Here is a 576,716-nt window from a genome sequence, read left to right as displayed (position 1 = left end):
AGGGAGTAGGGAATGAAGATCCGAACCAATTTTGGTTCGTGACAAAAGCTGTATGGGAAGCACAGGGAGTCACAGATGATAATATAAAGAAGGCAACGTTTGTTAGTGCTCTGCAGGATCGTGCGCTGACCTGGTACATTAAGAATTCCAATGACAATTTGAATGCAGGGATCACAGATATCCAAGCTGCGCTAAACAAAGAATTTAGCAGGCCAAAGTCAGAGGCGTAGTCGATCATTGGGTTTAAGGAAATCACAATGCTGCTAGGCGAGTCCCCTTGGGAGTTGGATCAGAGATTGAAGTGCACAATTCGTGAAGCTAACATGACATTAACAAATGGGCAACATCGCGAATGGTTTGTGGCATCGTTAACACTGCATCTACGAAACACATTGTCACAACAAAGGATAACCACTCAAGCTGAGGCTTTGGAGGTCGCGATGAGATTGTACAAGACTCCGATACAAGATCCTAACCTCGAAGTTCAGCAGATTCACGCGTAGTTGAAAAACTTGTGCCTGGAGATGCAGAGTTTGAAACAAGATAGGACAACTCATCCAGAGATGTGTGATGAGGTATGGTGCATAAAATGCAAGGGCTAGGGGCACGAAAAGGACCACTAGCTAGTATTCGCGAATTACCTTGCAGGAGGAGGGCCAATGCCATTGAGACTGGAGACACAAGTAGGACCAAGCACGACGCCTGCATTATGGTGCGCGATTTGTCAGATAGGAGGAAAGCCTGCTATGGATAACTGCCATTTATTGCAGAACTATACGCAGAATTCACATCAGTTGTTTTGTAATTTCGGTAGATCAGTAGGCCATGATGAGAGCACCTGTAGAAGTTATGAGTTGATGATGGATCAGACTCCTACCTATAGAGTTCAAGCCAAAACACGACCCCTTGAACAGAACGTAGGGATGGCGTGAACCAGATTTTAGGGGCGCGGACGAGGCCGAGGTGGAGGGGGACCAGGAAGAGGTCGCAGACAACTGATATGTTACAATTGCTGAGGGCCGGGGCATTATGCTCGCAATTGTACGAATCCAATGCAACCATCATGCTTGTATTGTATGTTGTTTGACCATGAGATGGAGGATTTTCCCACACTGATAGTGAGGTTGCGTGATAAAGGAGCACTCCAACCTCCCTCGACTCAGAACCTACAAATGATGAGGTTTGAGCCACGTGAGGAAGACCCTAATGTAAATATCGTGCTCCGAAGAGGTATTATGATAGGGGATGACAAAGGCCAACAACCTGAAGAAAGCACCTGGGTTCACAAGGCTCCAACGAAGGAACCAGAATTTTATTTGGAGCGCGCTAAGGAGACCTTCATGGAAGCTAAGAGGAGCTTCGCTGATGCCTCCACTTCAGGAAGTAAAGACAGACTGGAGCCGGAAATGGACCCATCGATGCTCACTACATTCTTGGAGACATGCATGAAGCTGTTACGTGACAGCAAGGCTGTAAAGGGGCTGCAAGAACTCATAACTAGATGCACTGGGACCGCGCCAGGAGAATCGCACGTAGTCCAAAAGCTCAGGAAGCACACGACGTGAACATGAAGGGAGATGAGATTGACCACGCAGATCAGGGAATATGAGATGGACCAAGTGATTCTGGATCTAGGATCAGACGCGAACATCCTGCCAAAGCAGATACGGGAGTGCATGGGCAGGCATGCACTGCAATGGTCTCCTATCCAACTGCAGATGGCGAACCAAAAAAAGATCCTACCTATGGGGAGATTGTAGGGAATCACAGTAGAGATCGAAGGAGCAAGCGTGCTAGCATATTTCAAAGTGATAGAGATTGTTGATGAAAAAAATCCATACGTCGTGCTATTGGGAATAGATTGGGCCACTGACATGAATGGAGTGATAAATCTAAAGAAGCGCAAGATGATTTTTAAGAAAAAGTCTCTGTGCGTAGTGGTACCTTTAGACCCTGCAGAAGGATTGTGCTACACGGAGCTAGTGCGCAACTACGACAATGACGACAATCTGGACTACATCTATAAGATAATTGCACGGGAGCAAGATTGGGTAAATCTAACCATGGATGGCCAAATCTCATGGGAGCGTGAAAGGTCCTGCATTTCAGATTTTGACGAAGAGATAGAACGATGGCAGAACCGGTTACATGAGGTAACCACACTCAACTGTAACATGATGACAAGGTCACTGCGCTGTGTAGCAATAGAGGTAAGAGATATGCCTATGTATGATGGGTTAAGTGAGGTGGATGAGTTCCTAAAAAAATTTGAAAGAGAAGTACCAGACAAGTAGCGTTTCGACGTTCTAAAATGGGTACTGCGAGCTACGCCCACAAGGTGGTGGGCTACGCACCAAAGAATTTTTGAGGATTGGCGCTAGTGCAAAAGGATGATGAAAATGCAGTTTGGGAGGCCTCAGATGCAATTTAAAGACAAGTATGACGGACGAACCGACCCACACACCCACCTATCCAGGTGGATACAAGCATATGGTGCGAAACCTGCACAAATGCACACCGTCCTCACGGTAGGAGACACGATCAGTAAGCAGGTGCGGGTAAGGAAATGCCACGAACAACCCCTCCAGTTGGGACCACGAAGTATGGAAAGACCAAGTGCATAGAAGAATATCCACGCAGAAGCTTTTAACAAAGTACGCGAAGCGCTGAACAAGGTCCACAATGTGAAGCAGACTAACTGGGACCTGCGCGTACCAACGGTTCTCTGGGCTTATAGGACCGCGTGCAAAAACCTGACTACACAGGCACCACTAAGGCTGGAGTATGAAGCAACCACAGTAAGCCCTATAGTACTTGGAGAGCTTAGACTGCGCATGATAACACCGGTAGATACGATGGTTTGTGGAACCTTGGAAGCAGAAATCCAACAGGGAAATTTTAGACTCCAAGAACTTGAAGAAGAAAGGGTACGATTAAGGAAGAAAAGCGCTCTGGTGGACGCGGAAGTCAAGAAGTTGGAGGATGAGATAAAGGAAGATTTTCTCGGCAAAAAGATCAGGGTGATAAGGCAGGATGTGTACAATCATGATGACAGGTTTAAGGCATATCGCCACGAATTGATCAGTCTGATGCCCTAGATTGGACCGCACATTGCTAAGCGTATTGACCAGGGTAGCGCGTTGCAGATGGTAAAGTGCGCGACGTTGACCGTAACAATAAAAGGTGGGTACTCTCCAGGAAACATGATGAATGACAGGATGAAACTTTACACGGGTGGTACGACCACCTGACTAGCTGTAGGAAGAATAGTCTTAGTGCTCCAGACAGTTGAGAGGAAGTGCGGGACTATAAACTATTCTGCCCAGGAGTTGTGCGATGTTGGAGCTGCGTGTAGAAGCAAAGAGTCACAAGGTCCGCGACCATGCACAGGTGGCTGCGCTGCCGCGCGGGTTGGCCAGAAAGTGATCGTTGAAGTCACTATTCATGATGGGATGCTTGACTTGAGACCAAATGGAGTCGGCGACAGGCATTTAAGATGCAATTTATGGGAAAGATTTGGGAAAATCTACCACAAAGGGAGCATTAATGAACTGCATTTGGGGGGGAACAATCGAATTCAAATTCAAAAAGTGTTATAAATTACAAAGGGCTGCCCAACAAACAACACTTGGTCATTTGCGAATTAAGCTATTGAGCAGAGCCCTGATTATTGTGTGTCGAGCATTGATTGAGCCCCTGAGTTCATGAGTGCTAAATTTATGGACAGACACGATGGCAACAACTGAGGATGTTATGGAGATAACAGAACTAACCACCGAAGAAGCTGCATAATCCCTAACTGAGGGGGATGCTCCAGAAGGTGCCAGGATTGTTGCAGAAATCCCAAAATCACCGTGCATGCCAAGACCCAAGAAGGACAAACAAGTGATGGTTCCCACATGTGTGTCCCCGTGGAACCCGCTGCGCACCAAGATGTTAATGGCGGAGAAGGGGAAAGCTGTCACCATAGATAACGATGAAGAAGAGGAAGACCTGGAGGACCTGATCATTGCAGAAGACGAGGAAGAAGATATGGAGGAGGAAACTGAGCCTGCGCACCCCCCGCCAAAGCTGCCTGCCTATGTCCCCTCACGGAAATGAAAGGCTAGAGTGCCCAAGGACCTTGACGAGACCAAGAGCTCGCTCCAGACCCCGCTCCTCCTAGATAACATTAATTTTGAGGGCACGCACTTGGGACAGGTGCCGAGCCTAAAATTCGAAGATTCGGACCTTGCTGACCATGAGAAGTTCCCTCACCTTGAGGCCTCGCACGTCATGAAGCCCAAGCAGAACACCGCGGCGGGGGTTATAGAATTAGAGCCACAAAAGTGGTTGCGCGGAGTGGAAAGGGCTGGGCTACTGAACCTGCTCTGGGTGCCGCATTTCCACCGCGCCCCAATAACCATTTTCGTCATTAGGTAGCTTCTCTTCCTGGTTGGGTGTTTGTGGCTGGAGAAGCCCATCCCGATCACGACAGCCTTGATTCACCACATTTCTCGACTTCCATGCAAAAGGGAGGACCCCGCGAACATCTCGGAGGGGAAGAGCAGTGACTTGGCCATCATGAAGGCCATGAAGAAAAAATACAAGTTGGCGAAGAAGAAAAGGGGCTATGCCATATCCAACATCAATGACAAAGCAATGAAAGTGGCAACCCAAATACTGGTTGGTAAGGTTATGCGAAAGTGCCGCTCAGACAAGGTACCCACGTTGGTGGTAGCACTGGCTGAGTAGTGTGCGAAGGGGGTCCATTTTAACTGGTTCGAGTTCCTCTGCAAGGAATTTTTAGAGAATTGTTGCGAAGCTCAGGAACAGGTCAAAATGTTCCACTATGCATGGTTTCTGCTGTCCATAGTGCTCGTGGCAGGGGAATTACCGGAGGATAGTCGATTCCCCACAATTGACAGAGATCTTCTGGAGGCTGTGAAGTGCGCTTCGCTTTGGGCCACAAAGGATGCCACTAGGATCCACGACATCAAAATATTCTGGGTGTTCATGGAGATGAACCTCAGAATGGAGATCAATCGTAAGCCGCGGCTGTCACCCACTATCTACAATATCCTTCAGAGTTTTGCGGAATTTAAAGCAGACATCCATAGCATTTACATTAGAGCACACAAGGACTTGACCAAACAATGGAGGAAGCTACCCTTTGTAGCCACAGACGATGTCATCTTTAACATCTTGGAGACATGGCCGCCGGAGTGGCACGCTCCAGATATCGCGTAGATAGAGAAATCGATGACACAAAGGAAGAAAGACGAGGCCAAGCTGCGCATTGCACAGTTGGAAAAAAATAGAAGGAAGGAGGTAGTGGCAACAAAAGTGCGGGTGTTGCGGGACACTACACAGACAACAACTGAGCAGGAAAAGGCTGCAGCAGCAGCAACAACAGTAGCACAGGAGGTAGCCATGAAGGCGCGCGAGGGCCAAACATCGCCTTCACATGGGTAGGAAGCAGAGGAAGAAGAGGGAGGCATGGACCCACAAACCGCGTCAACACAATTGAAGCACCAACACCCAACCGAGTGGACAGGGTCGCACAAGAAGGTCAAGGAATCAAAGTTGTCTATTGACCCGATCACCCTAACCGAGGGTGATCTGCACGACATCAGTGAGATAGTGCGCGATGTCACCTCTGAGGCCCTCAAAAATTTCATGCAGGAGAACCAAATTGTGTTGGGGACCCTTAGAGCGCAATTGCAGGAATTACAGGTGCACCCTCCTCAGGCTGGTACCATTTCAACCAGCCTCACAGTCAGAACAACAACAACAGAAAAAATGTTGTGCGTGTGGATGACGAATACCATAGTGCTACCGGAAGGGGCACTAGTGACAAAAAATTATGCCGCCAGGCCTATGGTTAGGGCGCTGAAGGGTCTCGGTATCAATATGGCTGCACTCCTGTGGGAGACCTTATATGTTTTGTAGGATGGGATAACTGCAGAGCTGTGAGCTACGGAGAGCCGTGCACTGCAAGTCCTCACCGAGCAGAAAATCAATATGGAACAATTGAGCTTGCAGAGTGACGAAGTGGTGTCACAGAATCAAAAGCTGGTATAGGTAATAGACGAAGCTTGCCAAAGCGTCCCAGAGCTAGCCATCCCAAAAGACCTACTAGTAGAAGCGCGTATCCACAGGTTAGCAACAGGGGTGCATGAGGTGCGGGAATAAATGACAAAGGTTTAACTAGAGCTGAACCTTCAAATCACTGAGCTGCGGTAAAAGGCGCAGCTGTCCACTCCTCCGGAAGTCAGAGAACAGCGCGCTAGCGCTATCACAGTGGGACTGGACGAAATTGGTAGTGCAGTGCGAGACTCCACTAGCATGTTGGAAGAATGTTTTGAGTTCCTCACAAATCTACAAGAGGACCCCAACATCCAGTGCTTAGAGATAGAGGCACAAGAACTCCAACAATAGTACGACAACGTCAAAGGAACTGCGCAGATGGTGGCCCTCACTCAGAGGCTCGCATAGATACAACAGGCTAAAGCACTGAAAGAGCAAGTGGACGCGGCACGACACAAGGAAGCAGTCCTGAAGGCACGCGTTCAACCTTGGATCGACAAGGCCTTCACCATCACAACAGAAATTGAAGGCAAGCTCACACACATGCAGGGGATGCATGCACTGATGCAGAGAAGCACTTCCAACACAGAGGTCTCGGAACAACGTATGCAGCAGATCCAGCAAGCAACAACTTAGTGCGTTGCTGACCTTGCCGCAGTTTGAGAATAGTTGGAGGGACTTCGCGCAAAGATCTCCGCACCGACAGAGTGACTCGAGGGCGAGTCACGATGTTTGTGTTGGGGGCCTGTTGGGCATGGAATCCCCCCAAGGCATGTTTTGGGGCTTAAAGCCCAAGTTTTGACCGAATCTTTTTGTAAAATCTTCACGAATTGCAGGCACAGGGCGCGAAAGTATAATAGAGTCACAGGGTTGTCCACCCTAGTTTTTGTAATGTAATGTCGGCTGGATAGACCTACCCATGGTCCGCGGACCATGGGATTGTATAAATAGAGTGAGGCTCTAAGTGTAGAAAATAACTAATAGAAGGGAAGCATGAGAAGTCTAAGTGATTAAGTCGAAGTGTAAAGTGTGTCTGTGGGTCGTAGAGTAGGAGAAGGCTCTATAGCTGAGTGCACAGAGGCCTAGTAGTCCATAACTGAGTGCGCGGACACTTGCAACTGAGTGCTCAAGGCAGGTCGAGCCAATAACCATTGGGCGAATCAATAAGAGAAGTTTTTCTATAATTCTGTGTCTATTTTCCTAGTTTAATGCATGATTGGATATAATTTGCAAGTATATTGTTTATTTGCTACGCGATCGTGCATGAATGTTTTGTATTGCTAAGTATAACTTAAGACATTCAAGTAGGCGAAGGTAATTAATTAACACTAAAATATAAGTAAGATCTCAGGTAATAGCGCAGAGTGCGACACAACCCCTGGTTAGGGCTGTACGAAGGCAATATATCAGGCCACGAGGAACGGGAAGTGCGCGAAGCGACCTGCGCGCAGGAACAAACCGAGGACTAGTTGTACCTCTCAGACATCTCAAGGGTGTGAAAACCTAGTTCTAGCACCCTCCCATACTACTTTGGGTGAGACCTCAGTTTACACTCCGCAGACTGTTGCCGAAAGGGCCAGTAGTACAGGGATTTTTTTGGCTAATTAACTCCGAACCTAGGTCAAGCCCCTACAAGCCAACAAACACAAGACTACTAGGAAAAATGAAATTCACAACTTAAATGAAATAAGGATATTTCACCCAAGTTGTAAACCTTTCATTTCCTGTGCAATATTTCTACTTGTGGCTGAAAATTGTCGCCTGCTACTACTTAATAAATCATCTCCCCCTGAGCCAATTCTCTCTGATCTCCTTCAATGAATTCCTTGCATCTACGTGGGGACTGATCTTGTGGACCTGACTTCTTGTCATTCCACACTTCTACTGCATCTCATCTTCTTTTCACAACATAAAATGTTGTTGTGTACTCCCCCTGAAACCATGTTGGCTACACTCTCCTCTCTCTTTCAATGTTGATAAATTTGAAATAAACAAATACATTATTGTAATCAGCATGGGGACTCGACCATACCTTCAAAAATCAGATGCACCTTTCTGTCTATTCTTTCTATCTTCCTGCATCTGACTTATTTGACATCCCTTGAGGCCATTCTCTTCCTTTACTGAAGGGAAACAAAGGATCTATCCCCCTTGAGGAGATCACCTTCCTTCTTATTCCAAACCTTCAATGTCCGAGTCCTGACAGGAGCATTACTTTCCAACTTTTACTTTTCCCATGTTTAGGCTTTCTCTTGGCTACACATGGCTAGAGGAAACTTCTCCTTTAGGTCCTCTTTCTTAACCCAAGTCTTCTTGCTGGCTTGGGTCTACTACAAGAGTAAGAGGATCAATATTCCTAGTTTTCTTCTGATTTATTCCTCCTCTTTTCATATTGCTCTTTTGATTCTAAGCACTAAAGAAAAACTCATATTCCTCTACTCCATTGTTTCTTCTTTTATTCAAATCCCGAGTTACTACATTTGCATGCATATGCTGAGAAGCATGCTTTTTCTTCCCATATCTGCAGCATGCTGCCTCATGCCCAAAGTGTCCATAGTTGTAGCATTTGATTTGGATTAAGAATGGAGCAAAGGCCCTATCATATCTACTATCATTCTTGTCGCGACCTCTACTTCTGCAACCCTGCCCTCTCTTGACTACTTTGCACATTCTTGGGTTGTTGCTACCCAACATGTCTTATTTTCCTACATGCCATCTACAATCTATGGCTTTATGTCCAAAATTTTTGCAAGAAAAAAATATCCATAAAAGAGATTTTGAGGATTGAAAATACCTTTTCTTTGAGGGTGTTGTCCTTGAGAGGGAAAGGACCTATGTTGGTTCTTCATGTGCCTTCTACGGAAGATTGCACTACTGCGTTGCATTGTTCCTTGTTGCTGCTTGGCTCTCTTTTGCTGCTCTCCTTGCTATTGCTTCTTAGCATATTTTTGTTTCATTTTCTTCTCCTGCTGCTGATGCTTTCCTTTCTACTGTTGAAGTTCAACAACTTCTTTTTCCTTGTTGCTAGAACCTCAAACTTCCTTTACCTGGGAAGTTGACCCTTCAACCTTCTCAATCTTGGAGCTTGGATTTTCTTTGAAACCTAAACTAGCTTTGATGAGAAGGGATCCCTACTTAACAAGCATCTCATTCAAAGCCTTTTTCCTCTCCTCAAGCTTCTGATATTAAGATGTGACAACCCTTCACTTTCCCTGTCTAGGTCATGTCTCAGTGAGACTACTTAATTTTCTATTCTCTCACAATAAGCTTCTCCATCATTTAGATGAATGGTTAACCTCCCATTCAATCTGCTAGCATATTCTTGTTGAGCATTTATATCAACTATTATTTTGCTCAACTTCTCATTCTCAAGTTCATACTCATGCAACTGCCCATTTTGCTTGAGGTTTGCTTCTAATATCTCCTTGATCTCTTTTAGAGAAGATATCAACTTATTCCTCGAATATATCCTTTCATGTAGATCTTTTTCTTCACTATCAGAGGTGCTGGATGAGCCACCACATATATCTAAATCCATCTCTGTCTCCATAGAAGCTTCCATAGGTCTCAGGAGTATTCCATCTTCATCCCTTCCAGTGATACCCCTATTCTCTTTATGGGACATACTCTCTTCTTCTTCAAAATATCGCTCATTTTTATTGCTACTAAAGTAGGTCTATCTTCATTACTACTACTATATGCATGGATATCTCTATCCTCAAGTGATTCACATGAACATCTAGACAACCAGTGACCTATTTCTTTACATTTATCACAAAGCAATAGATTACCTTCTGAGTCGCATGGAATCTCATCCAAGTCTTCTTCTTCACCATCCTTGGAGTGAAGATCAACAATTTGCTCACAGGAAGAAATATCTTCAATATTTTGAGCATCTTTCATTTTATATGCCTTCTCCTTTTTATTTCTTTTCTTCTTATCACCAACAACTACATGTTCTGGTTCACTACTTGAGCAGCAAGGTTCTTCGACCTTCTCTTGAGCCATATTGTAATATTCTCAATACAGAAATTGTAATCTATTTAGCATTTCCTTTGCTATCTCATAGTGCCTTACTTCCTTAACATCTGGTTTAGACAACCCTTTCATGATGATTTACTTGGCTTCTTCATTCTACTCACTCTTTTCTCCATTGATTAAGGAGCACCATACATCAACATCTAAATCCAATAAATATGATTCCGTTCTAACCTTCCAGAGTACATACTTTAATCCATTTAAAAATGGAACTCCTTCTGATGTAAGCCAAGTTTGATTAGTCATTGTTTCCCTTTTATCTACCTTCAAGCAGTTAAGTTGTTCCTTAAGGAACTTGGTTCTGATACCAAATGTTGGAAACAATGTTAATACTGAGAAGGGGGGGGGGTGAATTAGTATTAAGGGTAATTTAAACTTTTATGAAAATTTTCCTTTACTCATTAAAACTTGGCATCCATTAAATGAGAGAAACCATTAACAATCCATAACAACATCCATATGGATCAACACAAGCATACACATCACGAGTAACACAAATATGACGCAAAGGTTTAACGTGGAAACCCTTATAGGAGAAAAATCGCAAAAGCTTGTTTTTGTTATTGATGTAAAAATAAGATCACCTATTCTATTATATAAATATGTTTGTGAGACACCACTCACAGGAAGCACCAACTCCCTTTGATTGTTTGGTAGCACCCACTAGCAGGAAGCACCAACTCCCTCCTTTTCTAGACTCTTGATCAACCTACCAGAAGCACCAACTTGCAGCTCCTTGGATTTATGCAAGCACTAACTTGCAGGAGGTGCCAACCCCCAAGCCTTCTCAGACACCCACTAGATATGGAAGCACCAACTTCCTATATGCAGGCTCCAACCCACACTCAATAAGGAACTAATGTTCTCTATAGATGGCATCTACTATTCCTGATATCAACTATGTTCTCCTTAACATACTTTCCTCTACTCATCCCACATTGGGCTCTATCCTATGCTCACTCTGTAGCAACACAATGTACTTGTTCGTTTACTCTCAACAACATACACTCAACTCTCGGCCTTCTTCTTCTTCTCTAGCACTTTCAACCTCTTTCCTCTGCATAGGCACTCTCAGCCTCTTCTTTGCAGCACATACTCACTCGACCTCAAACAACAACACCAAACAACTCAAGCTCTTTTCTCTGCAACATAAGTACACACAACCTCTTTCTACAACATAGGCACACATGGCCTCTCCTTAACAATGGACTCATGCACAAATCTCTCCACACAGCTCACTGGCAACAATGTTACTTAACCCCAAATTGTCCAACTGCAATCCTGGGTTTTGTTTCACTAAAACACAATGATTGATGATGTCTCTATCAACCATCATTCTACCATTCACACTATCAGATTGTACCTACACATGTCTTCTCCATCCTGCTGTTGCATCTTATTGCTTGAATTATGTCGTTGCATCTCATTGCTTGAATTCTATCGTTGCAACATTAAATCAAAGAATGGGCTTCATTCACTCATCAACTCTGGATGCAGTGCAATTAATGCAAGGAATTTCCATCTGAGTGTATTTCAACCTACCGAGAAATAAATCTTAGTCGCACTGTAGACTCAAGGAACTCTCCTATTAAATTCAACTTGTACCGACATTATGGCTCTTTACCGCTCAAGACATACTTCTGACTTGTCTTCCAGAGACTAACATGTACCTCAGGAATGTTTCTCCTTTGTGTAATCAAATCTTTTGTTCTGAGGCTTTGTTCTTCATTTAATTCAATGAAGCCTGCACAGGAGATCAGAGGTAGTTTGTTTCAACTCAAGACATGCCCAATACTCTTCTCTGAAAATCGTTGTCCTCGTTGCCCTTGACTCAACTATCTTGACAGTCGTTATTTATTATAGCGACCAACTCTTATGAATGCATTTATTCTTAGTTGTCGACTCATTCATCCTTCATACACCTCTGTGCTGCAATCTCATATCTCCACAAATCGTAATTTTATTAAGGTGATGTTACAAAATCGTGAGATTCCGAGCCTGGATTTTAGCCACTTCTGTTTCGCCTCTTATTTTTTTTCCACCATAGGACCGGGTGTTGTGGCTGTTGATTTGAGGTAGCATCAAATGTGATCTAGCCATGAAAATTGGTGGAGAGGCTAAAGCACATGATATCTCCAAGACCCAGAAATGGTTTGGGCAGATTCTACCTGTTAAGGAGATATTAAAATAATTAATATTTTTAATGGAGTTCCTAAGTCTAAACTTAGGAAAAATAAAATATTAATGGGTATTAATATAAAACTAGGTCAGAAGGTTCTAAAGGACATGGATCAAGCCAAATCTAATCTTATTTGTTGATTATAGATGTAATCTCAGTCGTTGAAGGACCAAAAAGAAAAGTATAAGAGGAGGCTTGAGGGTCAGTTGGAGAATGCACTAGGGTGTATTGTGTTTATTTAGATATTTATATGGTTAAATAACTTGTTCGTAATTAACAAGTAGGAGAAATAAACCAGAGAATACAGATAAAATTTCTAACACATAATACTTATAGATTTCAACATGGTATTAGAGCGTGGTTGCAGATCACAAGAGAGCTGAAGGCACCAACTAAATCAAAGCATTTGAAGTAGAAACAACTGTCCTGGGTAACAGAAGTTGTTCCTAGAAGAAAGCGACAGAGAAGGGTTGACGTAGAGGGATTGCATCATCAGTTCGAGCCAGAGAGAGGCCAACACAGAGGCTGAGGAGGGCAGAAAAGGCTGAGAAAGATCCACGCAGAGACCAGGAGGGTTGATGCAGTTGGCTAGGGGATCATTTCAGCCAGTACCGTGATTACTTAGAGCCTAGAGGCTCAATCCTTCAGTCGCTGGGGCATAGGAAGCTGTGGGCAGATTGTGGGAGTGAAGCTGGTGCAGTGCTATTGGTGCTGAGACAGAACAGTACCTAACAGGGAAAAACCAAGGTAGAGGGAGTCACTACCTAGGCGGATTCCTAGCTAAGAAATCCAGATCAGTATTGCAGGTGCATAGGAGATCGAAGAGGTGTGACTAGATGGTTGGCAGTGGATTTCCAGGAGGGAAATCGAGACTCAGAGGGAGTTTAGCAGAGAAATTCCAGATGGGAAGTAGAGACTTAGAGGGAGTCGAAGAGAGAACTTCCAGAGGGAAGTAGATACTCATAGGAGTCGAAAGGAAGAGCAGAGAGATGGCCATGAGTGGACTGAGGGATCAGGACAGGCTGGACGGGGCATCCAAATTTGTGGTCTGGAAGGCCAGGATCCTGTCCATTCTAGATAGACATTGCATCAAGGCCTTCGCCTTGAGAACAATAGCTATCCCAGCTGACTCAGATGATAATGAAAAGTACGAGGAAGCAATGGCCAAGGGCGAAATGCATAATCCTTGATGGGGTCAAGGATCATGTGGTCCAACATATTTCTGAGAAGGAAATGACAAAGCAAATGTGGGACACCTTGAAGACGTTGTACTAGCAAACTTCCATGCAAAGGAAGATGTTACTTGAGAATCAGCTGCGGTCATACCAGATGCAGAAGGGGGAGCATATATATCACTTTCTCGATAGATTAAAGGAGATCCCAGACCAACTGACTTCCATAGGGGCCACGCTAGATCAGGAGTTGATAGTGAGGACCGCTCTAAACACAGTCTTCGAGGAGTGGGAGACATTTTTCTAGAGCATTTTGGGCAGGGCGAATCTTCTAGATTGGGAAGAATTGTGGGCGGCTCTTCGCCAATAAGAGATCAGATAGTTGTCCAAGGCAGGAAGTAGCAGCAAAGGAGTCTGGATCATGAAAGAAGAGGAAGAGGATGCAACTCTAGCATCTGTGGGGAAGCAGGAAAAGAGGAAGAAAAATGACCTCTCCAAGATAAAGTGCTTCAACTATGGGGAACTGAGGCATTGTGCAAACCAGTGTCTGAGGAAGAAGACTAAGGGAGAGGCGTCTGACTACCATGTAGGGCCAACGAAGGGGGAAAAGGAGGTAGAAGAGGACGGCGATTGTGCCATGAGTGCTCATGTACCTCTAGAGAAGAGGTGGGGAGATATCGAGCTACAATCAGGAAGATTACAAGAGATGAGGGGCAGGATCCTTGAGGCACCCAAACTCTTGGATTATACCTGGCTACGGGAGCCTCAAAGTGAGAGTAGCAGGATGGCAAATGTCGATAGAAATAGATGCGGATGAAGCAACAAAGACTAATAGAAGTGCATAAGTCCTTGGTAGCGCAGAGAGGCTTGCAACAATGCGAGAGGCACATAGGAGGTTGCAGCAGTGCAGGATGGCACAGAGAGGTTTGTAGCGGTGCGAGAGGCAAGGAGTTGTTGCAGCAGTGCAAAGGCAGTAGAGGGAGCAGAGTATAGCAGTAGAGAGAGATTCAACATCGGGAGTGTTTCTAGCCTGACAAGGATGTCAGTAATTGGTTGGATCAATTACTTACTTCTCAATAATTGAGTTGCAGTGCAGTAGTAGTAGCAATAGCACGATGCAACATGATGAGAGAGAACTACAGTGCAAATGCAGTGTTGGGAGAAAGGACCAACAACAACACGGATGCAGAGGGATTTGTCGTACGAATGTAGCAGTGGTAGTGGTAGATCCATGGGCAGTAGTATAGGATGCAGCAGTGCAGAGGATGTTGGGTGGGGAGGCCTAGCATCAACACAGGTACCAGTGTCGTATAATCAGGGTGATGCTCAGTGTGGAGTATTACTAGAGCATAATCCTCGCTAAGAGGGAGTGTTGATTTGAGGTAGCATCAGATGTGATCTAGCCATGAAAATTGGTGGAGAGGCTAAAGCACATGATATCTATAAGACCCAGAAATGGTTTGGGTAGATTCTACCCGGTTAAGGAAATATTCAAATAATTAATATTTTTAATGGAGTTCCTAAGTCTAAACTTAGGAAAAATAAAATATTAATGGGTATTAATATAAAACTAGGCTAGAAGGTTCTAAAGGACATGGATCAAGCCAAATATAATCTTAGTTGTTGATTAGATATGTAATCTCAGTTGTTGAAGGACCAACAGGAAAAGTATAAGAGGAGGCTTGAGGGTCAGTTGGAGAATGCACCAGACTAATTAGTCATTTGATTTTCTAGAGCGGGGTTTGCTAAGAGAAATCAAATCACTGATTAGTTGCAGTGAGGGGAAGAGAGTATGAGACAGAGAGGCAAAGATAGTGCTAAGAGACCAGAGAAGAAGTAGAGAGAGGCAGACGCTGAGCCAGAGGGAGCCACGCAGAGACAAAAGAGACTGCGCAGAGGCCAAAAGGGTCTACGTCATCGACACAGAGGCTGCAGGAGTTACACAGAGGGCCGTAGATACTGTGCAATGCCTTAGAGGGCTAACACATTGGGTTCCGAGCTGACTGAGGCCAAGTGGGCTGACACTGAGCTTAAGAGTGTGCTAGAGAGGGTTTCATGGGGCAGAATTTCAGAATATCTGCTTCCAAATAAATAGGTATTACTGCCAGATTATTTTCTTTGTCTGGTGAGCCGATTTGGCACCCAGTTGTACTAAAAAAGACTGCATAATAAAATAACCCTCAAAATTGTTGCATCGGTTTTCCCAAGTTGGATTTTTCCGGGGACAAGTTGTCCAAAAATAACGGTGTCACTTGTGTGTTTTCTATTTCTTTGAACTATTGATCTGTAGATAGTTGAGACTGTATCGTGTTTATTTCGATATTTATATGGTTAAATAAATTGTTCGTAACTAACAAGTAGGAAAAATAAGCCAGAGAATACAGATACAATTTCTAACGAGTAATACTTAGAAATTTCAATAGTGACCGATGACATAGAACTTAGGTGCTAAGCCCTTCAAGATCCTGCCAGGGGCCTATTTCCTTGTGTTCTTGCTCTACGCCCTTGGTTCTTTAGGCTCCATGACTAAGTGAGAACAACATTGGAAGTTCCCTGGTATCGAAACTTTCTCAAAGTGAAATTACAGAGGAGTTACGGAATCTCCGACCTTTGATCTACTTCCAGAATGCCATTATGCTATTGTCATACACCCCATGTGGCGTATCCATAACAATTAGGTGTTAATCCCTTCAGGATCCTTCTAAGGGCCTATCTCCTTGTTTTCTTGCTTTGTGCGCTTGGTTCTTTGGGATCCACGACCAAGTGCCAATCAACATCAGAAGCTCCTTGGTATCAAAACTTTCTCAAAATGTAATTATAGAGGAGTTAGGAAATCTTCGAGCTTCGATATACTTCTAGGGTGACATCATGCTCGTGTCATCAACCCTACGTGGCGTCTCCTTAGTGGTAACACGTGTCACCATAATTTTTCCCATTAGGCCACTCAATAATGTTAAAACTAACTGCCACATGTCCTCCGTACAACCATGTCATGCTGATGTCATCTGCCACCATCAACTATTAAGGGAAAATCAACTACTGCCATGTGTCCTGTCCGAGGAGATCAAAAGGGTCCCTCTATCCTTGGTTTCGCAAACAATTTATTTTGTAAATCCCTGCTCCCCATAACCCTCAGTGCTTTTAAAAGAATTCAATTTGTATGAAATGATGAGGTTCTGAGGTTTCGAATTTCAGGGTTCTGATATTCGGTCTGCTTCCCTAGTTTCATGCTATCTCATATTTCTTTTAAATAAACCTTTGAGGCTCCGATATTTTGACCTTCCAATGTCCCGAGATTCTGACCCTTCGAGGTCCCGAGAATCTGACCTTCCGAAGTTCTGAAATTCAGCCTACTTGTTGGTTCTGAAATTTGGCCTGCTTCCTTGGTTCCAAAATTTGGCTTGCTTCTTGGTTATGAAATTCGACTTGAAACATGGCTAAAAACTTGGTTGGGAGAAGGCCCGATGCAGTACTAAGTCCATTTTCTACTTGAAACATGGCTAAAAACTCTTTTCCATTATTTGCACCTTGACTCTTCTTCTTGTGCTTGGAATCCTGGACTCCCCAACCAACAAAATCATCTTTTTATGGCTTTTCCAATAGGTCTGCTACTGTGATAATTCTCTACCAGAGACTAAAGCTACCATAACACTCCCCTCAGAAAAAAAACATGCTAGCACAAATATCCATGCTAGTATGGTTGATATCAATGCCAACATACTTGCTAACTGTCATGCAATACCAATTTCCCAACTTGATCTCCTAGCATGGATGTTGACTTCATGCCAACACACTTACTGCCACTAGCCAGACAGACAATGCCAACTGTCCAACAAAAATACCTTATTTGAGGCCGAAGGTTTTTCATATAGTTTGGCCAATGGCATTATTAAACATTATGTTGTCATTTCCTTTGAAATGTTGAATTCCACCAACGTTGCTAGACACATTTGTATTGTTCCTAGTGCCTTTCTGTCAAGAATCTCCCATTTTGCATCGTCATACTCATCAGCTTATTTGATTTTCCACTCAATGGTAGGTACAAATCTTTCTGATAAAAATAATCTTCCATCTGCATCTTTCATTTTAGTCGTTAAATTTCTTGACCCTAAACCTACCATCTTTCGCCATTTCTCCCACTCGAACCAGGATCCCTTCTCTCCTATGAGTTTATCATCCAAATAAACCTGTGGGTATGATACCAGTTGTTAGAAATTAATTAACGAAGCAATGAAACACACAAAATATTGCGGAAACATAAATACAGAAACACATAAAATGAAAGACATAGATATACGTGATTCACACAATTTGGGCTATGTCCACAGAGAAATAACCAGTCCTTCCTTTTATATTATCCAACAAAATGAAGAGATACAACCTGCAACAAATCTGTTGTAATTTCCTCTTCGCTCTCACACAAACTCCTCTCTCTCTCTCTCTTGCTTAGAATAATAATCCACATCCGCAATACAATTCCCTCATATAAACCGAGGGGTTGCCTTCAAGGGAAAAAAATCCTAAATTAAACATAATTTCTATTGTCAGATCACTTGCATAATGGACGACCCAGATTGAATATGAAATTACAATATTTTACAAGGAAATTTTGCAAGGCTGCCCCCTCGCCCTCCCCTGGACCTCCAAGAAGTAAGCGCCCCCACACCCCCCCGTCGAGGATTGGGATCCAAACGTGGCTGAAAGAAGACCTCTGAATCAGTAAGATAATCAGGCTCCATGTCCAACAATTGCAAAAAGAAGTAAAAAAGAGGAATACTTTATGGAACTCACATATGCAATGACAAGTATAGGTCTGCCTTCTAACTATAGGAATCCTTGTTGACTTTTCTTAGTAAATAAATTTCTCTTAAGAAGGGTTCAAATTCTTGGTAGGTGAATTTCTCTTACCAAAGATACAAATGCAATTTCCAAATTTGTACATCTACCTATTTTGTTGAATTATGAATCCTATATAAAGAGATGATATCACTTCACAAAACTCAACTAAACTTCATCCATTATTCCCTAAATGTAGTGAAGTGTTTTCAAGGACTTTTTAAGCTTTACATCTATTAGTGATTTCCAATTGATCGAATGTTTTTGAATTCCTGGAAACTCAAAATTTTCCATACCATCTAATTCAATCTTTGAGTAGTTTTTCCTCTATTTGGATTGCGGATTTAGAGATAAAACTATCTTGCATCCCTTTTGTCAGATTTTTGGGATTTCTAAGCCATTTTTATGTTTCAAATTAGATAAAATCAATGTCATTATAGTGAATTTACAACTTTAACATGTAAGAATCTTATTGAAATTGGGCATCAATCAGTTTAGAAAGTAGAATTGCATGGCACTTGGAAGAAATCTAAAATGTGTTAGTATTCAATTCCACGTACCATGTAATGTGTTAGAAAATTATATATTACAGAGTAATGGAACACATAAAATATTGCAGAAATATAAACACAAAAAATGCATAAAATTAGAGAGACACAGATATACATGGTTCACCCAGTTGGGCTACGTCCACGAAGAAACAACCAATCCTTCTTTTATTATATTATCTAGCAAACTGAAGAGATGCAACCTATAGTAGATCCACTATAACTCCCTCTTCTCTCTCAATCTCCTCTCTCTTCCTCACTCAGAATACAAATATACATAGACGCAATACAATTCCCTCATATATAGTGAGGGGTTGCCTTCTAGGGAAAAAAACACTAAATTAAACATAACTTATACCATCAGATGATCTGCCTAATGAACGGTCCAGATTGACTAGAAATTACTAGACTTTTACAAGGCAATTTTTTCATCTATTTTTAGCTTCAGGGGCACTGCCCTCGGACCCCCGCGTGGAGGAGTGTACAGTCTTCCTGGGGTATACATCCAGCTGAAACCTTTGAATACAGAAGATAATCAGGCTCCACACCCAACATAATGTAAACATCAATCCATGATTTCATAACATATTTGTTTATGAGAGTAGTTAGATGGTGTCACTTGTTTTGCATGGAACATGCGTATTTCTCGTGTGCTTTTATAAAGTCCTCTTTTGAAGTATAAAATAAACTAATGAGAAATTGATTTTAGCAAAATGTGGAGTTTGAATGTAAATAGAATCTCATTCCATGCCCATACCACATTGAGTGCTCCATTTCTTGTTATAATTGAGTAAACATTTACTATACAATGTTGTCCACATATTTTATGCACCATTTGTGGATCCACTAGATCATATCTTTAGAGTTTCTGATATATTTTGAGAATTGTTCATTTTGGGGTTGGGAATGATTTTGTAAATTGAGGGTGGGGGTGGTGGGAGTGGGTGATCCATTATTCTAAAACATACAAATGAACATACAAGAGTCAACTACTTTTTGCTATCCTAGGTGCCTTCACTTTGATTATTTGCTTTCCTTCTCTATTTCTATTGTCAAATTTTTAGAGTTAACCTATACAACTTATGTTGTTTGTTGTTTTCTCTTTCATGTAAAGAAGGCATATTTAATGAATAAATAATTATTTTCCTTTTTAGTATCAATTTTGTACCTATCAAAGATTATATTACTATATTTTTACTAACATAAATTTCGTTATTTTAAAAACCTTAAATGTTACTATGCATCTTAATTATAACATATTGGTATACACAACAATTTTCGATGTTACGGGTTTGCCATACTAGTTATAAAATGACTAAGCTTCCAATCCTCTTGAAATGGTATATGGTTAGGAAGTGTTGCTGCCAACAGATTTTAACATGTAGCTTTTATTAAGCATTGTGTTTAAAGTGTGTTTAAAGAGTGATTGAAACTTACTTTATCAATGGAAGAATATATTAGCACTTTAGAGAAACTAATTAGAGGCATATAGATTTATTTTTCATAAATATAGTTATTTTGAAAACCTTAGAGGTTATGGTGCACACCTTCACTATAATAGAATGGGATGAACAATTGTATTTAATGTTATGGGATTTTCCCTCTGGTTCTAAAACACCCAAGGCACCACTCCTCTTTAATTGGTATATTATTAGGAAGTAATGGTAAATTTATTTTAAATAATGATTAAAATTTACTTATCAATAGAAGAAATAGCTTATGGTTTTAGAGAAAATATATAAGTAGAGACATATACTTAATAACTGATTAGTAGTGAAAAAGAGGATGAAGGCTAATTTGGATTTTGACATTGCATAATGGTGATAGTGAAATTTTATTTATAATAAATACAAGGATAGGGCAGAAGCACTAAAGTATGGGGGACCAAGGCATGTTAATTGATAAAGGACCACTACTCTAATGTAGACTTACACATGTACAAGATAACATATGTTAATAATATACAATCAAATGAGACATTCTTTTTGGGAAGTGTATACCTTTTCGATGTTCTTTATCAGGATAAATGATTAACAATCATATCATAGGAACGAATTGAAATCCTTAATAAATGTAGCTCAAGTTATTTGCAAGTACATAACCCAATACCAATTTATTAATCAAAATCCAAAAGCAACAAACTCAAGATCTAGAAAAAATCAATCATGAGAAATATCTCTCCCAATGTGGAATGCAACATTTATAAATACATAGGGTTGTGAAGCAATGAGTATATGTAACAACCCCAAGTTAAAAATCCACGTAATAAAGTTAATAAAGAAAAAATAATAGCCAAGGTCATGGGACACGTATTCCAAGCTAAATGTTGGGCAAAAACATAGTGACTGGGATCACTTGTGATTAATTAATGACTATGAAAATTAGCAAAGGCAATGGAAAATGATTTAGAGAAACATGAGGTAGTAATTGGAATTTTATTTATGAAAATAATGGAAAATAGGAGAAAAGGAAGGTGAAAGGTCACAGGTTGCATGTGAGGAGGAAAATGGAGGAAAATAATGGAAAATGAAGAAAATAGAGGCCTCAATGATAAAAAGGCTTATGAGGATCAATTCACAAACTTTTTGTCAGTTTTAGCTTGGAGCTCTTAGTACTAGTCTCTCTCCCATACTCTTTGACACTTCGAGTTTTCTTGGAGAACTCTTGGAGGAGTGTGGCATACTTGGGATTTGGAGCAAGAAGGCAAAGGAAAAGCAGGAAAGCACAAGAGGATAACAGGATCAACAACTACAACGAGTTTTGCTTGCAGGTACCGAATTGCATGTATGATTTCCTTGCTAGTTTTGGCATGCATGGCACATGCATGTGGTTTCTTGGTTATGATTTGTCATTGGCATGGAGGATTTCCTAGATTGACAGTGGTTTTGCCTAGCCTTTCCATTTCCTAGATAGCCATGGTGTTGTGGGTTTTATCTTTGTTTTCTGGTTGGTGCTCATGTTCCTTTGGCTGTGGGTTGAGTTACTAGTTCCTGGAGCCTTGGTTGGACAAATGCTCTGGAAGCCCTATAACAACTTGGGTTGAGTTACTCCTGGAAGCCTTGGTTGGAAAAACACTCGAGAAGCCCTATAACAAATTGGGTTGAGTTACTAGTCCTTGAAGCCTTGGTTGGACAAACACTCTGGATCCCTTAGTGGGTTGAGTTACTAGTCCCGAAAGCCTTGGTTGGACAAACGATATGGATCTCGGCATCAACTGTGAGTTGAGTTACTAGTCCTGGAAGCCTTGGTTGGAAGAAACACTTTGGAGCCCTAGATAGCTTGGGTAGAGCTCGATCTGGTGATGGTTAGTGATGTTCGACCATGAGGTGGAATCACTAGTTGAGGGTTGAGGTGGTTTGGCCTCTGGAAGCCATGATTTGGTGTTCATGGTTTATTCCATGAGATCCCACATTCATTCTTGGAATATGGCACGAGGGTGATTGATTGAAAGATATATTTGGTTCAACCCAATATATGGTCGGGTGGTATGTGGAAATCCATTACTTAGTTGGATATGCATATGTTAATAAGAGCTCACTTTCCTTTGTTATTTCATGAGTAAATGTGCTTGTCATTATGTGGCTTTAATGGTTGTTTCATCATTTATATATCTATACTTATTTGATGGTTATAAGCATGTTTTATGACAATCTTGATGAAGGACTCTCATCATGTTTTGGTTAGTAGATGAAATGTTAATAAGTGCATGACCTAATATATAATTATGCAGCTATTGGGAGGATACATCAGTCCTCCTTAACGATTCTTAAATAAATATGAGATCCATATGTTTAGATCTTTTGTTATGACCTATAGATTACATGTTTATGATATGTTTGACGAAATTCCTGTCATGGCTAGTAGGGGTCAGGTCAATTCCTTGTTCAAGTGTTTGCATTAGTAGCCTTATTTCATTGTTATTTATCAATTCTGGAAGTTTCATGAAGTTCTGGGCAGAGGCCTGAGTCCTAGCCCTGAAAAAGTGGCTCAGAATTTGGGGTTGCTAGCATAGAACTGCCTAAAAAAGGCCACAGTCACATGGATGCCTTATTGTGGGAGTGAATGGAGGGTCTTAGTTGCATGAAGGGTTTGTCATGGGAGTGACTGGGGGTCTAGTTCAACAAAACATCAAGTTGTCTCAGGGGTTGGGCACCTGGAAGGGTTGGTTGTCTCCTGAAGGTTCTGTAGCTCCTGAGGAAGGTCAGATTGGTCTTGTCTTGTCAGTTCCACTTCCTTAACTGTACATGGGGAGTTGAATCATATCATAGTAACTCTTCATCACATGTTTACCCTGGTTGGACGATTAGCTTGGGTAAATGTGGGAGGAGGCTGTTACAGTATAACAAAATAACTAATGGACGTTCACTATAAACCAATTTCCCAATTGAATAATTGTTATTTTCCATGTTATGATCCCAACACATGTTGAATTAATGTGTGACTTGTTGACTTCCATATAAATTTGACCATATTATGGACTTGAAATTTGAGATATGCCATCTTCTAATAATATTCCAATTGGAAATGCATCAAATTTACTAATAATAAATTCACAAATGTACATACAATAAAAACCCCCGTTTTTATTTACATGCCCCTTATACATGCAATCTATCAACCTTAAAGTCCTCAATTTAGCCTTAGAAAATAATATTAAGCAAATTATTAACCTTACTGAATTAAAGCTAGCTATAAGTCCTATGAACAAAGTTGTGTCCTCCAAGTCCATTAACCTTGAGAGTTTGTGTGCTTAGCACTTTTCCTTATGTCCAATAACCTTTTATGCATTCATGTGCTTTTGTTAGGTATATGCTTGGTGTGTTTCCCATATGTCCATTAATGTTCGTTGTATATGTGTTTGATAAGTTTCCCCTACACCCATTAGCCTTAGGCATTTAGATGCTTGGTTCAAGACAACTTGATTGATGCTTTTTTGTTGTAATCTAGATGTAGGTTGGTGGGAGATACCACAATAAATTCTTAAAACATTTTTTCCTTGGTTATACATTAAAATACCCCAAGTGATATGTGTGAAGAGTTTTGATTCCACTCCTACTAATTAGGCATTTTTGAAAGAAAAGTTGAAAGAAGATTGGCTAGTTTAGGTTTAACAAAAATAATGCAAGGGAGGAATGGAAAAACCATTGAGACAATGAAATTATAGCCTTGAAGTTGAAAAATACACTAGAAAGAATACCCATATGTTGTTAGTATTATGTGTTAAAGGCTATGGCCCTAATTTGACAATAAATTTATTGAATGGAGTTCTAAGAGAGGGAGTTCAATGATGATGTTAGAGTAATGGTTGCAAACACACACATAAAGAGAGTGTTGAGGGATTTGGGCATTGTGCTTATAAGGAGATTTAAGTAAAAGTTTAGTGGATTGAGGATAAAATAGGATTATAACTATGGGACCCATAGTCCAACAAGGAGGAAGTGGTTAAAAGGTATGGCTTGTACAAGACATGTAATAGTTCAAACATTGACGATAATTGGTGGGTTCTCTAGCAATGACATAAACTAGTCTAATCTTGATCTTTTATTTTTTTTTACAAAAAGGTACGTAACCGTTTTATGTATAAACTATTTATATGAAAAAGTAGTTAGTTGGAAGGTCATTAACCTTTCTAATGTATCAATCAACTACTATGTGTTGTTGTGAAACATTTTTATTATACTATCTTTAAATATATAAAATAACTTTGTTAAAAGAAAAAACATAATTATTATATTATATATTCCATTTTAAAATTATGGATAAAAAGTTCTAGAAATTTGTTTCCTTTTCAAAAGGAGACAAGGTGTATTCACTAGATCCAATGGATAAAACATACTTACCAGTTTTTAAAGAGAACTAAAAGATACAAGGCTTTTAGAAACTTTACTCGTGATATGCCCAATTAATTTTCATCATTCTATCTATGTTAACAAGACATAGAAGAGTTCAAAAATTCCTTAGAGAGTTTTATCAAACTCTATGGGAACATTGAGCTTGAGTATTCAAGTGAGAAAGAAAATGATGAGAAAATAACTAATTAATGAGGGAGTATTAAAGAAAATGATGAGAAAATAACTAATTAATGAGGAATTGTTATTACTTTTGAATTATTCACACTTAGGAATATTAAAAGAAATCATGAATGTGAAAGATCCGTTGTTTTTTTTTTGAGTAAACTTGGTTGACGACAAACAGTCAAATGATGTCACCAAAAGGGTAAGGCAAATGATCCAATGTGAACAAAAAAAACAGAGTTTTCTCCTAAATTATTCTTTAAAAAAAATGAAATTATGATAGCAAAAAATGATAATTTCAAATAAAATGTATGTGGATACAAATTAAGACACTGTAATTATAAATAAAAATATGAAATAAAATAACCATAATACATGGGAGATAAGATCAAAAGAAAAACAAATAATAAAGAATAAAAAATTGAAGACACCTACACACCCAAAAAAGAGAGAGTAGGTTACACTAGTAAATTTGAAGGATGGAAGAAGAAACTATATATATATATATATATATATATATATATATATATATATATATATATATATATATATATATATATATATATATATAGATATGAGAGGAGGAAGAATCCCATGTATAAAAAAAAGGTTTTAAAGGTATTAACTTATGGCCTAAGTTAGGTTTATGGTGCAATTTTTCTTTTATTTAACAAATAATTTAATCATCAACAATTATCTATATGATTCATTCCTTAAGAAAAGTGGCTTTGTTCAAAAAATCAAAATATTGAATATTGTTACAAAATTGGTAATGTACATAAATTTATTTGCATAATGGAAAATATTGTGTTTAGGTACATAACATGCCCCCAATCCTAGGAAAGTGTTGTCCCCAAAACTTGAGGATTGAAGACTAGCTCTTGCGTATAACAACTTATCCTTATATTTATTTGGACTTTGATTGATTATATCATGTGTGCCCACTCAAATATGGTTATAACCTTTGGCAATGGTCTTCTCTAATGATCTGAATGAACTCATTTATTGTACTCTATTGAAGATGCTCAAGATAGTCATAAGGGTCCAAGTATGATTCGACTAATACATTAAAAATCAAGTGTTTGGAAGTTCAAACACAAAACATTTCTAGTGGAGAAGATTCAAGTTGAGAACTCTCTTTCATCACTTGCTTATGGCCACTTCGATAATTTTTGCATGTTTTTCAAAAGTTTATTTATTGAATGAGGAAAGTCATCACATTGAGGAAGAGCTTCATGCAATATAGTTTTATAGACTTTTTTTGCCTCTTCTATTTTGTTCTTATGTAGAATCATCACAATGACATGAGATTCTACAAAAAGAAGCTCAAATTAGTTATTATCAATAGTTTGAAGATTCCCCCATACAATTGTTCATGAGGCTAGTTTAAATGCCACCATGCATCCATTTATTTTCTATATTTTGCTCATATATTGATAACAAGAATAATTATATTAGATACACCCATTATTATTTCTAACATTTATGTATTATTCTTATTTGAATATGCCCTTTCAACATTTTTAAAGTAAGGGTTTGATAAATTTTTTTTGAAAGAAAACACAAAAGTATAACTCTTTATATTGTCAATACAAATCTAACTCTTTTTGTGTAAGCATATATAGACATTATTTTGAGAACAAAAAATAACACTTGATTTCTTTACCCAATTCCAAGCTGTAATGATTTTCCCTTCCCGCTAGAGGACTGAAGCTGAAAATAAAGAATAACTTTTAGATCTAGTAATCGTCTCTACATAATGAAATGCCTTATAAGAGGAGATGATGGAATATTTTTGAATCTACTTTTAAATGAAAAAACAGTGCCCCAATCAAATACTCTATCTCAAAATTATTCTTTGTTGAAGACATGTATATAAATGACCAATGTTTTTGGGTTGTTCTAGAAGGCTGGATTGCAACAGTGGTATCTCCCTAGATATTACTTCAAAAATTATGAATAGTACTCATTGGATCACTTTTGAGTCTAGTTTCTAAAAACAAAAAATTGTTATCTTGATTTTGAATTTGTAATAGTAAGTTATAATTCCCTTTGTAATAAATAAAATATTGATTTTCTCATAAATCTAAAAAACTTTCTCTTCTACCCTAGTAACATCCATGGATGCAGTTCAATTCACTATTAATTTAAACACACATTTGAACTAAAAATACAATAAGAAATGTGATAGAAGTAAATATTCACTCACAAAACAAGATAATAATAATGAAATGAAGGCACCTACAGATCTAAGAGTGGAGTGTACTTGCAAATCCAAATAATGAATGAAGACTACTCCAAAATATACTCAAAAGAGTGTTGATTTAATTACCTGAAAAATTTGAATGATTACAAGAGAAGGGAGAGGCTTCTATTTACACAAAGAAAAAAGAAAAAATAAGCATTAAATCTCTAAATTTTAGTATTGGTCACCATTATGGGGTAATTAGACTCTTATGCATCTAAATATGTAGTATACCTCAGGGGGATAATATGAGGTATAGAGGGAGGTACCCAAGGGAATAATGTAATGTAATAATAATAAATGGGCCATAATTAATAAATAAAGTGATAAGCCCATTGCATTGATGTATGGTATCGAGAGACTCACGGTAATTACCCATGGTATTGTATGTATGAAGCATATATAGAGGCTAGAGACTCTCAATCGAGAGATGTCAAGGATTATTGTATTTACAAGCATATGAATTGTGGAGTATTCTCCTTCCTTAAGGAGAAGTTGTATCATGTTGCCCTACCTCAAGGGTTTTATCAATAAAGATTTGAAGATTCCATACTTTGTTTTGTATTTGTATTGGGATTATTGACAATTATTGGGCGTATTTACAATTATAATATATTTTCAGGTCAGATCTATTACAAAATAATTCTAAACACCCTAATTTCTATTTTTAGATTTTATTTAAAATAAGTGGAACAAATTAAAGTACTAAACATTATAAAAAAAATTGCAAACTTACATATAAATCTCTCATAAAAATTTATTTGCATGATAAAAAAATATTATGTTTGAGTAACAATAACATAAATAGCTACATGGTTGTCACTTAATTACCACTTATATTAACAATTTGGGTATAAATTTAGTTAATTATATATGCTACAAGGGCCCACATGTTAACCCCTGTGCCAATACACTATAGAAAAACGTATGATATTTTACATACTTTACATTTATTTAAAGAATGTGTGAAGCATGTTACAATCCATAAACCATATATAAGTCCACAATGCACAAGCAAATTATAATCCATGAACTACATAAATCAATAATGTAGTGTATGTATATGCAAACACACAAATCAAGGTCAATATTGTTTGGCATAAATGTTTAGTTCATTTTCTAGAAAGTGGGGATCAATGCTATTTAGTTTAACAACATGGCACTGTTGAGGCAAAGTTGTGTTGAAGAACAATACATGTTTGAATTTTGATCATCACACTTGGTTTTTGTTGTTGCATGTCTGAACTAAATATCAAATCTAGTATTGTGTGATTGAGAAGTGTCATTATGATTCAAGCATGCGAAACATCTAATAACATGAAGGCATGATATGTTGATGACATTCAATGGATTTGTTGGCTTATGAAAATATCACAATTGCAATGATAGTCTATAAAACTTCAACTATAATAGAGTTAACTAAAACATGTGCAAGTAGTGGAGGATTGTTGATAGATGGGGTCATAACAAATTTGGACAATGAGACTAACTGAACCAAATCCAATTAGATGTGTTGATAAATAGGAAGTAAATATATTGTGAAACCACATATCTAATATGATCATTCAATGGTAGAATATGCACTAACATCATGGGGAAAAGAATTGTGATCAATCATACCACGAGTCAAGATATTTTGGTGTCAATCCAACGTGGAAGTGTCTAATTGATCCTTTTAAATCCTTTCTCAATAAATGAAAGAACCATTATGATCCAAATGACTTCTACAAGTTGCTAAAGTTCAATAAAATAAATAGCCTATTTAGCATGAAACCATTTCCTTGGGAAGTCCAATGTTGAGAAGATGTAGGAGGGTGAGGGACGTTATATTTTGGTTAGGCGTCCTCAAAAAAATTCATCATATTATAAGTTAGAGTTATCCATGATGCTTCCTATTATAGCCAATATTTGAATATATGCACAACTTTCAAAACTAAGTGCTCATCTGTGAGTGGTAGATCATCAATTGCATGCTTCATCATCTAGTGTGTTATTGCATGCATACCTAGGAGTGGTATTTTTGGTAATATAATGAATTTTACAAGTGATTGAAGAAATGTTTGGCTTCTTGTACTACAAGAAACTTTTGCATCAATATATTAAATCCAAATAAGTGTCTATGAAGAGTAGTTTGTTTCTCCTATAGAAAAATGTATGAGTTTGATTTATTAACTTATAGCGAAGCAACCTTAGCTTCAAGCTCAACAATATGATAGTCTAGTTTCTTTACTAGTCTATATAATCAACATATTTTTTTCCTATTTAAAAAGTTGTGTTAGTTGCAATCATGTCCACTTCTCAATCTTTAATGTTATGGATGGTGAAGTCCTATTATACTAGTTGGTTATAAAGGTTGTAAAAAATGGCCATTCCTTCATGACATTTAGCACAATGAGAGAAGATAACTCTAAATCACTTAGCTTTAAAGTTCCACTCTCCTTTAATGTATTATGGGTTTGATCTACCATTATATTATCATTCACAATAGTAAGGGTGAGTGTTTCCTCTAATTCAACCTTGAGTCCCATAGAGGGAATGCTAAGGATGAATTATATATGAGATAGGGTCATAACAAACATACTCATATCTAAGGTCCTAGATGCCATGCATCTATGCATTGATGAGTTCATTATAAGACACTTCATTGAAATGGAATTTAGTTAACTCGAACATCCAAGAGATGAAATTGTGTGCATGGAATGTAACTATAACATGACTATGTTATATTCCAAAGTGCTTATTTGCAATATGAAATATTTGTGGTGATGTGTGTTGATGATCACAAAGATGGAAACTAGCATATCCCATTAGACAGAGACTACATATTTTGGTGGAATAATAGTTTTTGCAATATAGCTAAGAGAGAAAAAGAGAGAAGTGTTTGATAGAGGGAGAGAGGCTTGGAATGAACTAGTGCATGAAGATATTGACACAAAAAGAAAGATAGAGATATAATATAGGAAGATAATTAAGTGAATAGTGCCTATATTGAAAGCCATGGGGTGAATTTATATTGGTGGGGTACTTTCCTACCATTAACACTTATTATATTACCAAATTTGAAATAATTTATTTCAAATCTAGTGTATTAACTATAAATTCTTTGAAATTTTTCAGAAAAGAATGTTAGTAGTTTATAGTTAAGAGGTAAACTACATTATTATTGAGTCAATAGAAGAAAAAAATAAAAAATATATATATATATATATAGTCTCTAATTGAACTTTTCCTCTTTCAAGCATTAGAAATTGTGTACCTATTGTCAGGCCAGGGTAACTCCAGAATAGGCAGAAGAAAAATGATTGCATAATTCATTAGCTAACTATCATTTATATACAGAAATAGGACGGATCAGTTCATCTTCTTGATGACTGATCGCGTTCCAGTTCACCCATACGTTGAGGATTAGGTGTCAACATTCCCCCCTTTAATTTGAAGGGATGTTGGTGAGTCCAAGCATCGTTCTGAATCTTTCAAGCTTTTCTCTTCCAAGCGCTTTGGTGAAGATGTCTGCAATTTGCTCGTTTGTGGAACAATGACGGAGATGGGTTGTTTTGGCCTCAACATGATGTCAGATCAGATGATATTTAGTATTGATGTGCTTAGTACGATCATGGAACTTTGGGTTCTTGGTCAACTTTATTGCAGAGGTGTTATCAATCATGAGTGGAGTTGATTGTATTTGTTTTACCTACAAATCTTCAAGAATTTTCCTGAGCCACACAATTTCTTTCATTGCTTCAGTTGCTGCCACATATTCTGCTTCTGTTGTGGAATCTGCTGGTACTGATTGTTTGCGTGATCTCCAGGAGACAACTCCTGATCCAAGACTCATAGCATATCCTGAAGTAGATACCCCAGTTTCTTTGTCTCCATCGAAGTCTGAATCAGAGTATCCAATCAAGTTGAAGTCGTCCACCTGTGTATACTTGATTCCAAGGTCTTGAGTTCCCTTCAAGTACCTTAGAACTCTTTTTGCAGCAGACCAATGTCCCTCACAAGGCTTTTGCATAAACCTGGAGAGGATTCCAACAGCAAATGAAATGTCTGGTCTGGTAGTAGTGAGGTAGATGAGACTTCCTACAAGCTGTCTATACTTTGTTGCATCCTCAAATTCCTTTCCTTCAATAGATGTGAGCTTCAAGTTTTGTTCCATTGGAGTAGAAAGAGGATTGCACTCTGTCATGCCAAATCTGTTTAACAAATCTCCAATGTATTTCTTTTGAGAAAGAAATATGGATTTTGGATGTTGGGTTACTTCAATGCCAAGATAGTAATGAACATAGCCCAAATCAGTCATTTCAAAATTTTTTCCTAATTCTTTCTTTATGGATGCAATATAGCTTTCATTGTTCCCTGTCATTAAAAGATCATCTACATATACCACAAGATATACAACTGTTTTGCCAACTTTCTTGACAAATAAAGTTGCATCATCAAGATCAAAATGATTGAAGTTGAGTTTTAGAAGATGCTCAGTTAGTTTTTCATACCAAGCTCGTGGTGCTTGTTTGAGGCCATACAAGGACTTCACAAGTTTGCATACTTTGTGTTCATGTCCTTTCACAGCAAATCCTTCAGGCTGGGACATAAAAACATTCTCTTTTAGATCTCCATTCAAGAATGCAGTTTTTACATCCATTTGATGGACTTTCCAACCGTTCTGAGCAGCTAGTGCAAAAAGTGTCCGGATGGTGGCCCATTTTGCTGTGGGGGCAAAAGTTTCCTCATAATCAACCCCTTCTTTCTGTGCAAAACCTTTTGCCACAAGCCTAGCTTTGTGCTTTTCAAGTGAGCCATCAGCTTTGTACTTGTTCTTGTAGACCCACTTGCAGCCAATTGGTTTGGTTCCAAATGGAGGATCAACCAGCTTCCAAGTGCCATTCTTTATGAGGGCATCATACTCCTTCTGCATCGCTTCTTTCCATTCATCATGAGAAGCAGCTTCTTTGAAGGAAGTTGGTTCAAAATCTGTAGACAAGTTCAATTCACAATCATAAGTAACATCCATATCAACAGGTGAATTAGAGTTATCTACATCACCTCCATCTTGTCGGTTTGTATTTCAGCTGGTTCCTGTTTTTCCAATTTCATCAGGATGAACACTTTCAAGTGTCTTTGTCAACCACTTTGGGGGACCTTTCTGGGATGGTCCAGGCTGCTCTGTTGATTGAGTTAGGACTGAATCAAGATTGAGTCTCCCAATTCTATCAATTACATCACTTAAAGAATCATCCGTTGTTGGAGTTTCATGCAGGGGAGATTGTTCTTCAGAAAAAGATTCCACATGTTGTTCTAGTATAGGAATCCCCCCTTCAAGATGTGGAATCTAATTATCAAACTCTTGAAATGATTTCGGTTTTGTGAATCTATCCAAGCGATCAAGTTGCCGCTCAACAACACTGTCAGATTTGGATGATTCAAGAAAAATGACATCTCTAGATACAACAAACTTTTTATTTACTTCATCATAGAGACGGTATGCTTTAGATGTGTTTGAATACCCCAGGAAGATACACTTACGACTTCTAGCACCAAGTTTGTTTTTATGTACCTTTGGTATTAAAGCATAACAGGTGGAACCAAAAATCCTGAGATGTTTTACCGAAGGAACATGTCCATACCACAATTCATAAGGAGTCTTGTTTCTTATAGCACTAGATGGACATCTATTCTTTACATATGCAGCACATAGAACAACATTAGCCCAAAACATTATCTTTACATTTTTGAAGAAAAGCATGGATCGTACCATATTCAAAATTGTTCTATTCATTCTTTCAGCAACACCATTCTGTTGAGGATTATAAGGCACAGTTGTTTGATGTTTAATCCCATGTTGGCGAAGATAGTGTTCAAATTCATTTGATGTATATTCTTTTCCATTATCAGTGCGAATAGACCCAATATGAGATTGTGCATCATTTTCAATCCACTTATGAAAATTCTTGAATGTTTGAAAAGCATCAGATTTGTTCTTCAATAAATAAACCCAACACATTCTGGTGTAATCAATCAATAAATGTCATGATATATTTATTTCCATTTGCAGAAGGAACAGGCATTGGACCACATAAATCTGAATGAATAAGTTCAAGCTTCCTATGTGCTCTTGAATGTGAATCATGAAAAGACTGTTTGCTATGCTTTCCTAGAATGCAAGCATCACATTGCTTATGTTTTCTAGGAATTGTAGGCAAACCAGCAACACCATTTTTCTTCAACAAGCGGAGACTATCATAGTTTAAATGTCCTAATCTAGCATGCCATAATAAACTTGATGGAAGTGTACCTTCTTCATGATGAGAAATATATGAGAAATGTTGTGCATGAGCAGAAGTTCCTTGCAGTTTAAGAAGTCTTTCTTCTTCTATACCCCTCATGACAAGTGAGTGGTCAGATGCCTTTCTTACCTCAAGCTTGCCATCAAACATATGAATGGAGTGACCTTGCTGGCGGATGTGGACCAGGGACAACAAGTTTCTCTTGAGCTGTGGGAGATATAGAACATGATCCAGAAGAAAGTCTGGAAGACCAGGCAGTTTAAGCCTGATTGTGCCAAGCCCTGATGGCTTGATTTTTGACTGATCTGCAAAGTATACTGCTCCATCAACATTGTCAGTGAAATCTTCAAAAAAATCTTTCCTATGAGTCATATGACAGGTTGCTCCTGAATCAAGCAACCAGTCATTTTTCGAAGAAGCAAGTGAAGCATTAAACAAATCTTCATTTACTCCAATGTTACATTGTGCCTCAATATAGTGAGCGGATTCAGGTGCTTTACCTTTGTCTGTGTCATCAGTTTTACCTTTCTGCTGATTTCTTCTCTGCTCAATTTTGTCCCATGGTAGCTTGCATGTAGAAGCATCATGTGATCCATTTCGTTTGCAGCGAATGCAATGCAGATCTGCCTTTTCTCCTTGAGAATGTCTGCCCCCCCTGCCTCTGAAGTATCTTCCTCTTCCTCTTCGTCCACCTCTTCCTCTTGTAGAATCTTGAGCAGGATGCTTTTCTTTATGAGCAAGGCAAACAGTCTCTTCAGAAGATTCAGGGACTGTTTTCTTTCCAAAGGCTTTCTCTCTTTTAGCAAACTTTTTCACAAGAGACTCAAAGGTTATGTCTTTAAGATTTCCATTTGCTTGTAAAGACTCAAGATAATTGGAGTAGGTAGGATAGAGTGCTTTGAGAAAGGCAATAAGAGAGATATCCAGCTCAACCTTAGTGGATTTAATATCATGCATTATAGACTTTATTTCAGATGCAAGAGAAAGGGGATCATTATTTTTCAGTTCAAGAGTGAAGAGTTTAATCATGAGCTGAACAACTTCAAGTGCAGAATGTGAATCATAGAGTTCTTTCAGCTTTTGTAAAGCTTCAAAGGTAGTGGAATAGGATGAAATATGACGACTTACTTCTTCATTTACAGATGCTGCGATCAATGCATAGGCTTTGCTGTTCTTGTTTTCCCAAATGACAAGTTCTTTATCTGATGTAGGCTGCACAGGGTCTTTGTCTTCTTCTCCGACACACACTCCTTTCCACAACTCATTGTAGATGAGGGTGTGTTTTACCATCCGAGACCATTCAGAATAGTTCTCCTTGCCAGTGAGAACTATTCCGACCATAGAGATAATTGAATGCATTCTGTAAAAGAATGTCTCTGCTAAAAAAAACTTCTGTTGATAAAAAAAACTTCTGCTGAAAAAATCCTTATGCCACAGCCTTATGCACTTTATTTTCTTCTAACGTTTAATAGAAGCATCAACATTTCTTATATCTCTGCAATACTACTATGTTTTTGAAAAAAAACTTTCAAGAGATCACTTCAATATATCACTTTAATACATATCAATATATCACTGCAATACTATTTTGAAAGCAGCGCATCATTTGAGAGTTCAATTACAGAGGGTGTACAAAAATTAGTGCTAATTTCGGCTTGATATGTATGCTTGTTAAAATCCAGAGATAAAGAAAATGATGAATTCGTGCAGGATTCGATACCAAACGATGATTCAAAAAATGCTTCAACGTGTTCTCTCAATACTCCAACAATGATTTAAGAAATGCTCCAACGTGCTCTCTTAATACAGCTCCAACGATGGTATCAAGTTTCTGCGACAAGTCGGCTTCAACAACGCCAAGCAGAAGTCAGAACACAATGGTTAAGTATTCAAGCGAGCCTGGTAATCCTTTGGCTAAGGCTAAAGCCTATCTTGAGGATGTGCTTGCCCACAAGCAAGCAATACCTTTCCGTCGCTTTTGTGGCGGGGTAGGACGTACCGCCCAAACAAAGTCTCGGCATTCATGCAAAGGAGCATCTGTATAATCATTCTACAATTGGCTGATATGTATATCCAAGCATCTATGCAATTCTTACCAACTAAAAATAATATAGGCAGCCATGTTCACAACACAGTCAATGTAAAATTCCTTACGCAAAAGCGGGTAGTATGAACGACCGCCCTCTCGCCACACAGAGTCCACCTTCATTGCCCTGCGGCTACTGCTATTCGATGTGGCACAACAAACTTATTTGGAAGGCCGCCTATAAAATGGAAGCGGAGGACGTTCGAAACGGAAATGGCACTCCTCCTCTAAATCTATCGGTTCCACTACCAGAAAGGCAGAAAGAAGCGAGTGAACTCGTGACAATGGGCTTTGAGTCGGGTGGACGCCGCGGCCTGATGGCAGTGTAAATCCCTCAAACTCTAAAATTATTGAAAGAAAATCTCACTTTGAAGGCGGCACCAAAATGCAAGTAAACACTTCAGAGCCAAACGGTTGTCGAGTATATCCCTGTCAAGAAGCGAAGAATGATGGAAGCTCAAAATTTTTGCAGAGAAAGGGTAACGGCTCTCTGTCTGAAGATGCAGAACGTGCCAAGGAAGCCGAGTCAAAAACGCAGAGACCAACGAGAAAATTGCCACTGAGAAGATCATCAATGCATTCGAGAACCAGACCGATGCAGAAGGAGAACGCTCAGGGAAATCAAAACGGATGCGCAGAGAATCATGAGGCGCAGTCAATCAATGATGCACAGAGAATCAATAATACTCTGGACGGATGCAGCGCTCAGAACTGAGCAGCGCTCAGGACAGAGGAGCGCTCAGAACAGAGATGGGAGTTACAAGGAATCTGGGACCTGCGCTCTGATACCATGTCAGGCCAGGGTAACTCCAGAATAGGCAGAAGAAAACTGATTGCATAATTCAATAGCTAACTATCATTTATATACAGAAATAGGACGGATCAGTTCATCTTCTTGATGACTGATCGCGTTCCAGTTCACCCATCCGTTGAGGATTAGGTGTCAACACCTATAATAGTTGTCACGTGAAATTGGTGCTTATTTTTCCAAGAGAGAATGCTGCAATGGGATATTTGTATTCAATTGACTTGTCATCCAACCTTGATTATCAAATTAATATAACTAATGGTGAAGGAAAGAGGAATTAATTCTCCTAAGTACTCTATCACCATTTGTTGTTTATCATTTGTTGCACCATGCCTATGTGACAATGTCATCTCAGTGTGTCACTATGTTTAAGGACATCTTGACTATGTGAGGTATAGTTGTTGGTTCATTTCTTTGTACTTGTAACACGTGTTGACCCATTAGCCATAGTAGATGCAATTGATTAGGCAAGGAACCATGTAAATAATTGTCACAAAAATTGAATAGATGCTCATATTATGTCAACAAGTTTTATGAATGAAGCAATAATTCCTTGAGCTCTTGACAATGTGTCATCTTGAGGTTGGTCACAGAAGGAATCATATAATGCTCAGCACAAAGTTAGCCATCGCTAGAAGAATTGTGGTTTTGAATAAAATGTAAAGAGAGTGTGTTGGTGTGGTAGGGAACTTGCATCATGAATAGTTGGAGTAAATTGAGAGAATATTGAATATGGATGGGAACAAAGGGCCATATGTACATAAAGTAATTACTAAGGACATGTGATAGGTTCATGACGATGGATAAATTGTTGTTTATTGGGTTAATATTAACAAAATTGGGAGGCGCTGAAGTTGGAAGCCACTTTTGGGGGAATCAAATTATCCCAAGGGCATACAAGCTTGAACGAGCTTCACACAATCCTAGTAATAGCACCCCACTAGTGGGTAGATTGTTATTCCATCCAATAGACAAGTTGTCCTAAACCTAGGCTCAACCTAGTTATACTATATGTATATAAAGAAAATTGCCACATTTATTGAAAACTAGATTTGCAAAAGCTAGTATGAGATGAGCAAGCATAACTTGAACTATATCATGCACTTGCTATCTCTGTAAGTGAATAAAGTTAATGGGTATGTGTAGAGGGTTGATAGAAGGTTGGGATAGAGAAATGGTATTTATACTAAATAAGGACACAATATATACCCTCCAAGGCTTTATGCTAGTCTTAGGCATTAATGTGTGTATTCCTATAGGTCCATCCCATACCCACATCCTGTTGTGCCATTGTGGAGAACCCCGCTCAACAGTCAACAAGCGTGACCACGGCATTGTGGAGGAACAATGTGCGTTTGCGGGTTCTGGTACCTCTGTCCCCATGGAGCCACGAGGCCACGATTGGACATAGCAACAACCTCGGTATTAACGCACGGAAGATATGGGGAGTCACTATCAAGGTCAATCGTCATGACCGTTGACGCAGAGTGGAGTTAAATTGATTTAATCCAATACTATATACTATATAATTATAGTTATATATAATACATAAATATATAATATATAATTATATAACAACTATATATGTAAATTATAATTTAATTAATTAATTAAAAAAAAAACAACAACAAAGGGAATAATTCTAATAAGCTACATGAAGAAGGGATGACCAGGTTATATACATCGAAGACGACATACACTAAGTGAAGAAAACCCCTAGTGTTAAAGCTTTGAGGAGAGAGAGGCTATAATATGAATATAATTCATAACTATTAGCTAAATAAAATAAATATAAATATTAAATAATTAAATATTATTTAGGTTAATTAGTTATTAAAATTAAGTGAAAAGGCATGTCTAAAAAGACATGCCCCTTCAGAAAAGGTCAACTACCGAGGTATGAAAGCAGGGTCCTCATTGTACATTCAAATCATCTTATTCATTTTATATATATTAATAAATTATTATTAAAATACCTCTTGTGTATTTTTAACAATTAAATCTATAAGCTATCTTTCGTGCTTCAACATAAGTTTTTATGCTTCATATTGGAGCCTTGATAATGTGTTGCAATGTAATTTTTTTCTCACTCACTAGTATTACAAATAAGAGGAATTGAATTAATACTATTTTTTACACTCAAGCATGGTGTTGGGAGCTAAACTTGCATTTTTTTACTTACCTTTTGATCCTATTTTCCTTCACATTTGCACTCCTAACTAAGTTATTTCATATCCTAAATCACACACGTATACCTCTAATCATGTATTTATGAATTAATTAATAATTGAAGCATAATATAGGGGATTATTACCAAAAGCGCTTGCTAAACTTTATCTTGTGTGGAAATTTCCAAGTCAAATGGTTAAGTTTAAATCATCGAGCTGGCAACGCTATTGTTAAACTGCTGCTATAAACGCGGAACTGTTTTAGACTTACTCTTTCTATATTTTGTATTCAGTTTTGTCTTATTACAACCATTGTGTAATAGCAGGTAACCGTTACCTTGATTTCAGGAACTGTTTTGTATAAGAGAGGTTAGAGAGTTGGAAACAAGGAGGTTGGCATACAAGAGAGTTGAGCTTTGTAACAATAACTTTGTATTAATGAAATATACAACTTTCTGATCTTTTTCTGAGTTCGTGGGTTTATCACAACCCTGATAAGGGAGTTGGGCCCACTCTCCTGATCAGGTGCTGCTGAAATAAGTGTGTGTTTTGTTTTCCTTTTCAACTTATGTATTTCTTCTTTTCACTGTAATGGTTTGATGTGAATGTTGTGAATCTAATTGCTGTCATAAGTTCATTATTGCTTTCATTTCCATTGTTGTCATAGTTTTTTATTATTTGTTGATGAATCCTTGGCCAATTCTGGGCTATATAATTGTTCCTACATATATATTGTGTGTTAGCCTTGCAATAACCAATATATCCCGAATTGACATTTAATGTGGGAAAAGGTTGAATAGTATCATTCACACTTGGACACCAACATTTTTGCACCGTTTCAGGGGAGGCTATCAAAGGTGCAAGATCACAACCGACGTTGGTCACTGGATCAATCTCGCATCCTGGGGAGAGAAGTTTTCTTACTCTGCTCCACGTTTCAAGCTTCATTACTTTTTTTGTTTTGTTTTTCTATTTTTTTTTCGATTGATTACATAGGGGCCACTCTCTCGCCATGGAGAGGAAAGTTTTCTTATCCTACTCCAGGCCATGAGCTTAAAATTTTTCTACTTATTCTATTTTCATTTTTCTTTGCTTTTAAAACCTTTCTCTCGTCCTAGAGAGGGAAGCTCTCTTACCCTACTCTAGGTCTTGAGCCTAAAATTTTCTTGGTTGTTTTGTTGTCTTTTTCTTAAGAATCACTCTCTCACCCTAGGGAAGGAAGTTTTCTTACCTTTTTCCAAGCCCCGAGCTTAGGGTTTTCTTCACTTTGTCTTTTATTTTCTTTTTTGTTCCAAAACCATTCTCTTGCCCTGGGGAGGGAAGCCCTCTTACCCTGCTCCAGGGTATGAGCTGTGAGAACTTTTAATGTTTTAATTGCATGAATAGAGATATGAATAAAAGGGGAAGAGGAGGACCCCCAAAGAGAGGAAGGAAGGATTTAGGTAAGAACACCTACATCCAGGAAATCATCACAAAAGCTAAAGTTGAAGCATCTTCACGAGTTGTTGTTAGGGTGAGGACTCACACGAAATTTGAAGGGCAGTCTGTTGAACAACCAATACCACCTTTGGGAGTGTGAACACCCATTTCAATGGAAAAAGGATAGGAAGTAAAGAGAGGCATCAAAGAAAATAGAAGTAATCCTTTCAACAACAGAAGAAGAGGAAGTAGTGAGTAGAGGGCCAGAAAAAGAAATCAATCCAAGTGCAGTAGAAGGAAACTTGGAGGGTTTGCTTCACTATGTGATCAAGGAAGTGATGTTAAACGAACTCAACCATCAGTTCTCATACAACAGGAACCTGTTGAGATTCCAAGTGAATATTGAAGGGTATTCATGGCACCTCCAACCTCCTCGATTGAATTCCCAATTGGGGACATTAGAGGTGATGCACTGATGAAGCCCATTCCACTGACCGCTTTGCCTAACTTCCATGGGATTTCCTCATAAGATTTAGACATATTTTTGTTCGAATTGTATATTGTCTATAGGGGGTACGACTATGTAGTTGATGCTCAGAAGTTGAAAATATTCCTTGCTACTCTAAAAGGGACAACTCTACGATGGTTTATGGGTCTAGGTGGAAAATATATCTCCTCATGGGATGAGATGAAGAAGGATTTTCTGGAGAAGTACCAAGATTATTGTAAATCCCGGGACATAAAGGAATAAATTTTTAAGTTTATGCAGAAGGAGGATGAGAATATGGAGGATATTCCCTGCAAAGATCCAGCCATAGTGACCTGGATAAGGATATCTTGAAAATTATTTTTCTCTGGGCCCTAAGGAAGGAATCTCTAGAGCATTTGAATATTGTAGGTAAGGGTGATATATCTAAAGAGGATCTTGAATTCATCTGTGAGTTATGCATTCAGTGTTCACGAGGGGATGCAAGGAATAAGCAAGGGATTTGGACCTCCAAGACATCTAGTGAGGGAATTACAAGGCAGAGATCGAAAGTTTGTTGGATAACTTGAAGACCGACATATTGAGTACATTATCCTCTCAGATGGACACGTTACAAGAAAAACAAAAGAAAATGGAGTTAGAAAGGACCATGGCCATCTTCTATTCTTAGTGCAAGAAGAAACATCCATTAAAGGAATGTCCATTGAATAGTGTGGATACTTGTGCAATATGTGAACAAGCTCACTCCACCAGCTCATGTCCGTCTCTTCCTGGACTGAAGGCAGCATTCCAAGGAGCAAATGAAGGAGTAGATCAACTATGCTTTATGGGTTCCAAGAAACCATGGCAGCCACGACCACCAAGCCCAAATCAAGGTATGTCTCAGCAACCTTTCTCAATATTTTAGAAATTTAAAGATGGGCCCTCAGTCAGTGCCTTTTTCACCATCATGGCCTCAATTTTGTCAATATATGCCTTGGCAGTCTTGGTTCCCTCATTCTAGTTCAAATCCTTCACGGTCTTAGAATTGGAAAGGGCCTTCTCCTCCTCTTGGTCAATTCCCTCAACCTATGCAACAACAATTACAATTTCCTTCCAACATTCCCTCTAGTAATCCTCCCCTTTATCCTCAACTTCCTATCCAACCTAATCCAAATCCTAATAATAAGGGTGTTTAGCAGACTGAAAATCTCAATCTTCCTTCATATAACATTTCTACCACATAATGTAATGAGATAAATATGCGATCTGGTCAGGTATTGAATGCTTAGACTTCGCCAATTATCGTTGAACATATTGGTGATGAAGATCTAGAACCAGAATCTCGAGTAGCTGGGAATGAATCAAATAGAACTCTATCAAACACCCCCCTACTCATTCGAGTGTTACCCAGGTCTGCCCAACTAATTCGCCTTATCCCGAGAGATTAACCCCAAGTAAACAAAATCCTCAACCAGAGTTTGACCTTTTAGGGGAACTGCAAAACCTGTTTGTCAAAATTCCCTTACTTTAAGCTATGAAGGACGTGCCTATTTATGCTAAGACAATTAGAGAATATTGTTCCGAGAAACCTGGAAAGAAAACAAAGGATCCACTTACCATTCATGTTATGGGGAAGCTATCAGACATTATGCTGGGAAAATCTAAGAATTATCAGACATGTCTACAGTAAGACCGATAGGAAAATTGGAAGACATAACCATTTCAGTAGACTCATGGCGTTATCCCATTGATCTCTAGGTATTACATACACAGTCCCCAACTGGTGGTCACCCTCTGATTTTAGGAAGACCTTGGCTTACAACCGCAAACGCCTATATTGGATGTCGGTAAGGAAATATGGTAATATCTAATGGGGATATCACAAAGAACCTTATTCTTTTCCCCCCTGCAAAACCAAGTTCACCAGAAAAGTTAACATTTAAACAAAATTCATTGCCTTTAGAAGGGCCTAAACCCAAAATCGAGGAAACCAGACCAGTCCTTACTATTGGTCAAGCCCTCTATTTCAAAAATGAAACGGAAGATGATACTATCATCACTTTTATCAATAGTCCCCATGTCGTTTCTAGTCCAACTCATCAATTTATAGAATATATTTTGAGCTGTGAAATGCAGGAAACTATTGAATTAGGAATTAAAGACGAAGATATCCGTGTAGCTACACCCTGTGACAATATTCTTATAGAAATTGAGCGAGGGAAGATATTGAATATTAACCTGAATCTTTCACCATCCCAGACCGAACAACTCCTGAAAGTCCTTCGTGAACATAAGGAAGCATTTTCATGGGACTATACAAATATGAAGGGCATCCCTACCGACTTATGCACTCATCATATATACATTAAAGAAGACTATTAACCTATGAGACAACCCCAGAGAAGAATGAATCCCGCCTTGAAAAACATTGTCAAAGACGAACTTCAGAAGTTACTAGATGTAGGATTTATTTAACCTATCTCGAACAGTCAATGGGTGTACCCGCTAGTTATTGTTCCTAAAAAGAATGGTAAGTGGTGGATTTGTGTGAATTATAGAGAAATGAACAAAGAAAACTTGAAAGACCATTTTCCCTTGCCCTTTATTGACCAAGTCCTTGATACCTTAGCTGGGAAGAAGTTTTTCTCATTCTTGGATGGGTTTAGTGTGTATAACCAGATCTAAATAATTCCCGAGAATCAAGATAAACCCACTTTTACATGCCCTTGGGGAACCTTCGCATACCTAGTCCTCCCATTTGGTCTTTGTAATGCGTCTGCTACCTTTCAGAGGGCAATATTAGGAATTTTTCTGATCTAGTCGATGATAGTGTCGAGATTTATATGGATGATTTTACACCATATAGGGAATCATTTGAAGAAGGGTTGGAAAACTTGGAGAAGGTGCTTAAAATATGCATACAAATGCATGTTTGTCTGAGTACAATTAAGAGTCGTAGAGGGAATAGTGCTGGGACACTTGCTTTCGGCTATTGGAATTCAAGTTGATCCGTCCAATGTAGAGGTGATATTGCATTTTCTTGTACCAAATACACCAACACAGGTACGCAGTTTTATTGGTTGTGTGGGCTATTACAGACCTAGAAATTTTTTTAGAATAACATTGCCACTTTTTCATCTGTTAACTAAAGATGCATAATTTTTGTGGATAGATGAGTGTGAAGAAGCTTTTGCAAAAATAAAGGAACTAATATGCCAAGCTCTGATCTTGTGAGGCCCTAATTGGGAACTCCCATTTCACATCCACACTGATGCCTCTCAAACATCAATAGGGGCAGTTTTGGGACAACAAGAGGACAAGAAGTCGTATGCGGTTTATTATGTCAGCAAGAATTTGACACCTGCTGAATTAAACTATACGGTAACAGAAAAGGAGTTCTTGGTTGTTATTTATGTTGTTAATAAATTTTGGCATTACATTACTGGATATCCTACTTTTGTGCATACTGATCACGCAACAATCAGGTACTTGATGAATAAACCTGTAACCCCTGGGCGTGTCACAAGGTGGTTATTATTACTTCAAGAATTTGACATTACCATCATAGATAAACCAGGCAAGGATAATGTAGTTGTTGATTTCCTATCTAGATTAGATACTAATGATGAAGGTACACCCGTAGAAGATAGTTTTCCGGATGAATATCTTTTTGCAATTTCTACTCATACTCTGTGGTATGCAGATATTGCTAATTATCTTGCTACAAGGAAGGTACCCCAACATTTTTCATACAGGGAATAGTGGAAGATCATTCATCATAGTACCTGTTATTCATGGATAGCAGGATATCTTTTTCATACAAGGATTGACCAATAGATCCAACGCTATGTAGCAAAAGATGACATCTATGATGTCTTGAAGGCTGCTCATGACGACCCTTGTGGGGGACATTTTGCAGACAAATGGACTGGTCATAAGGTGTTACAAATGGGATATTATTGGCCCTCCATATTTTGGGATGCGAGAGATTATGTTCGAAGATGTGATAGCTTCCAGCGGATGGGTCAGCCTAGTCGATCATACGAAATGTCGTTACAACCTCAAGTAGTCCTTGAACCTTTTGAGAAATGGGCTATCAATTTCATTGGCCCATTTAATCCGTCTTCACATTAGAAAGTTCATATTTTAGTATGCATAGATTATTTGACGAAGTGGGTTGAGGCCAAGGCTATGGCGAAAGCCACAAAACAAGTTGTCTCAGACTTTTTGTTCAAAGAAATTTTTTCTTGATATGGCACCCCTAGAGAGATAGTTTCAGATGGGGGAGCATAATTTACATCACATATGATAGCAAGGCTTATGAAAAAGTATGGGATCAAGCATAGAATAACATATCCATACCACCCTCAGGTGAATGGTCAAGTGGAAAGCACAAACAAGTTATTAGAAAACATTCTCACGAAGACAGTGGCAAAACATCGTCGAGATTGGGCTAAAAAACTTCCTGAAGCTCTTTGGGTGTACAGAACATCACGGTGGGATACAACAGGGTTTTCACCGTTTAAGCTTGTCTATGGTAAATATCCATTGTTTCCAACAGAATTTGAGATTAATACACTCAGGACAGCTCTCAAAGTAGGATTGGACCTTTCAGAAGCCCAGGAAAACCGGCTGGAACAACGAAATGAACTGGATGAAATTCGTTTAATGGTTGTCCAGAGAGTTGCTACAATTTAGTAGCAGAGAACAAAATGGCATGATAAATTTATTAAGAATAAGGTGTTTCATAAAGGGGATTGGGAATTACTCTATGATTCCTGTTTTAAGGACTTTAAGGGGAATCTTTTCTATGGTTGGATGGGACCTTATGAGATTGATGACGTATTTGATAATGGAACTGTTAGAATTGTCATGATTGATGATACACATGCTTCTTTTATTGTAAATGGACATCGTCTCAGACTGTATCATCGTCCAGCCTCTAAAGATGCCTTCATCAAACATCTCTTTGATAAATCTGGTTTGAAGGTTGTTAGTGCAGATAATTCCTCCTCTGCATCCTCTGATTAAAAATAATAATAATAATATATATATATATATATATATATATATATATATATATATATATATATATATATATATATATATATATATATATATATATATATATATACCACTTAATTATTTTCTTGCAGGTACTACCATTGGTGCTTTTATCCTACAGAGGCAAGAAAATTTTCTAAGTGCCCGACGTTGTTACTCTTCCGATGTTGTTACTCCTTCGGTGCTGCTACTTTGTGGTGAAATTTTTTCCAAATACCCGGTGTTGTTATGCCCTCAGTGATGTTACTCCTCTAATGTTGTTACTCCTCTAGTGCTGCTACTCCGTGGTGAAATTTTTTCTAAGTACCAAGTGCTATTACTCCCTCGGTGTTGTTACTCCTCCGATGTTGTTACTCCTCCAGTGCTACTACTCCATGGTGAAAATTTTTCTAAGTACCCAGTGTTGTTACTCCTTTAGCGTTGTTACTGCTCTGATGTTATTACTCCTCCGGTGCCACTAATTCGTGGTGAAAATTTTTGTAGTAGCCGGTGTTGTTACTCCTTCAGTGTTGTTACTCCTCCGATGTTGTTACTCCTCCAGTGCTACTACTCCATGGTGAAATTTTTTGTAAGTACCCAATGTTGTTACTCCTTCGGTATTGTTACTCTGCCGATGTTGTTAGTCCTCTGGTGCTACTACTCTGTGGTGAAATTTTTCCTATGTACCCGGTGCTATTACTTCTTCAGTGTTGTTACTCATCTGATGTTGTTACTCTGTCGATGTTGTTACTCAGTGGTGAAATTTTTCTAAGTACCTAATGCTATTACTCCTCTGATGTCGTTACACCATCAATGAGGTAACTCCTCTGAGGTTGTTACTCTGCCAGGTAAGCACCAGGTATGTCCCCGACCAGACTTTGTGGATTTGATTAATAATTTTCTTGACATGTCATTGAGGTGACCACAGACACAGTTGGGGGGAGGTACAACCATATTTAAAAATGACGACATAATCGATTTTAACAATGATTTTCTGACATTATCATAAAAGTTCATGCCAATACGTATACTCCACGACCCTCACCTTTCTCTGCACAATTATCAATAGATATTAGATGTTAATCAACCAGTCCCTTTGAAACATGTGGAGTAATTACCATAATGGCTCTCCATTACTACCATAATCTGTCATGGATTTTTCCTATCTTTTTAAAAATTACCATTCGTACACCCCACTATTACCATTTCCTATGCCTTTCCGCAAAAATTTACCTATCGATACTCCCTCCTAACGATTCTACTACTACTCCGAAGTGTTGTTACCAAGCTATAGTAGAATGGGTGGAGCAGATATGAGACACGAACCAGAGAACACATTTTTGGTCCCCAGTAACGCAGACGTATGGCAGGTATTTATAGATGTGGGCTGGGATAGAAATTTTGAGAGATTGTAGGGATTCGATGAGACTATTACAGTCGAATTTGTGTTGAACTTGGAAGGATATCATTCCAGAGTTCGAGGTCTAGATATACCTACCACAGAGGAAGCCATATCGGTCGTCAATGGACTTCCACAAGAACGGAAGAAGTCTTTTTCATGGGGATCTCCCTTGCCGCAGTTCCCAGAAGTATTTCTACAAACCGGAGAAACAAAAATTCAAAAAGGAAGGGGATATGATTGTAAGTCACTACCTTATCCCTGGGATGAAGCTGCATACTTCGTGTTAAGATACATTACCTACGAAGGGCGCTTTATTGTTTTGTTCAAGTATCATTTCAAGATGTTGGTGTCCCTTCGGTTCTGGCATGCACAAATCCATTCATTGGATATGCCTTTCTTCCTGTGGAAAAGTCTTCAACTAATGGCCCAATCAGCTTGCCGCTCTCGGCAATTATTAGCAATCGTCACGAATCATGGGTTGGTCCGGCGATTGGTAATTCAAGCGCTAGCTCGAACTCCTATGCCTTGGTCACAATTTATAGAATTGTCGGAAGAATAAATTGAGGATATTATACCTATAGGGGAGGAGGATGACGAAGGCTCAGCCGAAATGGAAGACGCCACAGCCGATGCTACTCCACAAGAACCAACATCGCCTATTGGCTCAATCGAAATGGAAGACGCCACAGCCGATGTTGCTCCACAAGAACCAGCATCGCCTGTTGGCTTAGTTGAAATTGAAAGGGTGGAAATTGAGGACATGGTCGATGCTACATCAGAATCAGTTGACAATTCACGAGAAGGATTGCCACAAGCACCACTTGAATAAAGGAATTTGAGGTTTGAAGGAGAAAGTGCAGGTGATGCTACTACACAAGAACTAGCACCACCTATCCAAGAAAACTTGGGGTCTGAAGCAGAAACTATAAGTGGTGATGCCACACAAGAACCAACACCACTGACAGAAGGGACCCTGGAATCAGCAAAGGAAAAATACCTTGCAATTGACACTACTCTTCAAGAAACACAGGGGGACTTGGCTCAAACAACAATGTAGGGAGGTGAAGGGTATGATTCAATAGGCACAATCAGAATGAAAATGGGAGAAGATTTTCTTCATTCTCCCTTCCCTACAACTCTACCGAGAGGGGTGAGGAAATATTAGACTCCTCAACACTCAAAGGAGGAAAAATTCATTCCCCCAACTTTAAAATTTGTTGGGACAAAATTGGGAGTAGTGATTGAGGCGACCACTCAAGTGCCGACACTCATTAGTGCACATACAGAACAATTTGGAAGCATGGGAGTCAACAGTGCTACACAAGAACCAGTGCTGACAGAGAACGAATTAAAGAAATGGTGATGAATGCCAGCCCTATAGGGCCACTAGAGGAAGGCATTCGTATTGATGCCACCCCGCAAGGGTTTGAGTCAAATTTCGAACAGACAGGGGATAACCGGGTGGTGGAGCAAGCACAAGAGAAAAATGCAGAGGATGTTATTCCATGGGCTGCCGAGACAACTCAAGAACTATAGAAATACACAATGCATGCTGAAACTAATCCACTAGAGCTAAAGACAGTTCTGGAACATATGGAAAAACACATGGGTGAAAAACAAGTTGAGGGTGTTGAACCCTCAACCGCGGTGATTCTAGAAGAAAATGACGGAGACACCACTCAAGTTAATAAACAAACAGAAGAAGTGAGAGTGAAGGTGGAGCCAATCGACACATGTGCTGATGATCCACTAGGCCCCACACTAGCTACAAGACAAGTAGAGGAGGTCATTGTTAAGAAAGAATTCATTTACTAGTGTGCATGAAGGAGACCTTCCCTTAAGGAAAGGTATCAGTCTCAATTCAATGAAGCTATGCAATTAAAAATAGACAATCTAATATTGAGGAAAAGGGTGTTTCACTTAGAAAGGGGAATGAGGAGGTGTTGGTGTCCACGTATGAATGATATTATTCAACCCTTTCCCATGTTAAATACCAATTCAGGATCTATTGGTTATTGCAAGGATAACACACAATATATATGCAGGAACAATTGTACAACGCAAAATTGGCCAAGGATTCATGAACAAACAATAAACAACTATAACAACAAATGGAAATGACAACAATAATCAACTTGTAACAAAAATTCGATTCACAGCATTTACATCAAACTATCACAGCGAAAAGAGGAAATACATTCATGAAAAAGAAAACTAAGCACACATTATCTTAGCAGCACTTGATCAGGAGAGTGGGACCAACTCCCTGATCAGGGCTGTGATAAACTCACAAACTCAAAAAAAGATCAGAAAGTTGTAAATTTCATTAATACAAAGTCATTGTTACAAAGCTCAACTCTCTCGTATGCCAACTCCCTATTTCAAACTCTCTATCCTCTCTTATACAAAACAGTTCCTGAGATTAAGGTAATTGTTGCCTGCGATTACACAATGGTTGTAATAAGCCAAAAATGAATACAAAAGATAGAAAGAGTAATTTGGGATCAGTTATGTCATTATAGCTGTTGTTTAACAATAGTGCTTCCAGCTCGATGATTTAAACTTAGCCATTTGACTTGGAAATATGCACATAAGATAAAGTTTAGCAAGCGCTTTTGGTAATAATCCCCTAGACCATGCTTCAACGATTAATTAATTCATAAATACATGATTAGAGGTGTACCTGTGTGATTCTGGATATGAAATAACTTAGTTAGGAGTGCAAATTTGAATTAAAATAGGATAAAAAGACAAGTAAAAACATGCAAGTTTAGATCCCAACATCTCCCCCCAACTGGTCTTTTTGCATGTCGTCATGCAGCCGTCACCTTCATAGGTATGGGTTAGATTGGTTGTGATCAACATGCAGCTAAGAAAGATCGTATTTCTTGGCCATCTCTGTGTGGTTCATGAAGAATAGTGTCAATTACAGGTTCTTTTTCTTTCGCCAATTCTAGGCTTTCTGGTGTCAGTGGTGCTGGTTCTTATGTGGCAACACCACTTACAATTTCTGTTGTGGACCCCAAGTTTTCTTGGACAGGTGGTGTTGGTTCTTGTGTAGCAACACCACTTGCACTTTCTTCTTCAAACCTCAAATTCATTTGTTCAAGTGGTGTTGGTGGCAGTCCTTCCCGAGAATTGTCAGCTAATGCTGAAGAAACATCGACCATGTCCTCAATTTCCACCCTTTCCACTTCTATTGAGCCAACAAGCGATGTTAGTTATTGTGGAACAACATCGGCCATGGCATCTCCCATTTCAACTGATACAACAGGCGATGTTGGTTCTTGTGGAGAAGCATCGGCTGTAACATCTTCCATTTCGACTGAGCCAACAGGTGATGTTGGTTCTTGTGAAGCAACATCAACTGTAACATCTTCCATTTCGATTGAACCAATAGTAAATGCTGGTTCTTGTGGAGAAGCATCGACTGTGGCATCTTCCATTTCGGCTGAGCCTTCGTCATCCTCCTCCCTTGCAAGTATAATTCCCTCCAGTTCTTCTTCCGACAATTCAACGAATTGTGACCAAGGTACAGGAGTTCAAGCTAGCACTTGAATTACCAATAGCCAGACCAACCCATGATTCGTGACGACTGCTAATACTTTCTGAGAGCATCGGGCGGATTGCGCCATTAGTTGAAGACTTTTCCACAAGAATAAAGGCATATCCAGCAAATGGATTTGTGCATGCCAAAACCGAAGGGACACCAACAGCTTGAAATGATACTTGAGCAACACAATAAAGCACCCTTCACAGGTAATGTATCTTAACACGAAGTATGCAAATTCACCCCAAGGATAAGGTAGTGACTTACGATCATATCCCCTTACTTTTTTTAATTTTTGTTTCCCCGGCTTGTAAAAATACTTTCGGGAACTCCGGCAAGGAAGCCTTCTATGAAAACAACTTTTTCCTCTCCTGTGGCAATCCACTGATGACCGATATGGCTTCCTCTATGATAAGGATATCAAAACTCTGAACTCTAGAATGATCTCCTTCCAAGTTCAATGCAAATTCAGCTATAACAATCTCGTCGAATCCCTACAATCTCTCAAAGTATATATCCAGCCTGCATCTACAAAGACTTGCCATACATTTGCGTTACTGCGGACCAAAATTGTGCTCTCTGGTTCGTGTCTCACAGTCGCTCCACCCATTCTGATATAGCTCAGTAGCAACACTTCGGAGTAGAAGTAACTATTAGGATGGAGTATCGGTAGGTATATTTTTGCAGAAAGGCATAGGAAGCGGTAATAGTGGGGTGTAAAAATGGCAATTTTTAGAAATATGGGAAAAATCCATGGCAGATTATGGAAATAATGGAGAGGCATTATGGTAATTATTTCGCAGGTTTCAAAGGGACTGGTTCATTAACATCCAATATCTATTGATAATTGTGCAAAGTAAGGTGAGGACCGTAGAGTATACATATTGGCATAAGATTTTATGATAACGTCAACAAATCATTGTTAAAATTGATTACGTCATCGTTTTTAAATATAGTTGTACCTCCCCCCAACTAAAAAATGATTGTCTGCAGTCACCTCAAGTCATGTCAAAAGAATTACTAATCAAATCTGCAAAGTTTGGTCGGGGACATACCTGGCGTAATAACAGCCTCAGAGGAGTAACCACATTGTTGATGTAACAACATCAAAGGAGTAACAACATTAGGTACTTATAAAAAAATTCGCCATGGAGTAGCAGCACTGGAGGAGTAACAACATCGGAGGAATAAAAACACCGAAGGAGTAACAGAACCGAGTACTTAAAAAAAAATTCGCCACGGAGTAGCAACACTGGAGGAGTAACAACATCGGAGGAGTAATAACACCGAAGGAGTACCAGAACCGGGTACTTGGAAAAAATTTCACCACGGAGTAGCAACACCTGAGGAATAACAACATCGGAGGATAACAAGACCAGGTACTTAGAAAAAATTCCACAGAGTAGCAACACCGAAAGAGTAACAACATCAAAGGAGTAATAGCACTGAAGGAGTAACAACACCGATTACTTAGAAAAAATTCACCACGGAGTAGCAACAACGGAGGAGTGACAACATCGGAGGAGTAACAACACTGAAGGAGTAACAACACTAAGCACTTAAAAAAATTTCTTGCCTCCGTAGGATATAAACACCAGTGGTAGTACCTGCAAGAAAACAATTAAGTCGTAACAATATTTATTTATATAGATTATATATGTGTGTGTGTGTTAATCAGAGGATGTAGAGGAGGAATTCTTTGCACTAACAACCTTCAAATCAGATTATCAGAGAGATGTTTCATGAAGGCATATTTAGAGGCTCGACGATGATACAGTATGAGACAACATCCATTTACAATAAAAGAAGCATGTGTATCATCAATCATGACAAGTCTGACAGTTCCATTATCAAATACCTCATCAATATCATAAGGCCCCATCCAACGAGAGAAAAGCTTCCCCTTAAATTCCTTAAAACGGGAATCATAAAGTAATGCCCAATCCCCTTTATGAAACAACTTATTCTTAATAAATTTATCATGCCATTTTGTTCTTTGCTGCTTAATTGCAGCAGTTCTCTAGACAACCATTAAACGAATTTCATTCAGTTCATTTAGATGTTCCAGCCAATGTTTCTAGGCTTCTGAAAGGTCTAATCCTACTTCGAGAGTTGTCTTGAGCGTATTAATCTCAAATTCTATTGGAAACAATGGAGACTTACCATAGACAAGCTCAAAAGGTGAAAACCATGTTGTATCTTGCCATTATGTTCTGTACGCCCAAAGAACTTCAGGAAGTTTTTCAGTCCCAATCTCAGCGATGTTTTTCCACTGTCTTTGTGAGAATGTTTTCTAATACCTTGTTCATGCTTTCCACTTGACCATTCGCCTGAGGGTGGTATGGATATGTTATTCTATGCTTGATACCATACTTTTTCATAAGCCTTGCTATCATATGTGATGTAAATTGTGCTCCCCCATTCGAAACTATCTCTCTAGGGCTGCCATATCGAACAAAAATTTCTTCGAACAAAAAGTCTGAGACAACCTATTCTGTGGCTTTCGCCATGGCCCTAGCCTCAACCCACTTCTTCAAGTAATCCATGCAGACTAAAATATGAACTTTCTGATGTGAAGACGGATTAAATGGACCAATGAAATCAATAGCCCATTTCTCAAAAGGTTCAAGTGCTACTTGAGGCTGTAACGAAATTTCGTCTGATCAACCAGGCTGACCCATCCGCTGGCAGCTATCACATCTTCGTACATAATCTCTCACAGCCCGAAAGATGGAGGGCTAATAATATCCCATTTGTAACACCTTATGCCCAGTATGTTTGTCTGCAAAATGTCCCCCACAAGGGCCGTCATGAGCAGCCTCCAGGTGTTATAGACATATTTGGGCACTGCAACCCCAAACACATATGTCCATAAAACTAAGGGCCTATAAGTCCCTAAAAGTGTTGTTTCATACCCTAAAGGAGCAAGGTCAGCTGATTACATCATCTCCCAGAAGTTCTCCATGAAAAACTACTCAGAACTGGTCAAAACTGGACCATACAAACTGCTCAGTGGTAAGGGTGCGATGCATCTCACCTACCACATGCAAAAAGTGCGATGCATACTGGAAAGCCCTTCTGTAGGGTGTGATGAGTGAGAGCAGACAAATGGCAGAAGCAATTTGCTAGGTGGAAACCCAGAGAATCTTCTAGAAGCTGCTCATTTGACACTTGCCTCTCTGAATTCACCCAGGGATGAGTAAGAGATCATGAAATCTCCAAGTGGAACCAAGAACTATCAGAGAGATGACACTAATAAAAATCCCAGAAGCTGACTCACCCACCTGCAAACATCTATATATGGATCCCTCATCCTAGAGATCCAGAGGCTGGAATTTTGTATTTTGTAAGGAAGTGTTGTTGGTTTCTCTGTGCAACATTGTATTGTTGGGTGATCTAAGCTTTTCATGAGGTGAAGAGGGCTTTCATGCTGGGAGGATGGCGTTGGGTCAAACCAATGGGTTGTAATCCTCTCTTCTACTACTTTTATCAATAAAGCTATTTGATTTTTCCTCCATATGCTTGTGTATCTCTGAATCTTGTATTGATATATGCATTTGTATCGTTAATATACATCTGATCCTATATTGTTTATGGTTATAGATCTCTATGCTTTGATGGTATTATACTGCTTTGACTCTACAGGTGTTCTTTGAAGTGGGACAAGTAAGGAAGGAGTGGCGAAGTTCTGTCAAAGGAGGGAGGAAACAAGCAGGGAGTCAAGCGAAAGACTGAGGTTGGTACTCTCTCCTTCTCTCTCATCTATCTCTCATAAAAGAAAAACACAAGTAACTTTAGTTTGTTTGTTTCTAAGATAGCTACCCGTCTTAGTGGGACTAGTAGCTCTTAATGGACACTAGTTTTCCCGATAACAAAATAGCGATTCCGTTGGGGAGCGAATAGATTGTTTTCTGGTTTATATTTGTTTGCTTTATAAACTACAGACAAAGCCTGAAGTTAAGCCAGCTAGCCTTCGAACTGCATTTTCTATGCAAATGCAAAGTAGATCAATGTTGCTTCAGTCCATCTCCGGGTTTTGTTTATAAACTAAACAAATGACTTGCAAACATCCTAAGTGCCCTGGTGGTAACTCAAGTAACCTCATTAGATCATCCCCTATACTTTGTGCTTACTGCCTATCATTAGCTCAGCCTAAACCCCAGAACTTAGCTGCAAACTATGAGAAAAAATCAATCTTAGTCTCATCCCTGGACCATCGCACTATCTCTCATTGGCAGTCTGGATGCATCGCACCTCCCGTGTGCTGTAGGTGAGATGCATCCCTGTTTCCCTGTGTTACAGGTGCGATGATCAGATAAGACTGTTTCTGCCTCCAGATTTTGGTTTTTTCTTCATTGTCTTTAGCTTTATTCAGGAGCTTTGCTATCTGTGATCAGTATATCACTGTTGAAACTCCCTTCTTTTCATTATTTAGCCTCCATTGTACAAAGAATTGCGAATGTTTTTATGTATTTTTCGCCATTTGCAGTTCTCTTTTGCAAACGGTAGCTTAATCGAACTGTCGTCTTTTGATTTGAAAGTGTCGCAAGTGTCGTTTTTAGTCAAAGAAAAGAATCCTTCTCTTTTGATAGTCGATTACGCTATTACTCTTGTATTTGATTTGAATTAATAGTATTTCAAGTGTCGAAAGCAGTTTTCAATTCAAAATCACAAAGTGTCGTCCTTGTCTTCCTTTCGTTTTTTTTGAAAAGAAAATTGTTAGTACTGTCGCTTTGAAAGAAAAATAATTCAGATCTGTACTTAGCATTCTTTTTGTCATTCACACATTAAGAAAGCGGAAAACAAATACATGCATGTGCATTTGCATTTAGACTGCTTGTAGATATTGATTTAGGACAGTGCATTTAGTGTGTGCTCTCTGCTCTATGTTGAAAGATTTCTATTTCTCTTTCCTTAGTAGCTAGGATTTTCATTGCGAAAAGAAGAGTAAACGACTGTTTATCATCTTAGATTGCATATTTAGGAATTGTACATTTACATCACGCGGTGAACCTTAAAGGAAAACTTCTTAAGAAAAGATCAAATGTAAAATAAATTCAATGAACATAAAAACGCTTTGGAACCTAACGCATAACATTCAGAAGTCTAGGCTAGAGACGTATTTCGGCGTGGTAAAGGCTGGTAACTATCGCTTTCATTGTAGGTTGGGTGATTCCTCCTCTTGGAGACGACAAGTGCCAGTACGGACTTGTGCTCCCACATACTGTCGAGTATATATTGGAAGACCACAATAGGTTATATCCTTTATCCTTAGGAAGCTGTGTCTGCCACCATATCGATCGCAATGCACTGAACACAACATTTGGGAAGGTTGATTGTCGTACCGTAAAAATTATTCTGCACTTTCGCGATTGGTTTGGTAATCCCTCTGTCTAGATTTCCAGAGTAGTCACTTTCGTTCCTTTTCAGACTCCTTAAAAGAAAAGGTCTATCTGAGCACTTGTCACTTCAAGCTCATTAAAAATCAAAGGCGACTAGAGTCATCTTTAGCTTTTTCTCGACTCTTAAAAATTGAAAAATCAAGTTGTCTCAAAGGTCATAAAATTCATTTAATTCGAAATAACATTTTCCCTTTCTATTTTGAGTTGATCAAGTAATCCGCAATCGTGGAAGAAAGTCAATCAAAACCTCGTCGTTCGCAGAGACTAACGAGTCAACCGTCTTTGACTCTGGAAACGAAGCCATTCCGGGCCAAGCAAACTTGTTTAACTGGGTCAAAGTCTCCTAGTTTGTTTGAAACTTGTGTTTCAACATCCTCAGAGACTCCAGTTACTCCAATTGTTTCTGGTATCCCTGCCTCTACAGAAGAAGTTCCGCAGTTACAAGAGGACATTAGAACTAATCCTAGTGTAACGGTAAACACTTCTATTCCTGAACCAGCTCCATCTAGGGCTGATTCAGAAGGTGTCACCCCTCCAGCATCTGTCGCTGCAGAGTCTATACCTTCTTCGGCACCAGAAATATTTTACAGACCTGACGGTCTACCTCTTCCACTTGGATTGATTGCTATAGAAGGGATTGTGGAGGATATTCCATCCAGTACTCCATTATATTTTGGAACTGGGATCCACCTATATCCTTCTACTTCAGAAGTTAGTCTCCCTTCATCGTAAGTTCCTATAGAATCACTAGGAAATCTTTTGGATAGACTCGATATGTCTGAACAACCGTCGAAATCTAGGACTGTGTCATCTGACACAACAACAGCAGCAGAGCCTCATGTTGCTACTCCAACAATGTTCGCTGGTTTACCATCTGTCCCAACTAGTTCTCAACCGCTAGATGGAGTCCATCTAGGGACTGTTTCGACAGTATGGCATGTTCCCATTTGTTCGCCTGGAACCTTATCTGGAATCTCTTATGTTGAGTCTCAGCAAATTGATCCTTCGCAACAGTATCAATTTGGGCAGTCTAGTCTCCAAAGGCCCATCTTCCCTTTCAACTCTAGATTGCAACCTTATGGGGGGCAGTATGCCTTTTCATTGTTCCCTCCGGGAGAACAACCATATGAGAGTTCACAACAGAATTCGGGTCAGGCTGGAATCACATCCAGTGGTTGGGTACCAATACTGCCTCAACAACCAAGGGTTGTATATTCTATACAACCGAATCAACCTGTGTCGAATATTCCCACTACACCGGCTATTGTGACGGTGTCGCAAGTACAAGCGTTGCCTGTTGTATGTCAACCTCCAGTCTCTCAGGTTGTAATACAACAGCCTCTTGTCTCCGCGACTCAATCACAACCGTCGATTAGTGGATCCTTAACTAAAGCGACCCAGGCTCAAACGAGTACTATAACCCCTCATCTTGGTCAATCATCCGATATTTGGCAACAACATTGGTCTCACAACCATGGCTGGTGCAATGTAAACAACCACAATTCCAGCAAGCTTACCAAGGACCTGAGCAACAAAGCTTTGCGGGTAATGGGCAAACGTATATTCAAAATGGTCACCATCCATCCTATCGTAATGGTTATTCCCATCAACCTTATCAAAGTTATCAGCATCAAATACATTATGCTGGTATGCAAAGACCCACTGCTCAGGCGATCCCGTCCTATCCTGCGTATGCTTCGCCAAACCTGAATCAACAGTTGCCTTTCGTTGCAACTTTAGAATTACCAGATCTGAATTAGCTAACAAATGATCCAATTTCTTACGCCCCTTGGTGGCTGGCGATTCCTCATAAACTTCCGTCAGATATTTCTAAATTAAATGGAAATCCGAGTGAAGATCCATCGAATCATGTGATGACCTTTTATCTGTGGTGTTCGTCCAACACTCTAAATGATGATTCGATTAGGATTCACCTTTTCCAATGAACATTAACTGGTCTGGCAGCAAAATGGTACATCGAATTTCCTAGAGCTTCATTCGATAACTTCAGCGCCTTGCCACGACCTTTTTAACCCATTTTCAGTTACCCATAAGGCACGAAATAGGAATAGAGCTTCTTACCAATTTTAAGCAAACGACAGCCACTCACATATCTGATCATATTCATGAGTGGCGACGTCGTCGTCGAATGGTAAAAACATATGTCCCTGATCAACTGCTAACTTAATGGTTTATTAAGTCATTGTTACCTTCTATTACAGAAGATGTGGCTAAAGGGGGGGGTTGTCACTGAAGAGCAAGTCATTGCTCGTGCGCAATAACTAGACTTGATCTATACTCAGTCTAGCACACTCTATGACAAAATCCCTGACGCTCCTAGACCAAAGTTTTTCGTTCCTCCTACTCCTAAATCAAACAAAGACTCTCATGCCGGAGATGGCATGATAGGTACGACCAGCACGAAATCTGCAAAGGCTACATCTAAGAAAACCCGTAAGGTTTCTGGTCAAAATGCAAATGAAGAACTTCTTGCCTCAGAGATTAATACCGTGTCGACCGACAAAGGCAAAGAACCAAAGCAACCAGGGGGGAAGAAGAAAGGGAAAAGCAAAAAGAAGAAAAAGGATTATTCGTCTCCTGAAAAATCTTCTGCAAACCCTTATGGGCAAAGGAAACCTCCTTCGGGGTGTCAGATATGCAATGAGGATCATTGGACGAGAGATTGTCCACATAAAGCTGAGATTAAGAAATTCTTTAAGAGTTCAAAAACTTCAGCAGTATTGACTGATCTGTTTCCAAACCCAGAAACCAATCTGGTTGCTAGTGACAATGCTTCCCCATCCCAAGTGCTTATGTTGTCCATTTCGAAACAAAAAAATGATGCTTTGATATCGACAAGGAATAAAGATTATGGGAATCCACAGCTATCGAACAACAAGGCTACTGATCAACCTAGTAGTTCGACAACAACTTCAAACGAAGTTGTGCCACCCATCATTCCTGAGCTAACGATAAAACCGCCAAAGGGAGTAGTACACAAATCAACATTTAATCCTCGTGCCAGAGGAGCACAGAATTATAATATAGTAGAAGACCTGGCCCAATCGTCGTCCGCTATGTCGACACTTGAAGTACTGCAAAATTTCCCCTCCCAAAAGGAGGCTCTATTATCAGCGATAGGTGGGATTGACCCAACAGATTCCAATCTTGTGGCCTTTAATCATAAAGGATATGAACCTCAGTTACCAGCTCAACTCACTTTCCTCATTCAAGTGAAATCCCTCAACAAAACTGTTCATCGAACAATTATTGATGAGGGGGCATCTACATGTATTATGTCAATGAGTTGCTAGAAAACTTTAGGCTCCCCACCCTTGTTGCGATCGTCAATGACGTTAAAAGCATTCGATGGACAAACATACACCCCATACGGGATTTTAAGTAACTTACAAGTTGAACTAGGGGGAAAAATAGAAGAAATCAATGTTGAAGTTATTGATGGAAACCTCGATTACAACATCCTACTGGGAAGGCCATGGATTTAATCTATGGCCACTGTTGTGTCAGCATACTTCAGAAATATTGCATTTCCTTTTCAAGGAGGAATCACAATCGTTGACCAACAAACCTTCCTCCCCAACAGTTCACAAGTTATGAGAAGCATCCCGATGATCCATGGAAGCTCTCAATCGCTTCAAAATATCAAAGTAGGCCTCCTAAAAGACCCTACATTGATGGGTACTTTTTCCCTACCACCTCCAAACAATCTGGCGGAAGTGGCCATGGTGGGAACCTGCAATATGGTATCTTCTATTCAGAGGATTTCCGAACATGATGTTAACATGGATCATCACAAGGTATTGCCTCCAAGCCCCATAGAAATATTGTAGCAATCAATGTTCTCGACCTGGGCGGCAAACCCAAATCAATGCTCATCGAGCGTTTGGGTAGATAGTTCTAAGGAACATGGTACCTCTTCAGATCCTTGGTCACATGTACACTCTACAAACGAAGGAATTGTTCTGTCAATGATGATAGGAGAGGCACCATGGGAACATTACCACCTTCGTTCCCTTCTTCCGGATTACAACGAAGATTGCTCCAGCGACCTTAATCATCCCTCAGTTTTTGATTTTCTATCAAATATTGTAAATACGGTGGATTCTGAGCGAAAGCTATCCAATATTGAAGAAACTATCGCCATAAATATCTTGATCAAACTAGATGTTGTAGAGAATATTCATGTCGGAAAATCTTGTTCTTCTTCAGAACTGGAAGTATATTACACTCTCTTTCGTGAGTTCAGAGATGTCTTTGTATGGTCATATGAAGAGATGTCAGGCATTGACTCGAGCATAGTTGAACATGAAATTAAGATGTATCTAGATGTCAAACCGGTACGACAACGGCTTCGACAAGTGCACCTGAAGAAAGCCGCGGCCATCAAGGCGGAAGTTGAAAAAATTCTACATGTTGGTTTCATTTACCCGGTTCCTCTAACTGATTGCGTATCCAACGTTGTTCCTGTGATGAAAAAGGAGGGAACGATTAGAGTGTGCGTCGATTACAGGGATGTAAATCAAGCTTGTCCAAAGATAACTACCCTACACCCTTCATCGACCAGATAATTGATGAATGCGCCGGATGCGAAATCTTTTCATTTATGGATGGATTTTCCGGGTATAATCAAATAAATATCCGCCCACAGGACCAGTCAAAGACTACATTTATTTGTCTGTGGGGCACATTCACGTATCGCAAGTTACTTTTTGGTTTAAAGAACACAAGGGAAACTTTTTAGAGGGCTATGAATTACGCCTTCCATGACATCAAGAACATCGTTCAACCATATCTCGACGACCTTCTGGCTCATTCGCGAAAGAGGACTGATCATCCACAGCACTTGAGAGCTATATTTCTACGTTGCCGACACTATAAGATACGACTCAATCCGCATAAATGTGTGTTTTGTGTCGGTTCTGGTCATTTACTTGGCTTTGTGGTTTCAAAGGATGGGATTCGTCTTGACCCATGTAAGGTTCAAGCAATCACCGATATGCCTCCACCTTCAAATTTGCTTCAGATTCAGAAACTCCAAGGGAAAGCAAACGTTCTGAGTAGGTTCATTCCAAATTACGCCGAACTTGCTAAAGGTTATACTCGCCTGTTGAAAAGAGAAGTGCCCTTCAACTAGGATCAGGTTGCGCAAGCTTCCTTTGATGCTCTAAAGGAATCCCTAATAAAAGCATCATTAATGTACGCTCCTGACTATCAAAAAGATTTTAACCTGTAAATGGGTGCAACAGATACGACCATCACAATGGTTTTAGTTCAAGCAGACAATGGAATCGAACATCCTGTCTATTATTTAAGTCGAAACTTAAATGACACAGAGAGCAAGTACTCCCACGTTGGAAAGCTGGCTCTCGTAGCTGTTCAAGCAATACAGAGATTTTGACACTATATCCTCTTTTGTAAAACTACCATTTTGTCAGATTGCAACCCTATCACTTATATCTTGTCACGACAGTTGCTTGGGGGAAAATATTTGAAATGGATAGAAATTTTGCAAGATTTTGATCTGGAATTCATAAAATCCAAATCAAAGAAATCTCTAGTTTTCACGGAGTTACTATGCGACTTCCCATCGTCGTCCAACGATTCAACATCCAAAGCAAAAATCGTGGATGAATATTTGTTTATGATATCTTCAAGCGACCCGTGGTATGGAGATATAATCATTTATGTCCAAACCCAAACATATAGGCCTAATACCTCTTGCTCAGAATAGCGACGTACTTGATACCAAGCAAAAGACTACCTGAACGTCGGTGATACACTCTACCTTCATGGTATCGATACAATTCTACGAAGGTGTCTCACCCATGAGGAGGCCGAAAAAGTCATGAATGATTGTCATTCAGGCGCGTGTGGGGGGCATCAATCTGGTTATGCTATGACACAAAATATTTTACAAGCAGGTTACTTCTGGCCAACAATGTTCAAAGATTGCATAACCGCAGTCAGAAGTTGCCATGCTTGTCACATCTTCGATTACAAAACCAGAATACCACCTGCACCTCTACATCTAGTAGTTTCTGTTGGGCCATTTTCCAAATGGGGCATAGATTTCATGACATGTAACCCCACCTTGGCCGGGGGGCATGGGTATATCATAGTCGCAGTTGACTATTTTACAAAATGGGCCGAGGCGATGCCTACATTAAACAACAGCGGTGAAACGGTTGCTCTTTTCTTTTTCGATCATGTAGTCTCTAGATTCGGTGTTCCACAAGCCATAGTCAAGATCATGGATCACATTTCCGCAATCACATGATGGTTGAATTGGCTGCCAAATTAGGACTGTCCCATGATAGCTCTACTCCGTATTATCCGCAAGCTAACGGGAAAGTTGAGGCGATCAACAAGGTCCTGAAACGCATGCTGCAAAGAATGATTGGAGTCCACCAATCAAGGATTTCCCCTTGGGGGGAATCCTAGTCCCTTCTCTTCCTCGGGAGATGTTGGTGCACCTCATATGGCCACATTGTCCCTTCCAGGACTGACAATTGGCCTGCCAGTATGCCTTTTCTCAACCTCTGTCATTCAAAACACCGTGATTCCTGAGCAATCAAATCATTAACCAGATGATACTAGAGTTACCCCCCAACCTTCTACTTTGTTTGTTTCTCCCTCTCCTTCTTCCTCTTCACTTGGTGAAGCTAGTAAAGCTAAAAACCAAGTAACTGAGAAGAAGAAGAAAGGGAAGGAGAAGAAGAAGAAGAAGCCAACAACAAAAGGGGGCAACCAAGCGTCATCTAACGAAAATCCACATACTACACCGTCCAAGCCTAAATCTCCATGTGTCATTTGCAAAGGGGACCACTATCATCGAGATTGTCCCTACATCCCACAAATCTTAAGGGACTGGTCCCCCCGCTTGCACAATCTGGTGTCCTCAACCTCTAACGATCATGTTGAAAGTACACCATCAACTAGTGAAAACGAAGTCAAAGGACAGAAAGGAAGATCTAAATTTCCTTGCAGACTGTGTGAAGGCAATCATGCCCTCCACCGTTGTCCCTTCCTGGATGAAGCTAAAAGGGTCTTGGATAACCATCCTGCGTCACCACAGCGACTTCCTCCTGGATACAAGAAACTCCTACCGAGTCCATCACTAGTTGAAAATATGACTGACACACCTTTGTTATCGGTCGAAGCACCTATCATCGAAGATAAACCATCTGAGTCAACCCCAGACCAAAGTCAGCAGGTCGAGACGGCAATCGACCCAGTCTTGTCTTCAGAAGGTCCACCTTCAGTTGATACTGTCACTAAAGAGGATGAGGATGACACCGTTCAAATTTTCTACGTTAACACAGAATCCGATGAACATGGGGCACTCTACCCATTCCTTTACCGCAGGATGGAATTTTGTCAGAGATTTACCCGACCGTTTATTCAGTCCCTCCTCCAAGCAACCTAGTTGTTTCCTTCTACTAGAATCTACTAGGCAGACCCAACCTACCATCTAATGTACCATTCTGAATCATAGTACAAGCTTACAGAATGATCATGGTTGGTACTATCATAGATGAAGGGGCTTCTATGAGTATCCTTTCCTCAACTGCTTGGAAAGCGCTTGGTTCGCCATCGGTTCTGCCTGAGATTTGAAATCTGATAGGCTTCAACAAAGGAACCAATTGACCGTTAGGGATCCTTCCAAGTTTGCCTATAACTTTGAGAAGGAAAACTGTCTACCTGCACATAATGGTAGTCCAAGGACCTTTAGATTACAATCTACTCCTTGGGCATGGCTACATTTATATCATGGGAGCTATTGTCTCCTCACTCTTTCGAGTGATGTGTTTTCCGCATGAAGGCAGAGTGGTCCAAGTCGTAGACCAACTTACATTCCCCGGTTCACACCTAGCTAATAGTCAAGTTCCATCCCTAACTGGTCTTTTTGCACAAGGAATGACTCATCAATCTCCAGTCCGTCCACCTGATGAGCACGAGTGATTTGGTGATTGTGACTGAAACCCAGGGGGCATGCGCCCCGGTCTACTTCGGCAGAAAAACTTTAGGTACAGGGTAGGTTTCCGCAGAGGATATATGACTAGTCTGACACACCCATCCGTTTAGGAAAATGGGATTAGACTAGAATAAGATTCCCTTGTCAAAGGTTATGTGATTGGAACTGACAACAGTCACCTTATCCATTTCGATGGACATTGCCGAGGAAGTGTTTATGTCTGTTGCGCAGGTGGAACCGTCTTGTGGATGCAAGAACTTCTGTATGGTAACCTGAAAACTCTACTTCGCTATACCTGGGGGCATGCAAACCTTTTTGCATCCAAGTGAAAAGTGACCAACGTAACTCTAACCTCGTAGTTTTTACTAACTTCAACTGCTTAAGTTAGGTGATTGGTCTGATCAACCATTCACCTTTATCGGGACCAACGGAAATGGCAAAGTAAAGGAGATGTTTCCCACTGAGAAGCTATCCTACCTAACCTTAGTAGTTCTTTAACCCCTAGGACAGTAGTTGTTCATTCCTAGCTTGCATGCAAAAGGATCTGGAGCAAAGTTTCGAATGGGGAAAGCTCCCTAAAAAATGAACCTATTGATGAGACATCCTTATTATAAGACTGGCACGAGTAGTTTTACGTGAAGTTCAAGCTCATTAAAAAATAAACCTAGCAATCAGCATATGTTCCACCAGAGTTTAAGCTCATTAAAAAATGAACCCACCTTCGGTAAATAACCATTGCGATCGCATAATCATCAGCTTTTGAACCTTGGTCGTGTTCTTACCATCGCCTCCACTCTTTTTTAGCCGATCATACTCCTCCATTTGATTGTTTACCCCTTTTGAGGAACAGCTGCAACGAGTGATTCTATTAGCCACTTTCTTTACATTGCCATGATTGAAAAGTTCCAAGCCTTATCTAGAACCAGCTGCTATCCGAAAACATCACTCATTCCTCAAAAAACGAGTCTCCTTTAAGCTCTTTTCATCTGACTCATTAAATATGAAAAGATTGTCGAGAAATTGGCCTCTCCGGCTCGTTAAAGTGATTGGAAGTGCCATATCTCCTCTAGATTTTAATCTTTTTGGACCTGAGGGATTATTACACAAAAAGATTGAGCGTTTGTCTTATTCGGCTCGTTAAAACTATCGAAAAGTCATCCCTTTCGCATTGTTTTATACTTTTTCGTACTTAAGGGATTATATTACGAAAAGGATTATTGGAGTTTCCTTTCCGTCTCTTTTCAGACTCTCTAAAATTAAAAAGGACCGAGTTATCTTTGTCGTTAAACTCGTTAAAACAATAGCGACAAACTTGTCCATGCAGACAAGAGCGAGTTTCACTGTCGCTAGGCTCGTTAAAACATAGCGACGGGTTTGCCCGAAGGGAAAATTATAGAACAAGCATATGTTATCCTCCTCAAGCTTGACAAAAATAAAGAGGTACTGGTCAGCAATGACTAGGGAAAAATTGGGAAGAAAACTTGAAGAAACTTTATTGGTAGCAGGTCGCTCTTGAACATGACACTTTCACTCCATCACCATGATTGAGTCGGGTTGGGTTATTCCGTTCACCGGTCATATCACCATTGGTCCTCCATACCATCCATTTTTGGGGTTAACGCTACCAATCCATTTCAGTGTCGTCGATATGTTCAAGAGAAGTCACTCAGAGAATTCACCAACCCAGCTTATGTCTCATCCGCTGCAATACCTTCACGCTTCATTCTTTCATGACCGCCACCCTGAACCTTGTATCATTAGATCGTTTTCACCTCCACAAAATCATTTGCTCCATTTCGTGTTGTAGATGTGGGATTCATTAAGGCCCTCCTACGATGGGTCACTTCTTGTCGACATTAGCTCATTATCCAAGAAGTCGACTTAGGAACAACCCTTTCAATACTTTGAAGCTTGCATGCCTCAATGGCAAGTTTCTCACTTCCGGCGACAGGTTTACATCAATGGCCTTCGACCGAAAGATTTTGCATGGTGTTCGACATCAACTCATGTATTCACACCACATGAATTGTACTGCAGTACCTTGAGGGTCATCATCATCATCGGTGATTCCTCTTGCGCCTATTAACAACTTACATCATTGGCTGGTAATCAAGTGATGTCTTTCCATGTTCGACATCAGAACATCTTTTCACATGGACCAACTTGTACTTCGGGCGAAGATTGAATGAGTTTTGAATAGCGGATCTAGTCTCATCCATCCGGGCTGCGATATATTTAGGAAAATAAAGACATCAAATGTACATCATTGCTGCACAGATAATCATCCAAGCCAAAGGATGATGGCTCTACCAGAATCATCAGTCTGCCACACAGACGGTTGTCTGTCCTATGTACATGAAAATGAATTTATAAAGCTGAGCATGGGAATGCCCGCCTCAGCTAGATCATGAAAATATTATGAAGATAATGTATTGTATTGTATCTTATTACAGGTCACCTTCCAGTTCGAAAAACCTCGGATCCTCATGATAAAGCATTTCACCCGACATCAAAAAGATTTACGACCTCATGCTTTAGGGGGAAACTGTTATAGACATATTTGGGCACTGTAACCCCAAACACATATGTCCATAAAACCAAGGGCTTATAAGTCCCTAAAAGTGTTATTTCATACCCTCTCCCAGAAGTTCTCCATGAAAAACTACTCAGAACTGGTCAAAACTGGACCATACAGACTGCTCAGTGCTAAGGGTGAAATGCATCTCACCTACCACATGCCAAAAGTGTGATGCATACTGGAAAGGCCTTCTGTAGGGTACGATGAGCGAGAGTAGACAAATGGCAGAAGCAGTTTGCTAGGTGGAAACCCAAAGAATCCTCTAGAAGCTGCTCATTTGACACTTGCCTCTCTGAATTTTCCCAGGGATGAGTAAGATATCATGAAATCTCCAAGTGGAACCAAGAATTATCAGAGAGATGACACTAATAAAAATCCCAGAAGCTAACTCACCCACCTACAAACATCTATATATGGATACCTCATCCTAGAGATCCAAAGGCTGGAATTTTGTATTTTGTAAGGAAGTGTTGTTGGTTTCTCTGTGCAACATTGTATTGTTGGGTGATCTAAGCTTTTCATGAGGTGAAGAGGGCTTTCATGCTGGGAGGATGGCGCTAGGTCAAACCAATGGGTTGTAATCCTCTCTTCTACTACTTCTATCAATAAAGCTATTTGAGTTTTCCTCCATATGCTTGTGTATCTCTGAATCTTGTATTGATATATGCATTTGTATCATTAATATACATCTGATCCTATATTGTTTATGGTTATAGATCTCTATGCTTTGATGGTGTTATGTTGCTTTGACTCTATAGGTGTTCTTTGAAGTGGGACAAGTAAGGAAGGAGTGGCAAAGTTCTGTCAAAGGAGGGAGGAAACAAGCAGGGAGTCAAGCGAAAGACTGAGGTTGGTACTCTCTGCTTCTCTCTCATCTATCTCTCATAAAAGGAAAACACAAGTGACTTTAGTTTGTTTGTTTCTAAGATAGCTACCTGTCTTAGTGGGACTAGCAGCTCTTAATGGACACTAGTTTTCCGGATAACACCAGGACATCATATATGTCATCTTCTACTACACAACGTCAGATCTACTAGTCGATCCCTATATGAAAAAGATATCCTGTTATCCATGAATTACGGGTACTATAATGAATGATGTTCCGTTGCTCCCTATATGAAAAATGTTGGGGTATCTTCCCTATAACAAGATAATTAGCAATATCTGCATACCATGTAGAATGAGTAGAAATTGCAAAAATATATTCATCCAAAAAATTATCTTCTGTTGGTGTACCTTCATCATTAGTATCTAATCTAGACAAGAAATTTGCAACTACATTATCCTTGCCTAGTTTATCTATGATGGTAATGTCAAATTCTTGTAGTAAAAATAACCACCTTGTGACATGCCCAGGGGTTACAACTTTATTCATCAAGTACCTTATTGCTGTGTGATCAATATGCACAAAATTAGGATATCCAGTAATGTAATGTCGAAATTTATTAACACCATAAATAACAACAAAGAACTCCTTTTCTGTTACTGTATAGTTTAATTCAGTAGGTGTCAAATTCTTGCTGACATAATAAGCCGCATACGACTTCTTGTCCTCTTGTTGTCCCAAAACTGCCCCTATTTTTGTTTGAGAGGCATCAGTGTGGATGTGAAACGGGAGTTCCCAGTTAGGACTTCGCAATATTGGAGCTTGGTAGATTAGTTCCTTGATTTTTGCAAAAGCCTCTTCACACTCATTTGTCCATAAGAATTCTGCATCTTTAGTTAATAGCTGAAAAAGTGGAAATGCTATTCTCGAAATTTTTTCTATAAAAACGTTTGTAACAGCCAATGCAACCAATAAAAATACGTACCTACATCAATTTCTTTGGTACAGGAAAATTCAATATTACCTCTACCTTGGCTGGATCAACTTGAATTCTAAAAGCTGAAAGCAAGTGTCCTGGCACTATGCCCTCTTCTCTCATCATATAACACTTAATTGTACTCAAAGAAACATGCATTTTTATGCATCTTTTAAGCACCTTCTCCAAGTTTTGCAACCCTTCCTTAAATTATCCCCCGTGTGGTGTAAAATCATCCATATAAATTTTGACACTATCATCGACTAGATCAGAGAAAAGCCCTAATATTTCCCTCTGGAAGATAGCGGGCACGTTAAAAGACCAAATGGGAGGACTCGGTAATCGAAAGTTCCCCAAGGGAATGTAAAAGTGGTTTTACCCACTAAGCCCATCCAAGAAGGAAAAAAACTTCTTCCCGACTAAGGTATCAAGGACTTGGTCAATGAAGGGCAAGGGAAAATGGTCTTTCAAAGTTGCTTTGTTCAACTCCCTATAGTCCACACAAATCCACCACTTACCATTCGTTTTAGGAACAATAACTAGTGGGGACACCCATTGACTGTCTGAGATAGGGTAAATAAATCCTACATCCAGTAACTTCTGAAGTTCGTCTTTGACAATGTTTTTCAGGGCAGGGTTCATTCTTCTCCAGGGTTATCTCACAAGTCGACAGTCTTCTTTAATGTATATATGATGAATGCATAAATCAGCAGGGATACCTTTCATATCTGTATAGCCCCATGCGAATACTTCCTTATATTCACGAAGACCTTTCAACAGTTGTTCGGTCTAGGATGGTGAAAGATTCGGGTTAATATTCAATGTCTTCCCTGGCTCAATTTCTACAGGGATATTGTCATAGCGTGAAACTACAGGAATATCTTCATCTTCAATTCCTGATTCAATAGTTTCCTATGTTTCACAGCTCATAACAGATTCTAGAAATTGACGAGTTGTATCAGAAACGACATGGGGGCTACTGATAAAAGTACTAATAGTATCATCTTCCGTTTCATTTTTAAAACAGAGGGCTTGACTAATAGTAAGGACTGGTCTAGTTTCCTCACTTTCTAGTTTGGGTCCTTTTAAAGGTAGGGAATTTTGTTTAAATGTTGCCTTATCTGGTGAACTTGGTTCTGCAATGGGGTAAAGAATAAGGTTCTTTGTATTTTCCCCATTAGATATCACCATATTTCCTGACTGACATTTGATATAGGTGTCTGCAGTTGCAAGCCAAGGTCTTCTAAAATCAGAGGGCGACCACCAGCTAGGGACTGTGTATGTAATACCAAGAGATCAACAAGATAATGCCATGAGTCTACTGAAATGGTTATGTCTTCAAATTTTCCTATCCATCTTAATGTAGACCTGTCTACTAATTCCAAGACAGTAGGAGTTGGTTTCAGATTTCATAGACCTAATGTGAGCATAGTTTCAGATGTGATAACATTAATCGTAGCCCCCAAATCTACCAGTACATTCGGGATGTCAACCCCATTAATCTGCACTGTCAGAATTGGGTTCCCTGGATCTCCATATTTCACAGGTATAGATTTTCCCAGCATAATGTCTGATAGCTTCCCCATAACATGAATGGTAAGTGGATCCTTTGTTTTATTTCCAGGTTTCTTGGAACAATATTCTCTAATTGTCTTAGCATAAATAGGCACATCCTTCATAGCTTGAAGTAAGGGAATTTTGACAAACAGGTTTTGCAGTTCCCCTAAAAGGTCAAACTCTGGTTGAGGATTCTATTTACTCATGGTTAATCTCTCAGGATAAGGCGGATCAATTGGGCAGCCCTAAGTAGCACTCGAATGAGGAGGGGGGTGTTTGACAGAATTATGATTTGACTCATTCCCAGCTACTCGAGATTCTGGTTCTGGATCTTCATCATCAATATGTTCAATGATAATCGATGAAGTCTGAGTATTCACTACTCGACCAAATCGCAGATTTATATCATTACATTCTGCCAGTGAAATGTTATATGAAGGAAGATTGAGAGTGTCAGTCTATTGAACACCCTTATTATTAGGATTTGGATTAGGTTGGATAGGAAGTTGAGGATGAAGGGGAGGAGTACTGGAGGGAATGTTGGAAGGAAACTGTAACTGTTGTTGTTGCATAGGTTCAAGGAATTGACCAGGAGGAGGAGAAGGCCCTCGCCAATTCTGAGACCATGAAGGGTTTGAACTAGACTGAGGGAACCAAGACTACCAAGGTGGATATTGATAAAATTGAGGCCATGATGGTGAAAAAGGTACTGACTGAGGGCCCATATTTAAATTGCTAAAATATTGAGAAAGGTCCTGAGACATACCTTGATTTGGGCTTGGTGGTTGTGGCTACCATGGTTTCTTGGAACCCATAAAGCATAATTTCTCTACTCCTTCATTTTTTCCCTGGAAAACTACCTTCAGCTTAGGAAGAGACGGACATGAGCTGGTGGAGTGAGCCTGTTCACATATTGCACAAGTCTCCACAATATTTAATGGGCATTCCTTTAATGGATGTTTCTTCCTGCACTAAGGGCAGAAGATGGCCATGGTCCTTTCTAACTCCATTTTCTTTTGTTTTTCTTGTAATGTGTCCATCTAAGAGGAAAGTGTACTCAAGATGTCGGTCTTCAAGTTATCCAACAAATTTCTGACCGTTGCCTTTGTAATTCCTCCGCTGGATGTTTTGGAGGTCCGAATTCCTTACTTTTTCCTTGCAACCTCTCGTGAACACTGAATTTATAACTCGCAGATAGAGCCAAAATACTCTTTAGATATATCACCCTTTACTACTATATTCAAAAGCTCCAGAGATTCCTCCCTCAAGGCCCGGAGAAAAATAATTTTCAAGATATCCTTATCCAAGTCGCTATGGTCAGATCTCTGTAGAGTATATTTGAAACGTTCCACACAATCCTCCATATTATCATCCTCCTTTTGCATAAACTTAAAAATTTCTTCCTTTATATCCCAGGATTTACAAGAATGTTGGTACTTCTCCAAAAAATTTCTCTTCATCTTGTCCCATGAGGAGATATATTTTCCACCTAGACCCATAAACCATAGCAGAGTTGTCCTTTTTAGAGTAGCAGGAAATATTTTCAATTTCTGAGCATCATCTACATAGTCGTACCCCCTACAGGAAATATCAAATTCGAACAAAAATGTGTCTGGATCTTCTAAGGAAAGCCCATGGAAGCTAGGCAAAGCGGTCAGTGGAATGGGCTTCATCGGTGCATCACCTCTATTGTCCCCAATTGGGAATTCAATCGAACAGGTTGGACGTGCCATGAATACCCTCCAATAATCACTCGAAATCTCAATAGGTTCCTGTTGTATGGCAACTTATGGTTGAAGTCGCATAACAACACTTCCCTGATCATGCGGTGAAGCAAATATTCCTAAGTTTCCTTTTGTTGCACTTGGATTGATTTCTTTTTCTAACCCTCTGCTCGCTACTTCCTCTTCTTTTGTTGTTGAAAGTGTTAGCGCTTGGAATTCACCTAGGCTGAGATAGACAAACTCTCAAGGCTACATCAAACCATTTCACCTCGTAGCTAGCCCTACGAGGTATGAGAAGGCTCTCTCGGGTCAGATTCGATAGATCTTTCAATATGATTAGGCTGACCAATTAATAATAAATATTTTAGGCTAGTAAATTGATAAGGGGGTTGATTTAATGATTTTTGGGGTTTTTGGTGGCAATTGGTGGAAGTGCAATTCAAGGTGCGGGGATTGAGCACAGTTTTCACAGGGGGATCTAAGGGGCAAGGTAGGAATGAGTGCTGATGCCTTAATCTGAGATGGATGATCAGAGATGATAGAGGAGAAGCTAAAGAGGGCAAACACACAATTCGAATCCTCTCTAGACAGTAGAAAACATTAAAATTGAACAAACTAAAAAGCTGAGCATGTCAAAACATGAGTTCAAACTTTACCACTTCATCTGTCCAATTTAGAAGCATAAGAGAGATGTGAAACACATAAACAAACTTACAAGAACATGTAGAGAACACACCATCAACAATCAGATCCACAAGAATCCTCAAAGATGTCTGTAAAACCCTAGCTTTCCTTGCCTTCAATTGCAGAAATAGATGCACAAAATACAATAAAGCTTCCTTACACAAGAGTCCAACCATCAAAATGAGAAAGAGAGAGCATAATATAGACCATCTAGACCATCTAACTCCTTTCCCCACCTCTAGGGGTCGAGCTCAGCTTTCTAGGAGCAGTTTGAACAAATTCTAAACTAAGAACTAGAAAATAGGCAGCCAAACAACTTGCCTCTATTACTTAGCTAACTCATCCATGCATTAATTTTTCACTTTTTACATCATGGAAGCTTCTAGAAGGGTAAAGAAAGATAAAATCTACCAAAGTGCCATGAAAATATTACATTTATCCATCATCTACAAGTAATAATAGTCAACCATAGTCAAAACAGTGTTTTTTGACCAAAAATGTGAATTCTGGCAAATCTGGAAGTTCTGGTCGTGCCCCTGGAAGTTCTGGTTGCGCCCCTTCACAGCTGTTTTTGAGTGGGTTCCACTGGTCCAAATCAGGTGCAATATGGCTCATTGGAAATCTTGGCCTGTCTACTTTCCATCCCAAGTGGAATTTCTGAATTTGGTGTTGATTTGACCCCTCAAAAACCATTTCTCCCAAGGTCACTTTCTGCAACTCAAAAAGTGGGTAGAAAGTCATTTTTTAGGTGTATTTTGAGCTTTTGGAGGCTCAAAACTCAAAATCAGGCTTCTCCCAAGTATTGGTAATTTTTATTTTTGAATTCCCTTTCCAAAAATGCCAAATTTGCAAAATTCCGAGCAGCCCTTCAAACTGGTCTCACCCGGGGTGAGACCAGTTCTTGGGAAAAACCTGTAATTGGCACAAAAAATTCACAAATGACAAAATTTTCTCCAAATTTCTTGAAATTTGGGCTGGGAGTCCCCAATCAAGTACCATGCTCAGTCAAAGAGGCTTTGGCCAAAATTTGGAGTGGATCGGGCGTTTTCCTTCGTTTTTGTGCTTTGGCCAACCGTCCTTGGAGCACCTTCGTTCTCGCCGGTATTTTTGACATTTCTCTCAAACCATGACACCTGTGTAAAAAGTGAAAGAGGTTTTTCTTCCTTGACATGTTGTGGACAAAAAACTCTCTCAATTTTGCAAAATTCATCTTTTATTGCTCTGAAATATCATTTGAGTGCAACTTGTCCCGATGTGTGAAACAAGGGATTTTGTCGAAATGGAGCGAAATGAAGGGGATAGAGGGCTTCTAAATTCTTGGGGAAATTTTTGGGAATGGGGAGGGATGTTAGGAAGCAGGGGAAAGTGGAATCTCAGAGATTGAGTGAGGGGAAGGGGTCGAAAAGGACAAAACACAGGCCAAACCTAGAAAATTGCCAGCTTGTAGCTAGAAACTAGGGTTTGTGCAAAAATGAGGAATTTGGCGGATCTAAGGGATGGGAAGTGTTTGATAAGGTACTTTAAGGATAGGGGAAGGTGTATGAACATCAGGAAACAAGTTTTTCCGGTGATTTGACCATCCAAGAGAAATTGGCTTTCAAAACCCTAGGAGAGGGAAATGACCTTGCCAAGGCACAACTGAAGCATGAACAAGGTGTAAAATGACTCATTAGACACTGACATGATAATGACCACCCTACGAATGATGATAGGCTCAGCTGAATGATGACATGGACTGACATTTGGGCAAACCCTAGACCTAATGCCTAGTGACCAAATTTTGCTTGAAGACTCACTGAAATGACAAAATTTGACCTTGACACTTCAAAATCACTTTGTAAGAGCACATTTGATCACTGTAGGAAGGCTGGAAAGACTGACACTAACATTGGCTCCAATGGGGATGGTAGCTCCTTGGAGGTGCCAAGAACCTCAGACCTCTGGGAGAGCAGACCAGTGCTTGCAACCATTGGGCGATGGAGTCATTATTTCGGCAAACAACACAAGACTTTGACTCATTTATTGAATGAAAACTTGACTAAAAACTGACTGAAACTTGACTCAAACCAACTCGATGACAAACTGAAATAACTTGAAAAAACTCACTCAACAGACCAAACACAAATGACTCATGACTTGACTTAAAACAAAACTTACAAAGCTTATGAAGGGCAGCAGTCCATCAAGATTTGAAATCATGATGACAACCACCTGTGTTTCTTACAAGACAAAATACCATCAAACTATATCAAAATGCCAATGCAACCAATCAAGCAGATGCCTTCTTGATTGATTCTTCTTATCAGATCTTCTGGTCAACATTACAAACCTATCCCTGGGCATCCAAAAACATAGCTGACCGTGATCTCCTTCATCACTGAACACTGCAATAAACACTATCACTGCTGGCTGCAACAAACTTGCTAGAGGATCGTGAAAAACATGAAGATTTGCCACTGTCACTTCCTGCTGAAAGAACAAGGTATCCTTTGTTTCAAACTCTGATCTGCCTTCATCATGTGCTTCGGTAAAAGTATGCTCATGGGCTTCAAAAAATTCTGAACAAGTAGATGAGCATATCTCCTCTTGGAAAAGCATTTCAACACATGAAGCGTATGAAGAAGAATCTGAAATGTAATCCTGTATGTTTTGTTCTTCTATGGTGTGAATGTGCTGTAGGTCATCTTCATATGATATCATAACCAAATTATCAAGCTCCTTATTACTTTCTTCAATCATAAGGAAAGAAACTTCAGCTGATTCTTGAGGTGCAAAAATGACATTTCTATCACCTACCATAAGTTCATCCAAAGGAACTGTTTCACTTACTTGAATGAAGATCTCATCTTGATTTTCATGACTTGACTGAATTACCTCCACATGCAGGCCCTGTTCTGATGGCATGAGAACATTTGGATCAAAAGCTTTGTCTATGGTCTCAACAACAAAACCTTCTTTTTCAGAAGAGGAAGAAGGTCCACCATCATCTTCTTGACCATGTGCACACTGCATTTCTACGTTGACTTGAGCTGGAACAAGACCTCTCAAAAGTAGATCTATCTCATCTTCAGATAGAGGAGATAATACCTTTTGTTTTCTTTTGTTCAAACAGTGATTGTCTTCATATGACATGGCAATCAAATTATCATTTCCCACTGAGTTATCAAAAGAAAATTTCTCACTTACCTGAACATAGATCCCATCTTGTTGTCCATGAAATGACGAGATTACCTCCTCATGAAGGCTTTGTTCTAATGATGGTTTGACAGTATGATTGAGAACATGTGGATCCATTACTGTGTTTTCTACATTCCAGATCTCTTCAACAGCTAATTTCTCTTTGATGGGTTTCAACATAAGATATGCTTGGTCATCACAATCTGAATGTAGATCTAAAATAGTTGACTGGTCATTATCAAAATCTGCAAATGAAACTTGAGTTCTCGGCATGCTGTCGTCTTCTATGGACAGATCTGAAACAACATTTGCTCTTTCCTCATTTTCAGCCATATGGAAATCTTCAGCCTGCTGATCTTGACAAGTATCCTCTAAGATTTCGGTGTACTGCTGAAATGGATTCTCATACAGAACCTCCATGATCTCATAATCCATAAAATTATCATCTTCATAATATTTCTCAAGGCTTTCGATAAAACTATAAGCATGCATGCAGCAGTCATGAACCAAATTTAATGATGGATAAGAAACTTGATATCTTTCAATGAACAAGGCATGAAAATCCTTTAAACAGTAAATACAAGCAGGCGGCAAACCTTCATACCAAGATTGGGCTGCACCTTCCAGAGTGGCCAAGAATATCTTCATCAAGCAATCTTCCAGAAAATCCACCTTCAACTTGCGAATATGCATATGAAATCTGATTAGATGAAGAGCAGCATCTTTCTTACCATCATCATTAAATATAGGCAGATTCCTTGACCAATCTACCTTTGGAATTTTATTCGGAAAACCTGGGATGTGATCTCGGCTCAGGGGAGCATATCTTCTTGCAATCCGATCCATCTTGAAAATCTCAAAGCTACTGATCTTCCTGCAGTGAAGTCACCATGAAGCATAGGTTGCTGGATTCTTCAGTGAAAGGAGTCGCCAAGTGAATGATTTCAGCCTTTCAAGTGTCTGATCGTTGTCCACTATCAACAATCAGATCTGAACTTGATACATGTACTGGGGTAAAGTGTCAATGAAGTGAGGGTTTCAAAAGCTCACGGAGATTGACTGAAGCAACGTTTATCTACTTACGCTGATGTAAAACAAGAGCGTTTTCGAAGGCTTCTGGCGTAACTTCAGGCTCCGTCTAAGACTTATGAAACAAACACATCAATGAGCAAATGATTAATTTGTTCTCCCCAGTATGGTCGCCAATATGTTAGCGCTTGGAATTCACCTAGGCTGAGATAGACAAACTCTCAAGGCTACATCAAACCATTTCACCTCGTAGCTAGCCCTACGAGGTATGAGAAGGCTCTCTCGGGTCAGATTCGATAGATCTTTCAATATGATTAGGCTGACCAATTAATAATAAAGATTTTAGGCTAGTAAATTGATAAGGGGGTTGATTTAATGATTTTTGGGGTTTTTGGTGGCAATTGGTGGAAGTGCAATTCAAGGTGCGGGGATTGAGCACAGTTTTCACAGGGGGATCTAAGGGGCAAGGTAGGAATGAGTGCTGATGCCTTAATCTGAGATGGATGATCAGAGATGATAGAGGAGAAGCTAAAGAGGGCAAACACACAATTCAAATCCTCTCTAGACAGTAGAAAACATTAAAATTGAACAAACTAAAAAGCTGAGCATGTCAAAACATGAGTTCAAACTTTACCACTTCATCTGTCCAATTTAGAAGCATAAGAGAGATGTGAAACACATAAACAAACTTACAAGAACATGTAGAGAACACACCATCAACAATCAGATCCACAAGAATCCTCAAAGATGTCTGTAAAACCCTGGCTTTCCTTGCCTTCAATTGCAGAAATAGATGCACAAAATACAATAAAGCTTCCTTACACAAGAGTCCAACCATCAAAATGAGAAAGAGAGAGCATAATATAGACCATCTAGACCATCTAACTCCTTTCCCCACCTCTAGGGGTCGAGCTCAGCTTTCTAGGAGCAGTTTGAACAAATTCTAAACTAAGAACTAGAAAATAGGCAGCCAAACAACTTGCCTCTATTACTTAGCTAACTCATCCATGCATTAATTTTTCACTTTTTACATCATGGAAGCTTCTAGAAGGGTAAAGAAAGATAAAATCTACCAAAGTGCCATGAAAATATTACATTTATCCATCATCTACAAGTAATAATAGTCAACCATAGTCAAAACAGTATTTTTTGACCAAAAATGTGAATTCTGGCAAATCTGGAAGTTCTGGTCGCGCCCCTGGAAGTTCTGGTCGCGCCCCTTCACAGCTGTTTTTGAGTGGGTTCCACTGGTCCAAATCAGGTGCAATATGGCTCATTGGAAAGCTTGGCCTGTCTACTTTCCATCCCAAGTGGAATTTCTGAATTTGGTGTTGATTTGACCCCTCAAAAACCATTTCTCCCAAGGTCACTTTCTGCAACTCAAAAAGTGGGTAGAAAGTCATTTTTTAGGTGTATTTTGAGCTTTTGGAGGCTCAAAACTCAAAATCAGGCTTCTCCCAAGTATTGGTAATTTTTATTTTTGAATGCCCTTTCCAAAAATGCCAAGTTTGCAAAATTCCGAGCAGCCCTTCAAACTGGTCTCACCCGGGGTGAGACCAGTTCTTGGGAAAAACCTGTAATTGGCACAAAAAATTCACAAATGACAAAATTTTCTCCAAATTTCTTGAAATTTGGGCTGGGAGTCCCCAATCAAGTACCATGCTCAGTCAAAGAGGCTTTGGCCAAAATTTGGAGTGGATCGGGCGTTTTCCTTCGTTTTTGTGCTTTGGCCAACCGTCCTTGGAGCACCTTTGTTCTCGCCGGTATTTTTGACATTTCTCTCAAACCATGACACCTGTGTAAAAAGTGAAAGAGGTTTTTCTTCCTTGACATGTTGTGGACAAAAACCTCTCTCAGTTTTGCAAAATTCATCTTTTATTGCTCTGAAACATCATTTGAGTGCAACTTGTCCCGATGTGTGAAACAAGGGATTTTGTCGAAATGGAGCGAAATGAAGGGGATAGAGGGCTTCTAAATTCTTGGGGAAATTTTTGGGAATGGGGAGGGATGTTAGGAAGCAGGGGAAAGTGGAATCTCAGAGATTGAGTGAGGGGAAGGGGTCGAAAAGGACAAAACACAGGCCAAACCTAGAAAATTGCCAGCTTGTAGCTAGAAACTAGGGTTTGTGCAAAAATGAGGAATTTGGCGGATCTAAGGGATGGGAAGTGTTTGATAAGGTACTTTAAGGATAGGGGAAGGTGTATGAACATCAGGAAACAAGTTTTGCCGGTGATTTGACCATCCAAGAGAAATTGGCTTTCAAAACCCTAGGAGAGGGAAATGACCTTGCCAAGGCACAACTGAAGCATGAACAAGGTGTAAAATGACTCATTAGACACTGACATGATAATGACCACCCTACGAATGATGATAGGCTCAGCTGAATGATGACATGGACTGACATTTGGGCAAACCCTAGACCTAATGCCTAGTGACCAAATTTTGCTTGAAGACTCACTGAAATGACAAAATTTGACCTTGACACTTCAAAATCACTTTGTAAGAGCACATTTGATCACTGTAGGAAGGCTGGAAAGACTGACACTAACAGAAAGGAGTACTTCTATTTTCTCTGATGCATTTCTCTCTAGTTCCTCTCCTTCTGTCGTTGAAAGGGGTGTCCTCACTCTCGAGGGTAGTATTGGTTGTTCAACGGGCTTCCCCTTAGACTTCATGTGAGTACTTACCCTAACAATAGCTCATGAAGATATTTCTGCTTCATCTTTCGCAATGATTTCCTGGATCTAGGTGTTCCTACCTAAATCCTTCCTTCCTCTCCTAGGGGGTCCTCCTCTGCCCCTTTTATTTGGATCTCTGTTCATGCAATTAAAACATTAAAATTTCTCATATCTCGGGGCTTGGAGCAGGATAAGAGGGTTTCCCTCCTCAGGGCAAGAGAATGGTTTGGAACAAAAAAGAAAACAAAATAAAAATTAAAGAAAACCCTAAGCTAGGGGCCTAGAGAAAGGTAAGAAAACTTCCTTCCCCAGGGCGAGAGAGCGATTCTTAAGAAAAGAAAAAAAAACCAATCAATAAAATTCTAGACTCAAGACCTGAAGCAGGGTAAGAACGCTTCTCTCTCGAGGATGAGAGAAAGGTTTTGAGAGCAAAGAAAAATAAAAACAAAATAAGAAAAGAAATCTTAAGCTCAGGGCCTGGAGTAGGGTAAAAAAACTTCCCTCCCCCGGCTGAGAGAGTGGCCCCTATGCAACCAATCAAAAGAAAGACCAAAAAAATAAAAATAACAAAGCTCGAAACCTAGAGCAGAGTATGAAAACTTCTCTCCCCAGAACGTGAGGTTGATCCAGCAACCAACGTTGATTGTGCTCTTGCACCTTTGATAGCCTCCCTGGCAACGACACCAAAATCTTGGTGTCCAAGTATGAATGATATTATTCAACCCTTTCCCACAGCAAATATCAATCCAGGATCTACTGGTTATTGCAAGGCTAATGCGCAATATATATGCAAGAACAATTGTACAACCCAGAATCGGCCAAGGATTCATGAACAAACAATAAACAACTATAACAACAAATGGAAATGACAACAATAATTAACTTGTAACAGAAATTCGATTCACATCATTTACATCAAACCATCACAATGAAAAGAGGAAATACATTCATGAAAAATAAAACTAAGCACACACTATCTCAGCAGCACCTGATTAGGAGAGTGGGCCCAACTACCTCATTAGGGCTGTGATAAACTCACAAACTCAGAAAAATATCAGAAAGTTGTAAATTTCATTAATACAAAGTCATTGTTACAAAGATAAACTCTCTAGTATGCCAACTCCCTGTTTCAAACTCTCTATCCTCTCTTATACAAAACAGTTCCTGAGATTAAGGTAAATGTTGTATATGATTACACAATGGTTATAATAAGCCAAAACTGAATATAAAAGATAGAAAGAGTAAGTTTGGATCAGTTCCATTGTTGCAGTTGTTGTTTAATAATAGTGTTGTTAGCTCGATGATTTAAACTTAGCCATTTGACTTGGAAATCTACACATAAGATAAAGTTTAACAAGAACTTTTGTAATAATCCCCTAAACCATGCTTCAACCATTAATTAATTCATAAAGACATGATTAGAGGTGTACCTACGTGATTTTGGATATGAAATAACTTAGTTAGGAGTACAAATGTGAAGGAAAATACGATAAAAAGACAAGTAAAAACATGCAAGTTTAGATCCCAACAGGAGGTACAGGAGAAAAATTGCAATGCTCAAGCCTCGATCTACTCCCTTGGTAGCTCAGACCAGAAATAATCCCATTGTTTCTGTTGTGGTGCAAACTGAACCTATGATCTACTTATTTGATTCTCAGGAATTCTTTTTTACTACTGAGATTCAGAAGTGGCAGGTTGCGACTGCTCGTCTTCAACAGGGAACCATTGCTTTGCAAGACCATCACGAATAAGTAAACAAAGTTCGCAAACAGGTTGCAAAAATTACTACTGACTATGTAGAGGAGGTGGATAGGGAGAGGCAGAAACCAGAAAAACAACAGAAGAAGGTTGAGCAGCTGGAAGAGCAGGTGTGAACGCTAAAAGCCGATAAGGAAGAAATTTTTACCTTAACACAGCAGGTAATGGCTTGTCGACCCCCTGCTCACAGTTATGCTTTGTTTCTTCATGAAAAATACCTTCTCTTTTGCCTGGAAAGTATTCATCACGAGATCAACCATGAAATCGAAGATCCTATACAGTTTCTTTGTATTATGAGACTTCATGATGTCTTGAACCAACATTTAATGTGTGAATTGTATATGCATGATTATTTCTTGGAAAATGACCAAGGATTCAACCCAGTTCACTATTTAGGGGATATTCAACTGAGAGATTTTACTTCCTACACCATCAATCAAGTCAAATGGAAGAAGGCCTCTTATACATTCGAAAAGAGCATTGTCAGTTCGACACTATTTATAATAAGCATATTACCTTTGTAGGGATTAAGGGATGTCAAGAACAAATGTTGGTGACTCAGAGGTGGTGCACCAAGTTATGCACAACACAAGTGGTTTCTTGTCAGGACGAGGATCGAGATAGTTGTCAAAGGAGATGGATGTTGTCATTATCGGTTGTCAGAATGAGGGAACCTTTCAGGGCCCCTAACTATGTCCAAGCACTAGAAAGAATGCCACATTATATTGCTTGCATCCATACTCGAGGGGTCCATTGGATAGGTTTGAGATTCAAGTTCCCATCCTTTGGTTGCCAGAAAATCAATACACTCCCGCCTACAATGTAAACAATGATTGGTGGAAAGATGCCCTTCTGACAGATGGATACAAACCTCAAGGGACAGACATGGATGAGAAATACGATCTTGCTCAGTTGCATGCTAATCACAGTTGATATAACCCAGACCTGTGAAGGAAACGGGCTGAATGAGGACATGCAGAAAAACCAGTTGGGGGGAGATGTTGGGAGCTAAACTTGCATGTTTTTACTTACATTTTTATCCTAGTTTCCTTCACATTTTTACTCATAACTAAGTTATTTCATATCCTAAATCACGCAAGTATACCTCTAATCATGTCTTTATGAATTAATTAATCATTGAAGCATAGTCTAGGGTATTATTACCAAAAGTGCTTGCTAAACATTATCTTGTGTGTAGATTTCCAAGTAAAATGGCTAAGTTTAAATCATCAAGATGGCAATGCTATTGTTAAACTACAACTATAAACGCGGAATTGTTTCAGACTTACTCTTTCTATATTTTGTATTTAGTTTTGGCTTATTACAACCATTGTGTAATCACAGGCAATAGTTACCTTGATTTCAGGAATTGTTTTGTATAAGAGAGGTTAGAGAGTTGGAAACATGGAGGTTGGCATATGAGAAGTTGAGCTTCGTAACAATAACTTTGTATTAATGAAATATACAGCTTTTTGATCTTTTTCTGAGTTCGTGGGTTCATCGCAGCCCTGGTCAGGGAGTTGGGCTCGCTCTCCTAATTTGGTGCTACTGAAATAAGTGTGTGTTTAGTTTTCCTTTTCCATTTATGTATTTCTTATTTTTGCTGTAATGGTTTGATGTGAATGTTGTGAATCTAATTGTTGTCATAAGTTCATTATTGTTTTCATTTCCATTGTCGTTATAGTTGTTTATTATTTGTTGATGAATCCTTGGCCAATTCTGGGTTGTGCAATTGTTCCTGCATATGTATTCCGTGTTAGCCTTGCAACAACCAGTAGATCTCGGATTGAAATTTAATGTGGGAAAAAGTTGAATAGTATCATTCACACTTGGACACCAACACATGGACAACATTGTACAAACTTTGTCTATAAAATGGAAATTCTAAATGTTTTTATACCCTTATGGATTATTGTGACAACTATTCAAATATTGGCTTCTAGGACCCTTGTTTTCTTAACCATTGCATTTTTTATTCCAATAATTTGGGAGAGAGGCGAATTGCACATATGTGATTCATATTATTTTATTTGGTTAAACAACAATGCATAGAGTCATGTTTGTTGGTCAGCATAAGGCACATTGCTTCATCAACATTTCTAAATGATACCTTATGATGCCTTCCTCAATTGTTTGTTTGTCTAGTTTTTGAAACCCTCAAAAACCCCTGTAAGTTTTGAGCGAAACTTGGGGTCCCTCTTTCTTTTCCTTTCCTTTGGATCTATATTGATATTATCTAGCTTTGAGGGTTAGCTCAAGGGGTTTTGAGCTAGATATAAGAACTATTATCTCTCCCTCAAAGTTGGGGAGTTCATGGTTTGACTCTATTTGTCCACTCGCTCCATAATTACGGTTGATACCTTAACTTGTTTACCATCCATGTATCACGGGGAAATACTTACTGGGTTTTTTGTGAAATTTCCATGGAAAAATAAATATTGATCTTATTTCCTCATTGCCTTATAGCTTGGTTTATTTCAATCATTTTTAAATGATTCATTCAAGTTTTGATCTCTTAATTATGACTCAATTTCAATCCTTTTGAATTTAATTGGTGTTTTTCTTTAATATGTTTTCAACTTCTCGACTTTTTGAATTTTAAATTTTTATTTCTTAGTTTAATTTCAACTTTCCTTTTTATTGAATTTTCTTTTCCTTGAATCCAAGTATTCTTTTTCAACATTTTCAAATGTGATTTTTCTTCTTTATGCCTCCTTAGTGTAACCTTTCTTATTGATTTCAAAATTAGGCATGATTGTGGCAATTAGGCTCATAGTTTTTGAACTTCTCGATTTTCTAATCATCCTAACTCCTCAAATTGGCCCCCAAACTTCTTATCTTTATGCTTTCCTTCCCTTAATTTCTCAATTAGGCTCAAATTCAAAATTGGGCCCTAACCTTAGCTCCTTTAAGCATGTATTGTCATAATTTGGAAATCAAACCTTAATATTTGAATAGGACCCTTGTATCATCATTCAGATTGTTCAAAGTTTTAGTTTTTATTTGATGAATTTTGTAATTTTAACTCATCTTCAAAATTAAGGCTAAACCTTTTAAAGCTAGATTCCTAGTTGATCTAAATATTTGAATCAGACACCCATCGAAAGATAGTGGGAAGGGGCACCGATTTTCTCTTCTTTGATATTCTTTGAGTTTCCATGTAATCTTTGAACTCTTGCTTCTAAATAAGAATCTCTGCCTTTGAAAAATATTTAGATTTGAATTGTAATCGGTTAGATTTTCAAAATCATGCCTCCTTTCCACTGAATGTTCATAACACATCTTGATTTTGTAATTGGTCCAAACCTTTGAATTAGGCCTTTTCCCTGCAAACTCTTGGTCCAATTCCATGATCTGGTTCAATGGCTAGATTGATCCCTCTTTCTTCAAAAGATAGTGAGAATGGGTCCTAATTTCTCAATTGGCACTAATTATTTGATCATCCCCTCTTTCTTTTGGAATCTTTGATGGATGGAATTTTAGAAAGTTCAAATTAGATTATATAGCATATACATGTCATTTGTACATTAATCCAATTTAAAGGACAGCTTGTTTGGGCTTAATTTGACGACACTATAACTTGAACCATTATCTTTTGAACTTATAAATGAATTAAAGCTTTCCCTTTGGGTGTTTGAATTAAAAGTTTGAAGTCAAACATAAAATATTATATGTTCAAATAGTTGACTTGTTAAACCAATAATTGGTTTTCGCCTTGTAATGCTTGAAACTACAAATAATTTAGGAGCATTATACCCTAGAAATACCACTTAGCTATTAGATACACTGCATAGGTACCTAATTCCTTAAATGTTCTTATAAAATTAGCGGGTTAAACTTTTAAAATGAGCTTGTTAGATGCATTCTCTTTTTTTAGTTTGCAATAATATCCATAAACATTTGAATTTTTCTTACTTAAAATCTAGTTAGTGATCACCTACAAGCCATTATATTTCTTCTTACCACCATTAAACAAAGCTTTCCTTTGTGTCGGTTACCCGCTTGGTCTCCCCGTTATGATACTTGCACCTTAAAAATTATAAGAAATAAATACAATGAACAAAATAATATTTGATGATCTAAGACTAAGTCTCCTTAGTGTGTGTGTGTGTGTAGAGAGAGAAAGAGACTATAAAAAATGGGACCATGAGCCATTCTAGCCTACATAACAATATAACAATAGAAATGTAATCACTCAATATCCGAGGCTTAACAAAGGGTTTTTGGATTAACATGGGGCTTATATAGGGCTTAACATGCCCCTCCCCTTCAAAGAAGTGTTTTTCCTCAACACTTGACTATCGATGGGTGTTATTGCATGAAACACTCATCTTCTCATGTTACTTCTTCCACTAGTAGGTTCTTCCATTTGATGAGGTACTTGATAAATGCTTGATTTCTCAGCTGCTTAGTCCTTATTTCCAAAATTGCTTCTTATTCTAGATTATTTTCCCTTCTTCATTAATCTTTAGTAGAAGAGTTTGGATTGGGATCTTATCACCAATGACTTTCTTTAAGAAAGAAACATGGAATATTGGATGTACAAGTGAATATGGAGGAAACTACAATATACTTCTAATCCTCTGCAACATCTTATAGGGGCCATAATACCTTGAAGCTAATTTATTGTCCTTATTTTGTTGCTTTAGGGACATCTATTTATATGTTTGTAGTCTCACAAATACACAATCCCCCACTTCAAATTCCATTTCACTGTGATGTCGATTTGCATGTTGTTTCATCCTATTTTGTGTCATAACCAAGTTGTCCTTTAATATTTTGAGAACCTCTTGTTGATGTTGGATGTTTTCCTCTACTAAGCCTTTATAATCCCTTTCAAGGGTTATGTGATGGATGGAAAATGATATCCATAATGTGCCATAAATGGTGATATTTTTTATGAAGTATGGAAGGATGTGTTGTACCACCATTATTCCAAGGGCAACCGTTTGACCCATTTTGTCTATTTATCATATGAAAAGCAACGTAGATGTCCTTTTAAACATTTATTCACAATCTGAGTTTTCCCATTAGATTGGAGATGGTAAGATGAGATATGAGCCAATTGAGTACCCAAACAAGAAAATAATGCAGTCCAAAAATTTCCAATGAAAATAGGATATTTATCACTAGCAATAATATTTGGCATTCCATGTACATTTTGGATTGCTTCCATGAATGATTTTGGTACATTACTTGCTTTAAGAGGATGAGAAAGAGAGAAAAAGTGGGCATACTTTATCATTCACTCTACCACTACGATAATGACACTCTTTCTTTCATATTTGGGTAAACGTGTAATAAAATCCATTGAAACTTCTTCCCAGCGTTGGCTTGGTATGGCTAAAGGTTGAAGGACCCCTAGCGTCTTAATAGCCTCTCCTTTATTTTGTTGGCATACCACACATGCTGCCATAATTTTTTTCACATAAGTTTAAGACCTTCCAAAAAAAATCTTTCTTCATCCTATGGTATGTCTTCAAGAACCTTGAATTTCTTGTTGTAGGAGAGGTGTAAAATTCCAATATGACCTTACGTATGAGTTCAGAATTCTTACACAAGTATAAGCGATCTTGATACCATAAAAAATCATTTGTCCACATAATTTTTTTCTACTACATCATGTCCCTCCTATAATTGTTGGATGATCTTGCATATCTTCTCATCTTGTTGCTATTATGTCCTTGCTTCTTCCACCCAGTTAGATTGGGGAATGGAAATAACACAGAATAAACCATTTGTGTCTTCCTCTTTCCTTGAGAGTGCATTTATCACAATATTTTGTTTTCCATTTTTGTAGATAATTTCAAAGTCAACCCAACATCTTTGTGACCCACTTTTGTTGCTCTTCTAAAGATAGTCTTTGCTCCAAGAAGTACTCCAAACTATCATGATCGTTTTTACTTTGAAGTGTCTTCCTTTTAAGTATTGACGATATTTCTTAACTGCATGAAGTATGCGTTGAATGGTGTTGACATTTATGCCAACATTGGTCCTTTAATGCTCTTAATATTCATCCAATTTGCATTGATTGGAAGCTCCAAATGACAAGAAGCCCTGGAAGAGAGAATGGGAAGCCCTAAATTCCCCACACTTGTTGAGGAAAATGGATGTAAAGGACGATGATTTTGATCACATTGCTATCATCATTTGACTCTTCTCATCATGTTGATTATGACGGTATGAAGCATGCTCCATATCTCCTCACGATTGAGGAGATATGTCTCATCAAAGTTTGTGCCAAAAAAATTGGTCAAAGTCCCCAAAACAAGATGACAAAGGCAGAGTGTGATGGGTTTATTAATGGAATTTTTAATTTATTTATGTTGCAAAATATCCTAGAAATTTTGAGAATTTATTGAATAATTAAATTAAGAAATGAATTTGGCCCTAAAGGGAAAGAAAATTTTGGCTCCAAATTTGTTAAAAAATTAAATTTAAATTTAGAATTCTGAAGGTCGTCTCCCTCCAACTATCAGGTCGACTCCCTTATTGGTGACCCTTCAACTACTATATATAAAGGCTCAAATCCTCCTTAAGATGCAAGTTTATTGCATTATCTTCTATGATATTTTCCATACTCTACGGCCTTAAGTAGTCTTGATTATCTGAAGTAGTGGGTCGAAGTTTGAGAAGGCTCCTTGGGTTTTATTTTTCTGTTTGATTTAAGGGTTTTTCACTGGGTAGGCTGTGGAACAATTCAGACCACCTAGGTCTCTTAGACCTTTGAGGCAGGGAAAAAATTCCGTTGATTTTGAGCCTAATTATTGTGACATCTTCTAAGGTCGTTTACCTCTTCTGAGACAGATGTGAGGTAATATTCTGAGGCATTTCGGAAGAAACACTTGTTGATCTTGTATGGATTTTTGGGGCGGCTATTCATATGAGGTATGGGGCACTATTGCGGATTTTTCCTGAACATTTTACATGCATCTTTGAGGTATGTTCAAACCCTATTGAGAGCGTTTTTTTGAGGCTTCATCATTTTAGATTGAATTGTTACTTGACCACAGTAAACTCTTGTCTGAGGGTGCAGGATTAGAGCCAAATTTTGGACCCTTTTACGGTAGAAAAAGCCAAATTTAAGGTGTTGTCTACGCCATAGGAGAGGTCATAGAAGGAGGTTGAGTTCAAGCCTATCCTAACCACAATACAAGGAGAAATAGAGGCCAATTTTTTAAGCACATTATGTAGTCTCTGCTTGAGAGAAAATTGGTTGAGGTTAAGGCAGATCTAAGCCATGACTAGTTGGCATTCATTTTATGTTTGTGTATCTATGAAAAGCTTATGATTTGTGCAAGGCTAACTTACCAACCCAAAATTGTCTAAATTTTTACAAGGACCTATAGTAAAGACTCTAAGGATAACTCTAATTGACGACTAAACACATACACCAATATCCAAATAAACAAGCTAGATTATGAGCTAAGAAAGAGAGTGATGGAGAGGCAAAATACCTATGCATATGGAATGGTAAATAACATTACATCACCAGTGTTTTGGCTTAATTCCTGTGACGTGATGTAAGATATAATTGTTACATTCTTCAAGGATTGAAGCTCCTTTGATGGTAGAGGTTACTTGAATCATATGGTAAGCCTCGTATAATTTATTGGTAGCATTCCTCATGGAAAATATAAGACTTTGTGTGGACTGTGGTAGGACCTTTTGTATCCATACATCTCAGTGACACATTTGGCCTTCTTGAGGCTTCGTTCATTGGTATAATCTGGGTGTTTTTCTAAAATATATTGAGGCATATTCAGACCCTTTGGTTGACAGTTCTTGCAAATGATCAGTGACAAATATGTGGCAAAATATTTTTGTGGTTGTAATTTTTTTAACCTTCTAGAGCAGAGCAATTTTATGATTCATCTCTTATTGTGACAAACCTAATATGAGATCTCAAGATGGCTATCCAAGACTTATTGCTAGCATATCTGAAGTTTGTTCTCTGACCTTCAATTGTTCAATATCAACATATGCAATCAAGTTATTTTTTAGCAGAATAAGATCTTATCATTATTTAGAGATCTAGAGACAAAAATGACATCGTCACAAATCACAAACAGAGATTTGAGGGCATATTCAGTGGCATCGTCACATCAATGGGATTGAGGTATGAAATATGTTGCTCAGATTAAGAAATTGGTGAAGTGAATTTTTTAAGGACTCAGGGATGTCACCAATCACGAGTATGTTTTTTCTGTAATTTTAAAGCTACAAGACTAATTAAGTTATAACAAAGGTAGTTTTGAAGATTTGTTGAAGTTGACACATCATAACACATTGACAGTCTGAGAGACAACAACAAGGGTTTATTTTGTATTAGATTGACAGACTAAGAATGTTTTGATGTCATATTGGTCATTGATTGTTGATGAATATTGCTACTAAGGCTTGATAGTGTTGTTTGTTAAAGACAACGAACATAGGTTGTTGAGTAAGAATTGTCTAAATAGGGTTTGATGTAGTATCAAACATATTTGTTTTTGTCACGGAGATCACATTGGTTATTGATAGTTATTGTTACAAAGATGTTAAGCAAAGAAATATTGATGTAAGATGCTAGTGTTTTTTATTGTTGTACATGTTAAGAAGAAGTATATTTGATTGTTGAGCATAAATTATATTGCAATTTATTTTGCATTGTTATTAAGCACAGATGAATCTAGTCTAAAAATTGTGAGACGTGGTCCACTATGGTGAATTGAAGATTAGAGCCTTCAGGGCTAGTGGTGGCTTGTTGAGCAGGGTGGCAGGGTGGTGCCAAGCAGAGATTGGAGTCTCCTTCAGGTTAGACCCTAAGAACACTTCAGGGTGGGAGGGTGGTGGTAGGACAATTAGGAGCATGTGTAGGGTGTTGAAGCATCCTTCAGTTATACCTAGTAAACTAGGGCATTGGAGCATCCTTCGATTTGGAGCTAGTAAGCCAAGGTATTGGAGTGTCCTTCCAGTTGGAGCTAGTAAACCAGGGCGTTGGAGCATCCTTTCAGTTAGAGCTGATAAATTAGGGGGTTGGAGCCTCATTCTAGTTATTGCTGCAAAATATTGGAAGTTGAAGCTTCCTATTGATGTAATCTTTAAAAGACCTATATTAAGAAGTGTTTGATGGCTTTTCTCCCGAAAGGGTTTCCACCTCAACACCATCGCGTGATACAAAATGACCCAAATATTCCACTTCTTGAAGCCCAAAGGAAAACTTGGAAGCATTTGCATATAGTTGTTTCTTTTCCAATCGTGTCAATACCTTTTCAACATGTTGTACATGCTCTTCCCATGATTTGTTATAAATTAGTATGTTATCAAAAAATGATAGAAAAAAAGGAAGGGTTTGAAAATAGAATTCATCAAGCTTTGAAATGTTGAAGGTGTATTTGTAAGTTCAAATGGCATAACCAAAAAATCATAATGACCTTCATGTATTCTAAAGGTTGTTTCAGGAATGTCTTCTTCCCTCATTTTGATTTGATGATATCTAGAATGAAGATCCAACTTAGTAAAGAAAATATCTCCAAGCAATTCATTTAACAGTTCATCAATGAGAGGAATAAGAAACTTACCTTTGATTTTAATTTTGTTGAGTTTTTTGTAGTATAAACACATATTTCATGAACCATCCCTTTTATAACCATCACCACTGGTGAAGACAAAGCATTTTGGCTAGGTTGAATGATGCCCGCCTCTAACAATTCTTGAACCATATGCTCAATCTCACTCTTTTGTGCATGTGGGTATTTGTAAGGCCTAATGTTTTTTGGTACACTTCCAGGTTGCAAATTAATAACATGGTCATGTTTTTGGATAAATGGAATACCCTTAGGCATTTCTCCAAATACCTTAGACATGATTATTGATAACTTTTTGAAGATCCACTATAGCAGAGGATAGAGATGTTTGAACATCCAATGAGCACAATTGTGCAAGTACACATTAGTTTCCCCTTTTGGTAGTTTTTTCATGCTATTAGAACTTATCACTTTATTGGGTTTCCCTTGGATACCTCTAAGCTCAATTTCCTTTCCTTCTAAGAAAAATCTTATGAACAGATCTTGGAAATTTATGGTCACTATTCCCAAGGATTGTAACCATTGGATCCCTAATACAACATCAAAACCACCAATTTGGATTGAAATCATGGGACTAACAAATAAATACTCCCTCATTTTCAGCTTAATCTTATTGCACTTACCTAAATAATTTATGGTACTTCCATCTGCGGTCATTACTTGAAATTCTGGTGTTGGATATACAGATAAATTAAGAAGTTTTTCCAATTTGTAATTGATGAAGTTATGGGTACTCAGTGAATCAATCAATGTTTTTACCCTTTTCCTTTTGATATATCCTTATATATTGAGGGTTTGTGGAGTACTAATGTCGGCCAATGCATGAAAATCTATTGTTGGAGTAGTTTCTTCAAGCTCCAAATCTTGTGATTTTTCCACTTCTTCATCTTCTTCATCTTCACACTCTATGTAGAATAATTTCTTCTCATCGTATTTATGCCCTTTACTGTACTTGCTGTCATGATTGAAACATAGTCCATTTGCTCTTCTTTCATCCATTTGTGGAGGAGCAAACCTTGTCAGTTTAAGAAAGGGAGCGTGATTTTCTCTATAGTTATTAGTGACCAATTTTATAGTGGCCATATTTTTACTTTCAAGTTTTCTTGTTAAACTAAAAGCATGCTCTAGAGATTTAGGTTCAAAGAGGCACACCCCGTGTTGGATGTTTTCCTTTAAAGTACCCATAAATACGTCTAACAAGCTATCTTTTGAAATATTCTTTATTCTAAGATTCAACTTTTGGAATTTTTGAATGTGCTCTATAACCAGACCTTTTTGTTGAATATTTATCAGTTGACTAAAGAATGTATTGATCTTAATATCCCCATAATGGGCTATCAATTCCTCTATAAAAATGGACCAATATATAATAGAATCCTTTTTTCTTTTAGAAAGCCAATGATACCATACATGTTGGTCTTGTTCTAAAAACATGGATGCAATATTTACCTTTTGTAAGGATGACACTTGGTGTAGATTAAAGTATTGCTCCATCTAAAATATCCATGTTACAGGATCATTACCATCAAATTTCCTCATATAAATCTTTGGAATTTAGTAGTTCCATGGTGTTGACTTGAATCCTTGATGATGTGGATTTTGGATTCAAAATTCATGAGTATGGTTATGTGATTCAATATTTGTGCTCTCCAATTGTGATAACATACTCCCTATATGAGATTGATTCTCAACAACATGATTCTCCTTATTTTCACAATTTCCTTAGATCTTCACATCCCTTTTAGGAAGCCTCTACAAGATAGCAATCACAGATTTTTGTATTTATTCCTCATTTTCATTCATATTTATTTCTATACCTTCAATTGTATTTTTTATTCTTTCTTTATTTTCATTCAACTTCATTGCTATTCCTTATTTATTTTCATTCATTTTTATTTCTATTCCTTCTATCTTCTTTTCTATTCCTTCCTTATTTTCATTCATATTCTTTTCAATTTATGTTTTAAGCTTCTCTTGAGAACCTAAAAAATCTACCTTTTTCAACATACTACCATCAATTTCATTAACTTTCTTCTCTAATTAAGATAACCTAAATTCTAGATCTTCACTTTATTCATGGGCCATGGATGGTTCTTCCGTAGATTTAATTGGTGTAGTAGCTTTCTTTGCAGGCACGTTGGAAAATAATAATAGCCTTCCTAAACTTCCTAAAGATTTCACAGTCTGAAAATTTCCAAACAAGATATAGCAAAAATACCAAGTTGTCCTATTTAAGACGTATTTCATGATTGTTCACAAACCCTAACTTCCATAGGGTATAACTCCCAAAGTATAGTGAACCGAATTCTAAAAGGTTATAATACAAATTATGAATTTACCTTTTTGAGACTCAATTTTGGAGCATATAGAAACCCTAAGTTTCTTCGAGCATATCTCTTAAATGCAATGAACCAAGATCTATAACTTGGATCAAAAGTTCACCATGGTTTCCTACCAATGTGGTTGAAGCTTCATGGTCTTAGGCCTCATGGAAAAAAATATTATAAGGAAAATGTTGAACTAACCTATTTGAGACAAACTTTAGGAGCCTTAAGAAACTCTGACTTCCTTGGACCATATCTCAAAAAATATAGTGAACAGGGATCTGAAAATTAAACCAGATATTGCTTGGGATGTATTCTAAATTTTCTCTAGGTTTCACCATCTAAAACCACACAGAAAATAATTTATAGAGAAAATGCCACAATGACATGTTTGAAGCAGCAAAACCCTAGGATCAAGAGCTTTGATACCAAATGTTATGATATGTGTTCCTTAAAAATGATAATAAATCAATAATTACAATCCAATTTGAGGGGGAAACCTCCTTATACGATAAATACAATTGACAAGAAAATATTTGATGATCTAAGAGACAAAGGATACAACTATAATAAAATAGGACCATTAGGGGTTCTAGCGTACATAACAATATATTAATAGAAATTTAATCACTCAATATCTAGGTATTAATAAGTGTTTTTGGGTTAACATGGAGATTATATAGGGCTTAACAACTCGGATTCCCTTTGTTTTCTCCTCTGAACTCATTTTGGGAAAACTCAAGCTCAAATTGTATATGCCGACTTGATTTGGCTTGTACAAGGAATGAAATGAAAGGTAGGAAAGGAAATGGGACACACACTGTTAGGTCCCTATATAACTAGTGTATTCCCTCATTGTTATTAGTGTAGCCCCCTTATTGTTATTGTTGTGACCATGTAGTCCCCATGTTGTTATTGTTGTGCCCCATAGAATCCCACTATTGTTATTGTTGTGCCCTTACATTATTATTGTTATGTCGTCTCTTATTATATTGTGACCCCTTAGACTCCTATATATATAAAGGAGGTTTTGACATTTGAATCATCCAAGAATTATTCATTTTGTGTAATGAAAAGGAGTTTCCCCTTTGAAGAGACTTATTTTGAAGTTGTTGATCTATTTCTTCTTCAAACAGGTCATCCTGGAATTTTTACTATAAATTTTTTTCTAGGAAGCTTAAGAAGCTGAAATTAAAATCCATTTGAGCTGAAACCTTGTTGAACCTTGTATGCTACTTTTAGATCTTGTATCTCTATATTTTCGAAGATATGATCCGTGGAAATTAGGGTTTTTGCAGGCTCCCGAACTCCATCACAAACAAGTGACCTCGGGAAAATCATCATAACTTTCTTTCTGAGCATCGAATTCAAATTTCGTAAAAAATGATAGAAATAGGACAAAGTGTCATTTTTTAGGTATCGTTTTCAGATCTGAAGGTCAAAACAGTGACATGTGGCACTTCATACAAGTTCTCTTTACTGAACCAATCTATAATCAGGTCATCTTCGGAGATTGGGCATAACTCTTTCTTGCATAATCCAATATCGATCAAAATTATGGAATTGGAAAGAGGACTCAGAGGGATACCATAGGACACAATTTCAGATCTTGGAGATCCAAAATTTCATAGCTACATCATATTCAATATCGAGATCCTACAAATCAAAAACAAATGTGTAGACTTTTTAAAAAATTGCATAAATTTTGTTTGAAAAAATAGTTTGAAGTGATTCAAAGAGAATATTGAAGCGTAATTATCATTAATTTATTCCCAGAAGAAAGAAAATGTAAACACCTAGTAAGCAACCCGAAATCTCTACTATGACTCATGAAGAAGAGGAAGAAATGCAACATGATATATCAAAATTACTAGACCAAATGCAACAAATTTCACTCTCACAAAAAGTAACATAAGCTAAGATGGATGGTTTGAAGAATGGCATGGAAGCTAACATGGATGGTTTGAAGAATGGCATCAATGAAGCAAAAGGAAACATTGAATATTTGAAGAAATACATGGAAGGCTTAAAGGGAGGTTTGGCAAAGTTGCTACAAGAAATGCTTCCTAATGGTGAAAAGGTAGTAGAGGAAACTCATGATGAGAACAAAAGAAATGTTAATCATGATTTCATAAACTCTATCATTGGATTGAAGAACCACCATATTCCAAATATCGATATGAGGAAGTTTGATGGCAAGGATCTTGTAACATGGATGCTACAATGGATCAATATTTTGCTCTCCATAATGTGAAAAACACACAAAAGGTACACATTGCAACTTTATATTTAGAACCCAATCAATTTTTATGGTATCGATGACTTTTCTCTCGTAAAAAAATTGTCGCGTGGTCAATTTTTACAGAGGAAATGATAGCACATTATGAGGATACAAATAGAAACATTTTCTTTAGCATTTGGTAAATCTCAAATAAAAGGGTTCAATAGTGGATCACATTGAGGACTTCCAAAAATTGAATATAAGGGTAAATGATATTCCAGAGGAGCATAGGATTGATGTCTTCATAGGGACTCTAAAGGATAACGTCCAACATGAGGTTCGCCTCTGGGAACATGATTCATTAGAGAAGGCATTCAGATAGGAAAGCAAAATTGAAAGAAAAATTATGGCAACTAGGAAGCCTACCACTTACAACTATAAAGATGGAAGTGTGGTTGCTCCTAGCCTTCCAGAATCTACAAGGTTGACACCACAACAATTGGAAGAAAAAAGAGCAAACGGGCTTTCTTACAGTTGCGATATAAAATACACTATAGGTCATAAGTGTGCTGAGAAGAAATTATTTTACATCAATCGTAAAGAGGAGGAAGAAAAGGAACAAGAAACATCAAAAGAAGAGGATATACACTAGGAGCCAACCCCAAAGAAAGAAGAAATGAATCCAACCATATCTTGTAATGCATTGGCGGGAATTATGACTCCTCAAACTCTGAAGATAGAAGGACATATCAACAAGAAAAAGGCAATAGTGTTGATTGATTCGGGTATACCCATAATTTTATTCATTGTCAGATAGCCAAGGAACTAAATTTCTTCGTATATCCAGCACCAGAGTGTCAAGTGATGGTTGCAAATGGAGGAACCATAAATTTCTCAGGAAAGTGCCATAATATCAAGCTATGCATGGGAGAATATGTATTAAATAATCCAATGCTTTCCATTCCAAAGGGTGGTGCTAATGTTGTACTAGGAGTCCAATGGTTACAATCTTTGGGTACGATAGCTTTTAATTTTCAAGAACTTTTCGTGAAAAAAACTTGGAAAGGAAAGGAAGTTTAATTAAGGAGTATTGTAGGGAAACCAGGAAATATAATCAGATCTAATGGAATGACAAGGTTTCTAAAGAAATAACAAAGGGGCGTAATTGCACAATTATGTTCACTAGAAACTCAAACATCGAAAACATCTATTTCTCCAAACCTCCAAAAGTCTTGGATAACCATTCCAAGGTATTTGATACTCCAAAAGGCCTCCCACCTATTCATGATCAAGATCATGCTATTCATTTGATTCTAGGAAATATTCCTCCAAACATCAGGCCTTACAGATATCCCTATGCCCAAAACAGTGAAATTCAACTTATGGTTGCAAAAATGCTAGAGGCTGGTATAATTCAAACTAGTCAAAGTTCTTTCTCTGCTCTAGTAGTATTGGTGCACAAGAAGGATGGATCATGGCACATGTGTCCGGATTATAGGGATCTCAACAAGCTCAGTATTAAATATAAAATTCTCATTCCTGTCATTAATGAATTATTGGATAAATTACACAGAGAAATTTACTTCACCAAGTTGGATCTTCGTTCAGGATATCATCAAATAAGAATGAAGACTGAAGACATTCCAAAAACAACATTTAGAACTCATGAGGGTCATTATGAATTTTTGGTCATGCCTTTTGGCCTTACCATCGCACCTTCTACATTTCAAGGTTTGATGAATTCAATTTTCAAACCCTTCCTTAGAAAATTTGTGCTAGTATTTTTTGATGATATACTAATCTACAACAAGTCTTGGAAGGATCATGTTCAACATATTGACATGATGCTCAAGCTATTGGAGGAGAAACAATTATATGAAAAAACCTCCAAATGTTTCTATGGAGTATAGGAGGTGGAATATCTGGTCATAATGTATCTCATGACGGTGTTAAGGTAGACCCTAATAAAATTAAAGCCATTAAGGAATGGAAAATACCCACATCCATAAAGTATCTGCGAGGATTTCTCAGGTTGACCAGGTATTCTCGCAAGTTTGTTAAGAATTATTGGAGAATAGAAGGACCTCTAACAACATTACTAAAGAAATATGCACTTTCTTGGACTCCAGAAGAAACTAATGCCTTTGAGCATCTTAGAGAGGCAATGTACCAAGCACCGTTCTTAGCCACGCCAGACTTCGCAAAAACCTTTATTGTGGAATGTGATGCCTCAGGAAATGGAATTGTTGTTGTTTTAATGCAAGAAGGAAGACACATTGCTTTTGAAATTCATCAAATCAAAGGAAAGTATTTACACAAACATATTTATGAGAAGTAAATGTTGGCAATACTACATACACTTAAGAAATGGTGACCTTACCTAATGGGAAGGAACTTCAAGGTAAAAACAGATCATGATAGTCTTAAATACTTTTTAGAACAAAGATTATCTTCACAAGAGAAAAAAAATGGGCCACAAAGATGTTATTGCAGATGCACTCTCAAGAAAGGATGAGGATATGGAATAATTGCTTTGTGCCATTTCTATTATCCAACCAGATTGGATAATCAAAGCAAGAGATGAATGGAAGAATGATGAAGAATTGTGGTTACTCATTCAAAAGTTGTAGCAAGATCCTAGTACATATTATACATTCAACTAGAATAATGATTCATTATGGTACAAAGATCGCTTGTACCTTTGTAAGAATTCCCAACTCAAACAAAATATTCTTAGGGAATTGCACACCTCTCCCTTAGGAGGGCACTCAGGATTTTTAAAAACTTACCACAGGGTTAAGAAGGAATTTTTTTGGGATGGCCTTTATTCTGATGTTCAAAAGTTTGTGGCAGAATGTTTGGTTCGCCAACAAAATAAAGTTGAGACAATTAAGACCCTGGGTCTGTTACAACCTTTATCCATTCCAATTCAATGTTGGGAGGAGGTTTCAATGGATTTTATCACAGGTTTACCCAATTCCGAAGGAAAGAGTGTCATCATGGTGGTAGTTGATAGACTTACCAAGTATGCACACTTTTGTGCATTATCTCATCCATTTAAAGCAAGTACATTTGCTATTGCATTTATGGAAACAATTAAAAAGCTACATGGAAACCCAAAGATTATTGTAAGCAACAAAGATCCTATTTTCACTAGAAATTTTTGGATGGAATTATTTTCTTGCTTGGGTACTCAATTAGCTCATAGCTCATCCTGTCATCCTCAATCGGATGGGCAAACTAAGACAATGAATAAATGTTTGGAAGGATATCTTTGTCACTTTGTATCTGATAAATAGACACAAAGGCTCAAGTGGTTACCTCTGGTTGAATGGCGATATAACACTTCCTTCCATACTGCAGCAAAAATGACCCCATTTATGGCACTTTATGGATATCATCCACCATCCATTACATCATCTTTACGAGAAAATTCTAAGGTTAAAGCAGTGGAAGATCACATCGAGCATCAACAACAAGTTCTCCACCTCTTAAAGGATAACCTCACTTTGGCGCAGAATAGAATGAAACAAGAGGAAGATCAACATCACAGCGAAAGAATTTTTGATGTAGGCAACTGGGTATTTTTACGGCTACAACTATACAAACAAATGTCCCTCAAGAAAGCTAAGAAGGATAATAAATTATCACCAAAGTATTATGGTCCTTACAAGGTGTTGCAAAAGATTGGTACCATGGCATACAAATTGGAGCTTCCTACATCTTCCCGAGTGCACCCAGTTTTCTATGTTACATGCTTAAAGAATGTTATAGGTGACAAGCTCCCAATTCAAACAATATTGCCAGAACTTAACGAGGAAGGAAAAATCATATTGGAACCTGAAGTAGTCATATGGGTTGGTGTGGAATGTGAATAGCCACTGGAGTCCAAGAGACCTTGGAATATGGAATCCAATGGTCACTCCAATGTACTATAAATGTATATCATGTCAATAATATATGCAACTCAATGTTTATCAGTCATATTCTGCCTCTGCCATGTATGTGTTTAACATGGTATCAAAGCGGGCGTTCTCTTGCCCTGCTTCATTTTGAGCCACTGATTTTGTGATTTCTATGTGCATGAAAGTTCGGCTATGAGTCCTGCATTTGATGAATATCCTATCAACTATATTTTAGTTGTATTCTCTGCCTTAGTAACTCGCATTTGATGAATATCCTATCAGCTATATTTTAGTTGCATTCTCTGCCTTAGTAACTCCTTTTTGACACTTTGTCTATTCTAATGATATGCTTTCTAATGCTTTGTCCACTTAAAGGCCTTGACATTTGTGCATCACTTATACACATAACGTTCTAGCCTGCATACCCACATCGTTGTCTGTTGGTGCGTTGGTTGAACTCTATTGAATCCCTGTGCGTTGAGCCAAGTCCTTCTGATCGATTCATTAATTAAGAACCTGTCTTGCTGTTGGTCACCATGGCAGTCGTTGCGGCACCAAAAATTGTGATTAGACAGAGCATTGATAGCTGACCAATGAAATTCGCCATCGCTTCAAAGATGAGCACCAAATAAACGTAGAGATGCTGGGAGCAGGAGGTCCATGCTCTGAACAACTCACCTATTAGCCCCATGGGTATGATCAAAAGGGGTAGCCCAACTGTCATTGAACATAACAACATTTCCATCTGTGAAGTGGCTGGATTCATTTTAAATATTGCCTCCTGTAAATTCCCAAGGAAAGAATCCATTATCAGAGCTCCAGAGACCATTATCACTCCCAAAACATTGAAATTCGGGGATGTTTGAGCATCTGCGAGCATGAAAATGATTAAACCGACTACGAGAAGTACAACAAAAACATATTCATGCACAGGATACTTCCACCTCAGCCCAGGTATAAAAGCTCCCATCACCATCACCGGTATATTCGAAAGTTCTTTGAAGGGTTGTACATTTAACGGAGCTTAAGCTTTGGGTTGATTGTGAATGAACCGCCTCGGTGGTTTACGGAGCGCTTTTAGATTGTTCCAAATGTTATATTAAATATTGTACAAAGCGTGCGAAAGGAGAAACTATGGGAGATCTTTTGGTAATATCTATAGGAAGAGAATAGTTGAGACAAAGCTTGTAGGGTACTGTCTACGATGTTTAAAAAAAAAAACTTCAAACATCCATCCAAAGTATGGCAAGCAGGTTCAAATGTCTGTGACCTATGCGTTGACACATATTCCTATGCGTTGGTGTTTCATTCATATAGTTGAACAATCATTCATTGTCATATGCTAGTGTTGTCATATTCTTTGAAGACTGTATTGGTATATATATTATTCAATTGCACTAGCTAATGAGTTGAATTTCATAGCATATCAAGATTCATTGAAGAGTGTGTAGAGAATCCTTTCAAAGAAAAGGTTGTAAGTTGTAACTACTATAAAAAAGAAGAAGAGGTTTTTTATTCCAATGTTGATGAGATGGTCCAAATCACTAGGGACACTCTCTTCGATATTCGAACTTGTTTACAAAATGAAAAAGAAAACATTGAATTTTTGCAGCTTGAATCTCAGCTACAACAAGCAGAATTACAACAATGGAGTCATCATTCTGAATCTGTTTCTATTCAGAAAATTAAGACATGCTCCCATCAGCTGCTAGAAATTAATTATATCAATGAGATTAATATTGATCCAGATTCAGTACCATCTCAAGAGCATAGTTGAATGCAGAAGCAGAAATTCAACATATGCTTCCCAAGCCCATCATCAGACCTTGGGAAGAGCTTGTCCATAACAAGCACAGAACAGGTCTTGGATATGATAAGGAGGTTTCCTTTCACATTCCAGATTACTCAAAGCCCATCCAATTTCAGAGTGTTGGATTCCTTCATGACAGTTCACCTTCACCTGTTCTAGATTATGCTCCTCCACATTCGCAGCCAAAAGTTGTTAAATGAGAAAACTGTGACCAAGTTAGCCATATGAAAGATCATTGTTTTGATCTTCATCCATGTGAGCATTGTCATAAAACCACTCATTCTTCAAATAGATGCTTAAAAACAATCCTCCTGCAAGAACAAATATTAACCTTGGATGGATCGCTTCTTGGCAATGGGCTTCAACAACCAAGAAGATATTGTGTAAATCAGTTTTCGGATTCATATCGCATTTGGTTATTGTTGTAATCGACGTTTCGAACCAGCAATGGTGGTTCATCGTCACGATGAGAAAGATCTACGAAACACTCGTCTACCTCTTAGTTCAATAAATAGATGCCTAAGATGAAGAGCCGACAGTAACCTTAGAGAGTTGTAAAATTGATTAATAATTTAATTATTAAATTAAAGTTTACTTATTAAATTAAAATTCATTAAAATTAATTATAAATCAAATTAAATTTTTTATTAAGTTAAAGTTTAATTATTAAATTAAAATTTATTAAAATTAATTATGAATATAATTATTATTGAATTAAAATTCATTAAAATTAATTACAAATTTAATTATTAAACTAAAAAAAAAAATATAGGGGGATTTTAAAGTTTAACATTATATAAGTTCAATTATTAAATTAAAGTTTGATTTATGAGAGATTTTTCAACGTAAATCACATAGAATATCATTTGTCGACGCGTTTCGAACCAACTAGTGTGGTTCATCGTCAGGACAAGTTGAAGAAACAGATCCAGCTTAGCATGTTAAATAGTCTGAGCAGAGTCTCCAACAGCTAATTCGACCAACGGCTAATTTTGACTTTGGGACCAGGGTCAAATTACTAATATTATTATTACTATTATTTATTTATTTATTTATTTATTATTATTATTCATTTTTAATAAATAAAATAAATCTAATTGGTGTTAATGGTTAGTTAAAAAATTAATTAATTTATTTATTTAATAATTAATAATTATAAAGATTATAATAATAGGTTGTTAATAAAAGTTAGTTAGAATTAATAAAAATATAGGAACGAGGTAACTTAAAAAATAAAAATAATTGGAACGAGGTAATAAAAATAAAAATAAATAAATAAATAAATATTAATGTATGTAAATTAAAGAAGCTGGTTATAAAAGGTACTAAAATAAATAAATAAAATAATAAAATAAATTAGTTAATTAATAAAAAACCAAAAAAATTAAATTAAGATTAAAAAAAATAATAATAAATAAATAAATAATAATAAAATAAATAATAATAATAATAAGTAACAAGAAAATATTATCAAGTTAAAAAAATTAATTAATAAAAATCATAATCCTTCAATTAGGAAGAGAGGGCTGGGATCGAGCAGCTGCTTATCTTCCATCCGTCCTCTCTATTGAGATTGTTCGGTCTTTTCTCAATTTCAAGGGCTTCCCTAAATTTTCGGTGATGGAATTGCGAAACCCTAGCGATAACACTCGCCTCCTCTATGCAGACATGATGATTGGTACTCTCTGCATGCTCAGCTAAAGCGGAAGACTTAGTTCTCCTATGCCTGAGGTCAGCTGCATGCTCACTAATCCTTTGACTAATGGAGCGACCAGTCTCACCAATATAGGGTGCCCCACAGGAACAAGGAAAGTTTGATTATTAACTTAAAATTTATTAAAATTAATTATAAATATAATTATTAAATTAAAATTCATTAAAATTAAAATTAATTTTTATTTTTGAATTAAAATTCATTAAAATTAATTATAAATATAAAATTAAAATTTTTATTATTAAATTAAAATTCATTAAAATTAATTATGAATTTAGTTATTAAAAAAAAAAAAAGGAGAGGAAAGAAAGAAAGAAAGAATTAGAGGGAGATTTTAAAGTTTCACATTATATAAATTTTATTATTAAATTAAAAATTTTATTAAATTAATGTTTGACTACTAAATTAAAATTAATTATATTATTAATGATAAATATAATTGTTAAAATTCATTAAAATTAATTATAAATTTAATTATTAAATTAAAAAAAAAAAAAAATTAGAGAGAGAATTATATAAATTTATATTGATTTAAATTGATATTAAATGATTCATGTCTTCAACAATTTATCATTCTCCATCTTTGTTGGTTTACACCAATTATTAACCATTTATTTAATATCATATCCCTAGTACATGAAGAGAGATGTATTTACCATCTATGTGGTAATAATTTAGGGTGATGTATTTACGATCTCTCTGCGGTAATAATTTAGGGTGATGTATTTACGATCTCTCTGTGGTAATAATTTACAATCCCTCTGTGGTAATAATTTACGATCTCTGCAATCATAATTTACGATCTCTCTGCGGTAAAATTTCACGATCTCTCTATGGTAATAGAAAAGCAATCTGGGGCACGTGCGTCTGCGGTCCGGCTTGCTGATATCAAGTGCACACATTCCTTATATTTTTCTAATACATATCTGCTCATTTATTTTCAAGTATGAATAATTCACCACAATTACCAAAGATTACTAAAGGTAGACCAAGCACAGTTACTCTACAGAACCTTTATGAGTATATAGAGTCTTTAGAGAAGCGTAGAGAAGAAAGAGAAGTCAAGATACAAATAGAGTTAGCAACCATGCTGGAAAATAAATTCACATCTCTTGAAGACAAGATCCAAAAACAAATAGAAAATAAAATAGAACTATTGGAGAATAAGATGGAGGCAATGGAGACTAGGTTGCAAGTTATAGAAAAACAAAACCAAGATATGAACCAAACATCCCAGCAAGTAGATGTTGATACTTTAGAGAGTCTTAAAATGAAGGACATGATTAAAGAGCTAGAAGAAAAAGTTAATAGCCACCTCACCCTAAATAGTGTGGCAGGTAAATTAGATATCAAACCAATTAAAGATGAAATGAAAAAATTGATAGAATTAGACCATAAGCGTAACAAAAGGGCCTTGAACCTTATAATCTTCGGTTTGAAAGAGGAGGTAGACAAGGATACTTGAGCCATAGCCCAAATAAAATTACATAATAGATTACAAAATTGAAACAACATGTCTCACAAAAGCAACAAGGTCGGGGAAACTAACTGAGAATAAAAGAACGTTGATCCAAATAAAGGTGAGCTCTACTGACCATAAGTATGACATACTTAGTAAAACCTCAAGTCTAAAAGGAACGAGAATATTTATAAATGAAGATCTCATTCCAGAAGATCAAGTAGAATTGAGAAAGGAGGTTCAAAAGGTAAAGGAAGCTAGGAAGGAAGGAAAATGGGCAATAATTAGAAATAGAAAAGCCGTTATTCGAGATAGAAACCAAAAAGATAATAATAAATAGCAATTCAACATGCTCTGGATTCTTTCTTGGAACTGTTGGGGCTTTCCATGGAACAAAGGCCCCAAGCTAAGTTGGATCTCGAATGATGTTGATATTATTTTTCTTGTTGAAACTTGGGAGCACGAAGAATCTAAGGTCCCTAACATAGATGGATTTACATTATGGTCTACCTGGAATAAGTGATCCTCCCATAGAGGCATTGGGGGTATAGCTTGTTACAGTAAGAAGAACATCTCTCTCCATGTTAGGATTTATAAAAACGACCCTTACAACCAATATAGTTGGATAGAAATTACTGGCATTTATGATAAAAATACCTACATAGCAATTTGGTATTCCCCCCCCAATCAATTCTAACTTCTATAAGAAAAAGAATCTAGATAAAAATAGTCCTTATAATGGTTTAGAGAATGATATTTCTAGCCTAAGGAATGAAGGCAATATCCTTTTAATGGGTGACTTTATTGCTCGAACTTCAAGCAACCATGTTATTCTTCTAAGGAATCATTCCAACCCTAATCCTCTTTGGTTAGACGAAGACCTTCCTCTGACTAGCCGGTACAAAAGGAGCTCTGAAGACCTCAAGGAGAATTTGTTTGGGTCGGAGATAGTCAAGCTTTATAGTGCTCAGGATCTCATAATTTGCAACGGTCTAAAGAAGTGGCCCAATTCTAGCCAAATGACCTGCATCCCTGGGCTTGGTAGCAACGTGGTAGACTATGTTATCTCCGATCTCCCTTTATACAACGAAATAAAAAATTTTGACATCTTAAATGACCACGAGCCTGACTTTGATCATAGGCCTTTACTTATAACTCTCAATTTTGTCATGCATAGAGATCCCATAGAAGATAGACCTTATAGCCAAAAGAAGTTAATCTTTGATAGAAATAAAAAAGATCTCTTTCTAAATGAATTAAAAACTAAGTTGATTCCTTTATCTAGTATAGACAACATAGAAGATCTCTATCATAATTTTACTACAACCCTCTCATATTATATTAACAAGTTCTCAATTGAAGTTTCAAGTAATAAAAGAAATAGCAAAACCAACCCATGGTATGACAAAGATTGTAAAAGTGCGAGGAGAGCAATTAAGGAAGTTGTTGATGAATCTCTTAAAATTGGCAAGATAAAAATATACAAAGCCCTAACTAAAAGGAAAAAAGACAGTATATTCATAAAAGACAAGAGAATCTCTTACACCTCTCTAAGGTAGCTCCTAAGAAATTCTGGAGGCGGATTCTAACTAGGAAAACTAAAGATAATAATAATATTGCTTTACACGACTGGAATTCCTATCTTAAAAAGCTTTATGAATCTCCAAATGTCATGGATAACTTTGAAACCCTGCTCACAACAAAAGAAGTTTTCTCATTAGAAGACATTGATTTTGGGGTTAATCGCTTGGCTAATGGGAAAGCTAAGGACATTGAAGATTACCAAGCAGAAATATTAAAAATTGGAGGTCCTGTCCTCATCCCCCACATTCACAAGCTTTTCAATCAAGCGGTCAAGCAAAGGTTCCCTAAACCATGGACTGAAAGCCTCATTATCCCTATTTTTAAAAGTAGGGATACAAATAACCCCTCTAATTATCGGACAATTATGATCAGCCCTCTCCTAGCCAAGTTATATGGTATTATTTTGGAAAGGAAGTTGAGCATATGGCTTGAAAGTGAAGGTAAGCGGGCTAAAGGCCAAGCGGTTTTAGAAAGCAGCACTCAACAACAGACCACCTCGTTACGATTAGGATCATTGTGGAGGAATGTTGCAATGATAAATCCAAACTCTTTTGTTGCTTTGTGGACTTTAGAAACAACCTTTGGAATAGATTAGAAGAGCTAAAGGTTCCTTTTGAGTTGAGAGCTGCCGCTATAAGGTTATATGAAAATGTAATTGCCAAGTTAAAGAGCAATGAGTGGTGGTCGAAAGATATCAAGTGTAATATCGGAGTTAAACAAGGTTTCCCCCTCTCCCCTACCCTATTTTGCATTTACATCGACAAGTTAGAAGGTTGTTTAGAGGAAGCAGGATGTGTTGGCACGATCTTAGTTGGGATAGTCATCATCCTTCTTCTCTACGCTGACAATATTGTTCTTCTCGCAAGGTGCCCATCTGATCTTGATAGGCAACTTATACTTCTTAAGGATTTCTGCTCTACCATGGGTATGATTGTTAACACTGACAAAACAAAAGTTATGATTATCAAATCCAAGAAGGAAACTTACACTAATTTTATGTATGACAGTAGTAACTTGGAGGAAGTGTCTTCCTACAAGTGCCTAGGAATTGATATTCATCACAAGCTCAACTGGAACTATAGCATTGAGAAAAGGATTAATGGGGGATGGAAATCTTATTTTGGTCATGAAAATAATTGTAAAACAGCAAACCTTGTAATGTGGGATAGAAAGAAGTTCCTCTTTGAAAATTTAGTCACTCCGATTATCTTATATGGATTTGAGGTTTGGGCTTGTATCATCTCTAGAGAATCCTGGAGAAAGATTGAGCAAATCTAGAATTGTTTTGTAACGTATAACCTCAAAATTAAAAGCAACACACCCTATCCTATTCTCCTTATAGAAGTGGGTCTTTCCCCTATCGAGAGCCTAGCTATGACTAGGCTTATGTTTTACAAGCACAAACTCAATAACATAGGAGACCATAGACTTCCTAAGATAGCTTTAAATTCTAGCCAAAACCACATAAGGCTCAAACGAGGTTGGTATAAAGACACCAGGGCATGGTTAAACCATTGGGAGATCAACGAGAATGTTGCATTGCAAAACATTGATAACATTAAAAATATTGTTACTTCTAAGTTCAAAGAAAAAATGTGGTATGAGAAAGATTTAGCAGCTAAAAGAAAATTAAGATATTATAAGGAGGTCATCAACCCCACCCTAGAAGATCAAAAGTATCTCTATGTTTTAACTAGCTCAAAGAAGAAAATTAATATAGCCAAGATTAGAACAAACTCTTATGAGCTCCATAGTGAAACCGGTCGTTGGGCAATTCCTAAAACACCATGGATGGAAAGGTTCTGCCATCTCTATGAGAATACGAACATCGAGGATGAAAATCACTTCCTCTTAGAATGCCCCGCGTACAACCACATTAGATCTCAGTTTCAAATCTTTGTTTCAATACTGACCCTCCTAGCCTTTTACGATGTCAAAATTATAGTGAGCTCGGGAGGTTTCTCTCCAAGCGTTTTTAGCATAAAATCTTAAATCAAATTGAATAATTCGTTTCTTTAGGTCCAATAGACCAAAGTTTGGTCTCAGTGGACGTTAACCATCATCATCATCATCATCATCAATATAATAATATTTATAGAATTTAATATCACTTATCATTTATTAATTAAATTAATCTCAACACATTAATTCATTACTCTCATCACTATACATTCTTGTTCATTTTATTTTATTTTATTTTAACTAATTCAAATTTATATCCATTTATCATTTAACATCAATTTAAATCAATATAAATTTATATAATTCCCCCTCTAAAAAATTTTAATTTAATAATTAAATTTACAATTAATTTTAATGAATTTTAACGATGATGATGATGTTGAGATTAATTTCATTAATAAATGATAAGTGATATTAAATTCTATAAAGATTATTATATTGATGATGATGATGATGATGATGGTTAACGTCCACTGAGACCAAACTTTGGTCTATCGGACCTAAAGAAACGAATTATTTAGTTTGATTTAAGATTTTATTCCTATGCTCAAAAATCTTGGAGAGAAGCCTCCTGAGCTCATTGTAATTTTGACAACGTAAAAGGCTAGGAAGGTCAATATTGCAACAAAAAATTTGAAACTGAGATCTAATGTGGTTGTACACGAGGCACTCTAAGAGGAAATGATTTTCATCCTCGATGTTTGTATTCTCACAGAGATGGCAGAACCTTTCCATCCATGGTGTTTTAGGAACTGCCCAACGACCCGTTTCACTATGGAGCTCATGAGAGTTCGTTCTAATCTTGGCTATATTAATTTTCTTCTTTGAGCTAGTTAAAACAGAGAGATACTTTTGATCTTCTAGGGTGGGGTTGATGACCTCCTTATAATATCTTAATTTTCTTTTAGCTGCTAAATCTTTCTCACACCACATTTTTTCTTTGAACTTAGAAGTAACAATATTTTTAATATTATTAATGTTTTGCGATGCAACATTCTCGTCGATCTCCCAATGGTTTAACCAGGCCTTGGTGTCTTTATACCAACCTCATTTGAGCCTTAGGTGGTTTTGGCTGGAATTTAAAGCTAGCTTAGGAAGTCTAAGGTATCCTATGTTATTGAGTTTGTGCTTGTACAACAGAAACCTAGTCATAGCTAGGCTCTCAATAGGGGAAAGACCCACTTCTATAAGGAGAATAGGATAGGGTGTGTTGCTTTTAATTTTGAGGTTATACGTTATAAAACGCTGCTGGATTTGCTTAATCTTTCTCCAGGATTCTCTAGAGATGCTACAACCTCAAACCTCACATCCATATAAGATAACCAGAGTGACTAAAGTTGCAAAGAGGAACTTCTTTCTATCCCACATCACAAGGTTTGTCGTTTTACAATTATTTTCAAGACCAAAATAAGTTTTCCATCCCCCGTTACTCCTTTTCTCAATGCTATAGTTCCAGTTAAGCTTTTGATGAATATGAATATCAATTATAATTAATTTTAATGAATTTTAATTTAGTAATCAAACTTTAGATTAATAAAAAAATTAATTTAATAATTAAATTTATATAATGTTAAATTAAAACCCCTCTAAAAAGTTAATTTAATAACTAAATTCATAATTAATTTTAATTTAATAAAAAAAATTTAATTTAATAATTATATTTATAATTAATTTTAATGAATTTTAATTTAATAATAAAAAATTTAATTTAATAATTATATTTATAATTAATTTTAATAAATTTTAAGTTAATAACCAAACTTTACTTTAATAATTAAACTCATATAATGTTAAACTTTAAAATCCCCCTCTAAAAACTGCTCATTCAACTTGTCGTGACGATGAACCACACTGGTTGGTTCGAAACGCGTCGACAAAATTATCTCTATGTGATTTTCGCCGAAGATTCTTCTCAAAATTGATATGGATCACAGAAGCCTAAATTCAATAATTAAATTTGTAATTAATTAATTTTAATGAATTTTAATTCAATAATAATTATATTCATAATTAATTTTAATAAATTTTAATTTAGTAATTAAACTTTAACTTACTAAAAATTTTAATTTGATAATTAAATTTATAATGAATTTTAATTTAATAAGTAAATTGTAATTTAATAATTAAATTATTAGTCAACTTTACAACTCTCTAAGGTTATTGTCCGCTCTTCATCTTGGGCATCTATTTATTGAACTAAGTGGTTTCATAGATCTTTCTCATCTTGATGATGAGCCACCATTGTTGGTTCAAAACGTCGATTACAACAACAACCAAATGTGATATGAATCCGAAAACTGATTTACACAAAGATGAGGATCGCAGAAACTTGAAATCCAAGAAGATATTTAAGGCATATGTCAAAACTTGTTCTAGAGTATTGAATAATCTTGTAGTTGAGTTTTCTCCATCATCTCACCTTGTATCTGATAAGGGGGAATTTATGGTCATCTACAAGCTTCAAAGCCACATCAAGCGAGCCTGAGACACAACCTGCCATACCAGATTCAGAGTTGTAGCCAGAGACAAAGATGCCCCTGAGCATGCCTTCGGTTGATGATTAGTGTTAAACCATCTATGTGGCGTTAAGACATCTATTCAAAAGAATTGGGGACACTTCCTCTAGTGGAATACTTCAACTCCTTGCCAGTTTTGGAAGAGTTCCAGGAATAACATTAAGCATTCCAGAGTTGTTGGTCATCCTTAAACCATCACAGGTTAAGACCTCCCTTTTCAGGTTGAGGTTCTCCCTTTTATGTGGGGTGAGACCTCTCGTTCAAGGTTGAAGGTTTCCCTCTTCAAAACATGAGGAGCACTTCCTCTAGCAGAAGACCTCAACTTCATGCCAGATTTGGAAGAGTTCCGGGAACTGCACTAAGCGTTCCAATGTTGGTGGTCATCCTTAAACCACCCCCCTTATACCAACATTTCAGAGAGCACATTCAGCCTAGTGCTGCCATGCATTTTTTCACATTTTGTATTACAGCTCTCTTCTTGGACTCATACATACCCCTTCGAATTAAGGGGGGGAATGTTGGACACCTAATCCTCTATGGGTTGGTGTGGAATGTGAACAACCATCGGAGTCCAAGAGACCTTGGAATATGGAATCCAACGATCACTCCAATGTACTATAAATGTATATCATGTCAATAATATATGCAACTCAATGTTTATCATTCATATTCTTCCTCCGCCATGTATGTGTTTAATAGAAATAAGAACTCGAAAGCTACAAAAGCGATCAATTTCAGAGTATCTTATCAAGTGGAAGAACTTACCCACGGAAGATTCCAAATGGGAGGATGTTAATTTTAAGTATGTTCTATGCTAGAGCAATTTATTTCAATTTTCATAGTTAGCTCATTATCTTTTCCAGATTAGCAATCACAACAGCATTAAAGTAAACTGCAGATAGAACATAAATATAAATCGCAGAAGACAAGCCAAGACAAGAGGACACAAGATGTAGCGCTAGCCAAGGACAAACCCCACAATGTGGGGAAACCCTTGATCAATTCTTATTTTATGTTCTTCAAAGTTCAACAGAGAAAGAGAGAGAGATAGTACATTTACAATAGAAGTCAACACTTTGACTTATCTAGATCTAGCATAGATCATTTCATATAACGATGATATCAGTTGAAGACATTCTACTTCAACTGATTCTCCAAGGTGACTCCTTCACCTATCATCATGCTGCCTATGTCCATGATCTTATCCATCATCATGCTATCCTTCATGTCCATGTTCTCATTCAACTTCATGATGCCCATGTCCATGATCTTATCCATCATCACGTTGCCCTTCATGTCCATGATCTCATTTATCATGCTACCCATTCATCATGCTGCTCATGATCTCATCTATCATGCAGCCCATTCATCATGCTGCTCATGATCTCATCTATCATGTTGCCCATGATGCCCATGATCATTATGTTGCCCCTGCTCATGATCTCACTCATCATCATGTTGTCCTTCATGTCCATGTTCTCATTCAACTTCGTGTTGCCCATGTCCATGATCTTATCCATCATCATGCTACCCTTCATGTCCATGATCTCATTTATCATGTTGCCCATTCATCATGCTGCTCATGATCTCATCTATCATGCAGCCCATTCATCATGTTGCTCATGATCTCATCTATCATGCTGCCCATTCATCATGCTGCTCATGATCTCATTCATCATGATGTTGTCCATGCTCCATGTCATCATGCATCATTATACATCATGCAGTCCATTCATACATCATGTTGCCAGTAGACCTAATTTGTCATGCTATTACCTACAGCAATCCTTCCTCTGCCTGCGTATAAGGTGTTACTATTTACAGCAAAATAGGTGATTATATATATCAGCGTATATGTCTCCATTTACAGCTACATATATCTACGTGTATGTCTCTATTTACATTGGAATATCCTTATGATGAACAACATGTATTTTCTCTTCATGAACTATATATAGGTCTCCATGATTAGCGTACTAATATTCCATAATGAACAACGTATAAGTGTCTTCAAGAAAAGCGTGTAAGATAGCTTCATTGATTGCGTTGAGATGCCTTCATGACTGCGGCTAGGTGTCTCTATTGACAACGGATTAGGGCATTCCATTGACAACAGATTAGGGCATCACGTTGGCTGTGAATAGACGTCTCCATAACTGCATATAAGGTCTTCCATTCCAGCATATGAGGTATCTCCATTTCAGCGTATAAGTTCTTCCATTCCAGCGTATGAGGTATCTCCATTTCAACGTATAAGGTCTTCCATTCCAGTGTATGAGGTATATCCATTCGACAACATATAGGTGTCTCTGTTTGCTGCATAGATCGACCTGCGGCTAGGGCATCACCATTAGGCTAGCCTATTACTCTAGGTGTCTCACTCCTCCAAAAACCCAAGATGTGGAGAGGAGGAGATCACCTCAAGAATGTGCGTTCCAAATGACATCAAATCCCCTTCTATTTATACCAAAAACATATAAGTTGAATAGACATGACGTTTGGGCTTCTTGAGCCTACATAAGTTGTTGGTTGGCTTGATAATAATTCCATAATCAAAATAAATTCATATCTCCATAAATACTTATCGGAATCCGATGATCTTTAGATCAATCCTACACCTCTCAACTAGAGGGATCCAATAAAAATATCAGCTGCCATAAATAAGCTGACCCACATGGATGTTTGGCCCTAGTTTCCAATTTTAACACTCCCTCTCAACTAGGGATAACTCCATCCGTTGATCCATATGACCAACTGTACTATCTCTGCCATCAGTTCCCTGCACTACTCTGCCCAGCTCTGCTCAGCTCTGTTGTCTTTGTTTTGCTCTGCTCAGCTCTGTTGGCTCTGCTATGCTCTGCTCTACTTAGCTCTGTTGGCTCTGCTCAACTTAGCTCTGCTGAATTATGAAGAAGAAGAATTGATCGAGAATGTCTCATACCATTCTCCATTGACCCGAAGTCAGTCTTAGAGAGTGTACCATTGGTCCCAGACCAGTCTCAACCGACCCAAAGTCAGCGTCATAGTGTGTACCACTCTCACTGGTCCCAAACCAGTTCTGCACTGACGCGAGGTCAATCTCAGAGTATGTACCACTGGTCCCAGACTAGTCTCAACTGACACGAAGTCAGCGTCATAATGGGTACAACTCCTACCACTAGTCCCAGACTAGTATCATTAGTCTCAGAGAGTGTACCACTGGTCCCAGACCAGTCTCAACCGACCCGAAGTTAGAATCATAGTATGTACCACTCTCACTGGTCCCAGACCAGTCCTGCACTGACCCAAGGTTAGTCTCAGAGTATGTACCAGTGGTCCCATACCAATCTCAACCGACCCGAAGTCAGCGTCATAGTGGGTACAACTCCTACCACTGGTCCCAGACCAGTATCATTGATCCCAAATCAATGAAGGTCATCCTAGCGTAAGGAGTATGGTAGATACAGCAATGTGTCCATTGGTACTACTATGGACCCTATCTTCATTTCCCTGCTCATTCATTAGATGAGAGGTACTTCCCATGAGTCCCTGACTACATGGGTAGGATGCCTCGACAGGAGAACTTAATCAATCTTGTCCTCACAGGAGAACTAATCATCATACTACAATTTTATTATGGAGAACACATCATCCAGACCTCACAGGAGAACTAATCATCCTGCTACACAGGAGAGCGAATCATCCTGTCCCACAAGAGAGCGAATCATCTTGTCCCACAAGAGAGCGAATCATCTTGTTCCAATGTGCACCACTAGGGGGGGTGAGTCACCCTATGGCCGTATGTTGTTCCAGTAAGAATCTCAAGCCCCCAGAGCTCCCAGAGCTCCATGTATGCAACATGCAGGACCCTTTTACAAGGGTCTCTCGACGACTCCAAGTCGTACAGGAAAATCACAAATTTGATCTTTCCCCGGGGTTTTGTCAAAATGTCAGCGACCTGTACATCAGTCTCAATGCGATGGAGCCTCCTTGCTCATCAACTTACCATATACCGGATAAGGCAGTATCTGATGTCTATCTGCTAGAGCAATCATTGAATACAGGATTCCTCAATAATCGAATCCCACCTCTGGTTGTCACAGAGAATCACAGTGGTATTCATCATGTGTACAAACGGCTCATTGAAGAGATTCCCCAACCAAGAAGCTTCATACGAGATCATACTCGTAGTTATGTATCCAGTCTCCATTGTACTTATAACAACCGACTTCTGCTTCCTGCTCATCCATGATATCGAAGTGGAATCCAAAGAGAACCAGCACTGAAAAGCGATCTATTGATCCTCCACACTGCCTGCCCAGTCAGCATTCGAATACTCATGCAGTTTTCATATTTTCGGTAGTGTATCTCAATCCATGAGAGATTGTGCTCAAAGATATCTCAGAAGATTCTTGGTAGCAATCCAGTGAGGCTCAACTAAATATGAGCTCACCATGCTAACTGCAAAACTTATGTCCGGAATCCAACTCCCTCTTACTTCTGCAAATGAGAGGGTCTGCACCTGACAGAATAGTTTGTCTGCATAAGGTGCTAGTATGAGAGGTCTATCATCCACAGCCTTCGGGAAATGGTTTGGATTGGTTTCACTCCTAGTGAATTTCAGCTTCATCAAACAACTATCAATCCTCTCATACTACGCCCGAGGTGTTTTGCTTCAAGCCATAGAGGGCTTTCTTCCACCTGTATACATGAGATTCCCATTCATGAATCTCAAACTCCATGGTTTGTTCCAAACCTGTGGACCTGCTACATGAGGGGAATGGTCCCCTTGTAAGATTTTCCTTCGGTACATCTCAGACATGTACCTTCATGCTCTTTTTGAATTCAAGCATTTATGTCACCGTCTGACTCACAGATCTTCGGTGTTGTGTCAATGGACATGGTCCCTAGTGGACTTCCTGCAACTTGATAGAGCCCTGAACTCAAAAGCATCTTTGAAAAATCTATTTTCAAACACGTACCTTTCCATCAATGAGTGCCACCCTGAAACCTTTGACTTCCATTTTCGAGATGGACACCAGGTTCTTCTTGTGATCAGGTACATCAAAGAGATTTTGGGGTTCCTTGCTTTCTTTGAAGAGTCAACTATTTCCTTGATGACCTACATTACCAGTCATTCCTTTGATCATTGAAGATGTCCCTAGAATGATTGTTATCTTCATCAAGAGATGTGTCTCTACCATTCGGACACTCCTTCGTATGATGGCCGAACTGATTGCAACCAAGGCATCTGCCTTTTCTTCCACCCTTAGATCCGTACTTCCCAATGAAGTGATCTTTACGAAGGCCATCAGAAACTTCTACTGCGCCATTCTGATAGTATTCTTTGCTTCCACTTCACCCTCAGTGAATTTGAAGAGGGATGAGGAACCCATTGATCCTTTTGTCCTTGTCCCAACCGTCTTTGGTGGTTGCTCTTTCACTCTTGCCTGGGCATTGTCTTCACCTCAGCTCTGATACCATGTTAATTTTAGGTATGTTTTATGCTAGAGCAATTTATTTCAATTTTCACAGTTAGCTCATTATCTTTTCCAGATTAGCAATCACAACAGCATTAAAGTAAACTGCAAATAGAACATAAATATAAATCGCAGAAGACAAGCCAAGACAAGATGTGGCGCTAGCCAGGGACAAACCCCACAATGTGGGGAAACCCTTGATCAAATCTTATTTTATGTTCTTGAAAGTTCAGCAGAGAAAGAGAGAGAGAGAGAGAGATAGTACATTTACAATAGAAGTCAACACTTTGACTTATCTAGATCTAGCATAAATCATTTCATATAACGATGAGATCAGTTGAATACATTCTGCTTCAACTGATTCTCCAAGATGACTCCTTCACCTATCATCATGTTGCACATGTCCATGATCTTATCCATCACCATGTTGTCCTTCATGTCCATGTTCTCATTCAACTTCATGCTGCCCATGTCCATGATCTTATCCATCATCATGTTGCCCTTCATGTCCATGATCTCATTTATCATGCTACTCATGATCTCATCTATCATGTAGCCCATTCATCATGCTGCTCATGATCTCATCTATCATGCTGCCCATGATCATTATCCTGCCCATGCTCATGATCTCATTCATCATCATGTTGTCCTTCATGTCCATGTTCTCATTCAACTTCATGCTGCCCATGTCCATGATCTTATCCATCATCATGCTGCCCTTCATGTCCATGATCTCATTTATCATGCTTCCCATTCATCATGCTACTCATGATCTCATCTATCATGCAGCCCATTCATCATGCTCCTCATGATCTCATCTATCATGCTGCCCATTCATCATGTTGCTCATGATCTCATCTATCATGCTGCCCATTCATCATGCTGCTCATGATCTCATTCATCATGATGTTGTCCATGCTCCATGTCATCATGCGTCATTATACATCATGCAGTCCATTCATACATTATGTTGCCAGCAGACCTAATTTTTCATGTTGTTACCTATAGCAATCCTTCCTCTGCCTGAGTATAAGGTGTTACTATTTACAGCAGAATAGGTGACTATATATATCAGCGTATATGTCTCCATTTACAGCTACATATATCTACTTGTATGTCTCTATTTACATTGGAATATCCTTATGATGAACAATGTGTATTTTCCCTTCATGAACTATATATAGGTCTCCATGGTTAGTGTAAGAATATTCCATAATGAACAACGTATAAGTGTCTTCAAGAAAAGCGTGTAAGTTAGCTTCATTGATTGCGTTGAGATGCCTTCATGACTGCGGCTAGGTGTCTCCATTGACAATGGATTAGGGCATTCCATTGACAACGGATTAGGTCATCACATTGGCTGTGAATAGACGTCTCCATAACTACATATAAGGTCTTCCATTCCAGCGTATGAGGTATCTCCATTTCAGTGTATGAGGTATCTCCATTTCAGCATATAAGGTCTTCCATTCCAGCGTATGAGGTATCTCCGTTTCAGCGTATAAGGTCTTCCATTCCAGCGTATGAGGTATCTCCATTTGACAACGTATAGGTGTCTTTGTTTGCTGCGTAGATCGACCTGCAGCTAGGGCATCACCATTAGGCCAGCGTATTACTCTAGGTGTTTCACTTCTTCTCCAAAAACCCAAGACGTGGAGAGGAGGAGATCACCTCAATAATGTGTGTTCCAAATGACATCAAATCCTCTTCTATTTATACCAAAAACGTATAGGTTTAATAGACATGACGTTTGGGCTTCTTGAGCCTACATAAGTTGCTGGTCGGCTTGATAATAATTCCATAATCAAAATAAATTCATATTTCCATAAATACTTATCGGAATCGGATGATCTTTAGATCAATCCTACACCTCTCGATGAGAGTATAAAAATTTCAACTGCCATAAATGAGCTGACCCACATGGAGTTTGGCCCTAGTTGCCAATTTTAGCAGAGGATGATAATTTTATACATAAGCATCTAGAATTACTCAAGCATTGAGGACAACACTTTTTTGAAGGAGAGGGGCATGTTAGGTCCCTATAACACTAGTGTATTCCCTCATTGTTATTAGTGTAGCCCCCTTATTGTTATTGTTGTGCCCATGTAGTCCCCATATTGTTATTGTTGTGCCCCATAGAAGCCAACTATTGTTATTGTTGTGCCCTTACATTATTATTGTTATGCCGGCTCTGATTATATTGTGACCCCTGAGACTCCTATATATAGAAAAAAGGTTTTTTCATTTGAATCATCTAAGAATTCTTCATTTTGTCTAATGAAAAGGAGGTTGTCCCCTCGAAGAGGATTATTTTGAAGTCGTTGATATATTTCTTCTTCTATTTTGTGAGTTGGTTGCATAACACACACAGAGATATATATAGTAAAGATCATAGCAATATAGTGAAAACCCAACTTCTATTGATAAATTAAATAACATAATAGTATATAACACAAACTAGCTATAATGATGGTAGCTATCTCTAAAGGGAGAGAGATGGAAAATACATGCATTCGCAAAAAGGTATTACAAGAGGTCGAAAGAATGGAATTTTAAAGTAAATAAAGAAACTCGAGTTCCAAAATCCTAACCTTGTAATATGAAGTTCCAAAAGGTTTGTAGGTCTCGAGGTGTTTAGTTGGTACATCAAACTCCTTGAGGTGAAACTTGTGCATGCAATGTAATTTTGGGGTGCATATTATACCGTTTGAAAGAAGTATCCAATAATTACAACTTTTGGGAAGGGCCAGGGCATGCCATGGTAGCCCTTGTCCCCACAAATGGCCAAAAAACATTATTTAGGGCCTCAAAATTTGGGACTCAAAAAACCATAAAAATTTTTCCAAAAAGATAGAGAACCATTGAGCCAGTGTAAGATGTGGGTGGACACCAATATCCATTCAGATCAGTCCTCCACAATTAGGAAGAAATGGTCTCCATTGGGTCAATTTTCCTCATCATATGTGGAATTAGCCTCAACTAAATTTAGCTATTAGTGATCCACTTGCCTTGGTGAAGAAGCTTCCCTTCTTTGACAGCTTGATAAAGTTATATGTTTGGTTGGTGGGTATCTTTTGCCTTGGTGTACACGATATGATATGCTATAGCCTATTCAATTCAGTTAGGATTGAGTTATGCAAGGTAAATTTTCTTGGTTTCCTCCTAGGTGTCCAATAGAGGTGGAAAACATGGTCGAAGAAGCTCCAAATTAAATACTAGGTGCAAGTCAAGGAAAGAGAGGATAATCAATTCAAAAGGATTTTCACTAAAAATCTATGTGAATGTCTAAGGAACATATCAGAGTGATTTAAGCTTCTGATGGGGATCTATGAGGTTTTATTTATGTAAATGCAACCACACCTTATCACCAACCTAAAATTTGTGTGGAACTCGATGTTGGTGTTGAGCGTGGGATCCCCCAAGGGTAGTTTTGGGGCTAAAAGCCCATATTTTGGTCAAATTTTGTAATCCAATTGTAAAGACTCTGCATTTTGTGGTCGCGGAGCGCGTAGGTGTTAAAGAGTCATAGGGTTGTCCACCCTTATTTTGGAAATGTAATGTCGACTGTAAAAGATCTACCCATGGTTCGCGAACCATGGGATTGTATAAATAGAGCTAAGCTCTAAGTAGTTTGATAGAAAAGAATAGAAGATAGACACACAAAGATATGATGTATGAGAGTTAGCTCTGAGGTATAAGTCTAAGTTTGGGTCGTAGCGTAGGTAGAGGATCTTCAAATGAGTGCGCATAGGCCTAGGGTAGAAGTTTGCAGTTGAGTGTGCGGAACCCCGCAGCTGAGTGCGCAGGGTAGGTCGAGTCTGTAATCGTCAGAAATTATCAATAAAGAGAAGTATTCTACAATTTCTGCGTCTTTATTTCATGTTTATGGATATTCTTGTGTTGGGTATGAATTTCACTTATAATGCTTATATGATGCGCAAATGTATGTAAATGTGTTGGTTAAGTGAACGCAAGTAAGAACATCTGTTTACGTGAAGCTAACTAAGATCGGTTAATAAGATAAGTAAGACACTTAGCCTAGTTTTGGAGATATCATAGTTCGCTGCCCTAGCAGCGCAAAAGTCCCTGAGCCGCAGGTTAGGGTTGCGCGAAAGCCAATTGTACCCTTTCGCAAAGGTACTGAAGGGTGGAACAGAGGGCTAATAAACCTGCGCAAAGGCAGGTATAGCTGGAATAAACTGACATCACAACCATCCTTGGGTGTGGAAACTTGGTTCCAGCATCCCCCCATACTACTTTGGGTGAGACTTCAGTCCACACTCCGCGGGCTGATGCCAAAAGGGCCAGTAGTGTAGGGATTTGTTTGGCTAATTAACGCTAAACCTGGATCGGGCCCCCTCAAGCCAACAAATGGTTCTGTTGCCGGGACCAAAATTTGCATAAGAGATGTGTGATGTCGTATCACTGGAATCCAACTAAGAAGGAGATTGGAGACTTGTTGGATAGAAAAATCCACGAATTCGCAGCACAAGAGAACAGAAACCCGCCACTGACAAAGGAGTAGTGGTTGTACCGTACCTGTATACACAGATCCACAAGATCTTTTTCTGCTCTTTCCCTATTGAGTTATACGAGTGGATCACGAAGCTATCAAATAGCCAAAGGAGGTGGAAACTTGATGGTCCTATTGTGTGGACCCCAAAGCTAGTGCGAAGGTTGGAAGCATCAGAGGATAAGATCGCTCGCACTGTCAAACATTGGCTCGATCGCTTCGTAGGAGGATTTGTTACTGAATTCGCGGTCAACACCTCAGTCAGCTATAGTGAGGTGAAGCGACGCTTTTTAAAGGACTGCGAGGTAAGTACATAAAATATTTGAATACTTGGATTAAAATGATGTTGTGTGAAAAATAGGTTATGCAGCTACCTTGATGTTCGGGACTATGCGAAGCGGAAAAATTTACAAAAATGAAGGAAATAAGGGTCTAGAGTATAGCCCCTTGATTTCACCTCCATGAAGGGACGAAGAAGCGATAGCAAAGGTTTCTCCACGAAGCACTATTCAGTTAATAAGACAAGGAATCCCGCAAATACCACCTCCGACTTCACCGCCATTGCCTCCAACTTCACCTGTACCACCTCCACCTCCACTGCAGTTCAGTATGGAAAATACAGTGAAGTTGCCTTTGTTAGAAGGCTTGGGAAATGAGGACCCATACCAATTCTGGTTCGTTGTGAGGGCTGTATGGGAAGCTCAAGGTGTTACAGATGATCACATAAAGAAGGCAACATTGGAAAGTGCTCTGTAAGATCGCACTAACCTGGTATATTAAGTACTCTAACGATAACCCAAATGTTGGAGTAGCAAACATCCAAGCAGCACTAAATAGGGAATTTAGAAGGCCTAAATCTGAGGCGCAGTCGATTGTGGGATTCAAAGAGATCGTGATGCGACCAGAAGAGACGCCTTGGGAACTAGATTAGACGTTGAAATGTACAATCTGAAAAGCCAACATGAATTTGACAGATGGAAAACATCGCGAGTGGTTTGTGGCTTCGCTACTACCACACTTAAGGAGTGCGTTGTCGTAGCAGAAGATAACAACTCAGGTAGAGGCCTTGGAGATTGCCATGAGACTACATGAGACTCTAATGCAAGATCCTAATCTAGGAGTTCAGTAGATCCATGCACAGCGGAAGAATCTGTGCCTTGAAATGCAAGGTCTGAAGCAAGACAGTACGGTTTGACTAGAGGTACGCAAGGAAGTATGGTGCTTGAAATGCAAGAGTCAGGGTCATGACAAAGACCATTGCCTAGTCTTTGCGAATTACCTTGCAGGGGGAGGATCGATGCCTTTAAGGCCAGAAGCTCAAGCAGGACCTAGCGCGGGGCTTGCATTATGGTGCACTATCTATTAAGTAGTCGGAAAACATGCCACAGAGAACTATCACTTGCTACAGAAGTATGTACAAGCACCGCAACAGCTATTTTGCAACTTTTGTAGGTCAGTAGGACATGATGAGCGTACTTGCAGGAGATATGAATTGATGATGGATTGAACTCCTACCTACAGGGTTCATGCCGAAACGATGCGCCTCGACCAGAATGTAGGAACGACGCAGACAGGATTTTAGGGGCGCGAATGAGACCAAGGCAGAGGGGGGCCTGGTAGAGGTTGCAGACAGTTGATTTGCTACAATTGCGGAGGACTAGGACACTATGCCCATGATTGCACTAATCCAACGCGCCTGTCATGCAATTATTGCACGTTGTTTGATCATGAAACGGAAGATTGTCCTACGCTGATAGCTAGGATACGTGACAAAGGGGCACTACCACCTCCACCAAATCAGAACCTGCAGATGATGAGATTTGAGCCGCGCAAGGAAGATCCAAACATAAATATAATGCTCAGGAGTGGGATCACGATAGGGGATGGCAAGGGGAACAGCCAGAAGACAGTACATGGGTTCGCAAAGCCCTGGCAAAAGAGGTTGAATTCAACTTGGAGCGCGCTTGTGAAGCCTTCATGGAAGCTAAGAAGAGCTTCGCTGAGGCCTCCACCTTAGGAAGCAAGGATAAGACTGAGTCAGATATGGACCCTTCTATGCTCATAGCTTTCCTAGAAACCTGTATGAAGTTATTGCACAACAGTAAGGCTATGAAAGGGTTACAAGAACTCGTCAATAGATGTATTGGGACCGCGCCAGGTGATCTGCGCGTAGTACGAAAAATTGGCAAGCATAAAATGAAGACGGGACAAGAGATGAGACTGACCGCACAAATACGAGAGTATGAAATGGATCAGGTCATTTTGGACCTGGGGCCAGATGCGAATGTCCTACCAAAGCATACTTGGGAGTGAATGAGGAGACCTGCACTGCAATGGTCCCCAATTCAGCTAAGGATGCAAATCTTACTATTAAAAACCCCTTTGAACATAGATTTATATCACATTCCATGGTCCAGCTGGTGAAGATCCAATGGAATAGATCCATAGGTTTAGGCCAAAAACTGTTGAAACGGCAGATTAGAGCTTGCGTTTCACAGGACTTAACGAAATCATCAAGCCCTGTAGAATCTAAGTTTAGGGTTGGGGTTTGCCCTGACTGATCTACTATGTATGGCTTGGGTATATGTCCGCCTTGATCTGGAGACCTTGTATCTCTGATGCCCTGTAAAATGTTTTTGTATGATAAGCCTCCCTTGGGTTGGTGCTGGGATGCTGTATTTTTTCCTTTGTCTCCCCCTGAGGAGCTTGGCTGTCCCTGAGGCAGAGCCCCTCCTCTCAATCTAAAGTTTAAAGTAATGATTGATCCTGGACCAATCTCATAGCTTTTCATCGTTCTACAGTCCTGGAGGGACCGCCTACCACTGACCAGATGTTGGATCTGAACTGGGTATCCCATCTCTGCCCATATTTGTTGTTTCAGCTGCAAGGTGGTGCTTCCTGCATGAACCCACATTAAACGAGTTTTCCCCTGAGGGGATTTAATCAGAATCTGAAAACAAGCAGTTGTTACCTGCTCTGGCTGTAAACAATCTTCCAGATCTGACCCCGTTTTTGATCGTTTTTCCTTGTGCATGTCTAGATCTGCAAAAACTCTGCTCGATCTATGGTTGGTGCCTTCGATCTGCTGCCTGGAATCTGGCTGTACTCGGATATAGGCTAGATCATGTAGATCCAGGCCGAATATGCAATGTTTGGGCCCATGCATTGAAAGAGGGAGCAGATCTGCATCATGCAGTCCCCCCCTGCCGTTTCTCCGTGCGTTCTAGGTTTGGTGGGACCTGGCCTCTAAACGCCTTGCGGCACGAAAGCTGCTTTGTTCAAATTCGCAATTTAGGACCTCGATCTTCTGCACGAAGAAACCCTCCTCGTATATCCACACAGAATGGTGGGCTTCCGTTGATGCCCTCGCCTCGTGGTCTCGTTGGGAACTTGTATATCGTTCCCAATCCAGAATCGCATGATTTCTTGTGATGGAAAACCCCACAGATGCGTAGCCGCGTTGACCTGGGCGTATTTGAGGCGTTTGTCTGCAAGAGAAAGGCCATTTCTCTGTATGCGTTTGCACTAATGAGACCCTTTCAGCAGCGTTCACCGTCACCCCAAACCGTGGATCGCCTTCGGCCCCTGTGGCGGGCTTGGGAAACGATGCGGCAGTAAACAGATCTCTGCACGAGCAAACCCTAACAATCGCCATTTTAAGAATTTTTTTAACCTACTTAATATAATTAGTTTATTTTAATTTAATTTCAAATTTTTATTTTAGCCTAATATGGATTACTAAATTATTTCTTTTTAATTGATTAATCCATTAAATACCTACCTAGGAAAGTAATGAATGATTTTTGATATGATTAAGATTTTAGTTTTCAATTTTATGATTTATAAATTAATTTTAAGTCTGAGTACCTAATCAGAGACCTAGGAGTGATGAAGATCATGTTAAAACCTGATGTGAAGCCAGTTAAGCAGAGGCCTTACCGCCTCAATCTGAAATACAAGGAGAAGGTCTGCTCAAAGCTAGACAAGATGCTAGCGGCAGGCATCATTGAGACTGTGGAAGAATCTGATTGGGTAAGCCCTATGGTGGTGCAAGAGAAAAATCAAAAGGGTGAGATAAGGATATGCGTGGATCTCATAAAACTAAATGATGCTTGTGTGCATGATCCTTTTGCTGACTCCATTCACGGATGAAGTGTTGGACAATGTAGGTGTCCAGGAAGCATACTCCTTCACTAATGGGTTCTCTGGGTATCACCAAATCAAAATTGTGCCGGAGGATAGGAGCAAGACAACCTTCGCGACTGAGTGGGGTTGTTTTCAATACACTGTAATGCCGTTTGGATTGAAGAATGTTCATACAACCTTTTCATGCGTGGTTGTTGTGGCATTTAGAGAATTTATTCATAAGTTCCTGGAGGTGATGACTCGACAGTATTTAGGCTGGTTAAGCGCCACGTAGCAAGCTTACGCCTGATACTGAATACCTGTCGAAGATACCAGATAGCGCTCAATCTCAAGAAGTGCTTATTTTGCGTTCCTTTTGGAAACCTATTGAGGCATGTGGTTTGCAGACAAGGACTAATGGTAAACCCCGTGAAGATCGTGATGATACTGAACTTGGAAGCGCCGAGTAGTGTGAAAAAGTTGCACACTACTCTGGGACATACGGGATATTACAGAAAGTTTATCAAAGGCTATGCCCAGATCACCGCGCTGATGGAAAAATTGTTGAAGAAGGATGTCACATTCTACTGGAACGATGACTGTAAGAAAAGCTTGGATATATTGAAAGAAAAGATGGTTACCGCGTTGATTATAATCTTCCCAGACTGGAAGAAAGAGTTTCATGTACATGTTGACGCGTCATGTATAGCATTGAGCGCAGTACTAACACAGGATGGAAGCGAAGGCTTGGACCATCCTATCGCGTTCGCAAGCCGAAAATTATCCAAAGAAGATAAGAAGAATTCTACCACTGAACGCGAGGGGCTAGCTATGGTGTATGCGCTCCAGAAGTACCGGCACTACTTGTTAGGAGGCCATTTTAAAATGTATATGGAACACTCTGCGCTGAAGTATGTGGTCAATAAGCCTGTGTTGGGGGGGAAAATCTGCACATGGCTCTTATTCTTCCAAGAGTACGATTTTGAAGTTGTTGTAAAGCCTGGACGATTGAACACGGGACCAAATCATCTGTCACGCATCGAAACAGGGGAGGAGCCTACTAACTTGGAAGAAGGATTGCCTAACGCGCGGCTATTTGCAGTACGTGTCATGGATGGTCATTTTGAGGATATAATACACTTCCTAACAACAGGAACTACACCAGAAGGATAGTTTGTCCAGCAAAAGAAGGAATTAGTGGTGCGTGCGACAGATTTCTCTGTCATTGTTGGGCATCTATACAAGATGGGGACTGATAAGATATTGCGACGGTATGTACCTAAGTTCAAACGAAGCAGCGTCCTCACGAATGCTCATGGAGGCGCCGCGGGAGGAGATTATGCAGGGAGAGCGACCGCACAGAAGATTCTATGTGCAGGGTTGTTCTGGCCAACCCTTCATCAGGATTCAAAATCATATTGCAAGGCATGTGATGTATGTCAAAGAACGGGTAGGCCATCGCAGAGGGATGAAATGCCTTTGAATCCACAAATGATATTGCAACCTTTTGAGAAGTGGGCAATAGATTTTGTAGGACCCATTCAGCCACAAGGGAAGACATGGGCGAGGTACATTATCATTGCGACGGAGTATTCAACTCGTTGGGTAGAAGCGCAGCGAGTGAAGGATTACACGGGCGCAACGGCCGCAAAGTTCCTATTAGAGCATGTACTGACACGATTTGGATGTCCAAGGATCTTGATGAGTGATCATGGTACGCACTTCCTGAATGAGACGATCAGTGCACTAACGGAGGAATTTCAAGTATATCACCAGAAGAGCACACCTTATCACCCACAGGCTAATGGGACAGTGGAAGCGTTCAACAAAGTTCTTGAAAACGCGTTGACCAAGGTTTGCAATGCTCAGTGATGAGATTGGGACCTATGCATATCTGCAGTATTGTGGGCTTATCAAACAACATGCAAAAAATTGACGGGACAAACCCCTTTTAGGCTTGTCTATAGTCTGGAAGCCGTAATTCCTATGGAATACATCGTGCCTAGTCTGCACATAGCAACGCTCACACGTATGACAGATTGTAGAGCCCTAGAAGAGAGGCTCGCGCAGCTAGATGAGCTCGAAGAAGAAATATTTTTGGTTGGGTTTCACCAACAGATCCAAAAGCAGCGTGAAAAGGCATGGCATGATTGACACATCAAGCTATGCACATTTAAGGTAAATGATATGGTTTTGTTGTATGATAGTGAGTTTGATAAATTCCCTGGAAAATTCAGGATGCACTGATTAGGGTCGTATGTTATTAAGAAGATTACCGACGAAGGAGCAGTACAGTTGGTCGAGTTAAATGGAGAACCCTTCCCAGAAAAGGTGAATGGCAGTCGCTTGAAGCCATCCACCGGCGGTCCAGCCATGTGACTAAATGAAAGTAGCATAGTCTTAGCACCCCAGGAAGCTAAAAGGAGGCGCGGGACTATAAACTACACTGCCCGGGTCGGGGAGCTGCACGATTTCAAGATTGCGCGAAGGGAAGTGTCATAGGGTCCGCAACAGCGCAAAGGAAGTTGCACTACTCATGGAAATAGAGCGTAGTTCCACCAGAAAGTGACCGTTAAAGTCATTGTTCACAATTTTATGGTTGGATTGTGGCCAAATGGAGCGGGTGGCAGGCACTTAAGGCGAAATTTATGGATTAGATTGTTGAAAATTTGCTGCCAATCTAGCATTAATGGGTCGAATGTGGGGGGAATGGTCGGATTTGAATTCAAATGGCCCTATAAATTACAAGTGTTTGTCCAGTGAAAAACACTTGGCATTTTGAAAATTCAGTTGTCACGCTATTAGGTGTGTATGGACCGTGCGAATTTTGAGGCTTTGAGAGCAAGTTCAGTGTTTGAGAGATTGTCGAAGGAGACGTAGGACCTCCTAAATAGAATGATGTCGACACCCGTGGAATCCATGGACACAGAAGTGGTGACAACCGAGGAAGCCGCGCAGGAAATTGAGGTAGTAGAAGCTGCCACAGAGAGTGCCGAAGTGGTAGTCGAAGTCCCTAAATCACCCTGGACACCGAGACCAAAGAAGGATAACAAGACTATGCTACCGGTGCGCATCTCACCAAGAACCCATAGAGGACCAAGCTCACTTTGCAGGAAAAGGGGAAGGCCATTAATCTGGAGGTAGACGAGGAAGAATATGAAGAAATCCTTGCGAATGAGGAGGATTTCGAAATGCAATTTGAAACCCAGGGTGCAGACCCTATTACCAAGTTACCAGAATATGTTCCTCCACATAAGGGAAAAACCAAGGTGCAAAAGGACATAGACGAGGGCAAGAGCTCCCTGCAAACTCCGTTGCTCCCGGATGACATTACTTTTTAGGGGCCGCACTTAGGGTAGGTTCTTGTACTAAAGTTTGAAAATTGGGACCTGATAGATCACGAGAAATTCTCGCATTTAGCGACTGAGCAACTAATGCACCGAATGATTGACACGACTGCTGGAACGATCGAATTAGAGCCGCAGATATGGCTCAAGGGTGTAGAGAAAGTCGGGTTGCTCAACCTACTCTAGGTACCGCATTACCATCGTGCCCCAATGAGCGTCTTCGTCATCAGGCAGCTGCTCTGCTTGGTGCATGACAGGTGTTTGTGGCTGGAGGAGTCCATTCCCATCACAGACCACTTGATCCATTGGATCACAAGGCTACCTTACTCAGAGGAGGATATAGCCAATATATCAAAAGGAAAAGGTGGTGAGTTTTCCCTCGCAGAAGCTATGAAGAAGAAATTCAAGTTGGAGAAGAAGAAGCGAAGATATGCCATCTCCAACATTAACAACCCTGCAGTCAAGGTAGCAACACAAATATTAGCAAGGAAGGTGATGCGCAAGTGTCGCGCAGATGAGGTGCTCGCGCCTGTGATTGCACTAGAAGCCCAATGCGTTGAAGGAGTCCAGTTCAACTGGGTGAATTATCTATGCGGCGAGTTCCTTGCAAACTATTGCGAGGGACATGAGCAGGGCAAGACGTTCCACTACGGGTGGCTCTTATTGTCGACTGTATCGATGGCATGGGAGCTGCCAGAAGACAGCCAATTCCCTTTGGTCTCTCCAAACCTTCCAAAGGCAGCGAAGTATGCTTCGTTGTGGGCAGCCAAGGATGCGCAGTGCGTAAAATAAAGCAAGATCTTTTGGATCTTTATGGAGATGAGTATATGGATGGGGATCAATCGCAAGCCGCGATTGTTGCCCATAGTATATGCTAGTTTGCAGAGCTTTGTACAGTTCAAAGCGAATTTCCACCATGTCTTTATCAGGGCGTGGAAGGACCCCACGAAGACATGGCATAACTTACCTTATCTGGCAACAGATGATGTTATCTTTGCAGTCCTCGAGTCTTGGCCGCCAGAGTGGCATGCTGCAACAGGCTCCACAGTGGAAACAGAGAAGTCTGTCACGCAGCGTAAGAAGGAAGAAACAAGCTTATAATGGCGCAGTTGGCTGAGAAGCATAGAAAAGAGAAAGTGGAGGCTAAGACCCAGGCAGCGCCCGACGCCGTGAAGTTTGCAGAATAGTAGGAGATAGGATGAGAAAAGCGCGAAGGATAGAAGTCACCTTTGCCCGGGGCTGAGGCAAAAACAAAGGAGCTGACAGAACAAGGTGGCGCGGACCCACAGATGATGTCCACCCAACTCAAGTGTCAGCAATCGCAAGAGAAGGCAGTGTCACGAAAGAAAACCAAGGCTTTAATGACATCCTTGGACCCAATCACCCTCACTGAGGTGGATTTGCACGATATTGGAGAAACGATGAGGGATGTCATCGCAGAGGCCCTCCAACAATTCGAAGAGCAGCAACAATTGGTATTAACGGCTCTTTGGATAGAGCTACAGGAGTTGCAGGCTTGCACTCCACAAGCTGGCACAGTGTCCACCAACCTCACGATCGGCACTTCAGCTATCGCGAAGATGTTGCGCACAAGGGTGACCAATGCGATGTTGCTACTAGATGGGGCACTTACTATAGAAAATGAGGTCGAAAGGCCCATGGTCAACAACCTGAAATGGGTGGGATTAAATATGGTCATGCTCCCTCGAGAGACGCTCCACCTCTTGCAGGATGGAGTCACCGCGGAACTTAGGGCCCAGGAAAGTCACGCTCTGCAGGTGATGAGTGAGCAGCGCATCAATATCGAGCAGTTGGACCTGTAATGCAACGAGGTAGTGGAATAGAATAAGCAAATCATGCAGGTAGTGGAGGAAGCCTGTTGAATGGTCCTGGAGATGGACATTTAGGCAGAAGAACTGGTTGAGATGCGCATCCGCAAGTTGGCCATAAGGGTGCGCGATGCTCGGATAGAGATGGCCAGCAAGGATAATTTTAGGGGCGAATCTTCGCCCTTTGGCGAAATTAAGGGGTTTTAAATTTTTAGTGGGCGAATATTTTATATCATAGTACGTTTTTACAAATCACCTCAAATAGCCCACCTTATTTTAAGGGAGAGGGTAAAAAAGGTAAATTTAGCCCTTGAAATTAGGACTTACAACCTTCCATTCGCCCATTTTCAAGAATAGGTTTTATTTAAGTGAATCCATTCGCCCTTTTTCAAGAATAGGTTTTATTTAAGTGAATCCTATGGGCCAAATACCATATTTATAAAAGAGGTATGGTAAATTAATAAAAATATAAATAAATGAAAGGTATGGTAAATAAATAAAACATTTTTTATATTTACTCCATAAGTCACCTTATATACATGTAAGGGTGTAAACAAATAAAAATATAGGTAAAGTGGAGGTATGGTAAATAGATAAAACGTCTTTTTATACTTACTCAAAAGGTATGGTAAATAAATAAAAATATAAATAAACTATACGTATCATAAATAAATAAAACCTCTTTTTATATTTAGTCCATAACCCTCGTTCTATTTATGAAGGCTCAAGAAAGAGGTTTTATTTAAGTGAATCCTATGGGACAAATACCATATTTGTAAAAGAGGTATGGTAAATTAATAAAAATATAAATAAACGAGAGAAATGGTAAACAAATAAAACATTTTTTTATATTTACTCCATAAGTCACCTTATATTTACGAACACTCAAAAAATGGGTTATATTTAGGTGAAACCTATGGCCAAAATAATATGGGACAAATACCATGGACTAGATTGTTATTAATACCATGCCAAAAACCATTATTATCCCTAATATTATAATTAATAAAAATAAAAATGGCACATGGTATTGACCCATGGTATTCACCAAAATGGCACATGGTATTGACCCATGGTATTCACCTGGAATGTGGCCTATTTAAATGGGGGAATTAAACCAGCATGTAGCCTATGCTAAGATTCACTAGGACTTTACAAAGTTTTATTATTTAGTGAAAGACTCGCCAAGATCTTACAAGATTTTATAATTGAGTAAAATATTCGCCATGCCTGGTGAGAGATTCGCCAAAAAATTATATATACATACTATATTATTGATAAAATCGCCTTCCATTTTTCCTATATACCATGGAGATTCGCCCATTTATTATATTTATAAATTTAGGGGGGGTTCTTAAAATTTTCCCTGATGGCCAGGATTCAGTTGGAGCTAAACCTGCAGATCGCAGAATTGCATTTGAGGGCTCAGCCTTCAACTCCGTTGGAAGTCAGGGAACAACATGCCATTGTTGTTACAATAGCAATAGCGGCGGTCGATAGTGAAATAGTAGACTGCACACGACTTTTTGAACAGTCATTCGAGGTCATGACCACCCTGTAGGAGGACCTAAATGTAGAGTGCCTGGAAATAGAGGTGCACGAGCTACAATAAATATATGACGAGGTCAAAGGGACGATGCAAACGGTCGCCCTTACACAGAGGTTCGCACAGATGTAGGAGGCAAAGGGCTTAAGGAACATGTGGATGTCGCTTAGCATAAAGAAGTAGCCCTAAAAGCATGCCTACAACCATGGATAGACAAGGCATATACGAGGAAAACTTCCATTGAAGAAAAGATCGCGACACTACAGGCAACTCAGCAGAAGATTCAGGGTGGCAGTTCAGTGGCAGTCACCGAGCAGAGAGTGGAAGAAGTCCAGCAGGCGGGTGCTCAATGCGCTGCCGAGGTTGCAGTCATTCAAACGGAGCTAGAAGGTCTTCACGCGCTAAAAGCCCATATTTTGGTCAAATTTTGTAATCCAAGTGCAAAGAGTCTGTAGTTGAGTGCGCGGACCCTTGTAACTGAGTGCGCAGGGTGGGTCGAGTCTGTAATCGTCCAGAATTATTAATAAAAGGAAGTATTCTACAATTTCTGCGTTTTTATTTCCTGTTTATGCATCTTGTTATGTTTCGTATGAATTTCACTTATAATGCTTATATGACACACGAATGTATGTAAATATGTTGGTTAAGTGGACGCAAGTAAGAACATCTATTTACGCAAACTAACTAAGATCGGTTAATAAGATAAGTAAGACACTTAGCCTAGTTTGGGAGATATCGTAGTTCGCTGCACTAGCAGCACGAAAGTCCCTGAGCCGTAGGTTAGGGTTGCATGAAAGCTAATTGTACCCTTTCACAAAGGTACTGAAGGGTGGAACAGAGGGCTAAGAAACTTGTGCGAAGGCAGGTATAGCCGGAATAAACCGACATCACAACCATCTCTGGGTGTGGAAACTTAGTTCCAGCATACCCCCATATTGCTTCGGGTGAGACTTCAGTCTGCGCTCCACGGGCTGATGCCGAAAGGGCCAGTAGCATAGGGATTTATTTGGTTAACTCAAGCCAACAGTTGACCGTGTCATTACTTTTACTGGGCACTGGATTTATGTAGAATATCATGAACTTGTTGTCGGAGACGTTGGATCCTTTACAAAAAAAATTCCACTATATCTACCTCGACTTGAGCATAGAAGGAATTTGCTAGTGAAGATGCAACATGAGGTTCTAATCAATAAGGGCCAATGATTGGAACCCCAAGAACACCTAAACATGATTGTGGCCAATGGAGATGTGGAGGGATTTGTTATAGTTATGCTAAACATACATAAGGATTTCATCCTATGTAAACAAATGTTTGGAGTTGCACATGTGTAATATATGCACAATTTACCTACTAATCACTTTTGTATATCTATCTTTTTGTGGATGAGAGGTGATTGATTTGGTCAACTAGGTATCCATTAGAGACCATAGGTTGGACCAAAAGGTACTGAGGAACCTACTATCCCTTTTTGGAATAATGGTCTAATGTATCCCAAAATGAACCCAAACACACTCAAAGATAGCAATGGCTTCAGTTGTGATACTCTTCTTACATAATGCCAAAATGACCATCTTAGAGAATTGATTGACATCCACAAACACATAATCATTACCATCCCTAGTGGAGAGTGAAGCTAACACATGATCCAGGGAGACTAGCTCCTAAGGCTTGTGTGGGGTAGGTAGATGAATGCAAAACCCTTTCTTTCTCATGGCTAGTTTACTAATGGCATATGTAGTGCACAATTTGATATACCAGTGGACATATTGTCAAAGCTTTGGCCAGTAGAAATACTCATAAAGTATTTCTACTGCCTTCTCCACACCAAAGTGCCCTCCCATCCAATTGTAATGTGCCTCCAAAACTAGGTTGGAACACTCCCTTGAAGGAACACAATGTTTGTCTATGTAGCACGAGAGTCCATCCTGGAGGTGGAAGTTTGGAATTTTTTGTCTATGATTAATGTCTAGTATATAATAGAAAAATCATAGTCACTCTTGTATAATTGTGGCCACCAATACATCTCATGCCGACAAGAGTTAAGAACTATGGTTAGTGCCACAATTGGGGGTTGACTGAGGCATTTTGCAACATGGTTGGTGATGCCATTCTTGTACTTAATGTTTAAGGGGAATTGTTGAAAGTATGTGGACCATTTTAGATGGTCATAGTTTTGCAACTTTCCTTGTGTTTGCATGAATTGCATAGGCCTATGATAAATGTGGATGATTGTCTCCTTCCCGAGAATGTAATGCTTCAATTTTTGGTATGCCTACATGATGGAGTACATATGCTTGTCATAGGTGATATATCTCTAGACAATGTCAAAGATATTTTCATTATGATAGTCCACTGGATGTCCTTGTTGAGTGAATAATATACCAATAGCATAGTCAGAGGCATTTGTCTCTATCTCAAATGGTTTTTCCAGGTTTCACAAGGTGAGGACTAGTGTAGAGTAGAGACGGTGTTTCAGATTCTCAAATGCTTTTAGTTCGATTTTGACTAGAAAAAAATTTCTTTAGCTCCACCCTTGGTCACTTGAATTAAGGGCCAAGCAATATGAGATAACCCCAACAAAAACCTTCAATAGAATTTAGAAAGGCCCAAGAAGTTGCAGAGATATTTTAGGGTTGTTGGGGATTTTTTGAAACTCACACGACTTTCCATTGTCATGCTTCAACTTCCCATTACCCTTTTTTTTTGTCAAGTGGTCTGATTTCACCATAGATTACATAAGGTTGGACCTGTGGCTTGAGAAACTGGGACCCACAGGTATCTAAGCTATCAAAATAACTCAGGGATCGCACTTGGCTTGGGCCACACCAACCCTTAACATGACTATATTTTTCCCACGGAGTTTCGAAATGGTGACCTTCACATCACAAAGTGACTTAACAATACACCCCATCACCGTTTATTCCATGCCTTGTGAGAAACTTCCCATTACCCTTATTCACCTAGGACTTTAGTTGATTGTCTTGAGCATGTCTCTCCTTGTTTTGTCCCTTGTTCTACAAATTGTTGCCAAATTTTCTAGGCTTTTGTTCTGGTGGATTTGTAGGCCCGAACTCTTGCTTATTCCTCTACTTCAATTTCTACTCAATTTTGATAACATATCGATAAGCAGTTCCCTATTAGGAGATTTCCATTAAATCCCTCTCTGTTGAGAAGTACCCACGTAGGCCATTATGGTACTTCAAAACAAAGTGTTGCTCAAATTCTCTAACACCCAGATTTAAACACAAGGTATGGAAAATATCGGTGTACTCCAGCACCATCCGGTCTCTCTCCAAACAAAGAAGTCTCCATCTCATGTACTGGTCATTGTAATTTGTTACAAGGTATAATTCCTCATTGAGGGCATAAAAAAATGGTTCAACTCTGTCTTGCATTAAATATCGTATACCCGTCTTCATTGTGACTCTCCTAGTAACTTCCCCACCAATTTTCACATGGGCAAGGGATTTTAGGAGTACAAACATGATCTTCAAATTTTTAGAAAACAAAATTGGATAGATTAATAGCCATCTAAATATTTAACCATATATCTAAAGAATCTACATCAATTTGGCCTTTTAATAAGGGGATATCCAAGTTAACTTGTACCTTGAAGGGTGTTGCACCTCCAAAATTGCCACTTATTGAAGGTGCCTCAACTGGAAGTCATTGAAGGATTTGGGAAAAATTGTCCATCATCTCGTTCCTTTGTTGTGAAAGTGTTCCTTGAGAAAAAAAATTATAGGATATTGTAGAAATTATTGTGTAGATTTGCAACTTATCATGAAGCTTTAATCTAAATCACAAGACGCAAAACTACTCGATTTATCTGTGGAATTCATTTCACAATTTAGAAAATCAATCACAAACATTCAATGAGTAATAACACACATGCATACAATATTTTTCCAGGGGAAAGAAATATGCTAAAAGCCTATGTCTTTTTGCATTAATTTGATGAATAGACAAGTATTACAATTGTTGTGCTCAACTGAGCACATTCTGTAAGTGAATAACCTATCTCTTTGCTCACTGAGAAGCTCTAACCCAAATGTAGTCAATTTTTGCCTCGACTTGAGCCCCTATTTCCTTGTGCAATTCCTTGAGAAATTAGGCCCCTATTATTTATGAACTTCCTTAAAATGATTACGCAATTCCCAAGGTTGATCATCTAACTGCATGCAACACATGTACACTCAAGACTAGTCTACAACTAATGTTACACTGCCTAGGAATCTCCACCATATCTGGGGAAATCAAATTCTCTGCATGCACTAGCTATTTTGGGTTGATTAATAAGTTAACTGGATGATCACCTAGTCTGACTGAAGTCTCACTATGCAACTGACCTTCCACTAGTTCCTCCAATAGTTGGAACTAGTTTAACTAAAGACAAATTGAAATAACTGACCATGATTGTTACAAATTAGCAACCACATGTGCTTAACTAAACTATAACTCCTACAAATTGAATTTACTGAGAAAATTGGGTGACGCGAGACATGTCACACAAGTTAATTACATCCAAGTCGTCTCCTGATGTGGAAATTTGAATTTTATCAATTTAGTCAAGGAAAAATCAAATTGAGACTTTCTTGTTGAATTTTTCAACACTCCCTCTCAATAAGAAAGTGATTATCAACAACCCCTATCCTGCACCTGTGGAACTCTAAATTCCCTCTTGAGAAGGCCTTTGTCAAAATGTCGTTATCTTGTTCCTCTATCGGAATGTATTGTAGCAACATTATCTACCTCTGCACAGAGTCCCGAAAATGGTGATACTAGATATCTATATGCTTGGGTCGATCGTGAAATACAGGATTCTCAGAGAGCTTAATGCAATTCTGATTATCATAGTAGATCACAATTGTATCCATCATCTGAATAAACGGTCCTACATGTATCTTTCTCATCTTGAACGCCTCACATGTTGTTTGACGTCCAACCATGTATTTTGCTTCTCCTGAGCTGAGCGCCATAGATCTTTACTTCCTGTTGTACCAGTAAACAACTACGGACTCAACACTAAAAATTCCACTTGATGTACTCTTTCGGTCAAATGGACTCCCTACCCAATCTGCATCTATGAAGCCACATAGCATAAGTTCCCTTGTCTGTCTGTACCATAGTCCAAACTGTGTAGTGCTTTTGAGGTACCATAAAACATGCTTAATTGCCTTCCAAAACAATTTGATTGGCGTAACCATAGCTTGGCTCATCTAGTTGATTGCATGACATATATTCGGTCATGTGTTCACAAGATACATTAGTGAACCCACTAACTGCCGATAAATGGTAGCATAGACTTATTCTCCTAAAGTTGCATCCTCCTTCCTCTAGCTAGTCGCTAGAGGTGTCTCCATGGGTTTGCAACACTCCATGTGGAATATTTGTAGTATCTCATTTGCATACTTTCCTTGAGACACAAATAGTTCCCCATTGCCTTGCCATACTTCCAACCCGAGGAAGAAGTGCATGAGACCCATTTCCTTCATTTCAATTTCCCTTACAAGGTCCTACTTGCAAGATCTGATAAGCTCCCCATCACCAGTCAAAATCAAATCATCAACATATAAGACAATACTAAGCAATTTACCTTCTACTAAGATGTTATATAGGTTTGCATCCACTTCACTTTTGGTGAAGCCCAAACCGGTAAGATAAATGTCGATCTTGAGAAAATACAATGCTCACTTGAATTTGCAAACATGAGAATCTTGATAAAATGTCTCAGAACCTTCTGGTTGCTCTATGTACACCTCCTCCTCAGTAACCCCACTGAGAAATGTTGTTTTCACATCCATCTGGTGGATCTTCCACCCCATCTGCGTAGCCAGAGTAGCCAGAGTAAGAATTTATCTAATGGATGAATACCTTGATACAGGAGCAAAGGTCTCCTCATAGTCAATTCCCTCAACTTGAGAGTATCACTTGGCCACAAATCTAGCCTTATACTTCTCTATTCTTTCATTTGTTGCATGCTTCACCTTGAAGATCCATCTCAAACCCACAACTAATTTATTTTTTGGTCTTGGGACCACTTCCTAAACATTTTTCTTTACAATGGATTTGTATTCCTCCACCATTGCATCAACCCATAGAGGTTGCTCTACTACTTACTTGAAAGAGGATGGCTCAGTCTCTACAAGCTCAGACATTAGAGCCATGTAGCCAGTGTACCAATTAGGTGACCTCCTCTACTGGCACAAATTTGAAGGAGCTCCCACATTCACCATTGCATCCTGCACAAGTCTATCAGCTTCCCTGGTTCTTTTTCTGCTTTCTTTGGATGGTTCTGCTTGAGTGGATGTCTCCACTCTTTTCTCCTCAATTTGTGGCTGCTCCAAAACTTCTTGAGGCTCCCCCTTTGGAGCTAAAAGCTAATCTTATGGTGGGATCTGAAGCTCCCTCTCAAGAGAGCACCGCATCGCTTTCTCCTCATCAAACTTTACATCCCCTCACACAACTGTCATCTTAAGGGATGGTAAGTGCACATGTAGTTGTGAGGAGTTTTTGTGTAACCCACAAATACCCCCAACTCTTCTCAGATCAAGCTTCTTCCTTGATTCTTTGGAGAAATTGAAATAAACAAAGGCTCCAAAAATCCTGAAGTGTGACACATCCAGCTTCCTCCCCGAGAAAGCCTCCTCTAGTGTAATCATACCAAGAATCTGATGAGGACTATGGTTCTGAAAGTAGATTGTTGTGTTGCATGCCTCTACCTACAAATGCAGTGGTAGGCCCTAGTCATGTAACATAGCTCTTACAACTCCCACAATGTTATGGTTCTTTCTCTCAACCACCCCATTCTATTGTGGGTTGTGGGGTGTTGTCAGCTCTCCTCGAAAGCATTCTTTCGCACAAAAAAATTTGAATTCATTTGAACATACTCACCTCCATTATCGCTTCTGAGATCCTTCACCTTCTTGTCGATTTCTTTCTCAACCAATGCCTTGAATTCTACAAACTTGGAGAATGTCTCATCTTTCTTCGGCATGAAGAATATCCAACACTTCCTTGAGAAATCATCAATAAAAATGACAAAATAATTGTCTGGCAGTGGAAGTTGTCGAGAAAGGTCTGCAAACATCAGAGTGATTCCTTTCCAATACTACATGTGCTTTATTGTCCCGATCATGGAATGTGGATTTTGTGTACTTCCCCAAAGTACATCCTTTACATACATTTTGTTGTTGAAGTGCTCCTTGGGGAGGCCAGTGGTTATTTGTTGCATAATATTTAAGGTGCCATGATGCAAATGGCCAAGTCTTTTGTGCCAAAGTTCACCGACATCGCGGCTCTGCACTTTCCCCACCTTAGTGCTTAATGCACCACAATATTCCACATCTAGCTTATATAGGTTCTTCACACTAAACCTGATCTGCTTCACCTGTCATGTGGCTATGTCTCTCACAAATTATTTCCCTTTTATTGAAGATCACATCATAAGCATGGTCTTCCAAAACTACACCAGAGATGAGATTCTTATTTAGGCTTGGAACAAACATGACATCCTTAAGTTTTAGAGGGGAGCCCCACTCACTTTCAAAGGTGACTATACCAATATCGATTGCGTTGTACCTCTCGTCGCCCCCCAACTCGATGTGCATCTAGATATCTTTCTTCTCCGGGTCACTGAAAAAATATCTACACCCTATCATGTGGAATGAGGAACCAAATTCCAAGTACCACATGTTCCCCATCATTGTGTTTTCCATGCATGCGATAAGGGTGAAGTGAAGCTCGAACTGTGAAGCCAAAGATTCACCTACTTCTCCTCCTAAGGTCTTCTTTCTTGACTTTTTGTGTGGACAATTTGTGGCATAGTGCCCGAATTAATGACAATTGACAATTGAAGCATTTAATTTTGGACAAATATTTACTCTTGCCCTCTTGGCTGGATTATGGTTTGGTTTGAGATTTATTCCCTTTTCCCTTCTTTGTTTTTCCAACCAGTGCAAATTTTTAGTCATCCTCTCCCTTAGACAAAGTTCCATCTCTGGTATTCCACGTTATTTCCTCCTGTACCAAATCCACACCAAATCATACCATTAGTGTTCCTAATTTGGTAGTTTCTCCCTCCCGTTCATTGAATCTTGGTAGCTATGCCAGTTCTTGGGAAGGCCTAGAAGGGCTAGGCTTACCAAGTCATCATCTAAAATAGTAACACCAACTCCTGCAAGTTCATCATGAACTTGTGAGAACCTTCTCATATATGCCTGAATAGTGCCATTCTTTTTCATCTTGATATTTCAAAGTTTTCCCTTGAGTGCCAGTTTCCTATGGTCGTTGTTATTCTGGAACAGATATGTCAGTGCCTACCATATTGCATAAAGATTTTATTTCCCATTGGTCTTATACTCCCTCCAAGATTATTATCCTTGCTTTAGCTACATCTTTCTTTCGTTGGGCTAGGTTATGGGCATCAGATTCCGCTGGTTTTGCAACATCTCTCATGATGTATTCTAGCAAGCCATTGTCATCAAGCACCACCTCTATTTGATCCTTCCACGCAATGGAATTTGAGCTACCTTCCCAGGCATACTCTAATCTCAGTCCATTGAAGGCCATTCTCCCAACTTTGAAGAGATCCTGTTACACCGAATTACAAATTCGAACCTCTTGAGAAACAACTTTGAAATTCCTGCTCTAATGTGAATCTTGCTCTGATACCATGTATAAATTATGGTGTATATTTGAAACTGCTCATAATGTTTTAATCAAAATAACAAGACACAAACCTACTTTATTGCTCTGTGGAATTCAATTTACAATTAAGAACATCAATCACAAACATGAAAAGAGTAATAACACACATGCACACAATATTTTTCTACCCTGGGAAATTAATCTGCTAAAAACCATTACGCCTGCTTGCATTAATCTGATGAATAGAGATGTATTCCAATTGCTTTTCTCAACTGAGCACAACCTGCAAGTGAATAACCTATCTCTCTGCTCACTGAGAAGATTTGACCCAAACTTAGTCAATTTCTACCTCTAATTGAGCCCCTATTTCCTTGTGAAATTCCTTAAGAAATTAGGCCCCCATTATTTAGGAAATTCCTCAAATTGATTGCGCAAATCCCAAGGTTGATCATTTGACTACATGCAACACATGTACACTCAAGACAAGTCTACAACTTATGTTACATTGCCTTGGAATCTCCACCACAGCTACGTAACTAGAATTCTCTAGATGCACTAGATATTTTGGGTTGATTGATTGGTTAACTGGATGATCACTAAGGTAGATTGAAGTCTTACTACACAACTCACCTTCAACTAGTTCCTCCAACAGTTGGAACTAATTTTACTGAAAACAACTTGAAATAACTGACCTTGACTGCTACAAATTATCAATAACACATGCTTAACTAAAATCCAACTCGACATTACTAAGTAAATTGGGTGACACAAGCCATGTCACACGAGTTAATTGCATCCAAGTTGTCTGTTGATGTGAAAATTCAAATTTTCTCAATTTAATAAAGGCAAAATCAAATTGAGACTTTCTTTCTACATTTTTCAACAAATATCCTACTCCATCATCTCTCTTTTCTTCCACCATGGGAGGTGTTTAGTCAATTTAGTGTTTCTAAATTGATGTCATTAATTGTCAACCCGGGGCTCGTAAGCTGATGAAGTGAAGGTGTACTATATGTACTTAAGCAACCTCTTAGATCTTTTTGTCGTTTGGGGGTGTTGTTTGTGGTCAATTTATCTTCCTAAGATGAAATGGAGTTTTTATAAACAGATGAGTGAGTGTGTGTGTAAGGTGATTTCTAGATGAGTGAGTGTGTGTTACAGGTGATTTCTAACTACCTTCTAAACTGCAAAGAAAAAGCTTGAAAGAAATAAATAACTTGAAATGAACTGAAAGCAAAGAACCACTTTCTAATGGCACTAGACACCATTCATGCTGCTGCAAATAAAAGGTAAGAAAACACTTTAAAAACCAATGATAATGTTTATCTCTTCCTAACTCTCTGCTTCTAACATATGGTACTATGTAAAACACGATTAGGAAGTAGTTAGAGATGAGTTTAAAAAGTGATCAAAAATGAGAAAAATCTACTTTAAAGACTAGTTATAATGTTCAGCTCTTCCTAACTCTCTGCTTCCAACATATGGTACTATGTAAAGCACGATTAGAAAGTAGTTAAAGATTAGTCTAAAAAGTACTCAAAGCCAGTTGTAATTTATTAGTATTCTGATCTCTAAAAGATGAACAATTTATGATAAAGAGACCATCAATATGTTAGCAGACAACTTTGAGAAACTAAACTAGAAATCAGCTATGAAAATAAAGTAAAGGCAGCAACTTTGAATCTGTCAACTGAAAATACCATCAGATATAAAGCAAATACACAAAGACAAAAACAATCCCGGGTTAAAAACCTGCAAAAGAACAATACTGATCAGTTTAAAATAAAGGCTGGAAATGAAATGTCATGAAATCAAATGGTATGCTATTATACATGATAAAAGAAATAAAGATTGCTGAAAGCATGAAAATGAAACCAAACACTATGTACACGGGCTGTCACAGATGGGGGCCCTCCATCCACGCAGCCAACTTGAAAGATCAGCTACTAAAAGGTGAACAGAACAGTCTTCTTTTATAAAAACAGCATGTCAAAAATATAGTGAAAAGTGTTGTAGGAACAGCCTTCTTAAAACAGAGTTTTTATACAAAATCAGCGCAGCAATTACAATAATCCAAAAGCTAATCTACAAGCGTTGGCACACGCTTATTTATAAGCACAGAGGCAACTACTCTCTGCGTGAACTAAGCAACTACAGCTTAACCTATTAACTACGCAACAACACGCAGTCATAGCTAATTAACTTGTGCAGCAAACACGTAGGTAACCCCGTGCACTTTTGGGGGAAACGGTCATCATGGGAGACAAATCTATGCTTGGATCCTGTCTTTAGCTGTCCTCGTGGCATGGAAGAGGTGCCAGCTACAGTTCTGTGTCCCAACTGCTCACGGCTCCTGTGCCACCGTTCAGAACTTGACCGTTTGACCGAGGGAATACCTGCATTGACCAAGGGCATTCGTGACTGGTTTGGCTCAACCAATAGCATACAATCCATGTGTACATCCAACCCAACATGCCCATGTGGCTCGTTCCTTGAGAGGACACGTGGAGCATATCAAACAACAAAAAGGCTGCGGAATCACCAGATGGCTGCGGAATCGCTGAATGGCTGCGGAATTGCCAGACAGCTGCGGAATCTCTGTAAATATGTCAAAATCTAAAAAAAACAGTCACACATTAGCAAAGTTCACTTGATCATGCTTAAATACATCTAATGTAATGATCTGGGTAGGTTTACAAGGAAAATTAGGCAAAAGAGAGAGATAAGTGAGGAAAAATTGTAGGTAATAATGGATGATTAGGTGCAAGTTAGAGGCTCTACATACCCCCACTACGAGGGCATTGCATGTCCTCATGCAATCAAAAACACTGTTTAATCCACCTGCTGAGATGCCTCTGCTAAGACATCTAGTCTTCTCTTCTTCCTCTGTGTGGCCACATTGACTCTTGGTCTTTTCATAAAACATCTGAATTTTAAATTGATCAAAGCTCTATTTAACTTTCTGCATTTCTTCTTGAGCTTTTTGTTTTCCTTTTGCCAAAGGCCCATATGAAGCATGGTGTTATCTTGGACCATCTTGTCCACATTGCTCTGTTCCTTCAGTCTTTCATTTTCTTGTTTGATGTGGCGATTTAGTACCTCTAGCTCAAATACTTCTTGCTTCAGTGATTGAACTTGCTGTTCAAGAGGTAGAACAGTGCTTGGACCAGCAACAGCTTGTTCTAATGTTTCCAAGTAGTTGTATACTCTTTGCTGGTCTGGGTCAATCTCTGGTGACCTCTTTGGACTAGGCTCATGCTCAATTTCAGGTTCATGTTCAAATTCAGGCTCATGCTCAAAAGGATTTTCCTCACGTGGAGGACTAGTCTCAACCTGCTCAACATGTGGAGAGATTTTCTCAAAGTCAAGTCTTGTAGCAACCTTTTGAGGTGTGCTCAAGTCAATAAAGAATGACTCTTTGTTCTCTGTGGCCCCCATTTTTCTTTGTAACCTGCTGCTCCTTCTCACGGTGGTGATGCTCTGTTTTTCTTTTTGTGCCTTTTGCTTTTGTTTTTCCACCTTCTTGGAAAGGGCAGTCTCATGGAGTTTGGCCATTCTTTGTGCTAAGGGCTGAGTGTCTTCTTCGCTGGAATTTTTAGGAGTAAGGTAAGTTTCTTGGACTACAGCTTTGCCTTTATCTTTCTTTTGTCTCTTCCTATTCTCCTTTTTCTTTTGAGCAGCTTCTTGTACAATTTCTTGCAGGGTTTCTGTAATGATTCCTTGGGCTGTTTGATCAATGTCTACAGCAGGTTCAGGGTCAATTTCATGTTCAGAATGATGGGCAACATTTTCTTCTTCAACAAGGTCCTGGACAGTTTCTTCTTGGACAGCAGTTTCTGGGGTAACCTCTTCTCTTTTTCTTCTACTCTTTCTAGGCACAGAGGTTTCTCCTGCCTCTTCGAAGTGGTTTCTCACAAGAAATCTTTCCCAGGTGTCTCTTTTTGATTTCAACTGTTCTTCAACTAGCATCTTAACAAGACCATGATGATACAGATGTGGCTCAATGTTTCTTGGGTTCCTTTGGACAATTGAACACATTTTTCTAAGACTTGAGAGTAGAAAATATGGAAGGTTAATATCATCTCCTAAGAAATGCATCATGACTTTGGCATGGTAAACATATAAAACTCCAAACCTTCCCTCACAAGTAAAGAATTTTTGCACTAATAAAAGTAAAGTTGTCCATTCTTCCTTGACATAAGTAACAGGAATCCCTTTTGTAAAAATGCTGGTATCCATACCTGGATTCTTTAAAATTTGCTTCCACTGTTGATCTTGTACTGACCGGTTTTTAAACCATCTTTCTCCAGTTTGTGGGAGTGAAGTGGCTTGTGCTATGCTGCTCTCAATGACTGTAAACTTTAGATCCCCTACCTCCACTTGATTGTCTTTGTCTCTAAAAGACCGTGCAAAGGCCTTCGTAACCTCTTTGTGGTAACCTCTGAATTTCTGGATGCATTGGAGCCAGTTTGCTTTCTGTAATGCTTCTTTAACTTGAGGATATCCCTCCAGAAATTTTGAACCCTCTGGTTCTGCCCTTAAGAGTTTACCCATTGGCTCTACGGCTCTGTTCTAGATCTTTTGGAAAAGAAGGTTACACGGCTTCAACAGTGGCCTTAACACAGTAGATTTACGGCTCTAATGTAACAGCTGTAACATACTTTCACTCGTAATCAAAATTAGCAGAGAGGAAGGAGTAAAACAGAGTATGGCTAAGGTAGCAGCGTAGTGAGCACAGCGGAATAAGGGAACTGTGGAAATGAAACAGCGTGAATGGAATGATACAAGCGTAGGAGGGTTATGAAATGATGGGTAGAAACGGTTAGGTCCTTAGGTATCGGTCATGAATTTACACTTGGCTGCGGGATTATGACGTAGAGAGACGTAGTACAGTAGTCTACGTCACTTAGGTACAAAAACCTTAATGGAGGAGCAGCCGTAATGGAGTTTCAAAATCGTGATGAACAGGACCGATAATTTTGGGGAATACGTGGATTTTTGGTCGCATGATGGGAAAGACTGGTAATCATTACATTAAATGGCAAAAAACATATCCCAGAAACTTTGCAAAATGAGATAACCGTAGGTTTAGGATTTAGATCATACCTCATATCTGCGCTTGGATTGCTTTTGATCATTTTCCACTAACCCTTCATTGGTTTATTGCTGTTGCATGACTCTTTTCCACTTATTGTTGATGACTTCTGAACTGTAAAAAATTTTCAAACAGACTGTGTTTCTTTTGTGCAGGTGCAGAGAGCTGTGGAATTGCTGAATGGCTGCAGAATTGCCAGACAGCTGCGGAAACTGCAGTGGTACTCTCCGGATGCACAAAACAACTTTAGCTACCAAAAAAAATGACTTTATTGGTTGAATGAAATTAATGAATGGATGGATGGAAAGAAATGAGGTGGAGTGAGAGTGGTTGAATGAATAAGATGGTGAATGAAGTGAATGAAATGGCGAAATGAGATGGAAGAGAGAGAGATTTTTTTTGGAAAACATGAGGTGTCAGGTGACCCTGATTTTCACCTCAGGTTTTCTGCATAAGACTGCCAATCAGAGATTGGTTTTCAGGCTTATACATTTTTTTTTATTTTTTTTTTTCAAAAACCAAAGATTAGGCTGATGGAGGAGAAGAATCCTTCTCCACCAACCTGATTGCAGAATCTTCTTTAAACAACTTGACAAATTCCTCTTTTGAGAGTGGCCTCTGGTAGACTTTCAATCTATGGCCATTCACAATAAGAGGAGTATGAAATTCATCAATAGTTTTCACTCGAACTGCGCCATTGCTAAAGACTTCATCAATCTCATATGGCCCAAGCCAATGAGTTTGAAACTTTCCTTTGAAGTCTTTGAATTTTGAATCAAACAATAGAGCCCAATCTCCTTTCTGAAACTTTCTTTCTTTGATATGACGATCATGCCATTTAGATCTTTGGTGTTGAACTAGATCGATCCTTAGAATTGCATCTTGTCTTATTTCATCTAGCTCATTTAGTTGGTCCATTCTGTGTCTTTGGGCTTCTGAGAGGCTCATTCCCAATTGGACTGCCATCTTGAAGGTCTTGATTTGGAACTCAATGGGGAGCAGGACTTCCTTCCCATAAACAAGTTCATAGGGAGAATGTCCTGTTGTGTTCTTCCATGTAGTTCTATAGGCCCATAAGGCTTCAGGAAGCCTTTCCGCCCAATCTCTTCTATGAAGATGAACAGTCTTGGTGATAATGCCTTCAAGAACTTTATTGGTAGATTCCACTTGGCCATTTGATTGTGGATGGTATGGAGTAGATGTTCTGTGCTTGATCTTATATTCCCCCATCAGCTTCTCCATCAATTTAGATGTAAATTGGCTGCCCTGATCTGTTAAAATTTCCCTTGGGACACCAAAACGAGTGAAAATATCCTCAAAAAGAAATTGAACAACTGAATTTTTAGTGGCAGAAGGCAATGCCTTGGCTTCTACCCACTTAGTAACATAATCAGTACAAACCAGTATATACTTCTTTTGCTTTGATGGTGGATTAATTGGTCCAACGAAATCTAGAGCCCATTTCTCAAAGGATTCGATGCATACCTGAGGCTGTAGTGGCATTTCATTTGAAGGAGTTGGTTTCCCAACTCTTTGGCAGCTGTCACACCTTCTAACATACTGCTTTGCATCTTTAAAAAGAGAAGGCCAATAATATCCTAGAGAAAGGATTTTATAGGCTGTCCTCTTGTCAGCAAAGTGCCCGTCGCATGGTTCATCATGACATGCCTTAAGGATTTCAGGCATTTCATCTTCCCGAACACACCTTCTAATTATACAATCTGGCCCTGTTTTGAACAATTCATTAGAAATCCAAGAATAATGTGAACTCTCCTGAATGATTTTCCTTTTCTCATTAGGAAATAAGTGTAGAGGAAGCTTCCCTGTAACTAGATAATTAGCCATATCTGCATACCAAGGAGTCTTGGTAGTTACTGCAAACAAGTATTCATCTGGAAACTTATCTTCTACTAGAGAATCTTCATTAGTGTTTTGGATTCTAGACAAGAAATCGGCTACTGTGTTTTGTTTTCCAGGTATATCTAACACAGTAATGTTGAATTCTTGTAAGAGTAAAAGCCATCTTGTAACTCTACCATTAGTAACAGGTTTGTTCATTAAATATCTTATGGCAGAGTGATCAGTATGGACAAAGGTTTCATAGCCGGTTATGTAGTGTCTAAACTTATTGATCGCATGTACCACAGCTAAGAACTCTTTTTCTGTAACAGTATAATTTAACTCAGTGGGAGTCAAATTCTTACTTGTGTAATAAATGGCATAAGGGATCAAATCCTTTTGTCCCAAAACAGCTCCTAGAGCTGTATCTGAAGCATCAGTAGAAATGTGGAAAGGGAGTTTCCAATTTGGCCCCCTTAAGATGGGTGCTTCAGATATTCTAGTCTTTAAAGCTTCAAAGGCAGATTGACATTCAGGATCCCATTTGAACTCACAGTCTTTGGTAAGCAATTTGAAAAGAGGAGATGCTATCTTAGTGAAGTTTTCAATAAATCTTCTGTAATATCCAGTAAACCCAAGAAAACTTCTAACATCTTTCTGGCAATTTGGAACAGGTAACTTAGAGATGACTTCAACTTTAGATCTATCAACCTTAATCCCATCTCCTGAAATATGATGTCCTAAAACAATCCCTTCAGTAAACATCATAAAACACTTTTCATGACTTAAAGAAAGATTTGTTTCCTTACATCTTATCAGTACTTTTTCCAAATTCTCCAAAGCTTCTTCAAATGTATTACCATAAACTGTGAAATCGTCCATGTATACCTCTACACAATCATGAATCAGATCTGAAAAGATTCCTAGTACAGCCCTTTGAAATGTAGCGGGTGCATTGCACAATCCAAAAGGGAGTACTCGGTAGGCGAAAGTTCCCCAAGGACAAGTAAATGTGATTTTGTCTTGATCTTTAGGTGCTACCTGAATTTGATTATACCCACTAAAACCATCCAAAAATGAGAAATACTTTTTACCTGCTAAAGTGTCTAGTACCTGATCAATAAAAGGTAGAGGGAAATGATCCTTTAAGGTTGCCTTGTTCAATTCTTGATAATCAATGCAAACTCTCCATTTACCATTCTTTTTGGGCACTATAACCAAGGGAGAAACCCATTGGCTATCTGAAATGGGGTAAATGAAGTTTACCTTGAGCAATTTCTGGAGTTCTTCTTTCACGATTTCCCTAAGGTTTGGATTCATCCTTCTTTGTGGTTGCCTAATAGGTCTGCTGTTTTCTTCAATATAGATGTGATGAATACAAGTCTTAGGATCGATTCCTTTCATGTCAGTGTATTCCCATGCAAAGGCAGTGGAATGTTTTTGCAACAGTTTAGTTAATTCTTCTTGTTGTGGTCTTTCCAAGTTTTTGTTAATGTTCAATGTTTTTCCTGGAAGGATTTCAACTGTAGAACTACCAAACTCTTCCATTGAGAAGAGAGACATCTGTCTAGAGGAGAGATATTCAATGTCTGCATCTAACTGAAATTGTGTAGAGTCATATTCTAAAGGTATTTCAAAATTTTCTAATGTATTTAGAATTTGACTATCCTCACTGATCTCAGAGATGGTTAGAACAGGTTGAATAGTATCCTCATCATCAACCCGCTCATCTTCTCCTATTTCTGTTATTGCCTTTGCTGGTGGATACAAGTTGAATTTCTTGGTGGAATTACCATCTGATATATACATGTCCCCAGACCTACAACTGATAAAAGCATCAGCTGTTGCTAACCAAGGTCTTCCTAAGATAAGAGGATGTCCTCCTAGATTGTTCTTGGGAGTTAGAATCATAAAATCAACTGGATATTCCCAAGAGTCTAGGGAGACTGGAATGTCTTCCAATACACCATCAGGTTTAATGATTGATCTATCTACAAGTTGCAGTAAAGTAGGTGTAAAGAGAGGGTTAGGAAGCTTTAACTGATCCATGGTCTGTCTATTCATGATGTTGATAGCGGCTCCTAAGTCAATCAAAGTATTTGGGATTTCAACCCCATTAATATGAGTCTTGACAATAGGGCTACCGGGATCCACATACTTTTGCATGGTAATATTACCCATCATAATGTCTGCAATTTTTCCAACTAGATGTATCCTTTTGGTATCTCTGGTTCTTTTTACTGTTTTCTTCAAACTCAACTCCTTTATTGTTTTCGCTAGAATGGGAATTTCCTTAATGGCTTGTAACAAGGGGATCTTGATACAGACATTCTTCAATTCATCTAGAAAACTATAGTCAGGCACCCATATTTGCTTTTCCACTCCTTTATCAATTTGTAATCTTTCGGGAAAAGGAGGTGTAGCTAAAGATGTAGGTTGCTCAACTATGGGAGTTGTAGAGGTTGATTCTTTTTCTTTTTCTTTTTGGATATTTTGGTTTTGAAGTGATACTTCAGAACCTTTATTGACTTTGAGAGATTCTTCCTCAGAAATGCTTGGTTGTTGAACACTTGTAGAAGGTTGATCTAAGATTCTACCTGATCTGAGTTGTACTTCATTGAGAGGAACAACCATATAGGTAGGAAATGGTTGACCTTCCATCATGTAAGCATTTTGAGGGTTCCTATTATTTGGATTTGGTAATGGCTGAGAGGGAAGTTGATTTGATTTCTGCTGGGATTGAAGCGATAGTTGAGAATTTTGATTTTGTGGAGGAGGCTGTTGTTGTTGAGGGTATGGCAATGATAGTTGTTGACCTTGATTTGGAAGTTATGGAGCCTGCTGATTCTGAAATGATGGAGGATATTGATAGAATTGAGCAAGTCTCCCATAAGGATTTTGCATGCTTTGCATCCATGCTTGAAAAGCATTTTGAGGTTGAGGCCAAGGTTGTTGCCAAGGATTCCAATTTGGTTGGGATTGAGAATTCATAGAGTTGTTAAACCCTTGATTCTGTTGTCCTTGCCAAGGTCTCCTTGCAATAAAACAGAGAGATTCAAGTGTATCTGGATCCTCTTGAAAGACTGCTTTGAGGCCAGGTATTGAAGGACAATCCTTAGTCTCATGAGTTTCTGAGCAAATTACACATGTTTCCACAACGTGTGCGTCCAAGGGACATTCCCTTAAAGCATGTTTCTTTCTACATTTCGGGCAAAAAATGGCCAAAGCCTCAGCTTCTGCTTTTTGTTTATTGTGAATCTTAAGGGTATCTAGTTGTTCACTAAGACTCCCTAAGATGTCAGTTTTGAATTCATCAAGCATATTGCCGATTTCAGCCCTACTCACTGATCCTGTTGCAGATTTATTTGCTCTAAGGAGAGAAGGATCTCTTGGCCCTTTTTGAGTTTTTGATTTGCCTCTTGAGAGATGGATACAAAGTTCTGCTATATCATTGAGTGAAAGTTGAGAAATATCCCCTTTCCCCATCATGTTTAAGATATCTATCCATTCATCCCTAATGGCTTTTAATAAGAGGGCTTTTAAGGTCTCTTCATCCAAGCTACTCATTTTTGCTCTTTTCAAGTTATATTGAAATCTTTCAAGTAAATCTTCTAAGCTCTCATCTTCTCTTTGTATCATTTTAAAAACCTCGTCCTTGTGATTAGTACGCATACAATAGTCCAAATACCTATCCAAAAAGGTTTGTTTCATTTCATCCCAAGACCTAATGGATTGAGTGAGTAACCCCATGAACCATTTCAAGGCTTGATCCTTCAGTGTTGAAGGGAACAATTTGAGTTTCTGAGAGTCATCCAGGTAGTCATAAGTTCGACACACCACTTCAAACTCAAATAAAAATGTTTCAGGGTCCTCAGTTCTTAACCCATGGAAATTTGGGAGGACAGATGGTGATATGTTTTTCATAGTGGCTCGGGAATCCTCATTAACAATGGGAAACCCAAATGAATTATCCCCATCTCTATTTCCTCCTCCAAGGGGACCTCTACCTCCATTATTGTTATTGTTGTTTCCTCCTCCTCCTCTACCTCTACCTCTACCTCTACCACCTCCTTCTTCCTCTGCCATGATGGTTCTCCTAGGGATTTCAAAATCTTCTGGTTCCTCTACAAAAGGTGAATGAGAAGAGATTTCTCCTTCTTCTTCAGATGATTCCACTTCCTCAATTACAATTGGTCTTTCTGTAGGAGAAAGAGAAGAGTCTCTTCCTGGTTCAAATTCAATAGAAGGTGTAGGAGAGTCAACTCTTGGCTCTTGAATTCCAGGAATTCTAGGACTAGGAGTGTCGGTTGGAGATAAGGGAGGTGTCTCTTGTCTATCCCTTGAAGCAGATGGACTTGTAAAAATTGAACTTCGAGCTCTAACTAAAAACCTTCCCCTAGAATCTCTAGCTCTATGCATGTCATTTTTTTATTATTTTTCTTCAAGTCAAGTTAATAGTTCTTTTTCTGATCTTCCAGGTCACTCTAGGTGCAAGAAGAGAGCATACTCAAGAAACTACCAAATCAATAACTTTCTCTTTTCTGATCCTCCAGATCACCTTGAAGTGCAAGAGGAGAGCATACTTTGATAGGTTATCAACTTCTTTCCTTGAAATTTTTATGTTTTTTTTTCTCTAAGAATATGGCTACTTAATTTCACTTCCCCGGCAACGGCGCCAAAATGTTTAGTCAATTTAGTGTTTCTAAATTGATGTCATTAATTGTCAACCCGGGGCTCGTAAGCTGATGAAGTGAAGGTGTACTATATGTACTTAAGCAACCTCTTAGATCTTTTTGTCGTTTGGGGGTGTTGTTTGTGGTCAATTTATCTTCCTAAGATGAAATGGAGTTTTTATAAACAGATGAGTGAGTGTGTGTGTAAGGTGATTTCTAGATGAGTGAGTGTGTGTTACCGGTGATTTCTAACTACCTTCTAAACTGCAAAGAAAAAGCTTGAAAGAAATAAATAACTTGAAATGAACTGAAAGCAAAGAACCACTTTCTAATGGCACTAGACACCATTCATGCTGCTGCAAATAAAAGGTAAGAAAATCACTTTAAAAACCAATGATAATGTTTATCTCTTCCTAACTCTCTGCTTCTAACATATGGTACTATGTAAAACACGATTAGGAAGTAGTTAGAGATGAGTTTAAAAAGTGATCAAAAATGAGAAAAATCTACTTTAAAGACTAGTTATAATGTTCAGCTCTTCCTAACTCTCTGCTTCCAACATATGGTACTATGTAAAGCACGATTAGAAAGTAGTTAAAGATTAGTCTAAAAAGTACTCAAAGCCAGCTGTAATTTATTAGTATTCTGATCTCTAAAAGATGAACAATTTATGATAAAGAGACCATCAATATGTTAGCAGACAACTTTGAGAAACTAAACTAGAAATCAGCTATGAAAATAAAGTAAAGGCAGCAACTTTGAATCTGTCAACTGAAAATACCATCAGATATAAAGCAAATACACAAAGACAAAAACAATCCCGGGTTAAAAACCTGCAAAAGAACAATACTGATCAGTTTAAAATAAAGGCTGGAAATGAAATGTCATGAAATCAAATGGTATGCTATTATACATGATAAAAGAAATAAAGATTGCTGAAAGCATGAAAATGAAACCAAACACTATGTACACGGGCTGTCACAGATGGGGGCCCTCCATCCACGCAGCCAACTTGAAAGATCAGCTACTAAAAGGTGAACAGAACAGTCTTCTTTTATAAAAACAGCATGTCAAAAATACAGTGAAAAGTGTTGTAGGAACAGCCTTCTTAAAACAGAGTTTTTATACAAAATCAGCGCAGCAATTACAATAATCCAAAAGCTAATCTACAAGCGTTGGCACACGCTTATTTATAAGCACAGAGGCAACTACTCTCTGCGTGAACTAAGCAACTACAGCTTAACCTATTAACTACGTAGCAACACGCAGTCATAGCTAATTAACTTGTGCAGCAAACACGTAGGTAACCCCGTGCACTTTTGAGGGAAACGGTCATCATGGGAGACAAATCTATGCTTGGATCCTGTCTTTAGCTGTCCTCGTGGCATGGAAGAGGTGCCAGCTACAGTTCCGTGTCCCAACTGCTCACGGCACCTGTGCCACCGTTCAGAACTTGACCGTTTGACCGAGGGAATACCTGCGTTGACCAAGGGCATTCGTGACTGGTTTGGCTCAACCAATAGCATACAATCCATGTGTACATCCAACCCAACATGCCCATGTGGCTCGTTCCTTGAGAGGACACGTGGAGCATATCAAACAACAAAAAGGCTGCGGAATCACCAGATGGCTGCGGAATCGCTGAATGGCTGCGGAATTGCCAGACAGCTGCGTAATCTCTGTAAATATGTCAAAATCTAAACAAAACAGTCACACATTAGCAAAGTTCACTTGATCATGCTTAAAGACATCTAATGTAATGATCTGGGTAGGTTTACAAGGAAAATGAGGCAAAAGAGAGAGATAAGTGAGGAAAAACTGTAGGTAATAATGGATGATTAGGTGCAAGTTAGAGGCTCTACAGGAGGCCACTTGGTTTGGTGAGAATGATCATTTCTTAGTGAAAATAGCTCAAGAACCAACTCTCTATACCCTGACCTCATTGAGGACGTGCACTGAGAAACAAAAAGGAGCAGATTTATTTGATACCATTAATCTGGTTTGTACAAGGAACAAAATGAAAGAGATGAAAGGAAATTAAGCCACAAAGAGAGAGAAATATAGTAGAGAGCATAGTAATATAGTGAAAACCCAACTTATGTTGATAAATAAAATAACGGAATACTATAGAACACAAATTAGCTAGAATGGTGGTAGCTACCTCTGAAGGGAGAGAGATGGCATCTAAACACATTAAAAATAAACTATTACAAGAGATATAAATAATTTTCTTTTAACATATAGAAAGAACACCTAGAGATCCAAAACCCTAACAATAGAAGATGAAGCTCCAAAAGGTTTTCGGGACCCGATGTGTAGCTTATGAATACAATGCTTATTTGCAATGCACAATAACCCATTTGAAAGATATTTACAAGGATTACAACTTTTGTATGGGACCAAGACCTGACATGGCAACCTGTGGCCCCAATTAATCGCTATAAAACTTTTTTTAGGGCCTCAAAACAACCTCAAAAGTTTAGGACTCACAAACCCTTAGAAAAACTACCAAAAAGATGGAGAACTATTAAGTAAGTGGAAGAGGTGGGTGGTCACCGATATCAACCTAGATGAATCCTCCCCCATTAGAAATAAATGTTCATCATTGCATAAAGTTCCCTGATTAGAAGGGAAAATTTCTACTGAATTTTTCTCTTGGTGAGCCACTTGCCTTGGTGAAAAAGTTTCCCTGCTTTGAAAATTCAATAGAGTTGAATGTTCTGCTAGAAGGTATCCTTTGTCTTGGTGCCCATGAATCAACAAATATATTATATCCTATTCAATGCAGTCATGATTGAGTTATGTGGGGGGAAATTACTTGGCTACCTTTGAGGTGTCCGACAGAGGTGGAATATATGGTCAAAGTAGCTCCACATTAAATACTGGGTGTAAGCCAAGGAAAGGGAGGCTACTCAATTCAAAATAATTTTCTCCCACGACCTTTGTGATTGTGTAAGGCCCACATCATAGTGGATTGAGCTTTCAATGGGGGCCTGAGAGGCATTCTTTTCTATAAATGCAACCACAACTTATCACCAACCTGAAACTTGTGTGGAACCTGTAGTTGGTCACATCACTGCTTGTACTTGGCAATGGATTTCTATTAGATATCATGATACTATTGTTGGATATGTTGGATCCAATCCCCAACTTTGGCCACTCCCTGTACCTTCACTTAAGCATGGGAGGACTCTACTATTGAGGATGCAATGAGAAGCATTATATCAATTGGGGTCAATGGTTGGAATCCCAAGCACACTTGAAAAGGAATGTGACCAATAGAGTTATGGAGGGATCTTTTATAGTTATGATGTGGAAGGATTTCATCCCATGTATGAGGATGTTTGGAGTTGTACATGCACAATATATGTGCAATCATCCTATTAACTAGTTATGTTTGTCAATGTACTTGGGAATGAAAGGCAATTGATTCAGTTAGCTTGGTATCCATTAGACCATACACTAGACCAAAGGTTACCAAGGAATCCATAATCCATGTTTCAAATAATGGTCCAAGGTAACCCAAAATGAACCCAAACATGTTGAAAGAAGAGTTTAGTATTGGCTTTGGTTATGATTCTCTTCTTGCATGGTGCTAGAATGGTCATATTAGAGAACCTATCGACAACCATAAACATGCAATCACCGCCATGGTTGGTGGAGGGTGAAGCTAACATGTAATCCATGGATACTAACTCCTAGGGATTGTTAATTTGGTATCGTAGTGACAAATTCCAATGATGGGACGATATTCCTGTTTTCGAGGGGACCAATTTTGCCTATCGAAGCACTCAGTTTGGATAAGGGAAAGTGTATTTTTGAATTAAAGCCCACATGTGCACATTTGATCAAGTCAACCCTAAAGCGAATTGGACCCCCTTGGAAGGTTATAAATTTAAGTGACCTCAACCTCATTTGGACACCATCTTGGATCATTTTTCTATTTTATTTTTTGGTTTTCACTCGCACAGATCTTAGGTAGGTTCACGAAGATTGACTCACACAGGTCCGAAATTGCAAGGTTTGAAGCTCGCACGTCTGTTCTAGCGTTTTGGTTCTCAGCCGCAATAATTACACAAGCATTTTTTGGTCACAACCACATACATGTAGGCCTATCCATGTTGTTGAAGGGTTTCAGTCGAATGCACGACTCTCTCTCAGTGTGTTTGAGACCTAATGTTGGTTTTTAGTTGACCACAAATTTTGTTAATTGACCGCAGACTTCGGTAGTTTGACGAAAAACAATGACAGATGATTACAGGCCTCTGAATTAGGGTTTTTAGTATTAGCATTGTTGAGTTCATTTCATGAATATTGTTTAGTTTATGTTTCAGGATAGTTTTAAGGATGAAGATGTGAATCATTGTACTCTCATTTGCTAAAACATTCAATGAAAATCTAATAAGAAGAAGAATTTGAATGGGTTTTACCCATAGTGGGTTTTGCCCTGGTCTTTGACCAATCCTAGTGTCTCTATATGTGAATGATTTTCTTTTATTGTTCCTTTATGTTCCACTACATTGATCATGATATTATTTTCTCTACATAGTTGCATATGTTGTTGAATAATGATGTAAATTTGAATAATGTTATGGGGTGAATTTAAAGTGTAAATGAAGAAATGCAATTATCAAAGCAAAGAACAATATAGCCCTAAGAAGAACTAACTTGGTATCAAAGCTACGCTGAAGAAAAGTCATTGAATATCATCCCGATGAAGACACCATTAATGGAATCAAGAGAAGATGGAGGAGACCTAAAAGAATGTTAGGGTTTAAAGGTGACCCTAAGCTATTTGTGAATTAGGGTTTGATGGATATTATGAGGTTAGGGGTTGGAAGAAACCTTGGTTTATGGCAAATATTTCAGATATGAAATCTAGAAACCCTAGCATGATCAATGTAAATATGTTCAAGCACTTGTGATAGATTTGATAAAGCCCTATATGGGATAATCTAAATTAGGCCTTGGTTATTGATGAAGTTGATGGATATATTGAAATCAGTAATGTTATATGAATGATGGATAGTCACATCTCTTAAAGGTTGGTTCAAGAGGGAGACGATCACCTCTCGCTGAAGATAAGTACTTTCTCAATTTATGTTACTCCTTTATGTCTTTAATTTTGTTTAGATTATTGACTATACTTCCTAAATGTATATTTGAGTAATTGGATACTTCTAACTCCTTGATGAGATGAGATAAGTGGATGCTTCTTGAGGATCATGGCTAGTGCAAGAAGAGAAGAGATAGTATTGGAAAAGGAAAAGAGGCACTTGATGAAATGTTGACAAAGTGCTCCAAGCTACCAATTTCAAGATGCACAAGTATCTAAATACTACAAGGTGTAAATGATGTATTGTTTCAAAGTTATGTTTCAGCTGCAAATATTGGATGACAAGGTAAGCCCTAAAGTATGATGAATGACTCATTTTGCATATGAAAGTAGGTTTGATTCATGGTACTTATGATGAGATGGTTCACTTGGTATTGAACAAGTATCTTACATTCTAGTAATTCATTGTAAAGCAAAGTATCTTGCTTGATGACTTTCTAAATTTTGTGAAGCAAGCTAGATACATTGGTTTTGATAATATGAATTGATACTCTTGATATTGTTTGTGATAAGCATGATAACCATGATGATAGAAGTGTAACAATGAGATTCATCCCATTTAACCTAAGGGAGCACATAGATGAGATCTATGAAATTATCTCATTTAACCTAGGGGAGTAGTCCATGATCCTGCTTCCCCGACTAGAGGAAATTGAAGCAAATTCTTCAATTTTTTGCCAGGATACCTTTTTGAATCCATGAAAGGGACATCTAGTAAATGAGGATGGATTATAAAACCTATTTGATGAGAACTAACTAACATTCTCACAATATCCACTAAAAGGACCATATTTTCAATCTTTTCTCCACCTTCACAATGACCCAACAATTTGGTTTGAGATTCAATCCTAATTACTTCAAGCCCTCTTCCAATGACTTGGATTTGAAATAGAGTGACCGATTTAGATGGAGGATCTCACCATCTTCAAGGTTTTTCATGGAGAATGTGGATTTCTTATTGTTTATAGTCATTCTCATGGCTTTCCCATACAAAGAGGGAATATCTATCAACATGCTCACAACTCTAGGAGATCCATTATAGAAACTGAGAATGTCAGAAACAAAGAGAAGATGTGTGATAGCCAGGGCCTGAGTGATGAGATTACCTTGAAAGTCACCGCATATTTTTCCTTTGCCAGTAGGTGACTAAGCCCTTCCGCTACCAACAAAAAACAAGAGAGGGGAGAGGGGATACTTCTAGCACTTACCTATTTGTGCATGAAACAAAGGAGAAGTGGATCCATTAATTAACAATGCAAATGATATTGTCTAAATACAAATCATCACCCAGACAATGAAGTCTGAATTGAAGCCCACGTGTGTCATAAGAAGCCTTAAGTAAATCTAGTTGATTCTGTCATAAGCTTTAGACAAATTAACCTTGATGACAACCCCTTTTAAGTTCAGAATTTGTAGGTTGTGTAATCCCTCTTGAGCCACATCGATTACTTCACGCATCTGCCTACCTTCTAGGAACGCAAATTGTTCTTTCGAAATTGATTTTGAAAGGATGGGCTTGATTCTATAAGAAATAGATTTCGAAACTACCTTATATATGGCATTGCATAGAGAGATAGGGTATAAATCATCCAGAGATGTTGGATGGTTGACCTTGGGGATAAGAGCTATGAAGGTCGAGTTGAAAGTTGGAAACATTTTCCTCCCCCTTCTCGATTCTTCAATCACCATAAAGAGGTCATTCCTAATAATGTCATACAAATCAAGGAAAAATTCAACAACCCAACCATCTAGAACTGGGATTTTGTCTTTCTGAAAGCTATGTAATACAATTTTTTAGTTCATCTTCTCTAAGGCCCTGTTCTCCTCTTCATCAAAAATATTTGGAAAAGGTTATGCCATTATCATAACATCTGCCATTGTCACACTCATTTGAGCACATAATAAGTTCTCGAAGTGGTTCTTGTCCATTATAGCCAGGCCTTTGACATGTGAGACCTCTCTGTCATTTAAGTCCTTCAGACTCCATATGGTATTATGCATTTTTCTTCCCTTTGCGTAGACCTGAAAAATATGATGTTATCATCTCCACTTGCCAGCCAAATGGATTTGATTTTTAAGCACCATTCCATCTCTCGCTCTTCTAGGAGCACTTTTTTCCAATTTTTTAGAGTTATGAGTGCCTATCTTGATACTGGAGAGTTGAACCCTTCCGCTTATTGATCAACAAAATCCTAAACCTATTGTTTAGTATCCATCAATTCATGGACTTCTCTTATCTTCTTTCTTTTTTCCCATTCCTTAGTTTTATGTTTATTGAGTTTTACATTGTCCTCAAATTGGCCATACGCAGAGGAACCTTGATGTGGATCAAAAGCTTTACAATGGGAGTTGACAAGAATTAGAAAATCCTACTCTTTTAACCAAGCATAGTTCATCCTAAAAGGGCTAGCTAGCTTCGAGGAAGCCCCTCTAATTTCCAAAAATATAGGGGAATTATTTGATTCTCCCCCAGCACCCATCCATTGTTTAATCAACAAGAATCTGTCAATTCTCTTGGTCACCCTATTTGTCATAGTACGATGATTTCACCAAGTATGAGCCACTTTAACTAGTTACACATCCACCAATTTTCTCCCTTTAAGTTTATTCAAGAAGAAATCAACAAGTGGATTTGACCTGGTCCTAGGACCCCATGATTTGAAAGTGCCAAGGGAGAAGTTCAAGTCACCACCAAGAATAAGAATTTGTGACTTAATTATAGATTTATTGAAGAGTCTGTCCCATAACTCCTTACAATTGAGAGAATTCCCATATAAATTTAACAGAGTGAAAGGTGAACCCTGTTCCTCAGAAAAAGGTCGCTATGCATATGCTAGACTCCATACTCTAGTAATTTAGGGCATGGATTTTCCTAGATTTCCAAACCACTACTATCTCCCCTCATCTTCCACATGCATCCGGAGTTAGGAACCTCCAAACCTTTAGAAGATTTGATGAGCATTAAACTATGGATTCGTCATCTCCTAAGGTTTTCTAAAGAAATATCACATCCGGACAATTAGCTTAAACCAACCTACTAAGAGCACATGTTTTATGGGGACATGCTGATCCGAATCAGATCCATAAACGACTGCCATAGAACCATGACTATATCTGGATGAAACAAATCCTTGAAGCATCCAAAACAGCAATCGAAAACACCCTGAACCAGTGGCCATGGCAGCTAGCGCGGAACGACGAGGACATCGGTCAAAGCGCGCTGACCGAAGCCCATGGAGACTGCACAGGAGGTCAAAATAGCCCCTGGGAGCCCCGGATCGGGAAAAGGAGTTGATTTTCGTTAGCGCTAACGCGCATCGCTGGGCAAACAGGGCCGAAAAAGAGGATCCTTAAGCACTCAGTCGCGTGGGGGAACCAGAGGACCGCGGGTGGAAAAAGGTAAAGGCGCTAAAGAACAAAGGCGGGACCAACGCCCTGGAAACAGGCGGTATTGATCAGGGCACCCTTGAATGGTAAGCGGTTTTGGAGAAAGCAGATCGATCACACTCAGCGATCAACGCGTGGCAGTGGAGGTGAGAGAAAAACCGTTGTGATCGCGCGTTATCGGTCGAGCAAACTGCGCTTGACGTGTGAATGAAGTTGGATCTAGAGGAGCCCAGATCAGACGGCTGAGATTGCGTCCGATAAACAGAGCGGAATTGACAAGGAATTAAGCCGCGATTTAAGGGGATTTGGAATCCGTTGACCACCACAGTGGACAAAGAAATGAATCGGCAAACAAGCTAGCACTGTTCCGATGGAGACACGTGGCTACTTCCCGAGCAATCATGTTGACGCCGAACAAGGAACTCCAAGCACACAGGCGACAAGTGAATCGACACAAGCGGGAGAGGAACCAAACAGGCGTGGAGGTCGAATGGCTAAAGCCATGAACAGAGACAGTGAATGGGGATTCGAAGATAAGGAACGAAGAGTCCAAGTGACCAAGAGAGACAGTGAATAGTGAACCCTGAGAGGAGGACTAAGCACAGAGAGCAATAAAGCCAAGCAGAGGAGATAGAGGGTTGAGCTGACCACAAGCAACATCGAGCACCAGAGAGCTTAAAGAATCAAGCCTTCCCATAGAGGAATCTGTCCGGATTGAGCATCAAAGTTGGCTCTTTCCACTGTAGACCGAGGATCATAGAGCTGGTAGGAAGAACAAGAGTCTGTGTACTCTAAGCGGCTTGGGGAATCCAAGAACCACCCTGCCAAGCAAAATCTGCTTCAGGAGAACTCATATTGAGTCCCTGCATTGTAATTTCTCTACTGAAAGACACAATAAAATAAGGCCACTACTGAAGCTGGACCGGAGACGTAGCCCTGGAGAATAGGGTGAACTCCTTATTAAAAATTGTTTGTGTCTTTGTATTGCTTACTATATTTCTTTGTTGTCTTTCCATTTATTTTATGTGTATTGGCAATCTGATCGATCCGTTGTTTCAATAACATAGAACACACACACCAGCACATGGGTCTGTAATACCTTTTGTTAAATAAATCTTCACTGAGGTCACTCATGGGGTGATTATCAAATCAAGTGGTATCAGAGCTCTAGGCTATAAGGTTGGACAAGCTTGTGTTGGTTTATTTGTGGATGCTCACCAAATCAAAGCTCAAATTAGGAGAAGGAGAGTTGGTGGAAATTAATCCTAAAATTGGGAGAGTCTATTCTCGAAAGACAATGTTAGAAGAAGGTTCTATAGGGCTAGACTCTCAATGCTATAAAGTCCATGGTAGAAGAAATGTATAGGGACTTTAGAAAGCATAAGGGTGAAGATTCATCAGGCTCTAAGCAAGATAAAGAAGAGGATGAATCTCATTCCCATGACCACTCCAAAGGAAAGGGGAAAGAAGAAAGCTTCCCTACACCTCCTAGTAGCCCTGTGCATAATAAGAAGGCATCTCTGATTAAGTTAGATGTTAAATTTGATTTGCCTATATATGATGGAGAGTTAAATGTTGAAAAGTTGAACAATTGGATAAGACAAATTGATGTGTATTGCAGAGTACAAAATATAGACTCAGACAAGAGCAAGATTCAGCTGGCAAGCCTTCGCCTAGGGGGTACCGCCTTGGTTTGGTGGGAAGGCAAAACCCAAGCTGATATGAGGAAGCATGGTAAGACCATCTCTGTCTGGAGTGAATTTGTTACTGCAAACAAAAAGCAGTTCTATCCATTGGCCTACATGCAACAAGCCATGATGAGCTGGAAAACTCTTCTGCAGTTGAAAGGGAAAAGTGTACAAGGGTATACTCAAGAGTTCCGAAAGAGAGCATTGATGTTGGGTATTTCATTAGACTCACCAGAAACTCTTTTGAAGTACATTGGTGGTCTACACAGCTACATGAGGCATACCATCCTCATGTTTAATCCCACTAGTATAGATGAGGTATCTGTACAAGCTACTCATCTAGAAGCTAGAGGAAAGAATGGAAATCCAGAAGTTGGGGGACCATCCCAACCCACTGTAAGCAAAAGCAAGGAGAAAAGAAAGCAGAAGTGGAAAGCAAGGCTAACACTACACAGAAAGGCAAAGCCTCATGCACTCACTGTAAAAAGGAGGGGCATGATGATGAGCACTGTTGGATTCTACATCCAGAGCTGAGACCTAAGAAGTTCGAGGGCAAGAAGAATAAGACTGCTGCAGCTATTCAGAAAGATTTGGGGTCAGACTCGAGAGATGAAACAATCATTGCAGCCACAGGTATGAAAGGTAAGAATTCTAAAGCATCTACTAGTAATTCTGCTCAATCTGTTATTGATGAAGAACATGAGAGAAAAAGGCGTGAGCTTTTCCATATTCGAGTTGTTTCCAAAAATCAAAAGATTGATACTTTGTTTGATAGTGGCTCACAAGTAAATATGATTTTTGAAGCAATTGTAAAGAAATTGGGATTAGCAACTACACCTCACAAGAAGCCATACCCATTAGGATGGTTGAATGATAAAGCACAACTACAAGTGACTACTACAAGTGACTAGACAGTGCAAACTCAAGTTTTCTTTTGGGTCAGCATTTGTAGATGAGGTTGATTTAGATGTAATTCCTTTGGATATATGTGGAATTGTGTTAGGAAGTCCTTACTTGTATGATAGAAAGGCTATTTTCTATAGAGCTGATAACAAGTATCTACTTGTTAAAGATGGAATCGAATACTTTGTAAGAGCTCATAAGCTCAAGAATAATTATACTCTCATAAACTCAGGACAGATGAAAAGAATGATAAATTCATGCAAACAGTTCTTACTAATGGTTGTAAAGGAAAAGAAAACTGATAAAACCAATGTATTTGAGGGTTGTAAATCTGATCAGCAAAGCTGATATAGAAAAGATTGTTTCAGAGTATGATGTCTTGTTTCAAGAACCTCAAGGTCTGCCACCCAAAAAGGGAATAGTACATGATATTATTTTATAGCAAGATGTTCCTTTGCCTAACATTGGGATGTACAGGTTATCTGCTTTAGAGAATGCTGAAATCAAGAAATAGGTGCAGGAGTTGCTCGAGAAAGGGTTCATCGGGCCTAGCACATCACCATGTGGGTCACCAATCGTTTTGGTCAGAAAGAAAGATGGCTCGTGGAGAATGTGCATTGATTATCGAGCACTGAATAAAATAACGATAAAAAATCATTATCCCCTTCCTCGCATAGATGATCTTTTAGATCAACTGAAGGAAGCTGTTTATTTCACCAAGTTGGATTTGTACAGTGGATACCATCAGGTCAGAGTTGCAGAGCAAGATGCATGGAAGACTGCTTTCAAAACAAAGCAGGGATTGTATGAATGGCTGGTTATGCCTTTTGGCTTGACCAATGCCCCTGCTACTTTCATGAGATTAATGAATGATGTACTCAGACCTTTTCTTGATGATTTTGTTATTGTGTATCTGGATGACATTCTGATTTTTAGTACAACGTGGGAAGAACATTTAGAGCATGTTAAGCAGACATTAGATGTTTTGAAAAGAGAAAAACTTCATATTAAACTTTCCAAATGTGAATTTGGCAAAACCTCTCTAAATTATTTGGGTCATATAGTAGGGGGAGGTGAATTGAAAATAGATCCCTCTAAAGTGGTAGTCATTGTAAACTGGCCTAAACCCAAGTCTGCTATAGAAGTGAGAAGCTTCTTAGGAGCAACACAGTATTGGAGGAAGTTTATTTCTAATTTTTCCTCAATTGCAACTCACTTACATGCTTTGACAGGATTGAACAAGGTGTTTCAGTGGGGAGGCAAACAGCAAAAATCCTTCGACACCTTGAAAGAGAAAATTAGTACAGCATCTGTACTAGCACTGCCAGATCTACAAAGACCATTTGAGACCCAAACTGATTCTAGTCACTATGCCATGGGAGCAGTGTTGACACAACACGGTAAACCGATATGTTATCATTCTGAGACTTTTAATCTTGCAGTAGTTAACTATCCTACATATGATAAGGAATTGTATGCATTAGTTCAGAGTGTGAAAAAGTGGAAACATTACTTAATGGGCAAAGAAACAGTAATATATACTAATCATCAGCCACTTCAATATCTACACTCCCAAACTAAGTTGCAAAGATCAAGACATTACAGATGGATGGGTTTTCTACAAAAGTTTCATTTAGTCATCAGATATAAAAAGGGCATACATAACAAGGTCGCAAACATGTTATCTAGACCCATTATAAATGCATCTACCATACTTAAGCATAATTCTGTGCTACATGAAAGCTACATAGAACAGTATGCTCAGGATATGGACTTTAAAGATGTATATGCAACTTCGAGTCAAGGCAAAAGAGTAGAAGAATTGGACTATCATGTGAAGGACTGACTCTTATATCATTGTGGGAAACTCTGCATTCCACAAACTGAGAGAGCAAAGATAATTAGGGAAGCACACACTTCTCTGATATCGGGCCACTTTGGGGTAAGTAAAACAGCTGCAAAGGTTCTGCTACTGGCAAGAATGAGTGAGACAGTTTCTAGATATGTAAAGGGGTATGCTATGTGTGCTAAAAGCAAGCCCAGCAATAGAAAACTAGGCTTGTGCACTCCATTGCCAGTTCCTTCTCACCCTTGGGAAAGCATTTCCATGGATTTTGTTGGAGGACTGCCTAAATCTAGGAAAGGTCATGATTATCTATATGTTGTTGTGGATAGGTTCAACAAAATGTGTATTTTGATACCCTGTAGTAAACAGATTACAGCTGAATGGACTGCAAAGTTATTCTTTAAACATGTACGGGTTCATTTTGGATTACCCACTTCTATTATATCTGATCGAGACACCCGATTTGTGGGGAAGTTTTGGTTCAGTCTGTGGGAACTAATGGACACCAAACTAAAGAAAAACACAACTTTTCATCCACAAACAGATGGCCAGACAGAAGTAGTTAACAGGACAGTGATCCAGTTACTGAGAGGATATTGCAGCAAACACCCTAAGCTTTGGGATGAACACGTGTGTTATGTGCAGCATGCTTACAACAGAGCCAAACACTCTTCTACACATAGATCTCCTTTTGAGACCTGCTTTGGTTTCATACCAAGGTCTCCCTTGGATTTTGTCTTTGGTAAAGATACCATGGTTGATGGACACAGTGATGTGGACAGGGCAACTAGGTTCAATGAATAGATCCAGGAGATCCACCAGGCAGTACAGGAATAGCTGGAAAAGAGCCAAGCCAAGTACAAGGCTAGACATGATAAGCATCGGATGGAGCATAGTTTTCAAGTTGGAGACCAAGTTTGGCTGTATATCAGCAAGGACAGGATGCAAGGTGAAGGTAAGAAGCTAAAACCTATCAAGTATGGACCCTTCAGGATACTTGAGAAGATTGGTGAAAATGATTTTTGCCTTGATCTACCAGCTTACATGCACATCTACTCAGTCGCGAACGCAGATTGCTTAAGGTTGTTTGAACCTTCAATGATTGAGGACCCTAAAGAGCAGAGTCAATTGCCTTCTGTTGATGACCTACTACCTGAATATCTTAATGAGTTGCAGGAAGATATAGTGCTAGACAGGAAGGTAAGGACGACGCACAGTGGACAGGTGGAATACCTCAGAATTGGGCTTAAAGGTTCGAAACCGAGCAATGCGAAGTGGATTGAGATTGGATAAGTGAGACAACAGTTTCCTCACTTAGTCGATGCTTGAAGAAAACCAACTTTTGGTGGTCCAAAATCTTTTCAGTTGGGAGGTTGTGATCTGAATCGGATCCATAAACGACTATCATAGAACCATGACTATATCGGGATGAAACAAATCCTTGAAGAATCCAAAACAGCAATCGAAAACACCCTGAACCAGTGGCCATGGCAGCCGGCACGAAACGACAAGGACCTCGGTCAAAGCGCACTGACCGAGACCCATGGAGACTGCGCAAGAGGTCAAAATAGCCCCTGGGAGCCCCAGATCGGGAAAAGGAGCTGATTTTCGATGCGCATTAATGCTTAGCACTAACGCGCGTCGCTGGGCAAACAAGGCCGAAAAGGAGGAGCCTTAAGCACTCAGTCGCGTGGGGGAACCAGAGGACCGTGGGTGGAAAAAGGTAAAGGCGCTAAGAACAAAGGCGGGACCCGCGCCCTGGAAACCGGCGGTATTAATCAGGGCGCCCTTGAATGGTAAGTGATTTTGGAGAAAGCGGAGCAATCACACTCAGCGATCAACGTGTGGCAGCGAAGGTGAGAGAAAAATCGTTGTGATCGCGCGTTAACGGTCGAGCAAGTCAACCGCGCTCGACGTGAGAATGACGTTGGATTTGGAGGAGCCTAGATCGAACGGATGAGATTGCGTCCGATAGACAGAGCGGAATTGACAAGGAATTAAGCCGCGATTTAAGGGGATTTGGAATCCATTGACCGCCACGGTGGAGAAAGAAATGAATCGGCGAACAAGCTGGCACTGTTCTGATGGAGACACGTGGCTACTTCCCAAGCAATTATGCTGACGCCGAACACAGATCTCCAAGCACACAGGCAGCAGGCAAATTGACGCAGGTGAGAGAGGAACCGAACAGGCGTGGAGGTCGAATGGCTAAATCCATGAACAGAGACAGTGAATGGGGATTCGAAGAGAAGGAACGAAGAGTCCAAGCGACCAAGAGAGACAGTAAACAGTGAACCCTAAGAGGAGGATTGAGCACAAAGAGCAATAAAGCCAAGCAGAGGAGACAGAGGGCCGAGCTGACCACATGCAACATTGAGCACCAGAGAGCTTGAAGAATCAAGCCTTCTCATAGAGGAATCTGTCCAGATTGAGCATCACAGTTGGCTCTTTCCACTGTAGACCGAGGGTCACAGAGCTGGTAGGAAGAACAAGAGTCTGTGTACTTTGAGTGGCTTGGGGAATCCAAGAACCACCCTGCCAAGCAAAATCTGCTTCAGGAGAACTCATATTGAGTCCCTGCATTGTAATTTCTCTGCTGAAAGACACAATAAAATAAGGCCACCACTGAAGCTGGACCGGAGACGTAGCCCTAGAGAATAGGGTGAACTTCTTATTAAAAATTGTTTGTGTCTTTGTATTGCTTACTGTATTTCTCTGCTGTCTTTCCATTTATTTTCTGTGTATTGGAAATCTGATCGATCCATTGTTTCAATAACACAGAACACACACACCAGCACATGGGTCCGTAATACCTTTTGTTAAATAAATCTTCACTGAGGTCACTCATAGGGTGATTATTAGATCACATGCTAGGCCCTTGTAGGTAAAGGAGAGTAGTTTCATTTTGGAACCCTTCCAAGGGTAGTGCTCTAAGAGCCCCTTGAGTAGATAATTGTTTTCCTACAGTTATGTCTTCATGACCTTTTTCTTTAGCCTTGGTTAGGTGATATTTCCTTCCTCTACCTCTGTCATCAACGCTAGAAAGGGAAAACTTCCCTAAATCCCATTCAATGCTCTCCTTATGGGGAAAATCCAACTGCGGTAAAGGTTATACCTCAAAACCCTTGGTATTGAGTTCTCAGAGCGAGTTAGGGAGGGATAGGACGCAGGGGAGGAATGGCTACTCAACACATATGTGCATGGGCACAAGGCTCGAGATGGAGAGGGGATCCCAGTGGAGGGATGAGAGGAGGAAGGGGACACAACGTTATTATAAGCCGAAAACTTCTTTTGAGAGGATAAGGAAAATGTAAGCATTCATTTGTAATAGGGGAGGAGGATGAAGGGGGGGGGCTAGGGAAACCCGAGAATAAAGAGGGAATGTAACATGTTCCAACAAAATCCCATGACTTATATTGATAGACTGGATATTGGAGCATACATTAGAAATAAGATAAATAAATGGACAACAGGGAACCGATTGTGTACCTTCATTAGATGTCACCATATTGTTAACCACGAAATCTTTAACTCTATTCTCCTCTTATGTCCTTGGAATATCTTCATCGATGAGACCTTGGTCGCCTAACTTCATTTGGGCATCTAATGCCTCCAAGCCTTGTGTCTAGTCCTTTCCCTTGATGCTAGAGGCCTATTTCTTATTGTTGATAATTCTTGGATAGAAGGATATCATTGTCCTTGACCAGGTGATTGTACTTATGACACTGCATGCACCTAAAGGGAATGCCTTCATAGTCTAGAGTTTGTATCCTTTCCTTCTCGAGCCCTATATCAATGTCTTCTGGGAGCCCTTCTCGAAGATTGATGTTGAACATAATGTGGGCTAGGGACATATTCCCCGTAAAAAAATAAGAAGAATAATGTTCCAAAGAGGTGACTAGAGAATTCCCAATGTCCTTGAAAATTAGGGCATCCCAGTAATTTTGGGGAAGGCCTGGTAAACTTACCTAGATCGAGACTACATCCATTTGTTCCCTTTTGGCGTCAAAAAGCGGTAACCATAAATTGAAGAGTATCGTGGTTGAGTAGATATTCCATACCTTTCGTGAGACCCTTTAGGCATCAACCACTTCTTTGAAGTTCACATGGATCCACCCTCTAGCTAGCAGAGCCAATTCTAGAGGACTGTTGACATTGGATACTATTTCCTTATTCACCTAGGCTTTTAGGGTTGAAATATCAAATTTCCTACCCCACACCCAACTGAACAAAGATTTATCAGACATTTTTCAACCTTCTACATGGCTATGTATACCCTCAAGACTCGGGATAATCAAGCTCTGCTTGTCCTTTTGACACATCAATTTTTTTTCTAGTTACTGACCCTCTTTGGTTCCACTTCTGGATTTTTAGTTCCATTGGTGGTTGAAGGGGTTCCTTCCTTGGTGACCTTACTTCCTTCTCAACTTCATTTTTTTCCCTTTTCTTGCACTCGCGCAAAGATTCCTGCAAAAAACCGCTCAAGGACGGTGAGGCTAGAGGTGACTAGGAAGGGAAAGTGACTAGTAAGGCCTATGTAAAGAAAAACCTTCATTGAGTCTTATACTTTTGGATAAAATTAAGGTTGCCTGAAAATACTAAGTGTGTGTCCTTATATTCAAGTTGGTTGGAGGTAGAAACAACTGCAAAGGGTGAGTTACATCCAGAGAGCCCCATGTAATTCTTGACAAACCCTGGCTCCAAACTTATGATCCTAGATGTTATAGGCCATTTTGTCACATCCGGTCAGTGAGCCTGCTAATGGGATCAATCAACATCCTATTCCTCCTTGTCCCCATCTTGAACATAGCCCTAAGCATTTTGTTGGGTGTGGAGCCTGATTATCTTCTTTATTCAAAGGTATCACTGCATTAGACCCCATTTCGTAATGTGGTGGCAACGCCACCCGTTTATGTGCGCCGCCAGGGGGTCCAGGGGTCTTTGCAGCCCCCCTGGCGGGTGATCGAGGGCAGCACCTCCGAAGCTAAAAATTGATGTAAAATTGCCTTGTAAAATGTTGTAATCTCGTAGTCAATATGGGTTGTTCATTAGGTGGAAATATGATGGTAGAAGTTATGTTTAATTTAGGGTTTTTTTCCCTAAAAGGCAACCCCTCACTATATATGAGGGAATTGTATTGCAGCTATGTAGGTCTGTATTCTGAGTGAGAAAGAGAGACAACATTGTGTGAGAGCGAAGAGGGAATTACAACAGATCTGCTATTTGTTGTATCTCTTCATTTTGTTCGATAATAGAAAAGGAAGGACTGGATGTTCCTCCATGGATGTAGCCCAAATTGGGTGAACCACATATATCTGTGTCTCTATTGTTTTATGCGTTTTTTGTGTTTATATTTCTGCAATATATTTTATGTGTTCCATTGCCCTGTAATATATAAATTTCTTGACACATGTTCCTTCCATCCCCAAAAATTTAAGCCCTAAACTGCATCATCTGAGCCAGTTTTAGGACCAACACTCACTCCATGTATGCCTACTGGGGTGCGTTCACCAGCAGGTTGCTCCAGTGTGGCTTGTGTTGGTCACTAGCAGGTTACTCCCCTTTGCACCTGTGTTGGTTCTAGAAATTCGAGAGAATGATCGAGATTTTGGAAGCTTCCCCTTCTAGGAGTTTCCAGAATTTGTTTCAACTACTTACCTTAGATAAAACATTCAGATATTATCCTTCCCTACTTTGGAGTTTTCACCACTTATCCTTTGATCCTATCCTTCCATCAAAGGTGGATCTCTTACCTTAGATTGGTAATTAGATAAGAACTTCCAACTTACCCTATTTCTCTATATATTCCCAACCTTCTATGTGGTTAGGGGTTGGCTTTTGGACAGTGATTCTGCCCTTATGCTGTTGTAGTGAGTGGTTATCATCTCGTGCATTTAGGGTGATTTAAGGTGCATATTGTGACAAGGAAAGGACAAGTCAACAACTTGGAGGAGCTCTTCTGTAAGATCAATTGTTATTTATGGTTGTAATATCCTTCCATTTATATTAATGTAAATAATTCATTGTTTTCCTATATGTGATGTTGTAATTTCACTTATTTCAATACCCTGTTGATATATTGAATAAAGTACTTAAATGATACTACATAGATATCATAATTTCTTGGCTTGTGTTATCTGAATGTGCAAGTTCTAATTTTGGCATTCGGAGATGGAATTGGAGCTCCCAAGCTAATGAAGGAGTGGAGTGTGTGAAGGATTCCAGGTAGGCCTCACTCCATCATCTATTTACTTTAAGGAAAAGCATTGTGTTCCTTGTCTCTCTGTTGTTCTAGGTTAGCCACCGACCTAGGGGAGATACTTCTGTCTGCAATCGTAAATCCTGTATAACACTAGACTTGCCATATTTTGAAGACCCATACCTTGCAAGCCTAAAGCTATGGTTTGAGCCTTTAATCCTCTAGATGGCATCCCATTCATGGTTGTAGCTTCATCTTCAAATAGGGGTGGCATTTGAAGGAATCTGAACCATCGTGTTGTCTCATTCCTATGCATGGGTGAAGTCCAGGGTGCATGCCCATATTTTCTAGTAATCGTTCTCTTTCAATTCGTAATCAATCTATTCTTTGTCCTTCATGTGACTCCTATGGCTAGTGATCGACAAATCAACCAAGATACTGGTTTTTGAGCCTCTGAGATGTCCCAACCACCTTCCAGATGTGGAAATAAACAATAGTTTTGAGGTTGACAATGAAAGGAAAATTGTTTACCAATGTTGAATATTGTTATGAAGCGCAATCTACTTAGAACCAATATCTGCATTGTCTCAATTTGAATTCTTTTCCTTCAACCCTTGGGTTGAAAACCATAGACCTCTAAGGTAGTGAATAGAGATAGATTGGCTTTCCATAAATTATTCTTCAACTTGAAGAATTAAGTTCTTCAAATGGATTTCTCTTAACTTTGACATTTTATTGTGATTGTTCTGTCCTTTTATTAGTACCTTTATTTATTTATTATGTTCATCAAGACAAATTCCAAACAAAGAAGATCACAAAAAGGATTTAAGTTGTAAGCACAAGGCTAGGGAAAAACACCTATAAAGGGGAAAACCAAGTCAACTCTTTCTCTATTAGATTAGATCATGTCGAGACACACTTGACCCTTTGACCAATAGAATTTCTCCAACCACTAAATCAACTCCTTCTGTAATAGTCTCGGCCCTCCTGCAATATCTCCTACAATAGAGATTCTCCGCCCTTCCTGTAATAAATCCTACAACATAAATTTTTTGGCACCTCCTGTAATAGCTTTTGCCACAAATATTTTCAGCCCTTCCCGTAATAGTGCCTGCCACAGAGATTCTTGACCCCTTCTTTTATCCTCTTATCCCAGCTTCTAAAGATTGCGGATCAAATACTTTTCTTGTATTACTTCAAAATGGTTGAATGATAATCTATTTATACTTGTTTATCACTGTGATTTTGAGGCGACATGAACAGTGGTTGAAGCCAACTTGTCATCTTGACTTGAGGCTGACTTGTAGGATAGTTTATAGGTCTTCTATTTGGAGATTGACTTGTATGTGGCAGTCTTTTGTAGGAGAAGGGAGCTTATTTGGTGGAGGAGTTTCTTTGACACAAAAACGTTTTTATCCCTTGCAATTTTGACTCAATAAAAATTCTAGAATCCTACAATGGAGGCTTGACCTATTAATCATTAACCCAAGCATGAAACCCATGCTTTAATAAGTCAATAAAAAATTATATATATATATATATATATATATATATATATATATATATATATATATATATATATATATATATATTCTTTTTTCTTTTTTCTTTTTTCTTTTGACAAATACATGACTCAAATACAATTAAGAAGACTGGCACTAGTTACATTCTTCAACACTCCCCCTTAACTAGGGAGGTATTCATAATTTTTACATATAGGTACAAGGATGAACTCAAAATGAAATGATCTACAGAGACATAGAGTCATACATCGCCGCAATGCTTTCGAGTTAGATACTTGACCAAGGTATCTAGCTAGGTGGGACTAAGGTATGTTCCAAGCTTTAGCCATTTTAGGTATCATCAGGATTTTAAGCTCTAACACCAACTCAGGGATCTGAGCGTGTATCCAAGGTCGCAGCTCCATGACCAACACCACCCTCCCTACTTCAGGATCTAGACATCAACACATAGGCCGACCAAATGTCCTCCTAAGCATATTGTTGCCACAAGATGCTACATCTCTCCTTATCAACTAAATCAGATATATATCCACCACTCCAAGCATGATTCAAATGTTCAAACTTTTTACAGAGAGATCCTGCACAATCACAACCCCAAATAGTAATAAACTTTCAAGTATATATATACAACTAAACACAAACCTTCAGGGTCCTCAATCATTTTGATGCTACTTATATCATCACAAGTTATCCATATACAACTTATCAAAAAATTTCTTCTTTTTTCATTATTAGCACAAAATACATCCTCAACACTTCTCAATTATTTTGTTTGCAACTCCATAAGTATTCATCCATTTCTTTCATTCTTTCTTCAAGGTATTTGATATAAATGTCATAATATGCCCTCCCTATCAACTGGGGGACGTACCTTTTCTTCTATCCAAACTTCCTCTAAAGTTAGGGAGAAAAACAAAATCAGATATACTTCATTCTTTCTTATGTCATCAAGGTCATCTTGATCACGATCATTCTTATAGCTTCCTCCATCACGCTCATCATTTTTATCATATTCAATTACTAGGTAAACCCAAGAAATCAACAATTTCCAATCCAAGATGACAACTTTCAAGTGAGGAGGAGGAGCCATTATCCCCTTCGAGTTTTGTTAGGATACCTCAATTGTTCACACAAACATTGAGGGATTATTAAGTGTATGTTAGGGCTCCAAGTTAAACATTTAAGGAGAGAATGCCTCTAAAGAAGTTTACTAATTACATGGCATTGATGGGTTGATTCTAAGCCTTCCAGTTTACTGGAGGTAACTGACTAGTAGGTATGGAAAAATGCCATGTGGAGGAGTACACATATGTCATGCAAATTGATGTTTGGGACATAGTTTTAGGACCATATGAAAAATCAGCTACAAGTTCCAAGTGACTATATAATCAAGCATGTTGCAAATGGTAACATTAAGAAGTTCAAAGTGAGGCATGTATCATTGGAGTTCTCCTATAAAGAGAGAGTGGATTATGAGGAGACTTTTACTCAACTCACCATGCACACTTCCATTAGAGTAGTTATGTCTATATTGTTTGTCATGGTTGGAGGACACATCAGATGGATGTGAAGGCAACTTTTCCTATTTGGATCATTATGGAATAAGTGTACATAGAGTGACCTCAGGGGTTTAAGGTAAATTGGAGGGAGTCCAATGTTTGTAGCCTTGAGAAAGCTTTGCACGGGCTCAAGCATGCACCAAAAGCATGGTATTGTAGGATTAATGGATATTTTATTGAGTATGAGCTTCACCAAAAGTGAAGTAGATCCTAACATACATTATATACATATTGGGAGTGATCTACTTATTTTGGTGCTATATAGAGATGACTTGTATTTATAGGTGTAGAGAAGCTCATTGTATGGTGTAGAGTAGATATGGTAGCCGAGTTTGAGATAAGGGACATCAACAGGATGCATTATTTCTTGGGTTTGGAGGTTCGATAAAAGCCAAGGGAGATATTACTTGGGTAGGTAAGTATGTAGTGGAGATCTTAAATATATTTCATATGGAGAACTAAAAATCTATGGCCAAACCCGTGATCACCAATATGAAGCATGTGTAAGCTTCAAATCCAGAGTTGGTGATCCCATTTTATATAGGAAATTGATAGGTTCCTTGATGTATTTGTACAACACCATACTAGATATATGTTATGCAGCGAACACCTTGAGTGAATTCATGGTGAAGTCAAGGTAGGAGAATTGGGTAGTAACAAAACATGTGCTAATGTATTTGAGGGGCATAGTGGAGTGTGGTTTATGATACCTTGGACATGGTAAGGTGAAGTTGCAAGAGTATGCTTACTCATATTGAGTAGGCAGTGCAACAGATAAAAAGAGTGCCTCGGGGTATTACTTTAGTTTGGGATTGGCGATGATATCTTGGTTCAAAAGGAAATACACTTATGTGACACTTAGTTCAATAGAGGCTAAGCATATGGCAATTAGTACAATAAGTTATGAGGCCATTTGGCTTCACAAATTTCTTGCAAGTTTATCTGGTTAGGAGTTGGATCCCATGATGATCTAATGTGGTAATTAGAGTTGTATCAAACTCTTTGAGAATCTAGTGTTTTGTGATTGGGGAAAGTAGATAGAGATTATATATCACTTCATACGAGACAAGATTTAAAATGGAGTAGTAATCTCTAATATGTATCCATAGATAATAATGTTGTTGATATTTTGACCAAGTCCTTAGTAAAGGGGATGTTTGAAGCATTTAGAGACATATTTTGATTGGTGTATAATTCCTTCCTCGCTAAGAGGGAGTGTTCAGAAATATACCTCGAGTAGGAGCTTCTTACACAGGTTAGGTGTGAACACATGGGAAGTAATTTGAGACAACTTCTAGTGACCACTTAGAAAAGTGAGAAATAATATCATATTGTAATTTCACTTAAATAGATAAAAGTGAAAGCCAAATATATTGATAGGCCCCTATACTACTAGTGTAACCCCTTATTGTTATTAGTATAACCCACTTATTATATTGATGTACCCATGTAGTGCCCATATTGTTACTATTGTGCCCCATAGAAGCCCACTATTGTTATTATTATGCCCTTACATTATTATTGTTATGTCGGCTCTGATTATTTTATGACCCCATAGACTCCTATATATAGAAAGGAGGTCTTTTCATTTGTATCATCCAAGAATTGTTCATTTATGTAATGTAAAGGAGGTTGCCCCCTCGAAGAGGCTGAATTCTAAGGTGTTGATCTTTCTTTTCTATCTTTTCTTGAGCTGGTTTCACAACATTTGGTATCAGAGCTTTGGATTCTAGGGTTTCGCTGCTCCAAACAGGTCATCGTGGTATTTTCGCTATAACTTTTTTTCTGTGATGTTTCAGAATCGCAAAAAAAACCCATTTGAGAAGAAATCGCGCTGAACCTTGGGTCCGAATTTCAGAGCTTTTCGCGCGATATTTTCGGAGATATGATCTGAGGAAGTTGGCCTTTTTGCAGACTCCTGAATTACACTCAAAACAGGTGACCTGGGGAAAATCGTCATAACTTTCTTTCTGAGCATTGGATTGAAATTTCGTAAGAAGGTACAGAAAGAGGACAGACTGTAGTTTTCTTTTATATATTTTTTAGAGTCAAAGGTTGAAACAGTGACACGTGGCACTTCATACAAGTTCGCTCTACTGAACTAGTCTACAATCAGGTCATTGCAGGAGATTGTGCATAACTCTTTCTTGGAGAATCCAATTTGGATCAGACTAGTGGGATTGGAAAGAGGACACAGAAGGCTACTACAGATCACAATTTTAGAACTTGAAGATATGAAAGTACAAAGTTACAGTCGTTTCAAGGTCGAGCTCCTAAAATCAAGAAAAAGCAAGATGAGGAAGTTTGATGGCAAGGATCCGGTAAATTGGATACTTCAGATGGAGCAATATTTTGATCTACATGGTGTACAGCTGTTACAAAAGGTATGTATTGCATCTTCATATTTAGAACCAGATCAATTTTTATGGTACAAAGGGCTTTGTTCTCGTAAACAACTTGTTACGTGGTCAATTTTCACGGAGGAAATGATAGCACATTATGAGGATACAAAGAGCAACACCTTCTTTAGAGCAACACCACAACAATTGGAAAGAGTAAAAGGGCTTTGTGACATAGTGGAAAGAAAAATTATGGAAACCAGGAAGTGTACCCCTCACAACTATAAAGATGGAAGTGTTGTTTCTCCTAGCCTTCCACAACCTACAAGGGTTACACCACAACAATTGGAAGAAAAAAGAGAAAAAGGGCTTTGTTACAATTGTGATAGCAAATGCACTAAAGGTCAAACGTGTGCTAAGAAGAAATTATTTTACATAGAATATGAAGAGGAGGAAGAAAAGGATCAAGAAACATCAAAAGAAGAAGATATACGCCAGCACCCCACCCCAGAGAAAGAAGAAATGAATCAGAACATATCTTGTAAAGCATTGGCAAGAATTACCACTCCTCAAACTCTCAAGATAGAAGGACATATCAAGAAGAAAAATGTGCAAGAAGCGAAAGATCACATCGAGAAAGAAGATATGAATCCAACCATATCTTGTAATTCATTGTTCGAAATTACCACTCCTCAAACTATCAAGATAGAAGGACATATCAAGAAGAAAAATGTTCAAGAAGTGAAAGATCACATCGAGCATCAAGAAATGAATCCGACCATATCTTGTAAAGGATTGGAAGAAATTACCACTCCTCAAACTCTAGAGATAGAAGGACATATCAAGAAGAAAAAGGTTCAAGTAGTGAAAGATCACATCGAGCATCAACAACAAGTTCTCCAACTTTTAAAGGATAACGCCACTTCGGTGCAAAATCAAACGAAACAACAGGTAGATAAACATCGTAGTGAAAAATGTTTTGATGTAGGTGATTGGGTATTTTTACTGCTACATCTCAGGCAAGTTGTTTATGAGAAGGAAATGCTGGCAATACTATATGCACTTAAAAAATGGCGACCTTACCGAATGGGAAGACTCTTCAAGGATGAGGATGTGGAAGCATTGTTTTGTGCTATTTATATTATCCAACTAGATTGGATAAACGAAGCAAGGGATGAATGGAAGAAGGACAAAGAAGTATGGCCACTTATTCAAAAGTTGCAAAAGATACCAATTCAAACAATATTGCCAGAAATTGAAGAGGAAGGAAAAATCATATTGGAACCTGGAGCAGTCACAGAAACAAGAACCCGACAGCTATGAAATCAATCAATTTCAGAGTATCTCATCAAGTGGAAGAACTTACCCGCTGAAGATTCCACATGGGAGGACAAGAATTTTATACAGAAGCATCAAGAACTACTCAAGCGTTGAGGACAACGCTTTTTGAAGGAGAGGGGCATGTTAGGCCCCTATACTACTAGTGTAACCCCTTATTGTTATTAGTATAACCCACTTATTATATAGATGTACCCATGTAGTGCCCATATTGTTACTATTGTGCCCCATAGAAGCCCACTATTGTTATTATTGTGCCCTTACATTATTATTGTTATGTCGGCTCTGATTATGTTATGACCCCATAGACTCCTATATATAGAAAGGAGGTCTTTTCATTTGTATCATCCAAGAATTGTTCATTTATGTAATGTAAAGGAGGTTGACCCCTCGAAGAGGCTGAATTCTAAGGCGTTGATCTATCTTTTCTATCTTTTCTTGAGCTGGTTTCATAACATATATTCTCCTAGCCTTAGAAATCTAAATGAAATTTTTAGAGATTATAGAGTATTAGTGAGGTACATTTAATTTAATATTCGTCATACACCTAATTGTTGAGATAAGGTGGTTGATAGGATTAAGGAGATTAGTTTCTAAGTTTTGGGAAATTAGTTGTTGGGATCAAGGAGATTAGTTGTCTCTCTCAAATCATAAATATAACAAGATAGAAAAGGTTGAAGACACATTTTGTAAACCAAGAATACTCAAGAGATCAAGAGATATCAATTGAGTAGATTCAGAGCACATGAGAGGAGCTTAGGTTGAGAAGCAGGCCAAAGTTCAGTTCGTACAATATTGTGCAATAGTTAAGGCAGGTAGATTCTTAATGGACCAATATACATATTTATCTCAGCGAGTGCATATATAATTTCTATGTATATTGTACAACTATTAGTTTGACAACTTGTGAGGTTTCCCTGTAAGCTTGCAATATTTAAATGAAATGTTGATTTTAGGGTGTAATTATCAGTGTGTCATGTTTATGCTTTCACTTTTCATTTTTCAACTATACGTGTGCTTGTTGCACGTCTAGAATATATATTTCTGTGGTTATTTGGATCTAATTTATTTTTCAGAAAAACATGGGACAATAGTCACCTAGGGCTTAAAAATTAACATTTTCCAATAATATATTTGCTAATTATTTTGATTATTTATATATTGTTATGATCTCACGTCTAATTTTCAAATCGAGAGCATATGCACCATCAAAATACCGATTTTTTATTCATAAGTGTGGTATGATCTCTTTTTTTACTTTCAATATGAAGCAAAAAATCTACAAAACTCTTAACATAGTTCTTTCTATATACACAACTTCGAGAAAATTACCACTATCTTTGTATGTAAGATTTTAGTCGTTATAAATGTTATTATAATTTGGAACACACACACCTACCTGAACTAAACACAATTGACACACACACACACACATGGATCTCTCTTTCTCTCTCTCTCTCTCTCTCTTTGAGAGAGAAATCAATGTGTGTGTGTGTTAATTTAGTTTAGAGAGAGTGAATCTTGGGGTGTATACTAGTTGGTTGTGTGGGTTTTAGTCCCCATAAGGTTATTGGTTTAAATCTCATAGGGAGGAATTGGGGGTGGGTGTCACCTATGGGGGATAAAAATTGTCCCATGGGGAATCTAGGCTCAACTAAGACTCACACAATCCCCGTGACAACATCCCATAGGTGGGCATATTGTTGTTCCAACCATCATTGGGGTTGGCCTAGACTTAAGCTTAGCGTAATTGGAATAACATTTAGATTTATTTTTATATATGGTTTTGGGACTGAATTCAATATAGCACATGAAGATTTGTGCATGTGTGTGTGTGTGTTATTTCTTTCTATATACAAGGGTATAAATTTTATATATCCCCAAGGGTTAGCTCAAGTTGCGTAGAGCCAAATGTGAAGTTCTTTGATATTATTGTTGATCACAAGTTCGACTCTCTTTGATTCCCTTGGGATGATGCCGCATAATCAAGGCCAATGGTTTACCCAATTTACTATCCATGAAATGTGGGGAAGTATTATGAGGTTTCCGATGCTTTAATTCCAAATTTAAAATAATAATAATAATAATAATAATTAATATTTGTATATGGAAATAATTAGTATAAAAAAAGATATATTTATCTTCATGTGCTATAATGAATTCGGACCCAAAACCATATAAATAAATAAATAAAAAATAAAATAAAAAAATAAAAAAAAATCTATATGTTATATGGTTGAGTGATTGGGAAAAACCATCTTTATTGATAGTCTAATTTTTAAATTTCATAAGGTTAATATTTGATATTTGCTATTTTATGAATTTAAGATGATTCCCACCAAATTTTATGAAAAGTTAAAAGGAATAATTCATAAAATGTTTATACTATTTAAAAAAAAAAAAAAATTGCAATTCATTATTTTGGCAAAATAATTCTTGACATACTCATTGAAAATTTGAAGAAGGAAGTGATTGATCTCTTCCCTCAACACCTGACTTCTTAATTTGTCTTCCTTGGTATATCGTCGCATGCACTTTTTAATTTTTTGGGAAGGAAGAGATAGAAATCCAATGATTTATTACTTGACTCCTTGGACCACCCTTCCAATTTGTTGCATGGATGCAAATTTTGTAGTCAGTGACTCATTTTCTTGACCAATCTGCTATTGAAAATTGATTGATGGCTTTGTTTCACTATAACATTGGAGGAAGAGAGAAAGCCAACAAGCTACCCCACCAATTACTAATTCATCATTGTTATCACTTCATTTTTACAATGGAAGGAGAGTTCAAAGTGTAATGAATTGAGTTTAGTGTTTGTTATGGTACAATTTCAAACTCTTGATGGTGAGGTTCCCCACACCTTAGATCTACCCTCAAAGAAACTATGCAATAGGCTCATATAGTGAAGTTATGTTATGATAGTGTTGACGGTGCTGGACACACCAACATTTAGGGGATCTCCCTGATGTGAAGCCCCAATTATACCTCACATAGTTTTTTGTAGGAGTCCCAGCAATGGGTGTTAACGATATGCCTTGGTTGCGAATACACATAAAGTGATGTACGGTGACTTTGGTGAGAGCAAGTGTGTGACCTTGCAGAAATTCAAGTGTGATCCATGGAGGATCTAACACACAAAGGGAAAAAGAAGTGAGCCCCTTAGAAGCCTGTAATAGTATGCAACTTGAAAGGAACACACGAGCCTAATGACATCACAAGATAGTAAGTAGAATAGTCCACAAGTTAAGAATAGAAAATTAATACAACAACACACATGCAACAAGATTCATACAAATGCAAACGAAATAGTTCATAAGCATAAGCTTAAGTTAAATAACATACATTACAAATACAACAAGAATAGTCCTACTATATTCACAACATATGCATGAAAGTGTGTCGGCTCTGAGCTTTTATTAAAAGTGAAAGTTCCAATCATACATACACCATTGACGAACCACTAGCCCCAATAGTGGAACGTGAAGTCAACAACACCTTCTCCTCCAAAGAAGTATACTCCCTCTACGCTATGGAGAAGCTAAGGCTCTCACAAAACCCCAAGCTCTTTCTAAGCCTAAGCCTAGCCAAAATATTGGCTCCCAAAAAGCTTGTTACATGAGTTACGAGGTTCTATTTATAACAAGAGGGGGTGACCCTTCAACTCCCCTTTCTAACTTTTGGACTACCCTCATGACTCTTCAACTTATTTACAAAATAACTCATTACATTACATCATGACTCTTCACATTCCAATATTGACACTTGGAATTCCACTTACAAATTAATTACAAATAATATTACAATTTATACTCGTACGCATATAAGACAAAATAGGGTAGAGACAACTTGACAGCCTAAAAAGACAAAATACTATGATGCTTGAGTTTGGGGAAACTCTAGCTCAACAACTTCCACTTGATGTTTGTCAGTCACGTAGCGGTGCCAAGTTGTGTATTTTGCATTGACATCCCCAAACTGTGTGATAGTGTCTAGTTGGAAGCGGTCTCTAGCCTCCATGGCATACGGGTACAAAGATTTGGAACAAGTTTCAACTTCCTTCTTAAGCATGATCAACATTTTCCGCACTTGGACAAGACCACCAATGTAGTTGTGCATGTTTTTTCTATTCACCTCCAAGTCCTCCTTGGTGGCAATATGTCTCAGTTGCTCCAAGTATTCCTCTATCTCCTTTCTGACCTGGTTCCTAAGTTTGGCTTTAGTGAGTGAGCTAACTGATCAGATCATGTGGGTCTTCAACAAGAAATCCAGATTGTTATATATTCGTGCATACGAGGCCTGAATGTTACCAATAAATGAAGCGAGTTGATTGTTGTTCTAAATCAACATCCGCACTCTTTATTTCTCCATCTCTGCCCGTGGCTTCATTTTCTTACCCAATTTAAGCTATTCATATTTGTATCACATTATTCATTCATGCACAACAGTGATTGCAACTTGCACATTTTTTAGAGTTTTGATAAAATCTTTACATTGTTGCTGCAAGTTATGCACGCAGACAACCGCGTTATGCATGTAACAAGCTCCTCATAGAGATTCTGGATGGTCTCTCCAAGTGTCGATACTTCATTAATTATCCCTGCTTTCATTTCCTCCAAGTGGACCTATGCAAAAGCTACATTCTGAGATGCTACACGAAGTTGTTTAACCTCTTGCCTAGCAACCTGCAATTTCTTTGCCAATTTCTTATTCTCGACCATCAGACACTGAGTATTTGACTTTGTTGCACCTGTGAAGGCCAAATTGGTTGAGGCAATGGCTTCGATATCTCTCTTGGTGTTGTCCACAATTACCCTTTCTCTCATAAAATTAGGATATGCGAGATCACCCAGAAAATGCTTCTTACTCGCTTGTACAAGCTTCTTCTAGATTTCATCGTATGAAAGATTGTACCTATCCATAACCGAATCATCCTCAAGAGGAAAAACTTCCCCTTCCTCGCCTGTAGCTAAATCTGCTAATGGAGGTGGTGGAGACTGAATAATGAACTATTGTGTGTTAGGCATCAGGTCAACATCTTGATCCTGAGGCTCTAGTTCCACCCTCGCATCTTCGATCTCTATCAATTGTTCGATATGTTGAGCAAGCTCTTGATCCTGCATTTGTCTTCCCTCCTCCTCTGTTGGTTATCAGTTTTGTTCTTTCTCTTCAACTTGTTTTTGCATTTTTTATTCTGAGATTGCACATTGCCTTTCTTCTTCTTCCTGCTTCTGCTTCTCTTCTTGTTCTTGCTTCTGTTTTTCTTCCTCCAATCTCCTTTGCTGCTCTTCTATATTCCTTCATTCTTCTCTTTGCATCCTTTGTTTCCTTATTGCCTCAATTGCTAAAGCTGCTTTCATAATAGTTGGATCCACTTTCATCTTGTGGCTTCTTTCTCCCCCTGGACTGTGAGCAACCTTTCTCTTTCCTTTATCCTGCATGGGGTTTCTCCCTTCTGCTGGCACTACTTCTGGAGTTGCTTCCTTCTATGGAGTGACCTGTGAAGGTCCTGCAAAACTAACCAACTAGCGGTCCTTTTAGGCATTTTAACAATTCTTCCATGGATCCTACTACTGCCAATGAAATGTCTCGCTGAGCCACTGAAAGTGAATTCTCGCACAGTGGTTCTAGAAAATACCATGGGGATCGTACGAATTAAAGTCTTGAGTACCGAATGTAAACTTCTCTATCACATTTCCTTTGGTATCCACGACCTTAAGGTTCTTTATCTCGTATAATCCAATTCGTGTAGGAAGAGTTGGCCAAAGTACTTTCTTATTCCTATGAAAAGTAGCTGACAACCCTGTGGCGAGATGATATGACACTTCTTGCATGACGAGATTTTCGGTGCCACACCTTGGCAAACACATGTGGCAACCTCTCTCCACTAAACACTCTAAGGAAGGTGCCATCCGGTGAGGCAAACAGATTGCAATCTTTGATATTGCCTCCATTGCCACAGGTGACATGCATGGTGGTTCTTTCTCAAAGATCATCCTATATAGCGGAATGAAGAAGTGGTAATTTAGCTTCTCCATAACCCCTCGATGGCTGTAATCTGAGAGCAACTTGCAGTGGATGTGCACGGCAGGATATCGAGGTGATCAAGCCCAATTCATACTCGAGAATTCATTATGAGCACAGATTGCATCCAGTAAATATGAAGACATATTGAATATCTCTTGCCTGCCCTTGGGTGGATTTAGGAATTACCTACATGGATCCTTAACTATTGAGCCAACAACTTGAGTGACTTCCCATTGTTCACAACTTCGTTCAAAAGGATTCCCCACCCTTCCAAAAAGGTGTTTGTGCTCTGCTGACCATGGATTTTGTAAGCTAAGATGATCAACACTTAATAGGCCCTCCCAAGATACCTTGTCTCATATGTGTTGGTGGGTGTTTATCGAAATTTTGATGGCTCCTTCACCCAGCTCTTAATAACATCCTTTGTTCCCACATAGTTGTTGGTGGCATAGAAGAGAGAATCCATGGGTGTTTCTAACTCAGGAAAATGGTACATACATTAGTAATCTACTTCCAGAAAAGTAGCAAGCCTTTGTCTACTGGTACTTCTCAAATTCATGGCCTTCACATCAATATGTGAGACAATGAAGTTGATGACATATGCACATGGGAACGCTGGATATCTTCATGCAACCTTATGTATCCTAATCTTTTGACATTAATGTATACCTTTCGGTCTTCTAGATCTGTTGCAAAATCCTTTGCTGAAAAATCTTCATTTACTTTCTGCCACGTAAGATCTAAGTCCTTTTCTACATATAGTTGAGTGTTTGAGTATATTGGCAATTTTACTAGTGTTTGCTCAACTGCTTCTCCGGTACTGCTCTTAGTGGTATATTTTGAAGAAGTTCTCTTGGGTGCCATGGTAACAGTGACTACTGGAGAGAACTGCTCAACAATTATGGTACTTGTGGGACAGAGACACTCGTGGCAAGCAAACAATAGCCTTTTGAAAATTTATCTTCATAGCAAGATCATGTAGCAAACCTGTGCACTAATGAGAAAAATTGTGCAATTTTTATGGGCAAGTGAGGGAGACTGGTTGTGGGAATTGTGCATTGCATAGTCTCAGCAGCCAAGGTGTAGCCTGAGGCTTGAGACTGCGCAATGCGCAGTCCAGCCTAGGTAGTGACTCGGAGAGACTACACGTTGCGCAGTCTCAGTGGCCAAGGGGAAAAATGAGCATTGGAACTACAAACTGTGCAGTTGGGCCAGCTTGTACTACACACTGTGCAGTCTCATAGGACAAGCCTCATATTGAGCTTCTGGATTATGCAATGCCTAGTTGGGCAATGTGAAAACTGGCCAAGGGAAAGTGCAAATTTTCCCAGTGGAAGTGTGGGACACAAGAAGATCTGAAACATAATGAAAGTAAAAACATATATCTGACTAAGTGTGGAGGGATCAATGTGAATCAAGTGCAGAAACTCAACAAATGGAAGGAAAAATAAATGTGTGAGGAGAGTCGTCAAAACGATGATTGTCGATGTGCAAAAACAAGAAAATCAATGCGACACTTATGAAATGCACACGAAAAACTGAAAGAACACTTCTACAAGCTAATACAAGTTAAAACGCCAGCAAAAATGAAGAGAAACAAGCAAAACAACACTCATAGAAGAGAAACGACAAAAAGTGACAAAAAAAAGCAGTAAAAGGTGTTAAAAGAAAAACTCACCAGGAAAAGTGACGACAAGTGCACTGAAGGTTCCATCATCTCCTTAGGAATGCTAAAGCTCCAAGATGAAATGTACAAATGAGCTCTATAGGAATCTATTGAATAGATTAGGGTGGATAAGGGTTTATGACATGCATGCCTAAAATCAAGGAAAAAGTGACACTTGGCGAAAATTTCTAAAAATAAGGATTGTGCCACCTTCAGGAAACTAATTATGAATCCCTACTTTCTAGTGATTACTTTTTTTTTATTCTAATTTTTTTTATTTTTTCAAGAAACTTGTCATGCACACTATCGGGAAATATTGTGTAATTCTAGGAAATTGGGCAACTTTCCAACTCAGTGCACTGTGCAGTTTCTGAGCTCAGTGATGGATTGCATAGAATTTGGGCTCAGTGTTGGGCTGCCTTTCATGACTGCGCAGTTTCTGAGCTCAAGGCAAAACTACCAGTCTGGATTGCACAATTGCACTCGTAAGGGTTGGCTTGCCCTCATGGATTGCACAGTTTTTGGAGGAAAGCCCAAAACTGTTGTAAGGCCAAGTCAGGAGGTTAGCTTGTGACTTAGAAAGATAATTTAAGTATGGAATCAAGAAAATACAAGCATAGATCAAAGAATAAGTCTTGATCAAATTAGGAATACTTACTAAAGTCAAAGGTAGCTCATGTCAACAGAAAGGAATGCTCCAAAATCAAAGCATAGGTAAAATTTTGGAGGGTGGTCGTAGCTGCTACAACAGATAGCGACATCTAAACTTAGGTGAGGAGAAATCAAACTTAGGTGTAGAGAGATCAAGGTTTTCATAATAATAGACCCAATGACTTAATAAAAACTGAACTCCATGGAAGCCAACACTATCACATGTGTTTCTATCATTTTACCTTTTCGACACAACATTCCAATCTATTTGGGTGAGCAATAATTCCCATGTATGTTTTTTCCTTGAGAACATAATAAAAATAGTAGCTAAATGACAAGAACTCCCTTTCACACACACACATATGTGTGTGTGTGTGTGTGTGTGAGAGAGAGAGAGAGAGAGAAAGAGAGAGATACTTTAATACTCATTATCTACTTTGGTGAGTAATAATGCCCCTTTGTTTTTCCTTGAGAACATAATAAAAATAGTAGTTAAATGAGAAAAACTTCCTTTCATTCACACACACATGAGAGAGAGAGAGAGAGAGATGGTTTAATACTCATTATGAACTCAACATATCACATGTAGGTATTGAAACTGGGTGTGGAGGATAACAACATCAAAGAGAGAGAGAGAGAGATGGTTTAATACTCATTATGAATTCAACATATCACATGTAGGAATTGAAACTGGGTGTGGAGGATAACAACATCTAAACCCATTTGAGAGAGATAGAGATGGTTTGGTCCTTAAGGGACTACTCATACAATAAGGCTCATAGCCATTAAATAAATACTCATTATGAACTCAACATATCACATGTAGGAATTGAAACCGCATGTGGAGGATAAAAATATCTAAACCCAATTGAGAGAGAGAGAGAGAGATGGTTTTGTACTTAAGGGACTAATCAAACAATAAGGCTCATATCCATTAAATAAATACTCATTATGAACTCAACATATCACATGTAGGAATTGAAACCGGGTGTGGAGGATAACAACATTTCTCCCAACCGGTTGAGTTAAACCCAATCCACACACACATATAATTATGGGATGTAGACTAGTTGGTTTGTGTGGAGTTTAGCCCCCCATCAGGTCACTAATACAAATTTTATGGGGAGGAATTGAGGGTGGGATTCACATATGGGAGATAAAAATTGTCCCATGGGGCATCCTGGCTCAACTAAGCCTCACACAATCTTGATGACAATATCCCATAGGTGTGCAAATTGTTCTTCTATCCAACATTAGGCCTAGCCCTAGCCTAAACTCAACCTAATTGGACACACAAACACACGCTCACACACTTTTTTCCCCAAGGAAAAATCGTAATTTTCATTGATATAAGAAAATTACATATTGTAGATGCAATGTCGCATATGTTATATAGTGAGGTTGTTCGCCTATCAAAAAGTATGTATCAAAAATGATCTATGGTTGTCCACGCAGGGAGAACAGTCTTTTGTAATTTCAAAATATCAAAAAACTCCTCGCAGGGAGTACAATTGTCTGCTTTTTATATACAACTAGTATTTATCGAAATATACACATGTACTGATAAATTATGCAAAAATATAAACATGAAAGTCAGGCCTCTCCGGGCCAGTTAAGCTATATAGTCCATGTATGGGCGATGGTAGTACTAATAGTGTTCACCGTCCCTCTGCTCCTGTATCATCCATGTACCACGAGGTCGGTTCGCAGCTTCCTTGGATAGTTGATCAAAAATCTGGTTACGTTCCCTGTAGATATGGCGACAAACAAAGTGATCAAAATGTGCAATGAATCTATGTGCCTCTTCCAAAATGGGTCTCAAAGAATATGCATGACAATTTGATGTATTGTTTATCCAGTTGATAACATTCTTGGAGTCCCCAAAGATTTGGATATTTCTGCAATGTTTCTCCATGGTGAAGTGAAGGAGATGTCCGAGGGTGATCAGCTTGGCATAATTATTGGTACCCCTTCCTAGGCCCATTTGAATTTTAAAGTAATGAGAATCAGAGAGGTATAGTATAGCCCCCCCTGTTATATGGAATTTGCATCTATGGATAAACACATTTTCCCTAGGTGGGTAGCTACACCTAGAACAACAGAAATAAAGTAGTTTAACCTTTTCCTATAGTAGATAGATCAGATGAAGGAACTCACTTGTAGTCTTTCGCTTCCTTGATCCCCTTTGAATTTCTCCCGTCGCTCCCACTTGAACTAAATCCTCTCAATTGGTACCTGTGTCAACAGAAACATAAACAATAAACGATCAAAGCATACATGATCTATCTACTATAAACAAATGGAATCGAAGACATTGAAACACATAATCATCATAGATATGAACACGAATATGAGAAAAGGAATAAACTCTTTATTAATGTAGAAGGAAGAGTTTCATCCAATACAGTTCGATCGTATGCCACTCCTCCAACTTCAGTCCAACCCTCGCCACATCAAACGCACACCAATCTAGCAACATAGCATTACTTGACATGAACTTAATTCTCAAACCAACAAAATTTCCTTACAAACTTCAAATTCTAGCCCCTTGATCACTATGATGAGTGCTCAATTTATAGGAAATGGAGGTGGTTTTGTCATAAATGAGGGTATTGAATGGCCTTCCAAACTTGGAGTTAGTTTCCATGGAGCAAGGGATGAGAGAATAGGAGGTTAATGGATACTTAGCCTATCCAATTTCGAGCTCATAGGAGGAGATAAGAGATGGGATCCTTCTAGAATGATCTAGAATATTCCCATAACCCTATGCAAATTTTGATCAATCTCGCCCAATGCAAGTCAAAGAGGGCCTAAGTGCATTGTAGTGCAGGCCAGAATGGGTCTGCCTACTCTATAACGTAGTTACCCCTGACCAAGGCTGCGTTGGTGTCCCAAGGAGGCATTTCAGCAAAGCTTTAGGCTAGGAAACTTTCATGGAAGGAAGCATTCAATGAATTGACTTTTCTAGGGCATGTAACAACTGAATTAGGGTTTGATGAGCCCTAATTGTAATGATATGAATGTCGGGAGTGATGTGCCCAAATAGACCTGTAACACCCCCCCACCTTTCATCCTAAGCAGATCCATTGAAATAATCCCAGGGGTAGTCTTGGTTAATGGCCTCAGGAACAATGTTCCTAGTGGGGGGAGAAGCATCGTCATCAGGGATGGAGTTATAGGTGGCCATTATGCGAGTAGAGATAGAGGGCCAATAAGGGATGGTCTTTTGGAAGATGGTTCTTAGCTATCCAGATAGCCAGCATAAAAGAAGTGGTAGGTTCCTAGCCTTGTTCAGAGCAGTCGATGTCCACCAAGATATCCATGCATCCAATACCGATGTACCCTACCATTGACAGTGGCTATTGATGGCCCAAAGGGTGGTATTCCACAGGTCCACAGTGATCGGGAAATTTAGGAAGAGGTGATCGATAGTTTCAATGTTGTTCTTGCATATACAACACCAATATGGTCCGTGAAAGGCTCGCTTATGCAAGTTATCCCCCGTGGGGGCCTTGTTCTTGAGCATTGTCAACATAAATAGTCTCGTTTTGGGAGGTGCCTTAAGTTTCCACAGATTTTTCCACCAATGTTCAACAATCGGTGGTCGATGGTCGGTAGAGATACATAGGTATCCTTCCTTTGGAGAGTGTATGCTGTCTTTTGCATGGGCCCATATAATCTCATCTTCCCCCTCTGTAATCCTTATATGTGATTCAGTCAAAGCTGCATTGTATTCTCCCCAGTGGTGATGCCAAATCTATGGGAGATGTAGGCTACGAGCTATCTTGCATGCCTGATGAAATATATAAGTATGCTCTGGATCCGCAATGTGGTTATTGTGAATGATACCTGAATTGTTGAGAAGAAGGGTCAATTCCTGAGGAAGCCTGTGTGAGTTGTCGCTGCCAGTCCAGGGATTTAGACCAATGCGCACCAATGAGCTGGACTATATTCTCCATGTGATCCCATCTCTGATGAGGGGCAGGGATTTTATTACTGCTTTCCAAATGATGGATATCCCTGACTTATTCCAGTTGGGTCGTCGAATCCAGTCCATCGTGTTGTGGGGGAATATATATTTTGAGTATGCCACCATTTTCCATAAATTATTTGAAGTAACCAACTATCATCCCAACTTAGCAGCTAGTGTAGTAGAGAAGTGGTCCAGTCTTTTAATTCCCCATCCTCCCCATTTATTTCGTAGTGCTAGTAACTCCCATCTAGCCCAGGAAAAGATTCTTCCAGTCTGTTTGCCCCTATAAAGGAATCTGCAATAGAGATTTTGTATTTGAGAGAGTATGCCCCTAGGGATCCAGGCAAGGGACATCCAATATACAGGGGTAGCTTCAAGTATAGCTTTAATAAGAACTAGTCGTTCTACTTTGGAGAGGTACTGTGGTGCCAGATATTAAGTCTTCTCTTGAGCTTAGATATTAACCATGTCCAATCAGCAATCTTGTATCTGAGAGGTTTTAGCTGATAACCTAGGTACCTAAGGCCATCATCTAAATGTTGTAGAGTGAATGGTAATCTGTGGAGGGCGAACTGAATTTCATGAGGTGAGCAACCTGAAGCCGTGATTTTGGATTTTATGTTGTTGAACTCCATACCAGTAGCAGTTCAAAATATAGCCATGATGTTTTGTAGATCAGTCGGATCCCCTATACCTCCATTAAGGAAGATCAATACATCATCTACAAAGAGCTGATGGGTTAATGTGCAGTTGTCTGTAATCATGATTCCCTGAAGTCTTCTCGTCCTATGTTCTTCCAAGATGAGTCTGCTAAGGCCCTCCATAATGAGCAAAAATAATAGAGGGGAGAATGGACATCCTTGCCTGAGGCCTCTTTCTGAATGGAAAAAGGGGATGTCGATCCATTGATAAGGACATTGAAAGTTATATTTGTTATGCAGCACATGATCCAATTTATAAACTCTAGGGGGAAAACCAATATGGGACAAGAGCATTCTGATGTATAACGAACTAGCACAATCGAAAGTTTTGGAAAGATCGACCTTGAGAATCATACCTTTCAATCTCTTCGTCTGAATGGAATGCAACACCTCTTGTGCAGTTCCTACAGCTTCATGGATTTGTTGGTCATGTAGGAAATCAAATTGTTCAGAGGAGATATGTGAGGATAAAATGGGGCGGAGGCGATTAGCAATGAGTTTGGCAATGATCTTATAGATGCAGTTACAGAGGGAGATGGGAAGAAAGTCGTCAAAGGAGTCATGGTTGTCAGATTTTATGATGAGTGCAATGAAGGTGGTGTTGTAAGCCTTGTACATATGCCCATAGATTCTGCAATCTTCAATGACCCTGAGAAGGTCTTCTCCAAGGAGTTCGAAAAATGCAATGTAGAACTCAACCGAACAGCCATCTAGTCCTAGACTGTTGTCTCTCTTGAACCATTTTAGTGTGGTTTCGAGCTCACCCATAGTGATAGCCTTATTGAGGTCCATAGCATCCTCTTGATCAACAAACCGAGTAAAAAATTGTGCCACTCTGATGATTTCAACCAATTTTGCATTTTGGGGGAGCTTTGTAGAGCTGCTTGAAGTGAGATGTGCCAAGGGAGGCTAAGTGTTGAAAGGAATTCACTCTGATGCCCTGTTCATTATTCATTTGCCAAATAATACTTATTGCTTTTTGTCCATTAGCAAACTTATGATAGAATTTTGTGTTTTCATCACCTTCAAGAAGCCAAATGGCTCTACTTTGCAGCCTCCATGATTCCTCTCTATCTTTTAGGATTTTGCCTCTCTGTGCAACCAGGGTTGTGAGCCTCTCCTTTGGTTCAGGTGATGTGTATCCCATCTTCCAACTCGATAATCTCAGTCTCAATGCTTCTCAGGGTTTGATCATCCATCAATCTCTTGTTGTGTGCCCAACTTTTGGATAGTCTCTTCATCTTGCTTAGATTGTGGGAAAAACCTTTTGCTATGTTCCCACTGCAGCAAGAGGATGGGACTTCCAATAATCAGATACCAGTTTAACACAATCAACATCTTTTAACCATGTTGAATTGAACTTAAATGGTGCTTTAGGCTTGTTCATACCACCTCTAACTTCTAGGTATATCGGCAAGTGGTCTGAAGGTCCCCCGAATCAACCCACTACCTATAGTTATACCCCATACCCAACAACCGCTCTTTAATGAGGAAGCGATCAAGTCTTCTAGCCATCCTATCCTCCCCAGTCCTTTTGTTCCTCCAGGTGTGTTGTTTCTTAGTAGATGGGATATCAATCAGGCTATGGTCCTCCAAAACATTTACGAAGAAGTCAGATAGTGGGCCAATCTATGCATGATGACCCCATGATTTTGAATATCCAATAGAGAAGTTAAGATCTCCTCCTAGTATAAGGTTATCCACTTGCAAAAGATTAGAGGTTAACAATTGCTCCTAGTAAGGTCCCCAATTTTGGCATGGACCATATACATTAATAAGTGTGATGTTTGTGCCTAATTCAGATGAGAAGATGTCTATCCCAATATGACCTAATCCCCCCCAAATGTTACATAACTTGATAGTCCTAGAATTGAACCCCATCGTAATTCCTCCTGATCTCCTGTTTACATCAAGGGCATGAAACAACCAGCCGGGAAGCATGGATTCAAGGAGGTGAGTGATGGCATCTGCTAAACCCAAGGTCTCCTGAAGGAATATGATATCTACCCGCTCAGTGCTAAGGAGCCTTTGAAATGTTAGTTTTTTATCAGGACTAGCTAACCCACGACAGTTGAAGGAGAGCAACTTCATGAGGGAGATGACACCAGGGTGTTCTATGCTCTAAGAACCTGGTCAGTAGTTGATTGGCGACCCGAGACAACCTCCACACCCGCCTGATGTTTGGCTTTTGAAAGGGAGGAGGGTCTGCCCCAAGGAGGTTTCAGAGGGATGGGAGGGCGTATGATGCTAATGCTGATAGAATCAAGGGGTTGAGATCGAGATAGAGATCTGAGCTGGTAATTGTGAGAGTGAGGCCCCATCTCAGAGTTAGAGGATTGGGATGGGGTGTTCGCCTTTGGGAAGGATGGGGGGGTGCATGAGAATGTTGGGGGGGGGGGCCTGCACTACAGGGAGTCGGGTAGGTAGATGGATCACCATGATGACCAACAGTGGAAGGTGTAGAAATGCAAGATGAATGAGTGAAATTCAAAGTGCAAGGAGTAGAAATAGGCATACCCAAAGAGAGCGCAGCCGCTACAGCCGCCCAAGCCCTGGTCATAGGAGGAGAGGGTGGCTGAATGGGAGCATTGTCGTGCTTCTTCGGATTCTCCGAGGCAGTCTTTGTCGCTCCTGCTTCAGAGCTGGCTCTTTGCTCAGGTGCCCTGGTAGCTTTGGATGGGATCGTCTTCCCCTGATCCATTGCTTTGGTTGCCTTGGTTCAGAGGGAAATCCTTAAATAAATGTCCGAACTTGTGGCACTTCATGCACCTGAAGGGACCCCTTCAGAATCAAGGATCTGTACTCGAGTGTAATGTTTCCAATGCATAGTAATGTGCTCTTCCAATCCCTCCCTCGTATGAATATGAACCAGAATCCTTGCATACGCCATGATGCCTAAGGATAGGTATGAATTGTCATGCTCTAAATAGGTTCCCATAGCATTCCCGGTGCACCTGGAAATGTCCTCCAACCAGAAGTGAAGAGGCAATCCTGGTAGTCTAACCCACAATGGTCTTGTGCCCAGTTTCTCCCTCTCAGGGTCGAAGAGAGAGTTTCATCTTTTGAGAAGCACAGGGGTTTACTTGATGTGCCAGAAGCTGGATAATACCCAGGTGGTATATTCGGCTCTAGCAAAGTGCAACGCAAACCATCCCTGCACGAAGGTTTGAACAAAAGGTAGTTAAGTCATGTAGTGTCCCCAAATCTCTACAATCCATTGCCTGAGCCTAGCCGTGGTGTAGTTCCGCCCACGAACCATACCCACCAAAACCCTATCTGCAGTGTCCATGGCTTTGCCCCATTAAATGTCCTCATCCAAGGCAGAGCAATATTCAGGGACTTGGCCTTAACACACTTTGCCTTTTTCCTTGGCCTATGTCCCTTGCTAAATTCTTCAACCTGATGTGCCCGCTGTGGGGGATTTTGTAATTCTAGTTCAAGCACTAAGGGATGCACTTCTAGATCTGGAGGAAAGTCTGCAAAACAACTTGAGGAGGGAGGCGTCGAGTGATGAGGAAAAGGGGGTCCTTGAGATAGTACCACGGGTCCTCCAACAAGGGCAGAGGTAGGATAATGAGAAGCATCATACTGAGGGTGACATGAGTAACCCAAGGGGTCAATGGGGTGGTCAAGTCCTATGCAGCTAGCCATGAACTATAGGGATGCCAGCGATGGGGAGGAAGTAGTAGAAACTGATCAGGGGTAGGGAAACGACCGGACAGGAGGGACCCGAAAGCGATGGCGAGGGTACAAGGACATCCGATATGCGATTGATTTGAGGGAACAAACCTTCCAAAATTGAGGGAGGAGATGTCCATATGGAGACATTGGCATATGGGTCCTCAGAGTAATCGACTTGCTTGAGCTCCATGCCTAATCATCCGAAAATGATGTGCCAGCTGCCACCAGAAACCGCGATCCGCTGACTTCATAACTCCACCGCCTGTGGAGGGTAAATGGGACCAGGAAATAGTTCAAGGGCGCGAGGAGGGTAACGGCAACGGGGAATTGAAAGAGCTGATACCGTTAAGGATGGTCAGGTGCGGGCAGGTGCAGGTTCTGTAGGTAATATAGTATTCCAAACCCTAGCCAAGCTCCGACCAATGTGTTACGTGGAGCTCCATCTACCCAAAATATTGAAATTATACTTCACACACACACACACACACTTGTATATGGAAAAAAATAATATACAAAAAAAGATATATATTAACCTTCCTATGCTTTAATGAGTTAGAGCACAAAGCCATATAAAAAAATATAGCTAAATGTTTTATGGTTTTCAATGAAATTGGGAAAACCATCTTTATTGGTATTCTAATTTTAAATTAGAGAAGGTTAATCTTTGATATTCCCTATTTTATAAATTTAAGATATTCCCACCAAATTTTATGAATAGTTAAAAAATAATGATTCATAAAATGTTTACATTATTCCAGAAAGAAATAATTTTGCGATTAACTATTTTTGTAAAATAGTTATCGACACATTCACCACTGAAATTTTGAAGAAGAAAGAATGTTAATGATTGATCTCTCCCCTCAACACCCAACTCTTCAATTTGTCTTCCTTAGTATGCTATAACATACACTTGTTAATTTGTTGGGAAAGAAAAGCTAGCAAGGTAATGATTTATTCTTTGACTCCTTAGACAAACCTTTGAATTTGCAACATGGATGTAAATGTTGTAGTTAATGACTAATTTTCTTAACCAATCGTCACTACAAACTGATTAATGGCTTCATTTCACTATAACATTTGAGGAAGAGATAAAGTTAACAAGCTACCCTACCAATTACCAATCCATCGTTGTTACCACTTCGCTGCTACACTAGAGAGAGAGTACAAATTGTAGTGAGTTGATTTTAGTGTTTATTATGTTAAAATATCAAACTCTTGATGGTGAACTTCCCCACACCTTAGATCTGCCCTAAAAAAAATTGTGCAATAGGCTCATACAATTAATTTATGTTATGATCGTAACAACTAAACTTAGGTGAGGAGAAATCAAACTTAGGTGTGGAGAGATCAAGGGTACCATAAGAATATACCTAGTGAATCAATGAAAATTGAAGTATGTGGAAGCAAACATTGTCACATGTGTTTCTATCATTTTACCTTATTGGCACAAGATTCCAATATATTTGGGTGAGTAATAATGTCCCTTTTTGTTATTTCCATGAAAAATTAATTAAAATAATAATTAAATGACAATATATAAACTCCCTTTTATTTGTTAGGTGGATTGCAAATTTGTCATATAAAGGAGGTAGGATGCCTCTTAAGAAAGTAGGCGTTGGACTTGAGTTAAAATTAACTAAAAAGAAAAGGAAATTCCTACAAACATGCCCAACTTAAAAAACACAAGTTTTATTGAAAAGTGTCATTCCATTCCTACTAATACTTGAAAATTGTGTACTTGCAAATGATAAATATCCATGAGATTCCCCATTGCTAAATTAATATTATGTTTTATTGTAAAAAAATTGTATTTGCAACCAATAAATATGGTTGTGATTTTCCACTTATGTATTACATCTATATCTAGTTTGTACTTCAATTCGTGGAACTCAATTGTAGGTTTAAGCTTTACAATGTTTAAGCAACATTTTCTAGAATTTAGCCAATTTATTTTGAATATATCAAATGTATTTTCAATATATGAGAGTAAACACAAAATGGAAATAAATAATGACACTAAATATCACTACATTAATATTAATGGATAAGCCCCAAAAAATCAACTTTATCTATTTCTTATGGACATAATTGTAATACGCCTCCTCTCATATCTACCCACTTTCACCAGCTTGCCCAGGTAAACATGAGCTTAGGGGCTACTATGATAAGATTCAACGTCCTATATGACCTTAGGGAAATGGAGTTGACAACTTGAGACCTTACTGACTTCAGTCATGTGCTACAGGACCTCGAGAAGAAACTTAACCCCTCCAGGCATCCAACCCCTGAGATAACTCTTCTTTTTCCTAACTTAGAGCCTTAATCGCTCCCTTGCCAAGGCCTCCAAGCGACTATGGGTCTCTAGTCACTACATGAGCCTTCCTAAGTGCGATTGTAGCCATTTTATGCTAGTGTTATGCCAACAACCACGATATTTAAGGCTATTTTCCAGGGTTGGGGCTCAGCCTCTTCCCATAATTCTATGAAACTTTCAAAACTCCTAACAAATATGAAGACAATGCTTTTCATAACAAACTTGATCAAAGACTTGACCTACCCTGGTCTAATCATGACTGACATTTCATCAAACACTTGATAAATATGCAACCTACAGGTCATGAATGCAAGTTTGAACATGAGGGACTGAAAACTTAGTTGAGGTTTAACAAGAAGGGTCATTGCCTTCTCACATTAGCTGTCATAACATAAATTAGGTCTTGCATTCATTATTAATTTAGTTACAAATAAAAACATGAAAAGAGTAATGACTTGGAACTTTCATATAACCATGCTTATAACTAGCATATAACCAAATAAGTAGCAATGAGAGAACAACCATTAAATCCACATAATAACTAGTACATTTTCTCATCCAAAGCAAGGGAAACTTAGCTCTTGTTAAACATAGGCAAAATCCAACCAGGTTCGGGACTTCCACATACCACCGGACCATATATTGGTTGAACCAAATCTTTCTTTCAACCAATCACCCTCGTGCCATAATCCAAGAATGAATGTGGGATCTCATGGGATACACCAATCCATAAACAACCAAGGGAATCCAAAGGTTAAACCACCTCCACCCTCACCATACCGTGACCTCACCTAAACCGATATCGAGATCACAAAATGAACAAAGATTGGATGCCTCAGAATTTCTTCTACAATACCTTGGAGGAATTTTCCCATCTCCAGCCTCACGCTTTACCATATATCCCGCCATTACCAGTCAAGGGATTCTTAGGCTTTTGGGAATTTTCCTGAGATCACCTCACCTGGATCCAAAATCTTCTGGCAATCCAAAGCTCAAACCGAGAAAAGTCCCATCACACCATGGCTATCTAGAAATGGAAAGGCAAGGCTAAAATCCATTGTTGGAACCCGAAAAAAACCCATGCCAATGACAACCAAAGAACCAAATACCAAGATGCACATACCATGCATGTCAAAACCAACTAGGAAATCATACATGCAACTTGTTACCTGAAAGTATTCTTGTTGAAGCTAATTGATCCAACTTTTCCTTGCTTGATTCTTGCTTTCCTTTGCTTTCCTTGTCCTTCCTTTGATTTCCTTGTTCTTCCTTTGCTTGTTGTATTTCCTTCTCCTCTTGGTGCTCTTCTCCTCTCTGAGATTAATTACAAAATTGGATTGACAAAAGGCTACCAATGGATGCTTTGATGTCTTTTTATTATTCATGTCTCTAATTTCTTCAATTTTCCATTATTTTCCTTCATTTTGCTCCTCACATGCAACTTGTGACCTTTCACCTCCATTTTCTCCTAATTTACTTTATTTTCATAAATAAAATACCAATAATGTCATTTTGCCTTTTTAAATACTTTGCCACTGTCTTTGCCAATTTTCCCTTAGCCATAAATACATCAAGTGATGCCCACTAGGATATTTTTCCCAACATTAAGCTGGGATAAGTGTCCCTTGATCATGGTCTTATTTTTCCTTTATTAAACTTTATTACATGGAATTTTAACCCGGGGCTATTACAGACCCCTCCCCCTTAGGGGAACACCGTCCTCGATGTTCTATGACACTTACAACCAGAAAAATCATTGCAAAGCATAACATATTGCCCATGGATCTTTATAACTTAGCTCGTTGCAATATTTACAATAAACAACCGGCTCAAAAGCAAAACCATCATGACAAACATGACAACCATACAACTTACTATAGCTTCATAATCACAACTCATTATGATATTTACAATAAAAATCACATATACTTATGTAATTTTGCATCAACCAATAAATAACCATAATGTCTATGGAGCTTTATAAATCCAGCTCGATACATTGTTTACAATAATATACACACATATATATATATGCACATTTTCTCAACCAACAAATAAAAGGATACAATGCTCATATTAACAACAAGGGAGTCCATAGGCTCACACTTCCACCCTCAAAAGTAGTACCAGGATTCACCTCCTTCCCAGGAAGTCCAGAATCCATTGCCGATGTCAAACCTACATCTAATGTCCAGCATTACAATCCCGCGCCACTTGTCCTCTCAATGAACAATTATCGGCTCATTGTTCCAGGGCACACCCCCAATATGCATATGATTCCATCTGGAAATGCTAATGACCAAACAAATCCATTCCTTGACCTTCCTTTCTCTGCTACACAGTCCCTTGGGCAATCTGGTCACCCCCTTTCATGCAGTCGCTCACCTACCAAGTTCCTCAACATCCCATATCTCGGGCGATCCATCCTTTGGGAAGGCTTCATCGCATCGGAAGGTAAACAACCAAGGCATATAACTACCTCAAAACCAAGGCATATCCCTGCCTCAAAACCATCATACCAGTCATAGCATGCTCATGGAAATCAATGGACTTTATTGGGTACCAGTGTCCCACAATGGCCCTGTTCCTGAAGTGCTTTACCAACATACTGCTGCCTGTTCCAATTCCTTTTGCTGCTGCTACTAATTCTTGCAGCCATTTGCAATCACCCCAATCAGGCATTTTTCTTCTTCCTGTACCAAGCACATAATTTCCATTAGACTAAAAGGAATTGAAACTAATTCAAATCATACCTCATTGGTGGCCCGTCAATAAGGCACACTTGTAATTTTGTTTACTTTCTATCATAACAAGTCAAACTAGCACTTTTGATCAAATCATCATGTATAAACATATCATATCCGGTTAACTCAAAACACAACCATCATAAATCAAAATCATAGATCACATGTAACAATCATAAATCAAAGTCATAGATCACATGCAAATATAAAACTGAAATAAAATATTTCTACTTATCTTTCAAATGATTATTTTGCTTCTGCCTTTGTTCTTTATCCTTTTCGTACATACACTGAATCGGTTACCAAACCCAAAAAGCACCCAATGCCTTCCCTTTAAACAACAAGGGAATCTTGAGACTAAACTGTCTCCTCCCTCAATATTAGCAACAATGGTATCCCGAGACGAACAACCTCAACCCTCAATAGCAATAAACAAGGGCAAGTAGAGACTAAACCACCTCAACCCTCAATAGCAACAACAAGGGCCAAATAATACCATACATGTTTGTCCCATCACACTGTACAACATATACACATACACAATGTACAACACAGTGCATACACCTACACCCAGTGCACAACACGACACATACACCTACACCCGGTGTACAACACAATACATATATGTATACATTGTTCAATATCGTAAATACACATGTCACGATACAACAACTGCACAATACCCGTAGCATCATACCAAATATACACAACACAACATGTACGATGTGTACACAATACCACATTTACACATTGCCACCTGCACAACATGTACACAACACCACCTACACAACGTGTACACAACACCACATGCATACAATGCCACATGTACAACATGTACACAACACCACATGCACACAACACCACATGTACAACATGCATGCAACACCATATGCACATATGACTGCATATCCATACGCCCACGGCACCATATGTACACAACATTGCATATACAACATGTCCACGACACCATATGTGCACAACATTGCATATACAACATGTACACAACACCATATGTACATAATACCACATATACAACACGTACACAACACCATATGTACATATCACAGCATATACAACACATACACAACGCCCTATGTACAACCACATATACAACAAGTACACAACACTATATATGCAATATACACACATCACCATAGGTACATCATGTACAACAAATACACAAAGGTAGTAGTGGTCATCCAAAAACCACATTGTCTCTACCAGGAAACCTTACTTCTAGTGTCTTTCCACTATCCATGCTTATCCCAACATGTCACATATCACACTGCTTTCATTCTACTAATGTATCCCTCAACATTACCTGCTATAACATAAACATAGGCATAATATAAACACGTAATATCAATTCATATCCATGTGATACTAACCTCATATATTTGTTTGGGCTACTATGTCCACTTGATTCTAGGAACTTCTTCATGCCATTCACCTGCATAAACAATCATTCCTCCACAAGGATGATCCTTAATGACCTTGTAAGACAACGACATACATACATATATACACACATGTAAACATCAACATAAAATAATCATGATCTCTCATGACATTGTTAGAAAAAATGGCATACATACATACATATATATAATCATTAGCATAAAGCCATGATGATCCCTGATGAAACTGTCAGACAACAACACACATATATACATACATAGACGTCATCATAATCATGATCACAACATAATTACTAGATATCATAAGGTTAAGGTTAAGATATCTCCCTTTATTCGTGCAACACATGCACAACATTGAGAACAATAGTTCCCAATGTAGCCAAGGCATCCAATGCCTCCAATCCATTTACTTTACCTTTATGTTATCTTTCTCATGATTGTCCTTCCACCATCCATTTACCCCAATGGATCCCACCAATCCAACTGACTATCATACTCTTGCCTTCAGTTGCCCTTATACATGCATTGGGCTTCATCCGAGTCTTATATTACATGTTAGACTTCATTCAGATCTCCCCCTACTCCACTAACTTTCCTCTTTCCCCAACCAATCTCCAAGACCCTCAAAACATAAAAGGCCAGAACCAAAAACAACCAAGAAGAAAACCCTGAAATACCAATAACAATACAACACCACAAACAAAGTGCTATGGCCATACACTAGACATAAACAAAGGCGCAATCAAGCACAACAAATCAAAAAAGACCAAAAGCACAAGACTAGCAACAAATACCATGACTCAATCCCCATGGCTTCCCAATAATTCCAAAGGAAAGCTCAACCTTAGCCTTCTCCAAGATTTCATGGCAGTCTCTTTGCCATGCACTTCCTTGTATCATACTGCCATAAACACATAAGTATCAGTGTATAAATAAATATAACAATATACCAATTATCTTACCTTGTTGTACCTAACATGCTGACCTTGTAACTGAACGCGTAAACCTATCATTTCTCAAGGGGCTCCAACTCTCTTAACGAATCCAACCATAATTGGAACCAACTATTATACCTGTCAAATACACGTTCATGAATATAGTACATATCCACATAGTGTCGGACAAAATCAAGGTTAAGAAGACTTCTCGTTTCCATGCAAAGCACTCATTCGGTTGGAAATGTGGTTTCCAAACATAGCCACAAGAATTCTCACCCAATTCCTTTCGTTTACCTTTTACCTTGCTATAATCAAGTCTTACTATGTATTGTCAAATCACCCAACTATAAGTTATATAAACAAATCAAATGTTACCTTGTCATGCTAATACCAAGCATGTTTCCCTGCAACTGCTCACACATGTCAGTCACACGCTCCAAAGATCAATATATCATGTCTATTAATTGAAATCAACCTTTACCAAGACTAACAACCATGTCATAATCAAATCATAGTCATTAGTCATAATACTACAACTAGCACCCACTTACACTCAAGTACATATCAACTGTTCTCAACACATATGTGTTAGTGCAACCATCCCAAACAAGATCATTCCTTCATGCAATCTGATAGATACAAACTCATATTATGTAACTAGTCAAACACTCAAACAACGGATAAATGACATAATCAAACATTCAAGCACCAAGTAGACGACATAACCAAACTGATACCTTAATGTATCTTAGGGGAGGCTATCTTGTTTGCACAATCAATCTAGATTAGCATGATATAAATTCACAACATATCAACCCAAACATAATTAAGGTCATGATATCCATGACATTAACTAGCTAACATGTTCACATCATAAACTCATAAATAATGGTCATTCATGCATAACAATCACATATGCACAATCAGACTAGATTATTATGACACAATATCACAAGCATATCGACTCGTACCTGAATGTCATAACCCTAACCATTTGCATAGGCCAATCCAAATTGGCATGATACATATAACATCAAGATCCTAAGTACAATTACCATAACCATCATGCATACGACCACAATTCATATAACAACAAGTTACTATCCTTCATGACTAACCGAGACAGGTACATATGATCCCACTGATTAACTTACATATATCATACATGCAACCTCAACAACCATAGTGTGACATACATGTACACAACCATAATGCTTATAACAATCATTAACCAACATACCTGCATGCCAAACATACAATACATGTATGACGATATGCTTTTAGCTCAAATTCTAGTGCTGCAACATTGCTATGATGATCTGCATCTCTTGCTCTATCTCAGGTAACACATCAACATCATAACATCCCAATAGAATCATAATGACATATCCTTTTGCTGTAGTGACTACAACACCCTCCAAAATTTTGGCTTACATCCAAATTTCAGAGCCTTCCTTGGTTTTTTCCTTTGATGGTTACAAACACTCGAGCTCACCCCATGAGCTCTTGTGAAGTCTTTTCACCCTTTTGCTTGTTTGACCAGCGATCATCTTTTGGCATATTGATTTCTTTGTCATGCTTATGATCTTGTTCTGGTGAGTTTGAAGGTTTTTCTTTCTGTGTTTGGGTTGTCTTCGCCATGTAAACATCCGTCGTACTCGCACACAAAGCTATAAGCACTGTCGCGCAAGTGTCGTCACGATCGTCTGAAGGTCTATCTCAAGTGTCGCACTTGTCGCTTTCAACTCTAAGACAGTCTCACCAAGGGAATGTTTTGTCTTGTTGTACTGGTGGTCTATGTTGTCTCATTGTTGAAGTATGCTAAGTGTATGATCACAATGTCAAGTATGCACAAGTTCACTTTCTTTCAACACTTAGCCATTTTCCTGAAAATCTGTCCGACCAGACAACCCTCTTCCATTGGACCTCGACTGAGTTGCACTACGCAGTCTCAGCCCTCCGTGACCCTACTCTGTTGCCTGGAATTGCGCAATGCTTGAGCTTGTCCTCCGGGTAAATTACAATGCACAATCCCAAAAGTGAGCAACCTGCCTTCCTACCCAAAACTACGCAGAGTCTGCCTCAATGTCCAATTTGAACTATGCATTTCGCAAGAACAATCATCAAGCCTCCTTCCTTCCTACTGGAACCCCACATCGCATAGAGACGTGGGCCTACACTTCTCTCATAAATTGCACAGAATGTCCTCCTAGTGACCTCCCTCACTTGGGACTCACTGCGCAAATTTTCCAAGTTGTTCCTCCGCTGCCCTACTCTATCTTCCCTCTAGAAACTGTGCAAAACTGTCCTGTTGCTCTGTTCTATCTTCCTCCCCAAAACTATGCAAAACCTCCCAGTTGGTCCTCTTTAGCCCTATCTTGTCTTCCCTCCAGAAATTGTGCTGAACTACCCACAGGGTCCCACCTTGCAACTTCCACTATTTTTCTTCACTACACAATTCTGCCTCCTAGTGACCACTGTGCAGTTTTCCCAAACAATGAAGGTTATGCCCAGAATTCCTCATCCTAGCCTGAGCTGTGCTCTATGTTGTCTCAGTGACTTGTCCTTCCTCCCTGTCACCTGGACACATAAAACAATGCATAATGTTAGACTAGGAGGTTTTGGATTTGATGTCATCTGTCATAATTGAACTGTAGGAACATGTACATTAATGGATCATGGCGAGATGACAAACATGATGAAGAAGGAGCGCACATGCTAGAAGACTTGCTTGCAGCTGGACGAATGTACCAAGCACATTAAGCAACAAGCGAAAGGAACATATGCATCGAACCATCATGCAAGACCAAGACCAAGACCATCGAAGACCCCATAACACTATGTCATGTGGAGGAGAAGACAAAGCACACCAAGAGTACATCCATCGCTCAACAACGCAACAACTTGACATGGACACCACAGTCAACCAGTACATGTTAGCAATGTCATGTTAAGTTTTGTCATGAGCTGTCTTAGCCACATCACCACCGTGGGCCATATCCATCAATGTAATGTAAAGTGAAGTCCAATGGACGCACACAAGAAGTTGAAGAGTCATGTCAGTTGAAAAGTCATTGGAAGTTGAATGGTCATAAGGGTCAAGCATCACCCTTGGCTATATATACCCCTCCCATTGTATGAGCAAAAAATTTTCACCTTGACTCCCCCCCACATAGCCTTGAGAGTCTGTAGTCTGTTCTTTGAGGAGCGAGGAGTGGATCCAACGTCCCACTACTAGGATTGGTGATGTATGGTGTACAGATGTGTCTTGAGACTTTTGTGCTTAATTTAGAAGTCTGTTAAGGCCAACAAGTTTTCACACATGTTTTGTAGATGTTTGTAAGACTACTCTTTAAACATTTATAATGCACGTTTGCTTAACCTGTACTAAGATAGTTGAACTACTTTGGTTGTTTTAGTACTTACATTGTTGAAGATGTGTTGTATTGTTGATCATCGTTGTCTCATCCTTGTGGACTACTCCGCGGGATACTAGACAAACCACCTTTGTGTATTGGCTATCACCACTGTCACATCCTTGTGGACTACTCTGCGGGATACTCGACATACCATCTTTGTTTTCTGGTTATAACGACTGTCACATCCATGTGGACTACTCTGCAGGATACTCGACATACCATCTTTGTTTTCTGGTTATAATGACCGTCACATCCGTGTGGAATACTCCGCTGGGTGGTGTACGTTTTGTCCCCTTCACCTCGGTTTTAATGACTGTCGCGTCTGATGTGGACTATTCCGCTAGATGTTGGACAAACCGTTTTTGGTTCACGTGTGTCTCTTCCTGGGTGGTACTACTACCTCTCATTTAGAGGCTCACTTTACTCTCCCCCTTTGTAGTAAGAGAACCTTGACACAGTTACATTATGCACTCACTAGGAACACGTACCTTATTGTTTGAAGATACCAACGTAACACTCTCATGTGCTGACAGCTAGAGCCAAGGTAGATATCTAAGTATATGGAAACTAGGTCTTCATATTGGATGGCAAACAATGTGAGGTCTAGTTGAGACTTCACATCGGGGAGATCCCCTTTGTTGACGGGTCCAACATCGTCAACACCTTCATACCATAACCTCATGCATGACAATGCATGCATAACAACATGCATCTAGCCCATCTAGTCCAAGTGTTGAACCATGCTCTGATACCACCCTGTAACATGCCTCCTCTCATATCTACCCACTTTCACCGAATTGCCCAGGTAAACATGAGTTGAAGGGCTACTATGATAAGACTCAACCTCCTATATGACCTTAAGGAAATGGAGTCAACAACTTGAGACCTTACTGACTTCTCTCAGGTGCTACGGGACCTCCAGGAGCAACCCAACCCCTCCAGGTGTCCAACCCCTGAGATAACTCTTATTTTTCCTGACTTAGAGCCCTAGTCGCTCCCTTGCCAAGGCCTCCAAGCGACTATGGGTCTCCAATCACTCCCATGAGCCTTCCTGATTGCGACTATAGCCTTTTTTTGCGAGTGCAATGCCAACGAATGTGAGATTGAAGGCTATTTTCTAGGGTTGGGGCTTAGCCTCTGCCCAAAACTCTATGAAACTTTTAGAACTCATAATAGACACGAAGACAATACTTTTGATAACAAACCCGATCAAAGACTTTACCTACCTTGGTCTAATGATGATTGAAGTCAAACACTTGGTAAATATGCAACCTACAGGTCATGAATGCAGGTTTGAACATGAGGGACTGAAAACTTATCTGAGGTTTAACAAGAAGGGTCATTGCCTTCTCAAATTAGTTGTCATAACATCAATTAGGTCTTGCATTCATTATTCATTCAGTTACAAATAAAAACATGAAAAGAGCCATGATTGAGAATTGTCATATAACCATGCTTATAACCAACATATAACCAGATAAATGACAATGAGAGAACAACCATTAAAGCCACATAATACCTAGTACATTTTCTCATCAAAAGGAAGAGAAACTTATCTCTTAATAAACATAGGAAAAAACCAACCAGGTTCGGGACTTCCATGTACCACTCGACCATAGATTGACTGAACCAAATCTTTCTTCCAGCCAATCACCCCCGTGCCATATTCCAAGCATGAATGTGGGATCTCATGGGATAAACCAATCCATAAACAACCAACAGAATCCAGAGGTCAAACCACCTCCACTCTCACCATACCGTGACCTCACCTAAACCGGTGCTGAGATCACAAAACCGAACCGAGCTAGGATGCCTCAAAATTTCTTCTCTAATACCTTGACGAATTTTCCCGTCTCCACCCTCAGGATTTACCTTATATCCCGCCATTGCCAGTCAAGGGATTCCTAGGCCTTTGGAAATTTTCCTGAGACCACCTTAGTCGGATCTAAAATCTTCCAGCAACCCAAAGCTCAAACTGAGAAAAGTCCCAACACACCATGGCTATCCGGAAGTGGCAAGGCTAGGCTAAAATCCAATGTCGGAACCCGAAAAAACCCATGCCAATGACAACAAAAGAGCCAAATACCAACATGCACATACCATGCATGTCAAACCTAGCCAGGAAATCATACATGCAACTTGTTACCTGCAAGTATTCATGCTGAAGCTGCTTGATCCAACTTTTCCTTGCTTGATCCTTGCTTTCCCTTTCCTTCCTTTTCTTGCTTGCTTTCCTTCTCCTCTTGGTGCTCTTCTACTCTTTGAGACTAATTCCAAAACTGAACTAGCAAAAGGTATTCAAGCTCCAAGGCAGCTGCACAAAACTTGGTAGATGAGCACAACTAGGATTTTTGAAAGACACATGCTTCATTCCTCAAATCGAATTCCTCTACTGCTACAATATGACTCAATATGACTCTTTTTGCATATAATGTTGCAACTGGATTTGACAAAATACTCTGCTTAGAACCATATTTTTGATCTAGTATAGTCTTTGGATTTTTAGTCTTAATCTTTGCTGATATGTCTCTGGTTGTAAAATGATCTTCATCATAGTCTCTTATTTATATATGTGATCCTATAGAGAATTATGGGCAATTTAGTCCAAACTTTTGTAGAGTCATTTCAAAATACAGTTCCATCATTGTAAAATAATAATTTAATTAATAGAAAAACAAAATTTCCCTTCTTAAAAAAAATACCCAAAAATTAAAGTTCCACCCCAATATACATCATCGAAACAATATAATGTATTATTTCTCGCTTAGAAAATGAAAATGCAACTTAACACAATTACATCATCAAGACACTATAATCTATCATTTCTCACATTAAAAGACAAAAATACAACTTAACACGTTTACTTTCATTCTATTGTTGCCCCAAGATTTAAAATGAAAAAATAAAGAGCGAGCGACCACAACTTATAATATTTTTATTATTTCTACCAAAGTCACTCTAGTATCGATAGCTTACAATATTCCTATTATTTGCCACCATCACTAGCATCGATTATCATTAGACTTTCAAATTAAATCCAATCTCACCAACAGAGCAGTGGAGGAATTCAAACAACGACGATGGCTAAGAGAGCCACTCCTGTACTATCGATAGCCGCTGCTCTAATTTTGGCTGGAAAAACGACACATCCCTATTCCTTTGCCTCGGCGGGCGAATCCCCGTCAAACCAGAATATCAGTGATGCAGTGAAAGAGCCTTTTACCGGAATTGAATTCCCTCGCTCCAAGGATCACTACTTACTCCTCGGCACAGCCGTTCGATGCATGCTTGGCCAGGTATCAACAATTATTGTTCCACCTCTTCTTATTCTTCAAAACTGTGAAGCGCTGAAATTACTAAATACATATGCACATTGTTTTGTGTTCCCAGTGTAAATTTGCTAAAGCCCGGGCATACGCCGTTGGCCTGTACGTGGAAGATGGAAACAACGTACATCAATGGATGACAAAGGCAGGCGTTCTTCTTGATTATTTAGACATTTTTTTGATCACATTGAGTATGCATTTTTATAGCCGTTTAATCTGCTATAATGCAAGAACGATTAATCAAATCTATATACGCAATTCATTAATGCTGACAATGCGTGAAATTTATATGCTTCCCGGTTTTATATATTCTTACCATGTAATGAACTAAATAAAATATTATGGTAAGAAGAACTTATGTCCTGGCCAATTCTATTTCTAGGTCGACTCCTTCCCGACCTTCAATTTGCAAAGACTCCTCTGAATAGGGTGAAGACGCTGCAGTAGCTGTAGAAGGTCCCTGATCCATAATACATGGGACCCCACCCAAATAATCTAAAAGCTGAAGGAGGTGGGCAACATCCAACTTCACTTTCTAGATGGGCAGAATGTTTGCAAAGATAGATTGATACATTAAGCCACCCTTTCAGTGCAAGGATTTATCTGTTTGCAGGGGTCCTGTAAAAAATAACATCGTTTTTTTCCAGATTAGAATTAAGGTCTCAATCCTAGCAAGTTGGCATGAAGACTAAAACTCACCGGATCAAGGCTATTTATTTCCTAGAATGGTTACTTTCCACGAAATAGGTTTGCAAGATACATGGGTACAAAACGCTGAAACCCACTGCCACACAGATTTGGCAAAAGGTAAGAACCAACATAGATGCTCGAGCAACTCTAATCTGTTAAAGGTGGTGTATTTTGTGTGAGAAATACCTAGATCAATAAGGCGATATCCAGCAACAAGGCCTTCTAGTATGAGGGATGAGCGAAAAAAAGCTGCCTTAGTTTCAAGCAGGGTTTCCAAACACTTCTTTAGCCTAAAAAGCCATGTGGTCTGCTTAGAATGAAGCCTCCAAAATTTGTTTGGACATACATTAGGATTGGCCTTCCAGCTAGCTAGTAATTACTGCCATTCGTTAGTTATACTCAAGGAAGGCCTTAGATTCATTTGATTTCCTATTTTCCACCAGTTCCTTTGAAATTGTGGTCCAGGTTTGAATATGAGAGAGTCAAGAAATATATTCATGATTTTTTCCAACATTACCCTGTTTACATTGTTCAGTCTGAATTTATCCTTTAGCTTAGGCCAAGGAATCTATTATCTGGATCCACTATCAATGATGTCTAAGATGGTCTTGAGCCCTCTCCTAACGAGCGTTAAGGCTGAAAATGATGGTGTTTTGACCAATGACATGTTATCCTGGACTAGAATAGGTGACTACTAGATGTGGTGTCAATTAAAAGAAAGCCCAAACCAAATTTGTCACCTCTTCATCTCATGAAAGACTTGACAGCCTTCTAAACTCTCCAGATACTTTGAGACATAAAAGCTTTGGCTTGAGCAAGGATAAGATCTTGAAGTTTTAGGCCTGACCATGGTTTCTTGTCATAGGGAGCACCTTCTTGGCCTATTGTCTCTCACTATTACTAGTATAATCCCTTTAGCACACAAACCCACTCTCCAAGCATTGCTGTTGAGAAGGTCCATACCTCCCCAATATATTGGATTGAAACAAAAACTCCAATTAATTATGTGAAATTCTTCGTGACGTTCAAAGTTGACCCAAGAAAATAACATAAGGGACTTTTATAGTCCCCTATAAATACTTAAATAGGTGTCCCAATAAGAAAAATAATGGACAAGGGTGGCTACAAGGACTATGGTGTGATCTGGAAATGAGAGGTCGACTTCATGGGCTTAGTGATCCATTTTTCATTCTCTTTCTCAACTCTTTGAATGACCATATCCTAGAGTTATTTTGAGGAAGCTTGGAAAGCAAACATAATGCCCAAAAAATTGAACCACTGAACCAATTGGCTTGAAGACCATGCATAACTCAATAAACATTATGGGGTGTCATTGATACTTTGTCTGAAACATTGTGTTTTGGTCTATTGAATTTTGGAATATGAAGATTTACAAAAAATATCTATTCTTCGTAGATTCAATTTCCTTTAGAATGGCAAGGAACTAGTTGTTTGTAAGGTGACCATCCACAAGCTACCCCGTATTAGGTTTGGGAAGCAGGGAACCTTTGATCCAGCCCTAGCCAACTCTTTGAGCAATTAGATGATGAATCATCTTGACTACCATTACAAATAAGGTTGGTGCAAGTAGATAGCATTACCTTATTGACCATAACCAACACAAGTCCTAAAGTTTGCGCCTATTGATGGAAAGACAATTTGAAGCATTTGGGAACAAGTTCTGAACAACTCCAGTGAATAATTGACCAAACTATAGAGCGTTTAGCATCTCTCGGATAAGAGCTCATGTAATACTAGCGTAAGCCTTCTCGAAATCAGTTTTAACGTAAGGTAACCAACAAATACTAGAGATAACCCTTTTCATTCTTTAATTTTAGTATAAAATAAAATAATAGCTAGCAAAATAAAATGGCAAACTGGAAACAAGACAATGAACTAAAAAGTATTGAAAATTAGAACTTCATAGATTGTATTAACTCTCTCCAATAGTGCATAAGACAAATGGGGGACTTTCTCAAGACAAGTGGAAACGTAATCTCAAGCTTGAAATTCTTCAAGGAAAGTTCAAAGTACAGATCATGCACTTGGCCAAATCAATGCTGTTGAGATCAGGTGCAAAGCATCTCAAGAGCATTCTCTCTCTCTCTCTATATATATATACATATACATATTATTTTATTTATTTTATTTTATTTTTTATTTTGATGTATATATATTCAAAGAAAGCATGTACAATGACAAGTTAGATGCAGAAATATGAAAATAGATATTTGTATTACTTGTAGACTAATGTTACATTTTTAAGAAGCTAGAAATGTAATCCATAATAGATTTATCGTTAAAGCATCAACCATTTAGTACATAGAGAACATCAACCATTTAACTATTTCAACATTTGTCATCAACACCTAACTGTAACAGATAACATCAACCATGAAATGAAACACAACATCATGACCAAAGCTCCATAATATGTAGTCATTTGTCATATAATGTTTACAAAATAGGGCATGATAAAGACAAAATTTTGAAGTTCTAAAATGGAAAAGACAAATAATTCTACTATTTACTAATATTTTCTCTTTCCGTGGGCAACTTCTCATTTTCATTTTCCATGATCTTACAACATGAGTAGTATGAATTGGTTGTGGATGTTGGGACTGTTACTGCAAAATCTAGTAGGCCCAATGCAAAGACTCAATAGGTAATCTAGGTCTTATGGCAACAAGAGATGAGGCACTACTGTCACTTCAATGGCCTCTCACCAGGTGTTTAGCGGTAGAATCTATTCCCACAAATGAGGCTTCCCTACGAAAGATCACTAGAAAGATACTCAACTAAAAAGGGCTCAACGGTGATGCAAGGTCTAATGATTAGAGGAAAAGGTACTGGAAAGTCCTTGAAATGCTGAAAAAAGAGTTGCTTAAAGTTCAAGTACACTTCCTAAGACCTTTATAATTTAAAAGAGAGTTGTTACAAGTTAGGTTTTGAAAGCTATGTTGCAGAAAATGCCTCCTTGGGCGGCGTACTAGTACCTGAAACTTGTCGAAACGGCCCCAAAATGCTGTCTGCCATACCGTATGACATTTTGTGATTCCGAAACATCTTACGGTATGACCAACGATGTTTTGTGCAGTTTTGGCTGAAATCTGTGGCATTTCGATGAATTTCCTTGGTATTTTTGGGTCCCTCAAGTAGCTAAAAAGGGTGTGGGTCCTTTGTATGGCCCAAAATCACTTAATTAAACAAATTTTAAGGTTAATTTTGCTGCTAAGCTAATTTCATTAAAACAAAATAAATTAGCAATAGAATTCTCTAGAAACCTTATCAACCTCTTCCTTTCTATGAAAAGGCACTTCATTCACTCATTCTCACACATTCTTCAACAAGAGGAGCTTCCTATAGCAGTAACAACCATTTTAGTTGTGTTTTGGAGCATCGAGTGCAAGCTTTAGTGCAATTATAGCAATAAGAAGGGCATGGGTAGCAAGAAGGAGGCTGTCGACAACAAGAAGGTTGTGGGAAACAAGAATAAGGACGTGGGCAGCAAGAATAAGGGCGTGGGCATAAATTTTTTTGATGAGTGATTTATTTTTTGTTTTTGCAACATTCATCCTCTCAGTCCCAAGAGTTAGCTCAATTGGTTGAGCTCTCGTCGCTAAAGCACCTCACTAATGGGAGGTCACGAGATCAATTCTCCTCGACGCCCTTGGGGTTAGGCTCTACTAGTAAGCCAACAGGATGTGATCCCTTCAGGTGAATCTGCCTGGATATTTCCTCGAAAGAAAAAAATACTATCCTCTTTGGAAGTATGTTAACAAAAGTCAAGCAAATGGGTGCTGGTGTTACTTGGGAATGGAAGTGCAATTTATGCAAAAGTGATAGGGCCTTCAAGGGTTTTTACACAAGAGTGAAGGCTCACATTTTATGTTTATTTTCCACTGTTCTATGCTTTTACAATCAGTTTAGCCCAATTCTTTTCTTCAATTAGCAATCAATTTAGTCTTCCAGTAATAAATAGCAATTGTAGATAGAACAATAAATGCAATGTACAACAAAAGACAATCAAGAGCAATAGGAGACACAAGATTGTTGATTTGGGGTAGCATCTGATGTGCTTTAGCCATGAAAATTGGTGGAGATGCTAAAGCACATGATATCTCCAAGACCCATAAATGGTTTGGGCAGATTCTTCCCGATTTAGGAGATATTAAAATAATTAATATTTTTAATGGAGTTCCTAAGTTTAAACCTAGGAAAAATAAAATATTAATGCGTATTAATGTAAAAATGGGTTAGAAGGTTCCAAAAGACATGGATCAAGCCAAATCTAATCTTAGCCATTGATTAGAGATGTAATCTCGGCTGTTGAAGGACCAACAGGAAAAATATAAGAAGAGGGTCGAGGGTCAGTTGGAGAACACACCAGAGTGATTAGTCATTCGATTTTCTAGAGCGGGGTTTGCTAAGAAAAGTCGAATCAGTGACCAGTTTGCAGTGAGGGGCAGTGAGTACTGGATAGAGAGGTAGAGATAGTGCCGACAGACCAACACAGAGGAAGACGTAGAAGCCAGAGCAGGCCACGCAGAGGCTAGCTGAGACAACGCAGAGGCCAGAGTGCTTGCGTCATCCATGCAGAGGGTAGAAAGAGTGACACAGAAGGCCATATAGGCTGTGCAGTGCCTCAGAGGGCTGGCCCAGAGGCCACGAGGGCTGACGCAGAGGCTATGAGGGCTGATGCAATGCTTCAGTTGTGCTGGAGAGGGTTTTGTGGGGCAGATTTTTTGAATATCTGCTTCCGAATAGAGAGGTATTATTGCCAGTTATTTTTCTCTATCTGGTGAGCCAGTTTGTCACCCAGTTGTACTCAAGGATATACTGCATAATAAATAACCCTCAGAATTGCTGCACCGGTTTTCCCGCATTGGTTTTTTCCGGGGATGAGTTGTCCAAAAATAACGATGTCACTCACTTGTGTGTTTGCTATTTCTTTCAAGTGTTGATCTGTAGATGGTTGAGACTATATTGTGTTTATTTCATGTTTATATGTTTAAATAACTTGATAAAATTTCTAATGGTTAGACTTAAAAATTTCAACAAAGATTTGGTGGAATACCAGGGAAAAACCCACAAGGGGGAAAACCATTTCAAATTCTTCTTCTTATTAGATTGTCATAAAATGTTCCGCAGAGAGAATACAATGATCCAATTCACCAATCAAGAGTCAAAGGTCAAGAACTTTGGCTTTCCAACAAACCAATATCCAAAATCCAAGAGATGAGCCCAAAAGTCAAATCTAGTGAAACTATCCAATCTGCAATTATGGTCAAAGTCAACAACAATCAAAGATGCCCTAACAAGTCACAATTTAACAGTCAAACAACCTCCAAATGAGCTTGGTCAAGGGTCAAAGTACTCGACCTTCCATGCTGGTCAATATGAAGTCAAAATAGTCCCAAACAACTCTGTTAAACTTGGTCAACTGAAAGAGAAAATTCCTGCCGTTAGACTTCAGATTGTAGGGGTCAAAGTCAACGGTCAACAATAGTCAAAAGTGCCCAGAAAACTTCAGCTTCTCCACAAAAAAACTCGGCCTCAAGAAATCAAAATTTTGCAAGTCAAAGGAGGTCAAAATGTGTTAAAATTGGCAACCAGGGCAAAACTTCATGTGGGTCATCTTATTCATGGCTAATAATATTTTTATTAGATTCCTCTCATCGAGAGGTGTAGGATTGATATAAAGATCATCCAATTCCGATAAGTATTCATGGAGATATGAATTTATTTTGATTATGGAATTATTATCAAGCCGACCTACAACTCATGTAGGCTCAGAAGCCCAACAGTCGCATCTATTCACCCACCAACGTTGTGTATAAATATAAGAGGAATTTTCCTCATTTGGATTTACTCATCTCATCACATCTCTCTCTCTATACTGCGCAGATATGAGTCTCTTCTCTATTGCGCTGAAATGGGTCTCTCTCTCTCACACATGTGAAGCCGGAAGCTGTTGAATTTGAAGCTGCAACTGCAGAAGTAAAGATTGACTTGCGTGGCCTAGAAGATCTCCTCTTTGGAACTGCGCTGTAGGTTCATCTGAACCTTCTTTGAAAGCCGCAACTTTTGGTGGTGGAATGAAGTCAATCCGACGAACGGTTTGCAAGATATCGACTGCCCTAGTTTGAAGCCGGAAACTGCTGAAACTAAAGCTGCAACTGCAGAAGTAAAGATTGACTTGCGTGGCCTAGAAGATCTCCTCTTTGGAACTGCGCTGTAGGTTCATCTGAACCTCTTTTGAAAGCCGCAACTTTTGGTGGTGGAATGAAGTCAATCCGACGAACGGTTTGCAAGATATCGACTGCCCTAGTTTGAAGCCAGAAACTGCTGAAACTGAAGCTGCAACTGCAGAAGTAAAGATTGACTTGCGTGGCCTAGAAGATCTCCTCATCTGAACTGCGCTGTAGGTTCATCTGAACCTCCTCTGGAAGCCGAAACTTTTGGTGGTGGAATGAAGTCAATCCGACTGTCGGTTTGTGAGATATGGTCTGCCCTAGTTTGATAATGAAGCCGCTAATGCTGATGCTACTGATCTAGGGTTTGCTACTGCTGATATGAATCAGATTTATTGTACTATTTCTCTCTGCTGAATTATTGAAGATAAAAGAAGATTTGATCAAAGGGTTTCCCCACACATTGTGGGGTTTGTCCCTGGCTAGCCGCCACATCTTGTGTCTCTTGTCTTGGCTTGTTTTCTGTCGATCGTTTAATGTTCTATCTGCACTTTACTTTATGTACATGTGATTGCTAATCGGTGGAATATAATAAGAAAAAGAAGTAAACTGTTATAAGCATAGAACATACCATAACTTAACATGGTATCAGAGCTGAGGTGAAGACAAAGCTCGAGCAAGAGCAAGAGCAATCATTGAAGAGAAGATTGGCAAGGCTATCCTAAAAGAACTATGGGGTCCTCAACACTCTTTCCTGTCGAAGACAAGCTCCGTGAGAAAGCTGACTATCACGGATGGAAGATGTCTATCGATCTAACCCTTGAAGATCAAGGAGTGCTGGACCATGTAAGAGGCAATATTGTTGAGCCTTCATCAAATGCATCTGCTGCTGCCTGGAACAAATGGAAAAATGGAGAAGTCAAAACAAAGAAGATCATCCGGGACTCTATCGACAAGCGCTTGGTGGCCTACATCTCTGATCTAGACACCTCCAAGGAAATCTACGACAGACTGGTGAGTTTATTTAAAGTTGATGATGCAAATCAAGTTTTGTTTCTTAGAAATAAGTTGAGGGAAATCAATAAGGGTAAAGATGAAAGTATGCAAGCATACTTCTTAAGAATCACCGAGATCAAGAACGATCTCCTATCTATTGGGGAAACTATTACTGACAAAGAAGAAAGGACTCACACTGGGACGATGATCAAAATCCCTCTGATGGCAAATCAAAGGAATGACAAATTCAACAGCAAAGGTAAGAGGAGAGCTAGGAATCAAGGAAGAGGACAAGCATTCAAGAAGGCCAGAAATTCCAGGATGTATTAAATGCACCTTACCTCAAAAAGAACCTAGTGTCCATCTCGGGAACGGAAGACAAAGGCTACCAGGTAACCTTCAGTGATGGCAAGGTATGTATATGAAAAAATAATGTTAAATATGCCTTTACTCTTGGGTTTAGTGTTGATTCATTATATCAGGTCAATGGAAGTCTGCTAGGTGTCATGTCTTATGACACATCTCTTCAGTCCGAACTTTGGCATTAGAGGTTTTCCCCCCTTCATTATAAAGCTATACTCGGTGGTGATAGGGATGCCCGAATTCTGAATAGAGAATGAAGGTGTATGTCCATGATGTGCTGAAGGAAAGCTCAAAAGGGGACCATTCCCCTCAAGTCAAAGCAAGACCTCCGATATATTACAACTAGTTCACTTAGACATATCAGGTATGATGCCTGTGAACTCCTTGGGAGGATACTCATATTATCTCACTTTTACAGATGACCATTCTCGAAAGACCTGGATATACTTCTTGAAAAAGAAGGATGAAGTGTTCCCTTAGTTCAGACACTTCAAAGCCCTAATCGAGAATCAAACCGAAAAGAAGATCAAGATCTTAAGAACTGACAATGGGACTGAATATGAATCTAATGAGTTCCATGATTTTTGTAAAGAGGCTGGCATCAAGAGGGAGACTACTACACCATATACTCCTGAACGAAATGGTGTGGCAGAAAGGAAGAACCGCACAATTATGGAAGCTGTCCGGGCCATGCTACATGATCAAAGTCTTCCTAAGTTTCTATGGGCTGAAGCTGCAAACACTGCCGTATATGTAAAAAATCGATGCCCTCATCAAGCATTGGGTTCCAAGACTCCTGAAGAAAAATTCACCGGTAAGAAACCTGATGTTTCTCATTTTAAAATTTTTGGAAGCCCTGTATATTTTCATGTGCCGAAAGAGAAAAGAAATAAATTGGGAGCATCTGGAAAGAAGGGAATTTTCGTGGGCTATGGTGAAAATACTAAAGGCTATAGAATATATGTAGCCGGTCAAAGGGAAGTCATAATTAGTCATGATGTCACCTTTGACGAAGATATGGCTCTCAGCAAGGTGATCAATCTTCCGACTTTGAAGAGCTCTCAAGAAGCCGACACCCGGGAACCGAAAGAAAAGGATGATGAATCAATGGCTGATGTAGAAGAACCCATGGATCTGATAGATTCTCATCCACATCAGCCTTCCTCTTCTAGGAAGAGGCCTTCATGGCTTAGGGGGATACTTGATGATGCTAAAGGACATGCTGCACCCTGAGGAACCTTCCGTCAAAGTAAGAAACTTAATAGGTATCAAGGATACCTGACCATCATGGGCACGATCATACAAAATGAACCTTCATCATTCTCAGATGCCGTCAAGCATCAAGTATGGAAGGATGCTATGACCGTAGAATATGAGTCTATTATGGAGAATGATGTCTGGGAAGTAGTTCCCAGACCTTGGACAAGACAATTGTTACTTCAAAATGGCTTTACAAGATAAAGCATGCAGCAGATGGAAGCACGGAAAAGTATAAGGCTCGTTTTGTTGCTCGAGGTTTCTCCCAAAAGGAAGGTATAGACTATGATATTTGCACCTGTTGCCAGATATACGACCATCCGCTTGATCATAGCCCTTGTGGATTCACAAGGATGGAACCTACATCAGATGGATGTTAAGACCGCGTTCTTGCATGGCTCGATCAAAGAAGAGGTCTACGTGGAGCAACCCAAAGGATTTGAGATTTATGATCGAAAATCTCATGTATGCAGGTTGAAGAAAGCTCTCTATGGGCTGAAGCAAGCACCCCGAGCATGGTATGAGAGGATCGATAGCTACTTGATGAAGCTGGGATTCACTAGGAGTGAAGCTGATCCTAACCTTTACCTTAAGGTTGAAGATGACAAGCCTCTCATACTGGTGTTGTATGTGGATGACCTCTTTCTAATAGGTGCAGACCCTCTCATTCACAAATGTAAGAGGGAGCTGGCTTCTGAATTTGAAATGAAAGACCTAGGACTGATGCACTACTTCCTAGGACTTGAAGTATGGCAGAAGCCAAGGGAAATTTTTCTATCTCAAGGGAAATATGTGGTAAAGATATTGGAAAGATCTGGTATGATGGACTGCAAGCCTGTGACTACCTCGAGGATCTTAACTTTTAGAAGTTAAATGGTAGTGATGTCGGACCAGACTTGGGAAATGCCTCTGAGTTTCAAAAACTCATTCGCATTGATGTTCTTGGTGAACCTCCGTCCGAACATATGTTTTGCAGTTAGCAATGTGAGCTCATATTTGGTTGAGCCTCACTGGATTGATGCCAGGAATCTTCTGAGATGTCTTCAGGACACAATCTCTCATGGATTAAGATACACTGCCGGAGATGTGAGACTACTTGGATATACTGATGTTGATTGGGCAGGCAGTGTGGTGGACTGTAAGAGCACTTTCAGGTGCTGTTTTACCTTGGGATCTGCTTTGATATCCTGGATGAGCAGGAAGAAGAAGTCGGTGGCTTTGAGCACCGTCGAAGCAGGATATATTGTTGCTAGCATAACCTCGTGTGAGGCAGTCTGGTTGCGAAAGCTCTTCAGTGAGCTGTTTGGATTTACATTGGATACCACTGTGATTCTCTGTAACAACCAGAGGTGGGATTCGATTATTGAGGAATCCCGTATTCGTCAATTGCTCCAGTAGATAGACATCATCTGGGATATGGTAAGTCGATGAGCAAGGAAGCTCCATCACATTAAGATGATGTACAGGTTGATACACCTTGTCAAAGCCCCAAGGAAAGATCTAATCTATGATTTTCCCAAACGACTTGGAGTCGGCAAGAAACCCTTGTACAAGGGTCCTGCATGTTGCATACATTGAGCTCTGGGAGCTCTGAGGGCTTGCGGTTCCTACTGAAGCAACATATGACCATAGGGTGACTCACCCTCCCCTGGTGGTGCACACTGGAACAAGATGATTCACTCTCTTGTGGGACAAGATGATTCGCTCTCTTGTGGAACAGGATGATTCACTCTCCTGTGTAGCAGGATGATTAGTTCTCCTGTGAGGCCTGGATTGATGTGTTCTCCATGGCAGCCTGGATTGATGTGTTCTCCATGGCAGCTTGGATTGATGTGTTCTCCATGGCAGCCTGGATTGATGTGTTCTCCATGGCAATTGTAGCAGGATTGATGTGTTCTCCTGTGAGGCCTGGATTGATGTGTTCTCCATGGCAATTGTAGCAGGATTGATGTGTTCTCCTGTGAGGACAGGATTGATTAGTTCTCCTGTCGAGGCATCCTACCCATGCAGTCTGGGACTCATGGGAAGTACCTCTCATCTGATCAATGAGCAGGGAAATGAAGTTAGGGACCATAGTAGTACCGATGGACGCATCGTTGTAACTACCGTACTCCCTACGCTAGGATGACCTCCATTGATCTGGGATCAATGATACTGGTCTGGGACCAGTGGTAGGAGTTGCACCATACTATGACGCTGACTTCGGGTTGGTTGAGACTGGTCTAGGATCAGTGGTACATACTCTGAGACTGACTTTGAGTCAGTGGAGGATGATATTGGTCTGGGACCATTGGAGTTGTACTCACTATGACGCTGACTTTGGGTTGGTTGAGACTGGTCTGGGACGAGTGGTACATACTCTGAGACTGACTTTGAGTCAGTATGATACATCCTCGATCATTTCTTCTTCTTCATAATTCGGACAAAAACAGAGTAGAACAGAACAATGCAAGAGCAGAGCAGAACAGAACAAAACAGTACCGATCAGTGCAGGGCAGAACAAGACAAAGCAGAACAGGCAAAATAGAGCAGAGCAGGGCAAGGGTCAGGCTGTACAAGGCAGTGCATTTGATGGATGAATAGTAACGACCGATAGACAGATTGTAGATGAAGTTTTCCATGGTTGAGAGGGAGTGTTAAAATTGGCAACCAGGGCAAAACTTCATGTGGGTCATCTTATTCATGGCTAATAATATTTTTATTAGATTCCTCTCGTCGAGAGGTGTAGGATTGATATAAAGATCATCCAATTCCGATAAGTATTCATGGAGATATGAATTTATTTTGATTATGGAATTATTATCAAGCCGACCTACAACTCATGTAGGCTCAGAAGCCCAACAGTCGCATCTATTCACCCATCAACGTTATGTATAAATATAAGAGGACTTTTCCTCATTTGGACTCACTCATCTCATCACATCTCTCTCTCTCTACTGCGCAGATATGAGTCTCTTCTCTACTGCGCTGAAATGGGTCTCTCTCTCTCACACATGTGAAGCCGGACGCTGTTGAATTTGAAGCTGAAACTGCAGAAGTAAAGATTGACTTGCGTGGCCTAGAAGATCTCCTCTTTGGAACTGTGTTGTACGTTCATCTGAACCTCCTTTGAAAGCCGCAACTTTTGGTGGTGGAATGAAGTCAATCCGACGAACGGTTTGCAAGATATCGACTGCCCTAGTTTGAAGCCGGAAACTGCTGAAACTAAAGTTGCAACTGCAGAAGTAAAGATTGACTCGTGGCCTAGAAGATCTCCTCTTTGGAACTGCGCTGTAGGTTCATCTGAACCTCCTTTGAAAGCCGCAACTTTTGGTGGTGGAATGAAGTCAATCCGACGAACGGTTTGCAAGATATCGACTGCCCTAGTTTGAAGCCAGAAACTGCTGAAACTGAAGCTGCAACTGCAGAAGTAAAGATTGACTTGCATGGCCTAGAAGATCTCCTCATCTGAACTGCGCTGTAGGTTCATCTGAACCTCCTATGGAAGCCGAAACTTTTGGTGGTGGAATGAAGTCAATCCGACTGTCGGTTTGTGAGATATGGTCTGCCCTAGTTTGATAATGAAGCCACTAATGCTGATGCTACTGATCTAGGGTTTGCTACTGCTGATATGAATCAGAATTATTGTACTATTTCTCTCTGTTGAATTATTGAAGATAAAAGAAGATTTGATCAAAGGGTTTCCCCACACATTGTGGGGTTTGTCCCTGGCTAGCTGCCACATCTTGTGTCTCTTGTCTTGGCTTGTTTTCTGTCGATCGTTTAATGTTCTATCCGCACTTTACTTTATGTACATGTGATTGCTAATTGGTGGAATATAATAAGAAAAAGAAGTAAACTGTTATAAGCATAGAACATACCATAACTTAACAAAATGTGAAGTCAAACTTGTTCAACAACTAGACAAACTCTCTCAGCAGAAAAGGCAATGCAGAAAATCAAAATTGCCTCCATCCCTTCACATGTGTAAACTCGGCTTCCTTGCTTCAGGGCTGTACAAACCAATCCAAGAAAGAGAGAGAAGAAGAAGATGTGTAATGTGATGCTCCAAATGAGGTTGACATGACTTGTATTTATATGCTTCTTTGGATACCCAATTTGTCCTTTAGGCCTGTTACCCACCACCTGTGGGTGATATCCACAAGATAATTTTTTTCTCCTAAATGGTCCTCTGCTGACAACCAACAACCACTAGATAGCTTGATGTGCCACCATCTCCGCCAGTTGAGCTGGCCATTATGCTCCGTCGCCCATATGTTATGATCGTATGTTTGAAGGTGGGCCTTCCAACCTCAGAGGTATAGCCTTTCATTATCTAGTTGGGTATTTTGGCTTACTTATCATGGATACTTTTGGGAATGGATTAGTTGGGGGATTCGACAGAAAGAATGGGCTTGGTTTGTGCTCTTGTCTCCTCTGTCCAACTTGGTGGGTAACCTTGTATCCTAGTCCCGTGGGATCTCCTTTATTGACTGCTAGCTTTAGGAATGGCACTGCATGGGAAATCCTGATTTTGGTTGTGTGGTCTTGTTTCTTGACACCACATACATCACTCTCCTCCGCTCATTACAACGCCTTTCACCATATTTACCAGTCGAGTCCACATTTGTCCATTGGGACCACAAGGAATTAGCCTCCCCCTCCCCTTGTCCACACTTTGGGTCAGGCCTGGATGCAACTAAAAAGAAAGTAAAAAGCACAATTTGGCCACTCTCAACAGGAAATGTACCATAAGATGCAAAAGATGGTCGGGACATACAAATTTAGCACGTGGGCAAAAGCCAACATGAGCTCTACCCTCTATCATTATGGCCATCACCCTAGTTCCTAGGGCCCCTATATGAGCCCCCAACATCACTAAGGAACCCATGATTTTCCATACCCCTGGGAGCTCACCAGGGGGGAAGAGCTACGTTCGGTGTTCTCAATCAACTAGGACCCTAACCCAGGAGGGTCACATCCATCAGTCCACGCTGCTCTCTAAAGACCAAGAACTTCCCTTCCTGCAAAGCCTTGGTGAGTATATCCACTATTTGCTCATCAATCAAAATGTGATGGAGTCTCACTGCTCCTTGTTGAAAAATGAATAGTGGCAGCTATTATATTTGATTTTACTTGACTTTAATATTTGCTTGTGAACTTATTAGCTTTATTGTGTTCTTTTAGTTAGATCTTTCATGAAACAAATATTAAGAACATAAATTGCAACAATAGAGGACACAAATATTAGGTTTTCAGCCAAGGAAAAACCCATCCAAGGGGAAAACCTGAAAACTGTTCTCCTTAATATCTACTTCAAATGAGATACAAAGACCCAAATGCTAGAACAATCCTTCTCCTAGTACTAAGTCAACACTTCTTCAAGTCCTTCCTTGAATCTGCACCAAATTGCTTTACATTGCAACGTCGAATTGCCACCTTTGATACTGCTACTCAGCCTGCACCTTCGACCTTGCAATTTCGGTCTTGCAGCTTCCAAGGAAACCCTAGATCAACCTCCTCTTGAGTCCTTCCTAGAGCAAGACAGCTCCTTCTAAGGTCAACGAGGTCTAGACAGAGTATCCTTCCCTCCAGTTACAAGATGCTGCACTTCGTTTCACTGCAACTAGATCTTGCAATTTCGACCTCCATTTGTAGCACGAGAAACCCTAGAACTTTGTGCGTGAGAGAGAGATAAAGCCCCAAAAACAAGAAAATTTCGTCCTTCCTTCTCTTCCTTGGCTTCGCTCTCCTTTCTTCTCTTCCCAGCTATAGATCGAACTTCTTCTTATGATATCAGACTTGTGTAGAGTGTGTGTCACAAATGAAGTCGAACTACTCCTTTATATAGCCTTCTCAAGGGGTCAAATTCCCTCCTTTAGGCCAATTTGATGTTCCCAGGGCCGACTTGTACTTTTGGAGTTTCTTGGACTTTCTAGACTCAAAATAATTCTTCTTACAATTTCATTTTGCCTGGAAGGGTCTTATAAACATGATGTTCACTCCTTTGATTCAAGACAATAAATCCTAAGACCTAACAAACCCTAGAAGCATGAAGAAAATACTTTTACCTAGAAGACCATCAATAATGAGCATGAAACCCATGCTCTAATAATAATATCTTTTTCTTTTCTTTTTTTGTTTTTTACATAGGATATATATTGAAATGAGTACACCGATTATGAAGACCGAAACTAGTTACATTTGTCAACACTCCCTCTTAACTAGGGAGGTATTCATAATTGTACATCATCATATCTCAAACTGAAGAGTTCTCACAAGAAGGGTTGGATTGATAAGCCATACTGTAAGCATCATCATCGTGACCAACACTGTCCCTGAGGCCTAACTGGACAAACTCTACTATAATCAAGAGCATTATGCTGGGAGTCTTTATGTGTGATACCGAACTACCTCTACAAGGTACATACCCCATCCGAATGTCTACAAGGTATGTCCTTTTAGGACTATTCTTATCTTGAATCTCCAATCTTGAGTCCTCAAAGAATATCGGTCCTCTTCAACCACTCTTCTCTTGGATACCTGTCACTTTCTCAAAGACTATCGGTCTCTTTCCTTTCTTGGATGCTATATCCTCAAGGAAACCACAAATGTTTATCTAATCCTCCGCCATTCTTTCTTCATCACCTGAAGAGGAGAATGCACATGTGATGTCCAACATCACTCCCTCTCAACCAGAGAGGACATCCCTATTCTCCTTTAATCTTGAGAATAGAACCTTGCTCCTATACAAGGAGACTCCTTTACTCCCTCTCAAAACTAGAGGATATCTAGGCTTCCTTTCTATTTGGAAGTCATCATCACAAGCCTTACAATTTGTCTTCATAACTGTCTGGCTGCCTCTTTCCTTTGCATCGTCAATCTTTCTTTCTTTCAAGGTATCATGGAGCTGCCTTCTCTCTTCGATCCTGTGACAGGTTCCAGATCAATCTTCTTGCTCATCGCTTTTCTTTGATATGAAGGTGTTGACCTCTACTGGTCAACTACCCATGCAGTACATCCCCCTTTTCTTGGCAAAAAGGGGCAACACCTGATCAACATGTCCATGCCATCCTGCCATCATCAGCAACTTGATCTTTTTGATTGTAAACCCAGTCTGCATGTATTGATTGTAAATAATCTTAGCAGACATGAGTCATGTATGTAAGCTGCCTAGGTGGACCTAATTTTCTATGATAATCTATGTCCCGGAAGGTTTTTCGTCTCACCGATCCATGGATCGGCAGAATTTTCCTTCAAACCTGACCCCAAAGCCGGGACGGATTTTGTCATTAGAACTTTAGGAAAATCCTAGTGTGTTAAATCTGCTAGATTATAGTTGTGTCGCAGAACTGGGTGTTTTGTGAGGGTCTGTATTAAATGGGTTTGTCCCTTAAGATGTAATTTTGTAAAAGTCATGATGTAATGTGTCCTGAGGGTCGAGAAATGTTTTAAATCCCCTCATGAGTCCTAAGTCCTAGGTCCTAGGTGATGTTTCCGAAAGGCTTAGTTCAGTGATCCATTTTAAAATGAATTAAAAAATGAATAAAAATAATAAAATAATAAAAAATAATAAAAAATTAAAAAATGAAGCAAAAACCCTAACTAATAAAATAATAATATTTTAAGTTAATAAATCGACGGATGAGATCAAGAGATGTCTTGATCCTCATCAACGGTCGAGATCATTTCTACGTGGATCACTCGAACTAGCCGTTAGGATCATTTCCTTTATATAGGGTCTTAGGGGGTCATTTCAAATTATCTGATCTGTGAGTCTGTACTGAAAAGCTCTCTTGTAATCTGATTTTCTGGTTAATAAAAAGACTTTGGGGTCCAAATCGTGCTGGTGTTACTCTCTGGGATTGCTGTGAGATCTTTAATTTTCTGCATATTTCAGTTTTTAGCCATTAATCATAGCTTGTTTTAGAGTAGTGTGAGCACAGGTATCTTGTTCACCTGCTAGGGTTTGAGGGCTGCTAGGGTTTCTGAAATAATGGCAGGTATCTCCATTATTTTCTGAGATCTAGCAGCATTCTTTCTCTCTGTGCTGATGGTTGTTTGAGATGTGCAGGGAAACTTTTTAGTGAAGGATATTTGTGGGCGTTTGGGGAAGTTCTGGGCTGAACCAGCCGACTCCCACAGGCTTTTCTGTGCAGAGCCCAGCTGATTGTTCCCTGGGTTAATCATTCAAAGTTTATTTCCTGTTTTACATGAGAGATTTTCTTTCTGTTCACAGCAAAGTTCAAATTTCCGATAATCTGAAAATGTTTCTGTATTTATGGCTAAATCTAGCTGTTAAGGGGCCAAATCTGTACATTAATCAGTTGTTTTAGGGTTTCAAAATTTTCTGATTTAGGGTTTCATTTTTAGTTTTGCTTAGGTAAGGTTTATTTAGGGTTTTGATTTTGGTTTCATGTACATTTTTGGGTGATTTCAAGTGGCAGAAGCAAGCAAACACCAGATATTGATCTGAGGGCCAAGCCAGGTCCAAGCAGCAAAGTATTCACATCCGATCCCAGCATTCAAGTGAATAGATGGTGGCATTTACGCATTAAATCTTGGGAACAATCTATATCTCTGCCATCAACTGGGTCCTTTTTCTTGTGGGAGATTTGTTTGCTGTACATGAATTGGGAAGAAGGCTGTGACTCCTTGCTGCAAGAAAGAAGACGTCCAAACTGATTCATGCATCTGGTGACATCATCGAAAACGTCTTTCTGCTATCCTTCATCAAAATCATTTCTCTTCGTATAAACGTGCTTGAGATTTCCATGCCCCTCAACCCACAATCTGCCGTCGAAGTTTGCTGGCTGGACGGTGAAGAACAAGTTTTCCTTTGAATCCACGCATAGATACGACGTGGGGAACAACGTTTTTTAAGGACGGCTGATGAGTATCCGCAAATATTTTCAAACACGCCACTGCAGCACGTCCAGTTGGAAAACAACGACGGCATTCATACGCATGGGCATCAGGGGAAACCGTTTTCCTTGATTCTGCAATCGCTGGTTATGATCTCAGTCCAAAATCGAAATTTCCCAGCGTACTCCTGTCTCCACGCGCTCATTTTCACGCTGCTGTGAACCTGCGTTTGGCGTTTTCCAAAAAGGCTGCATCCACATCTGCCGCAGAGGTACGCTGTTGTCGTCCACGGGCCAGGTAACCGTCTATCAAACGCCTGCGTTTCTGTTTTTCCCATGCTCAGGCCCTCATCGCAGGTAAACCCTTCGCGTTTTGGTTACCCTTTCACAAAATTTTCGAAGGGATTTCAATGTATTTAAAAAATTTTGGGCACTGGACTTACGATTGCAGTGTTTGATTCGATTTCCTTAAGTTTTAAATGCGTTATGATTCATGTAAATAGCGTGGTTTAGATTTAGGTTTGTTTTATAAATGTATTTTGATACATATGCCGTTTTCATTTTTTTAACGTAGATTTCTTTTAACTTAGATTTTAATTTAGTCATGCTTAGTTACGTTTTTCCTTAGATTTTAATATTTTCTTTTTAGATTTTAATTATTTTAGTTTCCTTTTTTTTGTGTTAATTATAGATTCAGAAAAATTAAAAAGAATAAAAAAGGGTTTAAATGTGTTTATGTTTAGATTTTAGTTTTTTGGTTTGTTTTTAAAGTAAAAAGAAATAACAAATAAAAAAGATTTTTTTTTTCAGTTTTTAGACTTAGGGTTATATTTTGTATAGTTAAGTTTCTTAGATTTTAGTCTTAGAATAAATTTTAAATTTTAAATTTTAGATTTTAAATTTTCATTTTTATAATATTGAAAAAATAAAAAATTGAAAAAAGATTTAATTTTTTTTTTTGAAAAAATATTAAAATTTTGTGGAAAATCATTTTGCCAGTTTCAGTTGCTTTCGCGATATATCTCTCATGCTGAGATCTGAAATTTTCAAGTCGAAACACGAAATCCAATGTCTGGTTAATAATTCATGATGCTCATGGTGGTTTAAGGCATTTATCTCTTCAAAGCTTTCAGTTGCCGGATATCGTTTTGGTCACATGATTTCGCTGATGACAAATGATTGCTGTTCGCGGTTTATGTTTCTATATCATTTAACAAGTAATCATTGTAATAACAATCTCTTAAGGCACTGGTCTGTTCGATTAATCAAATCATCTTAGTGTTTATCTGAATCGTGTCTCGTGTCTCCCAACCAACTGGTCGACAGTTGGTCTCCATCATCTCACAGGGTCTACCCCCCTTAGCCGCGGGAGACAGGCTTAAACGGAGGGATCGGGGATCAGAGTGACAGCCCCCGGTCTGAGCGTTGTCGTGCCAATTCGCGCGACAACATTTTTTGGCGCTGTTGCCGGGGATACTTTTTCTCGGTGTTTCAACGACTTTTCATGCATCTTCTCATCTTCTCATCTCTCATTTGAGCTGGCAGATTCAATATTTTGCATCTTTTCATCACGTATCAGCAGTACCTCTTGGGTTTGTTTTCTGTTTGGGTGGCGACTCCATTTTTCTTATTTTTCCCAGACAAGAAGCCTACCGCATATCTGTTTGTTGATTGCTTCTCGGATCTTAGAATCAGATTTGTTGTTCAAGTGGCGACTCCACTTCTTTCATCTTTTGGTTTTCTTGAGCAAAGATCTAGTTCTATCATCCCTTATTGTTCATCATGGATTATTCATTTAAACCATGTCGTTTTACTCACCGTCTCCATGATTTTCCGGAGGAGGCCCTTCCTGAATTGCCTATTTTTTCAGATGGTGATCCAATCGCTGCTAAAAGGCATATTGACTTGTTTATTCGCTTCATGATCATATATCGCAGACCCCCTCAGTTTCATCATGGTGATATCAAAATGCGTCTATTTGTCCTTTCTTTAGAAGATGATGCTTTGAATTGGTTTAACAATTTTCCTAAGGATTCTTTCTCTTCTTTGGTTGATATTATCAATGCTTTTGAAGATAGATATGGTTATCCAAACAGCTTGCCTTCTTCCTCCAAAATTGTGCAACAGAATGTAAGTAATTTGCCATCGAGAGGATGCGTAAGCAGGCTCGACCATAGGGAGAGGACCCTCACCATATGAATAGTGAGTGACTCCGTCCCTCACCCATATGATGAGTGAGAGTTAAAACGATGGCGGCCTTGACAGTCGAGTGTGCTAACGCACCCTCACCATATGAATAGTGAGTGACTCCGTCCCTTTAGGGGGCTCGACTCCGTCCTCCGTATCCGTCCTCCGTCTCATCTCCGTCCTCCGTATCCGTCCTCCGTCTCCATCGAGAGGAGAGGGAGAGGACCCTTTAGGGGGCTCGACCATAGGGAGAGGAGAGGGCCGCCATCGAGAGGAGAGGGGTTCTCAATCTAAGGAGAGGAAATTACATAAGGTCTGGAGCCTTATACTGTCAGCAAGGAAGGAGCTAGCGTCGTGTGGGCATCACTCGAAAATGGCCTCTCTATTGGGAAAATTTGAAAAGGTGCGTAAAGAATATGTGGGGTACCAATTTCTTATTTTCATTGTATCCAGTTTAGGGTTATCCATCTCTTAATAGGAGGTCTAGCTGAAAGATCCCAGGACGATTCTTCATGTCAAAATGTGTCATCCACTGAAAATATTGCAGATCAAGTTCATGATAGTGAAAAACCAGGGACAAATGACAATGAAAAAGAAGAGCAAAAGCAAATTATACGAGATCTAATGATGCTGGTAAGAAATATGGAAATCAATCAAACTAATTATGTCAATGATGTGAAAACTTTATGCACTCACCTGGAGAAACGTAATAGAGAGATGGAGGTCACGCAAAATCAGCATGCTAAGGAAATTGAGGCCATGAAAATTAAATATGAAACATAAATTAGAAGCATGCAAAGCAAGATGTCAGTCTTAGAGGAGAATATGGTGACCATGAAAGCTGATCATGATAGGGAAATTGACTCTATGACATTTGTAAAGTTTTGTAGATGTTCTATGCTAAGAGAAATTTCACTTTTCTCACAGCAATCATACAAGTAGATAAGCAAATTGCAGATAGAACATATAAGCAGATCTTACAGAAGACAAATCAGAAACAAGAAAAATGTATGTGTTTGTTTCGGCGGTCAACAGGATGCTTCAACCAGCAAAGTCTCCTTTGGTCAGCCAGCCCAGCATGTGTCACAACAACCCTCCAACCAGTAGATGAGTCAACCCAAGTCAGTTCTACAAAAGTCAACGTTGTCCTGAAAAGTCAACGCAGGGGCAGCAAGCTAAAAGTAAACGCAGCAGCAAAACGGTCAACCCTTTGACCTCGATTTTTGTGCCAGGTAGTATGGTCTTCAAAAATCGAACCTCCCACAAGTTTTCAGCTTGTTTGGACCAAGCGTTGACCAAAGTCAACGCTGGTCAAACTTCTGCGAAACCCTAGCAGCAGAAAAATCCTCTTCGTCCTTCCCACGTGTGGCTGAAATTCGTCCTCCAGGTAGCTCGTACTTTTTAGGATGAGAGAGGAAGATGTGAGTTGTTTTTTGTGATCAAATTCTCTCCAACTTTTCCTGTATATATATATCCATCAATGAGGGTGTGTGACACATCTGTTGGGCATGTGAGCCTACATTACAAAACTGGCTGACCTTTGCACATATAATTTATTAAGAATAATAAATTCAAAATATAAGTTCTGCTCATCGGATTAAGACTATTTTTATATGGATTTTACACCTCTCAGAAAGAGGAATCCAACAAAAATATTAGCCTCTTAATCTGAGCATCGGAACATGGAGTTTGGACCTAGTTGTCCAAATTTAACACTCCCTCTCAACTAGGGAGAACTCCATCTATTAGTGCAATTAACATCGTGAGTCATCCTGCCGAAACTTGCTTTGCTGGCTTCTTTATTTCAGAACAGAAGTGGGTCAGTCACAAAGACATCATTCCCTGACTGACATAATCAGTCCAGAGGTCCCAGACCTCACAAATCTTGATCCCAGATCAAGTGGTTGGACCATGCCATCCTAGATAGAGAGTACGGCAATCTCTGATGCGTCCATCAGTCTTTGCTAATAGTCTCTAGCTTTTCCACACCTCATTGGCCAAATGAGAGGTACTTCCCATGAGCCCTGAACTCAATGGGTAGGATGCATACGGGGCACAGATTAAATGAGTGGCGAACCAGCTCAATAATCACAAGGGTGGGGCAGAAGCATTATGAGTGCTTATAGCTCCGAGAAGCTATCCCCAAAGCCCCCCAGAGCTCCCAGAGCTCATTGTCCAACAGGACCCACATCATAGGGTCTTTCCACGACACCAAGACTCTCACGGAAGGTTAGGAACTTGACCTTCCCCAGGGGCTTAGTGAGAATATCCGCGACTTGCTCATCAGTTCCTATATGATCGAGCCTTACGCCGCCTCGCTGTACCATATCCCGGATAAAGTGGTACCTGATATCAATATGCTTGGATCGGTCGTGGAACACAGGATTCTCAGTCATACGAATCCCACTCTGATTATCACAGAGTATTACAGTGGTATCTAGCACATGTTGGAACAACTCACTAAAGAGCTTCCTCAACCAAACTGCTTCACAACAGGCCATACTAGCATCAATGTATTCGGCCTCCGCGGTGCTCAAAGCCACCGACTTCTGCTTCCTGCTCATCCATGAGATCGAAGCAGAACCAAGATTGAAACAACATCCAGATGTGCTCTTACGATCCACCACACTGCCAGCCCAATCGACATCAGTATATCCCCGGAGTATCACACTCCCGGCAGTGTATCTCAGCCCATGGTTTATCGTGCCCCGAAGATATCTCAAAAGATTCTTGGCACCAACCCAGTGAAAATGATGAGGCTCAACCATCTGTTGACTCAAAGTATTCACTGCAAAACATATGTCCGGACGGGTGTTCACTAAGAACATCAAAGCTCCTATGAGTTGACGATACTCAGTAGGATTGGCCAAGATAGGCCCTGCAGCGCTGCCACTCAACTTCTTAAAGTTGAGTTCCATTGGTGTCGACACGGACTTACAGTCCACCATCCCAAATCTTTCCAGAAGCTTCACAATATACTTTCCTTGAGAAAGGAAAATCTCTCCAGGTCTCTGCCAGACCTCCAGGCCTAGGAAATAGTGCATCAGTCCTAGGTCTTTCATCTCGAACTCAGCAGCAAGCTCCCTCTTACATTGATGAATGAGAGGGTCATCACCTGTCAGGAAGAGGTCGTCCACATACAACACTAGAATGAGAGGCTTTCCTTCCTCAACCTTAAAGTAAAGGTTTGGGTCAGCATTGCTTCGAGTGAAGCCCAGCTTCATCAAGTAACTATCCATCCTCTCATACCAAGCTCTGGGTGCTTGCTTTAACCCATAGAGGGCTTTCTTCAACCTGCAGACATAAGTGTCTCGATCTTGAACTTCAAATCCCAGAGGTTGTTCTACATACACCTCTTCCTTTATTGCACCATGCAAAAAAGCAGTCTTGACATCCATCTGATGAAGACTCCATCCTTGCGTAGCAGCAAGGGCTATGATGGATCGGATGGTGGTATATCAAGCCACAGGTGCAAATATATCGTCATAGTCAATTCCTTCCTTTTGAGAGAAGCCACGGGCAACAAATCTTGCCTTAAACTTTTCAGCACTCCCATCAGATCCATGTTTAATCTTGTAGAGCCATTTAGCGGTGACAACAGATTTGTCCTTCGGTCTCGGGACCACATCCCAGACATCATTCTTCATAATAGCCTCATATTCTTCATGCATAGCATCCTTCCAGACTTGATGCTTGATGGCTTCTTCAAAAGATCCAGGTTTAGATTGTATAATAGTACTCATGGCAGCTAGATACCCTTGGTATCTACACGGCTTCTTGCTTTCTCGGAATGTTCCCCTTGGGGCAGCATGACCCTCAGCATCTTCGAGGGTGTCCCTGAGCCATGATGGCCTCTTTCCTAGAGAAGGGGAAGGATCAATAGGGTCCATTGGCTCTTCAACATCAGGCATAGTCTCATCCTGGGGTTCTTCCAGATTTCCAGGGCTTTCTTCATGGTTTTCTTCAGATCTAGGAAGATCTACTACTTTCTTCAGGGAAGCATCTTCGTCAAAGGTGACATCATGGCTTATCTCTACTTCCCTTTGGCCAGGTACATAGACTCTATATGCCTTAGAAGTCTCACTGTAACCCACAAACATTCCTTTCTTCCCAGTAGCGTCCAGCTTACTTCTCTTTTCTTTCGGCACATGAAAATAGACAGGACATCCAAAAATTCTAAAATGTGAGACATCAGGTTTCTTACCAGAGAAAACCTCTTCGGGAGTTTTGGAGTCCAAAGCGGAATGAGGGCATCGGTTTTGAATGTACACAATAGTATTTGCAGCTTCTCCCCACAGAAACTTTGGAAGACCCTGGTCACATAGCATGGCACGGGCAGCTTCCACAATAGTCCTATTCTTGCGTTCAGCAACACCATTCTGCTCAGGAGTATATGCAGTGGTAGTCTCCCTCTTAATGTCAGCTTCTCTGCAAAAGTCTTTGAACTCATTTGACTCATATTCAGTGCCATTGTCAGTCCTCAAAATCTTGATTTTCTTTCCGGTCATATTTTCCACCAAGGCTTTGAAGGTACGGAACCACATGAAAGCCTCATCCTTCTTCTTCAAGAAGTATATCCAGGTTTTGCGAGAGAAGTCATCAGTAAATGTCATATAGTAAGAACATCCCCCCAGGGATGTTACAGGCAACATACCGGAAAGATCAGAATGGACCAGTTGCAATATCTCAGATGTCTTTGTGACACTTGAGGGGAAAGGTCCCCTTGTATGTTTTCCTTCAGCACAACCCTTACATACACCTTTATGATTATTTCCAAAATCAGGCATCCCTGTCACCACCTTCCTTGCTTCGGGAAGAGCCTTGTAATGAAGGTGTCCAAATCTTCGGTGCCATAGTTCGGTTTGACGGATAGTATCACAAGTCATAGCTCCCAACGGACTCCCTCCAACCTGGTAGAGTGTACCAACTCTAAAACCAATTGAGATAGCTTCCTTGAAGCTCTTCTTCCACATGAGTACCTTTCCATCAGAGAAAGTTACATTGAATCCTTTGTCTTCCATGGCAGATACAGACACAAGGTTCTTCTTCAATTTGGGTACATAGAGTACATCTTGTAGATGGAGGACTTGTCCTTGAGACAAGTGGAGGGTCACAGTCCCGGTCCCTTTCACAGGATAAGTGGCATTATCCCCAAGGGTAATTTCTAGATTAGTATCCCTTTCAACCATGTCAGAAAGTGCTTCCTTGAATCCGGTGATGTGTCTTGAGGCACCACTATCGATTAGCCAGACATCCATAGTGTCGGGCGGAGATGCAGCTGAGAGAGCAGATATTAGAATATACTCATTTCTTTTATCAACAACATTAGACTCCTCATACCTGGTATTTCTGGTCCTTTTAGAAGGTGGATGGTTTCCTTCAAAGTGAGCCTTCCTCTTTCCTTTGGATTTGTCATTTCTTTGATTCCCATTCCTTCGGTTGTTGTTGTTGTCGTCACTATCGGGAGAATTCTTCTGGAAGGGGCATTCTCTAGCATAGTGTCCAGTCCTATGGCAGGTGAAACATTTACCCTTCTTCTTTTGAGTCTTAGTCCTTCCTTTGTCCTTGGAACCACCAGAGTTCTTCTTTCGGGAATGAGCAACATAGGCAGCATTTTTTTCATTATCAAATTCCTTCATCCTTGTTTCTTCTTGCATACATCTAGACAGAAGCTCATCAAAGTTAGGGATGGTATTATTGTTGAGAATGGTAGTTGTGAATACTTGCCATTCATATGGAAGTCCTCCAAGTGCGGTGAGAACCATCTCACGATCAGCTATTGTCTCCCCAATAGCTAGCAGATTGTTCCTGGTTTCGGTCAACTTCATAAAGAAAGTTTGAATAGACTCGTCTCGGCCCTTCTTCATATTCTTCAACTTGTTCTTGAGGAATAGCACTTGGTTCACATTGTTTACTCGGAACATAAGTATCAGTTTGTCATACATCTCCTTGGATGTGCCTAGTTCAGATATGTAGGCAACCAGACTCTTATTTATGGATTCCCTGATCAGCAGTTTTGCTCTGATTTCTCCCTTCTTATACTTGTGTTTAACAGCAGCAGAGGCATTTGATGGAGGTTCTTGAATCTTCCCTGTCACATGATCTAGGAGATCATGATCTTCTAATTTGAGATCTAATAACATCTTCCAGGCATGGAAGTCATCACTTCCAGTCAGCTTGTCATTCTCCCTGAATTCAAGCTTAGAGGAATCCATTTCCTTCGATGATGATTGCTATAGATAGAGTTTGTCTTCACCTCAGCTCTGATACCATGTAAAGTTTTGTAGATGTTCTATGCTAAGAGAAATTTCACTTTTCTCACAGCAATCATACAAGTAGATAAGCAAAATGCAGATAGAACATATAAGCAGATCTTACAGAAGACAAATCAGAAACAAGAAAAATGTATGTGTTTGTTTCGGCGGTCAACAGGATGCTTCAACCAGCAAAGTCTCCTTTGGTAAGCCAGCCCAGCATGTGTCACAACAACCCTCCAACCAGTAGATGAGTCAACCCAAGTCAGTTCTACAAAAGTCAACGCTGTCCTGAAAAGTCAACGCAGGGGCAGCAAGCTAAAAGTCAACGCAGCAGCAAAACGGTCAACCCTTTGACCTCGATTTTTGTGCCAGGTAGTATGGCTTCAAAAATCGAACCTCCCACAAGTTTTCAGCTTGTTTGGACCAAGCGTTGACCAAAGTCAACGCTGGTCAAACTTCTGCGAAACCCTAGCAGCAGAAACCCTAGCAGCAGAAAAATCCTCTTCGTCCTTCCCACGTGTGGCTGAAATTCGTCCTCCAGGTAGCTCGTACTTTTTAGGATGAGAGAGGAAGATGTGAGTTGTTTTTTGTGATCAAATTCTCTCCAACTTTTCCTGTATATATATATCCATCAATGAGGGTGTGTGACACATCTGTTGGGCATGTGAGCCTACATTACAAAACTGGCTGACCTTTGCACATATAATTTATTAAGAATAATAAATTCAAAATATAAGTTCTGCTCATCGGATTAAGACTATTTTTATATGGATTTTACACCTCTCAGAAAGAGGAATCCAACAAAAATATTAGCCTCTTAATCTGAGCATCAGAACATGGAGTTTGGACCTAGTTGTCCAAATTTAACAACATTCAATCATAACAAACAGTTGGCTGACATGCAAGCGAATCATAAAGAAGAAATAAATTTCATGCAACATTGCTTGATGGACATAGAGGAAAAGAATGATAGAGTAATAAAAAACATGCAAGAACACCATGCCATGCAAATCAGTGCTATGAGGGATGAATGCTCTAGTCATATGGATGCCATTAGAATACAAGTTCAAAAGATTCAACAATGGTCAGATGATAAGAGAAACCAGGAGCCTTCTCATTTGCCGCAACAAGTTCCATCTTACTATGAGGAGGTCATTAGGTGGATAATTGAAGGTGATCCAGATAAGCTTAAAAACAATAAAAATCAGATGCAAGACACAAAAAGACTTAGCATGCATATCTTACATGCTTCATCTGATAGTTTCGAGACAGAAAGTTCCAGCTCATCAGTAATTCATCCTGCCAGAAAGAAAAAGCGCAAGAGGAAGAAAATGAGAAGAAGATTTGACGCATCAGACGGCCGCAAGCTGCTTGATTTTCGGATAGGAAAAAGTCCTACCATATGCAAAATTGGACATGGCACATCCGACAAGCAGCCGACAGATTTGCCTGAAAGCAGGCAAATGCTCAGTATGCACTATATTGAACACATCTGATGCCGTGGGGCATTTTTTGTATTGTATTTCTAACTCTACTCCTCGTCTTTTCAGCATTTCATTTCTGTTTTAGGATTAGATTTACTTTTCATGTTATTAGATAGTTAATAAATGAAGAGCTTTTATGTGCTTAATGTATATGCTAATGGACGCTACTTATTTTTGTGTGTTGTATGGATGCAGATTCTGGATTCTCACATTCCTGCAAGCAACAACGTGTCCCCAAGTAGAGCCAGATGTTGACCTCTACTGGTCAACTACCCATGCAGTACATCCCCCTTTTCTTGGCAAAAAGGGGCAGCACCTGATCAGCATGTCCATGCCATCCTGCCATCATCAGCAACTTGATCTTTTTGATTGTAAACCCAGTCTGCATGTATTGATTGTAAATAATCTTAGCAGACATGAGTCATGTATGTAAGCTGCCTAGGTGGACCTAATTTTCTATGATAATCTATGTCCCGGAAGGTTTTTCGTCTCACCGATCCATGGATCGGCAGAGTTTTCCTTCAAACCTGACCCCAAAGCCGGGACGGATTTTGTCATTAGAACTTTAGGAAAATCCTAGTGTGTTAAATCTGCTAGATTATAGTTGTGTCGCAGAACTGGGTGTTTTGTGAGGGTCTGTATTAAATGGGTTTGTCCCTTAAGATGTAATTTTGTAAAAGTCATGATGTAATGTGTCCTGAGGGTCGAGAAATGTTTTAAATCCCCTCATGAGTCCTAAGTCCTAGGTCCTAGGTGATGTTTCCGAAAGGCTTAGTTCAGTGATCCATTTTAAAATGAATTAAAAAAATAAAAAATGAATAAAAATAATAAAATAATAAAAAATAATAAAAAATTAAAAAATGAAGCAAAAACCCTAACTAATAAAATAATAATATTTTAAGTTAATAAATCGACGGATGAGATCAAGAGATGTCTTGATCCTCATCAACGGTCGAGATCATTTCTACGTGGATCACTCGAACTAGCCGTTAGGATCATTTCCTTTATATAGGGTCTTAGGGGGTCATTTCAAATTATCTGATCTGTGAGTCTGTACTAAAAAGCTCTCTTGTAATCTGATTTTCTGGTTAATAAAAAGACTTTGGGGTCCAAATCGTGCTGGTGTTACTCTCTGGGATTGCTGTGAGATCTTTAATTTTCTGCATATTTCAGTTTTTAGCCATTAATCATAACTTGTTTTAGAGTAGTGTGAGCACAGGTATCTTGTTCACCTGCTAGGGTTTGAGGGCTGCTAGGGTTTCTGAAATAATGGCAGGTATCTCCATTATTTTCTGAGATCTAGCAGCATTCTTTCTCTCTGTGCTGATGATTGTTTGAGATGTGCAAGGAAACTTTTTAGTGAAGGATATTTCTGGGCGTTTGGGGAAGTTCTGGGCTGAACCAGCCGACTCCCACAGGCTTTTCTGTGCAGAGCCCAGCTGATTGTTCCCTGGGTTAATCATTCAGAGTTTATTTCCTGTTTTACATGAGAGATTTTCTTTCTGTTCACAGCAAAGTTCAAATTTCCGATAATCTGAAAATATTTCTGTATTTATGGCTAAATTTGGCTGTTAAGGGGCCAAATCTGTACATTAATCAGTTGTTTTAGGGTTTCAAAATTTTCTGATTTAGGGTTTCATTTTTAGTTTTGCTTAGGTCAGGTTTATTTAGGGTTTTGATTTTGGTTTCATGTACATTTTTGGGTGATTTCAGGTGGCAGAAGCAAGCAAACACCAGATATTGATCTGAGGGCCAAGCCAGGTCCAAGCAGCAAAGTATTCACATCCGATCCCAGCATTCAAGTGAATAGATGGTGGCATTTACGCATTAAATCTTGGGAACAATCTATATCTCTGCCATCAACTGGGTCCTTTTTCTTGTGGGAGATTTGTTTGCTGTACATGAATTGGGAAGAAGGCTGTGACTCCTTGCTGCAAGAAAGAAGACGTCCAAACTGATTCATGCATCTGGTGACATCATCGAAAACGTCTTTCTGCTATCCTTCATCAAAATCATTTCTCTTCGTATAAACGTGCTTGAGATTTCCATGCCCCTCAACCCACAATCTGCCGTCGAAGTCTGCTGGCTGGACGGTGAAGAACAAGTTTTCCTTTGAATCCACGCATAGATACGACGTGGGGAACAGCGTTTTTAAGGACGGCTGATGAGTATCCGCAAATATTTTCAAACACGCCACTGCAGCACGTCCAGTTGGAAAACAACGACGGCATTCATACGCATGGGCATCAGGGGAAACCGTTTTCCTTGATTCTGCAATCGCTGGTTATGATCTCAGTCCAAAATCGAAATTGCCCAGCGTACTCCTGTCTCCACGCGCTCATTTTCACGCTGCTGTGAACCTGCGTTTGGCGTTTTCCAAAAAGGCTGCATCCACATCTGCCGCAGAGGTATGCTGTTGTCGTCCACGGGCCAGGTAACCGTCTATCAAACGCCTGCGTTTCTGTTTTTCCCATGCTCAGGTCCTCATCGCAGGTAAACCCTTCACGTTTTCGTTACCCTTTCACAAAATTTTCGAAGGGATTTCAATGTATTTAAAAAATTTTGGGCACTGGACTTACGATTGCAGTGTTTGATTCGATTTCCTTAAGTTTTAAATGCGTTATGATTCATGTAAATAGCGTGGTTTAGATTTAGGTTTGTTTTATAAATGTATTTTGATACATATGCCGTTTTCATTTTTTTAACGTAGATTTCTTTTAACTTAGATTTTAATTTAGTCATGCTTAGTTACGTTTTTCCTTAGATTTTAATATTTTCTTTTTAGATTTTAATTATTTTAGTTTCCTTTTTTTTGTGTTAATTATAGATTCAGAAAAATTAAAAAGAATAAAAAAGGGTTTAAATGTGTTTATGTTTAGATTTTAGTTTTTTGGTTTGTTTTTAAAGTGAAAAGAAATAACAAATAAAAAAGGATTTTTTTCAGTTTTTAGACTTAGGGTTATATTTTGTATAGTTAAGTTTCTTAGATTTTAGTCTTAGAATAAATTTTAAATTTTAAATTTTAGATTTTAAATTTTCATTTTTATAATATTGAAAAAATAAAAAATTGAAAAAAGATATAAATTTTTTTTTTGAAAAAATATTAAAATTTTGTGGAAAATCATTTTGCCAGTTTCAGTTGCTTTCGCGATATATCTCTCATGCTGAGATCTGAAATTTTCAAGTCGAAACACGAAATCCAATGTCTGGTTAATAATTCATGATGCTCATGGTGGTTTAAGGCATTTATCTCTTCAAAGCTTTCAGTTGCCGGATATCGTTTTGGTCACATGATTTCGCTGATGACAAATGATTGCTGTTCGCGGTTTATGTTTCTATATCATTTAACAAGTAATCATTGTAATAACAATCTCTTAAGGCACTGGTCTGTTCGATTAATCAAATCATCTTAGTGTTTATCTGAATCGTGTCTCGTGTCTCCCAACCAACTGGTCGACAGTTGGTCTCCATCATCTCACAGGGTCTACCCCCCTTAGCCGCGGGAGACAGGCTTAAACGGAGGGATCGGGGATCAGAGTGACAGCCCCCGGTCTGAGCGTTGTCGTGCCAATTCGCGCGACAACAGAAGGCATTACATTGAACCTTCCCAGACTTCAAGTTGATCATAGCTATTAATCAAGGTTGTCATTGATAACAATATGACATTATTGGGATGGAAAATATTCTTGTGATGCATAATATGATGATGTCCTTGCTCGTGATGACAAGTCCCTCTTGTTTGATAAGGATGCTATTAATGAAGATGTCAAGCTATTAATTGTTGATTTGGGGTAGCATCGAATGTGCTCTAGCCACGAAGTTTGGTGGAGAGGTTGGGGCACATGAAATCTCCAATACCCAGAAAGGGTTTGGGCAGATTCTAAATAGTTCGGGAGATATTAAAATAATTAATATGTTTAATGGAGTCCCTAAGTCTAAACTTAGGGAAAATAAAATCTTAATGTGTATTAATATGAAGCTGTGTTAGAATGGTCCAAAAGACATGGATCAAGCCAGATCTAATCTTAGCCGTTGATTAGGGACTTAATCTCGGCTGTTGATATGTCAACAGGAAAAGTATAAGAGGAGGCTTGAGGGTCACTTGGAGAATACACCAGAGTGATCAGTCATTCTATTTTCTAGAGCGGGGTTTGCTAAGAGAGATAGAATTAGTGATCAGGAGATGTAGTTGAGGGACATTTGAGTACAAAGAGATAGAGATGCAGAGATAGTGCTGGGAGAACAACACAATAGCCAAGGAGAGTGACACAGAGCCAGCCAGGGATCACGCAGAGGCAGCCGGGAGCTGCGCAGAGCCTCAGAGAGGCCAACGTTGCTAACGCAGAGGGCCAGAGGGCTGACGCAGACCCATCCGGGGTGACGTAGGGCCAGCGTGGGACAAAGAAGGGCTGACACAGTCTAAAGAGAGACTGACGCTAGGGTTTCTGGGGCAGATTTGTGCTGAGTAGCTGTCGGAAGGATTATCCGGGGTTTTAGCGAGGAGATTTGTCAGAAACTGTGAGGTATTACTGCCAAGGAAATTCTCTGTTGGGTAGGCTAGTTTTGGCACCCAGATTGTACTCTAATATTGCTTAATAAGAAAACCCTTAGATAGTTGCACCGGTTTTCCCGCATTGGGTTTTTCCAGGGACATTAGTCCAAAAATAATGGTGTCATATGGTGTGTTTGTTTCTGTTTCTTTTAGTTGCTGATCTGTAATATGTTGAGCATGCACTAGTGTTTATTTTCAGTGTAAAGAACTTGTTAAGGAAAATAACAAGTAGGTAGGAATAAATCAGATAAAGTGCATAGAGGGTTTCTAACTAAGTAAACTTAGAAACTTCAACATGGTATCAGAGCGTGATTGCAGATCACAGGAGGACTAAAGGACATTAGCCGAGCGGAGCAATAGCAGCAGAAAACAGTTGTCCCGAGGTGAGAAAAGTTGTTTCTAGCAGAGTAGCAACAAGGAAGGGTGACGCAGTGCCTGTGTCATCAAGGGTGAGTCGCGAAGAGGTAGCGCAGAGGCTAAGGAAGGCACAAGAAGCCTCATGCAGAGCCATGCAGTAGCTGGGAGGGCTGACGCAGTTGGCTGAGGAGGCCGGGTTGTTGGTGTCGGGATTGCGCAGAGCCTAGGAGCTCTCACCTTCAGGTTGTTGGGGTTTAGAAGGCTACAGGAATATTACAGAGTGGAGCTGGTGAGGTACTGTAGTCAGAACAATACCTGATAGAGCAAGGCCAGAGGAGTTGCTACCGAGGGTTTCTAGTCGAGGAACCCAGATCAATGGTGCAGTTGCACAAGACGATCAGAGTAGGGGGCATCTCGACAGCGGCAGAAGGATTTCCAGGAGGGAAATCAGGACTCAGAGGGAGTCCAGAAGAGAACTTCCAGATGGGAAGTAGAGACTCAAAGGAGTCGAATAGAGAACTTCTAGGAGGGAAGTAGAGGAACATCATGGCACTACACGGAGTAAGAGACCAGGATAGACTGGACGAAGCATCGCACTTTGCAGTCTGGAAGGCCAGAATCTTATCCATACTTGACAGGAATCGTGTCAAGAACTGCGCCTTGAAGGTAATAGCTATCTCAATCAACCCCAATGATAATGACAAGTACGAGGAGGCGATGGCGAGGGCCAAGAGCATTACCCTTGACGGGGTCAAGGATCATGTAGTACCACACATAACTGAGAAGGAAACGACATTTGAGATGTGGGAGGTTCTCAAGAAGCTATACCAACATACTTCTGTGTAGAGAAGAATGCTACTTGAGAACCAGTTGAGGTTGTATCAGATGAAGAAGGGAGAACCGATTGACACCTTCCTCGGAGGATGAACGAGATTCGAGATCAGTTGACTGCTATAGAAGCCACACCGGATCAGGAATTGATGGTGAGGACAACCCGAAATGCTGTCTCAGAAGACTGGGAGGTATTTGTCCAGGGTATACTGGGCAGAGGGCCTCTCCCACCTTGGGACGAGATGTGGGTGACTCTTCGCCAGGAAGAGATCAGACGGCAGTCGAAGATAGGTAGCAGCAGTAAGGGGATCAAAGTCAAACAGGAGGAGGAAGATGTTGCCCTAGCATTTGAGGGAAAGCAGGAAAAGCGGAAGAAGAAGGATCTCTCCAAGATCAAGTGCTTCCACTGTGGGGAGCTGGGTCATTATGTGACCCAGTGTCGAAGGAAGAAGAGTAAGGGAGAGTCTTCCCAGACTAAGGCAGCGCCAGCACGGGCAGAGAAGGAAGTTTTGACAGATGATGACTATGCCATGAGTGCACACGCACCCCTTGAGCGGAAGTGGGGAGACATCGAGCTGTAGTCAGGCTAACTACAGGCGATGAGGGGCAGGATCCTCGAGGTATCCAGCTTCTTGGATTAGACCATGCTATGGGAGCCCCGAAGAGGAGTAGCAGGATTGGCTGATGTGGGTAGAGACGGATGCGAATGGAGCGACAGAGAGAGCTACAGTGCAGGATTCCCGAGACAACGCGAGGCTAGCAGGTTGCAGCAATGCGAGAGGCACAGGAGTGTTGCACCAGTGTAGGATGGCACAGAGAGGTGTGCAACGGTGTGAGATGCAGGGAGTTGTTGCAACAACGCAGAGGTTAGAGAGGGAGCACTTGTCAGCGGCAGAGGGAGCTTCAACATCAGTGGGTGTTTGTAGCCCAACAGGGAGGTCAGATTGGTAGATCAATTACTTACTTCTCAGTAACTGAGTTGCAGTGCAGCAGTGGGCAGCACGATGCAACATGATGAGAGGAGGTGCAGTGCTGGGAGAAAGGACCAGTAGCAACACGGATGCAAAGGGAGCTGTCGTACAGATGCAGCAGTGGCAATGGCAGAACCATGGGAAATAGTACAGGATGAAATAGTGCAGAGAATGGTGGGTAGTAGGCCTAGCATCAGCACAAGGACCAATGCCGGATGGTCAACGTAATACTCAGTGAGGAGTATTGCTAGAGCACAATACTTGCTAAGAGGGAGTGTTGATTTGGGGTAGCATCGGATGTGCTCTAGCCACAAAATTTGGTGGAGAGGTTGGGGCACATGAGATCTCCAATACCCAGAAAGGGTTTGGGCAGATTCTAAACAGTTCGGAAGATATTAAAATAATTAATATGTTTAATGGAGTTCCTAAGTCTAAACTTAGGGGAAATAAAATATTAATGTGTATTAATATGAAGCTATGTTACAATGGTCCAAAAGACATGGATCAAGCCAGATCTAATCTTAGCAGTTGATTAGGGACTTAATCTCGACCGTTGATATGTCAGCAGGAAAAGTATAAGAGGAGGCTTGAGGGTCACTTGGAGAATACACCAGAGTGATTAGTCATTCTATTCTCTAGAGTGGGGTTTGCTAAGAGAGATAGAATTAGTGATCGGGAGATGCAGTTGAGGGGCATTTGAGTACAGAGAGACAGAGATAATGCCGGGAGAGCAGCGTAGTAGCCAAGGAGAGTGACGCAGAGCTAGCCAGGGCTCACGCAAGGCCACGCAGAGGCAGCCAGGAGCTGCGCAGAGCCTCAGAGAGGCTAGCATTGCTGGCGTAGAGGGCTGACGCAGACCCAACCGAGGTGATGCAGGGCCAGTGTGGGACAAAGAGGGGCTGACGTAGTCCAGAGAGAGGCTGACGCTGGGGTTTCTGGGGCAAATTTGTGCTGAGTAGTTGCTGGAAGGATTATCTGGGGTTTCAGCCAGGAGATTTGTCAGAAATTGAGGTATTACTGTCAAGGAAATTCTCTGTTGGGTAGGCCAGTTTTGGCACCCAGATTGTACTCTGATATTGGTTAATAAGAAAACCCTCGGATAGCTACACTGGTTTTCCCACATTGGGTTTTTCCAGGGACATTAGTCCAAAAATAATGGTGTCATATGGTGTGTTTGTTTCTGTTTCTTTTAGTTGCTGATCTGTAATATGTTGAGCATGCACTAGTGTTTATTTTTAGTATTTACAATGTAAATAACTTGTTAAGGAAAATAACAAGTAGGTAGGAATAAATCAGATAAAGTGCATGAAGGGTTTCTAACTAAGTAAACTTAGAAACTTCAACATTAATGATGCCATTATGATGTCAAACCACCAAGAAGATGTCTTGTCCTAGATGCTTGAACTAACAACGAAGACACCATGACCTCATGTATCCTTGCTCTTGATGAAGAAGCCCTAGAAATCATGATGATGTTCTTACTCTTGATTAAGAAGCCTAGAACTCAGATGATGTCCTTACCCTTGATATTGAAGGACTATACATGAATGACCACACTTGATGATGTCATACATGATGGCACTTGATGAAGGTCTTGATGACATGGACAATGATTGGAGACATGACATGAAGGACTTGGAAATCTCCTAATGGCAAATTAATAAATGCTGCACTATGGTTGGTGACATATCACTGCACTATTATTGGATACATGATGCTACACTATCATGGTGACATGGATGACTCACATACACTATGGTGAAGAACTTAGAAGCCCTAATGACCTCTTGCTGTCCTAATCACCCTCTACACTAAAAATTTCAAAGAGTAGTCACAAAGAAAAATATTTTTTGACACCTTGGAGGGATCTTTCCACAATGAGACCAATACCATCTTATAGAGTATATTTTTCCCTTTCTAATGAGCCCTTATTTGCCCTCAAACTCCTGGTGGTTGAGGAGATAATGATTTTTTAAGTTAAGGAGATTAACCTTGTCATTGAGCTGACCTATGCTCAAGAACACAAGTTGGCCTCCAAACAGGGACATGGATTTTCGGTTGTCATTACAAAGAAACCTATTTATATACAGTCCGAGATTCATTTCCTGATCCATCAATTCTGTGATCAAACACATGAAAGGTAGTTATAGTTCACAACTCGTGAACTTGAGAGAGGCAGCATAAAAGAATAAAAGGGCAACGATTGGCATTTCTGGGATATAACACAGAGTTAACACCTTGGATCTGATGCAGTCCCACTGTACTAGCCATGGATCTGTCTTATACACAACCTATCACCCTTGGACCTGTATATTCATATAATAACTCAGATCTGCCTCATACATAAGTCTGTTTGTAGCTTGGTGCAATCTGTTTCAGGATCTCAGTAAGCTCGAACTGCAAATCCTGTGGAGTATTTCGGGCTGTGGAGCTGTGACAATTTCGGTCTGTGGAGCTGTGGCAATTTCAGATTGTGTATTGCTGAACTATGGGGGCTATAATACTTCAGACTGCGACCCTATTCTTCTGGACTGTGTCTATATCCTCGGATTGGCGCAACTTTGGCTCAGTGCCGCAGATTCCTTTTCCCTGGACTGTACAGTGCCTTGGTGTGGACAGTAATAGTGGTAGCTTAACTGTGGTACAAAGTAGTGATTGGTGCAACAACCCTTATTACAGTGACTTGGTATTCTTAGCTTGAACTGTAGAAAATCACAGTGACTTAGATTTTACAAATTGGATTGTGGTGTCACTTTACATAGTAGCATACCCTTGCTGTGGTGTCTCCTGTGGGTCAGTTACTTGGACTATATTATTCTTGGACTATGGAAATCTTGAGGACATTGTTGAAGTCTTGATAGAATGGCCTTATGAAGAATATCTTGGGAGATGTGAATTGTTTTGTGACACACTTTCTACATTAGATAAAGTTGTCATTAATTAATGGAGGGTTATTGAAGACTAAGCAAGGACATTGTGTGCAGATCTATTGAAGCCATCATTGTTGAAGTTGGTTGAAGACCTTTTTTGAGCACCTTTGACGTATTATCTCTCATACCTTTGAGTAGCTTATCTGAAGCATCCTTTGAAGAGGCTTAGAGCAGGTGCAGAGCTTAGTGTAGTTCATTGTAGACACATTGAAGATTTGTGGAGATTATTGAAGATCATGATACATCGCTGATGACATCATGAGGTGACTTGAAGAAATCATGTGGGTACGATGAAGAGCAGTGGTGACACCTTCTAAGAGATTAAGGTTGTCATTGATGACGAGACATGGAGACTAAAGTGAAGACTAAGCGAAGATTGATAGGGCTCGTTGAAGAAGACATTGGGAACCGTGAAGTATAACCAAATACATCTTGACTAAGTGAAGCTGAGGTTTGGAGCCCAAGAGGTTGGAGGCTCAAAAAGACAAGGTTGGTGCCTTGGGAGATAGGGTTGGAGCCCTAGAGGATCGGTGTCCTCGAGAAACCAGGTCGGAGCTTGAACCAAATATAGGGTTGGAGCCCTTGAAGTCGGTGCTTGGCAAAATATAGGTTGGAGACTTGGAAGTCCAAGTCGGTGCTTGGCAAAATACAGGTTGGAGCTTGGGAGATTGAAGATTGGTGTCTTCATCTAGGGTTGGAGCCCTATATATATTGTACTTGATTTATTATAAAGAAGAAATTAATAAAAGCTTTTATTCTTTTGTTCATTTTGTGTTCTAAATATAAGTGATCTAACTGGTAAAAATAACAATTGAAAAGAAACACTGATTCATCCCCCCTATCAGTATTTCCAACAATTGGAATGAGAGCCAGTACCTTCACTCAAAGCCTAACAGCTTGAAGGTTGATCCTTAGAACACAAATGGCAAAGCCAAGGAAGAAAGCCTCCAATCCTCCTAAAGATGTCTCTTCCTCAATTGTGAAAACTGAAGACAATCAAATTGGGAAGGTTCCATTGTTCAATGGAAACTTTGATGTATGGAAGGTAAGAATGAGAAATTTCTTAATGGCTCAAGGCGTTGAAGTATGGGAATCAATGATTACTGATAACATGATGAACGAAGAATCCAAGGAGTACAATGCAAAAGCGATGAAGGCAATCTTGAATGGGCTACCAGATTCTATAAAGGCCAATTTGGAAAAATGTTCGTCAACAAAGGGTATATGGGACAAACTTCATGACTTTCACTCAAAAGGAGCATTGACCATGACTGCTAGTCAAGAAGATGATGGAAAGCAAGAAGGAAATCCAGAACCCATCAAGGAAGCTGAAAATAAGAATGATGACACCAAGGCCAAAGAAGACCTAGAAGAAGAAGAAAGCAAAGAAGACTTTGAAGAAGATATCCTGACTAAAATTATACCTGCCATGGAAGAGATTAACAGTTTGAAAAAGGAAAATGAGAAACTTAAGAAGAAAGCACAAGATGATGACCAGGACAAGACAAGGAAGGAATTTGACCCTTTCAAGCTTCAAGTACAAGAAAGAGATGAGGACCTCACCAAACTTAAGGAGGAATTTCATCAAACAAAAGAAAGCATCATGAAGAAGTCATATCCATGACAAATCAATTAAATAAGGCAAAGTAAAGGGAAGAAAATTTGTCAACCCACCTTGAACAAAGATTCAAGAGCTTGAACAAACTTGAAGCAGAGATTGGTCAATACAAGGAAGAGGTATCCTCCCTTAGATCTCGACTAGAAGAAGCAAGGAAACAAGCACAAGGCACTGAGAAGGTGATGGAAGCTTTGGCATTCATAGAAGGACAAGTTGATGAAGTAGAAAAGGAGAGAAACACCTTGATCTACCAAGTAGAAGAAAAGGATGATGACATCACCAAGTTAAGATCATAAATCACTTCTCTTAAGGCCCAATCATGTGAAGCAACCAAGATGAAGGAAGAAATGGAGATCATTCTATCAAAGAAGGATGAAGAATGCAAGGAAATGAAGGAAGAAATTGTCTTTCTTAAAAAGAAAGTAGACTTGCTGAATAAGAACTTGAAAAGTTCTCAAACCCTAGATGACATCTTAAGTCATCAAAGGTCTCACCTTGATAAATCAGGTCTTGGCTATGCGTGTGAATCCTCAAGCAAGAATGATAATGTTTCAAACATCAAGGATGTGAGGAAGCCTGGAAGAAATGTTGATGCTCTCAGTTCCAACAATGGCAAGGAGAAGAATCAAGACAACTGTTGGGTCTTGAAATTGTGATTCACTTCCATTACATTTTCACTTATATTTCCATATTGTCACTTTCACTCCATCTCTATTTCATTACATTTACCTTACCATTATCATTATTGGGTCACATTTATGTTTTTCCAAACTTTATTAATTCTTAGCATTTTTAAATGAATTTATGGTTAAAAATTAGAAAATAATGTGCATATGCTTATACCTAACAAGTGGGATGAGATTGTTGACATGTGTAGGTCAAAAAGAAGCTTCTAAAAGACCTTTATGTAGCCTCCCAAAACCAAATTCGAATTTGAGTGGAGAAGATCATGGGATCATAAGGATATGTGTCTCATTTCCTATTTGTATTGAAACTCTAAGAAGACATGTGTCTTATCATTTCCTATTTTGATTGTAACTCTAGAGATATAGGGAGAGATTCATGGACTCTCATTAATGAGATAGCTTCTCATCTTTTTGTATAAATAGGGGAAGTTTTCTCCTATCATTTTATGTGTAAAGTTGGGGAATTGCTCATGTTTTGAATAAAGAAGAAGGCTTGCATTTGGAGCTTCTCAACTTTCCATCCTCATACTTTTGGATTGGCCATCTACAATGTGTGAGATTTATTTGTTTTCATAGATTAAGATTTATTTGCTTTCATAGATTAAGATTTATTACTTTCTTAATTACTGTGTAATCTTATGCTAATCAAAGCATCTCAAGAAAAGAATTTTCTCTTTTCCAAAATTGGATTGTGTTTGAAGCATTGGAGCATACAGTGATCTTAGTTTTCCTTTACATGTTTTTACAATGCTTTCTTAGGATTAAGTTTTACATTCACTGTTTAATCTTATGTAGAGCATTTCAAGAAGGTAGTTCTTCCAAAATTGATTGCTTGAGGCATTTAGAACAGACAATGATTTAGTTTCCTCTCTCATGCTTTTATCATGCTTTTTAGATCAAATTTCTTATCTATTGTGTCATCTCATGTTCAGCATTTCAAGAAGGTAGCCCTTCCGAAATTGATTGCTTAAAAACATTAGATTACACAGTCATTGCACGTTTTTACATGTTTTCTTTTACATGCTTTCTTTATGCTTTCCTAGATCATGTTTTCTTTCATTAAATTTTGTCCATTAACATTTAAAAATTTCATCTAGAAGCGTAACTTTCATTTCTTAGATTAATTTCCTTAGGCATAAGAAACAAAAACCCAAAACAACATAAAAACATACTCAACGGAGTAAGAAACAAGGTTAACTAAGCACATATTGTGCACTACACTTCATCAGTTTACTAACCCCGACCGATAATTTATGTTAGCAATTTAAGACATTAAATTGACTGAACAACAACATTAGAAGAAATCCTACTCCAAGAAGACTTGCAGATGGTGTCAAGAATACAAAAATCAATGAATATCATCAAAGAATCCCAAGGCAAAAAGATTTCAGAAGTACATCAAGGAAATCTTCATCTCCTAGGTACCAAAGTATATTTGTTGGTTATTGCTATTCTTGTACAAACTTTGGGCACATGGCAAAAGATTGTAGGGCATATTACAAAGACAAATATAATGGCCCCCCTCAATCTCCTAGAAGCAATTTTTGCAAGAAGAAGTCATGATTCCTCATTCATAAACAAGATGAAGTGCTTCAATTGCCATAAAATTGAACATATGGCTCGTGATTGTAACTTGACTTTGGTCCCTAAACAAGCTAAAACCATAACAACCAAGCCAGAGAAGAAAGTTACACAAGTATGGAGAAGGAAGCAAATTGGATCCGAAAATCTCTTGATCACTCCAGACAACAACACATATTGTTGATCTGATGAAGTCATCCTTGATATTCCAAGTGCTTATGATTCTTAATCATTCTTACAGAAGCTATCCGTGAATGGGCCCTATGAAATTCTTGATGAGTCACACATGGACAATCATCTTTTGTTAGATCATCTCTTGGGAGCAAATCCATTGAAGAACTTGATTCGTTACTTATCCGATGGACTATTGTTGAAGATTTCTTCCACTTGATCGCAAGGCAGAAATCTTCCTTGTCTAAAGAAGCTAGAGGAGTTTATGCAGGTAGGGGGAGTTGGTTCATCATATGAAGAAATGCAAACACATCTATCATGGACTACATTGCCAGAAGGAAGAGCACCATGGCAGGGGGAGTAACATACCTATGAAGAACTACTATTGATGAAGAAAAGAAGCAACTTGACAGTGGGAATACTTGGGCACCCCGTTTGACATTGATGTCAAAGGGGGAGAGAATGTTGGAAGGGCAAGAATATTGCCATCAATGACAAAGCAAAGATTGTTAATCAAGGTTGTCATTGATGTCAATATGACATTATTGGGATGGCAAATATTCTTATGATGCATAATATGATGATGTCCTTGCTCATGATGACAAGTCCCTCTTGTTTGATAAGGATGCCATTAATGAAGATGTCAAGCTATTAATGATGCCATTATGATGTCAAACCACTAAGAAGATGTCTTGTCCTACATGCTTGAATTAACCATGAAGGCACCGCAACCTCATGTATACTTTCTCTTGATGAAGAAACCCTAGAACTCATGATGATGTTCTTACTGTTGATGAAGAAGCCTAGAACTCAGATGATGCCCTTACCCTTTGAAGGGCTATACATGAATGACCACACTTGATGATGTCATACATGATGGCACTTGATGAAGGTCTTAATGACATGGACAATGATTGGAGACATGACATGAAGGACTTGGAAATCTCCTAATGGCAAATTAATAAATGTTGCACTATGGTTGGTGACATATCGCTGCACTATTATTGGATACATGATGCTACACTATCATGGTGACATGGATGACTCACATACACTATGGTGAAGAACTTAGAGGCCCTAATGACCTCTTGCTGTCCTAATCACCCTCTGCACTAAAAATTTCAAATATCAGTCACAAAGAAAAATATTTTTTGACACCTTGGAGGGATCTTTCCACAATGAGACCTATACCATCTTATAGAGTATATTTTTCCCTTTCTAATGAGCCCTTGCTCTCAAACTCCCGGTGGTTGAGGAGATAATGAATCCTTAAGTTAAGGAAATTAACCCTGTCATTGAGTCGAGCTATGCTCAAGAACAAAAGTCGGCCTCCAAACAGGGATGTGGCTTTTCGGTTGTCATTACAAAGAAACCTATTTATATACAGTCCGAGATTCATTTCCTGATCCATCAATTTCGTGATCAAACACAGTAAAAGGTAGTTATAGTTCACAACTCGTGAACTTGAGAGAGGCAGCATAAAAGAAGAAAAGGGTAACAGTTGGAATTTCTGGGATATAACACAGAGAGTTAACACCTCGGATCTAGTGCAGTCCCACTGTACTAGCCACGGATCTCTCTTATACACAACCTATCACCCTTGGACCTGTATATTCATATAATAACTTGGATCTACCTCATACATAAGTTTGTTTGTAGCTCAGTGCAATCTGTTTCAGAATCTCAGTAAGCTCGGACTGCAAATCCTGTGGAGTATTTCGGACTGTGGAGCTGTGACAATTTCGGCACTGTGGAGCTGTGGCAATTTTGGACTCTGTATTGCTGAATTGTGGGGGCTATACTACTTCAGACTGTGACCCTATTCTTTTGGATTGTGTCTATATCGGATTGGTGTAGCATTGGTTCAGTGCCTCAGATTCCTTTTTCCTGGACTGTGCAGTGCCTCGGTGTGGACAGTAACAGTGGTAGCTTAACTGTGGTACTAAGTAGTGATTGGTGCAACAACCCTTACTACAGTGGCTTGGAAGTTGGTATTCTTAGCTTGGAACTGTAGAAAATCACAGTGACTTAGATTTTACAACTCGGATTGTGGTGTCACTTTATATAGTAGCACACCCTTGCTGTGGTGTCTCCTGTGGGTCAGTTACTTGGACAATATTATTCTTAGACTGTGGAAATCTTGAGGACATTGTTGAAGTCCTGATAGAATGATCTTATGAAGAATATCTTGGGAGATGTGAATTGTTTTGGGAGACAATTTCTACAGTAGATAAAGTTGTCATTAATTAATGGAGGGTTATTGAAGACTAAGCAAGGACATTGTATGCAGATCTATTGAAGCCATCATTGTTGAATTTGGTTGAAGACCTTTTTGGAGCACCTTTGAAGTATTATCTCTCATACCTTTGAGTAGCTTATCTGAAGCGTTTTGGAGCATCCTTTGAAGAGGTTTAGAGCAGGTGCAGAGCTTAGTGTAGTTCATTGTAGACACATTGAAGATTTGTGGAGATTATTGAAGATCATGATACATCGCTGATGCATCATGAGTTGACTTGAAGAAATCATTTGGGTACGATGAAGAGCAGAGGTGACACCTTCTAAGAGATCAAGGTTGTCATTGATGACGAGATGTGGAGACTAAAGTGAAGACTAAGCGAAGATTGATAGGGCTCATTGAAGAAGACATTGGGAGCCATGAAGTATAACCAAATACATCTTGACGAAGTGAAGCTGAGGGTTGGAGCCTCAAAAAGACAAGGTTGGTGCCTTGGAAGATAGGGTTGGAGCCCTAGAGGATCGGTGTCCTCAAGAAACCAGGTTGGAGCCTGAACCGGATATAGGGTTGGAGCCGTTGAAGTCGGTGCTTGGCAAAATACAGGTTGGAGCTTGGGAGATTGAAGATTGGTGTCTTCATCTAGGGTTGGAGCCCTATATATATTGCACTTGATTTATTGTAAAAAAGAAATTAATAAAATCTTTTATTCTTATTGTTCATTTTGTGTTCTAAATATAAGTGATCTAACTGGTAAAAATAACAATTGAAAATAAATATTGATTCACCCCCCTTCTCAATATTTCCAACAATAGCTTCTTCTTGAAAGTGATCTTCCTTTGACCTCTAGATTATCTTTTCACACTGTTACCTTTCAACCTCAAGATGTCCATATCTTGACTTCACAATTACTAGGTACCAGATATTGAGCTTCCCTCAATATCCTTCATCCATACAGTTGAACTTGTTTCAACTGCCATCATATATTCCTGCAACATTCTTCCAAGTAGCAAAAATAATATGTTAACCAGATAACAAATAACAATGAAAATTAGACTTACCTCATCATGATGACTTTCTCACTCCATCAACATCCTCATCTCCACATGTCTTTTCCTTCATGCATCAGAGTGCCCAAGGATCGAAATTGATTACCAAGTTACAACTTTTTCTTCCGGAGACTATACTAGACGTTAATCATTATTATATATATTCTAGAGAAAATCTTAAATCCTTAAGTAAGTCAATCTTATTCTTTTCAACCATCATATACCCATATTTCTAAGCATATTTTATGACCAACTTTCTTTCCACAAGATTCTACTTATATGAATCTTATCCAAAGTTTTATGTCCAACATGTATTCCTATGCTTTCATTTGATCATCTAGCTATCCATATATCTCACAAAGAGCTTGTGTCCTGATCCATTGCATTCTTTCATTCCTTTACCAGTGTTGATTCCACATTACATGGAATGTCTACTAACCTTGTCATGTTGCTTTTCTGTTAATTTTAGGATAACAATGGTATGTTCTATGCTTAGAGCAATTTTACTTCAATTTTCTTTATTAGCCCAATATCATATCCACTATAGCAATCACATCAACATGATAGTAAAATGCAGATAGAACATAAACAATAACAGTAGAAGACAAGCCAACACAAGAGGACACAAGATATGACACCAGCCAGGGACAAACCCCAATGTGGGGAAACCCTTGATCAATTCTTCTTATAGTTCTTCCAAAGTTCAGCAGAGAGAGCGAGTACAATTTACAATATTCACTTGCCCAAATTGATTAGTCAAAACAACAGAAACAGAAAGCCCTAACCAAAAAGTCAACGCTAGTTAACAGGGTTGAAATTAACCTCCAAAACAGCTTGGTCAACCTTGCTCAACTCGACCTCCAACAACAAGATAATGCAACCCAAAACAATCCGAAAATAACCAGTGAAATCTGGTCAACAAAAGTCAATGCAACAACTTGAATTAGGGTTGTCAATGCTGGTCAACGCAGGGGTCAAACTACCTCTATTTTTGTGCCTAGAACAATGGCCTGCCCAAACAGAAGTCTCCCTCACAAAACTGAAGTCAAACAGGGTCAACGTTGGTCAAAGTCAGCCTCTGGAAATTTCGGCCTCCTGAAATTTGGGTCAAATCTGGTCGACGCAGCAGCGAGAAAAAATAGTCATCCTTTCGCACGTGTGGAGAGAGAGAGGCCCAGAAATCCGTACCTGTTAAAATTGGCAACCAGGGCAAAAATTCATGTGGGTCATCTTATTCATGGCTAATAATATTTTTATTAGATTCCTCTCGTCGAGAGGTGTAGGATTGATATAAAGATCATCCAATTCCGATAAGTATTCATGGAGATATGAATTTATTATCAAGTCGACCTACAACTCATGTAGGCTCAGAAGCCCAACAGTCGCATCTATTCACCCACCAACGTTGTGTATAAATATAAGAGGACTTTTCCTCATTTGGACTCACTCATCTCATCACATCTCTCTCTCTCCACTGCGCAGATATGAGTCTCTTCTCTACTGCGCTGAAATGGGTCTCTCTCTCACACATGTGAAGCCGGAAGCTGTTGAAACTGAAGCTGCAACTGCAGAAGTAAAGATTGACTTGCGTGGCCTAGAAGATCTCCTCTTTGGAACTGCACTGTAGGTTCATCTGAATCTCCTTTGAAAGCCGCAACTTTTGGTGGTGGAATGAAGTCAATCCGACGAACGGTTTGCAAGATATCGACTGCCCTAGTTTGAAGCCGGAAACTGCTGAAACTGAAGCTGCAATTGCAGAAGTAAAGATTGACTTGCGTGGCCTAGAAGATCTCCTCTTTGGAATTGCACTGTAGGTTCATCTGAGTCTCCTTTGAAAGCCGCAACTTTTGGTGGTGGAATGAAGTCAATCCGACGAACGGTTTGCAAGATATCGACTGCCCTAGTTTGAAGCTGGAAACTGCTGAAACTGAAGCTGCAACTGCAGAAGTAAAGATTGACTTGCGTGGCCTAGAAGATCTCCTCATCTGAACTGCGCTGTAGGTTCATCTGAACCTCCTCTGGAAGCCGAAACTTTTGGTGGTGGAATGAAGTCAATCCGACGGTCGGTTTGTGAGATATGGTCTGCCCTAGTTTGATAATGAAGCCGCTAATGCTGATGCTACTGATCTAGGGTTTGCTACTGCTGATATGAATCAGATTTATTGTACTATTTCTCTCTGCTGAATTATTGAAGATAAAAGAAGATTTGATCAAAGGGTTTCCCCACACATTGTGGGGTTTGTCCCTGGCTAGCCGCCACATCTTGTGTCTCTTGTCTTGGCTTGTTTTCTGTCGATCGTTTAATGTTCTATCTGCACTTTACTTTATGTACAGGTGATTGCTAATCGGTGGAATATAATAAGAAAAAGAAGTAAACTGTTATAAGCATAGAACATACCATAACTTAACATGGTATCGGAGCTGAGGTGAAGACAAATCCCGAGCAAGAGCAAGAGCAATCATTGAAGAGAAGATTGGCAAGGTTATCCTAAAAGAACTATGGGGTCCTCAACACTCTTTCCTGCCGAAGACAAGCTCCGTGAGAAAGCTGACTATCACGGATGGAAGATGTCTATCGATCTAACCCTTGAAGATCAAGGAGTGCTGGACCATGTAAGAGGCAATATTGTTGAGCCTTCATCAAATGCATCTGCTGCTGCCTGGAACAAATGGAAAAATGGAGAAGTCAAAACAAAGAAGATCATCCGGGACTTTATCGACAAGCGCTTGGTGGCCTACATCTCTGATCTAGACACCTCCAAGGAAATCTACGACAGACTGGTGAGTTTATTTAAAGTTAATGATGCAAATCAAGTTTTGTTTCTTAGAAATAAGTTGAGGGAAATCAAGAAGGGTAAATATGAAAGTATGCAAGCATACTTCTTAAGAATCACCGAGATCAAGAACGATCTCCTATCTATTGGGGAAACCATTACTGACAGAGAAATGGCACTCACAACTCTCAGAGGATTACCATCTGAATGGTATGTGTTCAGGACTACTCTTCTGAACAATAATGTAATTCCTAGTTTCGAGGAATTAATGGCTAGATGCATTCAAGAACAAACAAGGGTAGAAGAGCAGGAAATGCCCTTGCCTAAAGGTCCTCCTGCTGCTTTTTCTTCTCATGCTAAGAAAAGAAATAATTCTGGGTCTAAATCGAAAAGAAAGGCTGGATTTAAGGGTGGAAGAAAAGGACAATGTTTCTCTTAAACTGAATCAAGGTAATACGATTCACTTACAAGATGTATTATATGTACCTGATCTAAAAAAGAACCTAGTGTCCATCTTGGCAATGGAAGACAGAAGCTACAAGGTAACCTTCAGCAATGGCAAGGTATGTATATGGAAAAATAATGTTAAAGATGCCTTTACTCTTGGGTTTAGTGTTGATTCATTATATCAGGTCGATGGAAGTCCGCTAGGTGTCATGTCTTGTGACTCAACTCTTTAGTCCGAACTTTGGCATCGGAGGTTTTCCCACCTTCATTACAAAGCTCTACCTGATGTAAGACAGATGGTAACAGGGATGCCCGAATTCCAAGTAGAGAAAGAAGGTGTATGTCCGGGATGTGCCAAAGGAAAGCTCAAAAGGGGACCATTCCCCTCAAGCCAAAGCAAGACCTCCGATATATTACAGTTGGTTCACTCAGGCATGCCTGAGGTTGGCATTAAGAGGGAGACTACTACACCACATACTCCTGAGCAGAATGGTGTGGTGGGAAGGAAGAACCGCACGATTGTGGAAGCTGTCCGGGCCATGCTACATGATTAAAGACTTCCAAAGTTTCTATGGGCTGAAGCTGCAAACACTGTCGTATATGTACAAAATCGATGCCCTCATCAAGCATTGGGTTCCAAGACTCCTGAAGAAAAATTCACCGGTAAGAAACCTGATGTTTCTCATTTTAAATTTTTTGGAAGCCCTGTATACTTTCATGTGCCAAAAGAGAAAAGAAATAAATTGGGAGCATCTGGAAAGAAGGGAATTTTCGTGGGCTATGGTGAAAATACTAAAGGCTATAGAATCTATGTAGCCGGTCAAAGGGAAGTCATAATTAGTCATGATGTCACCTTTGACGAAGATATGGCTCTCAGCAAGGTGATCAATCTTCCGACTTTGAGGAGCTCTCAAGAAGCCGACACTAGGGAACCGAAAGAAAAGGATGATGAATCAATGCCTGATGTAGAAGAACCCATGGATCCGATTGATCCTCCTCCAAGTGAGCCTTCCTCTTCTAGGAAGAGGCCTTCATGGCTTAAGGGGTTACTTGATGATGCTGAAGGACATGCTGCACCCCGAGGAACCTTTCGTGAAAGTAAGAAACCTAATAGGTATCAAGGATACCTGTCCATCATGAGCACGATCATACAAAATGAGCCTTCGTCATTCTCAGATGCCGTCAAGCATCAAGTATGAAAGGATGCTATGACAGAAGAATACAAGTCTATCATTAAGAATGATGTTTGGGAAGTAGTTCCCAGACCCCAGGACAAGACTGTTGTTACTTCCAAATGGCTTTACAAGATAAAGCATGCAGCAGATGGAAGCACGGAAAAGTATAAGGCTCGTTTTGTTGCTCGAGGTTTCTCCCAAAAGGGAGGTATAGACTATGATATTTGCACCTGTTGCCAGATATACGACCATGCGCTTGATCTTAGCCCATGTGGCTTCACAAGGATGGAACCTACATCAGATGGATGTTAAGACTGAGTTCTTGCATGGTTCTATCAAAGAAGAGGTCTATGTGGAGCAACCTAAAGGATTTGAGATTTATGATTGAAAATCTCATGTATGCAGGTTGAAGAAGGCTCTCTATGGGCTGAAGCAAGCACCCCGAGCATGGTATGAGAGGATCGATAGCTACTTGATGAAGCTGGGATTCACTAGGAGTGAAGCTGATCCTAACCTTTACTTTAAGGTTGAAGATGACAAGCCTCTCATACTGGTGTTGTATGTGGATGACCTATTTCTAACAGGTGCAAACCCTCTCATTCACAAATGTAAGAGGGAGCTGGCCTCTGAATTTGAAATGAAAGACCTAGGACTGATGCACTACTTCCTAGGACTTGAAGTATGGCAGAAGCCAAGGGAAATTTTCCTATCTCAAGGGAAATATGTGGTAAAGATATTGGAAAGATTTGGTATGATGGACTGCAAGCCTGTGACTACCTCGAGGATCTTAACTTTTAGAAGTTATATGGTAGTGATGTCGGACCAGATTTGGAAAATGCCTCTGAGTTTCATAAACTCATTCGCATTGATGTTCTTGGTGAACCTCCGTCCGAACATATTTTTTTCAGTTAGCATTGTGAGCTCATATTTGGTTGAGCCTCACTGGATTGATGCCAGGAATCTTCTGAGATGTCTTCAGGACACAATCTCTCATGGATTAAGATACACTGCCGGAGATGTGAGACTACTTGGATATACTGATGTTGATTGGGCAGGCAGTGTGGTGGACCGTAAGAGCACTTCCGGGTGCTGTTTCTCCTTGGGATCTACTTCGATATCCTGAATGAGCAGGAAGCAGAAGTCGGTAGCTTTGAGCACCGCCGAAGCAGGATATATTGTTGCTAGCATAACCTCGTGTGAGGCAGTCTGGTTGCGAAAGCTCTTCAGTGAGCTGTTTGGATTTACATTGGATACCATTGTGATTCTCTATAACAACCACAGGTGGGATTCGATTATTGAGGAATCCCGTATTCGTCAATTGCTCTAGCAGATAGACATCATCTGGGATATGGTAAGTTGATGAGCAAGGAAGCTCCATCACATTAAGATGATGTACAGGTTGATACACCTTGTCAAAGCCCCGAGGAAAGATCTAATCTGTGATTTTCCAAAACGACTTGGAGTCGGCAAGAAACCTTTGTACAAGGGTCCTGCATGTTGCATACATTGAGCTCTAGGAGCTCTAAGGGCTTGCGGTTCCTACTGGAGCAACATATGACCATAGGGTGACTCACCCTCCCCTGGTGGTGCACACTGGAACAAGATGATTCGCTCTCTTGTGGGACAAGATGATTCGCTCTCTTGTGGAACAGGATGATTCGCTCTCCTGTGTAGCAGGATGATTAGTTCTCCTGTGAGGCCTGGATTGATGTGTTCTCCATGGCAGCCTGGATTGATGTGTTCTCCACGGCGATTGTAGCAGGATTGATGTGTTCTCCTGTGAGGCCTGGATTGATGTTTTCTCCATGGCAATTGTAGCAGGATTGATGTGTTCTCCTGTGAGGCCTGGATTGATGTGTTCTCCATGGCAATTGTAGCAGGATTGATGTTTTCTCCTTTGAGGACAGGATTGATTAGTTCTCCTGTCGAGGCATCCTACCCATGCAGTCTGGGACTCATGGGAAGTACCTCTCATCTGATCAATGAGCAGGGAAATGAAGTTAGGGACCATAGTAGTACCGATGGACACATCGTTGTAACTACCGTACTCCTTACGCTAGGATGACCTCCATTGATCTGGGATCAATGATACTGGTCTGGGACCAGTGGTAGGAGTTGTACCATACTATGACACTGACTTCGGGTTGGTTGAGACTGGTCTGGGATCAGCGGTACATACTCTGAGACTGACTTTGAGTCAATGGAGGATGATATTGGTCTGGGACCATTGGAGTTGTACTCACTATGACGCTGACTTTGGGTTGGTTGAGACTGGTCTAGGACCAGTGGTACATACTCTGAGACTGACTTTGAGTCAGTATGATACATCCTCAATCATTTCTTCTTCTTCATAATTCGGACAAAAGCAGAGCAGAACAGAACAATGCAAGAGCAGAGCAGAACAGAGCAAAACAGTACAGATCAGTGCAGGCAGAACAAGACAAAGCAGAACAGGCAGAATAGAGCAAAGCAGGGCAAGGGTCAGGCTGTACAGGGCAGTGCATTTGATGGATGAATAGTAACGACCGATAGACAGATTGCAGATGAAGTTCTCCATGGTTGAGAGGGAGTGTTAAAATTGGCAACCAGGGCAAAAATTCATGTGGGTCATCTTATTCATGGCTAATAACATTTTTATTAGATTCCTCTCGTCGAGAGGTGTAGGATTGATATAAAGATCATCCAATTCCGATAAGTATTCATGGAGATATGAATTTATTATCAAGCCGACCTACAACTCATGTAGGCTCAGAAGCCCAACAGTTTCATCTATTCACCCACCAACGTTGTGTACAAATATAAGAGGACTTTTCCTCATTTGAACTCACTCATCTCATCACATCTCTCTCTCTCCACTGCGCAGATATGAGTCTCTTCTCTACTGCGCTGAAATGGGTCTCTCTCTCTCACACATGTGAAACCGGAAGCTGTTGAAACTGAAGCTGCAACTGCAGAAGTAAAGATTGACTTGCGTGGCCTAGAAGATCTCCTCTTTGGAACTGCGCTGTAGGTTCATCTGAATCTCCTTTGAAAGCCGCAACTTTTGGTGGTGGAATGAAGTCAATCCGACGAACGGTTTGCAAGATATCGACTGCCCTAGTTTGAAACCGGAAACTGCTGAAACTGAAGCTGCAACTGCAGAAGTAAAGATTGACTTGCGTGGCTTAGAAGATCTCCTCTTTGGAACTGCGCTGTAGGTTCATCTGAATCTCTTTTGAAAGCCGCAACTTTTGGTGGTGGAATGAAGTCAATCCGACGAACGGTTTGCAAGATATCGACTGCCCTAGTTTGAAGCCGAAAACTGCTGAAACTGAAGCTGCAACTGCAGAAGTAAAGATTGACTTGTGTGGCTTAGAAGATCTCCTCATCTGAACTGCGCTGTAGGTTCATCTGAACCTCCTCTAGAAGCCGAAACTTTTGGTGGTGGAATGAAGTCAATCCGACGGTCGGTTTGTGAGATATGGTCTGCCCTAGTTTGATAATGAAGCCGCTAATGCTGATGCTACTGATCTAGGGTTTGCTACTGCTGATAGGAATCAGATTTATTGTACTATTTCTCTCTGCTGAATTATTGAAGATAAAAGAAGATTTGATCAAAGGGTTTCCCCACACATTGTGGGGTTTGTCCCTGGCTAGCCACCACATCTTGTGTCTCTTGTCTTGGCTTGTTTTCTGTCGATCGTTTAATGTTCTATCTGCACTTTACTTTATGTACATGTGATTGCTAATCGGTGGAATATAATAAGAAAAAGAAGTAAACTGTTATAAGCATAGAACATACCATAACTTAATAGTACCCAATCAAGATGAGAGAGAGAAAGATGAATGAGATGAGATGCCAAAATGAGGAGGAGGTGCCATGTATTTATATGCAACGTTGAAGGCTGGAGGAGGCTAATTTGATGGCTGGCCGACCTTGACAATTTGTCCATAATCAAAATAAATTCATAACTTCATTTGTACATGTCAGAATGAGATGATCTTTAGATCAATCCTACACCTCTCGGAAAGAGGGATCCAAGAAAAATATCAGCTGCCTCATAAGAGCTGTCCAAAGTGATGTTTGGCCCTAGTTGCTAAATTTAACGCTTCCTCTCAACTATAGAGAACATCACCTGCCAAACTGTCTGACAATCTGTACCATCCCTGTCACTGCACTGCTTTGCTGAACCATGAAGAAAGAAGAAATGATCGAGAATGTATCATACCATTCTCCACTAACCTGAAGTCAGTCTCCAACAACAGAGAGTGTGTCACACCACTCTTAATTGACTCGTAGTCAGTTTCCATTGACCCTAGATCAATATCAACACGCTGGCATAGGGAGTACGGTGGTACACGATGCGTCCATCGGTAGTACTATGGTCCCTATCCTCATTTCCCTACTCATTGGCCAGATGAGAGGTACTTCCCATGAGTCCCAGACTGCATGGGTAGAATGTGCCGACAGGAAAAGGTGAACCATTCATCATGCTCATATGCCATAGGGGAGGGTGAACCACTCAGCCTATGCATATGCCACCATGGGGTATCACAGAGGAAGGTGAACCATTCACCCTGTACAGAGCACACCACTAGGGGAGGGTGAGTGACCCTATGGTCTCTCATCGCTCCAAGAAGTAACCCAAGCCCCCTGAAGCTCCCAGAGCTCACTATACATCTCATATGGGACCCTCATAAGAGGGTCTCTCCACGACTCCAAGTCGTTCACGGAAGGTTAAGAATTTGAACTTCCCGAGGGGCTTCGTAAGAATATCGGTGACCTGCTCATCGGCCCCAATATGATGGAGCCTTATTGCTCCTTGCTGTACCATATCCCGGATAAAGTGGTACCTGATATCAATATGCTTGGAGTGATCATGAAACATGGGATTCTCAGAAAGACGAATCCCACTCTAGTTGTCACAGAATATCACGGTGGTATCCAACACATGTCCAAACAACTCACTAAAGAGCTTCCTCAACCAGACAGCTTCACAGGAGGCCAAACTAGCAACAATGTATTTAGCCTTAGCAATGCTTAAAGCAACTGAATTCTGCTTCCTGCTCATCCATGATATTAAACAGAACCTAGAGAGAAGCAACATCTTGATGTGCTTTTGCGATCCACCACACTGCCAGCCCAGTCTGCATTAGAGTAACCATGGAGCCTCACATTCCTAGTACTGTATCTCAGTCCATAAGTGATTGTGCCCCGGAGATATCTCAAGAGATTCTTGGCAGCAATCCAATGTATATGATGAGGCTCGACCATAAACTGACTCAATGTGTTCATTGCAAAACATATGTCTGGACGGGAGTTCACCAAGAACATCAGGGCCCTTATGAGTTGACGATACTCAAAAGGATTTCCCAAATCGGGCCTGACAACACTTCCGCATAACTTCTTGAAGTTAAGTTCCATCGGAGTAGTCATGGACTTGCAGTCCACCATCCCAAATCTTTCAAGTAGCTTCACAACATATTTTCCTTGAGAAAGGAAAATCTCCCCTGGCTTTTGCCAGACCTCCAACCTTAGGAAGTAATGCATCAGTCCTAGGTCCTTCATATCAAATTCGGAAGCCAACTCTCTCTTACATTGATGAATAAGAGGGTTTGCACCTGTTAGAAAGAGATCGTCTACATAGAGTACCAAGATGAGAGGTCTATCATTCTCAACCTTAAAGTAAAGGTTCGACTCAACTTCACTTCTTGTAAATCCCAACTTCATCAGATAGCTATCGATCCTCTCATACCAAGCCCGGAATGCTTGCTTCAACCCATAGAGGGCTTTCTTCAACCTACATACATGTGTCTGACGATCTTGAGCTTCAAACCTCTCAGGTTGTTCCACATAGACTTCCTCCTTAAGTGAACCATGCAAGAAGGCAATCTTGGCATCCATCTAGGGTAGATTCCATCCTTGCGAGGCAACAAGGGCTATAATCGAACGGATGATGGTGTAGCGAGCAACGACTGCAAATATCTCATCATAATCTACACCTTCCTTCTGAGAGAAGCCTCGAACAACAAATCTGGCCTTGAACTTCTCAACACTTCCATCAACACCATGCTTGATCTTGTAGAGCCATATAGAGGTGACAACAGATTTGTCTTGGGGTCTAGGGACCACATCCCAGAGAACATTCTTCATAATTGTTAAAATTGGCAACTAGGGCCAAACTCCATGTGGGTCACCTTATTTATGGTAACTGATATTTTTCTTGGATTCCTCTCTCCTAGAGGTGTAGGATTGATCTAAAGATCATCTGATTCTGACATGTATTTATGGAAATATGAATTTATTTATATTATTGACAATTTGTCAAGGTCGCCCAGCAGGCAAATTAGTTATTTTTCACCCCCATCTTAACCTCAACGTTGCTATAAAAGGAGGAGACCTCATGGCTTCATTTCATCATCTCATCCATTCAGCCTTCTCTCTCCTCTCTTGTTTGGGTATGCATTTCTGGAGCTGTTGCTCTCATACGTGTGGAAGGATGAAGTTTGATTTTCTGTTAGGGCAACGTTGACTGAGTTTGACCGAAGCTGCAGGAGGGTTTTTGGATTGCGTTTTGGACAACGTTGACTCTCCTTGAGTGCGAATTGGGTTAGGTTGCCTCTCCTTGGAAGGCCACAGTTCTAGACAACCTTCTTGACCTCTCCTTGACCCTGTGTTGACCAATGTTGATTGTTCTAGGGCTGGCCGTAGGCTTGACTGCCGTTGACTGAAGTTTGACACGGATTTTCAGAATGTTTTGGGCTGCTTCTCCTTGCTGTTGGAGGTCGAGTTTTCTGGGGTATTGACCGAGCTGATTGGAGGTCAAATCTGACTTGTTTGACCAACTTTGACTTTGCTGGTTAGGGTCTGCTGTTGTTGTCATAAAATATCAGTTTTGTATATTTGTACTATCTCTCTCTCTGCTGAACTATTGAAGATCATAAGAAGAATTGATCAAGGGTTTCCCCACATTGGGGTTTGTCCCTCGCTGGTGCCACATCTCGTGTCCTCTTTTCTTGGCTTGTCTTCTACTATTTATGTTCTATCTGCATTTTACTATCATGCTGATGTGATTGCTAATCTGGAAATTGATATTGGGCTAATAAGAAACTTGAAGTAAATTGCTCTTAAGCATAAAACATACCTTAATTAACAATAATTGACTCGTACTCTTCGTTCATAGCATCCTTCCATACTTTTTGCTTCACAGCGTCTTCGAATGAGCAAGGTTCAGATTGAATAATGGTGCTCATAGCAGTTAAGTACCGTTGGTACCTATTAGGCTTCTTGCTTTCACGAAATGTCCCCCTCGGTGCAAGATGTCTCTCAGCATCTTCGACAGTTTCCCTCAGCCATGAGGGTCTCCTTTGGAGGAGGAAGGCTCATGAGGAGGGTGATCAATGGGATCCATCGGTTCTTCAACATTGGGCATCGACTCATCCTGCGAATCTCGCTGATTTCTTGCATCTACTTCTTTGTCCTTCCTTAGAATAGGAAGGTTGCTAATCTTCCTTAGGGCAACATCCTCATTGAAGGTGACATCATGACTCAACTCTATTGCTCTTTGACCAGGTACATAGATTCTATATGCCTTAGAAGTTTCACTCTAGCCCACAAAAGTTCCTTTCTTCCTAGATGCCTCCGATTTACTTCTCTTTTCTTTTGGCACATGAAAGTGTTGATTTGGGGTAGCATCGGATGTGCTCTAGCCACGAAATTTGGTGGAGATGTTGGAGCACATGAGATCTCCAATACCCAGAAAGGGTTTGGGCAGATTCTAAACAGATCAGGAGATATTAAAATAATTAATATTTTTAATGGAGTCCCTAAGTCTAAACTCAGGGAAAATAAAATATTAATGTGTATTAATATGAATCTGTGTTAGAAATGGTCCAAAAGACATGGATCAAGCCATATCTAATCTTAGCCGTTGATTAGGCACTTAATCTCGGCCGTTGAGATGTCAACAAGAAAACTATAAGAGGAGGCTTGAGGGTCACTTGGAGAATATATTGAGGGAGACCAGCCAATTCAATTTCTGGAGCAGGGTTAGTTGAGAAATTGAACCAGTGGTCTGGAGAGCAGTTAGGAGGCAGTAAGTATGGAACAGAGAGACAGGAGATCAACGTAGAGGTAGAAGAGATCAGACGCAGGGCCAGAGGAAGCCATGTAGAGGTAGCAGAGATTGCGCAGAGCTAGCAAGGCCTGTGTCATCCACGCAGAGGCTGCATGAGTGACGCAAAAGGCCAGAAAGGTTGCACAGAGCCTCAGTAGGCTGACACAGAGAGTTTCAGGCTGACGCAGAGGGTTTTAGGCTGACGCAGAGGTCAGTAGGGCCTACACTGGGTTCGGAAGAAGTTTTGTCTATCTGTGGGTAAGCCAAGTTGGCACCCTGTTGTACTAGAAGATTGCTGAATAATAAAACCCTTGCTGCACTGGTTTTCCCACATTGGGTTTTTCCGGGGCATTAGTCCAAAATAACTATGTCAATGTGTTGATTCTTGTGTGTATATTTGCCTCTGTATTACAATGTGATATCTGCAGCAGTATTTATTTTAATGTTTGTTGAAGTAATTTCATGAATAACTTATGGTGAAATAAGTAGGAAAAGTAAATCAGTTGTTGCAGTGATAGAATTTTCACATGGTACTAGAGCATGTAATCAGAGACAGGAAGGGAAAATCAGTTATGGGTTGAGACCACGATGCAGAGCCATCTACCTCAAGGGACTCACGCAGATTTTCAATAGATTGCATAAGAGAAAAAGACTTCGATTTCTCTATGTTGGCTTCTAGGTTGGGAGAAGAAGTGGCGTTCATGATTAGTGTTGCATCATCAGAAGTATGGTATATAGACAGTGGAGTCTCGTGGCATATGGCAGCAATCAGGGAGTGTTTCTCAGAATATCGAGAAGAGAACATGAACTTTCAGATCACCATGGGGAACAACGCAAAGTGTGCTCCAGTAGGAAAGGGTACCATAGTTTTTCAGGCAGAATCGGGAGAGCGGTTCCGTGCCACAAATGTAATGCACGTACCAGGATTGGGGATGAACTTACTTTCCGTGTCACAACTACAAGGCAAGGGCTATGACGTCTACTTCATCAAGGAAAGGGTTTACGTCAAACACCCGAGCTAGAAAAATAAAGTGCAAATCGGGATCAAAACTAATCGGTTGTATAGATTACAACTAGAATCTCCAATGGCACTAATAGGCAGTCATGGGGACAAGGACTTTTACGAACTATGGCATAGAAGGATGGGTCACTTGCACCATGGAGCTCTGAGAATTCTCAGGAGCACTGTAACAGGAGTTTCGGATCTGAGTATGGAACGAGATGATGTATGCAGGGGATGCGCTCTAGGAAAGTATGCCAAGGCGACATTTCCTAAGAGCAAACACAGGGCCAAGAGTGTACTAGGATTGATACACTCAGATATCTGCGAACCTATGTCCGTCAAAGCTCTCAGCGGTGCCGAGTATTTCCTTACCTTCATTGATGACCGCTAGAGGAAAACTTGAATTTATTTTCTGAAAACCAATGATGAGGTTTTCAATCGATCCAAGGAGTTCAAGGCTCAAGTGGAGAATCTGACTGGTAAGAAAATAAAAGTCTTGCGCTCAGATAATGTTGGAGAGTATGTCGATAAAGACTTCTGATTATTGTGCTAAGGAGGGCATCAGAAGAGAGTGGACAACTCCCTACAATCCGGAGTAGAATGGGGTGGCAGAAAGGAAAAACAGAACTATTGTAGAAGCAGCTAGGGCCATGCTGTATGATCAGGATATGCCAAAATTCCTGTGGGCGGAAGCATGCAACACAACTATCTACGTTCAAAACAGGGCCCCTCATCGGGCTTTGGGCAAGATTACTCCAGAAAAAGTCTTCACTGGGAAGATGCCTGAAGTCAGTCATTTCAGGATATTTGGGAGTTTAGCATATTGCCGCATACCCGAAGAAAAGAGGAAGAAGCTGGATCAAACTGCAGAAAAGGGGTATCTACTGGGATATAGCGAGAATGCTAAGGCATATAGAACCTATCTTCAAGGGAGCAGGAAGGTAGTAGTACGACGAGATGTAAAGTTCATGGAGGACAGAGCTTTTAGAAGATCTCGTGAAATGCCTTCCGAGGAGCAGTCGAAAGAGGATCCGTTGGTCATGCCTCTTCAACCAACGGAAGTAAAGAATCCTTCCTCAGGACAAGAAGATTCTCAGGATGAGGAGGAGGAGTGAACAAAAGCACTTGCTAGAAGAGGAAGAACTAGCAGAGAACTTCGTCAAATTCTACGTGATGCAGAGAACTTCATCAGTTAGTCAAGGAATAGTAAAAGGGAGGGAAAACAACCAGACAAGTATTAGGCGTTAGTAGCTTAGGAGGCTGCTCAGCATCAGGTCTGGCTAGATGCGATGGTGGAGTATAACTCCATAATGGTAAACGATGTCTGGGAGGTGGTGTAAAGGCCTCAAGACAGATCTGTGGTAGGTTCAAGATGGATCTACAAGATCAAATATGCTGCGGACGACAGTGTTGAGAAATACAAGGCCAGGTTTGTGGCTATGGGGTATGCTCAAATGGAAGGGATTGAATATGAGGAAACCTTCGCCCCGGTAGCCAAGTATACATCTATTAGGACCGTGATATCTCTTGCAGCCCAGATGGGATGGGAGATCATCAGATGGATGTCAAGACGACATTTCTGAATAGGGTAATAGAAGAAGAGGTATACATTGAACAACCAAAGGGCTTTGAAAATCATGAGAAGAAGTCTCATGTATGCAGACTGAAGAAAGCCTTGTATGGGCTGAAGCAGGCACCGAGAGCGTGGTATGGTTGAATAGATGGCTACTTGCAGCAGATGGGGTTTGTCAAGAGTGACGCGGATTCGAATCTCTACTATTTGGTTGTAAAGAACGAGCCACTTATCTGAGTATTACATGTGGATGATCTCTTCCTAACAAGATCATCTAGACTCATTGAGGACTGCAAGAAGAATCTAGCCACAGAGTTCGATATGAGGGATCTGAGACGAATGCAGTACTTCCTAGGGTTGGAAGTTTGGCAGTAGAAAGGAGAAGTCTTCCTTGGGCAAGGGAGGTATGCCATAGAGATCCTGAAAAGGTTCGGGATGGGAGACTGTAGACCCATGGCTACGCCAATGATCACCAACTGGAAGAAGATTGATGCATCAGAAGACAAGGATGTCGATCCCACCCTATACCGACAGCTCATAGGGTCCCTGATGTACCTAGTCAATAACAGGCCAAATATTTGCTTGCTGTCAACACCCTCAGTCAGTTCGTGGTGGAACCAAAGAGGGCACACTGGGCAGTAGCCAAACGCATTCTCAGGTATTTACAGGGAACAGTTGATTATGGGCTCTTACACACCAAGGGGAAGGATATCAGGTTGAGTGGATTTACTGATGCAGATTGGGCAAGGAGTTTAGTGGATTGGAAAAGTACCTCTGGGTACTGTTTCAACATTGGATCAGGAATGACTTCTTGGTGCAGTAGGAAACAAAAGTCTGTGGCTTTGAGCTCATCTGAGGCAGAATATATGGCAACAAGCATAGCTTTGTGTGAGGCCATATGGCTTAGAAAACTGCTGGTGAACCTATTTAGAAGAAATATGGAGGCGACCAAGATCATGTGTGATAATCAGAGTTGCATCAAACTCTTTGAGAATCCAGTATTTCATGATAGGTCGAAGCATATTGATATCCGGTGTCATTTTGTCAGAGACTGTGTTGAACGAGGAGTTGTACAATTGAGCTACACTCCTATAGGAGAACAAGTGGCAGATATTCTCACTAAGGCCCTTGGAAAGTCAAAATTTGACTACTTCAGGGAAAAGATGGGGATGGTAAAGAACCCATTTCAGAAGTAGTGTGTTAGTAGCATGAATGAAGAGGGAGTTGCAGTGTATATGCAGTGTTGGGAGAAAGGACCAACAACATCACAGATGCAGAGGGAGTTGCAGTGCGGATGCAGTGTTGGGAGAAAGGACCAACATCAACACGAATGCAGAGGGAGTTGTCGTACAGATGCAACAGTGGCAGTAGCAGAGTCATGGGAAACAATACAAGATGCAGTAGTGTAGAGGATGTTGGGCAGGGAGGCTTAACATCGGCACAGGGACCGATGCCGGATGATCAGGGTGATACTCAGTGAGGATTATTACTAGAGCACAGTCCTCGCTAAGAGGGAGTGTTGATTTGGGGTAGCATCATATGTGCTCTAGCCACGAAATTTGGTGGAGAGGTTGGGGCACATGAGATCTCCAATACCTAGAAAGGGTTTGGGCAGTTTCTAAACAGATCAGGAGATATTAAAATAATTAATATGTTTAATGGAGTCCCTAAGTCTAAACTTAGTGAAAATAAAATATTAATTGTATTAATATGAATCTGTGTTAGAATGGTCCAAAAGACATGGATCAAGCCAGATCTAATCTTAGCAGTTGATTAGGGACTTAATCTCGACCGTTGAGATGTCAACAGGAAAAGTATAAGAGGAGGCTTGAGGGTCACTTGGAGAATATACTGAGGGAGACCAGTCAGTTCAATTTCTGAAGCGGGGTTAGCTGAGAAATTGAACTAGTGGTCTGGAGAGCAGTTAGGAGGCAGTAAGTACGGAACACAGAGACGGGAGATCAGCGCAGAGGCAAGAGAGATCAGACGCAGGGCCAGAGGAAGCCACGCAGAGGCAGCAAGCCTGCGTCATCCACGCAGAGGCTGCATGAGTGTCGCAGAAGGCCAAAAAGGCTGCGTAGAGCCTCGGTAGGCTGACACAGAGAGTTTCAGGCTGACTCAAGAGGGTTTCAGGCTGATGCAGATGTCAGTAGGGCCTACGTTGGGTTCGGAAGAAGTTTTTTCTATTTGTGGGTAAGCCAAGTTGGCACCCTGTTGTACTAGAATATTGCTGAATAATAAAATCCTCCCTTGCTGCACTGGTTTTCCCACATTGGGTTTTTCCGGGGAGATTAGTCCAAAATAACTGTGTCAATGTGTTGATTCTTGTGTTTATGTTTGTTTCTGTATTACGATGTGATATCTGCAACAGTATTTATTTTAATGTTTGTTGAAGTAATTTCATGAATAACTTATGTTGAAATAAGTAGGAAAAGTAAATCAGTTGCTGCAGTGATAGAATTTTCACAGAAAGTATATGGGACTACCAAAAATTCTAAAATGAGAAACATCAGGTTTCTTATAGGTGAAAACTTCTTCAGGAGTTTTGGAGTTCAATGCTTGATGAGGGCATCGATTTTGAACGTACACAACATTGTTGGTAGCTTGTCCCCATAGGAACTTTGGAAGTCCTTGATCATGAAGCATGGCATGAGTGCCTTCTATAATGGAACGATTCTTCCTTTCAATAACACCACTTTGCTCAGGAGTATATGCAGTAGTATTCTCCCTATTAATTCTAGTTTCCTTGCAATAGTCATTGAATTCATTTGACTCATATTCGGTTCCATTATCGGTCCTCAATATCTTGATCTACTTCCCTGTTTGATTTTCCACCAAGGCTTTGAAGACACGAAACCATGAGAATATTTCGTCCTTCTTCTTCAAGAAATATATCCAAGTTTTGCGGCAGAAGTCATCCACAAAGACAACATAATATAAATATATTCCTAATGATGTCACATGCAACATACTAGATAGATCATAATGAAACAATTGCAAAATGTCTGTGGTCTTGCTATCACTTGAGGGGAATGGTCCCCTTTCCTGTTTCCCCTCGGCACATCCCTGACATACACCTTCATGCTCTATTTTGAATTCAGGCATACTTGTAACCATCTTCCTTGCATCGAGTAGAGCCTTATAGTGAAGATGAGCAAACCTCCGGTGGCATAGTTCGGATTGAAGAGATGTGTCGCAAGACATGGGTCCCAGTGGACTTCCTCCAACTTGATATAAACTGTCAACCCTGAATCAAAGAGTAAATGCTTCTTTGAAATTTCTTTTCCACACATGTACCTTTCCATCGATGAATGCCACCTTGAATCCTTTGTCTTCCATCGCCGAGATAGACACTAGATTCTTCTTTAGATCAGGTACATATAGCACTTCTTGAAGATGAACGGTGTTACCTTGGTTTAATTGAAGGGTAACATTCCCAACTCCCTTCATAGGATAGGTGGCATTGTCTCCAAGGATAATTTCCAAATTTGTATCCTTCTCTATCAGATTTGAAAGAGCTTCCTTGTACTCGGTGAAGTGCCTTGAGGCACCACTATCAATCAACCAATTGCCCAAACTTCAAAGTATCCAGAGGAGAGGCAGTAGAGAAGGCAAATATTAGATAAAATTCCTTTTGCTTAGAATTTACAACATTAGACTCATCATGCCTAGAGTTTCTTGTTCTTTTAGAAGCTCGATCATTTCCATGTTGAGTAGCGGAAACATTCCTTTTCCCTTTGTTGTTGAACCTGCCATTCCTTTGATTGTTGTTGTTGCCCTTGGAATGATTCTGATCATCATCATGAGATGTGTCGCTTCTATTTGGATACTCCCTGGCATAGTGACCAAACTTGTTGCAAACGAAGCATCTTCCCTCCTTCCATTTTTGAATCCCGGTCTTCCTTGACTTTTCTTCTTTAAACCTGCATTGTTCTTCCTCTTGGTATGAGCGGAGAATGCTTTAGGATTATTCCTATTCGAAGGCATCTTCAATTCCATCATCCTTGTTTCTTCTTGAGAACATCTAGTCAACAATTATTCTTAACCTGAAATTTTGTCGTTATTGAGAATAGTAGTGTTGACCACATGCCATTCGGGAGGAAGACCTCTAAGGGCAATGAGAGTGAGCTCCCCCGTCAGCAATAGCTTCACCAATTGAAAGATCGTTTTTGATCTCGGTAATCCTCATGAGTTGGAACGAATATCCTCACCTTTTCCCTTCTTTATATCCTTTAGCTTGTTCTTGAGGAGAAGAATTTGATTTGCATTGCTATATTTGAACATGCCAACCAACTTGTCATATATCTCCTTTGATGTATTCAAATTGGAGATGTAAGAAACTAAGTGCTTATGAATAGAATCCCTGATGATCTTCTTGGCTTTGACTTCACCCTTCTTGTACTTTGTCTTAGCAGTAGTTGGTGCATTTGAAGGAGGTTCCATAATCTTTCACTGCACATAATCCATGACATCTTGCTCTTCTAAAGTCAAATCAAGAGACATGTTCCATGCATGATAATCAAACTTATCATGAAGCTTATCATCAGAGTTGAAGTAGGATGTGGAGGCCATTGAGACTTGTTCGTGATCAATGATGTATTCAAATTGGAGATGTAAGCAACTAACTGCTTATGAATAGAATCCCTGATGATCTTCTTGGCTTTGACGTCACCCTTCTTGTACCTTGTCTTTGCAGTAGCTGGTGCATTTGAAGGGGGTTCCAGAATCTTTCTCTACACATAATCCATGACATCTTGCTCTTCTAAACTCAAATCAAGAGACATCTTCCATGCATGATAATTAGACTTATCATGAAGCTTATCATCAGACTTGAAGTAGGATGTGGAGGCCATTGAGACTTGTTCGTGATGAGTGATTGCTCCTCTTAGTGATTGCTCTTCACTCTTGCTTGCGTTTTGTCTTCACCTCAACTTTGATACCATGTTAATTTTAGGCTAAGTTGCACGAAACGCTGAAACGTCTAGAAGTTTCCGAAACGGGGACGGCTCAAAACCAGACCCCTGGAAAATGGAAACACGACCCCTGGAAAATGGAAATGCGAGAGAAGTCATCCATAACGATTACATAATATAAATATCCTCCTAATGATGTCACATGCAACATACTAGATAGATCAGAATGAACCAATTGCAAAATGTCTGTGGTCTTGCTATCACTTGAGGGGAATGGTCCCCTTGTATGTTTTCCCTCAGCACATCCCTAACATACACCTTCATGCTCTATTTTGAATTCGGGCATACCTGTAACCATCTTCTTTGCATCGGGTGGAGCCTTATAGTGAAGATGAGAAAACCTCCAGTGCCATAGTTTGGATTGAAGAGATGTGTCGCAAGACATGGGTCCTAGTGGATTTCCTCCAACTTGATATAAACTGTCAATCCTGAATCCAAGAGTAAATGCTTCTTTGAAATTTCTTTTTCCACACATGTACCTTTCCACTGATGAATGCCATCTTGAATCCTTTGTCTTCCATCATAGAAATAGACACTAGATACTATTTTAGATCAGGTACATATAGTACTTCTTGAAGATGAATGGTGTTACCTTGATTCAATTGAAGGGTAACATTCCCAACTCCCTTCACGGGATAGGTTGCATTGTCTCCAAGGATAATTTCCAAATTTGTATCCTTCTCTATTAGATTTGAAGGAGCTTCCTTGTACCGGGTGAAGTGCCTTGAGGCACCACTATCAATCAACCAATTTCCAAAGTATCCGGAGGAGAGGCAGTAGAGAAGGCAAATATAAGATAAAATTCCTTTTGCTTAGAATTTACAACATTAGACTCATCATACCTGGAGTTTCTTGTTCTTTTAGAAGCTCGATCATTTCCAAGTTGAGTAGCCGAAACATTCCTTTTCCCTTTGTTGTTGAACCTGCCATTCCTTTGATTGTTGTTGTTGCCCCTAGAATGATTGTGATCATCATCATGAGATTTGTCGCTTCTATTTGGACACTCCCTGGCATATTGACCAAACTTGTTGCAAACGAAGTATCTTCCCTTGCTTCCATTTTTGAATTCCGGTCTTCTTTGAATTTTCTTCTTTGAACCTGCATTGTTCTTCCTCTTGGCATGAGCGGAGAATGCGGTAGGATTATTTCTATTCGAAGGCATCTCCAATTTCGTCATTCTTTTTTCTTCTTGAGAACATCTAGTCAGCAATTCTTCATAACTTGGAATTTTGTTGTTATTGAGAATAGTAGTGTTGAACACATGCCATTCGGGAGGAATACCTCCAAGGGCAATGAGAGTGAGCTCCCTGTCAGCAATAGCTTCACCAATCGAAAGAAGATCATTTTTGATATTGGTAATCCTCATGAGTAGGATTGAATATCCTCACCTTTTCCCTTCTTTATATCCTTCAGCTTGTTCGTGAGGAAAATAATTTGATTTGCATTGCTAGATTTGAACATGCCAACCAACCTGTCATACATCTCCTTTGATGTATTCAAATTGGAGATGTAAGCAACTAAGTGCTTATGAATAGAATCCCTGATGATCTTCTTGGCTTTGACTTCACCCTTCTTGTACTTTGTCTTAGCAGTAGCTGGTGCATTTGAAGGAGGTTCCAGAATCTTTCCCTGCACATAATCCATGATATCTTGCTCTTCTAAAGTCAAATCAAGAGACATCTTCCTTGCATGATCATCAGACTTATCATGAAGCTTATCATCAGACTTGAAGTAGGATGTGGAGGCCATTGAGACTTGTTCGTGATCAATGATTTTTCTTCTTAGTGATTGCCCTTCACTCTTGCTTGGGCTTTGTCTTCACCTGAGCTCTGATACCATGTTAATTTTAGGCTACGTTGCACAAAACGCTGAAACGTCTAGAAGTTTCTGAAAAGCGGACGACTCGAAACGCGAGAGAAGTCATCCACAAAGACAACATAATATAAATATACACCTAATGATATCACAGGCAACATACTAGATAGATCAGAATGAACCAATTGCAAAATGTCTGTGGTCTTGCTATCACTTTAGGGGAATGGTCCCCTTGTATGTTTTCCCTCGACACATCCCTGACATACACCTTCATGCTCTATTTTGAATTCGGGCATCCCTGTAACCATCTTCCTTACATTGGGTAGAGCCTTATAGTGAAGATGAGCAAACCTCTAGTGCCATAGTTCGGATTGAAGAGATGTGTCGCAAGACATGGGTCCTAGTGGACTTCCTTCAACTTGATATAAACTGTCCACCCTGAATCCAAGAGTAAATGCTTATTTGAAATTTCTTTTCCACTCATGTACCTTTCCATCGATGAATGCCACCTTGAATCCTTTGTCTTCCATCGCTGAGATAGACACTAGATTCTTCTTTAGATCAGGTACATATAGTACTTCTTGAAGATGAACGGTGTTAGCTTGATTCAATTGAAGGGTAACATTACCAACTCCCTTCATGGGATAGGTGGCATTGTCTCCAAGGATAATTTCCAAATTTGTATCCTTCTCTATTAGATTTGAAAGAGCTTCCTCGTACCAAGTGAAGTGCCTTGAGCCACCACTCTCAATCAACCAATTTCCCAAGTATCCGAAGGAGAGGCAGTAGAGAAGGCAAATAAAAGATAAAATTCCTTTTGCTTAGAATTTACAACATTAGACTCATCATACCTGGAGTTTCTTGTTCTTTTAGAAGCTCGATCATTTCCAGGTTGAGTAGTGGAAACGTTCCGTTTCCCTTTGTTGTTGAACCTGCCATTCCTTTGATTGTTGTTGTTGCCCTTGGAATGATTGTGATCATCATCATGAGATGTGTCGCTTCTGTTTGGACACTCCCTGGCATAGTGACCAAACTTGTTGCAAACGAAACATCTTCCCTTCATTTCATTTTTGAATCCCGGTCTTCCTTGACTTTTCTTCTTTGAACCTGCATTGTTCTTCCTCTTGGCATGAGCGAAGAATGCGGTAGGATTATTCCTATTCGAACGCAACTCCAATTCCAACATCCTCATTTCTTCTTGAGAACATCTAGTCATAGATTCTTCATAACTTGGTATTCTGTCGTTATTGAGAATAGTAGTGTTGAACACATGCGATTTGGGAGGGAGGCCTCCAAGGGAAATGAAAGTGAGCTCCTTGTTAGCAATAGCTTCACCAATCGAAAGAAGATCATTTTTGATCTTGGTAATCCTCATGAGTAGGATTGAATATCCTCACCTTTTCCCTTCTTTATATCCTTTAGGTTGTTCTCGAGGAAAAGAATTTGATTTGCATTGCTAGATTTGAACATGCCAACCAATCTGTCATATATTTCCTTCGATGTTTTCAAATTGGAGATGTAAGCAACTAAGTGCTTATGAATAGAATCCCTGATGATCTTCATGGCTTTGACTTCACCCTTCTGTAAGCAACTAAGTGCTTATGAATAGAATCCCTGATGATCTTCTTGGCTTTGACTTCACCCTTCTTGTACTTTGTCTTAGCAGTAGCTGGTGCATTTGAAAGAGGTTCCAGAATCTTTCCCTGCACATAATCCATGACATCTTGCTCTTCTAAACTCAAATCAAGGGACATCTTCCATGCATGATAATCAGACTTATCATGAAGCTTATCATCAGACTTGAAGTAAAATTTGGAGGCCATTGAGACTTGTTCGTGATTTGTGATTGCTCCTCTTAGTGATTGCTCTTCACTCTTGCTTGGGCTTTGTCTTCAACTCAGCTTTGATACCATGTTAATTTTTGGCTAAGTTGCACGAAACGTCAAAATGTCTAGAGGTTTCTGAAATGGGGATGGCTCGAAACGCGACCCTGGAAAATGGAAAAGCGAGAGAAGTCATCCACAAAGACAACATAATATAAATATCCTCCTAATGATATGACAGACAACATACTAGATAGATCAGAATGAACCAATTGCAAAATGTCTGTGGTCTTGCTATCACTTGAGGGGAATGGTCCCCTTGTATGTTTTCCCTCGACACATCCCTGACATACACCTTCATCCTCTATTTTGTATTCGGGCATACCTGTAACCATCTTCCTTGCATCGGGTAGAGCCTTATAGCGAAGATGAGCAAACCTCCGGTGCCATAGTTCGGATTGAAGAGATGTGTTGCAAGACATGGGTCCAAGTGGACTTCCTCCAACTTGATATAAACTGTCAACCCTGAATCCAAGAGTAAATGCTTATTTGAAATTTCTTTTCCACACATGTACCTTTCCATCGATCAATGCCACCTTGAATCCTTTGTTTTCCTTCGCCGAGATAGGCACTAGATTCTTCTTTAGATCAGGTACATATAATACTTCTTGAAGATGAACAGTGTTACCTTGATTCAATTGAAGGGTAACATTCCCAACTCCCTTCATAGGATATGTTGCATTGTCTCCAAGGATAATTTCCAAATTTGTATCCTTCTCTATCAGATTTGAAATAGCTTCCTTGTACCCGGTGAAGTGCCTTGAGGCACCACTATCAATCAACCAATTTCCCAAAGTATCCGGAGGAGAGGCAGTAGAGAAGGAAAATATAAGATAAAATTCCTTTTGCTTAGAATTTACAACATTAGACTCATCATACCTGGAGTTTCTTGTTCTTTTAGAAGCTCGATCATTTCAATGTTGAGTAGCGGAAACATTCCTTTTCCCTTTGTTGTTGAACCTGCAATTCCTTTGATTGTTGTTGTTGCCCCTGGAATGATTGTGATCATCATCATGAGATGTGTCGCTTCTATTTGGACACTCCCTGGCATAGTGACCAAACTTGTTGCAAACGAAGCATCTTCCCTTCCTTCCATTTTTGAATCCCGGTCTTCCTTGACTTTTCATCTTTGAACCTGCATTGTTCTTCCTCTTGGCATGAGCGGAGAATGTGGTAGGATTATTCCTATTCGAAGGCATCTTCAATTCCATCACCCTTGTTTCTTCTTGAGAACATCTAGTCAACAATTCTTCTTAACCTGGAATTCTATCGTTATTGAGAATAGTAGTGTTGACCACATGCCATTCGGGAGGAAGACCTCCAAGGGCAATGAGAGTGAGCTCCCCATCAGCAATAGCTTCACCAATTGAAAGAAGATCATTTTTGATCTCGGTAATCCTCATGAGTAGGATTGACTATCCTCACCTTTTCCCTTCTTTATATCCTTCAGCGTGTTCTTGAGGAGAAGAATTTGATTTGCATTGCTAGATTTGAATATGCCAACCAACTTGTCATATATCTCCTTTGATGGATACAAATTGGAGATGTAAGCAACTAAGTGCTTATGAATAGAATCCCTGATGATCTTCTTGGCTTTGACTTCACCCTTCTTGTACTTTGTCTTAGCAGTAGCTGGTGCATTTGAAGGAGGTTCCAGAATCTTTCCCTGCACATAATCCATGACATCTTGCTTTTCTAAAGTCAAATCAAGAGACATCTTCCATGCATGATAATCAAACTTATCATGAAGCTTATCATCAGACTTGAATTAGGATGTGGAGGCCATTGATACTTGTTCGTGATTAGTGATTGCTCCTCTTAGTCATTGCTCTTCACTCTTGCTTGGGCTTTGTCTTCACCTCAGTTCTGATACCATGTTAATTTTAGGCTAAATTGCACGAAACGCCGAAACATCTAGAAGTTTCCGAAACGGGGACGACTCCAAACGTGACCCCCGGAAAATGGAAATGTGGCCGAAACGTCATATATATATATATAGTCAATATTCAATAAATTATAATTTATAACGCATTATTTTGCAAGAAAAGAAAGAGTGAGACATATAAATGACATTTTAGAAGGAAATCCAAATTTATATTAACTCCAAGTCTCCAACAGATGATTACATGAATGAAATATCCAAAATTAGCCTTTATAGATGAGGCTTTCCATTATGTTTTAAAACTGAAATAAAACATGAACTAAAGACAATCATGACTACATCAACATATCATTACTAATACAACTCCCCATCCTCATCAGCAAAGATAGAACAAGATGCTTGTTCAACAGAAGAGGCAACTCTACTAGTGCTTCCAGATGCACTTGCATCGCCACTGGCATAAATATCCAGAGCAGAAAGAGAGAGCTCTAAATCTGAACATTCCGCATCCACATCCCATTCTTTATGAGGTCCACTTGTATATTCTTCACCCCTACGAGACACAAGGCATAGGTTTGAATGCACATATACAAGGTCCTCTGCCTTCCGCGATCCCAACCTGTTGCGCTTCACACTATGAATGAAACTGTAGGTGCTCCAATTTTGTTCTGCTGATGAAGAACTTGCCACTTGTTCAATGATAGAAATTCAAATATCAGCAATGTACTTACAATATTTTATCTCACCCTAACGATCTTTTGCTTTGATGAACATGGCTCGTTTGGTGATGATGCAATGACATTAATCAAAGGCTTGTGTCTTATATTAATCCAACCATCTGAGATAATAGAAATCCTTGTACTACCCCATGAGGTACGAACATTCCAATCATTGAAATATCCTTGACTCCATTTCCCCCAAAGGATTGGGCTCTGGTCCTCCATAGTTGATCACCTTAAAGCATATTTTTCTCACCTTCTCTCTCTCTTTCTAGGCCTAGCCTACATAGGTCACATAGGGCATCACTTATCTCACAATCTAGCCATCCAATTACTTTCATTTTTGGTTCACAACTGTGTTGGAGTTTGCTCTAGAGGCCCTCAAAATTTGAAGCGAATCCAACGGTGGGATCTCGATATATTGCAAGCCCTAGCTTGAGGACAGTTTCTTGCCCTAGGTTTTCCTTGGCTAGTGATCTCATTGGGATTATTGCATGAAATTCAAAGAAAATTTCTCCTTCAATCCCTTTCTCTCCCTCAATTAGGTCAAGCACATCCTTGGTTAATCAATTCCACCTCCTTGACCTAATTCTGGGTCCACTTGGTCCCCTGTGGTCCCACAACTTATTGAAGCCAATTTCACAAAGACCACTTGGAATCCAAGTTTCCACAAGGATTTTAGGGGCTAGGAATCTCCTTGACAAGTCATATACTCAAATCCTAGTTCTTAGAATTCTCCTAAGCCCTTCCTAGAGAGCCTTTCATCTTGCTTTCTAAGCACGTGAGCCATATATTTGAACCTCTCTTGTGAATAGGCTTCTAGGATCACCTTTCATCTTATTACTAATCCATTCGTTTCTGTGATCCTTGTTATACTGGGTATCCTCCCATTGGTGAATATTCGTAAAGAGTAGGGAGTCTTAACTGAGGTGATAGTGGGCTATAGCTCCATTGTTGCCCTTGACCTGGCGGTTTCCCCTTTAGGATCCCGTTCTAGGAACCCTTCTAGTTTGAGCGGTGACATTTTGGCGTTGTTGCTAGGGACACGAGACGTGCGCCTTGTTCTCCATATGACAATATTAATATATCATTCTTGGTGACTCCATTGGAAGAACGAAGCCCTAGTTCTTCATTGATCTCTAAGGTCAATGCTTGTAGGGTGAAGCAAGCATTTGTTGAGGCAATTTCATTAACCTTGGTGACTCCCATGTCATTAGGGATCCAACAACATGTTGACCACATATATTCCCGCCATAGATATGACAGGGATCCCGAGATATCCCTCATCGGAATCCATGAAGAATATGCCAACGTTCGATGGGGATCCACATTCCGCAACCAATCACGTGGTAAGGTTCATGAGGTATCTTTCAAAGCAAAATATAACTCAACCTTGTGACCAAATGGAATTGTTTGTCCTATCCATTGCCCCCAATACCGATTGGCTTCAGTCATATAAACCTAAAAGCACTCTTCTCTTCCAATGTTGACTATGCACTTCTTGTTGCATGAAGGGCCGAGTTTCCAATCTCATGAAGACATATGCCAAATGTTGGATGTGGCCCTTCGAGGGGAGGAAGTTATTGAATATGGTTTTATGCTTGAGGAAGAGTGTCTTGATCCTTCTCTAAATCATCAAGATCAAGTGATTGATGCATACCTTGAGGATAGTATCGAAAGAGAGATTCATGAATTGGAAAGCATGTCCTCTAAGGATAATGAAGAAGATCTCTACCTCAAGAGTCTTCAGGTATTTCAAGAATGGATGATGGAATATGAAGAGTCTTGCAAGCAACTGATGGTCACATATAACTCCCAAGAGATTTTCTCCCACTATTGTGAGCAATCGAAAAGGCTCCGTAACATGAAGTGTGAATATAGAAAGAGTCCTACCAATGACCTTCTTCTTGAATCATTCTATCAAAATCATGTAGTAAATACCTTGGATATCATTCTTCGAGAACGAATGAAGGAGGAAAAGTCCTCCTTACCTAAAGAAGAGATTAAATGGCATCCTAACCAACATCAAATATATAGTGAAGAATGGGATGATTCTGAGGAAGATCATGATAGTAAAATAAATGAAGAATCTATGAGTGACTTTTGGGCTGTTGATTGGGGAATTGGGTATGATTATAAAAATGAAGGCCCCATAGTTTCTCAAATCCATAAGAATGAGCTCAGGAAAGAAGAAAATGCTCCACCCCTTCTGAATAACAATGTTGGCCCTTATGAAGCCCTTCCTAGTGATTGGAAGGGTCTCTTCTTTATGTTCCAAGATGATTCAATCAAAGAAGAGCCTTCCAAAATTGTGGGTAATTCTGATGACTAATGTAAAACAATATGAGGAAGATGCTTCCTTTAGCCATGCCACCGATAAAGGGTTCTTCTTCATGTTTGAGCATTCCTCCCCTTGTTATCTCCCTACCCCGGAAATAGATGTTTTTGATGAAGTTTGTTCCCCTAGTTTTGAGGAAGGGCTGGTTTCCCCTACGAAAAACCAGGGATCATGGTTTTTCCCCAAATATAATGATGAGTCCACTCGTTTTCCCAATGACCAAAATAGTATCATTCTAAATGTGTTTGAGACATTCACTCCTTACCCAGAGGGTGATACGCCCGAGATAGCTCTTCATCAAAGATTCATATACTTGATCATTGACATTTCTATCTTTTGGTTAGGGGATCAAATTCAATCCTCTTGGTTGGTGTCTTTCCCTTCTTCTAGGGCTCCTTTCTATATCATATGGGTCTCCTGTTTTCCCACCTCTGCCCCCCATAACCCCTCATATCATTATTCCCATTTTTATTGTTGGGTCCATTGCAAAAATAATCATGGAAGCATGCATTCTTGTATTGATCAATTGATATGTTGGTTGCATTGGATCTATGATTATACCTAACACTTGACATTGTATGTTATGCATGTTAGAATAGGATGCATTCCATATTGATTTTCTCATTAGAACTAACATCATATGATATTTTTCATGATAGATTAGCTGCATTTAGATTAAAATTTGCAGATTTTATTTTCCTGTTGATTTTTCGACCTAACACTAATCACGGGTGATCATAAGACACCATAGAAACATGCTGCCCTGTGGGTTTAGTCTTTGATATGTGCAGGTAACAGGTCTATGGTAACCAAGAGATTGCTTGCGTTCTCATGACCTCCCGTTCGAGCAACTTTGCCCACTTTTTCGAGAGATCATGTCCCAGTTGGAGCCAGATGTTACACACCACTTTGTGGGTGATATCCCTAGGAGAATTTTTTTCTCCATGATGGTCCTCAGTTAGCAGCCCCTTGCAGCCACCAACTAGCTCGTTGTGTCATTTCTCCGCCATTAGAGCCAGCCATGTGGTAACTCACCCATTTGTCATGATCACATGTTTGAAGATGGGCCTCCCAAACCTAAAGGAATGCCTTGTCATTTGGTGATTGAGTATTTTAGTTTACTTATCATGGAAACTCTTGGGCATGGATTAGTGGGGAGATTTGGTGGAAAGGGTGGACTAGGTCCGTGCTTCTGTCCCCTAGGTCTCTTTTGGGTGTTAACCTTGTACCTTAGTCCTGTGGGATCTCTTTTACTGACCTTTGGGCTTTAGTGATGGTACCATATGGGAACCCTTAATTTTGGTTGCGTGGTCCCGCTCCCCAATCGACATATCTCATTCCCCTTTCGCTCACTATAATCCCATTCACCACTCCTCCCACTTGGGTCCACATTCCCCCACTGGGTCCACAAAGGGTTAACCTCCCCTTCCCCTTTGCGCATACCTTGGGTGGGGCTTGGAATGATGCCCCAGAGGTTGATGCAACTAAAAAGAAAAGAAAAAGCATAATTGGCCACATTCAACAGGAAATTGTACCACAAAATGCAAAAGATGGTTGGGACAAACACATCTAGCAGGTGGGAAAAAGCCAATACATGAGCTTTACTCCTTTCCATCGCCATCACCCTAGTTCCTATAGGCCCTAGATGAGCCTCCTCTATCATTCAGGAACCCATGATTGTCCCAACCCCTGGCGGGCAATAAACTTCTCCATCTTAAAGAGGGTATCCACTGTTGTACTTTACACATCATGCTCTCATTCCCTTGAGCCCTGAGTAGTTAACCAAAGAAAATTCATAAAAGGCAAAAGGCATATGAAGAACGTGTTGAAGAATGTAACTAGGTTCGGTCTTCATTATTGTATTTGAGTCAAATGTAATATATTTGTAAAGCAAAACGAATTATTATTATTATTAAATTGACTTGTTAAAGCATGGGTTTCATGCTTGGGTCAACTATAGGTCAAGCCTCCACAGTAGGCTTTCGGTTGTTGTCAAAGTCATTTATTGTTTGGTCAAATACTCCTCCATCGGGTCATCCTCTTCAACAAAGTCATCAACTCAGCCTCTTCATCAAAGTCTTCAAGTTAGCCTCTTCAAGTCGGTCTCAAATAAATTATCTTCAAGTCAATATATTCATGTCGGCCTTATACAGTGACACATCTATTCATATGGTCTTGTCGGCTCATTTATGACCAACGAACCACTATATATACCGAGCTGAGGTTTTCGCATTATACCACCACAGAATTTCGTATAAAATTATAGAGACAAGTGCGGATTTCAGAGAGATGTTTTTTCGGTGCTATTACAAAAGAATCAGTTCGGATAATCTCAGACTTCGGTGCAATTACGGTCAACCTCATAATAGTGATGCGGATTACAATTTGGGACTACCACAAAAGTCATATACTAACACAATTTTGATGCTATTTCTATCTCAGTATAACTACATTGATAAGGGCTTGGTGTTACAACAATCAAGGTCTCGATGCCTAACACAGTTTTGATGTAATCGCTGTCTCAATGTAACTACAATGATGAGGGTTCACAGCAGTGAGAAAGGTCATGGATCTTGGTATGCAAACACAGTGAAAGGAGGATGACTTGATGGAGGTAGTCTCGATTCTAAATTGTAAGGGTCTTAGTCGTCTCATCTTGAATCTACTGAAGGAAGAATTTTGACCGGGTTTTCCCCTAGAGAGGGGTTTTGTCCTAACAGCGTGCCTACATCTTGTGTTCTCCTCTATTTGTTACTTGGCATTAGTCTTGTTGATAAGAAAAGATAATTAATAAGAACTAATAATAATAACAAAAACATCACAAGATAATGTCATAATAAGAGAAATCGATTAACTACCACCTCCTTGGATTTCTCAACATGGTATTAGAGCTATGGTCAAAAGGCAGTTTCAAGATCACTTGGGTGCATTTGTATTAAAGATCAATTGGGTGCATTTGTTGAACATATTTATATTAAAGATCAAGTCAGAAGGAATTCAAAAGCATCCTAAAAGGCATAGTGAGACAATTTGTTCACTTCAGAAAATGATTAACCGTGTATCAGTGCAATTTCAGTGATACAAGATTCTGTGTAACTTCAGGAGATAAGTTCGGATAACATTTTCAGAGAAAAGGTCTTGGTGATGAATAAGGTCTCGGTACTATCATAGGCAGAAGAAGAAGGGTCTCGGTGCTATCTTAGTCACCTTGTCAACACAGTCTCGGTGCTTCCACAATATTATGATCTCGTGACCTCAACTCGGTGCTATTTCAGTGATGCTAATACAATGTATGAGACTTAGTTCTATCACACTAGTGATAACACAATTGATAAAGTCTTGGTGCTATGAATACATTTCAGTATTGTTATAGTGGAGGAGTTTGGATTGGTTGATTATCTCTTCAATTCGGCGCAACCACATAAAGAAAAGGTTTCGATGCCTCCACAGTGTAAAGAACTCGGACTTGGTGCTATTGAAGTGATATGATCTTGTGAAGAAAAATCACAGAGACAACTTCGGTGCTATCATCAGTAAACTAACTTCAGTACCACAAGTTCAATATTGTTACAGTGATGCCTATCATAGTTTCGGTGCCCATCACAGTGAATAAGTATCACTACCTGTCACAGTCTTAGTGGTATAGATTTCAGAATTTGGGCTCAAGAATATGTTGAAGCAATAAGTGCTGAAGATAAGGTCAAGACATGTCTATGAGTTCAATAAAGAAATACATTGGATCCACATTTTGTCAAAGGAAAGGAACTCGATTCTGTCACCCGTGGAGATCAATGTCTAAAATAAATATGATAAGGGCTAGTATAGGACCAAGGACAAGGTCATCTCCACATAACTGAAGAATTCAAAGTCTATTCTAATTCAAACCTTAACGAAGTTCAAGTAAGTATTGTCAAAATGCATAGGCAAGTCTAATAAGTTATCAGAGGTATGTAATCACAACGTACGTATAACATAATCTTTTAACTTTTCGATGATCCTTGTTTATGGCTAGTCTAGGATAAAGATTGCAACATGCATTCTTATCCTCTAGGGATTACAAGTAATCTAGGATGTCAAGTAGAAGTCCTTGATTGAAAGAAGGAATAACTTTTATAGGATACCATCCTCCATGGTTATGTAGGAGATCTAACTTAAGAAATTAAATCATGTTCATGGTATCACGTGTTTTTCTTGAAAGTATGTATTACAGGTATAGAAGACCATGGCTTACACTTCAAGGAATTCCTACAAGGTTTGTCAAGAAACATCTCCAGGTATGTCTTAGACCATACATCTTGTAAAATTCTCTTCATCTTATTTTGAAATTTGTGTTACTAACATCGTTATGTCTAGCTCTCTTGAATCATAATGATTCTTGTTTTGGGTGATTCATCACTTGATAAATCTACCCCCTCATATTCTTAATTGACTTTATAGAACCCTAGACAGGTTCTTTGGAAAACCCTAACCTAAGGGTATGCTAATGTTAATGTCTGAAACCCTAAAACTGCTTAGGGTTATTGGGAAATGCTATTTGAAGTTTTTGTTGATGATGTCATGTTTGAGGTTTTGGTATGATCATGAAAACTCTAACTTGTTAGGGTTGAAATGATGTTGTCTGAAATCCCGAACCTTTAAAGTGTTGATATAATAGGGTTTGCTTTGCTATAAAATCTTAGATCTTTAGGGTTTGGTTGGGCCTATAAGCAAAACTTTTGTTGTGATCCTAGGAATGAAGCCCTAGGTATGTATGTGTCCATGTGGTTGAATCCCTAGTTGGGTCTAGGTTGGTATATGTCTAATATGTTGCTTGACATATGATATGATTAATGATGAATTCCTAGATATGTGTGTTGACCTAATTATTGTTGGTCGTAAGTCTTAGGATTTAATCTAAGCCCTTGTATGAGTTTGATGTTCTAGGATGACGCTGTGTTAAATCTAGGGTTTTGTAGCTAAACTGTAGTAGTAGTTAATTTCTCTAGTATGTGTGATTTGTCATCTATGAACTTATATAATGATTGTTGAGATTGTGAAAATAAGAAATCTAGGGTTTACATGAAATCTTTGTAGGAAGACTAACATATGAAATTTGAAAGTTGTTAGATATATTAATTTGATTTGTTTCTAGGGGTTGCTATATCGTATCATGTCATTAAAACTCTAGATATAATAAGTTTGATATCTTGATGAGTTGTGAATGTGATATCTTGATAAGTATTGAAGTATAGTCTTGTTGTTGCACAAATTGTCACGACAACCCTCAGAACGGCGGCTGTCACCCTGATCCCCGGTCTCTCCGTTTAAGCTTGTCTCCCGCAGCTAAGGGGGGTAGACCCTATGGGAAAATGATTGACCAACTGTGAATCCGTTGGTTTGGGAGACACGAAAGGAAACCAACACTAAATAGATTTTATTGAGTTAACAGACCAGTGCCTTATGAGTTTGATGTTTAAACGATTACTTACTAGATGTTGTAGAAATATAAACCATGTACAACAATCATTTATCATCAAATAACTCGAACAATGCAAGATATCCAGTAAAACCACAATGTTCTTATAATGATTCAGCGATTAAAGCTCAATAACGATATTCCAGCGATTAAAAATTTCGAAAGATAAATGCTTTAAACAACCTCGCAATTTCAAAAAAGTTAACCAGAGATCATATTCATATAGCTAATCCTTAAATGATCATTCAAGCATATTTAACCACATGAAAAATGATAAACATTAACCCCACATCAAAAAAAATTAACCTCAGTAACAGATTCCTGGGCTAAGATTCAAGCTGGCAAAATATCTTCAAAAATACTTTTATATTTTTCAAATAATACGAAATTTAAAATCGAAAATCTAAATAAAAGAAACCCCTTTTTGCCTTTTTATAATTTTAAAACAAAACTTGAAATTATTAAAAATCTAATCCAAATAAAAAAAGGAATTTTTTTTTTTAATTTTTTTTTTATGATTTAAAAATTTATATATATATATATATATATATATATTTTTTTTTTTTTAATTTTTTTTTTTTCAATATATATATAAAAAAAGCAAAAATTAATCTAATGCATAAAAAAAAAACTAAACAAAAATTTAAATCTAACAAAAACAATAATAAAATAAAAGAAAAGAAAATCGAAATTTTTATTCTATTTTTTGTTTTTTTACGTATATATATTTTTTATAAACCCAAAACTTAAGAAAAGGCCCTATGCTATGAACTAAAAATGATAATAAATAAAAACTAAACCTATGCTAAACACCTAAACTCACCTGATTGCATTTACGCTGAAAACCCAAAAAAAATATTGACTACTCCCTATGCAAACGGAAAAGAGATCTACGCATACACAACTCACCTGTGCATAATACGTTACCTGGCCTGTGTGTATCAACATGACCGTCCTCACTGCAGTTTGATGATGTCTGAAACGAAGCCAATGCGCAGATTGAGGCTAACGAGCATGCTGTCGGCGTAGATCGAAGAGCAGGTCAGTGCTTGAGGGAAGAACTGTAAAATTTCAAAACGTTCCTTTTTTTGCTGCGTGCAGTTTGCAGATCATGGCGCGTGTGTGAAATGCGGGTAACGTTCACGGGTTCACAGCTGAACGGCGGCCATTGTGAAGTAAGGATGCAGTAGCGCGGATCTGACAATTTCGGGCAGATGAGTGAGCACAGTTCAGCCTTTTAAGCGCAGTAATGCCACCCAAAACGTTTTGCAGCTTCCAACAACCATATAAAACAATGATAATTTCTTGCCGCAGCCCGTAAGTAAATACGCAGGATCTGGAGAACAGATTGATGACAACAAGAGGGATACGGGAAATGATTTGAAACCACGTTTGCCTCCTCTTTTTTTTTTAATTTTTATTTTGCCTTCAGATTTGCGGGCTCTCAGTTTTCGTTTGCAGATATGAGGAGACAACACAGGAAGAATTGATTATGCAAGGGATTTTGCAGCAGATGAGGGTGGCTGTACGAGATTGAGTGAAAATAGATTTGCAGTTTGGGCAGCTGAAGATAGCTGGGGGATTTGAAAAACGATTTTGCGGTCCTTGGAAAAATATTCCAAACCCCAGAAGCTGATATTGATGAAACCGATGTAAAATTTCTTCTGGACCTGAAAAACAATTGAAATTGAAACCCTTGGACAGCGAAACGGCGCAGATAAACCTTGAAGATCTTCAGAAACCCTGCAACTTGGAAGGAAAAATCACCCAAAAATGATATGTGCATAAAACAAAAACTGAAAACCCTGAGCCCAGCAAAAAATTTACAGTATTTACAAACTGAAAGCTCTTAAGAAGCCAGATTTATCAATAATCACAGTAATATTATCAGGATTTAATTTTAATGTAAAACGCTTCAGAAAACCCTGCATGCATTCATAAAAAATATTTCGAATGATAAGCCCGGGGTCAAGAACTAGCTGGGCTCTTTCAGAAAACACAACCCGGGAGTTGGCTGGTTCAGCCTAAAACTTCCCCTAACGCCCGGTAATCTGAAAAGAGGACTTCCTGCACAACTTAAAATCAACCATTAACATAGAAGGAGAAAACAATAGTGAAACCCCGATCAAATGGAGATACCTGCCACTATATTTCAGAATCTAAACTATTATTCAAACCCCAAAGCTCAGACAAGATACCTGTGCCTAGATCAATCTTCGTTAAGCTACCATCAATGGCTGAAAATAAAATTATGCAGAAAAAAAAAATAGAACAATCTTACAGCGTTTTCAGAAGAGTAACACCGGCAAGATTTTTTACCCCAAAGTCTTTCTTTATTGCACAAAAAATGACTACAAGAGAGCTCTCTTTAGCACCAGACTTTCAGATCTCCTCCTCTCAAATGACCCCTAGCACCCTATTTAAAGGAAAAATTCCCAGCAGCTAGTTCGAGTGATCCACGTCAAAATGATCTCGACCGTCGATGAAGATCAAGATATCTCTTAATCTCATACGTCGAATTTTTTAATGTATTAAAAAATTTATTTACTCAAAATATTATTATTTTATTATTTTTAGGTTTTTTACTTTATGTTTTATATTTTATATTTTATATTATTTTTTAATTTTTAATTTATTTATTTTTCTTTTTTTTTTTAAATTTTTAAATTTTTTAAATTTATTTTAAATGGATCCTCGAACCTAGCTTTTGGAAAAATCACCTAGGACCTAGGATTTAGGACTTAGGACTTATGAGGGGATTAAAACATTTCTCAACCCTCAAGACACTTTGCAACTTTACATCTCAAGGGGGAGAACCCATTTGACATAGACCCTCATAAACCACCCAGTTCTGCGACACAACTATAATCTAGCAGATTAACACACTAGGATTCTCCTAAGATTCTAATGACAAAATCCATTCCGGCTTTGGGGTTAGGCTGAAGGAAAACTCTGTCGATCATAGATCGGTGAGACAAAAACCTTCCGGAACGTAGATTATCACTAGAAAATTAGGTCCACCTAGGCAATTTACATACATGACTCAACTCTGTTAAGATTATTTACAATTAAATATGCAAACTGGGTTTACAACATAAATTGATCAAGTTGTCGATGACTGTCGAATGGTACGGACATGTCGATCAAGCGCTATCCCTTTTTTGCGAAGAAAAGGGGGTGTACTGTTGGGAAGTTGACACGTAGTGGTCAACATCTGGCTCCACTTGGGGACACATTGCTGCACTGTAGGAATGTGAGAATCCAGACTCTGCACCCATGCAACACACAACAAAACATAAGTAGCGTCCATCCAAAAAATCATCATATAACGTTAAGCATAGGAAAAATATAAGCTCTTCATTTATTAACTATCTAGTAACATGAAAAGTAAATCTTAATCCTAAAACATAAATGAAAACGCTGAAAAAATAAGGAGTAAGGTTAGAAATATAGGGGATGCCCCATGGCATCAGATATGTTCAATATAGTGTATACTGAGCATTTGCCTGCTTTCAGGGAAATCTGTCGGCTGCTTGTCGGATGTGCCATGTCCAATTCTACATATGGTAAGACTTTTTCCTATCCGAAAATCAAGCTGCTCGCGGCCGTCTGATGCATCAAATCTTCTTCTCATTCTCTTTCTTTTGCACTTTTTCTTCCTGGCAGGCTGCATCACTGATGACATGGAATTTTCTGCTTCAAAGTTATCAGATGAAGTATGTAAGATATGCGTGACATGTCTTTCTTTATCCCGCATCTGATCTTTATCCCGCATCTGATCTTTATCATTTTTAATTCTATCTGGATCACCTTCAATTAACCACCTTTCAATCGAACCAATGACCTCCTCATAGTAAGATGGAGCTTGTTGCAGCGGATGAGAAGGCTCTTGATCTATTGATTCTTCCTGGTTTCCTTCATCTTCTGACTGCTGTTGAAATTTCTGAAACTGTATTTTAATGGCGTTTATCTGGCTAGAGTGTTCAACCCTTATAGCACTGATTTCCCTGGCATGGTCTTCTTCCATGGTCATCAAGCAATGCTGCATAGAGTTTATCTCTTTCTTATGATTTGCTTGCATGGTCGTCATATTTTCCTCTAAGCCTGACATCTTGCTTTGCATAAAACTAATTTCTGTGTCATGATTAATCTTCATGGCTTCAATTTCCTTACTATGTTGATTTTGCATGATCTCCAACTCCCTATTACGCTTTTCCAGGTGAGTGCATAAAGTTTTCACATCATTGGCGTAATTAGTTTGATTTATCTCCATATTTCTTACCAGTAGCAATAGATCTTGTATAATTTGCTTATGATCTTCCTTTTCATTGTCAACACTACTATGATCTGCAATGGTACAAGTGGATGGCACATTCTGATATGAAGAATTGTCTTGGACAGCTGGACCTTTTACAAGATTACTTTCATTTTGTTGCACAGTTTTAGGGGCGCAAGGCGAGCTATCTGGATCACCATATCTATCTTTAAAAGCATCAATAATGTCTTGCAAAGAAATGAAGGAATTTTCAGGACAACTATTAAACTAGTTCAAAGCATCACCCTTTAAAGAATGGACAAATAGACGCATCTTGACATCTTCATGATTATATTGAGGAAGTCTACAATATATGATCATTACACAAGTAAACCTGTTTAAATGCTGTCTAACAGCGACCGAATCACCACCTGAGAACTTAAATAATTTAGAAATGGCCTCTTTCGGAAAATCATGGAGATTATCAGTAAAATGACATGGTTTAAATGAATAATCCATGATGAATAATAAGGGATCAAATGGATGATAGAAAGAGATTTCTGCTCAAGAAAATTAAGAGATGAAAGAAGTGGAGTCGCCACTTGAACAATGAATCTAATTCTAAGATCCAAAAAGTAACCAACAAGCAGATATGAGAGAGGCTTCTTGTCTGGGAAATGAAAAGAAATGGAGTCGCCACCCAAACAAGAAACGAACTGAAGAGTAGTTGCTGATATGACGAAAGATAAGGCAATAAAAGATCCAAATGATAACCAAAAATGTTGAATCTGCCAGCTCAAATGAGAGATGAGAAAGATGAAAGAATGATGAGAAATGAGAAGACGAATGTCGTTGAAACGCCAGGAACAGAAAAACTTTGTCCCCGGCAACGGCGCCAAAAAATGTTGTCGCACAGATTGTCACGACAACCCTCAGAACGGGGGCTGTCACCCTGATCCCCGGTCTCTCCGTTTAAGCCTGTCTCCCGCGGCTAAGGGGGTAGACCCTATGGGAAAATGATTGACCAACTGTGAATCCGTTGGTTTGGGAGACACGAAAGGAAACCAACACTAAATAGATTTTATTGAGTTAATAGACCAGTGCCTTATGAGTTCGATGTTTAAACGATTACTTACTAGATGTTGTAGAAATATAAACCATGTACAACAATCATTTATCATCAAATAACTTGAACAATGCAAGATATCCAGTAAAACCACAATGTTCTTATAATGATTCAGCGATTAAAGCTCAATAACGATATTCCAACGATTAAAAATTTCGAAAGATAAATGCTTTAAACAACCTCGCAATTTCAAAAAAGTTAACCAGAGATCATATTCATATAGCTAATCCTTAAATGATCATTCAAGCATATTTAACCACATGAAAAATGATAAACATTAACCCCACATCAAAAAAAATTAACCTCAGTAACAGATTCCTGGGCTAAGATAAAAGCTGGCAAAATATCTTCAAAAATACTTTTATATTTTTCAAATAATACGAAATTTAAAATTGAAAATCTAAATAAAAGAAACCCCTTTTTGCCCTTTTATAATTTTAAAACAAAACTTGAAATTATTAAAAATCTAATCCAAATAAAAAAAGGAATTTTATTTTTATTTTTATTTTATGATTTAAAAATTATATATATATATATTTTTTTTAAATTTTAATTTTTTTTTTTTAGTATATATAAAAAAGCAAAAATTAATCTATAAAAAAAAAAAACTAAACAAAAATTTAAATCTAACAAAAACAATAATAAAATAAATGAAAAGAAAATCGAAATTTTTATTCTATTTTTTGTTTTTTTACGTATATATATTTTTTATAAACCCAAAACTTAAGAAAAGGCCCTAAGCTATGAACTAAAAATGATAATAAATAAAAAATAAACCTATGCTAAACACCTAAACTCACCTGATTGCATTTACGCTGAAAACCCAAAAAAAATATTGACTACTCCCTACGCAAACGGAAAAGAGATCTACACATACATAGCTCACCTGTGCATAATACGTTACCTGGCCCGTGTGTATCAACATGACCGTCCTCACTGCAGTTTGATGATGTCTGAAACGAAGCCAATGCGCAGATTGAGGCTAATGAGCATGTTGTCGGCGTAGATCGAAGAGCAGGTCAGTGCTTGAGGGAAGAACTGTAAAATTTCAAAACGTTCCCTTTTTTGCTGCGTGCAGTTTGCAGATCATGGCACGTGCGTGAAATGCGGGTAACGTTCATGGGTTCACAGCTGAACGGCGGCCATTGTGAAGTAAGGATGCAGCAGCGCGGATCTGACAATTTCGGGCGGATGAGTGAGCACAGTTCAGCCTTTTAAGCGCAGTAATGCCACCCAAAACGTTTTGCAGCTTCCAACAACCATATAAAACAACGATAATTTCTTGCCTCAGCCCGTAAGTAAATACGCAGGATCTGGAGAACAGATTGATGACAACAAGAGGGATACGGGAAATGATTTGAAACCACGTCTGCCTCCTCTTTTTTTTTAATTTTTATTTTGCCTTCAGATTTGCGGGCTCTCAGTTTTCGTTTGCAGATATGAGGAGACAACACAGGAAGAATTGATTATGCAAGGGATTTTGCAGCAGATGAGGGTGGCTGTACGAGATTGAGTGAAAATAGATTTGCAGTTTGGGCAGCTGAAGATAGCTGGGGGATTTGAAAAACGATTTTGTAGTCCTTGGAAAAATATTCCAAACCCCAGAAGCTGATATTGATGAAACCGATGTAAAATTTCTTCCAGACCTGAAAAACAATTGAAATTGAAACCCTTGGACAGCGAAACGGCGCAGATAAACCTTGAATATCTTTAGAAACCCTGCAACCTGGAAGGAAAAATCACCCAAAAATGATATGTGCATAAAACAAAAACTGAAAACCCTGAACCCATCAAAAAATTTACAGTATTTACAAACTGAAAGCTCTTAAGAAGCCAGATTTATCAATAATCACAGTAATATTATCAGAATTTAATTTTAATGTAAAACGCTTCAGAAAACCCTGCATGCATTCATAAAAAATATTTCGAATGATAAGCCCTGGGTCAAGAACTGGCTGGGCTCTTTCAGAAAACACAACCCGGGAGTTGGCTGGTTCAGCCGAAAACTTCCCCTAACTCCCGGTAATATGAAAAAAGGACTTCCTGCACAGCTTAAAATCAACCATTAACATAGAAGGAGAAAACAATAGTGAAACCTCGATCAAATGGAGATACCTGCCACTATATTTCAGAATCTAAACTATTATTCAAACCCCAAAGCTCAGACAAGATACCTGTGCCTAGATCAATCTTCGTTAAGCTACCATCAATGGCTGAAAATAAAATTATGCAGAAAAAAATAGAACAATCTTATAGCATTTTCAGAAGAGTAACACCAACAAGATTTTTAACCCCAAAGTCTTTCTTTATTGCACAAAAAATGACTACGAGAGAGCTTTCTTTAGCACCAGACTTTCAGATCTCCTCCTCTCAAATGACCCCTAGCACCCTATTTAAGGGAAAAATTTCCAACAGCTAGTTCGAGTGATCCACGTCAAAATGATCTCGACCGTCGATGAAGATCAAGATATCTCTTAATCTCATCCGTCGAATTTTTTAATGTATTAAAAAATTTATTCACTCAAAATACTATTATTTTATTATTTTTAGGTTTTTTACTTTATATTTTATATTTTTATTATTTTATTATTATTTTTTTTTTTTTTTTAATTTTTAAAATTTTAAAATTTATTTTAAATGGATCCTCGAACCTAGATTTTGGAAAAATCACCTAGGATCTAGGATTTAGGACTTAGGACTTATGAGGGGATTAAAACATTTCTCAACCCTCAAGACACTTTGCAACTTTACATCTCAAGGGGGAGAACCCATTTGACATAGACCCTCATAAACCACCCAGTTCTGCGACACAACTATAATCTAGCAGATTAATACACTAGGATTCTCTTAAGATTCTAATGACAAAATCCATTCCGGCTTTGGGGTTAGGCTGAAGGAAAACTCTGTCGATCATAGATCGGTGAGACAAAAAACCTTTCGGAACGTAGACTATCACTAGAAAATTAGGTCCACCTAGGCAATTTACATACATGACTCAACTCTGCTCAGATTATTTATAATTAAATATGCAAATTGGGTTTACAACATAAATTGATCAAGCTGTCGATGACTGTCGAATGGTACGGACATGTCGATCAAGCGCTATCCCTTTTTTGCGAAGAAAAGGGGGTGTACTGCTGGGAAGTTGACACGTAGTGGTCAACAAGTCTCTTGCTGATTATGTTTGTAAAATGATTTCGTTATTGTAAGATTATGATTTGGCTAACTTCATGCTTCTATAGTTTTGGTTGTACTTGCTATCTAAATTGTGCAGGTACACAATCTTCAAGGTGGTGAGGATGATCGAAAGAAAAGTTGATGTGATAAGCATGATATGAATGGTGATGGTAATGATAACTCTGATGAGATGAATGAAAGCCACGAAAGATTCTCTGTTGTCGAAAAGAAGACGCTGATCTCCCTAGGTCAAGGGGGAGCCTGGATAGAAGAGATCTCCCTGAGTTTAAGAGGGAGCCTGGATAGAGAAAATATCCCTGGTTGAGAGGGAGAGCATAGTTTTGATTGGAGAATGAAGTTTGAAGGATATGTTGCTATATGTGAAGTTGAAAAGGAAAGATTCAGTTGATAGGCCTACTGTGTTGAGAAGCAACATTAGGAAAAACCCCGAGGGTTTGTGTTTATTTATGAATATGTGAAAGTATATTATTGGGGTTGTGTTTAAATCTCTTGATGGTTTTGATAGCATGTTGATTACCAATTAGTTTGATTGGGAGAGATTTGTTGTTCTTGATCTGCTGGATCAAGGAGAGGCTTTGTGAGTGAAGCATTGCCTGGGAGGACATCTGGCCGACACTTTGTGTTGATGTCTAGGTCCCAAAGTAGGGAGGGTGGCATGGGTCATAGAGCTCTGATCATGGATACACACCTAGGTCCCTTGGTTGATGGTTAGCGAGTAAGCTTGATCGTACCTAGAGAGGCTGAAATCTTGAGTCCATCATAGTCCCACTCAGATAGATTGCCTTGGTCAGGAATCTAGTTCGTGGCATTACGATGCCTAAAATGTTGAGAGACCAATGGATAGATTGCCCTGGTCTTGAATCTAGTCCATGCTATTGCGGTGCCTAAGCTTTTTCATAGATAAAGTGAGATATTCCATGTACCTCTTTGATTATATGAAAACCTCCCTAGTTAAGAGGGAGTGTTGAAGAATGTAACTAGGTTCAGTCTTCATTATTGTATTTGACTCAAATGTAATATATTTGTAAAGCAAATTTTATTATTATTATTATTAAATTGACTTGTTAAAGCATGGGTTTCATGCTTGGGTCAATTATAATTCAAGCCTCCATTGTAAACTTTAGGTTGTTGTCAAAGTCATTTATTGTTTGGTCAAAGACTCCTCCACCAAGTCATCAACTCGGCCTCTTCATCAAAGTCTTTAAGTGAACCTCAAATAAATTATCTTCAAGTCAATATATTCATGTTAGCCTTATATAGTGACACATCTATTCATATGGTCATGTCGGCTCATTTATGATGGACGAACCACTATATATACCAAGCTGAGGTTTTCACATTATACCACCACAAAATTTCAGATAAAATTATAGAGACAAGTGCGGATTTCAGAGAGATGTATTTTAGTGCTATTACAAAAGAATCAGTTCGGATAATATCATACTTCAGTGCAATTATAGTTAGCCTCAAAATAATGATGCAGATTATAGTTTGGGACTACTGCAAAATTCATATACTAACAAAGTTTCAATGCTATTTTTGCCTTGGTATAACTCCAGTGATAAGGGCTCAATGTTACAATAGTCAAGGTCTCGGTGCCTAACACAGTTTCGATGTAATCGCTGTCTCAATGTAACTACAACGATGAGGGTTCACAACAGTGAGAAAGGTCATGGATCTTGGTATGCAAATACAGTGAAAGGAGGATGACTTGATGGAGGTAGTCTCGAGTCTAAATTGTAAGGGTCTTGGTCGTCTCATCTTGAATCTACTAAAGGAAAAATTTTGATTGGGTTTTCCCCTAGAGAGGGGTTTTGCCTGGGCAACATTCCCTACATCTTGTGTTCTCTTCTATTTGTTACTTGGCATTAGTTTTGTTGATAAGAAAAGATAATTAATAAGAACTAATAATAATAATGAAAACATCATAAGATAATGTCATAATAAGAGAGATCGATTAACTACCACCTCCTTGGATTTCTCAACAAAACGGTGGAAAAATCAAGGCCAAGGTAACTCATGTACCACGATTGCTCCCTCATACACATCGTTTACCCAAGTCTGGGTTTCCCTTTTATTAGCCACCCTTGTACCATGGCATGTGACCCAGGATTTCCCTTCTTCCCCCACTCCGTTCCATCACTTTATCACATGCCACCACCATTTGAAGGATGTACCATGGACATACCACCCCCTTTAGAAGCAAAAATCACCTAATAGGGTGCTTCCTTAATCCCCCTTGGAGCTTGGAGACATTAGCACATGCTAAAGCCCACTATCGAAGGGCATGCCATTATGAAGTGCCCACCTGTTTTCGGTGGTTTGTAAACTCTTTTACTTGATTTCTTTAATGACTTGATATACTGGAATGCAAGGGGACACAATGGATCTTATGCAGGATTGCAGATGGTCTTCATCTTGGGTTTTGTCTTCGTATACGAGGTCCTAACCCTCCAGAGGGCTACATTGGCACATGTAGGGTGTGTGTAGAGAGCCATGGGTCTCTGCAATAACAGACAACATTCCATGGATCCCCAGAGTCATTCAGAGATTGCTCGTGGTTTACCTATTGGACAAGGAAGATGCACCTGGTTCACCATGCCCAATTGGCTCTATAGTTACATCATACACTTGGCAGATGGTCCAAGATCTATATGATGATGTGGCATCACTTATACCATCATCCTAGCTCTTGTAGATGGTCTATAGGCATCTTCAATTGGTTTGGAGACCCATGAGGACACTTGTGTGCTCCCACATCCATTTGGAAGGACCACAGGTTTATTTCTTGGAGAAAAAGGTGCCAACCCCTTGTCCACTACCTTTGGGAGTCCTATTTCACATTATGGCAGCTATGGACTTCATTAGGCCTTCTCTAAGGCCCAACAACACATGTTATTGATCATTCGACCCTCTTGAGAGGCTTACTCCTTTGTCATTAAGCTAGTTTGGTAGGATTGTCACCAAAAGATTGTTATTATGAACATTATTTTATTTTAGGGGCTAAATTAGGCCTAATTAGCTAAATCGAATTCATTAGGAATTGTATAAATAGGTGAGAGGTGATTCATTCTCTCATCATCACTTGGATTGGATCATATTCTCTTGTGAGATTTTCGCTATTCTCTTTGGAGGACGAAGTTGGATGGATGGATGAATTTTGATGTTTGGATTTCCTCATTTTTGTCTTGGAGCTTCTATATTAGCATATGATGATGATTGGATATACTTGTTCTCTCATGTAAGTGCTCTTTCAATGCTAATTTGTCTTTTTCTTATGTCACATGCATGTTGCTGGGGATTTTCGCTATACTAGGCTGAAATTTGCTGCTTTTCTTGTGTGAAATGGTGGAAATTTGTCTTTTATTAGCGTTGCATCATGTCATGGGCCATGCTTGAATAAGTGAATGTTCCTAGAGACATTTTGTTGAAATTTTATCTTGATAAGTAATCACATATTGCATTTTGAAGTATAAAGACCTTAAAGCAATTGTCCATGCCCTAATTCCCATGCGAAATTGTTTTATGGGCCTCCTTGACTAAGTGAATCCATTCCAACCATTGAAATATCCTTGACTCCATTTCCCCAAAGGATTAGGCACTGGTCCTCCATAGGTGATCACCTTAAAGCATATTTTTCTCACCTTCTCTCTCTTTCTACGCCTAGCCTACACAGGTCACCTAGGGCATCACTTATCTCACAATCTAGCCATCCAATTATTTCGATTTTTGGTCCGCAACGACATTGGAGTCTGCTCTAGAGGCCCTCCAAATTTGAAGTGAATCCAACGGTGGGATCTCGAGATATTGCAAGCCCTAGCTTGAACCATTTCTTGCCCTAGGCTTCCTTTGGCTAGTGACCTCATTGGGATTATTGCATCAAATTCAAAGAAAATTTCTCCTTCAATCCCTTTCTCCCCATGAATTAGGTCAAGCACATCCTTGGTTGATCAATTCCATCCTCTTGACCTAATTCTGGGTCCACTTGGTCCTATGTGGCCCCACAACTTATTGAAGCCAATTTCACAAAGACCACTTGGAATCCAAGTTTCCACAAGGATTTTAGGGGCTAGAAATCTCCTTGACAAGTCATATACTCAAACCGTAGTTCTTAGAATTCTCCTAAGCCCTTCTTAGAGAGCCTTTCATCTTGCTTTCCAAGCAAGCAAGCCATATATTTGAGCTTCTCTTGTATAGGATTCTAGGATCACCTTTCATCCTATCACTGATCCATTCGTTTTCGTGATCCTTGTTATACCGGGTATCCTCCCATCGGTGAAAATCCGTAAAAAGTAGGGAGCCTTAGTTGAGGTGACAATGGACTATAGCTCCATTGTTGCCCTTGACCTAGTAGTTGCCCCTTTAGGATCCTCTTTTAGGACCCCTGCTAGTTTGAGCGGGAACACATCCAATATCATCTCCAACCTGATCTTCCAAGCAATGTAAAAATCTCTGTTTTCCCACCCCGGTTTTCAGTTTCTCCTTATTTCTCCCATGTAGTTAAATGCCCATTCCCATAACCATACATTTAACAGACTGAAAAAAATAAATATTGCTGAAAACACAAATTCTGGAAATTTTTCAGAATGCTGGAAATTGCAGAATTAAAAATCAGCAATAAAAAACAGCCATTAAAACACATTAAAACACTGATATTTTTGGTCAACTTGACCCTGGAAAAACCCCCTACAACTCTTGGGGAAAACCAGTTTGAGAGCTCTTCTTTATTTCTGAAAATTGCCTTTTTACAGTGAGAATTATTCAGCAAAAAATCAGCAAGCAAATTTACAACTTATCTCCTTTCCCGTGCCTCACAGCAATCTGGAAATTACAGCAAACAGGACAGCAATAAATGCTGTACGGCCTCCGTTTTGTGTGCAGAAAAATCAGCAAACTGCTCCTCGATTTTTGTGCAAAAATCTGCCTTTCACTATGTGCTGAATCAGCTGTACAAATCTGCTCAACTGCTGCCTTGGAATGTGTGCCAAGCTGCTGTCTCCTTCTCCTCCCTGCTCAGAAATCTCTCTTGCTCTCTTGCTTTCCTTCTCCCAATCTGCTCATGAAAGAATGAATGACCTTTTCCTCCTTTAATATAACTCCAAGTGACTTTTGGGTGATCCAAGTGACTTTTGGGTGATCTCTAAATCCAATGGCTGAAATAGATTTAGATCAATGGCTGAGATTAAATGCTCATTTAAATCTCACTTTCTATTTTTTTAATTCACCCCACTTTAATAAAGACCCACTTAGTCATTTATTTCCAAAGTCACTTTTCCTTTCTAATTTTTCATTTACTCTATAAAAGTTACTTTAAAATTAGACTTAGTAACTTTATCACTTAAAGTCACTTTTAAATTAAATTTAACTTTATAAAATTATAAAGTCACTTTAGGAGAAAAATTAAATTCTTTTGGACACTTTTCCCTAGGCCAAAAATCAAAGCCTAAGGGAACCACCTGTCCTCCGGTACCAAATTTCAACACTCCCTCTTACCGAGGAAGGTGTTCCTCACCTCACCCATCTTGTCCTTGAAGTAGACATGCTTGCCCCGTGGTAAGGCTTTGGTAAGAATATCTGCAACCTTCTCATCAGTGGAAATATACTCAAGCTTCACAACTCCCTTTTGAACATAGTCTCTGATGAAATGATATCTGATCCCGATATGCTTTGACCTGTCATGAAATACTGGATTCTCCGTGAGTTTAATGCAACTCTGATTATCACAGTAAATCACTGAAGGTCTCAACGGCTGACCAAATAAGCCAAACAACATCTTGCGAAGCCAGATAGCCTCACAACTAGCTAGACTGGCTGCCATATACTCTGCTTCCGCTGAACTCAGTGCTACGGACTGCTGCTTCTGGCTGAACCATGACACTACTGCTGAACCCAACCCAAAACAACACCCTGAAGTGCTCTTCCTATCAGAAGCACAACCTGCCCAATCAGAATCAGTGTATCCTGCCAATCTCACTCCATCTCCCTGCCTGTAGTCCAGACCATAATCCACTGTCCCCTGCAAGTACCGCAAAATGTGTTTTGCAGCCACCCAGTGAACCTTCCTAGGCTCACACATAAACTGACTCATCGTGTTGACTGCAAAACAGATATCTGGTCTAGTGTTGACCAAATACATCAAGGAACCAATCAGCTGCCTGTACAATGTGGGATCCACCAACTCAGAATCTGAAGCATGAAGCTTCTTCCAGTTGGTGATCATCGGTGTCGACATGGGTCTACAATCCTCCATGTGGAATCTGCTAAGGATGTCCACAATATACTTCCCCTGCCCCAGGAAGAAATGCCCCTCCTCCTGCCACACCTCCAAACCCAAAAAGTAATGCATCAAACCGATGTCCTTCATCTCAAACTCCGCCGCAAGATCTCTCTTGCAGTGCTCTATGAGTCTCTCTGCACCTGTAATGATCAAGTCATCCACATATAGCACCAGAATGAGAGGCTCCTCACCAATCACAATAAAGTAAAGGTTCGGATCTGCCTCACTCTTTGTGAAAACCATCCCCTGCAAGTATGTATCTATCCTGGAGTACCAAGCTCTGGGAGCTTGCTTCAGGCCATAAAGGGCCTTCTTCAGTCTGCACACATGGGACTCCTTCCCATGCACCTCAAAGCCCTGTGACTGCTCAATGTACACCTCCTCCTGTATGAAGCCATTGAGAAATGCGGTCTTCACATCCATCTGGTGGATCTTCCAACCCATTGTTGTCGCGCAGATTGACACGACAACGCTCAGACCGGGGGCTGTCACTCTGATCCCCGATCCCTCCGTTTAAGCCTGTCTCCCGCGGCTAAGGGGGGTAGTCCCTGAGAGATGACGAGACCAATTGTCGACCAGTTGGTTGGGAGACACGAGATACGATATAAAAAAAGCACTCGATGGATTTGATTAATTGAGCAGACCAGTGCCTTACGAGATTGTGGTTAAGACGATTACTTATTAAATGATATAAAAAACCAGTGTTGATAATATCGGTATCGGGAAAATATCGGCGAGGGTCCAGAAAATATCTTATCGGCAATATCGGCGAAAATATCGGCAAAATATCGGCAAATATCGGCAAGCATAAAAAATAATTTTTTCAAATTTTTAAATATAGCCGATATTTTCCGATATTTTGAAAATATCGCGATATTTTCTCGGCGATATATCGTTTTGCCGAAAATATCGCGATATTTCCGAATATCGCCGATATATCGCCGATATTATCAACAGTGTAAAAAACATGGACCATGAACAGCGATCATCTATAATCAGCTAAAACACAATGCTCTTAAAGTGATGAAAACGATATCCAGCAACTGAAAATTTAAAAAAGATGAATGCTTTAAACCACCACGGATCATAAACCATTAACCAGATATCAACTTCGCATCTCGACTTGAAAATTCAGATCTCAGCATGAAAGATATAACATGAAAAACCACTGAAACTGGCAAAACTAATTTTCCACAAAATTTTAATATTTTTTCAAATATATATATATATATTTTTTAAAATTAAATTAAAACTAAAACCCTAATATAAAAATTAAATAAAAAAAACTTAAATAAAACTAAATTTAAACAAATCTTTTTATTTTTTATTACAAAAAATCTAAAAAATAAAAATCTAAAAAAACTAAAATATTAAAATCTATTTTAAAACATAAACATTTTTTTTTTTTATTATTATTTTAAAACCAAAATAAATCAAAATTTAAAATCTAATTCAAATCTAAATCTAAACTAAACTTAAAATCTAAAACGCTTAAACAAAAATCTAAAACATAAAATCTAAATCTAAATGTTAAGACGAATGTCATTATAAAAGAAATAAATCTAAAAAAAAAATTAAAAAATCATAACTAAAATGAAACTACGCTTAAATATTTTTGTTTTTTTTATTGATTTTAATTTTAATGTATCTAAAACGCATCCAAAAAAAAGAAATAAAAACAGACTTACGCTATACACAAAAAAAACGAGAATAGTAACACACTTGTTCTAATACGCAGGCAAAAACTGAACGACGCAACCCTAGACCACGCATACACAGGAATATCATTCAAATACGCAGTAGATTGAAACGATACCAAGACTGAACCCTCAGCAACGACTGATATGCCAACGTGAATGCCAGCGGAAAGGGACGAGAAAACCTGTGCGTAAAACGTGAAAGAGATCACCTGGCTGCCGACGTTTTGATACCTTGCGTGCGTTTGGATATCCCGATCCTGAATTTGGAACGCAAAATGAAAGAGTGATAGCACAGTTCGACGGAGGGGAGAGTCGAAATTTAACTGCAGTGATGAATGAGATGCGTTTTCCAGTTCCAGTCGGCCGACAAATGAAAGTTATGCAGATTTTCGATGGACAGAAGGGGCATGCTTCCTTGCCACAACTTCTTCCTGATCCAAAACAACCGTCCTGCTAACATATAACCTCTGGGCTTTTAACGATTGCTGAAGATTGACGTGGATTATGAAATGTTGGAGCTGCTGGCGGATCTCTGCGTGTTTGTGCATGTATAAACCAGCAAACCAAAAAATGTCTTTCGTTGAAATCTGTTGCTTATGCACAGTGTGACGGCGTGTTACCCTTGATGGCAGTCCTGCAATTGCAAAAAAGACAAAACCCTATACCTGCAACAGAAAAACAGAACCCTAATGAAAACTGTAAAAAATTTGAAACCCTAGATCAGCTAATTTAATGTACAGATTTAGCCCCTTCACAGCCAGATTTAACAATAAGAACCAGAAAATTTTAAAGAAAAGAAATTTCAGATTGTCACTGTGAAAAAAAACTTCAGAAATTCTCTCATGCAGATCAGAAAAATAAAACCGAATGATAGACCCAGGATCAAATCCACTGGGCTCAGAAGAAAATGCTTGTGGGAGTTGGCTGGTTCAGCCGAGAACTTCCCCTAACGTCCACCAAATCTTCTTCAGCAAGGGTTTTTCTGCACAGCTCAGAAACAACCATCAGTAAAGAGGGCAAGAATGCTGCTAGATCTCAGGAAGTAATGGAGATACCTGCCATTACTTCAGAAACCCTAACAGCACCCAAACCCTAGCAAGTGAGCAAGATACCTGTACCCACAATACTCTACAAAAGCTATTATTAACAGCTGAAAATAACATATGCAGAAAATTAAAACAATCTCACAGCATTTCAAGAGAGTAACACCAGCAAGATATGGACCCCAAAGTCTTCTTTATTAACCAGAAACAAATTTACAAGAGAGCTTCTTCAGTCTTTGACTCACAGATCGAATGATCTGAAATGACCCCTAGCACCCTATTTAAAGGAAATGATCCCAACGGCTAGTTCGAGTGATCCACGTAGAAATGATCTCGACCGTTGATGAGGATCAAGACATCTCTTGATCTCATCCGTCGATTTATTCACTTAATTTTTTATTATTATTTTTTTAAATTTTTAAATTTTTTATTATTTTTTTATTAAATTTTTAAAAATTTTATTTTATTTTTTTAATTTTATTATTTTTATTCATTTTTTAATTTTTTAATTCATTTTAAAATGGATCACTGAACTAAGCCTTCGGAAACATCACCTAGGACCTAGGACTTAGGACTCATGAGGGGATTCAAAACATTTTTCGACCCTCAAGACACATTTCATGATGACTTTTACAAATTACATCTCAAGGGGACAAGCCCACTTAATACAGACCCTCATAAAACACCCAGCTCTGCGACACCACGATAATCTAGCAGATCAACACACTAGGATTCTCCTAAAGTTCTAATGACAAAATCAATCCCGGCTTTGGGGTCAGGTTTGAAGGAAAACTCTGCCGATCCGTGGATCGGTGAGACGAAAAACCTTCCGGGACGTAGATTATCATCAGAAAGTTAGGTCCACCTAGGCAAAATACATACATGACTCATGTCTGCTAAGATTATTTACAATTAATACATGCAGACTGGGTTTACAATCAAAAAGATCAAGTTGCTGATGATGGCAGGATGGCACGGACATGCTGATCAGGTGCTGCTTCTTTCTGTCAAGAAAAACGGGGTGCACTGCATTGGTAGTTGACCAGTAGAGGTCAACATCTGGCTCTACTTGGGGACACGTTGCTGCTTGCAGGAATGTGAGAATCCAGAATCTGCATCCATACAACACAAAAATAAGTAGCGTCCATCCAAAAATCAGCGTGTACATTAAGCACCAGAAAAGAAAAAACTCTTCATTTATTAACTATCTAAAACAGAAATGAAAATGCGGAAAAACAAGGAGTAGGGTTAGAAATACGATACAAAAGGATGCCCTACGGCATCAGATGTGTTCAATGTAGTGCATACTGAGCATTTGCCTGCTTTCAGGCAAATCTGTGGGCTGCTTGTCGGATGTGCCATGTCCAATTTTGCATATGGTAGGACTTTTTCCTATCCGAAAATCAAGCTGCTCACGGCCGTCTGATGAGTCAAATCTTCTTCTTATTTTCTTTCTCTTGCGCTTTCTCTTTCTGGCTGGTTGAATTGCTGATGACCTGGTACTTTCTGTTTCAAAGCTATCAGATGAAGTATGTAAGATATGCGTGCTATGTCTTTCTTCATCTTGCATCTGATCTTTATCATTCTTAAGTCTGTCTGGATCACCCTCAATCAACCATCTTTCAATCGAATCAACAACCTCCCAATAATAAGATGAATCCTGGTGTAGCAAATGAGAAAACCCCTGATTTGTTGCTGTTTGCTGGTTTCTCTTATCCTCTGCCAGTTGCTGAAACCTTTGAACTTGTATTTTAATGGCATCCATCTGACTAGAGTGTTCAACCTTTATAGCACTGATTTGTCTGGCATGGTGCTCCTGCATGTCTTTTATTACTTTAACATTCTTTTCCTTTATGTCCATCAAGCAATGCTGCATAAAATTTATTTCTTCTTTATGATTCGCTTGCATGTCAGCCACTTGATTATTATGATTGAACGTCATGATAGTAATTTCCTCATCCATAGTTAATAACTTGTTTTGCATAGAGTCAATTTCCTTATCATGATCAGCTTTCATGGTCACCATATTTTCCTCTAAGATCGACAACCTGCTTTGCATGATTCTAATTTCTGTTTCATAATTAGTTTTTATGGCCTCAATTTCTTTAGCATGGTGACTTTGCGTGACCTCAATCTCCCTATTACGTTTTTCCAGATGGGTGCATAAAGTTTTGACATCATTGACGTAATTAGTTTGATTGCTTTCCATATTTTTCACCAGCATCATTAAATCTTGTATTATTTGCTTTTGCTCTTCCCTTTCATTGTCATTTGTCCCTGATTTTTCACTATCATGAACTGCAATATTTCCGGTGGATGACACATTCTGACATGATGAATCGTCTTGGGATCTTTCAGCTGGACCTCTTATTAAATTACTTTCATTCTGCTGCACAATTTTAGAGGCAGAAGGCAAGCTGTTTGGATAACCATATTTATCTTTAAAAGCATCAATAATGTCTTCTAAAGAAGTGAAAGATTCCTTAGGAAAACTGTTAAACCAATTCAAAGCATCATCTTCTAAAGAAAGGACAAATAGACGCATTTTGATATCTTCATGATTAAATTGAGGGGATCTGCAATATATGATCATGATGCGATCAAACAAGCCTAGATGCCTTCTAACAGCGATTGGATCACCACCTGAAAAAATAGGTAATTTAGAAATGGCCTCTTCTGGAAAATCATGGAGATGGTGAATAAAACGACATTGTTTAAATGAATAATCCATGATAAATAATAAGGGATCAGATGGATGATAGAACTAGCTCTTTGCTCAAGAAAATCAAAAGATGAAAGAAGTGGAGTCGCCACTTGAACAATAAATCTGATTCTAAGATCCAAAAAGTAACCACAAGCAGATATGAGGAAAGCTTCTTGTCTGGGAAAAATGAGAAAGTGGAGTCGCCACCCAAACAAGAAACAAAACCGAAGAGATGCTGCTGATATGTGATGAAAAGATGCCAAAATATTGAATCTGCCAACTCAAAATGAGAGATGAGGAAGATGAGAAGGTGAATGTCAATGAAACCCCAGGAACAGAAAAACTCTGTCCCCGGCAACGGCGCCAAAAAATGTTGTCGCGCAGATTGACACGACAACGCTCAGACCGGGGGTTGTCACTCTGATCCCCGATCCCTCCGTTTAAGCCTGTCTCCCGCGGCTAAGGGGGGTAGTCCCTGAGAGATGACGAGACCAATTGTCGACCAGTTGGTTGGGAGACACGAGATACGATATAAAAAAAGCACTCGATGGATTTGATTAATTGAGCAGACCAGTGCCTTAAGAGATTGTGGTTAAGACGATTACTTATTAAATGATATAAAAAACATGGACCATGAACAGCGATCATCTATCATCAGCTAAAACACAATGCTCTTAAAGTGATGAAAACGATATCCAGCAACTGAAAATTTAAAAAAGATGAATGCTTTAAACCACCACGGATCATAAACCATTAACCAGATATCAACTTCGCATCTCGACTTGAAAATTCAGATCTCAGCATGAAAGATATAACATGAAAAACCACTGAAACTGGCAAAACTAATTTTCCACAAAATTTTAATATTTTTTCAATTTTTTTTTTTTTTTTTTTTTAAATTAAATTAAAACTAAAACCCTAATATAAAAATTAAATCAAAAAAACTTAAATAAAACTAAATTTAAACAAATCTTTTTATTTTTTATTACAAAAAATCTAAAAAATAAAAATCTAAAAAAACTTAAATATTAAAATCTATTTTAAAACATAAACATTTTTTTTTATTATTATTTTAAAACCAAAATAAATCAAAATTTAAAATCTAATTCAAATCTAAATCTAAACTAAACTTAAAATCTAAAACGCTTAAACAAAAATCTAAAACATAAAATCTAAATCTAAACGTTAAGACGAATGTCATTATAAAAGAAATAAATCTAAAAAAAAAATTAAAAAATCATAACTAAAATGAAACTACGCTTAAATATTTTTGTTTTTTTTTATTGATTTTAATTTTAATGTATCTAAAACGCATCCAAAAAAAAGAAATAAAAATAGACTTACGCTATACACAAAAAAAACGAGAATAGTAACACACTTGTTCTAATACGCAGGCAAAAACTGAACGACGCAACCCTAGACCGCGCATACACAGGAATATCATTCAAATACGCAGTAGATTGAAACGATACCAAGACTGAACCCTCAGCAACGACTGATATGCCAACGTGAATGCCAGCGGAAAGGGACGAGAAAACCTGTGCGTAAAACGTGAAAGAGATCACCTGGCTGCCGACGTTTTGATACCTTGCGTGCGTTTGGATATCCCGATCCTGAATTTGGAACGCAAAATGAAAGAGTGATAGCACAGTTCGACGGAGGGGAGAGTCGAAATTTAACTGCAGTGATGAATGAGATGCGTTTTCCAGTTCCAGTCGGCCGACAAATGAAACTTATGCAGATTTTCGATGGACAGAAGGGGCATGCTTCCTTGCCACAACTTCTTCCTGATCCAAAACAACCGGCCTGCTAACATATAACCTCTGGGCTTTTAACGATTGCTGAAGATTGACGTGGATTATGAAATGTTGGAGCTGCTGGCGGATCTCTGTGTGTTTGTGCATGTATAAACCAGCAAACCAAAAAATGTCTTTCGTTGAAATCTGTTGCTTATGCACAGTGTGACGGCGTGTTACCCTTGATGGCAGTCCTGCAATTGCAAAAAAGACAAAACCCTATACCTGCAACAGAAAAACAGAACCCTAATGAAAACTGTAAAAAATTTGAAACCCTAGATCAGCTAATTTAATTTACAGATTTAGCCCCTTCACAGCCAGATTTAACAATAAGAACCGGAAAATTTTAAAGAAAAGAAATTTCAGATTGTCACTATGAAAAAAAACTTCAGAAATTCTCTCATGCAGATCAGAAAAATAAAACCGAATGATAGACCCAGGATCAAATCCACTGGGCTCAGCAGAAAATGCTTGTGGGAGTTGGCTGGTTCAGCCGAGAACTTCCCCTAACGCCCACCAAATCTTCTTCAGCAAGGGTTTTTCTGCACAGCTCAGAAACAACCATCAGTAAAGAGGGCAAGAATGCTGCTAGATCTCAGGAAGTAATGGAGATACCTGCCATTACTTCAGAAACCCTAACAGCACCCAAACCCTAGCAAGTGAGCAAGATACCTGTACCCACAATACTCTACAAAAGCTATTATTAACAGCTGAAAATAACATATGCAGAAAATTAAAACAATCTCACAGCATTTCAAGAGAGTAACACCAGCAAGATATGGACCCCAAAGTCTTCTTTATTAACCATAAACAAATTTACAAGAGAGCTTTTTCAGTCTTTGACTCACAGATCGAATAATCTGAAATGACCCCTAGCACCCTATTTAAAGGAAATGATCCCAACGGCTAGTTCGAGTGATCCACGTAGAAATGATCTCGACCGTTGATGAGGATCAAGACATCTCTTGATCTCATCCGTCGATTTATTCACTTAATTTTTTATTATTATTTTTTTAAATTTTTAAATTTTTAAATTTTTAAATTTTTTATTATTTTTTTATTAAATTTTTAAAAATTTTATTTTATTTTTTTAATTTTATTAATTTTATTAATTTTTTAATTTTTTAATTCATTTTAAAATGGATCACTGAACTAAGCCTTCGGAAACATCACCTAGGACCTAGGACTTAGGACTCATGAGGGGATTCAAAACATTTTTCGACCCTCAAGACACATTTCATGATGACTTTTACAAATTACATCTCAAGGGGACAAGCCCACTTAATACAGACCCTCATAAAACACCCAGCTCTGCGACACCACGATAATCTAGCAGATCAACACACTAGGATTCTCCTAAAGTTCTAATGACAAAATCAATCCCGGCTTTGGGGTCAGGTTTGAAGGAAAACTCTGCCGATCTGTGGATCGGTGAGACGAAAAACCTTCCGGGACGTAGATTATCATCAGAAAGTTAGGTCCACCTAGGCAAAATACATACATGACTCATGTCTGCTAAGATTATTTACAATTAATACATGCAGACTGGGTTTACAATCAAAAAGATCAAGTTGCTGATGATGGCAGGATGGCACGGACATGTTGATCAGGTGCTGCTTCTTTCTGTCAAGAAAAACGGGGTGCACTGCATGGGTAGTTGACCAGTAGAGGTCAACATCTGGCTCTACTTGGGGACACGTTGCTGCTTGCAGGAATGTGAGAATCCAGAATTTGCATCCATACAACACAAAAATAAGTAGCGTCCATCCAAAAATCAGCGTGTACATTAAGCACCAGAAAAGAAAAAACTCTTCATTTATTAACTATCTAAAACAGAAATGAAAATGCGGAAAAACAAGGAGTAGGGTTAGAAATACGATACAAAAGGATGCCCTACGGCATTAGATGTGTTCAATGTAGTGCATACTGAGCATTTACCTGCTTTCAGGCAAATCTGTGGGCTGCTTGTCGGATGTGCCATGTCCAATTTTGCATATGGTAGGACTTTTTCCTATCCGAAAATCAAGCTGCTCACGGTCGTCTGATGAGTCAAATCTTCTTCTTATTTTCTTTCTCTTGCGCTTTCTCTTTCTGGCTGGTTGAATTGCTGATGACCTGGTACTTTCTGTTTCAAAGCTATCAGATGAAGTATGTAAGATATGCGTGCTATGTCTTTCTTCATCTTGCATCTGATCTTTATCATTCTTAAGTCTGTCTGGATCACCCTCAATCAACCATCTTTCAATCGAATCAACAACCTCCCAATAATAAGATGAATCCTGGTGCAGCAAATGAGAAGACTCCTGATTTGTTGCTGTTTGCTGGTTTCTCTTATCCTCTGCCAGTTGCTGAAACCTTTGAACTTGTATTTTAATGGCATCCATCTGACTAGAGTGTTCAACCTTTATAGCACTGATTTGTCTGGCATGGTGCTCCTGCATGTCTTTTATTACTTTAACATTCTTTTCCTTTATGTCCATCAAGCAATGCTGCATAAAATTTATTTCTTCTTTATGATTCGCTTGCATGTCAGCCACTTGATTATTATGATTGAACGTCATGATAGTAATTTCCTCATCCATAGTTAATAACTTGTTTTGCATAGAGTCAATTTCCTTATCATGATCAGCTTTCATGGTCACCATATTTTCCTCTAAGATCGACAACCTGCTTTGCATGATTCTAATTTCTGTTTCATAATTAGTTTTTATGGCCTCAATTTCTTTAGCATGGTGACTTTGCGTGACCTCAATCTCCCTATTACGTTTTTCCAGATGGGTGCATAAAGTTTTGACATCATTGACGTAATTAGTTTGATTGCTTTCCATATTTTTCACCAGCATCATTAAATCTTGTATTATTTGCTTTTGCTCTTCCCTTTCATTGTCATCTGTCCCTGATTTTTCACTATCATGAACTGCAATATTTCCGGTGGATGACACATTCTGACATGATGAATCGTCTTGGGATCTTTCAGCTGGACCTCTTATTAAATTACTTTCATTCTGCTGCACAATTTTAGAGGCAGAAGGCAAGCTGTTTGGATAACCATATTTATCTTTAAAAGCATCAATAATGTCTTCTAAAGAAGTGAAAGATTCCTTAGGAAAACTGTTAAACCAATTCAAAGCATCATCTTCTAAAGAAAGGACAAATAGACGCATTTTGATATCTTCATGATTAAATTGAGGGGATCTGCAATATATGATCATGATGCAATCAAACAAGCCTAGATGCCTTCTAACAGCGATTGGATCACCACCTGAAAAAATAGGTAATTTAGAAATGGCCTCTTCTGGAAAATCATGGAGATGGTGAATAAAACGACATTGTTTAAATGAATAATCCATGATAAATAATAAGGGATCAGATGGATGATAGAACTAGCTCTTTGCTCAAGAAAATCAAAAGATGAAAGAAGTGGAGTCGCCACTTGAACAATAAATCTGATTCTAAGATCCAAAAAGTAACCACAAGCAGATATGAGGAAAGCTTCTTGTCTGGGAAAAATGAGAAAGTGGAGTCGCCACCCAAACAAGAAACAAAACCGAAGAGATGCTGCTGATATGTGATGAAAAGATGCCAAAATATTGAATCTGCCAACTCAAAATGAGAGATGAGGAAGATGAGAAGGTGAATGTCGATGAAACCCCAGGAACAGAAAAACTCTGTCCCCGGCAACGGCGCCAAAAAATGTTGTCGCGCAGATTGACACGACAACGCTCAGACAGGGGGCTGTCACTCTGATCCCCTATCCCTCCGTTTAAGCCTGTCTCCCGCGGCTAAGGGGGGTAGTCCCTGAGAGATGACGAGACCAATTGTCGACCAGTTGGTTGGGAGACACGAGATACGATATAAAAAAAGCACTCGATGGATTTGATTAATTGAGCAGACCAGTGCCTTAAGAGATTGTGGTTAAGACGATTACTTATTAAATGATATAAAAAACATGGACCATGAACAGCGATCATCTATCATCAGCTAAAACACAATGCTCTTAAAGTGATGAAAACGATATCCAGCAACTGAAAATTTAAAAAAGATGAATGCTTTAAACCACCACGGATCATAAACCATTAACCAGATATCAACTTTGCATCTCGACTCGAAAATTCAGATCTCAGCATGAAAGATATAACATGAAAAACCACTGAAACTGGCAAAACTAATTTTCCACAAAATTTTAATATTTTTTCAATTTTTTTTTTTTTTAAAATTAAATTAAAACTAAAACCCTAATATAAAAATTAAATCAAAAAAACTTAAATAAAACTAAATTTAAACAAATCTTTTTATTTTTTATTACAAAAAATCTAAAAAATAAAAATCTAAAAAAACTAAAATCCCCCATACTTAAATTCAAAAAGAGTCAAGGGATCTCTACTTGAATGGTTCATGAGGCACAATACTTGCTAAGGTTTTGCAAATGGGGTAGCAAGCTAAGTGGGCTTGATTGTGGGAAAAACTCCACAGTTAAGCGCGCTTGAGCCAGAGGAGTTCTGGGATGGGTGACCTCCTGGGAAGTCCTGGTTACCGGGTGCAAGCCCCGGAAGTGATGATTGATGCTATGTGATTCGTTCTCCACATTTCACTAGTTTCAATCCCACTTCTTCACCCCTGTGAGCATCACCTGATGCAATGAGTGCTAAGTGAACTATTCAAAAATCATGAGAAATTAGTCAGTTATGACTACCTCTCATGGAAATGGTCATACGTTTGAATGACTTACTTAACGCAGTTGAATCCCAAAAAATGATATGTAATTAAAATCTATTTTAAAACATAAACATTTTTTTTTTATTATTATTTTAAAACCAAAATAAATCAAAATTTAAAATCTAATTCAAATCTAAATCTAAACTAAACTTAAAATCTAAAACGCTTAAACAAAAATCTAAAACATAAAATCTAAATCTAAACTTTAAGACGAATGTCATTATAAAAGAAATAAATCTAAAAAAAATATTAAAAAATCATAACTAAAATGAAACTACGCTTAAATATTTTTGTTTTTTTTTATTGATTTTAATTTTAATGTATCTAAAACGCATCCAAAAAAAAGAAATAAAAACAGACTTACGCTATACACAAAAAAAACGAGAATAGTAACACACTTGTTCTAAAACGCAGGCAAAAACTGAACGACGCAACCCTAGACCACGCATACACAGGAATATCATTCAAATACGCAGTAGATTGAAACGATACCAAGACTGAACCCTCAGCAACGACTGATATGCCAACGTGAATGCCAGCGGAAAGGGACGAGAAAACCTGTGCGTAAAACGTGAAAGAGATCACCTGGCTGCCGACGTTTTGATACCTTGCGTGCGTTTGGATATCCTGATCCTGAATTTGGAACGCAAAATGAAAGAGGGATAGCACAGTTCGACGGAGGGGAGAGTCGAAATTTAACTGCAGTGATGAATGAGATGCGTTTTCCAGTTCCAGTCGGCCGACAAATGAAAGTTATGCAGATTTTCGATGGACAGAAGGGGCATGCTTCCTTGCCACAACTTCTTCCTGATCCAAAACAACCGCCCTGCTAACATATAACCTCTGGGCTTTTAACGATTGCTGAAGATTGACGTGGATTATGAAATGTTGGAGCTGCTGGCGGATCTCTGCGTGTTTGTGCATGTATAAACCAGCAAACCAAAAAATGTCTTTCGTTGAAATCTGTTGCTTATGCACAGTGTGACGGCGTGTTACCCTTGATGGCAGTCCTGCAATTGCAAAAAAGACAAAACCCTATACCTGCAACAGAAAAACAGAACCCTAATGAAAACTGTAAAAAATTTGAAACCCTAGATCAGCTAATTTAATGTACAGATTTAGCCCCTTCACAGCCAGATTTAACAATAAGAACCGGAAAATTTTAAAGAAAAGAAATTTCAGATTGTCACTGTGAAAAAAAACTTCAGAAATTCTCTCATGCAGATCAGAAAAATAAAACCGAATGATAGACCCAGGATCAAATCCACTGGGCTCAGAAGAAAATGCTTGTGGGAGTTGGCTGGTTCAGCCGAGAACTTCCCCTAACGTCCACCAAATCTTCTTCAGCAAGGGTTTTTCTGCACAGCTCAGAAACAACCATCAGTAAAGAGGGCAAGAATGCTGCTAGATCTCAGGAAGTAATGGAGATATCTGCCATTACTTCAGAAACCCTAACAGCACCCAAACCCTAGCAAGTGAGCAAGATACCTGTACCCACAATACTCTACAAAAGCTATTATTAACAGCTGAAAATAACATATGCAGAAAATTAAAACAATCTCACAGCATTTCAAGAGAGTAACACCAGCAAGATATGGACCCCAAAGTCTTCTTTATTAACCAGAAACAAATTTACAAGAGAGCTTTTTCAGTCTTTGACTCACAGATCGAATGATCTGAAATGACCCCTAGCACCCTATTTAAAGGAAATGATCCCAACGGCTAGTTCGAGTGATCCACGTAGAAATGATCTCGACCGTTGATGAGGATCAAGACATCTCTTGATCTCATCCGTCGATTTATTCACTTAATTTTTTATTATTATTTTTTTAAATTTTTAAATTTTTAAATTTTTTATTATTTTTTTATTAAATTTTTAAAAATTTTATTTTATTTTTTTAATTTTATTAATTTTATTAATTTTTTAATTCATTTTAAAATGGATCACTGAACTAAGCCTTCGGAAACGTCACCTAGGACCTAGGACTTAGGACTCATGAGGGGATTCAAAACATTTTTCGACCCTCAAGACACATTTCATGATGACTTTTACAAATTACATCTCAAGGGGACAAGCCCACTTAATACAGACCCTCATAAAACACCCAGCTCTGCGACACCACGATAATCTAGCAGATCAACACACTAGGATTCTCCTAAAGTTTTAATGACAAAATCAATCCCGGCTTTGGGGTCAGGTTTGAAGGAAAACTCTGCCGATCCGTGGATCGGTGAGACGAAAAACCTTCCGGGACGTAGATTATCATCAGAAAGTTAGGTCCACCTAGGCAAAATACATACATGACTCATGTCTGCTAAGATTATTTACAATTAATACATGCAGACTGGGTTTACAATCAAAAAGATCAAGTTGCTGATGATGGCAGGATGGCACGAACATGCTGATCAGGTGCTGCTTCTTTCTGTCAAGAAAAACGGGGTGCACTGCATGGGTAGTTGACTAGTAGAGGTCAACATCTGGCTCTACTTGGGGACACGTTGCTGCTTGCAGGAATGTGAGAATCCAGAATCTGCATCCATACAACACAAAAATAAGTAGCGTCCATCCAAAAATCAGCATGTACATTAAGCACCAGAAAAGAAAAAACTCTTCATTTATTAACTATCTAAAACAGAAATGAAAATGCGGAAAAACAAGGAGTAGGGTTAGAAATACGATACAAAAGGATGCCCTATGGCATCAGATGTGTTCAATGTAGTGCATACTGAGCATTTGCCTGCTTTCAGGCAAATCTGTGGGCTGCTTGTCGGATGTGCCATGTCCAATTTTGCATATGGTAGGACTTTTTCCTATCCGAAAATCAAGCTGCTCACGGTCGTCTGATGAGTCAAATCTTCTTCTTATTTTCTTTCTCTTGCGCTTTCTCTTTCTGGCTGGTTGAATTGCTGATGACCTGGTACTTTCTGTTTCAAAGCTATCAGATGAAGTATGTAAGATATGCGTGCTATGTCTTTCTTCATCTTGCATCTGATCTTTATCATTCTTAAGTCTGTCTGGATCACCCTCAATCAACCATCTTTCAATCGAATCAACAACCTCCCAATAATAAGATGAATCCTGGTGCAGCAAATGAGAAGACTCCTGATTTGTTGCTGTTTGCTGGTTTCTCTTATCCTCTGCCAGTTGCTGAAACCTTTGAACTTGTATTTTAATGGCATCCATCTGACTAGAGTGTTCAACCTTTATAGCACTGATTTGTCTGGCATGGTGCTCCTGCATGTCTTTTATTACTTTAACATTCTTTTCCTTTATGTCCATCAAGCAATGCTGCATAAAATTTATTTCTTCTTTATGATTCGCTTGCATGTCAGCCACTTGATTATTATGATTGAACGTCATGATAGTAATTTCCTCATCCATAGTTAATAACTTGTTTTGCATAGAGTCAATTTCCTTATCATGATCAGCTTTCATGGTCACCATATTTTCCTCTAAGATCGACAACCTGCTTTGCATGATTCTAATTTCTGTTTCATAATTAGTTTTTATGGCCTCAATTTCTTTAGCATGGTGACTTTGCGTGACCTCAATCTCCCTATTACGTTTTTCCAGATGGGTGCATAAAGTTTTGACATCATTGACGTAATTAGTTTGATTGCTTTCCATATTTTTCACCAGCATCATTAAATCTTGTATTATTTGCTTTTGCTCTTCCCTTTCATTGTCATTTGTCCCTGATTTTTCACTATCATGAACTGCAATATTTCCGGTGGATGACACATTCTGACATGATGAATCGTCTTGGGATCTTTCAGCTGGACCTCTTATTAAATTACTTTCATTCTGCTGCACAATTTTAGAGGCAGAAGGCAAGCTGTTTGGATAACCATATTTATCTTTAAAAGCATCAATAATGTCTTCTAAAGAAGTGAAAGATTCCTTAGGAAAACTGTTAAACCAATTCAAAGCATCATCTTCTAAAGAAAGGACAAATAGACGCATTTTGATATCTTCATGATTAAATTGAGGGGATCTGCAATATATGATCATGATGCGATCAAACAAGCCTAGATGCCTTCTAACAGCGATTGGATCACCACCTGAAAAAATAGGTAATTTAGAAATGGCCTCTTCTGGAAAATCATGGAGATGGTGAATAAAACGACATTGTTTAAATGAATAATCCATGATAAATAATAAGGGATCAGATGGATGATAGAACTAGCTCTTTGCTCAAGAAAATCAAAAGATGAAAGAAGTGGAGTCGCCACTTGAACAATGAATCTGATTCTAAGATCCAAAAAGTAACCACAAGCAGATATGAGGAAAGCTTCTTGTCTGGGAAAAATGAGAAAGTGGAGTCGCCACCCAAACAAGAAACAAAACCGAAGAGATGCTGCTGATATGTGATGAAAAGATGCCAAAATATTGAATCTGCCAACTCAAAATGAGAGATGAGGAAGATGAGAAGGTGAATGTCGATGAAACCCCAGGAACAGAAAAACTCTGTCCCCGGCAACGGCGCCAAAAAATGTTGTCGCGCAGATTGACACGACAACGCTCAAACCGGGGGCTGTCACTCTGATCCCCGATCCCTCCGTTTAAGCCTGTCTCCCGCGGCTAAGGGGGGTAGTCCCTGAGAGATGACGAGACCAATTGTCGACCAGTTGGTTGGGAGACACGAGATACGATATAAAAAAAGCACTCGATGGATTTGATTAATTGAGCAGACCAGTGCCTTAAGAGATTGTGGTTAAGACGATTACTTATTAAATGATATAAAAAACATGGACCATGAACAGCGATCATCTATCATCAGCTAAAACACAATGCTCTTAAAGTGATGAAAACGATATCCAGCAACTGAAAATTTAAAAAAGATGAATGCTTTAAACCACCACGGATCATAAACCATTAACCAGATATCAACTTCGCATCTCGACTTGAAAATTCAGATCTCAGCATGAAAGATATAACATGAAAAACCACTGAAACTGGCAAAACTAATTTTCCACAAAATTTTAATATTTTTTCAATTTTTTTTTTTTTTAAATTAAATTAAAATTAAAACCCTAATATAAAAATTAAATCAAAAAAACTTAAATAAAACTAAATTTAAACAAATCTTTTTATTTTTTATTACAAAAAATCTAAAAAATAAAAATTTAAAAAAACTAAAATATTAAAATCTATTTTAAAACATAAACATTTTTTTTTTATTATTATTTTAAAACCAAAATAAATCAAAATTTAAAATCTAATTCAAATCTAAATCTAAACTAAACTTAAAATCTAAAACGCTTAAACAAAAATCTAAAACATAAAATCTAAATCTAAACGTTAAGACGAATGTCATTATAAAAGAAATAAATCTAAAAGAAAAATTAAAAAATCATAACTAAAATGAAACTACGCTTAAATATTTTTGTTTTTTTTTTATTGATTTTAATTTTAATGTATCTAAAACGCATCCAAAAAAAACGAAATAAAAACAGACTTACGCTATACACAAAAAAAACGAGAATAGTAACACACTTGTTCTAATACGCAGGCAAAAACTGAACGACGCAACCCTAGACCACGCATACACAGGAATATCATTCAAATACGCAGTAGATTGAAACGATACCAAGACTGAACCCTCAGCAACGACTGATATGCCAACGTGAATGCCAGCGGAAAGGGACGAGAAAACCTGTGCGTAAAACGTGAAAGAGATCACCTGGTTGCCGACGTTTTGATACCTTGCGTGCGTTTGGATATCCCGATCCTGAATTTGGAACGCAAAATGAAAGAGTGATAGCACAGTTCGACGGAGGGGAGAGTCGAAATTTAACTGCAGTGATGAATGAGATGCGTTTTCCAGTTCCAGTCGGCCGACAAATGAAAGTTATGCAGATTTTCGATGGACAGAAGGGGCATGCTTCCTTGCCACAACTTCTTCCTGATCCAAAACAACCGCCCTGCTAACATATAACCTCTGGGCTTTTAACGATTGCTGAAGATTGACGTGGATTATGAAATGTTGGAGCTGCTGGCGGATCTCTGGGTGTTTGTGCATGTATAAACCAGCAAACCAAAAAATGTCTTTCGTTGAAATCTGTTGCTTATGCACAGTGTGACGGCGTGTTACCCTTGATGGCAGTCCTGCAATTGCAAAAAAGACAAAACCCTATACCTGCAACAGAAAAACAGAACCCTAATGAAAACTGTAAAAAATTTGAAACCCTAGATCAGCTAATTTAATGTACAGATTTAGCCCCTTCACAGCCAGATTTAACAATAAGAACCGGAAAATTTTAAAGAAAAGAAATTTCAGATTGTCACTGTGAAAAAAAACTTCAGAAATTCTCTCATGCAGATCAGAAAAATAAAACCGAATGATAGACCCAGGATCAAATCCACTGGGCTCAGCAGAAAATGCTTGTGGGAGTTGGCTGGTTCAGCCGAGAACTTCCCCTAACGCCCACCAAATCTTCTTCAGCAAGGGTTTTTCTGCACAGCTCAGAAACAACCATCAGTAAAGAGGGCAAGAATGCTGCTAGATCTCAGGAAGTAATGGAGATACCTGCCATTACTTCAGAAACCCTAACAGCACCCAAACCCTAGCAAGTGAGCAAGATACCTGTACCCACAATACTCTACAAAAGCTATTATTAACAGCTGAAAAAAACATATGCAGAAAATTAAAACAATCTCACAGCATTTCAAGAGAGTAACACCAGCGAGATATGGACCCCAAAGTCTTCTTTATTAACCAGAAACAAATTTACAAGAGAGCTTTTTCAGTCTTTGACTCACAGATCGAATGATCTGAAATGACCCCTAGCACCCTATTTAAAGGAAATGATTCCAACGGCTAGTTCAAGTGATCCACGTAGAAATGATCTCGACCGTTGATGAGGATCTAGACATCTCTTGATCTCATCCGTCAATTTATTCACTTAATTTTTTATTATTATTTTTTAAATTTTTAAATTTTTTATTATTTTTTTATTAAATTTTTAAAAATTTTAATTTTTTTTTTTAATTTTTTTAATTTTATTCATTTTTTAATTTTTTAATTCATTTTAAAATGGATCACTGAACTAAGCTTTCGGAAACATCACCTAGGACCTAGGACTTAGGACTCATGAGGGGATTCAAAACATTTTTCGACCCTCAAGACACATTTCATGATGACTTTTACAAATTACATTTCAAGGGGACAAGCTCACTTAATACAGACCCTCATAAAACACCCAGCTCTGCGACACCACGATAATCTAGCAGATCAACACACTAGGATTCTCCTAAAGTTCTAATGACAAAATCAATCCCGGCTTTGGGGTCAGGTTTGAAGGAAAACTCTGCCGATCCGTGGATCGGTGAGACGAAAAACCTTCCGGGACGTAGATTATCATCAGAAAGTTAGGTCCACCTAGGCAAAATACATACATGACTCATGTCTGCTAAGATTATTTACAATTAATACATGCAGACTGGGTTTACAATCAAAAAGATCAAGTTGCTGATGATGGCAGGATGGCACGGACATGCTGATCAGGTGCTGCTTCTTTCTGTCAAGAAAAACGGGGTGCACTGCATGGGTAGTTGACCAGTAGAGGTCAACACCCATCTCTGCTGTTATCGATATAATGGAGCGGATCGAAGTATATCGAGCCACGGGAGCGAAGGTCTCCTCATAATCAACTCCCTCTACCTGGGAGAACCCTCTAGCCACAAACTTCACTTTGAATTTCTCAATGTTGCCATCTGCAGCATGCTTTACCTTGTAAAGCCATCTGGAAGTAACCACGGATTTGCCCTCAGGCCTCGGCACCACCTCCCAAACATCATTCTTCATGATAGAAGAATACTCCTCCTGCATGGCCTCTCTCCAGACCTGCTGGCTAGCTGCCTCCTCATAGCTAGAAGGCTCAGAGTCAAGGATGCTGGTAACCATCGCCATATAACTACAAAACCTCTCAGGTGGTCTACTCTCTCTGACCGGCCTCTTCGGCTCAGCAACAGATGTGGCATCTCTCAAGGTGTCCTGAAGCCACTTGGGCTTCCTCTTCCCTGAGCATGCTTCTCCCATAGGAGAATGAAACTCCTCCTCCTCATCACCATCAGTAGCCTGAACTCCTGACTGTTTGTCTGCTGTCCTCCTGCCTGCACCTGAACCTGTAGAAGTTGAGGTACCGTGTGAACTGTCCATCAGTGGACTCCCTAGTGAACTGCTCTGTGAACTGCTCTGCATGCTGCCCGGAGCACCACCCCTCTGGCTCGGCGAGCCACTGCTCACTGACGGACCTGACATCCTCATAGATGTACCTCCGGATCCTTCTGATCCCTGCCCACTGGATCCCTGCGACTGACTCAACTGCTGCTGAGGGTCTGGCTGATCCAGATACTCTAACTCCCGTGACCTCCTAAAGGCCCTGTCCTCCTCGAACTTCACATCCCGTCTGACAACAACTCTCCTCTGTGCAGGAATGTAAATCCGAAAGGCCTTTGAGGTCTCACTGTAGCCCACAAAGATACTATTCTCTGCGGTGGGCTCTAGTTTGGTCCTCTTCTCCTTGGGTATATAGGAGTATGCAATGCATCCAAAGATATGAAGATGACCAAGATCAGGCTTCTTCCCAGAGAAAGCCTCCTCCGGAGTCATGTGCCCCAAGGCACGATGCGGACTCCTGTTCTGCAAGTAAACAGCTGTGTTGCAGGCCTTTGCCCACAAGAACAATGACAGCCCTTGATCATGTAACATGGCTTTGGCAGCCCCTATGATGGATCTGTTCTTCCTCTCTGCAACCCCGTTCTGCTGGGGGTTGTAAGGAACAGTGAACTCCCTCCTAATGCCTGCCTCCGCACAATAGTCAACAAACTCTCCAAGGGTGTACTCTCCTCCATTGTCCGACCTCAAGGACTTGATCTTTCGACCTGTCTGAGTCTCCACAAGAGCTCTGAACTCCTGAAACCGCTTGAAGACCTCACTCTTGGTCTTCAAAAAATAAATCCAGGTCCTCCTGGAGTGATCATCAATGAATAACACATAGTACTCATATCCACTCAAGGAAACATGAGACATCCGACCGCTCACATCGGAATGAATCAAATCAAGTATCCCCGTCGCTCTGCTGTCACTGCTGGGAAAAGGGGATTTGGCAAACTTGCCCATCGCAAAACCTCTGCAAGTATCAAAGTGATCAGTACTGAAATCTGGCACACCTGTAGTGATCTCCCGCAATGTCCTCAAGGCTCCATGATACATATGTCCCATCCTGCGGTGCCAAATCTCACACAGCTCAGAACTGCTAGCTCTACTGTCGGTACTACTGCTCAATGCCAAAAGAGACTGAAATGCAAACTTGTACACCTTTGCATGGCGTACACCTATCACTCTAGCTGAATCAGCTGGAGTGCCCCTGGGATACATCAACACCTGTCCTCCCCTGAACAGTACCTCATATCCTCTGTCCTCCAAAGCTGAGACGGATATGAGGTTCTTCCTCATCCCTGGCACATAAAGAACCTCTGACACCTTCAAGGGAGGTTTGGACTCCCTCTGATATGTCACTGTCCCCACCCCGACTGCTCTAACAACTCTGTCATCACCGAGTACTACCTCGATATCAGTGCCACTCTCTGAAAGCTCTGAGAAGTACTCACGGACTCCTGTCATATGACGTGAAGCCCCACTGTCCACATACCAGATACCTGAAGATGCTCTGCTAATCGAGGGAAAAGCATGCTCCCTCTAAACCTGTGTGGCAGGTGATCCTGCACTAGAGGACTCACACGTAGTGAACGCAAACTCCCGGTCAAAACGACCTGCAAAGTCCTCAATCTCTGCTGAAGCTGCCACGTCCTGGTTCTTCCCCTTCTTCTTCTTCTTCTCCGGACACACAACTGCATAGTGTCCCATCTTTTGACAATTCCAACACTTCACCTTGGAATAGTCCTTCTGTGTGTTCCCCTGTTTACCTTTACCTTTGCCTTTGCCCCCACCACTGCTTGTGGAAGCCTGCTTCTTCCCTTTGCCTTTCTTGCCTCCTGCCACCAGTGCTACGTCCTCATCCTGCTCAACTGGCTTGGCTGCCCCAAGCTGTTCTTTCCTGATCTCTGTCTGAATACAATCATCCCAAAACCTCTCCCATGTGGGAAGGGTCTCACGTGCATAAACCCCATCAGCAAAGTTCAACCATGAACGGGGGAGGCCATTCACTGCAATACGCACCAACTCAGTGGATGGAATGGCCTCTCCAATCGCTGCCAACTCATCTCTCACATTGGTAATCTTTGTGAGATATCCAGCTGCACTATCATTCCCCATCTTAATGTTCTTCAGCTTCTCCTTCAGGACCATCTTCCGGTTCTCATTGGTACTCTGGTAGAGATTGGACAATGCTGTCTACATCTCATGGGCATTGCTCTTTCCTCTCACATGAGGAATGCAATGGTCTTTGATTCCGTCTAGAATCAGCCTCTTACCCTTATTGTTCTTCTTTTTATACTCAGCCAACTGAGTAATATCAGTGGGCACAACAACAGGGTTCTGTGCGGTATGCACCATGATATCCCAGACTTCTGCCTCCTCAAAGATACTCTGCATTCTCTCCTTCCAAACGCTGTAATTTATATGCCCATCCAGCCTATCCTCCACCCTCAATCCCAATGACATCCTGCTGTCCTAAAACTGAAAAATAGCACTGTTGTAGTAAAGATAAAACTGCTGTTTATGAAAAAATCAGCTTGCTGGAATTTTCTAAGTGAAATATCAGCAACTGTAATTTTTCCTTTTGCTGTCCCATACTGCCTTTCAGCACTCAAGCTTTGATACCATGTAAAAATCTCTGTTTTCCCACCCCGGTTTTCAGTTTCTCCTTATTTCTCCCATGTAGTTAAATGCCCATTCCCATAACCATACATTTAACAGACTGAAAAAAATAAATATTGCTGAAAACACAAATTCTGGAAATTTTTCAGAATGCTGGAAATTGCAGAATTAAAAATCAACAATAAAAAACAGCCATTAAAACACATTAAAACACTGGTATTTTTGGTCAACTTGACCCTGGAAAAACCCCCTACAACTCTTGGGGAAAACCAGTTTGAGAGCTCTTCTTTATCTCTGAAAATTGCCTTTTTACAGTGAGAATTATTCAGCAAAAAATCAGCAAGCAAATTTACAACTTATCTCCTTTCCCGTGCCTCACAGAAATCTGGAAATTACAGCAAACAGGACAGCAATAAATGCTGTACGGCCTCCGTTTTGTGTGCAGAAAAATCAGCAAACTGCTCCTCGATTTTTGTGCAAAAATCTGCCTTTCACTATATGCTGAATCAACTGTACAAATCTGCTCAACTGCTGCCTTGGAATGTGTGCCAAGCTGCTGTCTCCTTCTCCTCCTTGCTCAGAAATCTCTCTTGCTCTCTTGCTCTCCTTCTCCCAATCTGCTCATGAAAGAATGAATGACCTTTTCCTCCTTTAATATAACTCCAAGTGACTTTTGGGTGATCCAAGTGACTTTTGGGTGATCTCTAAATCCAATGGCTGAAATAGATTTAGATCAATGGCTGAGATTAAATGCTCATTTAAATCTCACTTTCTATTTTTTTAATTCACCCCACTTTAATAAAGACCCACTTAGTCATTTATTTCCAAAGTCACTTTTCCTTTCTAATTTTTCATTTACTTTATAAAAGTTACTTTAAAATTAGACTTAGTAATTTTATCACTTAAAGTCACTTTTAAATTAAATTTAACTTTATAAAATTATAAAGTCACTTTAGGAGAAAAATTAAATTCTTTTGAACACTTTTCCCTAGGCCAAAGATCAAAGCCTAAGGGAACCACCTGTCCTTCGGTACCAAATTTCAACAAGCAACAAAATTTGATGAGTCACCCAACTTCTTAGAATCCTTGAAGTAAGAGGTAGACGTCTTCACCAAGTCAAACAGGCTCCTTTAGCTTCTTCTAAAGATTATTGCTTGTCTCCTTGGACTTGTCTTCACCTTGGCTCTGATACCATGTTAATTTTCCACTATTCGATGTTGTTACAATCATTTTAGCCCAATTCTTTTCTTCAATTAGCAATCAATTTAATCTTCTAGTAACAAACAACAACTGTAGATAGAACAGTAAATGCAATGTACAACAAAAGACAATCAAGAGCAATAGGAGACACAAGATTTGGTGAAAGACCAGGGAAAAACCCCACACGAGGGAAAACCCTTTCAAATTGTTCTTCTTATTAGATTGTCGTAAATGTTCAACAGAGAGATTACAATGATCCAATTCACCAATAAAGAGTCAAAGGTCAACAAGTTTGACTTTCCAACAAACCAATATCCAAAATCCAAGAGGTGAGCCCAAAAGTCAAATTTGGTCAAACTATCCAATTTGCAATTATGGTTAGAGTCAACAACAGTCAAAGATGCTCTAACTTGTTACAAGTCAACGGTCAAACAACCTCCAAATGAGCTCGGTCAAGGGCTTTTACTCGACCTCCCTTGCTGGTCAAAATGAAGTCAAAACAATCCCAAACAACTTACTGACACTTAATATTGGGACGTACCAACGCCACCCAATAAAGGTAGTGCAATTGTTCAAAATTAGCTATGCGACCCCTAAAGTCTTGGTTTGGATGACTTATTGACATCTGACCCTGCAATTGGATAGGAAGATTCAGGAGGTACGATGAAAGTAGAGCAACGAAGATTTGTCATATATATATATATATATATATATATTTATCTACTCTAGGTACAATACACTTGATATCAATCCACTCCAAAACTAAACACTTCACTTGTACACCTGAGAGGATTACTTAGTCAAATCACACCTTGAAATTGTTCCAGTGATGGCGCTTGGCTTCAGATCGATCTTTGAGGGCCTTAATTGTCCAAGTTCAAATTTATCTACCTACCAACAACCCTCTTAATTGCATTTGGGAAGCCATGAGACCTCCAAGGGATCTGAATAGAGCATCTTCAAACTGATCCCAAAGGCAGGATGAAAACCTTATGCAAAACTTCTGTTAAATCCCACTTCAGAATCAACTTCAATATGTTACATGAACCAAGAGCTACATTAACTAACTCTCTCTTGGCTTTGATAACAAAATTCTTGTAGCCAACAACACCACATGTTGCATCACCAGACACTACATTTGATCCACCTCCCCGCACACCTGAACTTAAAGAAGCCTTCCCTAGATTCCCTATGCTCCACACTCTCGATATGTTCTTCCAAAAAATATTTTAAAGTTTTTGTGGACGATATGGTCTCATAGATTTGGGATAATGACTACATTACCCATTTATACAGACTGAATTTTACCAGACCTTCTAATGTCTATGAAGATAAGATATGGTAGAAAAATTGAGGCAATGATCATTAGCATCAGTTGCATCATTTCAAATATATTGGACCAATCCATATCTTAATAGCTTATGATTCATACCACTTACCTGCTGATGTGCAGGTACCAGTCTTTCCTGCATGTACATCGACATACCCACCAACCACTCAGCGCTTGTTTGGACAACCGCTCATGCTAGTAATCTACCCAAGCTCTCAGTGTCAGTTGTTGAGAGGGAGCACGTGGCAAGGAAGAGTGATTCTTCAGGTAACTGCTAGGAGCCTCAACTGGTATGATATGACATTGATGTATGCTCAAGAGAAAGATCCTCAGAGGATGGTTGGATGTAACATGTCTTTAGATCAGATTCCGAAACAGGTAGCAGGGAAGTTTTCTAGTTCAGAGGGGAGCAACTGCAATAGCGAATGACGTGGTGGTGTTGGATACAGATCTAGGTGGAGGAGGTTCTTTCTCGCTAAGACAGGGTGTTGAGCTTTGTAGCTCGGAAGGTACTTCTACTCTTGTGTCTTGACTAGAAGGACCTTGATTTGCTTCGTTAGGAGCTTGGTTCGACATGCAAAGTGTGCAATTGAGTTGCATGCATGTTGATGTGATGTGCATGTAAAGCAAGCTAAATTTATAACTTGTACTTGAGTTAAAGTAGAGAAAGCTAAAGATAAGATAGTTAACTAAAGTAATGTTAGTTATCTTCAGTTAACTTAACGTCCCAATTTTGGCCTTCAATCTTAGCCTAAAGTTATAAATTGAGCCTAATGTGAGGTACTAAGACACATAAACATTAACACAATATTGAGAGAGGATTCTTAGTGAGTGTATGCTAGGTCCGAGAGAATGCAGTGAGGCTAGTGATCAATATTGTATTTTCTCAGTTGGGCCATTATCCTTGGTATGTGAGCCCAAGTAAGTTCCGTGGCTAATATATTAATGAAGAATTGTTGATTGGGCATAAATTTGTTTATGTGTGTGTGCAATTCAAATTGAGTATTTAATTTTGCTTCCGCTATATTTTTTATAAGTTAGGAATTTGGCCATGTATACGTTCCGCTTAGTAATTGTTGGGAATCGAATATCGGGTGCTGGGTGCTTCAAATACCAATGGCCAATTTGATGAGGAATATCATGTCCCTTTCTTGGAGTAAATTAGACTTTTGCTTGATAATTAGCCCTTGGGGGCTCCAATTTTCCACTAGGGTTACAGGGGAGTCACGGAGTGCCCCCACCCCCCCGAATATGCTCTTGAAGTGTGCTCCGAGCGAGAGTGCATCGAGAGAGCGCTCCCCCAAAAAAATTCGCTCCCTGGCTTTCTTCGTAAAACATTGTTCGCAAAGATGTTCCAAACACAATTTTTTTTCAAAGAAGCAAGAGTTTTTGAGTGGGGCAACCTAATATTCATGGTAATGTTAAATTCTTAAAGTAAAAGTGACATTCTCCTTTATCTTTCATTTTCAGCCTTTTACTTAAATTTTTAACATTACCATGAAATGACTCGGGATGTTTGAGAGTGGTTCCAACCTCATTGGATTTCATATGGAGAAAGTAGAATTTTGGATCTCACTCAAAATCCAACAGACTTATAAGTTTTTTAGGATTTCAGAATTGGCGGGTGTTGACCACTCCATGTCAACTACCCCATAGTTGTACATTTTTTCGCGCATGGATTTCCATCATGTGCGAGCACTCAGATGATCCACAAATTCATAATTATTAGCTATATGTACACTGGAGTTTTGTAAACTCATTCTGCATTTTGTAATGTAAATGATCCTAGTAAGACAAATGTATGTAACAACCTAGGTAAATTTATTTTTCTGATGATGATTTCTATCCTAGGGGGTTTTTAGCTTCACCGATTCATGTGTGTTTCTAAACACGGATGATCGACAAAGTTTTTCCCTCTAGCCTCACCCCAAAGCTAGGGTTGATTTTGTTGTCAGGATTTTAAATGAGTCTTAGTGTTATTTATCGAGTCTTTGTAAAAGTGATTTGGGAATAATTCTAACTATTTGGTTAGATTAGTTTATCACAAGTCACTTAGTCTACTAGATCATATTTTGTGTCGCAGAAGCGGGTAATTATTGAGAGTCTATTGTGAAAATTCCTGAATCTAACACATCAGAAACCCTTACTGCAATTACTGGTTTACAATCTCCTACTTGTTTTTTACATTAACAATTTATTTAATTGCATAAACATCGAAGTAAACACTATTGCAGCCTTCACAAATATACAGATCATGCATTGAAGTAAACTGAGAAAATAAGACAAGGGACACTGTTATTTTTGGACAATTGTCCTCGGAAAAAACCAATTTGGGAAAACCGGTGCAACATATAAAGGGTTTGTATTATTAAGTAGATTTCGTGAATATAACTAGGGTGTCAGAAATGGCTCACCCAACAAAGAATATCCTCGACAGTAGTACCTCTATTCGGAGACAAATATTCCGTCAAATCAGCAACCGGACGATCAAACCCCACAGTGACTCTAGCTGTTTCCTATGCTGGACAACGAAAGTTGCTCCAAGCACTGCTCTGGAACTGCGTCACTCCTCCAGGAGCTGGGTCACCCTCTCTTGGCTCAAGATATGCTGATATGCTCCCAGTCTACCCCACAGAATCTCCCCAGCTCTGCATTTGAGGCCCAAAGTCAGCTTTTGCGGCTTCTGCGTCTCACTGCGTCAACCCTCTGCATCCTCTGCATTAGCCCTTCTAGGGCCTGCGCTGTCTTTCTTGACATTGTGCTGCCTCTTTGCTATGTATTCTTCAGCCTCAGATGAAAATCCCTTGCTGAACTTCTCCTCGCTGCAACTTTGATCACTAACTCGATTTCCTCAGCAAAGCTCACCCCAGAAAATCGAATTCTTTGATCACTTGGTGTGTCTCCAACTAACCCTCAAACGTCCTCTTATACTTTTCCTGTTGATGAATCAACGGCCGAGATTAAGTCCCTAATCAACAACTAAGATTAGAACTGGCTTGATCCTCGTCACTTAGAACTTTCTTACCCATATTTTCTTAATACACATTAATTTTTTTATTTTCCTAAGGTTAGACTTAGGAGCCCATTAAAAATATTGATTATTTTAATAACTCCTCATCTGGGTGGAATTTCTCCAAATGATTTCTGAGTTCTGGAGATCTCATGTGTTCTAGCCCCTCCACCAAATTTCGGAGTTAGAGCACATCCGATGCTACCCAAAAATCAACATCTATGACGAACGGGTGTTCCCCCTTCATTGGTTAGAAATGTAATATTTCATGTAAATAATATTTTAGCTTTAATGCTAAAGTATTAGAGGGTCGGAAAAATTAATAATTCCCTCATGAGTCATTTAATTAAATTTTCTGGCTAAAATAACTTAAAATGGTAAAGCTAAAAATTTAATTAATTTAGGTCTTAGAAAAAATTAAATTCTCCAGCATTTAAAATTCGCGGGTTTTAAAATTTTTAAATTTTGGAGGTCCCTGGCCAAGGGATATTGAAAATTTCAAGATACTTTGGACCCTTGGGCCATAGTAGTTAATTCAAAGTCAACTCTTTGCGGAAATTAACTCAAAATAATCATTTTTGAGTTAATTAAAAGGAAATTAAAAGTGAAATATGAATTTCCTCAAAAAGTAACTTAATTTCAACGACGATGATTAAGAGATTATTTGATCTTCATCAACGGTTGAGATTGCTTTGACGGGGATCAATCCAACTCGCTGTTGGAGAATTTTTCTATAAATGAGAGGCCTCTCCATTATTTGGATCCTATTTTTCAATCGTGTACTTGCTTTAGGAAAGCTCTTGTAACTTTTTATGGTTAATAAAACACAAAGACTGTGGTTTCAGACTGTGTTCCTTTTTCAGATTTATGTGGTAATATTGTTCTTAATACTTTGTTGCTTTTATTTGCATTTGCTGGTTAATAGCCTTTGAAGATTGATCTGTGCACAGGTATCTTGCACAGATTTCTTAGTTTTTAAAATATCATTTTGATTTGATAGAAGTAGCAAGTATCTCTATTTCTTAATGATTTTATGATTATTTTTGATCTCTATTAATCTAACAATCAAATCTAAGTTTACAGAAGTTATCACTCATGATTTGGGTGTTTGGGGAAATCCTCAGCTGGATCAACTGACTCTTAGATCACAGAATCTAAAGAGCCCATTGTTTTTAATTTATGAAGTCATCTTACAAAACATTTTACTTGTAGGGTATTTCTTGGGCTTGTGCCTCTTCAAAATTTCAAATTTATTTCTAAATTTGTGCAAAATTTGTTTAAAGCCGGCTAATACAGGGCTTTGATCTGCAGATATGCTAGCTCTGTAGAATATTATTGTAGATTTGTAAATATTAAATTTCTAGTTCATTGAACACTTGATGCGAGTTCTAACCCTAGCCGGGACGCGTCTGCAACCCTAGCCGCGTCTTCTGAGCGATCCAGCTTGCGCCCTCCCTCATGGAGCATGGAGGCGGCCCTGCGGCCCCTCCCCCCTTCCCTCCAGAGATCGAAGCCTTCAAGGCTCTCGTTTCAGCAACAGGAAAACGTCAGACCTCTGGCCAGCAACAAAAATTCGTCAAAAAACTGGACAACATACCCAAGGTAGCCTTACCAAAGGAGGAAATCTGCAGATCCGCGCTAAATCTTGCAGAAAAATGTCTGATCGGCCAGTTCACCGGTTTGTGGCCATCCCCGAGAGCAGTCGAAGAATGGGTCAAAAGGAACTGGCTACCTTTGGTAAACGAAGGAATCAAGATCTATTTTGTAGGCAAAGGGTTTTTCGTCTTCTTGTTTGACAGTACAGAGGACAGAGGCCTGATTTTCAGAAACGGGCCATATTTCATGGGGCCTCAAGGTCTCTACTTGAACAAATGGTCTACTGATTTTGACCCAGCGCAAGACGTTCCAAAGGCGGTTCCTGTTTGGGTGCGCCTCCTGCATCTTCCTCTGCATTGCTGGAACCAAAGCTCTCTTCAATCCATTGGAAACGCACTTGGAAAGTACATAGACCAGGCCCCAAGGAAGGACCAATACTCTTGTGCCCGGATTTGCGTGGAGGTCGATTTGGAAACAGGATTACCCGAAGCGATTCAGCTATCGGTGGCAAACTGGACACACATACAAGAGCTCGATTACGAACAACTACCTTTCAAGTGTCGATTCTGTCATGAGTACGGGCACTTTGCAAGATACTGCAAAAAAAGAAATGAGGAGACAACAGAGAAGGAAAAAGAAGAACAATGGAAACAGGCAAAGAAGACAACATTTAGCAGACAGAGTAACAAAAACAAGGCTAAAGGGACAGAGAATAAAGTAGATAATGGAAGCACAAGTAACCAAAACGCCGGTAGCAGTGAAACAAAAGGCAATGAGGGAGACAAAAACCCTTTTGAAATCCTCACGCCTCCTTCAGACCCTCCGGAAGCAGGGGAAGAAGAACCACCACAACAGGAGAATAATGAAACCATAGAACCAGGTAATAACTCAGTCCCCATCTCATGCAATATCTCTTCCCCTTCATACGCAGATATAATCAAAAAAAAGAAGAAAACCATAGAGAATATGGGATCATCAGATGATGAAACATTTGAAAGGTCAACAAAAAGGGCTGGGAGAAGATCTAACAGGGAAGCTAGAGAAGAGGAGTCAGAAAGACAAAAAACCCTCGGCAGTCAAGCTACCATCGAAATGTCACTAGGGAGGAATATCAGGCCTAGAGCCTCCAAAGGAGGAGGGCCTACCCCTTTAAGTGGTAAATGATGTAGTTGATCTCTTGGAACTGTAGGGGTCTGGGTAATCCCAACAAGGCAGAGGCTATCAAAGACTTATTGAAGATGGAGACCGCGGACATCCTAATGCTCCAAGAGACCAAAGTAGAAGGGGAATCCCTTCTAAACACCAGCGCTAAGAAATGGAAATTTGATTCAGGAAAGGCTGTCAGTGCAAGGGGCACGGCTGGAGGAATAGGTACTTTTTGGACAAAAGACTTCTCCCTAGAACGATTCTTAGCAACCCAACATTGGATCTTCACAGAGCTGCGTCACACTGTAAGCAATCTTTCCCTCGCTCTGTTTAACTTGTATGTCCCTGTTCAGCATGAAGAAAAGAGAGAGTGTTGGAGGACACTCTTGGATTATATAGCGCAAATCAGCCCCTCAAATTTAGTCGTAGGTGGTGATCTGAATATAACTCTAGATCCCAAAGAAAAAAAAGGAGGGATTCAGTCTAGAGATCCTTTCATCAATACAGTGAGCAATCTGATTCTGCAATGGGATTTGGTAGACTTCAAACCAGTGAAAGGCAAATACACCTGGACAAACAATAGAACCGGAGAAAACCATATCTCTGCCAGATTGGACAGGTTTCTCATCAGCAGCTCTCTAATGATGGACAACAGAATAGTATTCACCAAGATTCTCCCAAAGCTCACATCGGATCATAAGCCTATCCTCTTATGCCTAAAAGAAGAAGAAGATTTAGGTCCCCTCCCATTTCGCTTCAACCCCCTTTGGGCAGGTAAAGAAGGGTTTATAGAAACAGTTCAAGCAGCATGGAGGATAGATGTATTCGGTTCCCCAAGCTATGTGTGGGAACAAAAAATGAAAAACACAAAAAAAGCACTCAAAGACTGGATAAAGAAATCCATGCAATCTCCCAATAGGCAGAGGAAGGAGGCAGTTCTTCAATTGGAAGGAATACAACTTGAAATGGAGGAGAAAGATCCCTCTCCTACGGATTTAGCTAATGAAAAATCTGCTCAAAGGAATGTATACTGTTCTTTTAGAAACGAAGAGGAATATTGGCGCTTAAAGTCCCGAAGTCTGTGGCTCAAATCTGGGGACAGAAATACCTCATATTTTCATAGACAGTGCAGGGCCCGTCTGTCGCGTAATCATATAACAGAAATTACCAGCACCAGTGGTCAGGTCCATAAGGGATTTTCTCAAATCAAAGAAGCAGCTGTAAATCATTTTCAGAACCTTCTGAGTGCAGAAAGAAATGGGAACGAGGAGGATGAAGCAGAGTTTCTCTCAACCATTCCAAATCTAGTCAGTGAGGAAGATAATGACTTTCTGATGAGTCCAGTAACGGAAGAAGAGATAACTAAGATAGTCTGGGCTATGGAACCAGATAAAGCCTCAGGTCCCGACGGTTTCACAATGCATTTTTACAGAATTTGTTGGGAGATTATCAAAACTGATCTCTTCAGAATGATAAGAGGAATCTTGAGGAAGGCAAAAGTGGGTGGAGGAATAAAATCGACATTTCTTGCTTTAATTCCAAAGGAAACAAACCCAGGATCCTTTGACAGATACAGGCCGATTTCCCTTTGTAATTCATCATACAAGATCGTAGCCAAACTGCTGGCAAACAGAATTAAGCCTCTTCTTCAAAAACTCATCTCTCCAGCCCAAGGAGGATTTGTGAAAGGCAGACAAATCTTGGACAATGTCATTCAAATCCAAGAGGCTCTCCATTCCAGCCATTCTCGGAAAGAGCAAGGTATGATCATTAAACTAGATATGAGTAATGCTTTTGATCGAGTTAACCGTTCTTTCTTGCTCAGGGTGCTTGCAGCCTTTGGGTTTAGACAGGAATTCATAAATCTTATCAAAGCCTGCATCGAAAACATCTGGATTGCTCCAATGGTAAATGGGAGACCAACAGAGTTCTTTTTAGCCACCAGGGGACTGAGGCAAGGTTGCCCCCTGTCTCCCTTTCTTTATATTCTGATGGCGGACACTTTAAGCAGAAAGTTAACACAGGAGCAACAAAGCGGCATCATTCCTGGGATAAGAATCGTGCAAGGCGTAGCCCCAGTGAACCATGCGCTTTTTGCCGATGATTCACTTCTGCTCGGGGGCGCTTCCATGAGAATTGCTAAATCCTTCAAGACAATTCTCCAAAAGTACTGTAGTGTCACTGGAGCACTTATCAGTGAGAGGAAGAGTGCAGTTTATGGATGGAATACCGATCAACAAACAATTGAAAGGATAGCCAGCGAATTGGGATTCAAAGGCTATGCAGAGTGGGAAAAAATAAAGTACCTCGTTCTCCCGTTGACGATGGGATCCAATCGAAATTATTTGTGGGAGGAGGTGATATCCAAGTTTAAAAAAAAGATAGCAGCGTGGGGCGGAGTCTAGCTTTCCACAGGCGGCAAGCTCACTCTCATCCGTTCGGTGCTCTCAGCATTGCCCACATTTCAAGCCTCTTTGTTAATGGCTCCAAGGCAAATCACAGATCAGATCTCTTGTTTAATGAGGAATTTTTTGTGGAATGGTGGGAAGGGGAACATCAATCGATTTCACTTAGTTAATTGGGAAACGGTGAAGCGTCCCACTGCTGAAGGTGGACTCCAAATTAGAGACCCCCAACATGCAAATCTTGCCCTGGGTTGCAAACTCCTGTGGCAGCTTATATCTGAGCCCACGCATCCAATCAGCCAGATCTTAAATCTAAAATATCTCAGAAACCGGTCGATCATCTCCTATAACCCAGCACCTTCTCCTGGAGGAACACAGGCTTGGAGGCTTTGTTGCAAAGGGTTAGATTTCTTCAGGACACATTTGTATAAAATTCCTGGGAACGGCAAAAAAACATTGCTATGGAGAGACCGTATCATGGGCCATCCTCCTCTTTCGGTCATAAACGAAATCGCAGATTTAAGAGTCTGGTTAAGATCAAAAGGAATCGGGAAAATCGAGGACATTGCAGAGTGGGATAACAAAGGCAATTGGCAGTGTTGGACTCTGCCCAACACACCAGCATACCTAAAAAATCAGCTAAACTATTTCATAGATGCAATCACAGACTTCTCTCCAGTGCACAAAGATGAGGAAGATTCATGGGGTTGGGGACAAACAGGGGTTTACACAGCCAAGCAAGGGTACTTACAGATGCAAGGCAAAAAGGACTCTTTGCACCCGGAAGTAGTGTGGAGGCAGATCTGGGAAAGCTTCAGCATTCCGAAGATCAATTTCTTCTTCTGGACCTTGTTTCATAACAAAATACTGACTGGAGAAAATCTATGTAAAAGGAACATAGCTGGTCCACATCGATGCGTGTTCTGCAAAAAAGCCTTGGAGACCTCAGCTCACATTTTCATTGAATGTGAGTATGCACAGATGGCCTGGGCTAGCTTCTTGGCTGGACTGAATGTTAGCCCACCGGTGCATTGTTCAATAACAGACATGTTTTTGTCTTGGAAAGCACGGTATCCCTATAGCATCACAGACAAATCTCTTTGGCATAAGGTGTGGATTGCAGCTCCAAAATATGTGTGCTGGAAGTTGTGGCTCTCCCGGAATGAAATTGTTTTTAATCAAAAAGAAATGTCTGCAGGAAATGTCGCAGAAAAGGCCAAGAAGCTACTTATAGAAACTCTCAGACAAACCAATGTCAGAGACAGCTTCCTAAGAGATGAAGAAAGAGCATGGTTGGGTGATTACATTCCTTCATCGAGCCCTTCATTAATCACTCGCCCAAATCACAAGGAAAACTGGCAGATTCGAGACACTTTGGAAAGCTTCCATAAGTGGTGGAAATCTCAAGGAAAATGCACTATCTTCTTTGATGGAGCCTCGAAAGGTAATCCAGGCAGGTCAGGAGCTGGGGGGGTCATCTATTTCCCGAATGGAAGAAAAGAGGATTTCAGCTGGGGTCTCGGAATTAAAACCAACAATCAGGCTGAAGTCCTCAGTCTCTTAAAAGCTTGCCAGCTGGCCAGAAAAGGAAACCCAAGGGAAATCCTAGTGTTTGGAGACTCAGAATTGCTGATAAAATCTCTATTAAATAAGAAAGGGCTCAAGGATCCAATACTGAACAAACATATATTAAGAGTGAATAGACTCATGAAGGACTTCTCTTCAGTTCAAATCTATCACATCCTCAGAGAATTAAACACAGAAGCAGACAGCGTGGCAAATATTGGATGTAACCTAGAAAAGAACATGATCAGCATAAATGCAGGAGAACCAAATATGGCAGCCATTTCTTGAAAGGACAAGTCGATCTTGTAAATGCAGAAATTTGTTCTGTTAGAAACAGGAAATTGTAAAACTTGATATGGCTTTGGCCACCCATTAATAAAATATCCGTTGCGGTTAAAAAAAAATAAATTTCTAGTTCATTGAGGTTTTTGGGTATTTCATATTTTTTGTATATACATGTTAGGGTTTTCTATCTTTCGTTTGTGTAGGGACAAATCCGATGATTGCAGGTGATTTTTTGTGGATTCTTCCCAGCTCTAGTCCCCGGAGAGTCTCTCCATTTTGTTTGCAGGTTGAAGAGACATTTCAAGGAGATTGTGGGCAAATCAATTTTTTTTTAGGGCCTTGAGGCCCAACGTTGACCATCCCTCTCTTCATTGTCGACCTCCCCTCAGTTCCATCTCTCAGCCTCAAGGCATTCCACCCTCAAGCCTCCCCTCTTTCACCAAAATATTCCATCATAAATTTTCCACAAATTTTTTCCAAAAAATTTCCCAAAAAATTTTAACAATTTTTTTAACAAAATTTTCTTAAAAAATTTGTGTTGAAGATTTTCAGTGACTTGGACAACTTGTCTCTAGGTGTCTTCAAGCCCCTAAGGGCTGATGGGTGCACATTTCCTAAACCTTTCCTCATTTCATTTATCTAAGTGAAAGCAAGGATAATATTGGCATAGATTTTTAGTTAGCTAAAGTATAGCAGCAAATTTAATTTACATCTTTTACTACTGTACATTGCAGAAATAGAGGCTATTTTCAGTAACTTTTTGCATGCTAAATTGACAAATTTCTGAACATTGTTTTGCTGTTGTTCAATAATTTATTTCTGAGTTTTTAGATCAAATGCATTAGTAGATCATAAATAGTTAAACTCAGAAATTTTCTGAATTATTAGTCATTAATTTGTCATGTGAATTTACTGCTGTCATACATAGAAAAAATCTGAATATTGCATGGTTATAGTATTGCTGGTTTAGAATATATTGCTGGCATTAACATTTGATTTAAGAGCAGATTACTAGACTGATATTTCATTGATGCAATCTGAGTTTAAACACTTAGTTTAATTTCTGAAATATATTTGTTTTTACATGCTCATGCAAGTAGGACTAACATAGTTTTACTTATGCATCTAATGTCTTTGATTGAGCACCTCATGCAAATAGATTTTCTGAATTTAAAGTGTTTTATTTCCAACGTTATACATTTCAGTGCTGTTGTACAATTCAGTAATTACTTGTGCAGATTTTACATTTCATGTTGCTAGTATAAGTCCTTGTTTTCACATTGAGACAATTTTTCTGAGACTTAAGCTAAACAACACTCACATCATAACTCAGAATAATTCATATTTTGGGTCCTCATTTAACTAAAATTAACCAAGTCTCTGCATATCACATAGTTTTAAGCTTTGCATTTGTATGTAAGACAATCGAATCTTTCAACAGCATTTTCCCATCCTTTACTTGAACTTTATTTCCTTCGCAAGATAGTTGACTCCACAAGGCACTGGTATCATTTTCCTCAAATTAAATTGAATCCTTCAAAATCTTGCGCAATCTAAACAAGTATTGGTTGCTTAGCTGTGTCTCTCAAACTGGTTGGTTCCCAACTAGTTTTCATTCATTCCATTTCTATAGGGTCTACCGCCCTTAGTCTGCTATTGGGAGACAACTCAAACAGAGTGATTGGGGGTCAGTGTGACAGCGCTCGATTTGAGTTGTTGTCGCAGTGCCTAGACATTTTGTGCGACAACATCGGGATTGCGATGTTTCCATTGGTTTTTATCAAATACTAGGGTATGGAACATATATTTAATCAAGAGCACCAAGCCCTCTATGTACCTTGATGTTAGTGACATTGGTTGTCGAACTCCTCTTTGATGACCCTACTTAAAATGTACCCATCACTCAAACAAAAGCTTGACTTGACATGTTAATGCTTAGAAGGTGATATTAATGACAAAGATTCCAAGATAAACAATGGTTTTGATAATATGTAGGTATTTGTTGTAGCATGATTTTTTGGATGCTAGAGCCTATTTGTTTTTGTATTTTCGGTTCAAAGATGGATTGCACTTGATGTTTGGTTATGTGCACCCGTACATGCTATATAAATGAGAACTTGTAAATTGTGGACTTGTAGTTGATGAAGATTATAACTACTAGATGAATGATGTTATATGGTTTAATCCATGTTTTTATCTTTTTTTTATCACTAATTCATCATTCTACATGCTTTTGTTGACATATATGCATCAATGTATGTAAAAATATATATTATATAAAATTCACTCCCAAAATCGCTTCCGACCCAGGAGCTTTTGAAAATGTTGCTCCCCTCTCCTGCTTCTTGCTTCCAAGCAGCCATGTTTTCCATGTTAAGTTCCAATATTAGCCCTCATATTCCTCCTTTACCCCATAAAAATAGCCCCAAAGAGAATGATGTCATGACACACGTGTGCTACAAGTGCTTGGAGATGCCACCTTGGCTAGAGTGTTGAGCTCATTTGGCTTGTACAAGTTGCTTGCCACATCTTCCTTGTCCACTTCATCACTGAGTTTCAAATGATGTTGCTTGCAATGCCACATGAAAAGCCTCTTTGCCTCAAAACTGGGTCCACTGCTATAACCAGAGTTATGTGAGGGCGTTTTGATTGCTTCGAAAGACAAGTGGTTCATCTAGGCATAGAGAATCAAATGGACACCTTTTTTGCCTCAAAACATGTAGCATGATGCCTCGGGAGACGCAAATGCATTGGGAATTGTGAGACTATCAGGATGTAAAGCCAAGGCCAAAGGAGAGTGCAAAATACATAAGACACATGGCACATGTGGGGTAGGGGGTTGCACTGGGATCAGAAGGGATAATGTTAGGGAAAAGTACATATGGTGATCACCCTTACAAGGCTTTATTGATGCAAGTGCTGCCTTAAACCATGCTTCCTAGCAATGCATATCCCATGATACCCACACACCATCCCAGGATATATGCATATCCATCAAGGTAGGGAGTTACCACCCACGAGGGGGGAGTCAGCAATGCCACATATGTTACAAAGAAAACAATATATACAAAGGGAACAACATATGTACAAGAGATGCGAATGTACAGTCAAGTTTTTCAGCACTACTTATATTGCAATCTGATCAGAGTAAGCAGAGGCATCAAACCTCTTTGCATCCCAAATGAAAAGAAAGCCTTTAGCCAGCAACTGAAAATGTGCAGCTCAGACTAATTAATTACTTGTTTACAGATTTGTTTTCTTTTTGTAAATTACCTTCTATTGATGCCTGTGTTGAATCTTTTGACATATAATTTCTTTATGTTCATCAGTACTTTTACATTATTTTGACAAACTCTAAAGTGTATTTTTTTATATATTTATTTTTCTCTTGAATTGCATCTGTTGCAGAATTCCAATGAGGAAGTGTTTAGTCGACTGCTAAGAGCACCTGTTGCTCGAAGACTTGTATTGGTAATGGACAAGGATGTAGCTGGGCATCACATAGCAAAGGTAGGCCCTTGTTTAAATAATCACCAGGGCTATGCTAATTGTGTTTAACAGTGGCATTAACCAAGACTCTTTTTAAACCTTTTTGCATATACATATGTTATTAAGATGGGAGTTGATTACATTTCAAAATGAGCTTCCAGTTCTAAGTAAAAGCTAAAATTAGAGAAAACAGGAATGGCACAAACTGCCCTTGCATCAAATGAAATATATATTGGTCTTTTCTTATAAAATTAGTCACTTTCTAAACGTGTTAATTCCAATGAAAAACCTAAATGATGATGACAGAGACTTAATGTAGGTTCTTTGGATGCTTTCTGAATTGATTCCTGTTTTTATTATTCTTACCCTTCGCTTCATGGCGTTACCTTCATGTGGGCTTTAATTGATGATAGTGGGCAGATAGTTTGTCTGTATGGCATATAAAATTTGGTAAGCCTACTTTTTGAACCAAGAGAACCACGCTTGGACATAAGGATGAATGCTAATATGGGGAGAACTCAACCCTTGATTTTAACAAATGATATAAAGCATTTATAAGGCCATGGCATCTAGGAGCATGTAGGATTTTCCTTTGTAAATTTTCTCTAGGGGCTGTGTTGAAAGTTTAAATTAAAGCATTTTGGGATTCTTGTAGCTTGAAGGTCAGGTGTACTGTTTATCTGACCCATACCATTCTCCCGGGATTCTTGGGCTGCTGTTATAGCTTTGAAATTTGCAACCTAGCACTTGTAGAGCAGAGCTCAGCATGGCATTATATATGTGCATTTCAAAATATGAGGGGAATTTCTGTAGGCACATAGTTGAAATTGTAAGTATAGGATGGTGGAATAAAGGGACAACAACAATTGTTGGCCTAGAGAAATGGACGGATGGATATTGCATGATAGCAAAACTTGTAGTGATAACTTTCAATGCTTATAGACCCTAGAAGATGCACTTGGCCTAGTGACTAATTTTAATGCTTAGAAATCCTTTTTCACTTGACCCAATGCCTCAACAAGAAATGCATAAGATTGCAAGGTATTAAATTTCATTTCCATCCATGCAAGGAGGACTCTTGTTTGTTTTACAAAATTAGAGTAGTTGTCATTATAAGGGGTATCTTTCAGTTTGGTAATCCTTTGGATGGCCGTCAACCAAAGGTTATTGTTGTTCTTTAGATTGTACAGGCATTGCGACAACGACTTGGGTTGGTGGCTGTCACTCTGATCCCCGATCTCTTTGTTCTAGCTGTCTCCCAACAACAAGCTATGGGGGGTAGTCCCTATGGAAGATGGAAATGCAAGACTTATTGGCAACCAACAAGTCCGAGAAACACGATTGAATGGCATAGCCACTTGGTCGATTTTAGCAAGTTATGAGATTAGACTAAATTTATTTATGAAACATGTGCCTTATGGAGTCGACCACTTGCCTTATATCAATTAAGGACCAAATCACCGGATGAACAACCGCTGCTTGATGAATGCTTGACTATCCTAAATGGGATGCAAATCCTACAAACTAGGTGAAATGCAGGAATCTTGGTTTATTTTAATTATATGCCTAAGTGTGTTCCTTGATCTTTATCTATAATGAGCCTAGTCTCTAAAGTAAGTGGCAGAGAGAAGTCAAGGTGAAGCAAGCAAGGGCTTGGTTAACGATCCCTCTCCTTGAAATCTAACGTACTCGATGCCTCCGGCACTGTAGAGATTGTGGCTCTGACGACTGCAAGGTCACCGTTTTAAATATTAGAGACAGCTTCTGGGGACTGCGTCACTCCTTCTGAAGATCGATTTGACTCTGAGACTTCGACTTCTGCCCTCCGGGTCTCACACCCCGACTTTTGGCTCCAGAACTCGAATTCTCCAGCAAAATATGGATCTCCTCTCAAGCTCTACGCTGCTTCTGGGTCAGCCTATGTTGCCCAGCATGGCCTCTACGTTGCGTCTTCTGGATCTCTCTCTGCCTCCTCTGCAATGTATTCTCGAATCAGGAAACTCTCCAACCGGAACTATCCCTGCCCCTCACTGCAAGAAATCACTTCGATCTTCTCTCTAGCAACTGCTGCGCTGCCCTCTCTGAGAAATTCGATCTCTTGATCTCTCACTGATGTGTTTTCCAAATGCCCATCAAGCCTCCTCTTATAATCCTTCAGTTGAGAACCAACGACCCAAATTAGATTCTAATCAATGGCTCAGATCATTTTGGCTTGATCTTCGTCTTGTTCTAGAAGTTTCACGCACAGTTTGATTAATACCCTTTAATTATTTTAATTTCCTAAGTTTAGACATAACACCTATTAAAAATAATTAATTATTTTAATAAAACTATCTCCAGATGGAATTTCCCAAAACAATTTCTGGGTATTGTGGAATACATGTGCCCAAGCCTCCTTGCAAATTTAGAGGCTTAGAGCACATCCAATGCTACCATAAATCAACAACTACAACACTCAGTGTCCTCTCAGAAAGAGGGACAAGGAGGAGAAGCAGGATAAACAAGCTGCATCCGCTGATATTGACAAGCTGTCCTCTAGGCTGGAGGAAGAGTTTGCCCTGATTGCCGAGATGCCTCCAGGGTTGAGGTGGGGTGATCTAGAGTTGCAGCGTCAAAGAGCTACAGGATGGGCATGATCCTTAAGGGGTCCACCTCTTGGATCAAGACCTTGCTACGGGAGCCCATAGTCAGTAGTAGCAGGATGGACCAGTGTCAGGTGGTGCAATCAGGTGTCAGAGTGACAGATGCAATGGCTAGTAGCAGTCAAATATTGAGTAGTGCAAAGCTAGTGTTGGCAATAGTATAGTTGGCACAAAGCAGAGTCAGCAGCAACGCAAAAGCTTTAGTGACAATGCAAAGTTTAGTAACAGCCAGAACTCGAATGACAGATGCATCATACTAAACACAGTTAGTTCAGTATTTTGGATTTTTTCCCATTGCAGATGTTGCCGTTGCAGCAACAACTTTGGAGAGAGGGTTGTAGTGTAGATGCAGTAGTTGACAACAGTTCCGTAGGGTCAGTAGCACCATAGATGCAGCTTATATCGGAATTGCGCAGTAGTTGGTGGGCAGTCGAGCCAGACATCGGCAGTGCTGCAAGAGGTGTTTCAGAGTCATAGTGATGCTTTAGTTGGTTGCAACACTAGAGCACATTCCTCGCTAAGAGGGGGTGTTGATTTCTGGTAGGATCGGATGTGTTCTAGCCTCAAGATTTTGCAAGGAGGCTAGGACACATGCATTACACAATACCCAAAAAACATTTTGGGAAATTCTACCTGAAGGAGGTTTAATTCAAATTATTAATTATTTTTAATGGATGCCTAAGTCTAAACTTAGGAAATTAAAATAATTAAAGTGTATTAAATAAACTGGGTATGAATCTTCTAGTGAAAGACGAGGATCACGTCAAGATGATTTGAGCCATTGATTAGAATCTAATCTGGGCCGTTCATTGATCAACGAGAATACTATAAGAAGAGGCCTGATGAGAATTTGGAAAGACACGTCGAGTGAGATCAAGAGATCAATTTCTCAAGAGTGTAGCGCATTAGTTGCGGGAGAAGTCATTGAGGAGATTTCTTGCAGTGAGGGGCAGGTATAGTTTTTTGGTTGGAGAGTTTCCTGATCCGAGGATACATTTTAGAGGAGTCAAAGAGAGATCCAGAAGAGGCAGCATAGAGGCACGCTGGGCAACGTAAAGCCATGTTGAGGCAGCACAGAGGCCTTGAGTGGATTTGTAAATTTGTTGAGGAGCAGATCAGATCCAGTGTTAGGTTCCACGGTGTGAGACCAGAGGGCCAGAGGATAGAGCATCCACCCAATAGATAGATCAACCAGAGCAAGTGACGCAGTCCCTATTAGCTGTGACGCAGAGCAACGCAATGAATGTGCAGAGGCCGCTTGGGGCTAGCCATTCAGTGGCTGGATCAATGTTGAATCGCCAGTGATAGTGTGAGGTATTTCTCACTAATTTCTCTGCCAGTCAGATTCTCTGTATCATATAAGCCAGTAAGGCATCCAAAGGTTGTATTCATAAACTACTGCATAATAATTAAAACCCTCAACTGCTGCACCAGTTTTCCCACATTGGGTTTTTCGGGGGCATTGTCCAAAAACAACAGTGTCAATTGTGCGTGTGCTATTTCCTTCTTGCTCAGTACTTGTTTCCGCAATATTTTAAGTTATGAAGGCTACAGTAGATTTTATTTCGATGTTTACTGTGTAACATTGTAAATAACTTGATTCAAAAATTAATGAGTAGGAGAAATCTAATCAGTTGCTGCATTAGGGAATCAAGTAATCGATTTTTCAGAGTCATCAACATGGAATCCATCATCCCAAATTTTTGCAATAACTTGATGATGTACTTTTGTTAAGTTTAGGTATGTTTTATGCTTAGAGCAATTTATTTCAATTTTCACAATTAGCTCAATATCTTTTCCAGATTAGTAATCACATCAACATTAAAATAAACTGCAGATAGAACATAAACATAAATCGCAGAAGACAAGCCAAAACAAGAAGACACAAGATGTGGCGCTAGCTAGGGACAAACCCCAATGTGGGGAAACCCTTGATCAATTCTTCTTAAGGCTTATATGTTCTTCAATAGTTCAGCAGAGAGAGAGATAGTACGTTTACAACATAAGTCAACACTTTGACTTATCTAGATAAGAGCATAGATCATCTCTAAGAAGATGATAGATGAGATCAGTTGAAGACATGTTGCTTCAACTGATTCTCCAAGGTGACTCCTTCACCTATCGTTGTGCTGCATTTCGTCATCATGCTGCACCTCATTGCGCTGCACCATGCTACACCCATCATCACTATGTTGCAGCTCATCACGCTTCATTTATCATGACTATACCCATCACTATACTGCATTACGTGCCATTGTTGCACCATGTTTCCATACTGACCTATGTGTTGGGTGCACCTTGCTTGCTTGTTGTGCTTATTGTCCCTTGCTTGCTGCTCTCCTTCGGAGACAGATGCTCCGGTTATTCCGGTAGTTCCGATAGTTCCAGTTGTTCCTGGTAGTTTCGGCAATTCCGGTAGTTCCGACCGTTCCGGCGATTTCGGCAATTCCGGTAGTTCTGGCAATTCCAGCTGTTCCTAGCAGTTTCGGCAGTTCTAACAATTCCTGCTTCTACCCTCTTCGTTAGCTTCCCCGCATGTTTCGGTAGTTCCCGACAGTTCTAGATATTCCCGGTAGTTCCGGCTTTTTCCGGCAGTTCCGGCAATTTCGGCAGTTCTTGGCAGTTCCTGGAAGTTCTGGCAATTCCGGCTATTCCCGGTAGTTCCGGCAGCTCCGGCTTTTCTTAGCAATTCCGGCAATTCTCGGCAGTTCCGGCAATTCCCGGCAGTTCCAGCTATTCCAGGCAGTTCCGGAATAGCTGGAACTACCTGGAATAGAAGAGGAAAGAGCAATGGAGGGGCCCAACGGTTAATCATGGTGTAATGGGATTTATTATGGTTAAAAACTGAGATTAGCGGGGTTTTATGTTTAAACCATAAAAACATTGTTAACAAAGAAATCCTTCGCAAAACAAGATATGGCGGACTTGACATAATATGAATGCAGATGGATAAATGATGTTGGGTCTGGGTTCATCGCATATCGCAATCGTAATTTAGCGAAGGAAGGCCCATCGCAAAGGAATGCGATAGGGGTCGGACGCAACGTGGAAATAAATCATGTATAATACTGCGAGCGGGTCCAGGTTCCATCGCATATCGGAGATCGCAATGGTGGAGGGTTCATGTTTCAGCCGGGACTTGCGATGAAGGGCGGATGCGAAATGGCAATGAATTATGATATATATTGCATCGGGTCCGGGTCCATCGCGCATCGCATATCGCAATGTGGGGAGAGTGCATGCATGTTGAAAGGCTTGCGATCCGCTGATGCAATGTTTTATTAAATATATAATTTTTATAATAAAACTAATGGTTTTAGGTTATTTAATAAAGGTAGTTAATAATATACAGGAAAGGGAACTTTTAGGGGTTTTAATACTATGAGTTAGAGTTAATATGAAATATGAGCGGAAAGGGGAAATACACTAAGTACAATGCCTTTTATGAGTTATTTGTTTTTTATAAATACATCAATACTTAGGCTAAACATCTTTTTGTGGGTTTTTGGGTAAAAGGGGATTTAACATGGGGTTTTCACTTTTCCTAGGCAAAAAGGATTTTGACCTTAGGAAAAGGGGTTTTTATGGAAAATGGATGAATATGAACTGTATGAAGGTGGGAAGGGGAAATTAGTAAATGTAGGGATGAATGGGGATGAGGGAAGTTAATTAATTGATCTTGTAGACCTTCATTTGCTTTGTGTAATGCCTCATGGACATAGAAACATATGGTAAAACATGATAGATGTACATTTTGTCCAATCAATCAACATACTTCTGCAACCTTTCTTCTACTTACCCTTTGCTTATCCTATCATTTTTTCTTCACTTAATGGGTGCATTTAAGCTAGCAAACCCTTTTCTTTTCTTTTTATTTTACAAAAACAAACTATCTAATTCTAAACTTATAACCTCCAAGGGCTCAGATTAAACTGATGAGCACTTTATTATTCTCTACCTAACCACTGATCTGCCAAGATTAAACAGTTTGGCCAGATTTTTATTCTCTATTTATAACATCAAATTTAAAGCATGAAGCAGTCAAGATTAAACTATTTGACTGTCATGGGTTGTGGCATTTATGAGAAGCTGCACACAACCATTATTTTGCAGAAACAATAATAGTGGCATTTGGACTTGCTCACTTTCAGAGTTTATTTGTTTAATTTTTTTTCTAACCTAACATTTTCTTTTTGTCTTGATTTTTTAAGACATCTAACTTAACATTTTCTTTGATATGAACATCATCATCAAGATATTTTTTTTAAAAACATTCTATTCAATATTGTTATGTCCATATCCTAACTTAACATTTTTTCAAAATATTCTATCTTATCAAAACCAAAAAAATGCTACAACATTGGCTCCATCTGGGGACTGCTTTCTCCTGTAGAATGCAGAGAACCTGCAGATCCATGTGCATTCTCCTCGGGCTATGGAGTCCTTACTGTAAGAAAGATCACACTGACATTTTGGAAAGTAAAAGAAAACCAGAGTATTTACAATGAAAACTATTTCAACTTCTTCGTACTGAATGTAATGTTTGAGAAACCTTCCATTTACAGGATAAGTGGAATATAGCCCCTCAAGGTTTTGCAGCACAAAAGTGTTGTTACCCTTCACTTCAGCAATTGCTAAAGGTCCAGACCATAGATTGTCAAATTTGCCATGCTTTCCTTTCTCTTCTCTCCTAGCATCCCATCTTAGAACTAGATCACCTTCCTTAAAGTCCCTTTCCCTGGCTCTTCTGTCAAACAGGGCCTTCATCTTATTCTGATATTTCTTTAATTTGTGTTGAATTTCATCTCTGTTTTCATTAAGTTCAATAATCTGATTTATTTTTCTTGAAAAATCATCAGGTTCATCTGTAGAATCCTGCAGGAATTTTAAAACAGGGAAGGCCAAATTGGTAGGGAAGGTTGCATCTTTCCCATAGACTAATTGAAAAGGAGATTTTCCAGTTGATCTCTTTGGAGTAATTCTGTTTGCCCATACTGCATAAATCAATTGTGAATCTCAGCTCTTCTTATGATCAGCTAGTCTTTTTGATTACCTTTACTGGACTTTTGTTTGATGACTTTGGAAGGCCATTACCTTGAGGGTAGTATGGAGTTGAATGATGTAACAGAATCTGATATTTCTGGCAAAAGTCAATCATTTTAACACTAGAAAAAGTTGTTGCATTATCAGTGATAATTTGAGTTGGGCAACCAAATTTAGATAAAATATTCTCTTCAATAAACTTAATTACTACTGAATCAGTAGCATTTCTGACTGGAATTGCTTCCACTCATTTAGTAAAGTAGTCTGTTGCAGTGAGGATCCATCTATGCTGATTACTTGAAGTGGGGTGAATCTCTCCAACAAAATCTAATCCCCATTGAGAAAAGGTGCTGAAACTATTGATGGAACAAGTGGAAGAGTTGCTAATTTTTGTTTACCAGCAAACATTTGACAAGGAACACAACCTATGACCTTTGCCCCTACTTGTAAGAACAATGTGGGCCAATAAAATCCTTCCCTCAGAATCTTGTATGCTGTTGCTCTCCAAGCATAATGTCCCCCACAAAATCCTGTATGAAACTGATCGATGATTCCTTCAGTTTTTGATTCTGTTAAACATGATACTAAAATATTTAGTGGATCTTTCCAGTATAAATTTGCATTTATAATGCAGTACTTGACTGATTTTAACTTAAGGGTTTTACATTGGGTTTTGGAGAATGATGCTGGACACTCAAAATGGATCAAGAAATTTATAATCTTGATACTAGTTTGACAACAAGAATTTTTTGTCAATGTCTATAGGACTAATCTGCTCAGAATGTAGAGGTTCTTGTGGATTCTCCCCTTTAAGATGAAGGGAAGGTTCTTGTGGATTCTCCCCTTGTGCAAGGACAGAAGGTTCTTGTGTATTCTTCCCTTGTGCAAAGACAGAATGTTCTTGTGTATTCTTCCCTTGTATTTCTAAAATAGAATTGATTCCAAGTACTTTGCAGTTGGATTCAACTAGAAGCTTGGCTAATCCTTGACCTTTTACTAGCTTGGTAGTCTTGATAGTCAGATCAAACTCCAGAATTTGAGTGATCCATCTACCTCTTTTCCCATCAGTGTCTGGTTGGGTTAGGACAATTTTCACAGCACTATTAGGAACATAAGCAATAATAGGTGAATGTAAGACATACAACCTGAATGATTTCAGGGCTTGAATGAGGGCATAGGCTTGCTTCTCAATGATGTCATACTTAAGCTCAACATCTCTCATAACCTTGCTGAAAAAGGCTATGGGTTGGTCATGGGAATCTTCATTTTTCTGTAATAGAACGACAACAAGGGTTGTTTCAGAGGCAAAAGAGAAAATACTGAATGGCTTAGTATAATCAGGGCTGGCTAAGGTGGGAGCTTCAGAGATAACCCTTTTTATTTGTTCAAATGCATGCCTAGAAGAGGCAGTCCATTTGACTTCATGGTCCTTTCGGAGCATGTCAGTTATATCTTTTACAATCTCTGCATAATTTGGAATAAACCTTCTTAGAAAATTAATCTTGCCTAGAAAAGCTTGAATCTCCTTGTTTCTAGGTAAGGTCAATGTTTCAATGGCAGATACTCGTTTGGGGTCAATTACTACTCCCTCCTTTGAAATTATATGGCCCAACAGTTTTCCTTCTTTGACAGCAAACAAGGACTTCTTAGGGTTCAATGATATTCCAAATTTTCTACACCTGTCAAAAACCTTCATCAAGTGCTTTAGATGTTTCTGATCAGATTTAGAAAAAACAGTTATGTCATCAAGATAAATAACCACAAATTTATTTACCTGACCCATAAAAGCTATGTCCATAGCTCTCTAAAATGTTGCTCCAGCATTGGTTAAGCCAAATGGCATCCTAGCGTACATGAATGTTCCCCAGGGTGTAGTAAAGGCTGCCTTCTCTCTGTCTGTTGTATCAACATTTGCCTGATTGTAACTTGAAAAACCATCAAGCATAGAAAGTCTTTGTGCTCCTGAAACCATTTGAAGTAACTGATCCATTTTGGGCAAAGGATAATTATCTTTTAATGATGCCTTGTTCAAATTTCTAAAATCCACACAGAGTCTTATTTCTCCATTTTTCTTTCTAACAAGAACTAGATTTGCAACCCAATTAGAATATCTAAGAGGGAGGATGATCCGAGTATCTAACATTTTCTTAATCTCCCTTTCTACAGTTGGTAGAAGCGCTGGATTTATCCTTCTAAGTTTTTGTTGATAAGGTTTTGCTTCTGGCTTCAAAGGAATCTTATGCTGTATTAATGAAGTATCATAGGTCTTTAGATCAGCATAAGTCCAAGCAAAAACATCCTTATGATTTTGCAATAACTTAAGATATTGAGCTTTGGTCTCAGGGTCTAGAGATGCACATATTTTGATGTTTTTGATATCTTCTTCAGTTCCAATGTTAATCTCTTCTATGTCATCTTTTGAAGAAATGGACTGAGGGTTTCGGAGGACATCATTTTGTTCAAACAATTTTTCTAAGGGAATGAGTCCTTTTGGAATAAAATTATTAGATAATTGAATAATGTCATGATTAGCAATTTGAGTTTTAAAATCTGAAGTATCATTTCCATCTGCATTTTCATTTATTTCAGTTCTATCTTCATCAATTTGTAGAAATGAAAAATCATCTATTACTTGCAGAAATGATTTCAAATGTTCATCATCTTCAAATATTTGCCAATGTTTCAGATTATTTGGGATAGATGGCCTATATTTGACTTGTATCTGATAGAGTACATCAGTATGATCAGGAATTTTAAAAGAGCTAGCTGAAACAGCTAAGGCATATGCATGAATATTATGATCTCTGGGAATATGAGTCAAATTATAAGCATCAAAGAAGTTTTCAACTGAATCCCATACTTCATTTCAGTAGGACCTAAGTCTAGGGTGCCTGGTCTGGCAAACATTTCTTACTTGTTTAACAATAAGTTCTGAATCAGTAAAAACACTTAAGTTTTGAACTTTTAAGCTTTTGGCTAATTGCAATCCTAAAAGGAAAGCTTCATATTCAGCGACATTATTTGTAACTTTGAAGTCTAATTTACATGATTGGGTTATATTTTCTTTTTTAGGTGAAATTAAAACTACTCCAGCTCTTGCCCCATTTTTCGTGCAAGAGCCATCAAATGACAGTTTCCAAATATCAGTTTGGTTTGGTTCAGGATTTTCAACTACCTCTTCAATTTTGACTTGAGCTTTATGTTGGTTTGAAGTGAGTTGAAAACAACCAAAGTATTGATCTATTGCATAAATTGGATGGTTCCTTGGCTGATCAGTCTTACAAACAGTATGTACAAATCTTACCTCTCTATATAATCTTAATTGCTCTCCTCCATAAACAGGAATAGTAGCATATGACATATCCATCTGTAGAGTTCCCCCTAATTTGGCACAACAAGACCTAGAAAGGAGCATTCCAAACTTGGGAGGGATATCTGTGACAACAATATCAAGTACTACACTTTTCACTGGAATTTGGGCAAGGGTAACCACTAGATCCTTGATCAATCCCAAACAGGGCACCCTTTTAGAATCAAAGGTGTACAAGTCATGGTAGGATTTAGTTATGTCGAGTTTCAAATGGTCCATGATAGATTTTGGCATAAGGTTGTGTGATGCTCCTGAATCAAGCATACAATTATACAACATGGAATCATTTGTTTTAAGAGTTACATAGAAAGGAGGCACTATCTCATCTATCATGTCTGAACTAGGGCCAAAAACTACTGTTGGTTTTTCATTTTGCAGACTTACGACATCACCTTTAGCATCAACCGAGTTATTTTGTATCCATTTTGTGACTTAGCTTTTGTAACCAGGGTTTTTAGAGAGTTCTGACAGTGGAATTGTGATCTTAACCCTCTTTAATTCTTTTTTAACATTAAATGTAGTCAAAATGTTTTTACTAGTTTGGGTAGTATCAATTGACTAATCTAAGGGTTGAATAAGAGTTGTTTGAGCTTCAGTTTTTTGGTACGTGGTTCAATTATTGGAGTTTCCTTTGGAGGTCTCCTAGTTCAGAGAAAGCGTGATATTTAGAGACTTGTGAAGCTTCCTGATCTTCTTGAATCTGATTTTGTTGTGAGAGAGGAATGATGGCTGTTTGATTGGAAGAAGAATCCATACTATTAATATCTTCAATAATTGTCATAGTATTATCATCAGGTTGTTCATCATCTATCAATAGAGGAGTAGGAACCTGTTGATCATTACTATGGCTCTGAAGAATTTGTAGTGGTGGATTTCTTTTATACTGACCTTGATTTTGGTTTTGGGGTCTAACAACTGTTTGTTGTATTGTCCTAGGTTGGGTCTCAATCTTTGAAATCCTATTTGATAGGTTTCTAAGAAGAGATGTTATTTCATCTATTTTTGAGTCTTCTGATTTAGTCTTAGAGGAACTAGAGGCTTCTTGAACAGATTTGAGTTTTCTTTGTGCCTTTTCTTCCTTAATTCTTAAAGAAGTTGAGGCTGCCCTGTTTGCTTCTACTTCTATAACGTTTGTTTGCATATCTTCAAGAGTTCTTGAAGTTCTCTCTCGTAGCATAACAACAAAGTCATCATCAAAAGCTTTAGAAAATCTAGACTTAGCTACTGTTATAGGGGGCTTACATTCAACAGGCATTTTGTGATAGAGTTTATTGAATCTTTTGATAAAAATCTGATACTGGTTCACTGAAGTTCTTTTTAAGCTCTTCAAATTCTGTGAGGAAGTAAAGAGGATCCTTTTTCACACCCCATTGAGTTTTAAATATGGTTGTAAGCTCTTCCCAATCTCTAATGGAAGCTGTTGGTAACTGCCTAAACCAAATCCTCACATTTCCTTAAAGTGACTGTACAAACAATCTCATATAAACGTTTTCTTGTTCAATATTCATGTTGTCTGCAAAGTCTAGGAAAGCTTGAAGATGGTCCTCAGCTGAGGGACCAGTTTCTCCATTGTACTTGGGAAGGTATTTTAAGTATCTAGCTGGGAATGCATCAAGGTTATTAGGTAAGACTACAGCAACATATCTAGCCTGTACAATAGGTTGGAAAGCCATGACAACAAGTGGTGTATGAGGTGCTTGAGGTTGTCCAGGTGGACTATGAGGTGTTTGTGTGGATGTAGAGGATGAAGAAGAAGTAGAGGAAGAAGATGGTGATTCAGGGGTTGATGAACTAGTTGGAGGTGAAGGAGGAGGAGATCTCCTGAAAGACTTCAAAGGAGTCTTAAGAACTAACTTTGGGACCTGTAAAGGAACACCTTCTTTTGTTTCAAGGAGAGGATTGGAATATATAGAGGTGGTCTCCTCAGGTTGTTCAGAAGAAGAAGCTTCAGGTCGGTCAAAAATGGAAGGAAAATGATAGGTGGTAGGGGATATGAAATCTGTGGGTTTATATTCTGGTAGATTAACACCCAAATCAGATTCAGTTTTAGGTGATCCTGGTGGTAGTGTGGGTATTGGATGAGATTCTAATGAATGAATAAGGTATGCTGACTTAAAATCAACTCCTTTATTTAGAAGTTTAGCAACCCTAGGTGATAAATGGGATTAATCAGGATCAGATGGGATATTACTATAGGAGTCAAATGATTCTAATTCTTCAGACTGTAGGACTGAAGAGGCAGAAGAAGATGGTTGGTGTTCCCTTTTAGAACTGACTTTTCTCAGAAGCCTTTCAGGATCTGATAGAGGACTAACTATGTCAACTTCTAAATGACATTTGGTATGTTTAAAAGGTGCCAGCTTGGGAGTGTGGAGTCGCCTAGGTGAATGATTTTAACCTTTCTAAACCCTTTAATCACCTTAAAGGAAAAGAATGAATGAATATCGTTGTCCCAAGGGAAACTTAAATGAAATTCGAATCCCGCAATGGCGCCAGTCTGATGTTGTACCTCTAAGATAGTAGTAGGTCAGCTACCGATGCCAGAGCATCTAAAATAATTGTTTTGGGGTTTCTGGTTTTAGTTTTGGAAGACCAATGAATGAAGACAGATGTAGAATTGAAATACTTAATCCTTTGGATAATATAAATATCTCAGCAAAGGGCTGCTATAAAGCTTTACACAGTGATATAGATCAAATAGTGGTGAGAAGAAGACAAAAAATAATATGATTATCACAGTTTCCAGATTGTAAAATAGAACAATCATAAGTATGAAAACCTTCTAAACAACGTTTCAAAGATTCAAGGCAATATACTTAAGCTTACAAAAGATGTTGATGATTTATTGATTAGAGGGGATTAGCTAAACAGACAATTCATTAATCCATTCTTTTAATAGATGATCACTTCAGGAGCTTATAGGAATAAATTGAGACACAATTATTCCTACCTAGATATCTCTATAAGTCATAAGCATATGAAGAAAAACATAATGATTGATAAATGGAAAAACTTATAGGATAACACAAACTGTGTAAAACCAAATTCAGAATCCTTTGCTTTGTATTAAGGTTCCAGAAAGACTGAGTACATCAAGTGTGTAGAGAAGCTTCTTTCAAAGGTGCAACCAGGTTCAAAGTAGAATGAACAGTTACAACTTAACAAGCAATGAATAATGAACCTTGAACAATGAATCCATAACAACTCGAGAAGAGAGTTATTTATATAATAATGAAACTAAGAAAATATCCTAAAACTGATTAAGATTTATTCTAGGAAAGGAAAGATCTTCATGTAAGAGGATAGGGGCAACTATTTAACTACTTCTTGCTGTCCCTTTTATTCAGGTTGTGCTGGCTTTGTTGTTTGATATTTTGCCCTTTAAGCTACTTGATTGTTTGTATCCTTTACGCTAGTTGATTCCTTTATTTGATCTTTCATCCGATACTCTTTAAACTCTGTGAATATCCTTTGACCCTGCTGAGTGACCTTTACTGTTTTCCTTTTTACCTTTACTGTGCATTTCAGGTTTTTACTGTGTTTTTCAACAGTAAGATTTTCGTATTTGTCTTTAAACTGTATGCGGTTTTTTTCTTTGTAAGCCTGGAACAAAAGTTTTTACCTGCAAAACACAGAAATTGTTAAGAAAACATAGGTGACAGGGAAGGACATCAATGGCTTTATTGAGCTCATAAGGATATTGGAAGGAATCTAGAGTGTATCGGAAGGTAAAACAATGGTTTTATTGGTCGCAGAGGCTTATGAGGGTTTACTGTGTAAACGGGCGAAACAAAGCCAAAATGGTGATTTTTGTGTTTAAATGGAAAAACAACTTTCTTTTGAAATATGGTGCAATAGTGAACTGTAGTTATTTTGTCATTATGCGAAAGGTGGTTTTGGTTTTCATCTCACCTCTTTATGAGGCGCGGGTGGTTTTGGGAGGGGTCACCCGATACAATCTGACCCTGACACGTAGCAAGGGGAGGTCAGTGGAATACCGCTTTTCGGGTGGGTAATGCTCGTACAAAGAGCCAACCCGAAATTGCTGAGGGTCAATAGATTTGAATGGATTTGATCGAACGGTGGTGAAGCGAAAGAGCAGCGCGGAGGGAAGAGGAAAGAGCAATGGAGGGGCCTAGCGATTAATCATGGCGTAATGGGCTTTATTATGGTTAAAAATCGAGATTAGCAGGGTTTTATGTTTAAACCATAAAAACATTTTAACAAAGAAATCCTTCGTAAAACAAGATATGGCGGACTTGAAATAATATGAATGCGGGGGGATAAATGACGTCGAGTCCAGGTTCATTGCATATCGCAATCGCAATTTAGCGAAGGAAGGTCCATTACAAAGGAATGCGATAGAGGCTGGATGCAACGTGGAAATAAATCATGGATAATACTGCGATCGGGTCCAGGTTCCCATTGCATATCAGAGATTGCAATGGTGGAGGGTTCATGTTTCAGCCGGGACTTGCGATGAAGGGCGGATGCAAAATGGCAATGAATTATGATATATATTGTGTCGGGTCTGGGTCTGTCGCTCATCTCATATCACAATGCGGGGAGAGTGCATGCATGTTGATAGGCTTGCGATCCGCCGATGCAATGTCTCATTAAATATATAGTTTTTATAATAAAACTAATGGTTTCGGGTTATTTAATAAAGGTAGTTAATAATATACGAGAAATGAAACTTTTAGGGGTTTTAATACTATAAGTTAGAGTTAATATGAAATATGAGCGGAAAGGGGAAATACACTAAGTATAATGCCTTTTATGAGTTATTTACTTTTTATAAATACATCAATACTTAGGCTAAATATCTTTTTGTGGGTTTTTTGGGTAAAAGAGGATTTAACATGGGGTTTTCACTTTTCCTAGGCAAAAAGGATTTTGACCTTAGGAAAAGGGGTTTTTATGGAAAATGGATGAATATGAACTGTATGAAGGTGGGAAGGGGAAATTAGTAAATGTAGGGATGAATGGGGATGAGGGAAGTTAATTAATTGACTTGTAGACCTTCATTTGCTTTGTGTAATGCCTCATGGACATAGAGACGTATGGTAAAACATGATAAATGTACATTTTGTCCAATCAATCAACATACTTTTGCAACCTTTCTTCTACTTACCCTTTGCTTATCCTATCATTTTTTCTTCACTTAATGGGTGCATTTAAGCTAGCACACCACCAGGGGAGGGTGAGTCGCCCTATGGCCGTACGTTGCTCCAGTAAGTACCCCAAGCCCCTGAGAGCTTCTAGAGCTCAATGCATGCAATATGCAGGACCCTTATAAGAAGGTCTCTCAACAACTCCAAGTCGTTCGGGAAAGTCACAGATTTGACCTTTCCCCGGGGCTTTGACAAAATGGCTGCGACCTGTACATCAATCTCAATGCGATGGAGCCTCTTCGCTCATCGACTTACCATATCCCAGGTAAGGCAGTATCTGATGTCTATCTGCTGGAGTAATCATCGAAACGGGATTCTTCAACAATCGAATCCGCCCTCTGGTTGTCACAGAGAATCATAGTGGTATTCATCATGTGTACAAATAACTCACTTAAGAGCTTCTACAACCATGCAGCTTCACACGAAATCATACTTGTAGCTATGTATTCGGTCTCGGCGGTGCTTATAGCAACCGACTTCTGCTTCTTGCTCATCCATGATATCGAAGCAGAATCCAAAGAGAACCAACACTAAGAAGTGCTCTAGTGATCCTCCACATTGCCTGTCGAGTCAGCATTCGAATAATCATGCAGTTTCATATTTCCGGCAGTGTATCTCAATCCATGAGAGATTGTGCCCCGAAGATATCTCAGAAAATTCTTGGCACCAATCCAGTGAGGCTCAACCAAATATGAGCTCACCGTGCTAGGTGTAAAACATATGTCCGGACAGAAGTTCACCAAGAACATCAACGCAAATGAGTTTATGAAACTCACAGGCATTTCCCAAATCTGGTCCAACATCACTACCATATAGCTTCTGAAAGTTAAGATCCTCGAGGTAGTCACAGGCTTGCAGTTTATCATTCCACATCCAGAATCCAACTCCCTCTTCTGCAAATGAGAGGGTCAGCACCTGTCAGAAATAGGTCATCCTCATAAGGTGCCAGTATGAGAGGTCTATCATCCACAACCTTCGGGTAATGGTTTGGATCTGTTTCACTCCTAGTGAATCTCAGCTTCATCAGACAGCTATCAATCCTCTCATACTACGCCCGGGGTGTTTTGCTACAAGCCATAGAGGGATTTCTTCCACCTGTATACATGAGATTCCCGATCATGAAACTCAAACTCCTTGGGTTGTTCCAAACCTGTGGACCTGCTGCATGAGGGGAATGGTCCCCTTATAAGATTTTCCTTCGGTACATCTCAGACATGTACCTTCATGCTCTTCTTGAATTTAGGCATCCCTATCACCATCTGACTCACATCAGGTAGGGTCCCTTAGGTCGACCTCCTGTGTTATAGATGCGATATGTCAATTGACATGATCCCCAATGGACCATCCTGCAACTTGATACAAATTGCCAACCTTGAACCCATGAGAAAAAGCATCTTTGAAAATTCTATTTTTTAACACGTACCTTTCCATCAATGAATGCCACCCTGAAACCTTTGACTTCCATTTCCGAGATGGACACCAGGTTCTTCTTGCAATTAGGTACATAAAAGAGATTCTTGTAAATGAATAGAGTTACCCTCATTTAATTGAGGGGTAACATTCCCTACACCCTTTTCGGGATAGGTGGCATCGACTCCAAGTATAATCCCACGGTTGTTTCTGTCTCTACCAAATTCGAGAGAGCGCCCTTCTATCTGATGAGGTGCCTTGAAGCACTACGATCAATAAGCCAGATTCCCAAAGAATTTGACGGAGAGGGCCAATACAAGATAACGCTTCTTTATCTTATCAAAAATAACATTTGATTCTTCATACCAGGGGTTCCTTGCTTTCTTTGAAGAGTCGGCCATTTCCTTGATGACCTGCATTACCTGTCATTCCTTTGATCATTGAAGATGTCCCTGGAATGATTGTTATCTTCATCAAGAGATGTGTCTCTGCCATTCAGACACTCCTTCGCATAATGGCCGAACTTATTGCAACTAAGGCATCTGCCTTTACTTCCACCCATAGATCCGGACTTCCTAATGAAGTGATCTTTAGGTAGGCCATCAGAAACTTCTGCTGCACCATTTTGATAATATTCTCTGCTTCGACTTCACCCTTGGAATCCATTGATCCTTTTTTCCTTTCCCAACTGTCTTCGGTGATTGCTCTTTCACTCTTGCTTGGGCAATGCCTTCACCTTAGCTCTGATATTGTGTTAATTTTAGGTATGTTCTATGCTTAGAGCAATTTATTTCAATTTTCATAGTTAGCTCAATATCTTTTCCAGATTAGCAATCACATCAACATTAAAGTAAACTGCAGATAGAACATAAACATAAATCACAGAAGACAAGCCAAGACAAGAGGACACAAGATGTGGTGCTAGCCAGGGACAAACCCCAATTTGGGGAAAGCCTTGATCAATTCTTCTTATATGTTCTTCAATAGTTCAACAGAAAGAGAGAGATAGTACGTTTACAACAGAAGCCAACACTTTGACTTATCTAGATAAGAGCATGGATCATCTTTAAGAAGATGATAGATGAGATCAGTTGAAGACATGTTGCTTCAACTAATTCTTCAAGGTGACTCCACCTATTGTTGTGCTGCATTTTGTCATCATGCTGCACCTCACTGCGTTGCACCATGCTGCACCCATCATCACTATGTTGCATCTCATCATGCTTCATTAATCATGACTGTACCCGTCACTGTACTGCATTACGTGCCATTGCTACACCATGTTGCCATACTGACCTATGTGTTGGCTGCACCTTGCTTGCTTCTTGTGCTTATTGTCCCTTGCTTGCTGCTCTCCTTCAGAGACAGATGCTCCGGCTATTCTGGCAGTTCCCGCCAGTTTCGGTAGTTCCAGCTGTTCCCGGCAGTTCTGGCAGTTCCTGGCAATTCCGACAGTTCCATCAATTCCAGCAGTTCCGACAATTTCAGCTGTTCCCGATAGTTCCGGCAGTTCCGACAATTCCGGCTGTTCCCGACAGTTTCGGCTACTGCCCTCTACGTCATCTTTCCCGCATGTTCCGGCAGTTCCCGATAGTTCCAGCTATTCCCGGCAGTTCCGACTTTTCCTGGCAGTTCCGACTTTTCTCGGCAGTTCCGGTAGTTCCCGGCAGTTCCAACTTTTCTCGGCAGTTCCAGAAATTCTCGGCAATTCCGGCAATTCTAGCTATTCCCGGCAATTCCGGCAATTCTGGCTATTCCCGGCAATTCCGGCTTTTCCTGGCAATTTCGGCAGTTCCGATAGTTCTCGGCAGTTCCGGCCAGTTCTGGCTATTTCGGCCAGTTCCGGCTTTTCTCGGCGATTCCGGCAATTTCGGCTATTCCCGGCGGTTCTGGTAGTTCCGGCAATTTCGGTTATTCCGAGTAGTTTCGGTTGTTCCCGGCTGTTTCGACAGTTCCGACTTTTCCCCTCTAGATTAGGGCAGCGTTATCCCTTAGGATCTCTCCTCCTACTAAAACCCAAAGAAAAGTAGAGAGGAAGAGATCCCAAGTGTGTTGAAATGACTTGAAGGCCACCTCTATTTATACTAAAACGTTGAGCACAAGTGGGGTTTATTTGGTTGCTGGCCGACCTTGACGAATTGTCCCATAACACAAATAAATTCATATCTCCATGAATACTTATCGAAATCGGATGATCTTTAGATCAATCCTACACCTCTCGATGAGAGGGATCCAAGAAAAATATCAGCTTCCATTAATAAGATGACCCACATGGAGTTTGGCCCTAGTTGCCAATTTTAACAACTTTCCTTGCCACAAATATATCTCCCTAGGTCATTGCCATACTTCTAGACCCAGGTAATAGTGCATTAGTACTAGATCCATCATTTCGAATTCAGCTGGCAGCATCTTCTTGCATTCTTGAATTCTTCGCTCCACACCTATGATGAATAGATCATCCACATAAAGTAGAGGAATGACGGGCTCATCATTCACGACCTTGATGTAGATATTCGGATCAACAAAACTCGAACCCAATTCTAAGTAGATATGCCTCCATCCTTGCACACCATGCTTTAGGTGCTTGCTTCAAACCATATAGGGCCTTCTTAAGTCTGCAAACATGAGAGTCCTTGCTATTAACTCTAAAGCCTTTGGGTTGTTCGATGTACACTTCCTCATCAATGGTCCCATTCAAAAATGCGGTCTTCACATCCATTTGATGGATATTCCACCCCATTGTAGCGGCCAATGAAACCAACGACCTAATGGTGGTGTACCTTGCTGTGGGTGCAAAGTTTTCTTCATAATCAATGCCTTCCTTTTGAGAGAAACCCCTTGCAATGAATCTTTCTTTGTACTTGTCTATACTTCCATCAACAACATGTTTGATCTTATAGATCCATTTAGATGTGACAACTGATTTGTCACTAGGTCTAGGAACGATTTCCCAAACCCCATTCTTCATGATGGATTGATATTCTTCCTGCATTGCTTTCTTCCAAACCTCTTGATGCGCAACTTCCTTGAATGTAGATGGTTCGACTTCAATCAATTTCATCATATATGCAGCATAACCAGAATATCTCTTCGGTCTCTTTCTTTCCCTGAAGGTTCCTTTCACAACTTCATGTCCTTCAACATCTTCTAATGTAGCTTTCAACCAATTTGGCCTCTTCCTTGTGGTTGGGATGACCACCGATTGAATAGGTTCACTTGGTCCTTCTTCTTTGAGATTTGTAGTAGAGTTTTCATGATGAACTTCTTCTTCTTCAAATATGGGAACTTCTTCGTCATCAAAATCAATAGGAATATCCTTTGATTTCTTGTATGCTTGATTTTCATCAAATATGACATCCCTGCTTACTTCAATATATCTTCCTTCCTTGATGTAGATTCTATATTCTTTTGAAGAGAGACTATATCCAACGAATATTCCCTTGATACTTGTAGAATCCAACTTATTTCGCTTGTCTTTTGGAACATTGATGTATGCTGGACTTCCAAAGATTCGGAGGTGATCCACACTCACTTCTTTCATGTGAATACTTCTTTGGGCGTTGTATTATCAAGACTCTTATGAGGACTTATATTTTGAATGTATACCTATGTCATAGCTACTTCTCCCCATAAGAATTTTGGCAGGTCTTGATCAAGGAGCATAATTTGAATGCCTTCTTCACTTGACCTATTCTTTCTTTCGGCTAATCCATTTTGTTCGGGATAATAGGGAACATTGAGCCCCCTCTTAATGCCTGCTTCCTTACAATATGCAATCAATTCCTTAGAAATGTATTCCCCACCATTGTCAGACCTCAGAGTTTTTAACTTTCTTTCGATTAGGGTTTCCACTTCAGCCCTAAACTCCTTGAACTTATCAAATACTTCATCTTTTGTTTTGAAGAGGAAGAGCCATGTCTTTCTAGAATGGTCATCAATGAATGCCACATAGTAGAGATGACCTCCAAGTGATTTGTTAGATAGGCCCCCAATACATCGGAATGGATGAGGTCTAATATCTCTTTAGACCTAGTTTCACTATTATGAAATGGCTTTCTTGTATGTTTTCCCTAAGAGCATCCCTTCCACACACCTTCATAATCTAACTTCATATTAGGAATACCATGAACCAGTTGACTAAGAGTAGGGATGACCTTATAATGTAGATGACCATACCTCCTATTGACCACTATGTGTCAACGACCCATAGCAGTACAACCTCTTTTTTCACAAAAGGGATAGCACTTGATCGATGTGTTCGTGCCGTCCAGTTATCATCATCAGTCTGACTTCCAAGATGTTATGTAAACCCTTTCTGCATGTGTATAATGTAAATAATCTTAGCAGATCCATGTCATGTATGTAACGACCTAGGTAAACCTTTTTTTCTAGTGACGATCTCCATTTTGGGAGGTTTTTTGTCTCACCGATTCATTCTCAGATGGTTGGCAGAGTTTGCCTCCAGTCTTACCCCAAAGCTGGAATGGATTTTGTCACTAGGATCTTAGGCGAATCCTAGTGTTTTAGATCGAATCTATGCAAAAGTAATTTGGGAATAGTTCTAACTATCTGGTTAGGCTATTTTATTACAAATTGTTTGGTTTGCTGGATTATATTTGTGTCGTAGAAATGGGTAGTTTGTGGGGGTCTATTACAAATGGGTTTTCTCCTTTATGATGTAAAAAATATGAAAATCATGATGTAAAGTGTCTTGAGGGTTGGAAAAATATTTTATCCCTTCATAGGTTAATTAATTAAAATTTTTGGCAAAAAATTAATTAAAATCCTAAGCCAAAAATTTAATTAATTCTAGGTCCTAGGTAAATTTAAATTCTCTAAAGGCAAAATCTAAGTAACCGGATTTGTTATAAAGGGGCCACGTGTTTGAATCTTGCGAATTGGACACGATTCGCTGGGGATTCGAATCCCAGAAGGGGACACGTCGTGTCCTAATGAGATTCGTACGAATCCCGTACGAACGTGGTTAGGACGCAACGTGTCCCGATTCTGGGATTCAAATCCCCTAAATTGAAACCCGCGGGCATAAAAAAGGCGCTGTTCCTTATGTTTTTTACCATAAGGCAGTTAGCCATGAGGGTCCTCTCTCAAGTGACTTCATCCTCTTGTTGCGAGAGGAATTGGAGCACATATGGGAATTTGTATAGTGTGAAATAGAGCAGGCTTGAGCAGTCCAGGGCAGAGACAATGGTGTATGTGCACACCAACCTTCGTCTTATTTACAGGCAGAGAGAAGAGTGGTTGAGGGGAAAGAAAAAGATGTGGGATGTCTTTCCTGATGATATGGGTCTGGACAACAATGTTGAGTTGGCATTAGCCAACATGGATCTTAATGATCCAGTGCTAGAGCCTGTTAGATTTGATGACGATGATATTTTAGAGGGGTCATCCTCCACACCAACAGATGCAGAGGCGACTATGGATATAGGGGAGGAGGAGGATGCAGAGGAGAGCAGTGGTGACCATGATGATGAGGACATTGATGCTGATTCTGATGATGACTATGAGGATTGATGACTCATGAGTCATGGGCTACCTATTGCCTTGAGGCTTGTATATGTAGTTGTTTTATATTTTCTATTTTTATTTGCCATTAGCATTGCACCAATACTACCTATGTAACACATTTTGATTTGATGACTTAATGAGAAACTAGAGTTGTCAGTGTCTTTATCTTACTATCTTGTAGTTGTAAGTTGTCTTTCATTTATGAATCATGATTTATGTGACCATTGACGTATTTGAATTTTGTATGTACTATGAATGCTATAGATGAAGATCTCTGTTTGAAATCAATGAACATTGAATTTGTATCATTAATTAGAATTTGTGTAAGAAATATCTAATTTTTAATATATATATATATATATAATAAAATAATGTATAATGAATCCTACGTGTCCTGTTCCCGGGGGGTCAACGTGTCCGAATCCGACACTCGAATCCCCGTATCCTATGAATCTCGAATCCCCATGTCAGGTGACTTAGGGCAAAATTTGTCGGTCCTTAAAAATTAAATTTTAAAAAGTCTTGGGACTAAGGTAAATTAATTATTTTGCCAAAATTTAAACTTTTGATCCTTGAGGGTTAAGTCAAAGTCAATTTTTTGGGGATATTAACTCAAAATTTTTATTTTTAAGTTAATTAAAATGCATTTAATTCAAAAATTCGAATTTCTTCACGAATTAAATATTTCAATGGATGAAATTAAAAGAAATTTTAATCTTCATCAATGGTCGAGATTGCTTTGACGAGGATCACTCGAACTAGTCGTTGGAGGATTTATTTTTAAATAGGAGGTCATTTGTCAGTCAATTCATCTGATCTCTGAGTCGTGTGCTTAGTAAGAAGCTTTTGTGTAATATTTTTCTGGATAATAAAGAAAGACTTTGGAGTTAAGTTTTGCTGGGGTTACTTTTCATGAGAATATTGTAAGATGTGTTGTTTTCATGCATAATTTTTTCTAAAGCCATTGATGATAGCTTCTGAAGAGTGATTTGAGTACAGGTATTTCGCTCAGTCACTAGGGTTTGAATACTAATCTAGATTTTGAACGTAATAGCAAGTATCTCTATTTGTCTAAATTTTATTAATATTTTCTCGCTCTATTTTTGATGGTTGGATTGAGTTTTGCAGGGAAATCTTGATTTTAGATCTTCGGGCGTTAGGGGAAGTTTTCAGTTGGACTAGCCAACTCCCGATCCATATTTCCTGAAGAGCCCAACTAAATTAGCTCCGGGCTTATCATAAGATTTTTTGTTGGTGATGCATGAAGGGTTTCGAGTTAGCACCTCCTTTAAAATTTAAAAAATCTTTTAATTTCTGTGCAGCATAATGATAGATCTGGCTACTTAAAGCCTTTAGTTTGTAAATATCGTATTTTTCTGATGTGGGTTTTTCTGGGTTTTTAATTTCATCATTGTATATATCATTTCGGCGTTTCTGGGCTAGTACCTCATCTAAATTAATTATCTCATTTTTTTATTATTGAGCTTTAAATGATCTATTTGCTCTTTCTAGAGCTACTCTATCTAATCTATGGGCGGAGGCGTCCTCATACCCATAAATTAGATTTGTAGATTATCTTGAAAATACATGTAAATATTTTTAAAATAATTTCTATGAAATGAAATGATATTTTAAGGTCTACGAGACTGAAAATAGTCTATGAGACCATTAGTTCCTTGTTTTTCATTTTTTTGCAATTCAATCATTTTCCGATTCAAATTGATGATGCACTAACCCAACCTTCCAACAATCCCCTTGCTAAAAAGACAATGCCAAGAAACTGATGCTAACACGTTCTCATAACTTTCTCTGATGTCTTTGAATGCATCACATTCCAAAATGAAATGTTTTTCTGATTCCACAGCTCTAGACGTGCAAAATGGACACACTTGTTCTTCCCAAGCTTCTTTGGACCTTTTCCACCATCCTGTTTCACACCGAAGTTGATGTGAGTTGGTCCTTAATTGAGCAATAAGAACCTTTGCCCTCCACGAAATGCTAGCTCCAATGAACTCCTTTTGTTGTAGATCACACGTAGGGTTGAATTCCTCAAAGTGATATCTCTTTTTTCTACCCAACTCTTTTCCCCATACCTTTTTACGAAACTTTTCCATAACAAAATCCTTTAGCTCCTTGCTATTTGTGGGACAATCATTGAGGTAGATATTCCATTTTTGCATCCATGTGTAGTTTTGTTTCATCCATGCTTTCTTTCTTTCACTCATGCCTTCATTGAAGATAACATTAGGCCATCTACCTACTCTCATTTGCTCAATTCTTTTTAGATATCTTATGAGCCGCATCATAGCAATTGCTTCAATGGGAGTTGCCCTTGTTTCACTCAACATTATCTCGTAAGGTACTGAACTTTTTATTTTGAACTTGCTCATGATCAAGCGTTTTTGGATTTTCTCAATTTGTTTCCATTTTGAGACGGGAACGCTACTAGCCCACAATTCACACCCATATAGCATCACTGGACAAACTAGGAGTCCAAAAAGCACTTTAATCGTTTTCCAATCCCATAACTCTGCCTCTCTACATCTGTTTTGAAGAGCATATAATGCTTTCCACCCTCCTAAAATTCTCTTCTTTCCGCAGTCCTCCCAATTTTGTTGTTGAAGTCAATCCCAAGGTACTTGTACTCATTTACTTCTTCAAGAATGTTGTCTTCAAAGAAGAAAGTATGCTGGCTCTGCTTCCTTTTATTAGAGAAAATCATTATTTTGGTCTTGCTAGTATTGACTTGCATCCCCACTGCTCTACAAAAATTCTCAAGGGCATATAAATGCATTTGCAATCCATGGGCCGATTTAGAAATCAATACAATATCATTAGCATATAAAAGAAGCTTTATCACAAACTCCCCAACCGAACACCATTTCCACCTTGCAGATTTAGCCACTCTTCCAATTTATCAATATATAGACCAAAAAGAGTAGGGGATAGAGGGCAACCTTGTTTGACTCCAATGTCACTTCTAAATCTTTTTGAAATACCTGCTGAGGTTCTAATTTTGACTTTCACTTCTTCATAAAGTCTATGGACAGTGGTTCTATAATGCACAGGAATTTCAAGTTCTTCCATTCTACGCCGCAACTTATCCCTAGGGACTGTGTCAAATGCTTTTTGAAGTCAACAAAACAGCAAAATACTTCTTCTTTGTAATTAATTTATGAATAATTTTGTCTAACCCTTTCATTTTCCATTGTCTATATAATTAGTGGGGTTTTCTCTTACAAATTTAATTGCACGACTAGCTCCTTCACCATTTTGCAGGTATTATATCCAAAGGAAAAACATTTCATTGAAGTTTTCAGTGTTCAAAGGAAGCCATCTAGACATTCAGAGACGACTGAGGGAATTGAGAGGTCCACATTGATGAACTCCTTGAAGGCCGAAAGTCTGAATCTGATGGGGTTTTCATTACATTTTTGAGGGTCTTTTTCCAATCTGACAAGGCCACAGGTGTTTGACGTTTTTTCTGGGCTCCCACAGGCCTTCAATCTACAATCTGGTGACCCCATGTACCCTCACTAAATTTTTTAAGGCAGCCACTGGTCTAAAAACCTGAACCTGACTGCAAATCATATTTTTGTCAGGGGTTTCGTATCTAAAAAAAAAAAAAAAAATTCTGAGATATTTCTCCATTTTTTCCATAAAAAAATTTGACTCAGTTTGACTATTTTGCAGGCATATAGCCAATTTTTGGGCATACTTTTGATTGCAGAGCTTTCTTGAGCCTATCTTGCTCTAGCCGCAGGCATTTTAAAGTTTTTTCCTTTCTAAATATAGTCTAGGGTCGATTATTTATGATTGCAGGTCAGCGTTATAGCATTGGAAGGGTTTCATCACTGGTTTGGAGCCAAGAAATTGCCATTTGATCACCACACATGATATATCATTTGCAGGAGTGAGGCCATGGGGCCCAGAGGGTTCAAATCTTCTCCAACATTCACTTGTTGCAGACTGTCTATAACTCAGATCTAAAGCGTGATATCTGGAGGGTATTCACACAAAATTTGATAATTAAAGGGTTTGAAATCATTTAAATTCACCACATATAATTCATCGAGATTTTTAACTGGTCTTCTAACTTCTTATCTATCTTACCCAAAATTGTCTGGACTGTTTTGCAAGTAGACTTTGTGACTGATTACAAAATTTGCAGTGACTAATCTCATCTTAACAACGGTGTTTTTAAGGTCTGGTGCAGGTAGCTGAAAACTGAAATCCATCTGCCAACAGTCACCATTGTTTACATTATCAGGGAGTGTTCTTGTTTGAATACAAAGTAAAGAGGATTCTATCTTGTCTAAACATAGCATTGTTGCCTCTAATAACAAATCTACCTTGACTGAAATTGCATATTGTCTGAACAATAATTTCTCCACCTGCATATTGTTCCCTTGTTACAAATCAGAATTACAGTGGCTAAGGCATGACATTGAACTGATCTGAAACACTATTCTGGCAATTTCATAATAACCACCATTGCACTCTTGCATGAGCTTGTCTTAATGGGTCTCTCATTGTTCGGCATCTCATTATTTTAGAGGACACTTATGGTCATTTTCTGCCGTCCCAAAATAATTGTGGTTCATTTAAAATCATTGAAATACAAGTGGCATACAAAGGGCTCATTGTTGTTTGTCATGGTTATATTGGAATGAGTTACTATTGGTTTAACATCCTAACACGTGTTGCAAGCTGCCAAAAGCTTCAAGTTTCTGCATTAAGAACACTCTCTAAAAGGCACCCAGCAATTCTAAAGATCCAAGGCATTGGTGTTTCTTGCATTTATTACATATTGCTGAATGGTCTCTATTATTCTAGCATCTTGTCGCTCTGGATCTAAGCTGCTATTTGTGTTTAAAATTGATTATCTAAGCAATATTGTCATTGACATTGTCTCTAGAGGATCTCTGAATAAGTGCTCTAATCATTCATGGTACTTACCTATTGTGAAAACTCTATATTAGTGAATCATTGTGAAACACATTTATTTCATTCTTAGACAAGTGTATCTTTTGGTTATCCATCGTATCATTGCCATTTCTTGTTCATCTAGGCCATTCTCTTGTGTTTAAGGATTGTCCTTTAATCTCGATTAATAAGTAGTTATCGTCATAATTGAAAGTAACCATAACTAAAGTACTTAACACAAGCAACCTTAAACCAGGAATCACTCACATCCTTTGAGTAAGAATCCAAGAAGCAGTTGTCCATCATGTACTTGGTCCGAAATTTATTAGCAAGATAGTTGACTCCACAAGGCACTGGTATCAATTGTATAAATTGAATCATTTAAGTCTTGCTAGATCTAAACAAGTATTTGGTCGCTCAATTGTGTCTCCCGGACTGGTTGGTTCCCAACTAGTCCTCCTTCATTCCATTTCCATAGGGTCCACCCCCCTTAGTCTGTTGTAGGGAGACAATTTAAACAGAGAGATTGGGGATCAGGGTGACAACCCCCGATCTGATCTGTTGTCACGGTGCCTGGACATTTTGTGTGACAACACCTCCTATGCCACAACTCAATGGGACTTATTTCCATATGAACCAAAGCTTAAGGAGGTGGTGTAATGAATCTATAAAGACTTCCTTCACTAATTGTTAAAATTGGCAACTAGGACCAACTTCCACCTTAGGACATCTCATATGATGGAGATGATTATTGCATTGCATTCCTCTTTTCGAGAGGTACAATTTTGATATAAAGATTATCTCATTTTGACAAGCAAAAATGGAATCTTGAATTTATTCTTTCTCATGGACAAATTGTCAAGGTCAGCCTCAGTCAAATGTAAGCTCAAGAATCCTAATGGATGTGTCTCCTCACCCTCAACGAAGTGTATAAATAGAAGTAACCCTTTTCTCATTTGGACATCACTCATCTCATCACATCTTCTTCGCTCTCCTCTCTTGATTGGTTTGTACACCTTGGAGGTTCTCTACTTCGCACGTGTGGAAGAAGGCAGATTTTGGACTGGTTTTGGAGGTCGAAAATTTCAGGGATTAGGGCATGCGTTGACCAATGTTGACTTGGAGTATTTGACTAGCATTGACTTCTGTTTTGTAGGTAGAATTTTGACTTCTGCAGGCCGCATTTGTAGGAATTTACAGGGTAAGTTCCTTAGATAGAACACTAAAGGACATTGCTCAAAAACAGATCACAGATCAGTACATTAGTATTCTTGATGTGGTTAAAACCCTCAAAGAGGGAAATAGTTCACGGCCTGAGCCAACGCGGCCACTTCAGACAATTTATTAATGTAAAAGAAAGAAAATTTACATAAGCTTCTCTCATGAACGGTCACCTAACAAATGACCCTCCGTGCTCTTTAAATAGAGATCATGGACCAATCGGGTGTTAAGCCACGGATCAAGTGTCGGTAATATCGATGAGAGAATGAATTGTTAGATCACTTCATGTCTAGAACATATTGTGACCGTCGGATTGTAAGTTACAAAAAGTACATACTAAAGAAACACATTTTACCTATTGGATTTCAGAGATCTGTGGTTTGTGTTATTTGAATTTTTGATCGGAGAACCCACAGTAATGGAGTATTTACACCAACGTTTCGAATCCCAAATGGGATCCACACACTAGACCAAGTTACACTAGACCAAGTTACACTTAATTTTCCTATGCGTTGGAATATCCTAACATCCCCCCTTAAGAACAACTTGGGATAGGATTGAAGGATGTACAAAGATGACACAATAGGAGAAAGAAGAAGGCATTAGAGCCTACCTCCCCTAGTGACAACTTCCTAAACTCTAACCATAAATCGAAGTTTAGTAAACTTCGCCTCTGTGAGAGCCTTTGTAAAGATGTTTGCAACTTGATCATCAGTTGAACAATATTGCACTTCAAGAACATGGTCATGAATGAGCTTTCCGATGAAGTGCATGTGTAGTTCAATGTGTTTGCTGCGCTGATGTTGGACTGGATCTTTGCATAGTTGAATAGCATTTTGATTATCACATCAAAGTGTAGTCGGATGCTGCTACTGAAAACCAAACTCTGACAGGATCTGACAAAGCTACAGGGCTTCCTTACTAGCTTCCACGGCGCCACGATACTCTGCTTCTGCTGAAGAAAGAGAAATGGCACTTTGTTTCTTGCAAGCCCATGTAATAGGTCTAGAACCAAGAGTGAAGACATAACCTGCAGTAGAATTCCAATCATCAGGGTCACCAGCCCAATTAGAATCAGTGAAACCAACCAATAGAGGAGATGCTTCTGCACTGTAATGAATCCCAAACTGAACTATACCTCGAACATAACGAAGCATTCTTTTAGCTGCTTTCCAATGATTTTCATGTGGGTTTTGCATAAACTGAGCAACAAAGCCAACAACAAAGGAAAGGTCACGACGTGTATGGGTCAGATACAAAAGTTTTCCAACAAGCTGATGGTGTAAGGTAGCATCAACTTTAGGGGAAGTAAAAGTGACTGAAAGTTTGGCTCCAGACTGAAAGGGAGAAGGGATTGGCTTACAATCTTCCATGTGAAAGTGGTGTAGAAGATCACAGACATACTTGGACTGGGAAAGAGAAATACCTTCTTTGGATTGCAAGACTTGAAGACCAAGAAAATAATGCAAGTGTCCTAAGTCCGTCATTTCAAACTACTTATTGGACTTCACATGGTTTATAAGGTTGGTATCACTACTAGTAAGGATAAGATCATAAATATAGAGAACAAGAATGACAAAAGACTTACCCATTTTTTTGGTGTAGATAGTATTGTCAGAATGACACCTAGAAAAGGCAGTATCTAAAAGAAAGCTATCCATTTTGGTATACCAAGCTTGAGGGGCTTGCTTGAGACCATAAAGGGATTTCTTAAGCCGACATACAAGGCTAGAGTCTGTTTGTATAAAGCCAGGAGGTTGTTCCATATATATTTCTTCATGCAAATCCCCATGCAAGAAGGCAGATTTAACATCCATCTGATGGGATTCCCATTTGAAAGAGGCAGCAAGGGAAAGAACAAGGCGGATAGAGTTCATTTTGGCAATAGGGGAGAAGGTTCAGTATAGTCAATGCCTTCAACTTGTGAAAAACCCTTAGCAATGAGATGAGCTTTATGTTTATCAAATTTTGCATCTGGTCCAAACTTGGTTCCTTTAGACCCATTTGCATCTAACAAGTTTTCTTCCCTTTGGAAGAGGAACAAGGTCCCATGTATCATTTGGAAATAATGAACAATATTCTTAATTCATAGCTGCGTCCTAATTTGGATGGCCTGAAGCTTCTCCAAAGATGTCAAGATCATAATTCGTTGAAGCTTGAGCCAGTAAAGAAGAGGCTCTATTGAACTGAGAATGTGTATGACGTTGATCTGTAGGATCACCTACAAGAGCACTTGATGCATCCCGAGTAATGTGGACCCATTTTCGAAGCTGAGGAGCTGAAGGAGGATCCCAAGAAGGTGGGGGAGGATTGTCATCCTTGCTGTCATCATCTGAAGAAAGAATATTTTCAGAACTAGAAGGGATAGAGAGAGGTGGCACATCTGCCGAACTAGGCTCATAGGCCGATATATTTTCAACAAACTTTACATCTCTTCTAATGATAACGTTTTTGGATTTAGGTTGAAGAAGTCTATATCCTTTGACATCTTCAAAATATCCAACAAAAATACATTTTTCACTCTTAGGTTCCAAGGCTTTATGTTTCTCATCTGGAATATGGGCCCATGCTTCACTTCCAGAAACATGAAAGTGACTTACCTCTGGTTTCATTGAGCTCCATGCTTCTTCTGGAGTGATATTCTTTAAAACCTTAGTATGAGTGCGATTTACTTTGTAATTTGCACAGTTAATTGCTTCTGCCCAAGAATTAAGACTAAGTCCTTTAGATTGAAGCATACAATTGGCCATTTCCTTTAAGGTGTGATTCTTCTTTTCAGCTACACCATTTTGCTGTGGAGTATATGGAACAATATGTTGCAATTGAATTCCATGCTTAGTGCAAAAGTTGATGAATTTGTTGTTAACATATTCTCTGCCATTATCAGGTCTTAGCTTAAGAATTTGATGTCTAGATTGTTTATCAACAAAGGCCTTAAAGGCCAAGAACATGTTAAAGACTTCACTCTTGAGTTTTAAGAAATATACCCAAGTCCATCTAGAGAAATCATCAATGAAAGTTAAGAAATACTTGTAGCCAGAGAATGAAACAACTGGAAGTGGACCACATAAATCACTATGCACATGCTGTAAAGGGGTTGAGGCGTGCCAAGAGGCATGTTTTTCAAAACTATCCCAATGATGTTTTCCGAGTACACATCCAGAACAAACACCATCTCTGCAAGATACCATAGGAAGACCTATCACCATATTTTCTTTATATAGATTTTGAAGGGAGCGATAGTTTGAGTGACCAAATCGCTTATGCCAAAGTTTGTTCATTGCATCATTATGAGCAAAAAATACCGAGGGAAGAGTTGATGACCCAAAGTTGTTAAACTTATACAACCTTGTAGAATCATCAGCAATGTCAGTGGCTAAAATCTGTCTAGGATCTCTTAGGTCCTTAATTACAACATCATGAGGTGAAAATTCAACGATTTTAACTTCACCTAAATGAGTTATCCGATATATAGATAGAAGGTTGCAAGATAAGGTAGGAACACATAATACATCATTAAATTGACCATTGTCTAGATGAATAGTCCTAGTCCCTACAACACTAAGAGATCTATCATCACCAACATATATATTTTTGGTGTTACAATCATTTAAAGAAGAAAACATGGCTTTGTTTTTGGCCGTGTGATAAGAAGCTCAAGAATCAATGAGCCACTCATGAGAATGAGAAGAAGATACATTTAGTGCATAACCAGATTGAGATACTTGACAACCACATGTAGAAAGTGCTATTCTGGGAGATGAAGTTGAAGTTGAAGGGTGCTCCAAATGGATGTTATGCTCTTCATTGTTGCTTCCAAGGCTTCCATCTTCTTAAAACATTTGGATTCTAAGTGGCCATCACGATTACAAAAGTTGCAATGTCTATCAGTCTTCTTCCCTTTGTGTTTAGGTGCCTTATAATTTTGTTGAGTTGATTTTTCATTATGAGACTGAAATTGCTTAGGAACCTTGTTTGGTTTAGGACCATTCTTTTTAGGATGCTGCTTCGTAGGATTCTTTGGACTTGGTTGTTGCTTGGCTGCTAAGGCTTTCTTAGAAGAGTTTCGGGTATTAAGAAGATCAAGATGTAAGAGTTTTTCTTGCTCTCTTATTAAAGTATCACAAAAGGCATCAAAAGAGGGGGACTTGTAGTCTTTTCCTTAAGAAATAAAGGTTTCTCTAGTAGAATGGAAGGTGGAAACAAACACAGAGTAGGCTGGTCCTAACTTAGTAAGAATGGAATAGATAAGGCTACCATCTTCTTTCTTAATCTTAACATCTTCCAAGAGAAGTCTAAGAGTTTTGAACTTGGACAAAAATTCTTCAACGAAAGAAAATTTTTTGGGGTCCAATGTAAGCAACTCATTTTCGAGTTGATGGGCTCTAATTTCATTTTTAATTCCAAAAACTTTATTGATTTTTTTCATTGCTTCATCGTGGGTATCAATTTTTGCGATATGGAATTTAAAGTCTGGAGACATATACATCTCTATCAACCCACGTGCTTGATCTTGCTTATTTTCCCATTTGGCTTGCTTATCTTCATCTTGATGTTTAGACTCTTGGCCTGAGGCTATTCTATAAAGACCTTTACTTCTAAGTAAATCCACAATGTAGGATAGCCATTGGAAGTAGTTGGTGCTGTCAAGAATAACTAGGCATGGACTTTCCATTTTAAAAGAAACTGAAGTTGTATATGCTAAAACTAAGTGTTCAAATGGAAAGATCTTGAAAAATTAGGCCGATTAAAAAAACGGCTTCCGGATGAAGAAGTTATGGTTTTTTGAAGAAAAGTTGTTGAAGATGCCAACGAACCATGTGAATGTTTGGAAGTGGATGATAATGTTATATTTAAATTTTTTCCCCCCTTTTCCAAACTTAATCTAATTAGCTCACTTTTAAGAAAAGATTACTTTATGTGACCCACTTTTATAAATAAGTGAAAATCAATTTTACAATGGTACTTTATGAACTATCCACTAAATTGTAACTTAAATAAAAGATAAAGTGTCTTTAGAACTATAAGTGACTCACTTTTTACAATGCGTGAGAACACTTTTACATAAAGTAACTTTAAAACATAAGTTACATGTGCTTATTGTAAAAGTAACTCGACAAAAAGAAAGACTTGAACCCAAGACTTCTATTACCATAAAGTAACTTTAGACCAAGTGAGCTAGTTTAAAAGGTTAGTAATTGTTGGAAAGGAGGAAGGGTTTTTTTTTTTGCCCACTGAAGCTTTGGGGTGCGTGCTTACTTGAAAAACCCTTTTTTGCCTACAAAACAAAAAAACAACCACACAAACTAAACGAACAAGCAAAAGTATCCAAACCATATGGCTTAAAGTTAGATTTGGCCGGAAACTAGATACGCATGAGAAAAATAATTTCTTTCTGTTTTTGGTTTGCCCAGATCGCACAGAGTCGCAGGGCAAAGAGCATACGCAGAAATGAAATGTATAGATCCAGTAATAAAAAAAATTGTAGAGGACTATAAATCAAAATAAACAGAGAGATAAATAACTATAACTGCAAATAAAGATTGTATACCTCCAGATCTTAAAAATGATGTAGCTAGGGCTACTAGAAACCTTTTCGCGTGAAACGAAAGGGGTTCCTCAGTGGAACAAATGCTATTAACACAATAGAGCAGTCATTGTGGCCCGAAAGCAGTCAGAAACAGTAGATCTAGGAAATGACAGTTGGATGCAGTTGTACCGGCTTCGGATTTGGATTACCAACAGATGCGACCCTCGAATAGCTCTGATACTATGTGGGAATTTACATGGTATCAGATAGATAGAACAACAAAGGACATTGCTCACAAAAAGATCACAGATCAGTACACCAGTATTCTGGACGTGGTTAAAACCCTCAAAGAGGGAAACAATCCATGACCTGAGCCAATGCGACCACTTCAGGCAATTTATTAATGTAAAAGAAAATTTTTTTACATAAGCTTCGCTCATGAACGGTCACCTAACAAATGACCCTCCATGCTCTTTAAATAGAGATCATGGACCAATCGGGTGTTAAGCCACAGATCAATTGTCGGTAATACTGAGGAGAGAATGAACCATCAGATCACTTCAGATCACTTTATGTCTAGAACATATCGTGACCGTCGGATTGTAAGTTACAAAAAGTACATACTAAAGAAACACACTTTACCTAACTATACTCTAGACCAAGTTATTCTTAATTATTTCCTATGTGTCAAAATATCCTAACAACATTCTTTAGCACAAATTTCGAGGTGATTGGGCACTGTTTGACGGAGTTGACTGCTGCGTTGACTTTCTGGTTTGACTGTAGAATTACCGCAGACTTTGACTGGGTTGACTGAGCTGGTTTTGGGTTGAATTTGACTCCCTTGGCAGACCACATTCTTCTACTATTGACCAAGCTACTTGGACGACGTTTTGGGGTAGCTTTGACCACCGTTGACTTTTGGGTTAGCGCTGCATTGACTACTGATTTGGCAAAACTGTTTTGGGCACGTATTTTTGATATTTGTACTCTCTCTCTGTTGAACTATTGAAGAATAATAAGTAGATTTGTTCAAAGGGTTTCCCCACATTGGGGGTTGTCCCTAGCATCCGCCACATCTTGTGTTCTTTTTTCTTGGCTTGTCTTCTACACATGTTTTTATGTTCTATCTGCATTTACTATCAATGTGTTTAAGTTAATGTGATTGCTACTGAAGACAATTGGAAATTGTCATTGGGCTGATAATTGAAGTAAATTGTGCTAAAGCATAAAACATACCACTGTTATCTAAAATTAACATGGTATCAGAGCTCAGGTGAAGACAAAGCTCATGCAAGAGTGAAGCAAAGCAATCACTAAGGGAAGATGTTGGACAAGGACTTGGAACTAGTCCCAATGATGACTACATCTTTCTTCAAATCCGAGGACAAGCTTAAGGACAAATTCGACTATCTTGCATGGAAGATGACTTTGGATTTGACATTAGAAGAAAATGATGCCCTGGACTATGCCAAAGGAAGAATAACAGAGCCTCTTTCAAATGCATCCGCTGCTGCACAAGCAAAGTACAAGAAAGGTGAGGTTAAAGCTAAGAAGATTATTGTTGATTCTATTCATAAGCCTTTGGTTGCCTATATTTCTAATTTGGAAACATCTAAGGAGATGTATGAAAAGCTAGCTGGGATGTTCAAAGTAAACAATGCAAATCGAATTCTCTTTCTCAAGAACAAGTTGAAAGATATCAAGATGGATAGAGGAGAATCCATCCAATCCTACTTCATGAGGATTATCGAGATCAAGAATGATCTCTTATCTATTGGTGAAGTCACTAGTGACAGAGAGTTCTCTCTTATTGCACTTGGAGGCATTACAAGAGATTGGGATGTGTTTAACACTACCATCCTCAACAATGACAGGATTCCAAGAGTTGATGAATTGTTGGCCAGATGCACTCAAGAAGAAATAGGGATGATGGAAAGTGACAAGCCATCAAATGGAAACAATCCTACCACCTTCTCCGCTCATTTTAAGATAAGGAACAATGCAGGTCCAAGGAATCAAGGACAAGGGTTCAAGCCGGGATTCAAGGAAGGAAGGAAAGGAAGGTGCTTCAATTGCAACAGGTTTGGCCACTTCGCTAGAGAGTGTCCTCACAAGAAGGATACTCCAAGAGATCATGACAACAATAACAACAACTTCAAGGGCAAGGGCAATAAAAGGAACAACAGGTTCAATAACAAAGGAAAGAGGAATGCTCCCGTTGCTTGAAATGGAAATGGTCGTCCTCTCAAGAAGTTGAGAAACTCCAGGTATGAAGAAGTTAATGTTGTAAAACAAAAATAATTTTATCTTATTTCTGCCCTTTCCACCGCCTCCTCCAGATACATTGGATCATTGGTTGATTGATAGTGGTGCCTCAAGGCACTTCACTGGGTACAAAGAAGCTCTCTCAAACTTGGTTGAAAAGAAGACGAATATAGAGATTATACTTGAGGATAATGCCACTTATCTCGTGAAAGGAATTGAGACTGTTGCTCTTCACTTAAATCAAAGTCAAACTCTTCATTTGCATGAAGTGCTATATGTACTTGATCTGAAAAATAACTTGGTTTCTATTTCTGCGATGGAAGACAAAGGTTTTAAGGTGACATTCATTGATGGGAAGGTTTGTGTTCAGCAAAGGATCCCAAGAGATGCATTCACTCTTAGATTTAGGGTTGAAGGTCTCTATCAGGTTGGAGGAAGTCCATTGGGAGCAATGACTTATGATACTTCTCTTCAATCTGAATTATGGCACCGGAGATTTGCTCACCTTCATTTCAAAGCCTTACCCGATGGTCACAGGGATGCCCAAATTCAACTTAAGTCATGAAGGTGTTTGTTAGGGATGTGAAGCTGGAAAACATACAAGGGGACCATTCCCCTCAAGTGGGACTCAAACCACCAATATTTTGCAATTGATACATTCTGATCTATCAGGTACGTTGCCCATGACATCTTTGGGTGGATATTTGTATTATGCTATTTTGGTGGATGACTTCTCTCGCAAAACATGGATCTATTTCTTAAAGAAAAAGGCTGAAGTATTCAAATGGTTCTACTCCTTCAAAGCCTTGGTCGAGAATCAAACGGGGAAGAAGATCAAGATATTGAGGATCAATAATGGGATTGAATATGAGTCAAATGAATTCAAAGACTATTGTAGAGAAGCTGGCATTAAGAAGGAGACACTATTGCATATACTCCTGAACAAAATGGTGTTGCCGTAAGGAAGAATCGTACTATCATAGGAGCCATCCGTGCTATGCTTCATGATCAAGGTCTTCCGAAGTTCTTATGGGGAGAAGCTGCCAACACCTGAAGAACTTTTCACTAGTAAGAAACCTGCTGTTTCTCATTTTAGAATTTTTGGTTGTCCGTATATTTTCATGTGTCGAAAGAGAGAAAAGAAACAAACTAGATGCATTTGGGAAGAAAGGAATGTTTGTGGGCTACAGTGAAACTTCGAAGGCATATAGAATCTATGTGCCTGGTCAAAGGGAAGTGGAATTAAGTCATGATGTCACTTTCAATGAAGATTCTGCTCTTACAAGATCCGAGATCTTCCTATTCCAAGGAAGGACAATGATGATGTTGATGCACATAAGCAGGATGAACCTCTCTCTGACGAATCGATGCTCGATGTTGAAGGTTCGATGGATCCCATTGATCCACCTCCTAGTGGCTCAAAGATACTCTTGAAGATGCTGCGAAACATATTGCACTGAGAGGGACATTTCGTGAAAGTAAGAAGCCAAATAGGTACTAAGGGTACTTAGCTGCCATGAGTACCATTGTACAATCTGAGCCTTGCACTTTCGAAGATGCCGTGAAACAAGAAGTTTGGAAGGATGCAATGAACGAGGAATATGAGTTGATCATGAAGAATGATGTATGGGATGTTGTTCCTAGACCCAAGGACAAGTCAATGGTCACTTCGAAATGGCTCTACAAGATCAAACATAGAGCTGATAGAAGTGTTGAGAAATTCAATGCCAGATTTGTAGCTCGAGGCTTCTCTTAAAAGGAAGGAGTAGATTATGATGATATATTTGCACCGGTTGCTCGATATACCACCATCTATTTGATCATAGCCCTTGTTGCCTCGCAAGGTTGGAACCTACACTAGATGGATGTCAAAACTGCCTTCTTGCATGGTTCACTTAAGGAGGAAGTGTATGTGGAACAACACGAGGGGCTCGAGGTTCAAGATCGTGAGACACACGTATGCAGGTTGAAGAACGCCCTCAATGGGTTGAAGCAAGCCCCTAGGGCTTGGTATGAAAGGATCGATAACTATCTTATGAAGCTGGGATTTACAAGGAGCGATGCTGACTCGAATCTATACTTGAAGGTTGAAAAGGACAAACCTCTCATTCTGATCCTTTATGTGGATGATCTCTTTGTGACAGGTGACGACCCTCTCATTCATCAATGCAAGAGGGAGTTGGCTTCCGAGTTCAAGATGAAGGACCTAGGACTGATGCATTACTTCCTAGGATTGGAGGTCAGGCAAAAGCTAGCTGAGACTTTCCTTTCTCAAGGAAAATACATTGTGAAGCTACTTAAGAGATGTGGGATGGTGGACTACAAGACCGTGATTACTCTGATGGAACTCAACTTTAAGAAACTATGTGGAAGTGCTGTTGGGCCCGGATTGGCAAACCCTACCGAGTATCATCAACTTGTAGGGGCCCTGATGTTCTTGGTCAACTCTCGTCCTGACGTATGCTTCGCTGTGAATACGTTGAGTCAATATATGGTCGAGCCTCGTCACATTCATTGGATTGCTGCTAAGAATCGCTTGCAGGGCACAATCCACTATGGACTGAGATACACTGTTGGGAGTTTGAGAGGCTACATGGATATACAGATGCTGACTGGGCTGGTAGTGTGGTGGATTGTAAGAGCACGTTTGGGTGCTGCTTCTATATCTTGGATGAGCAAGAAGCAGAAACCGGTGGCATTATGCACCGCTGAGGCCGAATGCATTGCTGCAAGTATGGCCTGTTGTGAAGCAGTTTGGTTGAGGAAGCTCTTCAGTGAGCTATTTGAGTACGTGCTAGATACCACCGTGATCTTATGTGACAACCAGAGTGGGATTCACTTATCTATGAATCTCGTGTTCCACGACTGCTCCAAGCACATTGATATCAGGTACCACTTTATCCGGGATATGGTACAACGGGGAGCAGTTAGGCTCCAACACATCAGGATGGATGAGCAGGTCGCAGACATTCTTACGAAGCCTTTAGGGAAGGTCAAATTCTTAACCTTTCAAGAGAGACTTGGAGTCGTGGAACGACCCTCCTAAGAGGGTCCCGTATGAGTTGGACATAGAGCTCTGGGAGCTCTTGAGGGCGTGGGTTACTTCTTGGAGCTATGAGCGACCATAGGGTGAGTGGCTCACCTTCCCCTAGTGGTGCGCTAGATACAGGGTGAGTGGTTCACCTTCCCCTGTGATACCCCTTTATGGTTGACATGTGTGTAGGGCGAGTGGTTCACCTTCCCCTACCCAGACACATGCATGTAGGGTGAGTGGTTCATCTTCCCCTACAATTGACATATGCATAGGATGAGTGGTTCACCTACTCCTGCTGATGCCCCGACACACATCCTACCCATAGAGTTCGGGACTCATGGGAAGTATCTCCCATTTGGCTAATGAGTTGGGAAAAAATGGTTTGGGACCATAGCATTACTGATGGACACATCGTGTACTGCCTTACTCCCTGTGACTAGGATGCATGGTGTTCAACAACTTGATCTGGGATCAAGGACTGACTTTAGTTAGTGGAGAGTGGTATGATCTTATGACTCACTCTCTATCACTTCATTATTACTTCATGGTTCAGTAGAGCAGTACAATGCAGTGATGGCATGGATGGTATAGGATGACAGGTTGGCATGATTGGCAGGTGGAATTCTCCCTAGTTGAGAGGGAGTGTTAAAATTGGCAACTAGGGCCAACTTCCACCTTAGGACAACTCATATGATGGAGATGATTATTGCATTGGATTCTTTTTTTCGAGAGGTACAATTTTGGTATAAAGATCATTTCATTCTAACAAGTAGAAATGGAATTTTGAATTTATTCGTTCTCATGGACAAATTTTCAAGGTCGCCCTCAGTCAAATGTAGGCTCAAGAGATGTGTCTCCTAACCCTCAACGAAGTGTATAAATAGAAGTGACCCTTCTCTCATTTGGACATCACACATTTCATCACATATTCTTCTCTCTCCTCTCTTGATTGGTTTGTACAACTTGGAGGCTCTCTACTTCGCATGTGTGGAAGAAGGCAAATTTTTTGGAGTGGTTTTGGAGGCTGAAAATTTCAGGGATTAGGGCATGCGTTGACCAACGTTGACTTTTGTTTTGTGGGAAAAATATTGATTTCTGCAGGCTACATTCTTTGGCACGAATTTCAAGGTGATTGGACACTGTTTGACCAAGTTGACTATTGCGTTGACTTTCTTGTTTGACCACAGAATTACAACAGACTTTGACTTGGTTGGCTGAGCTAGTTTTGGGTTGACTTTGACTCCCTTGGTAGGTCGCTTTATTTTGCTCTTGACCAAGTTGCTTGGAGGACATTTTGGGGCAACTTTGACCGCCGTTGACTTTGTGGTTAGGGCTGCATTGACTGCTGATTTGGTAGAATTGTTTTGGGCATGTATTTCTGATATTTGTACTCTCTCTCTCTCTGTTGAACTATTGAAGAATAATAAGATGATTTCATCAAAGGGTTTCCCCACATTGGGGTTTGTCCCTGGCATTCGCGACATCTTGTGTCCTCTTATCTTGGCTTGTCTTTTGCACATGTTTTTATGTTCTATCTGTATTTACTACCAATGTGTTTAAGTTAATGTGGTTGCTACTGAAGGTAATTGGAAATTGTCAATGGGTTGATAATTGAAGTAAATCGTGCTAAAGCATAGAACATACCATTGTTATATAAAATTAACACGAACTCCAATAACCCCAGCTTTATCAATACTAGGGTCTTTTCCCAAAACCAATACCTTTCCATCAACAAAAGCAATTCTTTCCCCTTTATCTTCTAAAAAAGAAATAGAAAGCAAATTCTTTTTCAAACTTGGAACATATAGAATGTTGTTGAGTTGCAGCTTCGATTCATTATCCAGCTTCAACGATGTTGATCCTAGGCCTCTAATAACATAGCTTTTGTTGTCACCCAATTCCACTGCAGGAGAAGATGGTTCCTTTGATAGTGTATGAAATTGTTTACTTTCTCCTGTCATGTGTCTCGATGCTCCATTATCAATGATGCATGCATTATCATCATTAAGAGATCCTGTAAGAGCAACGATGAATCCTTGACTTTTGGCATTGTTGAAGAAGTAGTAGATGACTTTTTTGATTTAGCTTCCAGTAGTGTTGATACCCATTCTTATGTAGGTCATCATAGAGGGAGAATCCATGCCAACAAAGTGATCTAAAACTCTTCCTGACCTTAGCTCTGATACTGTGTTGGAAAATCAAAGCAATTATATTAGGGTTTGATTCTCCTTTCTTGATAATTATTTGTGAGTGTGTTGGCTTCTTTTACTTCTTTATTATCTTATCTTTCATCAAGCAATTACCATATTATGTTATGAAGATCACAAAACAAGAGACACAAGATGTAGGCACTATTGCAAGGAAAAAACCCCCTCGAGGGGAAAACCCAATCAAGAAAATTCTTCCTTTCAATAGTATTATTTGAGACTCTTCACCCTAGACAAAGACCAAACCTTCCCTCCACACCAGGTCAGCGTCCCAGATCTTTGACCTCTTTCCGGCGACTTCGACTAGGCAACAACTTTCAACATCAGGCAACTTTCGACATCAGTGAAATTTGGAAGACTCTGATCTCCCAAACTCGGCATGAAACAAAGAGAGGCACCAAAAGTTTGATTTTCTTCTTCTCCTTAGACTTCTGCAAACTCATACTTCCTTCAGCTTCCCTAGACCCACTTCGTCCTACTTCACACTTCTCCAGCTACTCTTGAGATATCGAACTAGCTTGAATTGTTATGCTCCAAATGACTTCGACTTGCTTGTATTTATAGGCTCCATGTGAGGTCGAATTAGTGTCCTTAGGCCGACTTGATCTCTTCTCGGCCGACTTGGTGTGGAGGATATATAAATTATATTTGACTCAATAGTAAACCTTTTTACATGATTCAAAAGCCCAAGAAGGGTCTCTTTCAATATTCAATGACTCTATAAACTCAATATTAATCCTAGGAGTCTACAATGGGGACTTTGACTAATATAATGATGACCCAAGCATGAAACCCATTCTTTAATAAGTCACTAATAAAAATTTGTTTCTTTATTCTTTTGACAAGTAGATTTCATGATGATTCAAATACATTAAATGAAGACTGAACCTAGTTACAATTTCCAACAATCAGATCACCTAAGATAGACCCAAAATCTACCAATAGAATTTTCTTATCATCGAGAAATGAATAAACAAGTTTATCAAAAATTAGGCACAATATAGGAAAACACATAACCAACACATACCACAGATCATCGGACAAAGAATACCATGAACTGAACCCCAAAGTCTTTCTATTATGAAATTCAAATGATCCCAGCAGATCGGTGGAACAACACCAACATTACAAAATTACATAGACCAGAGTCGGAATTTTTATCATGACTTGAGAAGAAAATGGCTTCTAATTTATAAATAAATCTTCCAAGTGGAAAATAATGGCTAGTTAGCTTGATCCCCGTCAAAATAATCTCGATCGTCGATAAATATTTGATCATCCTTTAATCTCTACCATAAAAAATATTTATTTTTGAGGAATTTTCGAATTTTTCATAAAAACCATTTTTTATTAATCCAAAAATTGTTTTTTTGGATTAATTTTCTTAAAATTTTGATTTTGGCTTAACCACCAAGGTCCAAGGGCATAATTTTTCTTAAAAAATCGATTTTTGCCTTGATGGTGGCTTCCAAAAATTAACTTCTTTTTGACCCATGAATATTTTGGTCATTTTCCACTTGGAGAAATTAAATTCTCTGAAATTTAATCTTTGACTCTAAATTAATTAATTTTCTGGATTAGGATTTAATTTTATTTTTGCCAGAAAAATTAATTAATTGACACCAGAGGGGATTAATTATTTTTCCACCCTCAAATACTTTAGCTATGGTGTCTGATTTCAAGGACCATGCATTAATTTTTTTTGTTTACATTAGATATTACAAATTCAACCCTCAAAGGAGGGGATACCCATTGGTTATAGACCCTCAAAATAATTACCCAATTCTGTGACACAATATGATCTAGTAGACCAAGTGATCTGTAATAAAATAATTTAGCCAAATAGCTTAAATTATTCTCAAACCACTTTTACAAAGACTGATATAACATTAACACTCACCTGACTTTGTCAATAAATTCCACCCTAGCTTGGGGGTTTAAGCGGGAGGGAAAAAATTTGCCGATTATCCGTGTTTAGAAACACACGTAATTCGGTGAGACAAAAAACCTCCTAGGATGGAATTCATTGTTGGAATTTCTAAGTCTAACCGTTAGAAATTTTTCTTGTACTATCTTATTTATTTCTTCCTACTTGTTCAGTTACTTAACAAGTTATTTACCATGTAAATACTAAAAATAAATACAAGTACATTATCAACACATACAGATCACAACTTGAAGAGACAAGCACACAAGTGACACCGTTGTTTTTGGACTAATGTCCTCGGAAAAACCCAATGTGGGAAAATCGGTGCAACTATTCAGAAGGTTTTATTATTATGCAGTTTTAGAATACAACCAGGGTGTCAGAAATGGCTCACCCAACTTAGAATGCCCTCGGCAGTAGTACCTCTCAGTCGGTGACAAATATTCCGGCTAAATCACCGGATGAACGATCCCACATCAATAATACAGCTTCTGCGCTGCTCTACATCACCCTGATAGGGACTGCGCCACCCTATCTAGCTCTCCAGCTCCAATCTGTCCCATGAAATCTCCCAGCACTGCCTTTAGGGCCTGCATCAGCCTCTATGGCCCAACGTCAGCCTATCTGGCCCAACGTCAGCCTCTCGGGGCTTTGCGTCAGCCTCTGGGGCCTCTGCGTCTCACATGCTGGCCCTCTCTGGCTCTGCGCAGCTCCTGGCTGCGTCTGCGTGGTCTCTCGCTACCTCTGCGTGGCCTCTAGCTGGCTTTGCGTCAACCTCTCCCGACTTCTGTGCTGATCCTCCCGGTACTAACTCTGTCTCTTTGCTATGTATTCACTGCCCCTCAGCTGCGATTCAGATCACTTCACTCAATTTCCTCAACAAACTCTGCCCCAGAAAATCAAGTTTTTGATCTCTCTTCGTTGTGTTCTCCAACTGATCCTCAAACCTCCTCTTCTAATTTTCTCATTGGTCCATCAATGATCGAGAATAAATCTTTAATCTACTGCTAAGATTAGATTTGGCTTGATCCATGACTTTTGGACATTCTAACCTAGTTTTATATTAATTCACAAAAATATTTTATTTTTCCTAAGTTTAGACTTAGGAATTCCATTAAAAATATTAATTATTTTAATATCTCCCAAACTGGTTAGATTCTGCCCAAACCATTTCTGGGTCTTGGAGATCTCATGTGTTTTAGCCTCTCCACCAATTTTCAAGGCTAAAGCACATCCAATGCTACCCCAAATCAACACTCTCTCTTAGCGAGGACTGTGCTCTAGTAATACTCATTGAGTATCACCCTGATCGTCCAACATCGGTCTCTGTGCTAATGCTAGGCCTCCCCGCCCAACATCCTCTGCACTGCTGCATCATGTACTGCTACCCATGGCCCTGCCACTGCTGCATTCGTACGACAGCTTCCTCTGCATCTGTGCTGCTACACATGGCCCTGCGACTGCCACTGCTGCATCTGCATTGCATCCCCTCTCATTACGCTGCATCGTGTTGCCCATAGCACTGCCACTACTAACTACTGCACTGCAACTCAGTTACTGAGAAGTAAGTGACTGATCCTCCCAATTCTGACATTTCTGTCAGGCTAGAAACACTCCCGATGCTGAAGCTCCCTCTGTCGCCGATAAGTGCTCCATCCGCATCCGTCTCTACCGACATCTGCCAGTCCTGCTACTCCTCTTCAGGGCTCCCGTAGCAAGGTATAATCCAAGAGGTTGGGTACCTCGAGGATCCTGCCCCTCATCGCCTGTAGTCCGTCTGACTACAGCTCGATGTCTCCCCACTTCCTCTCAAGTGGCGCATGAGCACTCATGGCACAGTTGTCATCTGTCTCCACTTCTTTCTTTGCCCTCGCTGGCGCTGCCTTGGTCTCAGAAGCCTCTCCCTTGCTCTTCTTCCTTGGACACTAGTTCGCATAGTGACCCAATTCCCCACAGTGGAAGCACTTGACCTTGGAGAGGTCCTTCTTCTTCCATTTCTTGTGCTTTCCCGTAGATGCTAGAGTAGCATCCTCCTCTTCCCCTTTCTTGATTCTAACCCCCTTACCGTTACTCCCTGCCTTGGTTAGCCGTCTGATCTCTTCTTGACGAAGAGCCGCCCACAGTTCCTCCCAATATGGAAGGTTCGACCTGCCCAGTAAGCTCTAGACAAATACCTCCCAGTCCTTTGAGACTACGTTTAGTGCGGTACTCACCAACATCTCCTCATTCGGTGTGGTCCCTATGGAAGTCAGTTGGTCCCGGATCTCTGTCAATCGCTTGAGGAAGATATTTATCTGCTCTCCTCTCTGCATCTGGTATGATCACATCTGATTTTCTAGAAGCATCTTCCTCTGCACGGAAGTATGGTGATACAACTTCTTTACGGCATCCCACATCCCATTTGCCGTGTCCTTCTCGGCAGTATGTGGTACCACATGATCTTTGACCTCGTCAAGAATGATGCACTTAGCCCGGGCCATTGCCTCCTCGTACTTCTCACTTTCAGCCGGGTCAACTGGGATCGCTATCGTTTTCAAGGCAAAGTCCTTGAGACGATTCCTGTCTAGAACGGACAAGATCTTGGGCTTCCAAACTACGAAGTTTGAGGCTCCATCCAGTCTGTCCTGATCTCTTACCCCGTTCATTGCCATCTTGCTGCTCCTCTTTCGACTCTTTCGAGTCTCTCTACTTCTTTCTTGGAAGTTCTTAGTGTGACTCCCTCCGAGCCTCTATTTCCCTCCTGGAAACCCCTTTGCCAATGTCGAGATGCCCCCACTTTGATCGTTAGTGCAGTTGTACCACTGATCCGGATTTCTTGGCTAGAAATCCTTGGTAGCAACTCCCTCCTCCTTGGTCTTGCCTTGTTAGGTATTGTTCTGACCACAGTACCCCACCAGCTTCACTCCGCAACTTCTCCACAGCCTCCTATGCCCCAACAAACTGAAGGTTAGAGCCTTTAGACTCTGCACAATCCCGTTACCAGCATAATCCGCACCTCCTAGCCACGGGCGCCAATCCTTCCTGACAGAGAAAGATGACTGGGCACTGCGTAGTTCAGGTCTGCTCCTTTCTGCCACTGCGCTAATCCTTCTCCCGGTTCAAATTTGATGATGCAGGCACTGCGTCACGCCTTGCTTGCTGCTTTTCCGCTAGGAACAACTTCTATCACTCGGGACAACTGTTTTTGCTACTGCTGCTCTGCTCGGCCGATGCCCTCAGTTCTCCTGTGATCTGCAACCATGCTTTGATACCATGTTGGAATTTCTAAGTCTAACCATTAGAAATTCTTGATGTACTATTTGATTTATTTCTTCCTACTTGTTAAGTGACATAACAAGTTATTTACCATGTAAATACTGAAAATAAATACAAGTACATTATGAACACACACAGATCATCAACTGAAAGAGTCAAGCACACAAGTGACACCGTTGTTTTTGGTCTAATTTCCCCAGAAAAATCCAATGCGGGAAAATTGGTGCAACTATTCGGAGGGTTTTATTATTATGCGGTTTCAGAAAACAATCAAGGTACCAGAAATGGCTCACCCAACAGAGAATTCCCTCGGTAGTAGTACCTCTCAGTCAGAGACAGATATTCCAGTTAAATACCGGATGAACGATCCCACAACAACAATATAGCTTCTGCTGCTCTACATCACCCTGATAGGGACTGCGTCACCCTATCCAGCTCTCCAGCTCCAATCTGTCCCGCAAAAATCTCCCAGCGCTGCCTCTAGGCCTTCATCAGCCTCTTTGGCCCAGCGTCAGCCTATCTGGCCCAGCGTCAGCCTCTAGGGGCTTTGCGTCAGCCTCTGGAGCCTCTGCGTCTCACACGTTGGCCCTCTCTAGCTCTGCGCAGCTCCTGGCTGCCTCTACGTGGTCTCTCGCTTCCTTTCCATGGCCTCTAGCTGGCTTTGCGTTAACCTTTCCCGTCTTTTGCACTGATCCTGCGGGTACTAACTCTGCCTCTTTGCTATGTATTCATTGCCCCTCAGCTGCGATTCAGATCACTTCACTCAATTTCCTCAGCAAACCCTGCCCCAGAAAATTGAATTCTTGATCTCTCTTCAGCGTGTTCTCCAACTGACCCTCAGGCCTTTTCTTATACTTTTCTCGTTGGTCCATCAACGACTGAGATTAATCTCTAATCAACGACTAAGATTAGATTTGGCTTGATCCATGACTTTTGGACCATTCTAACTTAGTTTTATATTAATTCACATTAATATTTTATTTTTCCTAAGTTTAGACTTAGGAATTCCATTAAAAATATTAACTATTTTAATATCTCCCAAACTAGTTAGATTCTGCCCAAACCATTTCTGGGTCTTGGAGATCTCATGTGCTTTAGCCTCTCCACCAATTTTCAAGGCTAGAACACATCTGATGCTACCCCAAATCAACATTCATCGCCAAAATCATAGGCTTACCTAGGTTGTTACCTATGAAAACGGATTCGTCCCCCAGGCCCTACGTATCCCGAATCCAGCGAATCAGACACGATTCAGGCAGATTCGTGTTCGAAAATCAAGACACGTCGTGTCCGATTGGGACACTTCGAATTCGGAACGTGTCCCGTTCAGGACACTTCGAATCCGAAACGTGTCATGATCAGGACACTTTGAATCCAGAAGTCAAGAACCCGCTCGACGTTATAAAGGTGTATTTCCCCATTCTATTTGCACATTCACTTGTTTAGTTTGTTGTGGGTGTTTGGGACTGTTGACCACTACGTGTCAACGACCCATAGTAGTACGCCCCTTTTTTCGCAAAAGGGATAGTGCCTGTTCGATGTGTTTCTGCCATTTAGCTATCATCATCAACCTGGGGATCATGTTATAATGTAAACTCATTCTGCATGTGTATAATGTAAATAATCTCAACAAATCCGTGTCGTGTATGTAATCACCTAGGTAAATCTACTTTTCTGGTGACGATCTACATTTTGGGAGGTTTTTTGTCTCACCGATCCATTCTCGGATGGTCGACAAAGTTTTCCTTCAGCCTTACCCCAAAGCCAGAGTGGATTTTGTCACTGGGATCTTAGGGGAGTCTTAGTGTTATAGATCGAGTCTCTGTAAAAGTGATTTGTGAATAATCCTAACTATTTGGTTAGGTTATTTTATTACAAATTGCTTAGTCTGCTGGATTATATTTGTGTCGCAGAACTGGGTAGTCTGTGAGAGTCTTTGGCAAATGGGTTTCCCCCCTTGAGATGTAAAAAATGTGAAAATCATGGTGTAAAGTGTCTTGAGGGTTGGAAAAATAATTTATCCCCTCATAGGTTAATTAATTGAATTTTCTGGCCAAAATTAATAAAAATCCTAAGCCGGAAATTTAATTAATTATAGGTCTGAGGTAAATTTAAATTTTCCAAAGGCAAAATGCATGGGTCCTTTAAAAATTAAATTTTAAAAGGTCCAAAGACTAAGGTTAATTGATTATTTTGCTAAATTTTAAACCTTTAGTACTTGGAGTTAAGTTAAAGTCAAAATTTTGAGGAAATTAATTCAAAAATTTAATTTTTGAATGAATTAAATTGCATTTAATTGAAAAATTTGAAATTTCCTTAATAATTAAAATTTCGACGGATGAGATTAAAAGAAACTTTGATCCTCATCAACTGTCGAGATTACTTTGACAAGGATCACTCGAACCAACTATTGGAAGATTTATCTTTAAATAGGAGGTCAGTTGTCAGTTGAGATCATCCGATCTCTGGATCGTGTACTAAGCTCCCAAACTCTCGTATACTTTTTTGAATTAATGCAAAAGTCTTTGGGGTTTCAATATGTTGTAGTGTTCCTCTTCATGAATTTATGGTAACATTGTTTTAATTTCTGCTTAATATTATGTGAAAACTATTAATCAATAGCTCTCTTAGAATAATCTGAATACATATATCTTATTCAATTTGTTAGATCTAAGGTAACATTTTAAATTTTGATTGAAGTAGCAAATATCTCTATTTCTTCAGAATTTTATTATTGTTCTATTTCTCTACTTGATTTGATGGTTGATCTAGTGTTTGCAGAAGATCTCTCAGGTTCTCATTGAGCGTTTGGGGATAGTTCTTGGTTGGACCAACCAACTCTCAATACATATTTTTTGAAGAGCCTACTTCATATAAGCCTCAAGATTTATCTAACGATAATCTTTTTTCTGCGGGGTGTTTTTGGGCTAGTACCTCTCTAAAATTTCAAAATCTTTTAAATATTTTGTGGAAATTTTGATAGATCTGGCTATTAAGAGCCTTAGATTATCAAATCTGGGAGCGAAGTTGGACTCATACTTCTCAGATCTGATAGATCTGTAAATTATTTGTATAGATCTATAAATTATTTGTATAGATCTATTATTTACTTGTGTAAGTCTGAAATTTTGTAACATAATTTTGAATTTTAACACTTGGGTTTTTGAGATTTGCTTTATTTTTGTATATATTGGGTATTGGGTTTTTCTTTTTTCACTTGTGCAGAAATAGATTTGAGAAATCCTCCAAGAAAATCTTTAGACCTGAGCTAGATCTAGACCTTGGAGGGCAAGATTTGGGTTGAAAGGTTGTTTGCAGGAATAGATCTGAGAAATCAGCCAAGTAAATCTTCAGCTTTGAGCTAGATCTAGACCATGGAGGGCAAAATCTGGGCTCAAAGATTGTTTGCAGGAATAGATCTGAGAAATCAGCCAAGTAAATCTTTAGATCTGAGCTAGATCTAGACCTTGGAGGGCAAGATCTGGGCTCAAAGATTGTTTGTAGGAATAGATCTGGGAAATCAGCCAAGTAAATCTTCAGATCGAAGATTTTTTCAAGCATATTCGGGGGTTTTGAGATAGATCTAGGCCCTGGAGGGCAATATCTTATCCCAAATCTTTTTTACAAGGCCAACCATTAAAGATTTTGCAATAAATCTGAAGATCTGAAGCAAAATATTTTTTCAGAACAAGGGTTTCAAGTTTTGGGGCTCCTAAGCCTAGATCTACCTTCTCCTAGCCCAACATTAGTTCTATTGGCCTTGTGCTAGCTCTCATTGGCCCTAGATTCCTTTCCTCCATTTCTAATTTGAATATTTAATTTTCTAAAGCTAATCATTGGTGGGTTTTTGCAGAAAATTTGGTAAAAATTTGTGTTTCAGGTATTGAAATTTTTTTTTGGCAACTTGGGCAAGTGATCTTCAAGGCCTAGGGCCTAAGGGTTTGATCTCTAAACCATCTTTTTCCTCATTGTTTGCTACAACAGTCATATACTTTTCTAGTAGTGGTGAAAAACACATCTAAGTGGTTTGAAATTAACTAAAAAATTGCTAAATACATTAATAAGTCATTTATGTTTGATGTGTATCAAGAATTTGGCCTAGACCTACTTTTTGGGTCACTGTTATCTCTGAATAATTCTGTTTCTGAAGTTTGAAATATAACAGTGTAAAAACTTCATGTGGGTTAGCCTAAAATCAGTTCCTAAATTGTTTAATACATTAAGGAATTAATTTCTTGAGTTGGACATTCATCATTAGGCTTATTTTATGTTTTAATTGCTGGCTGTAATAAGTATATCAGATCTGATATAATTTGGAAATCACATCATGACAGGCTGAAAATTTTTGATAACTCATGTGGGCAAGTTTGGAAAAATTTCAGTAAATTTTTGGCATAAAGATATCATTGATAGCTTACTGTTTTCATTGTCATATTGCTGTTGTCATAAAGATTTTCTTACTGTTGACCTAAAAATTAATTTATGAAAATTAAATACTCTGTCATGGAATTGTGATAAAATGCATATCCTTTGTTTCATAAACTGAGTATTCTTTTTGAGCATCTGTTGACATTGATATCGAATTGCAAAGTTGTTTTTGTTCTCTTTGAGCTAAATTGTATCAAGAAGATTTGAAATAAGCTGGTGTTTTAATTATAATATCTTCAAGAGTTTATTTTCTAAGTTTTCATCTAAAAAAAGGCAAGCATTTCATTTGGGTAATTGAGGGCTTTTGCGGCATAAGTGTTTTCCCATTCTCGAGTCTAACTTCATCTCATCTTCCAGTGCATTTGCATATAAGTTAACTTTGCATAGATAAAATTTACTTCCAACATAAGCTTGGTCGATAGATAGATAGATTTCCATCCGTCTTTTCTTGAGAAACTTGTTTTAATAGTACTTAAAACGGTGACCTTGCAGTCATCAGAGGCACAGTTCTCTGCAGTGCCGGAGGCACCGGGTATGTTAGAATTTCAGGAGAGGTATCGTTAATCACACCTTAGTGTGCTTCTCCTGATCTTCTCTTTGCCAATAATTGCGAAATTAGGCTCAACACAGAAAGGATTGAAGGGTTCACATTTAAATAGGCATTTAACTAAAATTAACCAAGATTCTTGCATCTCACATTAGTTTTAGGATTTGCATTTCATATAAAATAGTCATTCATCTAAGCAACAGTTGCTAATCGATTATTTGGTCTTAATTTCCCTAGCAAGATCGTTGACTCCATAAGGCACTGGTATCAATCGTTTAAAATCTAATCAAACCCTACAAGTCTTGCTAAATCTTAATCAAGTATTTGATCGCTTCACTGTGTCTCCCGGACTGATTGGTTCCCAACTAGTTCTTCTTCATTCCACTTTTCCATAGGGTCTACCCCTCTTAGCCTGTTGTAGGGAGACAACTTAAACAGAGAGATTGGGGATCAGGGTGACAACCCCCAATCTGAGCCATTGTCGCGGTGCCTAGACAATCTGTGCGACAACAGGGAGCAAGGAGCAAAGGGTGTGGGACCATTTTCAAGGAGATTCAAGCAACAAGTAAGTGCTAGAGCTTGTCAGATTTGATGATGGTGATACTATAGAGGGGTCATCCTCCACACCAGCAGATGCAGAGATGACTTTGGATACAAAGGAGGAGGATGCAGCAGAGGAGAGCAGTGGTGACCATGATGATGAGGACAGTGATGCTGATTTTGATGATGACTATGAGGATTGATGACTCATGAGTCATGAGCTACCTACTACCTTGAGGCTTGTAGACTTGTAGTTGTAGTTGTTTTGTATTTGCTATTTCTATTTGCCATTGGCATTGCACTACCTATGTAAACAATAACACATTTTGTTTTTGATAACTTAATGAGAAAACATCTTACTATCTTGTCTTTCTCCTATTGGATCATTGATGAATTGAATATGTATTATAAATTTATAATTTATCATTTATCATTTATGTCACAATTGTATTTGTAATTTTGTATGCATAATGTTACTTTGTAAAACTTACATCTAGATGAAGATCTATGTTTGAATCAATGAATTTGTATCATGAATGAGAATGTGTAAGAAATATATATATATATATATATATATATATATATATATATAAAATAATATATAACGTATTTGTTGAGGAATCTTCGGCGAAAATCACATAGAAAAACTTTTGTCGACGCGTTTCGAACCAGCCAGTGTGGTTCATCGTCAGTACAAGTTGAATGAGCAGATCTTACTAAGCACATTAAATAGATAGGGCAGAGAATCCCATGACTTAACGGTTAACAACCAACAGCTAGAATTGACTGGATAACGGCTAAATTGACTAAGATAAATGGTCAATTAATATTAATATATACTTTTTTTTTCTTTTCTTTTTCTTTATTCATTTTTTTATTTTAATTAATTTTAAATTATTATTATTATTATTATTATTTTTTATTATTATTATTTTTTTGGTTCTTAATATCAAAATTAAAATGTAAGGGACAATGTTAGAATTAATATATAAATGCTGTAAATATATTAATGATTGATTCATTTTAATTTATATTCATTAATATATTTACAACATTTATATATTAATTCTAACATTGTCCCTTACATTTTAATTTTGATATTAAGAACCAAAAAAATAATAATAATAAAAAAAATAATAATAATAATTTAAAATTAATTAAAATAATAAAATGAATTATTAAGTATGGGGGATTTACGCAGTGCATTATATTAGATATCATTTTTGGGATTCAACTGCGTTAAGTAAGTCATTCAAACGTATGACCATTTCCATGAGAGATAGTCGTAACTGACTAATTTCTCATGATTTTTGAATAGTTCACTTAGCACTCATTGCATCGGGTGATGCTCACAGGGGTGAAGAAGTGGGATTGAAACTAGTGAAATGTGGAGAACGAATCACATAGCATCAATCATCACTTCCGGGGCTTGCACCCGGTAACCAGGACTTCCCAGGAGGTCACCCATCCCAGAACTCCTCTGGCTCAAGCGCGCTTAACTGTGGAGTTTTCCCCACAATCAAGCCCACTTAGCTTGCTACCCCATTTGCAAAACCTTAGCAAGTATTGTGCCTCATGAACCATTCAAGTAGAGATCCCTTGACTCTTTTTGAATTTAAGTATGGGGATCTCTACTTGAATGGTTCATGAGGCACAATACTTGCTAAGGTTTTGCAAATGGGGTAGCAAGCTAAGTGGGCTTGATTGTGGGGAAAACTCCACAGTTAAGCGCGCTTGAGCCAGAGGAGTTCTGGGATGGGTGACCTCCTGGGAAGTCCTGGTTACCGGGTGCAAGCCCCGGAAGTGATGATTGATGCTATGTGATTCGTTCTCCACATTTCACTAGTTTCAATCCCACTTCTTCACCCCTGTGAGCATCACCCGATGCAATGAGTGCTAAGTGAACTATTCAAAAATCATGAGAAATTAGTCAGTTACGACTATCTCTCATGGAAATGGTCATACGTTTGAATGACTTACTTAACGCAGTTGAATCCCAAAAATGATATATAAAATGAATTATTATTATTATTATTATTTTTTTTTATATTAATATTAATTGACCCTTTATCTGAGTCAATCTAGCTGTTATCCAGTCAATTCTAGTTGTTGGTTGTTAACCGTTAAGTCATGGGATTCTCTGCCCTATCTATTTAATGTGCTTAGTAAGATCTGCTCATTCAACTTGTCCTGACGATGAACCACACTGGCTGGTTCGAAACGCGTCGACAAAAGTTTTCTATGTGATTTTCGCTGAAGATTCCTCAACAAATTGATATGGATCACAGAAGTCTCAATTCAATAATATATAACGTAGCTGAACGTGTCGTGTTCCGGGGGGTCAACGTGTCAGTATCCGACACTCGAATCCCCATATCAGTCGAATCCCGAATCCCCATGTTAGGTGACTTAGGTTGTTACCTAATTAAACGGTCGTACTAGCATAATTTACATTATAATTTACAGAAATTAGGTTTACAATGACATAAGAACTGGCTGATTGATGATTTTGAACTTTGAAAAATTCTGTATAACTGCTTTCTTGGATTTGTGACAAAATAGGTGCAACATCTGGTTCCATATGGGGACATGTTGCTTCATTGAAGTGATGTGAGAATCCAGAATCCTGTATCCAAGAGAAAAAAAGTCCATCGAATAGATATTCGCTCATAATCAAAATCATCATGCATATATAAAATATCTGCTGGAATAGAAAAATCTACTCTAACAAACTGAAATATAAAACATAAGTGCATAACCCTCTATTCATCTCTGTTTTATCACAGTCATCTAAACATCTGAAAACAGTGGTAAAATATTCATACAAATGACATAAAATTAAGTGGTTAAATTTCCTAACATATTGCTAAGTCATTGGTTGCATTTGGGCAATCACTGTTTGGTTCATATCATAATTTATTGCTGACTGTCATAAGCTTAATAAAGTATGATCCTAACTGTGACATAAACATCTCTTCATGGTTTGCATCCTCATCTAAAGTGATTTCATTTGGTCAAGTAAAAGAGATAATTTTTGGGATGGTTTTTTGGCATTGCTTAGCATACTGTTCTCATAGTTTGTTCACTGCTGTTATAAAGATTCATTTATTGCTCATCGAATTCTTTTCATTTGGATGCACTCAATCGTGGACTTGCTCCAAGTCCACCAAGTGTGCCCAGAAAATGTCCCTTAACTCGGAAGTAAGTGCTCCTAAACTGATGATGGAAAAGATTACATGTTCAAAGAACATTCCCTCCCCCCTTTATTTGGCCCCAGGTCCTTATTGTCTTGTAACGTGCTTTCACAATGGATACTTTTACTCTTGAGCCTGTTATCTTGCTAATGCAGTGTCTTTTTTAGCATTTGAAGTTATCATTGGAGACCCGCTTCCAATAGATGGAGCAATAACAGACCCTGAAGAAAACAAAGGAGGGGGGCAACATTAGTGAAGGCATTCCTCCCTTTCCTTTGACCTTTTCTATCTGCCCTTGATGATTGGGCTATGATTTCTCCGAAATGAGAAAAACAGTGGACTGTTGTAGGAGAGAACTTGAAGATGGTGGACAAATCCATTTGCCCAACACTTGGAATCCCTTTTAACACTACCTAATAGCCCTTAGCTGCACTCCAAATCGCCTCAACCCTCTAACCTGGTGAGTGAAATGACACAAGTGAAAGAAAAATTTTGTTTTTATGGGCTGCAGGTCATTGTCACAGGAAGCACATGTACAATTTTTGGGACACGTTGGGGGCATGTGTTCTGTGAATATGACACATGCCAAACATGTGTTGGATATGTGCCCTCGTGTAGTCATGTCCAACACGTCAGATGGGACACAGGCCTTGTTTGGATGTGTCCTGTTACTTAGCATTTGAGTGCTGTAAAACATTTTCAAAACGTTTGGAGAAACATCAATTTCCAGTGCCTTGAAATGATTAATATCATAGTATTTTTTCTCTTTTGTTGTCATTGAGGTTGCCCAGTTGTATATATCCATTAAATTGTTATGCTAAATGTTTGAGACATGTTGTTTGGCCCCTATCCAAATCAATAATTGTCTGGGGATGTCTGAGTGGCACTATTTTCTTTAGAGTAACATTTGACTAAATCTTATGACTTATTTCGACAAAATGCTTCTGGTTAAACCATTTTTGTGCTTTGATGTCACAAACTTTATTGCATAGGAACCATATAATCAGCATTTGCACTTTCTTGACATCAGGGTTTTGATCGGTCATTACTGTCACGTGTGCGCAAGAGTCAGGGAGGACAGAAGAGTGGTCCGGGAAAAGATGCTGTAAGGACCATTATAAAGGCCCTGTAAACACACTTAAGAAAACAATTACCACTGAAAAATGGTCATTGCAGATCTTGTCAGATTTCTGATTTTGAATTGTTATTGCAAACTTCAAAAACTTATCATTTGACTTGGTAAATAATTTCTCGGAATTTATTTTCTTTTTTATTTTTATGTTTCAGAGGACTTATTTGAATATTTTTCCACTGCAGTTACGGGACTTTACTCGTTGTTTCAATCAAGAAAAGATTCTATGCAAGGGCACAGAGATTTCACTAGTAAGTGTTAAATTTCAATATCACATGTTAGGGATGGCACATCTCTATTCATCTCTCAGTAAATTGGGATTTATGGATATTCAACTTGTTTGCCTATCTATTAGGGGATGCTTTGATTGTAATTGTTGCACTTGAGTCAAAAGCATAAGAGGATAGCCTTTTTTTGTCAATGTAGATATACTGGTCAACAGACATGGCACTATGCATGATAATTTTCTTCAATCTATATCTTGTTTTAACATAAAGAAAACATTACAGTCAGATATGCTAGACCATGTTAACTCTACCTAGTGGTTCTAACAGAATGTTGCATTACACTGATTCCTGGATGTACCTTTTAACAAACTAATCTTTCTTGGCTTGAGAGTGAACAAACCTGAAGTCAAATGTTATAACCAATTACCAACTGGAAAAAGCTTTAGGATCATCAGTAGAATGGTCTATGGTGTGATAACAATGGTAGAATGCATCATATATGCTGCATTGACTTGTTTATTTTAGCTAGTTATTAAGAGTGGGCCTAATGGTTAAGAGCGTCTGTTTCCTCGTAAGAGGTCTCAATTTCAAATCCAGAGGGGGGTAGAGTATGTAGTTGTACACCTACGTAGACTTTAGCAGTCAAATTGCTGCACGGAGGCAGGTCCCTTGTCCCACAAACAAGGGGGTCTCATACACCAATTCGTTGTCTGGCTTGGCTGTGACCTTAAAAATATATTATTATTATAACATCTGCTCTATTTCATAGGGAGTGCATTAGTTACTATGTTCGTTCAATTACAATGAAAAAATTGAAATTCGATAAATATTGTTGATTGGCAAATAAATTTGTCTATGCACTGTGAATTATTTGAGTGAACCAAACAAATTAAATCTTACTTTGTTTGATGAACTAAGTTGATGCAAATGAATTAAAATTATAATTCGTCCTGTTAAGTTTGTGTGTGTTTTCCCCACCACTGTATTTAAAAATGCAATTAAAAAATAAAAATAAAAGAAAACAAAGTAAAACACAAACCCCACTTTAAACTTATAAACTGTTAAAGAGTGATAACATCATAATATTTATGGTTCATTGATAAGTGTGTCACTCTATGTTAGATATGTGACTATATTTAACACTTAAATGTTAGGGTTAAGACTTGTTACCCACCACCTGTAGGTGACCCCATAGGAGAATTTTTTTGTCTAGATTTGTCTTCAGCCAACAACTAGTAGCTCCAACAGCCACCCGTGTAGCTGATATTGTGCCAATTGATTTGCGCCTCCCTGAGCCAGTCATATGTCCCCTCGCCCATATGTCGAGAGCGTATGTTTGAAGGTGGGCATCCAATCCTAAATGTATGTCTTTCATTGTGCAATTGAGTGCTTATGCTTATTTTTTTTGGGCACACTTGGGTATGGATTATTGGGTGACTTGGAAGAAGGAAGGTTTTGGTTGTAGTCTTGTTCCTTCACCTTAAATGGGGGGTTAATCCTCAACCCTAGTCCTGTGGGATCTCCTCTATTGGCTTATAGCAGATGCCCTATGTATGGCAAGCTAGTGAAAATAGCAGATCCGAGTTGTAGTAGAATGAAGTGCAATCTCTTGTTGCTGGAAGGAAGAATACTCTATCTTGACCTCGTTGACCTTCGGTGGAGCTGTCTTGCTTAAGGAAGGTCTCAAAAGGAAGTTGGATTAGGGTTTCTGCAGCTGCTACAAGGTTGAAGTTGTAGGTCGAAGGAGTAGTATTGAAGCTAGGAGGTTGAAGTTGCATTTTTAAGCTAGTTAGTGCCAGATCAAGGAAGGACTTGTTGGAAGGGCTGACTTGGTACTTGGAGGAGGACTTAGTCTATGGTTTGGGTATTTGTTGTCTCATTTGAACTAGATTCTATAAGAAGATAAGAGTTTTTCCGGGTTTTCCCCTTGGAGGGGTTTTGCCCTGGCCGAGAGCCTAATTTTTGTGTCCTCTGTTGTTACTGTTTCTGTACTTGATATTTATTTGATGAAAAGATCTAAATAAAGAAAACAAGAAGACTAATTAAGTTCACAAGCAAATATTAAGGTCAAAGGAAAATTGAAATTAATAGCTGGCACTTTGAATTTTCCAACATGGTTTGAAAGCTACGGTAAACAAGAAGGCAGCTGAAAGGATTATCTTGTGGACACAAAGAAGGGTTTGCTTGTCAAGGGGAATCACTTGTGGGAGAAAAAGAAGTAGAAGACCTATTAATCTAGAATGAGGGTTTCTACGTCAAGACTTCATCAAGCTCTCGTCAAAGGAAGACTACAAGAAAGGTTGTCTCTTGAGAGAAGGAGATCTATTTAAAGGCATCTTTGAAGGAAGCATCAAAAGGATCTTGGTGCCATTCATCGCTCTTGAAATCTGTTTTCAAGTACATTTTTGAAGTTTCTTCAATGGCCTTGAGGGCATCAAGAAAAGTTGAAGACATCATCAAGGAAGAGGAAAATATTGGATATCAAGTAATTATTATATTATTACTCAATGTCTGAATCTACAACTCATATGGGTTCTTTTTGCAAGGAGAGCAATAAACACATTGGAGCATCCAATTTCCTATGCATGGAAGAAAAGGATTGCCCTGGTACTTATAGAACATGAGGTAATGGAATATGTAACTGGGGAAATTATAAACCTAGCAAAGACAAGACTCAAGAACTAGCAAAATACATGAAAGGGGAATTAAGGACACAAAGGATCATGGTTGAATCCATTCAAGATCCTCTTGTTCCGTTTGTTGCAAATTTAAAAACTTCCAAGGCTATGTATGACAAGCTAGTGAACCTATACTTTGTAAGTACATCAGGACAAAAGATATCTTTGCGAAATACACTATACAAGATGAAGAAATCAAAGGATGAGGACATGGCATCCTTTCTAATGAAGATCTCTTAATTAAGAGATCACTTGCAAGGACTTGGAGTGACGATTTATGATTCAGAAATGACCATCTGTGTATTAAATGCATTGCCACTAGAATGGAGTAGATTTGCAACAAGCATCTACTCTAGGAAAGATTCAACTCCTTTTGATGAGTTGTGGGCTCAATGCATTCTGGAAGAATCTAGGGTCAAGGTAAAAGATGGCATTTGATTAGACGAACAGTCTCAAGCCTTTGCAGCTCGAGTCAAGAAGCTGAAGAAGGGAAAGTTCGGGAAGTCGAAGAAGAAAGATATGTCCAAGGTTCAATGCTTTAAGTGAAATGAATATGGACACTTTAAGCGGGATTGTCCAAGCCAACAAGACAACAAGAGAAAGGAAAGAAGCGAGACTCACATAGCTGAGGAAACAGGAGAACTTGAGAAGTGTTGAACAGGTTGTCATTGATGTCAAAGTGAGCGCAGTTGTAGGATGATTGAGTAGGTGTGCAGCAGGTCATTGATGCCAAAGCAAGAGTAGGTGCATGTATCAGGTAAATGAGAGGTTGTAGGAATGAAACCCTAGCCCTAGGGTTTGAGTTCCTTAGATGATGAAGAGACCCCCGTCTTTCGCTGGCATTTTTGGAGCAGAAAATCAATGTGCTTGCCTTAGAGACCCTTGCCATCAGATTCTCCTCGTTATGTTGATTCCGACAGTATGTGGAGTGTCTCATGGACCTTCCTGGTTCGTGAGATATGTCTTGTCAAAGTTTGTGACCCAGCTTCGAGACCAAAACCCCTTAAAGATGTGGCTCCACGGATGATGATTTGGCAACTTTGTCAAAACCCCAACAATAGAAAGATGTGGCAACTTGGTCAAAACCCCAACAGTAGAAGATGTGGCAGCATAACTTATGGCACCTATCATAAGGAGTTTTTATTAAAAAGATATATTTAAGATTCTAAGGAGGTCAAGCTAATGATTTAAATAAAAAATTGAAGAAAAGTAATAAAAATAAAATAAAATAAAAAGGTTAAAAAAAAGGCTGTGGTCCAACGATATATTAAAATAGGGCCACTTTCTAGACAATTCTCTATTTCAAAAATTCAAATGATGAATTTGGCTCCATCCAAATTGTCTGCCAAAATTACATTCACGAATCATTATAAATAAACGCATTTTGGAGCCTTTGCATTGTGTCCAAAAAGGAAAAATGTGTTCGATTCTTTTGGCTCTGTGGAAGGAAGTCAGAGTCAAATGTGTTATTTTTCTCGGCTGCCAAGGCACACCGAGAAGTGAAGACTGAAGTTGATTTTTCTCTACGGCCAAGATAGTTTGAGCGGAAGGCTTCGTTTGGGGTTCTCGTTTTAAGTTTCGAAGATTTGTATGTGCATATTTTATCGCAGGGATGAAAATTGAGTACCCTCTGCGGCTATGAGCGAAGATCCTTGTTTGAAGCAACGCATTCTTAACTTCTTACGGCTCTGTGGAAGGCACATAATTATGCTCTGAAATTCATCTCGGTCTTGTGACGTATAGAGTTATCTTCTTGGGAGATTGTTTTCTTTTTTTTGGGCTTTGCTGTGGTCATGGGTTTTGTTGCTCTCTTTCCGTATAGGGTTTTGCTCTGGATGTCGAATTCTGTTTGCAGTCTCTGAGGCACGCTTTCCTGAAGATCACACATTTTTGAAGATTGTTACTATGACAGTGGCACATTCATTTTTGAACCTTCCAATCTGTCTTTTTTGGGCTATTCTCTGTCATCTATGGTATGCCATTCATTCAACAGAATTAATCACTGTGTCCAGTCTCATTCCTCATAAAGATTCGCTCATATATATACCCATCTGGTGAATATCTGTCCAACAGTTTTCCTGAAGATTTAAAGGTTACAACTAAGTCTGGTGATCACTAAGATTTGGTGATATCAGTGTATAAAAGTTCGTTGCCTTCACTAAGACTTCGGTTATGAACAGTTGATGCCACTCATAGATTTATGACCCTATTCAAGTCTAAAAGTCCGAAGACTCACAACATCAGCAGAATTATGGAGGTGATTTGAAGTGGGTTGTCATACATTATTCTGAATACAAAACTTGACTACCATTTTGTAGACCTTGATGTTTGATACACTTGTCCATGTTGGAAGTACAACCAACCCAGGTCTGCACATTACAATGGTTATCCTATATTCTGTAGTAAAAATCTTGAGACAATAAGGTAGAAGTCAGTATTTTGAAAAAGTATGTTATGTTCTTGAAGTAAAATTGGCAACAAGTATATTCAGATCTAGGGTCACCACTATTGTATAGAAGAATTTTGTTTATACCTTCAAGCAGCATGAGTTACCGAAGAGAAAAAGTTTCTCTCTCAATTTATTAATCATTGTGTAGCAGTAACATCAGACCTGTGCCTCACTATCACAACATTTTTGTTATCTTTGTAGCAAGGGCTTTACACCATCAGTCAGCATTAAGAGTAGCGTCAGATTGGCATCTACAGTACGAGTCTTGTTGCAAAAGTTTAAACAATATCTTTTCTCCTTATAGCAAGGCATCATCAAAAGCACAACAACATTCTTTCCAGCACTCAAGATAAGTCAACAGAAGCAGAAGCAATTTTGACTCAAGTATACATCAATAAGCTTTCATCACTATCTCTTTAACAGCAAAGGCATAGTTGAAGTCAAGTCTTTGCACATCATTTTTGCAACTTGTTTCTAGATAGAGGAGTTGGACTGTGATGAAGAGATACGTGACAGAGCAATAAATGATGATGACCTAGATGACAACAGCACCCATGACCTTGATACCGTAATGACAATGGTGTTATGATATAGCCCTGATTGTAGGAGTGATCCTACTTACATATCAGTGACAGCGGACCTAATTATTGTTAGTGGCAGTAATCTTATGACAAGTAGAAGTCCAGTGGACAAAAGGAGCAGCAGAAGTAGCAACAATTGTGTGTTGCAGTATTCATGTTCAGCATGTGCAGATGTAGTAGCTTAGTAGACATCAGAAGCAGTGATTTGTGCCTGAAGCAACAACAGTGTTGGATAACAGTTAGATGTAGAAGTAGAAGGTGACAATAGTGGTGCGGCAGAAGGAGAGGCAACAATTGAAGGCTTGAAGTAGAGAGTGTGGCAGCAACAAAAGAAGCAGAGTGTGGAAGTGGACAATAGGTACAACAACAGCAAAGATGGGCTTGGAGCAACAACAGAGGTAGATTAATTACAACAGCAGAGGCAAAGCAGATAGAAGCAGTGGACAGTTTCAGTGTGGCAGCAGTCAAAGCAGATGTAACAGTGGCAACAATTAAAATAGATGTGACAGTGGCAGCAGAAGCCCCACATGTTTGTAGCAGCAGTTAATTGGTTTATTGTAACTGGGCCATTATCCCTAGTATGAGAGCCCATCCAGCAGGGACCCTTGCTTCTTCCAGATTGCTGGAAAACTCTTGGGAGCATTTCATTTCCTTCCAGGTTCTCCTAGTAAAGTATTGTATTTACATTGTACACTACCTAATACAATGCTTGTTAAAGCTAAATCCCTTGTGTATTGCTCTTCATGTGATATGTTTTATGGTTTTATAATGATGCTCTCAATTGTTTTTAAGAATTAACCAGTTGTGAAAAATAATAGGAAATAATGATTCACCCCCCTCTCAGTATTTCCAACAAGAAGAAGCAGAAGAAAGAAGATGTGAAATATCTTTACTATTGAAGAAGGCACAATGTCTCTCAAGTTCTTTATGAGGATTAATTTTTCTTTAGGATAATATGCATTGTCATTTACCTGATTTTGTATAGCATCATAGAGATAAGCATGTGATAATAGCATATGTAGAGTCTACTTGATTAAGTTGCTTTGTATCATCTAGTCTTTTAAAGTAGATAGATAGACCATTTTGCACATTGTTCATCTAGGCATTGTTGTTGCTGCCTTGCACACTCACCTAAGTTAGTGAGAAAAACTCTTAACTCCACAAGGTGTGGTTGGTGGCGAAATCAAGAGATGAGGTTGTTACGTATTCCCAACTCTCTCCATTTAAGCTCTCTCCAGGGTAAGCTAAGGAGGGTGGTCCCTAAATGAAAAGCTAAGTGAAAAACGATGTGAGGTTTCTAGGATATGTTAAAGTCAATTGGATTACTTTGAGATTATGAGCAATTTTTTGTTGAGAAATCTAGGGCATTCAAAGTTAACAATTTCTCTGCTTGATAATTGCTTGTGATATGCTTTTACTTCTTAGCTTATGATCTTTTCTTTGTTAGCTTATTAGTGTGTTCTTCTCATCAAGACAATTACCAAAATAAATAAAGACAAGTGACACAGTATGTAGGCTTCTCCAGCCAGGGCCAAAGCCTCTTACCTCTTGAGAGAAAAACCTGATAGAAGATCTTCTTCTAGATCTTCTATTGATAAGTACCAAGACCCTTAACTCTAGTATCCTCCCAAGAAACTTGTCACTAACCTTCATGCTTTGCCTCTTCCTTTCATTGCCTCTCTTCTTGACCTTGAACTGCTTCACCTCGAATTCTTCTGGAGAAACTTGGTCTCTATCTTTTCTACTACACCTTCAAAGCTTCCCTATAGAAATTCGGTCTCTAGGTCTTCTATAGAGAAACTCGGTCTTTACTTTGATCACTTGGAAGAATCTTTCTCTTGTTGCCTTAGAAGAAACTTTACTGCCTTCACTTTGCACTGCCTAGAAGAAATTTTGCTGCCCAAACTTCGCACTGCCCAGAAGAAACTTCGCCATACCCAGAAGAAAGTCTCCTAGAAGAATCTTCTCACTTCTCTTTGCTGCTCCTTCTTCGCACTCCTTTTAGACCTCTCTTCGTACCTTTCTTCTGCCTTCTCTTCACACTTTTCTAGTTGAGATTAGATCGAATTGCTTGTCCGAATTGTGTATCTCCAAATGAGGCCGAGTTGGGCTATTTATACACTTCTTCACTTGACCTTTAGGCCGACTTGACAACTGGAGTTAGGTCGACTTTATCTAGCAGCTTCTTCATCGTTTGTAGGCCGACTTGAAGAGGTTAGGTGACAAGTTCTTGGAGGATACTTTTACATAGACAAGATGACCTTTTACAAAGTGTAACACAAGTTCATTACATGACAATGAATCATACACTTTATGAATAGATGACAAATAAATACTAAAGACTCTCAATGGAAGTCTTGACTCAAAAACAAAATCCTTGCTCATGAAACCCATGAAGCAAGTTAATAAAATAATTTCATTTTTCTTATTTACATCTCATTACATAAAATCATATTTACATGTCATTATGAAGACCGAACCTAGTTATACTTTTCAACACTCCCTCTTAACTAGGGACGTATCCATAATGGTACTCGTACTTTCTCAATCTGAAGAATCTCTCATAAGAAGAATTTAGATTTGTAGCTCATTTGTATAGCATCATACCAACCAACATTGTTATATATAGCAAAACCTTGACTAACAACTCTGTCTCTCCACACGATCAGAGCACAATGCTAGCGAGACCAATGATTTATAAACATACTCATCATTGTTTCTCTAGGAACATACCCCACCAGAGTTCACTCAGGATATGCTCCATAAGGACTATTCTTTTCTTGGATTCCCCAGTTCCAAAAGAATATCAGTCTTCCATGACTATTCTTTCATGGGATGCCCTATCTCATCCCCTAAGAGCATCGAATGCCAAATGATTACACAATCCTCTATTTTGTCTTCCCAAGTGAAGATTAGAACATGTCTATCACTCCTTTTTACACTAGGAGGTTTTATTCCATTAAAGGAATGTACTCATTCCTATCACAGAGGAATGTGCCTAAGCTTCCAGCTTAGGAATTTCCAAGTTTCTTCCAAGTAAGAAACTTCTTCTCAAGGTCCCTCTCAACTAGGGACCTATCGCAACTCCTTATGTGGAGATACTAAAACAACCGGTTGCTTGAAGAGCTCCTTCTTTTGATGTCATGAATTTCTTCTTCACTAAGGAGTCTTCATTCTTTGGGAACTTCTCTATATAGAGCATGTTGACCACTGGAGTGTCACCTGATGATTATATGAAGACTCCATTCCCAAGGATGATCCAAGGGACACTTGTACCATCAGATATCATCAGTCAACAGAGTTTTTAAATTCTACTTCTATTTCTCATCATTTTTCTTGTACCCAGATTCCACAACCTGCTGGGAATTGTAATAAGGATACTAGTAATGATGAGTTTTGAGTCCGTAACAGGCCTAGGATGTTGGGACTTGATCAACAAACAAGTATACCTTGGATTGTTTTTTTTATCTGGTTAATTATCCCTTCTTTTTCAGAGGCGTATATTTTTCTGGGTTTTTTCACTCAATTTTTACCCCAAAGCCGGGGTGACTGTTTGAAGGTTGAGCCTCTAACACATTTTAGTGTCTAGAGTCTATGTATATTACCATATTAGATCACACAAGAAATTTGGTGGAATTTGGTTAGGTCTAGGTAGTCATTTTTTAATTTTTTAGATTTTTCGCACTGTGGAAATTGCTAATAAAGTTGTATTTGTAATGTAATAAGTGATGTCTAGAGAATTTGTATGGGGTATGAGTAATAAAATTTGCACCTCTTGCCCTCATATTTCTACTATGACACATTTTGAGGGGTTAAAAATTTGTTTTGAACCCTCAAAACCCACTTTTCCTAAGTTTAGTGGGAAATCTGGCAATTAATTAAGCCATAAATTAAATAAATGGAGAAAATTAAATATCCACACATGCTAAATGTTGTGGAAATGAGGTGGAAAATTATGGAGGAGTTAAACTGTAGTCCCAAGGTGAAGTGGACTCCTAAAATCAAGGAAATGACGTGTTCAAATAAAATCGAATTTTTGGCATTAAATAAGAAAGCTGCTTACTTGGAAATTCGAATTTGTGAAGTTAATGCACATTTGAGAGGATTTGGGAGAATATTTGGTGGAGATTTTGTGGGAAATTGTCCTCACATGGGTTACCATCCATCTACACTTGTCATTCCATCATAAAATTCGAATTTGGCACATAAGGGAAGAAGAAAATGATGTCCACTTGCTAGCATTCGATTTTTACGTTTCGCATTGGAGCTCCATTCAACAAATTCAAATTTCTCTTTGGGATTGTCACCTCATGCCACTTGTTTAATCTCTCTACCTTGGGATTGGCTCCAATGCCATTTGTCATTGTCATTCTACATTGGGATTTGCTCCCAACTCTCTATATAATAGAGCCATGGGCTCTCATATTGTTATGATGTAATACGAGCTATTGTGCTTGGGAAAACTTTGCTCTTATGTACACTTGTTCTCAATTGCAATAAAAAGCTTTGGGGTTCATTCATGAGTTGTTCTTCTTTTGGAGTATGATGATTGACTCATTATTGGTATAATTTCCTTTGCTCATGCTTTGATTTATTTTATTTCCATATGCTCTTGCAGATTTGTTAATGTAAAACTATCTTGTATTGGCAATTGATTTAGGAGTATGTTTTAGGTGTGGAAATGGTTATTTTCCAATAAATTTCTAGAATTTTCTCATCATTGCTTATTTTCTAAATCTGTATGGGACTAATGTTTGATTGGAGTTTTGTAGAGAAAAATTTAGTTGGGATTCAAATATCAAGAATGAGGGGAAGTCTTTGGAGAGACCAACCCACTCTTGACACATTCTTCAAAGAACTTGCATTGGTTCTTTGAATTTCCATAGTTTTATCTTATGAAGTGGTTTCTTGCAAAGAGTTTTATTGGACATAGCTTGTGTACAAGCATATACTTCTAAATTTAAATCTCTTTTAAAAAATTGTGCTTTCATTGATTTATTTAGCTATTTAAGAGCATTTTCCAAGCTAGGAAAGTGATGGGGTTCAAACTTCACTCCCATCACTTGATTTGGTTTTGTACATTATTTTGTATCATACTTGTTTATTTTATATACATTCTACACTAATTTTGTCTTGATTTTGTAGCCCATAGTTAGAGTTTTGATTGGAGTTTTGACAACAAGTGCTTTGAGGAAAGACCATTGAAAACTCTATTTTTCTTCTAGGACTTTTCAAACATCCAAGATCTATTCTAAGGAGGTTGTGGACACTAGAAGGAGCTGCAAAGAAGGCTAGACTGTGGGCGTTTGGGAGCTTGTCATTTTCTGATTTTAGGAGGACTTCATTGCCCTTTGAGGTGGCTATAGTTTGGACGATTATTCTAGCTATTTCTAGCTCTCATCTTGTACAAATCTCCTTCATCTTTTGGGTAGCCCTTTAAGAAGATTTTACACCATTGTAATATCTTAATAAAAGACTTTTTTTTTTTGGTTGTGGGAGCTGGGATTTACCCAAGGCATCCTTTCTCCTTATTGAGAAGGAGGATTTTGTGTGGGTGGATTAATTTTGGTATCTCATCTTTCTTAACTTTCCTTTTTAGGTCATTTTGCATGCTCTAAAATTAACACAACCTCACCATCACATTTCAATTTCTAAGTTAAATTTTGCTACAAGTTTCATTTGATGCTTTGCCTTTCATTCCTTTTGCTTTGAATTATAAGTTGATATTTTGCTTTAGAGCAACTCATTTATTAGATGCAAGTATCTCAATTTGTGTAGCAAGTTTAATTTAGTTGTCTAACATTTGCTCTCTTTACAATTTACCTCACTATAGGCTCATTTGTGGTTTTGCTCATTTACTTTCAAAGCATACTTTACAAGCAAGCATTCACTTTTTAGCTGTATCTCATTTTCAATTGCTATAAGTTTATGGTTTGCGACATTTGCTTGGAGCAATTTACAATTCCATTTATTTATGAAGTATCTGTTTACATGTCTTGTACAACTTTGAGAGAATTTTTTCAAGTTACATCATTGTGAGCATTTCCATCTAGTTGATGTTGATTTGTGGTAGCATCGACTGTGCTCTAGCCATGAAATTTGCTGGAGAGGCTAAGGCACATGAGATTTCCAAGACCCAGAAATCGTTTGGGGAAATTCTGTTCATTTTTCTGAACTAACACATCATAAATTCCTATTGCATTATCTGGTTTATTTCTCCTACTTATTTATTTCTTAACAAGTTATTTAACCATATAAATACTGAAAATAAACATAAATGCAGTCTTAACTCATCTACAGGTCATTAACTGAAATAACAGAGAAACACACAAGGGACATTGTTATTTTTGGACAATCGTCCCCGGAAAAACCCAACTTGGGAAAACCGGTGCAACAGTTTTGAGGGTTTTATTATTAAGAAACTTTCTTGAGTACAACTAGGGTGCCAAACTGGCTCACCCAACAAAGATCTCTATATGGTAGTAATACCTCTCTTCGAAAGCAGATATTTAGCAAGTTTGCTCCATGAAAATCCTTCCAATGCTTCTCTAAGGCTCTGTGTCAGCTCTCCTGGCCTCTGCGTAGCTTTGGAATCCCTTATGTCAGCCCTCTGCTCCTCTATGTTGGCTCTCTAGCCTGCTGCGTCACCGACGCAGGCCCAGCTAGCTTCTACGCCGTCTCTCTGGCCCTCTGCATGGCTCCTGCTAGTTCTGCATAGCCTCCTTAATCACTGCGCTGGCCCTCCGACACTATCTCTGCCTCTCTGCTATGCACTCACTGCTTCTCGCTGCAACTTAGATCACTTGTTTGAATTTTCTGAGCAAGCCGTGCTCCAGAAAATCGAACTGATTGATCAATCTTGGTGCACCTCCAACTGACCCTCAAGCCTCCTCTTATACTTTTTCTGTTGAGTTTTCAACAACCGAGATTAACTCTCTAATCAACAACTAAGATTAGATTTGGCTTGATCCATGTCTTTTAGAACATTCTCACTCAGTTTTATATTAAAACCCATTAATATTTTAATTTTCCTAAGTTTAGACTTAGGAACTGCATTAAAAATATTAATTATTTTAATATCTCTCTAACCAGGTGGAATTTCCCCAAACCATTTCTGGGTCTTGGAGATCTCATGTGCTTTAGCCTCTCCACCAATTTTCATGGCTAGTGCACATCCGATGCTACCCCAAATCGACACTCCCTCTTAGCGAGGAATGTGCTCTACTAATGCTCCGCCACTGAACATCACCCTAATCATCCAGCACCGGAATCTGTGCTGATGCTTGGCTTGCTGCCCAACATCCTCTACACCACTGTATCTTGTACTGCTACCCATGGCTCTACCATTGCCACTGCTACATCTGTATTGCAGCTCCCTCTGCATCCATGCTGGTGCTGATCTTTCCTCCCAACACTGCATCTGCACTACAGTTCTCTCTGATCATGTTGCATCGTGTTGTCCATAGCACTACCATTGCTTATTGCTACACTGCAACTTAGTTACTGAGAAGTAAGTAACTAATCTACCCAACTACTGACATCCTTGTCAAGCTAGAAGCCCCCTGATGTTGAAGCTACCTCTGTTGCTATCCTGTGCTCCCTCTGCTGCCTCTGCGCTACTGCAACACCTCTGTGCCTCTCACACTACTACAACCACCTCTGTGCCTTTCTGCATTGGTGCAACCACCTCTGCGCCTCTCGCACTACTGCAACCCTCACTGCGCTGTTGGAGACCGCTGCACTCTAGAACTGCCTTGTTGCTCCATCTGCATCTTGCTTCTACCGACATTCGTCATCCTGCTACTATCTTTTGGGGCTCCCGTAGCCGGATATGATCCAAGAGTTTGGGTACCTCAAGAATCTTGCCCCTACATCTTCTGTAGTCCTCCTGACTACAACTTGATGTCACCCCACCTTTTCTCTAGAGGTGCATGAGCACTCATGGCACAATTGTCATCTGTCTCGACTTCTTTCTCCGCCTTAGCCGGAGCTTCCTTGGAGTCAGAAGCCTCTCCCTTATTCTTCTTCTTGGGACAGTGGGTTGCATAATGACCCAACTCCCCACAATGGAAGCACTTTACCTTGGAGATGTCCTTCTTCTTCCTCTTTCCTTCTTGTCCCGCAGATCCCAGAGTTGCATCCTCTTCCTCCTCTTTCTTGATTCGTCCTCCTTTGCTGTTACTGTAGAAATTTCTGTTTTCCCACCCCGGTTTTCAGTTTCTCCTTATTTCTCCCATATAGTTAAATGCCCTTTCCCATAATCATACATTTAACAAGCTGGAAAAAAATAAATTTGCTGAAAACACAAATTCTGGAAATTTTACAGAATGTTGGAAATTGCAGAAATAGAAATCAGCAGTAATAAACAGCCATTAAAACACATTTAAACACTGAGATTTTTGGTCAATGTGACCCTGGAAAAACCCCCTACAACTCTTGGGGAAAACCAGTTTGAGAGCTCTTCTTTATTTCTGGAAAATGCCTTTTTACAGTGAGAGAAATGTTCAGCAAAAAATCAACAAACAGACTTTTACAACTTATCTCAGCCTTGCTGAAACACCGTTGCTGTTACACCGTTGCTGATACACAACTGCTGATACACCGCTGCTGTTGCTGATACACCGCTGCTGTTGCTGATACACAGCTGCTGATACACTGCTGCTGTTGCTGATACACCGCTGCTGATACACCGCTTTCGGCTGCTGAAATTCCGCTCTGCTGAAACTCCGCTTTCAGCTGCTGAAACTCCGCTTTGCTGAAACTCCGCTTTCAGCTGTCCAGAAATCTCCCTTGCTCTCTTGCTCTCCTTCTCTCAATCTGCTCATGAAAGAATGAATGATCTTTTCCTCCTTTTCCTCCCTTAACCCAACCCTAAGTGACTTTTGGGTGATCCCTAAATCCAATGGCTGAAATAGATTTAGATCAATGGCTGAGATTAAATGCTCATTTAAATCTCACTTTCTATTTTTTAATTCACCCCACTTTAATAAAGACCCACTTAGTCATTTATTTCCAAAGTCACTTTTCCTTTCTAATTTTTCATTGACTTTATAAAAGTCACTTTAAAATTAGACTTAGTAACTTTATCACTTAAAGTCACTTTTAAATTAGATTTAACTTTATAAAAATTATAAAGTTACTTTAGGAGAAAAATTAAATTCTTTTGCACACTTTTCCCTAGGCCAAAGATCAAAGGCTAAGGGAACCACCTGTCCTCCGATACCAAATTTCAACACTCCCTCTTATCGAGGAAGGTGTTCCTCACCACACCCATCTTGTCTCTGAAATAGACATGCTTGCCCCGTGGTAAGGCTTTGGTAAGAATATCTGCAACCTGCTCATCAGTGGAAATATACTCAAGCTTCACAGCTCCCTTCTGAACATAGTCTCTGATGAAATGATATCTGATCCCGATATGCTTTGACCTGTCATGAAATACTGGATTCTCCGTGAGTTTAATGCAACTCTGATTATCACAGTAAATCACTGAAGGTCTCAACGACTGACCAAATAAGCCAAACAACATCTTGCGAAGCCAGATGGCCTCACAACTAGCTAGATTGGCTGCCATATACTCTGCTTCCGCTGAACTCAGTGCTACTGACTGCTGCTTCCGGCTGAACCATGACACTACTGTTGAACCCAACCCAAAACAGCACCCTGAAGTGCTCTTCCTATCAGAAGCACAACCTGCCCAATCAGAATTAGTGTATCCTGCCAATCTCACTCCATCTCCCTGCCTGTAGTCCAGACCATAATCCACTGTCCCCTGCAAGTACCGCAGAATGTGTTTTGCAGCCACCCAGTGAACCTTCCTAGGCTCACACATAAACTGACTCATCGTGTTGACTGCAAAACAGATATCTGGTCTAGTGTTGACCAAATACATCAAGGGACCAATCAGCTGCCTGTACAATGTGGGATCCACCAACTCGGAATCCGAAGCATGAAGCTTCTTCCAGTTGGTGATCATCGGTGTCGACATGGGTCTACAATCTTCCATGTGGAATCTGCTAAGGATGTCCACAATATACTTCCCCTGCCCCAGGAAGAAATGCCCCTCCTCCTGCCACACCTCCAAACCCAAAAAGTAATGCATCAAGCCGATGTCCTTCATCTCAAACTCCGCCGGAAGATCTCTCTTGCAGTGCTCTATGAGTCTCTCTGCACCTATAATGACCAAGTCATCCACATACAGCACCAGAATGAGAGGCTCCTCACCAATCACAATAAAGTAAAGGTTCGGATCTGCCTCACTCTTTGTGAAACCCATCCCCTGCAAATATGTATCTATCTTGGAGTACCAAGCTTTGGGAGCTTGCTTCAGGCCATAAAGGGCCTTCTTCAGTCTGCACACATGGGACTCCTTCCCATGCACCTCAAAGCCCTGTGGCTGCTCAATGTACACCTCCTCCTGTATGAAGCCATTGAGAAATGCGGTCTTCACATCCATCTGGTGGATCTTCCAACCCATCTCTGCTGCTATCGATATAATGGAGCGTATCGAAGTATATCGAGCCACGGGAGCGAAGGTCTCCTCATAATCAACTCCCTCTACCTGGGAGAACCCTCTAGCCACAAACCTTGCTTTGAATTTCTCAATGCTGCCATCTGCAGCATGCTTTACCTTGTAAAGCCATCTGGAAGTAACCACGGATTTGCCCTCAGGCCTCGGCACCACCTCCCAAACATCATTCTTCATGATAGAAGAATACTCCTCCTGCATGGCCTCTCTCCAGACCTGCTGGCTAGCTGCCTCCTCATAGCTAGAAGGCTCAGAGTCAAGGATGCTGGTAACCATCGCCATATAGCTACAAAACCTCTCAGGTGGTCTACTCTCTCTGACCGACCTCTTCGGCTCAGCAACAGATGTGGCATCTCTCAAGGTGTCCTGAAGCCACTTGGGCTTCCTCTTCCCTGAGCATGCTTCTCCCATAGGAGAATGAAACTCCTCCTCCTCATCACCATCAGTAGCCTGAACTCCTGACTGTATGTCTGCTGTCCTCCTGCCTGCACCTGAACCTGTAGAAGCTGAGGTACCGTGTGAACTGTCCATCAGTGGACTCCCTAGTGAACTGCTCTGTGAACTACTCTGCATGCTGCCCGGAGCACCACCCCTCTGGCTCGGCGAGCCACTGCGCACTGATGGACCTGACATCCTCATAGATGTACCTCCAGATCCTCCTGATCCCTACCCACTGGATCCCTGCGACTGACTCAACTGCTGCTGAGGGTCTGGCTGATCCAGATACTCTAACTCCCGTGACCTCCTAAAGGCCCTGTCATCCTCGAACTTCACATCCCGTCTGACAACAACTCTCCTCTGTGCAGGAATGTAAATCCGAAAGGCCTTTGAGGTCTCACTGTAGCCCACAAAGATACCCTTCTCTGCGGTGGGCTCTAGTTTGGTCCTCTTCTCCTTGGGTATATAGGAGTATGTAATGCATCCGAAGATATGAAGATGACCAAGATCAGGCTTCTTCCCAGAGAAAGCCTCCTCCGGAGTCATGTGCCCCAAGGCACGATGCGGACTCCTGTTCTGCAAGTAAACAGCTGTGTTGCAGGCCTCTGCCCACAAGAACAATGGCAACCCCTGATCATGTAAAATGGCTTTGGCAGCCCCTATGATGGATATGTTCTTCCTCTCCGCAACCCCGTTCTGCTGGGGGTTGTAAGGAACAATGAACTCCCTCCTAATGCTTGCCTCCGCACAATAGTCAACAAACTTTCCAAGGGTGTACTCTCCTCCATTGTCCGACCTCAGGGACTTGATCTTTCGACCTGTCTGTGTCTCCACAAGAGCTCTAAACTCCTGAAACCGCTTGAAGACCTCACTCTTGGTCTTCAAGAAATAAACCCAGGTCCTCCTGGAGTGATCATCAATGAATACAACATAGTACTCATATCCACTCAAGGAAACATGAGACATCCGACCGCTCACATCGGAATGAATCAAATCAAGTATCCCAGTCGCTCTGCTGTCACTGCTGGGAAAAGGGGATTTGGCAAACTTGCCCATCGCACAACCTCTGCAAGTATCAAAGTGATCAGTACTGAAATCTGGCACACCTGTAGTGATCTCCCGCAATGTCCTCAAGGCTCCATGATACATATGTCCCATCCTGCGGTGCCAAATCTCACACAGCTCAGAACTGCTAGCTCTGCTGTCGGTACTACTACTCAATGCCAAAAGGGGTTGGAATGCAAACTTATACACCTTTGCATGGCGTACACCTATCACTCTAGCTGAATCAGCTGGAGTGCCCCTGGGATACATCAACACCTGTCCTCCCCTGAACAGTACCTCATATCCTTTGTCCTCCAAAGCTGAGACGGATATGAGGTTCTTCCTCATCCCTGGCACATAAAGAACCTCTGACACCTTCAAGGGAGGTTTGGACTCCCTCTGAAATGTCACTGTCCCTACCCCGACTGCTCTAACAACTCTGTCATCACCGAGTACTACCTCAATATCAGTGCCACTCTCTGAAAGCTCTGAGAAGTACTCACGGACTCCTGTCATATGACGTGAAACCCCACTGTCCGCATACCAGATACCTGAAGATGCTCCACTAGTCGAGGGAAAAGCATGCTCCCTCTGAACTTGTGTGGCAGGTGATCCTGCACTAGAGGACTCACATGTAGTGAATGCAAACTCCCGGTCAAAACGACCTGCAAAGTCCTCAATCTCTGCTGAAGTTGCCACGTCCTGGTTCTTCCCCTTCTTCTTCTTCTTCTCCGGACACACAACTGCATAGTGTCCCATCTTCTGACAATTCCAACACTTCACCTTGGAATAGTCCTTCTGTGTGTTCCCCTGTTTACCTTTACCTTTGCCTTTGCCCCCACCACCGCTTGTGGAAGCCTGCTTCTTCCCTTTGCCTTTCTTGCCTCCTGCCACCAGTGCTACGTCCTCATCCTGCTCAACTGGCTTGGCTGCCCCAAGCTGTCCTTTCCTGATCTCTGTCTGAATGCAATCATCCCAAAACCTCTCCCATGTGGGAAGGGTCTCACGTGCACAAACCCCATCAGCAAAGTTCAACCATGAACGGGGGAGGCCATTCACTGCAATCCGCACCAACTCAGTGGGTGGAATGGCCTCTCCAATTGCTGCCAACTCATCTCTCACATTAGTAATCTTGGTGAGATATCCAGCTGCACTATCATTACCCATCTTAATGTTCTTCAGCTTTTCCTTCAGGACCATTTTTCGGTTCTCATTGGTACTCTGGTAGAGATTGGACAATGCTGTCCACATCTCATGGGCATTGCTCTTTCCTCTCACATGAGGAATGCAATGGTCTTTGATTCCGTCTAGAATCAGCCTCTTACCCTTTTTGTTCTTTTTATTATAAGCTGTCAACTGAGTAGCATCAGTAGGCACAACAACAGGGTGCTGTGTTGTATGCACCATGATATCCCAGACTTCTGCCTCCTCAAAGATACTCTGCATTCTCTCATTCCAAACGCTGTAATTTATATGCCCATCCAGCCTATCCTCCACCCTCAATCCCAATGACATCCTGCTGTCCTAAAACTGAAAAAATAGCACTGCTGTGGTAAAGATAAAACTGCTGTTTATGAAAAATCAGCTTGCTGGAATTTTCTGAATGAAAAATCAGCAACTGTAATTTTTCCTTTTGCTGTCCCAAACTGCCATTCAGCACTCAAGCTCTGATACCATGTCGAAATTTCTGTTTTCCCACCCCGGTTTTCAGTTTCTCCTTATTTCTCCCATATAGTTAAATGCCCTTTCCCATAACCATACATTTAACAAGCTGGAAAAAAATAAATTTGCTGAAAACACAAATTCTGGAAATTTTACAGAATGCTGGAAATTGCAGAAATAGAAATCAGCAGTAATAAACAGGCATTAAAACACATTTAAACACTGAGATTTTTGGTCAATGTGACCCTGGAAAAACCCCCTACAACTCTTGGGGAAAACCAGTTTGAGAGCTCTTCTTTATTTCTGGAAAATGCCTTTTTACAGTGAGAGAAATGTTCAGCAAAAAATCAACAAACAGACTTTTACAACTTATCTCAGCCTTGCTGAAACACCGTTGTTACACCGCTCTCAGCTGCTGTTACACCGTTGCTGATACACAGCTGCTGATACACCGCTGCTGTTGCTGATACACCGCTGCTGTTGCGGATACACCGCTGCTGCTACTGATACACAGCTGCTGATACACCGCTGCTGTTGCTGATACTCCGCTTTCAGCTGCTGAAACTCCGCTTTCAGCTGCTGAAACTCCGCTTTGCTGAAACTCCGCTTTCAGCTGCTGAAACTCCGCTTAGCTGAAACTCCGCTTTCAGCTGTCCAGAAATCTCCCTTGCTCTCTTGCTCTCCTTCTCTCAATTTGCTCATGAAAGAATGAATGATCTTTTCCTCCTTTTCCTCCCTTAACCCAACCCTAAGTGACTTTTGGGTGATCCCTAAATCCAATGGCTGAAATAGATTTAGATCAATGGCTGAGATTAAATGCTCATTTAAATCTCACTTTCTATTTTTTAATTCACCCCACTTTAATAAAGACCCACTTAGTCATTTATTTCCAAAGTCACTTTTCATTTCTAATTTTTCATTGACTTTATAAAAGTCACTTTAAAATTAGACTTAGTAACTTTATCACTTAAAGTCACTTTTAAATTAGATTTAACTTTATAAAAATTATAAAGTTACTTTAGGAGAAAAATTAAATTCTTTTGGACACTTTTCCCTAGGCCAAAGATCAAAGCCTAAGGGAACCGCCTGTCCTCCGGTACCAAATTTCAATAGCTACTTCCCGCCTTGGTCAATCGTTTGATCTCTTCTTGGTGAAGAGCTGCTCACATCTCTTCCCATCTTGGAAGAGTTGCTCTGCCCAAAATGCTTTCGACAAATGTCTCCCAATCCTCGGAGACAACATTCAGGGCGGTCCTCACCATGAACTCCTGATCCGACGTAGCTCCTATGGAAGTGAGTTGGTCCCGTATCTCTTGCAATCTGCTGAGGTATAGATCTATTTGCTCCCCCTTTTGCATATGATATGACCGTAGTTGATTCTCCAGTAGCATCTTCCTCTGCACAGAAATGCCTTGATACAATGCCGTCAAGGTATCCCACATCTCCTTTGCCATGTTCTTCTTGGCAATAAGCTGTACTACATGATCCTTGACCCCATCAAGGATTATGCACTTTTTCTTGGCCATTACATCCTCATACCTTTCATTATCAACTAGGTTGACTGGGATAGCCACGGTTCTCAAGCTGAAGCGCTTGATGCGATGTCTATCCATAATAGACAGGATCCTGGCCTTCCAGATGACAAAGTTGGAGGCCCCGTCCAATTTGTCCTGATCTTTCAGTCCGTTCATTGCCATCTTCACTCTTCTCCTGGACTCCCTCTGAGTCTCGACTTCCCTCTTGGAAGTTCTCTCCTAGACTCCCTCTGAGCCTCGATTTCCCTTCTGGAAATTCTCCCGCCAACTGTTGAACTGCTCCTCTTTGATCCTCTATGCACCTGCAACACGGATCTGGATTTCTTGGCTAGAAATCCCTTAAGGCAGCGACTCCCTCTACCTTGGTTCTGTCCCGTTAGGTACTGTTCTACTTTGACAGCAACAACACCCGACCAACTTGCCAATCCACAATCTGCCCACAGCTCGCTAGGCCCCAGTAGCTGAAGAAACTGAGCCTCTTAGCTCTGTGCAATCCCAGCAAGGCTGAATCGCTCCTCCGGCCAACTGCTTCAAGCCTACTTGGCTGAGTAGGATGATGTGGCTCTTCATGAGCCTTTTCTGCCTCTGTGTTGGCCCTCTATCTAGCTCGAAATGATGACGCAGGCCCTCTGTGTCACTCCTTCTCTGCTGCCTTTTGCTTAGGAACAACTCAATCTCTCAGGACAACTGTTTCTGCTGCAAATTTTCTGATTTAGTTGGTGCCTTCATCTCTTTTGTGATCTGTAATCCTCTGATACCATGTTGATTTTTCTGAATCTAACACATCATAAATTCCTACTGCATTATTTGGTTTATTTCTCCTACTTATTTATTCCTTAACAAGTTATTTAACCATATAAATACTGAAAATAAACATAAATGCAGTCTCAACTCATCTACAGATCATCAACTGAAATAACAGACAAACACTCAAGGGACACCGTTATTTTTGAACAATCGTCCCCGAAAAAACCCAACTTGGGAAAACCGGTGCAACAATTCTGAGGGTTTTATTATTAAGAAACTTTTTTGAGTACAACTAGGGTGCCAAACTGGCTTACCCAACAGAGATCTCTATCTGGCAGTAATACCTCTCTTCGGAAGCAGATATTCAGCAAGTTTGCTCCACGAAAATCCTTCCAACGCTTCTCTAAGGCTATGCGTCAACCCTCTTGGCCTCTGCGTAGCTCTGAAATCCCCTGTGTCAGCCCTGTGCGCTAGCTCTCTGGCCTTTTGCGTCATGCACGCAGGCCCTGCTAGCTTCTGCGCAGTCTCTATAGCCCTTTGCATGGCTCTTGCTAGTTCCGCGTAGCCTCTTTAATCATTGCGCTGGCCCTCCGACACTATCTCTGCCTCTTTGCTATGCACTCATTACCCCTCGCTGCAACTCAGATCATTTGTTTGAATTTTCTCAGCAAACCCTTCTCCAGAAAATCGAACTGACTGATCAATCTTGGTGTATTTCCAACTGACCCTCAAGCCTCCACTTATACTTTTTATGTTGAGTCTTCAACGGCCGAGATTAAATCTTTAATCAACGGCTAAGATTAGATTTGGCTTGATCCATGTCTTTTAGAACATTCTCACCTAGTTTTATATTAATACTCATTAATATTTTAATTTTCCTAAGTTTAGACTTAGGAACTCCACTAAAAATATTAATTATTTTAATATCTCTCTAACTGGGTGGAATTTCCCCAAACCATTTCTATGTCTTGGAGATCTCATGTGATTTAATCTCTCCACCAATTTTCATGGCTAGAGCACATCCCATGCTACCCCAAATCAATAAATTCCACCCGGATAGAGAGATATTAAAATAATTAATATTTTTAATGGGGTTCCTAAGTTTAAACTTAGAAAAATTAAAATATTAATGTGTACTAATATAATATGGGTGAGAAAGTTTTAAATAACGAGGATCAAGCCAAATCTAATCTTAGCCGTTGATTAGGGACTTAATCTCGGCTGTTGAATCGTCAATAGGAAAAGTATAAGAGGAGGCTTGAGGGTCAGTTGGAGATACACCAAGTTGATCAAGAATTCGATTTTCTGGGGCAGGGTTGGCTGAGAGAATCGAGTTAGTGATCTGTTGCAGCGAGGGGCAGGTAGGTAGAAGGCCGAGAATACATATCAGATAGGCAGAGAAAGTGCCAAAGAGACAGTGCAGAGCCTTGGAAGGCTGACGCAGAGGCAACCAGGACTGATGTAGAGGCTGAGGAGGCTAGCGCAGGTGACATAGAGGGCCAAGAGGCTGACGCAGAGGGCCAAGAGGCTGACGCAGAAGCAACAGAGTTGACGCTGCGCTGAAGAGGCAGCATTGAGGCTCTCTCGTGGGGCAGACTGGGAGTTGAGAGGCAGATGCAGAGCAGAAGAGGGTGATGCAGTTCCAGAGAGAAGCTTGGAGCAAATTTCACTTTCTAGCTAAGGAATTGTCGAAGTTGCTGTGGGATCAATCATCCAGTTGCTGATTAGCCGGAATATCCGTCTCTGAGGAGTGGTACTTTTGCCTAGGTAATTTTCTGAAGGGTGAGCCATTTCTGGCACCCTAGTTGTATTCAGAGCACTGCATAATGATAAAACCCTCATATCTGTTGCACCGGTTTTTCCGGGGATGATTGTCCAAAAATAACAGTGTGCCTTGTGTGATTGTTTCAGTTATTTCAGTGGTTGATCTGTATATGAGTTAGGTTGCATTTGTGTTTATTTCGATATTTATGAATGACTTGTTAATGGAAAGAACAAGTCGGAGATAATAAACCAGATAATGTAGTAGGGATTTCTGATGTGTCAGACTTAGAAATTTAAATATGGTATCAAAGCATTGTAGATCACAGGAGGATTGAAGGCACCAACAAAAATCCGAAATTTGGAGCAGTAGCAGCTGTCCCGAGAGACAACGCTGTTCTAGAGCTGAAGCAACAAGAGAGGAAGTGACGCAGAGCCGACATCATCATTTCGACCCAGGAGGAGAGTCAGCGCAAAGGCAAAGAGGGGCAAATCAGACCTACACGTGCTTGGTCATCTTTCTCAGCCAGGAAGGATCGACACTGTGGCCAGGAGGAGCAGATTCAACCTTTGTCGGGATTGCGTAGAGCCTGAAAGGTTCAGTTTCTTCGGTTGTCGAGGCTTGGGACGCTGTGGGCAGACTGTGATTTGTGGAGTTGGTGGGACGCTGTTTCTGTCAAAGCAAAACAGTGTCTAAGGAGGCAGTACCAAGGTAGAGGGAGTCACTACCTCGATAGATTTCTAGCCAAGGAATCTAGATCCGAGTTGCAGTTGGAAGGTGGATTAGAGAGGAGCGGTTTGACAGTTGGCCAGAGGATTTCCTGAAGGGAAATCAGGACTTATAGGGAGATTTCTAGGAGGGGAGTTGACACTCAGAGGGAGTGCAGAAGAGGAGCTGAAATGGCAGTGAACGGACTAAGGGATTAGGACAGGTTGGACGGGGCTTCCAACTTTTTCATTTGGAAGGCCAGGATCCTGATAGTCCTAGATCGACATCGCATCAAGGACTATGCCTTGAAAACTATGGCTATCCCAGTTGCCCTAGTTGAGAATGAGAAGTATGAGGATGCAATGGCAAGGGCGAAGTGCATGATCCTAGACGGGGTCAAAGATCATGTCATACCACATATTGTCGAGAAGAACACAACAAAGGAGATGTTGGACACCCTGACCACCTTATACCAGGGCTCTTCTGTGCAGTGGAAAATGCTATTGGAGAATCAACTGCGGTCATATCAAATGCAGAAGGGGGAGCAGATAGATCCATTCCTTCTCAGTTTGCAGGAGATTCGTGACCAGCTTACTTTTGTGGGGTCTACACCGGATCCAGAATTTATGGTCAGGACTACCCTGAATGTAGTGTTCGAGGAATGGGAGACATTTGTCCAAAGTATTTTGTGCAGGGCTACTCTTCCCAGTTAGGAGGAGATGTGGGCAGCTCTTTGCCAGGAAGAGATTAGGAGAATGACGAAGGTGAGGAGTAGTTGCAAGGGAGGTCAAATCAAGAAAGAGGAGGAGGAGGATGCGGCTCTAGCATCTGCGAGACAACAAGGGAAGAGGAAGAAGAAAGACATCTCCAAGGTTAAGTGCTTCCATTGTGGGGAGCTGGGACATTATGCATCCCAGTGTCCTAGGAAGAAAAACAAGGGAGAGGCTTCCGATTCAAAGGCAGCTCCAGCTAAGGCAGAGAAAGAGGTCGAGACTGATGACAATTGTGCCATGAGTGCTCATGCACCTCTAGAGAAGAGGTGGGGAGACATCGAGTTGTAGTCAGGAGGACTACATACTAGGGGCAGGATCCTTGAGGTGCCCAAACTCTTGGATCACATCCGGCTACGGGAGCCCTTAACGACAGTAGCATGATGACAGGTGTCGGGTGGAGCAAAGTGTAGTGGAGCAACAAGGCAGTGCTTGGGTGTAGAAGTCTAAGGCAACACAGTGGAGGTTGCAGCAGTGCAAGAGGCACAAAGGTGTATGCAACAGCGCAGTGGCAGCAGAGGGAGCACAAGATAGCAGCAGAGGCAACTTCAGCATCATGAGGCTTCCAAACTGACTGGGATGTCAGTATTTGGGAGAAGTCAGTTACCTACTTTTCAGTAACTGAGTTGTAGTGCAGTAGTTAGCAGTGACAGTGCTAAGGGCAGCATGGGCAACATGTTGAGAGGGAGTTGTAGTACAGATGTAGCAGTGGCAGTGGAAGTGTCATGGGCAACAGTAAACAGAGTAGCAGTGCAGGGGATGTGAGGCAGCAGGCCAAGCATCAGCACAGGTACTGGTGTAGAGGATCAATGTGATTATTCAGTGGTGGAGCATTACTAGAGCACATTCCTCGCTAAAAGGGAGTGTTGATTTGTGGTAGCATCGGATGTGCTCTAGCCATGAAATTAGTGGAGAGGCCAAGGCACATGAGATCTCCAAGACCCATAATCGTTTGGGGAAATTCCAACCGGATAAAGAGATATTAAAATAATTAATATTTTTAATGGGGTTCCTAAGTTTAAACTTAGGAAAATTAAAATATTAATGTGTATTAATATAATATGGGTGAGAAAGTTCTAAATAAGGAGGATCAAACCAAATCTAATCTTAGCCGTTGATGAGGGACTTAATCTCGGCCGTTGAATCGTCAATAGGAAAAGTATAAGAGGAGGCTTAAGGGTTAGTTGGAAATACACCAAGTTGATCATGAATTTGATTTTCTGTGGCAGGGTTTGCTGAGAGAATCGAGTTAGTGATCTGTTGCAGTGAGGGGCAGTTCGGCAAAAGGCCGAGAATATATATAAGAGAGGCAGAGAAAGTGCCAAGAGACAACACAGAGCCTTGGAAGGCTGACGCAGAAGCAGCCAGGACTGACGCAGAGGCTGAGGAGGCCAACGTAGGTGATGTAGAGGGCTAAGAGGCTGGTAGAGCTGATGCTGTGCTGAAGAGGTAGCGTTGAGGAACTTTTGTGGGGTAGACTAGGAGATGAGAGGCAGATGCAAAGCAGAAGAGGGTGACATAGTTCTAGAGAGAAGCTTGGAGCAGCGTTTGCTGTTCAACAAAGGAACTATCGAAGTTGCTGTGGGATCAATCATTCGGTTGTTGATCAGTCAGAATATTTGTCTCCAAGGAGAGGTACTTGTGCCAAGGAAATTCTCTGAACGGTGAGCCATTTCTGGCACTCTAGTTGTATTAAAAAAATTGCACAATAATAAAACCCTCATATCTGCTGCACCGGTTTTCCCGCATTGGGTTTTTCCGGGGACGATTGTCCAAAAATAACGGTGTCCCTTGTGTGATTGTCTCAGTTATTTCAGTTGCTGATCTGTATATGAGTTAAGGCTGCATTTGTGTTTATTTCGCTATTTATAAATAACTTGTTAATGGAAAGAACAAGTAGGAGATAATAAACCAAATAATGCAGTAGGGATTTCTGATGTGTTAGACTTAGAAATTTCAACACTTGAGATAATTTTGTGTTTTGCAAAGCAAACTTACTTGTATCACTTTCATTCACTTACAAGCTACCTTTTTCCAATTGAAGTTACATTTGCAATATACTTTGAGCATTATTTCATTTCCATTATTTTGAAGCATTGCAAATCTCCTTGGGAAAAATTGCATATCATTTACAAATTCTAGCATAGTTTGCATTTTAACTCAATTAACCTCCAAGCATAAGCTTGGTTGATAGAAAGGATAGAGAAAAAAGACTTTCTTGGAAAGTTCTTCCAGCTGGTACGAAGTAAGGTAAAAGTGTTGTGACCTTGCAGTTATGAAGGTGGCTTGTTCCCTTGTAGGAACGAAAGCACATGCTGGTCGTAAAACTCAGGGGACGGGTATCGTTAATGACACCTCCATGCCCTCGCCCCCTCTTTCTTACATTCACCCCAATTTTTACCCTTTGGTAAGAGCTCAAGAGGAGGACTTCTCATTTAGATTAGGAATTTTAGATTAACAATAACCAAGACTAATTACATTCAAATCTAATATAGCTGCATCTCATGTTAATACATCTTATAATTTCACTTGCAATTGTCCATTTTACTTGTCATTATTGAATATTTTATGTTGGCAAGCATTGTTTCATTTTCATTTTGCAAGTAGAACACTAATTGCTTTTCCTTTTTCAAGATATCTCTATCTGCTTTGATTTAGACATTGATTATATTTTGAAAGCATTTTATATTTTCTATTGATTATCATGCTAACATCTTTGTCTCCATTTCAAGATTACTTTGATTTTATTTTTGGAAGCATTCTACTTTTGTTTTGAGCAAATGTATCTTTCATTCCCGTCGAGCAATTTATCTTAAGGCACTGGTTTTATGGTTTTATTACGTTAAATGATTTTTATTGCTCATATCATATTTTTCTCATAATTTTTATAAGTAATCCACTTTCACTTTAACATCTCTCCTAAAACCTCACATTTCTTTTATCTTAGTTTTCCATATTAGGGACTACCCCCCATAGCTAACCTAGGAGATAGCTTAAACAGAGAGATAGGGGATTTAGTGTGACAACCCCTTCGCTTAGTTCCATGCCACCAACCACACCTTGTGGGGTTGAAGGCTTTTCTCACTGACTTGTAGGTAGGTGTAGGCGGTAGGGTCAACAGGGCACGAATCGTTCATCACTTTTGTTCATGAGTCAGTCATGTCCTCAACTCATCAGAAAGTGATCCATCAGGTTTTCCATTTGGCTTTGCTTCATTTCATTTTGTTTTTATACCATATTTTTCGGAAGGACATTACATTCTTTTATATGGTCTATTTGGAAGTCATTCACAAACCTTCCTTTTGATAGTTCTACATAAGCCCAACCAAATGTTAGTTTAAACATAATCAATCATTTCAAATTAGAATTACCTTTGTGATGATCTTTCACCATGACATCTTCTTGTAAGTATCAACATCCTGTATGCAGATTGACATATCTCCCACTGATATCCTTTGTCAAGGGTCTTTATCTTTTTCCGACTTCCATCAGAGTCTTCACATCCTTCTGGGAGATCTTCTAGTCAAATCTTCTTGGACTTCAGATGTTGAATGCCTTTTATCTTTGTTGCATATTATTATGATTTCTTCCTATCTCTTCACACACACTTCATTCCCAGGAGGTTTTAATCATAATTCCTTGATTTTAGTCAGCTTTCTCATGATTCATGTGAGAACATATTATGTTGATTTCATCTAGTGTGACTTTTGCTTTTGGTTGCAATCCTTCAGAGGAGGAAATCCTTTCTTTTCTTGATCATATTTCCCAGGATGGAAATAGTGATCCATGTTATCTGCAACCATATGACATGACTTTCATAATAATCTATGCAAGCATACATACCTCATCTTTCTTTCGGTCATTTAGACTTCCTATAGCAGCTTCATTCGAAAGGATTTTATCCTTCAGACCTGCTTTCCTGTTATACCATCATTCCTTGAATCCCACGAGTTGAAATTCCTGATGAAAACCTTTGCTTCCTTTCTACATTGGTGAATCCTTTGATGAGAATTCTTTCAGAGAAACTCGAGGATGTTTCATATCCTCACCCTGCAGGTGTTTTCTTCTATGATGGTCCCAGTCGATGATGACCTCTGCTTCTATAAGTATTAATGAGGTTTCCTAAGAGCTTCCTATTCTTTGTAATTTGTACCAGACATACTTTCTACTTTCCATGTCATGAGCTCTTCTAATGCTTCTATCACGATGCTTCTTTCTAACTTGATGCATCCTATCTTATTTACATTGCTTCCTATCTATAACTTATAAGTGAAAAGAACCTTCTAATGAAGAAGATCAACTTAGTCATCTTTTCGCTTCTTCCTTCTTATGCTTCTTTGCCTTTGGTTCTTTCACTTCATGTTATGAAACCAGCTCAAGAAAAGATAGAAAAGATAGATCAACGCCTTAGAATTCAGCCTCTTCGAGGGGGCAACCTCCTTTACATTATATAAATGAACAATTCTTTGATGATACAAATGAAAAGACCTCCTTTCTATATATAGGAGTCTAAGGGGTCATAACATAATCAGAGCCGACATAACAATAATAATGTAAGGGCACAATAATAACAATAGTGGGCTTCTATGGGGTACATTAGTAACAATATGGGCACTACATGGGTACATCAATAAAATAAGTGGGTTTTACTAATAACAATAAGGGATTACACTAGTAGTATAGGGGCCTAACATGCCCCTCTCCTTCAAAAAGCGTTGTCCTCAACGCTTGAGTAGTTCTTGATGCTTCTGTATAAAATTCTTGTCCTCTCATGTGGAATCTTCAGCGGGTAAGTTCTTCCACTTGATGAGATACTCTGAAATTGATCGATTTCGTAGCTGTCGGGTTCTTGTTTCTGTGACTGCTCCAGGTTCCAATATGATTTTTCCTTCCTTTTCAATATCTGACAATATTGTTTGAATTGGATCTTTTGCAACTTTTGAATAAGTGGCCATACTTCTTTGTCCTTCTTCCATTGATCCCTTGCTTCGTTTATCCAATCTGGTTGGATAATAGAAATAGCACAAAACAATGCTTCCACATCCTCATCCTTGAAGAGTCTTCCCATTCGGTAAGGTCGCCATTTTTTAAGTGCATGTAGTATTGCCAACATTTCCTTCTCATAAATAGCTTGCTTTAGATGTAGTAGTAAAAATACCCGGTCGCCTACATCAAAACATTTTTCACTATGATGTTGATCTACCTGTTGTTTCATTTGATTTTGCACCGAAGTGGCGTTATCCTTTAAAAGTTGGAGAACTTGTTGTTGATGCTCGATGTGATCTTTCACTACTTGAACCTTTTTCTTCTTGATATGTCCTTCAATCTTTAGAGTTTGAGGAGTGGTAATTTCTTCCAATCCTTTACAAGATATGGTCAGATTCATTTCTTGACGCTCGATGTGATCTTTCACTTCTTGAACATTTTTCTTCTTGATATGTCCTTCTATCTTGATAGTTTGAGGAGTGGTAATTCCAACCAGTGAATTACAAGATATGGCCGGATTCATTTCTTCTTTCTTGATGTGATCTTTCACTTCTTGCACCTTTTTCTTCTTGATATGTCCTTCTATCTTGAGAGTTTGAGGAGTGGTCATTCTTGCCAATAGTTTACAAGATATGTTCTGATTCATTTCTTCTTTCTCTGGGGTGGGGTCCTGGCGTATATCTTCTTCTTTTGATGTTTCTTGATCCTTTTCTTCCTCTTCTTCATATCTATGTAAAGTAATTTCTTCTCAGCACACTTATGACCTTTAGTGCATTTGCTATCACAATTGTAACAAAGCCCTTTTTCTCTTTTTTCTTCCAATTGTTGTGGTGTAACCCTTGTAGGTTGTGGAAGGCTAGGAGAAACAACACTTCCATCTTTATAGTTGTGAGGGGTACGCTTCTTGGTTTCCATAATTTTGCTTTCCACTATGTCACAAAGCCCTTTTACTCTTTCCAATTGTTGTGGTGTTGCTCTAAAGAAGGTGTTGCTCTTTGTATCTTCATAATGTGCTATCATTTCCTCTGTGAAAATTGACCACGTAACAAGTTGTTTACGAGAACAAAGCCCTTTGTACCATAAAAATTGATCTGGTTCTAAATATGAAGATGCAATACATACCTTTTGTAACAGTTGTACACCATGTAGATCAAAATATTGCTCCATCTGAAGTATCCAATTTACCGGATCCTTGCCATTAAACTTCCTCATCTTGCTTTTTCTTGATTTTAGGAGCTCGACCTTGAAACGACTGTAACTCTGTACTTTTCGATCTTTAAGTTCTGAAATTGCAACCTGTAGTAGCCTTCTGTGTCCTATTTCCAATGCCACTAGTCTGATCCAAATTGGATTCTCCAAGGAAGAGTTATGCACAATCTCCCGCAGTGACCTGATTGTAGACTAGTTCAGTAAAGCGAACTTGTATGAAGTGCCACGTGTCACTGTTTCAAGCTTTGATTCTGAAAAATATATAAAAGAAAACTACAGTCCGTCCTCTTTCTGTACATTCTTGCGAAATTTCAATTCGATGCTCAGAAATAAAGTTATGACGATTTTCCCCAGGTCACCTGTTTGGAATGTAATTCAGGAGTCTGCAAAAAGACCAACTTACTTAGATCATATCTCCGCAAATATCGCGCGAAAAGATCTGAAATTCTGGACCAAGGTTCAACCAATGTTGCACGAAGCGGGAGCGAAGCGGAAGCGCGAAGCGCGGAAGCGTCATTTTCCAAAAATCTAGGAAGCGAAGCGTCCGCGGAAGCGTCTGCTATATATATATATATTTTTATATTTTTTTGCATTTATACTCAAAACAAACATCCCAAATACCAAATTAATTGTAGAAGACATGAAAACATGCATTTTTTTGCATAAATCAATATTTTTGATATTGACTAAGAGTATTGTAACAAAGCCTATTTATAGGTTAAGAATCTCAATGACAAAATGAGAGTAAATCTACATGGTTAAGATACTTGTTACATGATTTTTTAAATGTATATATAATTAAATTTATATAACTAGGCTAAGTAGTATGTAGTTATACTAGTTACACTAGTTACGTCCATAGGTGTTTCTATTTTCAAATAGGTCGACATAATTCTAATTTAGTTATCAATGATTATTACGTGGATGGTAAGGATTTGACGTCCAAAAATACTCTAGAATATGGTTATGTTCTTTATATACTTTCAATTAAATTGATTAACTAAAAAAATGTCATATGAACATGTGTCATATCAACATAATTTAAAGGTTCTTTGAAGCATGTGATATTAGGAGGGCATGGTGTTGGTCTATGGTATTATAACAAAGCTTATTTGCAGATTAAGAACCTGCATAGTAAAATAGATGTGAATGTGGACAATCTTGTTATTCGTTTTTAACTAAATATATGTTTGACTAATAATAATAATAATAATAATAAAATTATAATATAATTTTTTTTATGATTTTTATTTTTTATTTTTTTGTGATGTGTTTTGATAAATATGCCATTTAATTTATATGACTATGCTATTTTCTTTATATAATTTTTTTTGCTTTATTCAATAAAAATTTGAACTTTGAATTTGATAATTTACACAATACTTCATAACACAATTCAACCATTTCTCATGAAATACTATAACATCATATAATTACACATAAAGATATTGGAATTGAACTCAAGAAATTTTAATTTTTTATTAAATGAATAAACAAGATTTCAGGTTGAAGAATATTCTTCATCTAATACACCATCTTGATAAAATAAAAAATATTTTAATAATTGTTCAGTTTAATATCAAAAAAATTACAAATTAAATTTAAATATTATTTTTCATCCACTCCATTGTCTTCCACCACTTCCATTCTTCCGCCCTAATCCACTCATCCATTAAAATATTTTTTTAATAATAAGATGTGTGTCGTTAATTAATGATTCCATGCCTCTCCATTGTCTTCTTCGGCTGCTCATTCTTCCGCGGGCCATACTCTAGATGTTAAACTCATCAATTTCACTCCATTTCAACGATTGCTCTTCCTATAGCCGAATTTCTTATGGGAGATGATAGCGTTGTCATTTTATTTAATGCCAGAGCTTCACAATGTAAATAATTTTTATATTATTGTTCACATAAATTTTGTTTGCAAATTCATCAACAACTCATTGCGTTATATACTTGATATCATTTCATTTCAATGCATCTAACGGAGCCTGGAATGACGGTGGTTCTGTTGAACGCGAGGATTATAATATTTAGGGGTTCAATGCGACTTTCAGTGCACAGCCTGCAGCTTGGCACCCAAATGCTAACCTTAACACAAACACCGTAATCAAACCAAACTTTCAATTGCACTCCCATTTCAACAGTCACTCTTCGTGTAGATGAATGCCCTGTGGGAAATGTCAGCGTTGTCATTTTATTTACTGCCCGAAGCGCCCTCCGAAGCGCGGATCCGGGCCAACGCTTCCAGAATTCCAGGAATCGTGATAAAAAACAGGAATCGCGCTTCAGCAAATTTGGAATCGCGCTTCGGGGAGAGGTTCCGGAACGCTTCTGTACGGGACGCGATTCCGGCCTCGGATCCAGGGGGGGGGGGGCGATTCCTGCAACACTGGGTTCAACATGATTTCTTCTCAAATGGGTTTTTTTTGCGACTTCTGAAACGTCACAGAAAAAAGTTATAGCGAAAATGCCACGATGACCTGTTTGGAGCAGCGAAACCCTAGAATCCAAAGCTCTGATACCAAATGTTATGAAACCAGCTCAAGAAAAGATAGAAAAGATAGATCAACGCCTTAGAATTCAGCCTCTTCGAGGGGGCAACCTCCTTTACATTATATAAATGAACAATTCTTTGATGATACAAATGAAAAGACCTCCTTTCTATATATAGGAGTCTAAGGGGTCATAACATAATCAGAGCCGACATAACAATAATAATGTAAGGGCACAATAATAACAATAGTGGGCTTCTATGGGGTACATTAGTAACAATATGGGCACTACATGGGTACATCAATAGAATAAGTGGGTTTTACTAATAAAAATAAGGGATTACACTAGTAGTATAGGGGCCTAACACTTCATCAGTAGAATAGTCTTCTTCCCTGTCCCTCTTGCGATTAGGCCAATCCTTTATGTAGTGCCCAAAATTATTTCAACCATGGCATCTTTCTTTAGCCATGTTCTTTTTCTTCTTTGGATTACTAAACTTTTCAAATTTTCCCTTTCGACTTGATCTTTCATCACTTTCATTCTTCATCCTGTCTTCCTCTGCCTTGCAGAAAGACCATAACCTGATGAATGGGATAACTTCTTCTTCCTTAGTGGCAATGAGGTTACCTTGTTCATCAGTTAATGCATTTAGAATAAGGGAGATTATTTCGTTATTAGATACTATCTCTCCTAGGTCCTTTAATTGACCTTTTATTTGAGATGCCTTAGAGAGACATGCCGATATCCCTTCATCCTTGACACCTTCAATTTCTAAAGATCAGATCTAAGTGATATGATCTTTTCTATCGTGCTTCTAGAGAAAAGTTCTCCCAACTTATCATATATTTCTTTAGATGTCTCTAGCTTGACTATGTAGGAAATGAGTGAATCTTTGATGGACTCCTTGAGAATCTTTTGAGCCTTGAGATCCCTTTCCATGTATTCAGACAATGCTTGTTCTTCAGATGGCTTGGAGACCTTCCCATGGACATGATCAATGACTTCATTTACTTCGAGGACAATGTCTATCCTTCTTTTCCAAACAAGGAAGTTTGATATCCCAACCAGCTTTTGGTCTTCCTTAAAACATGAAGTCATTTTTACTAGATTGTATTATAATAAGAGGTACTTACTTGAGAAGATCAAATCTTCAACTTGATGATGAAATTGCTGCTTCTTACTTCAAATCTTTTGGTGAGGGAGGACTGCCTTCTATAAGATCTTTGCTTCAATAGAGAGAGGATTGAATTTTGATTTAATCTTTCTTTAGATTTGAAGAGCTTCCACTTTCTTTGAAGTGCTTCTAGGGTTTTGGTTTTTCTTCCTGCTTCCTTTGATCTAGGGTTTCTTTGATGTAGATTTTGAACTTGTTGATAGCCTTTGACTTGTTTTGATGCTTTCTTTGAAGATCGATTCTTGTGTGTCAACTTGCTTTAACTGCCTCTTCTTGTCTTCAACACCTAAGCTCTGATACCATGTTGAGAAATCTAGTGCATTCAAAGTTAACAATTTCTTTGCTTGATAATTGCTTGTGATATGCTTTTACTTCTTAGCTTATGATCTTTTCTTTGTTAGCTTATTAGTGTGTTCTTATCATCAAGACAATTACCAAAATAAATAAAGACAACTGACATAGTATGTAGGCTTCTCCAGTCAGGGCCAAGACTCTTCACTCTAGTATCCTCCCAAGAAACTTGTCTCTAACCTTGATGCTTTGCCTCTTCCTTTCGTTGCCTTTCTTCTTGACCTTGAACTATTTCACCTTGGCTTCTTCTAGAGAAACTTGGTTTCTATCTTTTCTACTACAACTTCACATCTTCCCTAAAGAATCTCGGTCTCTAGGTCTTCTATAGAGAAACTTGGTCTCCACTTTGATCACTTGGAAGAATCTTTCTCTTGCTGCCCCAAAAGAAACTTCACTGCCTTAACTTCGCACTGCCCAGAAGAAATTTTGCTACCCAAACTTTGCATTGCCCAGAAGAAACTTCGCTATACCCAAAGAAAGTCTCCCAAAAGAATCTTCACACTTCTCTTTGTTGTTCCTTCTTCGCACTCCTTTTAGACCTTTCTTCATTCCTTTCTTCTGCCTTCTCTTCGCACTTTTCTATTTGATATTATATTGAATTGCTTGTCTGAATTGTGCATCTCCAAATGAGGCTGAGTTGGGCTACTTATACACTTCTTCACTTGACCTTTAGGCCAACTTGACAACTGGAGTTAGGCTGACTTTATCTAACAAATTCTTCATCGTTTGTAGCCCGACTTGAAGAGGTTAGGTGACAAGTTCTTGGAGGATACTTTTACATAGACAAGATGATCTTTTACAAAGTGTAACACGACTTCATTACATGACAATGACTCATACATTTTATGACTAGATGACAAATAAATCCTAGACTCTCAATGGGAGTCTTGACTCAAAAACGAAATGCTTGCTCATGAAATCCATGAAACAAGTTAATAAAATAATTTCATTTTTCTTATTTACATCTCATTACATAAAATCATATTTACGTGTCATTATGAAAACTGAACCTAGTTGCACTTTTAAAGAGTTTCAACAAATATGATGAACAATATGAAATGAAATATATTGTCAATAACCATCAACACATAAATCAAAGATGAACATCTAAAACCAGTGCCTTCAATATTGCTTCAAAATAAATAACACTTGCTTTAAAAAAAATGAAATGTTTCAAAATGAAACGCCAAGTAGTCCTGCAAATCAAATAATATTAGAAAAGATGATATCAACTTTCAAGATATAAAATTGCTCCTAAAGAAATGCTTTTTCAAAGTCAAAATATAACCATTGAACATGTAAAATAACTTGCAAATATGAGATGAAATTAAACTAAAACTTTACTTGCACAGATGGATAGTACACTTGCTCAATGAAATACTTCAATAAAATGATTACTTCAATAAATGTTCATCATGACGAGCATATAAATAATTTGCAAGTAAAATACTTTGAAAGTGAAGTGAGTTAAGGTGAAATGCACTTAACTAAGGTTAGATGTAATTATCTTGATTAATTTTATACTAAATGCCTATTCCAAGTGAGAGATCTTTTTAAACTCTTGCCAAAGGGTAAACATTGGGCTTATTGTAAGGAAGAAGGGTTGAGGACACCCAGGTGTCATTAATGATACCCTTCCCCTCAGCGTTACGAGCCAGTGTGTGCCTTCGCTCCTACAAGGGGACAAACCACCTCCATAACTATAGGGTCACACACCTTTACCTTACTTCGTACCAGTTGGAAGAATTCTCTAAGAAAATCTTTGCCCTATGATGTCTATCAACCAAGCTTATGCTTGGAGGTTAATTGAAGTAGAAATGCAATCTATACTAATATGCTTATATGGAATGCATGTAAATTCTCCCAAAGAAATATTAGTTTGCAAGTGCTTCAAAATAAGGAAAGAGTGCTCAACATAAATTGCAACTATAACTTCAATTGGAGAAATAAATGGGAATTAGCTTGATTGCAATGCAAGTAAGTTGCTTGAAAAATAAAACTTGTTTCAAGTAATGATGATACAATGCTTCAATATTCAATATGACAATGTAGCATAGCAATGAGGCATGTACTTCAAATGATCAAGTCAATACACTAAATTTAAAGCTCGTTAGAAATTGTAAAAATGTCTGCATGAAAAGAGTAAATTGCTTAAAGTAAAATATTGACTTGTAGCTCAAAGCAACATGAAATAGATTGGTGCAAGTCTCAAATAAAATTGTAGCAAACTTTAACTTAGAAAATGAAATGTGATAGTGCAGTTGTGTTAATTCCCAATTAGAGCATGCATGTAAGTTAAAAGAAAAAGTAAGAGAATAAAAATGCAAAGAGTCAATCCACCCACATATTTCTCTCCCTAAATGGAGAGAGAGGATGCCATGGGTAAAACCCACTCTCCCACAAGAAAATAGATATTTTATTAACTTGTTACAATGAGAGTAAGGCCTCTTAGTGGGCTGCCCAAAAGATGGAAGGGAAAGGTACAAAATAGGAATCTATAGGAACCAAGATCTCCTTCCAAGAAGTGGCAACCACAATGGCCAATGAACAACTCTTGAAATTTGAAAATTACAAGTGCCCAAAGACCCATGGCCAAGCTAATTTGCTGCTGTCCAAGATTGCCCACGACCTCCCTAAAGTTGATGCTCAAGTGCTCTTGGGGTCCTACAACAAATAGTTAAGGTTTCAAGCTTTAGCTTCTTCAATTCTGTCAACACAAAGGGTGAGCATCGTCCATAAATAAATCTGAACTTTCTCTGCAAAACCAACACTCAAACTTAGTGGAAAGGAGAGAGAAATTTTAGCAAATATAATTTACAAATATTCTACAAAATTTAGACTAAGGAATTGGAGCAAAACACAAATTCTTGCTTAATTTTCAACATGCTCTTCAATAGCAAAATAAAATGTTATTAGCACAAGAAATTGAGACAAATGATTTTAAATGAAATTGGTTTTGAAACACAAACTAAAGGCCAAGGATAACTGCAAACACAAAATCATAAGATGAGGCCTTGGGAGATGACAAATGCGGGTTCTTCAATGAACTTGCTCAAGAGTGGGATGATTCATCCAAGAGTTTCCCCTCACGCTGGAGGCTTGATCCAAGATATGTCTCTACACAACTTTAAATACACATTAGATTCATATGGGTTAAAGAAATACAATGATAAAGAGATCTTAGAGATTTATTAGAAAATCAAGTAAAATTTTCTCTATCTAGAGCAAATTCTCAAAACCAAATGCCCAAGTGAGATAGCTACACATTAACAAGTCTCTAAAAGCAATATGGAAATCAGAGGCATAATAACATAAGTAGAAACGTGAAGCACAATGATCAAGATATTACCATGCTCAAGAAGAACAACACCTCATAAGTGAACCCCAAAGTCTTTTATTGCAATTGAAAGTAAGTGTACACAAGAGAAGAGCTTCCCCAAGCACAATAGCTCGTTTTCAATGATACATAGTGAGAGCTCAAGGCTCTATTATATAGAGAAATGGGAGCAAATCCCAATGTAACAACCAAGTGACAAATGGACATGGAGAAGATCCCAAGAAAGGAACTTGAATTCCAAGTGTGGATGAGAGATGCCAAGTGTGGAGCCTTCACCAAATCAAATTCCATAGGTGGCCGTCGAAATATCTTCCAGCAAATCGAATTATCCATGTGGAGAGTCAAGCAAAGCCAAGTGTGCAATGGGAGAGAGTTAAACTCTCAAAAACCAAGCCAAGAGATGCCACCTCGAGTTGATGTACCCAATGTGCCAAGCGTAGATCTCCTCAAGGAATGCGTAGGCCCTCCTTGCCAACTCGTTGATCCATGTGAATGTGCCAAGTGTAGAGGAGTAGGAACTAATGTGGAGACAAACTCCCAAGAAAATCTCTATCTATATCCTCCAAATATTTTCACATGTGTATTAACTCAAAAAATTGATTTTCCAAGTTAGTAGCTCCATCATTAAGTGCCAAGAATTCGATTTCCTTGTGTGGGCCATGTATTTATGATGCAAGGTGCCAAATCAATGATGCTTGGGAGCGGGAGCGGGAGCGAAAACGGGAGCGGGAGCGACCATTTTCAGAAGCTCTCGGTTTGGGAGTGAATCCGGGAGCAATTTTTTAAAAATATATATATTTTTTATATTTTTTTTAATTTTTGATACATATATGTCAACAAAAACATGTAGAATGATGAATTAGACATAAAAAACATAAAAAAGCAAAGATTGATCATTGAACCATATCACATCAATCATCTAGAAATTATAGTCGTCATCAACCATGTCCACAAGTTAGTAAAATACATATTACAACTACAACATATTGAGTCTCATGAATCATGATTCATCAAATTCAATCTTAAAGTTTCAACTTCAAGCTTTCAAAATTGAAAATTCAATAACATTTATCATCATTGATCACCAAAGTTGTACTTGTAAGCTAAGTTTAACCATTACAAGAAGTAATATCTAAGATATTTCTAAGTCCTAACTTCTAACTATTAACATGATATGAAATGTTATAAATTTATAAAATGAAACATGAATAATGAAATGAAATGAAACAACTTTAGTCTTTCACGAAGCATCATATTCATAATTCACAATCATTACCAATGAGTTATAATTGCCAAGGCCCAACTTCAAACATCAAATTTTCATTGTCACAGTGATATATTGTTTACAAAAAATATCATTATGATATGAAAGAGTCAAGAGTCAAGGACTCAAAACTCAACAGTTATGAAAACTAAAGTCTAATAGAAACTAAAAAAGACAAGTAAATTGTAAATCTACATGTGGCCCTTGCCACGAGAGTCTCCAGGAGTATAAGCAGGTCGTGGTGGTCTTCTAGGAGTATCCCGCACAGACCGACAACCAGAACTAGAACCTCCACGTGAGGGTGTAGATGGAGGTGGCGACAGCAAAGGAACAAGACTCGGGCCTCGAGCACTGCTACTGGATGGTGGAGATGGAGGTGGAGGTGGCATGGCTGCTTCATCTTCATCCCTTACAAGTTCCTCTTCCAGTTCTTCAATATGTACAATGCCATCCTCCAAATTGTCATCCTCTGGGTGATTGTCCCAAATTTTATATGTGGGATCCTCATAAGCCCGATCACAGTAATGACTCAACAACCTCAAGTTGTAATGCATATAAACCAAGCTTTCTGCTCGGTTTTCATTGAGTCTGTTTCTTTTCACATTATGTATGTAGCTGTAGGTGCTCCAACACCTCTCTGCAGAAGAAGTATTTACAACCTGTGAAAGAACTTTTTTTGCCAATTTTGGCAAAAGTCCGTGGCCGCCATATGTTTCCCACCATGTGAGAGTATCAAATCTATCTCTGTCGTCCATTGCATGGAAGTTACCATACAAACCAGTGCCATTGAAGTATCTGCCTATTTCAAGGCGCACAACTGCACATTCCTCCCTGTCAGGTACCAACTTTTCTAATGCTTCCAAATATCCTTTAGTTACCTTTGGATCTAAATGGGGTTTGGTCCTAACCCCACCCCTTGCTACAGGTTGGCCCAACCAAGATGTAGAGTAGTATTTTGGCGTAAGGATATACGCCAAGCAATTTAGTGGAAGATTAAGCCTATTCCGCCGTTCACACACACAATCATGAATCAGTTTGTACAAGTTGGGATCTCTACTATGAACAATATCTTTTATTTCCCCCAACATGGTATCCATTTGCTCATACACCTCGCCAATCACTGGTTTGTCTGTATTTGCAAACCGAATCATGTGATAAATTGGCTTGGTGAAATCCAATACTTGCCTCACACTTGTCCAAAACTGCCCATCAAGAGCGACCTCCTCCACCATTTCAAAACCTCCCATGTCAGTTGCATTTGTACCCCTTTCCTTTAATACCTGCCAATGTGGACTTGATACCATGCTAGCTAATGCCTCTCTTACCTTCAAAAGGTGCCTGAAGGTGAGGTAATAGCTACCAAATCTGGTCTTCGCAATCTTCAACAACTCCAATCTCGAGTGACTGCGGAAAAGGCCATGGGTATTGCTATGATTTGTAATAAATTTTATCATTTGTTTGCCTTTCTTGTACAAATCACCAATCCATTGGTATTGTTCATTTTTGTTCTTGACAATATCATGCAACAGAGGGTTCAATGTGTGAACCAAACATCCAGACCAAAATATGTTGGGGTATTTATCCTCAATAATTGCTCCCGCTGCCTTACAATTAGGAGCATTATCAGTGATGACCTGGATGACATTGTATGGGCCAATACGCTCAATTGTTTCAAGTAATGCTTCTGCAATGTTGATGGCGGTCTTGAACTTGTCTGAGTAATCATGTGCAGTTAGAAAGATGGGACCACTAACAGACACAGCAAGAACATTTATCAATGGCTTGCCTTTTACATTTGTCCATCCATCAGATACAATGGACACCCCATGGTCAGTCCAAGAACTTGTCATTCTATTCAAAGAATGTGATATTTTTGCTTTTTCATGATTAAGGCCAACGGTTCTTGCCTTGTCATACCCAGGGCTCTTGTATCCTTTAGGGGCATCATTTATGGCAGAAACCATTTCGTGCCAATAAGGTGAGCGAAGAACATTGAATGGTATCCCACATGCATAGAGAAACCTGTAAACCTTTGAATCCACATCATTCCTACACCCCTCATCAAGGAAATCTGATATGGTTCTACGCCTTAAAGATGATGACCCTGTGCCTCCATATCCACTGCCTTGGGAGGATGCTGAAGGAGTTCTTTGTGATTGTGAGCTTGGTTCAAAGAAACCTCTTGATTTTTTTGATCTGTATTGGGCTTCCTCCTCTTCCCTTATGTATTTGGCTCTATCCGTTGCTGACACCGCTGTACAAGTTTTGATTCCTATTTGTTTGTCTCCATCCCATGGCCTTTTCCCGCAGAGGTGTCTTCTAGCACGGGTGTATGAACCTTGTAATCAATGTTGCAATGGGGGCAATGAAATTTAGTGGTTCCACCCCCTCTCCTTGTTTCAGCCCTGTTAACATATTTCCACAATGGAGTTTGGTCTTGTTTAGCTTTTTGAGGGTCATGTTCACCTTCCTCTAGCTCCTCCTCACCGGGGTTTTCACCAATTTGACTTTCTCCAGCTTCTTCATCCCCATCTTCAGTTTGGCCCCTCCGTTTCCTACTCTCCAACACCATAATAACCATAAAAGGGACCAGGAAGAGGAAAATGCCAAGAAATATAGCCAGGTCCATGGTGTTTGATGTTTGTAGGGTTTTGATTCTTGAATCTACAAATTAATTTAATTTATTGGGATTGATTAATTTAATTTATTAATTTAATTTAAAATCATGATTTTTAAACTCAATAAACTAAATTAAATTAACTAAATTACTACCTAACTAAATTAAACTAACTAAACTAACTAAATTACTAAGTTACTTACCTCTGCATGCTTGCTCCTCGCTCCTCGGCACTTGCTCCTCGCTCCTCAGCACTTGCTCCTCACTCCTTTGTTCTTGCTCTTGCTCCAAGCTCTTGCTCAATGAAGTGATAATGAAATTTTTTTAGGCCCATTGGGCTTTTAAAACATTTTTTTTTTTTTTAAATTCGATTTTTTTTGGCGTCTGCGGAATTTTTTTGTTTTGTTTTTGTTTTCTTTTCTGCCGGATCGCTCCCGGCGCCCGTCGAAACGCTCCCAAAGCGATTTTTTAATGCCCAGGAGCGATCGGGAGTGATCGCTCCCCGATCACTCCCGGGCGTTAAAAATCGCCACGGGAGCGATGGAGCGATCGCCCCCTGCAACGCTCCCGAAAATGGTAGGGAGCGCAAATTTTTTTTCGGGAGCGCGTTCCCGAGCCGCTCCCGAAAATCGCTCCCGTCCGGGAGTGATTTTGGGAGCGCGATTCGGGAGCGGGTTCGGGGGGGGGGGCGCTCCCCCGCAACTATGTGCCAAATCATCTCCCACTTGTCCTTTGACTCATTCCTTTGACTTGAGATATTTTCCAAGTTATTTCCATGGGGTTATTTATTTTTCTCCATTTAATTTATTTTTGGTTTAATTTATTGCCAGATTTCCCACTAAACTTGGGGAAAGTGGGTTTTGAGGGTATAGAACTTATTTTTTACCTCTCAAAGTGTGTCATAGTAGAAATTTGAGAATGAGAGGTGTAATTTTGAGTACACATACCCCATACAACCTCTCTAGACATCGCTTACTACATTTTACATTCAGATTTTATTCAAATTTCCGCCCTGCGGGAAATTAAAAAAATAAAAAAATGAGCCCGAGACCTAATCAAATTCCACAAAGCTTTTTGTGTGATCTAGTATGGTAATATACAATGATCCTAAATAGACACTAGGACTCATCATCAAGCCACACTCCAACTTTGGGGTTATGCTTGGAGAAATAAACTCGATTAATTATTAAATTTTCGTAAGGACCTAATAATTAACCAAGTGAATAAAACCTGCTAGAGTAAACTCACTTGATGACAAGGTCCCAAGTTACCTAGGCCTGTTACATGACTCAACTCATCATAATAGCATCACTTTTATATTATCCCCACAAGGCTTGTGGAATTTGAGTACAACAGAAAAAGATGAGAAGAAGAAATAGAGTGGAAAAACTCTGATGACATAGTGAACTCTGATAGTAGATGAAGCCTCTGATACATCCTTAGGCATGTATTCTTTAAAAAAAATCTTCAGGTGCCACTCCAGTGGTCAACAAACATTATCTAACATTATGTTACAGGTGCTCATCTTGCTAAGGTGGATCATCATGATCCTATAAGAACCATCATTTTGGAGGTTCTTGGGGAAAGCATTATGACAAGGTTAGTATACATTCCATGTAATGTGGAAACAATACTATTAAAGGGATGAAGGAATGCAATGGGTTAGGATGCAGATTCATTATGGGACATATAGCTAGATGATGGAATAAGAGGCATAGGGATACACATTGGAAGTGACTCTTGGATAAGATTCATGTGGGTAGAATCTTATAACATGCTTTATATGATTATGTGATGTTTTTAATGATAAGAGTTTGGCTTACTCAAGGATGAATAAATAATTAGGACTTTCTCTAGATTATGTATATAGAATAATGATTAACATCCAGTATAATCTTCGGAAGAAAAAGTTCTAACTTGGTAATCAAGTTCGTGTTGAAGACTGGAATTAGGTTCAATCTTCATAAAATATATTTATAAAAAAAGGCAAAATAAATCTTATTATTAATTAAATTGACTTGTTAAAGCATGGGTTTCATGCTTGGGTCAAGTGTCATAGGTCAAGCCTCCATTGTACACTTTTAGGATTTGTAAGTCAAAGTCAAAATCTATTTTGTTATGTCAAAATCCTCCTCGATTAAGTCTCCTTGCAGTTGGCCTCCAAATTAATAATCAACAAGTAGGCTTCATTAATTAACTCATGTCGGCTCATTTCTATGGGAAACAACTATATATAGATGATCCAGATTTAAACAGGAACGCAACAAGAGATAACCATAAACACAGAGATGCAACGGAAATAATACTTCATTTCATTAATATAAAACATTGAAATATGCGCACAAACAGAAATGGAAATAAACCAACTAGGGCGATGGTAGCTTATCTCTGAGAAGAGATGTGGTGGCTACATGCCTTTGAACTGCCTTACAATGAGGCTCAAGGGCCTTTATATTATTGAACAATAAGAGAAATCCCTAAACAACCAAAACCCTAACCCGAGGAGATGCAACACCAAGAGTTTATGGGCTTCGTTGGGGTGAGTTGGACAACCAACTTCCTGGGGTCACGACTTGGTCATATTATCTTTGTTTGACGCGCATGATAATAAAGATCTCTCCGAGTACTACAACGGAAAAGACGATTTTAAACAAAAAATCGCTAGCAGTAGATTTCCAAAAAAAACGTTGTTTAGGGCCTCAAAACGGCTCCGTAAGTTTAAGACCCGAAAAACTGCTAAAAATAGTAAACTGTGCTACAATTAAGGAAACTGAAAAACTGAAAGAAGCAAGGGTGGGGGTCTAAGTGGAATTGGCGGGTGGCCACCAATATCCACTTGGATCATTCCTCCCTCCTTAGGAAGCAATGGTCCCCATTGCATTGAGTTCCTCCATGAGATGAGGAAACTTCTGCTGAACTTGGGCCCTGGTGAGCCACTTTCCCTGGTGAAGGAGTTGGCTTACTTTGACAACTCGATACAGTTGGATATTCTGTTGGCGAGTTTGCTTGATCTGTGTGTCCATGATCCGATCAGTTGCAGCTTGTTCCATGAAATCTGGATTTAACTCTGTGGCTGTGAGCTGTTCTGCAATGTCGGATGTGTCTAGTAATGGTGGAAAGTATGGCCGAAGGCAGTCCACATTGAACACTGGGTGCAGGCCAAGGAATGGGGGAGTGCTGAGCTCAAATGCATTGTCTCTCATAGCACTGGTAATGGTGTAGGGACCATATTGGAGTGGTCTGAGTTTCCGATAGGCTCCGACAAGGCGTTCCTTTTGCAAATGCAATCAGACTTTGTCGCCCACTTGAAACTTGTGTGGCACCCGATGTTGATCATGTCGCTGCTTGTACTTGGCATTTGATATCTCCAGAATGCCATGGACTTGTTGGTGAATATGTTGGATGTGCTCAATGAAGTTGTTTGCCTTATCTGTCTCAGACTGGACATGAACCGAATCTGTGTGAGTAGCTGCAAATGGCATGGCCACATCAATGGGACATAGTGGTTGGAATCCCAAACCCACCTGAAAAGGGCTGTGGCCAATAGAGCTGTGGAGAGCTCAGTTGTAGCTGTGTTGAACATAGGGGAGGCTGTCGTCCCATGTGCGTGGATGCTATGAGTTGTACATGCGCAGAATGTGTATGTCATCCTGTTGACAACTTCTGTCTGGCCATTAGTTAAAGGAATGGAAGGCTGTGGACTCAGTGAGTTTGGTGTCCAACATTGACTAGAGACTGGACCAAAATGTACTGAGGAACTTGCTGTCCTGATTTGAGATGATAGATTGTGGGATCCCAAAGTGTACCCACATTCGTCCAAAAAAGAGTTTAGCAGTGGCTTTGGCTGTGATATTCTTCTTGCAGGCCGCCATAATGGCCATCTTCGAGAACCTGTTGATGACCACAAAAAGACAGTTTTTTCCATGCTTAGTGGAAGGAAGGCCTGACATGTAATCCATGGAGATGGATTCCCAAGGTTGACTAGGGGTGCGCAGCGGGGTATAGAGGCCTTGCTTCTTGATGGTCGATTTGGCAATGGCGCAGGCAGTGCATGATTTGATGTACTTCCCGACATCCTGTCGAAGATTCGGCCAATAGAAATACTTCTGTAGTGTTGCCACCTTTTTCTCGACCCCGAAATGCCCAGCAACCCAATTGTAGTGTGCTTCCCAAATCATCTTGGCATGCTCGCTTGAAGGAACACAAAGGTGACCTACGTGGCATAACAGGGGATCCTGAAGGTGAAAATCTGGAACATGTTGACCCTCCAAGAGTGTCTGGTATGTGTGGCCGAATTTTGGGTCGCTTTTGTAAGAAGTGGCCAATCAGAAGTCTCATGTCCACAAGAGTTTAGCACGGTGGTTAACGCCATGATCGGTGGTTGACTGAGGCAATCTGCAACATTATTGGTGCTGACCTTCTTATACTTTATATTCAAATGGAACTGTTGCAGGTATGTGGACCACTTCTGATGGCGATCATTCTACAATTTCCCTTGGGTTTGTATGAACTGTAGGGGTCGGTGGTCTGTGTGGATGACCGTTTCCTTCCCCAAAATGTAATGCTTCCATTGTCGGCAGGCCTGCACAATGGAATACATCTCTTTGTCATAGTGGGATACTTCCGAACTGTGATATGCCACTGGATACCCGCGTTGAGTAAGGACCGCCCCAATAGCATAGTCAGAGGCATCTGTCTCGACCTCAAATGGTTGTTGCAAGTCTGGTAATGCGAGCACTGGTGCCAAGCAGAGGCGATATTTGAACTTTGTGAATGCTTTCTGTTGAGATTCAGACCAAAAGAATTTTGTTTTCGCTCCTCCCTTGGTGACTTGACTCAAGGGCCAAGTGATATGAGAAAATCCCAACACAAACCTGCGGTAGAAGTTGGCAAGACCTAGAAAGTTGCGGAGCTTTGTCAGAGTGGTTGGAGATGGCCAATCCAGAATGACGTGGATCTTCGTTGGATCCCCATGCACCCGGGTTCATCAATAATGTATCTCAGATACTGAATCTGGGTCATAACAAAAGTGCATTTCTCCAAATTGGCACATAACTTGTGTTGTCGCAGTGTTTGGAGAACCTGTTGGATGTGGTGGAGGTGTTCTTCCCAACTCTGGCTGAAGATTAGGATGTCATCCAAGTATACCACTACAAATGAGTTGGTGAATGGCCGCAAGATGTCATCCATTAGCCTCATGAGGGTTGTAGGAGCATTCGTCAATCCGAAAGGCATAACCAACCATTCGAAAAGGCCCTTCTTGGCTTTGAAGGCAGTCTTCCACACATTGGAGGGTTCGATTGGTACTTTTTGATATCCTGATTTCAAATCGATCTTGCTGAAATATTTTTCCCCCTTTAGTTGGTCCAGGAGGTCATCAATCAGTGGGATCGGGTACCTATTACGGACAGTGATCTTGTTCAGCACCCGATAGTCAATATAGAGTCTCCAAGTCCCATCTTCTGCACCAACATGATCGGGCTTCCACAGGGCGATGAACTCGGACGGATGTGACCTTTCTGCAGCAGCTCCTGAATCTGCCTCTTGATTTCATCGTTCTCCAAAATGAAGCACCGATAGATTGGTCCATTGGGCAGCGGCGCACCTGGGGTCAGATCGATGGAGTGCTTGACCTGACAGTGCAGAGGAACCCCTGCGGGGGAGGTGAAGATGTCCTCGTACTCCTCCACGACCTTGTCCATCTGTAGTTGTCGTGCAAAGGGGCCCTGTTTGGAGGTTGTGGCCACTGTCTTCTTCTTTCCTTGAGGGCATATCATCAGGGAAACAAATTTCCCGGTTTTGGAAATGAGCTTACTGCATTGTTTTGCAGTAACCAAAGAGATGGCGGTAGGTAGTGCTACCTCCGGTATCCTGTACAACTTATTTCCCAAAGTAACAATAACAACACGGGGCCTTGATTCATACACAACATGTCGCTTCCACAAGTATGGTTGTCCTAAGAATACATCACAAACTTCAAGGGGAGCAATGTCACACAATACCTCATCCGTGGAGGGCTTGATGTTGTATGGAAGGCGACACTGCTGGTTCATGCGAAGATCCCGTCTTTGGTGAAGCCACCCGATGGTGTACAATTGTGGATGTGCTGTGGTCGGTAAGCTCAGCCGCTTCACGACCTCTGCCGAAATGAGGTTCTTTTGGCTCCCGCTGTCGACAATGAACTATAGTGGGGAGCCCTTTACCCACATCTGGGAGTGGAAGAGACGCTCCTCCTCCTTTGGATCTTTAGGCTCCTCCTTTTGGATCTCCGTGGTGGCAATGGTGGCGTTGGACTCCGCATCGATAATTTGCTTCCCTTTGTCATTCCCCTTGTCGGGTTCTGACTCAGAGTCAGAACATGCATCTGATTCTGAAACCTTTAGCTCGGCCACGAGTGACTCTTTGTCCCGACACTCACTTGTGTTGTGAGTGGAGCTCTTATGGAACTCGCACCACTTTCCCGTGTCCTTTTTCTGCTTCGTGGCGCTGTTCTTTGCTTGCAGCTTTGGCGGGTTGTCTTGGGTCGCCCTGCATTGCCTTTGTCCTTTGTTCTCCGGTTTGGGGGCACCTTCCCCTTGCTTCGGATTCTCAGATCCAAAGTCTCGCTTCTTCTGTTTAAACTTTTGCTCGACCTTGACGGCATATCGATATGCCGTGCCGAGCGAGGAGATGTCCAGGAATTCTATTTCTTCCTGGATGTACTTGTGCAGGCAGCCGCGGTATTTGACTACCAAATGTTGCTTCGAATCCTTGATACCCAACTTTGTGCGAAGGGTATGGAAAATTGGTAAACTCTGGCACGTCTTGGTCCCTTCCCTGCCGCAGCATGGTCCACTTTATGTATTGATCCTCATAGCTTTCGACAGGGTAGTGCTGCTCCTTGATGGCATCCTAGAATGAATTCCAAGTGGGTGCGGATGAAAATAGTGATCCTGTACTTTCATCCTTCTGCTCGCAGTAAGTTTCCCACCAGTCCTTGACGTGGGGGGCTGCTTTGAGAAGAGTGAAAATAATCTTTTCCGGACTGGAAAAATCATGAATAGAAAAATAACCCTCTAGCAGATTTAACCATTTATCGACAACATTTGCGTCTATCTGACCCTCGAATATGGGGATTTCAAAATTAACTTGTACCTTAAACGGTGTGGCGTTTCCAGAGTAGCTGTTGGAAGCCAATGCGTCGCCTCTGGGTAGTCGCTGAAGGATTTGGGCAAAGCTGTCCATCATCGCTTTCCTTTGTCGCTCGAGGGTTTTTTCGAGCAAGATTTTGATAGGATCTCCTGCCCCCTTGTCTTTCTTTTCATCCGCCATGGGAGGCCGTCGGGATTTGCGAGGCTGGTCTTGCAAAGGTTCGACCAGTTCAAGCCCTAACTCCTTATATCCCGACCTCATTGGGGACATGCAAAGAAAAACAGAGAAAAAAAGCAGACCGCTCTGATACCATTGATCCAGATTTAAACAAGAACACAACAAATTACAGAGATAACCATAAACACAGAGATGCAGCGGAAATAATACTTCATTTCATTAATGTAAAATACTAAAATATGCTTACAAACAGAAATGGAAATAAACCAGCTAGGGCGATGGTAGCTTATCTCTGAGAAGAGATGTGGCGGCTACATGCCTCTGAACTGCCTTACAATGAGGCTCAAGGGCCTTTTTATTATTGAACAATAAGAGCAAACCCTAAACAACCAAAACCCTAACCCGAGGAGATGTAACACCAAGAGTTTATGGGCCCCGTTGGGGTGAGTTGGACAACCAACTTCCCAGGGTCGTGACTTGGTCATATTATCTTTGTTTGATGGGCATGATAACCTGTTGGGAAGATCTCTCTAGGGGCTACGATGGAAAAGACGATTTTAGATAGAAAATCGCTGCGGTAGATTTCCAAAAAAACGTCGTTTAGGGCTTCAAAACGGCTCCAGAAGTTTAGGACCCGAAAAACTGCTAAAAATAGTAAACTGTGCTACAATTAAGGAAACTGAAAAACTGAAAGAAGCAAGAGTGGGGGTCCAAGTGGAATTGGCGAGTGGCCACCAATATCCACCTGGATCAATAAACGTGTTGACTTCACTCCACAGAAGGCAGAAGATGAAGTTCGGTATAACAGAGAGGAAGATAATATGGATAAGAGGACTATATGACTACCGGATGCGAGAGCTAAGCTAAACCAAAGTGTGAAACAGGGCTACCACCGCAGGACCGAGGATTGGACTATTATTACAGGACCGAAGTATTGGGCTATCATTACAGAACCAAAGTTTACTAAAGGAATATGTTATCATAAGTTTGACACCACTATTATACCAATACAAAACTGAAGTATAACTTTGTTTCAAGATCATTGTAGGACCGAAGTATGAAGATCATTGTAGGACCGAAGTAAGATGACACTAATAAAGTATGTTAGAAGTATGACGAGGGATGCCACAGGACCGAAACATAAGTAAATTTCCACAGGATCGAAGCATGGTAAGGATGTCACATGAGAAGGCCGCCATAGATCGAAGCATGGTAAGGACCGTAGCACGAGATAGCTGCCATAGACAGACTATGTTATCACCTGAATAATACCTCTACAAGACCGAAACATAATCTTATTGCAGGACTAAAGCATAATACCGAAATATGTCAACGGTTATCATATTGTTGCAGGAATGGGGTGTTGAGAACAGTCTGAAGAACAAAATACTACTCACAAAACTCAGAACTGAAGAAAAATGTAACAAGGATGACTTGATGGATGGAAGGAGTCTTTAGTCTAGGTTGTGAGGGTCTTGGTCATCTCAATTTTGTTTTGAATCTACAGGAAGAAGAATTACTTGACTGGGTTTCCCCCTACGTAGGGGTTTTTCCCTGGTTGCATGCCTACATCTCGTGTCCTTTTCTATTTGTGATTTGGCATTGGTCTTGATGATAAGAAAAAGATAAATCGAAAGAAGGAAAACTAATAATAAAACGTCACAAGATAATGTCATAATAAGAGAAATCAATTAACTTGCCACCCTATTGGATTTCTCAACAGTTCGATCGTTGGGCATTCTGATGAATGAAGGAAGATTCATATGGAGATGGACCATAAGGATGTTGATTGGACGAGAAGGTCATGTAGATGAGGTAAGTCTGGTTTTTAATTATTGTTGGTTATTTGGTTAACATATTATTTTACCACCTGGAAGAATGTTGTAAGAATACATGATGACAGTTGAGGCAAGTTCAAATTGGATGAATGGAAATGTGAAGAATATTGAGGGAAGTTCAATATCTGGCACCTGGCAATTGTGAAGTCAAGTTGTGTCCATCTTGGGATTGAAATGCAACAGTGCAAGAAGATAACCTAAAGGTCAAAGGAAATCACTTTCATAAGGAAGCTATGATCAACTTGAAGTTTGGAAAGGCTCAATGCAATGCCTTCATCTATGATGTTGAGATGAAAGTGATGAGCAAGAAAATTGACCTAGATCTTGTCACGAGATTGAAGAGGGAAGATGGTTCCATGATACCTTGAAAAAAAGAAAGCTCGATACAATAAGATGTGGAGGAAAAGAGGGAGCCAGGCAACTATGGAGAACTGGAAGTTGATACTCTTATGAAGACAAGCTATAAGGCTTGTGCTGTTGACTTCCAAAAATAGAAAGGAAGTCTGAGATCTCCTCTAGATTTGAGAGGGATCAAAGGAGTCTCCCTAAATAGGAGCAAGGATGTATTCCTTGGACAAGAGGGAATAGGGTTATCCTCTCTGGTTGAGAGGGAGTGATGTTGGACATCACATGTGCATTCTCTTCTTCAGGTGATGAAAAGAGAATGGTGGAAGATTGGATAAGCATCTGTGGTTTCCTTGAGGATATAAAATCTAAGAAAGGAAAGGTACGAACACTCTTTGAGGATAAGACAAATATCCAACATAAGAGTGATCAAAGAGAACCAATATTCTTTGAGGGCTCAGGATTGGATATCCAAGATAAGAAAAGTCCAAAAGGACATGCCTTGTGAACACTTGGATGGGGTATGTGCTTTGTAGAGGTAGTGTGGTATCACACATAAAGCCTCTGAACATAACGCTCTTGGATGAAGTAGAGCTTGTCTAGTTAGACCTTTTTATCGCTCAAACTAGCAGGGAACCTAAGGGGAATCCCTAAAGGGCAAATGCTAGGCCAAGGGCAACAAATGGAATTTTAGCCCACTGTCTAAGGCTCCCTTCTATTTATGGACTTTCACCAATGGGAGGAGACCTGATATGTGCGGAGTCACTATTGAAGGATAAGTCAATGGATATGAGTGACCCGAATAATCCTTTCCCATAATTTGAAGGATGAATATTGCTTGCTTTGTAAGCAAGGTACTAGGTAAACTAGGGAAAGGAAGAGAGGATTTGAGGGTTACGTTTATGGGATAAGACTTGTGAAGGAGTTTCCCAATCCCTAAAATCCTTTTTCGAATTGGTATCCCAGATGGTTCTTGAAAAATGGTCTTTCAAAGGAGTGGGACCACACAAGGACAAGTGGACCCAGTCTAGGGTATGAGGAAGAAATGTAGCAACCAATATTATTCTTACCCTAGACAAGGTGGAGAGAGGATCAAAGAAAATATAATTACTCAAAGATGTTGGTTTGACCTTGGGAAGTGCTAGCCTTGGGGATAGTAGGGCAAGTTTTGGTCCCGAAGCTAGGGCTTGGCTTTTCTCCCAATTCCACTTTCAGAATGTTTTCAAATTTGGAGGAGGGCTAGAGGAAAGGCAAACACATGAGACCCTAGGAGATCAATTTTTTTTAGTGTCTAGCTTGTTGGGAAATTGATGCCCTAGGCACCCTAATGTGGCCAGACTTGGGAGAAGGTGAAAGAATGATAGTTTTGGTGACCACTCTTGGTAGATCCTTGCCTTAGTCCTTGGGAGAATAGAGTGTATGTTGATTATCCGTAAGATTCCTTGGTTCCCAGTCAAAGAAGCCTCAAAATTACTTCACAAACCCCCTAGATCAGGTGAAAGCAATCTTGCAGCTTTTAGACTTCAAATGCACAAGAGGAATGGTTTGTCAAGGTCAAATTTTACCCTAGGAGATTTCACTCACACTACATGGCCCATACAATGGAGAGAACATTATAATAAAGACAATTCCACAATATTAAGCAATAATATGCATGCAACAATTAGCCCTAAAACAACGAAAATCCCATTCCAACATATATGACAAAAGTAACAAGAATAACATCAAAATTTCGTACTTACATATAGTAGAGTATATCCAACCATTCACTCCAACCATTCACAAATGGCAATAGAGAAGCTCCAAGAGAAGATAGACCAATAACCATACATCAAAATTCATCCATAAATGCTCCAATTCATCCTCTAGAAAAAAGTGTGAAATTCCTCCAAAGAAGAGAGAGATCCAATCCAAAGTGATGATGAGAAATGATTTCACTTCACTTGTATTTATACACAAGTTCCAATTAGCCTCCTTTGTCTACATAAGCCCCAAAAATAAAATAATGTGCTAATAATACAACCTTCTGGTGACAAGCCCACCAAATTAGCTTATAAATGAAAAAGTAAGCCTCTCAAGAGGTCAAATAATAATCTATGCATGTTGTAGGGCCCTCTAGGAGGCCTAATGAGGTCCATGGGTGCCACAATGAAGAATAGGACCCTCAAAAGTAGTGGACAAGGGGTTGTCCTCTTTTGATAACCTGTGGTGCTCCAAATGAAATGTGGGGGCACACAAGTCTCCTCATGGGTCTCCAAACAAATCGAAGATGCCTGTAGGTTGCCGCAAGGGCTAGGATGATAATGTAGGTGATGCCACATCATCATACAAGTCCTGGACCATTTGCCAAGTGCATGGTGTAGATCTGGGGCCAACAGGGCGTGATGGATCAGGTGCATCCTCCTCATCCAATAAGTGAACCACGAGCAATATCTAAATGGCTGTGGGGATCCATGAAGTGCAATCTGTTGTTGTAGAAGCCCATGGCTCTCAATGCTCACCCTATATGTGCCAGTGGAGCCCTCTGGAGGATTAGAACCCCGTATAGGGAGACAAAACCCCAAATGGAAACCATCTGCAATCCTGCATAAGATCCAATGTGTCCCCTAGCCTTCCAGTACAACAAGTCATTAGAGAAATAGAGTAAATAAGATTACCTAATCATGGACCACAAGTGGGGACTTCATAATGGCTTGCCCTTCCATAATGGGCTTCGGGATGTGCCAATGTCTCCTAAACTCCTAATGGGGTTAACCAAGTATCCTATTAGGTGGTTTCTACCTCTAAAGGGGATAATATAGTCAAGGTACATCTGTCAAAAGGTGGTGGCATGTGACATATAGGTGGATGAAGTAGGGGATGAGAAGGGGTAGCCCTGCATCACATGTTGGAGTACAAGGGTAGCTAATAAGAGGGAAGCCCACACATGGGTTTATAATGTGTAGGAGGGAGCAATCGTGGTAGATGAGGTGCCCCGACCTTGATTTTTCCACCCTTCTTTATATGCCTTTAGCATTTTTATGATTTTGTTTGATTAACTACTCGGGGTTCAAGGGGTTAGAGCATGATGTATAAGATATAGCAGTGAATTCCCCCCTTTAAGGTGGGGTGTTTCATTGCTCACCAGGGTTTGGGACAATCATGGGTTCCTATATGATGAAGAAGGTTCATACACCTTGTAGGAACTAGGGTGATGGCCATGATGGTGGGGTAGAGCTCATGTATTGGCTTTTGCCCATGTGCTAAATGCTTTTGTCCCGACCATCTTTTTCATTTTGTGGTAATTTTCTTGTTGAATGAGGCCATATATGCTTTTAACTTTCTTTTCAGCTGCATCAACCTCCGGGCTTCATTCCATGCCATGACCCAAGGTGTGGGAAAGGAGAAGGGGCGAGCCGACCCTATGTGGAGCTGATTGAGGAATGTGGACCCATGTGGGAGAAATGATGGAGGCATAATAATGAATGGAAAGAGAGTAATATGAGCGGATAAGGGAGCGAGACCACGCAACCAAAATCAGGTTTCTCGTGAAATACCATCCTTGGAACCAAATGGTCAGTAAAAGACATCCCACGGGACTAGAATCCAAGGTTAATTCCTAAAAGGGGTATAGGGGACAGAAGCATAGACCTAGCCCATTCTTTTCGTCAAACCCCCTCATTAATCCATACCTAGAAGTGTCCATGATAGGAAAACTACAATGCTAAATTTCAAAATGACAAGGCATACCTTTAGATTCAGGAGGCCCATCTTCAAACATACAATCAGGGATGGGCGAGGGACCACATGGCTGGCTCAGATGGCAGAGAAATGGCACAATGAGTTAGCTAATGGTTGCAAGGGGCTGTTGGCTGAGGACCATCTTGGATAAATTTTTTATCCTAGGTATATTACCCACAAAATGGTGGGTAACAGACCTCAAAGACAGTGCTGGTCATAATGATGATGCTTACAGTTGGCTTATCAATCTGACTCTTCTTCTGAGAACTCTTCAATTTGAGAATGATGTTGTACTATTTGTACAATTATAAATAACTCCCTAGTTAACAGGGAGTGTTGAAAATGTAACTAGTTTTAGTGTTCATAATTGTTGTTGTACTCATTTCAATATGTATCCTATGTAACAAACAAAATAAGAAAAGAAAAAGTTATTATTATGAAAGCATGGGTTTCATGCTTCTTATTGATGGCCTTCTAGGTAAAGCATGTTGCTCTTGCTTCTAGGGTTTGTTAGGTTTCAGGATTTAGTGTCATGAGTCAAAGGAGTCAAGATCATGTTTATAAGACCCCAATTAGCTTCATACCCACAACTCGGGCTTGCTGGAATTATCCCTCCCCGTCTGGTCAACGGGTTGAGGAGGCTTGAGGCATGTGATCCTTACCTTTTGGTAAGTCGGGTATCTAGCTTGAGCTTGGATTATGATGCAAGTGTTCTACCACGACTCTTGAGAGTCATTGATGGGAAGGTCGACAGACAATAGGATGGGTTGAGATGTGCTCCCCTATATCATATATTGCTCGATATGGGGTCGTAGATGTTTAGCTACGCCATGAAATTTTGGGTTGAGATGTGCTCCTTGATGTGGTTCCAGGTTGAGATGTGCTCCCTAATGATATGCTCTCCGATGTTGATGCGAGTCATATATTTGGCTTCCCTCTGATGTTTCCCGGGTGGTAGCATTGGGCTCCCCACTAGCAGTGATTCTAGGTGGTAGCAGTGGCTCCCCGATGAATAGAGGGTGGTAGCTTAGGCTCCCCTCCAATGTCAAATTCTTCTTCTTTTAGATTCAAGAATGTTCAACATATGAGCAGGGACAATCAAGAGATAAGCAGGAATAAGCAAGAGATGAATCGAGATGAACAATGACGATACGTGATGATGAGATACTTGAGATTGGATATGATTTGATGATAGGATACACATGACATGATGTAGGTGGAATTCTCCCTAGTTGAGAGGGAGTGTTAAAATTGGCAACTAGGGTCAAGTTCCACTTTGGACAACTCATTTGATGGAGATGATGATTGCATTGAATTCCTCTTTTCAAGAGGACCAAAATCGATTTAAAGATCATCTAGTTTGGACTAGGAAAAGTATATTTTTGAATTATGAGCCCGCATGTGCATATTTGATCAGGTTGGCCCTAAAGCAAATTCGACGCCCTTGGAAGGCTATAAATACAAGTGACCTCAACCTCATTTGGATATCATCATGGTACATTCTTCTATTCTCTTTCTTGGTTTTGGCTCGCACAGGTTTGAGGCACATCCGCGAAGAATGGGTTCACACGAAAGAGAAATTGTAGGGTGCGAAGCTTGCATCTCTGTTTTAGGGTTTTGCGCCTCAGTCGCAGGCGTGACACAGAGAGATCTTGACTGTAGTCACTCGCTAGTCAGCTCATCTGTGTGACTGAAAGTTTTCAGTCACACACACAACACATGCTCCATGCGATTGGCATCTAGGGTGTTTGAGTCACAGTTGCAGGCTTTCCAAACGTTGATTTTGACTGCAGTCGCTGGCTTATAGGCTCAAGGGAGTGACTGAAACCTCCTAGTCACACGCATGACTCCTCTATACGACTGGGACCTAAAAGTTGAAATTTCAGTTGTCTGAAGTTTTCACTCGTTGACTGCAGCGTTCGACATTTGACCGTAGACAGTGACCGTTCATTACAAGTTTCTGAATCGGGGTTTTGAGTATGAGCATTGTTGGGTTCATTTCATGGATGTTGTTTAGTTGATTTTTGCTGGATAGTTGTATGGATGAAGATATGGATCATTATACTCTCTTTTGCTAAATCATTTAATGACAATCTGATAAGAAGAAGAATTTGAAAGGGTTTTTCCCATGGTGGGTTTTGCCTTGGTCTCCGACCAATCCTGGTATCTCTATATGTGAATGCTTTTCTTATTGTTCCTTTATGTTCCACTGCATTGATGACGATGACAATATTGTTCTTTCTACATAATTGCATATGTTGCTGAATAATGATGCAAATTTGAATAATGATATGATGCTATGGGGCATATTTAAATATGGAAATAATGAAATGCAATTATCAAAGCAAAGAACAGTATAACCCTAAGAAAAATTAACACCACTATCTACCAACGACATGTCATCATCTTCTGCAAAGGAACCTGTCAAAATAGAATTGTAGAAGAAATCCCTTTCACCTTTGGTCTTCTTTGATTTTTCATCTTCTTCAACTTCTGCTGCGGAAGCATGTTGTTTCCCTTTTCTTTTCTTGTTAGCCATATGAGGACAATCCCTCTTGAAATGTCCATATTTTTAACAACCATAACATTGTATCTTTGATAAGTCGTTCTTCTTTTTCGAGGAAGAAGATCCTTTTATTTACTTTTTGTGTTGAGGTCTAAACTTCTTCTTTCCCTTCTTCTTGAAATGCTCTGCAAGGGCTTGAACTTCCTCTTCTTGACGATCTCTAGTCATCAATCTTGCTTCTTCTTCAGCAAACGATGTCCATAGTTGTTCAAATGTAGGCGCTTCCATCCAACTGCTTATACTTGTGGCAAAAGCATCCCATGATCTAGGAAGATTGAGTGTTGTAATTACTAGTTCTTGATCAGGGATGGATTCTCTAATTGCTTGAATCTGATCTCTTATTTGGGAAATCATTACAAAATAAGAAGGCACAATATCGTCATTAGTCATCCTTGTATTTCGAAGTTCAATCTTCAAGCTCATTGATTGACTGACATTCTTGATTGTGTAGAGATTCATTAGGGCATTATACATCTTCTTTTAGGTATCAAGTTTTGTAATGTAGGGAACCAAATGATCCCTAATGGAGTCCACTATGATGCTCATAACATTGATGTCATCCTCCTTGAACTTTGCTTTTCTTGCATCATCTTCTGGTTCAACAACCTTTCCTTTCACAATATCCAAAACGTTGTTCTTGGCAAGGAGAATATCTATTCTAACCTTCCAAGCTCCGAAATTAGATGCTCCCTCTAGCTTGTTTTCATATTTCAAAGAGGAAGCCATAGAAACCAATCTACAAGAAGAATTTGAATAAAATGCACTCTAGGGTTCTGTTAAGGTGAGCTCAATATTCCCTTCTTCCTTCACCAAGGCTCTAATACCATGTTGTTAATTATGGTATGTTCTATGCTTAGAGCAGTTTACTTATTTTTCTTCTTATTAGCCATAGATTAGCAATCACATATACATTAAGTAAAGTGCAGATAGAACATTAAATGATCAACAGAAAACAAGCCAAGACAAGAGACACAAGATGTGGCGGCTAGCCAGGGACAAACCCCAATGCGGGGAAACCCTTTGATCCAAGGTTGCACGAAACGGGGAAACGGGTACGAGTTTCCGAAACGGGAAGCGATACGAAACGCGACCTCCCCAAATTTTGGAAACGGGGAAACGCGAATATATATATATATATATATATATTTTAGGACATTTAACATTTAAGAAATTTGTGCAATCATAAAGCATATATGATACATTCTAATTTATTACATTATGATAAAATTGTCAATTGTCAATGCATAAACTATAAGTATCTAAATTTACATTACATTTACTCATGAATAATCACATAATGAAAATATAAATATCCAAAATCAGCCACGAGAAATTTCTAATTTTTTGTCTCGTGCTTGATTGGGAGTCTCCTCCTACATGGTCGAATGACCTTAGTGCTCTTGATTAAATACAAGTTTCATACCCTAGTACCCTACATTCTCTTGATTATTGGGAGTCTCCCCTGCATAAAGGACTTTGTTCTCTCGATTAAATACAAGTTCCATACCCTAGTACATGATAAAATCCAATGGAAACATTGCAATCCCCCCAATCCTGAAATCCTGAAAAACAGATAAGTCTGCTGGATTTTGAGTGAGATCTAAAATTCTACTTTTTCCATATGAAATCCAATGAGGGCGAAACCACTCTCAAACATCCTGAGTCATTTCATGGTAATGTTAAAAATTTAAGTAAAAGGATGAAAATGAAAAATAAAGGAGAATATCACTTTTACTTTAAGAATTTAACATTACCATGAACTGCGTATCAACACTAGGGCAAAAGTTCACTTTATAACTTTAGACAGGCATCTGGAAGCAACTAGAAGTCACTAGGCTAACGTAAGAATATATTAGAAAACAAATAAAAAAAAAAATTAAAAAAACACAAGTAAATGCTGAAACATGGGTCATACGGTCCTGAAACGCGTTTCAGGCCGTACTAGCCATGTTTCAGTTTCGTGAAACGTGGTAGTACGGCCTGAAACGCGTTTCAAGGCCGTACCAAACGCGTTTCAGCGTTTCGTACTCGTTTCTGTACGGAAACGCCCTCCTACCCCACGTTTCCTGCAACATAGCTTTGATCAAATCTTCTTTTATCTTCAATAGTTCAGCAGAGAGAAATAGTACAAAATCTGAATTCTATAATTTTATGTCAGCAACAGCAAACCCTAGATCAACAAAGTCAAACTTGGTCAAACTAGCTGAAATTGACCTCTAAAATACTTGGTCAATTTTGGGTCAACTTGTCCTCAAACAGACTGAAGAAACTGTTAGTACTCGAATTTGCCTCAGGCTGAGGAAGGCAGAATCCAAGGCAACATCAAACCACTTAGCCTCGTAGCTAGCCCTACGAGAACAGGAGAGGGCTCTCTCTGAGTCTATCTCGGCAAAAGGTTTTCAAAGGGCTGAGATGACCAATAAAGAACACTGATTTTAGGCTAGTAAACTGATAGGGAAAGTTTGATTTCAAATTTTTAGGGTTTTGTTGGAAACCTGAGCACAACAATTTTGGGTGCGGGGATGAGACACAGTTTTTGCAGAGGTCTTTTTGGGGCAAGGTAGGAGATTGTCTTGATGCCTTTGAAGGAAGTGAATGGATAGGTATGACTGGTGACGAGCTAAGGCGAGCAAGAAACCATCAGGAGTTCTCCTTAAACAGATGAAAACATAGATATTAAGCAAACTTAAAGGCAGAGCATAGAAACCATGAATTCTACCGTAACACTTCATTTACTTAATTTGCAGAAGAGAAGAGTAGGAAAATGATACACATAACATACTTACAAGTACATGAGAGAAACACACCATCAACACAAATCACCACAGGAATCGCAAATAGTGCTGCAAAACCCTTGTCTTTCCTTTGCCAAAATTGTAGAGATACAAAGAGTAATACAGTCTAAGCTTATCCCTCAAGAGTCCAACCATGAAAATGACTAAGAAAGTATATAATATAGGCAAGCTAACACATTTCCTTGCCTCTAGGGGTCGAGCTCATCATCCTAGGAGCTGTTTCAACCAATTCTAAACTGAGCAGTACAATCTAGGCAATCAAAACAACTTGCCTCTATAAGTTAGGAAACCAATTCATTTATTAATTTTTTGCTATTTTATGAATGAATCTTCTAGAATAGATAAAAAACTGTCATTTCATCATGTAAATACATTAGTTACATCAAAGAGGGTGAAAAATCCCATGAAAAGTCAAAACTAGTCAAAAGCTGCGTTGTCCTGAGCTGTAGATGAAAACCTGGCAAATTTCCCTGATGCGTAGCGCACCATTTCTCAACGCGTAGCGCGCCTTTGAGCCCACTTTTGGGGCACTTCTCGACATCCAAATGAGGCTCAAGTGGGCTTGTTGGAAAGGTCTGGATGTCTACTCTCCAGCCCAAGTGGAATTTCTCAATTTGGTGCCCATTTGCCCCTCCAAAAATGCAATCTCCCAAGACTGCTTCCTGTGTGTCCAAAAAGTGGCAGAAGGTCATTTTTTGCTTGTTTTTTGACCTTTTGGGGGCCCAAACCTCAATGAAATGTCTTGGCAGTGGCTGAGCAAGTGTAATTTGTCATGACAAATCCAAAAATGCAGAGTTTTTGTGAAATGGACCTCCCCATCTTCAGGGTAGCGCGCGGCGCGCTATGCGTTGAGGACAAAAACCTGTTTTTAGCAAAAAAAAATTCAAAATTGACCAAAATTGCTCCAAATTTTCTGAATTTTGAGCTGGGGGTGTATCATTGAGCACCATGCTCCTTCAAGGAGGCTTCAGCCAAAATCTGAAGTGGATCGGGCCTTTTCCTCCGTTTTAGTGCCTTGGCCAATCGTCCTTTGAGTACCTTCATTTTCGCTTTGCACACATGCATGCGGGCCCAATAATGATTCTTCATGTGGCGGAGCATATCTTTGTCCTTGTTTGCCTTGGCTAGCAACTTCTCTAAATGAGTGTTCACCCAAATGAGCATAGACCCTTGCTCAATAGGTGTCAAATCATCGGGTCTCTTGCGAGCCAAGTTCCGGTCTTCTCGGATCCTCCGCAACTCATCAAGAGTGTGTTCATCTTCTAACTGTTTGTTGCGCTGCTCTAAGTAGTTGACTGTCCAATTTGCCATTTCCAACTTCTGCTGCAACAAGTGATTTTCAGCCTTTTGTTGTTGAATGATCTCCTTTAGCTCCGAGCTAGGAGAACTGATGTCAAGGTCAATAATGTCTATTTCCGGATCACCTGATGGTTCCTCATCAATCATGGGCTGCTTGCCTCTCTCCTGTACCTGTGCTGCTGTCGAAAGCGAGGCCCCTTCCACCTGATGTGGAGATAACACTCGCTGTGCTGATGAAGAAGGCGAGACCCCTTCCACCTGGTGTGGAGATAATACTCGCCGTGCAGATGCAAATAAGGCCCTATGGCCTCTCTGATATGTAACACATGCTGGAGTGCTGACATGCTCAAGCTCTGGGATGTGAAACTGATGTGAAGGCCCTCCCTCATCATGGACAATCTCAGGGGGTGGCTGTGGCACCGTGAAGAAGTCGCGAGAGATGAAATCCTCCCAAGCAATACCCTGCTGTACCAACTGATGCATCACTATGATCTCGATCAGTGCATAATGATATATACTCTTGTGTTGCTGTGCGGGGTTCTTCCTTTGCACTAAGGGCACCATCCTCTCTATATTTCGGCACATGAAAAATGGAATGTTCATCATTCGTACCCGGGTGAAATGCATCAACAAACGGATATGGTATGAATATAAATGTGAAAATCTGCCCTCACAAGTGAAATAGCGCATAATGAGCCTCATCAAGGGTGCATACTCATCCCTTAGGAATCTGAAGGGAAAAACAATAGTTAGGTGTCTCATACACCCGGGTTTGATATATGGTTGATAATGAAATCTTTCTAGTTGCTGGCGCTTGTTCCGCTCCTCCCCAACATTTGGTATCCCGGTGGCTTGAGCAACAATTTCGGGTGATAGGGTGAAGTCCACTCCTGCAAGGTTCACATGACCATTGTGCAAATGTAGGACAAACAAGCAGACTAGTTCTCTGTGATGTTGAATTTGTGAGATCCGCTCACAATATCCAAAGCATGATTGATACTGAAAACATGTCATTGCAAGTGGACAAGCTTGCAAATGAGCCAAAGAAGTGGGCTCCTCCCTGACATGCCGACCACCTTTACCACCCTTGTGATGCCTCCTTGGCATTTCTACCTCCGGTGTTGAATCACTGTCATAACTCTGCCCATAATCTAATTCGGTTTCTGACATGGTTTTGAAGGCAAGATGGCTGAAATGTATTGCTGACTTTGCACCCAATTAACTGCTGTTTGACTTTTTCAAATGCTGTCACCAAGGGGACATAAATACAAGGGGATTGTTAGGGATAGGGGAACATGAGGGAATTAGGGACAATAAACATAAATAAGGAATTTAGGGAAGGCAACATGGGAAATCATAAAATTGTGGGATTTTAAGGTGAAGTAGGGTTTGGGAATTTAGTAGGTTTTAGGGATTTTAGAGAGGAAGATTATAAAATTTTATGGGAAAATTTGAAGGAGAATGTTGGTGAAGATGAGGGAAAAGAGGGATAAAAAATGGGCAACCTTGGACAGCAAAATACTTTGAAACCCTAGCACCACTAAGTCTTTAAATTTTCCACAGCAATGTAGGGTTTAACTTCTCATTTTCATGGCATTTTAACATATTAATTCCTCATTTATCTTGCAAAACCAAAACTAGCCATGGAGGAGAGGCCTACCTGAAATTTGCTTGAGAGAAAAGAGGATTTGGTAGCTTGTTGGCAGTTTATTGGGCGAAAAACCCAACGCGTAGCGCGCCTTGCCCAACGCTTAGTGCCCCTCTGATGCGTAGCGCCTGAACAAAATTACACTGAGAAAATCGCGCTGATGCGTAGCGCGCCCCTGACGCGTAGCGCGCCCACCCTGATGCGTAGCGCGCCCCTGAAACTGCCCAATTTGCTCAATGACTCTTGAAATCGCCTTTGCAAGGATTCACTTGGCTTGTGAGAGGCAAATGAGTTGCTAATGAAGAGTGATGTGCTTTTATAGGCTCCCTTTTGATTTTTATTTGCCCAAAACCCACTTTATAATGTTTGAGTGTTGACACTTTTTGAATTAATTGGCTCTGACTTCTGGTTTCCTTTCTTTGAAAAAAATTGGTTGAAATGATGATTTCTTCTGAAAATTTTTGCAGGGATAGCTTCTAAGATGCTTTGGCAAAGGAGACCAAGGTTGCGCTTCAACATTTGGAGAATTTGAAATTTTGACAATTTTTACAAAAACGAGATAATGACTTTTGTTTTTCAAAATTAGAGTTTTGAAAACAAGGTGAAAATTTAGCTGTACAATAGTGAGAATTATTGAAATGATGTTTTATGAAGGACATCCCTCTGGCCTACTGGTCCTTTATGACCCCTCAAGACAAAAATTGACTCAACCCTAGACCTAAGACCTCGAAAGTTAAAACAAGATGAATGACCCTTTGAAGATTTTATTTACTTAAGCAAACCTGAACCAACAGTGCCAAACAGGAGGGGAATAAAAGACACAAACTCCTCCACCAGAATTACGGCATGCCTAACGGAATGTAACATGATCACACTGATGGGACACCTAATCATGAAATGCAAAGAGCTTTGATCTCCGGTGGAGGGCTACTAGACCGACTCTAATAGAAACAACCCTTGAACAACCCCAAAAGTTCAGTGAATTTGCAGATTTCTGAAGTCAACTTGCAGCCCTAAACTAGGGCAGTCAACACCGGTCAAACCAGAGGTCAAATCACCTTGATTTTTGTGCCAAAAATTGCAGCCTACTTAGGAGAGGCAACCACACCCAATCCAAACTTTTGGAAGGTCAACGCTTGGTCAACGGTGGTCAAAGAGATGACCTGCTTCCCTAGCATCCTTTTTTCTGTGTCTTCCTTGCCCTAGGACGTCTTCCTTTCAGCCACACATGTGTGAGAGAGAGAGGCTCTTTTTATGCATAGGAGAGAGAGAGAGAAGATGAGTGAATTGAATTGTCCAAATGAGGAGAATTCTCCTTGTATTTATATGCAAACATTGAGGTTGAATAGACATGACTGTTGGGCTTCTGAGCCTACATAAGTTTGTTGGCCGATCTTGACAATTTGTCCATAATCAAAATAAATTCATATCTCCATAAATACTTATCGGAATCGGATGACCTTTATATCAATCCTACACCTCTTGATGAGAGGAATCTAGGAAAAATATCAGAAACCATAAAGAAGGTGATCCACATGGAGTTTGGCCCTAGTTGCCAATTTTAACACTCCCTCTCAACTAGGGAGAACTTCATCTGCAATTTGTCAGACCGTCATTGCTATCCATCCATCAAATGAATTGTCCTGTATAGCTTGACCCCACTCTGCTCTGCTCTGCTCAAACTATGAAGAAGAAGAAATGATTGAGGATGTATTATACCATCCTCCACTGACTCGAAGTCAGTCTCAGAGTGTGAACCACTCTCACTGATCCTAGATCAGTATCATTGATCCCAGATCAATGGAGGTCATCCTAGCATAGGGAGTACGGTAGATACAGTGATGCGTCCATAAATAGTACTACTATGGTCCCTATCCTCATTTCCCTGCTCATTGATCAGATGAAAGGTACTTCCCATGAGTCCCAGACTGCATGGGTAGGATGCCTCGACAGGAGAACTAATCATCCTGTCCACAGGAGAACGAATCATCCTGTCCAGTGGATGCCACGGAGAACTAATCATCCTGCTCCACAGTCGCCACGGAGAACGAATCATCCTGGCCCATAGGAGAACTAATCATCTTGTTCCACAGTCACCACGGGGTGTCATAGGGGAAGGTTGAACCTTTACCCTGTACATAGTGCACCACTAGGGGATGGTGAGTCGCCCTGTGGTCACATGTCACTCCAAGAAGTACCCCGCGCCCCCCTGGAGCTCCTAGAGCTCAATACATCATACTCGACCCTCATAAGAGGGTCTCTAAATGACACCAAGTCGTTCTCGGAAAGTCAGGAATTTGACCTTTCCTAGGGGCTTTGTTAAAATGTCGGCGACCTGTTCATCTGTACCGATATGTTGGAGCCTTATTGCTCCTCACTACACCATATCTTGAATATAGTGGTACTTGATATCGATATGCTTGGAGTGATCATGAAATACGAGATTCCCTGATAAACGGATCTCGCTCTGGTTGTCACACAAAATCACGGTGGTATCCAATGTAAATCCAAACAGCTCACTGAAGAGCTTTGGCAACCAAATTGCCTCATAGGAGGCCATGCTAGCAGCAATGTACTCTGCCTCAACGATGCTCAAAGCCACCGACTTCTGCTTCCTGCTCATCCAGGATATCGAGGCAAATCCCAAAGAGAAACAACACCCGGAAGTGCTCTTTCGGTCCACCACACTGCCTACCCAATGAGCATCAGTATACCCAAGTAGCCTCACATCTCCGACAGTGTATCTCAACCCATGAGTGATTATACCACGAAGATATATCAACAGATTCGTGGCACCAATCCAATGTGAGTGGTGAGGCTCAACCATACGTTGACTCAATGTGTTGATTGCGAAAGCATATATTCGGACGAGAGTTCATCAAGAACATTAATGCTCCGATGAGTTGATGATATTTGGTAGCATTTCGTAAAACAGGTCTAGTAGCACTACCGCTTAACTTCTTGAAGTCAAGCTCCAATAGGGTAGTTACGGGCTTGCAATTCACCATGCCGAATCTCTCCAATATCTTCACCACATATTTTCCTTTTGATAGGAAAATCTCCCCTAGTTTCTGCCAGACTTCCAGTCCTAGGAAATAGTGCATAAGTCCTAGGTCTTTCATTTCAAACTCAGAAGCCAGCTCCCTCTTACATTCGTGAATGAAAGGGTCTGCACCTATTAGAAAGAGGTTGTCAACATATAGCACCAGTATGAGAGGCTTGTCATCTATAAACTTAAAGTAAAGGTTAGGGTCGACTTCACTCCTAGTGAATCCCATCTTCATCAAGTAGCTATCGATCCTCTCATACCATGCTCGGGGTGCTTGCTTTAGCCCATAGAGGGCCTTCTTCAACCTGAACACATGAGATTCTCGATCATAAATCTCAAATCCTTTGGGTTGCTCCACACAGACCTCCTCTTTGATCGAACCATGTAAGAACGCAGTCTTGACATCCATCTGATGTAGGTTCCATCCTTGCGAACAGCAAGGGCTATGATCCAGCGGATGGTGGTATATCTAGCAACAGGTGCAAATATCTCGTCATAGTCTATACTTTCCTTCTGGGAGAAGCCACGAGCGACAAAAAGAGCCTTATACTTTTCCGCACTTCCATGAACTGCATGCTTTATCTTGTAAAGCCATTTTGAAATGACAACTGCTTTGTCCTAGGGTTTGGGGACCACATCCCAAACATCATTTTTCATAATGGACTCATATTCCTCGGTCATAGCATCCTTCCATACTTGATGCTTGACGGCATCTGTGAATGACGAAGGCTCATTTTGGATGATCGTGCTCATGATGGTCAGGTATCCATGATACCTGTTCGGCTTCTTACCTTCACAGAGGGTTCCTCGGGGTGCAATGTGTCCTTTAGCATCACCAAGTGTCCCCCTAAGCCATGCAGGCCTCTTCCTAGAAGAGGAAGGCTCTTGCGGAGTGTTGTGCTGTACAATAACCCCCCATTTCATACAAATTTTTATACAAAACCTCTATATGAAATGGGTCCCTTAAAAAATAAACTTAGTTAGATGTGTGAATAAAATGGTATGTACCTCATCACAAGAAAAACCCTCGTTAAAAGCCCCATTGTAAATAAATCATTTTATAGAACCTTTTAAATAAGAAATAAAGTGTTCCTTTAAAATATTAAAAAACCATTCTATATCGCGCTAAAGCGGTTGGAGATCGCATATCGCAATATTAAGGGAAACACACAAAAAACAAAACCTCACCCAATTCTCCGATCCGAAAAGGTAATCGCGATCGGCAAATCGGGGAGAACAAATTCCAAACGGACAATAAAGCAAACCCCTCAACTCCTCCGATGCGATAAAGCAAATCGCAATCGGAAAATCGGCCATGTCAATAATAAAGGGACATATGAAGAGGCCTAACCAAAAACTCCTGATGCGATAAAGCTAATCGCAATCCGCAATCGGCACTCGGCGGAGTCACATGATAAAGATATGAAAGACCATGCCAAATCCCGACTGCGATCTATTAATTGGGGGCACATCTCGCATGCATTATATTGTATTACCTTTCGGTGATCGAAGATATTTAAAGCAAGTTTTAAAAGCCTTTTCTTTAACACTCCCGATCGCTCATCAATAAAATCTAAGGCATGCTTGAAACAATCATTCGGCATATGGGCGACGTGATGGGAATTTATGATGTTATTTACCATGATTGACAGTTTAAACAGCTATTCAATATTGCAGTTAAGGATGGATCTTTCAAAGGATTTCATCCATGGTAATCCTTAACTATATTTTATTTTATGCCAATCGACGTAATTCTATTCATTATCATATTGGCTTGCAGCAACATTTTCTCTGTATCATGGTTTGCAACTGTTTGTGCAAAATTCTTCAGAAACCAGAGATCCAGAGAAAATGGGTAAGAAATCAAAGAATCCCACAACAACAGCTCCTCCAGTCAAAGATCTCGGACCAAGTAAGAAAGGATTAATCTCAGATACGACGTGCCTTGGTCTATGAAACACTCGTTGGGAGAGCACTTACAATCTGATAGAAGCAGAGGAGCCCGAGGAATTATCAGAGTAAGCCACAGCTGACCCAACTAACAAATTGGAAGGAACTTTTAAAGAATTGGCTTGTTCCTATCTACATAGAATAGCAGCGCGAGCTAAAATCCTGCCATACACTGACGTAGTAAGATGGGTGGTGGAAAAAATTCTAGTCTCGGATAGAACCTCTTGCACAACTGATGGAAGGATATTTGGCTCATTCCAGCTGGAAGATCTCAGAAAGATGTATCACTTACCTCAACCTGAGAAGCGATACAACAAGGCGTTCTTAGAAGCGTTCGCAAAGGAAAATGATTCGGAGTCAGCCCCGATAAAGCAATGGAGACATTTCCCCGAAAAGCACAAGCACAAGTCATCGGGTAAGTACTCTGTTGACTCTTTGGCTTTCCCTTATTGTTACGCTGGGGCTATGATGTGTAGGGTGTGGGGAATACATGATTCTGCCAAATTCACCATAGAAATGGTCCCCCTAATGGAAGCTGCAATCAATGGTTATGTGATGGATTAGGCTAATATTTTGTCTGATAAACTAGCCACAACAATTTTAGAGTACAGAACAAATGCACATAAAACTTCTCGGATTATTCCCCGTTCTATTACAGTGTGTATATTATGGATACTATTTGCTTTAATTATGAATATTCAATACTCGGGTGGAAATGGACTCCTTAAGACCTAAATCCAATCCATATTTACCAGCAACAGTTATACAAGGCGCATTACAAAAATCATCTGTATAAAATTTGCAATGGTTTTATTCTCCCTGTATATTATTCTATTTTTAATAAACCTGCTCCAAGGATATCCCCGGAAGCAGAAATTGATTTAACAGTAGTAGGCAGTTGGTTCGGGAATGAGAAATTTACTTATATAAGGCTTTTTGGTAGCCTCACTAAACCCCATGTTCTTCCCTTGTATGTGCCTGATAAATTGTTAGCTTGGGAGTTGGCTTACCAAATAACAATAGAAGGGACATCCAAAACCCTTAAGGATTCAAAGAAGCACATGTGGTCAATCTTCCTTTTACGGTGCGACATTTTCACTCTACATGACTACAAGCATGCAGAGAAGGAGACGGGAAAGATGCTAATGCTGAATCTGGCCACAATTCCTAACAGGCCATATGATCCAAGACAGGTTGCTTATAATGTCACATCTCAAGCCAAACTTGCTAAGTTTGATCATAAAGCTGATGAATTCAATGATCTATTTTCCTCAGCTGAATCATTATTTCAAGTTAAAACATTGGCTAGGATGAGGTATCAAGATGAAGGGCTAGAAATGTTTAATAGGCTTAGGGACCAGAGGTTGAAAACTCTGCCCTTAGACCTATTAGCCACAACCCCGACAGTCCAGTCAAGCGAAACTGAACAGCAAGCTGTTGATAAAGCTCTTGCAGTAGAAAAAGTTCCTGAGAAGGAAAAAACACCAGAGCAGGAGCAAGAACAAGAAAAGGGCAGTGAACTTATTGATTCAGACATTCATATTGATCCCAAACTACTCAAAGAATGGCAACAGTTTGACTCAATTATCAACAATACTGAGAGCTTGCAGGGATTTAGTACACCTGAAGTAACAACTGGACAGAAGACAACAACTAATACAGTTCCAACTGAAGGAACTAGCGGCCCATCCATGACCCAGACAGATGTTGAAATGATTCCAGAGAACCCTTCTGATGAGATTGTTCTACGTGTAGAAGAAATACCACCCTTAGATGTCTTCTACAACCCTAAGCATAGGGCTGTAATAAAGAGACAAAGGAAAAAGAGAAAACTTGATCAATCTTCTCTTTTACCTACACAGATGGAGATAACTAATGTGGTATGGAGAGAGGAAGTCAACCCTTCCGAAGATCTTACTAAACTCTCTCAGTATGCCGGGGCATATACAACAGCTACTATGGACAAGGCATCGGAAGTCAGCAATTTGCTTAAAGAAAAGGATCAAGCGATCATCTCACTGGAGACATAGGTACAGGAAAAACAAAAGAGGATAGAGCAGTTAGAGCATTAGTGAACAGCACAGAAGCATTCAAACGACCAATTGCTCAAAGAGAAACAGAGGATAGATCAACATGTAGTTCAAAAGCAAAAAGAGCTATCTCAAGCATTGAACAAACTAAAAACAATGAATGAACAGTTGAGCAAATCGAAAGATGAACAGATCGCTCAACTATCATTGCAAATAGAAAGGTTCAAAGAATTTCTTCAAGTGGAGGAATTCAAATTAGAGGCTCTCCAAATTACTAAAGCATTATCTACTCAGTTGAACTTGTTATGTAAGAATATTTCTCTTGTTCTTCCCTTCTGTGAAATTTCCTCGTCTATGATTGATAAGTCAGTAGACGACAGGCAAAAGTTGGAGCAGGCAGATGAAACACTAACAGAGTTCCTCTCCTGGCAAGAAACCAAGGAAGGACAAGCCGCAAATTTGCCCCAAATTCTGGAATCACACAAAGAAATCTTGTTCCTTGAGTGGCAATCTCAACTGATGAAAGTAGAAAGGGCAACATTGAGATGTAAATCGGCGACTGGTAATCTAGTGGAATTGATTAATAATACTCTTTATTTGTCAAATTTAATTTCAGAATGTACCCCAGGGAAATTACCATCAGTCAAAGCATTGGAGCAGACATGGAAACATGAGCTGGAAAAGAGGCAGAGATTAATCGTGGGCATCCAAACTTTAACATGGGAAACCTTTTGGTTCTTCCTTGTGAAACCATATAGTCAAAGGACAACAATCAAATGCCTGACCGATGCAATCGGTTACATGATTCTTGAAATTACTGATGCCACCTATACTGCCCAGCTGCATTCGCGTATGAGTCATCCTCCAGAACTGCAACCGATGCTCGCCATATGCCAGCTCAAGCCAAAAGATAGTCAGCCGAAACAATGAACCATCCTTACCGACTGCAAGCATATCTATTTTGGGGAGATTTTCATGTATTTGTGATTCGATTACACCAACTCACAACATTTTTATTTCATAGTTAGTTAGTTTAGATAGTATCTATAGACCCTTTCATGTTTTTAGAAAGGGTCCTAAAATTTTGTATGAAGACTTGGATTGGTAGTTGCATGAAGTGTAAAAACTTCTGGATAACAGAAATATATATAGAAATATTTTATTAATAATTGAATAGACAGATGATGATTGATTACAATGGGGTTCCTGGCTTATATACCGCCACGGACACCCTTTGGGAAAGGGCATGATCTTATGATCGTGCCCTTTCATCTAACTAAACCTAAAATTAAACAATAACCTAAAATAAACTAATTTTTTACATAACATTGCCTTCCTCTCGAAAGAATGCTTTGTCCTCAAAGCATAAGTAACGACGGATGTTGTTGAAGAATGATTCATTCTCCCAGAAAGCGTCTTCTTCGGGTAAGTCCTTCCACTTGATCAGATATTCTAAGATGATCAAGGTCGCACATTTTAAAAGGTCTTGGATTAATCTCTCAAGTTTCGTTTTTTGGTGATGTGGATATCGGTATGGCTTGATGTTAACAGGCTCTGGTCTTGCCTTGACTTCTATTGTATGCTCAATTTCCCTATTAGGCGGCATCTTCATAGGTAGGTCTTGAAATACTTTTTCATGCTTCCGAATCAAATCTTGTATCTCTGGTGACTCTTCTCTGGTCATATTTGCAGATAACATTTCTAATTGGTGACATTGTACTGCATAAGTAGGTGCTCTTTTTCGACTCAGCTTCATCATCTGAGATGATAATACATCATGATTTTCTGGTGCTTGGAATCCATGTAGTTTGTACTTCTGACCTCCCCATTTGAATTTTATAAATTGTAATTGATGGTTGGCGGCATAAGTACCTAAAGTTCGTAGCCATTGGATACCTAAGACTACATCTACTCCTCCTAACGGTACTGTGAAAAACGGAGACTCTAAACTGAAGTCTTGAATCTGCAATTTAACCTTATGGCATTTTCCCACCTTTTCAATCTTCTTACCGTTAGCTATCATCACTTTCATGTTTGGTAAGGGAAACGAAAAGATATTGAGTCTCTTTGCCACGGTTGCATCTAAAAAATTGTGTGTGCTTCCAGAGTCGACGAGAACCACTACGTTGTTCTTCTTTATGTGTCCTTTTAACTTTAAAAGTCTGAGGTTGTGATATACCTGTCATAGCTGATAATGATACTTGTGGAATACTTCCATCATCTAGTTCTGGTGAGAATTCTGGGGCGTCTTGTGTGTCTTCTACGTCATAATCTTCACTGTTTGAATCATTGGTTGCTTCACAATTATATAGGTTCTTTGGTTCTTTTCCTTTAGCACATCTATGTTTGGGGTCCCACTTCTCACCACAGCATTTACATTTACCCTCTTTTATCCTTTGCATTTCCACATTATATTTTTCATCTTCACGACGATGTGGTGGAACATATCTTGTATTATTTGAGTCCACATACTGGGGTATCCTTCGTCTTGCATAAGCTTTTTCCGCTGTTGACCAAAATATTGGTTCGGATTTCTTTTCGGCTGTTTTTGCTTTTCGTCTTGCTTCTTCTATAGATGTAATATCATGCATCTCAAGTTCTGCTTGTAAATGGGTTTTGAGTCCCGAGATGTATGACTGAATTAGACGAGATTCTGATAACCCAGGTACTCGTGTTACTAAGGTCTCCCATTCTTGAGTGTATTCATCGACACTTCCTTTTTGTCGTAGTTTGATGAGTTTTGAAAAGAACTCTTCTTCCTTTACACCTTGGAATCTTTTGAAGAATGCATCTTTAAATTTCCTCCAGCTAATGACATGTGTTGTCTTTTTCCACCACATATACCAGTTATATGCTTCTCCCTCCATTTTCATGGATGCATGTCTGAGCTTTTCGTCATCGTCAGTGATGTCATATATCTCAAAGTATTCTTCTGCTTTATTTATCCATGCAACATTTTTTTTTTCGTTGCCATCGAATTTAGGCATCTCGACTTTTGCCCTTCGCTGGTATGTTGCCACTGGTTGAGCGAAAAAAGGGTGTTGATTGGTAAAGTTATCCCAGAGTTGCTTGTTTGTAAAGACTGTGTTACTTGCTTCTTGGTGGGGTGTTGCTGATTTTTTTGGGGATTCAACCTTGTCATGAGAGTTTGTGGACTTAGTTGAATTCGATGATACGTGTTCTTGATTCTCTTCACCTTCTTTCAGTAGTTGTTCAGGCGTACAATTCGACCCAATGTTGCACGAAGCGGGAGCGAAGCGGAAGCGTTTTTTGGAAGCAGGGACGCCGAAGCGTCATTTTCCAAAAATCTAGGAAGCGAAGCGTCCGCGGAAGCGTCTGCTATATATATATATTTTTTATATTTTTTTGCATTTATACTCAAAACAAACGTCCCAAATACCAAATTAATTGTAGAAGACATGAAAACATGCATATTTTTGCATAAATCAAGATAGATATAACATCCATTGTACATTAATGATCTAGAATCTAGATTCTTCTCCTCTTGTCTAGCCTTTGCCTCTACCTCGATTGTCTAGGGATATTAGTCAACATTGCCCAATTTTGATCAAACTACCTAATTCAAGACTTAAAATATGGTAGAAAAAGCTTAACATGTTTGATCGATGATTTTGACTTGATTGAAAGGTAATTTTTTGCTAAGGGCGTGCCGCGTGACAAAGGAGTTCAACAATTAACACCACCAACACCAGGGTACATATAGGGCTTGGTGCTCTTGATTAAATGCTAATCGCATACCTTCATACTTGATATAATCTAATGAAATGCCACAATCCCATTGATCCTGAATACCTGAAAACTGTTAAGTCTGCTGAATTTTGAATAGGATATGAAATTCTATTTTCTCCATATGAAGTCCAATGAGGCTGGAACCACTCTCAAACATTCTGAGTCATTTCATGGTAATGTTAAAAATTTAAGTAAAAGGATGAAAATGAAAAATAAAGGAGAATGTCACTTTTACTTTAAGAATTTAACATTACCATGAGGGAGCATCTGCTATATTTATATTTTTTTTTGCTTTCATTTGTCACCCTAACCCAAGGTGGACCCACCCCCAACAAGCAAACTCACCTAAAATTTAAAAAAAAATTGAAAAAAAAACGATTTTCTAAATGCTTTTCCGGAAGCTTTTCTGGAAGCGTACGGAAGCGTCTGGGAAGCGTCTGGGAAGCGCCTAGGAAGCGTTTGGGAAGCGTCTGGGAAGCGCCGTACGAAGCGCGCTTCGGCGCTTCGAAAGCGCCAACGCTTCCAAATTTCCAGGAAGCGTCTAAAAATTTCGGAAGCGCGCTTCCGGCCAAGCTTCCTAGGCGCTTCCGTACGGGACGCGCTTCGGGGCTTGGAACCGGGGGGGGGGCGCTTCGTGCAACACTGATTCGACCTTTTACACAGAACTTTTAGCATTGTTAAGACCTCTTTGAAGTTTACTTCTGTTTGGACGTGTTGACTTTCCATTTTTATCTCTATTTGATTTGTCGTATCTTCAAGATTTTTGATTTTGTTCGCTTGCTCCCCCAGCTTGCTCTCGACTTCATTTAATCTTTTACTGACCTCGTCGTGATTGTTATTTATCTTATGCTCTGCATCCAACAACCTTTTTTGGAAATCCGCCATTGTCATTGTCGACATTGAACGGGTTTGCGGGGGCGTGTATTTATTTGCTAGCTAAAATATTTTTCCTCCCTCCTTTTTTTTTTTATTTTAGCTAAAATAAATTTTAATTAATTAAAATAAATTTAATTAATTAAATTAAATTATATATATATAACTTTTAATTAAAAATTAATTTAATTAATTAAATTAACTTTTTATATATATAAAACTTTTAATTAATTAAAATAAATTTAATTAATTAAATTATATATATTATATATAATATAATTATAATTATATATATATATGTTATATATATTATATATAAATAAATAAATAAATTTAAGTAATTAAATTAATTAAATTATATATAATATATAATATAATTATATATATGTTATATATATTATATATAAATAAACGTTATATATATTTTATATCATATATATTTCACGTTATATATATACAAATAAATGTTACACGCAGTGTATATATTGATAGTTCCGCTGACCGTCACGTTTGCTGGTGGGGGGGGTCACCTCCATTGACCATTCAAAGGAAAAAACAAACTTTTCTCAACCGTATATCACTGCAGAGATTACACGGCACTGTGGATGTTTGCACAGGAATTCCAAGTCCAAACTTGACCGAACCGTATATCACCGCAGAGATTACCGGGCACTGTGGACGTTTGCACAGGAATTCGGTGGCGTGAGTTCGGCCTGCTACAGTAATCGGTGATCCTAACGAAAGCGATTGTGGCTGCTGTGGAATGCGGTGTGGACAGGGGACGCAAATGGCAGCGGAACAAGGCAGTGAGGAGTATATGAAGCAAATTCAGATGAAGGAAATAATGACAGAACCGTGTATGAGGAGTTGTGTAGCAGGAGAAGCGCTCTGAGAATCAACTCGCTCCGATACCAATGAAGTGTAAAAACTTCTGGATAACAGAAATATATATAGAAATATTTTATTAATAATTGAATAGACAGATGATGATTGATTACAATGGGGTTCCTGGCTTATATACCGCCACGGACACCCTTTGGGAAAGGGCATGATCTTATGATCGTGCCCTTTCATCTAACTAAACCTAAAATTAAACAATAACCTAAAATAAACTAATTTTTTACATAACATTGCACTATTGTGCTTCCAATATATATATATTTTTATGAAACTGGACCTAAATTCTGAGTTTATAACGAAGAGTACTTTTCTCTGATATGCACTACTGCTTCCTATGCAAATTCATGTATGAGGGGATTCAAACACATATGGTACTATTATCTATGTTTTGCTTCATTCTTTTATGTGAACTAGCATTCATTCATTCTTGCTATTATTGATGTATGTATAAGCTCTTACAGCAATCTCTTTTATTTATCACTATTGAATGTTCAAGAGTTGTTATCTTTCATCTATATATGTGTCAATGACATATAAAGATCAGTGCAATAATGTTTTAATTATTACTTTGTTCAACTATTTGAACAAAGTAATTATCATATGAATGCATATTTTTGTTTAAAAGTAGAGTCATCTATATGCCTACTTTTCAATAAGAACCATTAAGAGTTGCACTAAAACAAAGACTTCCCGGGATAGAATAGTTAATTACATTATTGCATTTTAGAATAAATCTTTTATCATTTGCCATTAGACATGAGTAAATTAAACACTTATCCATCCCATTCATAAATCATTGGGAAACTGGTCCCATTATATCCAGTCGGAGCCACCACACCAAATGGAAAAGGAGCTGCCTTTAAGGTCCGGACCGGGTGGTTTTCCCCGATGTTGATGCAACGATTTTCGAGGCATCAACACGGAGGAGGATCAATAGGATTCATAGGTTCTTCCACATCAGGGATCGTCTCATCTTCTTTTTCCTTCGGTTCCCCGGTGTCAGCTTCTTTAGATCCCCTTAAAGTAGGAAGATTGTCTATCTTGCTAAGAGCCATATCTTCGTCAAAGGTGACATCATCACTAATCTCAACTTCCCTTTGACTAGCTACATAGATTCTATAGCCCTTAGTATTTTCGCTATAGCCCACGAAGATTCCTTTTTTTCCAGATGCACCCTATTTATTCCTTTTTTCTTTAGGCACATGAAAATATACAGTGCTTCCAAAAATTCTAAAATGAGATACATCAGGTTTCTTATCGGTGAACATTTCTTCGGGATTCTTGGAACCCAATGCTTGATGAGGGCATCGGTTTTGTACATATACGACGGTATTTGCAGCTTCGACCCATAGAAACTTCGGAAGTCTTTGATCATGGAGCATAGCACGGACAACTTCCACAATTGTATGATTCTTCCTTTCTGCCACACCATTCTATTCAGGAGTGTATGGTGTAGTAGTCTCCCTTTTAATGCTAGCCTCTTTGCAAAAGTCATGAAACTCACTGGATTCATATTCAGTCCCATTATCAGTCCTTAAGATCTTGATCTTCTTTTCGGTTTGATTCTCAATCAAGGCTTTAAAGTGCCAAAACCAGGAGAACACTTCATCCTTCTTTTTCAAGAAGTATATCCAAGTCTTGTGAGAATAATCATCTATAAAAGTGAGGTAATATAAATATCCTCCCAAGGAGTTCACAGGAATCATACCAGATATGTTTGAGTGAACCAACTGTAATATATCGGAGGTCTTGCTTTGGCTTGAGGGGAATGGTCCCCTTTTGAGCTTCCCTTCAGCACATCCTGGACATACACCTTCCTGCTCTAATCTGAACTCGAGCATCTTGGTCACCATTTTTCTGACATCGGTAGAGCTTTATAATGAAGGTGAGCAAACCTCTGATGCCATAGTTCGGACTGAAGAGATGTGTCACAAGACATGACACCCAACAGACTTCCACCGACCTGATATAATGAATCAACTTGAAACCCAAGAGTAAAAGCATCTTTAAAATTCTTTTTCCATACACGTACCTTGCCATCACTGAAGGCCACCTTGTAGCCTTTGTCTTCCATTGCCAAAATGGACACCAGGTTCTTTTTGAGATCAGGTACATATAATACATCTTGTAAGTGGATGGTATTACCCTGATTCAATTGATGAGTGACATTTCCTATGCCTTTCATGAGATATTTTGAATTATCTCCAAGAACAATTTCCAGGTTGGTTTCCTTCTCTACCAGATTATAGAGAGCTTCTTTGTAACTAGTGAATTGCCTTGAGGCACCATTATTAATAAGCCAATTTCCCAGCGAGTCCGGGGGAGCAGTAGTAGATGGAGTTGCTGGTAGATAATATTCATCTTGCTTATTGTTAACAGTGTTAGAACATACTTGGAATTTCTTGCCTTCTTGAATGGTTGTCCTCTTCCATGATTTCCGACACTTCTTTTACTTCTGCCATTTGACCTGCCATTCCTTTGATTGCCTTGAGAGTGATTTTGATCATCGTCCCGGTGTGAGTCCCTTTTATCAGGGCACTCCCTTGCATAGTGACCCATTTTATTGCAATTGTAACATCGTTCTTTTCTTCCACCCTTTGGTCCAGCCTTTCCTTTGAATTTAGCCCCGGAATTGTTTCTTCTTTTAGTATGAGAAGAAAAGGCAGTGGGATGACTTTTAAGTATGGGTATTTCTTGCTCTTCCATCCTTGTTTCTTGTTGAATGCATCTGGCCATTAATTCCTCAAATCTAGGAATTACGTTATTGTTGAGAAGAGAGTCTTGAATATATACCATTCAGATGGCAGTCCTCCAAGAGTTGTGAGTGTCATTTCCCTGTCAGGAATTATTTCCCCAATAGATAGGAGATCGTTCTTGATCTCGATGATCCTTAAGAAATATGCTTGCATACTCTCATCTTTGCCCTTCTTAATTTCCTTCAGCTTATTTCTAAGAAACAAGACTTGATTTGCATCATTAACTTTAAATAAACTCACCAGTCTATCATAGATTTCCTTGGAGATGTTCAGCGCGGAAACAGAGGCCACCAAGCGCTTGTCGATAGAGTCCTAGATGATCTTCCTTGCTTTGACTTCTCCCTTGGTCCATTTGTTCCTAGCAGTGTCGGATGCATTTGATGGAGGCTCAACAATCCCGCCTCTCACATGGTCCAACACTTCCTGCTCTTCTAATGTTAGATCGAGAGACATCTTCCATCCGTGATAGTCAAACTTCTCACGGAGTTTGTCTTCAGCAGGGAAGTGTGTTGAGGACTCCATGATTTCTTTTTAAGATAGCCTTGCCAACCTTCTCTTCGGTGATTGCTCTTGCTCTTGCTCTTGCTTGGGCTTTGTCTTCACCTCAGCTCATTTAACCATGTTAAATTATGGTATGTTCTATGCTTAGAACAATTTACTTATTTTTCTTCTTATTAGCCACAGATTTGCAATCACATATACATTAAGTAAAGTGCAGATAGAACATTAAATGATCAACAGAAAACATGCCAAGACAAGAGACACAAGATGTGGCGGCTAGCCAGGGACAAACCCCAATGCGGGGAAACCCTTTGATCAAATTTTCTTTTATCTTCAATAGTTCAACAGAGAGAAATAGTACAAAATCTGAATTCTGTAATTTTATATTAGCAGCAGCAAACCCTCGATCAACAAAGTCAAACTTGGTCAAACTAGCTGAAATTGACCTCTAAAATACTTGGTCAATTTTGGGTCAACTTGTCCTCGAACAGACTGAAGAAACAACCTTTGAACAACCCCAAATTTCAGTGAATTTGCAGATTTCTGAAGTCAACTTGCAACTCTAAACTAGGGCAGTCAACACCGGTCAAACTAGAGGTCAAATCACCTCGATTTTCATGCCAAAAATTGCGGCCTGCCTAGGAGAGGCAACCACACCCAATCCGCACTTTTGGAAGGTCAACGCTTGGTCAACGCTGGTCAAAGAGATGACCTGCTTCCCTAGCGTCTTTCTTTCTGCATCTTCCTTGCCCTAGGACATCTTCCTTTCAGCCACACGTGTGAGAGAGTGAGGCTCCTTTTATGCGTAGGAAAGAGAGAGAAGATGAGTGAATTGAATTGTCCAAATGAGAAGAATGCTCCTTGTATTTATATGCAAACGTTGAGGTTGAATAGACATGACCGTTGGGCTTCTGAGCCTACATAAGTTTGCTGGCCGACTCTGACAATTTGTCCATAATCAAAATAAATTCATATCTCCATAAATACTTATCAGAATCGGATGATTTTTAGATCAATCCTACACCTCTCGATGAGAGGAATCTAGGTAAAATATCAGAAGCCATAAATAAGGTGATCCACATGGAGTTTGGTCCTAGTTGCTAATTTTAACACATGTTGATTTTCTTAGGCAATTAGTATTAGCACAATATTTCTGAAATCTTGATAATTACTTTTGATGCAGATCTTCTTTTAACTTATTTCAACATATCATTCAACAATTACGCGTTAGAGATTCAACCATAAAGAACAATAGAACAGTAGAGATCACAACACACAAGATTTACCTTGGGAAAACCCAATATAGGGAAAATCTCAACAATCTTTTCAATTGAGAATTTTTTCTTGTTCAATGAGAGACACACCCAGACCTATGGGCAAACCTGGTCTTTTCCTCCAAGTCAAGTCATGCAATTTGATCCTGCACTTCGCTCTTGATGTTGCACTTCCAGAATTTCGGCCCTTATGCAATAACCAATTACCCAAGAATTTTGGTCCTGCAACAGTTGCCCTGACAACCTAGAAATTTTGGCCCCCTGCAATAGTTTCCCCAGAAAAATGCAAACGACCGAGAGAGAGATTACTCCACTTGTGTGAGATACTAGGGATAGAGAAAAGATAGAAAACTCGACCTTCTTTTTCATCCTCCTTTGTCCTTCTTGTCCTTTGCTCACTTGCCCATAAATTGTCTTGTGTGAGAGAATATGAATGTTGAGCTGCCTTTATATAGTAGTCTGTCTTGGGTGAATGGACGTGTCTCTTGCTCAGGGCCGACTTGACTTCGAGGGAAGCTGACTTGTCACTTTTGGAGCCAAAATTTACATTTCGAAAATTCAAATTTTTATCTTTCAAAAGTCACAATGGGACTTTGACTCAAGATAAATTTTCTTTTGACTCAGGTATTTATAAATATGCTTTACAATGATAAATACAATTACATCAAGTGACCAAATGTACATTATGAAGACTGACCATAATTACAAATTCAACACTTTGACTTTATCTTTTGACCAAAATAAAGCATGAAGAACATGCTTGATAATAATAATAATTTTTCTTTTTTTGTTTTACATGAAATACATATTAATCCAAGTACAATTATGAAGACCATACCTAGTTACAATTTAAACACCCCCTCCCGCCCCGCGCCGCCCCCCCCCCCCCCCCCCCCCCCCCCCCAAAAAAAAAAAAAAAACATGATAGATTCTAAAAAATAAAACGTCTAAAGCTCTGAACATTTTCAAAATTATCATCTGCTGCAAAAGAAACCATTATCTGTTGTAGATGCTTATATGCTTCAAAAGCCCAATGTCTGTATCTTCACCACTGTGAGATGCAAGATAGCTGCCGTAAAACTTGATCTCCAATTTGAAAGTGAGTAATTTTTCCTGTTCTAACACTCAACTATTCCCTTGAATTTAAGGGCCCCTCCATCATGTGGTCCAACCTTCAAATCACTGGGTTTTTCATTCACCCAGAAACACCTGCCGTGTAACAAAACATTTTTACTTAACCCAAAATTTTCAAGCACAAACTGATATCAAGACCTCATATGGGTGAAAATCCCATCCGAGTCATCAGCAGTGATGCTCACTGGTGCTCTAGAGGATCAACCAAGATATGTGACTTATCTGCGGTACTCAGCTCCTCACACCTTGTGCATTTTTGGCTACATAACATATGACAGTCGAATTTCTGTTTCTGGGTCCTGCTGTTCAACAAAAAAAACAGGGAAGATTGAACATAAATTCCACTAGTTTTGATCTTTCTGATAAATGTGCATAGTTCCATGAATCAGAATTTAGATTCATTATTGAATCTTTATCGATTAACACAATTCTAATTGTAAGTTAAGTCTATTACTTCAAACATCATATAGAAAATATTTTGAAGTTTAGATTATGATTCTCAGATACAGATAATCATCTCAAGTAAGGAGTTGAGTGCAGTTTCTGGGTGCATTTTCAGTGTATGAAATAAATGTATAGGAGGGTTGGAGGAAGAGAGTGTCCTGCCGGCTATAGAGGTCAAGATCTTATTTTTACTATAACAGTTCCAAATAGATTAATTTTATGTCATTCAAAAAATCTTAAACAACTCTAGCAACAGCTTCACAAACGGAAAATTGTCCCATTGCCAATAAGACTTTATTTGTGGAAATTTTGATGCTTCTGTCATAGCATCTAATGGTAAGTTATTAACTGAATGATGGTATCAATCATGAAGGTTCTTGAGTTGACATTTTTTATTGCAGGTGTGGAGACCTGATGATTCACTCATTGTTTCAATCAACTCAAGGTATTTTATTCATTTGATGCCAGTATTTTCATTTCTGAAACATGGTAAAAGAATGATTTAACTTTTTACCAATAGTTAATATTTGTTATTGTTCTTTGGGTTAACTTGGTGTTTGTGGATGTTGATCCATCCAGCCACATGGTTCTTGCTTTCTTTCTAAGTCCTCTCATGCAAGTATCACCAAAGAATCCTAATGTGTTAATGCACTAATCCTTCAGAGCACATGTCCCCAAGCTTGAGCCAAAATGTTACCCCATCATATTGCATGACGGTCTCTTGTTATTTTCATCAAATGATACGATTTGCAACATGATATGCATGGATTTTTGATGGATTATATACATACACCTTTGAATTTTTTCTTGGAGATGATGCTTTTTGTGGTTGAGTAGATTGATGATCATGCTCTTGTTATTACTTTTTAATGATCATGGAGCATGGTACCTCATTTGAAGAAAGTGTAACTAGGTTTGGTCTTCATAAATGTAATTTTGATCTTTGTACTTGTAAAAGAAAAGAAATATTATTTTTGTAAATTATAAAAATGAGTTTCTTGCTCATTGCATAGGTCTAGCACATGTTAAAGTGCTATAGGAAAGTCAAAGAGTCAAAGAAAAATATTGAAGAGCTCTTCTTGAGCATATATAAAATGTATATGAGTCAACCTAGTGTCTAGATCAGCCCTCCAAGACAAGCACAAGAAGAAGTCATCCAGCAAAATGATGTAGAAAGCAGTCATGTCGGCCTCAAAATATATATAAATATCAAGTCGGCTCACATATGGAGACACATCCTTTCAATGGACATGTTGGCTCAAATACAGGGACAAACAACTATATAAAGGAGCCTGTACCCTCGCAGTTTTACAGTGACATCTTTGCATACCTCTCTAAAATCTCGGACAAGTAAAGTGGTACAGGAATCTCGGATGAAGACAACAGTTCAGTGTTTCGTATGGAGGAGGATCCCTGTGGTTTTCGGATGAGTATCTCAGATAAAGTCTCGGCCTCCCTGAAGTCTTGAAGATCTCTGTCTCAGCATACCTAACACAGTCATAGTCTCGGCTCATGTGTGATGTGAAGGATCTAGGTGATCTCACAGTAACACCCTCTCATAGTCTCGGTATAATGAGAAGGATCTTGGTGTAGCATACATCCTAGACACAATCATGTCTGCGACATAATTGCAATCATGATATCAGTCATGATCCTAATGAAGACAAGGTCAAGATAATGATGAAGACCTCGGTACAGCTATCATTTATATATACGTCTAAATGGAGATCTCATTGGTGTTGAAGTCTCTAAATTTACTTAGTTTAGAAACCCTTCATGCATTTTTTTTGATTTATTCCTACCTACTTGTTATTTTTCTTTAACAAGTTATTTACAAGGTAAATACTGAAAATAAACACCAGTGCATGCTCAACATATTACATATCAACAACTAAAAGAAACAAGAACAAACACACCACATGACACCATTATTTTTGGACCAATGTCCCCGGAAAAACCCAATGCGGGAAAATCGGTGCAGCGATCTGAGGGTTTTCTTATTAAGCAATATCAGAGTACAATCTGGGTGCCAAAACTGGCCTACCCAATAGAGAATTTCCTTAGTAGCTATACCTCACAGTTTGAGAGAAATCTCCTGGCTGAAACCCCGGAAAATCTGTCTAGCAACTCGTCAGCACAAAACTGCTCTGCAACCCCAGTGTCTGCCCAATTTGGATTGCGTCAGCCCTAGGAGGCCCTGCGTCAGCTTTCTGGGCCTTTGCGTCAAACACGCTGGCCTCTCTGGTGCTCTGCGCAACACTTCGTTGCCTCTGCGTGGTGCTGCGTGAGCCCTTGTTGGCTCTGCGTCACTCTCCTTGGCTGCTGCGCTACTCTCCCGGCACAATCTCTTCCTTCTCTGTTTCTCTGTACTCAATGCCCCTCAGTTGCTCTCCCGATCACTGATTCTATCTCTCTTAGCAAACCCCACTCTAGAGAATAGAATGATTGATCATCTGGTATATTCTCCAAGTGACCCTCAAGCCTCCTCTTATACTTTTCCTGTTGACATCTCAACTGCTGAGATTAAGTCCCTAATCAATGGCTAAGATTAGATTTGGCTTGATCCATGTCTTTTGGACCACTCTAACACAAATTCATATTGATACACATTAATATTTTATTTTCCCTAAGTTTAGACATAGGGACTCCATTAAAATATTAATTATTTTAATATCTCCTGATCTGTTTAGAATCTGCCCAAACCCTTTCTGGGTATTGAAGATCTCATGTGCCCCAATCTCTCAACCAAATTTTGTGGCTAGAGCACATCCGATGCTACCCCAAATCAACAATTGGTGTGATAAAGTTGTCGTTGAAGGTGTAGCATTGGTGCAATAGTAATGAAGATCTCTATGAAGAAGCAGTCATGGTGCAGCAATGATGATGATCTCAGCAGTGACAAAGAAGAGGACTGGTGTCTTGGTCTTGGAGTGGCATAATAGGTCAAGGGTCATGGTCTTGGTATTCGTCAATTGGAATCTCTATAAGAAGAATTTTGTGCGGGTTTCCTCTCCAAGAGGGAGAGGTTTTGGCCTTGGCAGAAAGCCAACATCTTGTGTTTTTGTCTCTTTGTTTTGGTAGCTATTTGATGAACTAAGAACACACACTCTAATAATAACAAGTGAAGATTGTGCTAAGAAGAAAAGGTTAAAATACCTCACAAATAGTTATCATGCCAAGAAAAATCTCATTAACTCTAAGTGTCCTAGATTCTTCAACATGGTGTCAGAGCTAAGGTGCTGAAGTCAAAGGAAGGGCAGCAAAAAGAGACATACAAGGATCCATTTTCAAGAAGGGCATCAAAGCAAGTTGAAGGGCTTTGTCAAGATTGAAGGATTAGTCTACAACAAGCAATCTACAATAGCAAGGGTTTTTGTCTATATAATCAAGGAGACAGTCTACAACAACAAGAAGCTTTTATCTCCATAGTCATCATCAAAAGGCCACCAAGACCCTCATCAAGATGTCTACAAAGCAAAGGACCTCAAAATCAAAGATCACATCATCTTGGAACAGGTTGAAACCCTAGCAACAGTCCTGATCGACACTACAAAAGAAGGCAAAACATATTAAAGGCAAGAAGGTATTGTTACCTTAAAGGCTATAAATCAAGCAAGGATCATCTCCTTGCCATAGATTCATCCAAGGAAGCAACAAATCATCCTCATCAAAGGAGCAACCTTTTCTATTAAGGAAAAGGCTTTCTCATTTGAAAGAAGATCATTCAAGAGGAATCTGTAATTGTTAAATTGGCAACTAGGGCCAAACTTCATGTGGGTCATCTTATTCATGGCTAATAATATTTTTATTAGATTCCTCTCGTCGAGAGGTGTAGGATTGATCTAAAGATCATCCGATTCTGATAAGTATTTATGGAGATATGAATTTATTTTGATTATGGAATTATTATCAAGCCGACCTACAACTCATGTAGGCTCAGAAGCCCAATAGTCGCATCTATTCAAACATCAACATTGTGTATAAATACAAGAGGACTTTTCTTCATTTGCACTCACTCATCTTAGCACATCTCTCTCTCTCTATTGCGTAGAAAAGAGTCTCTTCTCTACTGTGCAGAAAAGGGTCTCTCTCTCACACATGTGAAGCCGGATCTGCTGAAACTAACACTGCAATTGCAGATCCAAACTTTGACCAGCGTGGACCATCAAACCTCCTCTTCTGATCTGTGCTGTAGGTTCATCTGAACCTCCTTTGAAGGCTGCAACTTTTGGTGGTGGAATCAAGCCGATCCGACGGTCGGTTTGTGAGATATCGACTGCCCTAGTTTTGATGATGAAGCCACTAATGTTGATGCCGCTGCTCTAGGGTTTGCTACTGCTGATATAAATTAGATTTATTGTACTATTTCTCTCTGCTAAATTATTGAAGATAAAAGAAGATTTGATCAAAGGGTTTCCTCACACATTGTGGGGTTTGTCCTTAGCTAGCCGCCACATCTTGTGTTTCTTGTCTTGGCTTGTTTTCTGTCGATCGTTTAATGTTCTATCTTCACTTTACTTTATGTGCATGTGATTGCAAATATGTGGAGTATAATAAGAAAAGAAGTAAACTATTATAAGCATAGAACATACTGTTGACCACTACTGGTCATCTTCCCATGCGGTACACCCTCTTTTCTTGGCAGAAAGAGATAGCACCTGAACGACGTGTCCGTGCCAGCCTACAGTCATTAGCAGCTTGATCATTTCAATTGTAAACCCAGTCTGCATGTATGAATTGTAAATAATCTAAGCAGATCAGAGTCATGTATGTAAAATTGCCTAGGTGGACCTAACTTTCTATGATAATCTATGTCCCGGAAGGTTTTTCGTCTCACCGATCCATGGATCGGCAAAGTTTTCCTTCAAACCTGACCCCAAAGCCGGGATGGATTTTGTCATTAGAACTTTAGGAGAATCCTAGTGTGTTAATCTGCTAGATTATAGTTGTGTCGCAGAACTGGGTGATTTATGAGGGTCTGTATTAAGTGGGTTTGTCCCCTTGAGATGTAAATTGTAAAAAAGTCATCATGAAATGTGTCTTGGGGGTTGAAAATGTTTTAAATCCCCTCGTGAGTCCTAAGTCCTAGGTCCTAGGTGATGTTTCCAAAGGCTTAGTTCGATGATCCATGAAATAAAATAATAAAATAAATAAAAATTAAGAAATTTAAAAAATTTAAAAAATAATAATAAAAAATTAATTGAATAAATCGACGGATGAGATCAAGAGATGTCTTGATCCTCATCAACGGTCGAGATCATTTCTACATGGATCATTCAAACTAGCCGTTGGGATCATTTCCTTTATATAGAGTCTTAGATGGTCATTTCAGAGGAATTGGATCTGTGAGTCTGATACTGAAGAAGCTCTCTTGTAAATCTGTTTCTGGTTAATAAAAGAAGACTTTGGGGTCCATATCTTGCTGGTGTTACTCTCTTAAAATGCTGTGAGATTGTTTCATTTTCTGCATATGTTATTTTCAGCCGTTAATAATAGCTTTTCGTAGAGTATTGTGAGCACAGGTATCTTGTTCACTTGCTGGGGTTTGAGTGCTGTTAGGGTTTCTGAAGTAATGGCAGGTATCTCCATTACTGTTTGAGATCTAGCAGCATTTTTGCCCTCTTTGTTGACGGTTGTTTTGAGCTGTGCAGAAAACATTTTCTGAAGGAATTTTGTGGGCGTTCGGGGAAGTTCTCGGCTGAACCAGCCAACTCCCGCAAGCATTTTTTTTGCTGAGCCCAGTTGGATTTGATCCTGGGTCTATCATTCGGTTTATTTTTCTAATTTGCATGAGAGATTTTCTGAAGTTCTTCACAGTGAAAACCTAAAATTTCTGTTTCCTTAAAATATTTCCGTGCTTATTGCCGAATCTGGCTGTTAAGGGGCCAAATCTGTACATTAATCAGTTGTTTCAGGGTTTCAAATTTTTGATCTAGGGTTTTAAATTTCTGTTTTGTACAAATTTAATTAGGGCTTTTGTTTTCTCTTGAAACTACAGGACTGCCATCAAGGGTAACACGCCGACACACTGTGCATAAGCAACAGATTTCAACGAAAGGCATTCTTTGGTTTGCTGGTTTATACATGCACAAACACAAGTTTTCCGCCGTCATCTTCATTGTATCCACGCTATCAGGCATTGAAACTCTGCAGTAAGCCGTCAATAAGTGATTTACATCAAGCAAGCCAATCTGCTGAGCCGTCAATGCATCATCCGTGATAATCTTTTGGGCCTGTGAGGAATCGTTTTTCTTCTTGGCGTTGCTGCTCAGGCATCAAATCCCACGTCAAGCCGATCAAAATCAGCAGACTCAAAATTGGGGTTCGGAAATTATATCATGAGTTTCATCAGCAGTATTTATCATAGCCATAGCCATGGAATGTCGTAGATCTGGTGGTCACCACTGTTATTCTGGCCGCCGATTCAGTTGTAAGGAGATTCGATTATCAAATCGCTGGGCATCGATCTTCATTCACGCCGGCAACAGAGAAAAAAGCGTTCAACAGTGGCATTTTTCCGCGTGAATACCGTCTACCGCCATCTCCATTGTTGCAGCTTTTCAAAACGCAATCCCGTGCCTAAACCGATTTGAAAACCAAGTAAATCTGCGGCTCAGGTTGAAGTTTCTCAAACAATTAATGCATTTGCGTATCAGGTTATAGGTTGGGCGATCTTCAAGGATATCAGGGTCAATCCGTCAGTTTCGTTTCCGGACCAGAAGACTCATTACCGCAGCCAAATCGTGGATAGCAGTTTCTGGATGTCGTTCTGGTCATCATGTCAAACCAGCATCTGTACCGAAGTTCTGTCACGCACATAAACCTCCTTCGACTTCCATATCGCGTGCCAGCAATAGCGTAAGAACCTGCATGAGACAGCGAGGACGCAGATACATTTCGTGTGCACGCGTTGGTAACAGGTATTCGTATCGGCTTCAGGTAAAATTTTTACGCCTGCGTTTAAGCTTCGAATCAATATTTCCCTGCCGTCGTTTTGTTTGATACGCTCAGTTAGCAGCTCGGTATTGTATATAGTTTTGGTTCTCATTTTCGTTTTAATGCGTTTTGATTTTTTTTGTTATGTTAGCAGCGTAGGTCTCAATAGGTTTAGATATATTTCGATTTAGTTTTGTATATATGTATATGTAAGCTTTAGAATTAGGATTTTGTTATATTTAGATTTTAATTTTTTTTATTTTGAATTTAGGTTGTAATTTAGATGTTAGCGTAGTTTAAATTTCTTATAGTTTTGGCTTTTTTTTTTTAAATTTAATAAAAAAATTAAAAAAAAATAAAAATGTTGGTTAGTGTTTTGGTTTAGAATTTGTTAAGTTTTATTTTTTAATTTAGTTTTAATTTAGTGACATTTTTATTTTGCATTTAAAATAGATTTAAATTTTTCAATTTATAAAAAAAAAGAAAAAGTAAAAAAGGGATTTGTTTATAAATTTTTTTTTTTTTTTTAGGGTTTGTTAGATTGGTTTTATTTCTAGATTTTTCAACTTTTTAGATTTTAGTTTTAATTAGATTTTAAGTTTAGTTTTGTTTTAAAATATATAAAAGAAAAAAATAATTTAAATTTCTTTAGATTTTAGATTTTCTTTTTTAGGTTTTATTTAGAAAAATAAAAAAATAAAAATAAAAATTTCGAAAAAAAATATAAAAATTTTTTTTGTGGAATTTTTTTCGTCAGATCCAGTCATTTTCGGGATTTATCATCTTTCATGCTGAGATCTAAAATTTTCTAGTCGAGATGCGAAATTGATATCTGGTTAATGTTTTATGATTCGTGGTGGTTTAAAGCATTCATCTTTCTAAATTTTTAGTTGCTGGATATCGTTCTGGTCATCGCGATTTAGCTGATACCTTTTGATGACAAATGATTGTTGTTCACGGTTTATTTCTCTATATCATCCAACAAGTGATCATCTTAACCATAATCTCTTAAGGCACTGGTCTGCTCAATTAATCAAATCCATCAAGTGCTTTTTACATCGTATCTCGTGTCTCCCAACCAACTGGTCGACAGTTGGCCTCATCATCTCACAGGGACTACCCCCCTTAGTCGCGGGAGATAGGCTTAAACAGAGGGATCGGGGATCAGAGTGACAGCCCCCGGTCTGAGCGTTGTCGTGTCAATATGCGCGACAACATTTTTTGGCGCCGTTGCCGGGGATAGAGTTTTTCTGTTCCTGGAGTTTCATCAATCATTCATCTTCTCATCGTTCTCATCTCTCATTTGAGCTGGCAGATTCGACTTTTAAGGTTATCATTTTGATCTTTTATTGCCTTATTTTTCGCCATATCATCAGCATATCTTCGGTGTGTTTCTTGTTTGGGTGGCGACTCCATTTTCTTATTTTTTCCCAGACAAGAAGCCTCCCGCACATCTGTTTGTTGATTACTTTTTGGATCCTAGAATCAGATTCATTGTTCAAGTGGCGACTCCACTTCTTTCATCTCTTAATTTTCTTGAGCAGAAATCTTTTTCTATCATCCAGTTGATCCCTTATTGTTCATCATGGATTATTCATTTAAACCATGTCATTTTACTGATAATCTCCATGATCTTCCGAAAGAGGCCGTTGGTAAATTATTTAAGTTCTCGGGTGGTGATTCGGTCACTGTTGGACAGCATTTAAATAGGTTTACTTGTGTAATGATCTTATATTGTAGATTTCCTCAATATAATCATGAAGATTTCAAGATGCGTCTATTTGTCCATTCTTTAGAGGGTGATGCCTTGAATTGGTTTAATAATTTTCCTAATGATTTTTTCACTTCTTTACAAGACATTCTCAATGCTTTTAAAGATAGATATGATAATCCAAAGAGCTTGCCTTCTACCTCTAAAATTGTGCAACAGGATGAAAGTAATTTGATAAGAAGTCCAGCTGAAAGACCCCAAGACGATTCATCATGTCAGAATGTGTCATCCACCGGAAATATTGCAGATCAAGTTCATGATAGTGAAAAATCAGGGACAAATGACAATGAAAGGGAAGAGCAAAAGCAAATTTTACAAGATCTAATGATGATGGTAAGAAATATGGAAAGCAATCAAACTAATTATGTCAATGATGTGAAAACTTTATGCACCCACCTGGAAAGACGTAATAGGGAGATTGAGGTCACGCAAAATCAGCATGCTAAAGAAATTGAGGCCATGAAAACTAAATATGAAACAGAAATTGGAAACATGCATAGCAAGATGTCAGTCTTAGAGGAAAATATGGTGACCATGAAAGCTGACCATGATAGGGAAATTGACTCTATGCAAAACAAGTTACTAACTATGGAAGAGGAAATGACTATCATGACGTTCAATCATAATAATCAGTTGGCTGACATGCAAGCAAATCATAAAGAAGAAATAAATTTCATGCAGCATTACTTGATGGACATAAAGGAAAAGAACAATAAAATGATAAAAGACATGGAAGAACATCATGCCAGACAAATCAGTGATATAAAGGATGAACACTCTAGACAGATGGATGCCATTAGAATACAGGTCCAAAGGTTTCAACAATTGGAAGATGAAAGAAACCAGGTAACATCAACAGATCAGGAGTCTTCTCATTTGCTGCAACAAGCTCCATCTTATTATGAGGAGGTTATTGATTCGATTGAAAGATGGTTAATTGAAGGTGATCCGGATAGATTTAAGAATGATAAAGATCAGATGCAGGATAAAGAAAGACATAGCTCGCATATCTTACATACTTCATCTGATAGCTTTGAAACAGAAAGTTCCGGGTCATCAGTAATTCAACCTGCCAGAAAGAAAAAGCGTAAGAGAAAGAAAATAAGAAGAAGATTTGACGCATCAGACGGCCGCGAGCAGCTTGATTTTCGGATAGGAAAAAGTCCTACCAGATGCAAAATTGGACATGGCACATCCGACAAGCAGCCGACAGATTTGCCTGAAAGCAGGCAAATGCTCAGTATGCACTATATTGAACACATCTGATGCCATGGGGCATTTTTGTATCGTATTTCTAACCCTACTCCTTGTTTTTCCGCATTTTCATTTCTGCTTTAGATAGTCAATAAATGAAGAGCTTTTATCTTTCCTGTGCTTAATGTATATGATGATTTTGGACGGACGCTACTTATATTTTGTTGTGTGTTGCATGGATGCAGATTTTGGATTCTCACATTCCTACAGAGCAGCAACGTGTCCCCAAGTAGAGCCAGATGTTGACCACTACTGGTCATCTTCCCATGCGGTACACCCTCTTTTCTTGGCAGAAAGAGATAGCACCTGAACGACGTGTCCGTGCCAGCCTACAATCATTAGCAGCTTGATCATTTCAATTGTAAACCCAGTCTGCATGTATGAATTGTAAATAATCTAAGCAGATCAGAGTCATGTATGTAAAATTGCCTAGGTGGACCTAACTTTCTATGATAATCTATGTCCCGGAAGGTTTTTCGTCTCACCGATCCATGGATCGGCAGAGTTTTCCTTCAAACCTGAACCCAAAGCCGGGATGGATTTTGTCATTAGAACTTTAGGAGAATCCTAGTGTGTTAATCTGCTAGATTATAGTTGTGTCGCAGAACTGGGTGATTTATGAGGGTCTGTATTAAGTGGGTTTGTCCCCTTGAGATGTAAATTGTAAAAAAGTCATCATGAAATGTGTCTTGGGGGTTGAAAATGTTTTAAATCCCCTCGTGAGTCCTAAGTCCTAGGTCCTAGGTGATGTTTCCAAAGGCTTAGTTCGATGATCCATGAAATAAAATAATAAAATAAATAAAAATTAAGAAATTTAAAAAATTTAAAAAATAATAATAAAAAATTAATTGAATAAATCGACGGATGAGATCAAGAGATGTCTTGATCCTCATCAACGGTCGAGATCATTTCTACATGGATCATCGAACTAACCCTAGAAGATCGAGGAGTGCTGGACCATGTGAGAGGCAATATTGTTGAGCCTCCATCAAATGCATCCGCTGCTGCTTGGAACAAATGGAAAAACTGAGAAGTAAAAACAAAGAAGATCATTCGGGACTCTATCGACAAGCACTTGGTGGCCTACATCTCTGAACTGGACACCTCCAAGGAAATCTACGATAGACTGGTGAGTTTATTTAAAGTCGATGCAAATCAAGTTTTGTTTTTTAGAAATAAGCTGAGGGAAATCAAGGGTAAAGATGAGAGTATGCAAGCATACTTTTTAAGAATCACCAAGAACAAGAACGATCTCCTATCTATTGGGGAGACTATTATTGACAGAGAAATGGCACTCACGACTCTTGGAGGATTACCATCCGAATGGTACGTGTTCAGGACTACTCTTCTGAACAATAATATAATTCCTGGTTTTGAGGAATTAATGGCTAGATACATTCAAGAAGAAACAAGGGTAGAAGAGTGTCAGGCCAGGCAGTAACTCCAATAGGCAGTAAAACTGATTCATCTTATTCCATCAGGCATGTTATTGTTATATACAAAAGGATGTGACAGTTCAGTTCATCTTCTGATGACTGTCCACATTCCTGATTAATTATTTACATGAATTCACCCAATCGTGAGGATTAGGTGTCAACATTCCCCTCCTTAATCTGAAGGGATGTTGGTGAGTCCAAGCATCATTATGAATCTTTCAAGCTTTTCCCTTCCAAGAGCTTTGGTGAAGATGTCTGCATTTTTCTCATTTGTGGAACAATGACGGAGATGGATTGTTTTGGCCTCAACATGATGTCGGATCAGATGATATTTAGTATTAATGTGCTTTGTTCGATCATGGAATTTTGGGTTCTTGGCCAACTTTATTGCAGAGGTGTTGTCAATCATGAGTGGAGTTGATTGTACTTGTTTTACTTGCAAATCTTCAAGAATTTTCCTGAGCCACACAATTTCTTTTGTTGCTTCAGCTGCTGCCACGTATTCTGCTTCTGTTGTGGAATCTGCTGGAACTGATTGTTTGCGTGATCTCCAAGAGACAACTCCTGATCCAAGACTCATAGCATATCCTGAAGTAGATACCCCAGTTTCTTTGTCTCCATCGAAGTTTGAATCAGAGTATCCGATCAGGCTGAAGTCATCCACCTGTGTGTACTTGATTCCAAAGTCTTGAGTTCCCTTCAAGTACTTTAGAACTCTTTTTGTAGCAGACCAATGTCCCTCACAAGGCTTTTTCATAAACCTGGAGAGGATTCCAACAGGCAATGAAATGTCTGGTCTGGTAGTAGTGAGGTAGTTGAGACTTCCTACAAGCTGTCTATACTTTGTTGCATCCTCAAATTCTTTTCCTTCAATAGATGTGAACTTTAAGTTTTGTTCCATTGGAGTAGTAAGTGGATTGCACTCTGTCATGCCAAACCTGTTCAACAGATCTCCAATGTATTTCTTTTGAGAAAGAAATATGGACTTTGGATGTTGGGTTACTTCAATGCCAAGATAGTAATGAACATAGCCCAAATCAGTCATTTCAAAACTTTTTCCCAATTCCTTCTTTATGGATGCAATGTAGCTTTCATTGTTCCCTGTCATTAAAAGATCATCTACATATACCACAAGATATACAACTGTTTTGCCAACTTTCTTGACAAATAAAGTTGCATCATCAAGATCAAAATGTTTGAAATTGAGTTTCAGAAGATGCTCAGTTAGTTTTTCATACCAGGCTCGAGGTGCTTGTTTGAGGCCATACAAGGACTTCACAAGTTTGCATACTTTATGTTCATGTCCTTTCACAGCAAAACCTTTAGGCTGGGACATAAAAATATTCTCTTTTAGATCTCCATTCAAGAAAGCAGTTTTTACATCCATTTGATGGACTTTCCAACCGTTCTGAGCTGCTAGTGCAAAGAGTGTCCGGATGGTGGCCCATTTTGCTGTGGGGGCAAAACTTTCCTTATAATCGACCCCTTCCTTCTGTGCAAAACCTTTTGCCACAAGCCTAGCTTTGTGCTTGTCAAGTGAGCCATCAACTTTGTACTTGTTCTTGTAGACCCACTTGCAGCCAATTGGTTTGGTTCCAAATGGAGGATCAACCAGCTTCCAAGTGCCGTTCTTTATGAGGGCATCATACTCCTTTTCCATTGCTTCTTTCCATTCATCATGAGAAGCAACTTCTTTGAAGGAAGTTGGTTCAAAATCTGTAGACAAGTTCAATTCACAATCATAAGAAACATCCATATCAACAGGTGAATTAGAGTCATCTACATCACCTCCATTTTGTCGGTTTGAATTTCTGGTTCCTGTTTTTCCAATTTCATCAGGATGAACACTTTCAAGTGTTTTTGTCAGCCACTTTGGGGGACCTTTCTGAGATGGTCCAGGCTGCTCTGTTGATTGAGCTGGGACTGAATCAAGATTGAGTCTCCCAATTCTATCAATTACATCACTTAAAGCATCATCCGTTGTTGGAGTTTCATTCGGGGGAGATTGTTCTTCAGAAGAAGATTCCACATGTTGATCTAGAATAGGAATCCCCCCTTCAAGATGTGGAATCTGATTATCAAATTCTTGAAATGATTTTGTTTTTGTGAATCTATCCAAGCGATTAAGTTGCCGCTCAACAACATTGTCAGATTTGGATGATTCAAGAAAAATTACATCTCTAGATACAACAAACTTTTTATTTACTTCATCATAGAGGCGGTATGATTTGGAGGTGTTTGAATACCCCAGGAAGATACACTTGCGACTTCTAGCACCAAGTTTGTTTCTATGTACCTTAGGTATTAAAGCATAACAGGTGGAACCAAAGACCCTGAGATGTTTTACTGAAGGAACATGTCCATACCACAATTCATAAGGAGTCTTGTTTCTTATAGCATTAGATGGACATCTATTCTTTATATATGCAGCACATAGAACAGCATCAGCCCAAAACATTATCTTTACATTTTTGAAGAAAAGCATGGATCGTACCATATTCAAGATTGTTCTATTCATTCTTTCAGCTACACCATTCTGTTGGGGATTAAAAGGCACAGTTGTTTGATGTTTGATCCCATGTTGGCGAAGATAGTTTTCAAATTCATTTGATGTATATTCTTTTCCATTATCAGTGCGAATAGACCCAATATGAGATTGTGCATCATTTTCAATCCATTTATGAAAATTCTTGAATGTTTGAAAAGCATCAGATTTGTTCTTCAATAAATAAACCCAACACATTCTGGTGTAGTCATCAATAAATGTCATGATATATTTATTTCCATTTGCAGAAGGAACAGGCATTGGACCACATAAATCTGAATGAATGAGTTCAAGCTTCCTATGTGCTCTTGAATGTGAATCATGAAAATACTGTTTGTTTTGCTTTCCTAGAATGCAACCATCACATTGCTTAAGTTTCCTAGGAATTGTAGGCAAACCAGCAACACCATTTTTCTTCAATAAGCTAACACTGTCATAGTTTAAATGTCCAAATCTAGCATGCCATAATAAACTTGATGGAAGTGTACCTTCTTCATGATGAGAAATATATGAGAAATGTTGTGCATGAGCAGAGGTTCCTTGCAGTTTGAGAAGCCTTTCTTCTTCTATTCCCCTCATGACAAGTGAGTGGTCAGATGCTTTTCCTACCTCAAGCTTGCCATCAAACATATGAATGGAGTGACCTTGCTGGCGGATGTGGACCAAGGACAACAAGTTTCTCTTGAGCTGTGGGAGATATAGAACATGATCCAGAAGAAAGTCTGGAAGACCAAGCAGTTTAAGCCTGATTGTGCCAAGCCCTGATGGCTTGATTTTTGATTGATCTGCAAAGTATACTGCTCCATCAACATTGTCAGTAAAATCTTCAAAAAAATCTTTTCATGAGTCATGTGACAGGTTGCTCTTGAATCAAGCAACCAATCATTTTTCCATGAGGCAAGTGAAGCATTAAACAAATCTTCATTTACTCCAATGTTACATTGTGCCTCAACATAGTGAGCGGATTCAGGTGCTTTACCTTTGTCTACATCATCAGTTTTACCTTTCTGTTGGTTTCTTTTCTGCTCAATTTTGTCCTATGGTAGCTTGCATGTAGAGGCATCATGTGATCCATTTCTTTTGCAGCGAATGCAATGCAGATCTGCCTTTTCTCCTTGAGAATGTCTGCCCCCCCTGTCTGCCCCCCCTGCCACCTCTTCCTCTTGTAGAATCTTGAGCAGGATGCTTTTCTTTATGAGCAAGGCACACAGTCTCTTCTGAAGACTCAGGGGTTGTCTTCTTTCCAAAAGCTTTCTCTCTTTCAGCGAACTTTTTCACAAGAGAGTCAAAGGTTATATCTTTGAGATTTTCATTTGCTTGCAAAGACTCAAGATAATTGAAGTAGGATAATGTTCCTTGAGAAAAGCAATAAGAGGGATATCCAGCTCAACCTTAGTAGATTTGATATCATGCATTATAGACTTTACTTCAGATGCAAGAGCAAGAGGATCATTATTTTGCAGTTCAAGAGTGAAGAGTTTAATCATGAGTTGGACAACTTCAAGTGCAGAATGTGAGTCATAGAGTTCTTTCAGTTTTTGTAGAGCTTCAAAGGCAGTTGAATATGATGAAATATGGCGACTCACCTCTTCATTTACAGATGCTGTGATTAATGAATAGGCTTTGCTGTTCTTGTTTTCCCAAATGACGAGCTCTTTGTCTGAGGTAGGCTGTACTGGGTCATTGTCTCCTTCTCCAACACATGCTCCTTTCCACAACTCATTGAAGATGAGGGTGTGTTTTATCATCCGGGACCATTCAGGATAGTTCTCCTTGCCAGTGAGAACTATCCCTACCATGGAGATGATTGAATGCATTCTGTAAAAAAAAACTTCTGCTGATAGAAAAATACTTCTGCTGTTAATGTATAAAATTGTACTTTTCGTGGAGGAAAAAATGTAGCTCTGGTGTAAAAAATTGTAAAAAAGGTTGCACTCTTATAGGACAAAGGTATTACCAATTCCTATATGGTGGAGATGATATCACTCGTGCAATGTAACAAATAATACAATGTTTAAACAATACATATGGCTGTCTTTCAAGACATATCTAACGCAAAGGTATCAACACCATTCAAAAGTACCATTCAAGGGAAGCGGTTTCAGTCTTCACGCATCAGCAGCACATGCATCAGCGACAGCATACTATGCCATGCTTCAACGCATCAGCAACACATCAAAACAATGCCCAATCTTTTCACACGCCTACGGTGGGCGCCATCTTCGAACCTGGGACCTCTCAAAAGAATCCCATTACACTTACAAATACCAAATACATGTCAAATTTAATTTAAATCCCTGAAAAATTCAATAAATTCTCGTCCAGTCCCTGGGACCTCAATAAATGATTTTCACCCCAGCTGTATAAAAAATGATGCACTCAGCGACTGATCGATCTTATAAAAATTGTTTCCGACAGCAGCATCCCCTAATGCCCCCCGAATTTCTCATAAATTTCCACAACTAAAGGCTGGCTAGTTCCAAGGAGAATCCGTGAACGCTAGTGGCTAAGTAGCAGCGAGCAGGTAGACCGGAAACGGAAATATTAAGGTATTACAACAGTAATCAACGTATGAAGTATGGCAGCGTGAAGCATACACAAGTATTTGTGGGAGCGGATTTATTAAAAACGCAGTGTAGTATTCAACGGGAGGCAATGTGTAGTTAGGAGAGGGTTGAGACGCTGAGGCTCCATATTGCAACTCAATCAACCGAGGTAATGTGAATTACAAGAGGTGGGACATCGTTGAGGTATGGAGGCCAGAGCTCGTTTCCTGGCAGCTATTTTAACTAGAAACGTCCAGCGTTCAAAACCTATGAAACATTCATCGTTCAGACATATGATATCAATACCATATCAGAGCAGCGTTCAATGGAATGGTGTGACATATCAGAGCAGCGTTCAATGGAATGGTGTGACATATCAGAGCAGCGTTCAATGGAATGGTGCGACTGAAACAAGTCAGAACCAACGTTCAATTATAATGTCAAAACATTCACAAAAACAATTTAACGTACAACGCTAGTGATGGAGCAGGCTAGCAGCATAAATCAGGATAGGACAGGACAACGCTCAGGTCAGGACAACGTTCAGGTGAACGTTTTATGATAGTGCTTAGACATAGTAGCAAAAGTGAATGGAGTTACAACTATTTTGAGAACTTGGCTCTGATACCATGTCAGGCCAGGCAGTAACTCCAATAGGCAGTAAAACTGATTCATCTTATTCCATCAGGCATGTTATTGTTATATACAAAAGGATGTGACAGTTTAGTTCATCTTCTAATGACTGTCCACATTCCTGATTAATTATTTACATGAATTCACCCAATCTTGAGGATTAGGTGTCAACAAAGAGCAAGAAATGCCCATGCCTAAAGGTCCTCTTGCTGTGTTTTCTTCTCATGCTAAGAAAAGAAATAATTCCGGGACTAAATCAAAAGGAAAGGCTGGACCTAAGGGTGGAAGAAAAGGACGATGTTGCATTTGCGATAAAGCAGGTCACTATGTAAGGGAGTGCCCTGATAGAAAGGACTCACACCGGGACGATGATCAAAATCCCTCTGGCAATCAAAGGAATGACAAATTCAATAGCAAAGGTAAGAGGAGAGCTAGGAATCAAGGAAGAGGACAACCATTCAAGAAGGGTAGAAATTCCAAGATGTATCAAATGCACTTGACCTAAAAAAGAACCTGGTGTCCATCTCGGCAATGGAAGACAAAGGCTACAAGGTAACCTTCAGCGATGGCAAGGTACGTATATGGAAAAATAATGTTAAAGATGCGTTTACTCTTGGGTTTCGTGTTGATTCATTATATCAGGCCGATGGAAGTCCGCTAGGTGTCATGTCTTATGACACATCTCTTCAGTCCAAACTTTGGCATCGGAGGTTTGCCCCCCTTCATTATAAATCTCTACTCGGTGTAAGACAAATGGTGACAGGGATGCCCGAATTCCAAGTAGAGAAAGAAGGTTTATGTTCAAGATGTGCCGAAGGAAAGCTCGAAAGGGGACCATTCCCCTCAAGCCAAAGCAAGATCTCCGATATATTACAGTTGGTTCACTCAGGCATATCTGAGGCTGGCATTAAGAGGGAGACTACTACACCACATACTCCTGAGCAGAATGGTGTGGCGGAAAAGAAGAACCGTACGATTGTGGAAGCTGTCTCTATGGGTAGATGATGTAACAATGTCGATGTGGAGGAACCCATGGATCCTATTTATCCATCTGAGCCTTCCTCTTCTAGGAAGAGGCCTTCATGGCTTAGGGTGATACTTGATGATGCTGAAGGTCATGCTGCACCCCGAGGAACCTTCCGTGAATGTAAGAAACCTAACAGGTATCGGGGATACCTGACCATCATGAGCATGATCATACAAAATGAGCCTTCATCATTCTCAGATGTTGTCAAGCATCAAGTATGGAAGGATGCTATGACCAAAGAATATGAGTCTATTATGGAGAATGATGTTTGGGAAGTAGTTCCCAGACCCCAAAAAAAGACAATTGTTACTTCAAAATGGCTTTACAAGATAAAGTTGCAGCAAATGGAAGTACATAATAGTATAAGGCTCGTTTTGTTTCTCGTGGTTTCTCCCAGAAGGAAGGTATAGACTATGATGTGATATTTGCACCTGTTGCCAGATATACGACTATCCGCTTGATCATAGCCCTTGTGGCTTCACAAGGATGGAACCTACATCAAATGGATGTCAAGACCACGTTCTTGCATGGTTCGATCAAAGAAGAGGTCTATGTGGAGCAACCTGAAGGATTTGAGATTTATGATTGAAAATCTCATGTATGCAGGTTGAAGAAGGCTCTCTATGGGCTGAAGCAAGCACCCCGAGCATGGTATGAGAGGATCGATAGCTACTTGATGAAGCTGGGATTCACTAGGAGTGAAGCCGATCCTAACCCTTACCTTAAGGTTGAAGATGACAAGCCTCTCATACTGGTGTTGTATGTGGATGACCTCTTTCTAATAGGTGCATACCCTCTCATTCACAAATGTAAGAGGGAGTTGGCTTCTGAATTTGAAATGAAGAACCAAGGACTTGAAGTGTGGCAGAAGCCAAGGGAAATTTTCCCATCTCAAGGAAAATATGTGGTGAAGATTCTGAAAAGATTTGGTATGATGGACTACAAGCCTGTGACTACCTCGAGGATCTTAACTTTCAGAAGTTATATGGAAGTGATGTTGGACCAAATTTGGGAAATGCCTCTGAGTTTCAAAACTCATTCGCGTTGATGTTCTTGGTGAATCTCCGTCCAAACATATGTTTTGCAGTTAGCATTGTGAGCTCATATTTGGTTGAGCCTCACTAGATTGGTGCCAAGAATCTTCTGAGATGTCTTCAGGACACAAACTCTCATGGATTGAGATACATTGCCGGAAATATGAAACTGCATGATTATTCGAACGCTGATTAGGCAGGTAGTGTGGAGGATCACTGGAGCACTTTTAGTGTTGTTTCTCTTTGGATTCTGCTTCGATATAATGGATGAGCAGGAAGCAGAAGTCAGTTGCCATAAGCACCGTCGAGACCAGATACATATCTACGAGTATGATCTCGTATGAAGCTGCCTGGTTGGGGAAGCTCTTCAGTGAGCTGTTTGAACACATACCACTGTGATTCTCTATAACAACCAGAGGTGGGATTCAATTATTGAGGAATCCCGTATTCGTCGATTGCTCCAACAGATAGACATCATCCGGGATATGGTAAGTCGATGAGCAAGGAGGCTCCATCGCATTAAGATGATGTACAGGTCGATACACCTTGTCAAAGCCCCAAGGAAAGATCTAATCTGTGATTTTCCCAAACGACTTGGAGTTGTCAAGAAACCCTTGTACAAGGGTCTTGCATGTTGCATCCATTGAGCTCTGGGAGCTTTGAGGGCTTGCGGTTCTTACTAGAGCAACATACGAACACAGGGTGACTCACCCTCCCCTGGTGGTGCACACTGGAACAAGATGATTCGCTCCCTTGTGGGACAAGATGATTCGCTCTCTTGTGGAACAGGATGATTTGCTCTCCTGTGAGGCCTGGATTGAGGTGTTCTCCATGGTGATTGTAGCAGGATTGATGTGTTCTCCTGTGAGGCCTGGATTGATGTGTTCTCCATGGCGATTGTAGCAGGATTGATGTGTTCTCTTGTGAGGCCTGGATTGATGTGTTCTCCATGGCGATTGTAGCAGGATTGATGTGTTCTGCTATGAGGCTTGGATTGATGTGTTCTTCATGGCGATTGTAGCAAGATTGATGTGTTCTCCTGTGAGGACAAGATTGATTAGTTCTCCTGTCGAGGCATCCCACCCATGCAGTCTGGGACTCATGGGAAGTACCTCTCATCTGATCAATGAGCAGGGAAATGAAGTTAGGGACCATAGTAGTACCAATGGATGCATCGTTGTATCTACTGTACTCCCTACGTTAGGATGACCTCCATTGATCTGGGATCAATGACACTGGTCTGGGACAAGTGGTAGGAGTGGTACATTCTATGACATTGACTTCGGGTTAGTTGAGACTAGTCTGGGACCAGTGGTACACACTTTGAGACTGACTTTGAGTTAGTGGAGGATGTCACTGGTCTGGGACCAGTGGTAGGAGTTATACATACTATGACATTGACTTCGGGTCGGTTGAGACTGGTCTGGGACCAGTGATACATACTCTGAGGCTGACTTTAAGTCAGTACGATACATGCTTGATCATTTGTTCTTCTTCATAATTCGGACAAAAGCAGAGCAGAACAAAACAAAAGTAGAGCAGAACAAAGCAAATCAGAGCAGAGCAAAAGAGAGCAGAGCAGTACAGATCAGTACAGGGCAGAACAAGACAAAGCAGAATAGGCAGAATAGAGTAGAGCAGTGCAAGGGTCAAGCTGTACAGGGCAGTGCATTTGATGGATGAATAGTAGCGACCGACAGACAGATTGCAGATGAAGTTCTCCCTAGTTGAGAGGGAGTGTTAAATTGGCAACTAGGGCCAAACTTCATGTGGGTCATCTTATTCATGGCTAATAATAGTTTTATTACATTCCTATCGTCGAGAGGTGTAGGTTTGATCTAAAGATCATCTAATTCCGATAAGTATTTATGGAGATATGAATTTATTTTGATTATGGAATTATTATCAAGCTAACCTACAACTCATGTAGGCTTAGAAGCCCAATAGTGGCATCTATTCAAACATCAACGTTGTATATAAATACAAGAGGACTTTTCCTCATTTGCATTCACTCATCTCATCACATCTCTCTCTCTCTCCACTGCGCAGAAAAGAGTCTCTTCTCTACTGTGCAGAAAAGGGTCTCTCTCTCACACATGTGAAGCCGAAAGCTTCTCAAACTGAAGCTGCAATTACAGATCCAAACTTTGACCAGCGTGGACCATCAAACCTCCTCTTTTGATCTGCGCTGTAGGTTCATCTGAACCTCCTCTGAAGGCTGCAACTTTTGGTGGTGGAATCAAGTCGATCTGAAAGACGGTTTGCGAGATATTGACTGCCCTAGTTTGAAGGAAGCCATTGAAACTGAAGCTGCAACTGCAGATCCAAACTTTGACCAGCATGGACCATCAAACCTCCTCTTCTAGTCTGTGCTGTAGGTTCATCTGAACCTCCTCTAAAGGCTGCAACTTTTGGTGGTGGAATCAAGTCGATCTGACAGACGGTTTGCGAGATATCCACTGCCCTAGTTTGAAGGAAGCTACTGAAACTGAAGCTGCAACTGCAGATACAAACTTTGACCAGCGTGGACCATCAAACCTCCTCTTTTGATCTGCACTGTAGGTTCATCTGAACATCCTCTGAAGGCTACAACTGTTGGTGGTGGAATCAAGTCGATCCGACGGATGGTTTGCGAGATATCGACTGCCCTAGTTTGAAGGAAGCTGCTGAAACTGAAGATGCAATTGTAGATCCAAAGTTTGATCAGCGTGGACCATCATACCTCCTCTTCTGATCTGTGCTGTAGGTTCATCTGAACCTCCTTTGAAGGCTGCAACTTTTGGTGGTGGAATCAAGCCGATCCGATGGTTGGTTTGTGAGATATCAACTGCCCTAGTTTTGATGATGAAGCCGCTAATGCTGATGCTGCTGATCTAGGGTTTGCTACTGCTGATATAAATCAGATTTATTGTACTATTTCTCTCTGCTGAATTATTGAAGATAAAAGAAGATTTGATCAAAGGGTTTCCCCACACATTGTGGGGTTTGTCCCTGGCTAGCCGCCAAATCTTGTGTCTCTTGTCTTGGCTTGTTTTTTGTCGATCGTTTAATGTTATATCTGCACTTTACTTTATGTACATGTGATTGCAAATTTGTGGAATATAATAAGAAAAGAAGTAAATTGTTATAAGCATAGAACATACCATAACTTAACACTAATGCATCTGCTTCAACTACTTCCAACAAGATCAAGGTGAAGATTTTATCTTCACATCTCAAGTAAGTATTTTCATTAATCAATTTGGTAAAATGACTTCATAATTGCAAGGAGATCTATAGGTTAGATGGGTCATCAAAATTCCTTGCATAGAATAAGGAGGATTGTCATAATCCTCATAAGATAAGAGAAGTCAGTGAACATACCAAGGAAAAAGGTCTCCTTTGAATTCATGGGAGGGAACTCTCAAGGTCCTCTCATCTCTATGTAGCAAGAAAGGAGACATAAAAGAGATATATGAAATGTTAGAAGATATACTCTCTGAAATGAAGTGAAGAAGGTCATATCACTTAGACCTGATTGAAGGTATCAAAGAAAGAAAGAATATCTTCATGAGATCTCAATTGGGAGATCTATGACAGATGATAAGAAGATAATCATCAAGGTAACAAATATCCATGAACAAAGAAGGTTACCTCATTCGACAACTTGTGGTATCTATGTTAGATAAAAGGAAAAAGTGTTGAAGGACACAATCATGTGTAGAAAGGAAAGGAAAGTTTGGTCCTCAAACAAGATAGAATAGTATAAGATTCAATGCTATGGAAAGATTATGGAAAGAAGCTCATATCACTGGAAAGATGGAGGAAGCTGAAGAAAAGGACCAAGGAAAGAGGGAGTAACAGATCTCTACTATGATCTAAATGATATCCCTCATAAAAGGGTCCTATCATAAGCTCCTAAATCTTGTGTTATAGATATGACCAAGATAATAAGATGCATCGTGGCATCATGGAATCATTAGAAACAAGAGCTTGTGACATCACCATGGAATCATGGAGGACAAAATCTATGGCAGTCAAACATGAAGGATATAGCTCTCAGGAACCTCATTGGACGTTGAAGGAAAGAAAGAAGTCATCCAGGACAAGGCTCATCCTACATCAAGTCAGAAAGGAAGCATCTTCCAGATGGGGATATACAAAGATCCTCAAGATTCTCTAATGGAATCCTCATCGGAGGGTTCGCTAATTTAGAGAAGAAGCAAATCTTTCATAATAAACTTTAACTTGTGGAATTCATGGATGATGGTGACATAAGAGAAGAAGCAGATCAAGGGGTTGAAGACACTTCATTCAAGGAAGCTGCTGAACAAAGCCTAGATGACCTAAAGGTAAAATAAGGTATGTATGCTTGTATTTAATATTATAATGTCATGTCATATGGTTGCAGGTAACATGGATCATTACTTCTATCTTGAGAAGCATGATCAAGGGAAAGGGATCTCCTCCTCTGAAAGGATGCAGGAAGGCATAAAGTCACACTAAGATGAAATCAACATAATATGTCCTCAGATGAAGTATGAAGTGGATGACTACAATTAGGAAACTCTGATTGAAAACTCCTAGGAATAGAATGCGTGAAGAAGGAAGAGATTGTGAGATATGCAACCCTGATGAAGGCAATCAACATCCAAAAGACCAAGAAGATTTAACTAGGAAATCTCCCGGAAGTATATGGAGACTCTGATAAAAGTCTGAAAAGATGAAGACCCTTGACAATGGATATCTTTGGGAGATGTGTCAACATGTATGCAGGATGTTGATACCTATAGGAAGATGTCATGGTGAAGAGCCATCTCGAAAGGTACGATTTAATTTAATGTTATGATTTCTTGAATAATATCTGGATGAATTCATGCAGGGCTACTGGAACAAGAATTGAAAGTACAAGTACAACTAGCATTCATGTGGTGAATGGAAACTCCTGAAAGAAACATGATGAGGAAGAAGTAGCCATATGACGAAGGTTCCAGATATGAAGAAAGCCACTTTCCATGAAGAAAGGAATGACATGACGAACTAAGGAGGAAAGTGATCGATGGCTGTTGCCCTACAAGGAAGAAGCTCAACTAAATTTTATGACATCAAGGAGAGAAGTTGATCAAGCAGTTGAAGGACCTACGAAGAAGAAGTTGCTGATGTATAGGAGAGTTCCTAGCTAAGAGGGAGCTCTGAAAAGTCCCTGATTAAGAGGGAGCATGGGTAAGTTCCTGATCAGAGGGAGCTTGGGTACATTCCTTCAAGTTATGGGCATATCTTCCCTAGTTGAGACAGAGAGATAGACACAACATTCTTGTCTTCACTTTGGAAGAAAGAATGGAGGACTGGGTAATCATCTGGCATCCGATGCTCTTTGAGGATGTGTAGGGCGTCCAAGACAAGAGTAGGCAATAGGATTGATATTTTTTGAGGGTTATTGGGATTTGTGATGGAAGTTTTTGTCTCTGTTTTGGGTGTTGGTTGAAGTTTGTGTTGAAATTTCTAAGTCTAACTTGTTAGAAATTCTTCCTGCACTATTTGGTTTATTTCACCTACATGTTTAATTTCTTAACAAGTTATTTAACCATATAAATACTGAAGATAAACACAAATGCAGTCTCAACCATCTACAGATCATCAACTGAAAGAAATAGACAAACACACAAGGGACACCGTTATTTTTGGACAATCTTCCCCAGAAAAACCCAACTTGGGAAAACCAATGCAGCAGTTTTGAGGGTTTTATTATTAAGGAGCTTTTCTCGAGTACAACTGGGTGCCAAACTGGCTCACCCGACAGAGAAATCAATCTGGCAGTAAAACCTCTCTTTGGAAGCAGATATTCGGCAAGTCTGCTCCACGAAAATCTCTCCAACCCCTCTCTGAGGCTCTGTGTCAGCCCTCTTGGCCTTTGCGTCAACCTGGTACCCTCTACGTCAGCCTCCTGATGCTCTGCGCTGGCTATCTGGCCCTCTGTGTCACTCACATAGGCCCTGGTAGCCTTTGCGCAATCCCTCTGGCCCTTTGCGTGGCTCTTGCTGGCTCTGCGCAACCTTCTCTGCCTCAGCGTTGATCCTTCGACACTATCTCTTCTTCTCTGCTATAGCCCTTGCCTTGTAGTTGTGACACGGAAAGTAAGTTCATCCCCAATCTTGGTACATGCAACACATTGTAACATGAAACCGTTCTCCCGATTTTGTCTGAAAGACTATGGTACCCTTCCCTACTGGAGTACACTTTGCCTTGTTCCCCATGGTGATCTAAAAGTTCATCTTCTCTTCTCGATATTCTGAGAAACACTCCCTGATTCCCGTCATATGCCACGAGGCTCCATTGTCTATATACCATACTTTTGATGATGCAACACTAGTCATACACGCCACTTCTTCTTCCAGCCTGGAAGCTAACATAGAGAAATCGAAATCTCTTTCTCTTGTGCAATCTTCTAAAAATCTGTGTGAGTCCCCTAACGTGGATGCCTCTACATCGTGGTCTCGACCCATAACTGATTTTCCCTTCCTGTCTTTGATTACTCGCTCTAATGTCATGTGAAAATTTTATCACTACAGCAACTGATTTATTTTTCCTACTTATTCCACAATAAGTTATTTATGAAATTACTTCAATAAACATTAAAATAAATACTGTTGCAGATATCACACCGTAATACAGAAACAAACACATACACAAAAATCAACACATTGACACATTTATTTTGGACAACAGTCCTTGGAAAAACCCAATGTGGGAAAACCGGTGCAGCAAAGGAGGTTTTTATTATGCAGCAATTCCTCAGTACAATAGGGTGCCAAACTGGCTTACCCAACAGAGGAAAAATTCTTTAGCACTTCTCCCAATCCCAACGTTAGCCCGACTGATCTCTGCGTGGCTCTCAGACCCTTTGCGTCAGCCCCTGCTTGACTGTGTCAGCCCTGGGCCTTTCTGCGTCACCCATGCCCAGTTAATGACTGTCCAGTCTCGAAATGCCCTGCGTTTGACTCTCCTGCCTCTGCGTTGATCTCTAGTGGTTGATCCCGTCTCTCTGTTCCGTACTTGTTGCCTTCTGGCTGCGCACCAGACCACTGGTTCAATTTCTCAGCTAACCCCGCTCCAGAAATTGAACTGACTGGTCTCCCTCAGGGTGTTCTCCAAGTGACCCTCAAGCCTTGTCTTATACTTTTCTCATTGACAAATCAACGACCGAGATTAAGTCCCTAATCAACGGCTAAGATTAGATCTGGCTTGATCCATGACTTTTGGACCATTCTAACACAGTTTTATATTAATTCACATTAATATTTTATTTTTCCTAAGTTTAGACTTAGGGACTTCATTAAAAATACTAATTATTTTAATATCTTCCAAACTGTTCAGAATTTACCCAAACCCTTTCTGGGTATTGGAGATCTCATGTGCCTTAGCCTCTCCACCAATTTTCATGGCTAAAGCACATCCGATGCTACCTCAAATCAACAGCCCCAACACCCTAGAAAGCCACAACTCGCCCTAGCACCACCCTACCACCCTAAAGTGTTTACTTGCCCCAACTTCTAGGTGACTGCATTCACCTGCCTAGCACCACCCTACAACCCTAAAAAGACAATATAAAAAAAAGATGTGAACTCCCGTACCAGGGACAATGATCCATGTTACAATGATTTTCAATACACGATAAATAACACTAGTACCATACCCTTTATCCCAACAGACTTTGACAATAAAACTGGGTTTCCCCAACAATGCCTTCTACAAGTCTTAGGCAATTTGACTCTTTTACAAATATGGGCTCTCATACCAGAGATAATGGCCCAGTTACAATGATTTCACTGTTGACCTTGACAACGCTTCTTAATACATGTAACAAATGTTGATGATGTGACAAGTATAGCTGCTCTGTCTTCAAGAAATGTCCTTGTTGCAACGTTGCCTTCAAGAGATGATGATTTGATACTTCAAGTTCTTGTATGTCTTCTTCTACCTGCATGCAAAGTTTCCCAAACAAGACCCAATCCCAAACGAAAACAAAATACCCTTCAACTTACCTCTGTCTGCAATACACATGTAAGTACATAATAGTGAAAGTACAAAATTAAATCATTACAATACGTACCTGAGATGTGCTTGTGTTTTGAGTATGTCCCTTTTGTTCTTGACTTGTTGCAGCAGCCTACACTCTTCTTATTCAACTAGTTCTTAACCAAAACAGACCACGACACTGACCTAGATTCTAAGCAGGACTAGACACCAATGAAGACTGTAGCTATAAGCCTTAGACACAACGATGACAAGGCAGTCTAGACACACTTAGGACAGAACTTTCAATAGCTATCAAACTGAACACAACTTACAGTACTAATTCAACTGCAGCTTAACTCAAAACTAGCCTACTACACACTACTGTGCAGTCCTCAATTTAATATAACAACAGTCATTAAAGTACACAATGAAAGGAATTTAAATATGTACAAACCTTGAATTTTAAATACGAGGCTCAAAAGAATTGTCCTGATGCAAGACATGAACTGAGACTTGTTTCAAATACAACTTAAACACAAATTGTATGCAACACAACTTACGGAAATTGGAGACTAGTGCCATTTCAGATACAACTTAAACACAAATTGTATGCAACACAAATTACCGAAATTGGAGACTAGTGCCACGAATATTTGCTTGCAGAAGTTCACATGTATTTCAATGAGGACCTGTGGAAGACCGAGACCTGAAACAACCTTTGGATACCCTCGCTGTCCTGAAATAATGCAATTTCCTAAGTGCTGAGACCTTTAGGTGTGCTGTTCCTTGTAGTCCATTTGTTGAAGACTGTAAATAGATTTGTTAACTGGCTTGTTATCCTTCACTCCTTTTTGCAGGATAACCTTTGCTGTTGTAAAAATCTGTAATTAGACTTGCATCATGGCTGCTTACAACATGCTCCAAATGACTTCGCTTTCCTTGACAGTCAACAAATATAGATTTTTTGTGACAAATTTTCAAGTCAAATTACAGGTCCGAGTCTCTAGTCTTGGCTGTAGGTTCGCTCCAAAAATTGACTGTGCTCATGCCTTAAACAAAATATCTTGTTACAGGTCTGAAACCCTTGAAGACCATCCTAAATATGCCTTGAGGAGTCTTTTAATCATTCGCTGCTCATAACAAACATACCCTGCAATAAATCAAATCTCCAAGCAAATCAAAGTTACCAAACCCTATCCCTTAAGATACCTGCGTTAATACTCCTGTAGGGTGACCAAAAAGTTCAGATAGATAATTTTCACAAAGTCGTTCCTTTTTCTTCTATACCCATTAGGCAAGACAAAGCTTCTTTTTATAGATTACTAGGATTACCATTAAGGTTTAGGAAAGGGCTTTATAGGTGACCATTAGATATTAGAGAGGGAATAGGAATTAACATATTAAAATATTAATTTTATTTATGTCTTGTGTGCTAAGTAAGGGAGGCTGTGAGCCTTATGGGAAGAGATAGTATTTGTTAAGTGCTATAGTGAGTCAAATAGTCAAAAGGAAATGTTGAAGGCCTTAAGGGCATGTTACGCCATCTATGATTATGTATTAAAGTCGAGAATACCTCCAAGCAAAGTCAAGTCTCCTCCTATGCAAAGGCACCATCAAAGAAGCTCCTTCAAGCATGTTACACCAGCGTAGAAACCATCCGAAGTCTGCTCAAGAAGTCGGCCTACAAATAGTTAACATGTCGGCCTTATAGTCGGCCTAAAAGGAGGGACAGTCCTCTTTAAATAGAGGCTGCCCACTCCATTACAACGCAATCAAGAGCTCTGAAATCCGAGGGAACAAGAGACTAAGAAAAAGGATGAAAAGGAGGTCTTCTAGGGCAGCGAAGGAAGAGAGAGAAGCGAAGATTAAGGACTGTCTCTAGGGTGAACATAAGGCACACGTGCGAAAGCCGAAGGGTCTGTGTGTGGCCAAAGCAGCAGAAACTCACTGTTGGCATATCTCTCTAATTGGACTACGAAACTAGACCTATAAGATCTCCCAATCAAGTGAAAGAGAAGGACACTCAACCGAAGGAAGAAAAGAGCTTACCATATAAAGGAAGTCACCACACGTGTGGAAATCTAGGGCTGCAGGACAGTTATATCAAGTCTGAAACTACACCTTGAAGAAAGAACTCATCTGGTCAAGTAGAATGAAGGGATCATCACAAGAAAAGGGACTTATCAAAAGGTGTCTCTTCTAGAGCAAGTGCAACAAGGTCTATCAACAATTGAGAGAAGAACGAAGTACCGGAAGAAGGAGGTCGAAGTGCCAGATGGAGGAAGTGCTGAGAAAGCAAAGTGCCGAAAGGACTTGACTTGTGCTTGGAGGATATTCAAGTCAGGGGTATAGGGTTTGGCATTGATCAATAAGAAGCTTCAATAAGAGAAACTTACTAAAGGATTTTCCTCTCAAGAGAAGAGAGGTTTTGGTCCTGGCAGAGAGCCAACATCTTGTGTTCTTGTTCTTATGTTTTGGTAGCAGTTTCATGAAGTACAAACACATGCATTAATAATAACAAGAAGAAGATTAAGCTAACAAGAAAAAGTAAAAAGACTCCACAAATTATTATAAAGTAATGAAGAATCACGCTACACTTATTTTCCCTAGATTCTTCAACACATTGAAAATAAGTTGTCTCAAAGGGTTGAACTGGGAGCCAATAAGAACTATCTAGTCAAAGGAGTTGGAAAAGCATCCATAGAGCTGGAATCTGGTAAAAATGTACATCTCAACAATGTTCTTTATGTACTAGGTTTGAAAAATAATCTTGTCTCTGTTCCTTGCTTAGAAGATAAAGGAGATAAAGTTGCTTTTGTGGATGGCAAAGTAGTTGTTTGGTCCAAGGGCTGTAGGGTTATTTGGATTTGTGATGGCAAGTTGTATAGACTTGTGAGTCAACTAGATCAAGTACTAGTACATGATGAGATAAATCCAATTGAGCTATGGCATAGAAGGTATGGACATCTTCATTTCAGGGCATTGCATGAGTTGAGTCAAATAGTGTCAGGGGTTCCTGAACTGCAAATAAAGAATGATGGTGTATGCAAAGGTCCAAACAGTGACAACAGATCGAAAGAAGCTTTAGATTTGATTCATTTTGATGTGTGTGGTCCGATGCCTATAAAATCGCTTAGTGGTTCGTTGTACTATGTGACATTTATTGATGACTTCTCCCATAAGACATGGATATATCTTTTGAAGACTAAGGATGAGGTATTTGACAAGTTCCAAGAATTCAAAGTTGATGTGGAAAACTTGACAAACAAGAAGATTGAGATACTGAGATCTGACAACGGAGGAGAATGCACCTCAAAGGAGCTTGTTGCTTTTTGCAAGTAGGATGGGTTTAAGAGGGAGCTAATTGTCCCCTATAATCCACAACAGTTTAGTGTAGCTAAATGAAAGAACAGGTTCATTGAAGAATCTGTCAAGGATAGGATGCATGATTCGGACATGCCATTGTTCTTGTGGGGTGAGGCATAACAGACAACTGTGTACATTCAAAATAGAAGTGCTCATAAAGTTTTGGAAGTTGTGACCCCTGAAGAAGCATTCTCCAAAAGGAAGCTAGAGGTTGGACACATGAAAATCTTTGGTTGTCCTGTAGATATTCATGTTCCTAAGGATAAGAGGAACACGCTGTTGATTTGGGGTAGCATCAGATGTTCTCTAGCCACAAAAATTGGTGGAGAGGCTAAAGCACATGAGATCTCCAATACCCAGAAATGGTTTGGGCAGATTCTAAACAGTTTGGGAGATATTAAAATAATTAATATTTTTAATGGAGTCCCTAAGTCTAAACTTAGGGAAAATAAAATATTAATGTGAATTAATATAAAACTGTGTTAGAAGGGTCCAAAAGTCATGGATCAAGCCAGAGTTAATCTTAGCCGTTGATTAGGGACTTAATCTCGGTCGTTGAATTGTCAACGAGAAAAGTATAAGAGGAGGCTTGAGGGTCACTTGGAGAACACACCGAGTTGATCAAGATTTCGATTTTCTGGGGCAGGGTTTGTTGAGGAAGTCGAAAGAGTGATCAGAGTTGCAGCTGAGGGGCAGTGAATACAGAAGTAGAGAGGCAGAGATAGCACCAGGAGGATCAGCGCAAAAGCCGGGAGAGAGAGATGTAGAGCCAACCAGAGGTTCACGTAGAGCTAGCTAGGTCTCACGCAAAGACAACCAAGGGCTGACGCAGTGCCTCCAGAGGCTGACGCAGGGCGAGCTAGGGTGACGCTGGGCAGATGCTGGGCCAGAGAGGGTTGACATTGTCCCTAGAGGCTGATGCTGGGGTTTTCATGGAGTAGATTGGAGCTGGGGACTGTTGGAGTGTTTATCCAAGGTTTCAACCGGAACATCTGTCTCTGACTGAGAGATACTACTACTGAGATTATTCTCTGTTGGGTGAGTCGGTTTTGGCATCCAGATTGTATTCTGAAACTGCTTAATAGTTAAAACCCTCAGATAGCTGCACTGGTTTTCCCGCATTGGGTTTTTTTGGGGACATTGGTCCAGAAACAATGGTGTCACTTGTGTGCTTGTTTTGTTTCCTTCAGTTGATGATCTATAATGTGTTGAGCATGTACTTGTATTCATTTTCAGTATTTACATGGTAAATAACTTGTTAATTAATCAGAACAAGTAGGCATAAATAAATCAGAAAAGTACATGAAGGGTTTCTAACAATTAGACTTAGAAATTTCAACATGGTATCATAGCATGGTTGCAGATCACAGGAGAACTGAGGACATCAGTCGAGCAGAGCAGCAGCAGTAGAAAACAACTGTCTTGAGTGACAAAAACTGTTCCTAGCAGAGAAGCAGTAAGGGAGGGGTGACGCAATGCCTACGTCATCAAGTTTGAGCCGGGAAGAGGATCAATGCAGTGGTAGAGGGGAGCAGAATCGACGTACACAATGCCTGGAAATCTTTCTAAGTCAGGAAGGATTGACACCTGTGGCCAGGAGGTGTGGATTTTGCTGGTGCCGGGATTGCGCAGAGCCTAGAAGCTCTAACCTTCAGTTTGCTGGAGCTTAGGAGGCTGTGGGTAAGTTGCAGAGTGAAGCTGGTGGGGTACTGTAGTTAGAACAGTACCTAACAGGGCAAGACTAAGGAGGAGGGAGTTGCTACCGAGGATTTCTAGCCAAGAAATTCGGATCAGTGGTGCAGTTGCACTAATGATCGGAGTGGGTACATCTCGACATTGGCAGAAGGGTTTCTAGGAGGGAAATCGAGGCTTAGAGGGAGTCACACCAATAACTTCCAGAAGGGAAGTAGAGGAGAAGTGAGATGGCAGTGAACAGGGTAAGAGACCAGGATAGATTGGACGAAGCCTCAAACTTCGTAGTCTGGAAGACCAAAATTTTGTCCGTTCTAGACAGGAATCGTGTCAAGCACTTCGCCTTGAAGACGATAGCGATCCCAGTTGACCCAGCCCAGAACGACAAGTATGAGGAGGCAATGGCGAGGGCCAAGAGCATCATCCTTGACGGGATCAAGAACCATGTAGTACCACATATTGCCGAAAAGGACACGACAAATGAGATGTGAGAGGCCCTAAAGAAATTGTACCAGCATATTTTTGTGTGGAGAAGGATGCTACTTGAGAATCAGCTGTGGTCATACTAGATGCGGAAAGGGGAGCAGATAGACACCTTCCTCAGTTGATTGAAGGAGATCCGGGATCAGCTGACTTCCATAGGGGCCATGCCGGATCAAGAATTGATGGTGAGAAAAACCCTGAACGCAGTCTCAAAAGACTGGGAGGTGTTTGTTCAGAGCATACTGGGCAAGGCGACCCTTCTAGATTGGGAGGAAATGTGGGCAACATTTTTCCAAGAAGAGATCATAAGACTAAGCAAGGCGGGAAGCAGTGGCAAGGGGATTAGAATTAAGGAGGAGGAAGAGGAGGATGCTGCCCTAGCATCTGAGGGAAAGCAGGAGAAACAGAAGAAGAAGGACCTCTCCAAGGTCAAATGCTTCAACTGTGGGGAACTGGGTCACTATGCGAGCCAATTTCCCAGGAAGAAGAGCAAAGGAGAGGCTTCAGAGACCAAAGGTAGCGCCAACGAAGGTGGAGAAAGAAGTAGAGACAGATGATGACTGTGCCATGAGTGCTCATACGTCACTTGAGAGGAAGTGGGGGGACATCGAGCTGTAGTCAGATGGACTACAGGCGATGAAGGGCAGGATCCTCGAGGTACCCAACCTCTTGGATTATACCTTGCTACGGGATCCCCAAAAAGGAGTAGCAGTACTGGCGGATGTCAGTAGAGATGGATGCAGATGGATCATCAGAGGGAGCTACAGTGCAGGATTTCCGAGACAGCATGAGACAACAGTGCGAGATGCATAGAGTTATTGCAACAGCGTAGAGGTCAGAGAGGGAGTACTTGTCAGCGATAGAGGGGGTTGCAGCATTGAGGGTGTCTCTAGCCTGACAGAGATGTCAGAGTTGGGAGGATCAGTTACTTACTTCTTAGTAACTAAGTTACAGTGCAGCGGTTAGCAGTGGCAATGCTATGGGCAGCACGATGCAGCATGATGAGAGGAGATGCAGTGCAGATGTAGCAGTGGCAATGGTAGGGCCATGGGCAGTAGCACGGATGCAGAGGGAGCTGTCGTACAGATGCAACAGTGGCAGTGGCATGGGCATGGGTAGCAGTACATTATGTAACAATGCAAAGGATGTTGGGCAACAGACCTAGCATCATCACAGGGACCGATGCCGGATGATCAGGGTGATGCTTTGTGAGGAGTATTACTAGAGCATAGTCCTCACTAAGAGGGTATGTTGATTTGGGGTAGCATCGAATGTGCTTTAGCCACAAAAATTGGTGGAGAGGCTAAAGCACATGAGATCTCCAATACCTAGAAATGGTTTGGGCATATTCTAAACAGTTTGGGAGGTATTAAAATAATTAATATTTTTAATGGAGTCCCTGTTGACCCTGCCTCCTATGCCTACCTACAAGTCAGTGAGAAAAAGCCTTCAACCCCACAAGGTGTGGTTGGTGGCAGGGAACTCAGAGAAGGGGTTGTGACACTAATCTCGACTCTCTCTGTTTGAGCTATCTCCTAGGTTAGCTAAGGGGGGTGGTCCCTAATGAAAAGTTAAGTTAAAATATGTGAGTTTCTAGGAGAGTGTTATAGTGAAAATGGATTACTTTTAAGGATTTATGAGCAAATATGAAGTGAGCAACTTGAAATAACAATGCCAATCATTAATATGATTAAAAACCATAAAACCAGTGCGTTATAAGGAATTTGCTCAACAATTTAAAGATATATTTGTTCAAAGTAAAATGCAAGGCTCTCAAACGAGAAAACAAAGTAACCCTGAAATGTAAATAAGAAATGTTAGCACAAGATATGTAAGATACAAAATGCTTTTGAGATATAAATTAAAACATGTGAAATATATCTTGCCAAAACCCAAAAATTAGTAATTAACTTGGAAATGTAAAAGAAAGGAAGTGCTAAACCAAGACATCAATATGCGATTAGACTTGAAACATGAAAAGAAAACACTTGTTTGAAATGATTACAATACTTGCTTTTGGAATAGACTTTGCATATGAAAACTCACAAGAGATAAGTAAAGTAAATGTAATGGAAAGTGCTCTTGGTTAATTTTATTAATTAGGTCTACAACAAGATTACAATTTAACTCTTCAATCTTCAGACCTCATCCTCGCCCAATGATATGGATCTCATAGTGAGGAGTCAATAGAGGAGTAGAGGATCCCTAAGATGTCTACTTCAACCAACTTATGTTGGAGGTAAAATTTTAATGAGGCTTGGGGCCTTTCTACATTAAAATGCCTAGATGAAATGCAAATTGTGTTAATTCCCCAAATTAAAATAATGATACATGCAAATGATTCAAAGAGATTGATTTGCAATGCTTGAGAATGAAATAGTGTTCAACATAAGTTGCAATTATAACTTCAACTGGAGGAATAAAATTAGCTTACAAGTGTTGCATGTGTTTCATCAATGAATTAAAATGATACAAGTAATTTGCTTGAAAGTAAAATTTGTTTCAAATAGACAATGACAATAAATTGCTCCAATAATCAAGATAACAATGTAGCATACAATGGAAGCATGTATTCAAGTGTTCATGAAACAATTTACCAAGGTAAATGGAAACGAATCAAAGTTTGTTAAGAATATAAAATGCTTGCATGTAAAGGGTGAATTGCCCAAAGTAAAGTGTAAGCTTGTAGCTCCAAGCAACAATGAAAAAGAAAATGCAAAGCTCAAATGAAATTGTAACAAACTTTAACTTAATGAAATGTGATAGTGAGGTTGTGTTAATTCCCAATTAAAGCATGCATGTAAGTGAATGAAGTATGAAAGCTTAAACCATGCAAATGTCAATCCACCTAAGAGAAGCCTCCCTCTAAATGGGGAGATAGGATACCATGGGAGAAATCCCAAGTTCCCACAAGCAAGTTAGATCTTTTATTAATATTACAATGAGAAGAGAGCCCTTCAAAGTTCTCAAATATACTTCAAGGAGAGTCCTCACAATAATTGCTTGAAACTTGGACACTAGACCTCTTTTCTTAAGAAAGTAGTGACAAGATCTCACAAAACTTATGCAAGGGAAACAAGGTGTGATTTTCCTCCAAATGCCCACGGCTTAAAGAGGAAAATGGGCAGCCCTCTAGTGAATTCGACTTGGCCAAAATAAGCCTCAAAAGGGCTCATGAAATCCTTGGAAATCGAACCCCCAACACTTGCCAAAGGTTCTGCAAACACTTGTTAGATGTTGCGGGAAGTTGCTCTTCAAAATTTGCCACACAAGAGTTAGCAAACAATCCAAACAATGGCTGAAAATAAGTTAAGTATTAATGGAAAAATCAGCAAGATAAAATGTATATGTACAATTATAATTTACAAAAGGTTAAGCTAAAGAGTGAGAGTAAACTCTCGTCTTTGCTTAGCCATCTTCAAGCTCTTAGATAACAAATGAAAGAAATGAAGTACAATGTTATTTTAAAAGAGATTTAAATTTAGAAGTTCTCAGCTTGTGTAAAATCTATGTGCCGAAATCCCTGCAAAACCACTTTATAAGATAAGACTATGAAGGTTCAAGGAACAAATGAGAGCTCTTTTAGGAATGTATCAAGAGTGGGTTGGTCTCTCCAAAGAATTCCCCTCGAGTTTGATTCTGTAATCCCAACAAGATGTTCCCTCTACAAAATTTCAATCAAGAATTAGTTCCATATAGATTTAACAATAAACAATGATAAGAAACTCTAGAGATTTATATAAAACCAACTAGAGCATTCTATACCTAGAGCATATTTCTAAATCAAATGTCAATGCAAGATAGCTCTACATTAACAAATCTACAAGAACATATGGAAGCAAATTAGATCAAAGCATGAGTAAAAGGAATTATACGAATGCTCGACAATTCATCACACTCGAAAAGGAGAAACACCTCATGAATGAAACCCCAAAGTCTTTATTGATATTTCTGAAAGTGTACAAGGCAGTAGCGCTTCTGCAAGCACAATAGCTAGTAACAATATTATCAATGTGAGAGACCATGGCTCTATTATATAGAGAGTTGGGAGCAAATCCCAATGAAGAATGACAATGACAAATGGCATTGGTGCCCATCCCAATGTAGAAGGGATTAAACAAGTGGCATGAGGTGACAACCCCAAAGACAAATTTGAATTTGTTGAATGGAGCTCCAATGACAAGTGTAAAAATCGAATTTTGGCAAGTGGACATCATTTTCTTCTTCCCTTATGTGCCAAATTCGAATTTTATGATGGAATGACAAGTGTATATGGGTGCTAACCCATGTGGGGACAATTTCCCACAAAAATCTCCACCAAATATTCTCCCAAATCCTCTGAAATGTGCGTTAACTTCACAAATTCGAATTTCCAAGCATCTTCTTCATTTAATGCCAGAAATTCGATTTTATTTGAGCACATGTCCTTTCCTTGATTTTAGGAGTCCACGTCACCTTGGGACTTCACTTTAACTGCCCCATAATTTTCCACCTCATATCCACAACATTTAGCATGTGTGGATATTTATTTTTCTCCATTTATTTAATTTATGGCTTAATTAATTGCCAGATTTCCCATTAAACTTGAGAAAAGTGGGTTTTGAGGGTCCAAAATTGAAAACACATTATTAACCCCTCAAAGTGTGTCATAGTAGAAAGTTGAGGGTGAGAGGTGTAATTTTGATTATTCATACTCCATACAACTTCTCTGGACTACATTTATTACAATTTAAATACAATTTTATTTGCAATTTTTGACCTGCGAGAAATTTAAAAAATTGAAAATGACTACCTAGACCTAACCAAATTCCACGAAATTTTTTGTGTGATCTAGTATGGTAATATACATCGAATCTAGACACTAAGATGTGTCAGGGGCTTAACCTTCAAACCGTCACCCCGGCTTTGGGGTAAAACGTGAGTGAAAAAACCCAGAAAATTATCTACCTCTGAAAAAGAAGGGATAATTAACTAGATAAAAAAACACTCCAAGGTGTATTTGTTTGCTGATCGAGTCCCAACATCCTAGGCCTGTTACAGACTCAAAACTCATCATTACTAGTATCACTTATTACAATTCCCCGTAGGGTGTGGAATCTAGGTACAAGAAAGATGATGAGAAGATAGAAGTAGAGTTGAAAACTCTGTTGACTGACGATATCTGATGGTACAAGTGTCCTTTGGATCATCCTTGGGCATGGAATATTCATGTAATCATCAAGTGTCACTTCAGTGGTCAAGAGTCCCTAAGTCTAAACTTAGGGAAAATAAAATATTAATGTGAATTAATATAAAACTGTGTTAGAAGGGTCCAAAAGTCATGGATCAAGCCAGAGTTAATCTTAGCCGTTGATTAGGGACTTAATCTCCGCCGTTGAATTGTCAACGAGAAAAGTATAAGAGGAGGTTTGAGGGTCACTTGGAGAACACACCGAGTTGATCAAAATTTCGATTTTCTGGGGCAGGGTTTGCTGAGGAAGTCGAAAGAGTGATCAGAGTTGTAGCTGAGGGGCAGTGAATACAGAAGCAGAGAGGCAGAGATAGCACCAGGAGGATCAACGCAAAAGATGGGAGAGAGAGACACAGAGCCAGCTAGAGTTTCATGTAGAGCTAGCCAGGGTTCACGCAGAGGCAGCTAGGCGCTGCGCAGTGCCTCAGAGAGCCAGTGTGGCTAATGCAGAGGCTCTAAGGGCTGATGCAGTGCCTCCAGAGGCTGACGCAGGGCGAGCTAGGGTGATGCTAGGCCAGAAAGGGTTGACACAGTCCTTAGAGGCTGATGTTGGGGTTTTCGTGGGGCAGATTGGAGCTAGGAGCCGTCAGAGTGTTTATCTGAGGTTTCAGCTGGAACATCTGTCTCCGACTGAGAGGTACTACTGTCGAGATTATTCTCTGTTGGGTGAGCTGGTTTTGGCACCTGGGTTGTATTATGAAACTGCTTAATAATTAAAACCCTCAGATAGCTGCACCAGTTTTCCCGCATTGGGTTTTTCCGGGGACATTGGTCAAAAAACAACGGTGTCACTTGTGTGCTTGTTTTGTTTCCTTCAGTTGATGATCTGTAAAGTGTTGAGCATGTACTTCTGAAACAGGTTCTTCACCATCCCCATATTTTCCCTGAAGTAGTCAAACTTTGTCCTTCCAAGGGCCTTGGTGAGGATGTCCGTCACCTGTTCTCCTGTAGGAGTGTAGCTCAACTGTACAGCTCCTTGTTGGTCACAGTCTTTGACAAAGTGACATCGGATATCAATATGGTTCGACCTATCATGAAACACTGGATTCTCAGAGAGTTTGATGCAACTTTGATTGTCGCACATGATCTTGGTCGCCTCCTTATTCTTTCTGAATAGGTTCACCATTAGTTTTCTAAGCCATATGGCCTCACACGACGCTGTGCTTGCTGCCATATATTTTGCCTCAGATGAGCGCAGAGCCACGGACTTTTGTTTCCTACTGCACCAGGAGGTCATTCCTGATCTAATTTTGAAATAGTACCTAGAGGTACTTTTTTGATCCACTGAACTTCCTGCCCAATCTGCGTCAGTAAATCCACTCAAACTGATATCCTTACCTTTTGTGTACAAGAGCCCATAATCGACTGTTCCCTGTAAATACCTACGAACGTGTTTGGCTACTGCCTAGTGTGCCTTCTTTGGTTCCACCATGAATTGACTGAGGGTGTTTACAACATAGCAAATGTTTGGCCTGGTATTGACCAGATACATTAGGGACCCTATGAGTTGCCTGTATAGGGTGGGATCAACATCCTTGTATTTTGATGCATCAATCTTCTTCCAGTTGGTGATCATTGGCGTAGCCATAGGTCTACAGTTCTCCATCCCGGATCTTTTTAAGATTTCTGTAGCATACCTTCCTTGCCCAAGGAAGATTTCTCCCTTCTGCTGCCAAACGGCCAACCCTAGGAAGTAGTGCATTCGTCCCAAATCCTTCATATCGAATTCTATGGCCAGATTCTTCTTGCAGTCCCCAATGAGTCTAGATGATCTTATCAAAAAGAGATCATCCACATACAATACTAAGATTAGCGGCTCGTTCTCTACAACCAGATAGTAGAGATTCGGATCCGCTTCACTCTTGACAAATCCCATCTTCTACAAGTAGCCATCTATTCAACCATACAATGCTCTTGGTGTCTGTTTCAGCCCATACTAGGCTTTCTTCAATCTACATACATGAGACTTCTTCTCATGAGGTTCAAAGCTCTCTGGTTGTTCAATGTATACGTCCTCTTCTATTACCCCGTTCAGAAATGCCATTTTGACATCCATCTGATGGATCTCCCATCCCATCTGGGCTGCAAGAGATATCACGGTTCTAATAGATGTATACCTGGCTACTAGGGTGAAGGTCTCCTCATAGTCAATCCCTTCTTTTTGAGCATACCTGTTATGAAACCAACTCAAGAAAAGATAGATCAACGCCTTAGAATTCAGCCTCTTCAAGGGGGCAACCTACTTTACATTACATAAATGAACAATTTTTGGATGATAGAAATGAAAAGACCTCCTTTCTATATATAGGAGTCTAAGGGGTCATAATATAATCAGAGCCGACATAACAATAATAATGTAAGGGCACAATAATAACAATAGTGGGTTCCTATGGGGCACAATAGTAACAATATGGGCACTACATGGGTACATCAATATAATAAGGGGGTTGTACTAATAATAATAAGGGGTTACACTAGTAGTATAGGGGCCTAACATGCCCCTCTCCTTCAAAAAGTGTTGTCCTCAATGCTTGAGTAGTTCTTGATGCTTTTGTATAAAATTCTTGTCCTTCCATGTGGAATCTTCAGCGGGTAAGTTCTTCCACTTGACGAGATACTCTGAAGTTGATCGATTTCGTAGCTGTCGGGTTCTTGTTTATATGACTGCTCCAAGTTCCAATATGGTTTTTCCTTCCTCTTCAATTTCTGGCAATATTGTTTGAATTGGGATCTTTTGCAGCTTTTGAATAAGTGGCCATACTTCTTCGTCCTTCTTCCATTCATCGCTTGCTTCGTTTATCCAATCTGGTTGGATAATAGAAATAGCACAAAACAATGCTTCCACATCCTCATCCTTTCTTGAGAGTGCATCTGTAACAAAATTTTGCTTCCATTTTCTATAGATGATGTCAAAATCATAACCCAACATATTTGTGACACATTTTTTCTGTTCTTCTAAAGATAATAGTTGTTCTAAAAAGTATTTAAGACTATCATGATCCTTTTTTACCTTGAAGTGTCTTCCCATTCGGTAAGGTCGCCATTTTTTAAGTGCATGTAGTATTGCCAACATTTTCTTCTCATAAATAGCTTGCTTGAGATATAGAAGTAAAAATACCCAATCACCTACATCAAAACATTTTTCACTATGATGTTGATCTACCTGTTGTTTCATTCGGTTTTGCACCAAAGTGGCGTTATCCTTTAAAAGTTGGAGAATTTGTTGTTGATGCTCGATGTGATCTTTCACTACTTGAACCTTTTTCTTCTTGATATGTCCTTCTATATTTAGAGTTTTTGACGAGTGGTAATTTCCTCCAATCTTTTACAAGATATGGTCGGATTCATTTCTTGATGCTCGATGTGATCTTTCACTTCTTGAACATTTTTCTTCTTGATATGTCCTTCTATCTTGATAGTTTGAGTAGTGGTAATTCCGACCAATGAACTACAAGATATGGTTGGATTCATTTCTTCTTTCTCGATGTGATATTTCACTTCTTGCACCTTTTTCTTCTTGATATGTCCTTCTATCTTGAGAGTTGAGGAGTGGTAATTCTTGCCAATGCTTTACAAGATATGGTCTGATTCATTTCTTCTTTCTCTGGGGTTGGGCCCTGGCGTATATCCTTTTCTTTTGATGTTTCTTGATATTTTTCTTCCTCCTCTTCATACTCTATGTAAAATAATTTCTTCTCAGCACACTTATGACCTTTAGTGCATTTGTTATCACAATTGTAACAAAGCCCTTTTTTTCTTTTTTCTTTCAATTGTTGTGGTGTAACACTTGTAGGTTGTGGAAGGCTAGGAGAAACAACACTTCCATATTTATAGCTGTGAGGGGTAGACTTCCTTATTGCCATAATTTACTTTCTACTATGTCACAAAGCCCTTTTACTCTTTCCAATTGTTGTGGTGTTTCTCTAAAAAAGGTGTTGCTCTTTGTATCCTCATAATGTGCTATCATTTCCTCCGTGAGAATTGATCACGTAACAAGTTGTTTGCGAGAACAAAGCCCTTTATACCATAAAAATTGATCAGGTTCTAAATATGAAGATGCAATACATACCTTTTGCAATAGTGGTACACCATGTAGATCAAAATATTGCTCCATCTGAAGTATCCAATTTACCGGATCCTTGCCATCAAACTTCCTCATATCGCCTTTCTTGATTTTAGGAGCTTGATCTTGAAATGAATATAACTCTGTAATTTCGGTTCTTCCTGTTCTGAAATTGCGACTTGCAGTAGCCCTCTGTGTCCTCTTTCCAATGCCGCCAGTCTGATCGAATTTAGATCCTCCAATAAAGAGTTATGCACAATCTCCCAAGATAACCTGATTATATACCTTTTCAAAAGAGAGAACATGTATGAAGTGCCACGTGTCATTGTTTTGACCTTCGAGTCTAAAAAATATACACAGGAAACTACAGTCCGTCCTCTTTCTTTAACTTCTTACTTAATTGCAATCTGATGCTCAAAACAAAAGTTATGACGATTTTCCCAAGGTCACATGTTTGGAATGTAATTCAGGAGGCTGCAAAAAGACAACTTCCTCATATCATATCTCCGCAAATATAGTGCGAAAAGCTCTGAAATTCGGACCCAAGGTTCAACGCGATTTCATCTCAAATGGGTTTTTTTGTTCGCTTCTGAAACATCGCAGAAAAAGAGTTATAGCGAAAATTCCACGATGACCTATTTGGAGCAGCAAAACCCTAGAATCCAAAGCTCTGATACCAAATGTTATGAAACCAGCTCAGAAAAGATACAAAAGATAGATCAACGCCTTAGAATTCAGCCTCTTTGAGGGGGCAACTTCCTTTACATTACATAAATGAACAATTCTTGGATGATGCAAATGAAAAGGCCTCCTTTCTATATATAGGAGTCTAAGGGGTCATAATATAATCAGAGCTGACATAAAAATAATAATGTAAGGGCACAATAATAACAATAATGGGCTTCTATGGGGCACAATAGTAACAATATGGGCACTACATGGGTACATCAATATAATATGGGGGTTGTACTAATAACAATAAGGGGTTACACTAGTAGTATAGGGGCCTAAAAATACCCCTTAGCCACAAACCTGGCCTTGTATTTCTCAACACTCTCGTCTGCAGCGTATTTGATCTTGTAGATCCATCTTGAACCTACCATTGATCTGTCTTGAGGCCTTGGCACCACCTCCCAAACATCGTTTACCATTATGGAGTTAAATTCCTCTACCATCGCATCTAGCCAAACCTGATGTTGAGCTACCTCTTTGAAACTGACAGGCTCTCCATCCTGAGCTACTAATGCCTGATATCTTTCTGGCTGTTTTCGCTCCCTCTTATTGTTTTTTGGTGCATCGATGAAGTCCTCTTCATCTCGCAGAATCTGACGAAGTTCCCTGCTAGTTTTTCCTCTGCTAGCAGGTGCTTCTGTTCGCTCCTCCTCATCTTGAGAATCTTCTTGTTTTGAGGAAGAATTCTTTACTTTTGTTGGTTGAAGAGGCTTAACCAACAACTCCTCTTTCGACTGCTCCTCGGAAGGCATCTCGCGAGATCTTCTGAAAGCCCTGTCCTTCATGAACTTTACATCTTGTCGTACTACTACCTTCCTGCTCCCTGGAAGATAGATTCTGTATGCCTTAGCGTTCTAGCTATATCCCACCAAATATCCTTTTTCTGCAGTTTGGTTGCTTCCATCTTTCTCCTGAATAGATTCACAAACAATTTCCTAACCCATGTGGCTTCGCATGAAGCTGTGCTAGCTGCCATATATTTAGCTTCATCTGAGCTCAGAGCCACAAATTTCTGTTTCCTACTACACGAGGAGGTCATCCCTGATCTAATGTTGGAATAGTACCCAGTGGTGCTTTTTCGATCTACTGAACTTCCAACCCAATCTGCGTCAGTGAACCCACTCAGCCTGATGTCATTGCCTTGGGTGTACATTAGTCCATGCTCGATCGTTCCTCGTATATATCTGACAACATGCTTAGCTTTTGCCCAGTGCGCCTTCTTTGGTTCTACCATGAATTGACTGAGGGTGTTGACAGCGTAACAAATGTCCGGCCTGGTATTGACCAGATACATCAGGGACCCTATGAGTTGCCTGTACAAGGTGGGATCGACTTTGTTATCTTCAAATGCATCAATCTTCTAATTGGTGATCATTGGAGTAGCCATAGGTCTATAGTCCTGGATTCTGAACTTTTTTAGAATCTCTGTAGCGTATCTCCCTTTCCCAAGGAAAATTTCACCTTTTTGCTGCCAAACTTCCAACCTTAGGAAATAATGAATCCGTCCCAAAGCCATCATGTCGAATTTTGTGGCTAGGTTCTCCTTTCAATCTTTGATGAGGCTGGATGATCTTGTCAGGAAGAGATCATCCACATATAAAACCAGGATTAGAGGCTCATTCTCTACAACTAGATAGTAGAGGTTAGAATTTGTGTCACTCTTGACAAATCCCATCTTCTGCAAGTAGCCATCAATTCGACCGCACCATGCTCTAGGTGCCTGTTTAAACCCATACAAAGCTTTCTTCAATCTGCATACATGAGATTTCTTCTCATGTGTCTCAAAATCCTCTGGTTGTTCAATGTATACTTCTTCTTGTATCACCTCGTTCAAGAATGTCGTCTCGACATCTATCTGGTGAATCTCCCACCCCATCTGCGCTGCAAGGGATATCACAGGTCTAATAGAAGTATACCTGGCTACTGGGGCGAAGGTTTCTTCAAGTCTATCCCTTCCTTCTGAGCAAACCTCTTGGCCACAAACTTGGCTTTGTATTTTTTTACACTGCCGTTTGTAGTGTATTTGACTTTGTGAAGCCATCTCGAACCTACAACTGACCTGTCCTGAGTCCTAGGTACCACTTCCCAGACATCATTGACCATTATGGAAATGTATTCTTGTTGAAGTTTCTAAGTTTACTTAGTTTAGAAACCCTTCATGCACTTTTTCTGATTTATAGCTACCTACTTGTTATTTTTCTTTAACAAGTTATTTACAAAGTAAATACTGAAAATAAACACCAGTGCATGCTCAACATATTACAGATCAACAACTAAAAGAAACAAGAACAAACACACCACATGACACCATTCTTTTTGGACCAATGTTCCTGGAAAAACCCAATGCGGGAAAACCAGTGCAACTATCTGAGGGTTTTCTTATTAAGCAATATCGGATTACAATCTGGGTGTCGAAATTAGCCTACCCAACAGAGAATTTCCTTAGCAGCTATACCTCACAGTTTGAGAGAAATCTCCTGGCCGAAACCCCGGAAAATCCTTCCAGCAACTCCTGAACACAATACTGCTATGCAGCCCCAGCGTTTGCCCAATTTGGACTGCATCAGCCCCTTTCTGTCTCACATTGGCCCTGCGTCAGCCTTTCTTGGCCTGCGTCAGCTCCAGGAGGCCCTGCGTCAGACACGCTGGCCTCTCTGGTTCTCTGTGCAGCACTTGGCTGCCTCTGCGTGGCCCTGCGTGAGCCCTTGCTGGCTCTGCGTCACTCTCCTTGGCTGCTGCGTTTCTCTCCCGGCACAATCTCTGCTTTCTCTGTTTCTCTGTACTCAATACCCCTCAGCTGCTCTCGCGATCACTGATTCTATCTCTCTTAGCAAACCCCGCTCTAGAGAATAGAATGATTGATCATCTGGTGTACTCCCCAAGTGACCCTCAAGCCTCCTCTTATACTTTTCCTGTTGACATATCAACGGCCGAGATTAAGTCCCTAATCAACGGCTAAGATTAGATCTGGCTTGATCCATGTCTTTTGGACCATTCTGACACAGTTTCATATTAATGCACATTAATATTTTATTTTCCGTAAGTTTAGACTTAAGGACTCCATTAAAAGTATTAATTATTTTAATATCTCCTGAACCGTTTAGAATTTGCCTAAACCCTTTTTGGGTATTGGCTATCTCATGTGTCCCAACCTCTCCACCAAATTTTGTGGCTAGAGCACATCCGATGCGACCCCAAATCAACACTCCCTCTTAGCGAGGACTGTGCTCTAGCAATACTCCTCGCTGAGTATTACTCTGATCATCTGGCATTGGTACCTGTGTTGATGCTATGCCTTCCTGCCCAACATCCTCTGCATTTCTGCCTCTTGTACTGCTGCCCATGGTTCTGCCACTACCACTGATTCATCTGTACGACAGCTCCCTCTGCATCCGTGCTGCTGCTGGTCCTTCCTCCCAGCATTGCACCTCCTCTCATCAGGTTGCATTGTGCTGCCCACTGTTGCACTGCAACTCAGTTACTGAGAAATAAGTAACTGATCTCCCAATTGACCTCCCTGTTGGGCTAGAAACACCCACTGATGTTGAAGCTCCCTCTGCCACTGACAAATGCTCCCTCTCTTTGACCTCTGTGTTGTTGCAGCAACTCTCTGCATCTCGCACTGTTGCACACCTCTCTATGCCATCTTGCACTGGTGCGACACTCCTGTGCCTCTCGCACTACTGCAGCCTGCTAGCTCTGCGCTGTCTCGAGACTCCTGCACTGTAGCTCTCTCTGCCGCTCCATCTGCATCCGTCTCTACCCACCTAGCTAGTCATGCTACTCCTCTTCGGGGCTCCCATAGCAAGGTCTAATCCAAGATGTTGGGTACCTCAAGGATCCTGCCCCTCAGCGCCTGTAGTCCACCTGACTATAGCTCGATGTCTTCGCACTTTCGCTCAAGTGGCACATGTGCACTCATGGTCTGTCAAAACTTCCTTCTCTGCCCGTGCTGGCGCTGCCTTAGTCTCAGAAGACTCTCCCTTACTCTTCTTCCTTGGGCACTAGGTCGCATAATGACCCATCTCGCCACAGTGGAAGCACTTGATCTTGGAGAGATCTTTCTTCGTCTGCTTCTCCTGCTTTCGCTCAGATGCTAGGGCCACATCCTCCTCCTCCTGCTTAACCTTGATCCCTTTGGTGCTGCTACCTGTCTTTGACTGCTGTCTGATCTCTTCCTGGCGAAGAGCTGCCCACATCTTGTCCCAAGGTAGGAGAGTCCCTCTGCCCAAGATGCTCTGGACAAACACTTCCCACTCTTCTAAGATAGCATTCAGGGCTGTCCTCACCATAAGCTCCTGATCCGGTGTCACTCCTATAGCAGTCAACTGATCTTGGATCTCGTTCAGTCCTCCGAGGAAGGAGTCAATCAATTGACCCTTCTTCATCTGATATGACCTCATTTGGTTCTCGAACAACATTCTTCTCTACACAGAAGTATGCTGGTACAGGTTCTTGAGAGCCTCCCACATCTCAACTGTTGTTTCCTTTTTGGCTATATGTGGTACCACATGATCCTTGAACCCGTCAAGGATAATGCACTTGGCCCTCGCCATCGCCTCCTCGTACTTGTCATTATCATTGGGGTCGACTGGGTAGCTATAACCTTCAAGGCGAAGTTCTTGACACGATTCCTGTCAAGCACTGATAAGATTCTGGTCTTCCAGATTGCAAAGTTCGATGCTCTATCCAGTCTATCCTGGTCTCTTACCCCGTGTAGTGCCATGACACTCCTCTACTTCCCTCCTGGAAGTTCTCTGTTCGACTCCTCTAAGTCTCTACTTCCCGTCCGGAATTTCTCTTCTGGACTCCCTCTGAGTCCTAATTTCCTCTTAGAAATCCTTCTGTCGCTTGTCAAGATGTCCCCTACTCTGATCGTCTTGTGCAACTGCAGTGCTGATCCGGGTTCCTTGGCTAGAAACCCTCGGTAACAACTCCTTTGGCCCTACTCTGTCAGGTACTATTCTGACTACAGTACCTCGCCAGCTCCACTCCGCAATATTCCTGCAGCCTTCTAGACCCCAGCAACTGCCTCTCTATGAACTGCGTCAGCCCCTCTCTGCCTCATGCTGCCTCTACGTCACCCTTGATGGGTCTGTGTCAGCCCTCTGGCCCTCTGCGTCAACAACGCTGGCCTCTTTGAGGCTCTGCACAGTTCTCGGCTTCTTCTGCATGGCTCTGGTTGGCTCTACGTCACACTTTCTTGGCTTATGCGCTGCTAAAAACAACTTCTATCACCTCGAGACAACTGTTTTCTGCTGCTATTGCTCTACTCCGTTGATCTCTTTTAGTCCTCCTGTGATCTACAATCATGCTCTGATACCATGTTGAAGTTTCTAAGTTTAGTTAGTTTAGAAACCCTTCATGCACTTTTTCTAATTTATTCCTACCTACTTGTTATTTTTTTTAACAAGTTATTTACAAAGTAAATACTGAAAATAAACACCAGTTCATGCTCAACATATTATAGATCAACAACTAAAAGAAACAAGAACAAACACACCACATGACACCATTATTTTTGGACCAATGTCCCTGGAAAAACCCAATGCGGGAAAACCGGTGCAGCTATCTGAGGGTTTTCTTATTAAGCAATATCAGAGTACAATCTGGGTGCCGAAACTGGCCTACCCAACAGAGAATTTCCTTAGCAGCTATACCTCACAGTTTGAGAGAAATCTCCTAGCTGAAACCTCGGAAAATCTTTCCAGCAGCTCCTCAGCACAAAACTGCTATGCAACCCCAGCGTCTGCCCAATCTGGACTGCATTAGCCCCTCTGTCTCACGTTGGCCCTGCGTCAACCTTTTTTGGCTTGCGTCAGCCCTAGGAGGCCTTGCGTTAGCTTTCTGGGCCTCAGACACGCTGGCCTCTCTGCGCAGCACTTGGCTGCCTCTGCGTGGCCCTGCATGAGCCCTTGCTAGCTCTGTGTCACTCTCTTTGGCTACTGCGCTACTCTCCCGACACAATATCTGCCTTCTTTGTTTCTCTGTACTCAATGCCCCTCAGCTACTTTCCTGATCACTGATTCTATCTCTCTTAGCAAACTCTGCTCTAGAGAGTAGAATGATTGATCATCTGGTGTACTCCCCAAGTGACCCTCAAGCCTCCTCTTATACTTTTCCTGTTGACATATCAACGGCCGAGATTAAGTCTCTAATAAACGGCTAAGATTAGATCTGGCTTGATCCATGTCTTTTGGACCATTTTAACACAGTTTCATATTAATGCACATTGATATTTTATTTTCCCTAAGTTTAGACTTGGGACTTCATTAAAAATATTAATTATTTTAATATCTCCTGAATTGTTTAAAATCTGCCCAAACCCTTTCTGGGTATTGGAGATCTCATGTGTCCTAACCTCTCCACCAAATTTTGTGGCTAGAGAACATCTGATGCTATCCCAAATTAACAATTCCTCCACTATAACATCTACTCATATTTGATGCTAAATGACCTCTTGAAAACTGGAGGGTTCTCCAACCTGAGCTACCAAAGCTTGGTATCTGTCTAGCTGTCTACGCTCCCTTTTCTCGTTCCTGGGCGCCCCGACAAAATCCTCTGCATCTTGTAGTTTTTGTTGAAGTTCCTGGCTCGTTCTACTACTAGTAGTTGGTATATCCATCTGCTCCATCTCTGGAGTTTTGTCTTTAGGAGAAGCGCTAGTTTCTGCTGGTCGAAGTGGCTGGACCAACAGATCATCCTTTGACTGTTCTTCGGAAGGCATTTCTTGGGATTTTCTAAAGGCTCTGTCCTCCATGAACTTTACATCCCATCGAATTACGATCTTCCTATTCCTCTGAAGATAGACTCTATTTGCCTTAGCATTCTCGCTATATCCTACAAGATATCCTTTCTCAACAGTTTGATCCAATTTCTTCCTCTTTTCTCAGGGTACACAACAGTATTCCAAACTCCCAAATATCCTGAAATGACTCACCTCAGGCTTCTTATCGGTGAAGACACTCTCCAGAGTAATCTTACCTAATGCCCTGTGAGGAGTCCTGTTTTGGATATACACTGTCGTGTTGCATGCTTTTGCCCATAAAAACTTGGGCATATCTTGATCATATAACATTACTTTGGTTGCTTCAACAATACTCTGGTTCTTCCTTTCTGCTACTCCATTCTGCTCCGGATTATAGGGGGTTGTCCACTCTCTTCTGATGCCTTCCCTTGCGCAAAAATCAGTGAAGTCCTTGTTGATGTATTCTCCACCATTGTTTGAGCGCAATATCTTTATCTTCTTTCCTGTCAGATTCTCAACTAGAGCCTTGAACTCTTTGAATCAACCAAAAACCTCATCCTTGGTTTTTAGAAAGTAGATCCAAGTCTTTCTAGAATGGTCATCAATGAAGGTGACGAAATATTCGGCACCACTAAGAGCTTTTGTGGACATGGGTCTGCAGATATCTGAGTGTATCAATCCCAGAACACTCTTAGCCCTATTGTTGCTTCTGGAAAATGCTGCCTTGGCGTACTTGCCTAGTGCGCATCCTCTGCATACATCATCTCATTCGGTACTTAATTCTGGAACTCCTGATACTGTTTTCCCGAGAATTCTCAGAGCCCCATGGTGTAAGTGTCCCATCCTCCTGTGCCATAGTTCATTCAAATCTTTATCCCCACTACTGCCTATCAATGCGATTGGAGATTCTAGGTGTAATCTATACAGCCTGTTACTTCTGATTCCAATCTAGGCCTTCTTTTTCCAACTCGGGTGTTTGACATATACTTTCTCCTTAATGAAGAAAACGTCATAGCCTTTGTTTTGAAGCTGGGATTTGTTGATTTGGGGTAGCATCGAATGTGCTCTAGCCACGAAATTTGGTGGAGAGGTTAGGGCACATAAGATCTCCAATACCCAGAAAGGGTTTGGGCGGATTCTAAACAGATCAAGAGATATTAAAATAATTGATATTTTTAATGGAATTCCTAAGTCTAAACTTAGGGAAAATAAAATATTAATGTGTGTTAGAGTGTTCCAAAAGACATGGATCAAGCCAGATCTAATCTTAGTCGTTGATTAGGGACTTAATCTCAGCGGTTGAGATGTCAACAGGAAAAGTATAAGAGGAGGCTTTGTAAGGGCCGAGAACAGAAGTAAAGAAAGCAGTAAGGAATTTATCACATGTAAAGACCAAAAACTAATAGACAGTAACAATAAAGAAATTAAAAGCAGGTACCTACCTGGACTGCTATCTGATCTGGTGTAGTTGATGATGCTGCCACTGCTCTGCTCCAATTATCGGGAGACCAATTCCACCCAGCCAGACTGAGCAGAGCCTGGCTGCTCAATCCAGTAAGCTTCTCACAGGAGCTCACTGTCCCCCGTGCCCAGAACCTCAGAATGCCTAAAGCTCTTCCAATGGTCAATTGTCTTCCTCTGGTTTGCCCTCCGTTCTCTCCTGATTTTCTCCTCCTCCTTTTCCTGCGTTCTTCCCCCCCGTGCCCGGCTCAGATCTGCGGTTTTATAATTGCGGGCTTGGCGGTGGCCGCCCTCCCGCCTGCAGCCACCGCTCTTCCTCCTCCCGCCACGCCTTCGCATGCATTTCAGACTCTCAGATATTTATCCATCTGATCTATTTTGTTTATACATGTACTTTGTTTATATCACCAGGTTTGGTTTATGCGTCACCTTTTATATAAGGTTTTAATTTTATTTTTATTATAAAGTTTAATTTTATATATTTTATAAAGTTTAAATTTATATTTATTATAAAGTTTAATTCATATTTATTTTAAAGTTTAACTCATGTTTATTTTTAGTATGAAGTTTATCATATCAGTTTTAATATAAAGTTTAGAACTCTATATTAGTTAATTAGTTTAGATGGGTCGTTACAGGCTTGAGGGTCACTTGGAGAATACACCAGATGATCAATCATTCTATTCTCTAGAGTGGGGTTTACTAAGAGATAGAATCAGTGATTGGGAGAGCAACTGAGGGGCATTGAGTACAGAGAAACAGAGAGGGCGGAGATTGTGTCGGGAGAGCAATGCAACAGCCAAGGAGGGTGATGCAGAGCTAGCAAAGGCTCACCCAGAGTCAGTAGAGGCAGCGAAATACTGCGCAAAGCACTAGAAGGGACAGCGTAGCTGACATAGAGGCTCCTAGAGCTGATGCAGGGCCTCCTGGGGCTAACGCAGGCCTAGAAAGGCTGACGTAGGGCCAATGTGAGATAGAGAGGGGCTGACACAGTCCAGATTGGGCAGACGCTGGGGCTGCAGAGCAGTTTTGTGCTGAGGAACTACCAGAAGGATTTTCTGGGGTTTCAGCTAAGAGATTTCTTTCAAACTGTGAGGTATTGCTGTTAAGGAAATTCTCTGCTGGGTAGGCCAGTTTCGGCACCCAAATTGTACTCTGATATTGCTTAATAAGAAAACCCTCAGACAGCTGTACTAGTTTTCCCACATTGGGTTTTTCCGGGGACATTGGTCCAAAAATAATGGTGTCATGTGGTGTGTTTGTTCTTGTTTCTTTTAGTTGTTGATCTGTAATATGTTGAGCATGCACTAGTGTTTATTTTCAGTATTTATTTTGTAAATAACTTGTTAAAGAAAAATAACAAGTAGGTAGGAATAAATCAGAAAAAGTGCATGAAGGGTTTTTAAACTAAGTAAACTTAGAAACTTCAACATGGTATCAGAGAGTGATTGCAGATGACAGGAGGACTAAAAGACATCAGCCGAGCAGAGCAATAGCAGCAGAAAACAACTGTCCCGAGGTGATAGAAGCTGTTTCTAACAGCGCAGAAGCCAAGAAGTGTGACGCAGAGCCACGCAGAAGAAGCCGGGAGCTGCGCAGATCCATCTAGGGTGACGCAGAGCCAGCGTGAGGCAGAGAGGGGCTGATGCAATTCACAGAGAGACAATTGCTGGAGTCTAGAAGGCTGCAAAGACATTGCAGAGTGGAGCTGGTGAGGTAATGTAGTCAGAACAATACCTGAGAGAGCAAGGCCAGAGGAGTTGTTACCGAGGGTTTCGAGTTGAGGAACCTGGATCAGCAGTGCAGTTGCACAAGACGATCAGAGTAGGGGGCATCTCAACAAGTGGCATAGGGATTTCCATGAGGGAAATCAAGACTCAGAGGGAGTCTAGAAGAGAACTTCCAGACGGGAAGTAGAGACTCAGAGGAGTCGAATAGAGAACTTCCAGGAGGGAAGTATAGGAGCGTCATGGCACTTCATGGGGTAAGAGACCAGGATAGACTGGACGAAGCATCGAACTTCGCAATTTGGAAGACCATAATCTTATCAGTGCTAGACAAAAATCGTGTCAAGAACTTCGCCTTGAGGACAATAGCTATCCTAGTCAACCCAAATGATAATGACAAGTACGAAGAGGCGATGGCGAGGGCCAAGTGCATTATCCTTGACGGGGTCAAAGATCATGTGGTACCACATATAGCCGAGAAGGAAACGATAATTGAGATGTGAGAGGCTCTCAAGAATCTGTACCAACATACTTCTGTGCAGAGAAGATTGCTGCTCGAGAACCAGATGAGGTCGTATCAAATGAAGAAGGGTTAATCGATTGACACCTTCCTCGGAAGACCGAATGAGATCCAAGACCAGTTGACTGCTATAGGAGCGACACTGGATCAGGAGCTTATGGTGAGGACAACACTGAATGCTGTCTCAGAAGATTGGGAAGTGTTTGTCCAGAGTATCCTGGGCAGAGGGACTCTCCTAACTTGGGACGAGATGTGGGCGGCTCTTCGCCAGGAAGAGATCAGACGACAGTCAAAGACAGGTAGTAGCAGCAAAGGGATCAAGGTTCAGCAGGAGGAGGAGGATGTGGCCCTAGCATCTGAGAGAAAGCAGGAGAAGTGGAAGAAGAAAGGTCTCTCCAAGATCAAGTGCTTCCACTGTGAGGAGATGGGTCATTATGCGACCCAGCGCCGAAGGAAGAAGAGTAAGGGAGAGTCTTCCAAGACTAAGGCAGCGCCAGAAAGGGCAGAGAAGGAAGTTTTGACAGATGATGACTGTGCCATGAGTGCACACATGCCACTTGAGTGGAAGTGGGGAGACATCGAGCTGTAGTCAGGTGGACTACAGGTGATGAGGGGCAGGATCCTCGAGGTACCCGACCTCTTGGATTAACTTTGCTATGGGAGCCCCGACGAGGAGTAGCAAGACTGGTTGAGTGGGTAGAGACGGATGCAGATGGAGCGGCAGAGAGAGCTACAGTGCAGGAGTCCCGAGACATTGCAGAGCTAGCAGGTTGCAGCAGTGTGAGAGGCACAGGAGTGTTGCACCAGTGCAGGACGACACAGAGAGGTGTGCAACGATGCGAGATGCAGGAGAGTTGTTGCAACAATGTAGAGGTCAGAGAGGGAGCACTTGTCGGCGGCAAAGGGAGCTTCAGCATCAGAGGGTGTTTCTAGCCCAACAGGGAGGTCAGTTGGAGGATTAGTTAGTTACTTCTCAGTAATTGAGTTGCAGTGCAGCAGTGGGCAGCACGATGCAACATGATGAGAGGAGGTGTAGTGCAGATGCAGTGTTGGGAGAAAGGACCAACAACAATATGGATGAAAAGGGAGCTGTCGTACAGATGCAACAGTGGCAGTGGAAAAAAGACATGGATCAAGCCAGATCTAATCTTAGCCATTGATAGGGACTTAATTTCGGCTGTTGAGATGTCAACAGGAAAAGTATAAGAGGAGGCTTGAGGGTCACTTGGAGAATACACTAGATGATCAGTCATTATATTCTCTAGAGCGGGGCTTGCTAAGAGAGATAGAATCAGTGATCAGGAGAGAAGCTGAGGGGCATTGAGTACAGAGAAACAGAGAAGGCAGAGATTGTGTTGGGAGAGTAGCGCAACAGCTAAGGAGGGTGACACAGAGCTATCATGGGCTCACACAAAGGCAACCAAGTCTGCGCAGAGCACTAGAAGGGACAGTGCAGCTGACGCAGAGGCTCCTAGAGCTGACGCAAGGCCTCCTAGGGCTGACGCATGCCTAGAAAGGCTGACGCAAGGCCAACGTGAGACAAAGAGGGGTTGACGCAGTCCAGATTGGGTAGACGCTGGGGTTGCAGAGTAGTTTTGTGCTGAGGAACTGCTGGAAGGATTTTCAGGGGTTTCAGCCAGGAGATTTCTCTCAAAATTTGAGGTATAAATGTTAAGGAAATTCTCTGTTGGGTAGGCCAGTTTCGGCACCCAAATTGTACTCTGATATTGCTTAATAAGAAAACCCTCAGATAACTGCATCGGTTTTCCCACATTGGGTTTTTCCGGGGACATTGGTCCAAAAATAATGGTGTCATGTGGTGTGTTTGTTCTTGTTTCTTTTAGTTGCTGATCTGTAATATGTTGAGCATGCATTGGTGTTTATTTTCAGTATTTACTTTGTAAAGAACTTGTTAAAGAAAAATAACAAGTAGGTAGGAATAAATCAGAAAAAGTGCATGAAGGGTTTCTAAACTAGGTAAACTTAGAAACTTCAACAGGATACAGAGAGTAAGTTCATCCCCAATCTTGGCACATGCAACACATTGGTTGCTTGAAGCTGATCCCCTTCTTCTGTTTGAAAGACTACAGTACCTCTTCCTACGGGGGTACACTTTCCCTTATTTCCCATGGTGATATGAAATTCATCCTTTCTTCCTGATAATTTGAAAAACATTCTGGTATTCTTGTCATATGCTAGGAAGCTCCACTATCTATATACCAAACCTCAGAGGAGGCAGAACTTGCTAGGCAAGCGACTTCGTCTTCCAGTTTGGAAGCTAACAGAATAATCGTGATCTATGGTCTTCATGCTCTCTTCTTTCTCTGGAGATCTGCGTGTGTCCCTCTGAGTTGATGTGTCGGCAACATGCTCCTGAATCATAGCAGATTCTTCTATCCCGTTGCTCGATCTCTGCTCTGATACCATGTGAAAATTTCTAATACGAAATTCTACTGCAACTGATTTATTTCACCTACTTATCTCTCACAATAAGTGATTTACGTAAACCCTTCAGTAAACATTAAAATAAATTCTACTACAGTTATCACATAATTACATAGAGAAAATAACAGTGATATACAAGCACAAGAATCAATCACATCAACACAATTGTTTTTGGACAATTGTCCCCAGAAAAACCCAATGTGGGAAAACCGATGCAGTAGATGAGGGTTTTATTAATATTCAGCAATAATCGCTTTACAAGGAATGATTTTATAGAGAAATTGAGACACTTCTGAGAGAAAACATCCGAGACAGTTTCTCCTCCTCCTGGAGAAGTTCTGACACCCTTGAGATGTTGAAGTTTCTAAGTCTACTTAGTTAGAAACCCTCCATGCACTTTATCTAATTTATTCCTACCTACTTGCTTCGTTACTTAACAAGTTATTTCCAATATAAATACTGAAAATAAACACTAGTGCATGCTCAACATATTACATATCAACAACTGAAAGAAATAGAAACAATCACACCATATGACACCATTATTTTTGGACAAATGTCCCTGGAAAAACCCAATGTGGGAAAATCGATGCAACTATCTGAGGGTTTTCTTATTAAGCAATATCAAAGTACATTATGGGTGCCAAAACTGGCCTACCCAACAAATAATTTCCTTGGCAGTAATACCTCTCAGTTTGAGACAAATTTCCTAGCTGAAACCCCGATAATCCTTCCGGAAACTCCTCAGCGCTAATCTACACCAGAAACCCCAATGTTTGCCTTTTCTGGACTGCGTTAGCCCCTCTCTGCACAGCGCTGGCCCTTCGTCACCCTGGATGGGTCTGCGTCAGTCCTCTGGCCCTCTACGTCAGCAACGCTGGCCTCTCTGAGGCTCTGTGCAAGTCCCGGCCGCCTTTGCGTGGCCCTGCATGAGCCCTAGCTGGCTCTGCGTCACTCTACCCGGCTACTGCGCTGCTCTCCCGTCATTATCTTTGCCTCCCTGTCTCTCTATACTCCATGCCTCTTAGCTGCAACTCCCGATCACTAATTCTATCTCTCTTAGCAAACCCCGCTCTAGAGAATAGAATGATTGCTCACTCTGGTGTATTCTCCAAGTGACCCTCAAGTTTCCTCTTATACTTTTCCTGTTGACATATCAACGGCCGAGATTAAGTCCCTAATCAACAGCTAAGATTAGATTTGGCTTGATCCATGTATTTTGGACCATTCTAACACAGTTCATATTAATCCACATTAATATTTTATTTTCCCTAAGTTTAGACTTAGGGACTTCATTAAACATATTATTTGTTTTAATATCTCCTGAACTATTTAGAATCTACCCAAACCCTTTCTGGGTATTGGAGATCTCATGTGCTCCAAGCTCTCCACCAAATTTCGTGGCTAGAGCACATCCGATGCTACCCCAAATCAACATGAGACCCTTCACCCACCTCTCTGTCACTTCTACGTCACTCTGCATCAATCTACGCCACTCTACGTGATGATTGCGTCTCCAATGGTGTTGTCTGCCTGCTCTTCCCTCTGCGGTGTCTCTCGAATGCCCTGCGTCACCTCCTCCTCAGTCACTGACTGCTGCTGATGCCCTCCCCTTCCTCCACCCTACAACTCTCCCTCTGAAATCAAACTCCTTCTCTTTGAGAATCGATTTCTTTCGGGGTACTGAGTATTTGCCCAGTGTGTCTCCAAATGACTCTCAAGTCTTCTCTTATACTTTTCCTGTTGATGAATCAACGACCGAGATTAAGTCTCTAATCAATGGCTAAGATTAAAATAGACTTGATCCTCGTCTCTTAGAAGCTTCTCACCCATATCTTTATTAATACCCATTAATATTTTTATTTTCTTAAGTTTAGACTTAGGAACCCACTAAAAATATTAATTATTTTAATAATTCCTCATCCAGGTGGAATTTCTCCAAATGATTTCTAGGTCTTGGAGATCTCATGTGTTCTAGCCCCTCCACAAAATTTCGGAGTTAGAGCACATCCGATGCTACCCAAAATCAACATAAGGGAGATTACACTAGACTAGGGGTAAAATTTTACCACCCTGGTAAGGTGAGAGAACAAGTTTACAATCAAGATCGATCAATCATCCAGATCACCCCTTTATCCATACTAAATGTCCAAAACATTGAGTAAAAGTACTCAATTGCAAAATGATCAAAGTACTTGTTCAGTGGTAGCCCATCTTCATCGAAGAGGAATGTTGAATGTTGAGAGGTGCATGATTGGTGCAAATGGTAGGGGAACTGGCATATCGTCATCAATAATCAAATGTGTAGGGATCTTGGTTGGCTGGCTATCCAAGATAGGAGAAAAAATTTTCTCTTGTGGGGTTACCCATTCTGGTGGGTAATGTTAATTTGGGGTAGCATCAAAAATTGTTGTAGAGGCTAAAGCACATGAGATCTCCAAGACCCAGAAATGGTTTGGGAAGATTCTAACCAGTTTGGGAGATATTAAAATAACTAAAATTTTTATTGGAGTTCCAAAGCCTAAACTTAGGAAAAATAAAATATTAATGGGTATTAATATAAAACTGGGTTAGAAGGTTCCAAAAGTCATGGATCAAGCCAAATCTAATCTTAGCCATTGATTAGAAATTTAATCTCGGCCGTTGAGGAGACTCGCATAGATTTTCAGAAATCTGCACAAGAGAAAGTGATTTGATTTATCTATGTTGGCTTCCAGGCTGAAAGAAGAAGTGGCTTGTATGACTAGTTCTACATCATCAGAAGTATGGTATATAGATAGTGGAGCCTCTTGGCATATGACGAGAATCAGGGAATGTTTGTCAGATTGTCGAGAAGAGAAGATGAACTTTTAGATCACCATGGGGAACAAGGCAAAGTGTACTCCAGTAGGGAGGGGTACCATAGTTTTTCAAACAGAATCGGGAGAACGGTTCCGTGCCACCAATGTGCTGCATGTACCAGGATTAGGGATGAACTTACTTTCCGTGTTGCAACTTCAAGGCAAGGGCTATGACATCTTCTTCATTAAGGAGAAAGTATACGTCAAACACCCGAGCTAGAAAAATAAAGTGCAAATTGGGATCAAAAGTAACAGGTTGTATAGATTACAACTAGAGTCACCAATGGCACTAATAGGCAGTCATTGAGACAAGGACTTGAAGGAACTATGGCACAGAAGAATGGGATATTTGCACCACGTGGCTCTGAGAATTCTCAGGAGCAATGTAACAACAGTTTTAGATCTCAGTACGGAACGAGATGATGTATGCAGAGGATGTGCTCTAGGAAAGTATGCCAATGCAACATTTCCTAGAAGTAAAAACAAGGCCAAGAGTGTCCTAGGATTGATACACTCAAATATCTGCGGACCTATGTTCACTAAAGCTTTGAGTGGTGCCAAGTACTTACTTACCTTCATTGATGACCACTCAAGGAAAACTTGGATTTATTTTCTGAAAACCAAGGACGAGGTTTTCTGTCGATTCAAAGAGTTCAAGGCTCTGGTGGAGAATCTGGCTGGGAAGAAAATAAAAGTTTTGCGCTCAGATAATGGTGGAGAGTATGTCGATAAGGACTTCACTGATTTTTGCGCTAAGGAGGGCATCAGAAGAGAGTGGACAACTCAAAATCTGGAGCAGAATGAAGTAGCAGAAAGAAAGAACAGGACTATTGTAGAAGTGGCTAGGGCCATGTATGATCAGGATATGCCAAAATTCCTGTGGGCAAAAGCATGCAACACAACAGTCTATGTTCAGAACAGGACTCCCCATCGGGCGTTGGGCAAGATTACTCTAGAGAAAGTTTTCACGGGGAAGACACCTGAAGTTAGTCATTTCAGGACATTTGGGAGCTTAGCATATTGCTGGGTACCCAAGGAAAAGAGGAAAAAGCTGGATCAAACTGCGAAATAGCAAGAACACTAAGGCATACAGAATCTATCTTCCTGGGAGCAGAAAGGTAGTGGTTCGATGAGATGTGAAGTTCATGGAGGACAAGGCCTTCAGAAAATCTCGTGAGATGCCTTCCGAGGAGCGGTCAAAAGAGGAACCGTTGGTTAAACCTCTTCAACCAAAGAAAATAAAGAATTCTTCCTCGGATCAGGAAGATTCACAGGATGAGGAGGAGCTAACAGAAGCACTTGCTGGTAGAGGAAGAGCTAGCAGGGAACTTCGTCAGATTCTGCAAGATGCAGAGGACTTCATCAGTGCGCCAATAAACAATAAGAGGGAGCGAAAACAACCAGATAGATATCAGGGATTAGTAGCTCAAGATGCGGAGCCTGCCAGTTTCTAGGAGGCAGCTCAACATCAGGTTTGGCTAAATGCGATGGTGGAGGAGTACAACTCCATAATGGTGAACGATATCTGGGAGGTAGTGCTAAGGCCTCAAGACAGATCAGTGGTAGGTTCGAGATGGATCTACAAGATCACATACGCTGCAGACGACAGTGTTGAGAAATATAAGGCTTGGGTTGTGGCTAAGGGGTATGCTCAAAAGGAAGGAATTGACTATGAGGAAGCCTTTGCCCCAGTAGCCAGGTATACATCTATAAGGACCGTGATATCTCTTGCAGCACAGATGGGGTGGGAGTTTCATCAGTTGGATGTCAAAACAACTTTTCTGAATGGGGTAATAGAAGAAGAGGTATACATTGAACAACCAGAGGGTTTTGAGACACATGAGAAGAAGTCTCATGTATGCAGGTTGAAGAAAGCCCTGTATGGGCCGAAACAGGTACCTAGAGCATGGTATGTTCGAATCGATGGCTACTTGCAGAAGATGGGATTTGTCAAGAGTGACACGGATCCAAATCTCTACTATCTGGTTGTAGAGAATGAGCTGCTAATCTTAGTATTATATGTGGATGATCTCTTTCTGACAGGATCATCCAGGCCCATTGGGGACTGCAAGAAGAATCTAGCCATAGAATTCGATATGAAGGATTTGGGACGAATGCATTATTTCCTAGGGTTGGAAGTTTGGCAGCAAAGGGGAGAGATCTTCCTTGGGCAAGGGAGGTATGCTACAAAAATCTTGAAAAGATTCAGGATGGAGGATTGTAGACCCATGGCTACTCCAATGATCACCAATTGGAAGAAGATTGATGCATCAGAAGACAAGGATGTTGATCCCACCTTATACAGGTAGCTCATAGGGTCCTTGATGTATCCGGTCAATACTAGGCCAAACATTTGCTACGATGTTAACACCCTCAGTCAGTTTATGGTGGAATCAGAGAGGGCGCTCTGGGCAACAACCAAACATGTTCTTAGGTATTTACAAGGAACAGTGGATTATGGACTCTTGTACACCAAGGGTAAGGATATCAGATTGAGTGGATATACTAATGCAGATTAGGCAGGAAGTTTAGTGGACCGGAAAAGTACCTCTGGGTACTGTTTCAACATTGGATCAGGAATGACTTCTTGGTGTAATAGAAAACAAAAGTCTGTGGCTCTGAGCTCATATGAGGCAAAATATATGGCGGCGAGCACAACTTCGTGTGAGGCCATATGGCTTAGAAAACTACTTGTGAACCTATTCAGAAGAAAAATGGAGGCGACCAAGATCATGTGTGATAATCAGAGTTGCATCAAGCTCTTTGAGAATCCAGTGTTTCACGATTGGTCAAAGCATATTGATATCCAGTGTCACTTGTCAGAGACTGTGTCCAAGGAGGAGCTGTACAGTTGAGCTACACTCCTACAGGAGAATAGGTGGTAGACATCCTCACCAAGGCCCTTGGAAGAACCACGTTTGGTTATTTCAGGGAGAAGATGGGGATGATAAAGAATCCATTTCAGTAGCAGAAATGGGTATGATGTTGTAGTGCAGTAGCAGTTAGCAGTAGGACAATGCAACATGATGAGTAGGATTTCGCAGTGCAGATGCAGTGTTGGGAAGAAGGACTAGCAGCAGCACAGATGCAGAGGGAGTTGCAGTGCAGATGTAGTGTTGGGAAGATGGACCAGTAGCAACACGGATGCAGAGGGAGCTATAGTACAGATGTAGCAGTGGCAGTGCAGATGTAGTGTTGTGAAGATGGACCAGTAGCAACACGGATGCAGAGGGAGCTATAGTACAGATGTAGCAGTGGCAGTGATAGAGCCAAGGGCAGCAGTAAAGGATGCAATAGTGCAGAGGATGTTGGGCGGGGAGGCTTAGCATCAGCACAGGTACTGATGTCGTATGATCAGAGTAATGCTCAATATGGAGTATTACTAGAGCACAGTCCTCGCTAAGAGGGAGTGTTGATTTGGGGTAGCATCGGATGTGCTCTAGCCATGAAAATTGGTGGAGAGGCTAAAGCACATGAGATCTCCAAGGCCTAGAAATGGTTTGGGCAGATTCTAACTGGTTTGGGAGATATTAAAATAATTAATATTTATAATAGAGTTCCTAAGTCTAAACTTAGGAAGAATAAAATATTAATGGATATTAATATAAAATTGGGCTAGAAGGTTCCAAAAGTCATGGATCAAGCCAAATCTAATTTTAGCCTTTGATTAGAGATTTAATCTCAGCCGTTGAAGAACCAACAGGAAAAGTATAAGAAGAGGCTTGAGGTTTAGTTGGAGGACACACTGAGGGAGACCAGTCAGTTCGATTTCTGGAGCGGGGTTAGTTGAGAAATTCGAACTAGTGGTTTGGAGAGCAGCAAGAGGCAGCAAGTACGAAACAGAGAGTCAGGATTAGCACTAGAAGACCAGCGCAGAGACAAAAGAGGTAGACGCAGAGGCAGCAACAGACTGCACAGTCATTGGAGGGCCTGCGTGGGTGATGCAGAGAGGTCCAGGGCTGACGCAGAGTGTCTGGGAGCTACACAGAGTACAGCCAGGCTGACGCTGGGATTGGGAGAAGTGCTGGAGAATTTTTCTCTCTGTTGGGTAAGCCAATTTGGCGCCCTGTTGTACGAAAATTGTTGAATAATAAAATCCTCCCTTGCTGCACCGGTTTTCCCACATTGGGTTTTTCCGAGGACTGTTGTCAAAAATAACTGTGTCGACGTGTTGATTCTTGTGCATATATTTGTTTCTGAATTATGGTGTGATATCTGCAGCATAATTTATTTTAATATTTATTGAAGGAATTTCATAAATAACTTGTTGGAAATAAGTAGGAAAAATAAATCAGATGTTGCAGTGATAGAATTTTCACAGGTAACATGGCTTATGTAAAATTTTCCGCAGGAGTAGGGGATTTGATAAACTCCTGGGTCGAGCATAGAATTTGATTTGTCATTGGCATATCTAAACAACTCTTTAAGGGTAGTATGGGGTTTAAATAGAGTTCTTATATTCCTTTTTTCTAATTTTTTTGAAATGTGATCAATGATTCAGTGATATAAGGAAAGGAGACGTTGGACATCAGAGGAGGGTTAAGATAGATTTTGGATTTTAGATGGATCGTAGATTGGAGGGTTTTTTTGATATGGGGGAGGGAGTAATCATTGGCTTAGAGGGAGTAATCATTATGCAAAATATCAATAATAAAGCATTAAACTTACAAAATCCTTTAAAGAAGTACTTCTTTCAATCCCATAATAACATCTCCATGCAAAAGATTAACTCCACCAGGAAATCTCACCATAAAAAATCACATCTTTCCCATTGTAGCAAAGAAGACTAATTCACACTCGCTTTGGAGAAAAGAGAATAAAATGTTGATGATGAAAAAGTTGAAATAAGGGGGGTCTCTATTTATATGAGACTTATCTCCCTCATTTCTACAATAATACTAGTAAAAACCCCTAATTACAAGTTTACTTTGAGTGTTCTGCAAGAGAGGTTACAAGTCAACCTCATAGCTCAAAAACATAACAAAAGATGCCAAAAATCCCACACGTGTGGGAGAAAATGCCTCCTCTACTCATCCTTCAAATGAGTTCTAAATGCCACAAGTGTGTGTTAAGTGGGCTAATGAATGCTCCATACTCTAAGGAGTAGGTCCATGTCCATGAAAATGCCTCCAAACCAAGATGTCATCACCATGGTGCCAAACATTACACTCTAAAGGGAAATAGGGAACAAGTGTTGGGGCTAAAAAGTGACGTACAAGTGGTCTCTCATTATCTCAGGGAAAATCATCATTATTCGGGCTTTGGAATAAGTAACACCCATCAAATAGTGTTAAGGCCAACCTGGGGGCATCCTGGGTCCATTGGGCACATCATCAATATATTCAAGACCAAGTTTTCAAGGCTCAACGTTTCATCATCTGCGGGTACCTTGGAGTGTCAAGTACCATGTGGAATCATCAAGTAGTCCAATGCTCTGCTCTAGGTGGGTAACGTTGCACCAACAAGGTCACATCTACTCTCTGGAATGTGTAAAACAACTTTTGGTATGTTGTTGGATGGAGTGATAATCATATCTCCAATGCCCTCTATTGTTGTGATAATACTACTCGACAAAACCCTCTTATGATCAAGTGAAATCATTAATCATTAGAGACAATAACCATACATGCATCATCGTGGACAATACCTAATGTTGGGGGCACAATAATACTTCACATAGAGCTCACCTTCAAATGTCTAACAAGATCAAGTCTCGTCAACAAGTTACCTCCTTATGTTAGGGATGGTAAGATGGATAACCCTATTAGGTGTTTTCAACCCCCCAGGGGAAGTGACTTGTTCCAAGTTAGCCTATCAATTCATAATCAATTCATAAGTGTGTGTGAGAATGGTGGCAGTGGAGTGGGAAAGACTTCAGGGCAAGGTGCCATAGCCAAGTGACCAACTAATGGAGGTCCAATATCCCAAGTGTATAAATTTGAGGGAGCAATTGTGGAGGCATGAGTTACCCCTTTCCTCGGCCTGCTTTTTCCACCCCTCTAGCGGTTGTTTTACTTTGCTTTGATTTGGGTGCATAGCTCAGGAGCCCAAGCTTGCTTTTTGATATTTTGCATTTAATATTGCTCATCAGGGTTGGGACAATACAAAATTTCCTTTTAATAGATGAAGCATCATGTGCTTGAGGAATTGGGCAATAACTAATGAGGGTGGGTAGAACTCATGCTAGGGTTTTGTCCATATGTTAATCAAATGTCAAAACCATATTTCGCATTTTATATTTTTCTTTCATTGTGGCTTTCTTATGTTATTATCTTTCTTTTAGCTACATCAACCTTCGGGTCAAAGTTTTCCAGTGTAGACTCAAGGATGACGATGAAAGGGTGCTAATTCCCATGACCAATGACTACTATCCTGAAGAATGGAGATGGCAAAGATGTAATGTGGTAAATATTGAATATCTTGGACGTGCTACTTTAATCAAAGCCTCCCAAGTAGTGCCCTTCCTAAAACCCTAAGGCCTCAAAGGAGGTCCCACTAGACTAGAGTCAAAGACTAACCTCCTATGTGAAATGAGGGAACACGAATACAATCAAAGCTCGATCAAGTATCTAGTTTTCCCCTTGATCCATATTAGTATGCCCATAACATTAAGTGAAAGCACATGATTACAAAATAGTAAAAGTACCTATCAATGGGTGACCCACCATCCTTCAAGAAGGAATGCCAGATGGGTCTAACCAGAGCAAGAAGTGGGGGATCTTGGCATCATATTATGTGTTGATTGAATAGGGGTGTTGGCTTATTGGCTGTCCAAGGAAGAATTTTTTTTCTCCTATGGGTTACCCACTTTTTTGGTGGGTCACAGGTCCAAGTTGAGTTTTTTCATGGAACTATTCTTATTGGCAAGCTTATGCTTTTAAATAAGGCAAATTCAATAATTTAAGTTGCCTTTCTTATGGCTTGGCACATTTATTGGCAGGGGCCATCCCTTCTACTTAGAATATAGGGGATCTTGGATCATTATGAGGTGGTTGCTTTTTATTTGACATGCCTTGGATATATGACATCTCTTTCATATTTGGTGGAGCGATATCCTTAGATCTTGTTTTGTGGAAGATGTTCGTATTTATTGGCATGGTTAAATCCTCTTGGGGAGAGCTACATAGCATAACCAAATCCAATATTTATTCATTGTTGACTTGTGATGAGGAGTTGGCATTAGGATATTGTTTTCCTTGAAGAAGAGGATGATTATTTTATTGCTTCTTCTAGTAGGGGAGAGTGGATCCCAATAGCTCATTTCTAATTATAGTAAGGAATTTGTTGAGTAGGATAGAAATGTAATATTTTATTGCATTCATTGGACAACTAGGAAAACAGTTACATTTTTATTGTAAGAGGAGTTGAGATCAAGGGTTTGCTTCCTCCCTTATTTGTATGGTTGAAGTTGGGGACTCTACCCTTTGAGCTTTGTTGAAGATCTTGAAGGCAAGGGAAGATTAGGAGCTTTTTACTCTTATGGTACGTTTTTTTTGGGGGGTGTGTTGATATTCCTGAAAATTTATGTTAGAGATCATTTGCATCAAGTATGTTTGAATGGATGAATTGATATGGGTAATATCTATTCTTAATCAAGAAGATGGTTCTCTTGTCAAGAGGATTTTAATTGTGGCTTATGACCCTCTTATTTATTTTTGTTTCTTGGGCTGGTGTTATAATGTATCATCATTTATCTTTATTTGAATTTGCTGCTATATTTATGTTGTCCATTTGTAGACAAACCTTCATACATGCAAGAATTTGTATAGGTAAATTTTGACATTGGTGAACAACAAGATAAATAGTTTGTAGATCTTTTATCAGATCTATATTCACTTTCAATCCCATAGCTATTGCGATTAATTCTTGACTCCACTTTCCCAATGGCCCTGACACTGTCTTAATGCTCCCATGACTTCTCTTTTAAAACTATACTAAGACTTGTTTTGTTAAAGTTACTCTTCATTTCACCTTACCAAATGGAAAGAGAGCAAATGCAAACTCATAGGTAACAAATTTTTGTTCTATTACCACTTTTTGCGGGCACGGTTAAAATAATAAACGTCAATATTGAATCAATAATAAGATACTCTGATCACTAGATGCGTCAAGATACCTTGTAGCACTGTTGGTTGCAAGTATAAAAGCTAGAGGATAGGCTGTGATTCTCGGGGGCAATATCAATTCATCTAATGGTTAACATATTAATAATAGATACGAATATTTAATTTATCAGATACACAATACCAGGGTTCGTCCGGGTGATAGGGAACACCAAACATTCTCATAGGAAAAAACATAAACTGAGAGCATTTCAGTGAAAATAGAATCTTTTTCATCTGTGAAAAATGATAAGTTTTAGAATCTCCTTCATTGTTGACTGTGGTAAATCTACAGCGGCGAAAATCCTCAACTGTGCACTGTTCACTAGTTTGCAGGTTGTAGCTGTTGCAAATGAAGAAAATGTTGGTTAGCATCATGAATGGCTTGTACATATGGTCCTTGTAGGGTTGATTATTGACTTTTTTTCCAGCTTCTTTTTTCTGTTTGTATTTTGCTCGACTAATTTTCTCTTACAAGTGAAAAAGTATTGGGGGCACTGGTACATCCCAAAATGGGGATTACCCTCAATTGCTCCCCGGTTTGACGTGCGATGGCCAGAAGTGCCCTTGAAAGTAAATAAATCTTCCCTCATTCTGAGGACTTCTTCTGGAAAAGGCAGAGTCTAATTATTCGATGTTTTGGCCTTTTTTGGCCAGAATACAGCCATGCAATTTTGGCAAGATTGTGATTTTTCTTTCATTAAATTGTGTTTTTGAATGCATAAATTCCTGGGCACTTGGATTGTGCAGATTACACTGCTCAAACTTAGGACTCCAACAAATCCATTCCAAATTGTGGTCAAAATGGATGGGAGAATATGCCTAAGAAGGAACAAAACATCAAAGAGTTAGACTACATTATGCAGAAAATGGGGATGTCTGCAAATACGACTCATTCCAGGATATTTGTTCCCATTTATACCACTGCAAATTAATCTCTTAGCATTTTATGGCTATCTTACTTCTGCCTGTGATTTTGGTTTTTGGTGCAGTATAAATATTATGGCTATCTTACTTCTGCCTGTGATTTCGGTTTTTGTTGGAGTATAAATATCTCTTATAAGAAGTTTTACACCCCTTTTTGTATATTATCAAATTTTACTTATCTTTTGGTGAGTTTAGTTGCACCCATGTTAATTTTCGGTGAGCCCTTACCTGTTCTTTCAATTACTATTTTCTAGTCTATTCTAGCTTGGATGTTATTTACTGTTTTATCTTTCTTCTCTACATAGTTATGCAAAGTTGGACGGTTAAGAAATCATGGCTTTATTTAAAGGCTGTTTGAACTTTTCTTATACATTATTTTAAAGTTATACGGTAAATATATCCAATTCTGGAAATCACATGATTATATATTTCAGGCACGAGTTTTATGAAAAACTAACTTAATCCTTAATGTTGTGTTCAGTGTAAGAGCAGTTATCCATTCACCAATTTTGTGCCATGCTCTTTTTGACATGTATTTGGGACCAGATTCAGTTTTTAAAAAATACCGGAATATGTCTTTCACGCTTGTGGAGATGGAAAATACTGAATCAGGCGACAGAGACTAAACGATGTGAATAATTGGTTGATTGCATTTTAAACAGTTTTCTGATATTTATAATTTTGCTTCCCTTCAAACTTAGCGTGAAGTTGTGTCTTCGTAGTTGCCTTTACAAGCTTGTATTTTATTGGGTTATCCCAATAAGGTGGACCCGGAGCGTTGCACCACTTGAAAGGGGCCTTTTCTACTAGTGATTGAGAGGACGACATTTCTTCTATTGGCATCATATGTACGACAGAAAAGGACATTCTTGATTGTAACATCATTTTCACCTAAATAATGAAATTTATGGAGAAAGTTTTTGCTCAATAGAGCAATTGTTGATGTTTTGGATGAATATTAGCAGTTGATTTTGACTTAAAAATTGTGATTCATTTTGCTTTAATATTTTATTGACAGTTGATTTTGACTTAAAAACTGTGATTCATTTTGCTTTTATATTTTCTTTAATTTGTGGTTAGATTCATGCCATTGCAAGCTTCATAATGTAAAAAAAATATTGCATTCGGTTGTGTCTTCCAGGAGATTTACAAGTAGTAAGCATGAAAGGCATATTGCGAAAATTTAACTCTCTTGTCATAGAAGTCATAGAAAGTCTTTCTTTAAGCCAACAAGTTTTTGATAAAATGAAATGCTTTTCTAAAGCTAAGCAACCCTCTCTTTTGGTTTAGTGTAGGATAATGAGATTCTAGGAAGTCAACTATTGAGGAGAAGGAAATATAATGAATTTGTCTTACTTTAATCCACACAAAACATATTATTATTTGGTTTAGTGCAGGATAATGAGATTCTAGGAAGTCAACTATTGAGTAGAAGGAAATATAATGAATTTGTCTTACTTTAATCCACACAACATATTATTATATGGAAAGTGTGGTAAAACATTTACGCATTAAATATGTTTTATATGATATGTACTGGCAACTATATTGATGGGTCATGTAATGAACTGTGGTACTCATAAAGTTTTGAGATTGATAAAAATGATTATATATATATATAAGTTTTTCTAATCTAAAAAAATTAGATTGAAGATTTAATTCTTCTCGGCATATGATAAATTTGGAATATATATAAAGTTGAGTGCATTTTTTATGATTAGCATTGATTTTTTTAAAATGTTCTGTTAATTCCATATTAAACACATAACTAATTACACATCTCTATACTAGGATGTAGAGAGCATATATTAACGAAATCGAAATAAGAATTTTTTTTTTACTATTAATTACTTTATATCCATATATATACATATACATATACATAAAGCTAATATAAAATTATTTTACTTAAGGTGGACATTGAAATGTTTTATTTATGGCTAGCATTCAAGTAATAGTAATAAGACGGTCTCTGATTCGCTGCTTGGAGTTGTTTTATTTGTTGCTTTGCAACTTCTAGATTCGTTGCCATCTATTTGTTATCAACCATTAGGAAATGTGTATTTGTCTTCGAAGCACTTGCAAAGGCTAAGTTAGTTGTAGTGATGGTTTGAGGATTCCTTCTTGTATTAGTGATGATCACCCTCTCTGTATGAATGAAAGCAAGATGTGCCGAATCATTGGGAAAATGTTTCTTTCTTTCCTACACAATTATGATTTGGAGGTCATTAAAGGTTAAGCTTGAGATATCCATGATCAGGTCCTCATCTAGAGGATAGATTTCATCTTCGTCACTTGGGGCTTGCCCATCCGTAGGGGGAAGCAAAAGCTGACTGATGATTTGTTTTGTAGTGGGCATGAGGTCAACACCCTGGTTTTGCTCCCCTTGTTCTATTTCAATGTCTTGGGCTACTATCTGCTCCTCTATCTCTTTAACAAGCTCTTGATCCTACTTTTGCTTAATTTCTTCTTCCTAAGTTGCTTCTACCTTTTTTCTTCCACCTGCTTCAGTCTAGTTTCTTATTCCTCCTTTCTTCTTAGCTCTTCTTGTACTTCCATTTCCTCCTGTTCCTTCCTCGCCTATTCTTGCTTTTGTATCCGCTCTTCTTCTAGTTTCCTCTCCAATTCTCGTTGCTTCCTTCTCCTTTTTGCTGCCAAAGTCGCCTTTAAAATAGATGGATTTGCCTTGAATTTGCGGCTTTGCTCCTTTGTGTTGAAAAGTGTAACTAGGTTCGGTCTTCATAATGACACGTACTTGTGATTTTTGCAAATGATGAAAAGAAGAAAAATAAAATAATTATTGTAATGCTTGCTTCATGGGTTTCATAAGCAAGATATTTTATTTTTAGATGGCTCCCATTGAGAGCCTTTAGGTTTTGTCATTAAAGTAAAAAATAGTCAATGTCATGTATGAAGAACCCTTCTTGGGCGAATTGTGAATGTATATGAGTCTAGAATTGAAATGAAGCCCTCCAAAGACAAGCACAAGTTCTCCTCTCAAAGTCAGCTTCAAGATGAAGTCGAAGACTCATGTTGACTCACTTAATGGAGACACAGCTCTTCGGATTCACAGATTGACTTATTTATATGGGACAACAACTATATATATGTTTGTAGGATCTTCGCATTTGAGACAATCAACAAGTTCGAATCTCTCTGATTTCGGGTGGATGGTTCAGATGTCAAATCGCAGAAAGGAACTCGGATAGGTAGGCACAACAAGGATCTTTAGGACTAATCACAGGAACATAAGTTCAATCATTAGGGGACTTTTGAGGTCTAAAATGAGCCTCCTAAGAAAAATTTACAACCAAAATAAACTTTATAAGAACCAATATGATTTAAGATGATGATGTCAACCATGGGGTATGATTCACCATTTTTGGAGTAAAAAAGTAAAAAGATTAAAAAATAATAAAACTACTTTTTGAACTCGTGCTTTCAACTTATCTCCCTAAAGTTTTACTCAAATTTTGAGCCGAAGTACTCGTTGAATGCAAAATTTAAATCCCCATCCAAAGAGTGCCCATGTTGCATACTTTTGATGGACCTTGCTACACGAAAAATGAGAAATACATGAAAACATGTGATTGCAATCACATTTTTCATGTATTTCTCATTTTTCGTGTGGCAGGGTCCATCGAAAGTATGCAACATGGGTACTCCTTGGATGAGAAATCAAATTATGCATCTAATGGGTGTTTTCGCTCGAAATTTGAGTAAACCCATAGGGAAATAAGTTGAGAATATGAGTTGAAAAAACAAAATTTTCTTTTTTTCCTTCTAAAATTTGATGATGTCATTTAATCTTATTTGATTATTTCCACTGTTATTTTATAATTTCTTTAGGAGGCCCATTTTAGACCTAAAAAATCCCCTAATGTTTTCAGAGTGAAAGTCTCGGTGCTATAACAGAGGCATACAATTCCATCAAGGGTGTATAAACTACAGTTCGGTGCTATGAAGAAGCCACAATTCAATGCTATGAAGAAGCCACAATTTGGTGTTATGAAGAAGCCACATTTCGGTGCTATCTCCTATAGTCAAGTTTCGGTGCAATTTCTGGTTTTGGTGTCACCATAGTTAGGAGAATTTGGTGCCACCTCATTAAGAAGGTTTTGTTGTCATCAAAGCTAAAGGATCTCGCTACTACCACAGAAAGAAGATCTTAGAAAGAAGGTCTCCATCTCAGTGATGATACAGTAAAGTGATCTCAGTGACAATGATTAGATCTCAGTGATAATAATCTCTCAGTGTTAAGAAGGTCGAAATGGAAGATGGGTCAAGAAGAGGAAAAGAGCAAAAGACTCTTAAGAGAATTTGTGTCTTGGTCTTGGAGTGGCAACTAGGTCAAGGATCTTGGTCTTGGCATTCATCAATTGGAATCTCTATAAGAAGAATTTGTGGGGGTTTTCCTCTAAAAGAGTGAGAGGTTTTGGCCCTGGCTCATAACCTACATTTTATCTCTTGTCTATTTATGTTCATGCATTGGTAGATTTTTGATGAAGAAGAACACTAATAACTTAAGAAGGGAAGATCCTAATCTAAAGTTGTAAAAATCACTCATAAGTAGTTACTAACTGAAGAGAAATCATCTAATACTTAATGCCCTAGATTTCTCAACGCTCTGTTGGGTTTTCAGCAACCTTATTCTTCTATTGAATACTTAGTAGAGAGCGCTCCTCTCGCTGCTTGGCTTTTCGAGGAACACTTTGTTTTGGAATTGCATTGGAAGGGCCTGCCTAATCTCTTGGTGCACATGACTGAGAGGCATTATAGCGATTCTTCATCTTTTCTTCCTCCGGCCAGGCATAGGTCCCATATGGCGAGGCAAAATGTAACTTGGTACAATGGTTCTTACAAAATGCTTTGGGATCATATTGATGGTAGTATATTGTACCAAAATTGAAGTCTTTCAATGGTTTTGCTTCAGTTTTTGTAGCCTTCAAATTCTTAATCATGTAAGATCCCACCTGCAAGGGAAGAGTAGGCCATGGCGCTTTCTTCTTCCTTTACAACACTATTTTTTTAGTGGCATACCTTAGTAAGAAATGAGATGGTTTCTAGCAACCAAACACTCTAAGGTATGTGTTGTCTAGTGAGGGGAACCAATTTGCAACTTCTGATACTACACTCATTGCCTCGCAAGACATGCAAGGGGCCTCTTCTTTGAAAATCATCTGGTATAGGACCTTGAAGAAATGATCATCCATCTTTTCAAAGACTCCCTTGTAGTTGTATTCTGCTAACAACTTATAATAGATATGGATAGGAGGGTCTTTGGAAGTCCATTTCCAATCCATGTCAGGGAAAGCATTGTGAGCACTTATATCGTCCAGTAGCTAGGAAAACATAGAATTGTTGTTGCTTGCCTTTTGGTGGATTATTCACCTTATTCACATTGATCTTCAGTTGTTGCGACAAAAAATCAGACCAGTTGAATATCTTCCCATGAGAGACAATTTGATACATCATGTAAACCCATCCTTCCGGGAAGGATTCAGTATTATTTTGTCCATAAATTCGGCAACATAATATTATCAAGTATTGAAACACATTTCTGAGTAAATTGGTCTTATAAGTGCTTTTCGGTGTTTGGAAAAACTTTGACGGTATCTTCACCCACATCTTGACCACATCCTTAGTATTGAGATAACTTGTTGCTACATAGAAATAAAAGTCCATATGTTGTTCAGGCTTATGCAAGTGATAGATAAAGTGGATGTCATGTGGATGGTAGGAGGCAAGCTTCTGCCCATTAGTGATGTTCAAGGGCATGCTCTTGGTGTCAAATCCTTGTAGAATCCATTTGATGACATCTGCACAAGGTAAGATCGAGAATTTGCAAGCAACCTTGTGAAGCCCTTATCACTGGATGTTAATGTAGACCTGTATATCCTCAAATATTTGAATTCTGTGGTTGTGAATGCATCTTTAACAGTATGCCATGTGATATCTAAGTCCTTCTCAATGTATAATTGTGTATCAATGAAAATGGGAATTAAGGATGAAGGACTTTTAAGCACTTCATCGGTACTGCTTTTGTAGCCTCTTTAGATGCTGACCTCTTGGGAGGCATGATGTTTTATGTTGCTTAAAAGAAGTATGCTTGAGACCTGAAGTACCTATGGAAAAATATGCACTCATAACAAAAGCAAGTGGCTCTAAGACAAATCAGCTCCTTAATCAATCAAAAGAAGCAACACAATGATGAGGAGAGAGATTGCGTAATTCTAGGCTGGAAGAGGGCAGATTGAGCTTAGGAATTGCACAATGCACATTGATAGAGGAGGATTGTGCAATATTAGCTGTCAGAGGAATGGCTTGAGGGTTGAGACTGCGCAATTGCGCAGTCCCAACTGGGCAGAAGAGGGAGAGAAATATGCATTGTGTAGTCTCAGAGGACAAGACTAGGCAACTGATGCTTGGACTTATGCAATGCATAGATGGGAAAGCCAGTGATTATGCATTGCATTGTCACAACTGGCAAGGGGTGAGTTGAAGCCTTGGAATTGCACAATGCATAGTTGGGGAAGGCACCAACTCATGAAAATTGTGCAGTCTTGCCCAGGAGAGAGGAAAAATTCAAGATCTGAACCTGAGGAAGGAACAACGGTAGATTGGCCTTAAGATAAGTTTAATCAATCATTAACATTGACCAGAAAAGATCATGTAAAAGGAAGAACATGCATGCACAAAAAGACCCGACAACAGTAACTACTGGTAGGCAAAAAAGCTTGGGAGGGATGCGACACTTGTAAAAATTGAACGACATACCAAAACAACACTTGTACGAGGTAAATATATCAGAAATGTCAGTAACTACAAGAAGAAATGGACAAAGTGACACTTGTAAAGACAAAAGTGACAAAAGTGACGTAAAAATTAGTAAAAAGCAACACTTTAGAAACTTAACCAGAAAAGCGTTGCAAACCAAATCTAAAGCTCCTTGATCTTATGGGAAGGCTAGAGCTCCAATTTCAAGTGTTCAAATGAGCTCTACAAGCGTATATTATATAGATTTAGCCCCCACAAGGTTAGGTTAGGGTTTATGTCGGACATGCCAAAAATGAAGGAGAAAGCGAAACTTGTCCTTAGATTGAAAATATAAACTTTGAGCCACTTTTCCATAGGTGATTATGCACTCCCTGTTTTCTAGGGATGCACAATTTCTTATTCTGGGGGACTGCACAGTTCACTCGTAGAAAGGATTGTGCAATTCCCAATCACAATGGATTGCACAGTTTTGATTCTTAGTGAAAGGTTGTGTATTTCACTTGCTCAGTGACTGCCTGTCTTGCATGATTGCGTAGTTCACTTCCTCAAAGGGATTACATAGTCTCCAGTGGCAGGGGATTGCGCAGTTCCCAGAAGCAAGACTAGCAATCAGTGCTAGATCAGGATAGGAGTTAGCTTGTGTTTGGAGGAAAGTAACTTGTCATCAAAGTTGTTCAATTGTTAACGATAAGACTCAGCTAAGGTAAAACACAAGTGTTGCATGAAAGAATAAGAGATTACGACACTAAACAATCAAGAGGAACACTTGTGGATTGTGAAAGATAAGATTGTATTGACAAAATGTAGGCTCCAAAATTGAAGCGTATGTAAAATTTTGGAGGGGGGTTGTAGTAGCTACAACACTTGGAAATAAACTGGTAGAAATCCAACTTTTCTGTATGGGGGCTAACTCTATAAACTAGGTCTAGCTCTTCAAAAAGTATTACTCATTCTGTCAGTCACCATAGCTTCCTTATTTAGCTCAACTTAAAGAAATACTTTATTTCATTATTTTCATTGGTGACACAATATCAAAATAAAGTCAAACTTTGGTTGTTTCGATTGGAGATAAGGAGTGTATAGATATGCAAGTGAAAATGATTATTAGAGTCTTGGTTTTCATCTTTGGTGTTGCTTCGCTGCTAGCGAGCTTGTTCAATACCTCGGTGGAGTCATTACAAGAACACAAGCATTGTTTTGCTGTCAACGAGATTGTTCAGTACCCCGACGAAGTTGTTTGCTTTACCTCTCTGCACAGGAAGCCTTTCTCTTCTCTCACACTTTATTTATTTTATTTATAGAACTGTGCTTCGACACTTATTATTTCATGGGGCGAAAGAGGGATCCCAACTTATTGCGAGCAGAAGAGGTTGTCCCTTTAGAGAAGGATATATATACACCTCTGAAATATAGTCCACTTTTTAAAGTTTCCTCCTCTGCTTTCTCTACTTGACCAAGCTGACAATTTAACTGGTCAAACATAAAAGTAGATTGAAGAAGATCCTATTTATAGGTTCGAGCATCGTAGATCCACTAAGGTTATCTTTGAGAAAGAACATATTTTTTGTCTAAGCATCATACACAAGGCCTATGCAAAGAATAGGAATGAACAATTAACCAAGCATTATAGTTGTACGATGTCCTTTCAAAATTTTCCATGCTTCTTCAGAACCAAAGACAACCTTCACACAAGGCTTATTACGAAAAAAGAAAAGAAAAGCGTGTAATGAAAGACAAAACAAAACATAGTCAAAACAAGCAAAACGAAACTAAACTAAACCTATTCCTAAGCTAAAATAAGATAGGCTAGGCTTACGTAAAGTAAAATTTCTAGTGGAACCAACGAATCATCTCTTGACCTAGACCGACGAGGGGATTAGCAACGAGAAAGATTATCTAGAGAAACATACGACAAGAAAGATAAATCACAACATGTTCCAAAATTTAAAGGCACAAAACACGAGCAGAGAAGTATGATAAAAATGCTTGCACTAAACACTCTGCTGACGCAACATAATGTTCATACACATTGTGATAGACTCTCATATCAAAGCATCCATTCCAACTTTCAATCGTGGCAAGCATGAATAAAGATAAGAATTTTTTCTTAGCAAAAGTACTTTCCAAGTAGGATTCCTCCAACCATTCGGTAATTGGATCACGATAAATAGGTGAAGGATCGTGAATTTGAGAGATAAATTTATTTCCAACATTTACAGTCAACTCATGAGGGTTCTCCTGAGGAAGAGTGTCAACCTGATCATGTTTGGAATAACCACGATGATCGCGATATCTTGACATAACCATCAACTTCAGCTGAAGTGTCTCAACATCTTGACATGGTTGGGAAATATCAGAACATAGATAATAGAAAACAAGTCGCTTGGAATAATCGACAGTTACAGACAAAATCATTATTGGATGAATCAATGAATGTATTAGGACAATTGTGATCAGAGTTTGATTTTTTATGCAAGGGAAGGGGATCCTCATTATCTGATGAATCATAGAGGGGTTGATTGAAAACATGAAGTTGCATTCTCTTCTTCTTCACATTCAAAAGACAAGGAATGAGATAGATTATAACAAGTGAATTCTTCCCCACTTTCTTTCGATCTGAAATCAACATTCCACCATTCTTGATTGCAATAAGATTCAATACAATTTAAAATTGTATCATCGAAAGATGTGACAGGTGCGATAGAATTAGTGAAAATGTTAGGACAATGGTTGAAAGGGGAAGAAATGGAAAGATCATCTTTGATCACAAATGCTTGTTCATAATTAGAGTCCCACACATATTCATTATGAAAGATACAAGTTTCTTGGTTTCCACTAACTCCATCTTGGACTTGATCCTCTTGAGAATCAAAAGAAACAATTGTAACAAGTTGATATGACAACTCAAAATCAGGAGGATCAGAGGAAATAATCGATGGAGAATGGGAAGAAATAGTGTCACTGATTAAATGGGATTCAAAATTGAAACTTGAGTTCAAACCTTGAATATGAGGGGAGGGAGGAGATGGTACTAGATCAACAAATTGATAATCGAATTCTCCAACCTTTACTTGGGTGCATGACGTTGCTTGATTCACTGAAGAATTGCAAGAAGACAAAAATTCACAGGGAACAACAATTTCTTCTTTTGAAGATTTGAGAGCTCCATAACCAAGAAATGTTGGAATACTTTCGAAGGATTTAGAATTAGATAGAAACAAAGAAATCTGAATAAGATACTCAAATTTCTCTTTAATAAAATTCTAGTCTATGTCATCCTTAGAAAACTCATAACAGAAATGAATGAATTGTTCATGAAAATATTCAATAGATTCATCAGGTTCCTATCTGAGATGAATAATTTTCTTATAAACATTTTTGTATTCATACCTATCAAAGGCTTGACGGAGCTCCTTGACAAGATGTTGGAAGGAATGAATAGAGGCATTTGCTAATTTATAACACCATGTGCTTTGAATGTAAAGACGAACAACCTGCAAGCAGTATTGTCATAATTAATTTCATGAGAATTGAAAAATTCAAGAAAGCGGAGGGTGTGCTCAAGAATGGTTGTTCCACCCTCGTCATCAAATTTTAGATTCGACAAGTCATGAATTATCCTCAAAGGCACTTTCAGATTTGCAACTCTAGAAAAACATGTTGGGGTTAAGATTGGGAAGAAGCCATTTTAAGATAAGAAAATGTTCAAACAGACTTCACGACTCAGCTTGTCATCTGCCCTCCTTCTAGTGCCAAAAACCTGTTGATAGTGTTGGCAGCCACCAATAGGGAAGGGGGTCTCCCCATTGTGAAGTCTCAATTAGACCCAACGTTGTTTGGAGTAGGAGTCCAATTAGAATATAACCGGTTGCCAAAGTGATGGTTTTATGGATGTGCCTTGGTTGTGATAAACACATAAAATGATATATGCATGGTTTTGGTGACAAGAAGTGTATGAACTTTGTGAAGTAACAAATGTAATGCATGAAAGGTTCCATCACATCGAAGGAAATAAGTGAGCCCCTTAGAAGCAAGTAATAGTACTAACTTAGAATTGATTCACAAGCAATAAAAAAGAATCGTTAGTTAACTTGCAAAATAGTTCACAAGATAACAACGATCACAATAACATACACAACACATATCCAACAAGATACATACTAAAGCAAACAAGTTATTTCATTAGCATTAGTGTAAGTGAAACAACATACAAAACAAATATATAAAGTATAGTCTTACTACATCCATGACATATGCATGAAGGCATGTCGACTTTGAGTTTTTATTATAGAGTGAAAGTTCCAAGCATACAATTACATTGATAAGACACTAGCCCCAATAGTGGAACATGAAGCCAACACTTGCTTCTCCAAAGAATGATATTCCTCCTATGCTAAACTTAGAGAAGCCAAGGCTCCAAATCTAAGCTTCCAAGTCTTCGATTCCAAGCCCTTTACTTGAGTTATGAGGGTTTATTTATAACAAATGAGATGATTTTTCATCTCCCTTTGTAACCTTTGAGCTACTCTCATGACTCTTTGACTTCTTTTGTTTTTTCCTAACTAATGACTTTTCATATTCCAACGCTTGGACTTCAACTTACATATTTTATTTCAAATACAATAATACAAAAACCCATATAAGACAAAAGTGGGTTGAGCTTGTTACCCACTACCTGTGGGTGGCACCCATAGGAGAATTTTTTCTCCTATATTGTCTTCAGTCGACAGCCATCAACCCCTTGCAGCCACCAAATACCTCGATGTGCCACCATCTCCGCCACCTAAGCCAACCATTATGTGCCTTTGCCCATATGTTATGATTGTATGTTTGAAGGTGGGCCTTCCAACCTCGAATGCATGGCTTTCATTATATAGTTGGGTATTTTTGCTTGTCATGGACACTCCCGGACATCGATTAGTGGGGGGATTCGATGGAAAGAATGGGCTTGGTTTGTACCCTTTTCCCCTTGTCCAACTTGGTGGTTAACCTTGTATCCTAGTTCTGCGAGATATCCTTTATGGGCTACTAGCTTTAGGAGTGACCCTACATGGGAAATCATGATTTTGGTTTTGTGGTCCCGCTTCTCAACACCACATACATCATTGCCCTTCGTTCATTATAACTCCTTTCCACATATTTCCCATCTGGGTCCACATTTGTCCATTGGGTCCACAAGGAGTTAGCCTCCCCCTTCCTTTGTCCACACTTTGGGTTAGGCTTCGAATGATGCCCCAGAGGTTAATGCAACTAAAAAGAAAGTAAAAAGCATAGATTGGCCAGTCTCAATAGGAAATGTACCATAGAATTCAAAATATGGTCGGGATATACAAATTTAGAACGTGGGAAAAAGGCAACATGAACTCTACCCCCTATCATCATGACCATCACCCTAGTTCCTAGGACCCCTATGTTGGTCCCCTGCATCATTAAAGAACCCATGATTGTCCCAACCCCTGGTGGGAAATGAACTACCCAACCTTAAAGGGGTTATTCATTGATATATCTGATACATCATGCCCTCATTCCCTGAAGCCCCGAGCATTTATAAAAAGAAAAAAACAATAAAAGACAAGACACATATGAAGAAGGGTGGAAAAAAAAAGATTGGGGGTAACTCATGTACCACGATTTCTCCCTCCTTCATCTATACACTCATGTGTGGGCTTCCCTCATCATTGCTACCCTTGCACCATGGTATGTGGCCTGGAGCCTTCCTTGATGCCCCCCAATCCATTCCATCATTATGTTGCATGACCCCTTCCATTTGAGGGATGTACCATGGACCTGTCACTACCTTGGAGGATGAACCACCAAATAGGGTCCTTGATTAACCGTTTACTTTCACCTAGGGACACTTATACATTTGGAAGCCCATTATGGAAGGGCATGCCACTATGAAGTATCCACTTGGTTCCATGATTTGTAAGCTCATTTGCTCAATTGCACTAATGAATTGTTGGACCAGAAGGTGAGGAGACACATTAGATCTTATACAGGATTGCAGGTGGGTCTTCATCTTGGGGTTTGGTCTCCCTATACGGGGTCCAATCCCTCTAGAGTGTCATATTGGCATTTGTGGGGTGTGCATTGAGAGCCACGGGCCTCCACTATAACAGAGAGAAGATAGTCATGCCATGGGATCCTTCAGTGCCATTCATTACTCACTTGTGTCCAACTTATTTGATGATGATGATGCACCTCAACCACCTTGCCTAGTCGGTTACACACTTGCACCACACACTTGACAATTGATCCAAGGACCAGATGAGGTTTTGTCTCACCATGGGGGACAAGGGAGGGCTTGCATCATTGTTCTGTCCCTTGCAGAAAGGATACATGCTTGTTCGAATTCAGTTGGAGACCCATGAGGATGCATTTGTACCCCCACAACCACTTTGGAGCACCATAAGTCATTTTCATGGAGATTAAGGGGCCACCCCCTTCATCACTATTATTGGAGCCCTCCTATTCATTATGGCATATGAGAGACTTCACTAGGCCTTCCAATGACCCTCCTAGCTATTGTATTACCATTTCAGCCCTCTTGCGAGGCTTATTTCATATTATGGAGCTATTTGGTGGGCTTGTAACCAATTAGGGTATTATTTTGCACATTAGAGTCATTTTAGGAGTTCGTTGGGAAATTTTGACCCATTCAAATTATTAGAGGCTCATATAAATACAAGCGAGGTCTCATTTGTAACTCAAATACAAGTGACGTCTCATTTGTAACTCATCATCGCTTGGGATTTTCGCTAGCTTTTCTTGAGAATTTCAACCTGCAATTTGTGGAGTGATTTGGATGGAATAAATCGATTTTGACATTTGGAAATCTTTACTATATTTTCTTGGGGCTTCTTGTTGCAGTGTTGTGGATGGATGTATTCTTCATTGTCTTTTAAGTTCCTTTTAATGTTACATTTCTGAAATAATGATTTTCTAATGCATGGAATTACTTTCTTATGGTTATTATTGTGCCTTAATTTATGGGAAATTGTTTTAGGCCTTGATACTATTTGAAAATTTTGCATGTGTTACTCTTAAATATATTGAATGGATGAACGTTCCTAGAGGATTACTTGCGTCCTTGAAAATCCATAATATTTTCATCAAAGTATAAATGCCTAAATTTGTCGTGTAGTTGCATCCTTAGATAGTGAAGTTGTTGCTTTAGGCCTCCTTGAAGAGAAAAGGTGACAAAGTTAGAATCATTTTGACTCCAATCCTCCCAGTAGCAAGGCACTATTCTTAAATCCTAATGTGATTACCCTAAAACCCTTTTCTCGCCTTTTTCTCTCTTTCTGCCTAACCTTAGAAGGTTGACTAGGGCCTTGTATGAATTTCATTAGAGACATCTTCTTAGGGTGCAAATTAGCAAGCAACTGTGCTAGTGAGTCTCCTACAAGCCCTCAAAATTTTAGGCCAATCACGTGGTTGGATTGGAAGATACACCAAACCCTAGTTATAAGACCAAATCCTCTAACCTCTTTCTTGGGTAGTGGCTTTTCAAGGGTCATTTACACTTTAAAATAAATTTCATCTCTTATTGACCCTTCCTACCATCCTTGCTTGATCTAGTCATTTTTTCAATAATCGTCCTAAACCCTAGGTCTCGCTTAGATCCCCTAGGTCTCTCTTGTGGTCTAAGCTTTGTACGATCTATATTTCACAAAACCTTAAGAGACGTACTCCCTTTCTAAGAAACCTTGATCTAGGCATAATTATTCTATTGAATATTCTTTCACCTAGGTCTAGGACTCCTTCCCTCAAGCCTTTCTTAGAGAGCCCTTCCTTTGCTTCTAAAATAAGAATTAGGAGAGTTTTGAGGTCTAAAATGGGCCTCCTAAGGAAACTGTAAAATAATAATGGAAATAATAAAATAAGATTAAATAACTGTAAAATAATAATGGAAATAATAAAATAAGATTAAATGACATCATCAAATTTTAGAGAGAAAAAAAAATAAAAATAAAAAAATAAAAACAAAAACAAAATAAAAACAAAAACAAAAACAAAAACAAAAAAACAAAAAAACAAAAAAACAATTTTTCAACTTATCTCACTATGGATTTACTCGAATTTCGAGTATAAACACTTATTGGATGCATAATTTGATTCCTCATCCAAAGAGTACCCATGTTGCATACTTTTGATGGACCCCGCTACACGAAAAATGAGAAATACATGAAAAATGTAATTGCAATCACATTTTTTCATGTATTTCTCATTTTTCGTGGAGAAGGGTCAATTGAAAGCATGCAACATGGGTACTTTTTGGATGAGGAATTAAATTTTGTATCCAATGAATACTCCCTCTCGAAATTTGAGTAAAACGTTAGAGAGATAAATTGAAAATACGAGTCGAAAAAGTACTTTTATTATTTTATTATTTTTTAATATTTTTACTTTTTTACTCCAAAAATGGTGGATCATCCCCCATGGTTGACATCATCATCTTGAATCCTATTGGTTCTTATAAAGTTTATTTTGGTTGTACATTTTTCTTAGGAGGCCCATTATAGACCTCAAAATTCCCCTAATGCAACCTATTATATGAGCCTCTCCTTTGAATGGGCTTTGGAAATCACACTGTACATTCTTATTGATCTCATAATTCTAGTGATTGCCACCATACCGTAACTCATATTGGTGAAAGTTCGTAAAGAGCAAGGGAAATTGATTGAGGTGACAGTGGGTCCTTGTCTTGTTGTTGTCATTTGGTCTAGTAGTAGTCTTGTTAGAACCCCTACTGTGGTAACATTTTCACATCATTTCCATGGACACAAGGCATGTGTCTTATTTCCCCTATGACATTATTGATATATCATTCTTGGTGACTCCATTGGAAGAACGAAGCCCTAGTTCTTCATTGAACTTTAAGGTCAATGCTTGTAGGGTGGAGCAAGCATTTCTCTGGGCATTTCTAAATTCACCCTAGCAAATCCTACATAATTTGAATGTATATCTCAATAGGATGTCTCTATTTTATGATTTTCCCGCTTTGGATATCACTAGCATCCCTAGGAACCTTAATCATGTCACAAGGAGGATGGTACATGGGGTTCCCGTGTTTGATGGTAATCCACAATCTGCAACTGATCATGTAGAAAGATTTATTGCGCATACTTCAAAAATGAAAGTGGTCATGTTACCCACCACCCATGGGTAGTATCCATAGGAGAATTTTTTTCTCCTACATGATCCTTCACCAGCATCCAACAACCACTAGATAGCTCGATGTGCCATTATCTCCACCACTTGAGCTATCTGCATGCTCTCTTGCCCATCTGTTATGATTGTATGTTTGAAGGTGGGCCTTCCAACCCTAAAGGTATGGATTTTCATTGTGTAGTTGGGTATTTTTGTTTACTTATCATGGGAACTCTCAGGCATGGATTAGTGGCGGGATTCAATGGAAATATTGGTCTTGGTATGTACTCTTGTATCCTCTGTCCAATTTGATGGTTAGTCTTGTGTCCTAGTCCTGTGGGATCTCCTTTATTGGCTACTAGCTTTAGGGGTGACACTACATGGGAAACCCCAATTTTGGTTGCATGGTATCGCTTCTCGACACCATATACATCACCTCCCTCCACTCATCATAATCTCATTCACCATATTTCCCATCCGGGTCCACATTTGTCCATTGGGTCCACAAGGAGTTAGCCTCCCCCTCTCCTTGTTCACACCTTGGGTTGGGCTTGGAACGATGCCCCAGAGGTTGATGCAGCTAAAAAGAATACAAAAAAGCATAATTTGGCTACTCTCAACAAAAAATGTCCCACAAAATGCAAAAGATGGTTGGAACATACAAATTTACCACATGGGAAAAATCCAAACATGAGCTTTACTCCTATCATTATGGTCATCACCCTGGTTCTTAGGGTCCCTCATATTGACCTCTTTTATCATTAAAGAACCCATGATTGTCCCAACCCCTGGTGGGCAATGAATTTCCCCACCTTAAAGGGGTATCCATTGCTATATATTACACAACATTCTCTCATCCACTGGAGCCCCGAACAGTTATGTAAGAAAAATAAATAAAGGGAAAAATGAATAAGAAGAAGGGTGGAAAAACAAAGGTTGGGGCAACTCATGTACCATGATCGCTCCCTCCTACATTCTTATACCCAAGTTTTAGTCTTCCCTTATTATAAATACCCTTGTACTGTGGCATGTGGCTTGGAGACTTACCGCGATGCCCCATTCCATTCCACCATTATATCACGTGCCACCTTCCATTTGATGGATCTAGCATGGACATGTCACCCCTTTAGAGGTTGAAACTACTTAATAGGGTCCTTTGTTAAACTTCTTCTTGAACTTGGAGAGACTTGCACATTCTAAATCCCACTATGGAAGGGCATGCCACCATGAAGTGTCCACTTGGTTCCATGACTTGTAAGCTCATTTATTCATTTTCACTAATGTTTGGTTGTACTAAAAGGTGAGGAGACGCATTGGATCTTATATAGGATTGTAGGTGGGTCTTCTTCTAGGTTTTGGTTTCCCTATACGGGATCCAAGCCCTCTAGTGGGTCATATTAGCGTTTGTGGGGTAAGGGTTGAAAGCCATGGGTCTCCACTATAGTAGAAAGCATAGTGTCACTTCATGGGATCCTTTAGTTCCACCTATTGCTTGCTCGTGTTCCACCTATTGGATGATGATGATGCACTTGACCACCTTACACATTTGACTCCACTCTTGCACCACACACTTGGCAACTGATCCAGGGCCCAAATGAAGATATGTCTTGCCATAGGAGACAATGGGAGGACTTGCATCATTCTTCTAGCCCTTATAGATGGGATATAGACTTCTTTGATCCATTTGGAGACCCATGAGGATGTTTTTCTCCCCCATAGCCACTTGGGGGCACCGCAGGTCATTTCTTGGATGTTAAGGGGCCACCCCTTTTATCACTATGTTTGGAGCTCACTCATTCATCTTAGAACACAGTAGACTCCACTAGGCCTCATTAATGGCCCTTCAAACTATTGTATCTATTATTTTTCCCTCTTGGGAGGCTTATTTTTTTTATTATGGAGCTATCTTGGTGTGCTTGTTACCAAGAAATGTTATTTTGCACATCATTTTATTAGTTCAGGCATTATTAGGCCTTATTAGGCAAATCAAACCCCTTAGGGTGAAGAAATTTCAACCCCCACTCCTGTTATCAGTTTTCCTTATCACTCCATGCATTTAGTTTTAAATCCAAGTGTGATAAAAATTATAAAATATGGAAATGACAATATTTTTATGAAAACACAAATTTAGAGATTTCATAACTGCTGAAATTGTAGAAATAAAACACAACAAAATTATGGCAGCCACATATAGAAAATAACACAGTGATTTTTGGTCAATGTGACCCTATAAAAACTTGCTACAACTCTTGGAGAAAACTAGTTTGTGAGCTCTTATTTATTTCTGAAAATGCTTTTACAGAGAAACTGAAATACATAGTAAAAATTCCAGCAATCACAAATTACAACTTATCTCAATTTCTGTGCTTCAACTCCAACTCAAAAATCGTGCTAATCAGCAAACAGCGAAAACAGAAATTTTTACAGCAATAAAACAACATTAAATGTAGTATGACCTACCTCGAAAAATGTGCTTAGAACTTGTACGGATTGTACAGACCGTACGGATTTCAATAGTACGACTGCCTCAAAATTCATGCCCAAATATGCCTCGAAATTTATGCCCTTGCTATTGTCCCTCTTCCTCGATTTCTGTGTTGTACCTCTTCCTTGATATCTGTGCCTTTCTCTTGCTATACAGTTTTCCCTTGGATGCGTGCCAATAAATGTTGTTGCCCATATTTGCTGAAATGTCTTCTTGCTGTTTTCCTTCACTTCCTCATTTCTCAGAGATTTTCTCCTTGCTCTCTCTTCTCTTTCTCTCAAATGCTCATGGAAGAATGAATGATCTTTTCCTCTTCTCTTCTCCTTTTACTCTCTAAATGACCTCTTGGGTTACCTTAAGATCTAATGGCTGGATTCATTTAGATTTAGGGATGAGAATAAATGTGCCTTTAATTTTCGCTTTCTATTTTTTAACTCACCCACTTAAATAAAGGCCCGCTTAGCCTTTTATTTCTAAGTCAATTTTAAATTAGAATGTAACTTTATCACTTATAAAGTCAATTTTAAATTAGAATGTAACTTTACCACTTATAAAGTCACTTTTAAATTAAATTGACTTTACCACTTACAAAGTCACTTTAGGAGAAAAGTACAAATAAATTTGGAAACTTTTCCTTAGGCCAAAGATCAAAGCCTTAGGGAACCACTTGTCCTTTGCTACCCAAATTTTAACACTCCCTCTTACCGAGGAAAGTGTTCCTCACCACTCCCATATTGTCTCTGAAGTAGACATGCTTGCCCTGTGGTAAGGCTTTGGTGAAAATTTCTGCAACCTGCTCATTTGTGGAAATGTACTCAAGCTTGATAACTCCCTTTTGGACATAGTCTCTAATGAAGTGATACTTGATCTTAATATGCTTTAGCATGTCATGAAAAACTGGATTCTCCGTGAATCTTATGCAACTTTGATTATCACAGTAAATTACTGAAGGTCTCAATGCCTGACCAAATAGACCAAACAACATCTTGCAAAGCCATATGGCCTCACAACTAGAAAAACTAGCAGCCATATACTCTGCCTCAGCTAAGCTCAATGCAACTAACTGTTGTTTTCAGTTTATCCACGACACAACTGCCGAACCCAACTTAGAACAACACCCGGAAGTACTCTTCATATCTGAAGCACAACCTGCCCAATCTGAATCCGTATACCCTTCCTGTCTCACTCCATCACCCTGTCTATAATCTAGACAAAAATCCACAGACCCTGCAAGTAACGAAAAAAGTGCTTTGCAGCCATGCAGTGAACTCTCCTGGGCTCAGACATGAACTGACTCATAGTGTTAACTGTAAAACATATATCTGGTCGAGTGTTGACCAAATACATCAAACAACCAATCAGTTGTATGTATAGAGTAGGATCTACCAACTTGGAATCAGAAGCGTGAAGCTTCTTCCAGTTAGTGATCATAGGCGTAGATATGGGTTTGCAGTCCTCCATGTGAAATCTGCTAAGAATATACACAATGTACTTCTCTTGTCCCAGGAAGAAATGCCCCTCCTCCTGCCACACCTCCAATCCCAGAAAATAATGCATTAAGTCGATATCCTTCATCTCAAACTTTGAAGCAAGATCTCTCTTGCAACCCTCAATGAGTCTCTCTGCACTAGTGATGATCAAGTCATCAACATACAACACTAGAATGAGAGGCTCCTCACCCACCACAATGAAGTATAGGTTCAGATCAACCTCACTCTTTGTAAAACCCAACTACTGCAAGTATGTATCAATCCTCGAGTAACAAGCTCTGGGAGTTTGCTTCAATCCATAGAGTGCCTTTGTCAATCTGCACACATGGGACTCCTTCTCATGCACCTCAAAGCCCTGTGGCTGCTCAATATAAACCCCTCCTGAATGAAGCCATTGAGAGATGCGGTCTTCACATGCATCTGGTGTATCTTCCAACCTATCTCTGTTGCAATCGATATAATGGAGCGAATAGATGTATGCTGAGCTACGGGAGCAAAGGTCTCCTCATTGTCAACTCCCTCTACCTATGAGAACCCTCTCGCCACAAATCGAGCTTTGAAATTCTCGATGCTGCCATCTGCAACATGCTTTATCTTGTAGATCCATATGGAAGTAATAACTGATTTACCTTCAGGCCTCGATACTACCTCCCAAACACTTTTCTTCATAATAGAAGAATACTCCTCCATCATGGCCTCTCTCTAGACCTGCTGGTTGGTTGCCTCCACATAACTAGAAGGCTTGGAGTCAACAATACTTGTTACCAATGCCATGTAACTACAAAACCACACAGGTGGTTTACTCTCTATAACTTGTCTCTTTGGCCCAACAACTGATGTGGCCTCACGCAAGGTATCTTGAAGCCACCTGGGCTTCCTCTTCCTGAGCATACTTCTCCCATCAGAGTGAAAGAATCCTCATCATCACGAGAAGCTTGAACTCCTGAAGGCTTGCCAACTGACCTCATGCCCGATTCTGTGCCTGTAGATGCTAAAGTACCGTGCGAATTGTCCATTAGTGGACTATCCTGTGAAATGCTTTACGGATTTCCCTGCATGCCACCCAAAGAACCACCCACCTGACTTTGAGAGCCACTGCTCACTGATGGACCTGACACTATAATCGATGTACCTCTTGATCCTAACCACTGGATCCCTGTAACTGACTCAACTGCTCCTAATGGTTTGGTGACTCTGGATACTCTAACTCCCGTGACCTCTTGAAAGCTCTCTCCTCCTCGAACTTCACATCTTGCTTGACAACCACTTTCCTCTGCGCAAGAATATAAATCCGATAAGCTTTCAAGGTCTCGCTATAACCCACAAAGATGCCCTTGTCTGCAGTGGGCTCTAGCTTGGTCTTGTTCTCCTTGGGGACATAGTAATATGTAAGGCACCCAAAGATACAAAAGTGCCCAACATCAGGCTTCTTCCCAGAAAATCTCTGGAGTCACATTCCCCGAAGCACGATGTGGACTCATGTTCTACAAGTACACAACAGTGTTGCAGGACTCTGTCTGCAAAAATAAAGGTAACCCCTGATCATGAAGCATGGCTTTGGCAGCCCCTGCAATGGATCCGTTCTTCGTCTCTGCAACCCCATTCTGCTAGGGGTTGTAAGGAACTGTGAACTACCTCCTAATGCCTGCCTTAGCACAAAAATCAATAATCTCACCAAGAGTATACTCCCCTCCATTGTCTGACCTGAGGACCTTGATCTTCCTACCTGTCTGGGTCTCCACAAGAGCTTTGAACTCTTGAAACTGCTTGAAGACCTCACTCTTGGTCGTCAAGAAATAAATCCAGATCTTCCTGGAGTGGTCATCAATGAATAAAACATAGTACTCATAGCCACTCAAGGATACATGAGACATCCGATCACTCACATCGGTATGAACCAAGTCAAGGATCCTGGTCGCTCTGTTGTCACTGATGGGAAAAGGGGATCTGGAAAACTTCCCCATAGCACATCCTTTGCATACATCAAGGTGATCAGAACTGAATCTGGCACACCAATGGTGATCTTCCACAATGTACTCAAGGCCCCATGATACATGTGCCCCATCCTGCTGTGCCAAATCTCACACAACTCTGAACTGCTAGATCTGTTGTCGGTCCTGTCTCGGGTGCTGCTACTCAATGCCATCAGGGGCCGGAATGAGAACTTGTACACCTTGGCATGGCACACACCAATCTCTCTAGCTAAAGAAGCTGGAGTTCCCCTATGATATATAAGCACCTGCCCTCTCCTGAACAACACATCATACCCTCTATCCTCAAGTGCTGAGACGGATATCAGGTTCTTCTTCATTCCAAGAACATATAGAATATCTGACACTTTCAAGGGGGTTTTGGGTCCCCTATCAAATGTTAATGTCCCCACACCGACTGCTTTAACAATGTTTTCATCACCAAGTGCTACCTCCATATCAGTATCACCCTCTGAAAGCTTTGATAAGTACTCTCTGACTCTTGTCATGTGGCGGGAAGCGCCACTATCAACATACCAAATGCTAGAAGATGCTCTACTAGTAGCAGGGAATACACATTCCCTCTGAACCTATATGGCAGGTGATCCTGCACTAGTGGCCTCGCAAGCTATGAACCCAAAATCTTGATCAAAGCTCTCTGAGAAGCTCTCTATCTCTGCAGAAGTTGTCATCTCCCAAGTCTTGGGAAGACCATTTAAAGCAATCCTCACCAACTCAGTGGGTTCAATGATCTCACCTACCACTACCAACTCATCTCTCACTGAAGTGATTTTTGTGAGGTATGTTGTAGCACCGTTAGATTTAGCCATTTTAATGGCCTTCAGTTTCTCTTTTTAAGACCATTTTTATGTTTTCATTTGAGCTCTGGTAAAGACTGGTCAAGGCTCCACATCTCATGTGCATAAGTCTTTCCTCTCACATGAGGAATGACACGGTCTTTGATTCCTTCCATAATCAATCTTTTTTCCTTAGCATTATTTTTGTTAAACTCTGAAAACTGTACAGGGTCAGCAGATACTACTACTAGGTTCTGTGTGGTATTTACCATAATGCCCCAAACTTCAGCTTTCTCAAAGATGCTCTAGATTCTCTCCTTCCATGCACTGTAGTTGTTCTGCCCATCCAACCTGTCTTCAACTCTCAAACCCAAAGACATGTTTCGTTGTCCTACCAAATTGAAATTTCCAAATCTATGGTAAAGTTTTTCGTTTTCTGTGTAAAAATCAGCTTGCTGTAATTTTCACTTTGTTGTCCCAAACTGCACTTTTTAGCCAACCAAGCTCTGATATCATGAAAAAATTTCAACCCCCACTCCGGTTATCAGTTTTTCTTATCACTCCATGCATTTAGTTTTAAATCCAAGCATGATAAAAATTCTAAAATATGGAAATGACAATATTTTTCTGAAAACACAAATTTAGAGATTTCACAACTGCTGAAATTGCAGAAATAAAATACAACAAAATTATGATAGCCACACACAAAAAATAACACAATGATTTTTGGTGAATGTGACCTTGGAAAAACCCCCTACAACTCTTGGGAAAAACCAGTTTGAGAGCTCTTTTTCATTTCTGAAAATGCTTTTACAGAGAATCTAAAATACACAGTAAAAATTCCAGCAACCACAAATTTCAATTTATCTCGATTTCTGTGCTTGAACTCCACCTCGAAAATCATTCCAATCAGCAAACAGCCAAAACAAAAATTTTTATAGCAATAAAACAACATTAAATGCTATATAGTCTTTCTCGAAAAAATTGCTTAGAATTTGTTGTACGAACTGTAAGGACTGTACAAATTTCAATAGTATGGCTACCTTGAAAATCATGCCCAAATTTGCCTTGAAATTTTTGCCATTGTTGTTGTCCCTCTTCCTCGATTTCTATGCTGTACCTCTTCCTCGATATTTGTGCCTTTCTCCTGCTGTACAGTTTTTCCTTGGGATGCGTGCCAATAAATGATGCTACCCAGATTTGTTGAAATGTCTTCTTGCTACTCTCCTTCACTTCCTCACTGGTCATAAATTTTCTCCTTGCTCTCTCTTCTCTTTCTCTCAAATGCTCATGAAAGAATGAATGATCTTTTCCTATTCTCTTCTCCTTTTACTTTCTAAATGATCTCTTGGGTTACCCTAATATCTAATGGCTGGATTCATTTAGATCTAAGGATGAGAATAAATGTGCATTTAATTCTCACTTTCTATTTTTTAACTCACCCACTTAAATAAATACCCACTTAGCCTTTCATTTCCATAGTCATTTTTTTCACTTTCTAATTCTTCATTGACTTTAATAAAGTCACCTTTAAATTAGAATGTAACTTTACCACTTATAAAGTCACTTTTAAATTAGAATGTAACTTTACCACTTATAAAGTCACTTTAGGAGAAAAGTACAAATAAATTTGGACACTTTTCCTTAGGCCAAAGATCAAAGCCTTAGGGAACCACTTGTCCTCTGGTACCCAAATTTTAACATAGGGAGGATATGTATTGATGCGATGATCATTTCCTTTGATCATCACTTGGATTTGGACTTGTATCTCTTCTTGAGAATTTCGCTAGCCTTTTAGATGGGCGAATTGGAATCTTAATGCATTTCGATGTTTGGGAGAACTTGTCTTTAACCTTGGAGCTTCGATTTTTGTTAATTGATGATTAGATGATTTTCACTATACATCTAAGTGTCTCCTTTATGATCTATTTCATATTTATGTCACATATGTAATGTATGGAATTTTTCGCTCATGAAGTTGGAGTAATTGCCTTAATGAAATGTGAATTTGTTAAATCTTGTCTTTGTGAGGGGTTTTTCATATGTTCATGAAAATTATAGTGAATAAATGTCGTAAGGGTATATGATTGTTCATAATTGCCTTGATAAGTCATCAATTCCTACATCAAAGAAGTATAAATTTTCTTAGTGACCTAATTATTGCTTCTATGGCCATGCAAAGTTGTTGGGGAACTCCTTGATTGAGTATAAGAATCTCTAAACATTGAATCATATTGACTCCATCTTACCAATAGGTTAGGCATTGGTCTAGTCCCAGGTGATCACTAAAACGAAGAACTTTCTCACTTCTCTTTCTCTTTCTAAGCTCAACCCTAGTAGGCTTCCTAGGGCAACACACAAAATCCATCGCAGCCATCCAAAATTGATGATATTTGGTCTAGAGTTTCGTTGGTATGTGCTTTATAGGTCCTCCAATTTTGAAGCTATTGACAATGGAATGTCACATTTTGGCAAGCCCTAGCTCACAAACCATTCTCCCTAGGTTTCCTTTGCTTAGTGGCTTTATCAAGGATCATTGTATTAAAGTCTAAAGTCAAGTCCAATCTCTTGATCCTTCTTCTTCTCCTTCACTTGGTCAAGCCCCTTTGTTTGAAGTTTCATCCCAAACCCTTGACCTCCTTTGCGTCCAATAAGGCTTCCTTGTGGTCCTGCAACCTTGTCACTCCATTTTCACAAGGATTGCTTGGAAACCCTATTCTTCCAAGATTCTTTGGTCTAGGGCACTTCTTATCAAGAAATACCCCTCAACCCTAAGTTTAGGTGTCCTCCAAGTCCTTCTTGGAGATCCATTCACCTTGCTTCTAAAGTAAGAAATCCCCATTGTTGACCACACTTTGTCAACAATCCAAGGAAGCACAATACAAAGATGTGAAGACATTTTTTTAAAAGTTCAAAGTCATCAGCCAACACATTGTATCATTGTAAATCTAATTTCTGCAAGTTATATTGTAAATGATTTGAGTATGATTGTTTAATTATGTAATAACACCTAGGTAAGCCTTTGATTTTGGCGATGAATTTCATCTTAGGAAGTTTTTTAACCTCACCAAATTATATGTGTTTCTAAACATGGATGATCGACAAAGTTTTTCTTCCAACTTAAAACCCAAAGCTAGGGAGGAATTATTTAATAAGGTCTTAGTTGAGTCCTAGTATTATATCGTAAAAGTGGTTTGGGAACAATTTAAGCACATTTCGCTAAATTATTTTATTATGAACCACTTGGTCTATACTAGATCATATTTTTCCATAGAATTGGGTAAAGTCATGAGGGTCTGTATGTAAAGGTGTATTCCCCCTTTGAAGGCAGGATTAATTGTAATATCTAATGTAAAAAATATTTTAATTCATGGTGCCTCATATTTAGACATCATGGCTAAAATATTCGAGGGTGGAAAAATTAATAATCCCTCTAGTCTCAATTAATTAATTTTTCTTGCTAAATTAAATTAAATCCTAAGCCAGAAAATTAATTAATTTTGAGTCAAAAAATAATTATAAAGAAATTAATTTATCTCCAAATGGAAAATAATAAAAAATCGTGGGTCAAAGGGAAGTTAATTTATGGAGGTCTACCACCAAGGGAAAAAAGGATATTTTAAGAAAAATTGATCCTTTGGACCTTGGTGGTTAAGTCAATGTCAAATTTTTGAGGAAATTAATCAAAAATATTAATTTGTGGATTAATTAGAAGTGGGTTTTAAGAAAAATTCAATTTTTTTGTCAAAATTAAAAATTCGAGAATGGAGATTAAAAGATGATCAAGTTATTTTCAACGGTCAAGATTTTTTTGACAAAGATCAAGCCAACTAGCTGTTATTTTCCACTTGGATGGGTTTCTCTATATAAAGAAGCTATTGAGCTTTTATTTGATATTTTTGGATGAGGTGATTTTTTTGTGCTGGGCTATCGCTTTGTTGGGAACATTTTTATCCTAATAGAAAGACTTTGGGTTTCAGTTCATGGTGTTCTTCTATCAGTTGATCTGTGGAACGTGTTAACTATGTGCTTATCCTATATTATGCTAAATGAATTTTAACTTTTATTTCATTTATCGGTGATAAGAACATTCTATTGGTATGAGTTATATTAGGTGATCTGATTCACTATATGAATTAACAATTTAGAGATTTACAGGTACGTTAGCCCTTAGGCTCCAAGTTCACAGACTGTGGAAAAGAGTCTACCTTGTTTGGGCTCTAAGGTTTCATTTTGGTAAATTATTTTGAAGGAGGATGTTGGCTTGGTTATGTTAAGAAATTATTCATCCATGAATTTTATTTTAAAATTCTCAAAAATATTTTTTATTTGATCTTGGGATAAAAATAATTAATTTTATAATTAGATCTTTAATTTTATTTGTGAATATTGTAAATACTTTTTTTTACTAACCCTTGAAATTATTTTTCATTGTATATAGCCATTTTAGGACTTTATTTTTCCATTTGCTTGTGAGACGTTTAGGGCTTTTTTTACCATTTTTGCAAGTTGTTTATTTTCAAATTGAGGAAGAAGCCCATTTTCGGAAGGCCCTAGCCCATACCCAACCCAAAAGGCTAGTGCTTGGGACCTATTTTCCGTAAGCCCTACAAGGGCTAGATCTCATTGTAAACAAGGATTTCTTCAAGGGATTGACATTTTATCTCTAACACTTGGTTTTTGCAGCGATTATCAAGCTAACATTGGTAGTTGCAGGTGGTCACTCCATTGGTGAAATTTTGGGCAAGTTTCATAGGCGTCTTCTAGGCCTAAAGGCCTATTGGTTTGTCTCTTCCAATCCTTTTTACCCCACTGTTTTGCTAACAACCATTTGATTATTTGATAACATGTTATGCAACCAACTCACAAAATAGAAGAAGAGATACATAAATGACTTTAAAATAAGCCACATCAAGGGGGAAACCTCATTTACATTACACAAATGAATAATTCTTGGATTATTCAAATGACAAAACCTCCTTTCTATATATAGGAGTCTAAGGGGTTATAATATAATCAGAGCCGACATAACAATAATAATGTAAGGGCACAACAAAACAATAGTGGGCTTCTATGGGTGATCCAGGTGGATATTGGTGGCGACCTGCCTATTCCACGTGGACCCCCACCATTGTTTCTTTCAGTTTTTCAGTTTCCTTAACTGTAGCACAGTTTACTATTTATTGGTAGTTTTTCGGGTCTTGAACTTCCGGAGCCGTTTTGAGGCCCTAAATGACATTTTTGGAAATATTGATCTAATTGATCTCTTTGAGATCATCTTTTTAGTTATAGTCCTCAGAGAGATATTTCTAACGAGGTATTGTGCGCGTAAAACAAAGATAATATGACCAAGATATGACCTCGGAAAGTTGGTTGCCCAACTAACCCCAATGGGGCCCATAAATTCTTGGTGTTACATCTCCTCGGGTTAGGGTTTTGGTTTTTTATGGTTTTCTCTTATTGTTCAATAATAAAAAGGCCGTTGAACCTCATTGTAACTCAGTTCAGAGGCATGTAACCGCCACATATTTTCTCAAAGATAAACTACCATTGCTAAGCTAGTCTCATTTCCATTTTGTTTGTAAGCATATTTCATTATTTGATATTAATGAGAGATAGTGTTATTTCTACTGCATCTCTGTATTTATGGTTATATCTGTAATTTGTTGTGTTCCTGTTTAAATTCAGATTGGTGGTATCAGAGTGGTCTGCTCTTTCTCTGTTTTTCTTTGCATGTCCCCAACGAGGTCGGGATATAAGGAGTTAGGGCTTGAACTGATCGAACCTTTGCAAGA

At 39.6% G+C, this 576,716-nt stretch overlaps 2 protein-coding genes and 1 long non-coding RNA gene across 6 annotated transcripts; all 3 read left to right on the top strand.

Annotated features, from left to right (window-relative positions):
- The first annotated feature begins 44,640 nt into the window (after window positions 1-44,640).
- On the top strand, window positions 44,641-45,366 carry LOC149174595 (uncharacterized). The gene is made up of 2 exons (XM_089420896.1): window positions 44,641-45,006; window positions 45,124-45,366. The coding sequence occupies exons 1-2, from the start codon at window positions 44,641-44,643 to the stop codon at window positions 45,364-45,366; spliced, it is 609 nt and encodes a 202-aa protein (XP_089277022.1).
- Window positions 45,367-207,229: 161,863 nt separating this feature from the next.
- Window positions 207,230-549,175, top strand: LOC149174593 (uncharacterized). 4 transcript variants are annotated; one of them, XM_089419354.1, is made up of 7 exons: window positions 207,235-207,581; window positions 207,676-207,756; window positions 340,540-340,641; window positions 397,893-397,967; window positions 398,180-398,245; window positions 481,138-481,181; window positions 548,073-548,433. In XM_089419354.1, exons 1-7 carry the CDS (start codon window positions 207,366-207,368, stop codon window positions 548,146-548,148), a joined length of 660 nt encoding a protein of 219 aa, XP_089275480.1. In that variant the 5' UTR covers window positions 207,235-207,365; the 3' UTR covers window positions 548,149-548,433. The 4 variants fall into 4 exon arrangements, with proteins under 4 accessions (XP_089275482.1, XP_089275480.1, XP_089275481.1 ...); XM_089419353.1 differs by lacking the exon at window positions 548,073-548,433 and adding an exon at window positions 548,731-549,175 and having other exon boundaries at window positions 207,239-207,581; XM_089419356.1 differs by lacking the exon at window positions 397,893-397,967 and having other exon boundaries at window positions 207,230-207,581; window positions 548,073-548,468.
- On the top strand, window positions 402,251-404,332 carry LOC149174594 (uncharacterized). Its single transcript, XR_016257934.1, has 2 exons — window positions 402,251-403,266; window positions 403,550-404,332. It is a non-coding gene; the product is annotated as an uncharacterized LOC149174594 (long non-coding RNA).
- Window positions 549,176-576,716: the final 27,541 nt, after the last annotated feature.

Source organism: Pinus tabuliformis, chromosome 4_1, assembly GCF_031772625.1.
Source record: "Pinus tabuliformis cultivar Carrire ecotype Pingquan chromosome 4_1, CPIR1, whole genome shotgun sequence".
Classification (NCBI taxonomy): domain Eukaryota; kingdom Viridiplantae; phylum Streptophyta; class Pinopsida; order Pinales; family Pinaceae; genus Pinus; species Pinus tabuliformis.
This window is presented reverse-complemented; position numbering and strand designations above follow the sequence as displayed.

Excerpts from the sequence above, each read along its gene's own strand:
- LOC149174595 (XM_089420896.1), top strand. The coding sequence starts at position 44,641 with ATGATAGCAAGGCTTATGAAAAAGTATGGGATCAAGCATAGAATAACA. Across the intron at positions 45,007-45,123 it reads TGGATGAAATTCGTTTAATG|GACTTTAAGGGGAATCTTTT; the intron begins GTTGTCCAGAGA and ends TCCTGTTTTAAG.
- LOC149174593 (XM_089419353.1), top strand. The coding sequence starts at position 207,366 with ATGGCTAAGAGAGCCACTCCTGTACTATCGATAGCCGCTGCTCTAATT. Across the intron at positions 340,642-397,892 it reads CTGGGCATCACATAGCAAAG|GGTTTTGATCGGTCATTACT; the intron begins GTAGGCCCTTGT and ends TCTTGACATCAG. Across the intron at positions 481,182-548,730 it reads ATTGTTTCAATCAACTCAAG|TGTAAGAGCAGTTATCCATT; the intron begins GTATTTTATTCA and ends TGTTGTGTTCAG.